This window comes from Xylocopa sonorina, chromosome 9 (genome assembly GCF_050948175.1).
Source record: "Xylocopa sonorina isolate GNS202 chromosome 9, iyXylSono1_principal, whole genome shotgun sequence".
NCBI classification, from domain to species: domain Eukaryota; kingdom Metazoa; phylum Arthropoda; class Insecta; order Hymenoptera; family Apidae; genus Xylocopa; species Xylocopa sonorina.
Window position 1 is genome coordinate 12,089,272 of NC_135201.1, and position 542,162 is coordinate 12,631,433.

At 42.6% G+C, this 542,162-nt stretch overlaps 78 protein-coding genes, 4 long non-coding RNA genes and 4 other non-coding genes across 188 annotated transcripts in view; 47 read left to right on the forward strand and 39 right to left on the reverse strand.

Moving 5' to 3' along the window:
* Nucleotides 1–949: 949 nt before the first annotated feature.
* Nucleotides 950–17,430, reverse strand: Aralar1 (calcium-binding mitochondrial carrier protein Aralar1). Of its 14 annotated transcripts, XM_076902162.1 has the most exons (19): nt 12,164–12,369; nt 11,932–12,100; nt 6,536–6,592; nt 6,272–6,414; nt 6,036–6,151; nt 5,818–5,957; nt 5,582–5,728; nt 5,363–5,504; nt 5,190–5,283; nt 4,703–4,738; nt 3,921–4,011; nt 3,718–3,793; nt 3,384–3,502; nt 3,138–3,308; nt 2,893–3,033; nt 2,611–2,805; nt 2,400–2,523; nt 1,644–1,734; nt 950–1,410 (listed from the first exon to the last, which is right to left on the reverse strand). In XM_076902162.1, exons 2-19 carry the CDS (start codon nt 11,962–11,964, stop codon nt 1,236–1,238), a joined length of 2,091 nt encoding a protein of 696 aa, XP_076758277.1. In that variant the 5' UTR covers nt 11,965–12,100; nt 12,164–12,369; the 3' UTR covers nt 950–1,235. The 14 variants fall into 14 exon arrangements, with proteins under 14 accessions (XP_076758277.1, XP_076758280.1, XP_076758275.1 ...); XM_076902165.1 differs by lacking the exons at nt 11,932–12,100; nt 12,164–12,369 and adding an exon at nt 17,119–17,430 and having other exon boundaries at nt 1,644–1,728; nt 2,421–2,523; XM_076902160.1 differs by lacking the exons at nt 11,932–12,100; nt 12,164–12,369 and adding an exon at nt 17,119–17,430.
* A 743-nt stretch (nt 17,431–18,173) lies between these two features.
* Nucleotides 18,174–31,570, forward strand: LOC143427667 (dnaJ homolog subfamily B member 6-B). 6 transcript variants are annotated; one of them, XM_076901983.1, is made up of 9 exons: nt 23,889–24,002; nt 24,088–24,202; nt 25,076–25,184; nt 25,618–25,727; nt 26,698–26,808; nt 27,624–27,797; nt 28,103–28,355; nt 28,903–28,992; nt 29,676–31,570. In XM_076901983.1, the coding sequence occupies exons 3-9, from the start codon at nt 25,120–25,122 to the stop codon at nt 29,842–29,844; spliced, it is 972 nt and encodes a 323-aa protein (XP_076758098.1). In that variant the 5' UTR covers nt 23,889–24,002; nt 24,088–24,202; nt 25,076–25,119; the 3' UTR covers nt 29,845–31,570. The 6 variants fall into 6 exon arrangements, with proteins under 6 accessions (XP_076758101.1, XP_076758100.1, XP_076758097.1 ...); XM_076901986.1 differs by lacking the exons at nt 23,889–24,002; nt 24,088–24,202 and adding an exon at nt 18,174–18,366 and having other exon boundaries at nt 28,903–28,987; nt 29,676–29,934; XM_076901982.1 differs by lacking the exons at nt 23,889–24,002; nt 24,088–24,202 and adding an exon at nt 18,176–18,366.
* A 140-nt stretch (nt 31,571–31,710) lies between these two features.
* Nucleotides 31,711–32,705, reverse strand: Acbp1 (Acyl-CoA binding protein 1). Its single transcript, XM_076901988.1, has 3 exons — nt 32,554–32,705; nt 32,346–32,460; nt 31,711–31,991 (listed from the first exon to the last, which is right to left on the reverse strand). Exons 1-3 carry the CDS (start codon nt 32,566–32,568, stop codon nt 31,852–31,854), a joined length of 270 nt encoding a protein of 89 aa, XP_076758103.1. The 5' UTR covers nt 32,569–32,705; the 3' UTR covers nt 31,711–31,851.
* A 639-nt stretch (nt 32,706–33,344) lies between these two features.
* On the forward strand, nt 33,345–36,512 carry Ranbp3 (ran-binding protein 3). Of its 2 annotated transcripts, none has more exons than XM_076901972.1 (4): nt 33,345–33,437; nt 33,678–33,770; nt 33,998–34,821; nt 34,920–36,512. In XM_076901972.1, the coding sequence occupies exons 1-4, from the start codon at nt 33,422–33,424 to the stop codon at nt 35,229–35,231; spliced, it is 1,245 nt and encodes a 414-aa protein (XP_076758087.1). In that variant the 5' UTR covers nt 33,345–33,421; the 3' UTR covers nt 35,232–36,512. The 2 variants fall into 2 exon arrangements, with proteins under 2 accessions (XP_076758087.1, XP_076758089.1); XM_076901974.1 differs by having other exon boundaries at nt 34,001–34,821.
* A 1,422-nt stretch (nt 36,513–37,934) lies between these two features.
* On the forward strand, nt 37,935–39,738 carry LOC143427371 (uncharacterized). Its single transcript, XM_076901438.1, has 5 exons — nt 37,935–38,098; nt 38,294–38,563; nt 38,872–38,903; nt 38,990–39,075; nt 39,602–39,738. The coding sequence occupies exons 1-5, from the start codon at nt 37,977–37,979 to the stop codon at nt 39,644–39,646; spliced, it is 555 nt and encodes a 184-aa protein (XP_076757553.1). The 5' UTR covers nt 37,935–37,976; the 3' UTR covers nt 39,647–39,738.
* Nucleotides 39,739–40,717: 979 nt separating this feature from the next.
* LOC143427370 (uncharacterized) lies at nt 40,718–51,206 on the forward strand. 2 transcript variants are annotated; one of them, XM_076901436.1, is made up of 7 exons: nt 40,718–41,033; nt 42,790–46,391; nt 47,434–47,535; nt 48,365–48,498; nt 49,456–49,950; nt 50,112–50,366; nt 50,460–51,206. In XM_076901436.1, the coding sequence occupies exons 1-7, from the start codon at nt 40,951–40,953 to the stop codon at nt 50,664–50,666; spliced, it is 4,878 nt and encodes a 1,625-aa protein (XP_076757551.1). In that variant the 5' UTR covers nt 40,718–40,950; the 3' UTR covers nt 50,667–51,206. The 2 variants fall into 2 exon arrangements, with proteins under 2 accessions (XP_076757551.1, XP_076757552.1); XM_076901437.1 differs by lacking the exon at nt 47,434–47,535 and having other exon boundaries at nt 40,719–41,033.
* Nucleotides 51,207–53,120: 1,914 nt separating this feature from the next.
* Nucleotides 53,121–56,146, forward strand: Grip (Glutamate receptor interacting protein). The gene is made up of 5 exons (XM_076901933.1): nt 53,121–54,182; nt 54,264–54,784; nt 54,895–55,214; nt 55,380–55,601; nt 55,711–56,146. Exons 1-5 carry the CDS (start codon nt 53,663–53,665, stop codon nt 56,024–56,026), a joined length of 1,899 nt encoding a protein of 632 aa, XP_076758048.1. The 5' UTR covers nt 53,121–53,662; the 3' UTR covers nt 56,027–56,146.
* LOC143427644 (solute carrier family 35 member E1 homolog) lies at nt 56,088–58,902 on the reverse strand. 2 transcript variants are annotated; one of them, XM_076901935.1, is made up of 4 exons: nt 58,615–58,901; nt 58,346–58,504; nt 57,725–57,933; nt 56,088–57,663 (listed from the first exon to the last, which is right to left on the reverse strand). In XM_076901935.1, exons 1-4 carry the CDS (start codon nt 58,667–58,669, stop codon nt 57,148–57,150), a joined length of 939 nt encoding a protein of 312 aa, XP_076758050.1. In that variant the 5' UTR covers nt 58,670–58,901; the 3' UTR covers nt 56,088–57,147. The 2 variants fall into 2 exon arrangements, with proteins under 2 accessions (XP_076758050.1, XP_076758049.1); XM_076901934.1 differs by having other exon boundaries at nt 58,346–58,902.
* Nucleotides 58,903–59,973: 1,071 nt separating this feature from the next.
* LOC143427117 (uncharacterized) lies at nt 59,974–62,622 on the forward strand. The gene is made up of 3 exons (XM_076901025.1): nt 59,974–61,974; nt 62,043–62,244; nt 62,326–62,622. The coding sequence occupies exons 1-3, from the start codon at nt 60,037–60,039 to the stop codon at nt 62,601–62,603; spliced, it is 2,418 nt and encodes an 805-aa protein (XP_076757140.1). The 5' UTR covers nt 59,974–60,036; the 3' UTR covers nt 62,604–62,622.
* Nucleotides 62,623–63,324: 702 nt separating this feature from the next.
* On the forward strand, nt 63,325–65,417 carry Ets97d (DNA-binding protein Ets97D). The gene is made up of 6 exons (XM_076900703.1): nt 63,325–63,481; nt 63,671–63,968; nt 64,050–64,200; nt 64,271–64,344; nt 64,420–64,654; nt 64,723–65,417. Exons 1-6 carry the CDS (start codon nt 63,444–63,446, stop codon nt 65,238–65,240), a joined length of 1,314 nt encoding a protein of 437 aa, XP_076756818.1. The 5' UTR covers nt 63,325–63,443; the 3' UTR covers nt 65,241–65,417.
* Nucleotides 65,418–67,857: 2,440 nt separating this feature from the next.
* Nucleotides 67,858–77,619, reverse strand: LOC143426907 (uncharacterized). Its single transcript, XR_013102209.1, has 2 exons — nt 76,743–77,619; nt 67,858–68,032 (listed from the first exon to the last, which is right to left on the reverse strand). It is a non-coding gene; the product is annotated as an uncharacterized LOC143426907 (long non-coding RNA).
* A 7,671-nt stretch (nt 77,620–85,290) lies between these two features.
* LOC143426928 (uncharacterized) lies at nt 85,291–86,231 on the forward strand. The gene is made up of 2 exons (XR_013102220.1): nt 85,291–85,395; nt 85,481–86,231. It is a non-coding gene; the product is annotated as an uncharacterized LOC143426928 (long non-coding RNA).
* Nucleotides 86,232–86,935: 704 nt separating this feature from the next.
* Nucleotides 86,936–100,446, reverse strand: LOC143427352 (uncharacterized). Of its 2 annotated transcripts, none has more exons than XM_076901408.1 (8): nt 100,271–100,446; nt 95,910–96,268; nt 95,183–95,260; nt 91,513–92,929; nt 89,305–89,400; nt 88,800–89,152; nt 88,375–88,700; nt 86,936–88,270 (listed from the first exon to the last, which is right to left on the reverse strand). In XM_076901408.1, exons 2-8 carry the CDS (start codon nt 96,188–96,190, stop codon nt 87,954–87,956), a joined length of 2,868 nt encoding a protein of 955 aa, XP_076757523.1. In that variant the 5' UTR covers nt 96,191–96,268; nt 100,271–100,446; the 3' UTR covers nt 86,936–87,953. The 2 variants fall into 2 exon arrangements, with proteins under 2 accessions (XP_076757523.1, XP_076757524.1); XM_076901409.1 differs by having other exon boundaries at nt 92,080–92,929; nt 100,271–100,444.
* Nucleotides 89,456–90,024, reverse strand: LOC143427353 (uncharacterized). The gene is made up of 2 exons (XR_013102299.1): nt 89,780–90,024; nt 89,456–89,627 (listed from the first exon to the last, which is right to left on the reverse strand). It is a non-coding gene; the product is annotated as an uncharacterized LOC143427353 (long non-coding RNA).
* On the forward strand, nt 97,700–98,651 carry LOC143427242 (uncharacterized). Its single transcript, XM_076901174.1, has 3 exons — nt 97,700–97,938; nt 98,418–98,581; nt 98,646–98,651. The coding sequence occupies exons 1-3, from the start codon at nt 97,752–97,754 to the stop codon at nt 98,649–98,651; spliced, it is 357 nt and encodes a 118-aa protein (XP_076757289.1). The 5' UTR covers nt 97,700–97,751.
* Nucleotides 100,447–100,758: 312 nt separating the features above from the next.
* On the reverse strand, nt 100,759–106,828 carry Rrp5 (Ribosomal RNA Processing 5). The gene is made up of 9 exons (XM_076901175.1): nt 106,710–106,828; nt 106,073–106,628; nt 104,654–106,008; nt 104,518–104,567; nt 103,976–104,043; nt 103,237–103,364; nt 101,275–102,076; nt 101,037–101,202; nt 100,759–100,970 (listed from the first exon to the last, which is right to left on the reverse strand). Exons 1-9 carry the CDS (start codon nt 106,770–106,772, stop codon nt 100,802–100,804), a joined length of 3,357 nt encoding a protein of 1,118 aa, XP_076757290.1. The 5' UTR covers nt 106,773–106,828; the 3' UTR covers nt 100,759–100,801.
* Nucleotides 102,733–103,844, forward strand: Pasi2 (Protein pasi2). Its single transcript, XM_076900239.1, has 4 exons — nt 102,733–102,927; nt 103,000–103,129; nt 103,203–103,534; nt 103,603–103,844. Exons 1-4 carry the CDS (start codon nt 102,760–102,762, stop codon nt 103,702–103,704), a joined length of 732 nt encoding a protein of 243 aa, XP_076756354.1. The 5' UTR covers nt 102,733–102,759; the 3' UTR covers nt 103,705–103,844.
* Nucleotides 106,829–107,219: 391 nt separating the features above from the next.
* On the reverse strand, nt 107,220–108,032 carry LOC143427244 (NADH dehydrogenase [ubiquinone] 1 alpha subcomplex assembly factor 3). The gene is made up of 3 exons (XM_076901176.1): nt 107,863–108,032; nt 107,678–107,807; nt 107,220–107,612 (listed from the first exon to the last, which is right to left on the reverse strand). Exons 1-3 carry the CDS (start codon nt 107,913–107,915, stop codon nt 107,220–107,222), a joined length of 576 nt encoding a protein of 191 aa, XP_076757291.1. The 5' UTR covers nt 107,916–108,032.
* A 285-nt stretch (nt 108,033–108,317) lies between these two features.
* On the forward strand, nt 108,318–111,537 carry LOC143427647 (uncharacterized). Its single transcript, XM_076901943.1, has 6 exons — nt 108,318–108,576; nt 108,914–109,644; nt 109,724–109,846; nt 109,921–110,085; nt 110,178–110,342; nt 110,954–111,537. Exons 1-6 carry the CDS (start codon nt 108,537–108,539, stop codon nt 111,230–111,232), a joined length of 1,503 nt encoding a protein of 500 aa, XP_076758058.1. The 5' UTR covers nt 108,318–108,536; the 3' UTR covers nt 111,233–111,537.
* Nucleotides 111,538–112,126: 589 nt separating this feature from the next.
* Nucleotides 112,127–115,443, reverse strand: LOC143427648 (interferon-related developmental regulator 2). The gene is made up of 6 exons (XM_076901944.1): nt 115,177–115,443; nt 113,351–113,829; nt 113,029–113,282; nt 112,706–112,949; nt 112,406–112,621; nt 112,127–112,322 (listed from the first exon to the last, which is right to left on the reverse strand). The coding sequence occupies exons 1-6, from the start codon at nt 115,208–115,210 to the stop codon at nt 112,236–112,238; spliced, it is 1,314 nt and encodes a 437-aa protein (XP_076758059.1). The 5' UTR covers nt 115,211–115,443; the 3' UTR covers nt 112,127–112,235.
* Nucleotides 115,444–116,238: 795 nt separating this feature from the next.
* LOC143427006 (27 kDa hemolymph protein-like) lies at nt 116,239–119,022 on the reverse strand. The gene is made up of 4 exons (XM_076900791.1): nt 118,905–119,022; nt 116,998–117,468; nt 116,744–116,912; nt 116,239–116,663 (listed from the first exon to the last, which is right to left on the reverse strand). The coding sequence occupies exons 1-4, from the start codon at nt 118,948–118,950 to the stop codon at nt 116,447–116,449; spliced, it is 903 nt and encodes a 300-aa protein (XP_076756906.1). The 5' UTR covers nt 118,951–119,022; the 3' UTR covers nt 116,239–116,446.
* Nucleotides 119,023–119,684: 662 nt separating this feature from the next.
* Nucleotides 119,685–119,756, forward strand: Trnad-guc (transfer RNA aspartic acid (anticodon GUC)). The gene has a single exon. It is a non-coding gene; the product is annotated as a tRNA-Asp (tRNA).
* Nucleotides 119,757–120,210: 454 nt separating this feature from the next.
* On the forward strand, nt 120,211–120,282 carry Trnad-guc (transfer RNA aspartic acid (anticodon GUC)). Its single transcript has one exon. It is a non-coding gene; the product is annotated as a tRNA-Asp (tRNA).
* Nucleotides 120,283–120,563: 281 nt separating this feature from the next.
* On the forward strand, nt 120,564–120,634 carry Trnag-gcc (transfer RNA glycine (anticodon GCC)). Its single transcript has one exon. It is a non-coding gene; the product is annotated as a tRNA-Gly (tRNA).
* Nucleotides 120,635–121,391: 757 nt separating this feature from the next.
* Nucleotides 121,392–123,217, reverse strand: LOC143427635 (calcyphosin-like protein). Its single transcript, XM_076901917.1, has 5 exons — nt 123,084–123,217; nt 122,413–122,569; nt 122,161–122,338; nt 121,875–122,084; nt 121,392–121,807 (listed from the first exon to the last, which is right to left on the reverse strand). The coding sequence occupies exons 2-5, from the start codon at nt 122,565–122,567 to the stop codon at nt 121,706–121,708; spliced, it is 645 nt and encodes a 214-aa protein (XP_076758032.1). The 5' UTR covers nt 122,568–122,569; nt 123,084–123,217; the 3' UTR covers nt 121,392–121,705.
* A 1,076-nt stretch (nt 123,218–124,293) lies between these two features.
* On the forward strand, nt 124,294–127,736 carry Gp93 (heat shock protein 90 Gp93). Its single transcript, XM_076901915.1, has 4 exons — nt 124,294–124,485; nt 124,594–124,683; nt 124,918–125,524; nt 125,602–127,736. The coding sequence occupies exons 1-4, from the start codon at nt 124,440–124,442 to the stop codon at nt 127,262–127,264; spliced, it is 2,406 nt and encodes an 801-aa protein (XP_076758030.1). The 5' UTR covers nt 124,294–124,439; the 3' UTR covers nt 127,265–127,736.
* A 457-nt stretch (nt 127,737–128,193) lies between these two features.
* Nucleotides 128,194–135,008, forward strand: LOC143427268 (constitutive coactivator of PPAR-gamma-like protein 1 homolog). The gene is made up of 11 exons (XM_076901217.1): nt 128,194–128,336; nt 129,062–129,454; nt 129,523–129,695; nt 129,767–131,027; nt 131,112–131,250; nt 131,330–131,573; nt 131,655–131,952; nt 132,323–132,567; nt 132,811–132,939; nt 133,015–133,118; nt 133,197–135,008. Exons 2-11 carry the CDS (start codon nt 129,250–129,252, stop codon nt 133,336–133,338), a joined length of 2,940 nt encoding a protein of 979 aa, XP_076757332.1. The 5' UTR covers nt 128,194–128,336; nt 129,062–129,249; the 3' UTR covers nt 133,339–135,008.
* A 24-nt stretch (nt 135,009–135,032) lies between these two features.
* LOC143427270 (uncharacterized) lies at nt 135,033–137,801 on the forward strand. Its single transcript, XR_013102288.1, has 2 exons — nt 135,033–135,543; nt 135,704–137,801. It is a non-coding gene; the product is annotated as an uncharacterized LOC143427270 (long non-coding RNA).
* A 2,635-nt stretch (nt 137,802–140,436) lies between these two features.
* On the reverse strand, nt 140,437–145,075 carry LOC143427267 (nardilysin). The gene is made up of 14 exons (XM_076901216.1): nt 144,705–145,075; nt 144,518–144,606; nt 144,266–144,435; nt 144,054–144,167; nt 143,780–143,975; nt 143,500–143,705; nt 143,253–143,423; nt 142,847–143,190; nt 142,269–142,769; nt 142,045–142,195; nt 141,828–141,961; nt 141,375–141,753; nt 140,770–141,283; nt 140,437–140,681 (listed from the first exon to the last, which is right to left on the reverse strand). Exons 1-14 carry the CDS (start codon nt 145,028–145,030, stop codon nt 140,527–140,529), a joined length of 3,450 nt encoding a protein of 1,149 aa, XP_076757331.1. The 5' UTR covers nt 145,031–145,075; the 3' UTR covers nt 140,437–140,526.
* Pfdn1 (prefoldin subunit 1) lies at nt 144,982–147,295 on the forward strand. 2 transcript variants are annotated; one of them, XM_076901219.1, is made up of 2 exons: nt 144,982–145,006; nt 146,889–147,295. In XM_076901219.1, exon 2 carries the CDS (start codon nt 146,893–146,895, stop codon nt 147,271–147,273), a length of 381 nt encoding a protein of 126 aa, XP_076757334.1. In that variant the 5' UTR covers nt 144,982–145,006; nt 146,889–146,892; the 3' UTR covers nt 147,274–147,295. The 2 variants fall into 2 exon arrangements, with proteins under 2 accessions (XP_076757334.1, XP_076757333.1); XM_076901218.1 differs by lacking the exon at nt 144,982–145,006 and adding an exon at nt 146,607–146,699.
* A 1,970-nt stretch (nt 147,296–149,265) lies between these two features.
* Mi-2 (chromodomain-helicase-DNA-binding protein Mi-2 homolog) lies at nt 149,266–159,791 on the reverse strand. 7 transcript variants are annotated; one of them, XM_076901926.1, is made up of 24 exons: nt 159,422–159,791; nt 157,037–157,128; nt 156,837–156,959; nt 156,472–156,765; nt 155,837–156,385; nt 155,587–155,749; nt 155,293–155,478; nt 155,023–155,212; nt 154,562–154,944; nt 154,316–154,485; nt 154,023–154,248; nt 153,491–153,954; nt 152,974–153,427; nt 152,551–152,868; nt 152,166–152,474; nt 151,824–152,092; nt 151,643–151,734; nt 151,381–151,585; nt 151,023–151,295; nt 150,627–150,908; nt 150,300–150,547; nt 149,931–150,216; nt 149,537–149,846; nt 149,266–149,461 (listed from the first exon to the last, which is right to left on the reverse strand). In XM_076901926.1, the coding sequence occupies exons 1-24, from the start codon at nt 159,456–159,458 to the stop codon at nt 149,457–149,459; spliced, it is 5,928 nt and encodes a 1,975-aa protein (XP_076758041.1). In that variant the 5' UTR covers nt 159,459–159,791; the 3' UTR covers nt 149,266–149,456. The 7 variants fall into 7 exon arrangements, with proteins under 7 accessions (XP_076758041.1, XP_076758042.1, XP_076758043.1 ...); XM_076901927.1 differs by lacking the exon at nt 149,266–149,461 and having other exon boundaries at nt 149,529–149,846; nt 155,596–155,749; XM_076901928.1 differs by lacking the exon at nt 149,266–149,461 and having other exon boundaries at nt 149,529–149,846; nt 154,571–154,944.
* A 1,411-nt stretch (nt 159,792–161,202) lies between these two features.
* Nucleotides 161,203–162,999, reverse strand: LOC143427445 (uncharacterized). Its single transcript, XM_076901597.1, has 2 exons — nt 162,890–162,999; nt 161,203–162,736 (listed from the first exon to the last, which is right to left on the reverse strand). The coding sequence occupies exons 1-2, from the start codon at nt 162,992–162,994 to the stop codon at nt 162,140–162,142; spliced, it is 702 nt and encodes a 233-aa protein (XP_076757712.1). The 5' UTR covers nt 162,995–162,999; the 3' UTR covers nt 161,203–162,139.
* Nucleotides 163,000–163,514: 515 nt separating this feature from the next.
* Nucleotides 163,515–169,286, reverse strand: LOC143427447 (uncharacterized). Of its 3 annotated transcripts, XM_076901603.1 has the most exons (5): nt 169,133–169,286; nt 168,772–169,064; nt 168,083–168,710; nt 167,382–167,510; nt 163,515–163,769 (listed from the first exon to the last, which is right to left on the reverse strand). In XM_076901603.1, the coding sequence occupies exons 1-4, from the start codon at nt 169,284–169,286 to the stop codon at nt 167,428–167,430; spliced, it is 1,158 nt and encodes a 385-aa protein (XP_076757718.1). In that variant the 3' UTR covers nt 163,515–163,769; nt 167,382–167,427. The 3 variants fall into 3 exon arrangements, with proteins under 3 accessions (XP_076757718.1, XP_076757719.1, XP_076757717.1); XM_076901604.1 differs by lacking the exon at nt 163,515–163,769 and having other exon boundaries at nt 167,287–167,510; nt 168,083–168,707; XM_076901602.1 differs by lacking the exon at nt 163,515–163,769 and having other exon boundaries at nt 167,287–167,510.
* LOC143427446 (ATP-binding cassette sub-family F member 3) lies at nt 163,620–167,042 on the forward strand. Of its 3 annotated transcripts, none has more exons than XM_076901599.1 (9): nt 163,620–163,749; nt 163,851–163,956; nt 164,176–164,362; nt 164,426–164,760; nt 164,844–165,342; nt 165,431–165,654; nt 165,725–165,927; nt 166,164–166,384; nt 166,459–167,042. In XM_076901599.1, exons 1-9 carry the CDS (start codon nt 163,677–163,679, stop codon nt 166,603–166,605), a joined length of 1,995 nt encoding a protein of 664 aa, XP_076757714.1. In that variant the 5' UTR covers nt 163,620–163,676; the 3' UTR covers nt 166,606–167,042. The 3 variants fall into 3 exon arrangements, with proteins under 3 accessions (XP_076757714.1, XP_076757713.1, XP_076757716.1); XM_076901598.1 differs by having other exon boundaries at nt 165,725–166,089; nt 166,459–167,041; XM_076901601.1 differs by lacking the exon at nt 163,620–163,749 and having other exon boundaries at nt 163,851–163,951; nt 165,725–166,089; nt 166,459–167,041.
* A 1,094-nt stretch (nt 169,287–170,380) lies between the features above and the next one.
* Nucleotides 170,381–174,842, reverse strand: LOC143426702 (uncharacterized). Of its 2 annotated transcripts, none has more exons than XM_076900297.1 (11): nt 174,673–174,842; nt 173,943–174,147; nt 173,569–173,877; nt 173,091–173,493; nt 172,830–173,014; nt 172,663–172,752; nt 172,283–172,591; nt 171,973–172,210; nt 171,395–171,872; nt 171,019–171,313; nt 170,381–170,902 (listed from the first exon to the last, which is right to left on the reverse strand). In XM_076900297.1, the coding sequence occupies exons 2-11, from the start codon at nt 173,976–173,978 to the stop codon at nt 170,669–170,671; spliced, it is 2,577 nt and encodes an 858-aa protein (XP_076756412.1). In that variant the 5' UTR covers nt 173,979–174,147; nt 174,673–174,842; the 3' UTR covers nt 170,381–170,668. The 2 variants fall into 2 exon arrangements, with proteins under 2 accessions (XP_076756412.1, XP_076756413.1); XM_076900298.1 differs by having other exon boundaries at nt 174,226–174,842.
* Nucleotides 174,843–176,350: 1,508 nt separating this feature from the next.
* Gpo1 (glycerophosphate oxidase 1) lies at nt 176,351–184,451 on the reverse strand. 4 transcript variants are annotated; one of them, XM_076901073.1, is made up of 13 exons: nt 184,328–184,404; nt 181,923–182,070; nt 180,677–180,833; nt 180,382–180,604; nt 180,130–180,293; nt 179,933–180,045; nt 179,663–179,856; nt 179,196–179,584; nt 178,879–179,129; nt 178,469–178,816; nt 178,286–178,384; nt 178,133–178,234; nt 176,351–177,598 (listed from the first exon to the last, which is right to left on the reverse strand). In XM_076901073.1, the coding sequence occupies exons 2-13, from the start codon at nt 182,007–182,009 to the stop codon at nt 177,464–177,466; spliced, it is 2,262 nt and encodes a 753-aa protein (XP_076757188.1). In that variant the 5' UTR covers nt 182,010–182,070; nt 184,328–184,404; the 3' UTR covers nt 176,351–177,463. The 4 variants fall into 4 exon arrangements, with proteins under 4 accessions (XP_076757188.1, XP_076757186.1, XP_076757187.1 ...); XM_076901071.1 differs by lacking the exon at nt 178,286–178,384 and having other exon boundaries at nt 181,923–182,052; nt 184,311–184,451; XM_076901072.1 differs by lacking the exon at nt 178,133–178,234 and having other exon boundaries at nt 184,328–184,405.
* Nucleotides 184,452–184,686: 235 nt separating this feature from the next.
* On the reverse strand, nt 184,687–190,139 carry Coro (protein coronin). 6 transcript variants are annotated; one of them, XM_076901075.1, is made up of 6 exons: nt 190,011–190,139; nt 188,205–188,413; nt 187,554–188,035; nt 185,885–186,263; nt 185,559–185,804; nt 184,687–185,490 (listed from the first exon to the last, which is right to left on the reverse strand). In XM_076901075.1, exons 2-6 carry the CDS (start codon nt 188,400–188,402, stop codon nt 185,311–185,313), a joined length of 1,485 nt encoding a protein of 494 aa, XP_076757190.1. In that variant the 5' UTR covers nt 188,403–188,413; nt 190,011–190,139; the 3' UTR covers nt 184,687–185,310. The 6 variants fall into 6 exon arrangements, with proteins under 6 accessions (XP_076757190.1, XP_076757193.1, XP_076757194.1 ...); XM_076901078.1 differs by having other exon boundaries at nt 188,205–188,410; nt 190,011–190,116; XM_076901079.1 differs by having other exon boundaries at nt 188,205–188,419; nt 189,921–190,053.
* A 440-nt stretch (nt 190,140–190,579) lies between these two features.
* On the forward strand, nt 190,580–194,648 carry LOC143427152 (uncharacterized). Its single transcript, XM_076901080.1, has 5 exons — nt 190,580–190,892; nt 191,394–191,774; nt 191,856–192,134; nt 192,210–192,703; nt 192,780–194,648. The coding sequence occupies exons 1-5, from the start codon at nt 190,725–190,727 to the stop codon at nt 192,928–192,930; spliced, it is 1,473 nt and encodes a 490-aa protein (XP_076757195.1). The 5' UTR covers nt 190,580–190,724; the 3' UTR covers nt 192,931–194,648.
* Nucleotides 193,896–197,107, reverse strand: Tpr2 (Tetratricopeptide repeat protein 2). The gene is made up of 10 exons (XM_076901081.1): nt 196,997–197,107; nt 196,607–196,695; nt 196,411–196,535; nt 196,147–196,335; nt 195,940–196,058; nt 195,551–195,869; nt 195,302–195,467; nt 195,083–195,229; nt 194,833–194,985; nt 193,896–194,760 (listed from the first exon to the last, which is right to left on the reverse strand). The coding sequence occupies exons 1-10, from the start codon at nt 197,023–197,025 to the stop codon at nt 194,669–194,671; spliced, it is 1,428 nt and encodes a 475-aa protein (XP_076757196.1). The 5' UTR covers nt 197,026–197,107; the 3' UTR covers nt 193,896–194,668.
* Nucleotides 197,108–197,447: 340 nt separating this feature from the next.
* On the forward strand, nt 197,448–201,428 carry Eif3c (eukaryotic translation initiation factor 3 subunit C). 2 transcript variants are annotated; one of them, XM_076901856.1, is made up of 12 exons: nt 197,448–197,578; nt 197,835–197,940; nt 198,030–198,162; nt 198,238–198,522; nt 198,600–198,697; nt 198,771–198,898; nt 198,970–199,383; nt 199,471–199,680; nt 199,764–199,917; nt 199,977–200,192; nt 200,275–201,091; nt 201,171–201,428. In XM_076901856.1, exons 2-12 carry the CDS (start codon nt 197,848–197,850, stop codon nt 201,302–201,304), a joined length of 2,682 nt encoding a protein of 893 aa, XP_076757971.1. In that variant the 5' UTR covers nt 197,448–197,578; nt 197,835–197,847; the 3' UTR covers nt 201,305–201,428. The 2 variants fall into 2 exon arrangements, with proteins under 2 accessions (XP_076757971.1, XP_076757972.1); XM_076901857.1 differs by having other exon boundaries at nt 198,973–199,383.
* On the reverse strand, nt 201,409–203,727 carry Vps33b (vacuolar protein sorting 33B). The gene is made up of 6 exons (XM_076901858.1): nt 203,513–203,727; nt 203,212–203,435; nt 202,616–203,122; nt 202,296–202,526; nt 201,898–202,223; nt 201,409–201,815 (listed from the first exon to the last, which is right to left on the reverse strand). The coding sequence occupies exons 1-6, from the start codon at nt 203,668–203,670 to the stop codon at nt 201,552–201,554; spliced, it is 1,710 nt and encodes a 569-aa protein (XP_076757973.1). The 5' UTR covers nt 203,671–203,727; the 3' UTR covers nt 201,409–201,551.
* A 225-nt stretch (nt 203,728–203,952) lies between these two features.
* LOC143427675 (uncharacterized) lies at nt 203,953–208,924 on the forward strand. Of its 2 annotated transcripts, XM_076901996.1 has the most exons (10): nt 203,953–204,229; nt 204,645–204,763; nt 204,845–205,090; nt 205,172–205,293; nt 205,370–206,737; nt 206,812–207,021; nt 207,125–207,234; nt 207,314–207,528; nt 207,604–207,860; nt 207,930–208,924. In XM_076901996.1, exons 1-10 carry the CDS (start codon nt 204,068–204,070, stop codon nt 208,013–208,015), a joined length of 2,895 nt encoding a protein of 964 aa, XP_076758111.1. In that variant the 5' UTR covers nt 203,953–204,067; the 3' UTR covers nt 208,016–208,924. The 2 variants fall into 2 exon arrangements, with proteins under 2 accessions (XP_076758111.1, XP_076758112.1); XM_076901997.1 differs by having other exon boundaries at nt 203,976–204,229; nt 207,604–208,924.
* LOC143427677 (sorting nexin-30) lies at nt 208,036–211,056 on the reverse strand. Of its 2 annotated transcripts, none has more exons than XM_076901999.1 (7): nt 210,915–211,056; nt 210,508–210,663; nt 210,328–210,438; nt 210,070–210,234; nt 209,807–210,002; nt 209,452–209,726; nt 208,036–209,371 (listed from the first exon to the last, which is right to left on the reverse strand). In XM_076901999.1, exons 1-7 carry the CDS (start codon nt 210,984–210,986, stop codon nt 209,012–209,014), a joined length of 1,335 nt encoding a protein of 444 aa, XP_076758114.1. In that variant the 5' UTR covers nt 210,987–211,056; the 3' UTR covers nt 208,036–209,011. The 2 variants fall into 2 exon arrangements, with proteins under 2 accessions (XP_076758114.1, XP_076758113.1); XM_076901998.1 differs by having other exon boundaries at nt 210,822–211,051.
* A 1,589-nt stretch (nt 211,057–212,645) lies between these two features.
* On the forward strand, nt 212,646–220,119 carry Rfx (regulatory transcription factor Rfx). Of its 7 annotated transcripts, none has more exons than XM_076900161.1 (17): nt 212,646–212,948; nt 215,084–215,394; nt 215,540–215,720; nt 216,012–216,056; nt 216,415–216,520; nt 216,587–216,686; nt 216,804–216,959; nt 217,167–217,298; nt 217,606–217,787; nt 217,865–218,335; nt 218,411–218,532; nt 218,609–218,706; nt 218,764–218,919; nt 218,993–219,195; nt 219,262–219,415; nt 219,493–219,544; nt 219,626–220,119. In XM_076900161.1, the coding sequence occupies exons 1-17, from the start codon at nt 212,939–212,941 to the stop codon at nt 219,679–219,681; spliced, it is 2,535 nt and encodes an 844-aa protein (XP_076756276.1). In that variant the 5' UTR covers nt 212,646–212,938; the 3' UTR covers nt 219,682–220,119. The 7 variants fall into 7 exon arrangements, with proteins under 7 accessions (XP_076756276.1, XP_076756274.1, XP_076756277.1 ...); XM_076900159.1 differs by having other exon boundaries at nt 212,647–212,948; nt 215,528–215,720; XM_076900160.1 differs by having other exon boundaries at nt 212,648–212,948; nt 215,528–215,720; nt 219,638–220,119.
* A 5,044-nt stretch (nt 220,120–225,163) lies between these two features.
* Nucleotides 225,164–227,897, forward strand: LOC143427681 (traB domain-containing protein). 2 transcript variants are annotated; one of them, XM_076902005.1, is made up of 7 exons: nt 225,164–225,344; nt 225,821–226,049; nt 226,510–226,718; nt 226,821–226,935; nt 227,012–227,148; nt 227,228–227,637; nt 227,726–227,897. In XM_076902005.1, exons 2-7 carry the CDS (start codon nt 225,899–225,901, stop codon nt 227,895–227,897), a joined length of 1,194 nt encoding a protein of 397 aa, XP_076758120.1. In that variant the 5' UTR covers nt 225,164–225,344; nt 225,821–225,898. The 2 variants fall into 2 exon arrangements, with proteins under 2 accessions (XP_076758120.1, XP_076758121.1); XM_076902006.1 differs by lacking the exons at nt 225,164–225,344; nt 225,821–226,049 and adding an exon at nt 226,274–226,397.
* A 179-nt stretch (nt 227,898–228,076) lies between these two features.
* LOC143427685 (putative histone-lysine N-methyltransferase set-23) lies at nt 228,077–228,884 on the forward strand. The gene has a single exon (XM_076902010.1). The coding sequence runs from the start codon at nt 228,077–228,079 to the stop codon at nt 228,830–228,832; it is 756 nt and encodes a 251-aa protein (XP_076758125.1). The 3' UTR covers nt 228,833–228,884.
* Nucleotides 228,885–230,025: 1,141 nt separating this feature from the next.
* Nucleotides 230,026–231,656, reverse strand: Cchl (Cytochrome c heme lyase). 3 transcript variants are annotated; one of them, XM_076902007.1, is made up of 4 exons: nt 231,400–231,656; nt 230,942–231,184; nt 230,507–230,862; nt 230,026–230,412 (listed from the first exon to the last, which is right to left on the reverse strand). In XM_076902007.1, exons 2-4 carry the CDS (start codon nt 231,164–231,166, stop codon nt 230,166–230,168), a joined length of 828 nt encoding a protein of 275 aa, XP_076758122.1. In that variant the 5' UTR covers nt 231,167–231,184; nt 231,400–231,656; the 3' UTR covers nt 230,026–230,165. The 3 variants fall into 3 exon arrangements, with proteins under 3 accessions (XP_076758122.1, XP_076758123.1, XP_076758124.1); XM_076902008.1 differs by lacking the exon at nt 231,400–231,656 and adding an exon at nt 231,289–231,312; XM_076902009.1 differs by lacking the exon at nt 231,400–231,656 and adding an exon at nt 231,266–231,285.
* An 895-nt stretch (nt 231,657–232,551) lies between these two features.
* Nucleotides 232,552–235,092, reverse strand: LOC143427680 (uncharacterized). Its single transcript, XM_076902004.1, has 4 exons — nt 235,056–235,092; nt 234,503–234,692; nt 232,927–234,405; nt 232,552–232,843 (listed from the first exon to the last, which is right to left on the reverse strand). The coding sequence occupies exons 1-4, from the start codon at nt 235,090–235,092 to the stop codon at nt 232,552–232,554; spliced, it is 1,998 nt and encodes a 665-aa protein (XP_076758119.1).
* A 12,080-nt stretch (nt 235,093–247,172) lies between these two features.
* 128up (GTP-binding protein 128up) lies at nt 247,173–248,945 on the forward strand. The gene is made up of 8 exons (XM_076900158.1): nt 247,173–247,317; nt 247,395–247,560; nt 247,642–247,772; nt 247,847–248,086; nt 248,158–248,326; nt 248,420–248,549; nt 248,610–248,732; nt 248,800–248,945. Exons 1-8 carry the CDS (start codon nt 247,276–247,278, stop codon nt 248,900–248,902), a joined length of 1,104 nt encoding a protein of 367 aa, XP_076756273.1. The 5' UTR covers nt 247,173–247,275; the 3' UTR covers nt 248,903–248,945.
* Nucleotides 248,946–249,173: 228 nt separating this feature from the next.
* On the reverse strand, nt 249,174–252,689 carry Dila (centrosomal protein dilatory). The gene is made up of 10 exons (XM_076901178.1): nt 252,394–252,689; nt 251,440–252,239; nt 251,251–251,353; nt 250,755–251,178; nt 250,463–250,680; nt 250,245–250,404; nt 249,909–250,165; nt 249,674–249,845; nt 249,427–249,590; nt 249,174–249,338 (listed from the first exon to the last, which is right to left on the reverse strand). The coding sequence occupies exons 1-10, from the start codon at nt 252,687–252,689 to the stop codon at nt 249,200–249,202; spliced, it is 2,733 nt and encodes a 910-aa protein (XP_076757293.1). The 3' UTR covers nt 249,174–249,199.
* Nucleotides 252,690–252,796: 107 nt separating this feature from the next.
* Nucleotides 252,797–258,285, forward strand: Drep2 (DNA fragmentation factor-related protein 2). Of its 6 annotated transcripts, none has more exons than XM_076902230.1 (5): nt 252,797–253,184; nt 255,148–255,244; nt 255,883–256,056; nt 256,497–256,874; nt 257,131–258,285. In XM_076902230.1, the coding sequence occupies exons 1-5, from the start codon at nt 253,173–253,175 to the stop codon at nt 258,084–258,086; spliced, it is 1,617 nt and encodes a 538-aa protein (XP_076758345.1). In that variant the 5' UTR covers nt 252,797–253,172; the 3' UTR covers nt 258,087–258,285. The 6 variants fall into 6 exon arrangements, with proteins under 6 accessions (XP_076758345.1, XP_076758346.1, XP_076758348.1 ...); XM_076902231.1 differs by having other exon boundaries at nt 257,134–258,285; XM_076902233.1 differs by having other exon boundaries at nt 256,497–256,855; nt 257,136–258,285.
* Nucleotides 258,286–267,378: 9,093 nt separating this feature from the next.
* Mmd (disintegrin and metalloproteinase domain-containing protein mind-meld) lies at nt 267,379–306,868 on the forward strand. Of its 14 annotated transcripts, none has more exons than XM_076902217.1 (26): nt 267,379–267,600; nt 268,107–268,291; nt 287,601–287,651; nt 290,108–290,256; nt 290,347–290,403; nt 290,481–290,560; nt 290,664–290,733; nt 290,808–290,954; nt 291,575–291,775; nt 292,186–292,260; nt 292,373–292,545; nt 292,630–292,799; nt 292,860–293,023; nt 293,315–293,482; nt 293,649–293,953; nt 294,029–294,142; nt 294,228–294,309; nt 294,522–294,617; nt 294,695–294,857; nt 297,273–297,411; nt 299,230–299,385; nt 300,709–300,780; nt 302,663–302,799; nt 303,051–303,516; nt 304,341–304,529; nt 305,966–306,867. In XM_076902217.1, exons 2-26 carry the CDS (start codon nt 268,207–268,209, stop codon nt 306,627–306,629), a joined length of 4,173 nt encoding a protein of 1,390 aa, XP_076758332.1. In that variant the 5' UTR covers nt 267,379–267,600; nt 268,107–268,206; the 3' UTR covers nt 306,630–306,867. The 14 variants fall into 14 exon arrangements, with proteins under 14 accessions (XP_076758332.1, XP_076758331.1, XP_076758330.1 ...); XM_076902216.1 differs by having other exon boundaries at nt 267,379–267,590; nt 268,010–268,291; XM_076902215.1 differs by having other exon boundaries at nt 267,379–267,590.
* Nucleotides 306,869–308,060: 1,192 nt separating this feature from the next.
* LOC143427734 (protein phosphatase PTC7 homolog) lies at nt 308,061–312,696 on the forward strand. Of its 2 annotated transcripts, XM_076902142.1 has the most exons (6): nt 308,061–308,617; nt 308,785–308,964; nt 309,072–309,270; nt 309,369–309,625; nt 310,066–310,119; nt 312,554–312,696. In XM_076902142.1, the coding sequence occupies exons 1-5, from the start codon at nt 308,392–308,394 to the stop codon at nt 310,113–310,115; spliced, it is 912 nt and encodes a 303-aa protein (XP_076758257.1). In that variant the 5' UTR covers nt 308,061–308,391; the 3' UTR covers nt 310,116–310,119; nt 312,554–312,696. The 2 variants fall into 2 exon arrangements, with proteins under 2 accessions (XP_076758257.1, XP_076758256.1); XM_076902141.1 differs by lacking the exon at nt 312,554–312,696 and having other exon boundaries at nt 308,062–308,617; nt 310,066–310,253.
* Der-2 (Derlin 2) lies at nt 310,615–313,962 on the reverse strand. The gene is made up of 6 exons (XM_076902144.1): nt 313,637–313,962; nt 313,472–313,537; nt 313,210–313,377; nt 312,985–313,107; nt 312,748–312,911; nt 310,615–312,674 (listed from the first exon to the last, which is right to left on the reverse strand). Exons 1-6 carry the CDS (start codon nt 313,727–313,729, stop codon nt 312,572–312,574), a joined length of 717 nt encoding a protein of 238 aa, XP_076758259.1. The 5' UTR covers nt 313,730–313,962; the 3' UTR covers nt 310,615–312,571.
* A 475-nt stretch (nt 313,963–314,437) lies between these two features.
* On the forward strand, nt 314,438–314,631 carry LOC143427780 (U2 spliceosomal RNA). The gene has a single exon (XR_013102360.1). It is a non-coding gene; the product is annotated as a U2 spliceosomal RNA (small nuclear RNA).
* A 955-nt stretch (nt 314,632–315,586) lies between these two features.
* On the forward strand, nt 315,587–318,118 carry Ccz1 (vacuolar fusion protein CCZ1). Its single transcript, XM_076900267.1, has 10 exons — nt 315,587–315,794; nt 315,878–315,968; nt 316,068–316,161; nt 316,269–316,484; nt 316,559–316,734; nt 316,811–316,954; nt 317,038–317,183; nt 317,273–317,534; nt 317,613–317,740; nt 317,823–318,118. The coding sequence occupies exons 1-10, from the start codon at nt 315,716–315,718 to the stop codon at nt 317,873–317,875; spliced, it is 1,389 nt and encodes a 462-aa protein (XP_076756382.1). The 5' UTR covers nt 315,587–315,715; the 3' UTR covers nt 317,876–318,118.
* Nucleotides 318,038–320,667, reverse strand: LOC143426674 (28S rRNA (cytosine(4447)-C(5))-methyltransferase). 2 transcript variants are annotated; one of them, XM_076900265.1, is made up of 8 exons: nt 320,510–320,667; nt 320,320–320,423; nt 320,114–320,253; nt 319,693–320,036; nt 319,456–319,623; nt 319,188–319,383; nt 318,721–319,089; nt 318,038–318,650 (listed from the first exon to the last, which is right to left on the reverse strand). In XM_076900265.1, exons 2-8 carry the CDS (start codon nt 320,417–320,419, stop codon nt 318,183–318,185), a joined length of 1,785 nt encoding a protein of 594 aa, XP_076756380.1. In that variant the 5' UTR covers nt 320,420–320,423; nt 320,510–320,667; the 3' UTR covers nt 318,038–318,182. The 2 variants fall into 2 exon arrangements, with proteins under 2 accessions (XP_076756380.1, XP_076756381.1); XM_076900266.1 differs by having other exon boundaries at nt 320,514–320,655.
* A 343-nt stretch (nt 320,668–321,010) lies between these two features.
* Tsr1 (Tsr1 ribosome assembly factor) lies at nt 321,011–324,390 on the forward strand. The gene is made up of 12 exons (XM_076900699.1): nt 321,011–321,194; nt 321,292–321,556; nt 321,633–321,879; nt 321,951–322,148; nt 322,241–322,465; nt 322,546–322,714; nt 322,785–322,985; nt 323,077–323,300; nt 323,381–323,644; nt 323,724–323,834; nt 323,905–324,112; nt 324,183–324,390. Exons 1-12 carry the CDS (start codon nt 321,080–321,082, stop codon nt 324,338–324,340), a joined length of 2,385 nt encoding a protein of 794 aa, XP_076756814.1. The 5' UTR covers nt 321,011–321,079; the 3' UTR covers nt 324,341–324,390.
* Nucleotides 324,391–324,547: 157 nt separating this feature from the next.
* On the forward strand, nt 324,548–326,032 carry LOC143426772 (cyclin N-terminal domain-containing protein 1). 3 transcript variants are annotated; one of them, XM_076900403.1, is made up of 5 exons: nt 324,548–324,800; nt 324,920–325,018; nt 325,132–325,397; nt 325,465–325,680; nt 325,755–326,032. In XM_076900403.1, the coding sequence occupies exons 1-5, from the start codon at nt 324,725–324,727 to the stop codon at nt 326,016–326,018; spliced, it is 921 nt and encodes a 306-aa protein (XP_076756518.1). In that variant the 5' UTR covers nt 324,548–324,724; the 3' UTR covers nt 326,019–326,032. The 3 variants fall into 3 exon arrangements, with proteins under 3 accessions (XP_076756518.1, XP_076756520.1, XP_076756519.1); XM_076900405.1 differs by having other exon boundaries at nt 325,782–326,032; XM_076900404.1 differs by having other exon boundaries at nt 325,147–325,397.
* Nucleotides 326,033–326,734: 702 nt separating this feature from the next.
* On the reverse strand, nt 326,735–328,656 carry LOC143426753 (lipase 3). The gene is made up of 8 exons (XM_076900378.1): nt 328,529–328,656; nt 328,241–328,439; nt 328,031–328,145; nt 327,599–327,845; nt 327,353–327,511; nt 327,197–327,281; nt 326,973–327,115; nt 326,735–326,887 (listed from the first exon to the last, which is right to left on the reverse strand). Exons 1-8 carry the CDS (start codon nt 328,646–328,648, stop codon nt 326,735–326,737), a joined length of 1,221 nt encoding a protein of 406 aa, XP_076756493.1. The 5' UTR covers nt 328,649–328,656.
* Nucleotides 328,657–329,136: 480 nt separating this feature from the next.
* Nucleotides 329,137–331,839, forward strand: LOC143427127 (pancreatic triacylglycerol lipase). 2 transcript variants are annotated; one of them, XM_076901037.1, is made up of 8 exons: nt 329,137–329,758; nt 329,829–329,912; nt 329,985–330,250; nt 330,337–330,811; nt 330,893–331,144; nt 331,218–331,332; nt 331,445–331,648; nt 331,723–331,839. In XM_076901037.1, the coding sequence occupies exons 1-8, from the start codon at nt 329,680–329,682 to the stop codon at nt 331,787–331,789; spliced, it is 1,542 nt and encodes a 513-aa protein (XP_076757152.1). In that variant the 5' UTR covers nt 329,137–329,679; the 3' UTR covers nt 331,790–331,839. The 2 variants fall into 2 exon arrangements, with proteins under 2 accessions (XP_076757152.1, XP_076757153.1); XM_076901038.1 differs by lacking the exon at nt 329,829–329,912.
* A 177-nt stretch (nt 331,840–332,016) lies between these two features.
* Scox (Synthesis of cytochrome c oxidase) lies at nt 332,017–333,639 on the forward strand. 2 transcript variants are annotated; one of them, XM_076900380.1, is made up of 4 exons: nt 332,017–332,140; nt 332,224–332,665; nt 332,723–332,928; nt 333,012–333,639. In XM_076900380.1, the coding sequence occupies exons 1-4, from the start codon at nt 332,081–332,083 to the stop codon at nt 333,192–333,194; spliced, it is 891 nt and encodes a 296-aa protein (XP_076756495.1). In that variant the 5' UTR covers nt 332,017–332,080; the 3' UTR covers nt 333,195–333,639. The 2 variants fall into 2 exon arrangements, with proteins under 2 accessions (XP_076756495.1, XP_076756496.1); XM_076900381.1 differs by having other exon boundaries at nt 332,236–332,665.
* On the forward strand, nt 333,498–334,390 carry LOC143426755 (transcription initiation factor TFIID subunit 10). Its single transcript, XM_076900382.1, has 4 exons — nt 333,498–333,649; nt 333,743–333,868; nt 333,943–334,007; nt 334,100–334,390. The coding sequence occupies exons 2-4, from the start codon at nt 333,752–333,754 to the stop codon at nt 334,299–334,301; spliced, it is 384 nt and encodes a 127-aa protein (XP_076756497.1). The 5' UTR covers nt 333,498–333,649; nt 333,743–333,751; the 3' UTR covers nt 334,302–334,390.
* Nucleotides 334,391–334,745: 355 nt separating this feature from the next.
* Nucleotides 334,746–342,148, forward strand: LOC143426577 (GIGYF family protein Gyf). 2 transcript variants are annotated; one of them, XM_076900133.1, is made up of 16 exons: nt 334,746–334,921; nt 335,737–335,781; nt 335,857–336,088; nt 336,574–336,744; nt 336,964–337,165; nt 337,254–337,467; nt 337,549–338,530; nt 338,612–338,956; nt 339,069–339,380; nt 339,463–339,555; nt 339,641–340,068; nt 340,165–340,366; nt 340,440–340,646; nt 340,843–341,248; nt 341,331–341,560; nt 341,647–342,148. In XM_076900133.1, exons 2-16 carry the CDS (start codon nt 335,750–335,752, stop codon nt 341,770–341,772), a joined length of 4,182 nt encoding a protein of 1,393 aa, XP_076756248.1. In that variant the 5' UTR covers nt 334,746–334,921; nt 335,737–335,749; the 3' UTR covers nt 341,773–342,148. The 2 variants fall into 2 exon arrangements, with proteins under 2 accessions (XP_076756248.1, XP_076756250.1); XM_076900135.1 differs by having other exon boundaries at nt 340,440–340,640.
* Nucleotides 342,149–343,803: 1,655 nt separating this feature from the next.
* On the reverse strand, nt 343,804–346,094 carry Pig-a (phosphatidylinositol glycan anchor biosynthesis class A). The gene is made up of 7 exons (XM_076901735.1): nt 345,881–346,094; nt 345,631–345,787; nt 345,369–345,548; nt 345,049–345,283; nt 344,651–344,948; nt 344,202–344,562; nt 343,804–344,134 (listed from the first exon to the last, which is right to left on the reverse strand). Exons 1-7 carry the CDS (start codon nt 345,904–345,906, stop codon nt 344,006–344,008), a joined length of 1,386 nt encoding a protein of 461 aa, XP_076757850.1. The 5' UTR covers nt 345,907–346,094; the 3' UTR covers nt 343,804–344,005.
* Nucleotides 346,095–346,805: 711 nt separating this feature from the next.
* Nucleotides 346,806–353,933, forward strand: Neurl4 (neuralized E3 ubiquitin protein ligase 4). Its single transcript, XM_076901734.1, has 17 exons — nt 346,806–347,065; nt 347,424–347,639; nt 347,708–348,157; nt 348,237–348,437; nt 348,519–348,738; nt 348,828–348,924; nt 349,013–349,189; nt 349,300–349,608; nt 349,694–349,887; nt 349,962–350,251; nt 350,329–350,728; nt 350,813–351,134; nt 351,220–351,413; nt 351,495–351,700; nt 351,781–353,189; nt 353,252–353,404; nt 353,481–353,933. The coding sequence occupies exons 1-17, from the start codon at nt 346,883–346,885 to the stop codon at nt 353,674–353,676; spliced, it is 5,217 nt and encodes a 1,738-aa protein (XP_076757849.1). The 5' UTR covers nt 346,806–346,882; the 3' UTR covers nt 353,677–353,933.
* A 189-nt stretch (nt 353,934–354,122) lies between these two features.
* Gbeta76c (guanine nucleotide-binding protein subunit beta-2) lies at nt 354,123–356,673 on the reverse strand. Its single transcript, XM_076901736.1, has 6 exons — nt 356,515–356,673; nt 356,257–356,402; nt 355,856–356,155; nt 355,567–355,768; nt 355,259–355,475; nt 354,123–355,163 (listed from the first exon to the last, which is right to left on the reverse strand). The coding sequence occupies exons 1-6, from the start codon at nt 356,581–356,583 to the stop codon at nt 355,057–355,059; spliced, it is 1,041 nt and encodes a 346-aa protein (XP_076757851.1). The 5' UTR covers nt 356,584–356,673; the 3' UTR covers nt 354,123–355,056.
* Nucleotides 356,674–357,994: 1,321 nt separating this feature from the next.
* Nucleotides 357,995–366,595, forward strand: Plod (procollagen lysyl hydroxylase). 2 transcript variants are annotated; one of them, XM_076900137.1, is made up of 9 exons: nt 357,995–358,281; nt 360,038–360,272; nt 360,349–360,689; nt 360,798–361,251; nt 361,339–361,566; nt 364,569–364,890; nt 364,977–365,081; nt 365,279–365,425; nt 366,014–366,595. In XM_076900137.1, exons 1-9 carry the CDS (start codon nt 358,188–358,190, stop codon nt 366,296–366,298), a joined length of 2,211 nt encoding a protein of 736 aa, XP_076756252.1. In that variant the 5' UTR covers nt 357,995–358,187; the 3' UTR covers nt 366,299–366,595. The 2 variants fall into 2 exon arrangements, with proteins under 2 accessions (XP_076756252.1, XP_076756253.1); XM_076900138.1 differs by lacking the exons at nt 365,279–365,425; nt 366,014–366,595 and adding an exon at nt 365,476–365,762.
* On the reverse strand, nt 361,684–363,964 carry LOC143426580 (receptor-type tyrosine-protein phosphatase delta). The gene is made up of 5 exons (XM_076900139.1): nt 363,706–363,964; nt 363,487–363,644; nt 362,223–362,421; nt 361,983–362,132; nt 361,684–361,894 (listed from the first exon to the last, which is right to left on the reverse strand). Exons 1-5 carry the CDS (start codon nt 363,889–363,891, stop codon nt 361,736–361,738), a joined length of 852 nt encoding a protein of 283 aa, XP_076756254.1. The 5' UTR covers nt 363,892–363,964; the 3' UTR covers nt 361,684–361,735.
* An 823-nt stretch (nt 366,596–367,418) lies between the features above and the next one.
* On the reverse strand, nt 367,419–369,586 carry Vsp37a (Vacuolar protein sorting 37A). The gene is made up of 5 exons (XM_076901003.1): nt 369,334–369,586; nt 368,821–369,010; nt 368,633–368,747; nt 368,048–368,572; nt 367,419–367,968 (listed from the first exon to the last, which is right to left on the reverse strand). The coding sequence occupies exons 1-5, from the start codon at nt 369,420–369,422 to the stop codon at nt 367,622–367,624; spliced, it is 1,266 nt and encodes a 421-aa protein (XP_076757118.1). The 5' UTR covers nt 369,423–369,586; the 3' UTR covers nt 367,419–367,621.
* A 4,017-nt stretch (nt 369,587–373,603) lies between these two features.
* Nucleotides 373,604–388,002, reverse strand: Jumu (Forkhead box protein N4 jumeau). Of its 3 annotated transcripts, none has more exons than XM_076900623.1 (4): nt 387,060–388,002; nt 376,142–376,445; nt 375,292–376,029; nt 373,604–374,745 (listed from the first exon to the last, which is right to left on the reverse strand). In XM_076900623.1, exons 2-4 carry the CDS (start codon nt 376,435–376,437, stop codon nt 374,076–374,078), a joined length of 1,704 nt encoding a protein of 567 aa, XP_076756738.1. In that variant the 5' UTR covers nt 376,438–376,445; nt 387,060–388,002; the 3' UTR covers nt 373,604–374,075. The 3 variants fall into 3 exon arrangements, with proteins under 3 accessions (XP_076756738.1, XP_076756740.1, XP_076756741.1); XM_076900625.1 differs by lacking the exon at nt 387,060–388,002 and adding an exon at nt 384,046–384,352; XM_076900626.1 differs by lacking the exon at nt 387,060–388,002 and adding an exon at nt 383,688–383,931.
* Nucleotides 388,003–388,526: 524 nt separating this feature from the next.
* LOC143426821 (aminoacylase-1) lies at nt 388,527–391,400 on the reverse strand. Its single transcript, XM_076900490.1, has 5 exons — nt 391,235–391,400; nt 390,076–390,245; nt 389,484–389,987; nt 388,891–389,181; nt 388,527–388,816 (listed from the first exon to the last, which is right to left on the reverse strand). The coding sequence occupies exons 1-5, from the start codon at nt 391,329–391,331 to the stop codon at nt 388,673–388,675; spliced, it is 1,206 nt and encodes a 401-aa protein (XP_076756605.1). The 5' UTR covers nt 391,332–391,400; the 3' UTR covers nt 388,527–388,672.
* Nucleotides 391,360–412,976, reverse strand: Upset (SET domain-containing protein upSET). 9 transcript variants are annotated; one of them, XM_076900481.1, is made up of 13 exons: nt 412,661–412,964; nt 402,132–404,652; nt 401,950–402,037; nt 401,668–401,818; nt 401,438–401,579; nt 401,331–401,378; nt 400,578–401,226; nt 398,518–400,476; nt 396,883–398,430; nt 396,552–396,795; nt 396,324–396,461; nt 395,786–396,256; nt 391,360–391,492 (listed from the first exon to the last, which is right to left on the reverse strand). In XM_076900481.1, the coding sequence occupies exons 2-12, from the start codon at nt 404,330–404,332 to the stop codon at nt 395,799–395,801; spliced, it is 7,626 nt and encodes a 2,541-aa protein (XP_076756596.1). In that variant the 5' UTR covers nt 404,333–404,652; nt 412,661–412,964; the 3' UTR covers nt 391,360–391,492; nt 395,786–395,798. The 9 variants fall into 9 exon arrangements, with proteins under 9 accessions (XP_076756596.1, XP_076756602.1, XP_076756598.1 ...); XM_076900487.1 differs by lacking the exon at nt 391,360–391,492 and having other exon boundaries at nt 395,748–396,256; nt 402,132–403,294; nt 403,379–404,652; nt 412,661–412,963; XM_076900483.1 differs by lacking the exon at nt 391,360–391,492 and adding an exon at nt 404,784–404,894 and having other exon boundaries at nt 395,748–396,256; nt 412,661–412,963.
* Nucleotides 412,977–413,255: 279 nt separating this feature from the next.
* On the forward strand, nt 413,256–414,405 carry LOC143426845 (protein anon-73B1). 5 transcript variants are annotated; one of them, XM_076900523.1, is made up of 3 exons: nt 413,256–413,526; nt 414,022–414,201; nt 414,262–414,405. In XM_076900523.1, the coding sequence occupies exons 2-3, from the start codon at nt 414,031–414,033 to the stop codon at nt 414,358–414,360; spliced, it is 270 nt and encodes an 89-aa protein (XP_076756638.1). In that variant the 5' UTR covers nt 413,256–413,526; nt 414,022–414,030; the 3' UTR covers nt 414,361–414,405. The 5 variants fall into 5 exon arrangements, with proteins under 5 accessions (XP_076756638.1, XP_076756639.1, XP_076756641.1 ...); XM_076900524.1 differs by having other exon boundaries at nt 414,029–414,201; XM_076900526.1 differs by having other exon boundaries at nt 413,259–413,408.
* A 522-nt stretch (nt 414,406–414,927) lies between these two features.
* Nucleotides 414,928–418,788, forward strand: Omd (integrator complex subunit 5 omd). Its single transcript, XM_076900492.1, has 11 exons — nt 414,928–415,259; nt 415,329–415,458; nt 415,518–415,927; nt 416,038–416,173; nt 416,231–416,900; nt 416,986–417,233; nt 417,298–417,503; nt 417,586–417,732; nt 417,806–417,946; nt 418,030–418,290; nt 418,361–418,788. Exons 1-11 carry the CDS (start codon nt 415,041–415,043, stop codon nt 418,580–418,582), a joined length of 2,790 nt encoding a protein of 929 aa, XP_076756607.1. The 5' UTR covers nt 414,928–415,040; the 3' UTR covers nt 418,583–418,788.
* A 373-nt stretch (nt 418,789–419,161) lies between these two features.
* On the reverse strand, nt 419,162–422,502 carry Sec61alpha (SEC61 translocon subunit alpha). Its single transcript, XM_076900489.1, has 8 exons — nt 422,319–422,502; nt 422,054–422,121; nt 421,802–421,867; nt 421,498–421,708; nt 421,159–421,416; nt 420,908–421,074; nt 420,451–420,840; nt 419,162–420,370 (listed from the first exon to the last, which is right to left on the reverse strand). The coding sequence occupies exons 1-8, from the start codon at nt 422,323–422,325 to the stop codon at nt 420,110–420,112; spliced, it is 1,428 nt and encodes a 475-aa protein (XP_076756604.1). The 5' UTR covers nt 422,326–422,502; the 3' UTR covers nt 419,162–420,109.
* A 1,014-nt stretch (nt 422,503–423,516) lies between these two features.
* On the forward strand, nt 423,517–427,480 carry LOC143427246 (uncharacterized). Its single transcript, XM_076901179.1, has 11 exons — nt 423,517–423,640; nt 423,798–423,982; nt 424,099–424,308; nt 424,392–424,604; nt 424,692–424,804; nt 424,883–425,107; nt 426,031–426,250; nt 426,322–426,531; nt 426,617–426,832; nt 426,912–427,024; nt 427,134–427,480. Exons 1-11 carry the CDS (start codon nt 423,576–423,578, stop codon nt 427,380–427,382), a joined length of 2,019 nt encoding a protein of 672 aa, XP_076757294.1. The 5' UTR covers nt 423,517–423,575; the 3' UTR covers nt 427,383–427,480.
* A 367-nt stretch (nt 427,481–427,847) lies between these two features.
* On the reverse strand, nt 427,848–439,182 carry LOC143426817 (calcineurin-binding protein cabin-1). Of its 2 annotated transcripts, none has more exons than XM_076900478.1 (14): nt 439,014–439,182; nt 437,036–438,579; nt 436,793–436,957; nt 436,530–436,718; nt 436,310–436,453; nt 436,044–436,224; nt 434,579–435,963; nt 434,114–434,489; nt 432,584–434,017; nt 430,774–430,937; nt 430,410–430,677; nt 430,170–430,319; nt 428,367–430,078; nt 427,848–428,181 (listed from the first exon to the last, which is right to left on the reverse strand). In XM_076900478.1, the coding sequence occupies exons 1-13, from the start codon at nt 439,095–439,097 to the stop codon at nt 428,390–428,392; spliced, it is 7,773 nt and encodes a 2,590-aa protein (XP_076756593.1). In that variant the 5' UTR covers nt 439,098–439,182; the 3' UTR covers nt 427,848–428,181; nt 428,367–428,389. The 2 variants fall into 2 exon arrangements, with proteins under 2 accessions (XP_076756593.1, XP_076756592.1); XM_076900477.1 differs by having other exon boundaries at nt 428,367–430,074; nt 430,166–430,319.
* LOC143426822 (inosine-uridine preferring nucleoside hydrolase) lies at nt 431,123–432,508 on the forward strand. The gene is made up of 5 exons (XM_076900491.1): nt 431,123–431,220; nt 431,366–431,561; nt 431,621–431,792; nt 431,870–432,114; nt 432,197–432,508. The coding sequence occupies exons 1-5, from the start codon at nt 431,150–431,152 to the stop codon at nt 432,506–432,508; spliced, it is 996 nt and encodes a 331-aa protein (XP_076756606.1). The 5' UTR covers nt 431,123–431,149.
* Nucleotides 439,183–439,378: 196 nt separating the features above from the next.
* LOC143426599 (uncharacterized) lies at nt 439,379–441,402 on the forward strand. 2 transcript variants are annotated; one of them, XM_076900171.1, is made up of 5 exons: nt 439,379–439,540; nt 439,661–439,831; nt 440,613–440,762; nt 440,874–440,962; nt 441,069–441,402. In XM_076900171.1, exons 2-5 carry the CDS (start codon nt 439,816–439,818, stop codon nt 441,180–441,182), a joined length of 369 nt encoding a protein of 122 aa, XP_076756286.1. In that variant the 5' UTR covers nt 439,379–439,540; nt 439,661–439,815; the 3' UTR covers nt 441,183–441,402. The 2 variants fall into 2 exon arrangements, with proteins under 2 accessions (XP_076756286.1, XP_076756287.1); XM_076900172.1 differs by having other exon boundaries at nt 439,382–439,540; nt 440,613–440,747.
* Nucleotides 441,403–441,431: 29 nt separating this feature from the next.
* Nup160 (nuclear pore complex protein Nup160) lies at nt 441,432–446,665 on the reverse strand. Its single transcript, XM_076900170.1, has 9 exons — nt 446,470–446,665; nt 445,900–446,213; nt 445,686–445,815; nt 445,071–445,597; nt 443,532–444,991; nt 442,740–443,422; nt 441,947–442,650; nt 441,638–441,868; nt 441,432–441,565 (listed from the first exon to the last, which is right to left on the reverse strand). The coding sequence occupies exons 1-9, from the start codon at nt 446,552–446,554 to the stop codon at nt 441,464–441,466; spliced, it is 4,236 nt and encodes a 1,411-aa protein (XP_076756285.1). The 5' UTR covers nt 446,555–446,665; the 3' UTR covers nt 441,432–441,463.
* A 1,067-nt stretch (nt 446,666–447,732) lies between these two features.
* On the forward strand, nt 447,733–449,303 carry Pont (RuvB-like helicase pontin). The gene is made up of 3 exons (XM_076900745.1): nt 447,733–447,906; nt 447,974–448,649; nt 448,733–449,303. The coding sequence occupies exons 1-3, from the start codon at nt 447,766–447,768 to the stop codon at nt 449,284–449,286; spliced, it is 1,371 nt and encodes a 456-aa protein (XP_076756860.1). The 5' UTR covers nt 447,733–447,765; the 3' UTR covers nt 449,287–449,303.
* A 359-nt stretch (nt 449,304–449,662) lies between these two features.
* LOC143427069 (glycine dehydrogenase (decarboxylating), mitochondrial) lies at nt 449,663–453,989 on the forward strand. The gene is made up of 10 exons (XM_076900921.1): nt 449,663–449,977; nt 450,046–450,124; nt 450,637–450,772; nt 450,847–451,237; nt 451,307–451,827; nt 451,888–452,167; nt 452,265–452,914; nt 452,970–453,433; nt 453,510–453,655; nt 453,718–453,989. Exons 1-10 carry the CDS (start codon nt 449,777–449,779, stop codon nt 453,823–453,825), a joined length of 2,976 nt encoding a protein of 991 aa, XP_076757036.1. The 5' UTR covers nt 449,663–449,776; the 3' UTR covers nt 453,826–453,989.
* LOC143427071 (uncharacterized) lies at nt 453,989–456,795 on the reverse strand. 3 transcript variants are annotated; one of them, XM_076900928.1, is made up of 5 exons: nt 456,526–456,795; nt 455,281–455,813; nt 455,147–455,222; nt 454,872–455,057; nt 453,989–454,514 (listed from the first exon to the last, which is right to left on the reverse strand). In XM_076900928.1, exons 1-5 carry the CDS (start codon nt 456,644–456,646, stop codon nt 454,102–454,104), a joined length of 1,329 nt encoding a protein of 442 aa, XP_076757043.1. In that variant the 5' UTR covers nt 456,647–456,795; the 3' UTR covers nt 453,989–454,101. The 3 variants fall into 3 exon arrangements, with proteins under 3 accessions (XP_076757043.1, XP_076757044.1, XP_076757042.1); XM_076900929.1 differs by having other exon boundaries at nt 453,989–454,445; nt 455,281–455,819; XM_076900927.1 differs by having other exon boundaries at nt 455,281–455,819.
* Nucleotides 456,796–456,976: 181 nt separating this feature from the next.
* LOC143426638 (U3 small nucleolar ribonucleoprotein IMP4) lies at nt 456,977–458,085 on the reverse strand. Its single transcript, XM_076900220.1, has one exon. The coding sequence runs from the start codon at nt 457,976–457,978 to the stop codon at nt 457,043–457,045; it is 936 nt and encodes a 311-aa protein (XP_076756335.1). The 5' UTR covers nt 457,979–458,085; the 3' UTR covers nt 456,977–457,042.
* Nucleotides 458,086–516,592: 58,507 nt separating this feature from the next.
* LOC143427070 (uncharacterized) overlaps nt 516,593–542,162 on the forward strand; it is a 35,424-nt gene continuing 9,854 nt past the window's right edge. For 4 of the 5 annotated variants that reach the window (XM_076900922.1, XM_076900926.1, XM_076900923.1 and 1 more), the window contains exons 1-3: nt 516,593–516,809; nt 522,527–523,810; nt 527,101–527,243. In XM_076900922.1, the coding sequence (XP_076757037.1) occupies nt 516,626–516,809; nt 522,527–523,810; nt 527,101–527,243 (1,611 nt within the window). In that variant the 5' untranslated portion in view covers nt 516,593–516,625. Of the gene's footprint in view, nt 516,810–522,526; nt 523,811–527,100; nt 527,247–542,162 lie in introns of all 5 variants that reach the window. The other variant, XM_076900925.1, reaches the window with a different exon arrangement.

Below are 542,162 nucleotides of genomic sequence, written 5' to 3' on the forward strand. Positions count from 1 at the left end.
CTGCGACAAGCTTTGAAAGCGATTAGAAGAGTCGAGAGAGACGGTGATGCGGTTTTGTGTAACTTATACGCGTGTTCTCAGAATAAATGAAAATCCTCCAGTGGAGTTTCTACTTCCGCTCCGATCGAGTGGACCACCTAAAAAGATAGTGCGTGAACTCTTCGATATATGGAATCATGTACGAACAGGCAGACGTTTTCGATTCACATATAAAAAGTAGAAAAAGTAACACGGCAGCCAGAGAGGCGTAAAGCAAGGCATGAAGACGCAAACCGATTCTCTCTCGCTGAACAAGACTGGATTAATAAATATTTTTTTAAACAGACGCGACGATTTCACCCTTCGCACAGTTTTCGTTAGTTTTGCTCGTCTCGAGTGCCGAAATCACACGTAAGCGAAGCGCTATTTGAAAAAGTGATACATTATCCCTAGATATATAGCTTGAGGAGTCCCTTGTTCGCTGTTTTAGATCGCGTGCAAAGGGTGAAACGTGAATAAAGTGGGGTTTATCGATAAAAGAACGTGTACAAAGGGATAAACTTCGTATGCTTCCTTTCGCATCGCCAGCGCATTCGAGCTCCACACCTGCGCAACGTAAGCGTAAAGAGGCTGCTCTCGTTTCACTAATGTCTTTAGGCTAAACCATCCGTGTTTTTAACTCGTCTAAACCCTGTGTATGATTTTTTCCACGGTCCCGTTCTATCTCCTCCGAACAGGCGATCACCGAAGGAGTTGTGCGCGTTAACGCTACTCTTTCAACTCTCTCTCATTCCTCGACTCCGGATACACGTAAATCGAACCGATCCAAGGAACGCCCCGATAATTATCGCAACACCGTATTTGTAATGCCATTTGTATACTTTTCATAGATATCGTACGCGTATCAATTTGGAATTTTGGGCTCCTCCGCGCGTTTGATTTCCGTGCATCACATTCTCTATTCCCTTCATTATTTTCTCTAACTTCTATCTCTCCTATAAAGTTTCATCAGCTTGATCTTTATTCATAATTAACATCCTGAGACACTCTATCGTTGAAACCAAGTATTCTAGGATCCTAGAGTCCTACACCCCGTGCCAGGTGGATCGACGACGGATTCTCGTTTCACTCGGTTCGTAGTTCTGTGGAGCTCGTTCTTCTCGGACAGTCTGAGCATTCAGCGACTTGATACGCATTTCTGTAATGATGAGGGGTCGCTACAAGCTTACTGGTCTAGCTGAAGCTGACTGGCAACGTTACTTTCCGGTGCTACCCGCTTGGAACCTGGGTAGGCAGAGCCCAAACTTTGTCTCAATCCCGGTGAGAATAGGAAGAGCGATCTGGTAGCCTCCGATGTGGTCTGGATTCGTCGATCGGATCTCCTCTACCATTCCCGTCGTGGGTACCTTTTGCTCCGACCCGGTAGGTCGACTGAAAGTAACGTTTTACCCGTTAGCGACACAAAGAAATACGCGAAAACCTCTTATTTTGTGGATAATAGAATTTGCACAAATTTTAACGCTCTTCGTGGAGAAATTTCAGCTACCAATATGCTGAAATTAAGAAAGTCTTTCGAAAGATTCCTTTTAACGAAATGATTATCTTATCAGAAGTAAATAAAAACTAATAGATGCCAGCTAAGCAATCAAAATAATAATACTTACGATCCTCCGAAGTCGACTACGAAGAGCCTCTGCAGCAGCTCATAGGTAAAGAGGGTGACCCCGAACTGTGGTGATGATCTGAAGACTCGTGCTGTAAAACGACAGGACAGAATTCGGTAAAATCGCTCGCCGATTAATTCATTTTCGCACACCGATTTTTACTCTTTGTCTGAATAAAGATTTTAATTCCAAATGTGAACATGAATGTTATGACCTTCTATGAACGGACACATCTTCAGACTGAACATTGAAAAAACTCGAAAAACCTGTTCCTAGGGCTAGAATCGACAACATATGTGATTAGTATTATAAATCAACGAATAATATGCGATGACAAGAAGAAACTCAAGTTACGTGAGGATAAACCGTGCGATGAAATGCTTTTCGACGACCAATCTGCGTATTTAAAAATAATGAAACCTAGTAAAAAGACAGAAAGTTACGCGAATAAAACGAAAACTGGCAAAACAAGGACACAAAAAAAGTAGTTGCGGGCAAGGAAATCGAAAAAAGTCACGATAACTGGCAGGCAGAGAGAAAAGAAAGTACTCACTTAGAAGTAAGTCGCCAGGTCATATTGGGGAGAAAGAATAGTCGATAGATGCGGCAGGGCCAGGGCCCGCGCGCGCATGCAATCGACCAAATCAAATATATATTACTAACTTTCTCAATGTACAACTTAAAATAAATGTAACGCCCCGTAATATAACTACGAAATTCATCTACATTTCTCTTGAATCTAAATATAATCTATACTATCTCTATACAATCCAATACCTGTGGCACCCTTCCAGAACGCCCTTGCGCCTTCTTCCTTGTAAATTTTTTTCGCACAGTCTAGTAATCCATTGTACGTTGTCTGGCCTTGTCTAGCTACGACCTGTAACGATTGATTAATTTTTTTTCTTATCGAAGAAAGGAATATTCTAGAGAAAGAAGCATTAGAAACTGGAATCGTCTTACTCACTTGTAATCTGGTTTTGATCACGTCCGCAGGAGTGACCAGCGCTGCTGCGGGAACGCCAGCGATCGCACCAGATACCAGAAGTGACAGAGGTGTGTTGTAGCCACCTTCGTCCGCTAATCGTGCCTTTATGTGAGCGTACATTGGGAAGTAAATTGCACTGAACGGAACATCCCTCAAGAAGCACGCTCTTGCACCCTAGAAACGAACAAACAGATTTAACTCGCGCGTTGCATCAAACGCTATTTAAAAATGTTTACTCCTCTTGAACATAGACACGCCCACCTTGTACAAGCCAAAAATGCCCAACTCTTTGACGACAGTCCAAGCTTTCACTTTCGATTTCCCTGCTAGTTCTCCAGCTACCTGAAGACGGATTTTAACGATCTCCAGGGGATTCGTGAATATCACTTGAGAGCCACCCGCCTGAGGAACAAACAAATTATTGTTTAGACGACATTAAAGTTATCGTGGGCCGTGCTCGCTCAGCGTAAAAGCGGAAGGTCGAACGATCTTCACGGATCACTTACACAAGCGCCGGATATAATTTCCCCATAAAGTGGCAAATTGCCATTTTTATCCATGAACTTATCTCTGACGAAGTCGTTGACCGTCAACTTGATGGCCTTCTCCGGCGCCACGCCCATCAGCTGAGGTATCAGGCCACGGTAAAGGCCGAAGAAACCCTCGTGCCGGATCACCTGTCAAACGCAGGACACCAACTTCATAATTAACAATGCAGGCAGTGTGTCGTGGCGAGACTTTTCGATTCCAACCTTTTTTAGACAGTCAACGCTGTTCCTATACATCAGCTCGCCGACCAGGGAGCCAGTCCTCTGGTTCTGCATCCTGGTCTTCACCAAGTCGATGGGATAGACGGCTGTGGCACCGACCGCTAAAGAAAATATTCTCCATCTAGTCGTTTTTTCCTTTTACCTTCGACAGTACTAACTTCTTTCACTCCACTCCGAATGGAGTTAGCGTTCAAGTTTATCAAAAGCAATATTCTAACGAAGAAGATCTAGCTAGCAAGTCTGAACTCGTAGAAATCTTCGCTGGCTGTAAAGTGGGCGGGGGGAGTTATCGATTTTAAGCGTCGATGAAACCTACCTCCTCCTATGGATCCCAAAACGAACCGGTAACCACTCTCTAGTATCTGCACGAGTACTCCCCGTTCTTCAGGGCTCTGAAACAAGAAGACTCACTATCGAGCATCGAAATTGGCAAGGTTTACAGTTAAACGTAGATCGTTTCCAATGGTAATTCCGGTCCCATTTCGATCGGCATGGATAATCGTCCGCCGCCACACTTACCGACACCGCTTTGATCTCGGCTAGGCGTTTTGTGATCTGCTTGAAATACTGCTCGGGGGTAATAGCCACGAGATCATTGTACACAATTTCCCTGAAACCCGAGAAAATTCATGCTCAATAGGTGGATCCGTAGCCGTGGCGAAGATAAAGCATTTTTCAAAAAGGACACGAGAAAAAGGAAGAGAAATTCCATTATAGAGAAAGAAAAAAAAAAAAAATCAAAAATGATCGTTCGTAGGATGGTTGCTATAGCAAGATCGCCGATGGCACTGCTTCGAGCGATACTAAAAATATATATCCTGCCAATACAAAAAAATTCCATGAACATGTCCTTAAGGCTGTCATAGCTTACGATGAAATATCGTTAGTGCCCACTGTGTAACAACGTTTGCAAATACCATCGTCCTAAGATAGATGCTGAAGAGAGTAGGTGAAGACAATGTGTATATTATTGATTTCTTTGCATATATGTACGTATATACAAATACATTGGCAAAAGGAACGGGAAGTATCACTCCAAAAGACGGAAAGCTTTAGCTCTCTCACGCTCTCGCCTTTCCTTCCTCCCTATCCCTGATAGAACTTGGAGGAAAGAGCCATTCGATTAAAAGAAAAGCATCACGCGCAGCGAATACACGGTACACATTTTCCAAAGTGATTTTTCTATAGATCCTTCCTTTCCGTTTTCTAGAGGAGTTCCCGTCGCTTTCACGCGAGGCCAGCGTTTATTGCATTAGAACAAATTTATAGCTCGTGATTATTCTTGTAATACAAAAACGCACCCAAGTCGCAACTCTGCCTCGTCATCTTCCGTAGATCTGATCCAGGCAGCGTAAACACGTAAACAAATATATTCAATCATGAGAATGTCAATTGGTGTTTGCAAAAGGTCGGAAAAATATTATGCAGGAAGCTTCGATTTTTGTCTGTCTTGTTCTCGACCAGAATGAGGTTTGTTTTTTTTTTTGTTGATCTTTTTATGAACTATTAATACGGCAAGAGTAATAATCCCCAGCTTTTTCTTTGTCAAGTGGGACTCAATTATACTTTATGGACGATGACGATGTTCTAACGACTACTTGCTGGTGCAACGATAGCATGTCATTTATGTACAACGATTCTCATGTTAAATACTCATATTGTTTCTCGTTGACCAGGTCAGCGATGGAGGCTCATAATCGCGCCTGTTTGGCTCGTACCACCTAAGCGTTTTCTAATCGATCAATGCTACGGAAAATATAGCTCGCTCTCAGAATCGGAAATGCTTACCCAGTCTGATGCAGCAGGTCACACAGCTGGAACAGGATGTCCACTTCCAATGGCGTGATCTGCGACATCATTTGTGCGGAATGAAGAAATCTCTCTGAAACAATAAGACTCGATTCAGCAATACGGCACGTTTTATTCCTCACCTGTTCTAAGAGATACGAATTTAAGGATACCTTTGGTAACTTCCTCGTATTTATGGCCATTGGTCGCGTTAAGGTAAATACGTTTGATGAGCTCCATATTGTTCAAGAGAGAATTGAATGCCATAAAATATGGAAAGCTGACTTTCCGTCCGCCTTGCCCGGTGCTTGCAGCCTGCAATTGTCATGAATCAGTTTACCGTTTCTTACTTCGTTATCGAAGGAAGTGCAGCGTTGGATTCGAGTACTCACAGCGACCAAATTGTCCTTCACGTCCTTGGTCAATAAATGACTCTTGATGCTGAGCATGATATCCTGAAAGTCTAACGCCGAAATAAAACCCTGGCCATCCTTGTCGAATTTCTTGAACGCCTCCGTCGCGTACTCTTCGTGGAAATCCTGACAATGGATAATCAATCCTTAGTGTGATCGATAATTTAGAAATTACATTAGAAATAATGCCATCTTTGCTGGGGAAAAAAACTCACGTGCAGAAACTGACTGAACTCCGCGTAACTGATCAATCTCTTTTTATCTTTCCCGAAATAAAGTTTAATGAAACTGCTGTCCATGTTGAAAGGCATCCTCCGATGGAGTTCCGTTTTCCGCATCACCTCAACGAACTCATCTGCGAAGCGAATTCAAACTTAGATACTCTACGAGGTTAACTCGAAGCGAAGTATTTAGCAGAAAGATTGTTACGCACCAAATGCAACCATTCCATTTCCATTAGTGTCGAACAACTGGAAGGCTGTCTTGTACAGAGCATCTGGCACACAGAGCAGCCCTTCGAACGCTTGGAACTCGGGAAACGATATGAGCCTGCGGAAAGTATCACACTTTTCAAGTCAAAAACTCCATTGTTATATGTTTAACGCTTAAATATCTGCATTATCAAGCAGCGTATGGTGTCTCGATTTTTTGTAAACATTAAACGCATACCCATCTTTACTGGTATCGACGATACCGGCCAGCAAATTGACGGAGTCAGGATTGTAATCCGGATTGGTATAAAGCCCAAGGTAAATTCGAACGAAGTCAGACGGGGTCATGAACCTCTCGCCATTCTTCTCTTGTGAGGCGTACTGCAAATTTTCCCAGTGAGAACTTAGCTCGCTTTTAAATTTCCGATTGCAAGCGCTCTGTTATATCGTCGCTTCTCTACGAAGCCTAACAAACAAACCAAGAGGAACTGGAATTCTTTACCTGGTTAAATATTTCATGGAGGCGTTCAGTGTTCGCACGCTTCAAATATCCGGAACCCTAGAAATCAAACGTAAGATTAACGAACATTTGAAAAGAAATACTTGTGTACATTTATATACATATGTATATATATTTTTTTAGATAAAAATATCGTGTTAAGTTAAAAATAATAGAGTTGGAGTGTCCACGCGAATAACGTCGGTTATCGACTTCGTTAACTATTCGATGATAGCAGAAATAATACCAATGCAAGTTGAATCATCGCAATAGAAATTATTCACCCGCAACAATAGATGCATAGGCGAACTTGCGAGGCTGATCATCAATCGTTGAGCTATACATTAAAATAGTAACAGGCAATACGATTGCACTGTTGTAAGACTGCAGGCGAGACAATTTTTTAAACATCTATGAACCACGGGTTATCAGTAATATTTGATTTATGGTCACTGACATAAAAAGTGCTGCACATATGCCTGCTCGCATTGCGTAAGCCGAAAATAATTCTGAAAATCCATTCTGTGCTCTACGAAATGCCGCAACGATATGCGATAACAAGAGAAGGAACGAACGGTGATACTAATGCACGCCAAACAAGATATACATCTGATTAATAATATGACGAACGCTAAATTAATACGAGCTTGACATTATAATAGTCGTCGAGTCGCATAGTTCAAAGTTCAAAGGCAAGTGGTGAACTTAATAACGCCATTCTAAAAAGGGATCACGATCCCAGCAGCCCCGATTATTTAATAATTCCGCCATAGGCATCGTCACGTGGAAAACGTAAAGGAGAAACGAAATTAAGGGACGGAATTGAGTTTGCGTTTCCATAACCGGTCGAATGACCTTCGAACTGAAATTACTTATGCGGTACCAGCGTATCCAATTATTATACACTTATTGTTACTAACTGAAACACTTGAGAGCTTTCTTTCAGTGTTAAAATCACGTCTGGACCATTTCCATTGGCGTTAACTCGAACGAACCAAGTAAATACTTGACGAGTTGCAGAAGAGCATACGCGAAGACGATCGAATCTTCCCGGCGTTAATGTATGCAGAGAGAAGTCGTGTCACGTGCTGCTCGCGTGAATATACATCACTGCCGCTTCTGCTATATTCTCTTTTTCACGGCCACGCGTGGCGCTCGACAAAACTTGACGTAGAAGATAATGCATTAGTGATATAAGCCCACTCTGCCAGCGTGCCAGGGTTCTAGCAGCGCAACAAACTTGGCCAAGGCGCGTCGAAACAATTCCCAAATAAAAACAGCCATTCTCTCTGCACCATTTTCCAATCTCGAAATCACCAACAACAATCTGGTACATCGTTTCAATGCGATAACCAATGCAATGCCACAGGAGAGATCTCGACTTGTACACTCTAATCTGCAGAGCGACAGAGAAGAGAAAAGGTGACCCTGGAGACCGTGGCGCTTTTTCCGAAGCTCCCACGCGAGCATACTATCGGTAAACCCTTTGAGCGTATCTCACATACCATCGCAGCGTCCCTTGATTCCTCTTTCTCTAATTTCCTAAGCTAAAATGGAGTTCTGAGAAGCGCTAACGTTTCGAGACACGGTGCGTTCCTTGTTCAAAGGCAGCGACGTAGCAGGTTCGTCGGAATCACCATGGCTCCCGTTGAAGATGGCGCGAAGAAATTGACCGTCAGGTGATCCTCGAGCAACGGTACGTACGTGACGCACGTGTGTATCGCGATGGATGCGAACGTCGAGGCGCGTGGGTTACGCGCGAATGTTACAACAAGACTGATTGTGAGTCACAATCCCCGCTCTATACGAAAAGAGAACGTTGCCACGGCTCCCTCCACCCGCAGCTATCTAAAAGGCTGTCGCCTTTTTCTTATTTGCTTTCAAGTGATAGCTCGCGATCTCTCTCCGCGTTGAAACTTTCCGGTGCCTTGCAACCTTGCAACGCTCTCAAGGCCCGTAGAACCTGGAAATTCACGCAGACAATACAGAATAATGCGGAGACTTAACTAAACGTGGAACGAAGGATATTTTTAATCAACTGATTCCCTACTTGTTCGTATCGAGGATGATCAAGAACGGATCGAAGCTATCACTCGGCGGTCTTAATTCACAGAGGAGCTCCTTGGTTTCCTTTTTCTGCCTCAGCACATGTCCCCAATCTCATTCCAGCTCTCTTTTTTGTTCACTCCAATTTCACACGTCCATATCTCATCTACTCGGTTCCATTTTTTCTTCGTATCCCTCGCTACACGGTCCCCGCGATCTTCCTTGCAAGAATTCTCGCCTTTTTTCTTTCGTTGCTTTCTTTGCTGCGAATTCCTCGCGGTCGCTCTCCCAGTGGAAAGTAGCGTGACGGCACTGGTTGTTTCCGATCATTGTCAAGAGCAGGTATTTTTGTAGTTCACGAAGCACGTGCCTTGGCCAACCGGTCGACCGGATGGCTTCCCGTATACACCGCGCCCGTCTTGCAACGCCGCCTTATTACGTAATCCGATAGTTCGTTCTCGACGCGAATCCACGTATCGCTTTTGTCGACGTACGCTAATTAAAGCGAATGCTTCAGCTATGCTATGTTTTAATATCCCGATTATGCATTCCGCATATCCCAAACTTATTGAACAAGACATTACGTTGATTGACTTGAACATAAACTTGGCAATTAGAACTAATTATCATATTTTATAGAGTCTTTTACTAGTTCCATGCAAAATGCGTAACGTCACGTTAATCGTGGGTTGCATCTGTGACTCGGCAATTCTAACATAATGCATATTATGATGCAGAACGAAAATAAGTCGACAGTCGATGCAATCACTAACTACTAATACTGCTATTTCATTAGATTGGCAGCGATCAGAAATTGGATACATTGTAATTGTTCCATACCAATGAATGAATCAGTAATGTCTCGCCAATTTGTCACGTGTACTAATTCATGTTCAATACGCGATCTTTCTTTCACAAATCTTTGCAAAACATGGATGAAAAAGTCTGAAACACTACATATGCGGATCTAATTGTTTTCTTTGAGATAGCGATCGAAGAGTACTGGAATACCGAATAGTTAGAAAAAGAGAGTTATACTAGTTCCGCTACTGGCTACTCTAATTGTTCGCCCTCCGATGTTAACCTTCGTGCTTGTTAAGATAACTTAATTAAAAAGCGAATCAAAGACTGTCATCCTCCGCAAAAGAGCCATGTGGTCAATAGATAATAGCGTAGTGACGCTCACAGGATTTCCTGCTCCGTTCTAAAAACAATTTCTATACCCTATACGTCGAGATCCATTGGTTTCGCTGAACGTCTATTCGTTTAAAAGAAAATATAGGTTTCTCACCGTAGATAGAACTGACATTCTATCGGTGCGAAGGAGCCTGATAGACCGTTAACGGAGATCGTTTTACAAGTGCTGACTCGCGGCTCAAAATGGCGCGATTTATCGCGAGCATGTCCCTCGCGGCTTGCGATCAAACTGAAGTTACACAAACATTTACAAGAAACATGCATATTATTGAATTGATAATAGAATAAGAAACCGCTTATCTTCCTAAACTCGATAATATTAAAACTAAACACAAATCTGGCCCGATACGTTTCAGTAAACTTCGTGTAAGATGAGACAAAGACAAATAAAATTCCTTTAGATACGATACTATGGAATACAGTAGATATTTTCGAAATTCTGAGTCACAGAACAATCGAATTCCTCAGCCCACAACACATAGCCAAGAAGGGTCTAATTTATGACGCTCTAAAGTCTGTTACTTTCCATACCCATCGAGTTCCACTGTGACTAAAGTCAAACGACCACCCTATTTGCTTAAAATTTCTAGTTCCCTCGCAGCATTATAACGTGGAAACGTTTTCTATGAATAATACCAAGGTCACATAGACCTTATCTTACTTTTACATAAACCGTGTTGTAAAATACAATAGACACTATTCATACGTCTAAACTTGATGATACCAAAACAAAATACTAATCGTAACTATCGGTAAATAAAACCATTACAGCTGTTTAATTACCTGTAGTTTTGATAATACTAATATTATCACATAACCAAAAGATACCATTCCACTACCATAGAGAACAGAACTCCAGAAATAAAGTACCTGGAGTATAAAACATTTTCTCCTCAAAGATTGAAAATAATCCTCTGAATAGAGGCACGTTTGATCACAGCCACTTCAGACAGCTCGCGGTACTAATTCCTCTTCAAAGGCCATTCACGTTTCCTGATTAATCGGTCAGATCTCCTCAAACGTAGCAGAGAGAAGGGCTTGGAAAAAGAGAAAAAGAGCAACAGGTGTGCCAGTAGGCAGCAAGGGCGGCAGAAAAGTGGCGAGCGATAATCTGACACAGGTTGCGAGTCAGAGGTCCCGTGCTGGCCCGTAGGCAAGTACTTGGAAGGCATCTAATGCGGTTACTGTGATTCCTGACCGCTATCGGCGACAGTCGATGGATTGAATCCGGGATAATCCTGACAACAACAAGATCACATATTTACGTAATGAATCGGCCGGCACAATACACGTACACACCGTCGTCATTGGTCGATAATGATGACCGATGATTATCCGACTGACTATCGTGTAATCGATCTCTGTTTCCTTTTAAGAACGCTCGAGGCTTCAACGAGCCGCCACGTAACTTTGGAAACCAGAGTTCTAGAGTGGTCGTGGTGACTTGGCTAATTAATTTTAAGAAATAACACTCAAACGCCTTTCAAGGGAACTTAAACACTTGCAGCTCATTGCAATTACACTCGAAGTGATTCTAGGAATTTTATAAGTCTATTTACCTTGAGAGTTAGACTTCCAGACTTGAATCTCATTGCATTTTAAATGAATCCTATTTCTTTAAGGATCGGGAAAATATTTCAACATCCTAGACTGTTCGGAAGGAGAATTCCTGGGAACTACGATCGATAAAAACGCCATTACCAGTCTCGTGATACCAGGTATCGTATATCAAGGCGGAATATGATGGTACTTTCCTGGCGCAGAAACCAATTAGCTTCAATCAGACAGTTATTAAGGAAGTAATACCAACAAATTGCACAAATTATCGAGCGTCAAAAACAATCGTAACAGCGGGAGAAGAGCGGAACCACGGCTAGCGTTCATCAATCAACCGCATTCCAGTGAAATTACTTCACCATCCTTCCAGAGCCTCACAAACTATTCTTCGAACAATGTCACCGTGTCCACATCTTCACAGAGCCCTCTCTGTACCATTCCAGACGCCCACACTAAACAATAAATCACGATTTACAATCACACCCACGTAGAATCATTCCTTCGAGGGTCAGAAATTGAAGATTCAACGTGGAAACGTAATGCAAACTCGACGACGACAATTGATAATAGGAAAACGATGTAAAATATTGTTGGCTGACCTCTTCGTAATTCCCGTTGTTCTTCTGAGGCATTCTCCCTTCCTCATCCGCAATTCTAGTCCAACGAGCGAGTATCCAACACCTGACAAACTCACTGGATCACCAAATTCATCCAATATACACGCACGCAAAGAGAATAAGTACACCTTCAGGCACACTTGCGGTACACCTATGTTCACGGATCACATGACGATTAAAGGTGGGATCGGACGTTTCCAGATGGAGAAGTTACCTCGAGGACGATCCAGCCGTAACTGCCGTCGAGTCGACGCCAGGCTCGCGACGCAACTGGTGCAGGTTCACATCAGAAACTGGGAGGTGGACACGAGGTCTCCGACCCGCTTACGAGGAAACTGTTACAGGAAGGCCCCAGATATATCGCGTAACCTCGCACGATCCCCCTGAAGACCTCCAGCTGATCTCAAACAAAGAATTACTTAACTTGGACATTTCGCTCTACTGTAAACCTTTTAGCAAGATTCTGTTCAATTTCTATCTTCGTTTCAAGTACTACATATCGGTAGAAATTTCGTAATCGTATTGTTTTCCCTCCTAACATACAGAAGGATCCATTGGGAGACTCTGATGTCGCTCGAAGCGTACCAGAAAGGATCTTCGGGGTTAAACCGCGACAAAATCGAATTCCTGGCGTGATCGACCCGATTCTACGACGGAGTACATGCTACATAGAACGCAACAAGGGCCAGGGAATGTAAAATCATGCGGTTAACCGGATGAACTAGGATTCTGGACTGATCGAGACCCATTCTGAGGAACGGCAAGTATTAAAGATCGGTAGAGTCTTGTCCAACATAGATAAAAGTCGATTGTTGCTCTGAAACAGATTTGGAAAAATTGAGAGAGCAAATAATCGCAGAATTTAATACCAAACCTTGACCTCAACATTCGAAATTATCAACGTATGATAAAACAGATCCATTGTAGTTAAATTTCAACCTTGTAAGTAAAGTTCAATTTTGCGAGGAAAAAATAAAAACAAACAAACAGAAATTATCCAGAAGATAGGATTAAACTTCGTTAGTGAATCGAATAGATTCGCGATGGAATAATGTCGCGGCTGGGATAATAATACCCATACCCAGGCCTCGCGTATGCGAAAGGAATTGGGTCAATGCGAAGGGAACAGTGTTGAACCCAGGTTGAATCTCGCAGCCGTGACGAATTGTCGCATTCGACAAGAAAAAAAAAAGAGGAGAAACGAGATAATAATTTTGCGCTGCTTCGAGGTCAACGATGAGGCTTTTTTAAACGAAATACCAATATGCAATTCATCGGCAGCAAACGATGCTTGCTCAGCTGTATTTTACTGCTGATAATTCTACTTTAAGCCTCGATTCCTTTTTCAAACCTCTTGCCTTGTCTCGATGCTGTACTAAATTGATTTTTTTCTCCTTTCTACGTGTTGGTAGAACAAAAACGAACGCTAAATACTTGTCCAGCGGTCCGCTCTACATTGTTATATCAACGTAACAGAATCTGGTAGATGCGGAGGGTGAATTTAGGGCAGAAATCGAAGATGAAGTGGCGTCTGTAGGCACGTATCCAACGTGAACGTAATAGCGTATGAACGATTGTATCTCCTGCTGGAAAATATGCGAATAATTATTTAGATTTTGTACGTCGTTCATCTAAATTGCGATTAAAAAATATATTTTTCTCTCCACTTCCCTTTCAGAATATTTTCTCTTCCCCAACTGCAAGCGAGCAGCGATCAAATGGACGGTTCTTAGGCCGATTCAGTATTTTTCGAGCATTAAATATACGCAACGTTTCGCCTCACTCATCCGAGAATAATTATGACCGCGGATTTGCGCAGAAAACGTTCGTCTATACATTTGCAAGCTTTTAAAGGAAGATCTTTTTTCCTTTTTCATTTCAGCCGACTTGGAAGGAGGGGAAAAAAAAATGAAGTTGGTCGATTTGGTTCGGCGTGTCGTGGCTTTTACGCAACGCCGCTCGCGCAAAATTATGCATAGCTCGAAATTAGCACGGCCTGAAAATCTCGAGTTGTTGTATTTTTGGTCCCGCGGATCGCTCTAGTAAAATCCACGGGACTTCACCAGCCTCCAAAAAAGCTATCGACCATCCTGGTAAAAATCTAGCATTCGCGTAAGCCTCAATAATATAAAAGAAGACCGTTGGCGCGACACGGAGCTACACGCTATCAGGAACAAAAATTCAATAAATAATATCTTATCTACAGCGATACTACTAGCCAAGCTTCTAAGTTACAATACCATTTAAAACGTACTCTATCTTTTCATTAAATATACTGTTATTCTTATCAGGATACTAAGGTCTGTTATATAATTCCTGGATAACGATCGTAAATGACGTGTCGATTGCTATTCCTGCAAAGCAGTCTGATAGTCATCGATAACGAAGTTGAGCTAAATGCTAGTTTTTACGATAATCGAGCAGTTGCGCAACTGTTTAATTGTTTGTTACCACCGTTAGCAGTGCGCGATTATACGTATGTATACATGTATTGTAAAACCAGGATTACTTAATTGAAAGAGATAACTAAATTTGTTGCAAAAAATGTTTCTGTTTTTGCAGGAAAATAGAGTAGTTCGATTACTCAGACGACTTGCGTCGCAAACGGAAAAACATGTGTCTGTCGTAATCGGATGTATCTTATTGTCGAGAGGAATATCACGGTTTGCGCAGGAAAAGTACGCCAATGCAGTGCATTCGTCACGGCAGATCTTCCTGAAATCGATAATCGATCTGCCAGGAAGAGACCACTACCACGTGCCCCTACAAAAACGAACGATCGAGGTTAATTATCTCGATTCATTTACCGCAAAATAATCGTAATAAACGATACAACAACGTTATCGATATGTTTATAGGACCACTATCGACGTCCGAAATTATCAATGCATCGATAAGCTGGTCTCGTGTTTTCGAGAGCGATATAAATTCCAAACAAAATTACCAAACTGATGTTTCGTCGATAACTCGCTGGTGGAGCAGTTTTAGAAAGGAAAAATCGACGATGAAGGTCGACGTTCAAATCGCTTGCGAAATAATGCGTCTTTAGCCTTCACTGGCCGACTTTTTAGAGATTCAAGCTTAAAACTCCCGCGTTGCCTGCGTGAAGTAAATCTCTGTTGCATTTTGCAATCCCTTTTTTCAACATTAACGATCTGAAATAACAAATTTTCCTAAGAGCATAATAAAATGATGCAACGTGTTACTTCTATGTAGCTGAATCACCAAATTCATTCGCAGGTTTCGTCATATTTGTGTTCAATTTTCCTTGATAAAGACGGTCGATAAACAGGAACGTTACAAAATCGGTAACGGTCGGTAAAAAAGCTTGACTGAGGCCCCGATAAACGTGCCAGTCGGCAGGCGCTGTGATTTCAAACTAATAAATAACGGTCAGCGGTAACCTAAGATAGAAAAAACGGAAGAAACTGGCCAACGCGATAAACGCATTCGAAAATATTGTACCACGATAGAGCAACTCTGTTCTTGTTTCTTTCAATATTGTAATCATTATTATTGACGTATGCTCACCAGATTAGAAACTGTTTATCAGTACTGTAACGCGTTAACGTCCAAAATATTTGTCGTGGAACAACCATCTTCCTTTGATCCCTCGTAATCACCAATTAACCTCCCACCCTACATACATATTTATAACTTATATTTAGGGAATATTAACTCATGGATGTAAAAAATAATTCGTTAAAGCAATAAACCAACACCGGTTGTTCCTAACGTACTTTGATGCATCAATAAGACTCGTTGGAACAATCGAAGCGGAACAAAACGATAATGAATTGTTTCTGAAGAAATACCTTATAAATTCTCCCATTCGCGGGACAAGTGATTCGTATCAACTCCTGATTGCATCGAACGAATAAATACGTTCAATTCCCCGGAAGGTTCAACTGTAGGAAATATTTGCAAAAGTTATTACTCCACGTTTAGCAATCGAGAATTACCACTGAATCGATACGAAGAGATATGTTAATACGATGATTCAATTGATCGAAACATTCGATAGATCGATATATCAAAACTAATTGTACGATTCATATACGAATAAGAAAGATTTGAAAACTTGCCTGAATTGGATTATTTTTTTTATCGAAAAGAATACGTTTCGCCTGGCGAAACTTCGTTGCTGATGAGAAATGGAATTTGGAATTACGACATGGAAAGATTAGTGGACTTCATCACGGTCAAGGTGATCGCAAGCCGTATATCGTTCGATTTTAATCGAACGTCTGCATTCCCCCACACGCCTGCACTTCCTGCGTCTTCGAAAATAGGACAACACATTTTCAACGATTCCCCGAGCAACTCGTGCAACTCATTTGCCAAAATTCTCACACGTCGAGGGTACCATACCGGCTGACCTTTTTCCTTAACCTTTTTACCCCTAGCTTGCTCCACTGTTACAACGATACGATTATCTACCGCAGTGCGGTACAAGGACACTCGAGACTTCTTTCTGGAACAATTTCGGAACCAGCCTAGTAAGTATCATAGTTGTCCTTGTTTAACAGAAGCGATCCATGCCACATACCTACAACGAAACGATCAGATGAACTTGCAATTCGAAAATCTTTCATTTCTACGTTCTCCGCTCATCGTTAGAAGCGCCTCTCCCCGTTCTCGATAGAAAGGATGTTAATAATCATCCGTCCGTGGTCGCATCACGTGCTGCTTTCAGGGGCGTGGTGCAGGATAGTATGTTTTATGGATCGTAAAGGAAAAAAAAGATGTAAACGCGAGTAGAAAAGGGGGATATCGGGGGCTGAAGATATCGAGATCGAGAGTGAGGGTTGCAGCTGAAGTCCCGGTGACCTCAAAAGCGAGACGGCCTCGCGGCTGGAGACTCCAAGATCGATATCCGCACCGCCATTCGTGGACACGTCCAACTCGCTGCAGATGTCACTTGGCCCAGTACCGCTTCCGTCCTTAACGGCAGGACTGAATGAAAGGCGTGTACGAATCGGTCGTTCGAGGCATAAAAAAATGAAAGAGAATAAATATTCACGGAGAACGAAAAGTATCCCGATCCCGATCGCAAGAACGGTCTACCTCGAGGCGACGATTGTGATCACAATAGAAACGTCATCGAGACGGCGTACACGGTACGGCGTGCCGCATAACCGGATGAAAAGATCGGCAAAACTTACCCACCTCTTGGCAGGATGCTCGTACGAGAAGCGAGTCCATCAACATTCCCAGCAGGAAGCTTTTACCTCGATCGTCCCTGCACACGAGTTCGCAGCGAGATATTGCGAATGAAAAACGAAGCTCCCGGTAAGGACGGGCCGCCTCTCAGTCCACTTTCGAAATTTTGGTCAACTGGCTCTGAACGGCACACAATCACACACACAGCCACACACCGGGTCAATCACAACCACCTGAACCCCGCAAACGGGCCTCTTCACCGGCGATCTATCGAAAGAGTCGCGACACGCTCTACGAAACGCTCACTCGCTCTTTGAAAACAATTCACGAAACGGAAGCTGCCATACTACTGCGCGTCGACCGGCCAGGTAGCCCCATCTCGCAGCCGACGACGCCACTAGCCGTACCTGCTGGCGCCATTTTTCAAACCTCGCAACTACGTTATCGATCGAATATGTGTATTTTATCTACGTTGTTAAAAAGTAAACTTACGTTTTGTCTATTCCCCAGCGATAACCAGCGTTCCATCCTTGCCTCTAAGCGTCCTTCGAGTCGAATGCAAATTTCATTTCAATGACGACTGAAATTTTGTTAGTTACAATTTTAAATACCGCTTGCGAGATAGTAGCTAGAAAATAGATACATTTTTAACGTTCAAAATTCATTTTATCGAGGACTTTCGTTACTACGCATCGCTGGATGGAAGAATAATCGAACGTTTCAAACGCACCTTGTACGATACGAGCGGTAGCCTTGAATTTTTCATTTTTCAAAGCATTCCCATGATTTTAGTTGTTACTTCGTTGTTACGATTCGTTTAATGATGGAAATTGCATCGAGCATCGATACGAGGAAACAGTTGAACGTAATTACGGACAGAGATTATTCCAGGTGAAAATTCGGGGGCCCATTCGTCGTGGTGGTCGTCACCTGTAACGTAACGAAAGAAAATCATCCGTCACCGTGAAAATTTAATTATCAGATCGATAAACGAACCCGTAGCGCTGGACGACCGTTAAAAAACGGGCACGTAACAACTCTAGAAAAATCGAAACAGTCGGCCATATTGGATATCGAGCTTTGTTTGCGCCAACTTCAGACGGTACTCGCATTTCTCTACTTTTTCGCGAGATTGTCGCTTCTCGTCAACTGTGCGTCTGATCTCCAGCCCGAGAGGAAAACAATAACTCGTTTCCCCGTGGAATATTCATTACCGAGCGTGACCAGCGAGATAGAAAGAGGAGCCACTTCTTGGTGAGTCGTCGTTCCCGTGCATTTCCCCGATTAATTCACGGGTTACCATCTCCCGAAACTACGTCGTCGAGGAGGAATCGTTCTAACAACGTGAGACACGTTTCGTTCGAAAATTTCGAGAAGAACACGCAACATTTTATTATCACCCGTGCGCCGTTTCGCAATTTCGCTCTTTCGTGATCAATATCTCTTTCACGCGATATGACAATTCATTTTTCGATACTATCGATAACGATCGTGTCAGGAACGTTACGAGCCCTTGTCACCCTGGTGAAAAGTAACGTATTATTTTCACCGTTGATAGTCGTTCGTATCGTGGCACGCTATTGCCACATAAAAGATAAGCGCGGATCAACCACGTTGAATCATTGTCGAAGGAAATTCGCGAGAACGCGCGGATCTCGCGTCTGTGAAAACATCTAGTCGCATCCCTAGCAACGAGCGTAACGAGACCATTCCCACCCTTTTCTCCACCCCTCGACGGAAATCCTGGAATTAAATATTCTGCGTGCCCAGGCATGCCTTTTTGTAAATCTACATATACGTAAGTTTCACTAATTTGTCGTGTCAGTTTTATTGAATTGTTCCAGACAATTTACTTGATTCCCACAATATTGTACGCACTGTCAGTTTGCTATTAATCCAATTGGAGTGCGCCTATAAGAACTGTTAGTATCAATTCATCGCTTGCGCAACATATGCCATCGAACAATGGAAATAAGTTGAAGAGTTGTCGTTACGGCGACAACGGTTTTCTGTTTGATTTTACAGAGGCTGTAGGCAAGATAATTTTCTGCAAAGTTCGATTTGATTAATTGCAGCTCGTGTTCTGAGAACATTTGTGCAGTGGAATGAATTGTTGATGATGTCATATTTTATGGAAATGTTTGATTATTAATATACATGCGTGTTAAGATGACGTTGCATTTGCTTGTGCTATTTTAAACATAGGCCAGACACCTCGGTTTTTATATCGCATCTTTCTATACTTTGAACAATCAATCATAATTATTACGATCGTACTCTAATCCAATGTTCGTTAGAAATTAGGTCCACGGTTTCTTGGTGATTCTAGTAGCAAATTTGTGAAAACTCGTTCGCGATGTCTCCTGAAACATCCTCGAGCAATTGGAAGTGATTTTCACTGGATTCCTCTTCAATCAAGCTCCTTATCAGGTCCAATCATTTCTTTTATCCTCTCTAATTCTTCGTATAATATTTATCATTGTGCATTGAAAAATTTCAATCAGTCAAATTACTCGGAAAGAAGATCATCTCATTACCAACTTATCCACTTTCAGGTCTCCTTTAAGCTCCTTCGCAACAATGTATTGTAAAGTATCGCTTGGAAAGGCAACTGTTTTAATTATCTATATATATGTATCTACATACATTGGAGGCTGGTGTATCAATAATTAATCGCAGTCGGCGCTATCAATGGATATGATGATTTCGCCACAACGAATAGCGTTCCCTTGTTACCGCAACTATATTTTCAATCGCCTAAACAGCGTAATAGTCGATGTCTCTGTATCCTATTAGACTCTCAACTAATATAACGAGAAGAGCACAGTCGTTCATTCGGCAAGAATCTTCGTATCGAACGTTACGGAATATTAGAAGCGGTTATCAGCGCGGTTATGGTTCTCAATGTTTGTTTAACCTTTCGAACAACTTTCGACACTCGATGTTTTAAAACCTGAAAATTGTTTTCAAACGAGGGAGAATGCGGTTGCGTCGAAAATTGCTTGAAGACAGCAATAAGGTTAATTCCGAAGAATTATTTGGAATTTAGTTGGAACGTGATCGAAGACGCGACTGAAGACACAGCGAAGGTGCACAACTAAAATTAAACGGCGCCCGCTGTAGCTGTCCTAGACCCTTTCATTGGCCTTTTAACCGACATTTTCTAGCCCCGACCTAGCGCAACATGTGTTGCGTACGCGCATTGTCTTTCCAAAGACGTGCGCCAGGCTAGAGGAGGAAGAACCCGATTGATTTTCTTTTTCCGGACAAGAATCTACGAAATGGTACCTTTAATGGACCCGGTTACGCAATATCACGCAACGGTGCACCACTATCGAAGCTGCCAGTAGTGTCTCGGTATATTTATACAGTATCCGAGGATAAATCGATGAGCTAGAAATAACCGGTGCATGGTATGTATATTCATCTGAATGTGGAATGTCAATTTCCAAAAAGAATCAGGAAGAAATGGAATTCTTCTTCGAACCTTCTTCGAGGAATCCTTTCTCGAGCCTCGACTGACGCACTGATTATTTTAAAATGTACATAGTTGATGGGGAAAGTGGTTGAAAATAAGTGTGATACATATTGTTAGCGAAAACGTTTTCAGTCATCCGGGGGCCGCGGAATTGTTTACTCGACGCCTCGAAGGAGACAAAGGAAATGGACTGAATGGTATTTTAAACGAACAAGGATGGCCGAGATCGTCCTTCTGCCGGTGGCCAGCAGAGAGAACAGCCTCTCGAGCGTCCTTTTCCCTCGATACGTTGCTCGCACTGCCCGAATATGTAAAACTGACGTCACACCTCCTCGGGAGAGAAGGACCGTACAAAAGGACGCCCACTGTCTCACCTCTTCTCTGCTACTTCCCTCGACTTGTATCGTGCTCTCTGCAGAAATTAGTGCAACGCTGCCCCTTCATTCTCTAATCAAGCTTCTTTAATGTTTACCAGTTATCTTTCATTCAACGTTTCGAACGTTGTTGACTCAAGAGGTTCTTCGAATGAACGATTCTTAAGTTAATTTCCATTAAAACGCCGCTCAGTTGCGATCTATGACTAATCTGTCGAGTAGTTTATTGGCACCCACGCTGTGCTTCGTTTTACTTGGAAATTTAATCGATTGTGAGGAAACTTTATATTACTTGCACTCTACTAAAAATTTCACCGCGTGTTCTCCAATTGTCTCTTCGGGATTGTTCGTGATTAACTTCAGGAAGTATTCTTTGGCTTTTCAGAAGCGAATAATGCCCATGGGGGAGGTCTTTGTAACAGGAAGAGCGCTCTGGCCAAACGGAAGTGTCACGCTCGCGATACGTGTGTACTTGCGCATAATTGCCACATACGTTAACTGCATAGATGCATTTTGAGGCAAATTATTGCGCGTCGATCTGCGTGTCGCGGGTCGACCGATAACTCCTTCGTTGGACAGGAAATGGCAAACTGTTGCATCAGTGTAACTTCCTATATATATTAGAAATATCAAATTTAATGTCTCTAAAGAGTTTCCAAAAGATTACAGAAGCTGAATATATTTTAAACACGAGACTGTACAAGTCCTAAAGATATTCTTTGCATGTGAAAGTTCGATGAGAAGGTGTGAAAATTGTCCAAGACGAGAAGAGTGATTTACACGCAACGTCAGAGCAATAAGAACGTCTTGTATTCGATCTTCCCATTCTTGGAGTAGTGCCCGGATCGTTCCTCAGCTCCGGCGATTACGTTTGGACGAATGTGAAACCAAAACTGGTGCATGCTGATTATCAAACGACATTAAATCATCGATGACAAGAAGAAAATTGCCAAAAGGAGTTTACCACATCACTATGCCACCTTTTTTAATTATCAACAGGGATAGTACGGCTAATGGATCAGTTGAATGTTCATCAGACTTATTTTTGATCGAATGGGAGCTCCGCTATCAAGAGGAAAGATCGTATTCGTGGGTTTTTCATGCGCCCACCGATGGATAAGACCAATGGCCTTCCTTGATCGCGTTACAAACACAATAGGCATCCGAAACATTCGGAATTGCATGTTACGTAAGCTGCCCGAGTCCAGTTCTCGTTCACCAGAGTGCCAATGAATTTTAAATATCGAGGACCCGTTTCCAGCCACGTTTCTTGTGCCGCTAAATCGCCTGGGCCCTCCAAGCTGTTCTACTTTATCAACCATGCAACCAACTCTGGATAGCATTTCGATATAGGGTCATCCGACGGAAACCGCAAAATTCCACCAGTTACTAGCGACCTTGGAACTGTTACGTCTGCTGAGAAAGTTTTAAGTTACTCGTTTAAATTATCTAATCGAGGAAAGAGCAACTTAAAGTTGCCATGACTATTTCCAACTTATTATTCTCATCGCTAGAAATACTTCGGTATTACAGCGCCTCGGAAGAATTTTAATAAGAAAAACATTGTCTCCGACTGCACAAAATAAGATCGCACAAAAAGGGAACACATGCAAAAAGTAGCGCATATATCAGTGAACGAGTGTGTCTTTATGTCTCCGATAGAGAATGGAATTGCAGCATGAAAACAATGTATGAAGTAGAAGGGCGTCACTCCGCGGCTCGACTTTGGAAAGACGCCCACGACGACCCACGTTGCGATGACTGTTCGCGTGGTTTTTACCTGCGACGCTTGTTCAACGTGTAGGCAGGCCAAAATCATCTCCGAAACCGGTGTGACTCATGAATTTCGCGATCTTCTACGCGAACGAGCTGACTTATTATAAGCAACGGGACGTTTCCTAATTCGTGAACTGGGCGAGAGCCGTTCCACGCCGATTTAACGAATATCGATAATTAAAATATCTTTTACGACTTGATGGTGTATCTGTCGAAGCTTCTTATCTAATTTTTAGGTATGAAAAATAGTGGGAGTTCTATCTGGACGGGAAGGTAGGAAGTAAGTCGAGCAGGAAGACCACGCAACAGTGTCCTCGACCTGATCGCGGAGGCGGCATTCACGATCGCGTATGGTCATATAATGCGGTCCACCTGGCGCGCAAAGAGAATACTTGCTCACCTACTAACACACTCCAATTTCGATTTCACATGGATATTTCTATTGAAAAAATCACCGATTCTGCCAATAGGATATTGATTGAAAATGTATCGTCTCAAAAATGGCACATCCAAGTCCAGTCCAACGAGTTTCTAACACCTGATACACCGTTTCCGAAGAATCTGTGCACACAGGGATGAAAAACAGCACACTGATCCACAAGAACTAACTTGCAAGAGAATACAGTCTTGAAACTAGAAATCCTTCTGGAAAACGTAAAGTTACAAACATCTTCCAAAGCTAGCCTTGGGTTCACCGTAGCCCTTGGGTATTACCTTGAAAAAAACGATTCACAAAACGGTCCATTTTCATCACTGGATGACCCACTAAATTACTTTTTGGACGTTGAGACCAATAGATTGTTTTAGTGTACGTGATTCAGTGCATTCTATAGCCCTTGTTGGCCGATCGAAGCAATGGAACGAGCATCCAAGCAGACTGCTTTTTCTTCCCCACCAGTTGTTACAGAGAGGGACGAAGCGCGGATGAGCGAAGTGGGATAACGTAATGACCTCCACCTCCGTGTTTCCAACTATTTTCGATACACGTCTCGGCTAACTTTAGCGTTTTCGTTAGTCCAGTCTTTGACTTTGAGTCCTCGGTTGATTTTCTACCAGCCGCTCTCTGCCGTGTTTCACTCTTACCTGTGCGTATGTGCGTGTGTGTTACGCGCGTGTCTGTTCACCCTTGCACACGGATTTCTAATTCCCCCGTTTTGAGAAATTAAAAGCTGACGGTCGTTCGCGATGATCCGTTCGCGTGGACAGAGTCTGGACACTCGTCAATAGTTGGTGAAAAATATGTGTCGTGATGGAATAAACATGTGCGTAAATTGCAGTCGAGGATGAGGCTCGCGCGTCTAGCCAAGTCCCTTTCTTAAGCTTTAACTATTATGCCTTCTGTAACAGTGGAAACAGGCAAGTTAGACCGCTTGGATGGACGATTCTGTTTTGCATGACGCAAAGGGAGCCATTTATATAATGCTGGCCGACTATTTCGAAGACAGCACACAAAATTAACCAGGTAGACTATATATGCGTGCGTTCACTGGAATATTACATAGTACGTAGGAACTATTTTCGATACTTCGCGCTTATTTTTTACCAACGTCCAAAAGGACACGAATCGCATCCAAAAACCGCATCTCGATAATCATAACTGTATGATGCCAGGCAGAGAGAAGATCAAATTCGAATATCGTTTCGTGCAGATTTTATTACCCTCGTGGATCTATCACTTTAAGTTTAATCCGTCCATAAGTTATAACTGGAGCACACTTTCCGCAGTGCAAAGGATACACGGTGTTGATTGAACGCTTTTCAAACGTCTCCGCAACAGGGCAACAGGTGGTTGGAAGTTAACTTTGAACAAAGTTCCGCAGGAAACCACCTTCAGTCTCGAGCCTGTGAGGACTGTTTTTGCCTCTAAAATGCCAATTATAACGCATTTACCGCCTAACGGCTAGCTGCTGCTCGAGGACACTTTTCCATTCTCGTTTCCTCATCAAGTGTTACTAATTATGTCTCGTGTAGGTTTTTAACACTACAAAACGAGTTCGAAGGAGGACACGAGTCTTTCCTCAAGAAATCCACCGTCCTAGAAAGCCTATAGAAAGTCTTCAGATACTAGCCACTAGGTTGTTTGACTTTTGCCAATGCCGAAGACCTAAAAACCCTCTTGCAGATGCTTAAAGTTTGCTTCTATTAGCCAGTTCTCTTTTCAAGTATGTTCTATTTTTTGGCGCATCTCTATTGTATTGAGAGTAACTAGACTGACCAGAACGAAACCAGGATGGCTGTATTTTTCCCCGTCTACTCGGGCATGTCTCGTTGCGCGCTTGCCAATTGGCCTGCTAATTACTATTAAGTATAACTGATTATCTGTACTGTTCGATAGGTGGTTGCCTAAGCCCTGACACCCGAGCGCGAGCACTGTGAACGATGGTCGACTACTACAAGGTATTAGAAGTGCAACGGACCGCGACCAGCGGAGACATAAAAAAAGCGTAAGTAGATGGATGACTTGGACCAGGTGCATCTCGGAATTCTCAACGCAGAGGTTTTACCAAGCCATTCCGCATTCCCATGTTCTACTCGCGCGATCAGTATTTCATATTCAAGTCCAATAAACGTCAGAAGAAATAATTGCGATTGTAAGAAAGAAGATCAGCCACGCGTTAGCCAAAGGAGGATTTTGTTTTTGTTTATACGCATCGAAAATAAGTACAATTACTCGTTTTTCACCGAGCGTCATATTATTTTAACGAACGACAAAAGGTGTTGTGCCTGGAAAGATTGAATGAATGGCTTTTTTATTTCAACTGCGTTGAGGTAGCTGGCGCTGGTCCAAAAGTCGAACGTGTTTTCGGTCGGAGAGTCAAGAGTCTCCTGAGGTCTCGCTACAAAGAATTGTCGATTAAACAAAGCGTTGCCTTGCAGATACAGAAAATTGGCACTGAAATGGCACCCGGACAAGAACCCCGAAAACCTGGAGGAGGCGAACAAGAGATTCAAAGAAATATCCGAGGCGTACGAAGTGCTGATCGATGGTAAGCCACCGGCAACTTTCTCATCATCCTACGAGTCCTTCGAATCGGAGACAGACGGAGTTTCAATAATTCTATGTTGAACAATTGAGACGATCCTATCATCTACCAGTGATGCGCAATCATCTCTCGCCTCTGTTTCCAAGAACGAAGATCTATCGAAACGAAATCAGATTGTCATTCTAGAAATGAATTCGCACGTTCACGGAAGAATTGATCGCATTCGCCGATCGAAACTCGACGACAGGGACAACTGCGGCGAGTCGCAGATTACTCATCACTGTTCTAAATCGCGATAGTTAAGATTACAAGTCTAATTACATCTTCGTCTCTCTGCGGCTTCGATTAATGGACGAGCTGGCTAGCTTAACGTAACGAGAACAGAGCGTCGCGATGTCAACGGGAGACGAACGACGGCAGCTATTGCTTGTCAGCAAAGCCGAATTTCGCATGAGCCTTCTCTCTCGAGCGATCTCCAACTAGTACGACTTATTCTGGGAGCCACCAGCGTTCAATCTAGAACGAATCGATCCTCTATGAATGGCTGTTTCATAACCAGCACTGATACTAGCAAGCAGAAGGGGCTGCGAGAGTTATCCGGCAATGATACAAGTTTATAACTAGCGAAAAAACTTTGCGTATATACGGCGTAATTGAGAACGAGCCACTCGCAGCTCCAGAACTCTCGGATTCTTGAGCTTCCACAAAGGTTCAATGGCGCGTTTGTTTTTCTTTGTTTAAGTTTATCGGCCTTAGTTTCTCTTATCCGATGAAATAATCGATTAAAATGCTGGAACTCGAGAATCATGATCTGGTTCGATATGAAAGTGTCGAACTCTTCAGCCGAAGCATCGCTGCGACAACCGATGAATCGTGTCGCGTGTCGAGAATCTTGGTGTGAAGTAAAAAAGAGAAATTCAATCGAGAAATGTTTGTTTCCGGATGATCTCTCGTGACCGTGCTCGATGTCCAGATGCGAAGAGACGAACCTACGACCAACGATTGTATCAGAAGGCATCATCGAGGCCCGGCCGTGGATTCACCTACCGGAGTTACTTTGACTCTCCTTTCCAGCGATATTTCGGTACCACTTAAGAGAAAAAAGACTTTGAGAGTGGCCAAACGTTTTTTCTCCTTTGTTACTATTTCATTATCATTATTATTATTCTTTTCTTTTTTCTTTAATTCACTCTTTTAATTTGGTTTTGTTTTCGATTTTTTTTCTTTTCTTTTTTTTTTATACAAAAACCCACATGTGGTTAAAAGTGGTTATTGCACCGAGATATAGCAAACATTTCCATTGGTGAAATATTCGTTAAGCAACAGATACCTAATCCCTCGTTCACCCTGTTGAAACTTGTAGGATTCAAGAATCTTTGATTAGTTTCTCTGCGAGTCCGTGTGCTGAAAACTCGAAAGATACTTTTTTCTCTTTGTATGAGTCGCCGTAAACGCAGATAATATTGCCTGTAATTTTCTTGCCGCATCTCTAACCATTTTGCCATTGCTCGACTGACCGAACCGGAGAGAACGACCAACTTGCCGCGTGATAACTTCATGCAAATTGACGGATCTTCGAAGGACGGTGCTGGAAAAGCATGGAATAACAAAACTTTAACTTTTTATAGTTAAACGTAAAGTCTGATACTTCGAAGATTAGCTCAAGATTTCTCCCTTCGTCTAGGATTCCCGTGGTCGTTCTCTCCTTTACTGATTTTGCTGTTGCGGTGGACGATCTCCGATTGATGTTAGAAACCATCCAGCGTACAGTCTACTAACCCGGCGAGCCTTGCAGTACTTGCTTCTTGGAATTTGGAGCGAATTAAACCAAGCGACACCCAATCAGATTTTCGCTTTGTCACTGTTAATAAACGTGTCGGGTATCGTGTTCTTTTTCAGAAAAGAAAAGGCGAGTTTACGACCAATATGGAAAGGAAGGGTTACAGATGCCTGGCGGTAAAAGACGGCACGAGGACGATTTCGATCCACGCTTCAACACCTTCGTATTCAGAGATCCTGAGGAAGTATTTAGGGAATTCTTTGGTGGTACTGGTTTCGAGGATCTGTTCTCTGGTAAGCACACTTGTATCCTGCTAGTCTGTGACCGGTGAAACTGTCTAATACCAATCAATGGGTGTGGTGTACTCTGAAACATGTTCCGTGTAATGTAATTCCATGGCGTGATGAAAAAGAACAGATTAGAACGTTAATTCCACCTCTCCATTTCTCCATGGAATATTAAAAGAAAGGAATGAGTGCAACCACCCTGTCCAATGAATGATAAGAGAATGTATTCGAGTGATTAATCAAATAATAGCCGTTTGAAGATATCCTCCAGTGGAACTCACATAATTAACGGTGTGCTAATTGTCCCAAAGACCTTACCGGTGCTGGTATACGCCGAGGATCGGGCAGGCACAGTCATCCGAGCAGTAACAGCATAAGCACGTCCTTCCTTGGCCCGTTGGGTTTCGGTTTCTCACCCTTCAGTAACTTGTTCGAAGGTGGGTCAGGGAACTTCACCTCGTTCAATACGTTCACTACCATCGGCGGAAACCCCGGCGGCGGTGCTGTGAAACGGACAAGTACTTCGACTCGGTTTATCAACGGCAAAAAAATCACCACCAAAAAGTAAGGATCAATCTGCGTCATACAAGCGAATTCTCGAGGAACTTTAGCGTATAGAAAATTCTCGCTGTCTGTAACACTGCCAAAGATCGCTTTTATGTAACGGAAGTCTTTGCTCTTTCACCTTTCCGTAACAAAAAAACTTTATAGTTTGACGTGTTGTTTCCTGTAACGGAAATAACTCGTACGCTCTTGATCAAAATTCATTCGTCACAGATTGTGAGAATTAATTATATAATAAGAATAATTACAGGATTGCGCAAGACATTTCCATAAGAGTTCGATAAAATTGAGAATATGAATGCAAAAGACTGTGCGTAAAAACCGATTTAAAGGATAAAACACAGTATCGTATATTCGTTTCACTCTCGCTATTGAATCAATTCTGAGCGTGTATAAGTATTTCCATTTACGCTGCAATACTTTTGTTGAGAAAAGTATGAAGTTGTCTTCACGCTGTTGTTTGCATCCAACGTCTCAATTGTACCGTCTAAAAAATGGTATAAAGCAGAGAAATAGTAAAGTTCTGCATCTGCGGGGTTTGTTACAGGGTATTCGAAAATGGAAAGGAAACGATAATGTCATACGAGAACGACGTGCTGAAATCCAAGACGGTGAATGGCGTGCCACAATCAGTAACGTACAGTTAAATCAGATCTCTACCAAGAACGCTCGCTCGATCTCCGCTCGGCAATTGAGAAATTCCTGTCGTCGTGTCACGTTTGCGAGTAATATTTCTGCGCTCTACCGAGATGTTGTGTTCCTGCTACCTATCTACCTGACCGAAAAAATGAACACGGAAAATGAAAAAGAACATAATCGATTTTTCTCAACGATTCGTCACCGCGGCTATAATAACGACGTAAAATGTTCTTGTATTTATTTCATTTAGATCGTCTCTCCATCGACTGGCTTCTTCGCTTCTCGTTGGAATGTTCTGTCAAACGTTTAAAACGATGTAGTAGTGCCGCTGGTCGACGCACTTCTCCACGCATTGTACTGTACAAGAGAACTACAAAATATATGTATATACATATACATATTATAGATACATTTGTCGTTAAAAAAAAGAAACTAAAAAGCAACACAGAGCAACAAGATTTTAAGAAACAACCGATTACTCGGCGAAATTCGATGACAGTGATTGGATCTCTCTAAGCTCGAGCGATCGAGCCCGTTTAAAACAAACAAAACGAAATATCATGCTTAATTTAAACGAAAAAAAAAAAAACAGAAAAAAGACTAACACGTTAAGAAAAATCACGCAGCCGCGGCGAAATGCTACTTGAGCTTTTGTTCCCGTCACCTTCTCTGTTTTACCAGGTTTAACGAGTCATCGACGAGTCGCCAGCTGACCGACAGTGCCAGCGATATCTCGATGACTGGCCAGAACTCGAGAACAGTCCATGGTGACCATCAGAAGGCTAGCAGAATAAAGACGCACCATCCTCCGCCTCTCACTAAGAAGCACGATAAGAGTAAGAGAAAATAGAGGCAACACTCTTGCAGCCCTCTCTCATTCGTTTCTTCTTTTTGTTTTATCCGTTTTTTTTCCTTTGGTCTCTCTTCATTTCGTTCAAAATAGACATACATACATACATTATACAGTACATTACATACATACGTACGTGTTACAATCATTTATGGGAATGGTATTGTAAATTATCTTTCCTTCGTAATGTCACTTTTATGTTATCGTTTCCAATAATCAGGATTAAGGAGAAGGAAGAGAGGGAGAGAGAGAGAGAGAGAGAGAGAGAGAGGGAGAGAAAGGGAGAGAAGAAAAGAGAGAAAGAAAGAAAGAACTTTTGATGGTCTAATTTCAACTGACCAAACGCATATGTTCGTTCAGTTTAATTAATAAAAAGAAAAATTGCTGCGAAGTAGTTAATTGTAAGATCTCGCATCAAAAGTGGTATTATTTGTGGACTTATCTTCGCGATTGAAACAGAAAGAGAATATAAGAGAAAAGAGAGCCTTCTTTCTGCGAAGAAACAGTAAAGAGGTTGTTATTACAGAACATTCTGTTGCGTTTTATAGATAGCGCGTCGTTTCCGTTCAAAATCTGGCGTGTTACGTTTAATACGGTAAGTTTCGCTTATCTTAGACTCCTTAGAATGATTAATTCATTACGTTGTAAGTTATATAATTGCTAGATTTTTACTCGTAAGTCGCGAAAATTTTGAATACACACACGTACACGTACACATACACTTACATTTTCACTGATTTTTAACGAATTTAAACACATCGATACATTTCATTTGTTTTGCGGACTGGACACATGTGGACGTGAGTTGCGTCGTGCATATGCTCGTTTAAAATATCACGTTCGATGTAGGGCCCATAACCAGTGCTCCTAAAAGATATAAAATTGTATTACGACAATTTTTGCTACAACGGATTTTTCCCTCTCTATTCTTTTGATTTCGAACCGTAGGTGAATCATTCACGATGGAAGAAATGTGTTCCCATTTTCTAGCTAATTAACGATAAAAGAAAAACAATGAATTAAAGATCTACATATACATATACAGGGCTAAGATTCTCTGTTGCGGAAATGTTTCCCTATAAGCAACCTAAATGTCGTAATCCTATTTGTTTCTCTTAGTTAGTTTCTTGCGTATGTGTATATAATGATAAGTAATGAAATGTTAAAAAACTTAACGTGGAGAAGAAAACAAAAATACATTATTAATATACACTAATATATTTCATTATTCTTTGTCGATATCCAACACCATATCTGGTCTTTGATGTTCTATCTTTTTATCTTTGTAACAATAGTTACCTCTCAAAGTGGGATATACATACTATATATATATATAAGCATATGTATTCAAAACGTTGCACTGTAACAAAGTAACTAGCATTTTATTTCATCTTCTTTTTCCTTGGCTTTTCTCAATCTATAGTATTTATACAACAGAAGTTAGCTATTCAATTGTAATTTATACAAAAATTAGGCAAACATTTGTAAAAGTTGTCCAAACTGAAGAAAATATTCATTTGTTTTTAAATATTTTCACCACTTGTTATGTGCTTCGATGTGGTATTAAAAATCGTGTATATGTATCCGAAAATATCAAGTACATCAAACCATTTGCGTGTCGGTGAGTGAATATATAGTACACGAGTTGGCTTTTCGTGTAAAGTCAATGACCATCGACGTTGTAAATAGCGAATTAGTGATAGCGAAATAAATTCAGCTACCACGAAACGATTGATTCATCAATTCGACATGTCAATTCCTCTTCTAACAATTATCATTTTCTCAATGGTTCATTCATATATATATATATATATTACGAGCACCAATATTTAACTCATCTGTTCAGGTAAAAAAAAGAACATAAAATTTATTATCAATAAATTTCAAACATTTTTGCAACTACTGCACCCTGGTATAAAAGTTAAAAAATACATTATACTTTAATAACAGCATAGAAAAATTAAAGATTGGTAAAATTTGTTATATGCAAACTTTCAGCATTGCGAGTTACTTCTTTCCAATGACGGATATCAATTCTTCCACCTTCTGAATGTACTGTTCTTTTGCAGCGTCTTGACTCATACCCTTCTTGCCGTTCCAAGCATCCCATTTCGCTTTGCCTTTTAAATCTAGCATGCCCGGTCTCGCTAAAAGAATTGTGGATAATTTAAAAAAAAGAGAAAAATAGAATAGTCAAGCTTGTAGAGTTATCATTTAAAAACAATAATCTTTAGATTACACAGCGGTGATGTATTCATAATTTATTCAATTCACCAATCAGATTTCTCCGTGTTTATTAAGATTGCAAAGACTAAAAGCTACAGGATATAGAAACAAAGTAAGTGGAATCGAGAAACCAATTACATCATACAATATACTTGCGGTACAAATTCAAAGACTGAACTCAAAGAGGTTTAAACTTCAACACTCTGTTTACTGAAACAACTCTTAACCAAAACAAAGTAGAGATATTTCAGAGTACCGTGAAATATTTTACGTACACGTGTTGCAATCGCCAACTGTAGCCTGTTTGTACAGTGAATACAAAATGAGCAAGTCAGCATCAGAGGCTGGAGCACTCAACTGTTTCACTTCTTCTGCGGCTTTTTTAAAATTCTGAAATGAGAAACACAAGAATAGAACGATAAAACTTTCGAAGCAAATATAGTCTGTGAAAAGTACGTGATTGAGTTGCAAAAAAATAATTACTTCGTCCAAAGACATGGCGGCTTATCAGTGCTTGTCCGAGCCAAAGATGAAAGAGCACAAGTTCAACGTCTAGTCCACAAGACTGATGTTAATTTCTAAAACGCTGGCTTGAAATACTATCGATTCCCTCCTCTTGCCCGATGTGGTATGTCCACGTCTACCAATGGCTTACAAGAAACGAAGAGACCTTCGAATTAAAATATCATCACCACGTGGTATCATAATGTTGAAGATTCGGAAGAATGTTCGTAAACATCTCACGATTTAATCGTTCGTATGACGTTCGTTACTCTGTCGAGCTTCGTGTTGCCTTACAATTTTTCTAAGAATTATAATTTCCGTGTATGTACACTGAAATGTCTGCAGAAAAGAAGCATCGATTTAATCTGGCGGTAATCACCTTTATCAAATTCCCACTGTGATGGGAAACCATGCGGTGGGGAACCATGACTCCAACGTTGACTGTTGGCGATTGATAACGCTGTAAACCGGGAAAAATGGCGTCGTTAATAAGGAACAGAGAAAATTGAAAACTGGACCGAGATATTATGAGAAACATCTACTTAAATAACTCGATTGATCTTAAAAAGTCCTGCGTAACGTAACGAGGCGATATCCATGCTACTCGGTTTAGCGATGCTGATGGAAAGGTCAAACAAGATGAATAAAACAAACCATTACAATTATTTATTAAACATTGTGGAAAAAGAGATCTTTAAAGGAGAGAATAAAAAAAAGTAAATGTAATCACGTACGATGTTATGTAGATTGTATGTATAATGTGTTTTAAGTAAATGTCTTTTTTTATTTGAAAGTAACATAGCTAGATGGCGACACGTGACCCATTCCACGTAATTCCTTCCAAAAAATGGCGGATTGCAAGGGTGCGTTTTGTGATTTGTTTCTTCAACAGTAAACCGTTGCCAAATAGAACCCGATCGTATCAATTGTATTATTCGAAGTCTTGTAGAAATTCGCCGTTCTTCTATTGCCAGATTTTCTCGCGGATCGCGCGTACCTTCGATCCCTTTATTACCAGTGATATTTACTCGCGTGAGCGTTTCAACAGACTGACCAAATAACTTTGACAATCATTATAATTGTTTGTTTTGTATCTTGTACAGAGAACAAGGAGGAAACGGATAGGCCGTCGTATGTATTAAAGGTAGATCCGCCACAGGAATCGCCGGGGGATTCGCCTGAAAATTCTGCCAGTGGTAAATACACTGTTTCCTTTTGCTCCAACTTGGAAAAACCCTTTACACAGTTTCGATGCGATGCTTATTTACACTCGTTGCCTTTCTCTATCACGTTTCTTATCACGTTGATACGTAACGTAAATAATTATCTCGATAAAACCGAACAATTTGTTACCAAGCGCATAGGTTATGAATCGCGTGTAACGATTTTTGGATGGCGTTTCATGCAGTTGAACTTGTTTCAGAAGAAATGGAAAATCCGTCTACGGACAATTCTCAGGAATCCGCGTCGAGTTCTAGCAAGCCCGTGTTAGGTTCGTTTTCAAAATTTGCCACTTCGTTTGGTGGCAGCGATCTCTCCAAGTCGCTGGCTAAAAAGAGGAGGACCTCCATATTATGGCCCTCGCAGTTGGGAACCGTGACGAACAGCCAGCCGGCTACCAAGTCTTACTTGCAACCGGCTAAGTTTCAGAATCCGTTCGCGAAGGTTACCGATACCTTTTTAGAAGAGAAGAATGAGACTAAGGAGGAGAGTAATAAGACAGAGACAAAGGAAGACAAGAGCGAAGAAAAGGAAGATAAGAGTGAGAAGAAAGAGGACAAAAGTGAAGTAGAAAAACCTAAAAGTGAAGTGAAGGAAAGTAAAAGTGAAGAGAAGCCAGCTGAAGAGGTGAAGCCCACCTTCCTCATGCTAGGTACAAGCACAAAGGATAATGTAAATAATACAGTGACGCCTTGTACCTCAGAACCGAACTTTGTCTTTGGTCAGAACCTACAGGAACGTGTTATGATCGCGAACGATGCAGAAAGTTCTGAGAGAGCGGAGGGTGAAGAGAAAAAGGAGGAGAATATGAACGAGAATGGTTCCACTGAGCTTCTTTTCTCTAGCGCTTCCGCGGTGTGTCGCACTACCTCGAAACCGGGCTTAACGCTAACGGAAGCGGCCCAAGAGTTAGAGGAAGCGAATCGTGCTAATAAAAGAAAGTATAGTCAGGTGACACCTCTAACTGGCGAGGAGGGGGAAACAAATGTTCTCCAGATTAATTGTAAATTCTTCGCGTTCGACAAGGTTTGTATATGTAGATACAAGAATTTTGATCTGTTACGAGGATATAAAATTTTGTAGGATAATCGTTAGTCTAACGATAAGCATTCTATTTTGTTAAGGCTAGTGGCGGTTGGCAAGAAAGGGGCAGAGGTACATTAAGACTAAACGATCGTGACGAGGAGTCTCGTTTAGTAGGGCGCACAGCGGGCACGCAGAAACTAATTCTAAACACAAAAGTATGGCCAGGAATGACGGCGGAACGAGCAGCACCTAAATCGTTAAGACTAACGGCGATGGACGTTCAAGGAAGCATTAGGATCTTCATCGTTCAAGCCGCGCCCAAGGAGGTGGAGCAGTTGCACAACCTGTTGCAAACGCGGTTGAAACGCGCACAAGAACGCCAGCCGAAGAAACTAGCTACCGACCACTGACAATCGATCAGTCTACCCTACGAGATGTTCGCTAACTACCATCCGAATTTACGCGGCGCGGAGGTTGCCAACACGTGAGAAAAAGATTCGGGAAACTACGTTGAAGTTACCAGGCCCTATCTCTATCTCTTTAGAGTAACATACACGTACGCAATAAAATTATGACTATGATTTCGCGCTTTTTTCCCCTGTAAAAATTCTCTTAGACCTCGACGATACGTTCCATACGGCGTACCGATGTTTGCAGGCAGACAAGAAAAAGATAGAACAAAAAGAGAATTGAAAAATCGCGAAGTCGAATTCTTTCTGGTTTATATATATATATATATTTTGTAATCATTCCCGAATTGATAATTCTTCTTTTACATGGACTTCAAGCAGCGTTTTTTAAAAGGATACCGAGGAATGTATCACTCTAGCTAGGAACTTTTGATAATAGTATAATACGAACACATTCACACACGCGCAGACATGATAATCATGGAAATTGTTGTCAGAAAACGTCAGAGAGGGACAGCGTTTTTTAATTTTTAGTGATCACTCTTAATTTTTAAGAATCACTTCGATTTTTTTATTGTACCGATGTGCGTATCGAATTAGAACTCTATTCCTTATCAGCTACATATAAATATATATATATATAAATATATAAATAATGTACTTTTTAAGAACGTTACTGTTAGATTACTTTATTTAACACGTAGTTCTGTCGTGGTCGATAGTAACAGCTTTATACATGCGATCTATCAGACGGAGGAGACATTGCGAACCTGTTTGGAACAGGTTACACGAGACTCTATCGCGAGCACAAAATGTGAACAATGTTCCACGGTCGAATCTGTAACTATTTGTATTTTAATTTAGTTGTATATAGCGCCCAAGATGACCGGTTCGTTTACTCGTAATGTCTACGTATGTCTATCTATCACGTGAAAAGCCTATGCGTCCGACGCGACTTTTCTCTCTTCCTCTTTCTCTTTCTCTCTCTTACCCTTCTCCTAATGTTTGCTTAACGATATTTATGAACACGATGTTACTTCGTTTGTTCTATAAGAAAGAAAATCCTCCCTTTAGCGCGACAGGGACAGTAATAAGCGAGCAAACATATTACTTAAAAAAAAAAAAAAAAACCCCGCTATTCACGATACAATTGTCACCCGTAACAATTATCGTTTCTTTGTAATTGAATATACATAGTACGAAAATTCGGAAACGAATTCACTCTGTACACGTTGCGTTAATTATATGAAAAAAAAATACAAACGTTTGCATAAAAAGGTATCAACCGTTTGTTTCATTCAATTCTGCTCGAAAGCATCTGCATTTTGTTACCAAACTACTCCAACTCTTTCCTAAGATACCACTGTCCAAAACTTTGGAGCTTGTTACGATTCCACTTGAATGAAAGTTCCTTTTAAACGTGCCAATGTTTCTGATAGAACAACCATATAACTATGTATGTACCAAAGAACATTTTTCTCCGCATAGCGAAAAGAACTTCAAACATTTAATCCACAGTGCACGTCTAAACGATTTGTAACTCGAATCAATGAAAGAATAGTATTATACCAAATGAGAATTATCGTTCACAAGTGAAATTTGTCCTTCCAGGCTGGAAAATGTGTCTGGTTGCGCGTTCTAATATTTTCCGCGCGCGGCGCTACGCGGCTCGATGGCGGGCGGCATTCAACAGGCTGATATTTATAGATTCGAGAGTTTCGTGTAAAGCTACACAACGTTTTAGGCGTCAAAATCCAGTTCCTGTGTTCGTCAATATCGGCCTCGATGATCCCATGGGTTTCGATTCGATCGGCGCGCCCGAACCCCGTCGACTTTAAGTAAGTGATCACTAGTCCCGCGAGCCTCGATGGTACTTCCTCGAGTGGCAGCATCCGTGTTGGTGTGCGGTCAATCGAATCGCGCAGCTGACGTTTTGAACATCCCTGGCACTACTTTTAACCGCGACACGTCCCCCTTAAAACAATGTGCCATATTCGGACCTCTGACTAATATGAACGAACGGAAACTTGAAAAGAAGAGACACTCCTAGCTTTTTCATCGCCGAGACGGTACACTTTCTTCCTCGAGTATTAGTCACGGTTCCACTTCTCTCGAAAGCGTGTGGCCTTCGTTCAGGGGGTAAGACGGTGGGAGAAGTTGCGAAGAATTCGGAAGTCCGTCGTTTTCCTTTCTCGAAAAGGTTCTACGACAACTGGCAAGAATTGTTCTTCTACTATCTCCTCGTGGATACTGCTGGCTGCTTCTTTCTCGTTTATCCGATTCATTAAGATCGTGGTTTTATCAATGACCAAGTTTTCCAGATCGAGACGCATAATTGCTGTTATTTTCACTAACGATGTGACGTGCGAGCCGCTGAGATGATCTGTCGCGGTAGCAGTGATCGACAGATCTCGAACTGACCGGAACTTGCTCGATGCCACGGCGTGTACGCTGCTCGCAGGAATGAAGATGTTGCTGGCCGACGGGCAAGAATTCTTCTGGCATTACGCGGTGCGGTGCTACGGAATTCAAGCGTCACAAGGTGGAAAACTAAAAAGATAGCATCGACGATCGGACGCACGAAGGCATCCCGTACACCGATTCACGGGTATTCGACGTGTCACAGTACCGCACGCTATATCTTCATTAGCAGTTTGAAAAGAAATTGAATAGAAGCTGCTATTAATGATAAAAGAAGGGTAGATTGACTGAAAAGAGAACGAGAGTAAATAAGCAGGCTGGAAGATGATGTTCACCGGTGGTTCGCACGCAAAGAGACGTAATGCTGGCGGTGGTTCCAGCCGGAAGTCCTCTGCGGACCGCAGGAGCCCGCAGACTCGCGCTGGCGCGGAAGGATATATTTACAGGTGAGCCACTCGGTAGGTAAACCTCGTTAAATGCCCCGAGATTCGTCTGACTTCTTTATCCCTTATGACTTCTTCTTTCGTCTTCTTTTACCTCAAACGATGCGCGCGTGAAATGTACAATCTGCGATGAGATACATCAATTTAGTTTAGCTTGACAATGAGAAGTGAAAATGATAAAAGACGATACGATTTCAGAACAAGGATTCCAGTGCTGAATCCAACGGATCTACCACCGACGACATCCACGGGGAAAGCGTACGTGTACAAAACAAGGGTTCCTCGAAGGGACATCGCAGCTGCGTCCATATCCCCACCACGTGAAAAGAATAACATCGGTGGGGGAGCAATTACGCGAAGAAGGGGCGCGGTGAAACACAACAAGGTCCACGTAATTCGGGGCCACAGGCTGGTTGCGAAGTTCTTCAGACAACCGACGTTCTGTGCCTTTTGCAAGGACTTCCTCTGGTAAAATTCCTGAAAAGATATCACTAAAATGTCGATAGCTAACAATTTTTCTAGGAAATTGTTAACGGATTCTGAACAGGTAAAATATATACGTATGTAGATTTATGTACAGTCGTAAAAGCGCGCGTTCAATCAGGGCATTCGCGGTCTGACAGTGTTAGTAATAACCGAGGCCTCTCGATTTATCATAAAAGACGGCTGGTTCCGCGATATACGCGTACGCCTAAAAATAATCGTTATACCGTTCGACACATTATTCAAGTATCAGCCTGTTCTCCAATTAATCTGAAGTATGCTCTCTGTCGCAGGGGCTTCGGGAAGCAAGGGTACCAGTGCCAAGGTAAATACTGAGTCGCAGATAGCCAGTTTTTCCGTCTGCAATCGGCCACGTTGCACCTCTATTAATATTCCAATCCTGCGTTTTAGCCTGCCAAACAGCGGTGCACAAGAAGTGCCATGATAAATTGTTAACCAAGTGCCCGGAGAGCGGCAGAGAATCCGAGAACACGATAGTAAGTGCGTTTGAGTTCGATTCACCGATTCTTCGACGCTTCCACAGTTCCTCTCCTGGAAAAGAAGCCACCATTGAACAAGTGGAAAATTCGCTTCGAGATTTATGCAGAGAGATTGATTGCACCCAGTGGTCCGTTTTCTCCAACGAGGCCCAGTCATGTTTCTCAGTGGAAGTTTAATGTAGATCTCGATGGAAACCGCGTTTGTTTATTTGTTCAACGATCCATTGCTCATTTAGGAATTTTACGGTAGAAAACAGGACTGTTTCTGACGTTTCCTCGTGTACGCTGAAATTTATATCTATTTCCACACGATTCCGACAATTCGCGTGTAAATATTTGCCCATGATGCAATCGGAGATTCTACCAAATTCTAAGTGTTTTGAAACATCCAGCTTTTTTCGCTAATTTCGAAATCAATATCCAAACGATCTGTGCCATTAAAACCCGGAATCAACGATTATAATTTTTTTTTTAGTGGGGTCGTTCGATCTTTACATTAGATACTTGGTACTTATTTTTATAGTTCTTTCTGGTGGCTGACTCTGTGCCCGTCTACACTATTTGTTGAAAGTAACGCAACTCTCAGTCCCACGCAGTATCGTTCTAATTCTGTTAATACTTGTTCAATGGCAGTACTTGAGGGAGCGTTTCAAGGTAGATGTACCTCACAGGTTTCGACCTCACACATTCATGTCGCCGACTTTTTGCGACCATTGCGGTTCCCTGTTGTACGGTTTCTTTCGACAAGGTTTGAGATGCGATGGTAAGTAAACCTCAATTCCAACAGCAATTCCGCACCTTACTTTGATGCACCTTGAACGTCCAGCAATACTCGTGTCTGTCATTTTTATAATTAATTTTAAAGTTAAAATTGCTCGTTCCATCGAATTAAAATAGTATCTCATTGGCCATTCGTTGGCTATTTCCAACATTCCCCGAATAAAGCAACAATAGGCACCGGCGAGATGCACTTGGCGCGGGACTCGGTTTTCCAACACGATACAACGCGAAACCGTGGCCCCTGTGACACACAAATTCGCGTTTTACAAGATTGTGGAGACAACGACACGAAATCGCCGTCTGGTATTTCAGTGTTACATGTGTCCCGAGCTTGAACGATGCATGATCACACGATCTCCGGTATTTTTCACTTTCTTTTTCTCTGCAATAAAGCTTTCTGAGTCTGTAACAGCATGCCACTGCGAGGAGTGACTTTAACCAAATTACACGTTTTGCAGAAGAATTCGCCAACAATTGGTTCCATGTATTGTACATAACTACTAAAACCATTGTAATTAGCTTGAATCGTTTCACTTGTATTTAAATACTTGCCCATTTCCTAAAACAAAAAAAATTCTGTTTAAGTGTTCAGTAGGCTTGCCATTATTCTATTTTTCATGTATACCTTAAATGCGAAGGTTCGATATTCATTACGGATATGAAATTGGACTCGATAATTAGCTCGTATCTCTTACGATCGACAGACGGAATCCAAACCTGGCTCTGAGTCACGTAAACGCAACAATCCAGCAAATATTCGCGGAGATGCGACGGCGAGGACGCTACACGGGTTATTAGAGTCCAGCTAGTATAGTTAAACGCTAGGTAGCCTTATATACTAGACTTCTATTATTACACTGGGTCGCTGGCTTAGACTCAGTCGGTGTTGGCACCCTGAACCGTGAGAACGGTCCGTCTAACACCTGAGAACGCGTTCGCCGGCGACCAGTGCCGCGCTCAGTCGTCTTCGGGAGCGTCGATCGACCCGTGTCCAGTGATTCGCGGCTCCCACTTCTCTGCATCTCTTCTCGTACTCGAACCACATGAACGTCCCTGTACACACGTGAACCCGTCGGAAACTATTCGCCCACGATGCCCTACTACGGTGAAGGCCTGCCCTACTACTATGGGGGGGCCTTCGCCAATCATAGTTCGTTGATGACTGGTGCTCCACGGTAAGCTATTTCGTTTTTTTTCGACCGCTTTCCTCTTCTCACAATTCTCCACGGTGAACAGATCCGTTTCCTCTCCACTCTCTCGCTTCTTTCCAAAATGCATCAGTTGATTCTTGGTGATTTTTTTTCCCGCGGCATAAGTATTCTTTCTGTTTTGTCGTAGAGCAGTTTTTTTTTACCAATCTTGTCGATCTTTGGATCCAATATACGCTCTCTCGCTCTTCTTTCTCTCAGATCACACGGCCTTTCGGTGGACACTTTGTTTACATTTATTCTTTGCCACATTCTTTTTGAAAATGTGCTCTCTTTTTTATTTTTCGCAAGTTTTTCGTCTCTCTTCTCTCTGTTACTCTGAATAAACAGATAAATAAACGAATAAAACACGATCGTTGGTCGTATCGAAGCTATTTCTTTCTTGCTACTACATCTTTCTGGGTGCTCTGTTTAAAATAGTCTACTATTACTGCTGTTACTTCTAACACTTTTTCCAAAATACTAGCCATTTTATTGCGCACTCTGGCAGGCATACGGTTCGAGTTCGACTCCTCCTCTCCCCCTGTTACCTTATTCACTCGACTGGTTTAAACAGAAATAGCGTTCCAAGAAGTACCGTCCCTTTCTTCACTTTCTTCGCACGCTTTTCCCTCGCGGATCATTATTCTTGCCCGCAAAGTGACATTCACAGCCACGTAGACTTCTCTGGTGGACGCCTTACGCGAACGCGACGCTTCGACGTAAAACAAAGAAACGTACAAGACCGAAATAGCAACGTACTCGTCGCGTTTCCCTTTGATTCCCTCAAAATCGCACGCAATCTTCAACAAGCTGCCGCGACCGTCGTGAGATTGTCGGGCTCACAGTGCTCTGCAATTAGAATAGCTTCGTTAGAACGTTATTCCGAATTTTGGCAACGCTCGAATATGATACACGATCAGTCAAACCTCCGACACATTAGCGAAATCCAAGTTGTATCGATTAATCGATCGGTCTTGCTCGAGTAAACCCAAATGTACGTCGGAATCATCGAGAATATCGGCTTTTAAAAATAGCCTGACGTCTGGACGCGTATTTTCCACGTGATAAAGCCCCAACGTGCACCGTTAAACTGTAAAAAGATTCACTGATGAAACACAGGATTACGTGACTCTCGATACATTGAAGACATACGGAAACGTTTAACGTAAACTACAGTAACGTTCAATCAATTGTTAAGGATAAAAAGCATGACTACCGAGAACGTGTAATTGTGACATTAAAGTCGCACGTGTATCGAACTGCCACTTATTTGTCATCGTACGAGTCGGTTCAATCGATTCGCAAATTGAAATCTGTCAGTTGTCCGTGCCCACGGTCAAGCCAAACTCGATGTAACAAATATTCGCTATTCGATTCCCTTCCGTTGAGCGTAACGCGTCGACAGAACAAACGTGTGACATTGAGGCGATGCAATGGGGGCATTTATCAGGCCGAGCTCGATGCAGTCATGCGTCACAGAATTCGTCGACTTCTTTGGCCGTTGTGCAATGAACCAAACAATGAGTCATTACTTTCCGTTCGGTCTCCCCTACAACAGAAACGACTCCCTCATTATTTAGGAAGCAAAGTTTCGTACTCGTTCTTGTCTTTTCTCAACAAAAATGTCCATCTGATCCAAACCCATGTTCCACGGATTCCATAATGTTCGCGCGTATCGAGAGTATCACCAGAGAAGTCCCCAAGTTATTCGTCAACCCAAAAAGCTGAATTATTCGCGCAGACCGTTCCACGCGACGCTGTCCCGGTTCTCGCCGCACCTGTCGACCATCTCCGAGTCCCCACTGTCCACCTTGCGTCGTTACTCTCCCGCGTCGTCAATGCCCACTCGGACCAGACGCGTGATCGACACCGCGGACATCGACGTCTCGACGCCCAGGATCCAATCCACCCATGGACACGATGGCAACCATCAAAGGAACCGTCTACGTCGCGACAGGCCGACCATCAAGATCAGGAGCCAGGCGTTGAAGGATAATCCCGCGCTACGCGAGCACAACGAGAGACACGAGAAGTCTGTGGGCGAGCTACTGGTGGAGAAGTTTCTGATCAAGGACAAGAAGCTGGAGGAGGAAGAGAAGCCTCTGCAGTTGTTCCATCAGGCGAATTTAGACACGGATGAGGACGATTCGGATCTGGAACAGATGAAGAATAAAATTACCAGGCGATTCACCAGGAGGAGGTCCTCCGCGGATATTCAATTGGACCCCGAGCAGATAGAGAGGGAAGTGACTTACGCTAAGGTCCAGGCGAAGGTGTTGGACACTCTGGTCGCTGAGGAGCAGGCAGAGATTGAGAACGCGGCTCGCAGGGGAACGTTGATTAAAAAGGGGGCGGTTGGAGGGTCGAGAACCGTTCCCAGCTTCTTCAGAAGCGTCGACGGGGAACCTGTGTCCCAGGGCGAGGAGGAAGCCGCCGCTGCGCAAAAGATGAGGAAGACCATGAAGAAGCTGAAGAAGAAGAAGAAAACTTCTGAGAAGCCATCGCCACCGGAAGGCAGTGAAAGCTCGAGGGAACGTAGATCTAGTACTTCCAGCGATGTGTCTGGGGATGTACAGACCAGTGAAAACGATGACGAGGAAATACGAAATCGCTCGAGGCCGCAGATGTTCAAGATCGAGGCCAGTAACAGCGTCGGAGACTTCTCCACCGTCCTGGTAAACAGCAAAGTCGTAGAACAGTTCAGGGAGAGCGTGAGAATCCCTGTTCCTAGAAAAGTGATAGCAGCGAAAGACGAGGAGGACAACGTTAACGAAGAATCGGAAACAGAAATCGTGTTACCTGTGAAGAGGCCATACGTAAAGGATACTTCGAGGCACAGCGTGTATTTCACAGTGAGGACACCTACAGAGGTCTTGAAGAACGATCCCTTGAAGAAACTAGAAACCATTGCAAACGGATTAACACCAGAAACTACATTGGAATCTCCTAAAGAGAAAAAAACTGACCGTTTCTTTCCTGGGGAAGCTAAAAAAGACTCTAAGGCTACGAACCTAAAGACCGTGAAGGATAAGGTCGGTCCAAAACCGAAGAAGGAAGAATCGCCGAAGATTGCTGAGATTCTCACGCAGAAGAAACCAGAACCGATAGAGAAGAGGGTCGTCGAGCCTCCAAGGTCCTCTAAAGGGGTGTTCTCCGAGCCGAAGATTGTCACGGCAGAGTCAACGACGAGAAGGGTTGAGGAGAATAATGTGACGCTGAGTGTTGACCCGCTGGCGAGCGAGAGCAGCGCCAGCGGCGCGCTTCCATCGGCCGCGGATAGGCTGCCAAAAGCGTCTAAAATTAATACGGATGAAAATAATGCCGTAGAAGCGCCAAAGCGTTCGTTACGAGAGCCGGAGTACCTGGCAAAGCCAACGAAACTTGAACGTGACGAGGACGTTGTTTCTTCGTTGTCGGGAAAGAAGGTGAACAAAGCCGCGACCTTGAAGAACGCACCCGCGGCCAACGTTCTTGGTGGTACAGGCGGCGCGTGCCATCCTTCAGAGTCCCTGAAAAAAGATCATTCGTTAACAAAGACTTCCTCCTCCTCCAATGACGCAACTGTTAAACCCGTGACCAAAACGATCTTATCGGATAGTCCTAAAATTGACACGGGGAAGACAGAGGGTTCGAAAAGCGTTACCGAGGGTGTTGAGAAGTCGATGATGAGGGATGTCAAGGATGATAAGATGAAGGAATCGAACGGAGAAAAAACTATGAAGAAGGGTGACGAGGAAGGTTCCAAGTTTCCGTTCAAGGTGGCCACGAAGAAGATTGAGAGTGACAAAGTGGAGAACAAGGCGTTGTTGAAAAGCGGTTTGCAGTCTGCAACGAAGATCGAGGCGCAGGCGGACAAAGAGTCGAAAGTTCCGTGGAGAAATAAACTTTCCAAGGTCAATAGCCCCACTGAGAACAACGTTGCTTTGAATAGAGATATCAGTGTCGATCCTAAACCTGTCTTGGCGAAAGAGTCGACGAATTTGAAGGGTTCGAAGCAAGCTATACCGAAGAATGAGAATTTGCTAACGAAAACGACTGCAGAGAAACCAGCGCTCAATGGTGACAGTGGGAGTTTGTCCAAAAGTACGTCTACAGAGTCCATAGACTTTTGGAGCGAGATTAAAGGTCCTGAGAGTCCTAAGGTGACGAAGGTAGTCGACAAAGGATTCAATTTCGCTAGTTCGAAGAGCTCGAAGCCGGGTCAGGCGGTCGAGGACCTCGGCGTCGAGCAGCTGGACAAGAAAAATGAAACTGATCCTAAAATAAGCGTCGTCTCTCCACCGACCGAGCTCAGTAATATCTCCGTAATCGAGGAGGAGCGAAAGACCGTGGAGGAGTCGCCGAAATCTAAGACTGAAGAGAGAATATCCAGTTCTGAAGCATCTCCAATCGTTACGGAAAAGTCTGAGCCTCGCAAAGACGAGTCAGCCCCTAAAAAGGGAATAAAGAAGAGGAAAAATCTGTCTATAGTCATCGGTCAGGCTTGTAAGGATCTATACTCAACTGTGAAAAAGGCTCCGTTGAAGAGAGAAGACTCCACTGCATCCACCATTTCTTCTGAATCAGTACCTAACACTCCAGACACCGCTGTGCCAGCGTCTGAAGCCTCGACACCGGTCTCGAGCATTTCCGTGCCTATAATAAACGTCGTGGATGCGGCCACGCCAACCAGATCGGATTCCCAGATTCTGGACGACGAAGACGAGCCTAAAACACCTACCAACGAGTGGCCAGACGATACTGGATTACCAAGAATCTCCAAGTGGAGCAACCACAGTGATCTTTCCAACGTCGACGGGGCCGACAAGGATGCAACTCCGGTGCCATCCAAAGATGTCAGTGTGACGTGTAGCCCGGAAGGCAGTCCAGAGTCCTCTAAAAAGAAAAAAATCGTCAGGAAAAAGAAAGCTTCGACGACGAAAAAGAGCTCTACTAAAAAAGATGGTAACAAGAGTAGCAAAGAATCGAAGAAGAGTTCTTCCAAGAATCATCAAGAGAATTTGAAGAAGCCCCCGGAGACGAAGACTCCCGCGAAAACTAGCCCCAAAAACACACCAGCCCAACGTCCACTCGATCTCATCAGAATGTTCTATACCACTCCATCAGCGTTGCTAACCGCTACGCCCAGAGATCTGTCCAAGGTGCGTCGTGCCAAGATCAAGAGGAAAAAGCACCATTCCAGAACGCCATCCGTGAGCAGCGACAGCACCGGAAGTACCACCAGTACGGCTACCACAGAGAGCAGCGGATCCACGTGCACGGAACTCGACGACGAGGAACAGAAGAGGATAAATTCGACCAGGAGCAACGATTCTGGATTCGACGGCTCGCCCAGGATATCCAGTACTTATCCGATACTATTTTTCGATCGTTTGTTCTGTTGGTGTACGTGGGTTGCGCAATTCCAGCTTTTTGTTTCATTTACCAAATGTTTGTCCATGACCCAGGGCTGTTGTTGTCTAGTTGAAATATCAGGAAATTTGGAGCCATTCTCAGGGGAATTCACCGCCTCCGTCGAATGCGGACGAACGTGTCTGCATTCAGAGGCATATATAACATCAGCTTTTCAAAATGTTTAACACATACTGTGGATAACGCGAGATTTACTGCTTGGAAGTGCCTAACAGTTTTCATAGTCTTGACTCCTGTTAATTTTACTAACTAATACGCGCCTCTCGGTTTGTTGCTTACGAGCTATTTTCTGCATGGAATTCTAGATAGATACACAAAGTGTTGCCGTCAGTCACGCTGTCAAAGTATCAGTAAACTCGATCGGCTGTTACGTCATCGTTCCACATCTAGACGCGTCCTCTGATCCAACAGCGTCATGCGTTCCCGTTGCAAATGTGACGCCAGTTCCTCGACGTTACATAAGGTCGTTGTCACAGTGTCAACGACACTGTTCGCCAGTTTGTTTACAGGAAGTACTATAATATTATTGAAAATATCCGAATCCACAATCGTCCCCCTTATTCCTAACACTTCGATAAACACCGATCCGACTACTAATTGTTAATAACGAACGGATAGAATTATTTTTCATTGGGAATGGCTAATTGTCCGTTTGTATCTTGACTAAAAGAACAATCTGCGTATATAGTTATAGACGGGATGGTCCTATTTATAAGACGACGTTGCGTGGTTTCATAACAATATTCTAGCCATCATAATGCAGTCGCGATTAGTTGAGGCTACGAACAAGAGTTTCGAGATAAATTTAGATAGGCGATGATGGACCGATTCGATGTCAGTAGAAAAGTAACAGTGCGGGAACGCTGCTCTCGGATCGAGTATTTCCCTTCTTTTTTCTGCGACTAAGAAGGTGCATCAAAAGTAATTCATGCAAAATAGTACGGAATAAGATCTCTAGAACGTTTGAAAACAGATTGCGACATGGCCTGCCACAAAAAGTGCGAGAAACTCACTGGAAATCTCTGCGGATTGAACCAAAAGCTCGTGGCGGAAGCCTTGCAGGCACTCAAGAGGGGTGAGTTACCTATTCCAATTACCAGAGACCGAAAAACCAAAGAGAAAGATTAAATCTCATTCGATCCTAAATGTTTCGCATCAAATTTTTTTTTCTTTCCCTTCCACCCTACCCAAAAAAAAAAAAAAAATCTCATTTGTTTCGAGTGATGTTGAACGTTGGCTACGCAGCCAGACTTGGCTAGCCCGGGGAGTCCGTTCATCTATGACTCCGTCGTGATTCCACGTGGCTATCATAAATCCGTTCGCTTTGGCCAGTAAATAATGTGATTGATGACACCACGATCCTGCTGAAATGAAATTATATCACAGTTAATTCGGTCCCGCGTACTTATGCGTGTTACAATCCTCGTAGCTACCCCCTAATCGATCACTCGTGTCGCGTTCCTCGAGTCCTGCCCGCGTCGTAGGACGGTCAGCTCTATTTTCGAGATACGTCAGTCGGCCAACATCCAGTGTGTTCACGTGCCAGAGATATATCAGCAATTAGTGCGTTTATTAATCGAGATTTGACGAACACCCGAGAGCAACCTGGCGCATCTTGGCTCGAGGAAACCCCGGAAGAGGGTCAGACATGATCGTGCTCCTCCTACGGAAATAGATAATTTTGTGTTAATAATTACTTACTTCTTCCTTATTCGTGTGTAAGTATCCCTTGCGCTCCAGAAGAGAACTTTTAAGACCTAACACCTCGAAGATCAACCATTGCAAGTATTATATTTCAAGATGATTTTTTTTTATGGTTACTAAAATAAGTCTACTAACCGTTGACAATCTTCTGATCTCGCGGTAACTCGGATTGTATTGAGCAATTGCATTTCATTTCGCAGCACCCTCGCAATCGTCAGATACTCAGAGGAACTCGGACTCTTCGGACCACTTTCCCAGCGGAAGGATCACCCCGCCAGCAACCAATCTACCCAGGTTCAAAAAATACGCTGTGACGGACTTCAACTTCTTGAAAGTGAGTCCATCGTATAAGATTGTTGATCACTGTGAACGATTAGTTAACAATCTCTAGCCACGATGTTTACAACAAAGTACGCGACTGGCGAGCTTCTGCCAAGGTTCTTCGTTCGAAATCTCGCAGACGGAACATTTGAATTATTCGCTTCGTTATGCAGGAGTCTTGTCTTCGTCGAATTATCTCATCCTTCTGTCAGAATGTTCCATCAGTTGTGAAAAGTCTCCATGTAAATCTGAAACAACACAAACTTCTTAGAGAAGATTACCCAATAACTTAATAGGAATATAGAAAATCAAGAAAATGTAATTAATTAAACTAGAAAATAAATTTCCGATATTTATGAGCTGCCTTGGCTGGTCATTAGGAAAGCCAACACGAATCACGTGAGCCAAGGATGATTCACAGGACATACTCGTGAAACGGTTCAGACAAAACGGTGCGAACATTCGAGTCTCGATTTCACTATTAATCCAACGTGGTCCAATAACGATCAGAATGCTGGAACAATTTAACCGATTTATCGAGGGGGACAACGTTTGTCAATGAGTAAACTTGTTATGGGAGGGAAAGTTTAAAACAGACTCGATTTTGCGGAGGATCCACACGTAAATAGATATTCCCGAATTAGCAGCACGTAACGCATTATTTTTAACGAGCCAGAGGCACTCTCACGCGCGACACTCTCGCTTTAGACGCGTGAACTTTCCAACGTGTGCTGCTTTCACCCTTTCAGACCTGGATTTCGACTTGGTAACAAAACCTTGCCTCACTTTTGGTAACCACTGTTGTTTAATCACAGCGCTTAACTCATCTATAAAATAATCCTAGATCGATTTCTCGCTAGAGTCCTAAAAGTAAAATATCGACCCTTAAAACATGATTCTTCTTTAATAGGAAATTCTTGCTGTATTAATATTTGAAGCAGAAATCTTAATAGAGAATGTCTTTCCTCAGGTCCTAGGTAAAGGCAGTTTCGGCAAGGTTCTGCTAGCTGAACTCCGTGGTACCGAATGCGTGTACGCTGTAAAGTGTCTAAAGAAGGATGTGGTCCTCGAGGACGACGATGTGGAGTGTACTCTGATCGAGAGGAAGGTCCTGACTTTAGCAACGAGACACCCATATCTCTGTCACCTGTTCTGCACGTTCCAGACGGACTCTCACTTGTTCTTCGTGATGGAGTATCTGAACGGTGGCGATCTGATGTTCCACATACAGAAATCGGGCCGCTTCCCTGAACCCAGGGCTCGATTCTACGCGGCTGAGATCTGGTCTGGGTTAAACTTTTTGCACAAGAAGGGAATCGTGTACAGGGACCTGAAATTAGACAATGTACTGCTCGATTTCGAGGGGCATATCAGGATAGCTGACTTTGGCATGTGCAAGCTGCAGATCTTCCTCGACAGAACTGCCGACACCTTCTGCGGCACACCGGATTACATGGCACCCGAGGTAAAAAGAGAGCTACAAGTATCGCGCGATATTAACTTGGAAAAAAAAGCTTTACAGCCCGCCAAGAAACCGCAGCAGGGTTAATTATAATTAATGCATGCTCGACGAGGCCAAGATTTAGTCTCTTTTGGTTAACCGGCTTGGCCGTTTCCGCATTGCAGATCATAAAGGGACTGAAATACAATCAAGCGGTGGACTGGTGGTCGTACGGCGTGCTTCTGTACGAGATGCTCACGGGACAGTCGCCATTCTCCGGCTGCGACGAGGACGAGCTATTTTGGAGTATATGCAACGAAAGACCGTTCATACCTCGTTACCTGAGCCAAGATTCTAGCGACATATTGATCGCCCTTCTGGAAAAGGATTCGGGAAAGAGGCTGCCTGGCCACGAGATCGCGATGCACTCCTTCTTCCAAGTAATTAATTCCAATATAAATCTACAGATGGCCCATTAGGGATCATAATTTCGTCTCTGACGTCTGAAATAACCAACATATTCATTTTTCCAGTTATTACCATGGGACAGATTGGAAAGGAGACAGCTCGAACCACCCTTTAAGCCAGCCCTGGACCACACGTTGGATACGAAATATTTCGACACAGCGTTCACCGCTGAGAGGCCACGACTGACTCCTGTACCTGAGCAAATACTCACATCCATGGACCAGGGCGTCTTCCGTGGGTTCTCGTACACAAACCCAAACGCAACGGACTGAACAAGCCAGCTGACACGTGCCACAACTTCACAGCTTCGCGCGTTGACGGTGCTCAACGTGATGTCCTTGTCTCATGGTATCGACGGTCCTGAGGATCATCCAAGCGCTGATCCAAAAGGAAGATGGAGATGGTCATACTCTCGTTTCTTGGAAGAAGAAAAGAACCAAATGCTATGTTGTAATCTAGCAGAGAAGACAATTGACGGATAAGACTCGACGAAGTCGTCGGGGAAGATGACGCTGGCCGGAGAGAAAGCTCTACAAGCGGTTCTACCAAGAGTCAATGTTCCTGAAGTGTTTCCGACAATAGATAGGTTTTTATAACGTAGAGTCTGCGTTACGTCAACGGATCAACCTAGATTAGCCTTTTTCTGCGGGACGTAGACGGGATTGCAGTGTTTAGAGAGCCAAGCTTAGCCGAAAGGTCGTGATTCGTCCACTTGTGACTCTTCGCCTTCCTCTTTAGTGTTCTTTCTAGGAAAAAAATATGGTGAAATGAATGTTTGAAATAAAAAATGGGCAACCTGTCTCGAACTCCAATTATCGTAGCGATTATCATAATGAAAAGGGAAAAAACCTGATCAGATAACCGGAAGGCGCTCAGAGAGCTGTAATTGCAGCGCGTTCCCGCGTTTATTCTAAACGTCTAGCGTTACACCGCGGTCAGGTTATTAATACACCGAGTGGCTCATTATTTTGGCCATGATAGATACTGTCTCGAGCGTCTTCCACCCACAGCAACCGTTCCTGCCGCTCTTCCTGCCTTCTCCATGCTCATTTTTTCAACCAAAGGACCATGTTTCCTCTCCCCTCCCTACTGTTTAATTCTTTTGCACCATTTCCTTTACTTCATTTTCTTCCGGTCGTTTTACACCTTTCATGTTTCGTCCTCTGTCGTCCATTTTTTCCTCGACTCCTCTTTTTTTCTATTTCTATCCTATCCATCGTCCGCACAGCTCCCTCTCCCTTCTCCATCCGTTTTCCCGCGCTCCTCCACGCGTCTCGAGTCGCACACTTGGCACCGCGCAGACTATACGCTAACTTTAGCACGCCGTAGAATTGGCAGAGCATCACGATTCGGAAAACGTAGCCGGGACACGTCGAAGATCGCTCCAGGACACGCTCCACGCAGCTTTCTGGAATATTAGCAGTCATTTTCAAGTCCTAGAGAGTGTGCGCTTACACAATTCACTTCTAATCTTAATTAGACTCTGACAGTTTCAGATCGATAAATCAGTGGCTAGAAAATTCAGAGATAGATAGAGATTAAGATGAAAAGAAGCAAAGGAAAAGCTAATGGATCCATTATCCAATTAATTGATCTAATTGAACCACTACTGTTCTCTGTACTCCAAACCTTTCCTATTTTAAATTTCCGTGGCAAATGAATTTTCATTAGAGACCCATAAAAGTATCCAGTCGTGATCAAATTAGTGATGCCTCGGTTTGTTGAATCAATTTAAATTTGACCAAGTTTCAAGCGAAGCGAAAGGACGATGAAAGGTGAACGCATGGGTTCCGCGAAATGGCGATCGAATCAGCTGGGAGGGAAGAAGACGAATCGAGAGGCTAAGCAGCCCGAGAAATTAAAGCGAGGAGAGATTTAGAGAGGAGTGAGACGCTGTAGGAAGAAGCCGCAAAAACCTACCGGTTAAGAGTATCGGTCAATGGACCCTGAATCCGCAGTTTCTTGCTCACCTCCTATTTAACCGGCTATTATAAACAGATTGTTTCGAAACTGAACGCAACCACAATTTTCTCAAGCTCCCACAGCTGTTTGTAGCTTTGTTTATTTAACGAATATTGTTCTAACGATCAACTGTAGCGAAAATACCTCTAGCAATTTGATAAGTATCGCGTACCTTAGAAATAATTGACAAAATATTTTGTATAAAATTAATATAAACGAAAACTGTGCTCCTCTGTCTAATTTTTATGCCCACGCAAATCCTGCAGATCCAAAAAATCATTCCACACTCCAAGCGAAACGTATAACACTGACATATCCTGCCATAAGTTCGAAGTTTGAAGCGTGTTGCAATCTCGTGAAGTAATTGAACTTTTCATCGGCGCAATGATGGAAACTCTGATTTGATCGTTGAATAAATCGCATGGAGGACGGTCTGGGTAGAAGTACTCTCGTTCGACGTTGTGGATTATATCGGCAACTAAAAATAAAAGGGGATCTCTGGTATAAAGTCGAGGCGGGGCACCGGCTTCAAACGGCGCGCGGTGTGAAATCGAGGAAGAAAGGACGGGTTTACGACGGGTTCGAGGGAACACGGACGCTCGAAATCGAAGCTTTTAACGAGAAGTGCAGACTTATTTGACGGTGCGGCGACTGCGGGGCGCCCGCAGGGCCGCACGCACGCATCACCCTCTCTGTCTTTTTCTCTCTCTCGCTCCTATAAATAGACCCGACGCTACCCGCGATTGCGGCCCTACATCGTGCGGCTATTTTCGACAAGCATCGCACACTCGTCACAGTTCTCTGTACGCCAGGCTCTACGACGAGTTTCCATCGACAACACGGCTCTTCGGATCCGCGAACAAAGACACCAACGTGTGGCCTGTTTACGCGGCGAGCAACAAGAATTCGCCGATAGCAGTTACTCCTTGGCGACCTGCTGCTCCTCCGGGTGCTCCTATTTGTCGTTCACACGTTCAATCGCCCTGAAATGGTTTTTATTCGTCATTAATCACGGTTTACCAGTTTAAGTGTAATAGTTTCAATGTAATACCTAGTGAGAAGTAAACGGTCTTCGCGAGAAGACCGTAAGAAAATATCTACCAGCCATTTAATGCCAAAACGCCAATTGGCATCTATGGATTACTCTAAATGAACAGTTAAGTGGGTTCATCTGGTCTGGATTACGACAATAGAGAGCCTCCTACTGGATGCCCAACGAGAACACGTAGAGCGCGATGGTAATGGTCACGTGGAACGGAAAGAGCATTAGTGCTTCGTAGATTACGTCGAGGGCAGGCTGTCGAGAATGTTCAGTTCGTTGAGACTGACCACCATGCGTTCCCATAAGAACCGTACTAGGCCAGGAAGCGTGGCCACCTCTGCCAGCTCGGATTCAGCTAGAACCGACGAGATCTCGCCTCAATCTTACCATCCACACAGTTTCTTGTTCCTGGATGACCAAGACAATCCCGTATCGACGCCTTCCAGCGTCTCGTCCAAAGTTGCTCAGGTCAGAGTTGAACGTGAAGGCGGAAGTCTAGGAGTTACCCTCAGAGGAGGAGTATCCAGGGCCTTGGTGGTCACTGGGGTGAAATCTGACGGGCCAGCTGCAAAAGAAGGAAGAGTCAGACCTGGGGACAGGTTATTGGCTGTAGATGATACCGAATTGCGAGGTTTGACATTGGCGGAAGCGCAGAGAGCGCTCAGGAGGAGCTCCGACGCTCCTGTGGCTTCTCTGACCATCGAGTACGATGTTGCCAATATGGAGGAGGCTAGGGCCGCCACTTCCGGTCCTCTATTAGTACAATTGGAACGAGGGCTCTCTGGTAATTTCGTTTTCTGACATAAGTTTAGATGTTCGCTTAAAAAAAAAAAAAAAAACAGATTATTAACGCTCATAATTGCAGGGGAACTAGGCCTGACAGTCAGAGAAACGTCAAACGGTGTCTACATCGAAAGTTTAAGACCAGCAAGCACCGCGGACCGATGTGGCGCCCTACAACCAGGCGACAAACTTCTAGCGGTGGACGAAACTCCCGTTCAGGATGCCGTCACGGCTGCCAAATTACTTAGGAACAACTTTGACTCCCGCATAGCCAGGCTGCAGATTTTACCAAGGCCGCCCAGTGCTTCGCATAGAACCGTGAAGAGGAGGGCGCAGCCACAAGCGCAGCAGAATTCCAATCAGACTTTACAAACGAAGGAGAGTTTAACTGTGGTCCTCAGACCTGATCATAAAGGGTATGGCCTGGCTTTGAAGCCTGCAGAGGATCGTATGAACTATGTTGTCAGTTTATTGGAGGCTGGAGGTCCGGCTGAGCGCAGCGGAGTTCTCCTGCCTGGGGATAAAGTGCTCGCGATTAATCGTATAATGCTCAGAGACCTTCAAGCGACTGAGGTGACTGGCATCTTGGAAACTTCTCAAATGGTAGGTATAATAATCGAGTATAATTGCTCTGTCGAGAAGTTACACAGTACTTCACTGTTTGAACCATCACCGCAATTCAGATGTTAAACAGTAGGTTTATCTTTTGATAGATTGAATTAGTGACGGAGTACAAGGTTGGCGGACCGGTAGTACCCAGTTCAGGAGTGTTCACAGTGCGGGTTGCAAGACCCGTAGGCGGTCAACCGGATGTAGGTCTTACGGTGAACGAGGATCTAATTATCACCGAGGTCCGCAAGGGATCTTTGGCTTATAGAACCGGCAGCCTAGCTCCAGGAGACAGGTTATTGGCTATAGATGGACAAAAACTAGATCCTGGCGACCTCAGGCAAGCTGCGCAACTGTTACATCGACCAGGCAGCTCGGTTATCGCTCTGACCGTGAGGAAACCGGATCCCACTACAGAAACCCGGTAACTGTGTGCGCTAGTAATGCTAATGAATCTCTTTTTAGTCTCTTTCGTAATTCCTAGTTTCTTTTAAAATTCTAAACCTAAATAACATATATATATATGAGAGACAAATAAAAGGATTGCTCGCTAAAAAGTATAGAAAATGAAGGAATACTGGATTTATAGAGAATATTGCAAGGATACCAGCATAGGAAGCGACACGGTGCAACAGTATCAGACAGGAATCTTACGACCAGCTAGGGAGAGCCTACCCAGTGTGGATAGTGCGGTGGATTCTTGGGGAGAGCTGGGCGAGAATAGCGGAACAGGTCCGGAGATTCTAAGACTCTGGGATACAGCTTCCGTAGACAGCGGTCAACTGGATTTATCTATGCCTCCTTATCCTGGGTAAAAGAAACAATCATAGAACTTACTAATCCTGCTGGTGTTCCCACATAAAATTATACTCAATTTAGGAACAACGTTCTGAGAATAATTATCTTTTTTTCGTTCCCAGACCACAAGAATGTAACCCGGACAGACCTCAACAGATAGTTCACGTTTCTCTGCACAAGGACCCAGTCTACGAAGACTTTGGATTCTCGGTATCCGATGGCCTGTACGAGCGTGGTGTCTATATAAATCGTCTTCGACCTGGTGGACCATGTGACGGAGTGTTAAAACCGTATGACAGAATTCTTCGGGTGAACGAGGCCAGCACGGAAGACTGCGATTGTTGTTTGGCTGTTCCATTGATCGCTGCGGCTGGACCACGTCTGGATCTCACAGTGGCTCGATCGCTGTCTCCTCCTAATATCGTAAAAGCTCTTTAGGAGGAAAGAAAGTCGAAGTGACGGAGCAGTGTGCAATATGGAAAGTGGCGAACATATCTGGTTATATTTTTGTACACACCTGTATTTTATTTATAAAAATAAATGTATAGATTGCTTTTAGCTAGAACAACCTCTCCTGCATACAGAGCCCATGCACACCAACACTCGACCACACGTCTGTAAGAATGTCAATACGTGACATGCGTTTAACCCTCTAAGAATTATTTCCAGAATTATTTCTACGAAGTGATACAATCGCTAAAATTAATATAGTAAGGCACTCGGAAGGTCTACGCGATTCTAATCTAATGACTGTGATTGAGGGATTTAAATTAAGCTCTAGCACCCAAGAAGTGTCGATACAGGTTTCTATAACTTCCAAGTCCTCACTGTATTCGTTCCGCCAACTGTACATAAGAAATTCATAAATTAATACTTACAGTCCATAAAAAAAAATGTCTCGGTGGTATCAGTCCTATGTAAATAGATGTCTTTTGAGAGTATTAATCGCAAAAGCTTTCTGTAGAGGGTTAAACTGTTCGCAACAACCTAAGGAGCTGATGAAATCGAATCGTGACACCTGAGCTAATAACTGGAGGAAGGTATTTAATTTAAAACCTAATCAATACTACGTAAACGCTCGATATCGATCGAGCACGGCCGATGCCGGATTTTTATCTACTCGCCATTGTCTTTGCGACATACACGGGAATGTAATCGATCTTGAACGCTAATTGACCCAGCAATCAGCTACCGAACGCCAACGATTTCGCGAATTGTACAGTCCCACCTTGCCAGCAGGTCTATTCTCCCATAAGAAGCAAGATAACGTTAATATAAAATTGTTCTACAATAATCTCGAAGCTAAAACAAACGGAAAACGCAACCAAATTCGAATAGTAACCGAATTCACATCTTTGTGCACAATAATGTTAATAAAATATATGTCGGGGTATATAAATACTTTTTGTCTTCATATGAGTTTTGATCTATATACATTGCCCTAATTACTGCATTGTTTCCTGGACAAACAAACGCGTTACCATAATTGAAACGCCATTGTACAGAAGAAAAAAACTCATACAAATTTGTCAAATGGAAAACGAGTCTATTGATGCAGACTAGACTGCGAACAGTGGTTGCTTCTTTCCAGTCCAACCATTTACCATGAAGGAACCACCACTGCTGCCGTTAACGTTTTTGTCATAATACGTAGGAAGCGCCGTGTGACTCTCCTTTTCCAATCTCTGATCGTACTTGGCCTTGTTGTAACATAGTACACCAAAAATTGCTAACGTCATACCAAATATATTCAACCCTGTCACCGGATTACCAAGCACAAACAAAGTCACGGCGATCACGAATATACGTTTGCTCGCACTAGCCACTGCGTAAGTTAAGGGGGTGACGATGGACAATATCGAAAAGGCAATTATGTTCTGTAGCCAGTTCAACACACCATCCAGGAATAGCAGAGCCATTATGTAGTAACTTATACTGACGGAATTGCCGGTAATCGGATCATATATCAACCTCCTTAGATCGTACAGTAACCATATAGGAGAAAAGAGTATCAGTGCCAATCGGCCCAAAATGAGTAGAAGCCTTAAGTGATGTATTCCAGTATCGTGTAGCACCTGAAAATGAACCCATCATTGATATCGTCGCGATTTTACAGAAAAATGTTTGAAGCCTTACCTTTTTAGAATAAATATTCTGCAAGGAGAATGCCATGGTAGATGCTAAGGCACTCAACAAACCCACCATGTTGAAACTTAGTTCTGTAAGTGTGGCTACAGCCACGCCAACAACAATTGGGACTAGGCTAAGGTATACCTTCCAGGTCTGCTTCTCCTTCAGTATGATTCTCGAGAGGAACACCGTGAAGAACGGCATTGTAGCCTTCACTGAGACAGAGCCAAACTTCAGTTAATATACAAGATATATAAAACTAAAAGTAAATAATGTACTTATACTAGCGCTTCTTAGAATTTGTATGCACTTAATCTACGTACGATAACGAAAAGCAATTCATGTTCATGTTAGTATACTAAACAAAAGACTCGATTTGAATTTCTAATCCTCTGCGCTAGCAGACTATTATCAACTCAAATCTACAGCTGAAATGAATATTGCAATAGATAACAGTCCCAATTAAATAACTTTATCGCCGTTATCGTACTACGAGCACCGAAAGATACGAATCGTCGTAAGAACATAGTTATTCCTCGTTCAGGCGCGAAGGTCGTCGTGTTTTATTTTTAAAGGTGTACACGTATCGTCCGCGGTACACGTGACTGCCAAAATAATATCTCGTACCAGTATGAGCGTACGACACGGGTACTTTCCAAATGCTGACGTGGCCAAACACATTAGCCAGAAATTTGCCTAGGGCGAGTGGCACTATAAGTCGCATGTAGTATCCCCATGGTATGTTGCGCGTGTATTTTCTCACACCCCACAGATTGAAGAACGGGCCTGAATAAATAGTGATCGAAGTTAACTGTACCATGGTCACGGTTAACGGGTACGGAAACTCCGAGAGCAGCATCTTGCCCACTACATTATTGCTACTCGAGATCCCGTACCACAGTAAACAGAGAAACAATACGGTGACCACTTCGCGGCTGTTACGGCGATCATCCATGATTGCACGGAACTGGCCTCCTGTCAACACAATTTTCCGCGTCCTCACTCCATACGTATACGCAGTCAGCTAGCACGACGCTTTCAGACTGTGATTGGTATTTGTGGCCGCTGCCTCAGATGGAATTCACGCACAGCTGGCATTTCTCTCTCCCTCTTCTAATACGCTATCTCCCTCCTTTTCCCCCGAGCACCGTAGAAAACACGTGGCGCACGCTTCAAACACGTTCCAGCGATGTTTACGTAATTCGATAGTTACTCAATCCCACGAGGCATTTAGCCATCTGTAAATAAAACAGAATTTAGCGCAAAGTCATGAATCTAACTGCGCATGGTACAATGTATCGATTAAGTTTATGTAATTTAATGTCAATTAGATAATGCTCGATCAAAGTGTTTGGAAAATGTAATAGTGGACATAGTAATTTTTTACAGTGTGGTTTCGAATTCGAATGAGGTCAGGTTTGCTGGGAATTTCTGTCTCTTGCTTAGGGAATACTTAGAACTCACAATAAGTTACAATGACGCACGGTAAGAGAGATATGATAACGTATTTCGATGAATATCTTCTTCAAACGTATTACATAATGATAACAAATATTCATTGTAGACTTTCTACTTCATAGCATGCGCAATTACATATATAATACATATAACGAGTAGTACCAACTACTGATGGACAAAATTCCTACTTCCTATTAAACGTTTACACATACCGTCGCAAATACAATTTACCAACAGGAATAATTAATTTATCAACAAGTACACATAAAATCTAATAAAAATGTATGTTTCACTGTAATATTAATATATACCGCAGTCCATTCGTTACTTTGGACTTCTACCAAGTTCTTCTGTCTACTTAATTATCCTATATTTAAGCCTTTTACTTTTTCAGCTTTAAAATCATCTACTTTTGTTTAAAAACTCGATCATTCTCGCAACGATGCATTTTATTTGGTTCTGATTGAATCGTAACAGTTGCGAAAAGTAGAACAAAAAACCGCATGTTTTCCCCGATATCAACGATAAAATGAAGTTTGTGAAGCGCAAAGTAGGTGGCAGTGAATCTCAACGGAGGGATGTCCCGATTTATACAGAACAGATGATCCCAATTGTGTACTATTGTAAACTACGTTGCAAACGATCCATTGAATGAGGGGAAGTTTTTGTGGGAAGGACAAAAATTTCCATCGCACAAACGAGTACGATATTCGACCGATCCAAGTGACATTATATCACCATGCACAGGTTATACGTAGCATGTTTCAAGGCGTGATTCTATAGTTCCAGCGACCTTTAATTATTAATTGTTAACAGCGAATTTCACGATTCCCCGAAGCTCTGATAAGTGTTACAATTAAATGGATCATCTGTCTTCGCCACCGTCAAAGAAGACTCGCAAAATGAAAGATATTAATATTCCTATTATAGAATGCAAGCGCGAATTCACGTTGCCTCACAAATTTCCGAGCATGATCAACTGCAAGAAATACAATGTTACGTCGGTCAGTTTAGTCAAGAATCAAGAAATGGTTACTGCCGCCAATTCTAAATTGTCGGGTAATCTGATTAGTTGGAAGAATAAAATGCAAGTACCGATGCATAGTATAAAAAAGTTGAGGATAAAGACACAAGATGGTAAAGATTTGGGAGAAGTTAAAGTACAATTTCTGACTCGAAAGAATACGATAAATACTCAAAAAAGTGTACATACCAGACAAACTTTAGACTCCACAAATAATATTAATGAACTGTTCAAGTCATTATCGCTGCCCGGTGCACAAAGATCTCAAGCACAGCCCGTAGGCTCACAAATAGTTATTAAATCTATTTCTCCTAATAAATTGCCCGCAACTGTCCAAAAGTTACCTGAAGTACAAGATAAAAATAAGGATATTGTTAAAAACAATTATGTTTTAACTAAAATAAATAAAGCAAATCAAAATAATGGACTATTGTTACTGAAAAAGTTACGAGATATTTCTAATGTCTCTGCAACTGCAACACCGCGGAAGAAAGATAATTTAACATTACCAAGTGAAGAAAAAAAAAATTCAAATAGTGAGAAAAAGGATGTATCAAATAAAAATAGCTGTATACCAACAGAAGTAGAAACTCAGAAGAAAACAAATTTGTTATCTATTAAGAGTTTAGATACCCAATTAGCAAAGTTAAAATTTCCTATAGTTAGATGCGAGAAATTGTCAATCTCCAAGAATGAAGTTATCGTTAATAGAGCTAGTACGTCTCCTGCAAAGAAAAATACAAAAAAACGTTCTAATTCTGATTTGACTAGTTATCCACTGAAAGAGACTGATGAATCAAATAAAAATGTACATAATATGAAATCTAAAGAGAGTAAAAGATATTGTGTTGATATTTCAGAGAAGGATACAGGAAACTCTAAGAAAGAGAAATTTGATAATAAAACTGGTAACAACGATGCAGTTATAGCTATATCTGAGCAAGAGAAAAATTGTACTTCAATACCTGTAAATAATAGAAATATAGATAATAAGAACCAAAATGAATGTACAGAGGCAAATAATAAGGTAGACTCTTGTGAAACGGATATTAACATCACATTAGCTAATAAAATTGTAGATAGCGATAAGGAAAAGAAATTATCGGAATGTTTAGATGTAATTAAACAAGCATTAATTAGTGTGCAAGATGAAGAACTTCGAGCTAAAGCTTTACACGCTCTTGCAGAATGCGGAATAGGTAAAGGAAAACAAGTACCGATTATTCCTCCCGAAAAATTAAGAACAGTTCATGACTCTCAAATTCAAACCGAAGTATTTGGTCTTCTAGAAGCAACATGTTTTATATTAGTGAAAGAAGACACACCTGCTCTGAGTAGAATAAAACAAACGGAGCGTTCAACTATCAAACCCCCTCCTATCATGCGAGAAATTCAAACGCAAACAGAAACACAGGATCAACCTAAACCTATAAATTATTGTATTGATAATATAGATCTGTACCAAATGAAAACACCAGTACCTGTTGAAGATAGCGAATTGATATTCGACTTCGATAATTACTTGAATGACTACTTTAATCACAATGCAGATGTTAACAGAGTGAAACAGATATTTTCAATGCCTCATGATTTATATAAGAAGGGTGCTATACAATTAGAAAGAGATTACGAAGGAATGAAAGAATGGGATGATAACGGTATGTTGAACATACATAAAGCAGTATTGAATGATCGAGTTCAAGAAGTGCAGAGGCTATTACTGGTATTAAAAGCTTCGAAGATCGACATTGACGTATTAACCGAGGATGGAATGGTAAATTTATACTTGTATATTTAGCAAACTTCGAAAAGGAATGGGATAAATAACAAATACCTTTTCAGACATGTTTGGAGCTAGCAGTCAAGTATGATGCATCCGAAAACATAGTAAAGTTGTTACTAGAAGCTGGAGCGAAGCCCATTTTATCAGAGCTCCTTCACGAATCGGCGGTTATTTTAGCTAGTAAGCAGTCGTCTTCGCTTTTACCACGTCTACTGAGTTACGTGACAGAACCCAAGTTGCTGAACCAAGTCGATTCAACAGGTAAATATTCGCGTAAACGATACGAAAGAATTCAAATAAAAATCTATTCGTATATTGATTTAATGTATGCTTCTTCTCAAGGATTCGCTCCTTTGCATTACTGTGCATCCAACGGTTATTTAGAGGGAGTTAACGCTCTGATACAAGCCGGTGCGGAAGTAAATCTGAAGGACAATCGTTCCGGAAGGACTCCATTCTTTCATGCACTGGAACATAGTCACGCATTAATCGCCCAGAAGTTGTTGGATAGCGGTGCTATCGCCGACCTACCAAATTTCTCCGGACAATCCGTTCTGAGCTTAGTCGACGACACGAAAAGTCTTTCGTTAAAGGCTGCGCTGAAACATATAATTATTTAGCCTTATCGATACCTTAAGTTCTTTAACAAATACCTTAGATTCCTTAACAAATTATTTTCGCTCCAACACATCACAGTAGTTTATCTCTTAGTAATTATTATAGCAATTGTTCATACGAAAAGAAGAAGACTGTTCGTTGGCATTCTAAAACCAGAAGGAATGTGTGTTGAAGGTACATCACTTGTATTTTATCAAATAATTACTACGAAAGTTTAGTAGAAATTAGTAATTACCCAAATTGTATATTTCCGTTAGCTTTTTCAACTTATTAAGTTCTGTTTCGACATACTTTGAGAATTGTAAAATTTCAGTTGACGAACTTATTAGATGATAAAAGCCTAGTCTCACTGCCGATTACTGTAAATATTTATTTATTAAATCTGTTGAATTGTACTTAAGTTATATTGAATATATTAGAGAGTACAGCTACATATGTATGTATATACGCATAATATAAGCTAGATTGCATATATTAATTTCAAATTCTACTAGCGAATTTTATTTTCAATTCTCAAATTACATTTTATATTTCAAGAATTAAATTTAAATGATCCTTCGACGCTTACCTTTTCGTATTCGATTTAAAGTGACCGTTACGTTCAAAATCATGAAGGTTGGTTCACAATCGACTATCGTGTTCTTTTACCTTCCAGTGCCATCTGTGGGAGAAATTTTTTAAAAATTCGAGCCGTAGTACATTCTGTAATTCTTCGTAGTTTATGGCTGTACACCTGTTACAAAATGTCCGCTAATTTATAAAGGGTGCGTTCATTATTTTGTAAAGGTTAACATTCGTTCGTATCGTCTTTAACGGATCCTGACAGTTCCATTTCGATTCTAATGGATCTGGGAAGCAGACGAAAAAGTTCCGACAAGAGGTCAGTCTCCGTTTAATTTCCGTCAGAATCTGGAAAACATATTGCATCTCTCTGTTGCAACAAAACACCAACACCTTCTCCGATATATTTTTCTAATATCGAAATAGAATAGCATTTCTTCGCGAGTCTCAAAGCTTGCAACGTAATCTACAATGTCGATCGTGAAAAGTAATTTGTTTGTTTTATTAGTTTCGACACAGACGACGACTCTGATTATGCCATGATAAAACGGATTAAAATGGAACCTGAAGCTATATTATCTCAGGAAGATGATATAATGGCTCAGTTGCAACAGGAAAGTTCAGATTTAGAAGTGGAGCCGAGCTTCACGTTGGAAGGTTCTGCAAACGGAGAGGACTCCAATGAGGGTGTCTTGATGCAACACATGGACATCAGGGAGCCTCTTTCTACTCTAAGAAATTTGCTAGAACAAAGGCTTGGTGTGGAATTAACGGATTATTCCTTTTGGCTGCAAGACTCGCAAATGGTAACCCTTGAATAATAATAATAATATAGTAACTTTTAGCTTAGATAATGCTCGTTTTTCTTGTTCGTACCGTTTCTTCAGCTAGAGAGCCATAAAAACTTAGTCGACCAGTGTGTACAAGGGGAAGGGCTGGTTCAAGTAAATGTTCAAATAAAAGCAACACAGAGGAGGATAAATATAGTGGATGTTTTGAAACCTGCAGAGGATTATATAGAATTAGCAGAAAATAATGGTACCATGTTAATAATTATGCGAACAATGTTTAGTAATTCCTCTAAAATACAATCATTTTTACTACTTAGCATCCACTCCGACTAATGAGGACAAACGAAATGTCATAAGATGGATGGTTGATCCACAATACAAGAAAGAACAGGTAGAATTTTTCCAAAATTAAATCGATTGTAATTGTTATATGTACCATGATTGTACATCTGAGTATATTATACAGGAACGGTTAAAAATTCCAGCCGATCCAAAAGAGTGGACACAGACACACGTGAAACATTGGCTTCAGTGGGCAGTCAGACAATTCAACTTAGCCTCTGTGAGATTAGCTGATTGGAACATCACTGGTCAACAGTTATGCAATCTCACCCTGGAAGAATTCCAGTCCAAAGTGCCATTGGACCCAGGAGAAGTATTCTGGACACATTTAGAATTGCTTCGAAAGTGCAAATTTGTCGGTACGTATATATTTCGAGAAGTCTGTGTCGAATCATCAACGAATGTTTAATTAACTATGACTTCGTAGCTGTTGTACAAAAGGACCCTTCAGCATCGCCCACAGAGAACAACATGGATAAATCTATCAAAGTTCGTAACCAGAAAACTGTGAAACCGCGGCCAGTGGTGAACCAGCAAGCACGAGTTGTTAGCGTGCCTTTAGAAAACATTGACTCCACGCCAATCACCATAGCAACTTCAAGTCGTTCGGTGAATAGCGGTCAGATACAATTGTGGCAATTCCTGCTGGAACTGTTAACGGATCGCGAGCACAGAGGTGCCATTCAGTGGGTTGGAACCGAGGGGGAGTTCAAGCTAAATCAACCTGAAGCTGTGGCACAACTTTGGGGCGCGCGTAAAAACAAACCGTCGATGAATTATGAGAAATTGAGCCGCGCATTGCGCTATTATTACGACGGAGATATGATTTCCAAGGTTCACGGGAAACGTTTCGTGTATAAATTCGTGTGCGATCTGAAGCAAGTTTTGGGCTACTCGGCGGCGGAGTTAAGCAGGCTAGTGGAAGAAGGCAGAAGATATTTCTGATCGAATATACTATTTTTTTACAGTTACAACGATTTTTATCACCACACTTCTGGCATATTTCGCATCGACCATTGTATATATTCAGTGAAGAATAAAAGAGCAATAGAACATAGATTATTATCCAGACAATCGAACTGTACATCGAAATACAAAGATTAATACAAGGATTAGTGTTTATTTTTTGTTTTACGTTAATTACACTTTCACTCCGACTTCGATAGAATTGTTAGTTTCTAAATACACGATACTTAACGTTCGGAAAAATCGAAATGCATCTACAGAAAATATTTTTGAACGTTTTAACGTGAATATATAACCATTACTTTTCCAGACAATTTCTTCTTTCCGTTACAAAATACGTCTCGTATTATATTCAATTACAATATCGTAACATTATATATTCACAATGGTACTCCGTTAATTTTCCAAGATGCACCGTGCAGCAATGGGTAATAGACCTTTTGAATGTCGAGTCTTTTTAACATTCCCGCTTATAGAGCGTCGACGTTTCCGGCCGTTTTCTATCTCTGATGACTAGGACTGACTTTTGATCGGCAAAAGACAGCACTCATCGCCAATACCAGAGAATCTAGCCTGTGAGATATCGGTCGCGACGTCACAAGTTAGGGTCTCAGGGGACCGGCGACGCGGCAGGCTTTACAATCAGCCCGCCCGCCATTGCCCTTTTTCTCATTTCATTTGTTCCTCCTCATTATTTCTTTCACTCGCCAATTTTACACACACGCATATACGTCCATTCTTTCACCCCATAAGAGGAGCCACCACCTTATGGTTTTCTATCTAATCACCTCGTCATCTTAGATTATGTTAAAAACTATTCAAAGATACGTAGTAACTTATGCCGGATAGTGTCCACAGAGTATTGCATCGCTCATGGTGGTAGATCATCTTCTTTTCTTCTTTAACATGATTATCTTTACACTGCACACACGCGATTACATGCGCACGGTACGATTAATGTTTTCTTGAAGATGTTGGTGAATGATGAAACGTTGCGGCGTCGACGACCGGGAAAGTTAGCAAGTTGTACAGTGGACTTCGTATCTCGCGAATTTCCATTCCCTACTATACAACCTACTACCTCACCCAGGCGTCGTCGCTGATGTGATTTCCTTCGTGATCCTCCTCTCCGTGAACACTCATGCGTAATTTATTAAGAAGAAAATATAATTATGTCAAATGTTAATAACTTATAAACTCTTTTGCGAGCTACTATATCGATTCATAGGATACAACATCGGTTTTTAGTGAAGAAGGAAAAATGTTTAAGATTTGCCGTTCAATGTTTATGATTCAATCAGATGAAAAGAGCAGGTCGTTGGAAGTGATGGTACGATTCATATCCTAATCGCGGCGGACACTGCTCTTTTCTCATTTCGTTGTCTAGTATTTCATTCGTGATGCTGTTTCTCGTGCTCTTGTTCACTCTCTCCCTCTCCCTCTCTCTCTCTCTCTCTCTCTCTCTCTCTCTCGTTCGATCGAGAAAATTACTTGGCATGAAGTCTATCGCGTTGATAACCGGAAGTGTCGCGAGCTTTCCGGAGGGCAGAGGAGTATATGAAGGAGGAGGAGAAGGTTCCGTTGAAAAGCTTAAATGCTGGCCTGACTACATGTACCGGTAGATAGGAGCTTGCGGTATACATATAAAAAAGCCCACAAGTTCGGATCTACGGGTTAGTATCATCAAGTATAGCTGATAACGGCTATCACTGGATCGTTCCACGCTGCGTTGCCGGCTGTTCTATTTTCTACTCCATTTTGCTCCGCCAGACAAGTATTCCCCGACTGTGTGTGCCTGAAAATGAACAACATCACATTTAAAATAGTACTATTTCTAATCTTTCAATGTATAATATATAATTTATTGTCAAACGGAACAGAAGGGACTAATAAGCAGAACACATTAACAAAGTTACGGGACTCGTTTAAAGTCAATGAGTTAACAGCTAAAATCGCTGTCGCCTTAATGGATTTAACGACCATGATTCTAAATAGCCGGAGGCCAGCGAGTACCAGTAATTGTCAAACTGGTTCAACATTACTATATTCAAGATTCGACGTGTGTATTCAGAAATTTGTAAACTCGAAGAGCCTCTCAAGAGTTTCTCACGCGTAGATCCCTGGTTTGCCACGCCGTTGCCTCAGGGGGTAGAGAGATCAGGAGGGCATAGAAAAAGAGGGCCGGAGTTATCCTACAAGAAACAAGACGCAGAAGAGGACGAAGAAAACGGAGAGAAAGGAAGAAGAGCAAGAAGAGTACGGGAGAGTAGGTAGAGAGTCCGGGCGTTGTAAAAATCTCCTGCCTGCTTCGCTCGTAGACAGTTGAATGGCCTCTGCAACTCTCCTCACGCGGCCCTAAGGGATGTTAGGCATCGTTTCCAACTGATCGATTACGTTTTACGACTTGGATCCTGAAATACGCACAATAAATTAACGAAATTTATCACATCAAATCGTTCCACTTTTATCTGACAATTATGAAGCAGTGGGACGTTTGATTACAAATCCTGAGATCCAATATTAATTAACCCGCATAGGATAGAAATATGAAAAACTTTGATATTACCTTGCTAATATTGAAGATGCAAGTTTTTTTTCGACAGTTAGCGAGGCGAGGAGGTTGAGAATTACGTGTTGTGTACAGGTCTTAAGGCTTGGAAGACGGCGAAGGGTCTGTATGCAGGAGTAGTCGGGCAAGAATCCTGCACGCTACACGAAAAGTTGCACTCTTCCCTTGATTCCTGAGCAATCGTCTCTTCCCTGGTCTTCTCCTACCACAAAAAAAAAAAGAAACAGAAGAACTTTTGGTGACTATGTAATGATCGATTATGGTGTTCGTCGAAAACGACAAGTGATTAACGAAAACGTTATACTTCTATCTCCTTCAGAATACGAAAACAGCTACCGCCAATTGTTAAAATCTATGTACATGTATATTAATGTGCATACTATATAAAATTCAAAAATTTGCTATCGTATCACTGTCAGTGAATACAAGTGCAACAACCGTACATTGTAGTAGGGAAGATAAGAGGATCAGAGGCCTCTTCTTGTTCGGTTTTTCTTCCTCAAGAGACAGAGAACAGAAAATTCTTAGGGCAGAAGACGAGGATGGGAGACGCCGTGGTTAAAAGAAAGGAAGTCAAGCGAAGTAAAGAGAGAGAGGGAGAGAGAGGGAGAGAGAGATGAGGAAGGGAGAAAGAGAGAGAAACAGGAGCGGTGTAGAATGGGTCCCGGTGGCGGTGTCGCGGGGGCAGAGACGTAATCACAGGGGCGTTGAATTAGGGAAGCATCGAAGGGAGTAGTGGGGGGGAGGGGAAGAGTCGACGGTGGAGGACCGGGGTCACCGCCATATTATATTTAGCGAGACACAGCCGTGTGAATGAACTGCATATCTCAGGGACGAACACGCTGACGATATTTTTGCTATATCGTCACCTTATTACTCGCAATTACATTAATATCTCAGCTTTCTCGATATCGAGAGAAACATGCTTGAAAGCTTTTCAAAAGTTTTAGGCAATAGACTTGAAATACTTGCAGTAACTACAAAAAGTATTGGCCCACAGCCATGTTTTCCAATGAGACGTTTTAGAGATACAGTCCATTTCCACGGTACCAAACTTCTCTAGCCACGCAAAAGTGAAGAGTAGGTAGAGAAATCTTCTCGTTATTCTAATGCGAATGAAAGAAAACTCAAGAAATAAGCCTTACGTTCGCCCTGTTTCTCTCCTACTATTCTGCAGATTTCTCTGTTACAATGGCCAATTCAGGGGAATTCAGGACCAATTAGTGGGCGGCAGTGCAGTAGGTATTTTTTCATAAAACTCTTCTGCAAGTGGCAGACGCTATTTCGAGAAAGTAATTGAAGTACCGCTGCGCTTCTTCCGGGTGTACACATGTACATATCACAGGGTAGCAGATATATCAGATGATCTGCAGTTTGTAAAATAGAACAGCTTTACAGGATGTCTTTAAAATGAACAAATAGTGACCTCTGAAAGAAAAGGATACTTCTGTGAGAAAGAAAATACTTATGGATATCGTTAAGAAGAATAAACAATAGAAAAGATATGGTACCTTGTGCATTTTAACCCAAGACGATAAACTTAAATAGACAATTACCACTTCTACCAAAGAAATATTGCACGAGTTAATTGTGTGTTTCACATGTAGGCCTTAAATTTAGCACGCGACCCTTTATCTTTGCAGATATTCGTTGCAACGTAACTCGCAGAATAGAATACTAGCTGGTGAGCAATGAACATTTACGGTAACGTGTCTCGCGTCTATGTGGTCCCTTTATCGAACGGTCACTTGTTAGAAACTGTGAATTCAAAACGGAAAGATACGTCTCTATGAAAAATGAAAATGTATTAGTAGACACTAGATAATTTCTGTTTCATCCTGCAAGTGAATTCGATAACGTGTATCATTTGTTGAAGCAGGATATGGTAATTGGTATATGGACAAAGGAAATCGAACGCTGGCCGTAAATTACCGGCACGGAGTTAATTAGAGAGGTCGACACACGGATTCTTTTCCATTGTTGCCGGCAACGGATCGCCATAGTTACAGGAACGTGGCCGCGGTGGAGATAGATTTCTCCGCGAACCGCAAGAAATCGGCGAAAAGAAAGAAGTAGGAGAACGGGGGGGTTGGGAGGTGGAAAAGAAAAGAAGAAGAAACGTCCCCATAGCAACACGACGCGATCAGGACTTGCTTGCACGTACAGCCAGCCTGTATATCCATTATACATACTTACACACATTTCTAAACAATTGTGCATAATCGTACACCTAATCAGGAAGTTACAAAATAGAATGGCTCATATATAATCTTTTAAAAATTGTGTACCATTCGAGAAGAGGACAATTGCACTTAATCTCAGAAGATCAAAATGGTTGAACCAGACTATATGACCAGCTGTTATTTCGTTCGTTCAAGAGAACAACTATATACTTGGTCGTAGAACTTTTTGAGGCAATACCATGCAGAATACAAGACAAATGCAAGAACAGTATGCAAGGCATGCCTTCCATCAAAGAAGAATTATTAGCAGTGTGAAGCCGGCGTATAAGCTCGCCAACTGGAAAACGATATTCAATTTATACCGTGGAAGTGTGAATCACATTTCCTGGTCGATACAAGTGGAATATCTCCTACGCGTGTTTTCTATATTTGAACTGATGAAATAATGTAATTTGACAACTCTACGAAACACGCACAGTATATAATAGAAAACACACCCTAAAACGTTACTCCAATGATGTAAGAGCTTGTCTGGTAACGACACATCTATTTATATGATTCTTTATTGCCTGTGGAGCCACCGACAAACAAACGCAAGCACTCCCCGAAAGCACAGAAGAAACAAAGGAAACGAGTGTAGAGACATCGGCCAGGCGCATTTGAATATCCTGCGAGCTTGCATCGACAGAAAAGTGGTCAATCCTGTCCTGCGGGAACGAGAGCCGCGAACCGAGGAAAAAGGACCTGGCCTGAGGGTGTATTCGCCTTTGGTTGCAGCTCGTCGAGCATCCAGAGCCGATCTGAGCCAACTATAAAGTTAGAGTTACAGCTTTTCAGTCTGTGCTCGAGTTTTGAATTCGAGGAGGAGACGAAGAATACACCAGAGTATCGCGACATCCTAAAACGCTATAACGTTCTGCGAAGTTTCTAGGATTGACGATTCGTGGATCGTTACTGGTAATGAAAATCACCTCAAGACGTAAAAGGATTAGTACCCCTGTATACTCAATTATGTACGTAGTCGTACGTTTTACCATCGTATTTGCATTCTGGTACGGCTTCCAGAGCGTCCCTCAGTAGCGTAACGGAAGCGAACCAGGAAGTGGAAGATCGGAACTTCCCCAGAACTTCGACCACGCTTCGATTTGACGATGCGGCGTAGGCAAATTGTTCGAAAACTCCCGCAACGAAGACAGAACCGAATGTTCATAGTCGAGCATTCGGGAGAGACAGAGCCGTGGAGAGAGGGAGAAGGACTGAATGAACCCAAAAGGGGGAGGGGTGAGGCCTCGTTGGGTAGAGAGAGGGGAATGGGAAGGTTTTGGGAGGGGGTAAGAAAGGGATAGAAAAAAGGGACACCATGGCTCGATTTAGTACTCCCATACGCCTATCTCCGCCCACCACATAGAGCAAACCGACCAATGACCGGCATGCGTTCTACTAGAGACCGGCTAGATCGAACGCACGCTGTGTGCACTTTCTCCCTCTCCTCTCTGGGCTTGCGAATTACGGACCTCGATGGGTGTTCTGTATAGAATAGGTAGCTGTGGCCTCCTGGGTAGACATCGGCAGTCGGATCGGCTCGATACGCAATACTCTATTTTTTTAAACATTTTTGTTAAAATCGCCGCCTTAAGAGAAGACAAAAGGGTTTACATGTACTATCGTCAAAATTATAATTGCAATATTCTGATCATAAATTATGTGTACCTAGTTTTCAAGAACCGTCTGCCTTCTCTCTTAATTATTTGGATTTGCCTTTCTCTTCTTTAATATTCTCCAATTTCCTTTTAAAACAACACCAAACAAACCTACAACAGGATTATTAATTACACAATGAAATTTTAGAATCGACGAATGTTCTTTAGAGAATATTTTATGTGAAGTTTTCAATGAAACAATATTTTTCACCTAATCGACTCGATTTGATAAAGGCAAAATAGATTGGCGCAAAGTCAGCCTATCGCTGGAATTAAATGGTCACGAGGCAACGTCGGTCGCCGTACCGCAACATCCGAATTCGCGTGTGCTCTTACGTAACATTCAATTGGAATGCCAGATAAGATTACACTTTATCGACAGAAGAAACGTCGCGATCAGCATGAAAAAAAGAAAACGCGAGGACGAATCAACAAAAATAGAACGACCACGTGCCTGACTCAACTGCGTTTTCTCCCCCTTTTTTTTTCTGCGTCGATGTGCGTCAATGGAAATAGTAAGTCCGGTCTTTTCAGCTGATAATTCTACTATCTATCAGCAAAAACTGCAATCATTATTCCAAACGGAAAGGACGTCTTCCTGTTTTTATTCTTTTCCAATAAAACTTTTCGCTCTAGATTCTCATAATCAGGGATTCGAAGCTTTCACGGCTTAGTATTGTACGATTATCGCACTGTTTAAGGTTTCGAATGAATATCGTGTTGTGGAAAAATTATCTCAATGGCACTTGTTCCGAAATTTTTAAACTTTCAATCAATGACAGACTGCGTGTAATAATCATCTAGAATGCAGAGAAGCAGAACAGAGCAGAGAAGCTCTGCATAGAAGAAGGTGAATGATTTACTGAAACATGAATCGATGATTAATTTCAATTACCTGTACTCGACCCGTGAACTAATTATCAGATGGCCTTGACCGACGTGTTTCGCGAGTTAGTGGTAAATTAACACTGTCTTGGTATCTCGGAATATCCGGCGATCCGCAGGTGTAATACGACACAGCGATATTATTGTCGCTCATTGTCAATGTCAGGTGCAGTCATGGATACAGAGCAGAACATCTGCACGGCAATCACTATCACTTTCGGGGACCTTCCCCGAATGTTCAAGCAAATATTAGTTAGATACAGCGTATAAGCTCTTCTTGATTGAATATTAATTCGCCATTCGGAAGAAACTCTTTGGTTCGATTCAGAGTTAAATAACTCTCTGTCAGATAAGCAGAGAACTGGTAGAAGTATCTGAAAGTCGCAACAAACCGTGAGCGTAATTTCGTGATAATGGAAAAGTCAGATACGAGTCACGTGAGAATACAATGATCAAGGATGATGCATCATGAATCACGAAACTAGAATTTACAAGTACGACATCTGAATCATACAATGTCCCTATTCATCTTGATTCTGCTGTCCGTTTCGAATTCCATTTCTATCATTTTTGCTGTGCAATTGTAGTCTCAGCGGCAACTCATTATCGAGCTTGTTAGCCAGTCGAGATAAACCAGAGGAACGCAGCTGGAACCAATAGGCAGTTTAAAAAGTGAGGTGGCCGTAAGTCCGTTTCTTTTTAACATAATTAGCATACGCGTGCGGCGGCCGTGCTTCAAGAGTTAATATCAATTCCACTGACCTAGCCAATAGCCGGCTAGATGAAGCTAACCATGCGTGTGCCCGTGACGCGAGCGAATTGGTGGCATTGCACGTTGCACCGGTTGTAACGAGGCGGTGCATGCTGCGTGTCGCGCACGGGGCACACGCAAGCAAGGCACAAGGCTTGCGCCAGACAGTCTGTTGCACCACTTAGGTATTGATCTTGGCCGGAACTAGTTTCCGTTTCCGTCTTCCCTTCCCGGCGTTTTCACGAGCTTGTTTTGATTTGATCCACAAAAATCTGCTAGCTGAACTACCTATATATATACACACACACATTCTGTATACAACGTTACATAGAAGACTTAAGAATTTCATAAGAGATATATAAGCAAAAGCAAGTCGAGTAAAGGCATTGGGAATCATTGACTCATTTGTGCTACGATTACTTTTCGGCTTATCTCATCGAAGACGATCATCGCTAAAATATTCAATTAAGGTTTACGGTCGTTTCTGTACTTGAATTCAATAGTTTCCACTTCCGATTCGAGTTTTCCGTTCGCCACTCGTTTTCTGTGCTCGAACTATCGAGCTGCAACGCGCGGGGACCGCAAGAGTAGGTAGCTACATTGATCTCGTTCGCGGATGTCTTTTCGGTTTCTCGAGTCCTCTTCCACCCAGCATTTTCCATTTCGAACTTTCAGTCTTCGATCCTTGCGCTTTGCCTTACCGACCGAAAATACCTAAAAAACATCCAACTTTGAAGCTTTATTCGTTTCACGGTTCAATTTCGAGCGAATCTTCTCTTCTACTCGGTTGGTCTAAGTGGCCTGGGCTTTGAACGGGCTCTGCGAGATGGTAACTGCTTTTCGCGAAAGTACCGACCGCCTAAAACAAATGTCTTCGAGACGTGAAAAGACGTCTGTGTGTTATCTAAGATTTTAAGGGAGCCTCACGAGAAACCGCGAAGTCAAAAAGCATCGCGTGTCCAAAGAGATCGAATGTTGGTTCTCAGAAGAAGCTAACCCATATCGTGTACCGGCACGTCTGTGTTCGTGCGTTACGCACGAACTGTCACGAGATTAGGGAAACCGTTAGAGGAGAAAAAAAGACAGAAGAACCAGCCTGAGACCCCTGGAGCACTTTCTGTCCGGTCTCTAATTTTCGATCAAACCGCGCGAAACTAATCGTCGCCGATAAGTTATCGAGGTGCTAAAACGGCAACGCGCGTTCGAGTTCCAAGAGCATAACGATAAATCTCCAATTCCCGCGCATTTATCAGTCTTCCAGCTTGCTGTTTCACTCTTTTTTTCCTCCTTCCTCGTTCCACTGCGTCCTGAGCACGTTGTTCCGATCGATCTCGACTTTACCACGTGATAGATGAAAAGAGAAAGAGAAAAAAAAAGGAACGACTGAGAGGCGGGTACTAAGGTCATTCGTAGAAGCGTCGCTTGCAACACTGTTGTGGAAAAAATGTGCCCATTTAGAAATCATTAACCGTGTGTACGATTTACATCTGATCTGGAAAGATGGCGCTTACCTTTGATCTAAGTAATTCGTTCGGCGAATCTAAATGTACTTCCACATTTTCACGCGAAAACGATCAAGCAATCTGCAGAATTTACTCGTACGTAAATTTAGCTTTACCTATTAGTCGCAAATAGACGTTTCCGCTGGCACAATCAAACGTTTTGTTGCAACGCGCCATTTCAATATGGCGGCACTCTTAAAAAGAATTCGAAGAGATAGCAGGCACGAGCGTCAGAATTTGTAGCACGACTTGTTGCCGTCTATCTTCGTGCAAACGGAATTTAAGATAAGCAACGAATAATCAGGCGTCCAAAGGAGGAGGATCGAAAAATGAATCCTAAATACGACCCAGTCGGGGATGATATCTGCGGCTCGAACAACGATGCAACAATTTCTTTGTTACCTCCAATGTCACGATTTGCAACATAATCGTCTCCGTCGAAGAATGTCCGCTGTGTCTAGAAACAAAGCAATGCCAATGCCCTTTGATATGAAGAAGACGATACAATGGAATATCACACGAGTACCTCGCCGACTATTTCTAGCAGTTCTCTTTATCGTTCGAAGGAGAAATTGAATTACGACCTGTCAACGTTTTCTTGATGCCCCTCGCGACGAATGACTTTGTTGTTTCCGGTCAGAGTACGTATCATTCTGCTTTTATTGTTCTAAAAATATTCAAATAATTTTCCATTAAAATATCAGCACGCTAGTCGAACGTTAAGAGTCATTTTAAAACTGACATTGAAAAAATAAGAAATAAATTTCTTCTAATTCGATTGGAATATCAAATAGTCGTTATTTTGACTCTATTTGTGACGAGTATATTTCCTGTCTGGCGATATCAACGGTCTCCGATCCGAGGGAACGAGTATAATTTTTTCGTCGATAATTATACGCAGAACTCGTTCGGCTAATTGCACTCCTTAGTTGAAATTCCTGTACCCGGACGGAAGGTGTAATTTTGCACAATAATAAAGAATAGTTGATAGAGATGTGCATGTATTTCTCTTGGAAACATCTTCGCCGCTTCGGAACTGTCAAAACGTGCGCATGCGCCGAAGGGGAAGTGAAATAACAGGGAATGTCATTGACCCCGGCTGTATGTATCCAACGAGAGGTTAAGGTTAATTTTATCGCTCAATGGCGAAAAATACTTTTTCCATCGATATGGAATTCTATGCAGACGTTACAAACCGAAGAACGAACATCCCTTTGTGATATCCCTACGTTATAATGTTCCATAATTTGAGACCGGCTTTGGGAGCTCGCAGACTGATGCAAATGCTCAACAGAACAGGGCCTTCGGTTATATCTTTTCCCTCTGAGTAACGCAACGCACAAGGTTTTACTAGAAACCAATCGTACCAGATGATGATTAACAAATTTTTAAACAATTCCAACATATTTTCTTGGATAATAGGAGAATTCATTTCAGAGTGAATGGAGTATGGAAAGTTATAAATTCGTCAGATTTGTAGTTCCGAAACAGTGGTAGAAAGGTGCATGGAAGTATCGATCTTTCCTCTTTGCGAAAAGGCTCGAACTTTCTCGTGAAAAAGGTAACAGAATTCCTATAATCAACAGAACTACACACGTATACGTACATCCATTGTAAGATCAGAAAATGCAAGACGAAACACTCATATTCCTTAAGCCTACCTATTAGAAGGAAACGGAACGAAACGAAGAAGAGGAAGCTAGGTATGTAGTCGAGTATCCACATGCACTCGATACCACGTGCAGATTCGAAATAAGTGCTAATAGAACTCGTACTGATAAGATGCTGCGAAAATTGAAAAACTATATCATATAAAACAATAAAAAAGCTAGTGCTAAACTATATCCAAGTTATATTTAAGATCGCATTACATTGTTTACCGTTTACTTACGTCCGAAATCCTTGATCCAAGTTCAGCTTCTTCAACGATTATCTCCATCGAGTGCACCAGATATCCCAGAACTATCCACGAGTTCCCTGGAACCTTCAGCACGTCGGCCATACACTGTGTGGTTACACTGCACGCACACATCCGTTGCACAGCACAATTAACTCGAGATTCAGGAAGAGAAGAAGAGAGAGAAAACACATGCCACTTTGCTGGACACCCGCGTCACACGTCGGAAGATCCCATGTTTCACGGCTCACAATCACGGTTCGCGCGATCCATCTCAAAGATCAGGCCCAAGAAAGACCCCAAAGCTCGCCATCTAGCGCCCTCTGAAACGGTTTCAGCAAAATCAGGTATCCCCTGGCTAACGATTCTTGAAAAATTACGTAGAAATTAAGAGGTTGGTAGCCCGCAATCAGGCTTCCAATACCGAAAGTGTCTCCGAACTACGTAACCATATTGAATAACCGCGCGGAAGAAGACAATAAAATTCACTGGTCAGACGTAGTGTTCTTTTTAAATATATTACTCGAACAGCGATTCGAGATAACACGTAAAGGTATTGTGCACGAGTACACAGTGTCGAGAAATAGGAAAACGACATAAAACGTAGTCTGTGGTAGCACGTATACATGTAACTCGTACTTCGGACATACGGCTGCGCAAGAAGCGAGCTTCGTCGGTGACAGCGACAGACTGCGTGCCGTTGGGACGCCAGCTGAACCAGCGAACGAACCGAGACAGTGGACGGTGGAACGCAGACGGGAGGAACGGAGGAACGAGCGAAACGGCGGACTATCAAGCGTGCACCTTTGCTCCCCACGACAACGATCAACCGCGCGCGCGGCCCCCGGTTGCACTTCGTGTTCCGCACACGCATCGGCCTCGCATCATCTTTTTCATTGGGGGCTCTTGAACGGCGAGGTGGGGAGGAAGTAGTAGCTTACCCGGTGCACCGGGGATATTTCATTGGGCCCTGTGTGATGCAACATGCTCTCTATACCGTGGATGGGAATCGTGGTGTTCGAGGAAAAACCGCCCCTAAATCCTGCAACAGGAATTATTTCAGAGAGGTGTCATAAACTTGATCGTTTCTGGTAATTAAATGGTGAAAAATTGTTTCATTATTTTATATTCATAATCAATGATAAACGTTGCGAGGGGGAAAGAGAAGAGAGTCTCATCCTACTTCCGAGGACGAGGTCGAGGCACCTCGTGCGGAAAAACCGAACGACGGGGTCAGACGGCCGGGTTCAGTGACACGGAGAGAATTTGCTTTTCCGCGGGGGTGGAAAGTAGAGGAAGAGAGATGGAGACTGAACGGGGGAGGGGGCTGTTGGGATGGCCAGAGGGAGGGGTAGAAAAGGAGGGAGGACTCGACAGGGTAAACGTACTTACACGCTAGCACGAATTCGGCGCGAAGGAGACCAGGATCGAAGCCGAATGTTCGTGTAGTTGCAGAGAACCTCGAGGCTGTCCCGAAGGCGCACATGGCTGCCTCTCCTCTCTTTCTCTCTCTCCCTCTCTTTCTCTGTCTGGCTTTTACCCTCTCATCCCCTTACAGTTAGTGGTCTGTCGCGTTCCGTCTCTGTTTCTCGCAATTCTGGGCTTAGGCCGTGCGAAATTCAGTACCAGTGGCGTAACCAGTGGGGGACCATCTACCCCACTCCATGCATTGCCATAGTCTCACCGTTACCCCTCCCATCGTGCAGCCGACCAGTGTTGCCACTTACCAATGGCGTTGCCAGCTTGTTGTAACCGAATGGGAGCCAGCCCCCTTACCCCTGCCTAAGGTCGACTTAGAAAATCAACCAGCGTACAGTGAAAATCCCGCCCGCGAGTCTAATTTTCACGCATGACTATCTGTCTCCCTCTCTATCCATTTAATGAGCGATAAGTGTGTTAGCCTTGAGAGTTATTCCGAAATCCAGTACCGAGTAAATGTACTGAGAATTAGGAATCTAGTCAAATCACCGGTCTATCTATACCGGTATATCCAAGACCCTATAGAATGAACAAAGTAAAAATTAGATTGCATTCTTAAACTTGGATTCAAAGATTATCATGAAGAATATTTTAGTGCACGTTTATGTACCATCATAGATCGTATCCTGTAATATATACATTTCGCGATGGTCTGATGTAACAGCAAAATGTCTCTGGATAATTTTATTTTTCTGTTGCGCTGGACGGACCAGTCTCTCTTCTCACGGAGAGCTGCCACTGAACGTGTGTGGAGCTCGCCGCCTGTCCACAGTACAGACGCAAGTGTACCTATGTATGCACATACATAGTGTGTTCACACGAGAGCTTGAAAAGTGCAACGGACGATATCTCGTGCTGCTGGTTGCAATATGTGTAGTGGGGGTGGTAGTGGAGGCCGACATGGCGGCCAGTTTTCTGGAACGTACACCAGCCTGCCTTTCTACCAATTTTCATTCTTCGACCATTGTCTGCTTTTTCAATCTTTATCTCTTTCCTTTCTTCGTTCCATTAGCCTTTCATCTGCCTTCCTTGCCCTTTTATAAAGGAAATGGAATCGACTGAGATTGAAAAGAACCGTACATTGGATCGTCAAACATACTTTTATCAAAAGTCTAACATCATCGATACCAACAATTGCATATAAAAATATTGAACTTGGTCAGATACCTTGATCGTGTACGATTTTTATTACGTACAATAGCTTGGATACTCGGTGAGATTCTCTGGTCAAAGATTACATTGGAAGAAAAATTAATTACACGTGAAGATCATAGATGAAGGATCACAAAGAGGATCCAAGAGCCTTGTATCCCCATGTATGTTAAATATTTGTCGTCACAGGCTTCATTACTCTCGAAAGGTTGATCAAGGGGCCGCGGAGAGGCAGCAGAAGTCAATAAGCAGAAGAGCTAAGTGTCGAAGAAGGCGTGCAGGCCTCGAACTTTAATTCGTATGAGTGAATATCGCTCAATCGAGCCAAGAAGATTTCGTCGATCACGCTTCGCTGCTGCTTTCCACCAGTGTGTCCCATCCCATTCTGTGCTTTACCTTGGCCTAGCCTATTCCATACATCCATGGTGATCAAACTCAGCCGCAGAGTGTATCATCCCCAAAATCCAATTCAAACTCAATCAATCGAATCTGCAGAAACTTGCAATTTTCCAGACTGCACCAGCCAACATGGCTGCTACCCGCTTTTGGTATAATTTTAATTGCTGAAGTGGGCCATCTATGCAACAGCTGCGAACCACACAGGATATCGTGTGCATGTAGTCACTCGTTAATTGTTAGAGAACTCAAGTTTTCCACTAACACATAGGGAAGCTTAAGTCAGTATATACATATATAATTTGCAAAATTATAATATTCATTCTTCCTCTCTCCCCACCCTTTTTTATCCGCTTCGACACTGTCACGGATATAGTACATATAATCGAGGATAAAAGAGCAAAGCGAGTCAGCGAATGGAGTAGACAAAGACCGAGAAGCTAGAGTGTGGCCAGTGAAGGAGAAGGGGACAGGAGAGCGAGTGCAGTTCTCGCGATCCAGCGTGCGTTGCACTCCGCACGAAAAAACATCGTCCGGGCGGGCCGAGGAAGGAGGAGGTGGGTCTTCGTGCATCTCCGGCCCGCGTCGGAGCTTATATTGATCACGAGAGAGTGCACGATATTCGAGAATACATTATACACGGACTCTAGCCTAGCTGGACTGCCTATAGTCACGCGGAGTATAGGCGGCCAGGCCGCTGCACTCGACTCCCTCTTCCCCCACCCTTCCCCTATCCCTCTCTGCGACTTGATCCCCTCTCTGCTTTATTATCTACCTGTCCCTGTCGAATGCAACCCCCACCCCCACCGTTCTTCTTATTCTTCTTCTTCTTCTCCTTCTTCCTTTTGCTCCCACTGAACCGCCAGTTTGGCGATGAGTACTCGTTTGCCTCCGAATCTCGAATTTTGTGAACAATTTCATGGTAGGAATGAATCTGACTGATGGTTGGATCTGGAATTATTAAGGTTACATTTCTTAAGGATTGTTGGTTTTGGATCTGTAAAATGATAATGAATAGTATCAATAGCGTTTACACTGTTTGAGTCGACCTAAAATGCCTCAAATCCATCGCTACCATATGTCTCGTCGTCTTTCTTCCCCTCTGATTCTACCTTTCAAACACATCCGTCCATCCGCGTACACACAGACCTAAAGTGCTCGCTCTCTTTACGTCTCATCTTTTATCCCTTTCTTCCTTCCAGTTCCTCTCCGTATTCCTACACCTCTTCGTCGCATACCCCCCGTATATCTCTCCTATGTTTTCTGCCGTTCTTTTCTCTCCGCCGCTCCCGCTAGAGGACGATCGCCCGTGCATTTCCTCTGGAATTTATGTGTCCGACAAAGGTACAAACGGATCATCGTATCTGTAACTCCTCTACTTTGCTGCGCAATCGTTAACAAAAGAATATTCTTCGCCTAGGGTTCTTCGAGACAGGAAGTTATCATGGTATTATCACCAGACTGGACTCGGCATAGTTTTCAAAGCGTATCCGTGGGATAGACTCTCCTGCAGCGCAAGCATTAATCCAGAAGGTTCTTCGTAGCATCCCCCGGGAGTCTCCCCGCTTGTCGAGGAGACGTAGACGACACTGTTGGAGGGGGGATTCGGATGGAATGGAGGGAAAAAGAGGCAGGGGACGGCTGGCTGGGTATGCATGGTAGGGGCAAGAGAGGACCTTGGCCTTTTCGCGGGGCAAAAATAAAACCTGTTGACACCGAAGCCCCGCGAACGCAAAGGAACCTCTCTCTCGCTCTCCCCCTCCCCCCTCTCTCTATCTCTCTCTCTCACACACACACTCTTCCTTCCTCAGCCAGTTTCCAATATCTTTCTTAAATATCCTTCTATCCAGTAGATTTTACGTGAGCTGCACAATTTTCAAATTCGCACGTCCATGTTAGTTAAGTTACAATCCAGTTTGGTCTAAAACTCCAACGTGTTTCATAAATGGAACATGATAATAAGTATAGAGGTTGGCTGGAAGATTGGATAGAGCGTGGAAGGAGACGCATTTTGTATTCCCGCGCTCGTTGAGCGTCATCGTTATTGCCGATGCGTGAAATGAACGCCCCCGCAAGTTGCTGCGTCCTCAGAGCTGGATTTCATCGCGTGTCGTCGCTCCGTCTCGCAAGGACATCCCCAATATTCGATTTTGATCTTCCAATCGATTCGCTTCGATTTTCTTTCTTCTGGCTTTCCTTTGCACCCTAATCCCACAATATTTCAACGTCCACTATGGATGTTCTATCTGAATCCTGTTGTTTAGATGTGTCATTTATTGTCAGTAATTTTTATTTTATTCAATTCTAATTTAATTTACCGTTTGTTTACAGCCGCAATCGCTTTATAGTATCGTGACGTCTTCTGAGAGAACTCAATTTATTCTGTGGTCGAATGTGCGAATTTCCCTTTCATGGCTAACCACTCGGCACTTCGCCGCTGTTCAGGCTACGCGCACGTAGCTGAAGCATGCACCTTGATGCGACTAGACTAGCCAGAGACGACATGTACCGTCCTCCGGTATCCTCAATCTAGCTACAGACAAACACCACCAATCTCTGTGTACTCGGCGAGGGAAAAACAATACAAAATCCACCGACCAAGCTACTGCTGCTGATCCTTCTTCTTCGTGAGAAAGTATTAAACAGCGGAACAACGCAGGCAATTCTTACTACAGCTCTAGTTATTTGGCCAGGGTCTATAAATTAGGTAAAAAATAATCATAAATAATCGAGAAGAATTGCCAATGGTAAATGAAGATGCATCGAAGCGTAAACGCATTCTGTAAGAATGCACCTGTCTATCAAAGAGTATGCGGGTAAACGAGCTTGCGCATAAAAATGCGATTCTTCTGCAAAGTTGAATGATTCCCGTGACAAGAGAAAAGGTCACGCGAACCTACGCAACCACGATACAGGTGTGTGCACCACGCATGAATACTCGTGCACAGCTTCACGAGTCTTCGTCGATGTAGAATAACTCGATGCTCCTCGGCTAGACAAGCGAGAGACGGAAAAATGGCCGTGTTCCATCGTACTTCCTCCTCGTGATAATGCGCTTTTCCTTCACGCAACACTTTATCTATAAAATTTAAATAGCACTTGATCATATTCAAAAATTGAGAAGAATAATATAATGTTTGTAAAACTGTTAGCCAATTTATAGATAACAAGAACGAGTCTGCTTAATGATAGATAGAAAAGTTAATCGATGAAAGGCACAGTGCAACGTGTGTCCATTGTCGAGGGGAAGCGTATAGAAAGGGGGTCGGGCTAAAAAGCCATATCGGAAAAATTCTTATTTAAGCTCTGGCCAATAGAGGACCAGGTGGGTCCTCATGAAAAACTTCCCAAGGGAAAGAGCCACGCCTGTCAACCTCGAGAGACCTTAGAAAAGTAAACCAATGGAGGGGGACCCAAATGCATCTGCATCCGGGAATTAAGACGGCACCGCACTAAACAACGAAACTGAAATCTGAGGGTGGTCTGGCTAACCATTAGCTGACTGGGTCATTTTTTCAGTAAAACTCGCATCAAACTCTTTAGAACTTACATCGTAATAAAAGAAGAGACACCTGGAATTTGTTGTAAGTAAAAATATAAAATTGCAATTTGAAGATCAAAGTAAGAAAAGGGTAGTAAAACAGAGAACTGCAAGAGAAGAAAGGCACGGTAAAGGAGAAGAAAAGAGAAAGAGAGAGACAGAACCTTGGCCCACAGGCCTACTGCAGTGCAGCAGCTTGCTTGTAGCGTACCTCCGTCTCTCTGCCATTCATGTGGGAAACACCCTAGCATCCGTTCGTCGTGGGGCTGGGCCAACAACCGCCGGAAAAATTTCTCTTTCGATGCACCACAACGGCCCCGCCCCAAGTACGCCAAGGGTGTGGGGAAGAAAAGTTTGGGAGAGACCATGCAGCCCGTTCACTGCAATGTCCATCGTTCTCCTCGAGGTGAACATCGAAAAAATCATCTCCTCGGCCGATTTCAGACTCGATTATACTGCGTATATGGTATCTGATCCATAAAATATGAACGTTGCAATGAAATTTTGGCGGGCTTGAAAAAATGGACGACGGATGGCCAATGTTAGAATCGTTAGTTACTACATCGTAAGAGATCCTAGAAATAATAGTCGCTCTAGAAAAAATATTGCAATCTTTCGGGTGGTTCAGAATTTTTGGACATATTTAAACATATTAACAGTTGTCACCTTTTTAAGTCTGTTACCAGAATACACGATGCATGATTCATGGCGTCGTAAATAGTCTCATATGCGTTTATTGACTCTGGAATTGGCCACATGACTCTGACCTTCTGCAATTTGTGATCTTATTAGTCTAACCTAGACACCACACGTTCTCCTCTTGTTTCTTTAACCTTACAGGACCGACGAGCCTGATAACATTATGCATTATCGAGACCATCCAACTTGTTCGAAGCAGCTTCCGGTGTTTAACTTCGGTGTTTAAAATCGCAAGTAACAATAACAAGATTAAAATATTTGTTTTCCGGTTGCGGTGGCGATATGTTAATCGGCAGTTTAAAATATACGGTTTACCTGGTTATTATTAGCATCACGAAGTAAAAGAACGTGCAACTTAAAAATCTGCGGAAGCTATCATTTGAAAAAAAGAAAGGTACTGAAAACGTGACGGCGCCATCTGTAATTGATGGTGAAAAATCGATCCGACGAGAATCGATTCTCTAACTATGTTGATCAATCACGAAATTCAAAGTTTCTTCTAATCGATGTATACTGCGCTATCGATAACCGAACGACCGCAATTCTCGGATACTGCGGCCATCAAAGGCTCGATTCGGATAACGAACGGCGGAATTAACGATTACGTGAAAAAGTAATTTGAAAATGCACGTCGCACTCTACCGTTCGACTGTCCACGCAAGTAAGCGGAACGATGTCTGTATTCTCCGTAAGTTAAGTAACCCACAATAATCGTTGATCTCTAAAATGGTTTAGCCGAATTTGCATACTGAACTTGAACCCGTATCATCTCGTTGCTCGTCGAGAACGCGCGTGCCAGAATCGAGTGGCAGCAGGAAAAAACAGCGGAAGTGCGAATTCTGATCTTTACCTCGATGTAGTCCGCTCGGAACAGGAACGTCGCCGCATCCCGTGGACCCGTGTGCTCACTTCGCTATATAATCGTAGAAATCCAATGACGTATAGAAAACAACGGAAGGAAAGAATGTGGCGATGTAAGTATATATCCTATATATCTATCGGACACCGTCCGTTCGTACGTCAGGTCGCCGCTCCCTGAGAGATCACTGCCCTCACGCACACCCGATGCCTTCTCTCGTTCCTACGGTCGTCGTTTGTCCCTCTGCCCCGACGATGGGGGCCAGGAACGTACCGTGGACACGATATGCCCCTTGCGAAACAACATGCACACGAACTGTCTCGATTTTCTAACAGTTTCAGGTTCATTTCTAAATAACTACAAACACAGTCTTCGACGGGGGGAGAAACGTGACGAATTGCCGAATACTTAAGGATTTGGAGACTATGTGCATGCAGAAATATCAAACTAAATACTCGAGTTAGTATCTTCAAATATTATATATCTTTATACAGCAGCACTTTCACATTCAGATATAGACGGTAAGTATCTCCTGCAAAATCACAGCTCCTCTACTCGTGAACACATCATTCCCATCACTACCAGTCGTGGACTTCCCTCCCTTAGGTCCAAATTTCGAGACTATCGAGCTGCCTCGGCGATCAGACGAGGACGAGCAATAACCACCAGGCATAACGAACACTCGCGAATGTGCGAAAATCCTTACTGATCGAAGATTTCCATCTACGGAATCGTTTTCGCGATGGACCATGCTCTAGAGAAGTGCACTGGACGACTCACGTACCGTCGAATTCACATACTCCAGCCGTGTCTCGTTCGCGAATTCGCGGCGCACAGACTGCTGGCAACCGATTGCAAAAACCCCTTCTTTTCGCGACGGAAAGAACGAGGGATCGAGAAACCCTACCCCCCAGGGCACGCGTGTGTGTGTACGCGAGTCTGCACGTCTAGCGCACACCACGGCATACAGACATGTACGTGTACAGAAAGGGGAAGTTGTCGTGCACGAGCCGGCGACGAGACGACGATTTCTATTATTTCACCGGCACGCGTGGCAACTTGTTCAACGAGTGCAACGTCGCCATCTGTATTGCAAATATCGCAGCACGATAATCGCGAATTGACCGACAAGCAAGGGATCACACGCCCCTGACGAATAAAACATCACGCTTGCGCGATTGTTCATTGTAAATATACCAACCGATATTCTAGTTCCATTGGAAATGATTCGAATGAAAGTAGTAATTACTTTATAAACTGATGTTAGAAGTTCAATATAATATAATAGAAAATTGTATGCTGTTCAAGTATCGCATCTAATTGTGATGCAAATTGATTGTAATTTTGAGATGTTGGATTCTCCCGCACATTTTTTCTAATGTCCAGGGAATGGAGTTTTGCGCCTGCGCAAATATTGGTTGGAAATTCACAAACTCTTAGTACTTTAATTCCAATAGAGTAGGATTAAATCAGAAATTTCAATGGCTTTATAAGATAATATGGAAGATCCTTAACATAATCTAACTATAAGAAAATGTTATGTTATTCACACATGTCCGTTCGTAATACAAATTTATATTGGTTTCAGAATGTCAACGTCTCGCATATATCTTTCGAAGTGACCAATAAGGATTTAATAGAGGCTTTGATTGAATCATAGGAAATGATCGTCTGTTCTAATAACGTATTTTATGTATCACAACTGAAACCGAATCAGGCGAAATTGGTGAGAAATTTTACATGTAATTTATTAATGCCAATAGGTCTATTAAGTTCATTTTTCGAAGAATTTACTTTATTAAACGTTAATACTCGAAAGCCAATTCGTAACTGCCAAAACAATAGTTTTCGTTGGGTTATGCCACACAATTCTTCTTCTTAGATTGAATAAGCACAAAAAAGAATGCAACTTTTTAATTTTTAGGACCATTAGTCGAAGATCTTTCTTTTCTGACTATCCAAATGTGTGATATCTATTCTGTCTGTCGAGGAAATAAAGATAGAGAGAGAACGAGAGCGGAGATCATAAACACGAGATAAGAAAAATGTTTCATAAGTTGATTTTTCCCTTAATCTTTGTTACTTTTTATTGGTATGTAATACGTATAATAATATATATTTATATATATTATATTCGTCGATATCGAATATATTAATATTTTATCAGTTTTTCTCTTTCCATAAATTAAATAAATAACTTTTGACTTGTGACATTATTAAACAAAATATTTTACAAAAGTAAATAGCTGCAGATTGCCAGGTGTTCTGTGAGGAGTGAGGAGATGTATTTCTTTTTACTATATCGTCTATTCAAAAGTAACTAGACATCCGAAGCGCTTTTTCCTTTATTCCGTATACGTGGATCTTTGGCGAAGTCATGATTTTCTCTTCGGTTTTCGTTCAAACATCAATTACATGTTTTGTACATTATATATTGAAGATTGTAAACCAGTCTGGCAAATCTAGTTTTCAAAACACGTGGTTATTCATTCCATGAAAAAAAAAACGAAAAAAAAATACATTAAACTGTATATAGAAGACAAGGAGGATAAAAGTACAAGAAAGAAGTAGTGGGGAAGATTTAAAAGAGAACGCGGGGCGTGTCCAGGTCCTTAACGCAAGATATTCTTTTCAAAATCAGCTTCTAAAAATATTCAATCATACTAAGTATCTTGAAGAGGTCTATTTACAGTGACTCTCTGTGCTTGAAAAAATCCACCAACGGTGTCGGATATCTAAAGAAGCCTAAGTAAAGAGATGACTGGACCACGATGGAGTGTCTCTGGCCACGAAGAAAAACAAAATCCTGGCCGGAGGAGACATGATTATCGCCAATAGTCACACAATACACACTTATGATCCGCTCTTTTTATGCTTGACAAAAACAACCCCAACATCTATCATTGTTCAGTGTTTAGTTGCTTTTCAATACCACACGATAGAGTATAGCTGCGTATCGTTAACTTTTTCTTTTCTCTTTGTCTGTTTCTCTTTTTATACTATGTATGCTTGACTGAGGTATCGAGAGGCAAGATGGTCGTTTTTTTCTTTTCTTTTATACTCTAGGCATGGCGTAAGGTTACAAGTGAGAACTGTGAGGCTGCTGCTCGTAGAACAGTACGTAGGCTTCGGTGGAACTGACCGAACGGGCTGGAACCACGGACACTCGGCTATCATTATACTCGTGCCATTCTCCCGAGTAGGGATGCTTACAATATGCCGTATAATGACCAGAATGCGTTGTGCCCGAGTGATTCGCAACACCGTACAAATTGTACGTACAGCCCGGAACTCTGGGCGCAGCAAAGGCACTGAGATCCAAACCTGTTAATGGGAAATCTACCATCACGTTTAGCTTGCTGCGGAAACGTTCCATTGGTGAGAACCGCTTTAAATCTGTGATTTGTTAATTGTTCGGTTAAGAAAATTACAATACTGAACGCTTATGGCAATAGTGAACGCTTGATGGCTTAACTTCCAGTCAGATGAAAAAAGGATACGGATAACAAGAATCTTGGGGAACTTTTGTATGCTGAAACTCTTGGTGCATTTTCTCCTCATTTGACATTTAGAACAGGTCGGCTTTTCGTCACCGTCAAGAACCTCTTCTCGCGTGAAGTGCTCCAGACACTGGCTCAGTTTCACCATGCCACTTCTAGCTGGTATTGGCAAGCTCAGATCCCAGAAGGGGTCCAACGTGACCGATACGTGATCACAGGACGTGCAATGCAAGGACGAGCGTAACTGACCCACGAATACATCCACTATCATACTATCTTCACTGCGTAGGTAACGTTTCCAGCTCTCGACTGCCTTTTGACTGTCTCTGTTCACAGAAAATTATAGACACTTGTGTATACAAAACAAGTTTCAGTTATCGCCATTCTTAACAATAACCAAGTAAAAAAATAAAAGTTCTCCGTACGTATACATCTCGGGAATATCCGTGTGTATCGGCTGCGGCTTCACTGTCACCCTGTTGACATCCTCGTGTAGTCCTTCCAGGAGATATCGAAGAAACTCTTGAGCATCCTGTTGGCTATAGCCCATGAAACGGGGTGCGAATCTCTGTATCTGACTCTTGAGCGCTGTGGTGTTCACCACGTGATCACCGCCCACCTCCCACAGTTCGTGAATCACCTGACTGAACGCTTTGATGAGAGCTCCTTTCATACTGCTCGTGCTGGTGTTTATGTCCGCCAAGTACTGTTCGTTTAGTAGGTATTCCAATAATGGTCTCGTGTTGCTCAGACATTGGATCACACTGTTCATAAAACACTAAAACAGAAAGCATGCCAATGTACAAAAAACTGGTTTCCTTTTAACAGCCGTTAGGAGAACTACTTTCTACAGCTGTGGAAGTTCATTGGGAAACTTGGGAAGCACCTGTACTACATCCTTGTATGTATATTCAGAATCACTATACTCACCGTATTCCCGATATTTCGCAATCCGTTCAGTCCACATCGTTCATCGCGATGCACCTGTACCCGATTACGTGCAGACTTGTTTGTTGGACTTCCTTCCTACAAATATAAATCAATGTTATTCCTTCCACTACAGTTGAATCATTTTTTTCTCTAGGGTTCTACGTGACTACCAAGAAAGAAAACCGTCAACTACCGTCACGTTCTCTGTTCTAAGCGCGACTAGTTACAGTTCATTAATGGTGGCGGTGACTAGCTTACGACATAAAGAACATGTCACATGAATACGTACACGAACACGCACACACCACGAAGTCGATATAACCCTCGAGAGGGAGGATACGTATTATATATATATATATATATATATAGAAAATCGAAGTTAGTTGGGGACAAAATCATACATAAAAACAAAATCGCACTTATTAGTAATGTGTGCATCATCGATACTGAAAAGAAATTTTCACACAGTACGTACATTTCTCGGTGTGTTCGACCTCAGCGTATGGATCGTTCCGAACAGAAAGTATGCCCAACATAATATATTCAGAAAAGGGAACACAGCGTAAATATCTAAGGTGTCGAACAGGCGTAAAAGAGAAGTGGTACACAATGACGTAGACGTCATCGCTTGCTCTCATCCACGAGACCACGATATATTCCTCCTTTCTTTCTTTTTTTTTTTCTTTAGATCTCCTTTACCCAATAGTTTACACTCAGGACACTCACCTTCGTACGGCTAGCTGGAGGCTGTAGTGCAGCGTGCGCAGTCACTAGCGAATCGTCGAACTGTATCAAATAAACACCGGAAGAGACACGTTTTTGCGAAGTCAAAGGTGCCGCAACGCCAAGAAGGAATGCGTACACGAACAACAGAGTGATCACTGCCCACAAGCACCACAACCCCCAGCCTATCACTTGGGTGTAAGCCAGTTTACACAATGTAACTTTCGAGAACAGTCAGTGCCACCGCATTAACAGAAGATTCACAATCGACATCCGGCAATCTTTCAGCCACGTCGAGAGTCAAATATAACCAATGAATGAATTTGGTCATGTCACTTGAAGAATACATGGATATAAGAGAAACGAATAACTGCACCAGGTTCGTGCAATCGCAGTCTATGAGGGTCGAAAGAAAGTTTCTGCGGTCAAACGCGAATCCCCTTGTGCATATTCGAAGATATTCCACTCGGATGCTCTTCCCCCACTCCCTGTGGCAGAGACGGTGTGCTAAACCAGTACGGTATTCGTAGCCATCGACGACAGAGGAGGATCAATCCAAGTCTCGCGTCAGCAAGATTGCGACGCGAATCTTCTAAGATCTCCGTTGATGAAATCAATGTAGCTTCTAGCACTGGATGAACCATCGGAGTACACACTGAGAATCTTTACAGATATGTACGTACTTCGACAAGCAAAAAGCCCTCGTTGCCACAAGATACCGTTATGTTATAAGAGATCCGTTTGCTGCTGCTTATGCCTCCCTCTCTCTCTCTCTCTTTCAGTCCCCTATCTCCGTCTACCTTGCCCAGAGAGCTCTGGTCTATTAATAAAAGACAGCTCTCGCCACTAACTGCCTCGCACAGACTGGCGTATGTTCGAAGAAAAACATGGACTCGTTTCGTAACACGCGGTAAGACGAATAGTGGAAGGGCATAAGCTAACGTTTCGACGCATCACCGTCCCCCCTATCTCATCTACCGCCACCATATTTCCTGTACTCTATACAGACAGCCAAGGTTTACGTTATGAGACACTGAACCTTCCTCTAATCGAGAAAAATGGCGGGCCACGAGTAATCCGCTGGTTAGCGCAGGCCATGAACTCGCGAATTATAACCCGCGTAAAAGACGGCGCGTGCGTTATTTGGCCGTGTTTCGAGCTACTGTAAGTGGCTGCATCACCGAACAACGATAGACACATTACAGTTTATTAATAATACAACGATGGAAAATGATACAGAACAAAATATACTGCATCGAAAGTTTTCGAACTGCAACTAAACGTACATACGCAAAGAAAAGAACTACGGTGAGGAACTAATGAAAATTCGAATGAAGAAACTTGGTACATCCACCGATGCAATATTCCTTCTTGAAACGCACAAGCCTATTCTGTGTCGAGTAAACAATTTTTCATGAAACAAGATCGAGACGAATGTACCTCCTATCGTACTAATTAACGAAAATTGCTTTTAGGGACACTCACGAACTGATCGGTGACCGCACGGTAGAGATTCTGATGCGCCGTGGACGATGCCGTGGGCAACGAAGAGGTCAGATTACTGGCAGTGTTCACGCTTGCCCCCGAGAAGTGACCATCCGGTCTTCTGGATGTGGAAGGCGCGGATGGGTCGTCCACAAATGTACCAGACGGTCTTCCCGCCACACCGTTTTGCAAAATGGGCGGCGTGCTGCCGCCCACAAACCCAGTCTGATCGATATCGTACGAGGTAGATGCGACACGTTGCTTCTCACCGTCCTCAAGTTTCTCCGGGTCCCCGGTACGCCCACCACGTAGAAACGCGATCGCGTCGTCGATCGATATAAGGGGATCGTTCTCGATCTCGATGACGTCTTCGTCTTCGTCCTCTACCACCTCTTTACCATGGACGACGACGTTCTTCTCCTGAGCGTTGTTGTTAATCAGCAGCTTGCCGTTATTCGGATTAGTGGCTAGGTTAGTGAGCAAGTCGAGGTTAATACCGATCAAACCAGCATCGCCAGCACCGCCACCGGGTACAGGCGACAAAAGGTTACGCTTAGCTGGTGAAACCTCGTCAGTCCGATGGGCAAGAATGCCACGTTGCTGTTGCTGCTGCCGATGACGCCGACTGTTCGGCTTGTCTTCGTCGTCCACGTCGTTCTCGTCCTCGTCCTCGTCGTCATTGTCGTCTGGGTCGTGGTCGCGGTCGTTGTTGTTTATCCCGTATTGAGGAGGTCCGCAGGGGCTATCCTCGACACTGCTGCCATTATTCCCATTACTGCTATTGTTATTGTGCCGATCGTCGGTGTTGTTATCGTTTTCGTCATCGTCCTCGTCCTCGTCTAGATCGCGGATCGTGCCGCGTTCGTCGATCGTTACCTCGCCAGGCGACGCGGCACTGTCCGCGCGTGCATGACCGCTGCTGAGCACCGTGCTGCTGGACAGTGGCCTTCTCTTCGACCTAGACCAAAGCGCACCACCGACGGCGCAAGAAGACGACGAGGAAGACGAGGAGAGCGACGAATCGGGACGATGGTAATCCCTGCTAGATGTACGTTCGTATGCTACGTCCCGATCGTCTCCACCGAACAGCTCGGTCAACGAGGAACCGGTCGAGTGATGCTTCCACTGATGGTGATGGTGATAATGATGACCACCACCGGTGCCGCTGGTGCTGCTGCTCGTTTGACGGATATTCGGTATGTAACCGGACGGCGAGTACCTGCTCAGATCCGCACTCGTATCTAGCCTTGACAAGCTCGTCGACGATTCTTGGATCCCTCTGTCCCTGGACGAGATGCTCGACGAGGACGACGACGTGGACAAGCCGAACCTGGTCCCGCTGGTACCGTTAACGGTCACATTCGCAGCCGTGCCACCGCTACCGCCCGTGTTGCTGTACGTCGACGACGAGACTGACCTGCAAACGTTCGACCAATGTGAATATTGCGAGCATCCTTTTTCATATGGTTGGGCCTCTGGCCAAGGGCTGCCCGTCTCTTTCTACGGATTACGCAATTCTCGGCTAGCATACGCGAGACACTCTCGTAAACACATGCGCACGAGTCATATATACACACGTATACTTCGGTAAGTAAGTAAGTAAGCAATCTGTCTATGTATGTTAATAGAAATTAGTAGGAGGAGGGGATCATACGGAGGTATCTCGTTAGGTCTGTCGACTTTGAAAAATCGATCGTTTATTTAGCCTTCTAATTGCTCGGTGTATCTATAAAATTCTACACCGATATTCCTTTAGTGGATACAATAGTTTCCGTTGCAGGCTGGAGAAATGGAAAACGAAGGAAATATATCCGGAAATCTATATCTCGTCCGATTCTCCCGACGAATAGAGTAAAAGAAGTCGATACACGAACGGTCAGGTCGATGTCGCTGTCCTACATGCTGGCCAGATCCTCTTCGAGGTTTGCGGGTTACTAAATCAGACGCGCGACACAGTTCGTGGATTTGGAAACGGCGCCGGGAACCACGCACTAGATATTTAAAATATATGCGCGCGCGCGCATGTCCGATCGAGTACATTAGATATCCCGTTGCAGTACGAGGAGACGAGATTCCAGAGAGAAAGTAACCGTTCATCTGTCTTTATCTCGCCACGCGTACCACGGAGGACAATTCGCAGCGAGGTCAAGGCCTTCCCGTCACGCTTCTACCGCGTCAATCGCGATCGATCAACCTGTACAATGTGTATTTATACCCACGTGGCTCTTTACCGTGGATAGGCCTATTCCCTGTAAAAATTAGACTTCGCTTTAGCTTCTTAACTCTCCACAATGACCAGTCTTACAACTTCAAACCACTGTATCTGATAACCATTCTGTAATTTCTAATAAGCTTCTTCTTTTATTTCTTATTTAGATAACGATTTTGCAAAATAACTTTTCATCGCTATAGAGCGGCCTGGTTTTAGCAATGTTTGATAAGGAGGGAAAAATCTGGTTATTAAGAGATAAACCAGTGACTACGAACTGTGTAGCCACTCCAAGATCGATTATCCACTCAAAACTATTGTGAGACCACAATTCAGTACCGTCTCCTTTCCTTGAAACGTGTCCGAGCATCGGGTAAGATAAAAATTCAATTCCTTTGTGTCCAAACAACGTATTATATTCCATCAATAGCGACAGACAGGACTTCCCATGTAACCAGTTTTCAGGTTGCCACTCCAGATTCCCTGCGGTCCATTTACCATCGACCTCAACCTTTGCTGTCGCCTAGTAGTCGTTCTGCTGCCTCAGAAACGGGGACTTACGCGTCGCGCCCTTCTAATTGGATCATTGTGACGCGGACAAAAGTAATTGGCGCATTGTAAAGGGTGTCGGTTCGTTCGGGGTTACCTGTTGCCCACCGATGTATTTATAACGCCCGCGTTCCCGTGGCCATTTTCACCACGACCACGGCGTACAGGTACGCGACTGCCGCTAGGAAAGTGATTCATCGATCGACGAAAAGGAAGAGATGATCGATGACAAAGGGAATTCCTTCGCGTGGTCTCTGATCCACCGCACGCACCTTCGAGCACCGACAACAATCGGTACCACCTTAAACGCTTTGTTGGCCACGTTGATATAATTAGCGGCCTGAACATCCATCGCTGCACCAAGGTGCTATTCTTGGCCGTTTCAGGAATTCCATTTTGAAAGGGGGGGGACACGTTAGTTGTTCATCGAGCAACGAAGGTAACATTTGCATGATTAAACAACAGGGTCATGCAAAAGCAACGCCAACAGAGAACCCTGCTGCGCCGTCTTTCTTCCTCCAGTTTCGAGACAAGCATAATAGAACAAGTTTCTATTGCTGTAGATAATTTTGCATTTTATTCTACGTGCTAATACCTCCCATGAATTTGAAAAGCTTGGATCGTAGCAAGCCTTTAACATATCAATTATCCTTCTTCTGCGATATTATAATCGTTACGTCAACAAAACTCGAGGAACTGCTATTTTTGCATCACTCTATGTTTTGCTGTTTCATGTAGAAACGAAGCAGCAATGGATCTCTAAGAAAAATATTAACCGAGCAAAATGTTAAACTAGGTGGACAGTTATCAATCGGATGGTGACCGAGAGTGAAAGAAAACGGGGATGTGGTGCGTTAAATCTCTGAACTTGCAATGCCCGCCTTGTAACCCTGCGCACAGGGAATTGCTCACCTTGAGGGTGAGCAGCGAGACCGGCTGTACTCCGACACGTAGCTTCTGCGGATGCTCGTGCCCGCCGACGAGTAGAAACTGTAGAGCCGATCGAGTATCAACCATTTAGTTAATCTCTTTTTCTTTTTCTTACAATGCCAAGAAGCCTGGGATCGGCAGCAATGTGCTAACCAGAACTTTAGTTTCTTTTGATACCAACATTAATTTATAACACTGCAAAAGTACATCGCAAAAGCTTACTATAAGCAGCTGTTTACTCAAAGCCATTCTCGTTAGAGAAAAGAGCTACTGAACTGTTTAAGAAGCACAGTAATTAGCGAAAGGTCGAAGGGAGCATCCAGGAGTATGCTTTTGGTGTTATAGTTAAGGATGCGTTGGAAGGACCAACTATTCATCTACCAAATACATGGTCAATACTTGTTGCATCAAGTGTAAATAGTATCTTCATTCGTCGCTATATTCATTCGACTTCTACAGGGTATTCAATCATTGTCAGTAGAATAGCTTTCATAATTTTGGTCTTAACAATCGCTAAACAGCTGGTATAACGTTCGCAGATAATACCAAACGTCCGTAAGCATCTGAAACAGGGCGTCGTTCGAAGTGAAACCAGCAAAGACCGAGTAAACTGCACACGAGTGCCGATCCCTGGTATCAATTAGCAGAGTTGCGGACGTATGAGGTGTGAGAGAGGAAAAATGGGGACCTGAGAAGAAAACAGACTCACCTCCCTGATGGACAATAGGATCGCTTGTACTCGGACGTATAGTTCGAACGATAGCCCGAACTGCCCGACGACGACGAGTAGAAGTTTGTCGGTCGATCGAGTGTCGACGAGGAAGTAGTAGACCGGTAGGTGTTCAGCTTGGAGGTGGAGGCGCCGATAGAGGAGCTGCTGGTGCCTGCGCTACCGCTGGAACATCGTCTGCTAGGAGAGTGCGGTGCCATTGAACTGGTGCTGTACGATACTGCTACGGCGCCCGCCTGGCCACCACGGTGATATGACATTGTACCCCGCGTCTTACCAGTCTCACAATCCCTCTCTCTCTTTATGACTTTCTTCTTTCTTTAGAAGACGACCCTTGCCTGAATTCCAACACAATTCAGAAGAGATATCGGTTAAACTTCGTATTGAAGGACTCAACATTTGTAATCTACTTTACGATTACCTAGTGATCTCAACACATTGAATTTGTGGAAGTATATAAGAAACTGTTGATAAGTAACCGACTTGAATATAATCCGTAATCCCATTCGAATAATCCGAATCGATTACGGGGCAAGTATAAAAGCTTACGTACATACATCGTATCCGAATAATCTATCCTAGAAACGATTAAATTTTGTAAGCAGATTTCGACACCGAACGGTGAGAGTAACGTGACCGTTTCGTAAAATGTCATCCGTTCGAGAACGCTAGCTGAGAAGACTTTTGGAAATGTTGAGCAACGACATCCCGAGGGAACAGATATAACGAATCCAATGCTACAACTTTCGAAGTACCAATAACGATTTTATCTAGAAAGAATAGCCAACTTTAATTCCATTTCTAAGTTCAAAACGTTGGTATCCAATCTTAATTAATGCTAAACATAAACACGAAGAGTAAAATATTCCAGAAGAACAAGCGATACAAGCTTCTCATTTCCACTTTTAGCGTCAACCTTGTGACTCGAGCGAGCCACTTCACCTTGTCCTTGTTTTCACCACGGAAGAATCTATCCGGTGTCTACGAGAAAATAACAGAAAAGGACAAATTTTTGTATGGACGTTGGACAGTACATTAAGTCGCATTGCGTTATGCGATCAATTGCAGATCGATTCGTTCTGCCTTCGGTACCAAAAGAATTTCAAGGAAAAAAGGAACCTTACCGTCGATACTCCAGCTGTCAAATTCCGCGAAGACAAATGGGGGGAATACAAAACGAAGAAATGCCAAAGGTTACTGGGTCGAGCTAAAAAGAGCAGGCTAACCTTGAGCCAATAAAAAACTGTAGCTACAAACGCCGTTGCGCTGCTTAATACTTAAGCCACGCGTGCTATCGTTTTAAGCTATACGCTGATCGAGTTGATTTGATAAGAAATTGATACGGATTGCGAAACACAATATCTAAGTAAGATAGAGCGATTCGGGAGACTAACACAACTCTAACTTACACAGTTTTTGCAACGCGCAGTGATTAATTTTATATTTCTCGCCTGATCGCTTATGGCCTGATAACAAACGAAACATGACATTGAAACACAAATGTTTAGCACAAGACTGACGCAAAATATTTAATAATTTCCCACTGCTCATTCGAGAAGCTGGTAAGAATCCATTAGCATCAATTTTAAATTTAATCAGCGGAAATGTTTCCCTTTTAGATCTGAAACGAGCAGAGCAAACAATTAGGATGGACAAAGCTTAATGAAATAAAAAGATCTATCTTGTTGCAACGCTCTAGAGTTACATACAGGGAACTGCATTACCATCGCAAGCTAAGTAAACCCCATTCTATGCTAATTTTCAGTTTTCTATCGTAATAATCAATGAAATTAATTATAATTTTGTTGTTGGAATTAACGGATGGACAAACATTGTGCGAGCAACATGCGAGAAGCAAATTCACGTTTTTGCCAAATAACTGGCGTCAAGAAAGCATTCACATTTTTTCCCCCAGCTTTGGCAAGCATCCCAGTTTTCACCGGAATACATCAGGCGCACAAAACCGATACGAGAATCGTCTTGAATTTCCTCGAAAATCATGTAACAGGTAGAGCTGCTCGCCTTATGTTAAATCGTCTAGTAAAAAATTATAATTACATTTTATTCTATTACTCGTAAAATAAATAGTTAACGAATTTAATAGGCATATTTCCATCTGCATTCGTGTATCAAGAGACATAAAATGCAATGGAAAGTATCATCGTATTTGCAGAAAACTGTCCAGTAATAGAATTACGATAAAGATATAATGGACCCTCTCTTATCATCATGTTGCAAAGTCAATAACACGCTTACATAATAGAATAGAGGTGCACAATTGAAAATTATGTAACTGATCCTATGATATGAATTCTTCTAGGGGAGCTTGTGAATCATGTGATTTCACTAATCATGTTCAGCCTGCCTGAACATCCCTCGATACTTACGCATCCTTAAGAACTGTCCTTCTACCTCTTAATATTCGTGAACATTTTCCAATTGCCCTACAACAATCTCGCACGATGAAACTGAAATTCTAAAACACAGGCGACAATGCAGGACATACGTTACTGATCAATGGATTAAGTCGATTACATCATAGGAATCGATACACGTGGATTCTTGGTAGAGCAGATTATACGTTTACGCAATTAACGATGAAACGTCTTTTAGCATTTCAAATCACCGTCTACGGTATACAACATGCATTGGTAAGTAACGTGCAGCAACAGCATTGTACTCTCAATATCTTTTGCTTCCTCTCCTTTGTTTAAGGTATGAAAAGTGTACGGAATCCGGATAAAAAACGAGGCATGGCTTAGATAAAAGAAACGAGGTCCCTACGAGTTACTAAGAATCGTATATCAGCGCAATTCCCTGAAGATCCATGACAAGCGATAAACAGAAGACCGATCAGTAGGGTGCATGCGCACGTGGCGATACTTCTGGTTCGCGTACAACTGTACTTTTAAACGCGGTTAATAAGATCGATTGCATTCGCTTACGGCTCGAGTCATTCGTACGCCGACTAGCCCTGAGTGTAATGTATTGCATTACATAAGATTACGATACAAGCATGTACGACATTTTAAAACGGTAGGATTTCTTTACGAGGAAAATGTTCCGCGATGACAAAAAACAAAAGGAGAGAAAAACCGTGGGAAACAAGAAAAGATGAACGACTTCGCAACATCGTCTATTTACCGTTTCAAGACGGGCACGTGATATGGAAATCGCCATGTTGCCTTTGCACCGAAAACTTTTCGATCCATTCGCCTATCTGCTATCACGTATTACGTGTGATCATTAATATTAATTTAACTTTAAATAGGATAGTGATGGATCGTACGATACGTAGAAAATTATTAACAGTTGTGGACCGATCTGGATCGACTTAAAAATATTAAAAATCGTTTTCACACGTTCATTTAGAAATTTGATTAAAACGATTAATCGATCCCCTTGGCTTTGTCACTGCGTACCATCCATGCCTATCTATCCGTCTTCCATAAAACTTTCTCAAGACGCATACCAATAATTAATTCTCTGTCATAGAATAGATACTTTCTCGTGATCGCGTCACGCAGTTCGGAACGATACTACTAGAAAGGAACCGCTTCACGATACTTGGAATATTTTTATCTAAGTTGCTTCGATTTGTAACCCAATCTCGCGTATACACGAGGCCAAAGAATGAAACAAGGAGATGGAAAATGTGGCGCAGGAGGGAGTAAATGGAGGTTGGGTGTATAAGAGGGGGTGATCGAGTAAGAGAGAGCGAAAAACGAAGAGGAAAAAGAAAGAAAAAGACGCATTGATTTGGACACGGCCTTTGGCATTTCTCACGTTCCAAAGTTAAAACTCACGACCTGTATATATAATTGCAATTCACACATACCGTTGAGTCATTCATTAAAAATGAATAAAGGGAAAATACTCACGACCCGACGCTTCTACGCTAGTACGAAGTTTTCACTTGATTAATTTGTCCAAGGTAATATGTGTATACACGGTTTCACCAAAATTTTTTAACGTTCTGAACACCTTCAGGTTTCCACGATCACGTCGTCGTTATGCACGCGAGGAATTTTAGGCTGTTTCTTTGGTCAATTTCATGAGGATAGAGCGAGAAAAAGGGGCGATGCGTCGCGATGGTCGAAAACATGGGCCATCCCTTGAAACTGTCGGCTGACGTCACCGCAACGAATACTCGACGGTCTTTCAACGTGCCTGAGCTGAGGAGATAGTCGCATAAAGCTACTAGAGGCTCTAGACACGATCGATTTACCGCACGGTTTACATCGATCACCCTACAACGTTCGTTACTAGAAAAATCTCTGACACAACTCTCCGTCTGAGCATAGTTTCGCTGCCTCGGGCTTTAGGCTCAAGCTATTTACCTTTATTTCCAAACTTCCCTCTCGTGGCTTTATCAGACACTTGTGACACCACGAGATTATCACCACTAATTCGTTAACGCAACGTGCGTGCAAACAATATGGCGATTACAAAGCTACCGATTTCCGCGTTGACAGTCATCGCTTCCGCGACTACCGCATTCTGCGCTAGCGCACAAGGAAATGCCATCTCGATTCTCTAGGGTGGAACGTTGATACCAGTGCTACCATTCGTGGCCAAGTAAACCACCAGTTCCGCAAGAATTAAATGTCGCTGGTAGCCAATCAAAATAGTTTCTGTTAATATTGTACGTTGTTTTAACTAAGTTTCAATGTGCGTTTGCAATAAGTAAATTTCTGTTCTTCCATGTGTAGAAGTAAAATTGTACTCGAATCGAAGAAGTAGATACGGATGAGTATAAAAAAGATTAGCATTAAGATCAAAGTCTTGTATGATCAATGCTTCGCTAAGCCACGAATATATATCCGTGTATGTGTAAATGTTTTATTTAAAATTTATATTATCGGAAGTGGTCAAATATTTTTATTACACTGTTTTTCTACATATTCTACAGCCATCTGTTGAACACGGGCTACGTCCTCCTGAGTACCATACTGTTCCTCGAAACTAATGAACTTTTTGAACAGAGTCTTCATTTTCCTTGGTGGTAATGTCTGAACAATCGCTCTCTCTAATACTTTTCTGTAAGTGCAACATTCTCTTTACATTGTAGAATAACAAGGGAAGCTAAAAGTGAACATGATTTACCTTGCTATGTCAATATCATTAGATTTAATTAAAGCGTCCACGTAACAAGACCATATATCAACTCTCTTAGGATAAGAACTCAAGATATGCTCGAACAGTGTCTGTGCTCTCTCCTTATCACCCAATCTATTTTCCATAAGCGCGAATCTTGCCATTAAGTTTACATCTACATAAAATTAATATATTATTATTGTATTTTTATCTTATTTTAGAAACTTCAAGCCCAGCATATACATACGTTCGGATGCTGGTAAAGACTGCAATGCTCTCTGCATAATGTGCCTCGATTTGTCCTTTAACCCTATCTTTAACAATGCTTCTCCACAGTCTATCCATATCTGAGGATTCTGTTTGAACTTTCCAATCATTGTGTTAATTGTTTTCTCTAATTCAAATTGTCTGCCAGCCTCTGTGTGTACAGTCAGCATGTGCCTATATACTTTTAGAGAATCATTGGACCTAACTGCTTCCTGAAAAACATCATTCAACGATTCTTGGGTTCCGAATTTCGATTCCAAATTTAACCAAGCGTTCCAAACATTTAGACGTTCATTCTCTTCTCTGAAATTAATCGTCTTGACAGCTCTTCTCGCAACCGCTCTTGCCTTATCGATTTCTGCTGTTTGCAAATGATACGCCATATACTGCAACCAAATTATGGAACTGTTTGGACTACCTAGAACCAATCTATCGAATTGATCTACAGAATTTGGTAACTGGTTACTAGCTAATGCTTCTTCTCTCTGCCGAATCTCACGTTCCTTTATCCTTTCTTGTTCTCTACGTTCAGCGGCACTTAATTTCTTTCTTTTCTGCTTTATTTCTCGCTCTACTTCCTCCTCACTGTCGCTAGACGATTCTTTATTTTCAACAAGACTCGATTCTGGTTTCTCATTCCAGAAAAATCCACATTCGGGTATCCTTGGCTTTTTCTCCTCGTCCTTGTAATTAATAACATTGTTACGTGCGTTCTTTGGGCCATCACGTTGTACCAAATTCCTTTTGCGACGAGATCGAGCGACTGACTTCATTTCTTCCGCCTGCAATACGTAAATATCGATACAAATATTGTAACCAGTAATAATATATTAGGTTATGCGATTTCTCATGCCTCGCTACTGTTTTGTAACCAAGGTACACAGTAGCGAAACTCTCCTGACTCGATGTGGCCAAAAATGTAGTGTACATGCGCGAACGTAGCAAGCGATACAAAAGGCAAGGTGGCGCTGACCAACTGTACACTGTGACCGCGTTTCCACTACGAGGTGTACACGACCACAAGAGAAGATCGTAATGCGTAGCTTTCTACATTTTACAGTGATCGTTTTCGATTCGTTCAACACAGTGAAAACAGGGAAAAGACAATACACGATAGAAACGTGACGAACGTTTTACAGAACGAGTGACTTATGGAATTAATCTGGGTCTCTTGGTGCCTAGTGATTTTTCATGCCGCGTCCCTATACGCGCATCTAATTCCCTGATTTAAAACGTCGGGCGTTGGCTCGTGATCGACGTCGATCATCAAAACAACGACTGCGATCTTTGTTTACATTTATGAAACTTATCGCTCGACGAGAAAGAAGTTCGCGCACGTTGTTAACACTGTAGCGCATAAACAGCTGTGGTTTGACAGAAAGTACGTGAGATAATATTTACCTAGGTAAAGAGAAACGAAGCAGGATCTATTCGAGCAGAAAATACGCAGAAGAAATTAGTTAACATGGGTACTTCGGTTTACTCAAACGTTACGACGCGTAGCAGCGTGAATTTAAAGTCTTCGCGTTCGATGCGAAGCGTTAAAATACCTTGGTATCAGAAACCAATTTTGACACACGCCTACCTGTTGGATATTCAACGAGGCGCTATGTTTACAGCAGTCTTTTCATTGGTGAGTAGCAGGTCGAACAGTGGTGCATCGGATCTATAACTTCGGAGACCAATAACTTGTTTCATCTCGCAGTGCTTAGCCATTTTTGCAATTTCTACCTCAATATTCGATCTTTACTGCCTGTCTCAAGCTGCGCCAGGATCGGTTCACTATGGTTATTATATGATATCGTATGAATTCGTTTATGTGGGCAATCGACATGGTGAGACAGCTGTTTAGTTTAGAATGTATAAGAACTAGCACCATAACAGTTTGATGAGCTTATTTCGTTTCAGTTCGCAACGCTCTGGTTGTATTCGCTCTGTTCACCATGCTCTGGGCTATAGCGGTGTTAGCGACTTCTCTGATGCTGATAAGTGCCTTGCGTAAAGAATACGAAAAGAAGATGGTCCCATGGCTGTACAGTTTCGCTGCTTTCACTGTTTTCAGATTGTTCGCTTTCATATTTTCCAGCACGGTGAATGACATGATATTCGGTTACAACATCGCTATGTGTATCCTGTGGATGGTATTCATTTGCTTCTCCGTTTATGGCTGGTTAATTGTCTATTCCTTGTACGTAGAGTTGTGTGATCTGACGAGGCTGGAAGATTTGGCGCATTTGAGGGTAAATGTACTTTCTTTATACGTGGAGGGTAAGAACAAAAAGTACCAATTATTCTTGGTTATTCGTAGATCGGTACCATGCAGTCCTTGAACGCATCCACCACTCATTCTATCGCTGGTTCCCGTCCCACGACGCCACACAGCGCGGTATCGACGATGCCTGCGAATTAGACGCGTAAACGATCGGAGCTCGGAATCCTGGTGCAGGATCGTCGCTACGAATCGAAATTACCATTCCGTCCAAAGTTGAGATGAATTCGTTGTGTAACTTAGATTTTTAATATTAATAAAATCATTTTTTTACCATTGGCTGTCGTCGCCTGTTTTCCATCGAAATGAAACACAAGTACAATGAAGATAAGCAATAGCAGTCGACGAAATCGTAGCTACGTTACAATGCATCTTCAACGAGTTGGAAAACAGCGTAAGCGATATGTATGACTTTTCCCAGAACGTTTAACAGGAATATACCAATCGCAATAATTATTTGCAAAAGTATTCCAAGGGCAGCTGTGGAAATATACATAGCGATTGCAAGACACATTTCGATCGTCTGAAGACAGAAAGGAGAAACGTAAGGTGACAAAAAAACTAAGCAAAAAAAAAGAAGAAAAATAATGAAGGTACAAATATTTCATAATTACTGACTTCTATCAAATTTTGTTAGGAAAAATTATTGAAAGATCGATGGCGCCATCTCTGAGAAAAGTGCTCAAACTGTTCGTAACTGAGTTTCAACTGCACGTAAAGAGATGGCGCCACCAGTATTTCAATAGTTTACTTCGCTGTCGATAACGATGTGCGACCAGTTTGAGCGATCTTCGAATAGATGGCGCCACCGGTCTCAATAATTTACTTCGCTGTCGATAACGATGTGCGATCAGTTTGAGCGATCTTCGGATAGATGGCGCCACTGTGGCGTAAATAAAATTTTTGTTTATATTTTTTATGTTTAATATTAATGTATAAAAATGGTTTGTTCACACTTTCATTGATTTCCTTTTCTTTGGTTTGTGTTGAGGTGGACCGAGTGGCTGAAATACGAAACAAGAAAGACAAAATATGTATTTGTATTAAAAATGATATCCTTGTTCTGCTCATTAATGAAACCTTTACTTACCTTGTTCTCTTGTTTAATCTTCTTGGGTTTCTCTATGTTTTGCTGCTTAACTTGTATTGAATCAGAACTCTCAGTCTCGAGAATTTCTTCAGGCTTTTGCTTCTTTCGTTTTCTCTTACTTCGTTTCTCCTTATTCTCAGTTGCAACTGTGCCATGGGAAGTTTGATACGAGGTCAGATGACTATCCTGCGTTAATATTCCGTTGTCTTCTGTCCGTGGCATATTATTCTTGACACGCTGTGTTGTTCGAGCGACCACGCTAAGAAATATTTTTCCTGATTCTAAATTTACCGATTCGACCTTTGCCAAAATCGTTTGTCCAATGGAATAATTCCAATTCTCATTCGATGCCTCCTTGTCCAGAGCTGTATGCGGAATCCAGCCTATGGCGTTCCCGAAAAATTTAACTAACAATCCATTTTTATGTATTTGGATGATGGTCCCATGATGTTTTGACTTGGGCTTTGCATCTTTTATGTCAGCTAGAACAGGCAAATTGCTAGTTATCAATGATTTCTTCAAAGTAAAGTATATTTTATTTCGGCCAGTGTGAACGGACAGTACTCTCGCTTCCACCTCTTTGTCGACTTTGAATTTTTTCAAAGCACTCAAACCTTCATCGGATACATGCTCTGGTGCAATTTGCCCGTTAAATTTACCAGTTTGCACGTTCACGAAACCAGTTTCTTCATTTATACTAGTGATCTTCACGTTCATCACATCGCCTGGTTTGAAATCGGTTAGTGAAAAGTATTTCTGTTCTAGCAGCGAATGTTCCATAGTACAAACATAAGTTCGGTCCAGCCAGCTGTAGGACAGTACTCTACATCTGTGTGTAGTACCAGGTACAAACTTTTCAACTATTTTATTTATGTCAGTATTTAATCTTTTCAGAGGAACAAATCCTCGTACGTCATTCTTGTTTAACTGCAATACTACTCCATTAGATTCTTTAAACAAGACCACAGCGTTTTCTACAACCTGGCCAGGCTCGATAGTATTGCCTTTAGGTTTATCCAATGTGGAACTGAAGTATGCAAATTTAACAAGTGGTAAAACGTACAACAACGTGCCAGTAATTTCCAGTCCTTTTACATATTTTGACAAAGGTTCATCCAGATATAATTGATTAATATATCCTACATAGTCTTGTCCAAATGATATGTACAGGCCATTAGAGAGAACTTTCCTTACACTGAGGTTAAATTTTGTGCCTGGTGTCAAGCTATCCAATGAGTTGATTTCTATCTTGTTCACCCCCTTAACAAGTTTCTGTTTTAAAGATAATGTGACCGTCGATGCACTCTCGCTTGCTTTAACTTCTTTAATATGGCAGAAAAGCTGTTTACCTGGAACTAAATAAAAAGTTTGCATTACGACTGTTAGTTTTACCATATATGTATATGAAAATTTACTTACACAAGCGTTTGTCGTTATCACATTCCTCAGTAGGAATAAATGCTCTCACGTTTGCTACACCTACATCTACCATATAACCATGATCTTCGATACTACTAATGGAGCACACTATTTTCGAGCCAGTATTTACGTAAGTAACATCCAAATTTTGGTTTATCAACCTAGGTTCAAGAGAAATTGCAATTTGCCACTTTTCCTGTGGTTGTACAGCTTTTATATAACATACAACGTAATCCCCACAGGAGTACAACTCTGGTAAAGGTTTAAAATCATTTGTCTGGTTCTCCAACTCAATTAAACTTTGCAATAGATTTGTATAAGATCCACTAATATCCGTTATTTGAGCACGGCCAATTGTACCGCCTGGTAAAGATATCATCAAGTCATACTCTGTCACTTGAAAAATGCATCCTAACACTACTAATCCTTCCGATATCGTCGAATAGGACAATCTTTCCACAGTTGTAGAAACAAGACTTGTTTCCTCCTCAGTTTCTTTCCTTCCTTTCTGTTTTTCACGATGCTTTTTGCTGACTTTGTCATGCTTATTGAGTAACTATTACAAGAAGCACAATTGTTAATTAGAAGGTAGCCATAAAATATTAAAGTACAATAAACAATTTTATGATAAACTTACTGAATTTGTGGGCTTGTTCTTTAGATTGATCTTCCCACCTCTTGGAAAGCTTTTCAAAGTCATCTAGGAAAAAGAAATGATTGTGAAAACACCTTTCCATAAATCGTATTACAGCTGAACACATGAACCGTACTACACTTACTATTAAGTTCGTGAGGTTATTTTCACAGCACAACAATAACGTAACTCTCCTGATTTTACGTTACCAAAAATGAATCGCGCATACGCGGCATAAGAAAGTTGTCTTATGACGCCATCTGAACTTCTGTCTCACTTGCTCTTTATTCCTTCCTCTCTCTTTTGGTCCACACTATACATACAATACAATATGAATTTTGAAATTGTTTACTATGTCTGTAATTCAATATAGAATTTTATTAATATATACAAATTTCATTTTACACTTATCAACGATAACATTGTTATTAGCATACATTATGAATGAGACTATAATTTGTTAATATAGTCTTATCCATTTGATTTCTATTGCCAATTGTAAATGTTATTTGATTATTCAGATGTTATTTGTTTTGTTTCCGCCTCTGGAGTCTTATTTTTCCAGAAATCATTCTCCTCTTCTAGTGGAGGTATTAAGCCTGCTGCAACGTATCGTCCCTCGGATGCTAAAAAATTATATATACCACAAGCCTGATGCACTGGAAGTATCTCGACTTTGATATTATGCTCTATCAAATGTTTTCTCATCTCTAAAGTCTTTTTGTATTCGTAATTAGTCTCCAAGCCTAAAACGACTAGATCCAATGTTGGGTGTAGGGCAATGAACAAGGATAACGTTTTTTCATTTATATCCTTCGCAGAACTAACGTTCCAAGATAAAAGTGCATTGGAACAAATTGCCAGAGGACCAAGTACAACAGAGTCATTAGATAATTTGAATCCAATCTGTAAGAATAAACTGTTCGCTGACATATAATTCGATTAACTAATTTTGTAACATTCTTTCGTACCGGTAAACATTTGCTTATTAAAATTTGCCCCTGATAGCTCACGTCGCTCGCTAAATTAATGATATTCACTGTAGTTTTACCAGACCCCTCGTACCCCTTCTTAATCGCCGAATTGCTAAATTGTCTGCAACTAAAACATAATTAAGTAAAAAGACCGCTATAATTAAACAAGTGCAACAACCTACCTAGCATTTTGTAACAATTGTCGTAAAGCAAATAATCTTTTAGTCAAAATCATTGTGAGAATACATCCATCTAGCCCTTTAAATGTAAATATCAATAATTGTTCTTTAGACCATTTCCACGTTTCCAACCCCTTATTGAACACCAAAGTAAACGCAACTGACCAATGAGAATTGATATCACTAGATGGCGTTACTTCTTATTGGGACGGATATAAAAATACATAACCTATACAGAACTGTGCACCATTATTATAAACATCTTATTTCAGTTAGAACATTAGGCTAATTTATGTATTTAATTCTTGTATCGTTAAGCGAGCCATAATTAATTCGTCGAGTTCTAACCTTTCTGCAGAGGGGACCAAAGTTTCTAGTTAATTCCTATATATTTTGAAATGGCTGATGCCAGCTTTAGATTCTCGATAATCAATGGCCATTAAATCGATATCATTTGATTGGTCGATTCAAATAGCATCGAAAATTGTACCGGTACGAAAATCTACCGTTTCGAATAGCGAAGAAAATCTAACAATATATCAACCGACTGCATCATGGAGACGTTCGATGTCCCCTTCCAATTTTAGTGTATTTTTAGAAATATTGTATGGAAAATATTTTGTTCGAAAATTGATTGTTTATCTTGGTACGATAGTGGTAACGAACCCGCAACAAAAATGAGCAAAGGCTGTTGGAAATTCGACGAAGAGGACAGAGGTGAGAATGAAATCAGAGGTGACAGGTTATTATGCGTCAAAAGACATAATAAAAAATAAAGAAAAAAAAAATGAATAACTACGATCTGTCGTAGAATTATCGTCTCTAATTGCGATTAACCACTAAGAGCACTAACTATATAACCACGTGTTGCATATGATTTATATATCTTCGAGAAGATTTCCCGGGATGAACGAATCGATTTTACAGAATAGTAGACGTGTTCCGTCTTAATAACCCTTGTTGTAATCTGCTCGGATCTATTTTAACTAAAGAACGTATATTTACTAAATTAATGTAAGCAAAGAAGAAAATTGGACATTTGTTGATTTCATAGCACTATACATAGACATTGACGAAGATGACACGGAAGAGGATAGAGCAAATAGAGAATACAGCTGCTGGGATCGAACGCCTGATATACTTCTAGAGGAAATTTTTTCTTATTTAACTATTCGTGAAAGATACTACGCATCTCTAGTATGTAGATCGTGGTATCGAGCCTTTAAGTTACCAAGAGTTTGGTCCAGCTTTACGTTGGAAGATAACACGCTTACTAGGGGCAAGTTCAATTACCACAGCGGCTGGCAATACGTCTTAGATCATATGAGAACATCGACGTGTTTGAACAAAGTTGGAAGGAATTTCAGATCTCTAATTTTTGAGCCAATGTTGAACTTTTATAATCTTTACGAATTCATGAATATGATATCTTGGTACACGGAGAGACAGGGGTCGGATAATACGTCCGTTGCGGGAGTTGGTACCCATATTCGACATCTTAAATTTACGTTTCCCTGTAACATGGCAAACAGAGACGATCCTGATAGTATTAGACTGTTTGGTACCGGCGGAAAATTATTAGAAGCATTGAAAAGGCTGATGCGTAATTTACGTAATTTAAGATACTTAGAGTTAATAGACCTCATGTTGGACAGTAAGGAAGCTTTACATTTGATGGATGATATCTGTGCGAATTGCACGCAGACATTATCAAAATTGACGTTAATCAATACCACTAGGTATTATTGTCCCCTTCTACATGTAGGAGTATTTATTAATTTAAATGTAAGTTGAGCCCAGTAAGAAATTTATTAAATTCTATCTGGTCAGATCCTTTTACTTGAAATATTCATTTTATACAAAGGTGTTAGTCATTAGTCCTCAGAATCTTCATGAAGATATTATAGATTTACTTGGTTATACTAAATTACAACATCTTCACATTGTCCAAAATCGTTATAGTCCAAAGGACACCACAGTGAGATTGGTAATATTGTTTTAGCATGGAATGCGTTATATTAAATACGATCTTAATGTAATTAATTTTTATTCTATATTTAGCCGCCAGGAAAATCTTGGATAAAAATGAGAAAAAATAATCCTCATATTAAGGTACATTTCGAGGTGGAAAGTTATAAACCCACAGATATACTTTTACCTAATGATTTGTTAGAACATGGTAATATTCCGTGTCACAGTATTGTCTTAGATACACCAAATACGCAGGTCAGTATGCTTATATCATAAACAAAAAAAAAAAATATTAACGAAAATTACTTAATAATTCAGGGTTTGATTATATAGATGAAACATTGCAGATTTCATCCTCGACGGTTCTTAATCATGGAATGTTTTTCGAATCGACGATAAGGGTATATGCATTCAAAGGTCTGACCAGATACTTTGCGTCAAAAAAGTTCTCGCAAAGATTGGATGAAGCGCTAGTGCAATTTTGCAAAATGTGTCCGAATCTTCATACACTGGTATCATTTTGTACTTGAACGAATTTCCGATGTAGCATCGTGGCTTTCTTAAAATCACTGTGTCTCTAACAAAATTCGCTGAACATGTGTGGATGGCATGCAGTCAAATTCTTATACAATTGGCTTGATTGCTGTTCGTGTAAGATTTCATTTAAGTTGTCCCGTAATACTTGTCTATATAATACAAACTCTAAAAAGAAATAGTTTCGAAATGTCAAAAATCTTCTCTCGCCGCTTCTACAGATCTATTTATGTACATGTGTTGTGTGGCAATGTATCATTGATTTGTCAATAGTACACAAGGCGACAGATTTAAATTCAGACCAATTATTGTATCAATGACTTGGAAGCCAATCGGTGGGAGGCGAATGTTTTGCCATGACACATTTGATAACTTGCCTAGGCTTTCGGTTATTAAACGAACGTTATCTCGATGATATATCATTACATTAATCCACGCACAGATTGGTTTCCTTGGGGTCCTGAGTATTTATTTTTCATACAGCTAATACATCTGTAAATGACGTGTAACTAACTCGTAAAGAAAGTCTAAGAGTAGTTTGGGCTAATAACTCTACAAACTTTTACATTCGGTGAATATTTGTCTACAGATGATTCGTGATAAAATATCGACGGCCACCATTTTAGAAATCGTGTCTACAGCAAAGAGCTTGCGTTGTTTGTACGTACGGAGATATTCGATTCTAAAGAAATGCGATGGGGACTGGTTGAAACTAATGAATTGGTCACCAGAACATTATCAGTGGATCAAAAAAAATAGTTGTAGTTACGAGAATACAGAGAAAGAGGTATCTAGAATATTGAATTACAGGTGGCGCATGCTAAATGAAAGGGAATTTAGAGAACAGATGGTGAAGTTACATGTATAGTTTATATAAAAAGGAAAAAGAGAAATATTCTTGTAAAAAAATCTTTTATATCAGAAGCATCGTAATTTAAATGATGATTACATATCTTTATAAAATCCATATACGTGTGGAAAAAGTATGGTGTGCATAGTTTGTATTATTTCGAATTAGTGTAATGTGTTTACACTTGTTAATCTAGCTGTGATGATGTAAATGTTAAAGAGATTACTACTGATTAAAAATTAATTCATTAGGTCGGATTGTTGCGTACAAAGATTTGTACAGTCATTAAAAATATTCTGTTAATAAAAGAACAGTAGTTGCAAGTATCTCTATTTTATTTTACCATACAATGTATAATAAAGAATTTCTATGCTATGTCATAATTTATGTAATTATGTACAATGCCGGTATATATTTATAACCCGTTGACGTGACGAGCTATCCTATTTAAACAGTTATATTTAAGGGTGACCAAACGTAACGTGCGATTTTGCGTACACTCTAAATTAGATATTACTTAACAAAGTTACATCAATAGCACTATCATTAAAATTTATAACAAATATTCTTTATTGTGGAACACTGTATTCACAATGATAAATTTTAAAAATATCATCAATCGATGTTAAGTTTTAGCGGAGTTGACAGAGAAAAAACGAGTAGAATAATTAAACACTTATCGTATATACATGTTTTAATATTGTATATACACAAAATGTAAATAGCATTAAACAAATTTTGTTAACAACAATTGCTTTTAATTATGATTGAGAGTGGATTAAAGTGAATTTCCGGCCTATTAAATTGAGACAGAACCTAAAATATATATAGCACTTTTTCCTCTTCGTTTCTATTTACAATTTAAAACATACCACTGCGGATAATAGTACACGCAATAGATTTTTCTTTCCCATATATAGAACGGTTATAATAAATAAAAATTTAAGTGTTTGGAGTTTTTGTTATTTTTTAAAACATGTTGTTATCTTTCTCTAGCGTATAAAAGCAGAAAGTTGAAGAATCACGGTGCCAAGGCTGCTGATCGTTTGTCTCGATTTTTATTACGTTGAATAGTACGTGCCTTAAAGGCAGCTGCATTCATTAATGTCTATAGAGTGTAATAAGATTAATAATAATTAGTCATCTCATAATTAATCGTATCTTGTGCTGTGTCAGTGATAAGAAATTTACCCGTTCCAATTTAGTCGTTTTCTGGCTCAACGGTATGGGCAAAACTTTGTTACCGAGGTGGAAGATTTCACGCAGCAACTGATTCTCCGCAAGATGAATATTTATACCCGGTCCAAGTAATCTACAGCATGCATTGTATTGAGAACGAGCACACCATCCTTCTAAATACAGAATTTCCTGACCAAATTTTACGTGAACTTCTGGTATAACATCCTCCTGATGACAATCATAAGACGTCAATAATAAAACACCTGTGTAAATATCCTGCGTGTTTCGATGAATTATTATTACAAAACTTACCTCTATGTAACGAAGTATATCTCTGAAATTGGCTCTCTGTTGCTTACGGTCTTTCTTTGCCCTATATTTGTTCGAATCCGTAGCTAGCTCTTTCAACACATCGATTAAATCTAACGACCAATCTTGCTCGTAATCACAGCAGAAGTCGCGTCCCAGTTCAAATATTACAGCCAAAGCCTCTCCAGCTGACAACCTCACGTCCAAATGCGGCGACTCTAATAACTCGCGTAATTTATTCAGTGATCTACAACAAAATAAAATCATTTTATAATTGTTTTTTATTGCTTGGCGCAATTCTTCGAGTTTTATTAAATGATACCTACGGCATATAAGTATTGGTTCTATCGCTGGTAATCAAATTATATATATCAGCTGGGGACATGACCGTTAACAGAAGAGTCCACGATGAAATTGCCGCAGCGTGCATTGCTGCAATTTCTGGGGAAATAGTCGCTATAGCACCATTGCCTTTTAGATAGGAACCAGAAAAGATACCGGATAATAATTGGACAATTTCAATGGTGTCAGCCGCATCATTACCCGATAGGAATTGATTCATGCTGAGAGCCCAGCAACACTACAAATAAACAACCCACAATTGTTATTTATGTGTAAATTGAACTGTTATCTTATTCTTGATATTACCTCTGAACGTGCTTGAGTAGAAGCTGTGGTGTCCGAGGCGATAAAAGTCAAGATACTTTTTAAATTCCTGCAGGCTACTTCTGCACTCTCATATATTCCCAATTGAACACAAAGCAAAGTACTTAATCTGGCTGCTGATGATTGTTCTTCACTGCGCCCTTTCTTCAAACCTCTTTCTATCGAGTCTGTGATAGTCATCTTTCTATCTTCCACAAAATCTGGGACATACTTCAAAGCAAATATTTTCCCTATTCCATTAAAGCAAATCGTTCTGCCTTTCGCGCTTTTCTGTGTTAGACCATCGACTGCCTCCTTCAATTTTTCCTCAAATGCCTCTTGCTGCGCAAATTCATCTACCTCATTATCGTTCACCTCATCTAACATGCTGCGGTTATCAGACTGACTACTGGATACGCTGCATGCATCATTATTGACTGAATCTTCGTCGGATGTTAACTCCGCTCTTTTCCCACCGTGACCTACATAAAAAAGACCTCTTTTAGCATTACGGTACACTGAATAATAAATTAACTAATATTCATATCGAAATTGAAAGTTAAATGATCGGTAATACAGTTAAAAGCTGTTGAAAATGAATACCGTATTGCGCAACATCAAGTCTGAACAGCTGTTATTCTTGAAACGTGTTACAACCTTAACATGTGCAATGGAATTGCGCAAGATCTTTTCAAATCCATGCAGAATTACTTCTAATACCAGTAAAAGATACAAAATAGTTTTTTGCAACATTTACTTAGTTCATAAAATCAGAATTATTGTAACATGTGACATAATACGAATGAATATGCGTTTCCTTTCAGAGGCATTAATAATTGCATAAAAATGCGTGTAGCGTATAATTTATCCCATGCGCGCGCGCGCGCGCGCGACACACAGGTACATCGCTAGTAACAAATTCTATAAAATTATATTCTCTTATTGTTCTCTTTGTTTCGAATTTAATTTGTTTTCATTAACGAATTTTTTGTTGAAATTATCGGACGCAACGAATAAGATAAGAGCTAACGCGACGCTCGCAGTTGCGAATGGATTGATTAAGTATCGGGAATATTGTATGTTTAACATACAACGATAAGTGGATAATAAACGACATCGATGCCGTTCAAATTACGCGTGACGATCTAAATTTGGCATGGAAATGATTCAGAGAAAGCATGGTTCTTTTCTTAAAAACCACGATTCATCCACCCTAACCCTGTCAAGGCTTTCGCTACATCCGGAAGAGCATCGAGCCATCTTCTGCACACGATCGTAACGTCCGTGATTTTAGCGCAGCAAATTTCATCGACGAAACTACGTATTTTCGTAATTCGACTCGAGCTGGCGATTCATCTCGATCGTTCGAGCATCCAATTTTCTTGCATATCTCGCATCCACCCCAGACCCATGTGCGAAAAGCATGAAAGTCACATGGGGATAAGTACTGGTGTTATATATTACGTTATTTCACCTTGAAAAATATCGCCAGGAATTTCGTGCATCTAAATAGATTTTCAGGCCACACGATCGATCAGCGATTCTGTCGCATGATATTGTTCAAAAAAAAAGAAAAAAAAAAGAAAGAAAGAGAAATGGAAATAATTGACAAACCAGACCATGACGTAGAATGAAATAAACGAGATTTAAACGCGGGATGAGTCATTGAAAGGGAATGCTAATAATTGAATAAAGAAGGTGTTCAGTGGCTGCTCGATCCAGGTCTTTCCATCGATATTAATCTGGAATATTTGTTTCGAGCGATCATCCGTTAAGGAAATAAACTAAAGATAGACGCGAAACGGAAGAGAATAGAACAGTTCTCCTACCGGATTTTCCTCTTCTGCCCCCTTTGCCTGGCATCGTTCTTCAGCTTTCCTTATTGCACAATTGATACTAAGAGAAATACTTGATCAAGAGGGTAAATGTCTTGCACTATTAATTTTCTTTCGTATACTGAACGCACTGCATGAATTTTTAATTAGAATCTGATAAAAACTCATTAACATGTTGCGAACTATTCAAAACATACACGTCGAGACAGCCTGCGACGGGCTTTCTCAAGTGCACTGTCTCTCACGAATCGCGAACCTACTCGAACATGGACGAAAATCCCCGAAACGTTCACTGCGCATGCGCGACATTTTTCTTTTCGTATATCGCGAGTCGACCAATAGGCGAGCTGTTCTACGAGAATAACTGAAATTTGAACGCGCACTGGTAAACTCCTGCGAAGCGTCTGTTTATAGAGAATCATCGGAAGAAACATGTGTTGCTTTTCGCGATATTCTTGCAGAAAATGTTCAGTAGCATCTATTTATTAATGTATCACGCAAATAGAGCATTATAATGGTGTTAACATCAATTCGAATTACGTTTATCGTCAAGGTATGAACAATTTTAATATATAAACGAAGTGTATAAACTTGTACTGTTACATCATACGTACCTTAATCGTCGTATAACGAGAGTAAAAGGATGACAAATCAGTTTTCATAATTGTTCATATATTATTTTATATTTTTGAATATAAAAAGTAATTTATGGTAATGTAAAGTTTTATTGTGGATGTAATGTAGGGTTATGTACAACGAACAAATAAATGTCGCAGGAAACGTACGATACAGTTGTAATGTTGTAAGATTGTAAGTGATGTCTGTAAATGTGTACATCTTACGATTGCATGTAATTCGTAGTACTTATGTTACAAGTTTGTACGGATTTCCTCGATTATGTAATACAAAATTAAACATATCCCAAGAGTAGCAAAAGTGAAGAATGGTCTAGGATCTACTTTAATCGTGATTTGTAATTAGCTTGAGTTCACATATTTATATAGACGTATTTACAAATATGTCAGTCCGTAGTGAAGCACCTGGGTCGTCGTAATGTACAATTATGTTCGAATTAACGGAGTAGAAAAAATTTTAGACCCAAGACATCTTCTTGTTATACGCTTGAATATGTACTTTCAAAAATGTCACATTCTTTAATGTGATTCGTTTGATCGTGAGCTAGTCTTAAATAGTGAAATTCATAGTTGTAAAAAACAATCTATTGTTCAAAATCTCGTTTCTTTGCGTATAAATTTCACTGACATTAGTTCCATACGAATCTTGATAATGAAATTACTATGCTGATCATAACCAGGTAACTGACTGTAGAAGTAGAAGCAGAATTTTCAGCGGTCGTAAAATTTTTACACGGTGTTACTTGCCGGATGAAAGTGAAAATAGAATCCACGATGTTTGCTGGTGTGGGATCTGAACATTTTTCCAATTCCTTTATGACACAGGTTTGGAGCTTCATAATATCTCTGCAAAAATGTCACAGAATTAATTTAACATTTATATATCTTTTTTCATTAATTTTTAATACAGATATGTTGTTTCTTACGCGCATTCTGAAGCTCCAAGAACAAGGGATGGTAAGTTGTTTAATCCTGGTAGAGTTGCATTGTTAGGATCAATTTGTGGTATGTAATGTCCGATGGTACGGTTGGCACAGTTTTGCATTTCCTGTTGCTTAGACTCCAAACACTCTGGTCCTTGAGCAGCTATAAAAACTACAAACAATACGAATCTCTTTTAGCAATGTTTGGAAATAATGCTAGCATTTTATTGCAAATAATCTAACAAAAAAATGCTTACGCGCAATGCGATCTCCTTCTTTGAAACATACAAAGTTTAAGAGAGAGTCTGTAATATTTCGAATTATTTTCCCATTTTCCTTCTCTTCTGATTCTAAACAAGGATCTATAGCCGCTGTGAAGTTACTAACACATTTTTTGAGGGTAGGCGTTTTGCGGCAGTAGTTTTTGAACAATAAATCCAAATCTCCAGTGAGTTTGTATTTTCCCATTTCCTTCTCTAACTGTGTTAAGTTAACAAACGATTTAAGGCACTGGTCTAGTTTCGTTGCAGCATCGACTACATTGTCAAATGCTTTCTCTCCCCCATTTTTCTCACATTTTTGTTTGAAAACATTTTGAACTTCTCCTACTACGTTTATCACAGACGAATTAATCTGATTTATGTCTGTACCTTCTGGTAGATTTAGATGGTGCACTATTTCCTCTGCATTTGGAAAATTTTCTTGAGATTTGATTTGTGGCAGAAATGCTGAAACAAAAATAAACAATCTGTCATTGGTACATCAATTTATAGGTATTAACTTTTTAAATTAACAATCATTTATATCTATCGATTATATTTTTAAACTTTCTATAAAACGTTAAAGTTAAAATTATTTATTTTTGCATATATTCAGGGTCTTGTTTTGCAGCGTTTCCTGTTCGAACAGGAAAAAACGCGTCATCCTGTGTGGACTTTGTCGCGATTTGCTTTGGAATCGTCACCAATTATCTTATTATTTTATCTGCATAGTTGCGGACAAAAAGTCATTTCATCAATTTTTTTCTATAGGTTATGACAGGCATAGAATCGTCAATGATAAAAAACTTCGACCAACGGGGAAGATACGTTTAAACATATACGATATTTTTTGTGACGAATCCACAACAAGGCATGTTTTATTATCTTATTAAGTTTGTCATCTGTTTTTACATGTTCTACTGTTTGGTCAATTTGAGCAATCGTTTACTCGTTAGCAAAATGTGCTAACATTCGCTAAACGAGTTTCGTTCAAGAGAAATTCCTCATGTTTCAATCTGATAAATTTCAGTTACGGGTAGGTTGAATTATATGCTTATATGGTTATTATTTTTCTATTTTCTTTGTCCTCCGACACACCATATGGTGTTCAATATCTACGATCCCGACCACTAGATGCAGAACATCAGTACAAAGTACGGAAGCTGAATCAACGTGCAATCTATGCATTCGTCACACGTGTATCATAACGATAAGAATCTGACCGGCACAAAGAAAGGATGCGGTTATATTACGATAATAATTATATTGCGACGATCATTGTACTATGTATTTGCAAATAATTTATAGGGAAATAACCATTAAAGACCCATAAACGGCGTGAATCTAATTAAAATCGTATATTTTATATACGATGGCTGACATTAAGTCCAATAATGTATCGTTATCGATTATCTGAAACACAATCGAAGATCGTTATCGTTCCGTGATCACAAAATTGAACATAATATTCAAGATTTACTAATTTTCTAATCGATATGGAACAACAGCAAGCATATCGAATGATATTCGCATAAATAATTGCGATCATAATTGGTAACGTTAAATAATACAGGTTCTGTATATGCGAACGCAGCGAACCGACATTTATGACATCTAACCCTGGCCTTACTAACAGACCAGCAGTTTTTAATATGAATTCAATAAAAATCCACCGTTCGTAAGCATGAGTTTGCACATGCAACTTTCCTACGTATATCGAGTCCTTCTACGTGTCTTTTTCTCTTGGTTGACACTCGAGCTTCGCTTCACGTTACATTTTGCGCTACAAACAATCACCATGAACTTTGTCAACGGAGAAATACAGCGAAAAAAAAAAGGAAATAATCGTCTACTTCCGTGAAGCTTCGAAACGAGCCATCAGAAGATATCTTATATCAACTTACCGCAAACAAACACCACGGCAGTAAATGTAACCGAGTACTTGGTCATCTCTGTTCCCTCGATGATGCACAGTTTTCGCAAGGACTTGTCAAGTCGTTTAACGATGTCTTTAATGTTCTCCCTCGGTAGATTCTTGGCAAGAAAAATGTATGTACCTATACGACGAAATCACGAGACAGAAAATACTTTTAGCCCCGTGCTGCTGGTGTGTCACTGCATGGGCATTCTGTGAATTCAATATGCACTCTGTTTATTATGAGAAGTGTACACTAATGTGTCACCGTTGCACGGCAGACCAGTAGAAGGATGAGGCACAGAAGGCAAACGAGACACCAGCAATATAGAAAATTGCGGACAGAGTTGGGCCGTAGCGATATGGGCAAGAGATACTCCGCTACTGAGCCAGTAAGCGCGTGCGCTCCGCTTATATGTACCTAAGTACGTTGTTATTTTAATTCTGATCCGGTTTCACGTATGTTACGATACAATGTTCTGTTCAGTACAACAAGTAATGAATATGCTAGCTATGCCGTGGAATTATTATTTTGCCAACGGTGCGGACAAAAAAAATTCATCAATGAAATTAGAAATATATATAGATTTTTATGTTCTCTAGTAACAGTTTGATGTTTTACGCTGAAACTTGCAGAGTTTTGATTGGTTTGTGGTAATACAAAATTTGGATAATTCGTATAGAATATTTCATATGTAAACACAAAAAAATGGATGTATATTTATTAGGTTATTTATGAAGAAAATTTAAAAAAAATAACTTGTAAAATTCCTCGGTAGTATAGTGGTTAGTATCCCCGCCTGTCACGCGGGAGACCGGGGTTCGATTCCCCGCCGGGGAGGTTATTATTTTTGCATTCTTATTTTATGACCAGTACTACCGTATGGTAATAAAACTGTACAATGTACCCATAACTCAAAGGCAATCGCTATAAATCTCTCGATAGTATAGTGGTTAGTATCCGTTACACAATACTTGTAACATGTATTATACATAAAACCATAATGATATTTATGTACACAGAGTTCAGCAGCAGTGGTTACAAAATCCTCGATGATGTAGTGGTTGGTGTACCATTAAAAAGTATTCATAACATCGCGTTAACAAAGTAAAGAAATACTGGTGGTTTCAAAACAATCTCATATCCGATACGATTACGCTATACTACAACAAATTGGCTTATCTTAAGCAAACATAAATGAGAGACCATATAGGGAACCCAGATATGTAACGCATACCTTGCATAAACTGCATAACACTTATGTGAACATAACTTGGCAAAAGTCGTCGAAAAATCCTCGATAGTATAGCGGTTAGTATCCCCGCCTGTCACGCGGGAGACCGGGGTTCGACTCCCCGTCGGGGAGTATATATTTTTTTCTTTTCATACATTTTACATTTGCATTGTTATATTTTATCGAAGCCAAACGAAATCAATGTACTCACACGTGAAAATTAGACGTTAAGTTTATATGCGAGAACGTCATTTTGGAAAGAACTTTATGTCGAGTCTAAGTAGTTTACTATTTTTGGAAAGTACTTTATGTCGAGTTTAAGTAGTTTACTATTTTTGGCTATTTCTTATACATTAAATATAAACCGCATTAAGAACATTTGTACAAATATTTTAGAATGGTCTTCAACAGCAGCATCGGTGGTTCAGTGGTAGAATGCTCGCCTGCCACGCGGGCGGCCCGGGTTCGATTCCCGGCCGATGCAAGACACTTTTTTATTGTATTAAATAGTATGTTCTTTCCGTATTTTTTTTTCAAATCGTAAGTTTCATTCACAAACAGTATCACACGTATCATAAAAGTGATGCAGCCGATGATTTATTTGAGTAGTTTCATGGTAAAGTAGTTTGATAAGCTACCATTATCATGAATTGGTAATTAATCGAAAAATATTAAGTATCGAATTAGTATCGATTTTTATCGATATGTTTAAAAGAAAATAGCTTGCTGAAGGAAAATTCAGACACAGAATGCTAAGTGGAGATTGAAATTATACGAAGCCGAAGAAGGTATAATACGTAGCAACGAAACGTTTTTCTAGGGATTCTTTTCTAAGAATAAACTTAAATAACTCTGTGATAGTTTAAAATATATTGAATCCTAAGGTTTAACTTTAGGTGCAAGGTATGTATATATATATACTACTAGTCTCCATTATATGTTTAATTGAAATAGTCTATTTAGTATACATCTTCGAATAATGATACATAAATTCCTTTCACTCTATTGGACCCTATAACCAACCTTCCGTTTTTAAAAACTATCCGTACAGTTTAATGAAGGACAAGGAAAAAAGTAAGAACATTTTTACAATAAACTAATCTGAAATATATATATATATATGTGTACTTACAGGATATTCAACATATGGATACTTCCTATTATCAGAATCAATTAAATACACGTGCAAAATTGAAAAAGATTTCGTATCAGATTGAGAAATATTCTACTATGATCGATACAGAGTAAGCAAAGTATATATTTTCACGGAAACATATTATCTTTTTGATATTTTTGTTGAGCAGCTTAGTTGCTGCTTCATTGCATTGTATGGAAATTAACCTTCAGGTGAGGTTAGTGGATATGAATTATTACATAAGTCTGATTGTAAGTTTCCGTAAATTGCCTGGAGTTCATATGTATGAATTTTTTATCAGTCTATACTAGCCGTGTGAATACTTCAAAGGTTGATATTAATCGTCGAAGTCATAAGTGATGAAAAGCTGATCAAAATGGAACTGGTGAAACATCTATTGTTGTAAATCTGTGTAAAAGTTCAAAGTTTATAAGCATTTCGCATCATAAGATCGAAGTAAGCGTCATGATCGATGCTGGCACTGATCGCGCTGTAATAGTTCATGAATTCTTCTTCTGTGACCTGCAATGAGAACCACTGAGGCTATAGCGCTGCTCAAAACAGTTTTCTTAAGAAAAGAGATACTCACAATGCCATTTTTAGTGTTATTCTGTTCAAAATTTGCGAGAAATTTATTCAGAATACTTTCTTCACTTTCCTCGCCGCTGATATAACGAGGATGATTCTTAACGTTATAAACACCTTTCAGATCTTCGACCGTGATCACACCATCGCCTGTCTTGTCTAATTTCTTGAAGGCTTGACTCACTACATTTCTGCGACTTTGAGACATTGGAGGCTGAAAAAGAATGATGTTCTTCTTTGACCTGGTTATCGATTCGAACTAGCCGCATACCTGTACAAATTACACGCACTCTTATACCAACGATGAATTCATCGACACTGATATTTCCGTCGTTGTCTGTATCGAAGGCGTTAAAGATTTCCTGGATCTCCTCATCCGGAACGTCCAAGTCACTCTCATGAAGGCCAGTAGTAAATTCCTCCAGATTTAACTTTTTATTTCCATCTTCGTCCATGCGACGGAATGCTCTATAAAAAGTAGAATACGATGAAAATCATTGATAACTTTCGAAAATAGCCCCAAAAACATTTACAGAACTTACCTACCCAGGCCAAGGATGCCATTTGCACCCCTGGCTAGGCAGAGCAAACGAAGTTTCTCTATGCTGTCCGTGGTGCTGTGCAGGGCCCGTTGGGCCTTATTGATCATTTCAATCTCTTGTCTGGTCGTCGCGCTTTGAGGTCTGTTCAGGAACATCCCTGAAAGAGAAATCTATATCATGACTCATGGCTATGACTCACGTGTCCAAGAGAGAGGGAAAACAAATCTGCATCCAACTCTTTAACTCCTCAGTTACTTTAACGTAAAACGAATCTACTGAGACTGACCATTTTAGGGAATTTATCACCAATCTTAACTACTTCAGTCCAATTATATACATTCAAATATTAATTTTTGTCTTTATAATTTTAGTTGGATGGAAACAGAGAAAGATGGTATGTTCGTGGATTTTTGGCGCTTTGAAAATTAAGATTTAAAATTTGTTACAAATGTTTTGCTATTTTAATATCGTATCGATAATGCAGGAAATGATATTGCAATAGCAAAACGATACTTTGTACAAATATCGTTTTATGGAAAACGAAGTTATATGGGAAATATCAATCAAGTTAAGTGCGACAGGTTTTCAGAAATGCAGTCAGAAAAGCTATGCCAGTTACATTCATTTAAAAACAAGATACTAGTAAGTGGTAATTTTATATTTTAGCTTACCGTGATATCCAAATAGTGATGTTGGAACTACATGTACCGGTTCTCTGAAAAATGTTGATCACCTGACGGTTATGACGAATGAATTAGAAATTCGAGGCTCCTCAGAAGAGAACCACAAAACGAGTAGTGACAAGGGATCCTCTCGACGGAAGTCCGCATATTCTATAGGAAGACACACATTGGATTACACGTGTAACAGACAAGTCATATTCACGTATTAAAACGAGGTGTGTTCAATGTGTGTAATCGGTAGAATGGTTTGTAGGAAACGTATCCATAACGACCGATATGTCACAACATGTGTATCGGAAAAAATTCACGCTTGATCAGTCACTGATAATTTCCTGCCGATAATAATACAGCTGCTCCCAATAGAGCGTACAGCCTCTATAGGTTTATATCTATCTATATTCAGTATTGACCAGTAACCTTACAATGATATTATAACGTTGCGTAATTACGTTGGTATAAAAGTTGTATTCAGTTTTTATTCAGGTAGATTTTCCTTATCGAATGACATACATATATGTGAAATTATCTCGCCTCACACATAGTAGTAGTGTAACAATATTACTTTGGCCTTCAGAGATATATGTACAGAGAGATGTACATGTCAATCATAGATCGATATACATACACATTTGGATCTAAAAATAATTATATCAATTTCATGAAATTACACACTGATATGCTAATATTACGTATATAATATAAATCACACATATCATGTGCAATTTGTAATCTAATCCATTCTATATATATACTATAATATTGCTGATAAAGGAGTACAAAGTGATTGGAAGATTTGAATTGATTTTATTGATGTTTTATTATCGACAAGATTTTATCATGTGATAGATGGTAAATTATCGACTGGTGAAATTCAGACTTACCCCCTGTCGATAACTATCAGCGACAATTTTTTTTAGATATTTCCTTCTAAATACAACAGCACGTATTTTTGTGTTATTTATCTCAGCGTATTTTTTACAGTAAAATAAATAGTTAGCAGCGTACAAGAAATAATCGTTTAGTAAGCGTTTTATCGAAAGAAAGGAGGTAATTCTAACGGAATATTCTGGAATAACAAGTGCCATATGTTGCTTTCATCCACCAATGACGAAAAGACATTTGGACCGAGCTGCAACCGGCTCGCACGCCATTGGTCGACGTGCATTGCGTGGGTTCATCTCATTGGTGGATAGCTGTGGACTACTCTTAGTATATCAAAGTGTCGCGGGTTAGATTGTGTGACAGTCGGCGTAAAACAGTGGAGCGAGGTGTTTGAACTGAATTAAGAAATATTTTCGCTCTTTTCTTCCCTCGATCACTATTCGCGAGTCATCCACGACAGCGATGAAAAAAACGTTAATATTACTGTTCGCCCTGCTCTTTTTCGCAGGTAAGTTTAACAAGAAGCTCGTAGCCGCGAACGAAAAAAATATTGGAGGTGCACGCGTTAATCGTAGTTAAACATGAACGTATTTAAAAGTACATCCTTGTTATTCAGGATTCGTTAGTGCGGAGGGAAACGAAGCAGAGGAAAATGTTGGAACCGTGGAGAATGATCTGGGTGCTAGCCGCGAAGGATCTCGAACAGGTGAGAAATCCTCTAAATCGTACCCTCTGTTATACACTGCGATGGTCGATTTTGATTAAGAATTTATAGTAATGGGCGATATGAAACTGGCGATATGCATAACAATAATTACTCTACATAATTCACTATTCTGTCGTTTACCGTACAGACTTAAAAATAATTCTTAAACGAGATTAATTGTAATAAATGTGGCGATTTATATGAATTAAATTAACAAACATATGTATTCTACAGACAATGAGGTGGTTCAAAGGGAGGAGGAGGCAATAAAACTAGATGGATTGAACGTTGCTCAGATAAAGGAACTGAAAGAAAAAGCTGAGAAATTTACTTTCCAAACTGAGGTCAATCGTATTATGAAACTTATTATAAACTCCTTATATCGCAACAAAGATATATTCTTGAGGGAATTGATATCCAATGCGTCTGATGCTTTGGATAAAATTAGACTGCTTTCTCTTACCGATAAGAATGTCTTGGATACTAATCCAGAGCTAGCAATTAGAATAAAAACTGACAAAGAGAACAAGATATTGAGTATAACCGATTCTGGTATTGGCATGACCAAGAATGAATTAATAAATAATCTTGGTACGATTGCAAAATCTGGAACTGCAGAATTCTTGGGCAAAATGCAAGAAACTTCAAATACTCAGGATCTGAACGATATGATCGGTCAATTCGGAGTTGGTTTCTATTCAGCTTTCCTGGTCTCTCATATGGTAGTAGTCACCTCTAAGCATAACGATGATAAGCAGTATATCTGGCAATCCGACAGCAGCAGCTACAGTATTGTAGAAGATCCACGAGGAGATACATTGAAGAGAGGAACAACTGTTAGGTAAATAAGATACATTCTTCCTTTTTTTTTCACAAAATTCATACAAATTGAATACAATTGATTTTTTTTTATTAAAGCCTACACCTGAAGGATGAAGCATTGGACTTTTTAGAGGAAGATACTATCAGGAATCTCGTAAAGAAATACTCCCAATTCATTAACTTCCCCATCTATCTCTGGAGTAGCAAAGTCGTCCAAGTAGACGAAGAAATGGAAGAAGAAGATAAACAATCAAAGGCTGAGGAGAGCAAAAAGGAAGAGTCTGTCGAAGATAAAGTAGACGAGGAGGACGATGCGAAGGTGGAAGATGCGGAGGAAGAGAAAAAAACAAAAAAGGTTGACAAGACCGTCTGGGACTGGGAATTACTGAACGATTCCAAGCCCATATGGACTTTGAAACCATCTGAAGTCGAGGAAAAAGACTATAACGATTTTTATAAAGCTTTAACGAAAGATACCCAGGACCCCCTAGCAAAGATTCATTTCGTAGCAGAGGGTGAAGTTACTTTCAAATCGTTACTTTTCATTCCGAAGATTCAACCGAGCGATAGCTTCAATCGTTACGGCACTAAAGCGGACAACATTAAATTGTATGTTAGGAGAGTCTTCATAACAGATAAATTTACAGACATGATGCCGAACTATTTGTCTTTCATTCGTGGTATCGTTGACAGCGATGATTTACCGCTGAACGTTTCACGTGAGAATTTGCAACAGCACAAGCTCATCAAAGTTATCAAAAAGAAGCTAATCAGGAAGGTTCTAGATATGATCAAGAAAATTCCCAAGGAGGAGTATGAAAAATTCTGGAAAGAGTACAGCACTAACATCAAATTGGGCGTGATCGAAGATGCTCAGAATAGAGCTAGGTTGTCCAAGCTTTTATTGTTCCATTCGTCCACACAGAAAAGCCTGACGCTATTGTCAGATTATGTGTCCCGGATGAAGCCGAATCAACAGTACATTTATTACATCGCTGGCTCCTCTGAGGACGAAGTGAAGAAGTCTCCATTTGTCGAAAGGCTGGATAAAAAGGGTTACGAAGTTCTGTATCTTACCGAAGCAGTTGACGAATATGCGATTTCTGCTCTGCCTGAATTCGATGGAAAGAAATTCCAAAACGTAGCCAAAGAAGGCTTCTCGCTCGACGAAGGAGAAAAAGCAAAAGAAAGAATGGAACACTTGAAGACCACGTTCGAGCCTTTGATTAAGTGGCTGAACGATGTCTTAAAGGATCATATCAGCAAAGCTCAAGTGTCCGAACGTCTCACAGACTCCCCGTGTGCTCTAGTTGCCAGTATGTTCGGCTGGACAGGGAATATGGAGAGACTGGCCATATCAAATGCTCACCAGAAAACTGACGATCCTCAGAAAACTTATTATTTGAATCAGAAGAAGACTCTAGAGATTAATCCAAGACACCCGCTAATAAGGGAACTTTTGCGCAGAGTAGAAGTGGACACCACTGATGAAACAGCGAAAGACATGGCCCTAATGATGTTCAGAACGGCCACTCTTCGATCAGGGTATATGCTCAGAGAAACTGCCAATTTTGCAGACAGCGTAGAGCAGCTAATGAGAAAGACATTAGGTATTTCTCTCGACGAAGTTCCTGAGGAGGAAGAGGTGCAAGAGGAAGAATCCGGATCCTCGGAGGAGACGGAAACCGAGTCGGAGAAAGTCATAAACATGGATGCGGATGACGATGAAAAAGATGAGGAGAAACACGATGAATTATAATCAAGATTCGTATCGCATAAGACTATAATTTTCTAATTATATAACTATACAATGTATAGTGGTACGATGATTCATTGAATGATGCAACCGTGATTGTTGCGATCAATGATATGGGGTCTGTTGTACAGAGAACAAAACTAATCGTTTGTGTCCTTTGGTGGTTCTTTGCAGCACTTCACTGTTCTTTTTGTCTTTTCTAATCATATTATCGCAACGACACATCAAGGGATATAATAAAAGCTATTTCGTTCATTAAGTTCATCATATTTTAAAGCCACTAATTCCATTCTCGATAAAAAAAAAAAAGCAAGAGTTCTCATAATTTATTTCATTTGATCTTCCATCTTTTTATATATTAGTAAAGTGAACAGAATTATTGACTGAACATAATAGTAAGTACATATTGTATGTTTGTGATGCGAATGAATGTATTTGTATAAAGAATATTAAAAAGATTATTGAAATAATGTTATCGCTGCGTTTCTTTAAAGAAAACTATCGATGACTTATTTTCCGCTTTAAGCGCATAACACACTTACGCAATAATTTCGTGTATGAAAAATAATTACAATCTCTTCATAGTTATTAGCAATAAGATTTTAACGATAGTTTCCTTCATTTATCCTCTAATTAACAAGAGAGATATATCGAATAATTTATATACGATTCGTATTAATTCCGAATTCTCCTATGTACATTATTTAATGGGGAAAATTGTGCGATATTAAAAGTCACTTGGCTGTAGATGAAAAATGTTATTTTTTAAGTCTACGAATACTGTATAATTAATGATATGTTAGCGTCAATTGTAAATCATTTGAGGGCCCAATTTTAGTCTCGGTTCGTATTTTCAAAACAATGTTAAAGTTATTCACTTCCGGTAGAATATATAGAGTTGATTACAATGGACGAGCCAATGGGGGGTGGACATTCCCATGGAACTGGGACAAACAACGTAGACATCCGAGCGCAGCCGAGTGCTCATTTCCGTTTTCGAATCCGACGTCACCTACTCTCAAAGCCCGTGTGTTTTGTGTTTCTTTGGGGCCACAATGATTATCGCTAATTTAACGTAAGTATTATCGTCATTTCAGATCCACGGTTAACTTAAATTGTACTGATCAAAATTCGCGTGGTGTCGTTTGTATGAGTAATTGTGTCGCGAAACCGCGCGAATTCCTTGCGTAAGTTTTTATAGGAATGGACGGGAGGCAACTCGCCATGCCGGTCTTATAAACCCCCTCTTTATCTAATAGACATTCAGTTAACCGAGAAACGATGGAGAAAATTGCTGCTGGCCATATTTCCTGTTTACTTTGTACAAGACAATAGTCTTGGAAAAATCGATCGATTCGTTCGGGAAGAACGAAGAAAATGGATCGAGATTATTGGTCACATATAAACAAAATAAATGGCGTCGGCATACATCTATCCCAAATATGACAAATTTTTGGTTCTCGAGTGTTCGTTGATCAACAACCGTGATCCAAATAATTTCACTTCTCGAATCGCAATTATTCCGATACCCGCCTTCCAAGATACTTGGTGATATTACCAGGCGATGTTATCGTTAAGCATTCTTTCACCTGTTTCTCGACTTCACGTTTCTTTCTCTTTTATTTTGTTATTTTTACGATGAAAATTCTTCATCGTGCATTATCTGTCAATACGATAATTATTCGATTCGCATATTACAATTGTTGTAGAACGATTTATATTTAGCATTAAGAATATTCTGAAAAGAGACTAAGAGGAATTCCTGATGGATTCAAGTAATAGGCAATATTTGGTTTCCAGGTTGAAATTATTGCAACTGAAATTAGATTTCTTCGTACTGTAAAAACACCAGAAATTGAAAGCTGACAAAACTATTCATCTCGTCCTGCAAAAAAGGAAAAGAACAAAGGAAGATCACAATATTACTTGATAAAAAAGCAAGTTTAAACTTATAACTACACATCGCTAACTAAGAAATCTTGAGCAACATGGGCATTCAAGATTTACAAGTCTTTTTGGATAGCAATTATATACGAGGTGGATCTGTACCTGTGGATCTATTAAAAATAGCACGTACCATCACTCAAAGACAACATAATCGAGTTGGAAAAGCACAATTGCATTCTGGAAAATTAAGATTAGTTCTCGATGGAGAATGCTGCTTAGACAGATTATACGGAGGATATTTCTCAGGTAGATACTTGCTCGTTCCTCTATTATTCCATCAAACAAAGTGTATACAGAGAGAATTTCTTACATAGATTGGGCTTGTGGAGGACAATGGAACAGAATGCTTCAGTTCTTAGCTGTTCTCATACAAGGGACAGAAATATCAGGTTTAGAATTAGCTGTATTCTTTAATGGATGTTTCGAATCTCCTAGACGTGCTGAATGGGTTCTAAACCAATTACAAGTGCGAATTAAAGTAAATAATGTAAGTAATGATTTTTGTTGAAAACGTTACAAAAACTTCATAATGTTTTAATTGTGCTTTCTACTTTTTAGGTATTAAAACATATTTCAACCAAGGGCACTCCACCACCGAAAATTTGGTGGACTCCACCCGTGTGTTTAAGAACTAGTCTACGCATGGCCTTGAGACACCTGAACGTTACAGTACTCTGCAGTATGGACGACCATCATCAAGAAGTGATCGCTTATTGTCGAGAAAATAATTTCAATGGTTTGATCGCGGACGATGCTGAGTACGCTGCGTTTGATCCGCCGCGATACTTCTCATCTGAACAATTAAAACTTACGTACAAGGGCACTCTCGATACCAAGGAGTATATACTTCCGGAACTTTTAAAAGCGTTGAACATCCCTTCTGACAGACTATGCTTACTGGCCGCGTTATTAGGGAACTATATTTTAACCGAGCACGACCTGGCCGATCTTTATAAGAAGCTGAACGTCAATACTAATATGAACAAAGTGAATGTAGAGCATACGATTAAAACGATTGCCAATTTTGTACGAGATCTACCGTCCGTCGAGTTGGACGTAGTGTCTCAAAAAGTATTCGGATCTTTGTCCGATCCAAGATGCTCGAAACTTAGGCAATCGGTTCAGTATTACATTAATGGGACTAAAGAAGGATTTTTGCATTATAAACCAGTGAAACCAAATAGAGTACATAAATTGGATTCGAAGCAAAATGTACAACAGCAGTCGAATTTATCTGAAACACCGTCGACTTCGGAGGCTGACTCGAATTTAGAAACGTCCAGATTTGCATCTGAGACTGTGGAAAGCGAACGCGAGAGTCTAAATGCATACAAGCAGGCTATCGCGAACGCAAAATCCGCGCCACAAATTGTGATAGATCCACCGGGTATTCAAGGACATGGTGATGCCGACAATATTAGGGCGGAAGAAGAACAAACGAACGGACACGCCATAAACGGCACGCACAATCTTCTGATTAGTTCGTCAAGTTCGAGTAGCAGTTCTTCCGCCACGTCTCCATCCCATGCGACTGCTGATTCGGCAAGGCAAGCAGAGAAAACTACGACTATTCCAAGTACAGTACCAGAAGTGATGCGCACCGCGTCTGAACGGCACCAGAAAGGCTTGATGTCCCCTCATATTTATCAAATCCTCATTGCCGGGGAGATCAAGCTACCTGTCCTCCTTGAGGACGAGAATCATCGCGAATTCCCATCGATCCACCTTATTTATAGACCCGTAAGACAAATGGTATATGCGATACTGTTCAATCTTCATCACAGAATGTATTTAGCTGCTAAAAGCAAAGAGAAGGGAGGTAAGTTATATGATAATAATCTTTGAAGGTATTGTGAAAGTAAATAACAGCCTTTATTATATTTATTTCGTTTGCTATTAATAGATAGTGAAAAAATCGAAGTACCAGATGTTGTGATAAAAGAATGGGTATGGTCCAAGTCGAACCCATACTTGACTCCAGAATTAGTAAAGGCTGAACAAATTGGTTGGGGTGTTCCTACGATACAACGTTTATGGTTTGGGTACGTTAGTATTTTATAACATAATTATTGTTAAATAATGGGTAGGAAAAATAACTTATGCGAGTTATCTCACTTGTAGCACAGGCATCGACGACAAACGACGTCGACTGCGAGGGTTTTTGACCTGTATGAAGTCAGATACACCTCTGATGTTGAATACTTCTTACGTACCGCAACATCTTTTAGTAATGGCATGCGTACTAAGGTACATCATGTCGTTTTCGGATAAAATAAAAGTTCTACGGCGTTGGGAATTAGATGCTTTTATTGCACAAGCTTTTTCACCCGAGCTTATGAATGCTCAGTATTTGCAAGATCTTCAGGTAACTTGAACAATAAATTACCATTACCTTAGTAACTATCCAAATTTTAAATTGTTTTATTCACTCAACTATATTATACAGCTTCCTTTAGTAACATCTCGTGGAGTTCAACTAGCTACCTTATTTATGGCCGGCGTGGAGACCGCTCTTTTAGCTAACGACGCGTGTGGTGCACCAATCCCGTGGTTAATGTGTTGCCCGTGGTTGTACTTCGATGGAAAGTTGTTCCATCACACGTTAGCTCGTGCTAGAATTGCAAAAAACTTATTGGAACTCTGCGGTGGTCATATAGATCGTATCGTGAAAGTCGAAAGAATGAAGAAGGCTATTCTAGAGGGTACCAACGTTATTTTTGCGCGAACGCCGCCAGTTGGTCCAGGTACATTTCTCAACATGCCAAATTACAGAATTCAACATGGCTTGTTGGTAAAATAATTATTCTACAAATTATTAAGTCCTTAATTCGAATCTTTGGTCAGTTGGTTCGGTGTTTCCCTTCCAATAATATCAGCATATCGTATACACATGTAGTGGTGTGCTTTGTAGAATGGAAGGAGAGAAATACAACTATATTGCTTCGTGGAACTAATTTGTCATGACTTGTTCTGCGAATCTCGAAGTTGTTACACAAATTCGATTACTCTGTTCTTTAAATATCTGAGATTTTGATTAAGATAGTCTACGTGAAAATTTAATATAAACACTTACTACCATTGAATTCTTCTGGATTAATTGCTATCTTGTGACAGGTATACGCGTATCAGTACCACAAAATCTGTTACCTACCGGATGTACGATTAATGATGGCATAATGCGTGGAAGAGGTAGCGGAACTATGCCTCAACGTGGACTTATGCGACGCCCTATACCGTCTCGTGGTGGACAGCTAGAAATTGCCGGTGTTGTTGTTGGACAGTGGGGTGCAAATTATGGACAACCTGGTCGCTTACCTCAGCCTCTACAGGGACACCCTCGCGGACGACTTCCGCCACAGGTAGGTGGTATTCTGCTTAAATAGTTTACACAACTACTAATAGTTATTCTTTCAGGTGAACGACTGAGTAGATTAATAATGAATTAATTAACTAAGTTCTAACTATGCCCAATTTTGTACATTTAGGATACAGATTTAGAACGTTATCCTTGCTCTCACTCATCCGACCATATAAAGTGTTAAGGAAAATCTTTAATAAATGTAAAAATTATCCAATGTAACCTTTTAAGGTGTACATTCTAGGTAACGTCGATCGGTGGCCTCAAGTATGGTCTTCCTCGTGGTTTTCCCCCTTTGGGCCGGCCCACGTTTCAAACTCGAGGAAACAACCGTACACCAATAGCAGGCCGGGGAAAAAAAACACAGATGAAGGTAAAAAGAGTCCGGTTTTATGTTAATCGACAATTTCAAAAAATTATTATATACCTATTATATAATGTCAATTAGGCAACCGGCAAGAAGAAGACTACCGTTAAAAAGAACAAAGAATGTGAGAACAAAAAAGACAGCAGGGGACGAGGTAACAACGTCGATGGAATAACAGATTATAAGTGAGTGTAATGTAGTATAATGTATCCTGAAAATGAATCCACGTTTCATGAATATTCCTTTTCGTTTGTATCCATTAGTGACACGATTCCAAATGTGAATACAACAAAAGACGCACTGCCAGTACCAGGCCAATTTGAGGATGCCGTAGAGAACGGCAAAGGCATAGAAAAAGGGCAGGGAGACGCGTCGTTGGTCGCGCCAGTCGCTGCTGAAAACTAGGTATTTATATATCATGTTTTTATCGTCTTTTAGACACTCCCGGATGTGACTCAAGACTGCAATCAAAAGGATCTTAGGAAAAACGAGTGTGTGTAATGCGAGTAATAATGCGCCAATGGCATTTGAGAGTTCCGATCGTAGTTGTTGAACTCGGCAGAATATCGCTTTCGACCATTCAGAAGATTGTTTTTTATAAGCAAAAAGAAAGAACGAAAGATGAGAAAGGAAAGGGGTTACAGTTTTCATGCAAGTTTGGTACTCTAACGAAAAATATCTAGATCAAATTGCCTTGAATTCTTGTACAACGGATACAAGATGAAGAAGACTTCAAATGTTACGCGCAGAATCACTCAACAATGTCTAAAGCTCTAATGGGGCCAAAACTAATTAAACTAATATAGGAGACAAGGCGTCGTTAACGCGATGTCATGATATTGTAAAACCACAAGGATGTAGACTCATTTCCGACGTACACGATACGATGTCCTCACTGCCAAACGTACCATTCAGTGTGTAAGATATTAGAGCGAATACGAACATGATTTAAAAAGAAGAAAATAAAGAAAAAACAATGTTTTGTGTTTGTGCTAAACACGAGCGTGTTTTTAGACTACTATTACTACTCCGCTCGGATCACCGTAAGGATGAACTCGACTGATTAGTGTATGCGTGCGCTAATTTTACTAAGAACGAGAACAAGTCGTCAGCTGCTAATAAGTATTTAATTCTTAAGAAGTGTGATTATTTTTTTTACAATGAAAATATATATTTTCCGGTATTATATGAAATGCTCGCATTGATAGTCTCAGTACTCTGATCTCTCGGATAATCGTACGACACGCAACGGATATTATATATACCTTATATAAGACACAGACAGACAGACGTTTCAACCGGACAATTGTATTACGGGATATAGTTCTACTGTGTTTTTGTAGATATTGTAGCACAGGATACTGAGACATTCATTAGCAAATGGAGACTGATGCTTTTCATATAGGTAAAATATATATTTATATATGATTTAGATTAGAGGTTCCCAATAGCATATTATATGTAAGTTGTGTGGGTGCAGATATACGACTATGAATGCGATGTTGAGTGTGCAGTATCGTTTGAATGAGTGGGAGAGTTGCATAAGAATGAGAGTATACTGTTTTTATGAAAGAGAAGGTGAATGTATGAGAGAAAGTAAATAACTTGTACGCGGGACTATAAGTGAGCATGAATAACATAGAGTAACATAAGAAATGTATATAAACGTGGGATGTTATCGCGTGTCGGTCCACGTACACGCGTGTGACATGTAACAATATGAACAAGATCGAAGATTAGACACGTGTACGCGGTCCGATCGATATATTTATTTGCTGTTGCTATTGGAGAGAGAGAGAGAGAGGGATGAGTGACTTCGGGAAAATTACAAATTTCCATGTACGGTGAAAGATTCGATATATGTCCATGGACCTGTAAAGACTTGTCACGAGAGTAATCGGCTTGAACTTTAGAAAAAAAGATGAAGAGCGAAGTTCTCTGTAAGAGTTACTCTCGCGGCAGTCTTTTCCAATATCGTTCGAAAGATATGTTGCACTACGCTGTCTCAATTTTATGTGATTAGAATTAATTTACGTTTTTAATTGTACCAGTGACAGTTTACCTGCACTCTGAAGAAAAAAAGGAAACATCAATTTTTTTCGTGACTCGATTGAAAAAATTCTTATTTTTTTTTTTATTCTTGGCGTGAAAATCTTTTAGATGAATGCCTTCTGCAGCATATTTTCCAAACGATATTCGTGCCGTTCGTTTTATTGTGTGTGTGTACATATGGAATAGTTGCTTTAAAAGTGACTACGCGAGGGAGACACTGATGTACATAAAACGGATGAGTCCGGTGATTTCGCAGGCTTGTCGTAAGCGCGAACCCGGCTCGATAATGAAAGATGATTGCGTTAAAGAAAAAAAAAGTGAGAGGAGAGAAAAAATGCTATTTATGCGTAGAATAGTCGAAAGGACGTTCTACCAAAGATCACTGACGTTCGAACGATAGAAGGTGGTTCTTTTATTAGTAAAAAGGTATAAAATAATATACATATAACAAAGAGAAACAAGACAGCACGACAGAACACGATTATTTATGGGAAAGGATGGAAAATAGAGTGTAGGAAAGATAATGATGCAAAGGGGATATGTGTCTAAAATGCAATGGTAATTTAAATTGAGTAAAAGAGTGAGCGCACGCGCGAGAGAGAGAGAGAAAGAAAGAGAGAGAGAGAGAGAGAGAGAGAGAACGTGATTGATTGAAAGAGAAAACCATTTATTGAGATAATATAATGAGAGATAAGATAAAAATGTTATATTTTTGTAGATTTGTTATTGCGTAAAAAATGCATTAAGACAATGAGAAACTTTATATAATTTGAGCGACGGTTGAACTGAGCCTGAGAGTTAATGCGAGTGACGAAGATTGTAGAGGAAAAGGGTATTGTAGAGAAGGCATAAGAAAGGGTTTGAAAAACTAATGGAAAAATGGAAAAAGTGCTTTAGAAGAGACGATGGTATGTTGAACATATTTGACATCCGTGATTTAATAGGAAAATTTCATTAATTCTTCTGTGTGTCTCCGGAGCTCTCAGTTGTTCTGAGTTGCTTGTGAATAAAACAAAGAAGGCTAAAAGAAAATGAAACAGAAACCGGAAAAAATAGGGACGGTTTAAAGAAAATGAAGCCGATTGTCGGCTTCTACGTAAACTGTGCCAGCGTATGCATATAATAAACAGTTTTCCCAATGCGATTCGAAAATATGGAGAAGATTACAAAAAAAAGTAGAATGAAAGGAAACGAAAACCCGTGAACGGAACTGTATAAATAAATTTTAAAAGTAGAAACGAAAATTACTATCATTCGATATATCTCAATTGATAACACACACTCATACACGCGTTGTTTTCCGAGTACAGTATATGTAACGTGTAAAGTATCTACCGACGTATGTAAAAAAAGAGCAAAAAAAGATGATGAAAATGAAAATCTTTCTTGAACAATTAAAAAATTAAAAGCACGCCAATCGTTCGCGAATGGCTCTTAACTGTCTTAATAAAAAGAAACAAAAAGAGTATAAATACTAATAAAATAACGTTAAAACTAGAAGCGGAAAGACTTTTCAGATCCGACGGATGAACATTTGAGAGTAAAATGCCACTTTACGCTTTCGTGTAAAGGTAGATTTTCTTTCTCAGAAATCGATCATCCTGATATGCGCAAACCCGGAGAATACATAATATAAAATGAAACAAAATAGAAAAAAGACATATGTATACCTATGTATTAACATGATGGTACACAGACACGATCAGTTGCTGTTGCGCTGATACGAGGTAAACGCAATAAAAATGTAAGAAATGAAGTAATTTAAATGTACTACTAAATATTGAAAGCGAAACCAAGTAACACCACGATATGAATATAAAACACGAAAAAGAGGGAAAATAAAGGAAGTAAATATATGCGAAATCCATGTTATACTGAAAACAATACAACAGAGTAGAAGCAAATAATATAAAATATAATACATGTAACGCAAAAGAACAGGAGAATGAAAACTTCCTTGAAAACAATGAATAAAAATGATCGACGAAAGAATAACAGGTGCACGCTTGACACGTGCCTCTGTTTTTTCGTGAAAGAAATGAAAAAAAAAAATAAATAAACGGTAACGCACGCAAAATATAGGGGCCCACGAAACAAGTTCAAAGATAAAGGACGTATCCGCGCAAAAGATTAATGAAAAACGAAAAAAAAAGAAGAAATGAGCCCACGAACATAAAACGAATAATCTCATCTTACGTATTTTAGAAACTAAAGGAAAAACGTGAAAATCCCAATTATTAAACTTGATCTTCGAACATTGTATGTCGTTGTGGTAAACAGGAAATTAATTGTACTGTGAAGTAAGGCACATCTTTAAACTCTTGCTATGTAACAATGACAACTGGATCATGATGCTGAAATATTAACGGTGATAAGCGCTTAATATGCGAAGGAATGATTGAACGAGAATGTACATTAAACGGATTACGTATATTTCTTTTCGCAATTTATAGAAACATATTTTTTGTAAATCAACACGTCAATTTCCAATGGACTGGTCTTGCTTTTATGTTCTTTTCTATTATTTAATCCATGTCTGTCGCTATATTTTTATTAGATTAAACTAAGTATTCTATACACAGCAAGTAGCCAAGTATTGAAAATGGATACAATTGATCAAGTTTTTCACCATAAAACAAAAAGTAATGGGAAAACTTCGCTGCTTTGCTATTTTTTATTTTATATTACCGCGTTCTTTTTTTTTTCTTCTATTATCACTACTATTAATTAACTTTTCGTTCTCTGTTTGCTTTGTAATCACATTACAGTAGAGCCTTAGGGTCGTTTTGCAAAAATTAAATATACATATATACATATATATATAGAGAGAGAGAGAAAAAAAAAACAATATATGTAAAAATGGAGTTGATCATTTAATTTCAATGATTTGTCTTAAATGATTGCCACAAAAAAATGAATGAACGATGAGTTTATGTTGCTATTTCATTGCATCTTGCTGGTAGAAGCACGCAACCGATGGGCATTAAAAAAGAAAAGAAGAAAAGAGTAAAAAAAAAAAAACGTTCCATACGTTTTATCCTGATTTCTCGTTTTATGAAGTATGGTATACTTACAGCATCATATTAAATAGTAGATAACGTCAGGATTTTTCTAGCCCCCGATGGACGGTAAAAAAAAGAAAAAAGTAAAAGGCGAACAATGAAAGTGATATTGAGTTGCTGTGGCGCTCAGTACGTAAATTTTAAGTTTCTCTTTTTACCATAGTTGTTGCTTGCATTACTCTATTAACAAAATATATGTAAAAAAAAAACGTACGGTAGCAAAGACAGTAAATAAAAAAAATATTAATAAAGAGAAAAAGCCAAAAAAAGATAAAAAAGTAACAAATTAATACACTTATCGATGTAGCTGCAAATGTATGTGGGCCCCGACCTTATATATTCTTATTAAATATTGTATAACGTATATTCTGCTATTATTTTTCATAGTTAAAGGAAGCAACAAGAAGAAATGAAAAAATAAATATCATGATGATTAATGAAATACCAGAATACGTACACAGAGGGTAACTGTTGTATGTCACAATTTATTGAACATTGTACTTTTATTTCCTTTCTGTTTTACTCTCATTTTGTTTTTGTAAACTTGCAAGAAAACAAGGTGATCGATGATTGAGTGTGTAGCGTATAGAACAGGAACGGAACGGCGAGAAACTTTGCGTTTGAGTGAGGGAAGTGTATTGAAGATAAAGGAACAAAATGAAATTGTATCATGCGCTATGATTTCGTCAATGATCGCATTACTTTTATCTTGATTGGGTCGGTGGGTGGTTTGTTATATTTCTTCAAACATCATAAAACGTTTATTGTCAAATGTATCATGTCTGTAATCCATTTTCGTACTGCTATCTGTTGAGGTAACAGCGTTTAACTTATTACAGTATAATAATTTAACGTTACACACTATCTGTCCTTAGCCAGTGAAATGTATTCCTGCGTATGCGTTTGCTGTAGAACTTGAGGCAAGCATAATGATAAAACATCCTCGTAACCCAATCAGACAGTATGCTGTGTTAGTTGACAATTTTCAGATGTATTCCAGGCATTGTAAGAACAACCACCAAACCGATCCATTTAGTCATTGCATTTTTCTATAATACACAGTCACATTGATGTATTCTTGTTGGATTATTCTACCTTGTAACTTACTATTGTAACATATACCCCATTCGTGTCTAGTGTCAAAAACAGAGCTGATTCTATGCTTTTGCTAACTGAAAACCGACAGAAATACGCTTTTAAGGGAAAATTTGATACAGAAGCAATCGACGAAAGCGGAGAGCGGAAATTTCATTGAGAAAACAAACTGAAAATTTTCATGCTACTGACTAATTTGGAAACAGGCGTGTCAGATGTTTAAAAAAGTAAAAAAACAAGTGGAAAACGGAAGAATCAGTGCTGGCTATAACACGAGGCAACCAAAAAATTGTTATGAATCTAAAAAAAAAAAGTCACATTTATAGTACTTTTAAAGCGGATACATATTTGGAAAAAGTAGGAGGTAATCATTGTATAAATGTAGTGGCAACTCTATAATACTACAAAACGAAAAAAAAACAGTATATTCAATAATTATTCGAAATATTAAATGCAAAATGCACTTTAAATGGATGTTGTAACAATTCTAGAGTATTCAAATTGCATTGACATTTTGCTGTAAATCTGTTGTTTGGAGTGTAACTGCTCTGCCGGTCGAACGAAAGGATATATCTCTTCCATATAGATCAAATAAAAAAGAAGAAAATCTGAGAAATCTCATAAAAGAATAAGGTTTACGTATTCGGAAATAAAAAAAGAATAATCATCTTTTACTTTATCCTAACGAGCAGAGAAGTTCTCCAATGGCAGATATTTTAAGTTTGTTTCTTTTAAAGAAAAAAAACTTAATAAAAATATATATATATACGCGTATATATATATTTTTACCTCCGTTTTTTTTTTCATAAATGCAATTACACGACACACATGCAAAGTTGAGAAAATGGTTGATGGTTTATAAAGATTCTCCGTTCAATTTGAAGTGGAGGAAAAAAGTGAAAAGCTGTTTGCAGATCACACTGCACGGTTCGAGATAAAGGAAACAAACTTTCAATGAAGTTTTGTAAAAAAAAAGAAAGTGCTGTTCGTGTGAGAAGTTCTCAGAGATGGTTGGCTAACATTTTTGGAAGTTTAATGATTTATTGAAACGTGTTGTCATGTCTTGAATACAATTAAAAGAACTATAAAAAAAAGAAGCAAAACGTAATTCCTATGTCCACTATCTGATGTACATTTTCTTGATTGCGTGCTATCTTGAACTTTTATGTTGCATTCTTAATTACTACTATTATTTTATAAAAACAAAATGAGCTGGACTAAGAATTATTAAAATTATAACTCAATCCTTTTGCGTCACCAAACTTATTTACTACGAATTATGAACAACACGTACGATATTAATTGCATCTTTATTTCATTATGTTGTTTGCTAGACAGGTCTGTTTAATTATGCAGCTATCAACTTTGTTAGATGAATCTAGTATCATAAAATAGTATGGGTTATAGGGTAGCTGTACAGTCGGCTTTTGTACTCTTGAACATCAGTGATGTGCACCGAAGATTTATCAGTCTCTTCTGGAGTAGAAACGTAAGTCAATGAATATTTCACGTTCTTGTTTCTCTCTGTTTCCGAATTAGCTAGAAGAAAACAATAAAATACAATGTAGTGATCAAATATTTCTATTAAATAATCCACAGTTTAATGGAAAACTAATAGAATACTTACAGTTTGTTCCACTTGTACATGATTCAAATTCTTCGTTATTCTCTTTGTCAGTTGGCTTAGCAGTTCCAATTACGTGTACGCTTAATTTCCTCAGGTTACTCCCGTTAAGCGTATGAGACTTCATCCATTCTCTCAGCTCATCGATGGTAATATTCTCTATCATGCTCAATTCGTTTTCTATTCTATCGAACATATAATCCCCGCTAGTAATCTCCATCCAATTTCTATCGACCTCTTCCTTCAAGTGAATATCGGCGCATTGCTTCAATTTTATCAGCGTTTCCTGTGCAGTGTCCAAATCCTTCTCAGAAGTCTGTTTCAAGGTGTTGTTGAACATTTCTAAGAAAGCTTCTATCCTGTTATCTATGTGTTCTGTGCTGTATTTGTCCGCCTGGGTGTACACCGTGATAGAATAGCCAAGAATACCGAAGGTATCTCTTAACAAGCAGAAAACATCGTAACCAAGTTGCTCCTGACTTCTAAGTTGGTTGAAAAGAGGCTCCTCCATAATCGTCTGAACAGTGAATTAATAGAAACACTTATTACAGATTGTAAGATAAATTCGAGATCATTCTAATCAATTTATGTTGAGTAATTGCACTTACAATTAACAGCTCGATAATGACTAACAATTTTACAGACGATATACCCGATTGATAGTAGTTCAAGACAACAGAGTTCACATCCGTGCTGTTGAAGTTTCTCACTTTACAATAATACGAACCGATTGGTATCTGTGTCACTCTAATCTCTGGCATAGTGTTAGGTAACAATGGTCCGCATTTCAATGTTTTCACGTACTCCTGCACGTTTTTAATCGCGTCTTCCTTCGTCATGTTACCTTGCACCAGAGATTTAATATAAATATGATCAGTGAAATGATTGACGAAGTTCAGAAACTCGTTAAACTCTACATTATTTATAGCGGCGTGCTTGTCCACGGCCATCCAATGAACCAGCGTTAGAATTGACAATCTTACGTCTCTGAAATGATTGAAAACATACTGCAGAAGTATCACAAATTTACTGTCCATACCTTTCTAAAAGTTATTACTTACCGAACTAATTTTTTAGGTTTCACAAAGCTATTATAATACTCCTTAATTTGTTCCTCCTTCATTACTTCGAACAATTCTTTAGTTATTAATGTCGGACTATCTGCTATGCATTTCGCGATGCTCATTAGCAGAAGCTAGAAATATATATATATAAAAAATAAGAAATGGTACGATACGAAATGTATGATAGAGAGAAACTAATTAGAGATGTCATTACCGGTAACTTCTGATTGAATCCGTTCACTTTAAGTACAATACCCTTCTCATTGGAATCAATGCCATGATTCAAATCGGCAACTATGGCTGGATACAGTGCTTCCACCAGCAATTGTTTCAATATAGCTACATACAAATCCGTCATGGTTGCGCTGAAATTTTTTTTTCGTCATTTCTCTGTCCAAACGTTTCTCTTGGTCGTTCATTCGAAATCTCGAGACTTACCTCTTCAACGAACAAACTGCTGCAGGCGATATAATACAAAAATGCATATAACATTCAGGCAAGCGAAATATCGGGTCAGGTCGATACCAAATTTCCGTGATTTCGTCGGAATAAATCTTCGTGGGATACTTGGCGACATCAGATGGTATCGTGATTAAATTGAAGTCGTCTGTGAGGAACACATTCGGTAGTGGTAAATGGAATTCTGGCAAAGGTTCGATAGTCTTCCAACTCTCTATCCATTCCTGAGGAATCTCCATATCGGTGTATCTGATCTTGAACCAGGGCTCCACTTTATCGAACTCTTCTTCGTTGAATTTCTTATCGAAGATTATGATGTTCACATCGTCGGGCGTTAAATAATTTAAGCAGGTTTGAATGGCTTCTGGATTGTACTCGAAATATAAATCACTTCCTATAATATAGTCGCGTGGTGGGAAATAGTGCATGTTCTCGCACAAATCTTCCACGTATTCCGCTGGCGGAGACTCTTCTGCGAATCTAAAAGAAAACCCTTTTTCCCATTACTCGCTTCAGACTGCTGTACCATTAATTCATCGTTGATCGTTTTTATTCACCTGAAATTAATTTCTTTAATCTGATAGATCTCATCGTAAATTCTCTTCTGCGGGCCTTCTTTCCGTATTAGATTGATATAGGAGAATACAGCGTTCAACACTTCTGGCAGATGCTTGTGCCCTTGTTCGGTTAACGTTAACGATAAACTGAACAACGCGTACATCGAACTATGCTCGAACCCGCTTTCCCCATTTCCACTGAAAATCGCGAGGCACCACATCTTTTTCCTTAAGTAACTAATCAAAGAACCCTTCCCCTCGTATCCTATAATCCAAGCGAGGTACTGGTGTGGCTTACTCCTGTACAAATCGTGTAAAGGTGGCATGGCCCATGTTAATTCTATCTGTGAACGAAATGGAATTAATCTCCAAGATTGTTACAGTTCTTAGAATCCAGAATACATACTTGGCAGACATCTTTTATGGGTTTGATCTTGTACATTCTTCTGAAGCTTGGCGTATTAAATGAATCGGCACCCTTGAACAGACTAAAATCGTCGGGTGGTAGGCCATTATTCGATACATTTGTGAAACACTGTGTTACATAGTCTTCTAGCTCGTCTAATGGAAGTCTAGCCTGCGAAATATATTGATAAGTTAGTATTATTCGAAAAATGAAGTAAAATTTTGAGTCTAGATAGAATAGGGCTAACTTGTATGGCAAGTTTCATTCTATGAGCGCTGTAGTGACGTTCTCTGAACTTGTGCAACTCCTCGTACAGTTTGTCATCCGTTACGTTATCGCGTAACGTGATTAAGTTACCCCAGCTAAACTTCGTCGCCGGATGATTCGGCCGTGCGAAGCTACAAAACAGTTGCTCCTTTCTACTGAAATCAGAGGGCAATGCCATCTGGAATTCTGTAAAAAGTTATTTAATGTTTCAATTGATTACGTTAAATGAATTTCATTTAACCATCCACCCGTATACGTACCACTTTCCACAGCCTCGCGCTCCCTTGTTATAGCATCCTTTTTCATTAAAGGTTTAATAAAAAATTGAGCAAAACGATCAAGTGCTGACAAAAGATGTTTCTCTTGCACTTCGAAATAGAATGTTGTTAATTCGCATTCGGTAGACGCGTTGTCCGACCCGCTTCTCCTTTTAATAAAACTGTCGAAGTCGTTCTCCTACAATTACGTCGCGCAAATTAAAGAAAAGTAAAGATGCAGGACTTTTAAATAGACCCTCGTCTCGAAAATAAATACTTCTGAATATTTCTCGGATCCCATGAAAACCATGTGCTCCAAAAAATGCGCCAATCCTGGAATTTCCGGCGGATCGCTAAAGCTTCCTACACCCACCGATAATCCACATGCTGCCTGCGTAAGAAACATGCGTACCAGCACACTGAGAATATTAACAACATATAGATTTTACATTGATTAAACGTCGAACAGAACATCTCAATGAAAGATACCAGTTTCTCTTCTCGTTTTAACTGCTTCGAACACGCGGAAGACTCTTCGCCGCCTCTATCGAAGTCCGATCGATTATCATCAGAGTCACTCTCCTCCCCGCTTTCTTCGTCCTCCTCGCTCTCCGTTTCTTCCTCCTCCTCTTCATCGTTCTGACTACTTATCGCGTCCGCTGACAAGCAACCAACATTTATATTTACACAAACAATTACAAAAGACATTCGTACATGCCCAATAATATAGAATCAGACTACCTTTATTATCATTCTCGTTATCTCTAAATGGAAGAGCATTCGTATCCGCTATCAATAGAGCAGTCAGTCCATTCTCCAATTTGATTACCCTAAACCCAACAGAAAATGAATTCGCATGAGATTTAGAGCAAATGTTTAAGAAAGCAATGCGGTGCATATGCAATTCTTTCGTTAACAATATTCTAACCTGTACTCTTTCTTGTCGTTGGCTGATTTAACGGGGGTTTCTAAATAAGTAACGTTTGGTCGTGGCTGCTTTGGGACGCAGACACACTCCTGCTGCGTTTGATTCTCCACTTGTATCTTATCAACCACCATAGTGTCAGTGTTGAGGTTAGGTTCGCTGGAACAGTTTCTATCCTTAACCGAATTATCCGAGCCTTGATTTGGTTTCAGCTTTTTCTCAGGCGGGCTCTGCAGCGACCTTTTTGGCATTATTGTTACGTGAAATGCTCTCTTAATCCCACATTCTAAAACTTTCCCGAGGAGGTATGCTCGTAGGTGTGTTACCATGCGTGACAGGGCAGTCTAATCTTCCAGCGAGTGTGCACGCGGCTAATTTCACCGTTACGATTTGCAGAGTCGCGTAAATTGATTAATACATTTATCTCATTACTCTATATTTCATCTATAATAAAGCCAAACATCCTAAGTAATTAATTTCAAATGTTTTTCATTAATAAAAACTGTTCTCCAATTGTTTCGATTACCTCGTAAATCTAAATCATAATTTCGTTTCCTCTTCTAAAATAATTTCTTAAGTAATTGTTCTCATTACTTGTAATTAAATGTTTAAGTATATGTCTGAAAGTATGAAAAATTCATTGTGATTTTATTTAAAAAATATTGCTTTTATTATTATTTTTCTTGGACCCGTGGCGCCATCTCTGTGAAAGTCGCTCAAACTGGTCGCACATTACCGACCACAAAGTAGGTTATCGATCGACTGGTGGCGCCATCTCTGTGAAAAGTGCTCAAACTGGTCGCTCAGCGTTATCGACAGTGAAGTGAACTACTTACCGACTAGTGGCGCCATCTCTGTGGCGAGCGCGGAAACTATTCGACGAGTAGTTTCAGCATTCACCACAGAGATGGCGCCACGGGTTCTGAAGTAGAGTCAGTATCATCTCTCTCACTCTTTCCTATAACTTTCTTATATATCTTTCTCTCTCTTACCTCCAAAGAGGGAAATATATTTTATCTTACTCTTTCAATTCAATGAAAATTAAGCAATTTATTTATTTAATTAGCAGTACTGTAAAATTCTGTAATTAAGATGAGAGAGAGAAACAGAGAGAAAGAAAGAGAAGGGAGACGATGTCAAGAAGGCAATAGATATGTAATATATATCAATTTCTTATCATTATTCGTTATTTTTATGGGAATTGTTATATTTTTTATGTTAATATAGCTTATAGTATTTAATTGTATCGATAGATTGAAGAAATATTATATTATAATGATTTGTATTATATAAAAGTTAAGTTTTATTGTAATTTATTGTATATTTCCAATCTTAGAGGTAAGAGAGAGAAAGATATATAAGATGGCTATAAGATAGAGTGAGAGAGATGATAGTGACTCTACTTTAGAACCCGTGGCGCCATCTCTGTGGTGAGCGCTGAAACTACTCGTCGAATAGTTTCCACGTTCGCCACAGAGATGGCGCCACTAGTCGGTAAGTAGTTCACTACACTGTCGATAACGCTGAGCAACCAGTTTGAGCACTTTTCACAGAGATGGCGCCACCAGTCGGTCGATAGTCTACTTTGTGGTCGGTAATGTGCGACCAGTTTGAGCGACTTTCACAGAGATGGCGCCACCGGTTCCAAAATAAAATGTAAACATTAAAAATGTATAAATCGTAAAATAAACTACAAAATACAAATATAGCGGTTAATTTTTTATTATCTTCCGTATACATACCCTAATAATTAATTTTTAAATATAACAACAATTAGAAAGCTTAATAAATATTCATGCGCGTATGCTTGTGTCTACATAAAACTATAATAATTACAATCAAACAATATCAAGAATTCTTGTTATTTATTACATCTCGAAAAGCTGATAAATTAAAATTGGAAGTATATAATTAGAAACGATTCTCTATACATAGTATTGGGCAGTGACAGAGAAATTCTGAAGCTTTTCTGTGAACCCACTAGGGGGAATCGTCAAGGTATACCTTCACGTTCTTTTACATATTTTTCGTCATGTTAAAAGAACGATAAATCAATTACGCACAGTGAAATTACCTCCGTTTTGTTGTGTACTACGATCGATTGTACGCTAAAAGCAATCACAAAAAGCGCAGTGCCGGCATTCGAAGATTCTAACCTATATCGCGCGTACAAGTAAACCGTTGCAGAGAAATGGCGAGGAAACCGGACGAGGAATTAACTAAAGCGTTCTGGCAGTTGGAAGCGAAAATGATCGCGACGAAGCAAACGATGAAACTGGCGGATCTGCAAATAGAGAAATTGAAACGCTCGAAACAATTTGCTGAGCTAACCGTGAAAGAGATAACCTCTTACCCGAAGGACACCAAGGCGTACGAGCCCATCGGCAGGATGTTCCTCTTGGACGATATGGAGAGTATTAAAGGGAACCTCGACAAACGAATTAAAAATGCGGACGAGAAGGTGAAGACGTTAGAGAACAATAAGACGTACTTGCAACAGAACCTGAAAGAGTTTGAGAACAACATTAGGGAGATGATCCAACAGAAACAAAATAAGGATGCGGCCAGTTAGAAAGAGGCGATGGTTGTTACTCTTTCTGGATACTTATCTCGTTAATTGGTACTCATTATGATATACAAGCTCATATCGTAACACATCACTTCGTCGGATCATGCCAGCGAGTCACTGGATTTATACGTTGCTACCTTCTTTAATTTAATGTATCATTTCTGAATAAAATTATTGCAATTCCAAGCGTACGATTGTTGTTCGAGTGTTAAGTAACTGGCGTCGGGTACCATTTGTGGTTTCTAATTATTAATTTATTCCAGCAGAATTATTAATACATCCAACAGACGATTTTTCCGTGATTCGACTTATTCTTCTTTAATTTCTTTATTACTCACTCGCATACTCTCGCTCCTCTTCCTTTCACGCTGCACACTTTCGCTTAGAATTCCTTAACTACATATTAAAATTACCCTTAAAAACTTATTCTGTGCCAACGCAATAATTTGGCAGATCGGTTAACTTGAAAATTAAAAATGCTCTAACGTGTCTTCTGAAATCCGGAGTAGAAAAGATCGAACTAGAAATATATTTACTCAATGCTTGTTAGCGTTCCTGTGTTATAATTACATTTACTTACGATCATCCGTGTTTTCTTTTCTTCTTCTTCTTTTTTTTTTCTTTTCGTTTGAAACTAGTATAATGCATGGGACGTAAAGCCAGCATCAAATGATAAACGTAGCTTCTAAGAAGTAACTGTTATAATAGGGAGTCACACGCACTATTATATATAATCAAAAAGGTTCTATGGTAATAATAGTTCGACTGTTTAAAAACTGTTACGATTACATATAGTAGTACACATGAGTCGATATTATAACAACTTGTAACGAATACCTTTCTAGAAACTATTTTCTTGTCGTGCTTCTCGGTTTTACTTATGCGAGAGTACTGTATTATTCCTGTGTTCTGGTACATGGTGCAGTAGAATGAGACTTGTCAAATATATACAAAGTATATTTATCAAACAGTTACGATATTATCAATTCGAACCTAAGTCCTATTTTTGCTTTCCTGTTTCTTTCTATCCTCTTTTTTTTTTTTCTTTTGCCAGTAAAACGACCCATCGCTGCGGGTCTAAATTACGTATCGGTATCGTCATATTACTGTGTGCATTATTAGTAAGATTTAAGTATCAAACAGACTTTTGTGCCTCTGCTCTCTTCGACGTATGGTACGTACTTACATAGTATGATATTCGTATCTTAAAAAAGTCAAACTGAAGGTTTAACGATTGAAATGTGCATGAATGGGGAGAGTGTTGCCTATTCATGTGAGAACCCATGCATTACAATAGCGTGTAATAATGTACGAAAATGAATTCTCCCGAATAGAATACGTGAATATCAGTCTTAACTAAAATGATTGCCATTTTTTTTTCGTCGTATGGATTGTAAATCTTATTCGTACCTCCACGTACGACGATTCATCGGTATATTCAGCATGCAATCCGAACTGAAATCCCTGAATGCACATATTGAGAAAGGACACGCTCCTCGACTAATTAAGTCTTTCGGGCATCCATTGAGAAACTTGTCGTAGAACAAAAGTTTTTGCGAATAAATTATGCCGAACGATAACAATCGCTCGAATCGATCAGTGTAGCCTTACGTTTAAACTGCGTAGATCCACGTAAATCTATATTCGTCTCTTTAAATAAGAGCTTTGTGTGTGTGTGTGTGTGTGTACTTTTTTCTTCTTTTTTTCCTTTTGCTTGCTTTAAGTAAAATGTACTTATCGATAACTAGACGATACACACACCGGTCGATGAAGAAATATAAATCATACTCTTAAATTAGCTTAAGAAAATAATTTATGCCGCTTTCTACAAAGACCGTATATGTATAAATACAAAAACATGAGAACCTTGAATGCTAAACGCCGAATGTACATGTAATAAATACAGGAATAATGTAATTTAGATGTAAAATATTACGCGTACGTGTAATGTGTGCGCGCGTGTGTGTCTGTGTGTATGTATGTATGTATGTATGTATGTATGTGTGTGTGTGTTCGTTTTCGTTACTTCAAACTTTAGCATCTCTCTTCTAATGAATTTCAGCTAAAAATCGCAATTTACGAAAAATAATCACGGCGCGCACGATCTCGTTTAAAAGGTAGTATTAACCTGCGCCATTATATGTACGAGTTCTCGTCTGAGCCATTGTTTTTAAACCATTTACTGTTCAAGCTGGAATATAAGTTATTCTCGTGTCAATCTTTATTATCCGATCAAGTTCTAATTCGTTCGTAAACTATTACGAACCTGTGAATCCCTGCGGCGGCTGGCCGGGTACTGAGTATTGTGGTCTAAAGTTGCCGAAATTGGCCGCACCCGCGAACGTAGCCGGCAATTGTCCGCCAGAGAAGCCTGCAGGAAATTGCTGCGCGAGTAACGCTGCTTGACCCGACTGAGAACTGCTCCCACCTGGCGCAGTGGCCGCCAATCGACTCAGTATCGACCTCTCGGACATCTGAAGTCTTTGAGCAACAGGTGGAATACGAGCTAATGTGGCTGGTAAACGGCTCACGTCGGATTTCATGTCTGACAACAGTTCCTCCAATTGATTTAGTACCTGTGAATTAACAATAAACGCATAGAAAATAAAGTAATTGATAAATATACGAGAATAATAAATATACGAGAAAGGTATCGTTACTTTATGCAATACAGCATTCGCTGGTTTATTCCCAGCAAGACTTTCTTTACTAAGATGTTGGTGCGATTCTGCAAGGCACTCGACTTCAGCAAATCTTGCATTCAGACTCATCGCAGGGTGATTAGGATCCTGCGTTAAGTTCAGGTACGCTGCTCTTCTCAACTGCTCCTCTATCACTAACGCTTGTTCCAATAGCTTGAATCGTCGAGCTAGGAATTTATTCTTTATTTCTAAGAAGTTACCCTTGCCTACGTCCATCTTGAATGGTTCATTTATTATCGCGAACCTGTATAAAATAATATTTAAGTGACACACATACATTTTTCTACTAACCATACTTTTCCTCTTCGTCGTTCGAGCTTTTGTTACCTGATATCGTTCTGAATATCTTGCCAGCGACCATAGCCATGTGTAACGATGCCAGCTAGCAACCAATAATCGTGTCTTCGATGCCATATTTCATACTCACGACCAGGTACAGCTGCTTTTTCTTCGTTCAACCATAATGTGTGTAACTCCGTAAAACCACCATCGGCGATGTTAAACATAAATTTGCGTTTGGGCTTTATCACTTCCGAATCACAGTCCTTTACATCTTTATCTTTGCCATCCTTTTCCTATAATACAAAATTGTATGTTAATTGTATCGAATAAGATACCACTCGCTTACTGTCAAACCATATTGAGAAGAAATACCTCTCGTTTTTCAGTTTCGTCTTCGTCATCTTTAACGATAACAACATCTTCCTCGGGTTCTTGTTTTGGCTTATTCTCGTTACTTTCCACTTTCTCGTCACGTTTCATTAATGACTTTTCATCTTTTATTTCTCCTTTATCCTTATCCTTATCCGCTGTTTCCGCATCCATATCCTTTTCTTCCTTCTTTATATCTTCCTTGTCTTTATCCTTCTCCGTATTACTCTCCTCTTCCTCTTTGGAATCTTTTAATTCTTCTTTCGCATCCTTTCCGTCGGCACTCTGGAGAAATAAAAAAAAAAACTCATTTTTCTTACTGTCAAAACATCTAAAAGTTTGTGTTAAGTGCGAGGCAAGGCGAATGTCGAAGAAGATTATATGACCAAAAACACTGACCTCTTTATCCTTCTGGTCGTCCTTGGATTCTTTCATTTCAGATGCGTCCGAGTTCGTTTTATTGGAATCAGTGGTTGTGGATCCAGGGACAGTTGTCGGCGTTGGAGTCGCAGCTGGACTTGGGCTAGGTGCATTGGAAGTGGCAGGGGTGGCACTGGTACTACTGGTTCCAGTTGCACCATCCCCACTGCCGTCTACTTTAACAGGTTCTACCGGCTTTCGAATCATTTCTGGCATCGAGTAGTATCCATTTATGTGCTCAAATTCTTGTACCTATAATTGAACATCAAGAATTGAGATTTGACGTTACAAATACTATGTTTCGCTGTAAAAGAAATGAATTAACGAACAAGTTTACCTTTTTCCTTATCAGAGACATAACACCTATTCTTGTTAGAACGTGCTGCCTGCTGAGACCTTCTCTTGGAACACCGTCCGCGAACGTTTCGGCGTTGTCCGCACCAGGTTCGCAGAGGTGACGCATGAAGAGGGAAACGTACGCTTTGAAGTTCTTCTCCGACTTACCCCTTAGATCACGCACTAGCCTAAAATGCGAAAATATACTTTAACAGTACTTTAAATTTACTGATTGCTAAACACATTTCGAGAGAGGAACTAACCACTGAGAATTGAACGCGTCCTGCGGTGGCATACCGTAACGCATGATCGCATTCAGGAATGCTTTTCTCTGTCTAGCATTGAAGCCTAACACCTTGATACAGAAATAACGTTAGATAGCATCTCTTTCAGTTTTTCAATCAGTTTCGAAGTATAAACAAGATTACGCAAACACACGCATACTTCAATGTTTCCATTGACTCTGGCAAGTAACGGAGGTAGAGGACGATCCTTTTCGTCTCTCCTTTCCAATCTACGCCTACTTCTACGGGACAACAGATCGCCATCTCCTTTCTCATCGAAGTCGTCGTCTTCTTTGTCATCGTCACTGGGAGCACTGAAGTCGCTGTTGTAATCGGATAAATTTTCCTGCCAAGGTTGGTCGTCCCTTGTACTTTGATCTCCGGTCACACCACCGTCGTTATAGTTCACCTGCTTACGTATTCGTTTACCTAGTATGGGAAATAATTACAAGCCGTTAATTATTTATACAAAACATGAAAAGAAATATAATTTATAACGTACCTTTCCCAAGCGTTCTAGCGATATCTTCTTGCTGCTGTTCGTAATGATGCCTCAATAATTTAATCCAGTAAGCCGGATCTGTGTTCTCAGCTTCTTGTTTGATTATTTCTGTATCTGCCTCTTCTTCCGTTTCCCCTTCTTTCGTTACATACGACGCAACTTTGAAAGAACTTAAATATTCGTTGGCCCAATTTTCTTTCTGCTCGATACCTTCCTTGCTTCTGTCTAACAATTCAGCCACAGCTTTGTCATCGTAGTGAATAGCTTCGTCCTCTTTACCTTCTTCTTCTTTGAACAGTTCCTCGGTACCTTGTATATATAAAGGATCAGTTAGATACTCGTTCACAACTTAATCCTTAATCTATTTTAGTAATAAGAACCGTACCAAATCGTAAAATATCATCGAGTTCTTGCTTGCTGAAGTTGGCACCTTTACCACCCATGCCAGGTCTCACAACTAAATGCGTCAACATCATTTTACGTTTTGCCACTTGCGTGACACGTTCCTCTACAGAGTTACGTGTCACGAATCTATAGATCATGACTTTATTGGCTTGTCCGATTCTGTGAGCTCTACTGAACGCTTGAATATCATTATGCGGGTTCCAATCCGAGTCGTAGATGATCACAGTATCCGCAGTGGCCAAGTTTATACCCAAACCACCGGCACGAGTCGATAATAGAAACACGAATTGCTGTGCACCTTTTTAAAAAAGGTGAAAAGATTATATTATATACAATATTGTTGTTGCATGTGTTAGACAATGTTCAGATAGGTACAGATTAGATAAAAAAATTGTCTACGTACCAGGTGCATTAAATCTATCAATGGCTTCCTGTCGCTGTGCGCCAGTAATATTACCATCTATTCGTTCGTATTTGTAACCTTCACCTTCTAGGTAATCTTCAAGAATATCCAACATTTTTGTCATTTGAGAGAAGATCAGCACTCTATGTCCGTCGTCTCTTAGTTTTTTCAACATTTTGCTCAGCAACACCAGTTTTCCCGCTGCTTTGATCAACGCGGACGTTTCGTAGCTTCCATTTGGCGCAGTTGGTGCTTCTTGAGATGCGGCTGGGAATAAATAAGGATGGTTGCAGCACTTTTTAAGGTCCATCATAATGTTCAACAATGACACTTGTTGACCCCCGCCTTTAGGATTTAATGCCTCGAAGTTTCTCGTCAATATATATTTATAATATTTCTTCTGCATGGGTGATAGTTCAACGCGAACGATGAACTCTGATTTGCTTGGCATATTCTACAAATAAACATGACACTTGATTATCGATATGTTCAATCTAGTAAAATATTTGATACGTACTTTTAATACGTCAGCCTTCAATCTCCTCAACATGTGCGGTCCAAGCAGCTCGTGCAACTTCTTTACCTGCTCCTCTTTCGAGATGTCGGCAAATTCATTTTGGAACGCTGCTAAATCATTAAATTTATCGCGACAGAGGAAATTCAGTAGATGAAACAATTCCTCCAGGTTGTTTTGCAAGGGAGTACCAGTTAACAATAATTTATAGGCGATATTATAAGATGCCAATAGTCTGAAGAACTTCGACTGGTTGGATTTTAGCCTATGCGCCTCGTCTACTACGAGCACAGCCCAGTCTATCGATCCTAGGCAGGCAGAATCGATCGAAATTAATTCATAACTCGTAAGTAGCACGTTGAATTTAATTTGATTCGATCGGATCTTTGACGCTCGACCTCCACGAACAGCACCCTCTTCGAAAGATAATTCATTTTCACGAATTACAATACGACTATCCTTATCACCTGAAATCGGTATAAATTACCAATTAGTAACACGATAATGAATATCAATTTTACGTGCGTATACCTACCAACATAAGTAACGCAATAGAAATCAGGTGCCCAAGTTTCGAATTCACGTTCCCAATTAATAATGGTCGATAAAGGGACAGATACGAGGAATGGTCCCTTACAGTGGCCTTCTTTGTACAATGAATAGAGGAAAGTGATAGTCTGTATGGTTTTTCCCAGACCCATCTCGTCTGCTAAAATAGTATCTATTCCTTGGCCCCACGAATATCTTAACCAATTTAAGCCCTGTGAAGTAATGAAATTACGAAATGTTTTTTTTAAATAAGCAATACAATGAAAATAAGACACACACTTCTAACTGATAAGGATGCAACTGCATTCCAGTCTGATCTAAGTAATCCGGTTGTCGCTCATATTTTTTCTTGAGATCTGTTGTTGGTTTGTCAGGCGGAGGAGTGTACCTTTTAGGCGTTCTCTCTTCGTCGTCGATCAGTTCACGAGTCTTTGATTTCTTGCTTTTACCTGAATACAATATAAGCAGTTAGTTCGCTGATTCGTAGAGGATTGATCGAAAAGAGAAAACAACAAATTAACCGACTCTTCTCACCCTTCTTGCCCTTTCGTGAAGAGCTACCATCACAGCAATTCGCGGCTCTCAGATCCAAGTAATACTCGATGGCCTGCTTCAATCCGGGAATATCTTCGTGTTCATCTTCCCAAGTTGCCTGATCGTATCCTAATTCCCTCCATTTAACGAGATACGTCGCTCTGCCGTCTCTCGACAGTCTATGATTAATTACTCGGTGCACTACAAGCCATTCTGGACGTACTCCATAACGATAGAATCGTTCTTCTAAGTTATATTCGTCCCTATTGGTAGCACCATCCTGCTCTTTCAAACGTTTCACACGGGAATCACTTTCGTCCAATGGCTCCTCCAATTTCGGAGGTTCGTCCATGTCGTATTTCCGCGAGTAATTTCTGTAAATCATAAGAGGATTCGCAAAATGATAGAAAGAAGGTTGAATGTATTGTTGGCACGTTCAATGAGTGGCATACCTGAACATAAGAGGATGAAAAACGTCAAGTTGTAATTCTGTGATCCAGTCGCAATGCCAGTAGGACATGTCTGCCCATTTCACGAAAAATTCACGAATCCTGCGCTGTTTAGGAGCAGCTTTACTTGTCGAAGGTTCCTCTGAAGGTGCTTCTGGACATTCCTTCCACCTCCATGTCAAAATCTTTGCAACTATTTAAAAAAAGGAGGAGGAAAAGAAAGCGTAAGTTACACGTACGTGCTAAAAGTTCGTTTTTCCACGTCTACGATACCTTTTCCACGTATTGGTGGACAAGAACATCTAGGACACTTCCAGTCACCGTCAGGAATTTCTGAGAGCGGCGGATTTAAACAGTGTGTGTGATACGCGCTGGTACAGCTATCACAGCATAGCAATTCACCACCATCTTTACATATTCTACAGAACTCCATGTGTTCATCGTCATCTTCAGCGGCGCCTGCGGGCAGAATGAACAATCTCATAGATCACGGTTCGTTTTTCTTGATCGGATTCACATCAGCATGTGGGGGTGGGATGAAAGGTTCGGGAGCCACAAGGAAGGTACCTGCAATACCTTCTCCTTCACAGTGAGGGCAACTCCATTTTCCTTCTGGTGTTTCTTCTAATTCCGGTTCTAGACAAACTAAGTGATAAGCTCTGGGACACGTGTCGCAAAGAATAATTTCACCACCTTGTTGGCACACTTCGCAATAATCCTGATGATCAGTCTATACAAAAAAAGTGTAACCATTGTAATTCTCTATTGGAAAGGAGATATAGCGAATATTAATCAAGAACAGGCTAATTATATATACCTGAAGACCTTCCTCTCCATCTGGAAATTTCGACGTAGTTTTCGTCTTTTTCTTCTTTTTAGTCTTATTTCCGATTTTAGTTTTTGCCTTCCTGCGAACCGGTGGTTCTGCCGGTGGCTCGACTCCACCTTCCTCTGCATTTCCCTTATTTGTTCCGTCTGCGCCAGAAGGCTCCTCTGCATCTGCCAACATCTGCTCAAACTCCATATCTGAATCTCTGTCGGTACCAGCACCGCTGCCCTCCGCCTCTTCATCCGAGCTTCCTCGTTTACGTTTCCCAAGCTTAATCTTAAGCGTCGGTACTTTCGAAGCTTTTTTTCCCTTCTTCGCCCGGGATCCTCGAGATTTTCGTTTTCTATCACTGTCCTCATCGTCGTCTTCTTCGTCTTCACCTTCTTGCACCGCATTACTGCGATTCGCCCTCGCGTTTCTGCTATCCTCATCCACATTCGCGGACGGCACATCCGCGTCTGGTTGCGTATGAGGATTTAATTCGGAAAAATCACGCCATTTAGCGGCCACTAACATCATGAGCTTAGACATTGGAACCTAAAAACGTTGCGGGGCGAAAACTAAATAAAATTATTGGAAAACTAATTGCTTTAAACCTTTAATGTATATAGAAATGAATTTACTTTTGGATTCTCCTTCGCCAAAAGCGGTCTGACGTGTTGTTGAAATAATTTATAGGTAGTTAAGTTTTGAAAATCTGCATCTGTGTATTCAATTTGTACATCAGTCAACCCAAAGGTATTACAGACTTCCTCGATTGTAGGCATTCCCGTTGTTGGTTCCTGACTGGGAGGAGCAGGTGCATTGTGACCAGAGGATTTTCTGGAGGAAGATTTTCTACTTTTCCTATTTCCAGCATAGTCACTGTCATCTCCAGCAACGTCACCAGTCTCACCACCTCCTCCAAAGTCACTTTCCTGTGCAATTATATCCACTATAGTAGTGTATCAGTTACATACATTTTAAGAAATGAAAGAAAGACAATTACATCTCCAGAGTCAGATTTTTTCTTTTTCTTCTTTTTCTTTCCCTTTTTGTCTTCACTACGGGCTTTCCGTTTCTTCCCCTTTTTCTTTTTTCTCTCTTCTGGCTCATAATCATCGTCCTCCTCCTGTGTAAAAATAATACACTTTCTTTAGCAACCTTCAATTCAATAGAACAAATTTAATTCTTACAAAAAATACCAACTAGTCTTTGAGACTCCTCGGCATCAGATGAACCATCTACTTGTTGATTAATGTTTGAAACTTGACCTCCAGTTTCATCTAAGTCATCTTCCCCTAAAAATGTATCATATCAAAGAAATATTATTTTATGAAACATTCTGATTCTAAAGGTGACATATTGACGCAAAGCTTTCAATAAATGCAAAAAATTACATTTCAATGTAAAAATAATTATTTCCAATAGTCTAGCTTGTTTTTACTATTTTCGTAATACAACAATTTCTCATATACATATTATATGACTGATGCATTAAACCACTTCACTGGCTGCTTCCAACTTACATAAAATCAATATCTCTATTCATTATTATGTAGGTTTGGAATAGCCAATACACACATATATTACAGGCGAAATTAATATTTTGCATAAATCAATAATGCGCGATTTATTTGAGAATATTTTCCATTAAAAATATACATGTCCCCTACTTATTAATCTGATATTAATACATTCTATTTGGTTTACAAATAAGCGTAAAGATTTTACGTGAAACCATAAAAAAGAATTGTTTAAATTATCTTCCATCGTAGTGCCGCGACGACACGGTGTGGACATTTTTTCCATACATTTTTTCGAGAAATTTCGATAACTTTTAATCGAAAAGCCTGAACAATAAACATCCTCGATATTTTATCAACGAAGAAGTCTATGAAAGTATGTGATCTTTAAGGAATCGAGCTACAATTTTGATATAAATTTTGATATTAAAGAATGACAAAGAGAGAGAGATAGTAGAGAGAGAGAGTAACACAATCCTGTGACGCATGTTATTGGACAGAGCGCTCGATTCGCGAAACGGTAGCGGACTGATAATTACCAAATCGATAGTTATGTTTTATAACAAACCAATTTTTTTATTCTCCGAGCATGATCAGAATGATAAAACGAACGCGAGTACAAGGCCTCTGTGTGAGAGGAAAATGTGCGCATGTCTATGTGTCATTTGAAAACAAGACGTCGAAATCAAATATTGGAAATATATAAATTATTTCAGACTAATCCATGTCCGCTGAATGCTTTGTGCGAGAGTATACGTCCGCCATTTTCTTCAAAAGAGCTCACCACATTGGACGTCTATATTTTAGATTCATAATATTACCGCGGATTTTAAATTTCGTCGACTCTTCGACCGTATAAAAAAGACTGGGAATAAAACCGCGATTGCTGTGCAATCCTGAAATCTTCAGCAAGTCCCAGAACACAACATCCTCCAGAAACTCGAACCGGCCGCTAATACATATATGTATATACATTTGTAATGGTGTACGTGCATACGATGAACAGCCACACGCGAGCACGCACAAGCACGCACGCACACACACAAGCATACCAGATGGTCAGAAAACCGAAGCGAGCATTGCGAAATTACTTAAAGATTCCGTTAGAAATTAGAAGTATCATTTTGCGTTGTTACACTCCTAGGAGGGTTCCGGTTTTCCAACGAGTATCTCTGAATTACTCGAAACGTACAAGATGAATGAAATCTTCCTATTTGGCGGTTAGAGCGGATTTAGCTTTTTGCTAGAGGCAATCTTTTGCGAAAAACCAACATGTGCCTCTCGATGTAGCGTATCGAGACCGACGGAAGGATGAAAGTTACATGCGACAGGCACATGGGGTTAATTGTGTAGCGCGACATTCACCGAACACTCGTTAAGCTTTAATTATGTAAGAAACAAATTGGGAATAGCGAAAACACACTTCGATGCTGGACGAGTTCAAAAGGAAAATTCTGATCAAGCGGTTAGTTAGCCGAGATCGACGCGTCAAATCATAACGTGTTACGATCCGAGGCATAATATCTGCAAAGAAAAGAAAAGAAAAGAAAAGAAAAACTTTGCTCGAATTGTGACAGCAGCTCGACATCGAATGGTCTGCAACTCCGAATACACCGGAAATAAAGAAAGCTCCAAGAGCCATGTGATTTCTCACAAACCATTGAATGTAAACAATAACCTATACACAAACGATAATTTCGCTAGATTTAAGCGATGCTTAAACGCACTATAAACGCCGATTATCCGTTAACTAGTTAAACGAGATATCACCGTGGAATTATTGAACAATTCAAAAGGTTAGTTTGTACTGTTTTAACCGAGAAAAGGCAAATCGTGGTATCGGCTCGGCAGTCGAGGAATTTCCTCTCGACGATCAACCTGAGGTGAAATTGATGGAAAACAAAGGAGAAATCGCGATAGAACGAGCGACAACGAGGCAGCGTGTGGAAAACTACAGAAGGACCAATTGACATGGCAGCCATTCGTACGAAAAGCGCGCGTCCTGCGTGTTCGAGGATATAACTTTCCGGTAGTATTCGTGACCAACTGTGTCCCTCGTCGCACTTACCCGCGTAGCTTTCGTCCACCTCCTCATCGGACGCCATCCTCTAGCACCGCAGCAGTATTGCGCTCGAGGAACACTCGAGATAGATTTAATCACTCACAGAATAAGATGCTAGCCGTGGAAAAAGCGTACGGATATGCGACATTAAACTCGGCTCGTGGCTCCGACGCTCTCCGCGTTTCAGTTTCGGCGTGCCGTCACTTCGTCTTGTACGTGCACCGATGTGCACCTACTGCTCTACGTTTCTTCTCTCACGCGATTCGTCGGTTCTCTTCGTTCCTTCCTCCACCACGCGCCGATTTTCTCTCCCCTCGTTTTCCCCTCTTCGCTCTGAGAGAGTTCGTTTCTGCACCTCTTTCACCGCCCCTCGTCCCGCGTCCTAGCCGTTTCAGTACGCTGTAGTTCAATGTATACGAATGGTCTGTCGGGTCTCCCGTGTTGCATTTATTTCTTTTCCTTCACCCCCTCCCTTCCTCGCCCCGATGGTTCGTTCACTATTCCTCCCTTAACCGTCGTTGGTCCGCTGAACATGCTTTTTAGTTTTTCAAAAAAAAAAAAAAAAGAAAAAGATACCTTTTTCAATGATCACGTTTTCCGTGTACGAGCCTGATAGACCGTTATGTCGATCTTGTTTCTCTATTCGTTATCTCAGCTTTTTTTCCCTTCTATTTTTTTCGTTTCCTTTCTCTCCCTTCTTTTCAATCGTTACATCGGAACACTTTTATCTCCATGCTTTTGCATTTGATCATTTCCGGAATGAACTTAACAAAATTTGCATTACGCGTTGTTCGAAGTAATTTCTATATTTTACGAATAATCCTCCCTCTTCTTGGTTCTTTACTGAAAAAAAATGCGCTATGAATTTTTCATCGTCAATTTTCGCGTATAAACGAACCCTATAGTTTAGTTCGATGCAAATTATTAGAGTTGTAACCTGTAATAGTATGCGTGTACAGATTTGCGGTATGATTAATGGCCAGGCACTTTTACACGCGTGCACACACGTATATAGATATCTAGACTCGTGTGTATCGACTTTTTCAATGAAAAAAGATAAGCGAAAGCATTTGATGTACATTACATTTTTTTTCGCAGCGTGTGATGCTTATTTATAATTTAACAACTAATTCGCCATAGCCCTCGTACTATCGATTTTGCATTATTCATTGACATTGACGCGATAAATGACGCGGAACCACCTGTATATCGCAAGGATACTCAAATTAGAGAATTGATTATCATTTGCCTCCGCAATACAGACATAAATTATATTCGTTGTTCGTGCACACGAATCAGCACGTGCATGCATGATTTTTTATCCGATTTTACGTGTTCTTCCATTTCCATGGAGATAAACATGACCGCTTGTATTATAACTGAAAAGTAAATAAATTTTATTTAATTTCTTTTATCTTGGACATGTGTATATATCCAATTTACATCATTTAATAATTAAAATAGTACAAGTAGAATTTTTTATTACTACTAGAGAGAGAGAGAAAGGGAGAGAGAGAGAGTGAAAGACAAAGAGAAGGAAAGAGAGAGGGAAAGAGGGTATGGTTTGAATAGAATAATGTAAAATTAATGGGATTCTCAGAAGGACGAGTTTGACTAAAAATTCTACAAGGAAGGTTTATACCTATTGTACATCGTAGTACCGGAAATCCCTAAATTACACTTGTATAGGACAATCGTTCTAGCCGCAGGTATAATTCCGCTTCATAGCAACGGGAATTCGACAGTACATAGTACGGGAGTTTGCTGTACAATAACACCTTCCTATATTCATTTATATGCATCTCTTTATTCATAATTTCTAGAAATACGAATTATTATGTGTACCAATAAAGAACACGTTATATGTTCTATACAGATACGTGTCGTGTAACATGAGTGAAAATTTTATTTATGTTTCGTACCGTAACAATCTATTTACAGATAATGAGATATATGTATACATATCATGAAGGCCTTTGTATACAAAAGGAAAACGTAGGAAAAAAAGAAAGCATTTTTAATACTCTAACATACAACAGGTCCACTTCTCTTTCTAAGAGTCCAATATGCCTGCAATATTAATTTCAAGAGTCAAACATGCTTTATGCGTGTATATCACTTATAAAATTACAATTTAAAAAAGGTACTTTAATTCGTCTTCAGGAATGGATAGAAGCAATGCAATACTGCATGGAATGAATTAGGACCTTCGAATTTGAATATGATTAGTAATCATCGATCGATGCCACGAAGTTATACACACTTGAGATATTTAAATTCAAGCGCCTGAAATTATTGAAACTGCCTTGTTTTTAATAAAATAGCATTTGTATTTCATCATAAAATTTCGTTATCAAATCTCTGATAAATCAAAATGATGAAATTTTTTTATTTCGTGCAGTTCAATTAATCGTGAATGAACGAAAGTTTGTACTACATCCATCTTCTTTTAGATATTAATGAAATTTAACATCTTGTCGAAAATATCTCGATCTAGCACACATATTGTACATCTTTATGTGTAATTAGACATATATCTGCCTGTAATGGATAAAGAAATAGATAATCATCAGAACTGTTTGTCCTCGGAGTATACAATTGTTTAAAAAACACCTCTGATGAGTATCCTCGATGTAGTTGTTCATACAAATCGAAATAGATTTGCAAAGATAAAAAATTATATGAGACACTATAACGTATTGTAAGATGAAATGTTTAGTTTGCTCAACCATAGTCAACACTCAGAGCACTGAGCCCTTTTTTCTTAATAGCTTCTGCCACAGCTCTTTCTAAAAAGTTCTCTTGCTGATCGTTCTCATCTATTTTATCCAGATCCCAATCAAGTCTGTTATATTCCTCTGCGCTATTGGAGTTGTTTAGTCTCAACGAGTCCGCGGATGTGGTAGCTACAGAATTTTCAAAACTTCCAATGCTTTGTACACAATCAGAAGGGAAGAAACAGTGCATAGCTGTGTTGTCGCCGTTGGTCCAGTATCCCGGTGCTTTGTCGCTGTAAAAAGCATTGGACTGAGATACAAGCCCTGTCGATTGAACCAGACCGTGATTAAGAATTGCCATTGTAACTGCAGTATCCTCCATGTCGTTTCCCCTAAACAATTGGAATCTGGATTCCTCCAAAGAGTAACAAGACGATGTTCCCATAATATAATTTTCCAGTAATATGTTAATCGTGTTGTCTACGTATCCCTTAGCTACTTGACAAGCTTGCCATCTCTTCAACTTCTCTCTTGCGACCCTCTCCGCATCGTCGTATTCGACGTTCTCAGTTTCTTGTATCGTCTCCTCCTTCCCACTATTTCCCTACGAATCGAACGCTCAAATGGAGCATACAAATTTTGAGAAATTAACGAAAATTATGATAATATCGACTTATTTTAAAGTGAAGCAGAGAATGTAATTGGTACGCGTTATCAGTACTTAAATAATTTGTCAGGCCTATCACTACGTAATTACCGTGTCCCAAATGGTCTCAGTTTTAACAAGTCGCGTACACTGCCGTTTCGGTGGAGCTGGTCTTTCGTGATCGTCGGTGTCTGATTCCTCGATATCGGTAGCCATTTTTTCTATCCTCCGCGAACCTTTGTTTCCTATTCAAACAATTTAAAGAACGTGAAACGCATTCGTCGCCGATGCTATTAAACGATCATCAGAAAATGGTTCGATAGGACATTGTAAAGATTTGCACCACTTCCATCAGTTCGCACCGACAGCTTTTTTACGTGGAAGCGATGGATCTCCGTCGTGCATTCGATCGGCATTAAATCATCTCTCCGTTCGCGATTACGTGCGCTGTTCGAGGCACGAGTAATTGGCAACATAAAAATTGAATGGTAATCAAAATCAAACGAGCAAAAGAACTCGGTTAGAACGGGCACCGCACACAATCAAATGGCAAGAAACATTTTGACAGCTTCAAAATGGCTACTTTACCATTAGACCTTTACGCGAAGTATAAAAATGCTGTTGTAGAGATAATTTTCTTAACGATTAACACGTGGTAACGATTTAGAAAATATCGCGAGCAAAATCGTGTGGTAACGGGCCGCGTCTAATGCTTATTTGAATTTAAATTAGTCTACCTGGACAATGTCTTGATTGCGGCACTACATTCTAAAATGGCGTAAACATGTGTTCGCAGTGTTCAATGGAATTTTGACGTCTCGTTCTGTCAAGCGCACGGTTTTCTAAATCGCCCCCAAGTAAATTTCATTTGACATTCTCGTTGAACGCATCGATTGGCATGGCAGTCTGCGGGGAATATATTCGCAGTCAATTTCCCACGATAGACGACGATTTGTACCAATATGTGGAAGGTATATGTCCAGAGAATAACCTATAAGTTACGAAACGTTCGCACTTTAACATTTGAAATTCTATGAACATTTCGATAATCCAAATACTTGTACTGTCGAAGGTATCTTAGATAGCTCCAAGGACGACTTTGAGGACGGTGACGAGGTTTACGAAGCAATAGGAGGGGTGCTCCACGAAGTCGCAGAAAAACCAGAGAATGAGGTTAGGTCTGTAAACGTGTTCTCACACTTGCCATTTTTTTATAATACCATCGATTTTGTTATTCGATACTGTTCAATGCATTCTCATAGCCGACATTAGAGCTCGGTGTATCGATTCCATGATTTGTGTATTCGATTCGTGACTTAACTTAATCGTATCTTATAATCTAACTGTTGCACAATTTTTGTCATGATATTTTAATCGAGCATTCTTCTCAATTCCAGGCAAATATGCGTGAAGTTATTGGAAATGTTAAAAGGAAACTCAAACGACGAGAACGTTGAGAGGAGAAAAAATGGTGTGAATAAAGTATTGAATGCCCCGATTCACTTAGGAACTATGGCTGCTACCTTGGAAGCTCAAGTAGAACAAATAAAGAGCATATGGGTTACAACTAGAGACGATGCCATGGTAAGAATTGAATTTATTAACGTTCAGATTATATTTACATTAAAAAAAATACTCCTCGAATAGAAAGTGGATGCTAAGAAACTAGAGAAGGCAGAGGCAAAATTGCAACAGAAACAAGAGAAGAGAAGTAACAACGAATTGAGCGGACGAATTAACGCTATAAGTCAAGGTATAGAATCTGCCAGTGCAAGTCAGATGACAAGTAAAAAGGACAGTAGAATGGAGACCAAGGGTGGTGTAAATAAAACTCAAGATATTAGGATAGAAAACTTTGATGTAGCATACGGAGATAGAATACTATTACAAGGAGCTGATTTAACGCTTGCGTTCGGTAGACGCTATGGCCTTATCGGTAGAAATGGACTTGGTAAAACTACCTTATTGCGAATGATATCTAGGTACTAAAATATTCTGTAATAATTTCCACAACGATTTTATCTGTTACTTAATCTCTTGTATCACTTAACTTTTACTGCTTTAGTAAACAGTTAAGAATACCATCCCATGTAAGAGTTTTACACGTAGAGCAAGAAGTCGCCGGTGATGATACGTCTGCCCTCGAATCTGTATTGGAATGTGATCAAGAAAGAAGCATGTTGCTTAGCAAGGAAGCAGAATTGCAAGCAGCTATTGAGAAAGATGGCAGTAAAACGGGGGATGCGTTGGACGAAGAATTAGCTAGAGTATACGAAGCGATGCAATTAGCCGAGGTGGATAAAGCGCCCGCAAGAGCTAGTGCAATTTTATCGGGACTTGGATTCTCCGTCGAAAGACAATCGTGGCCAACCAAAGCCTTCTCTGGTGGTTGGAGAATGAGACTAGCGCTTGCAAGAGCATTATTCTCTAGACCTGATCTTCTACTGCTCGATGAACCCACGAACATGCTTGATATAAAGGCCATACTATGGTTGGAGAAATATTTACAATCATGGCCAACAACCTTACTTGTCGTTTCTCACGATAGAAATTTCCTGGATACGGTGCTGATCCTTACACGTTTTCTCTTTTACAATTATCATCTATGTGTAGTAACACCGTAAAACAGTTTTATAATGTGTTTGATAACAGGTTCCCACCGATATATTATATTTGCGTGGACAGAAAATTGAAGCATATCGTGGCAATTATGAACAGTTCGCAAAAACTAAAGGGGAACGTGAAAGGAATCAACAAAGGGAATACGAAGCTCAACAGGCTAAGAGAGCTCATGTGCAGGAATTCATTGATCGATTTCGATACAATGCAAATCGCGCTTCTAGTGTACAGAGTAAAATCAAGATGTTAGAGAAACTGTAAGTTCAACATCTAATTGATTTACTTGGTTAACAAACTAAGCTTTAAAACTACTATTACTGTTAATAGGCCAGAACTTAAACCAATGGAAAAGGAAGGCGAAGTAACTCTTCGCTTCCCAGATGTTGAACCACTAAGTCCTCCTATACTACAACTCAATGAAGTTTCCTTTAGTTATACTGGGGGAACCAATAATTCGTACATATTCACAGGCGTGAATCTGACTGCTAGCTTACAATCTCGCATTTGTATCGTGGGAGAAAATGGCGCCGGTAAAACTACTCTCTTGAAAATTATAACAGGTGCATTGAGCCCAACGCGAGGCACAGTGCACCTCCATAGAAACTTGAAATTTGGATATTTCAGTCAGCACCATGTAGATCAACTAGACATGCGTGTATGCCCAGTTGAATTGTTGCAAAACCAGTTTCCAGGTGCGAATTCATTTTCAAGCTCGTACATAAGTCAAAATATTTCTACAAGTCGGTTTTCTGTTTAATCATTTTAGGAAAACCAATTGAGGAGTACAGAAGAATGCTCGGAAGTTTTGGAATCAGCGGTAACTTGGCACTACAAACTATTAGTTCCTTATCTGGTGGACAAAAGTCGAGAGTAGCATTTGCGTTAATGTGTGCTGCCATGCCAAACTTTTTGGTACTCGATGAACCTACGAATCATTTGGACATCGAGTCCATCGAAGCTTTAGGGAAAGCATTAAATACCTGTCAGGTAAATTGTGCCTTCTAATTATTTATACTCCATTTTACTTCATTTTCTACTTGCTCTCTTTAACAATTCTTCAGGCAGGTGTTATATTAGTTTCACACGACGAAAGATTAATTCGCATGGTGTGCACTGAACTTTGGGTGTGCGCAGAAGGTTCTGTTCGATGCATCGAGGGTGGTTTTGACGAATATCGTAGGATCATTGAAAAGGAGCTCGAAGTATAAAAATTATTTTAATTTAATTCTACATTATGAACTTTTGCATTGTCCTGAATTAAATTACCGACATGAAAATTTCGATTTATTTAAATAAATGAAAAAGAAGAGAGAGAAAGAGAATGAACGCTTCTCCTTAAATCGGGACAGTGATTATTTTAAATTTATTTATCGACCCTTTGTCACGAAAATTATATTGTCTATTTTAAATAAAATCGCGTGCATCTCGAATCACACATATATAAATATATATATTTCATTATTGACACATGGAAATTGCAAAATAGACTGAGTCTCTGATTTATAACAAGGTAGAATTAGGAAAGTTTCACATCGTTCAAAAAAACTGCCAGCTACAATACAATATAGCTAAAAAAATTCTGATATTTAATATTGTATATTAGTTAATAATAAAAAGTCGTTGTTATAAATAAAATGACACAATATTCTCTGTTCTTTTTTCATAAAACCATTCAGAATGTTAAACACTGATCGATCTACATCATTAGTTATGTATATGCAATTGAAATTTGTAGTGTATTCTAATTTAATACAGTCTTACACTATAATTTGTAACAGAAACAGAATATCGGCATACGAAAAAAATGGAGATTTCCTTTTCAGTAAAAAATAAAATGATCATAATTTATAATATTATGAATCATTTTGATACTTTTATTTCGTTTCTCCTTTCGTTAATCTAAAGTTGCCATATATTGTCATAGTGACAATCATTTGAAAATCATTAAAATTACTCGCATAATATAATAAATAAGACAAATTACTTGAAAACGTTTAATGTGCCAAAGAAGTTGTATTGCATTGCCACAGTTAACCCCCGGATGATGTATTTAACGGTACCATTGTATTGGATAAAGAAGACATAGGTGGTGCAGGAGCTTGTTGCTTTGCCGCTGGAATTTTCAAACATTTTCATTACTTTCCTCCTGATGAGCGTTAACTTTGCTCGACAATCAGGCAATTACAGTTAGTGCTTTAACATGCAGTTAGATCTTGATGTGCATCACTCAACACAAGCAATATTAGCGTCAATGCAAATGAACCATTTAATTACTCCAGATAATTAGAGCATGCAGCTAGTATGCCTTAGTTGCTATCTAGAGTTTATTAATCGCTTCTAATTCCTCAATGTGTATTGCGATGTGAAAGAAGTGTTTAGAATAGCAAAGTTAGTACATAGTTTATTTCTGCCATGTAGATTTACAAGCGGAGGAAAAATATTTTACTTCCATGCACGGAGACAAAGCCAGTCGATCGATCAATGAGATAGGAATCATGGCATGCTGACTCATAGTCAATATTAAATCACGCGGAAAGTAATGAATGTATTTTTAGAAATGCAAATGTGCAACAAACATTTCTTTGAGGCGAACTAAAGAGACTTATGAAAACAATTCTGCGGTATATCGTCTAATAGTATTATTCAGGAAAGTGTACGACTGACTTCTAAACTTATCGTTCTCACCGTTTCTGCTGCTGTAGACTTTCGTGAACCCTTTGAACGGCTCCGGCGGCGGGAAATTCGCGATAGAATGAAACATATCCGCAAATCGTACCTCTAAATCTAGAGTACTCATCGTTTGCCCGTTACGCATGGAAGAACTTCTCGTGGGAGGTGTTGGCGGCGGTGGTGGCGGCGGAGCCAGTCTCTGATGAATAGGAGCCGGACGATGTGGAAGAGGTGGAGGTGGTGGTGGTATACAGGGAGCACTGACGGTAACTCTAGAAGGTGGCGGCGGTGGTACTCTGGTTGTCGTACTGGTCACGCTGTTCGCCCTAGAAGTGGGTGGAGACGGAGGTTTCGCGACCGGAGGTCTAAGAATTCGATTGGTAGGCCTTGGTTGTGTTTCGTTTAAACAATCCTGAGACTGGTGAAGCGACGGTGGAGTCGGAGCAAGTACAGGTGGTGATCTAGGCAATCGCATACTTTGTGCCCTTGATACACTACCTCCGGTAGTCAAGTTCAATTTCTTAGGAGGTGGTGATGGTTTGTGCAGCGCAGGTGAGGGAGTTGATGGTGGTTTGGGTGCGAGAGTAGGTTTTCCAAATCCCTTGGGTGTTTCTGCATTAGAACTGGCGGGGTCGTTGGACTTCTACAACGTTATACAAAACCACAGAGTCTATAAAATAATGTAATTACTTAAATATGTTTACCTGAGCAAATATTTGTGGTTTCTGAGTAGCAGGTGGTGGAACTGGAGGCGGACCTCTTTTTATGCTAGGAATAGTCGATTGATCAAAGTTTGTATTATTTACATTGTTAGTGTTCTTTTCACCCAAAGAAGTTCTGAGTCTTGTAGGCTTCAGTTTTGGCATACCACTAGAAAATAATCCACCTAATCCTATCGGTCCTCCATTATTCGAATTAATGCCACTGCTTACTGCATTAAAATTATTTTCCCTGGTATTCGAGGAAGAAGAGTTTCCAGATTCACCTCTTACTTTACCTAAAAGAATAATAACGCTTGTTACAATCGGAATATCATTTCGCAGGTATAGATATTTTAAAACATACCACTAACTGCAGGTGCACTTTTATCTACAGTCACTGTTTTCTTCAAGGTCTTTCCAGCTCTAATTGACTGAAGAAGTAAACTTCTATCTTGTTCCGCTACACCAGAACTGGATGCATTGAATACCGGAGGTGGAGGTGGAGGTGGTCCGGGCATGTTGATTTAATTTTTATAGAAGTGCAGACCGTGGACCCTGATAAAGTTGAATAATAAAAACGAAACGATCAATTTACATGAATTCCCGTCGATTCCACTATCGACGTTGAATCGTGGGTGGTAGAACGTACAATGGCTGAAGTACATTTTAAAAGATAAGATTACACCTCCTACAGAGAAAACACTACAATTAGGTTAGCACGAAAATAATTTCCATATTCTCTCCGGCATTCTATCGTTGTATTAGTTATATTATTGTAGTCTAAAAGCGTGCGACGAGTGTCTCTCGAGATAAATTATGAACTGTTTACCTAAGTTTGACAGAAAAATTATGTGAAAGCGGGACGATCTTTGAAACTACCGCACTTCGTGTCCGTATCTGATTCACTATGAACGAACGGAACCCACACCATTCCAAATTCTTCCAATATCAAACGGTTCGGTTGACACTAGAATCTTTTACGAGTAGAAGTCAAGATCGACCGATCACGCATGCGGATGATCGAATTAATGCACATCCTGATCAGAGTCGACCATTTGTTTGTTGCAGCGAACATGTATACGTCTCATACACCACACCTGGGAGCCTTAAAGTCATACTGTTTAAACGTGAACAGTATCTTTCCCCTGTAGCCGTGTTACCATTGGCGACGATGAACACAATTTACATTCCCACTTTCCATTAGAGAAACACACGTCTGTACTTTAAAAGCTAATCACCAACTGTAAAAATAAAAATGTACAATCATTTGTTTCTAAATTTATTAACAAAACGATTATAAATATCACAAACACACAGAATAATTACTCTTGGAAAAAAAATATATACACTAATATAGTTTGAAAAAAGCACAAGATATACAAAATATGTTAATACAATAAACATTGTTCCAAGAAAAATTTCGACAACATAATAAAAGCTATGAAATGCCCTACCTTTTATCTTTTTATTTTGTATATACTATTTTATCCGAGTAATATATCTGCCCTGCCCACGGTTGTTAAATAATTAATTGAATGCAACGTCAAACAGTGCGTTCAAACGCTACGAAAACTTAGTTATAACAAGGTAAAAAATTGAGAACATCTCTAAATCGTAATATTAAAAACTGTTTATAAGTGTAAAATTCTTTTGTGCAAAAGATCTTTTTTTACAATTAATGTACAATTATTATACATATGTACAGAATTCATTCATCAATACAAAAATATATCATACGCTCTATCGAATTATGATAATCCCTGTAAGAAGTTCCCTCCCCTCGTTTCGTTTAATCGCAGAAAATTGCAATAATCTTTGAGAATTGCCATAAACAATGTAACGCTACTTAGATTTTTATAAACCATTTATCGACGTCGTTAACGTAACAACAATTAACGTTTTAATCAACAGCTGTTTTTACTTCTAAACCTTCTAGTGTTTGAGGCGAGCACAGTTCTATTAATTTCTTTTGTTCGTTTGTTATATGATTTGCTGGTTGCGGTTTTATTTCGTCCATTTGCTCGGAAATAACAATATCGGTTTGCTCTGTCTCTTTACGCAAAGCGATAATAATTTTTTCTTCTGCCGAAGATTGACTATCGGAAGAACCCTCCTGCGTCGAAGTAGCTGCTTCCTATGATAGAAGGAACATTGATAAAAGTGAATCGAAACGATGAAACGCTTTGTTTCCCTACGTCCATCTGTTCGTTTACTTAGAAATAAATTAGGCACGTTATAACATTTCCTTACCGTACTTCGAATCTTTGTATGTGTCTTTATATGCTTGGTTAGATGATCGGATCGCATAAACTTTTTCGTACACTCAGGACACTGAAATCTCTTTTCACCAGTATGAGTCCTACGATGCCTCTGAAGCTCATCTGACCTAGTAAATTTCTTACCACAAAATATCCAACTACAAACAAATGGTCGTTCGCCGGTGTGCCACCTCAAATGAGCACGAAGATGGCTTGTCTTTCCGTACACTTTATTGCAACCCGCTATGTGGCAAACGTGTTGCCGTTTCCTGGTCATGTCTCGGTTCCTATTCAGTCAGATGTACATATTTTCAATTTATAAAAGCATTGCAAATCTACATAAATAAATATGGCTTTGAAAATTCTACCTATCACCATCGCCACAATTAGGACAAGTACAAGCAACTCTCCTGCGATGTTGCTTGATAGAGTCCGTCTCAATGTTTGCAGACGTCGCAGTGGTTACTTGATGTTGATGCGATGTAGGGGTAGGTGTCATTAACATGTTATTCGACTGAAGCGTTTGCAAAATTTGCCATTTCGGCGGGTCGTTCGAGTCTAACTGCATGGTTGGAGCAGCGACAATTGGCGCAGCTGCCGTCGCAGGTAGAGTTTGAACGGTAGCCGGTTGAAGGGCGCTCGCAGATATAACTTGGACATTACCCAAACCTGGAATATTTTGTACAGGTATTGACTGCAGGAAACCGTTCGTCGCGTTCATTCCGCCAGCCGGTTGCAACTGCATTATACTCCCACTACCAACGCCTCTCATCATGTTACTTTGTTGGGCAGTTAAATTTGCAAACGCAGATGCGGGAATTAGAGTTAGCTGTTGTCCTTGCGTCCCTACAAAAATATGTCTTAGAATGTTTTAATATTTTTTTTCTTTTTTTTGTAAACGTATATACAACTAAAAATAAATTATTATCATCATAAATATGTATACCTGCAATTGTTATAGGTTGAACGGCAGGTTGGGTAGATTGAGCAGCAGGTATATGTATAACTTGACCACTAGCCAACTGTCTGGCATCGATGCTGGTTACTTTTATATCACCTTCGACTGTCTCAGGTGGTCTCGTTAAACCCGACAACGTTTGTACATCAATCTTCTGTCCATCCTTCGTGGTAATTACGTTATTGCCTGCTTGCATTGGTCTCCCAAGTGCACCTATTCCAAGTACCTACAGTAAAAAAGCTTTTGATATACATATAAAAAACAATTAACTTTTATAAAACATCCCATAGGTTTCTACCTGAACGTTACTTGGAGTCGTTACTGTAGTACTCCAAGTCGCTACGGTAGATGACGGTGCGGACGACTGTTGCTGCGCTTGTTGTTGCTGTTGTTGTTGTATGACTTGCTGTACAACTTGCTGCACTTGCTGTTGTTGCTGCTGCTGCTGCTGTTGCTGTGCCTGAGCTTGTGCCGCTTGTTGTTGCTGTTGTTGTTGTTGTTGCTGCTGTACGGACTGTACTACCTGGGGTTGAGCCTGTTGTTGAACAACTTGTTGTTGCGCTTGTTGCTGCGCAACCTGCTGGGCTACTTGCGTTACCTGTTGGCTCTGATATGCAATTACTTAAATAAAATTATACATTCTCACGGCGCATAAAAAATTATTTATTATATATTCACCTGCAAACTTTGAAGTTGCGGTAAATTAGCAATTTGGACCTGCTGAATTTGTCCGTTAGGTGTAATAATTTGAGCTACTTGAGGAATTTGCTGAAAGTGATTTTTGTTTTAAATTATACGTTGTAATGTTTGCAATACTGAAATTTGTATTTTTGTAATCAACATACTTGCGTGATTTGTGGTATCATTTGCGTTGCAGGCACATTGAAGACACTGGACAAGGCTTGAACGGGAAAGTGCACAGTTTGGTATACCGTCTGTCCGTTACTAGCAGTGACTGGTACTTGTACGGGCACAGTCTGTTGAACGTGTTGCATAGGGAACTGAAGTGGTCTAACTTGTACACTTTGTCCTGAATGCAAAAAAATATATTACATTATCATCATTCTATTTCTAAAAAATGTATTAAACAATCGTGAAATACATACCCGTTGGTAATTGTACAGTCTGTCCAGTAATATTTTGTATAATAGAAGTGGGAAAGACATTGGGTGCTCTTATCAAACTAACTGGTTGCGGTGTAATAATAGTTTGACCATTAGCTAGTTGAACTTGCTGGCTAGCAAGCTGAACTTGCTGCCCATTAGCAGTAGCAAACTGCATCGTAGGTTGGCTTTGATGATGTCCGGCAGCAGACATTGCCGAGGATGGAATAAAAAGTGCTTCCTGACCATCGATATTAACAGTCTGCATTTGCGGTATAACACTGTAACTGAGCTGCTGTTGCGGCTGTTGCTGTTGTTGAGATTGTTGTTGCGTCTGCTGCTGTTGTGCCTGTTGCTGTTGTTGCTGAAGAGCAGCCTGAGTTTGAGTGCTGATTAACTGAGCACCCTAAAGCAATCGTTACATCTTAAAAGAAGAATCAATTGAACCATTTATAATACATCTAAAGGTTGCTTCTCTCACCTGTAAAAATTGCTGCGGCAGAGACTGCACGGAAATGGTTTGCGCTCTCTGCTGGTCATGTTGCGGCTGTTGAGTCTGTAAAGGCACAAAATTTTGCAATTGCTGCATAGTGATCACCTGCGGCTGCTGTTGTTGTTGCGCTTGCTGTTGAGCATCCTGTTGCTGTTGCAACTGTTGCAGAACATTCGCGCTTAAAAAACGAATCTGAGGTTGCGTAGTTTGTTGTTCAAATTGTTGCTGTTGCTGTTCAGCTTCGTCTTGTTGCTGCTGTTGCTGGGTTTGCAACGACTCGTGATCTTCGATCTCCTCCTGCAAACGAAATTTATTGCCCCTTTGATTTCTGAAGAAACCACGAAATGTCTCCACTTTCTTACCTGAGTGATATTTCTTCCATCCACGCTTCGTTTCATGATGAATAAATCCGTCGTGTATTCTTCCGAACGCAAACAACGGCTGATGTCAGTGCAACTAAATTTATGTCGACTACCTTTATGCTAGGAATCCATCCTTCGCTATACCAAACCGGGTTGACTGTTTAGACCGTAGTAAGCGGAAACGCTCGATCGACGAGCGTTTAATCTGGAAAATCCATTGGTCGTGTTAAACCGGCTCCATAGCGTGGCTTAAGGTATTTAAAACATGAGAATCTCCACCGACTTAGCTACAATCGTAACGACCCTGCCACTCGAACACGGCATCTGGCTTTGTTTTTCTTTTTCCTTTATTTCGAAGCTGAACTACACGCACCTCACGGTCCCGTATTTCACGATCCAACGATAAAGCCGAGCGAATAGAATGCGCTCGCTGGCTAAACTATCAAGCGACAAATGAGCAAGAGTCGCGCATAAACGACTTAAAACGCGATATCGACACGTGCGAAGACCACTCTCCGGAGACAAAGAAGGCCAGAGAGCACTCCTCGAGAACCCAATCGAGGACCGCCTCTCTACGCCCCTGTTCCTGCCGCCCCACCCGCCGTAGCTCGAAATATCGCACTGCCGTGGCAAGGACGCGCATATCCACCGACACAGAAGCGCACCGTGTCGTCACACCCGCCCACTCGGTCGCTCGACGGGCTGTTCGCTCACTCACACGCTCACGTACCTGCGATAACGGGGAAGGCAGCCTCACGATGCAGCCTCCACCCACTTTGCACATGGGACTCCACCTAACTCGCGAACAGCACGTGGCTCCTCCGCGGAAACGCCAAGTCCGCTCTGCGCTCCCGCCACCCCCTGTTTCCACTGAAATCACTCTGATCAGACTTCTGTGCCTGTGTTTTACGCCTCCCCGTCTATTTGTTCAGCACCGTGGTTGCTCCCGAGGCAGCCATCATGGGGACACGACGGATAATTAGAAACTTCGATTGATTATTCGACTATCGACCACGTTACTACAGATTACCAGCAAGTTTTTTCTGAGAGCCAACAGAAAAGTAAATGCGGAAACATCGTTCAATGGGTAAATGCTCGGTAGGCGCGCACACACACACAGCTACACACACCGACGTTGCACAGACGAGACTGGCGACGTAGTACGCGTGCGCACGCTACGCAGCGGGCGATCGTGCTCGACGATCTATGCTCTCCTTCTTTAGTCGATACCTTCGCCTGGTTATTTCGGAGCCTTTCTTTTTTTTTACAGTACGACGATCATGCGAGACGTAGCTCGGTTAGAGATCGGTTCCCTCGACACTGGTTCGGTTCGTTCTCTTGATAACACCAGGGGATCGACGCTACGTTCGAAGTTGCCGCCAAAATGCAGATATGGGCTGAGCCAATATTTCATCCTCGCTCCGCGAGGCCTCGATGCGAAATCCGTGGTGCTCTTCGCTTGCTGAAAATTCTTGTCCAGGGGACGATTTTACGCTGGTTTCGTATCACCCGGGGTGAGATCCAATTCCAGCGTGATTTCAACACGTGTACGTAGACTTGCAACGTGTTAGTCGGCCGTCCCTCGCGAAAACAGGGCTACGAATACCGCTATGAGAGGACTACTTTCGCCGTGGGGCGGTACACGAGGTGGCAACGTCGCCGTCCGCTGAGTGATCGGACGAGGGCCCTGATTGGTCGTTCCTTGTCCGCGATAGCTGGCAGTGAGCAGAGGCTCGTTAGACAGGGGCGTACGCAGGAACAGTCGGACGCCCACCCCGTCGAAGAGGGATAAACGATGTACACCTCCTACTTTCTCTAGCCTTCCTTCCCCTCTTTTTACCAGTACCCTACCGGATCAGGGCCACGCTCCAGCAGGGTCGCAAACACCGATGCTTGTCGTTACAGGCATGCTTCTTTGTCTTCCTTATCTCGCTTTCTCTCTCTGGTGCCGTGGATACGCTAAATGATTGCCCAGATGACGATGCTGATCCAGAGAAGGGAGGAGCTGATAGTACTCCCCCGCTTTGCCACCGCCCTTCTTTTCATAATCAGAAATATGCTTCACGAATCTCTCTCTCCCTCTCTTGCGCTCCCCTTTTCTTTCCTTAGAAAGTTGAACGTGTGTACGTATGGAGTAACTGACTAGCTGATCGTGTTACACACGTTCGATCCAATGGCAGCGGCTATTTTTCAGATCCAACAACTGCGAAATTGTTAATACTTTTTGAATACGTTATCCGTTGTTTCAAGGGGTTCATAGTCGTTTATTGATTTTTAAGGAAAGGTGAATATCTCGCGTGTAGCAACAGATTTTTCAGGAAACATTTGATGCCTGGGAATATTGATCAAGTTTAGTTAGAGAAAGCACAGGAACATGAATACATGGGATAATATAAAAATAATTGACCTTTATGCACAGCGGTAATAGTCCAATATGGATTTTATTAAGTCAGTGGTAATGAGTCATTACTAATGACTAGCGATAAGTGAAATAAATTAATCTCTAACATCGATCGTATGACGTAACTGCGTGACGTTAGCGGCAATAAATTAAATAAGTATTTAGTTACATTTAATTCATTAGGTAATCCATATAGACTGACTTCGGATATACATTAAGTATTAATGTAATTTATAAATAAATTTACCCATTGAAGGACCTAACGTAAAATCGAGCCTAAGATCCGAAAACGTGCGTGACTATATCACAATAACGAAATATGTACTTAAGACAGAGAACTATGTTCACAGTACTCGACGGACTTCGTTACAATAAACGAATATTATATATATATATATCTTCTTTTTAATTAAATTAAAAATTAGAAACGTTCAATTTTTGTAACATTGATCTCTGGTAATTATGAAAATGTTGATTCAATGATTATGCAATTTAAAACGCTCACGATAGATAAATACTCGCAAGACTTTGTGAAAGTGTACAGTTTTTTGAAAATTGTACACACTCATTGTACAACAATATTCGAACTAACTCAGCCATTAGATGCGCTTCTTTTTTATAGTCGCACCGTTTCATTTTGTAACTTATACATATATATATATATACTAGAGAACACACCCATTCTATTGCGTAATGTTAACCGAAACGCTGTACAGAAAAATATTTACATATTAAAAATGAAATTCGTAACATGATCGCGTGTTTTTTCTTTGCATGTGGTTGAACCATAAAACAGTTAAAATTCGACGCGGTTATAATTCATTTACATTTGCGGAGTCAAAATTTGTTGTCTTTTCCTCTTCTTGTTACTCGTTGAGCTTGAAAGCCGGATGCAACGAAAGGGGAAATTCATTGCAAAATGTACGAAAAAATGATGTATGCCTACATAATGTAATAACTCTAAAACATTTTGCACTAACGTGGGCTACGATAACATTTTCGAGTAAATAACGAACCTCTGTAATAAAGAATATCAGAGAGAGGAGATTTGAAAGTTGTATGATCCGCGTTTAGAAGCGTACGAAGAAATTATACAATGCCGTAAGAGCCGTAGAGCCTCTTACAAACCACCGCCTGATCTCTCCACGCTAATCTGTTTCTTCAATACTTCTTTTTCGTGCTGCGCTTCCTCCATCTCCGCCATTCTTGCGAAACGCGAATACGCCACGTGTCCGGATTTGATGGCCGACATCATCTGTGTAAAATAATAAGAAATTAATATTTGCAAATTAAAAATAACAAGATGTTTCACCAGTATTGAAGAATAACCACAATTTTACAAGTCTGGCACAAGAGCAGCATGATACTAGAGTATTTTACAATAAAAAATAAAGCAGTAAAGTTTTAATATTCACAGCAGTATCGTGTAAATAATCAAGACATTAGGACAAGATACAGGTTGCCTACCGATATGTAATTACGTTCCGTGTAAACTGTTCGTGCGAGAAAGAAAAGAGACATTAAGAATAACTTGTTACAACGAACTACGAGAGAACGAATGTTAAAAAGTGTTACAGGATACACGTCTATCTCTAACCAACAGGTCTCTGAATCTTTTCTTCTGATATTAGGCAATGAATCGACACCGAGAAACGTCAAGAAACAGCGAAACTTTGAAAGTGTTACACATAAATAGTATATATACATAAAGAAAGTGGTGCAACAAAAGAAAACTTCAAGGCGGCAGCAAGACTATACGGAAACTCCGTGCGTGCAAGCTTTCACAGACCTGAAGATATTCGTCCAACTCGACCTGACCATTCATATTAGTGTCGATTTCGCGCAGTATTTCATGAAGCTCTTCACCAGGTACTTCCTTGTCACCAAACAGCTGCGAACGGTAAGAAAACGATACCTATTAAATACGTGCTTTACGATTTACCTGCAGATAATCTTGTAACTCCATTTGTCCATTGTAATTAAGATCAATTTCATTCAGTAGAGTATGTATCTCATCCTCTTTGAGTTTTATGCCAAGTACCTGTATATTCGGTAATTAAATGTGTATAAAAAAGAAAAAAAAAATAAACAGGAAGTAAATATAATAAAATATCTCCTGGCGAACCTTAAGTCCTCTTCTGATATCGTTAATTGAAACGTAGCCTTTGTTGTCCTTGTCGATGATTCCAAAACGCTTGATGTACAGCTGAATTTCTTCTTTGGTAAGATTAATAGGAATCTTGTCGCGAGAGGCACGATTAACCATTTGTCCCATTTCGTTAGCGAGGAATTCACTCGCTTCTTTGTGTTGCTTCTTCTTCTCCTCGTCCGACCAATGTAATTCTTCCGCCATGATATCGATAATAATTGGAAGTGCTTCCTGTGACGCTTGAACGTTCAAGAAAGCTAATCTCAATCGTCTTGCGATCATGTCGATCGCTGTTCTCGCGTATTCACGGCATCCGTATCGAATCTATAATACATAAATAAATGTAACATATATATATAATAAATAAAAGTGATCTATATCTCTACCTCGGCATCAATATACGGGAATTCAGGATGAATCTTCTTTCCTATAATTGGCCACCTTTTACCAGTGAGAGAAGCCATCTTCGACACAGCGAAAGCGCGATCTCCGTAACTCTTGGCAAGGTGTTGTGCAACTTCGCATTCCAATCCAAAATCTTGTACTAATCTGATGTACATAGTTGGGGTCCAACCGTGAGCTCCCTCGAGTAGGAAACCATGTGTCTGGCAAGGCCTCTCAGGCTTAAGATCGCAAGCTTGACAAACGCAACATAAAAATTAATAGTATAATTAAAAAAAAAAAAAAAAACTTTTGTAGCTACCTTTGATAGCAGCGTCAATAGTTTCTTCAGCCATTGCCCTATAAGTTGTCCACTTTCCTCCAGCTATTGTAACAAGTTTCGTGGGGCTAACGTGTACAATATGATTTCTAGCGAGAGACTGCGTGTTCGGTTTATTCGGATCGGAAACGAGAGGCCTAATTCCGCTCCATGCGGACAATACATCTCCTCGACGAACTTCAACGTCCGGGTTAAGGTAGTTCTTCACTTCGCGTAAGATGAACATGATTTCATCTTCAGTCGGTCGGGGATTATGCGTTACTTCGCAGGGTAAGTCAGTTGTTCCTGCGATCGTTTGCTTCTGCCAGGGTAAGAAGAAAATCACTCGGCCGTCACTTGTTGCTGGATCCAGTAAACCCATCTGATCAGGGCTAAATGAAATTTACGCAATACATACCGAGTTTCTCATATATTTTTCTAAAGTTAAGTTTTAAGGCTCGTTTATTCACCTATAATAACCTGGAAGGACGATGTGGACACCAGAAGAGGGACAGCATATTTCTTTAACATCCTGATCATCCATCTTCCTGATGTGGTCTGTGAACGGGCCCGTTGCGTTTATTATCGCCTTCGCTTTCACGTCCCATTGTTCACCTGTGAGTTCGTCTTTCACGCGAGCGCCAGTAAGAACTCGATTGCCATCCTTTGTAAAGTAAAAGTGTCGTCTTGATAAATGATCTATTTTTCGTTATAGCCAGATGGTATTAATGATCCAGTACCTTATCGAGACCCTTTATGAGATTGACAACTTTCACGTGATTTACCACCGTTGCACCATGTCGTGAGGCTGTTAAAGCAACTGCCAAATTCATCCTGGCATCGTCCTGTTGACCTATTATACCAAAGAGATATGAAATTATGAGGAATAACACCTTTTATGAAAAGAATTACAAAGAACAAATAGTAAAGCTAATACCATCATAATAAACAATGGCACCCGTGAGCTTGTCTCCCTTTAGCATAGGAAATAATTCTAACGCGTTCGATTTACTGAGGAAATAGGACGATTTCACTGTCTTACTTCCGGCTACAAGATCATACATCTTTATACCGAACCAGTAATAGGGGATCTGCCACCACCTATGGAATAATAAATTGGTACAAGATATAAACAATAATTATGATACCTGATTTCATCTTGAACAAGTAAGAGCAGGCATTAACATACGTGTAAACAGGCAGCATAATAGGCAGAGGATGTGCTAAATGTGGCGCACTGTGTAACATTGACGCTCGTTCTTGTAATGCTTCTTTAACCATTCTATACTGTTCTACATCCAGGTGTAGTATAGCTTTTTGTAAGTAACGTACCCCTCCATGGATCAGTTTTGTACTTCTGGAAGATGTACCAGATGCAAAATCATCAGCTTCGATTAAGGCTGTTTTCAGACCTGAAGATTTAAAATATCACATGGTTAATATAAACATCATTTGGCATAATACGAATGATAATAAAGAATTACCTCGTGTGCAGGCATCCAAAGCGCATCCGGATCCTGTTGCACCACCACCGATAATAAGAACATCGTACACCCCATGACTCTTCAGTGTTTTCACTTGATCTTCTCTGGATGGCAACGGTCTTTTTGTTGGTTTTGATTTTGGCACATCTGCGTGCACCTGTAATAAATACGACAGCATAAATCCCAGAGAAAGATGCTCAAAGATGTCTCATCTTCATATCATAACAATTTCTTCTTTCAATTGTTAAATGTATGTCAGGCATAAGTAGTCTCTAATTGAGTTCATTATAAGCGTGAGACTTTGTAGAAGAGAAGGATCGTGACGGTCGATAAAACAGTCGACAACGAAGCGGATAAAACAGAATGGAAGAGCAATCCTCGCGCATTTATTGCCGCAGATTGAATGGCATTCATGTCCCCATTATGATACGATACAATTGTCACAATAGGCGAGCTCACGTCTCCCGTCAGCCGTCAATACCTTAATCATCAATACAACTCAATTTCATCGAGCAGTAGTAATTTTAAATTAGTCAGTTTCGTGCCAGAAATTTTTCTTCAATGAAATGAAAGCTTTAAAAATTTGTTTGCATTCACGAAATTTTCTTTGATCGAGACGAAGCGGTTCTATATATTTAAAAAGATTATTGAGAGCTTCGAGAAACAAACATGTATCGAAATAGTCGAGCATACCTGGTAGCTCGTCCTGGCTTGGCACAGACCTTCCTACCAGTGAAATTTTGGTAACCACGTGGTTGCTGGCTGATCACGAAACTCTATACAACCTTGACTCCCGGTATATATTACAATCATCGCTAGCTTTTCGTAGCGTTCAAACCAGCTAGAGACGAAAAAATGTGCCACTGATAGGACAGAATCTGTACAGCGATAACGATGTTGACGTTCTTCGAAATTTGCGCTCATCTACACTCCTTTCGGATATCATATCTATTTTAAGTAAAGAATTCGCGCTACGAATAACGGTACAAGCTTCAAAAACAGAGTAAAAAAGTTCTATCCGATATAAAAAAAAAAAAAAAAGATCCAACTACACGATATCGTGCTACCTTTGTCTTGCGGTTTTTAACATTTCTAATTTCACGGCTGACTTTTAATGAGAAAGTTTTGCGATCGAGAGCGCAGTATTATTTTTGCGAAGAGGAAAAAAGATAGGAGGTGAGGGAGAGGTGAACTGAAATAGAAAAAAATTCATTTAAAAAGCTCCATGAAGATTAAATATACTTACGGTGTTATCAGACATTAACAGATAAGAGGTAAGGGCACTGGCACCGATAGCACTTGCACCACCCACTAATAGTTTTAGCGATGCCATCTTATGTCACTTATGATAAGGGCAACAATCTTTCACAGAAGATCTGGAAATTAATGAGAACGTGTTCGTATTATTATATTACCACGTCATCGCGTCAACTGAAAATTATATAAGATGAGAATGTAATGGAAAAATTAGAGAAAGATACAAGGAGGAATGGTGAAATATCTAAATAAATGATAAGCGGTGGTAATATCGAGATCAACTAGGTTTTTCAAGATTCAGATATACAAGGAAAACAATATCGATGCGTCTTTGACAATAGATGCGATCTATTGATTGATTAATTGGGGGCCCTTGATCTATTTAGTGAATCACCGTTCATGTTATTTGGCAATGTATCAACAGGTGCAACGTGCGCGGCTCTGACAAGGAAATGGTTATCGAGAAGCGATGCATTGCACAAGAATGCTACGCTTGTAATGTCTACACAAAAGTCGAGATAATAATTCGCCAATTGAATAAAAAATGTTATCGTTATTACGTAGAAGGGATTAATATATCGTACAAAGATTATTCGTACCGATATCCAGCGTAAAAGTATACCGATAGTTCGATGGCTTCTTTGCGAGGAAGTTTTAAAAATGATCTACTGGCAGGTATCCCAGAATACTTTTGTTCTGATCGCACGTGACGTACCATTTCTGTACTACTTCTGCATCGTGTCATGTGGCATACCGATGTATCATACGAGAAATCGCGAGTACAATGATGTAATATCGTCTAGTGATTAAATGACTGCGGGTGTAAAGCGAATTATTTAATCAAGATGTAATTGCACGAGCTGCTAAAACTTCCTGCTTATGCGCGAGGAAGTCCACGCTGATAAATCGCTGTACACATTTACCATTTTATATAGCGTTATCAGCTGTAGAACATACCTGATTGATAATGACTACGCGAAACTATAACGTCACACGAGATATGTACAACTTGTGAATATAATGAAACCTACATTTTTTTTTATTTATAGTCTAGCTGTAATTTTAATGTTACGAATCGCTGTAAAATATTACAATATTGCACTGAATGCATTGTTTTTTTAACAAGTGATCATGGTCTCACCGTAACAGATACATATGATCTTTTAAATAGAAATAAAAAAGATAAATAAAAGTTTTGATACCTTTCTTGTTAAATGAAAGGCAATTATGATTGATAATACGACTACAACCAAGATGGCTACAGTCTATATTATGCATAATTATTTTTTATACGTTTCGGTCGTTCACATGGAAAAAAAGAATTACTATACGTGTAACTATTTTTAAGTAGATCAATACTTGCTAATTAAAGTAGGAGATAAACGTGAATTAAATATCGATATGTTGCAATGAGCACGTGCTGCTGACGCATTATCTTTCACCAAGCGATATTCATTCGAATGTAATAAAATTGAAAATGATCGAAAGATAAAAGAACGCATGCATTCTTTTATGCTCAACTTGCGAAGTTTTTTGCCACAGTACCAACATTGAGTTACAAAAAATTACTCAGACTGTATTATTCTCTGCAAGACCTTGATATATCTTTAAAACACGTGGAATTATATAAGAGTTAGTTGGTGTTAATCAGCGAGTTCTAATGTTCTCTGTTTCCTTCTCAATTTCATTTCACAAGAATGGATGCATTGTAAAATAACATGGACGAGATTTTTTTGCAAAAATGCGAAAAAATAATTAACCAGTTTGAACGGGCGAAAATAAAGTAAATCTAAGAAGGTGTCGCTTTATCCGAAACGGACGGTGTCATAAACCTTTCCGGGATTCTTTCGATGCGAATTAGAAATATAGCGAAGCCCCTATACACTGCAGTAATGCAAAAGACAAGAATGATGTCGTAAAGCTGCGTTTTAAAATAGCACTCGCGCAAGTTTCGTGCCAAATACCTACGAATGTCGTTTGTACAATATGTAAGTGTTCTCATTATACAATATGAATACATGCGCGTTGTGATATTAGCAATGAAAAAAAGATGAAAATGTTTCGGGACCACCGCTCAAACGTTGAACGAATGAAACGTTGTAAACAATCGTCGTTCTTTAATGGACCGACTACCATCAACGTGCCATCCTTGTCCACCAGAAAACAATGATCGTTGAAGTTAGGTTATACAATATTTCTGTGAGAAGAATGAAAAAACAAAAATCATTACAAGTAGTTAAAAGCTCTGTTACAGAAACAAATAACTTTCATAATTATTCGATGACATAATTCGTAGACAGAATAGTACATGTTAAGTTAACAGTCGACAATCGTGAATGAATGCGCGTACGTGAATGACAGGCAACATTCCACTTACTGTGAATGAATTGGCAGCTAACAAATTATTGAAAACACTAGCGCACAGGGGTGGTGAGCGCGATACGTAAAACTAAAAATTAACGATGCACATATTCAACACGGACGCCGGTAGACATTTCACTGGACTCGCATGAGCGAATGAACCGCACTCGGTGATCAAACGACATTTAATAAAGATGTAAACTGAACGCACCGGCGCCATCTCTCGGAGATTTCTCGAACTATCGAATGGCGCGTTTAACAAATGCTGGATAATTCTATTCGATCTTCCATCCTCTTGTAAAAGAGAACGTAAATCCTGAAAAATAACACAAAGCGACGTATTAACGTTAACCAAACAATAAAAAAAAAAATGAAAGGAACTTGGTTCAATCCAGTTGTATTATTTTATATTCACATTTTTTTTTTGTACAAAACAAATGATATCCTTTTACAATGTCAAAAAATGGATTTGTCAAAAATACTTGGTACCTCGTTATTTGTTACTGACAAATTGTTCGTAAAATAGTAATTCTTCCTTTGTTCGGTTATCTTACGTAGCGTAACATACATACGAATTATGCATTGTTCGTACTAGGAATAAAATAATCTTCCGTTATTTTACAATGAAGTATCTGTACAAATTAGACACTCGTTTCCTCCTGAAGAATTATAAGATTGAATATACATAGAAGTCTTGTGTATTAGACATAAAATAACTCTCGAAGTCTTAATACTAGTAACAGGTGGTGTCGTACGACGACTACTGTCTAATAAAATAAAAGATGTAAACATAGTACAAATGCAAGGGATGTATGATGAATGGATGTACAATAAATAGCAAAAAATCATTGCAAAAAAAAGAAAAAAAGATCAAGACACACACGAAGCTAAAACCTACTATTTACACAAATTGTTATATCAAAATATAAGTGATCATTTTTATTACACAATTAGTTATCTTTTTCTTCTTTTTTTTTTTGTATCATTCTTGTGAGCTAGAAATATAAATGACAAAGTTACACCTCGTCGGATGCAAGCACCTCTCTGTCAGTGGGTGAAGACGATTTCTCCTTTCTTTCATCTTCTTTCATTTGAAGAGCAACCGCAGACTCGAGCACCCGTATCCTACCCTCGTGTTTTACGATAACCGCTTTCAATTTTCTTATCTCCTCTGTGAATTCTTTTAGCAGCTCCTCCTGCAAAAAAATGAAACAACCAAGTTCCTTAAAATGCTCATTAAGAATGTATTCTATGAACGACGTACAGTAATGCCTGCCGAGGCTTGCGTAGCATTCTGTGCAGAATTCGAGGAGGCGACTTTCGCGCCTTTGCTCAAAATGTTGGACTTCTTGTGCACTTTTAACTCGTTTTTGGCTACTGAAGGTTGATAGCCATCCCGCAAAGATATCAGTATCGGGTCCGCGTCACTGCCGCTTACCCATTCTTCAGCGGAAATCGCTGCGGTATCGCCTGGAGTATCAGGATATAAATCTTCTTGAAATAATTCAGACTAGAAAACGAACAGATATTACTGCGACGGAAGAAACTAATTCTATTTAATGAGTATTAAAGATTGCATTCGAATTGTACCTTTCTTGGTACAGTCATAGAGATAACCTGACAAAAGCCTGAGTTGTTGAGCCGGTAAAATCTAGTTATTTCACAGCTATTAACATCACAGCCTCGTTTTGGCATCATTCCTATACCTCGTTGAGGATCAGGAGTTTGAAATGTATTGATATAATGAACAAAGGGAGGTTCGGGAGTAATTTCGAAATATCGAATTACAGAATCACCCTTCCCGCATAAGTACACTAAATTCGTGTCGGGATCATACAAAGGGAACATAACTCCGTTGCTTGTATCCAGTTCTACCATGACTATGGGTTCACCTAACATATCTGGAGCACGAAGAGAATACTGTCTCTCGGACATTTTACTGAAACCTGTGGTAAAGATCAAGCCTCCCCTGAAAACATAGCAAAACATATCTTTGTGGATACAAAGTTTTAGTAAAATACCATTTAAGAACAAATAATATATACATACAAATATAAGCTCCTATAAAAATATCTGATTTATATTATTATACCATTACACGGTGTAATCGTTTTCTCTTATTAATTTTCTGAATTTTCCTATTCAAGTTAATCATCAAAACTGAATAACATCCACCTTGTTACAACATTCGAAAACTGTGCCTCTGCACAAATATTTAAGTTCACATTAAATGCACACATATGAAGTAACATACATTAAATAAAATCATGAAAAAAAACTGTGTTGTTTGTATGTCAAATATAGATTATACTTTAAATAAAAATCAGTACACCAGCCGGTCACTGAATTTTGTAAGTTCGATCCTGTATAATATACAGAGTATCCTATAGGATTGAACAGACAACATTTAAGGGATGATTCCTGAGGTCATTCCAACCAATATTTTCCTTTGCCAAACTTTCCGATTCGGCTTCGTTTTAGAATTATTAACGAAAAACAGTAGCCAATCTGAGAGAATACATAATATATATGTACACACATATGATATCTGAATCGATCTGTCCACCCTTTTTTCGAAACAGATATTAATATTTAAGACTGTATCAACGATCTTTTAGATATTAGTTTAGTTATATCACCATATCTTGAACTTGTACACATAATACTGATTTACTGAAACGTATGAAATGTTATATCTTAAACTAGTAACTTGATATACGATACTTACTGAAACTTTTATGCGGATACTACACAGTGGACATCTTGATATTTGCATTTATTAAGCCAACATCCTCTTGACGAGTTGAATTTTCAATCTTCTAGTTTTCCATTTAAAAATACCAAATCTCGCACTACACAAATTGGAAAGACCATGTGATAATAAAAAATAAAGATATTTTTAACTGTGCAAATAGAAGTATCAATCACATGTCATTAAGAGATACTACAGACTGCTATGAAACAGTCCAAGCAGTTCAGACAAATGTCATATTTATCCTAGGAATACTTATTGTGTAAAAAGGCGGATGTATATTGTTTGATGATTATTTACTGTGAAAGATATGTTTATAGTGTCTTGCATAATGGTGGTATATATTATTCCTAAAAATACACCTACATACTTTGGAAATATTTATTTTTAATTTTTCAGCTTTTATGTGCACGATAGTAGAGATATTTGTGAATAACTGCATGTAGACTCAAAACTGAAAGAGCTTATGCATTTACGATGAATATGTCTAACAAAAAATGTACATACCTGAGAAAAATTGCACGTGTAGCCTTACTACCTTCATGTGCAATCGCTTCTTCTAATATCTCTCCAGTCCTCGGATCCAGAAGCCGAATTTTCTTATCTTTACAGGTAGTGACTAATCGTGATCCGTCCCAGTTCCAGCATGCCGAATAGATCATATCTGGATGACAGTCTATTCGTACTATAGCTTCTCCTGTGCCAACATTCCAGATCAGGACAAGATTGTCCGATCCTGCTGTGAGCAATATATTTAGCGCTGATGGATGCCATAATACTAGACCTACTCTGCGTTGATGCAGTTGAAGATCTACCACAGATTCTGTCAATGTCCTGGAAATACCGCTATCGGGTATTTGCCATACTTTAACTACACAGTCTTCGGAACCGGATGCTATGACATTATCATTGTGCGGGCACCATGCAATGTCTAACACAGGACCTTTATGTCCGCCGACTAAAGGATAATCCGCTGGTATTCGACCTACCTATAATAATGTAAATAATAATTAAAGTTACTTCAGAAGCAACCATTTAAGTAAATTGCTAGCTTCCACGCTACTTTAAAAGTTACAGTAAACAATATAATTCCCAGAAAATAATTGAATTTCATTTATTTAAGCACGAGAATCGTCAGCGATATAGCGTGAAACTTACTTTGTTGTGCGGCAAGACTATGAACGCACCACCTCCTGCGGACTCTACGATAATGGCGAGGAATTTCGGGTTGACGGCGCAGAAGGTTGAATCCCACGACGATTTCGATACCCTTATATTGTCGTAACATTGTTCACGTTTCAAAGCCGTTCCGTACACGTGGCGGAACTTGCTGCTGCGCACCACACGGAAAGACATATCTGCACCTACTAGGAGTGGTGAGAGAGAAACAGAAAAAAAAAAAAAATTAAAGAAAACGACGATTAACCTAAAACTTAAAGGATGGTGCTCTGTGCCCTGTGCCGGTTATTATGATTATTTTAATAAATTATCGTTACGTGTCCACTGGCAGCGTGGGCGTCGCATGGACCATCCCCGTTTTATAAATAGATTCCCTACCCTCGATGTGTTGAAATGAGCGCGACTGAAATAAGAATATTTTCGAATCCTGACTTTTACGTCTATAATATAATCGTCCTGCGGCCTCTGCGTGCACCCGACTGCAGAGGGCTGGCAATTACCACGAATATTTGTGAAATATTCGGTAGACCATAGTCAGCTAAACAAAAAATAGATCCGATCCAAGACCCGAAATAAACCGGCCGCCGCTTTTATGCGACGATGATTCACACCAATCGTCATAGCGTTCCTGAATTTACATTACTATACTCCTTAGACGTCCGGTGCCGTCTAAGGCATGGATTGCAGCCCGTATACCGCTCTTCCGATATTTTCGGATAAATTGTCTACGACTGAATCCGCGCCGCCGCGGTTTTTTGACGTTATGCCAATCGTGACCCAGTCCAGGGTAGCCCATCGAGATTTTTAACACCACTGGAGAACCCATTTAGGTCAATCGTATTCGTTCGTGTCTCGATTAAATATCTTTCCACGGGAAATTAACATATTAGAAATCGAATTTCCGTTCAACTGTTTCAAATTAACTGGAGCAAGATCGTTTTACGGTACCGAAGAAACCAGCTGAATATTCACCTTTTATCTATTTAAAAAAGGATACCTTTAACATTCCCCCTTGAACGTCGTTCCTTTATTTCACCCCGGCGAGCACGTTCGACGAACAACGGAGAACAGATTCTTATCGACGTGCAAACCTCGCGGAGAAATTAATTATATTCCACGTAAGAATCGCGCCGATAGAAAGCTAAGTAACGGAATAATTTCCACGTCCCGATTAGTCGTTCTGCTATCGTCAACAGATTGACGCCGACTGCTATCGTCTCGCGCTAACTGTATCTAATCTACCACGTGTTTGTATATCGTACACGCATACAGAGATGTTCGCGCACGGGTACGGTTTACGATTAACTGTTGCACTGCTGTATTCGATTGATAAGAACGCGAATGTGGCATCGAGAAACGTCGAATATTACGTTTGAAAAACGTGGCGCACTGTAGAATTTCAACGTTCCCGCCGGCTAGTAATAACGTCGCATCGTAATTCACCGGACGACCACCTAGTAGCGCTATTGACACAAACGGCTGGATCATTTGAGAGCACCTTATTTGGAAGTGCGCACCCTGCTCCTGCAAATACCTACCCCCGAACCTACTTCTGTCGCATTATGACTTATAAATGGGTATACCTCGTGAAACTTTTCTTACGATTACTCTCCCGTCTCGCCTTCTTTTCTCTGCTCGGGCACTTTCTTAGAAATACCTTCTACAAACGTATCGAACGGTATACATACGCAGGAGGTAAAGAAAAATCGCGCGACCGTCGCGTGGACGTAATCAACTTGTCGTGCGAATATTTTTCACGAGTACGTGTGCAGAAAGAGTTCTCACCGACAAATTTTTTCCCGATGACAGGCGATGCACGCTTTTGGAAAAGAACTCTCCCCACCCCCCAAATCTCACGCGCTAATGAGGATGATGGATGCGCGCGCTTCTAAGCTCAACATGGCGTCATCGAGCGCGAAACATTGAAAACTCCAACTCCCGCGCACACCTATTATTTATCGCCTCCTGATCCCACGTAACCTGAATAAAATTCTACAAACGAACTCCCACCTACCATTTGATCCTCTACTTAATAAAGATCCTCGAAAACAGATATATTTCATCTAACGCAACGTAGTCGTAGTTTGAAATTAATTGAATCGTACAGTGGCACAGGCTTGCCTTAAAATGTATAATTAAAGTATAGAGCTGTGAGTTATTCGTCAATTTCACTTTGATTACAATAGAGTCTGTATCGAAGGACAAACTTAAAATGGTATATGTATGGTTTTTACCTTTTTTCTTTTTTTTCATTCATTAAGCTGATTTGCGAACACAGTCGATTCAACGTACGTTCGTAGAACACGTTTAAAAGTAAGATCATTAGGGGGCACATGCATTGCGAACGTATTGCGAGCATACCACTTGCCTTCGTATCATTCGTGACGATATTCCTAAAGTTGCATATGGTTCCATACATGTTTTGTTGTCGTGAGCGATGATATGTCTAAATAAGAAAGTGAATTTGCTGGTATCTTAACATTCAGCCGATATATAGAAATGGGTAATCAAGTGACGCGTACAGGGCATGCATCTAACAAGAAGAACGATGCCATCGCGAGTGCCGGCGACACGACAAACGCTAACAGCCTCCCAAAAAGTTCCTCGGGAACCGATTTGGAAAGTAATTCGCACATGCAATTCTTTCCGATCGAGAGTTTAGCGAAGGTTCGAAATCATCTTTTAACTGTTATCTTCTTAGATTCGTTCCACTTTGGTCCTCACGAATCGAATAAGAGAGATTCGTTCGATATATCGCAAAGGAATGATTGATCGTCTTTTGAAAATATTCATTATTGTAACTCCCCGTTAGCGTAACGTGCTGCAGTCGTAAAAACATAATTATCTATACATTACCCCGAATGTTTTACGGATCATTTTCCAATTTTGCTTTATGATTTGTCTTTCCATTAACAGTCACTGTAATTTCGTAACCTGTAATTATTGATGCAATACGATTTTTATAGATAATGTTATTGCGTTGTAGAAATTAATACAGATTGTTGTTAGTTTCGTTCAAATATCTCGAGAAAGATGAGATTATACGCTATACTTTTCCCAAATTGATGATATAAGATATAGTTCTTTTTATAACTCTGAGATACATCCAACATCTACCGAAATTAATTTTAATTCATGTACATCAGCGAATCTATGTTCATTTTACAGACTCTGACTCATTTGACTCAGGAGGAAGAACGTACAAATGGTATTACTAGATCTATATTTCAACGGTACCTATTTCCTAATTATCCGGAATTAGGTGATAAATTATTTGATTACCTTTATCATTCTGCGAATGTTAATACCTCGTACTTGAGTGCCAACTCCTTTAAGCAACAAGCTGAGAAGTTCCTTTCTGTAATGAATGATCAGACTGTATTAGAAAATTATGTAAAGTTATATTCTAACATACAAGGTGATGGAAGTGTAAGTCCTGAAGGATTAAAGGCTTTAATGAATTGTTCTTACAAAATTGCTATGGACAGCAGTGGGACTCCTTCTTGTATCTACGCAGATCATATAATCAATGCTGCTGTTGTATCATGCGTCAGTAAATTTAAAATTTATTAGAATTAAATTTCTCCAAATTTCATCCTACCTCTGTATATTATCAGATATATGTTACAGTTTCATGGGAAATATAATCTATCCGTGAGTTATGTAAGCAACTGGATCTGGCAGCATTGTCCGCGTATAATATATGGTCCACATCGCTACGTGATACACGTGCTGACAACTGCTTACCGAAACGGTAAAGCTCTGTTGTCAAAAGAACAGCCGCAGCCGTGTTTAGAAATACCGACACCGATATTGGAACAACCAGAATCTATAGATTTCCCTCAAGTTTTGCTTCCTGTAAGCTATGTCTGGTTATTGTCAAGTACATTACCTCAGTGTTATCTTCAGGTATTCTTTCATTTACTTATCTTATTACATACTTTGTTGAACTGAAAAAAATAGTAAAAAATATTATTCATTTAGACAGATGATTCACCAAAGGACGTTACTCATGCTCTGCTAGCTAAAAGAATGGGCAACGTGTGCCCTAGACATTGGACGTTATTGTACAATAGCTCAGAACACGGGACAGGAGCTAATCGGTTCCTCCATCACGTGCTAGGATACAGAGGTCCGACCCTTTTGTTCATAAGGGCTGTTAGCCCGGATAAAGATTCCGTATGCCCTACGTACTGCATTTCCTCAGCGGTAGAATGGCGCGAGAGTCACCTGTACTGGGGCGACGAGGACTCGATGGGTATCGAACTGTTCCCTTCGTACAGAGTTATCGAAAGAGGACCGAAAGTATTATATCTGAATACTAGTATCAGGGGTTATCCGCATGGATTACGATTCGGAAGTAATCCTCGCTCAGCATACATTAGTATAGATGAATCATTCCACTCGGTCAGTATCTCTGGCGCTCCTTATCCAATTGCCACTTTGGAAGTATGGGGCTGTGGAAACACGCAATTGAGGTAGCATAACTTTTCTTTCGAGTTAGACGAGTCGGACAGATTTCAGGGAAGAAATTAATCTGAAAAATTTTTTAAGGGAACGTCAATTGGAAATAAAAAAGTGGCAAGTAAAGGAAGCAGAGAAGCAGAGGATTGTTAAGTTAAGCGCGAGCGACTGGATAGATCACCCTGATCGTTATTTACTTGAATTGGCAGGTCGAGCATCCTATAACGAATCAAATAAATAGCCTTATAGAATACTGTATTATAGCACAAAATTAATCCAGAATTATAATATAGTAGGTTATTTGTATATATGTATATATTATCAAGCATATTGTTGCTCGGATATGTACTTATGCTGTAAGTGTAAGATCACAAACACTATATTTGGTTTATCTTTTATTTGAATCGCGTACCTGTCTAGTGCACAGATTTTTATTCTACGGTTACGAATATAATACGGCCGGACGGTGAAAATTATTTTCATATTTTGCTGTAAACTGAATATCGATATTAAAGTAGCATAGTATTTAAATCGTATAATTGCGTAACAAGGAATGTTTTTTAATTTATTACTTTTGTCTTATGAGAGTATTACTTAAAACAGAAGTACTTACATCAAAGGTTTAATGCAATCTACTTTTAAATTGTACTTTTGTGCTCAATAATATTAACATATTAGCCTAAAAAATACGAAACTCTAAAAATATTGAAGATGAAAGTGTGCTATCTTATACACTGACAATTCAAAGTTTATAGTATAAAAAGATGAATTTTCAATGCTATACATTTTTAATTGCCAATGTAATATTAAATATATGTGTGTACTAGTTGAATGTAGAATGCTGTTGTGCATATTTTTGAGATTTTTAAAAATGTATTTCAGCTCTTAGGCGCCTGAAGTTCGCGCTGTTTATATAGATTTCCGGAATTTTGCATCTTTTCTATTTTTAAGCTGTTATATTATGGGGTGCCTTATGCATATACTTGCAAAATTGGTAAAACGCATTAAACTATATAAATATTGGATAACATTTGTGGATAACAAAATAAAAGTGGTCGAAATACCTCCAGAACTATTTGTATCTAAATAAGAAAAAAATACTATATATATATACACACACATATATATAGTTAGTGTTCAATAATTTATTTTGAACTATTGCTTTCTTTCTTAGAACAAAATTTGTATCTAAATAAACTATAGAAATATCGAGAGGAGGATATTTTATTTTAACGAACATGTTGATATATGAACAAAGTAGCCTCCTAATTGAGGAATAAATAAGACATTTAACACATCGTTTTCTTATTTCTGATGTCAAAGTAATTCTCACATGCTTATATTAATTTGTCATATTTTGTTCAGTTATTTCCATAACTTTCCGTTTCAGTAACTATGATTAAAGATCATGTACGCTTCTTTAAGAATTCATCGCTCTATATAATGATACTTAATGTAATATATATCTCTACGTAAATTCCGTGAACTAGGTAAGATCAGTTATTGTTTTAAAGGTAATTTGAACATCATATAGTACGTTCTTAATTTAAGACGGTTTCAGAAAGTTAATTGGGAATTCTATTACTCAGCCCAATATAAAAGCTTTTTTCTAACGTCACTGAATAATGGAAGGTAAAGGAAGATAACTCCAACTTTTATAAGTACCTACATTGATAAAAGAACTTCGTCAGAGATCCATGGATGATCATCGATGCGATCATCAATATTCATTCACGCTTAACTCAATAAATTCTACACACACACATATAAGGGTATCATATATATGACATATTTACAGTTATTTTAAATAAATATATAAAACTATGTCTAAGTAGGTTTTATATATTATTTATGCTACCTGATGACACGGGATGTGCTATGAATGGAAGATACATGAATCCAATATATTCATCTCTAGAGCAAAACGATTTTTTAGAATATTAGAAAATGGTAAAAGAACACATATGCTTGGAATGCTGTTAACCAAAGTGGAAACTAAAGTTGCCCATATGGGATTGGTACCCATCGCGTTGGTTAAAGACCGTTTGGAATACTGTATTTGGATCCATATCTACGAAAAAGAATGAGTAATTACAATTATATACTATACTAATGCTTGACAATTAATATAACTAACAGTGACCTTGGAATCCACTGTCATTGTCATCGATATCATGACCGCAATCGTAACGCAGTCGCTTTTTAGGATCAGAAAGAATTTCATAAGCTTCCCCGACCTCTTTAAATTTCTCTTCTTGTTTTTTCTTTTCCCCTTCTGTTGCGTTAGGATGTCGATCTATGCGCAACAATGCAAACATAAATTAACTTATTTGATTTAATTCATTTTAAAATTAAACATCTTTTACATTTCCTATTCATTTTTTCAAACTCACCAGGATGATGTACCATCGCTCGTTTTCTATATGCCTTTTTAATATCATCAGTTGATGCGTTCTTATCGATTCCCAAAATTTTATAATAATCTTTTCTCTTTGATTTCTTCAATGCTAATTTAGCTTCCATCAATAGTCGTTTATTATCTATTAAATAATATTCAATTTGTTAATACACAAATATAGATTATCTTTTTCTATAAAAATTAAGTTACTCGCCACGACTTTTATCCATGTTGCACGCTTTTTCGAGATCATTAACAGCTTCTTCATATTCTTTAAGCTCCATATAAGAAGCTGCTCTTCTCAATAGAGCTTTCAAATAATTCCCGTCTAGTTTCAACGCTTCCGTACACTCTGCTATCGACTCTTTTAATTTGCCTAACTGTAGAGTAACAAACAAAAATTATGATTCTTCTCATAGAAAGTCTTCTCATAGAATTTTATTAGGGAATGTAGATATGATACCTTTACTGCAGCCATAGCTTTATTAAAGTGAAGTTTTGCATTTGTCACTGTATTCTGAGGATCTATAGCCAAAGCTTCTGTGTACAATATGTATGCTTTTTGATACAGTTCCATTTTATAAGCGGCATTACCTTCCTCCTTTTTCTTTCTTAAACTTTTAACTCGTTTATATATTTTCAATGCTTTAGCATGATCTGGAGCTAATCTAAGTACTTGTTGGAAGTGCGCGAATGTTTTCTCAATGTTATCTTGAAAGTACAGACACATACCACGAACGTATATAGCATCTGCATTTTGTTTATCAAGATGTAAAATATCACTGAAATAGTAACAAATGAAAAAAATAGTCCGAGTTGTTTTAAACTTAGAAAATGTAATCAGCATCATACTTTGCTATTTCCTGTGCTTCTTGATATCTTCCCAAGAATACCAAACATTCTGCCTTGGTTAATTTAAATTTTGTACAACTTTTACTGACATCAAGGCAGCGATCCATGCAATAGACAACCTGAAAGTATTAACTAACTAAGCTATAAAATCAATTAAATTGCCATCTACGTGTTCGTTTCAGTTTATTTAAAAATCGAATCTCAAACCTTACGGTAATTCTTGAAAGCATATGCAACATCTCCTTCCTTAAGAAATTTCTTTACATACTCTAAGTCTTTCTTCAATGGAGTAATTGCTTTATTCTCTGGATCGAGCTCTACCAATTTGGATAAAGTGGTTTCAACTTGAGTAATGTCTCCCAAGATCAAGCTACATTTTACAAGCCTTACATACGCCTAAAATATAAATGAATCAAGTTAAGATAATTTTTATTTTCTGCAGGTGAATTTTTGCGTTTGCATACTACATACTTTGTACAATTTTGGATCTAATTCGATACATTTTTTTGCATCCTCCAATGCGCAAGAATACCTGCTGAGCATTATATAACATGCTGCTCTATTTGCATAGTACAATGGATTGGTTGGATATTGTTCTGTAAAAAACAATCATCTCATTGATTCGCCAGCAGCATGGAGCATTCTTAATTGTACAAATATACTTTACCAATAAGTTTGCTGTACTTAGACAATGCTTCCTTATACTTTCCTCCAGCATACAGTTCTTTGGCAGTCTCATTTTGAGATTTTGGCAATCTGGAATAGCTACGTATTTAATTCTCGCATTAAACGATGCGTTATCCTCTAACGATGACCCTTTACCACGATCAGTTATGTAACTCCATGGAAAAGCGTAAAAGTTACAGAGTTTATGTGAAACCAATAACTTTGCTGTTTTCCATTAGCTTTAGAAAGCATGAAAGACAGCAAATTTTTACTCTCAACTCATGGAAATAAGTTCGAACAGTTCGAGAAACGTTTCCTTATATTAGGATCGATGTTCAATTAATCTAACGAAGCAAAATATTCGTTTATCGTTAGATATACCAGTACTTACTCTTTGGACTGTTCAGGGTTAGCAGACATAGTCCAGTGTTTTGAATTTAATTTGCGTATAGCGCGAGATAGGAAAATGAATGCAATACCTAAGAAGATATTGTATGTTACTTGTATGTACATATAGCGATTAGTTGATATTCTTACGGGATTCGAAAACTCTAACGAAACATATACGTATTAATTAGATCCGCTTATTCCCTTTGCGATACAATCCTCTTCCCTTTAATATTGCCAACAGAAGGGACGACTACATAGTAATAATAATGATCATGGGAAGCTATAAGTACGTACGTTCGCAAACTCACTCAGAACGGTTTATATCGCAGCATAATTCGCAAAAATTAATCCTTTCATTCGAATGAAATGAATATTTAAATAGAAATAATTTGAAACGTAACAGAATTTTGCATATTTTAATAATAACTTCTGTAAACAGATTTATTTTGCGAGGTAGTCGTGAATTATATTTCACGCTCTTTTTCGAACACCTTACGCTCCATGCGTTTCGTTTTATGGTATATATCAGCCTTTAATGTCTTTGTCATTATAACCTATTGGAGTACTATCGCTTGAAGGAAAAGTGAGACTAACTTGTGTAACACGTAAGTATAGAAAGTAAATTAAATTTATAAATTTATTTTTTACTGATGACACAGTGCGCACGATATTTGTTGATACTAATCAGAGTAATCGTGCCATGTGCCTAGAAACTTTTTACACTGGCATGTATAATCTGTAACACAATGAGTATAATATTGTTATTGTATTTTAGTTTTAAAATGCGTAAACAAGTACGAAGGTTCGTGTTCAATTGTTTGTTTGTTCTTGCGTTGCAGTACTTTTTGAATCATGAGTCGCTTCTTTGCAACTGGAACAGACACCGAGTCTGACAGTGCGCCCGAGGAGGAGCAGGTACCGAGAGCACCAACCGCAGCCTTTACTGTAAGTCTAGAAAGTACAATGTTTCTTTCTTTTCTGTTTTATGTTCGAAGAACAAAGTTATACCGATATAATGTAAAATGATATTGTAGTTCAGCGATGAAGAGGAGGAAACTAAGAGGGTTGTACGGTCAACGAAGGAGAAAAGATATGAAGAGATTGCTAATCTCATCAAGCTTATACGAAATTATAAGAAGATCAAAGACATGAGTAGCATGTTGTCTAGTAAGTAATTAAAATCTTTGACAATATCGAATGAGATGATTCTTGATTTGCTAAGTTTATTTAATTTGCCTTTAGGTTTCGAGGATTTGATGCGTGCTTATCAGAAGGCATTGCCTGTAATTGCGAAGGAGGAAGGTGGTCAGACGCCGCGTTTTTATGTCAGATGTTTGGTAGAAATGGAAGACTTCATCAATGAAGTATGGGAGGATCGCGAGGGACGGAAGAATATGTCGAAAAATAATTCGAAATCTTTGACGTCGTTACGTCAAAAGCTTCGTAAATATAATAAAGACTTTGAGGAAGATATAGCGAAGTTTAGAGAAAATCCAGACCAAGATGACGACGAAGAGGAAGAAAAACGTGGGTGCAGTTTAACTTCGTTATATATATATTTATGTTCTTATGGATAAATGTTTATCAATGTTCAAACTTTTTAGCTGAAGAGCCTGTAGAATCCGAGGAAGAAGAAGACGGTACTGTTGCTTTCAAAAAAGCTGGATCGGAAACGAGTGAGCCAGACACGTCCAAGTTCAAGGTTTGTGATATATGCAATAAAATTTTGAACGATTATTTAAATAACAGTGATTTGAATGCATGTATCTTTGTAGAAAAGTGTGGCTGATGGTGAGGACGGTAGCGAAAGTGAATCTGATTGGGGTAGTTCGTCGGACAGCGAAAGCACTAGCAGTGAGGATGAAGGACAATATCAAAATATACGTGAACGATTTATCAAAAAGTATGTTGCATTATAATTGTATGAAGGTAACGGGAAATTGCGTTGTATACTAACAGAAATGGGATTCTAAGCAGGGCGACTGATAAGGAAGAGGACGAGGATAAGGCAAAACGGAAAGAGCAGCGTAAAGAACGCAAAGAAAAGGAGAGGAAGAAGAAGAAGGATGAGGATGATGGAGAAGGTGAATGGGAAACCGTAAAAGGTGGTGTGGCCATTCCATCTGAGAAGCCGAAAATGTTTGCAAAAGATGCCGAAATTAACGTGGCTGCTGTCTTGAAGAAACTTTCCGAGATTATCGCGGCCCGCCGTAAAAAACGTACCGATCGAAGGGAACAAATCGAACTCCTGCATGAACTGCAATCCATAGCCGATGCTCATAATCTTGGACCGGCAGTAGCTGTGAAGATTAAATTTTCCATCGTATCTTCCATTTTCGATTACAATCCGAAAGTATCAGATGCAATGAAACCCGAATATTGGTCAAAGTTAGTACACATTTCAAATTAGAGAAGTCAATTCACAGAAGTCTATCCTAATTTATAAATTAATGAGTACGAATCACTTTTATGTAGGATACTGGAACGTATCACAGAAATGCTTGACATGTTGTTGAGCACAAAGGATATGGTAATAGCTGAAGTGGTGTCTGAAGATGCGGAAGAGTACGAGACACCTCCATACAAAATACATGGATGCGTATTAACGTTAGTTGAACGTTTGGATGAAGAATTTATCAAACTGCTAAAGGAATGTGATCCGCACAGTAACGAATACGTAGAAAGGTATGTATAAGCTTAAATAAATTTAGAAATTACAAGCACAGACAAAAATATTATTTGCGGTTTCCTTTTTCTTTCTTTTTAAGATTGAAAGATGAGAAGCAAGTATCAACTATAATAGATAAAGTTCAGGAGTATTTGGAGAGGCAAGGAACTGTATCTGAGCTTTGCCGTGTGTATTTACGTAAAATTGAACATCTGTACTATAAATTCGATCCCAATGTTCTCAAACAAAAAGAGGTAAGTACGCAGTTATTACTGTTTCAATGAACGAAAATTAGAATGATCTATCTTCTCAGGGAGAACTTGGTCCAGATGTTATAACATCTGTACAAGTTATGGAAAAGCTTTGCAAATATGTTTACGCCCACGATGGAACGGATAGACTTAGAACCCGTGCGATTCTTTCTCACATCTATCATCATGCTCTTCACGACAACTGGTTCCAAGCACGCGACCTTATTTTAATGTCCCATTTACAAGAAACTATTCAGCATTCCGATCCAGCTACACAAGTATGTATCTTTCTCTGCAGAGGAACCATGTACACCTATACTTTTATGAATTTCTAGTAATTGTTAACTGTACCAATTGCAGATTTTGTACAATAGAACTATTGCTCATCTGGGCTTGTGCGCATTCCGTCATGCAAATATTAAAGACGCGCACAATTGTTTAGTCGATTTAATGGTAACTGGCAAAGTTAAGGAACTCTTAGCGCAAGGTCTTCTGCCTCAGAGACAGCACGAGCGTAGCAAAGAACAGGAAAAGATCGAGAAACAAAGGCAAATGCCATTCCATATGCATATCAACTTGGAGCTTCTCGAATGCGTTTATCTGGTTTCCGCTATGCTGATCGAAATTCCGTACATGGCTGCGCATGAATTCGACGCGAGGAGAAGAATGATTTCCAAAACTTTTTACCAGCAATTAAGATCCAGCGAGCGTCAATCATTGGTTGGACCACCAGAGTCAATGAGAGAGCACGTTGTCGCGGCGGCGAAAGCAATGCGCAATGGAAATTGGTTGGCCTGCAATAACTTTATTATTAACGAAAAAATGAACGCTAAAGTTTGGGATCTCTTTTACCAAGCAGACAAAGTTCGCGATATGCTTACGAGACTAATCAAAGAGGAAGCGTTGAGAACGTATCTGTTCACTTATTCGCACGTCTACGATTCGATCTCTATGCCAAAACTAGCGGAAATGTTCCAGCTGAAACGACCTGTTGTTCATTCCATCATAAGTAAGATGATAATAAACGAGGAACTCATGGCATCTTTGGATGACCCGACAGAGACTGTTGTAATGCATCGCAGCGAACCAAGCCGTCTACAATCGCTAGCATTGCAGCTTACCGATAAAGTGAATAACTTTGTGGACTCTAATGAACGTATCTTCGAAATGAAGCAAGGTAAGCTATTAGCAATTTTAAGGGATCTTCATAGCTTATTCTAGTATGTCTACATTTGTCTATATCTGTTACGCGACAGGAAACTTCTTCTCAAGAGGGAATCAAGGAAACTTCCGCGATAGGCAAAACTACAATCGACAAGGACAAGATTGGGGCCGTCAGAGACGTGATCGCGATAGAGATCGTAATCGAGAAGAAAGTCGAAATTATTAAATCAAGATTCATTGAACGTTATTTACGTGGGTGTTCAACAGTGGATTATCATTTTACCGTGTACACACTCGTCTAAGTAATGTTAACAATAACAGTATATAAAATAATTGTATGTTTCAATGTATATTCGTACTTTTCCACATCCGCTACTATTTACATATAAAATCATTCGATTTATTATACAAAAATAAGCGCGTAATAGTTTATTATAGTTCTTTCTTTATCAATTATCATCTTCCGGATATGTTTATATATCTTGTATCCTTTCGAATATTTTATTACCTGTTATTATACTATCCGATGCTAGAACAAGTCTAATTCCAGTCGACTTTTCTATAAATCTGCAAGCAGTTATTTCAGCATAAGTAATTCCACCAACAATGCATATTACTACCATTTTTGGTAGCAAAGAGCCACGTTGACCACTCATAATGCAATTCGATAGATTCGCCAATTCTTCGAGACTCTTGGCATCTCTGTCCTGATTTACAACAGCGTTCAATACTTGTGCCTATATTGGGATGCGAACTCTGTCAGTATTGTCGGCTAAAGAGAGATAGCTAATACCTGATTCAGTTGTGAGTACTACTAACGATTAGTGGTATGTAAGCATTATTGAAAACGTAACCGGGACCCGAGCGGCCTTTTTGATCGGTTTGTTTAAAATAACTAGGTAGTAACTTCAATTTTTGTGCGCTGTTGTTCCATTCGCTGGTCCAATTCGGCAGTCTATGTAAAATATTCTCTGTTCTGCACTTTAACAAACCTATAACTTGCAATTTATAAAACAACGGGATATGCTTGTAACCATGAGCGTGAAGATGAAGCTTTTGTATAGATTGCAGCTCGTTTTGCGTAATTCCGTCGCTTGCGATTGACAATAAACATAACAAACGTAAAGTTCTCAGCGGATGATCGTCTGTAAAATGAATATCGTCTCGAGGATACTCATACCTACATACGATTTAATAAAAAAGAAAAATTGTACTACCTATATATCTCTCGATATGACTCAAGCACTCTTTCCTTTCTTTGCACTCGATTATCCATTTCTCGAGTTTTTGCAACGTTTGAAAATCGGAACTCAACGTGTCTGCGATTAGCTGGCAAGCGGATATATGAAATGCAAGCTGTCGCGTCAGATCTCTCGTCTTTTGCAGTCTCGTTGCCACGTATCTTTCCATTTCGGACAATTTCATTGTTTGTATCGCGTTTTGTTCCGCTAATGTACAATATTAAAAACATCATTAATTACCGTAATGATCGACTTGGCAGAAGATAGTTATACAAAAACGCAAACATAGTAGAGACATTTTAGAGACTTGGCCTTTCCATGTAAAATTGGAAAAACTTCGCTGCACGGCGTGTCTCTTACTTCCCCGTAAATCTGATCCTTATCCGGATCTAGTTTGGTCTGAGACTTGCCCAACGTGCCTATACCAACATTTATTTCAACCACCTCGTGCAATAATGCAGCGTAAGTGACAGGAGTTAAAAGCGGTGCGACCAAGTCGCAATGCCTGTCCATTATAATTAAACCTCCTATCTCATTCTCAATGTTCGAAGAACCTAAACATTGTCTCATAGACTCCATGATTTTCACTATTCGCTGGCTATGCTTTCCAAGGGTAACCGTCAACTTGGGCGTACCAAGTATAAGTTGCAACGACCATATACCACGCGCCAATGCTGGTAGCAGTGTAGTATCTTTATGGTAATAAAGATCGGTAAACATACAACTTTCCAAAGATAAGATGTTTCTATCTAATCTTATGAATTCCCAGCTCAGTGTTTGTAATGTGACTAGTCCAGATAGGCCTAAGTAAACATACGTATTCTCTCTTAATCTAGATGTACATGAATAATTTAAATGACCACCGTTATGTTATGTAATTAACAATAATCACCCTCCTCTTCGATTATCGAGTTAAGGACAGCTGGTACAAATGGAGTAACGAGTATATGATGACACGGCTGTATATGCGACTTGACAGTTGGAGGAATCTCTGATTGTATCTGATCTAACACCCTCTTGCAAGCAATTAAATCGCTTGAAACTAGAAATATATGCTGGGCGTTCGTAAGCTTCAAGCCTTGCTCCATTTTGTAGATTTTCTCGATGCCATATCGTCTAGACAAAAGGTTAGCGTATTTGAAAATGTAGACGACAACTGACATCAGTGAAATGATTAATCTTAAAGTAATTACTTGAGCACAGAAACTCCTACGAAACTATCGAGGATTTTCATCAGTTTCTGTTCTATCACTAGATCTTTAGTCCCGGGGATCGCGTCCAATATCTCAACGAGCTTTCGCTGACTTATTTGCTGCAATACGTTTAATCTATCGTCCAATGTAATATCCATAGCTTTTTATATACGTATAACAGAATACAATAATACAATAATATAATCTTTCCAGGTTTCCGTGGTCTACGTGAACATCGCAGCTTTTTTATCGTCACGCGACATGGAGCTGCTAGAAAGCGACCAATTTTACGTGGAACCACGACGTATTCTTCATCTAACGGAATTCATTCGATAAGCAAATCTTTAAATCTTTCCTGCTCAGATTTCTAGCCGGATTAATTTGTTAAATGACCGTTACGTTGAAGCCAGGAATGTGTGCGTGTCTGTACACGCATGTAACAATCAACTCGACTAGTGCACCCATGTGGCAAGCCCTCGTAAACTGGAACAAATCGTGTTTTCCGATCCTCTCGATACTCTCACTCGTACACTCACGGAGCAGGGTTATTTAAAAATGGCGGACGCTTCGTCTTCCGACACTACCTCAGATTGTTGCAATGAATGGTTCTCTGATATTACCTCCGAAAAATCGGAGTACGTTATAGTGGGTCAGAAGCCGTGCCTGTCCCATCGTCGCAGCAAAAGGCATTTCTTACAGAAGTTATTTTTAAGGGAGGTAAGCCTGGTTAACCTTCAACTTGCGCGAACATTTACGAGACTCACGCGAACGGGTTCCCCGTTGAGTGTCAAAATTCTCTGATTATTTGAGATGAACAATCATTGGACGATTGTCTCCCATGATTTTGATCGTTCCTCGGTGTCGTAACGTTCGTTGTTGAACGACACATCCTATTCGACTACCGACGGTGGCGAGAAAAAAATCTGCCTTTGTTCTTGCCCGTCGAGTTCCTTTTTATTTCTCGTCGTGTCGTTCGTCGACCCTGATCTCGTCGAATTAACCATCGCGTAATGTTTCACGAATGACGATTAAAGTTTGAGAAAAGGTGGAGGAGAGAGTGAAATCTCGAGGCTTGCAAGCCCAAAGAAAGGAGTAAGAGCATCGTTTAAAAAAGTTGTATCAATTTTTACAGATCAGAGGTTGTTTATCGGCGCACAATTATGCCTCGGAGGAAAGACTGTTTGCCACTGTACCTTCGTGGAGACACTTGCCACTGTTACACGTAATCCCAAAATCAGCACTGGAAGCAGGGTATGTTTGGATAGTATATTTTCGTTCATCTTACTAATGATAATAATAAGAATAATAAGTAATGTTATTACCATTCTGAAGACACATTGTAATGGGATTGACGCAATGTGGTCAGTTTTTACTTACGTACACGTACACCATGGATGAAAGTGGCACTACCTCTTTGTACAAATATTTGTTGCATTGGTGGGCTTTTACCCCAAACCACGTCGCACGTAAAGTTGCAGAGGTCACACTATTTGGTAATTATACTATCTACAGAGAGCTGAGTATCGTTATATCTCAATGGCCCCTGGAAAGAAATAAATTAGTGATACACGGTCTTTGGTGAGTTTCCATTCGATTACTCTACTCTGCAACTTCTTTAAGCTTATTATATACAGGCTATTAACTTGTACAAATATTTAGTACAAATTGGCTACACCTTCAACCAACAGACAGAGCATACTTAACGATAACTACAGTACCATCTTTAGAGAATTGTAAAGACTGTTTAAAGGTAGCTGCATCTTACGAAGAAGAAGGTGAAGGTAATCTAACTTTATACGTTGATAAAGCGCGTCGCGACAGACGAAAGGAAAAAATATGGACCGTATATTTTTACAGAGTTGGCAGTCAATTGGGATGGTTGCGTACGGTGTAACTGTCTGCAACACGGGCTCACTGTTCATACTACCTATGAAGTAATTTCTCCATATCCTAAGTTTCGTGCTACTGTCTGTTTGAATTACTGGAATCACGTAGTAGTTAACACAGGGAACTTTTTACATGTGCTCAGGGTGGATTTGGACATTCCGAGATCGAAAAACCATAAGTCTAGTGATAAGCAAGACTCTGTCATTCCTGACACGGTACCGTTAGATATGAGCGATGTCGAGGAATTAGATTATACCAAGACGGTTACGGAACGGTACGGGAGTTCCGACGCGGTCGATCAATCGCCTCGATGCGAGGCGGGTATAGAACACGATTTTTTAGAAGAACCAATTAAATTAGATGATAAGTTAGGCCGTGATTCGTTAAATACCTCAAGCAGCAATCAAAGCGACTGTGTCTGTGATATAAATAAGTCTACCGACGCCGTAAGTGTTAAATCGTGTGGGTGTTCGGACGGTGGCGAGTGTAAATGCCGAACAGGTAGTCCGATCTCGCGAACTGAACAGCAGGCGATCTCTGTCAGGGACAAGATCCTCCAGGATTTCTGCGAAGACATGTCCCAAGAGCTGAACATCGGCAGTGATTCGATTACTCTTGTAAAGCATCCTTCGTGCTCACCTCGGTCTACGCCGCAAAGACTTCCTTCTGATCTCAAGATGATGACCTGGTCTTCGCCAATTCTCACGCCACCCTCGGACATCCTGAGAACCCGGAATTCAGAGTCTAGTCATAAAAGCACGCGCAGTCAACGACCCAACTCCCCTCAACCCGGTGCTTCGAAGGACAGTATCGTCGCCTCTGTAAATTCTCCGCTTCATTCTTCGGTCTCTGTGAGTCCATCCTCTTCGTGCTCATCGCGGCTAATGTCGCCTCCCGTGACGCGGTCCTTTCGTCATCTGAGCCCGCGTAAGAGATCCAACTTACACTCTCCTCCTCCTGTCATAAATACAACACAGTCAAGGACGACCAGAGCCACGCACAAGCTTATCCTGGAGGCTGAAAAGGCATACGAATTTACGGATGAGGCGCAGGAGACCTGTGAGAAGCTCAGCTCGTTCCGGAAACGACGTCTTGCCGATAAGAAATACGAATTCTGCGACGAAACAGAGGACGCCGAGAATATAGTTCCTTTCAAGCATATACGAGATCAATTCAAACATCGTGGATGTTCGATCCACCAGATACCATCCTCTCCAACTATGTCACCTGCACTGCCCAACGGTAAGAAGCATTGGGTGGATTCTGATCAGAGCGAGACTGATGATTTCAACGTTAATCAGGATACTAGTGCGTCGAACGATTTAACGATGGATTCAGGTAAATTGAATTACCTACACGAAAGAAAAGCTCCGCGCTACAATGAGATTCTTAACGTTATTTTAATTTATCAGCCGAAAAGAATGTGCTACGTCCATTGAATCAAAATCAGCTACCCAACGGAAGTATAAATAGGGACCGTTCCAGTAGGCATTCTGTGAATGCCTCGCCATTAGTTCCGAAAATAAATTTACAGTACCCTAGTATAAAATGCACAGCTCACTTCAAGAGAACTTACATAGAACTCGACGATGAAATGATATCTGTTATCACGGATGTTGAAGGTATATTGTAATGTCGTTTACTCTTTAATGGTTAAAAATTACAAGGAAAAAAAAAAGAGAAAAAAAAGACGAACGGGCATAAAAGTATATATAAATTTCACAGACGAGGAAACAGGAGGGTACGTGAGCTATCAATGCGTGCTTCCGATGCATGTCCACGGATCTGGATATGTCCAAATGCAAATGATTAGCAACAGTAAAGCTGAAAAATTGGTATCGCGTTCTAAAACTAGAATGCTTTAATACAACAAAATATCACAGAACGAATTTTAAACAATTATTGCGTTTTTAGATCGTGCCATGTGTTTCGATAAACCAGCTAAGTTTCGATATCGAAACGTTCTCTCATCACATCGCCGACTGGATCTGCATGAGATTCAAAAAGAAATACTGGCACTGCAGTGATTATGACATAGAAATAATCGACGTGTGCGCGTTAAGTGGTGATATTATTTGCCTATTGATCATGAAGATTCAAGCTAGTGAAATTAGTAGTCAGACTCAATGGTTAGTACTAAGTTTATGTTCGAGAATGATCATCGTGTTCTAATTTGAATACATATTTTGGTGGTATGAAATTAGCTCTCAAGAAAGGAAACAGTACGAAGTAGGATGTAAATTCACGTGGAATATCGATACAAGCCAATACAGAATAACCGACATACTGCCATTAGAAGAAGTGAAATCAGAATTATGGAAGCCGAACTGTATGAATGTCCCAAATTTTCGGAGCCCGTTGTGGAACCCGACCAGGCGCCTAGCGCCAAAATTAAGGGAAAAAATACAACAACCGTACGCCCATACGGTACGATTTTTACATAACGAAATGACTTTGGCAGGTGAGTGTCTTAAACGCAAGTTAAATGTTATTTTAGCCAACAAAATAGTATACGTCGTGTTTGTTTTAGGCGAATCCATAACTCGACTGTATGATTTGGATAATTTGGTGGAATTTTATATAACACCGATGCCGAACTACTCTTCGATCGAATAAGACGACTATCGGGACGACGATAAGTTGCAAACAATAATTTATTTATTGTTACAAATTTAAGAGCTTCATCTCTTTCATCGATAAGATAGGGTGTACAACGTAACGAATGTATTGGAAATGTACACTGATACATAAACTTACGGAAACTTACTTACTCTACTTCGGAAACTGATTAGTTCCAAGCGTGAATAATTACGGATGTAACACGTTGTATAAATTCTTACTGTCCTTTTTTTATAGGACAAATCTACCTAAATAATTTAATTGTTAAGTGCCATCCTGCAGTGGATTATTCGAAACTTAACAACGTAGATTAAAGGTACTGAATAACGATACAACGAACGTTACAAGCGTCTGTTTGGACTTTGTAAATTATATTCTAGCGCTATATACATTGACTATTTATATATTATAGATAACTTTGGTAATATATTACCAGATATAGGTAACTAAGAATTGATTGTCAATGAATGTATTATATGTGATTCAAAGTAAGACGAAGAACAAATAGCGATAAATAATTATTTAGTAATTGGTCCCAAAATTAACTGACGATACGAAAGGAAAAGCTATTTATCTCAAGGTATTTCTTAGTTGATTCTCTATGCCGAAATTTGCCCTAGCTAGATTCATAGGATTAAATACATTCATTTTATCGTACTGTATTATAAAGCCATTTTACCACAAACTTTTTTATATCTGAAAAAACGGAAATACATATATAAACGTGCAACATATGCGACTAATGAATACATTGTAATTTATGTAAGTACCGATAGAATTTTCGATGGAAAAACATTTAAGATTTGAGAGAGAAAGTTATTTAATTTGCTGAGACAGCAACGACGAAGCTGATAAGGTCAGTTTCTTAAATGCAATAAAATATTTGTCATTACTGGCAGCTGGTGATTTTACAGTATTTTTTTTTTTGTTTATCTTTTTAAATGCATAAGATAATTACTGTGTGTATGTCTGGGAAACGATAGATTGCACAATTCAAACCGGAATCTTGATAGGCGGTCCTACATTAACCTCAGATCCTACACCATCCAGCTTCAAACCAGTGAGAATTTCTTCCCACGCATTCATACACTGCTGGTAATGCCGAATTTGTTTATCAGCCATCGATATTAACATATTCTTCAAATCCATTTGCTTCTCTACGTTCCATCTCTGTAAATCACTCCGCAAATTCTCGTTCGCACATTCCACGCGATCTTGTAATAATTCTGTTTGCTTTGCTAATCGCGGAATGGCCTGTGCGAGTCTCTCCAATTTCTCGTCACGAGACTCCGCCTTCCAGAGTGATCCACCCCAATTTTGCGTAGAAGTACTACCGCTTGTGAAACCTATTAGCTGTTCAAATAGTTAGCATTACAGATTGCTACGATTCATTGATTCCGTTGGCCAGTTTTGCAATTAAATTCAATACACACCTGATCCTTTTCCAGCCGTTTCTTTGCTAAATCCTCGACGGTCATTTCATATTCGATCTGCATCGAATCACGTCGTGACAAAGCACTCTTAACTGCATCTATGTACGAAATATACTCCCGTTCTTCATTTGGAACATTTTCCAATAATTTTTGATGCGCCATTGCATTGCACTCTATCGCTTTGGCAATCGCTAATAAGAAAGGAGCCAGTTCTGGCTCGGAAGTTGCCCATAAGGTAAAGATTGGATGTAATTGGTGCAACTCCAGCAAGTAGTCTAATGAAACATATATATAAATATATATATACGTAATAAAAAGGAACTAACGCAACGAGAGATCCAATCGTTTGTTGTACCTTGCCTCTCTTTATGTATACGATGATTTATCTTATCTACTGTCGCTAATTTTTCACTAAGAGCTGTACAATAATCTCGAATCTGTTCGAATTCGAAATGACGCTGTTTCATAGTATATGTACTTGCAATATTTTGCAGAGAGTCAGTCATTTTAACGAGAACATTACCACGATTTTTACGATATATAAGAAACTCCTAAGGAAGGTAAAAATATAATATGCCGTTAGGACATTAGACACAAGGAATGCGACAATATGCTCACTGCGGGTTTAGTTGTCAAAAAGATGTGCAAATTTTTGTCGCAGCTAAGAATCGGATGATTTACAACTCTATTAAGGAACACGTGTAACAGTTTCATGCGTGCTATAATAAATTCCTTGGAGTAACGATCTAGCTGAGCCAATAACGTATGTTTTCCTGGCATGGGCTGAAATGGTAACATTAACAATTGTTTGTACAAGTTACAAGACTATTCTAAGAGTAAACTGTTTTCCTGAAATGTGTCAATGAAACGACTCACTGGTATGATGTGCGTCGGGTAAGAATCTACTAATTTCTGTCGTAACCAAATAAAATCATTATATCGTCTTCTAACAATATACTCTCCTTCCTCGAATTCTGGTCTTGTCGACTGAAATGACACAGAGATATCATCGTTGCTCATACGTTTCCAAGTATAATTACCCAAAGCAAAAACTACCTTTGTTGTTATTCGAAAAGTAATGTAAGTTTCAAGCGTTTCCAGATGCTTTTGCGGATTGTCTACTTTCACTTGTAGATCTCTGGAATCCGCCTGAAAATCTGATATCTCCTGCTCCGGTAAAGTGGAGAAACTGTCAATGGATGGAGACGCTATCTGGAAATGGAAGAATTCTATTCAGTTGGAACGCGCAGCTTGCGTGAACGGTTAATACTGTTAATCGGTGCAAAGAACAATTCTCTATGAAGCTGCCTGCTATTTCAGCATCGTAATCGTATAGTGGCTGTCAAAAGAGTTACAGGTTATATCCTCACCACAGAACCCTCGACAGAGGTGCTACAATTCGAAAGAAAATCGACGTCGCGGTTTTCGTGCTTAATAACACCGCCGACTGCCATTGTGCTTACTTCTAGAATCGCAGAATCCTCTGCATTTTTCTCGCTCAAATTCTCTACCTCAAGCTCAGAAGAAGTCATCATCTTTAAACTGTCAAGCAACACAGCTTTAACGACACTGCGTCAGAATGCGCACCGTTCGTGGAAAACACGAATACGATACGCACATTGATCATGCTTCGAGAGCTAGGTAACATTTTTTGAATACTAACTATTCCCCTAAAAAAAATTAATTAATTAGTACTACAAATTGCAGGTATTACGATTAACTCGTTTTTTTTTTTATCGTTAATCTAGTTTAAGAGAAATCGTGCATTGTTCTATCGAAATGAACGGCTACAGTTTGATGCTCGATTGTTACGAAACTGTCAGAATCGGGAATATTTACGACAATTCTGTGTAAAGAGCAGATACATAATTTGTGCTCGTGGAAACCGTATCTCTGGGATACGGTCGATACATTTTTTCCCGCGACAAAAAGTTCGAAACTTCCGCGTGGACCTCGCGAGAGCATGGAGTGGCCGGAAGAGGAGGATTACGATTCCATTTTTTCCAAGAGATATTCCATAATGATGGCGGAGGAATCCTCGTTACCAATTATTTATTACAGATCGCAAAACTTGATGTCGAGTAAGAGTTTAATTTTCATTTAATTAATTGCTGCCGCGATGTTTTCCCGTTCGAAAATGTTCCGATCGTTTACGTGTTTCACACGTTTGGTTGTTGAAATAGAAAAAGAAAAATCTTCTCCACGCTTCCATTCGTCTCTGATAACGGTAATTACGTCGATGGATGATCAATATTCTCGTTCTCGATTTCTCGTTCCTTGATAATTTCGAACAGCGCGCCGCGTAAAAGCGCGCTGTATTTGTTTAACTCGCTGATCCCAGCGAATCGAAGATATTTTATGGTGGATTAAAGATACTCTGGTATACAGCACGTGTAATCAGCTAAAAGATCGGCGGCTAATCTAAATGATTATTCATCAGAACGAAATAGATGTCATAGTGCAATTGACCGATGTCATACGTAGCCTGCGCATTAATATGCGATTGCGCACGCACGCGGACTATGCGTGAGCTGTATGTACAAATTTCAGTTAGAAATAACAGTTTCTGTTCGTAAATAAGAGATTTTCTGGAAAAAAAAAAACTTGAAATTATATGTTATTTAAGCAACCATTCTGAACTTTAGTGATTCAATCGAATGGATGGGTCGACTATTAATGTAAAAAGAAGAGCACGCGCGGCACAGTACGTAGGCGCGTATCAATTATTCTGTAGGCTTGGTGCAAATTCGATTCATAACAATTTTTATTTCATTTGTTTCTCAGTATTATTATACCTTCCAAAGCAAGTACTCTTTGGTGCCATTTCAACTACGATTACACCAGAAGCGCTCGACTTTCTGTTACGTTCACCTACATATCAATCCTGCAAAAGTTTAACATTTAACTCTGCCCGCTATCTACATAACTAGAGTTAACGATTGCGTTAATCTCCGTACAAAAAAGCAAAGGAAAATGAAAAATCAGAATCATCAAAAACATCGATCATCGAATATTGTTTCTGTTACTTAAGAAGCGTATTGATCTATTACGTGTACCATCGATCTTGCGTGTCGTATTTCGAAAAGGTAGCATAGCTGATCGAATAGTATTAATGAAAATTAGTAAAAATAAATAGCTGTACGGGCGATAGCTTGCGGTGCTCGTTTTGTATGGTCGTTATCGCGCCCTGGCAGACGGAGATTAGATACGGTACTGGTTGTGACGCGGGCAGTGATGCCGTAGTCAAGGAGACCGCAGCAGCAGACAACCAACACTCCGACCAGCCGTCGACAACAAAATATACAGGTTCGTCGGAGTGTGCTGCTCCGCTTTTCCTACTTATACGGTACCTTGGCTATCCGCGTGGTTTCCTGGGTGACAAGTACCGCGGTTCCTTCAACGGGGAAAAGCCCGGTTGAAATACGTGGGGGGACACGTTCGGCCGCGCAAGTGCGCCCGGGCGTCGTGTTGAAAGTACACGCCATTCATGAAGACAGGTGAGTAAAAAGGAGACGTAAGAACCGCGCTTTCTTACTATTCTAATTACGATCATTCGTGCGCGTGTTTCCGTAATTATTAGGGAGACGATTGTGGGGATAACGTGTAACGTGATCGAACGTCGGATGCCCCGATCGCTTATCACCCAATGCCGTATTAATTTTATCGTTCGCAATATGTATTTGTTCAGTGACAGTTGACACAGTCGACTATTGATAGTTCCTAGTTAAATTATTCAAATAACTGCAAATGTCGTGTCCAGGAATTTTTTCATTCCCCGTATCTGAATTGTCTAATGCCAGAATATTGTACCATGGTTATACGTACAGTGATACTGAAGCTTATTTTAGGTGGACATTCGTTTCAAGATCATGCTACAATGTTAAGTCTACGTTCTGAGCGACTTTTTGAATATCTGCTAACAGAAAGAGCTCCTCGAATTGATATTTTGACTTGGTAATGCATTTTAAGAATCTTGTCAATTTTGAAATGTTAACATTTTTTTTAAGTAAAGCCTATCGCACACGTTCGCTATACTAAAAATTAATTATCGTTTTCCACAGAGAACCGTTAGAGATTTCTTGCTTTGTGTATTTCCCCTTTTTCATTATGCTTTGGTGATTTTATTGTGCACCCCACCTGAAGGGTATCTAATATTTGGAAGCCTTTGTAGCATTTAATTAAAATAGGCTTATCAATTTCATCAATGTATTTCTTGAGGCATGAAGGAGAAACAGCTGGAGAGCACTCATTCTTGTTAGCCATTGAATTATTTCATTTTCACCTTTTCATCAATTTTCTACTACCGATGCTCTCTCTGCAATAAATTTCAAGTTTTATATATTTTTCCAAATATTTTTCATTCAATATATTTTTATGGTTTTTTGTAGAATGTCTCTATATTTTGTTTTGAGTGAGCAAGAGAATTCACTCATGCATAACAGAGGCCAGGTGCATACACGGTGTGCTTCCAAATGTTATTACCACTTTTCAAAGCAATATAATGTGTCCGATGTTCAATAATATATACCTATATGTTTAAAATATGGGAAAATGTATCTTCTAAAATTTAGTATCATTATTCTTAAATAAAAAAAAATTAAATAACATTATTTAGGAATTATTTATACGTGTACGGATAAAAATTATAAATGTTTTTTATTAGATACGCGGTAAAAATTCTCTCAGCATTTTTTTTATATCGTCGTATCTCTTTCACGGATATGTCGGGCTAATTATAAAATTTATTGTTACCAGTTGGAAGGGAGCTTTAATACTCTCTAATTGCACCTATGATCCGACCTTCTCTACCAATACTTTCAACCCTCTTGACAAGAGTTCTATGTCCAGTCACGCGTATACTGCATTTTAACCACGACCCCTTCCCGTTCGTTTTCTTCCCTTTGAAACATTCTGTTTGGTACCTGCCACCCTAACAGGTACAGAGTGTACCAACACATCTTTTCCTGTGCACGCATCGAAACGACAATGACGTGTTTCATTCGTATTGAAAGTTCTTCGGGACTTCCCTTTGATCTAGAGATTATTAAATGCTGCACACCTGCGAGAACTTACGTAGCCGATTCTTTTTATATGTAGGTTAGGGTGCCTGCTAATCTATCTCTATATACGTATAATAACTGATTCGCGGGCATCCTCGCTCGATCTTCTTCCGTCCCTTCTACCTATCGAAACAGTCGTTACTATGATATATCTACAATGTTAAATTTACTGTAATAAAAAAAAAAAACAAATCAACTTCATTCTCTGTACTTGTATTATTCTACTTACACGATTGCATTTGTTGTAGTTTCAACAAATAATCAATACATTTTTATACAATATATATGTACATAAGTTTTGCACTTATTTACAAAAATTATTCTCATTTTTCCTTTTGCGCTTGGACACTTGTTAAAAAGTTGCCCTAAGGAGATTTTGATGTCAGAGCATAAATTTGATAGGAATTTTATTTCCTTCCCTTTGCTTATCAACCAATTATACATCTTAATGGGTGTACTTTGTAAGATATCGAATCGTACAAAGGGAATTTATAGTACACTCCTTCCTCTATGAAAGCTGTTGGAAAACGTTATTGATATTTCTTATGTTTGTGTGGGTGTATCATGTACAGATTCTTCTCTCCACAAACGGGGAGGCAGCAGTGGTGGTGATACGGTGGGAGTAGAGAGAGGTGAAGGAGTGATTGCCATGACTACGACAGGAGCCCAGTATGCCCTCGCAGCATCCACCAGAGCTAATAACAGTGGGGGTAGCTCTACTACAGTGGGGGTGGAACCTAAGCCAAGCGTTGTTGTCGTGACTACTTCCAGCTCCAGTGGCAGTGGCAATGCAGCACAGAGTCAGTCCACAAGAGGCCAACAACTTATTACTGTTGTTACCAGTCCTGATCCTTCTAGTCCAAACAATCTACAGCCTATACAGGTTTGTTGCGTTACATTCCATTGATAAAATTGTTTTTCAATATTTAATACTGATTCTAACTACATTTTATACTCCATTATACAGAAATTTACCGTTGATCATGAGAACACGCATACTATAAATAATAATTTAGTTATTGGTTCAGGATCCACTTGAAACAGCTGCAGATTCTTCCAACGGCTCGACAGGTACTCCAGCGCATGTTACAGCACAAGTAGTAGTAAACACTACCCATTCCGGTCAGCATACTCTTGTTGACTCCGACGCGGCATCCACGTCAACCGGTACCATCGTCAGTGGATCTCCACATTTTATCACAGTAACAGGTGCGTCTAAAAGCAGAGTTTATTTTTATGTATACTTTTGTTTTATTTACCTCTATTAGTTGTAAAGTTGCCGATTATGATCTTGCGAAACATTCGACTAAAGTCAGAGAGATTAGTTTTAACTAAAAATGAGATCGCGATTAGTTGTGAAGAATCTCCTTATAAGTTGTTTATGTTAGTGGTGAGTATCAGGATCAGTGTGAAAAAAATTATAGTGTTTGAGTAGAGATTTGGCCCTTTCCATGCTGCTGAAAAACTTGCACCTCTGTTCTTCTACTCTGACCACACTAGGCACCAGTGACTCACCATCCTACGCGTCCCTCACAACGGCAGTAGGTGAGGGCAGAATATAATCAGCATGCGTTATTCTTTTCTTGCTACTTATGTACATATCTGTAAAGAAGCTACATATTATTTGATGGTACACATTAATTCATTTTGCATGTACTAGTATATTCTTCATTTGTACGAATGATAAGGAGAAGATACAGATAATACATAAATGTATCGATACTAGATTTTGTTTCAAGAGTGTAAATTCTAGTATTTGGTAGATACATTTAATTTTTTCTAGCGGTTGGCAAAGTATAAGTTCTTAGTTGTTAAACTATGTACGCATACCACAAAGCTTTATTCATGTAAGAGCTGAATTATGTAAATATGGATAGATTAAAGTTTGTGGTATTTGTTTCAGTGTCGGGCGAGCCAGAGGCGGTGGGGTCCGAGTCGGTTTCTCATCCTACTTATGTTCAATACGTTGAGGGAGATGGTTCCACCTACATACCAACAAATGGTCAGATGTAGGTATATTAATATCATATTTCAATTATTCTAGTGAATTATTTTTATAAATTTACATTTCACAGGACATATCCTGTGTATGCTGTTGGAGAAGCAGGAGCGATGTACACTCCTGCTTCCAATCAGTATTACACACCAGCATCTACACCAGTAACATATGCCCAGGTAATTTATACAAAAAATGTTATCCCTCCAATTAATGGGCATACATTGGTAAAAAAAAAAAAAAAATGTAAAGCATATCTTGTAGCATTGTCATCAGTAATATTCTGTTACGTTCAGGTCACTGGTCAGGGTTCAAATTCTACAACCGGACAATTGTTATCCCAGGGCAATGGCACGTATCTTATACAACAGAGTGTTGTGGATGGAGATCCAACAACACACGCATTAATATCAGCGGCTGCAGCACGTGCTAGTCCACAAACAGAAAATGCGGTAAGACAATGTTGCATGTTTCCAATTTTCGTTGCTTTTTACTTCTTTTGGACTATTCTGTTTAAACTTTTAGAAGTATACTGATTCTGTAGGTATAATTTATATATAACAAGAACATGTATCAAGCAATTTTGGAGAAACGAAACAAAGTATTTTTTGAAATTTGGGGTTTAATATAAGGTATTGGTATGTTGGGTTGTTTGATAGGAAACTGTGGTTAGCGGGGGTGGAGGGGCATACTTGATCAGCGGTAACTCAGGAGGTGCTGCTGTCACCGTGGAAGACGCTGCAGCTGCAGCTGCAAACATGACGCATGCCACTAGAGTTTCTCAAGCAACAGTAAGCTGATTATAATCCTCATTTCCAGGCTTAGCTGTACACTAATTTATTGCGGCATGTTCGATTGCTTTCTTTAGGGATGCTACTTTGTACAAGTCTAAAATTTCCTTTGAATTGGCAATAATGCAGAAACTATTTTCTTTAACATTAAACATTATTAATACTTATGAATGTATGTGTAGTTTAGTTAGTAATTGATTAATACTAATTGGTCTTAGCATTTTGTATTTTGACTTCATATTGTACACAGATTGTCTTAAAAGTGTTAGTAATACTTTTATATAGTGCATAATTTTTGCATAATTAGGTTCACTGGTTACTCGAAAATTATGAAACAGCAGATGGTGTTTCCCTTCCAAGATCTACACTTTACAATCACTATTTACGTCATTGTTCCGAAAACAAGTTAGACCCTGTGAATGCCGCGAGTTTTGGAAAACTGATACGGTCCGTTTTTCTGGGCCTAAGAACTAGACGATTGGGCACGAGGTAAAGAATTGTACTATTATCATTTATCCATTTACTTTACAACATTTTCTTTTGATTGTTATCACTATTCACATTAGAGGGAATTCAAAGTATCATTACTACGGGATTCGCGTGAAGCCTAGTTCTCCGTTAGTTATGTTAAACGAAGACGGAACACCTCGTCAGCAACAAAACGCAAATTCGCAAACGAAACGATTCAAGTTTGTGAATCAAAAGCAGGATACTACATACGAGAATAATACGCATTCGAACACGAATATTTCATCGAATAATTCACCGCCACAGTATCATCAGTACTTAGGCGAGGCGAGTGCTGCTATTCCAGAATTTCCAGAAATAATAGTTGGACACGGTTCATCCCTTCCGGAAGATTGCACGTTGGAAGACATCGACACGTTCCGTAGTATATACAGAGAACATTGCGAAGCCTTTCTAGATGCTGTTCTCAATTTTGAGTTCGCTACTGTAGAAAGCCTTTGGAGAGAATTTTGGCGTAGTCAGGACAATAATAACGGCGATGAATGCGAGGAAGAAAAATATTTATCAAAGTAAGATTTTTACAACGGATGTAGCTTGCGAGAAAATATTGTGTAATCAAATTTTACTCTGCGATTTGTTTATAGGACGAAATTATATCAGATGTGTAAATGTTCAGAGGTACAAGATTTCATAAGGAAAGTTGACTATACGTTTTACCAAAATTTGGTAGAAGTATTAATGCCTAACGTATTACGACCTATACCAAGTGAGTTGTACCGATCTCTGCTTTCTATATTAACGATGTCATTAAGACGCTAATGTAATTAATGTATAATTAATAGGTTCATTAACGCAGTCTATCCGAAATTTCGCGAAAGGTTTAGAATCGTGGTTAACGTCAGCAATGGCTGACTGTCCTAAGGAAATGACCCAGATAAAGGTAATGTCGAAGAGACACTGCGACGAAGTACTTTTTCCTAACAATACTTCATTCTAGTTGACTGCAGTATCTGCGTTTGCTCAGACACTAAGACGTTACACATCGTTGAATCACCTTGCTCAAGCTGCACGTGCAGTGCTTCAAAATTCTAGTCAAATAAATCAAATGCTAGCCGATTTGAATCGCGTTGATTTTCATAATGTCCAAGAACAGGTATCTGTGGTAATTAAGACAACCTAACAGTCCCTTTAGCCACGAGAAATGTACGTAAATATTCTTTATACAGGCTTCGTGGGTATGCCAATGCGATTACGCAATGGTACAACGCCTAGAAGCAGACTTTAAAATAACATTGCAACAACAAAATTCATTAGAAGACTGGGCAATTTGGCTGAAGAATGTCGTGACACAAGTTCTAAAGCCATTTGAGGAGAAGCCAACGTTTGCGAAAGCTGCTCGACAATTTTTGCTCAAGTGGTCATTTTACAGGTAATTATACATAAAATTGTTTGAAATTAATATTATTATTCGTAAGCTTGGTTATTCTTTCAACAGTTCCATGGTCATTCGAGACCTTACCTTAAGAAGCGCGGCAAGTTTCGGTTCTTTTCATCTGATTCGATTGTTATATGATGAGTATATGTTTTACTTGATCGAACATCAAGTAGCGATTGCCACAGGAACAACTCCGATAGCAGTAATGGGAGATGTAAGTGCTCTTATGAAACAAGATGCCTTACTTGTAATTATCGTTAGACTAATAGTTGGTTTAATTGTTCGTTTTAGAAAAGTCAAAATTGCTCTTTAGTTAGCGCGTTCGGAGCCACTCCGAATGGAGGTAAGTTACTTTCTTTTCTACAATATTTTCTTTTTATAAACGAAACACTATTTTCACTTATAAGTGAAATTTGTAATTCAGAATTTGTTTCAGACACATCAAATGCAAGCCAACCAAAGCGCATGAAATTAAGCTAACTGCGTGCCTACACCTTCTAGTTTTTGGAAATAAGCCAGTAGCACCTGAGAATAAAACGTTAGCACAAGAGCATGCAGGCCTACTAACACACTAGTCCCATAAATTATAATTTTATATAAAATGAGATCTTATTGTATCGTGACTTAAACAAAGAAGATTTTTGCATAACGAACGCCCAGGATGTATACAATCTAAGTAAGTTCGTGTGATATAATACGTAGGAATATGTAATGTAATCTCTTGTTTCATACGGAGGTATGATTCAATTGGTAAGGTATCGCTGGCACGATGTTTAGTACGTTAATATGTATCGTCTAGTCGAAACATCTTTCAAATATACATATATGGGACCATGAGTTTGTCATGCCCTTATAGTATTCAATATTGAAGGCTTACTCGACTATAGGTGTCATTTCTTATGCAACCTCTGCGCGTATTCAGAACGCGTGTCAAAAATTGGATTTTTATTAAAAAAGAAAGCAGATATTTCACGGATTTACTAACACTTATGAACTGAAATTTCTATTAGATATTATTTTAACGTACATGTTATATGTCTCTTAATATACTTCATTTTTTAAATAATTTTGTTTTAGCATATTATATAAACCACACGAAAATAATACAGTCGAGTGAGCTTAAAATAAGAAACATGAGTTTGTGCAAAAGAATACATTCTATGGGAAGATAACATTTTTTGACTGGGAAAAAGGAATTAATCTTGTATTCATATCGACGGATTCTATTTTGCACAAATACTCGAATAATATTTTACGAAATCCGCCCTGCCGACGGTATTGTCAAAAGAAAGAAAGAAATAACTATTCCTACTGCAGAAGATGCAAATTAGATTATTATAATAATATAATCGACACGAGTTTTAGATATTTCGGACATTCATATTTTTTAATGCAATTTATTAATTATACATCGAGCTGCATAAAAAGAAGTTTTGTTGTGTGCCGTCTGTTACACTCTCTATATATATTCTTTCAGTATTTTTAAACGAATAGTACAAAACAGCGATGAAAAGAAATGACGAACGTAACGGTATAATGTAATCGTTTTAATTTACTGATAGAATATACACTGTGGTTCTTACATTAAATGTATATATTCGTACGGTGTGACAGAGAATATTGCATAGTTGTTGAAATTTAATGAAAGAAAAGAAAAAAAAAACATGAAATTGCAAATTTTTATGGTAGAAGCTGTGAGTGTCTTCAAACGTGCTTTGCGCACATTTATTAAATAATTTTAATATATTTAACTACGAAAGAAGTTTGTATTGATATATGATTTTATATTTGTAGACACTCGTGTAACTTGTCTCTGTAGTAAAGAAAGTAACTAAATTTTAAGTGTGAATTGTGAATTTCACGTTATATTCTTTTGTTTCTGTTAGATGCGCATTTTATAAAAGGGTATCAAAATACGCCAACTGTTAACAGAGTTAAAGACAAACATAATATTTTTCTTAACTACCACGTTTAAATACTACTATTTTCATCAAGTATTTAGTAATTTATTATCATGCATAAATTTATTTCTATATCGTTCGTAGCTAGTTTTATTACGTAAAGGGAATTGACTAAATTTCCAAATCGATAATATTGATAGTACATTATAGATTGTATATCAACAATACGATATAAAAAAAATCATATTCTAACTTAATATGTTCGCGTGTAAACATTTTAGTGTATGTTGGGAAGGAGTATAATTTGTTGCATACGTTTCGTTTCCATCAGGATTAGATATTTTTAAGTTTAACAAATATTCGATATACCTTTGCGTTGTATTATATTTTTGTTCCATGTACTTAGCTACATGAATGCATACAAACACGTATTATCATATCCTTAAAAACAAGTACAAAGTGAATCAATGAAATTGACACGTATTGCTCGAAATATCTTTCCAACAATTCGCTTATCAATAGATTTCATTTGTAAAACTTACACTCACGTAAAACTCTTGCAACACAATTAAAGTTTGCAGATATGCAGTATATGTGCATGTATGTGTGCATGTGTGCGTATATGTATAAGTTAATGCTTGCAGTTATGCGAAACGTATAATTTGTGGGATGCATATATCAAAAGATTACTGTTCAAAATTGTTAAGAGTTGCGTGCGAGTTCGTTCAGGTACAGGATCGATATTGAAAATGTATTTTTTACTGCAAAACACCGCTGTACAGATCGTTTGTCTAAGCTTTGTAAATGCACACTACGTATTTTACAAGAAATCGAGGATTTAATATGTAAGAATATACGAATTGCAAGGTATATAAATTCCGAGTCAGAACGTATCTCGAGACGTAAGCGTAATTCGTATCCATTGTAGGATGCCACTACATCTTATATTCAATATTGAATTAAAAGATATAGAAACTCCTATGAACAAACTAAATGTTTGGCAAAACTTGGTGCCTTTTATTTCATACAAGAAAGAAAAGAACATTTTTTACTGTACCTTGATTATTGAAGAATCAAGGCTGGACGACCAAAATGAATGAAACAAAATAGTTAACGCTCTTCCTTTAGGGCTTCTTTTATAGCATTTTACTTTAAAGAGAGAGAGAGAGAGAGAGAGAGAGAGAGAGAGAGAGAGGGAGAGAGCGCGCGCGCGAGAGAGAGAGAGAGAGAGAATTAGAAAGTCTTTTCCAAAGTGGACAATGACTAGAGAAAAAAATGAAACGAATGTCTGGAAGAACACGTGTGAAGATTTTTAAAGATATTGTACCGAATAACAGAAAAACGAAGCTTCTTTTAAATTTACTCCAGTGGTCCTCTTATGCATAAAAAGGTTTTTCGCCCGACGAAAATACATCTTGCTAAAGATCATATTAAAGGGTACTAAATGGTTTTATTTAATTGCGATATTCGCAGATAGTTTTAACCAGAATAAGATTATAAATAAATAAATAAATAAACGAACAAATAAATAAATAAATAAACACTACATTTATTTATTTATTTATTTATTTATAAATATATTGTATAAAAGTATTGCATACTAGTCAAACTTCATAAACTTAAGTCAGAAACAGGGATTGAATATCACAGTAAAAATGACCATTAACTGCGCATTGTATTATTTGTGCAAAGGGATGGATAGAATATTTCCATAATTATAATGAGCTTATACATGTAAAAACTACTGATATGTGTACTTAGCATAAGAATGGCTTTTTTAGAAATTTCTGTTTCTTTTCTTGACAATGAGAATTCATGCAGCGATTGCAGGTATAATTAATTATAGAAATGTGTACTATTCAAGTTCACTTTTGAAATGAAGCATTCAAAAATCAAAAAACGAATAAAGATGTACTATTGCGAAATCACTTTGAATTGAACGCTTTGTACACGGTTCTATATTAATCGATACATGCCCATACTCTATACTCTTTAGGTAGGATCGCTGCTTGTAACTTTCACATAACTATCACAAGGTGCAAACAATTGTGGTCTTGTTGTTGATGATAAAAGATCAAACTTACCATGGTTTCCTATGTTGCGAAAGAAGACGGCCTTAAATCATTCCAATTGTAAGACAGAAAGAAGATTTACTATGTTGTTAAAAGAGAGAGTGAGAGAGAGCGAGAGAGACGGGGGGCTGGCGGGTGGACACTGAAAACAAATGAAATAAAGAAAAAAATTAAAGGGTACTCGTGAGAGGGAGAAAGTGAAGTATCGTTTTCGCGCTTATAACTTAAAGAAAATATTTTGATACCTCCAGATTTGCACAAGTCGAGTGTCATTCATTACTGCTTAAATAACATTATTTTTACTGAATACAGCTCAAAACGATAACAACTTATATAAATTATGTGAGGTGCAAGAAGCTGTAAGAATTGTGTGAATGTGCCGATCAGAAGAAAAAGAATAATAAATATATGTTTAAAACTTGCAAGATTGACTATGTTACATAATCCGTAATTCATTAATATTGAAAGGAATAAAAATCCCATGCTTGTTGCTCTTTTACCTTAATTTACAACTACGTATGTATGTTTCACTTTTATTTATGTTAAAATATTCATGATTGTTGCTTTTATTTTTTTGTTGATTTTTAGCAAAGAAAGTACAAAGCTGCAATAAATCTTAGTGGTACATTTTTAAACGTCGCAACATTCTGGACACGCTCGTTTGCCAGTAGTAAAAGAAATATCAGACTTTAAAAGCAAATGTCGAATAACGTGTACATTTATATTTCCGTATACGGCAGAAAATACGTGGAAACAAATCAGTGGCGAGTTAACATGATATTTCTTGGAATTTCCCTCGGTCGAGCATGTTTAATAACAAAGTTTGTTTACCAGCGTTTTTAGAGTTTCGCGCGGTTTGCGTGTAGACCCCGTAGCACGACCCCCGCTCAGTCGCCATTTGGCGCGTGAACTGTACGGTACGCGGTGATGCAGTGCGCGAAATTTCATAATTTTTTCTAGAAAAAGTTTAGATCTGACTCGAATTTTGCTCGTTTCGTGTATACTACACTTCAAATAGTATACACAGATATAAATTAGAGTGTACTTTGTGCTACGAAATGCAATAATTTCGATAAAAATGCTGTATGGTAAGACTCCCCTTTATGACGTATATATATTTACTCATATTATATATTGCACAGATGGAGTTAATTTGTTGAAATTTACGCTTTTCTATATGTCATATTATATTTTTTGTATTAACAATAAAGTGCTTAATAACTTATGTATGAAAAAAGTGTAGCGTACGTGGAGAATCATTGTTCTACGATAGCTCTGTTTAAATTTGTCCGTTACCTTTGACGCTGCCATCTAGCGGCTATATTTTTTCTTCAATCGCTGTAATTTGAACGTTGATGGTTTATTGTTACACGTAAATTGGAAACTAATTGATATATTTTTTTTGTCGCAGGTGGATACGTGCCCACGACGAACTCTGGATTCTGCATCCTGTTTCTTCATTTCTTCCAAAATGTCGAGTCGGTAAGTCAAAAAAAAAAAAACCTTTCAACACTTATTTTTTTATTTTTCACAATGCAAAATTGCTTGTTCTTTTCAAATTGCATACGCTATAAAATCGTGATTATCTCGTACGTAATTAAGTTTAAAGAGAATTAAAGTTTGTAGGGATTTAATTTAGAAAAACGAAAGAATAAAATGTACCTACGAAAACATTTTAAATCCAACGAAACTAAATTTTTCCTACGTTTTCTTGCTACAGATATCGGATAGAAATATTTGATATTTCATGTGTCCAAATAAAATTGTGAGAAAAGGCATAAAGTAATATACATTATATCTAATACGAATATAATTATTACCTAAAAATCCTTTAGTTTATTAAAAAATGTTAATAATAAAAGTTATATATGGAACTATAATCGGATATTTACATGTATGATATTCACATGCATATATATTGTGCATTAATCCAGATACATCCAGTAAATTATTGTATGCAAGTGTGTGGTGGTATATACATAGGCATTACCATCTAGTGTGTAATCTTAATTGTAATTCGAAAGTACGCAGTAACAGCAAAGAGAAAATTAGGCGAACTTCAATTCTTGTCGTACAACGTTCTTTAGAGCAATATTTTAATTAGAGACTGACAGATAAATATCTTTTAGGAAGATTGTGTTATATAGTAACATTGCCACATCATCGACAGGTAGTGAAAGGTTGCTATAACTCTTGTTGTTAATAGGCTCCTTTTGTTATATTTATTTGCAAATATAAAATACTTAAATTATCGTCCATCGCTTAGCACTTCTTGATATCTTGCAAGTAATTTTGTGCTAATTTGTGGATAGAATGATGTAATTATTAGGGCCATATTGTTACTTTTTGAGGTTACGGTAAAGTTATATCATATAGCTGTAAATGATGAGTGTTTTTGACAAATCTCTTGCGATTTTCTTGGATTTTTGGTATTTTGAAAATTGTTCTCGTATTTAGCATGAAATATTTCCTGTTTCGTATTTTAAATTCATTTTTTCAAATAATTGAGCTAATTACGCGATAGAAAAATTTTATCGGTTTCCACTTTCTAAATGAAGAGAATAAAATTGTTCTTAATCTTAAGTAGTCGTTAAAATCAACGCAAAGTACGATTCAATCCAATCCATACTTTTAAAACTTTCTCAGATATTGTCAGTGACAAGTCTTAACAAAAAGAAAACTGCAAAAGTTTACTGAAGTTTTTGTATTGCTGATACAAAAGATATGAGTGATGCTAAAAGTCTACAAGTCCAGAGCCCAACCGAAACATTTATTGCCAATGAGTTGCAAATAGATGTACAGTTAAATGATAAATCAAAAAATGAGTACAATACTACGGCAATTTCAGTGGATAATAAAGAAAAACGAAATAAAGGTGAAAACAAGATAGTTGGACAAAGAATTCTCAAGTGATGATAGTACCTTTGAGAATTAATTTTATTTTGCTTCCAATTGTTGGAAATTCACCAAGAAAGTCCAATGTTTAACATTAAGTAACTGTAGTACTAGTTGATCAAAAGGATACTTTGAAACAGCTGATGTTTTAAGGTTTCTGTAGACAAAGGCCTACAAGGTCTTGTTTCTTATCTCTTTCTCTTTAATACAATAATAAAATCAATGTAGAGCTATTGACTGAGTTATAACAGTTTTACACACTATTATATCAGTGTTTTCAATATGCCAGTGCAATACAAAAATAAAAGAAAGTTATCAAAGCGTCAAGGTATCATCATCACTTGGAGAATAATTTATATAAGATTAGTTCTTCACAAAGATATTCTTTATCATTAGATTCTTCATTGTTATGGTATATATCTCTATATATTTTACTTTAGAGGTTGTCGGTCATCAATTGAGATTTAATACCAATAATCATATAGATGATAAAAATGATACCAATGTACCAATTCAACCAGAATACGATGCAAGTATAGACGAAAGGTTACCAGAGACTGTGAAATTAATTACTACACCGGAAGGAGGGAAATTATATTTAGTAGGCACGGCACATTTCAGTGTTGATAGTCAAAACGATGTTTCGACGGTAACTAGATAGTACTTTATTGTGTTACAAGTCCAAGAAAGTAGTCTAAAACTTTATAGTATCAAGATTATTAAAAGCTTATTATTTTTTTTATAATTAAAGATTATTCGGGCTGTGCAACCGGATATAGTGGTAGTAGAATTATGTAAAGCCAGGATCAACATTATAAATATTAACGAAGATGCTCTATATCACTATTCTTCAAAATTAAGTCTTCGTAAGTTGTTTTTTCCAGTCTCTTGATCACTTACTTTAACACGTTTATTCTGTAGCCTATTTATTTGGTTTTGTAGGAAATTTAACTGAAATATTGTGGGATTATGGAACTTCTAATGGATTATTGCATATTGTATTGTACAAAGTCATAGCCAGTGTTATTAAAGAATTGGGAATGCCACCAGGTGGTGAATTTCGTACAGCATTCGAAGAGGTAAACCAAATAAGGCTAGATCTACTTTAATTAAACAAGGTTATGAAATAATTATAAATTCCATATGGTGATTCTTCAGGTAAAAAAAATACCGAATTGTATTATTCAATTGGCTGATCGTTCGATTAATATAACGTTCCAACGTGCATTAAGAGAATTGTCTTGGTGGGAGACTATCAAGCTTGCGTGGATATTTATATGGACAGATACGCATATCGATAAGGAAGGGGTTGAAGAATATAAAAAGAAATCTGTGATAGAAGAGTTGATTACAAAACTTAGAGAAGAATACCCAGCAATAGAGAGAACATTTGTCAAAGAGAGGGATATATATCTTACCTATCATCTACAAATGGCCGTTATGGCTCAACTCAATTCAAAGGGATCAAGACCACCAAGAGTTGTAGGAGTTGTTGGTATAGGACATACCAAAGGAATTCTTGAGAACTGGGGGAAAGTAAAAGAATCCGATATATGGCCTATCATGCGGTATATATATATATATATTTAACATAAGTGTCTATAGATAAATTTTTATGGATACTAAATTTATTACTCATTTTTTTCCTTTTTGTAGAGTACCTCCCCAAGCATTATCGAGCAAAATATTGAAATTTACGATTAAAGTCTCATTATTGGGGGCTGTACTTTATGTGGGATATAAAGTTATACCCATGCCTTCTAGTAGTACGTTACAATCTATGAAATCGTCGATTCAGGGATTGTTAAAGGTCAGTGTTAAAAAGTAGAGTAGCTTGGAAATATTACTTTTGGATTCTCTTTACTGATACATACAAGGCATACCTAATATCGAGAAGAACAATACGAAAGCAAAACAATATTGTTTTCTTTATTTTATGCTGCCTATCCTTAAAGAGTGTTTCGAACTTTCTTTGGTTTTTTCGTTAATACGAGATTGTGGTAAGCAATGGAGGCGATCGCCTGTACAGATGATTATGAACACACTGTATCTGATGTCATGTACGTGGTAAACAATATACCAGGTCCTGGAGTAGATTTAGATGAATTCGAATCAGAATATTCTGTAGGTTGTTCATGTACAATTCAGTGTTTCAATTGTTCGTGTACACGTGGTTCACCGAATTACGTCGATGGTCGGATAGTAGACGAGAAATTATCAGGGCCAATAATTGAATGCAACTCTCACTGTACCTGTAGGGAAAATTGCGGCAATAGGGTGATTCAGAACGGTCCCGTGGACAGTTTAATTGTGTTAAAGGTTAATGGGAAAGGATTCGGTTTGTTCACCAATAAATGCATTAAGAAATGTCAGTTTATATGCGAGTACGCTGGTGAAGTAATAGGTATCGAAGAAGCAAAGCGTAGGGTAGAGGCGAACAAAAATAGTATGAATTATGTTCTCGTTGTTTCTGAATATATCGAGGATCGAGTAATGGTGACATGCATAGATCCTAAGCATTTTGGTAATATCGGACGGTACTCCAATCATAGCTGCGAACCAAACGCTAATCTTGTACCTATCAGAGTCGAAGGTCCGGTACCTCGATTGTGTTTGTTCGCATCCAGAGACATAGAGGTTGGCGAGGAGATTACTTTCAATTATGCTGGCGGAGTTACTAGTTCCGTCCATAATCTCAGTGATACACGCTGCCTTTGTGGCTCTAACAATTGTTCTGGTTATCTGCCTCATAACTCTATATAAAATTATTAACCCTTTTAACGGGTTAATCATAAAAATCAATTTGTATAATTCGGTATAGATATCCTGAGACGATTATAAAAATTTATAAATGTAATGGACACAGATTTTCGATAGCGTCTCGCATTCGTTTATTCTTTCTAACTATACATTGCTTTGATTGTTTATCGATGATGAAGTAAGTGTAAATTATATCCAAGCAAGTTTGCATATTGCCTGTGGACTTGTGTTAACTATAGAACGTAGGATATTAGTGTGCCAATTGTACAGAACAATTACAATATCTTTTTTCTTGATTCACACGAAATTGATACCGATTCAATTAATGATAGGTATATTTTCTAACATAATCCGTTTGTGTGTTTGTTTAATGATTAATATTATGAAAGGTAACAATTGCTAAGAATATATTGTAAATTGCCATTGCAAGAAGCATTTATAAAAAACATGATTTTATAGACACAAGGAATGTTAAATAAAAGCAAAATAAAATTGAATGTTTCAGATAAAAGCATATTAAGTACTCTGTAATTAATACAGACGCAAACACGCGTGTGCGCGCAGTTTTCAAACCATACGATATCACTTTCGGAATGGATATTAATCTCTTTTTTCGGATATTAATTTAATATTCAACGTTATACATGTATCAAATAGTTTTATAACAGTTGATATATGTTAACAATGTATTACATAAGGATATTTACATACATATACAAAACATTATATACATACGTATGCAGTTAAATAACAGTTAAATAACAGTTTAACACGGGGATTTTTAAGTAGTGATTGAAAGGTACGAAAGTTTTTGAACCATAGAGTGTACCATGTATGTATATGTATTAATCTTTCAGTGAAATAAAGTATTCGTTCATTTTAAGTGATAGTAATGTAATTTTACTCCATGTACAAAGCATTTGAACATATTTCCCTCAAATCACATATTGTTAGGTACAAATAGTGTTCAATGCTGACAATAAAATCTTGTTTGGTACATAGAAAAATGAATTCCAAATTTTTAAGAATTTCTTTAATTTATTAGAACATACATTCGTTATGTTCGAAAGAAAGTAATTGATTTTCGAAATTTGTCTCCTGTCTTCTCCTATAAAATTGAACTTTTGTAATCGCAAAAGTATAAAAGAATACTGGGACATCTGATTATTTTTTTCGCATCTTAAATATTAGTGAACTTCTTTGGTATTTTCGCATGTGTAACTGCATATCCTGTATTTTAAAAACTGTACATTGTGTGAATTTAACAAGTAACTCACAAAACGAGCATTAATTAATTGACAAGCTATTAATTCTTTATTCTATATAATCGTTTCTATTATTTTGCCTCATTTTTTGTGGCACATTCTGATTCCGGCGAATTGTTGCAATATTTCCATCGCAACCATGCTACTCTCATTCGATCCCAAATGTTCTCCAGTGAATCCATAGCAGGTCTAACATCGAGTAACGCGAATGTGAACCTTTCATCGACCATTCCACCGTCATAGTAATCGATAACGTATCGTACATCCTTTCCACATCTATCTATAATCCAATCGTGACGATCAAATGGTAGCTCGTATCTAAAAAAGGGAAAAAGACGAGTTTCATATTTAATAATTTCGTAGTTAGTAACAATAATCATCGATTATTTTGCATTCGAAATCATCAACACACCCCATCCAATATCGAATACGTGCACGTGGCGAATACTGTTTGGCTTTACCCCCAAAGCTACGTAGTTTGGGAGAGCTGCACTCTCTCGCGTGAAGTGCCTCCCATTTAAGCACTTCCTGCCAGGCTTGCTCGTTATTTGCATTGTGGATTTTTATTATATTATCCATGTCGTTTGGCGTTAAATCGTCGTTCTTCCAACGCCAGCCTTTTCTCAGCATCGCGTTCCAGAACATTTGCTGGGAGGGGTACACCCAGAATTTTTCATCACCCGTTGCTTTCGGTATAGATGAAACTTGTCTCTCTGTGGGTAGTAGGAAAGGTTGATCTGGCGCTGGTTGTTGATTAGCAGGTGGCATCTGGATAATAGTGCAGAGTTGACGATTAATTTTGAAGCATAAAAAAATATTTGCTTGACTAGTTTACGATCGTATTAACCATGTTAAGAGGATTAATGTCCTGTGGAGCCATATCGTTGATTGGACATTCGCTAGAATATGTGGCAGGTGATTTTTCCGGAACCGATTTATGCATAGGGCACTCGGGTGGAGGTTCTCCTTCAGATTTGTGCATGCCATGATGCTGAGTTGTCGGAGTTTGTTGCTGATGCACTGGCATTATTACATCGGTCGCTGATACAGCAGAAGTCATTAAATTACCCATTCTGTTTCAATGGGACCTCTGTAACAAGCGTTTCAAATTAAAATACTTGTCTTTTCATTCAAGAAAACGGTGATATCCACCATCGATGTGCTAACCTACAAACAAATTATATAATAACCTACATTTTCTATCGTTTCAATGTCATTGTCGAATATTGCTACTACCGAATGCTAAAAATAAACCCCTTCAAATATAATGTCTCGATAAAACGGGCGAGTTATTGAAACACTTACATGGAGCTATGTACATACGAAGTCTCGTTGCTTAAGTGGATCTAACTTTTTGACAATGCGTCTGTCAATTTGAAGGAACGTTTCGATACGAATGTACAATTTAATGAGAATTACTATTTTAAGTATTAAATGAAAATTGAAAATGATTGTTAATGGTTCTCGAAGAATTGGAACATCTCCATCCCGAATTCTTCAAGCCCCTTGAGATTAAGCGTGCGATTCCAACAGCATTTGTATCAGACCTTCCACCACTATCCTTTCTAGTAATTTTCTATCAAGGTTGTACCAATTTTCACTTATCCCAATAGATAGAATTATATACGCACGACAGACGAATTTGAAGAATGTTTTTACCGGAAATTTTGTCGTGCGTGTAATACATGATGTAATAATCAATGATTTATACTTTCCACTGGGTTCTAGAAAGATTCGTGTTTCTCTATTGGTAAAGCCATACATTTGAATTGAAAACTCTTTAGAATCGGGCAAACGGGAGGCGGAATATATTTTTTTAGTGCTTTCTTTTATTAAAATACTTATATATATAAAGTATATATATATACACTCAGTCCGCAGGTTTTAACATGCGAATAGTGACGTTATTGTAGATTTGAATATTTTTCATTATATATATATGTATGTATGTATGTACAAAAGATAACTACTTTCAGCAAGAGAATCGCGTCACCAAGATCAAATATTTCTTTCGCGATAACAATTTGATGAACAGGCAATTACGTGATTACCATTTCGTCACTTGTACATCTTCTATATAATTCCAAATGTAAGCAGATCGTCTACTCGCATAAAATTCTTTATCCTAGAATACTGTAAAAGAAAATCAGAGTGGAGAACAAGTCTGACTAAAAATATTCATAATTGATAGATTTTTGAAAGGATCACTATATATATATATATATATATAAATACACGTGTATACGTATGCAATTAAAAACGATTTACTCTTCGCAACAAAACCGGTTTTCAATGCGCTTTCCTTTTACCATGATCGAAAGCCGATTTTGACAATGCACTGGCCACTATATGCGTTATTCAGAAATCTCGATACTTCTTTTATTTTTTCCATCGCTTCTCCCGCATTCTTCGAAATCGTATCTGTTCACGTGGTATCGAATGCGTGCGAAAAAGAAATCAATTCCTCGCGATCTTGGTCGACTCCTTGTTTCTGGTTACTTGTTCCAAGTCGAGGGCGTCGTACTCTAATCCGGCAGTGTTATCGTAGTAGGCGTAATCGTAGTCGTTCTTCTTCCCAGTTTTTGGTCTTGGCGTAGTGGTGCTGCTAGCTAGTCTCGTCGTCGATGAGAAGGGCCTGGCGGAACCGCTGACGTAGGTACTTCCTCTGGAAGTGGTTGGCGACTGCGGTGGTCTCTGAGTATTCGAGTTGAAACTGTTAGGATTGTACGTGGTGGCTGTCGAGATTCTCCTACGCAAGAATATACCCCATTAAACCCTGATCGATCTTCGATTCTGTTTTAGAACTACAAGCTAAGCGTTAAAATTCGATACCTTGGCACTGGAGTGGTCGATCTTGGGGTCTCAGCTAAATGGTTGATACTGGCGGGACTGAATCCAATTCCAACCGAGGATCTGGCCAGATCGTAGTTTCCGGTGCTGGTCTCCGTGTAGTACTTCCCGTTCGATCCGTCGTAGTTGTTGTACTGCGTGGCCTTCTTCGGCGCCTTGGTACTGTCGTAGTACTGGGACGAACTTTTAACGGATTGACTGGACTTCTCGAAGAATTGCCCGACCTCGCTGCTCCTCACAGCGCTTTGGGCTTGGCTGTTGTCGGTGGCGATGTACTTTTTAGTAGGTGGACTGTAGGTGGTCGGCGCGTAGCTGCTGCTCGCGAAACTGGGGAAGTACTTTGTGGTCGCCTGAGAGATATCTTGCCTGGTAGTACCAGTTCTGTACTGTCCGTTATTGTTGTTGGTGTTGTCGTAATTGTTGTCGTAAACGGTTGGCGCGCCGGTGGTCGACTGATACGACGTGGGCGCGTTATTAGTGCCACGTTGGATGTTATTGTAATTCCTCTGGTAATTCGTGTAGTCGTTCCCTTGGTAATTGGTGCTTGGTTGCAACGTCGTCGACTGTACGAACTGTCCGCCGTTATTATAATTCTGATTGTAATTCTTTTGGTAGCTAGTCGGCTTCAACGTGGTACTCTGACTGAAACCACCTGGATTCTGTTGGTTGTAATTGGTATTAGCGTTGTTGTAAACGTTGTTATAAATGGTAGTCTTGGCAGTCGTGCTGGGGGATTGGAAGTTGTTGTAATTACTCTGGTAGCTGGTACTGGGCCTGTAAGTCGACGATGGTGTAGGCGATGGAGTGTTATACTTTTGCGTGTTCTGATTCCTGTTGTAATTCTCTTGGGGCCTTACACTGGTCGCGGCTACAAAGCCATTTGCTTTCTGATTATAATTGTTACCACTGTAGAAGCCGGTGTAAGTATTCTGATTGCTAGGAGGAGGAGGAGGAGGTGGAGGAGCGGCAGCAGCAGCAGAAGCAACAGCCACAGGGGCAAATGTACTCGAAGGTACGTAATTATTATTGCCATTGTCGTACTGCTGTTTCCTGCTGACCTTTCTGACCCCAGTCTTCTTCTTGCTGTCATGAGCAACCTCGTCTTTATACGATTTCTCGCTCTCGTAATTATCCTCTTTTCCGTTTCTGTTGTTATAGTAATTGCCACTGTTGCTGCCTCTCAGATCACGGTTACCATTGAAGCTACCAGACGCGACTCTGTTCAGGGTGTTCGCCGAGGAACGAACGGGGTCGCTCGTCTCGGATCGTTGAAGATGGTCCTGAGGCTCGGCATCGCTACGTATGCTGTCGTAGTGAAGCGATTCCAGGCCAGAACCGATTCTGTACAAGTCGAAGTTGTCGCTGGCGTAGTACAGAGTGGCTGCCTCGCAGTCTACGTCGTACCAATCCGCGCACGTCTGACTTTCCTGGTCGAATGCTGTGTCGTTGGGGCACAGGAACCTTCAGAAAAAAAAAAAAATGTTAGACACTCTTGTAATACGTCGTATTGAATTTGCAGGAAGCGCCCAGTTCCTCTCGTCCTTCCACCACGACCTACTTGTAATCCTGGATGGTACCGGATACAGACACGCAGACGTGGAACACCTGGCAATCGGTCTCCGGGTCGGCGTAATAGCTTCCTACGATTTTATTGCGACAATTGAACGATGTTTCCGGCATGTATTGTTGCGAGTACCTGGGTGGTGGTCGCTGGAGCCCGAAGACGCAGACTCCAAATGTAACAGACACTGGAAGAGAATGATCGAGGATGATCGAGGAGAAAAAAGAAGAAGGGGCAAAAAAAATAACAAATACATCAAACTTTCGCTTTCTATATGTATCTGATCGATTCCATCTCCGTGGAGAAAGAAAAGTTGTCGGTCACGGTCTACGAGGATGCGTTCTTTTTTTTTTTTTTTCACGCGTAAAAGAGCGCGCATATTCTCGCAGAATCGTGACGACACGCGCTTCTTTTACCTATACTCGTTAGGGGATAGAGCGATAGAGAAATCTGTTGGACGCTCTCCAGCGAAATCGAGCAAAATTATACGCCAGTTGTGTCGGATCCTGCGATTAATTCGCGCGGTCGATGAGACGCGAGATAAACGTACCCCATAGTAGCGAGAGAAGCCTCCCCATGGAATTCATCCTGTCCGCGACGAGATTGATAGATCGTTGGTAGCACTACAGTGGTCGATTCACCAAGAAAGCTGACACTCCCGCGTTACCTTCGCGAAGGGACTCTTCGATCGCGACTGCGGCGTCTAGAAGAACGCCTCGACCGAGAAGAGGATGCCCAGCGGGAAACGCTCTCTAGGAGGATGCCTCTGGGGCTCCGTGGACGAGGTAGGGGCCCCCTTTCAGAAGAAGGCACACGTGTCCGACAGGGGCAGAGAACGTAACGCTCCGTTACGTCACTCTTTCCTCGGATCGCCAAAGCCAGATTCTACCAGCCAGTGACGAGCTGCACGAACGAACCATCGGCCATAGAGAAGTACCAGACGATTATTATTATACTTTCGACTTCTTCCACGTCTCTGTCTTTACATTCCCCGTATGCTTTCAGACTCGACCGTTTTAGAGCTCGGTCAAGTTATTATTCGGTTGTACGACCCGACAAATGGACGCAGCGATTAGTCTCCCTCGGATGACAAATCGTCGATAGATTACGACAGGCGACAGCCAGTAAAAGCCGCTTTCTATTAAATCATTCGTATCGTATCGAGCGGACAAAATCGTTTCTGGATGAGATCGAAGCTCGGAGGTAAGCGTCCAAAGTTCATACAACGATACGATCGATCCAGCGGCTCGAATAAAGTCTCTGACGACACGAGAATCGTGGGGTTCACCGCGACTGGACTAGCAACCTTTGCAAGCTCGAGATCGAGACGCGACCCCTCGAAAAGGCTCGTCCAGAGAGCACGGAGTCGCATTCCAACGATCAGCCGATTTCTCGCGACGTTCCCATCGAGATCTTCCTCGTGTTGGCGACCGTTAAACGGAAAGGAAACAACGCAGAGGGGCTGAAGATCGAGGTCGTACCTCGACAATCGGAATTTCGCAATCCCATTCGCATTCTGTTTAACCCGCGTGAAAGAGTGGCCGGTTTCCGGTACCGTATCGTGGACGAGAGTCAGACGGGAGTTGCGCAACGCTGGTAAGGAAAAAATAGTTTTGGTAGAGAGGATCCCTCGCAGACGGCGGCCATTCCGCGTCTCAATGACCATCTGCATCTCTATTACGCGTGACGAGCTCGCGACGAGGAATCTTCTCAGCCTTGGAGGGCGAAAGTCGCCTTCGGCCTCTTCGTAGATGGGACGATATTTGCAGTTACAGGCGAAGGAACGCGAGTCGAGTGGGGGATCCTTTTTCCATTGCTCGTTCGATAATTGTTAATAGAGATCCGACTAAATGTTTTAATTACTTCTCGCTGGTAACTTGAAACTTTCGTACGCGTATCTAATCAGCTTTTCCATATCGCGAACGCCCACGCGAGTAGCAGGTATAAACCGAATAAACGATCGTCGTGGCGTACCGCGGCAAATACCAAAGCGACGGAGAAAGCGGGGTCAGAGGTGTTGGATCGTTTTTCCGAGGCGGAGCCTTCTCGCCTGGTGATCGATTATTAAACTTCGTTTAATAAATTCTGTTTGCGTGGTTGGTTAGCGATTATTTAAGGCTCGTGCCACGACTCGTTAGCTATGTTATCTTAAAGAGGTTTGCTCTTCGATTTCCGGGCCTCTTGCTGGGAATAATATTACGCAGATTTGCATAGCGATTTAGACAAAGAGAGAATGTTCCTCGTTACCCAAGCGGATACAGAAAGGTGCTAAGCGTATGCGCGGGAACACACTCGACTTCCGTCAGCCGCGTGCACCTCTTCGTTCAGCCACCATCTCGCTATCTTTTTAACACTTTCGCAGCCGCTCGCGCGAAATTGTATCTCCTTTTAAGCTGTCGACTGTCCTAATTCTATCCATCCGTCCGTACCACGCAGGATGTACTCGTAAGAACGTCCGTGGAACGATCGACGGATAAGCAGGACGAGATGTGCGGCCTTGGCACGGACGAGCACCCCTTTTCCCTATTTCCCTTGATACGCGTTCCTTTTCTGGCTAGAATCGAGGTGTAGATACCAGTAACTACGAGTACGTACGAGTACCTAGTGAAAGTTGGCTGGAAGATCTCGAACGTCCTCCAACACTCGCGTTACGATGAGCCTTCCTCACGGATCGACTATTCGACCGTTCCGAAACGGCGAAAGCAATAGGAAAACTGGAGCAGCTCGTCTGTCGAGAGACCCCGAGGATTCTCGCGTCGTTTACCTGCGATGCTTCAACTTTGAATCTTGCGACACACTCGCGAAGATACTACGCGCTCGTGTCGACATTTTATCTTGTAGCTAGGATGTTCTCTCTTTGAGTATTCACCTCGCGTGCGCCGGCTGCTATCTCGCAGCTGCATCACCGCGTCGATTACATTGTCGCAATTACGTTTCCCCCTCGAAAAGAAAAGAGAAGAAAATCATCGTTTTGTACCTTCTTGTCCTCGCTGTCGGCAGTAAAAGCCACGAACGATCGCGCTAACTTTGTCCAGACCGCGCTCACGTATATTTGCACGTCTTAAGTAACAAACGAGCGAGCGAAGTTGATTCACCTAACGAGAAAATTTGAACTTTTTAGGAAGATGTCTCGAGCGAACCTGGTCGCCTACGATTGTACTGTCTATAGTCGCGTAACGATTGCATACGCGATTGCCGATGGCGGAGTAGTGGATCCGTGTGCACGAGGATTCTCCTCTAGTGTCTTCGCCACGTGAGAAAGTGAAAGCAAAAGACGAGCGCGCTAGCGGTGGCATCCTCTTCGAGGTGAACACGACTCGTCTGTCTCTGGCGATCATCCTGAAAATCGTTGCTCCCCCTTGGCCCCCTCAGCTGTAAGCGGATCGTTAACCAACTCGGAGGATCCCAGAGCAACCAGTCCAGCCCAGATCCTGCCCAGCAAACAACCGTCAACCGTCGTTACCATTGTTACGCCACCACAGCGATAGCTTGATTTACTTTCCGAGTCGATATCATGCGATCGAATTCCTCTAATCCATCGACTGGATAGAGGGACGAGGATATTCATTGATACAGAACGAGAGCGCGATTTATAATAGGAGAAGCACGATCAACGCGGCGCGCGAGCTCTTAATTACCTCGGTCGCTCGTTATTGTTGTGACAGAGAGTGTGCAACTTCGTGCGAAAAGAGGAATTATCCGCTCGACGCCGTACTCTTGCGCAATCCACTCGTTCGGTTCGTTTTCTCGGTGGCAAATCGAAAATCTCGTACGCTCCTCATCGAAATCATCCGAGGACTCGGCACCGATCGTTCTAAACGGGCCAGACGTTTCTATCGCTATCGTAACGCGCTCCTATCCGAAGAGAAATCTTTCCCATGATTACGGGGGATTCGATGATTCGCGAGGTTCGCGCATTTCTTCCAATAGCAAACGATGGGAAGTGCTCCACTTTTTATCGGGAACGTTGCTCGCACAATGACCCCCTCCTCTGTTCGATTCCCAATATTGTTTCCAGCTCGCTCGACAAGCCGAGAACAATCGATACTTCTCAACGATCGTGTCTCGATACCGTCCAGAAATCGAGACCGCCAGACGTTCCTTAATTCGCGGATGGGTCAGCTTCCGATTCGAGGACTCGCGTCGCGATGCTACGCCGCGTAAATCAGCGTAACTTTCACCGACGAGAATAACACCGAGCGTTGTCTCGTGCGTGCGCGAATCACCCGTGGAAATGTTGCATAAACCAGGGCCGAACGCCGCTTCTTGGAACGTGGAAGTTATACAAGCGGCCGGTTCCGAGAGAGACTTTCCAGACGACCGAGGCTGGATTCCTCTCCGCTGCTCGAGGTGAGATCTTGGCTGATGAACTTCGCGGGCGAGTGCTTGACTTTGGGACGAAAAAATGCCTGCCACGGGAAAGGACTTCCGCTTCGACGCCCCTTTCGGATGCAATTACCGAACCCGTTCACTCCTTACAGAGCCCTCCTCTCTTTGTCGGTAGATTTACGAGAGGCGCGTACGTGCTTTTAAAAAAATATCGATCTCCATAAAGATCGCATACGAATCTTGTTTATCGTCTCGATTTGGAGAAAACGAAATTCTTTTACAGTCGTAAATCAACGAACGATGTAATCGCGAGATACGAGTGAATTTTTATCGAGATCGTTATTCGAAAGAGCAGGGTAATCGGAGTCTTCGACCAAATAATCCGATTGTTACGTAAATCTGTATTTGAATCGAGCATTCGGGGCAAAGAAGCGCGATGGTTGACGAGGAAGAGGGGCTCGCGTATGCGCAATTCTCGTGAGAGACAACTACCAGCCGAGAGGAGCGAGAGGTTCGCTAATTAGTCCCGGCTGTTCCAACAATACACCCAAGAAGATTGAATTCATGCCTCGGGTGTCTTTAGGAACCTCTCGCGTCCATGCAAATCGTTGTACAAATTCGTTCGCAGACCTCGCCGAGGAAAAGAAGTTTCTCGCGTTTAACGGCGTATTAAAACCCCTCCCCGCCCCCGTCGAGTGTAGCAGAACGTAAACAGAGGAGCGAAATTGATGAAAGCGCGCGGGATGTTGCGTGATCCGAGTCGAGTTTCATTAGAAAGAGCGGATCAAAAGTTAATTGGGGGAAGCGTAGGAAGCGTGCATTCATTACTGGAGAAATGGTGCAACTTTGCTACATCTTAATTACGCGTCTCGCGTCTCTCATGAAGTTACCTCTCCGTTCCCTGGCCAGGTATTTCGCCCGGCTACGTTCGAATTTTCCCCCCCAGTTTCAACTTTTCCGTACAGTTTGTCGATTCGTGTCGCAACCGCGGAATCGCGAAATCGCAGGATCGGTTTCGCGGTACGAATGTGTCGTTGCCGGGTCGAATCTAGCACAAGGATGCGTTGTCCGCTCGGCTGGGGATCCTGTCGTCTCGTTTTCCCTCCTTTTCCGCCGATACACTTCTCTCCGCGAAAAGAACGAAAAACACCACTCGACTTTCTCTGCCGCGTTATCGAAGTTAGACATCTTTGAACACCGTTCGACTGAAACGTGTTGCCACCGATGTATTGTCATTCTGCTCGCTTTCGCAGCACCATTTTTTCCTCCTCTTCCTCTCTTACACCCTCGATGAATAGATCAGGCCGCTTTCGCGGTTCCTGTTGTCCCTGAACAGTGCCAAGTCGTATATAACACCTAGACAATCCCACCTCTGATCTCTCTTTTCTCTGCTTTTAGGTTTCGTCGCTGGAATTAACTTCGATCGCATTCTAACGTCTGGAGAACACCGGATAACTGAAAAATCCCTTTACACGTATAAAAGCAACATCCTCGACGAGTTATCGGGATCTGATCGACGATCTACGTCCCGTGTAACGTTACGAAATCGGCAATCAGTGTCACGCACAGTCCAGACACGCTTCTATCTGGTGAACTTTCGTATCGTGGAACCTTGAGGGAAGACGAAGCCTGGAGAGCAGTCGAACCGATCGAAAGGATGTTCCCTCGACAGGTCGGGGCCATATCCCGGTATGATCTGTTACAGGAAATAACTAATTTTCTTTCTCTCTTTTTATTCTACCGCTGGCTGGGTACGCGCGCCGTCAGCTCTTGTAATTGTTGGTAAAACGAGCTGTTGCTCGGCTAACACGAGCGATCGCGTAACACACGCGTTATTGTCAGCCGGATTATTCTTCGCCGTGGCATCTTCCTGCCCATGGGGACTAGGAAACGAAGACCAGGTTGCGCAATGGGAAGCGCTGGGGTAGATAGAATCTCGAGGAAAAGCGCGAGGACGATTATTTAGCCGGTTCTGATCGTTCGTTTAGGCTCTCTCTGTTCCGTTTTTGCACAATCCTTCCGGTGAATCTAATGGGAAGAAGCCAGGGTTACTTACTTCGTTCCCCATCGCTGTTCTAGCATTGGCTTTTTGGCTGATTCTTTTACGTACAATAAAACTAGGTGAGTGAAATACTGTTTGAGTAAAAAGTACATTATAAAAAGGATTTAATGGTAAACCGCATGCTTGCTGTAACCTTTCAGGCCTCCAAGTGTCTTCGACTAAAAGAGCCTGTAACCTATAAATCACACACAAAGTTCATCCACGTTCTCGCTAGACTCCCGATAAACCTTCATATTGTTTCTACGCAGACTGTCATCTTTTTGGACTTTCTTTTCTACCAACGTTGGCACGCGTGCCTGTGCGAAGACATCTCCACAAAATCTCTACGATGACTCTCGTTCGAGGGGGAATAAGATAATTTTAACGAACACGTTTGTACCGTGATGATATATGGGATATTGCAACGATCAGCAGGTATGCTTTCTAAACGCAATAGGTGACAATTACACAAGATAAGCAATAGGGTGAATATTCTTCGTGGAGATACTTCGTACTTGCCGAACGAGAGAGATTAGAAATCCTGAAACCACTCATTCACGTTGGTCTACCGCAATCAACGTAATCCTTGAATGCATAACCTTTCGATGAAGTCAGTGAGCATCCTCGGTATTAAATGCCAGAGGAGTAACATCACGACACGAACATTGATACACCACGGTGTTAGGCGTACCCTAATATAGAGGCACTTGCGAGAGAAAGAATCCTTTTCTGTCAAGGATATCACGTTTTTATTAAACTCGTAGATTTTTCCTTCTACGTGTTCGATTTCAGACGATCAGAAGTTCAAATATAATATTCTAGGCGTGCATCGATGTTCTTTAAAGAATACGATCCCGATCGATGATGCAGATTATATGATTACGGATTGGAAAAGTTTAGAAATAAAAAGAACGCATCTCGAATTAAGACAACGATATACAATCGTCTGATGACTTCATTCATTCCTCTATGCGAATATATTAAAAAAAAGATATGGGATCGATGGTACAAGGATTTCCATCGTGGAGCCATCTCTTGCAAGAAAGCTAAACCTGAAAGGTCATAACATAATTATAAGTTCTGGAGAGGTGATTGAAAGTAATAAGTAATTGCAGGTAAAAAGTAATTTTCAGGTATGCTTTATTTCTTCTCAAGTATATACATTTTATACAACTTATTTAGTAATTGTATCTTAGGATTTCGACTTAACTCCTACAAATGATATAATTCTATCACGTAGTCCTTAGCTTGATACCGTTTTCGAGAGACCGGTCTCTCGAAAACGTTACCAAGGGCCCGGGTCCACCAACGGGGAGGTGACTACGCAGGGACCCATCCCTAAGTACCCTAATCCCATCCACCCTCCATTACATATATGTGTTCTCGGTACAGAAGGTACCGAGGACTGACTCTACTTTAATCATTTAAACACGAAATCCATAATACATTTTCCAAAATCTCACATAGATTTTCAGAAATTGCAGTATGGACTTTGAAAGTGGGATAACAAGAAATGCCATTATCCTACCAGAAGTGAAATTTTTTAAGTGAATCTACTGACACTTTAGCAAAATTAAAGTGTTCTACGATACGATATTTAACACGATGACGTTTAGTAAAAATGGAAACAAAATTAAGTTAAGTTAAAGTTAAGAAAAGAAACTAATTTCAACTAAGAATTGAGATAAAATTCGCGACGCGATCAAAACGAACAAGTATCGATAAACCTGCGTTACATTCTCGCGAGAGGATTCTAACCCGATGGTTCGATACTAGTCACTAGGTGAACCATACCCGACGCGAATCGCGAGCAAATAATATTTATGCCACGTCTTACAACGAAACAGCTGATACCACGCTCTCCCCAATGGTGAATGCGGCTACCATCAAGAATTCAGCGAGACTTAGCAGTAGGACGCATTGCCCACCGACGAGAACGAACTTCGTAGACCGCCCCAAGTCGTCTTACAGCAGGTCCGAAGACCCCAGCGACACGGGGTAGGAGCTACTCGGAACGAACCGCGGTGAGCGCGTCCAATGTACTAAGCCTATACCCAAGTCGAGTACCCAACGGGCGTACCAATCGACAAGGGCTGCGAAATCTCAATGGGCTCCGAAAACCACATCAGTTTGATTGAGTATCGACTATTTCGCTGCGTGGAAATGGAAGTCTAAATCTCGAGCGAATAAAAAAGAAAAGAAAAGAAAAATACGTGAAGCGATTTCACGTAACAGAAACTTAGAATACTCAAGGGAGAATGTAACGCGTGTTTATCGGTACTGACTACACGCGATTATAGAAATGGCTATTTCTCACTTCGGATAAGAAAATGGATTTCTTTACAATTTTATTACAATTGACTTACAATTAAATTACTTAAATCTAAGTGCTTATAACTAAGAACGCACGCATCCCACGGCGATCCAACGGCGATTCATCTGTGATCCAGCGTCGAACGTAGAAATTGAAATGAAGAAGTAACGGAATGGATATCAACCATCAAATGACGAGAAAAACATAACATTCACGTGAAATAGTTGGAAAGAATCTTGGAAAAGATGGAACTCCAACGCTGTATTCACCGGAAATACCGTTTTCTCATTTCCAAATGAAAAAAAGAATAGTGAAACTGCTTTACAGAACAACCCTTCGTCGAGAACAAACACCACAGAGAGAAAAATAATGAAAATGATACCCAATGAACTGATTAACGACGACCATAATTATACTCGATTGAGATAAATTAGGGAAAACAGGATAGAAGGGATTTAGGTTACACAGTTATAATATTATATTATGTGAATGTACAAATATGTTCGTTAAAACTAACTTATACTATTTGCAATCCAACTTAAAGTTTCAAAGTCCTGAAAAGGACTTGAAAGATTTAAGTTGTACTGCAAAAGACTCGATACTAAAAGTACCAGTGATTAAATTATTCTAATCTACTGCAAAATTAATGAAATAATAGTTGGATAATAAAATAAATCAATGGAATAGTGAAAGTAAATCTATGAACTCTTTACACAAGACAAAAGTTATAAATCGTAATCTTTTAACTGATTCTGGTACTTTTAGTATCGAGTTTACAATTATACTTATGTCTACGTGCGTAGTCCTTAGCATGATATCGTTTTCGAGAGACCGGTCTCTCGGAAACGATATCAAGTGCCCAGGTCCACCCCGTGGAGGTGACTACGCAGGGACCCAATAATGGAACTTCAATTCCAGTATAGTTTAACGCAGAATTAATTTAATAAAATTGAACAAACCACTTGAAGGTAACGATTTAGAGCAAGATATACTTGAAATTAATGATAGCAAGTTCCAAATAATTAAAATTTATTGCTAATTGATTGGTATAATAGCCCCCACGTCATTCATCTTTTATTCAATTGCAATTACACCCACTACAAACTAGTTAAATCTTAAAATTGTTCACTCACCAATCATCACTTGTATCACCCCAAGCGCCTCCACCAGATGCTCCTCCACCTCCTGTTCATCCATCAGAAGCGACTCCATCATGTGCGTCTCCACCCTTGGGTTGTCCATCAGAAGCGCCTCCACCCTTGGCTTGTCCTTCAGAAGCGCCTCCACCCTTGGCTTGTCCATCAGAAGCGCCTCCACCCCTGTTCCGTCCATCAGAAGCGCCTCAACCCCTGTTCCGCCCATCAGAAGCGCCTCCACCCTTGACTTGTCCTTCAGAAGCGCCTCCACCCTTGGCTTGTTCTCCAGAAGCGCCTCCACCCTTGGCTTGTCCCTCAGAAGCACCTCCACCAGTAACTCCTTCACGTTTAGTCACAGAACACCCCCCTCCAACCATAGACCCTTCTGCTTTGACGTTTAGGCACGCAAAGAGCTTGTGCTGGCGACTGCACGACCTTTTATACCCTCTCCCAACCTGTGTCTCCCCACCCTTCAACCATTTACGCAATCACATTATTATACTATAATTGTTCAGAATCGATCAATTTTGATATATTACTTTGAAATTTATGCTCGTTGCGATTTATTGCAGTAGTATATATATAATATATACAACTGCTTATGTATTTTACATATATTGAAGTTACATATATACTATTTTAAATAATATTCCAATTAAGATCCATTTTTAAACTCTTAATCTCATCCAGCTTTTGTTACATCTATGTATTCTCTGTGTGTTCTCATAAGGTATCGTTGAGATATTTTGAATGGTCCTTCACCATCAGTCGAGGTCCTCCACCACGAAGAAGATTAACAATCGCAGAATGGTCCTCCACCATCTGGTAGATCAGCAAGTGCGACATGATCCTCCACCATCGGTCAAATTCTGCATTTATGGAGCAAATACATGCGCTTAGCTATATACCTTAGAGTACGTAAGATTGCACGTAATTTTCCTGAAAATTAAATATATATATACGCTCTTATTACATAATTATTCGTCGAGAACGATCGAATTAATAGTAATTATGGAGTTTTCTTAGGCGAAAATTTACTGTTTGACTTCATTATAGTTAAAATTAAATACATATCGAATATTTTTAATTTACTTAACATTGAGACAAGTATATATATATTAAAATATGTCTTGATACATAACAATATTTCATTTTTATATGCATTTTACTATTATATTTTCCAGTTGGAGTCTTATCTCTGGGGTCTAATTTTTTGTATATTTCAATGGTTTCATTGCAATTCATAGTATACTTCAATAGTTTTGATGTAATTTCTTGTATGTTTCAGTAGTTTCATTATAATTTATTATATATTTCGTAATTTCATTGTAATTTCTTGTATATTTACCACTTTAGAGGTAAGAGAGAGAAAGATATATACGAAAACTATAAGAAAGAGTGAGACAGACGATACCGACTCTATTCTAGAACCCGTGGCGCCATCTCTGTGAAAAGTGCTCAAACTGGTCGCTCAGCATTATCGACAGCGAAGTGAACTACTTGCGACAGTGGCGCCATCTCTGTGGAGAAGGCTGAAACTACTTCGCGATTTAGTTCCGAACTTTTTACAGAGATGGCGCCACGGGTTCTAGTAGGGTCGGTATCATCTGTCTCACTCTTTCTTATAGTTTTTTTTCTATATCTTTCTCTTTCTTACCTATACAGTGGAAAATGCATAATAAATTACGCTAAAATTATAAAAATATACAATAAATTTTAATAAAACCATTGTAATATACAAGAAATTACATTAAAGCTATTGATGTATACTATCAATTACAATAAAATTAATGAAATATACAATAAATTACAATGAAACTATTGAAGTACACAATTTACAATGTAACTGAAGATTTATATAATACAAATAGTTATAATATAATATATCTTCTATCTATCGATACAGTTAAATAGTCTAAGATATATTTACATAAAATATATAACAATTCCTCTAGAAATAATGAATACTAATAAAAAATTAATATATATTACACATCTGTTGCCGTTCTGACTTTGTTCCCCTTCTTTTCCCTTCTCTCTGCTTCTCTCTTTCTCATTTTAATTACGTTAATTAATTTAAATTTAGAAACTTATAATACTGCGAATTAAATAAAGCAATTCCATAATTTCCATTGAATAAAGATAGTGAGATAAATTATATGTCCCGCTTTAGAGGTGAGAGAGAGAAAGATATATAAGAAAGAGTGAGACAGATAATACGAACCCTGATAGAACCCCTGGCGCCATCTCTGTAAAAAGTGCGGAACTAAAACGCGAAGTAGTTTCAGCCTTTTCCACAGAGATGGCGCCACTGTCGCTAGTAGTTCGCTTCGCTGTCGATAATGCTGAGCGACCAGTTTGAGCACTTTTCACAGAGATGGCGCCACGGGTTCTAGAATAGAGTCGACATCATCTGTCTCACTCTATCTTACAGCTTTCTTATATATCTTTCTCTCTCTTACCTATACAGCGGGAAATATACGATAAATTAGAATAAAACTATTAAAATATACATCCTGACAACACAACTTTAACATTATTTATTTATATTATTTATAAATAATAAAGCTTTACGTATCAGATCAATTTGCAGAGTTTCTGCGTTTCTAACCAAGTTGAAAGCGGTATCGCGTGGTTGGTTGCGCGCAGGTTGATATTTCAGTGGCTCACCCTGTATATACCAGCACTTTATTTTTGTATCGACGCTGCTCGATCCTCGAATCGTAAATTTCCGCCACGAGTACAGCGTTGAATTTGCAGAGTTTAAACAAATGTTGGCATGTGCGCGTAGTTGTTAAACCCGTCGACACGTGTTAGGCTTGTCCGGTGCAGTGGGATAGTCGAGCGATCTTGTAATGGAAGAACGGGAAAGAGCTTGACGGAAGTTTGTCTGAAATTTCGTTAAAACACGTTAACAAGAATTAAGTAAGGTTTTCGAGGACTTCTCAAAATGAGCACAATACTGGAGAAGATCGCTTCCATCGAGGCCGAGGTTTCTAACCTTCAATTAGTCTACCAAAAAATTCCTTTGCACCTTGCTTTTCTCTGTACACATTGTTTTCTTCGCAGATGGCCCGTACCCAAAAGAATAAAGCCACGTCCGGTCATTTGGGTTTGTTAAAAGCAAAGTTGGCTAAATTGAGGCGAGAGCTAATAACTCCAAAAGGTGGCGGTGGTGGTGGAGAGCAAGGTTTCGAAGTAGCTAAAACCGGTGATGCTAGGATAGGGTTCGTTGGTCCGTACGAGAGAGCAGCCAATGAAACGTCTGAGTTACAACTTGGGTTTAATCCGTTTTAATTCCGTTCCACATTCACAGGTTTCCCTTCGGTGGGTAAATCTACGCTATTGAGTACTCTTGCCGGTGTTTATTCAGAAGTCGCAGCATACGAATTTACTACTCTAACCACTGTTCCTGGTTGTATAAAATACAAAGGCGCAAAGATACAGGTGTCACAGTTACGTTTTTATTCATAGAAACAAAAAGAAAGAATGGTGGAGACACGTTCGATGCTACTTTTCAGCTGCTCGATCTCCCTGGGATCATCGAAGGTGCGAAAGATGGCAAGGGACGTGGTAGACAAGTAATAGCAGTTGCGAGAACCTGCAGTTTGATATTCATCGTTCTGGATGTATTGAAACCACTCGGGCACAAAAGATTAATAGAACACGAGCTTGAGGGGTTTGGTTTGCGATTAAATAAACAGCCGCCTAATATTACGTTCCGTAAGAAGGATAAAGGCGGGATTAATTTCCAAACTACGGTAATTATACGTACTATTTCGATACTGATTTGAAGAGCGCGTTAATTTAAGATCGTTGGATTGTTTGGCAGTGCGCGCAATCGGAACTCGATTTAGAAACGGTGAAAAGTATTCTGTCGGAATATAGAATTCACAATGCCGACATTACTTTGCGATACGACGCGACGTCCGACGATTTGATCGATGTCATCGAAGGGAATCGTGTCTACGTACCGTGTATTTATCTGCTGAACAAAATAGGTAAACGAAATTATCATTTTGACCATCAGCTTGCACTGATTTGAAATCGAACGATTTGAAACGTCGATCGTAAGTTGTTCCATTTGAGTCTAGATCAAATTAGCATCGAAGAACTGGATATCATTTATAAAATACCGCACTGCGTACCTATCTCTGCCCATCATAAGTGGAACTTTGACGATCTGCTCGAGAAGATGTGGGAATACCTGCAGCTGGTCAGAATGTAAGCGATGCAAAAACGATTCGATTCGTGCGATGATCTGATATCGATATTCCCGTTTAGATATACCAAGCCAAAGGGTCAACTTCCGGATTACAATTCTCCGGTAGTGTTGAACAGGGAGAGACGAACGGTCGAAGATTTTTGCAACAAACTACACCGATCTATCGCGAAGGAGTTCAAGTAGTACGTATTCCCTCTGCTCTTGAATATCCCTTCCAATTCGATTCAATTAAACTCAATTCATTTTTAGCGCCCTCGTATGGGGATCGTCCGTCAAGCATCAACCGCAGAAAGTAGGGAAAGATCACGTGCTATGCGACGAGGATGTCGTGCAGATTGTGAAAAAAGTCTAACATGTCACATAGGAAATGAAATTGAATAAATTTTTATAGCCATCCAAGTTTTTGCAACTAGAGAAATATCGTTCGCGTTTCCATTCTTTCGTTTGCTATTCGCCCAAGATAATAATCTCCTCTCTAGCATCTTGATTTAGAGAGAAATCATTGAATGTTAAATTTAAGTAGAGCGACGCGTTAAGCATGGCGACACAAATTAGTTTTTTATCAAACAAACGTGTAAATTATTAATGACTATTATTAATATAACAACGATACGAACCGTTCGATGGGAATTCATTTATTAACTTTTGTTTATAAACTTTTTAGAATATATTCTTTCCGTTGTTGGTCCAGCAATTTCTCCAAGTGTTTCATTTTCGATTTCGCGTCGTTCAATTCTTTGGTCAAATTTTTGATCGTTAGAACCTTCTGCGTCATTACTAATTTTATTCTGCGAACCCGCGCGAAACGATCGTATGTATCAGAGATGTTTTGTAAACGCATACGTAAGCAGTTTCCGTTTCTCATTAATTACGCACCTGCTGTGTATTCGAGCCATCGATTCCTCTCTGTCTCTATCCATTCGAGTTATCTCTTGGTAAAGCGAGGCAATCTTTTCTTCCAAGTCCCTCTTCTCTCCTTCGATTTCTTGTCTGGCCAACTTTCTCGCATCATCCTTTTCCACACTCAGCCGTGCAATTACCTACGAATATTGTTCATCGTTCCAAATGGTAACAAATTTGTTCGCCTACCAATTTTTAAACGGCCCCGCAAAAACCAAAGTACCTGATTGGCATTACTCAACTCGGACGTCAATTGCTGCAATTTGGCTTCCGTTTGATCCAGTTCAATTTTAGTTTTTTCCAACGCATCCGTTGCCTCTATTAACTTACCTTTATGAACCTGTTCATTGTCTGTCGCCGTTCGCAAATCTAATTCGAACTTCTCCTTGAGCGTCCTGAAAAGCAGAGCAACTGCGACTCGAATATCATATCGTAGATACCACTCGTGCGATCTTTACCTAAACTTGCGATCAAAATTTTGTTCAAGCGTAAACTTTGCGTTTCGAGAATCTTTCTCTAAACGTTCGATAACAAGCTCGATCTGACGATCCCTCTCTCTGTAACACTCTTCTCTTATTTTGTTCTCAGTTTGTTCCATTCTCAACCTTTGTTGCCTGTTGTAGTCGGCCAACCAAGCTTCCCATTCCACTTTCAACGACTCGCGAATCATAATTTTCTCGTTCGAATGTTGCTGCTTGAGAGTCTCGATTTCTTGCTAAAACTTTCAGCGTTCGTCATCGTTTCATCACCGTAACGCCAGATTTAGCAGGTTCCTCGACGTCTCAATCAATTACCTGATACCTCGAATGCACCCTCTGCAAGCTGTCCTCTCGCTCGGCATCTCGTTTCGCTTGTTCCTCTTCGAACTTTTCCCTAGCTAAGCGCAGCTCGTCCGAGAGCTTCGTTCGTTGCGTTTCAAACATATTTTCCTGCTGTTCCAGTTTCTCCTGGTACCTGGGCATAAACAAGCATAAACGTCGATCCGCTGGACATCGATTCTGCGTGCACACACCTGGCTCGTAAGATGTTCGTCTCGTTGCTCAGCATCCTCTCGTGACTGGCCGTCAACTCGAGACGCAGTTGCTCCAGTTGTTCATTCGAACGACGTACGATCCTCAATTCCGTGTCCTGCAGTTCCTTCGCGTGCACATTTCTCAACCTTTGAATCTCCTCCGCGTGCCGTTCCATTATGTTACGCAGTTCCGGCTCCAACCCTTTCACCGTCATTTCCTTCAAATTTCGTGGCCAGTTAGTCGATAACAACGATCGATTGGATCAGTGAAACGAATCACCCATCCAGTTACCTTGATCTTCGTCGTCCTGGCCTCTATCCATCGTTCCCGTTTGATCTTCTCCGCCGCGGCGAATCGTTCCTTCGCCTTCTGCAATTCGACCGCGTGTCTGTCAGCCGCGGCTTTCGAATCTCGTTCCATTTTCATCTCGATCTCCTTCACCCTCTGCGCCAACGAGTTGCATTTCTCTGTTAGCACAGTTTTCTCCGAGATCAGTTCCTCGATGAACTTTTGATGCCTCCTAACGATCCCCTTGTACTTCTCTTCCTGCTCGTGGAACTTGCGACCGTTCCTCTTCTTTTCACCTTCGAGTTTCTCGCGAGCCGCATTTCTCTCCGATTTCAGCTCTTCCTTTAGAACAGATATCGCTGCATCCTTCTCTTCGAGCTGCAACAACGCTGTGGCCAAGTCTTCCTTGAACGTTGGTCGAGCTACGCTGTCAGGGTGCGGATACTTTACTACTGTTTCTTTCGTATTCTACATGTATACACTCTCGTTTTATTCTCACCTATCGTAGCTAACTGAAGGTAAGGAAAGTTGCGGCGAATTACCGAATATCTCTTCGAGTATCGTTCCCTCTACTTCCGGCACGTTCGCCTCACCAGGTGAACCTAGATCGTGCAACAGATAATTTATACGAAACTGTTAAGAGACCAGCACTCCTGATCGACTTATCATTATTATCATCATCGGATACCGTCTTCGAGGTTCGTCAAAAAGGACATTATATCGTCGTACGTGGTGGTGAAATGTTCGCCAGGTCTCATCCCTTCCGATCTGTCCTTTTCCGGTTCCAATTGGAACAAGAGATCCCTCTCGCTCGAGTCGTTGTCGAAATCCAGGTTCGATGGAAGTTTATCGGTGATGTCTCTCTCCAGCTCGGTGATCATGTCGCAAAGTTGCTCGAACGAGCACACGTTTCGATTCCCATCCGGTATCTCGCGTGTCTCGCGGATCTCTTCATCTCGAGCGGCTGGTAACGATCCGTTCGCAGACGGTGGCTTCCCAACGATCCTTCGATGGGCGATGTTGATCATAATCGACGCGAACGCGGTAGCGTCCGAGGAAAGGGCAGTTTCCGTGTTATTTGCGGGCGTGGCAACGGGACGGTCGTCAAGGAAAGCGGGAACGGTGAGAAAGTATCGACGGAGCCAGGGGGATACGGCGGTAACGCAGAGCTGGGACGTTATCGTTGAGCGGATCGGTAGAGGGTTGGCAGCAGGGTGGACGCAAGGCAGCACCGTCTCTGGGAGGGATCGGGGTAGACGGGAACACTGGGTAGCCACTTTGGGCTCGATCGTGGGGTATACGCGAAGGCAGCGGTAGTCGGTCGGAAGAGAGAGGCGCGCGTGGGGCGAGGTTGTTGCGGGTGAACTCGTGGGGAGAAGGAGAGGCCGTGGGTGAGGGCGAGGGCGAGGGCGAGGGTGTCTGTACGTACACCGAGAGAGAATCGATCTAAAACTAGGAGTCGCCGCAGTAACCGCTGGGAGGAAGCCACTGTTACAATTTGCCCCCATATGCGCTAGTGAAATCTTAGATCGGGTAATTGTACGGCGAGAGAGCCAGCTAGAATGAGGTGTTCCCGCGAGGTGGTCGCTCGCGTACGGCCCGCGCGTTGATACGAGGCTCGCGCGATACGCCACGCCGATACCGGGCCTGATACAGTGCGGAAATCCACCACGAACGGCCGGCTAAACCCCGGACAAGAGTAACCGAGAGAACACGCCAGGATCCCCGGCTAGAGAAAGAGAGAAAAACCGCGAACATCGCGCCAGAGATAGATAGATAGATAGATAGATGGATGGATGGATGGATAGATAGACAGACAGACGGATGGATAGATAGATAGATGGATAGATTGACCGAGAGAACCGGAGGAACAGAGAACGCGGAACTGACGGACAGAGAGAGATAGAAATATATATATATATATATATCTACACCCATACTCACCCACGTATATACACGTATACGAACAAGGAAAGAGAGAGATAGATGGCTAGATGGATGGATGGATGGATAGATAGATAGAGAGAGAGAGGGTGGTGAGAGGGGGAGAGGAAGAAAGATAGAGAGAGAGAGAGAGAGAAAGAGGAAACGGTGTCGCAACGCAAGGTGTTTCGGTGTAGTTACGGTGCACGAGAGGGAGAAACGTTCGCGAAAAGATCGCGAGAGGACCACCGGGTCAAAGGAAAAGTGGATACGAAGAAAAGAGAAACGGTCGAGAGTAGAGGGAGTGAGAAGGAAAGAGAGAGAGAAAGAAAGAAAGAAAGGGTGAGAGAGATAGAGAGAGAGAGGAAGCAAGACTGGGCGGACAGCAGTGCCCGAGAGCATCCTGCCGCTACGATAATGCGACGTGCAGCTTCTTTGCTCGTTCGTTCTGAATAAGTGCTTGCTGGGACGGTCCCTTACCTGCAGGGATATGACGTAATGGCAAGAGAGGTACGCATTTCCATAGCATTTCTCATATACCGATCAGCTAGTCGGATAGTAGGACCGCGAGTGCCTGGCTCTCTATATCCACGTTGGCCCCTTGTCTCTCTGTGTGCTCCATCCGTCCGTTATACCGACATCTCGTCTTTAAACGCAACCCCGTCTCTCCTACTCCTCCGCGTCTTCGCGTCGTTCGTCGCGTAGGTCACGGTACGCGGGTTGCCCGCGCGAGTGCACCATCCATCCATGTCGGAATGCTGTGCGTGGGCCAGTTGCGAATCCGCGTCGCGTACGCACGGAAATGCCGCATACCCTACCCGTTGGTGCATTCGTCCCGTCCACGGTCTCACGGTGCTCGCGTACACCCTCTCGCACTACTCCTTCCATCCTCTCTCCACGACCCAGCTGTCCTTTTAGGTTATGCGATTAGTCCCGGTTCGCGAAACCCCTTGGGGATCGGCGTCGCCTCGATCCCGGCGTCTCTGATAATCGCCGCGTTCGCGGCATTGTTTACCAAGGCTGTGCTCCATAGACGGAGGTTCCTTTGAACGCGATCGAATAATCGGAACGTGAAACAGACAGGATTCGCGAACGGTGTTGCCTTTTTACGCTCCCTCCGTTTCCCACCCCTCTCTACATTTATTTCCCTCGATCTTTCACCCCTCAACTTCCATTCTCTACTTTCGATCTGTATCCTCGTTCCCATCGTCAACGTCGTTACCCGCAATTCCCTATTATCATCGTTAACGTTGCTATTTAGTTTCTGTTGAGTTTCTTTTCGATTTTTTTGTTCGGTTACCCGAGAATGATTGAATCAGGTCAGTGTTTTCGACCATAAGTTGCGCCTGCGTCTGCGCCCTGTGCACTTTGCGCCTCCCTGTTGAAAACTAGGGACAACCCAAACATAATATTCCTCTCTGGCTCGCATTATTCTAATATCGTTTGCGAGTCCCCGTTGCCCGATCCAGAGACCCCTTAACCCCGATAATCGAGTAATCCTCGGTTTCTCCTGCGCCCAGCCCCGAGCCCCGTCCACCAACACCGCCGTCGGGACACGCAGCCACATTCCTATGCTGTTTTACCAAATGAAGCTAGATTTCTCGTTGTTATCGAGACGATCGGCGAGGTAGTCGTGAAACGCTTTCCACCGATTTGCACGCCACCCAGGACTTGGGATACTGTTTTTGGTCCTGTACGTCCTATTTCTCTCTGTCGTTCGAGCTAAAACCCGAATACCTCCGAAATTCCCGTCTCCTCCTGTCCCGACCTTTTTATTTCTACGAACTCGTTCTCCTCTGCTTGTTCTGAATCAATTCACGTTCGTAGTTTCTCATCGAAAAGTGGAAGCCGAAGGGGTAGACAGAGAAAGAGAGAGAGAGAGAGAGAGAGAGAGAGAGAGAAGGAAAGCCGTTGCGCGAGCCGTTGCAAGGATATATAGATATTCGATAATACTTTCTCAACCGAGGCACGCGATAGGCTTTGTTTATAGTCTGTTCTACTTAGTTATCGCGTATAAAACACGTAGGGTAAATTACTTTCCCGTTGACCCGGCGCAGACACTCCACTTAACATCTAGGCGATAAGCATTTTCCACAGGGGCTCGAGAGTTTTACGGTTCCTTTATACGCAATTACGTCTCATTTAAAGCTATCCTCTCTCTCTCTCTCTTTCTCTCTCTCTCTCGCGCGCTCTCATTGATGGAGAATTTTTCCGATAGATAAGGGTGGAAGCGGTAGCCTAGACGCGTTTGCTTTATTTCGGCGTACCTTCGACCCCGACGCGAGGATAATTGATTCCCGTTTCGTTTCGAAATCCTGTCTCATCCAAAGATTTTCATCCGAGACCACCGCCCCCTTCCTCCACCTCAGACCGGCTCGTAATCGCACTTCTAATAATGAAACTGGTAGGTTTTGTTTAGGAATATGTACACGGTGAGTGAAGACGAAAATTGCCACGGTTAATTTCTGTGCAGGAGTTACGGAGCAAGAGACCTTTTAAGATATGGGACAGCTGGCGTAACGTAAGAAAGGGACTGTGTGTTAGCAATTTCGAGGAACTGATACACCAGGGTAAGAAGCGTGCCCTCTGAAACCGCTAGTGAAAGTAACGACTCTGGTACTCGCTCTGGAAAGTATATAATATATACGTACATACATGTATCACGACGATTCTACCTTTGCTCCGAACCGGAGTCGTCTTTGCCTCGATGCTCGATTTCTCGCGGATAAACGCTGCTCCGATACACGACATTTATATACATAACGTGCTTTCTTTCTTTTCACGACACACAAGATATTGGATTACTGATCGCAAGGTATCGCTTTTTTTTATGCAGAACATTTACTCGAATCGAATCAAATCAAATCGAATCGAAACGTCGTCAGCGGTCGTCGGACAGAGAAAGAGAAAGAGAGAGAGGGAGAGAGAGATGGAGGGAGAGAGAGAGAGAGAAAGAACAAAAAGAAAAAAGAAAAAAGAAATGTTACCCATAGAATGACAAGATCACGAAGCGTTTCGAGACGTGGAAGAAGGAGCGATAGGCGATTAGTAACGCGGAAGATCTATCCATCACTCTTTCTTGCCAGTTTATTTTCCCGTTCCTTCTTTCACGGCTCGAATCGCGACGCTTCGAACGTAACTAATCATCCGTCCTGAATCAACTAATCGTTGTTCTCTTCTTTTTTCCCTGCCCGCCCGTTTCCCGTAGGCAAGGAGAAATTGGGCGTGCCGCAGAACGAGAATGTCTCTGTAGTGCTGGAGTCGGACGGGACGCAGGTCGAGGACGGTGAATACTTCAAAACCCTAGCGAATAACACGATCTTGCTGTTGCTGCGGCATGGTGAACGTTGGTGTCCAACTGGGGTCGACATCATACGCGCCGGTATCTATCTCCGATCATTAGCCATAATTATTGTCGCGCGTCGTGGAAAACTGTGTAAATAGGCCGCGAAACGCGCCAGATTCCTCGGAAGAAACTTAACGCGTGGTCAGCTGAAAGGTATCGAAGCGTGTTCGCCGCAGCCGCTTTTATCTACACGTATTCCGTTCTCCCGTTGCGAGGTAAACAAGCGGCGAAAAGCGTACGCGACACTCTTTTCCAAGGATAGCCACGTTCTACGGCTAAATATCCACGTAGAGTCTCGAGAGTTATTTTTATAGAGAACAAGAGGTGAGATATTTGTACCTTGGACTGGTTACGAGGCGACGGCTCGCTTCGTCGAGCGTTTAACGCGGGAAGAAGCGCGTTAAAAATTTCCTCCTGCATGGTGAAACGAGATAGAGGGACAGAGATAGTTGACGGTATGTGGTTTCTGATTGCAGCGATTTCGGCGATACCGAAAATAGTTTGCGAAACGATCCACGCCCTGGAGCTGCACGATGAGACGCCGTCGTGGAAAATCATGGACAATAAAGGACGGGTCACGGTTGTGCTGCACTGGGACCAGCGTTCGTCGACGTCGTCCCAAGCGCAACAACAGCAGAAGGGTCAAGACGTGCAGGCCTCCAAGTATTCGCCGACTAAGAAAACCGATCTGAGCGGCAGCCAGCGTCCCCCTTTGGTAATCCAGACCAGCCTGGACAACATCAATTACGGAGGGAAACTAGGACACTTGGCGGCGGAGGTCGGTCCGAGCCGCTACACCAGCCCCCATATCACTGTGATAAATCATGACGACATGGTACGAGATCGTGACTATACTTTTATCTCGAGTCCCTTTCCATTCACTGTAGAACCGATTCACGCGAGGTTTCCGGGTAACGAGTCGATTTCGATGGCGCAGGAGACACCGAGCGCCAATGTCACGTTCCATGGAGATCCAGGACGACGCCCGGAAGCCTCGAACGCGTCGAGTCGAGTCGGGTAGGCGTCACCTCGCGTCTACCGAGCTCGATACGCACAGTAGTAGCTTCGAATCTTCGATCTAGACAAACGATTAAAAATCGTCGTGGTAACGACAGCAGCAGCAGCAGCAGCAGCAGCAGCAGCAACAACAACAGCAGCAGCAGCAGCAGCAACCGCAGCCGTCGCAGCTGCAGCCTCAACCGCACGGAATCCCAGGACGTTTGGTGAAGCAGGGTACCAACTCGTTCGACAGTACCACCATTCATATCCACACGCCTGAATGCTCGAATCACATCCATCAACCGGTGGCGAGGAACGGGAGCCCCGTTAACGGAACGGACGGCGGCCCAAGCGGGGAGTGCGACTTTCACTGTTGCGCCCTGCACGAGGAGGGCCGCAGGATCGCTGTTCACAAATCGGTAGCCACCTCGCCGATCCAGGACGCTCAACACCAGCAGTACCAGGCGCAGCATCATCATCCGCACCAGCAGCAGCAACCGTCGCAGCAGCAACAGACGCAGACGCAAACGTCCTCGCCTCAGCCGCCGTCGTCCTTGTCCGATGGGACGAGACGAGCAGGGTTGAGCAAGGGCCACGTCCGTTTCTGCGACACGGCCGACGAGGAGTCGAGCTCTCGACTCGCCGGCAACTCAGCCGGTGGCTTTCATCTACCCCATCATCAGAACCATCATCAGGAGCACGACAGCTCCGAGTCCGAGACCGAGAACACGATCATGGAGGACGAGATCGTGACCTCGGAGAAGTTTTTATTGCTCATCGATCAGCTCACCGTAGACCAGAAGCATTTAAGCATCAAGGATATAGGCATTATCCTCGAACGGCTGAGCTCAAAGATCCTCGACGTTGAGCGGCTCGATCGCGAGAGCGAGAGCGAGGAGTGTTACAACTGGACGATCAAGGCGATCATTAGGGGAGACGTGCTGCGGGAACTGGGGGTTATTTATAACGGGAATTACTACGCGATCTCCGAGCATCCCGGTTATAAGGAGGAGTCCGAGGAGAATAACGAGGATAACGAGGAGGAGGAGGAGGAAGATAGACTTTAATATGATGCTGTTTTACTAGATAGATAGATAGTTGGATAGATAGATAGATAGATAGGTAGGTAGATAGATAGATAGGTAGGTAGATAAATAGATAGATAGATAGATAGATAGATTATACACCTATTAATGGTTATTATTAATATAGTATGTACTGGTGAGTCGCGGGTGGATGGGGGCGAGAAGGGTTAGAGACTTGAAACGATTGAAGCGATGGAAAGATTGGAGTAGAGAGAGAGAGAGAGAGTGAGAGAGAGAGAGGGGAAATGTAGGAACGCGTTGATTTTTGATCAGAGAATAGAGAAAGGCCGGGGGAGAAGATAGGATAGACGAGCGACAAAACGTGATTTTTTTTCCAAATGTTTTCATAATGAAACGAAGGAATGCGTCGTAATAAAAAAAAATCATACGATACCTTATAAACTTAGTTCTAAAGACGGTTGTTGAAATATGTACTTATTAAATAGTATGTATACTTGTAGGAAACATTTTTGGGATTACGGAAGTTGATTCCGTAACCGTCCACAACACTGCCCTATCTAAAAAAAAAACAAAAGAAGAAAAAAAGCAAAAAAATTGAACGCGAATGGGAACGTGAGTGAGAAATGGAAGATGTTTCTACTCGCGGCGGTTCGTCGCGCTGTTTCGCTCGCGATCACGTCGTTTTCCGTTTCTCGATCGACGGATCGAACTCGTGACGACGAACCGAAGAAAATTCGCCAGCTCTTAATCGAAAGTCGGAGAGAAAGAGAGAGAGAGAGAGAGGGCAGAGGCTATGAGAAGCGAATTGCGAATCAAATCGCCGAAACCTCTTAAAAGAAGGAGATAAAAAAGTGAGAAGAAGAATATACAAGTATTATAGAATGTAGATGGAGGCGAAAATTAGAGAGGCGATCGAAGGGAAAGAAGATGCGGAAGACGGAGGAGAGGATAGAGGAGCTCGATTTATTGGCCGTTCGTCACGCAGACGTAAATTCTCCAAAAAAAAAAAAAAATTCACACGGAGGCAAATCGCGCTTTGCGTACTCAAGGATCCTTTGAAGTCGGAGTCGGGCATTCGAGTTTAGCAAAGGATTCTCGTTTTCGTTCCACTGTCACAGTGCGCCTATATACGTATATCGTTTCTATCGAAAGTACTCGCGAGTACAGTCAATAGGTAGCCTCGAGTTTCGTTCGAAAGGTGATAATTCGATAGGAAAATTTTGTTCCTTGTCGGTCTGTAAGAAACGAATTAAATCAACTGCCCGGCTCTCGCTGCTACGACACACGTATACATGTGTACCTAGTATACACGCGACACGTTATTTCGAATGATACATCGCACACACACATACACACATTCACACACACACACATGCACACCGATACTACACACAGAGGCCAACACAGAGTATAGAGAATACATACGGGGAACCTCATTCAGGATTTACGTTAGCGAAATACGCTACGATAAGTGATACCAATACATAAGAGAATTAATTGCGCCGCATACGGGATATATACGGCGTATACTCCGTGAAACTTTGCAATTTTAATATATTTCTATTGTATAAGTATATTTGACACTGCGAAACAAGTACACGACGAAAACTATTCGATAACGATATGGTAGCGATAACGAGTCGTGCAAAGAAAACCACACTTTATACATAACGGTATATATAAATATACACTATATATACCTATATATATATATAAATATAGATATAAATATAAATATATACATAAAGAATTACTCCGTAGAGAGGACTCGGTGCTCGAGATAAGACACAACGGGGGGGAAAAAAACAAATGGCACCGTTACGTTCTGCAGAGAGAAGAAGGAAAAATGAAACCACGGGTTAAGTTCGTTTGGTTTTTCGGTTGAAAGTCGCTTCAGTTGGGACACGATCTTCGCGCGTACCTCGTTCTGCCCTCGAATTTTCTCGCGCGTTACGTTTCTTCGTATCAAGTAGAGAGGGCTCGATGCGAGGGGAACTCGATCGAGAACGAGGAGGAGGGAAAACGCGAACGGATGAAAAAGTATACCGAGAAACAGGGAGAGAACTGGAGGATCGCCTCTGCGAATCTATTAGATACACGAATGCGTCTACGAGCGAGTGCGAATGAGTTGGAGAAAGAAAGAGAGCGAGTGTGTGTGCGCGTGTGTGAGAGAGAAAGAGAGAGAGAGAGAGAGAGAGAGAACGAGGTAAAACGGAGCGCGTCTTTTGTTGCGCGAAATGTCACTTCTCTTCTCGTGCCGACGGATGTTCTTTTTTTTTATTCGACCGATTTTAATGGAGCGGAGTGTGTTACCTGTGCTTTTACGAATTTAACGCTAGACGACTTCCGCATCTCCCGAGGAACGTTTCACACTTTTGAGAACTTGTTTGCAACTTTTTTCGTATCGTGTAGTGCCACTTTAAACATTAATAAAATAAATTAACTATTCAACGTGAATAAACGAACGGATAAATAAATAAATAAATAAATAAATGAATAAACAAACAAATAAATAAGAGTAAAGCAAAAATAACAAATAATAATTAATAATAAATAACAATAATAATAATAATAATAATACTAATAATAATGATACTAATACTAATACTAATATTAATAATAATACTAATAATAATAATAATACTAATAATAATAAAATAAAAAGAATTGTTACAAGTTGTAACCGTTGTTTTTGGTATATGCAGATACTATGTCGATCCGCTAAAAGCATTACGACCTCTATCATTAATTTTTACGTAGCCTTACTCCTTAATCCTTTGCGCGCTACGAGGCACACGCGTCTTCTTTATCGATTCGATTAAGCGATTGTTGTTTCCAGTTTTATTTCAAGCGTTTTCGCTTCGGGAAAGAAGATCGCGCAGAGGATCGATCGTGAAACGAACAGACAGAGAGAGCACTGAGACACAGAAATATAAGTAACCTCGCATTACGATTACCTCTGTGTATCTGCATGGTCGCATTTACGGCCAGAAAACTAGCCAGAGAAAGAGAGAAAGCGAGAGAGAGAGAGAGAGAGAGTGTGTGAGAGAGAGAGGGAGAGAGAGAGAGAGAGAAAGTCAGAGTGAAAGAAAGTGCGAATAAAAGAGCGAAAGAAAGTGTGTATCGAACCGATCTAGCTACACTTTGATAAACTCGGCCGTTTATTGCCGCGTAGCGTGTTTAGATCCTATCGATTGTTACATCGGGTGATTAAGGTAAGGTTTGCACGAGGTAAGGGAGCGGATAAAGGGCGAAACGAGAGAAATAATTACGCAAAAGGAAACGGTGAATACGTGTAAGAAAAAAGAAAAAAGAAAAAAAAAAGAAGAAGAAGAAGAAACAGATTGAGAACGAGTCTTCCCTCGCGCGAGACGAGTCGTCGCGTGTGCATGTATTCGCGCTAATTAGCCGCGAGTTCACGCGCGTCGGCACGCGTGAACGTAAATTATATGAGAGAGAGATAGAGAGAGAGTGAAAGAGAAAGAGAGAGAGAGAGAGAATGAAAATGAGAGAGAGAAAGAGAGAGAGTGTGTGCACGTGTGTGTGTGTGAAAGAGAGAGAGAGAGAGAATTAGAGAGAAATGTAAGGAAGAATATATAATCACAATTTGCAATCCTACTATGCACTGTCAAAACGAAACATAAAATGAAGTAGTGCGAATTAAGATTTTTTAAGCATTACGAACGATGTACTGACTTTTTTAATGACGTTTTATCACGTTACGATGAATGAATATAAACAAATATATATATATATATAAATATAAATACGAATATAAATAAATGAATAAATAAATGAATAAGTAAATGAATAAATAAATATACACATACAAATACACACGTACACATGCATACATATTAGCGTAAAATTGTCAGCGAGCGAGTGTCCGATGAATGATGCGTCAATAAGCAAGAATGTAAATAATAAAGAATCATATAATGCAATATATCGTTCACCAAAAGAACCTATTATACATAATGTACTTAATATCGAACGAGTCATTACACAACTATTACGAACGATTGGAAGTCGATCTCCGGCAATAATTGTGTTTCACTTTTCGTGGTATCGTTGTAGGCTTGATTCCTTTGCAACTAACAACCGCGACACTTCCCTATCGCTTTTATTTCGTAACCGTTTCGAACCAACACCGTTTCGTTTCGTTCTCCATCTTGCTTTTTCGCTTTTCTCCCCCCTCATTTCCTTTAGGGCATTTATCCCTTACGTCTATCGAATAAACAATACACAGAAACTGTATCCAACTATACGTAACTAAATAAACAAGTGATGTAGAAAAAAGAGAGCGCCAAGCTGATACTTTTAATGCTCTCCGTTCTTGCTTTCAGAGAGAGCGTTCCAGAGGCTGTTTTCTTCTAATCGTATGATTTACGCCACGCTTTTTAGCGTCGAACAACCTGTTACGTCGCCGCTTTATCGTTTGAGCTGCGGTTCTCTGCTAACACCCACTTCTTACCTACGATTTCATTTACAGATCGAAGCGCGCGCGTATCTCCTGTCCCTCCTTCACGAACACGCCAACATTTATTCACGTTTTTTCACGTTTTTTTACGATTCTTTTCTCTGCTGCCATCGTCCATACATTACATCTACTGTACACGTCATAAATTCGTCCAGATAAATATTATGTAACGACAACAACAGCATCGACCGATATAGACGGAGAAATTTGTTCATTAAATTAAAAGCGACGAGTCTGAAAGAAGGCGAAGCTTTGGAACCGTCGCTGGAAGATTGATACTCGGTTTGCGTCGTCCGTTCTTATCTTTTCCGGCTTTTAATCCGGCTGGATGAAAAAGGAACGATGCCAGCCGATCCTCGAGAGCTCGCGACGCGACGTTACGATTTAAAATAATTAGTGAAAAGCTCGCGCGAGTTGCGTCCGTCTTCCCTGCGACTTCCGCCGCGTGCGAGCGGACGCGAGCAACGCGCGAGGAAAGATCCAGAGGAGGCAAAGTAAATACGAAAAGCAAAAGGTATAATCTCGCAACAGGCGACGAGGTTATTGATCCACGGTGTACCGCGGGTACGTGGTCCCACTTTCTTCGAGCCACGGCATTTCGTTCATCTCTGAATCGCCAGACCGACTTTGAGCTTCACCCCGTGTAATTCGACTCACCTTTAGGAGTAAAAACTCGTCGATGCTCTCGCGAGATCCAAGCTACGCGTACAATTGATCAGAAGCGAAAGAGAGAGAGAGAGAGAGACAGGGAGAAGAGAATTCTCGAGGCACCGCAATTTTTCCCCGTATAAATAGCTGTCCTCTGACACGAACTCGTCCTACTCGGATGTTCCCAGAATGTGACGCGGTCTACTTTCCTCGAATCGCGCTAAATGCATTTTAATTACAGAATAACTTGCCAGAGTACGAATTTAGAATAATTTCGTCTGGCATCGGATGCCACATCGAGTCGCAACATCCGTCCTCGGATTAGTAACCACCTTGGTCGATACGTACGCGTTGCATCGAGCTCTAATTAACAACGTTCGAAACTTGAGCAAGCCACGGTTGATTACACCGTCTTCTTACACCAGCTGGCGCGAGCTGCTGCCATGTTCCGGCGCGTTACCAGTCGGAAATTATTACTCGAGCGTAAAATAGCATTTACGCGTTAACCAACTGGTTGCCAGTTATTAGCGTGCCACGGTGATTACGACGCGAGAAAGTCGAAATGAAAGTCAAAAGGTTCGGTTTGATTCGCAACGCCCTTTGATATCTAGTTCCTTCTCTTTGACTGCTGGAAACCTCTGTAGCAAGGTCGACCTCGATCGAAATCAACCTTTTTCCTCGATTTTAAACCTGTCACACAAATTTTCACCTCGTCGATGAATCGAACAGGGCGTCGCGTAGTTCGAACGCCAGTAGTCGAGGACTGTAACTGGTCAGACGCGAATCATTCTACTCGAGTTTTCACTTCACCCCTAAAAAGATTGGTATACCTTTAAGTAAGCGACGACGCGATTAGATTCTGTTATTCATGTCTCGCAAATAAACTATAAATTTTGCTTCCAACAAACTTCGAATCTGGAGCGGACGCGCTTGTTGGTCATGGGTGCTGGTCCCGTACCGCTTGGTTAGCTTTAATTACATCCCACGGACAAACACGAACGACAAATGCGAGTCGTTGCACTTGCGTGAAGGGTAGGTGTAGGAGCGTAGATAAGGGCAGAGAGGAATGAGAAAAGGGAGTCGAAAATTTCGAGAATGCTAACCGTGAAACGTGGTTTAGGTGGCTGTGTTCGTATGGAGAGGAGTCGAGGTAGGAGAAACGCAGACGGCGAGGTCCAGAAGGAGTCTTAATAATTTACGAGGGAAATTCCCGGCGATCTGATAATCCGCCGTCAGTCATTTTCAGAAAACTTAGCCTCGAAGGTGTCCCTTCTATCTACACTCTTGAGAAAGCGGTAGCGGCCGCCTCTGCTTAGAAGCCACGCGGTTATCTTACTGAATCGCGCACGTAGACCAGTTCCGAGTAAATTGATTGCAGCCTAAGATTTTACCCAGCGAGACGAGCCCATTATCGTCGACGAGAAAGTGGCTGGATAAGGCTGAACGGGTTCTAGCCTCTCCGCTTCCGGAGTGACCAGAAACCGTCTAAATATTTGTCAGGTATCACCGTATTACCGAGCAGACTCGACTCGAGTCGAATTTGAATGAAAGCGGAGACTCGAAAGGATCCTGTTGGCTAATAACGCGGCACTCTTCTTCTTGAAAGCATCGATACACGGATCGTTATCTCGGTCGTCGGCTCCCTCTGTTTGTTCGGTTGAAGAGAAATAAAGTAAATCGCGGAAAGTTCGCGTCGGTGCAGCGCGAGAGGAGAAATAAAGGAAATGGCGCGGAACAGATGACGAAGTACCGTGAAGAATTCGTAGGAAAGTTTCGCGTTCGCTTGGCAAGAGAACCGGGGAACGGAAGAAGAGAAGAAGGAGGATCGCGTTACGGTAGGTAAAAAATGACGCGGCTTCCGAGCGACTCTGGTAGCACGGAGGAAATAACGAACGAGCACGATTTATTCACTGGCACGTGCCGTTTTCTCGCGCGAAAATTGCTTCGATCCCCGTCCCACGTGGGACACTTACCAAGGGGTATGTACATATACGGGTACGCGCACCCCTCTAATATCGGGCAAACATTGCTCGTACATCGCCACTCGATAACGACGGCTACTACCCTCAACTCCGATAACGCGTTGATATCGATGATTCGACAACGATCCCTAGCCCTGTCTATCTGGATCCTGTCGATGTTAACAACAGAATGAACAACGCAGGTGCCGACGTTCGAAACATACTCGACGAGATCGGGCAATTTACGTTGCCCCGCCTAGAGCCACCCGATAAAACTGAAATCAGTCGAGCAGTAATTCTGATTAAGATGAGCATCGATCGTCGCGGGATCGCAGTTTCATCCGAACCTTGAACGATCGGGGGAAGAAATTTTTAAGCATCCGCACTGCGTCAGAAGATCGTTGACCGCGAAGATGCAACTAGGCTACACGCGGTTTCGCGAGCACTCGCACCACCTCGCATCGGCACTCTATTCCATAATTTAATGTATAATAACAGACAGGGGAGCGCGAGGCCGCGGAACTTGCCGGCGTTTCTTCTTTGATTTACACTTCATTAGTCAACGCGGTAGAACGCGTTGCCAGAACGCGTTTCCCTTTCGAAACACGTGTTGCTGCAAAATTCATTTCCTACCGTGAAACAGTCGACTCGATACCGGAACCGAATCTTTCCGACATAAAACGCCGCCGTGGCACGCGATCGCTTCAGAAATTGAATTAAACCCTTTAATGTAAACGGTGCTCTTGCCCTGTGCCTTCCTCGATCGCGTGCATCCGTGATGAGAATCGTTCATTGACGTTTTTCCATGATCTATTCGATCGAATTCCACGGAGAGTTCGAGGATTGGATTCAGAGGCTGGTCGTAGCAACTTTTCGATCGAATACATGTTTCACCCCTCGATCATTGGTAATTAGTATGCGTCGAGCGGCGTCCCACGGATCGCGGACGTTTTTAATTTCCTTCTCGATTCCGATTCAACTTAACGTAGCGACAATTTGTCGAGAGGACGGTTGCTCGGTTTCTCACCCGCGTCGTCGACCATTTTTCATCGAACCTCTATCTTTTTGCAGCCGGCGCTCCGATGTGGGGTAACGCGGGGAAAGAAAGGATATGGCTGTAGCCTGACAAATGTATTCGTCGAAGGATCGGCCACTTGTGAAATACCCGTTAATAAGCTTACCCGACCGAAAATCGTCGTTGGAGCACGGCGCATCGATAGGCGAGCCCCGTACACACCTGTCTGACTAGTTGCGACAAGGTACTTCCATCGGTTGTACGTGTTTCAGAAAACAGAGACACGTCCCGGAAGCTGTGGATCGTCAAGTATGCGGACCACATTCGAGACCCCTCGAAAGAGTCATCCATACTCTTTACAGAGATTTCGATTGCCAAGATTACCGTATCCTTCGACAGAAGACAAAGTTGGAGTGGTCCACTATCCCAATCCAACACGGAAACTACGCGAACCTCTGGTGCAACCCTTCGCGTACGCTTAGACGATTAACAAAATAAACGCGAACGAAGCAACGGTTTACATATCCATCGAGCCCCTGCCGTGGTAAAGAGGTTCGCCCGTTCAGTTGTAATCGATACGCCGAAGAAGGTAGAATCTATGATATTCGAAGAAGGAGGAGGTTCGAGCGGGTATCGGATGCTGTGCGATAGGTTGTTCGAGGGGGCGATCGCGTGACGCGAGAAGATAGCGGGGCAACGTCCGGGCGACGCGGCGGCACGTGGACGGGGGTGTGGGATGCAGCAGCAGCAGCAGCAGCAGCAGCATCATCATCCAGAGCCGGGCAGTGTCCTATCTTTCGGGTGGCGGTGGTTCGTGATCGTGGCGGTGGAAAATGGTGGCTAGAAGGTAGAGAGTAGTTGGCATCTCTGTATCGATGCCTGATCCGTGGCGAAGAAGGAGCCGCCACCGTGGTCGGGAGCACCGCCACCGCCACCGCCACCGCCACCGCCACCGGCACCGGCACCGGCACCGGCACCCGACTCCACCGCGTTATTGATTTGACAGGAATGACGGGAAATGGCGCAGGAATCGATAAGAGGTGGTCCCAAGCTGGTGGTGGCTCTGCGCGGGTGTACGGCGCGGGTGAACGAAGCGGGTGTAGAATCCAGGGGTGGGAGACGGGACGAGAGCTCGCGGTAGGGGTTAGGTTAGGATGGAAAGCTGCTCGGGGTGGGGTAGGGAGGCAGCAAGAGAATATTTTCATACTCCAGACTCCCGGCGTAGGTAGAAGATGGCAGCCGAGGCGTGATTCGAGACCGGGACCTTCACTCTCTCTGGGCGCGCGCGAGTAGGGGGTATCCTTCGACGTACGGAGAGATCGCAGATCGCGGAAGTAGTGCGCTAGCGTGGTGCATTATCGCGTGTCGTCCAGTGTACCAGGAGATTCGCGATGTTCTAGGAGGACCCGTCGTTCTATACCGTTGGTGCCGGTTTGTCCTCCTATCGCCGCGAGCCTTCTCTGTTCTATTCTATTCTACTCTACTCTACTCTACTCTACTCTACTCTACTCTCTCCTCTCCGTTCCTCTCTCCTCCATCTACGAATTCTTCTCTCTTTCGTTTTGCATCTCATCTCTATCTCATTCTCTCTCTTGCTCTTTCTCTTTTTCTCTCTCTCTCTCTCATCTCTGTCTCTCTAGCTTTCTACTCGGTTCCGTTCCTTTTTTTTTCTCGTCAAATCATCCCCTCTCTCTTTCTCTCTCTCTCTTCGCTCCTGATTACCATCTACGTCAGCTTCCCTGTTTCTTCCGCGAATCCTTCGCTTAGCCCTTTCGCTCCTACGCTTGGTCTCTCCAGTTCGTTTCTCTTTTTTTGGTTGCGCCTCTACACAACTACTCAGTGCCCTCGGTTCTCGCCTTTTGCTCGCTTCTACGCTCCTACCCGAACCGCGTAACCCAGTCAGTCAGTCGTGTACTCATGATCCGACCGGCGACCAGGTAGTATCGCTGATTATGCGCGACATGAGCACCACCGCCATCGTAGTGTTTTACGAGCGTCATGTAAAATGGAATTAAACAATGTTGTTAAGACGTAAACATGTTTTGGCTACACTGTGGACTCTTTGTTCTCGTGATTGCCGTACCTGGATTTATTAGCAGCGCCGACAGCACGTCCAAGCGAGGTAACGCCTGCCTGCCTGCCTGCCTGCCTGCCTGCCTGCTTGCCTGCCTGCCTACCTATTTGCTCTTGTCTATCTATCTACCTGCTCGCTCGTTCGCTCGCACACTCGCTTGCTTACTTGCTTGTTTGCTTCCCTGCCTGCCTGCCTGCCTGTCTACCTACCTATTCGTCTGTTTGTCAACCAATTTCCCCCCTCGAATATCGTTCTCCTGCCTTTCTGTTTGCCGTCTGGCCACGAGTCTCATTGTTTTCCTGGTGTGTCGCGAAATCGAACGACGCGTCTACTCGCGACGACACCACGGAGGAAAGGATTTCCTCCACGGTCGACGCGAGAGGCAAGCCAGGCATTGGCATGCTCGATCAGCGATTTCTCGATGTCCCGGGAATCCGGTATCTCTCATCTCCGGGCCACTACTCTTCCTTCCTTGATTTATGCTTGCTGGCACGCGATCCTGTAATTTCGTGCATCATCGTTACGTGCCCGTTTCAGCCGCCCCTCGCGTTCGCTCCGTTTCGCCTATGGTCTTTTCGCAGCCCGTACACGTAAATTCTCCACCGGACGCGGCCGTTAATCGTTCGCGAGCCCCCCTGGCATGGCGTGTTCCGGTTACACACGGATTGCCTGTTGCAGATCGCCCGAGAATTGTTATCCGCCCTCGAATCACGGACCCTTTTCTCTCTTTTCTTCCTCTGTCGGCCGATACGCGGGGATAAAAGTGGTACAGCGTGTGTGCGTTCGGTATGCGAACGCGTATTTCCCTCCAACGCGTGCTGCATGCGTTCAATCGAACGTCCTTTTCTTCTCCATACCTCTTTTTCTATCGTCAATTTCTCGTTCTCTCCTAACTTCCTCCCCTTCGCTCTTTCTCTCTCTATCTCTCTCTCTATCTCTCTATCTCTCGCTCTCTCTCTCTCTATATCTCTATCTTGAAATTCGTCGAGAGCAATATTCGCTCGAGATAAGAGAAAAAGAAGGGAAAAAAGGAGAAAGATGAGGTGAAAGATGAAAGGAGGGGCTGGCGGAGAGGTAGTGGAAAGAGCGAAATCGGTTGTTCGTGGCAACGACCGGGGGGGGGGGGGGGGGGGGGGGGGGGGACGACGATTTCATGATAAAATAGACCGTATCCCGAATAGACAGGGCGTAATACGTAACCGTTGCCGTACATATTTCCGCCGCGTTGAATCCAGAAACTGCATTATTCATAATAGCGTTGACGTTACGTTATCCTACACTACGCACTTTGCATGTCGCGATCCGCTGCTGTGCGTAAAACCGCACGCCGAATGTTGGATGTTTCGCACAGGACGTTATTGTCCCGTTATCGTCTATCGATTTCCCTCGACGATGCTTAGTCGCGAAGCGTTCGCGCGAGATCAAAGAGAAGCGTGGACACGCGAGAGGTGCACGCGCTTCTTTCCTCGTCCTTATGATAAACGAGTAACGCGTCTCGAATCGAGATCGTTTCCACGAGACGACGTTCGGTTACTTTTGTTTCTTCGCCGTAGGGTCCTCGCGGATGCGATTAATTTTCGTTCAAAGGGGCGACGTTCCGTCGCGTTATTACGTACAATTAAGTTTGCATCAACTATAGCTGGCCAAGCGTCCCATAAACATGTCACGATACGATGATCCGTATGTTTGCGTATGCGGACTGAATCAAGATTCGATCGACGTGATTAATTGCCTATCTATGCATCGCGTTACCGTCGAAACGTCACGAGAAGGAACGCTCAGGCGGGCGGTAGAGCCAGCTGAGAACGAGTGGATTCGAGGAACGAGTCTGGATTCCAAGCTTATTTCAATTAACGAGAGTAACTTTTTAAACCGTCCTCTCTCTCGTACAAATCAAATTCGACGCGGATCGAACGAGCGGTAACGGTTTCTCGAAACAGCCCGCTAGCAGCGACGATGAAATTTCCAATTAATTTCTCGTCGACGGTGTTGGTCGCTCGAAACGATCGAACGATCGAGGATAGGATTATCTAGAATTCAGGTTTTCGCGCGCGCACACCCCATCCGATGACGTTTCAGCATCGAGCGCCGGTTAAAAGATTCCTGCCACTCCCGTTTCCCGAACCCGCCATATTCGTCATAGGTTTACGCCAGCGAGCAATGACGTCATCGAAGAACGAGATGGGTCACGAGTGCACTGACACGCGTACCTATGCTTACGCGCAACGGAGAGACCCGATTTTTCACGTATCAACGGAAAAGCGATTCGTTCCTTTCTCTCTCTCTCTCCCTCTCTCTCTCTTTCTCTCTCTCTTTCTGGCTTTCTCTCGCTTCACGCACCACGGCACAGAACTCGCGTCGTCTACTCTCTAATTAAATTGAAATTACGCGAGATTTCGCCGCGGAAGAAAAACGCCGAGAGAAATTATCGATATTAAATTTAGCAGCGACGATCAAACGAGCGACGGAAAAAGTAACGAGCTCGAGACCCACTTTTCGAATTTCAATTAACTCTCTCTCTCTCTCTCTCTCTTTCTCTCTTTCTCTCACTCTCTGGCGATATTAATAGACGTTAGAGGCACATTGATTTGTGACGGAACCGAATGGTAAGTTTAACCGTTTATCGCGATTCACCGGGTGCAACGTTGTTGCTCGAACGCGATCCACTTCCCTCCTTTGTGCATCCCCCTCACGCCGAATCGCGAACGATTCGGATGATACGTGCTCGTGTTTTTTGTCGTGCGCGATACTCGTTTCCGCGTATCGCAACTTTTGTTCGATTTAAAGTTCCACGGAGAACCGGATCCAATATCAATTTGCTCTCGACGGGTTCGTCGAGGACGGGGATCGAGCCACGGGAAGTTACCGTGGAACAGCTATTCTGCCTAGACGATTTAGTCGAGGGTGCTTCTCGGTGGAACTCAAGTCGAAACCAGAATATGAAGCCGCGCGCGCTGGGGAGAAACGATAAAACTGTGTCGCCAGCTATGGTATTTTTTCTCCCTTCTTTTCTCGTCTCCTCGCTCTTGAAATTAAGGGACTCGATCGGATGATGGGGTCGGGGATAAGCGCGACTCGCTCTCTATAATTTGTCCACGGAGAAAACTCGATAAAGTGGCTAGGAAAGCAGAGATCGTTTCCATAAGGGGCGGACGTAGGGGAGCAACGGAAGAGAGAAGAAGAATAATGTAATTTGAAGTAGTGAATCCTCGAACCCTTGCCGCGACGTCCTTGGCAACCATCGAGAAGGTTCGCCCCCCGTTGGAACCCAACCGAGCGGCAGTTGTGCATCGCGCCACGTTTACCTGATACACGCGTACGTGTGATTCACGCGGCGGGGTATAACGTCGGACAAAGCACGCCTTTAAGCATTCTGATCATTTAGAAATTGGCAGAGAGTTCGGATCAGAGGATTGGTACGGCTGCACAGGTAGACAGAGACCCGTTAGGTTCGCGCAGAATCAATCAATTCGTGCAGGGCAATTAATCAAGTCGGCTACCGGCGAAACGATGGCTCGTAGAAGAGTTTTCAGCGTTCTTGTCTCGAGCAAGATCCGCGAGATTGAAATGGCAGAGCGCCAGTTCTAATTTATTGGCCTTGTAGGTACTTTTAATACATGAACTTTTGGCCGATTTTTGGCCCGGTAAAGGGGACGTAGGGTCTCCTCCTCTCTTCTGTCGTGAACATACCGGATGCTTCGCGAGTTCTTCTTTTTTTCCACCTTTGTGCCCGCCCTGTCTCTCTTCCCTTTCCCGGTTCGATCGCAACGCGACTACGAGATTTACGATTCCACGTTGATTGGTTCCGCAAGCGTGCGCAACCGTGGCGAAACCGTAGCGAAACCAAAACTCCTCGTCCAGTTGTCAGCCAGCGAGCAACTTTTATTAATAATCCCCGCCTGTTTCTCGCCGACACCAGCGACCTTTACTTTAATCGGGAGGACGCGATCGGTCGTTTAATCAAAGGCCATCAGCTTCCGGCGTCGATGGAAAAACACACACGCGCGTTAATCGATCGCCGCGATCGTGGAAACGAACGTTGCGTCGCGTAGACGAGCGAAGAGTGCAATTTCCCGTCCATTCGTCGCCGAATATTACCAACTCCCACGAGGTCGCAGGGTTCGCCAAGTTATGCGCGTTAACCTCGTCGAGTTGTCGCGTGGCGACAGGTTGCGCGCACTCGTTGCCCGCGATTTGCGTGATCTCGTAACGGAGGGCAAGAAGAGGTAAAGAGAAAGTTTACAGATTTACACGTCGAAGCGCGTACGAGATGAACTCGCGCGTACGTCGCGTGGCTAATTTTCACGGGGGTTGTAACGCGCCGTTTGGGGTAAGGTTGGCTGACTAATTAACGTCGCGTTGCTATCGACGATTTTCTGCAGCCGAAATAACCAACAGGCACGCTCGCCCCAGGCGAAGAGAAACGGCGGCCGGGTAATTGGTCCGGGGGCAAGCTAGCCTACCCGTGACTACCGATCCCACGTTTCGGAAGGTATAACTTCGCTGTGAGAACGGCTCGTCGAAAGAAACGAGCCTGCACGATATCGGTTAATGGAGCGATGCCTTCGGGGAAGCTAGATATTATCGTCACTTCGACCCCGTTAGATTTACTTCCACGCGTCGCGTCGCCCCCTTTCGAGCAGAATAAGCACATTTACCCTCGTCGAGCTGCCTGGATTTCAGAGTTCACCCCCTCCTCGCCTATTCTCTCTGTTTCTCCAGCACGGATCTACCCTCCGATCGTGCAAATAACGTTACTCCGCGACCCGTATCCCTCGCCCGCAACGCGAATCGATTCCTGGCTACCGATCTTCCCGCCTTTCATCCTCTCGATCGTTCTCGATGGGACTTGGAGCTCTGCGAAGCTATTGCTGATGTATCAGCTGATCGTGTTTGTACTCTACGTACCTTAGCGTCGACGTTCAACCAATCGATCTCGAACATTTTAAATCGCAGCAATAATTTTAGAAGTAATTTCGAGGTAGTCGATTCGATGATCGATCCTCTGAAACCGTTCGTTGACTACAACCGAGGTTCACGATGGCTACGAATATTTAAAACGGTTATTATTGCGTGGGTACGCCGATATACGCGCGCGTATCCAGCTCGACAACGACGTCGGATCGATCGATGAATTGAAGAATCCAATTTGCCGGACACGGAGAAACGCGCGTAATTAACGTGCCCGCATCCGATTTTCCTCGTTACCATTCACGAGCGTCGTTCTTTCTCATCCGGTCCCGCGTTTCTGTCGCCGTTCCGCTCAATTTTCCAGCCGCGATCGGATAAGATTCTTTTTTCATCCATCGAACGCGGTCACCAGGAATTATTCGGCAATCCAGCCGGGCAATTATGCATCGTACGCGTCGCTCTGTGTAATTTCCCCGGTTCGCACGGGAAACGTTCGACCAAGAACACGCCACGGTTCTCGTAATCGATCGGAATCGAACGACAGAGGTGAAAACGGGTCAATCGTCAGGGCAAATATAATTGAATAACCAAGATAGAATCTAACGCAACGAAGGCGGTCGCTGTTCGATTAGTTGAGATCAAATTTCAAGACACGAGCAGCAGAAACAGACCGAATTCAATGAACGTTTTCAATTTAACGAGAGACTTTTGTCTTCCTCGAGTGCCCTCCGACTCGGTGTTTCGGTCCCCGTCATCCTTGCGAGAGTTCCATTATGGGCATTAATTAAGTCGCGTTAGAAAAGTGCCGTTGCCACCTTTTGAAAACGTTGAAAGGGCCAGTGGTCGGTTCGAGCGGGACCCTGGTGAAACGGTGGCTCGATCTTATCGAACCGATAATAGCCGGACTAATCTCGAACGTTTAATTTCCCTAGCGAACGAAAAGTTTCCCAATAACCAACCGACAACATGTAGCGATCGATGGCGTCGCGATTCATTTAAATAATTACCTGTACTCGCAGATGGAAGGCGAGATGGAAAGGCGAGAGGAGGGGGAGTGGTAGGAGTCTTTTCTCGAGTAGCCGCGCCAAACTTGATCGGCGTAAAAAATAATTACTTGAAAAGTTCGAAAGGGTACAAGAAGAGGAGGTCCCGGGCGCACATGCTCGAGCATTTAATGAGCTTCAAGATTTCTCAAAGAGGCCACGGGTAAAGTTCCGAGCCGATCTGCCCTACTAAATTAATGAGTTTGCATCGGCTAACAAGATAACACTCGTTTGCAATTGAACGTCGTATCGAAGATGTGCGTTGTTAACGATATCAAGCATGGCGGTTCGCGAGCACGTACGAGGAAATGAACAGTTGGCACGAGCCAAAAGAGGTAGCTATCTCTCACTGAGTGACTCGTACGAGAGGAACGAGCCGATCTTCCGTTTAATCTTAATTCCATATCGAACCTTAACCTCCACGATGTCTCAGAGCGACTCAAATACGATCGATATCTTCCAGAAACCGATTTATCGCCTCGAATGATTCTGTCAGCCGCGACGAATCGTGAACGCGTGTAAAGTTGAAAAAAAAGAGAGGCAAGGAAATCGGAAATTTCGTCAGGTGCGGGTAAAAATGCGGTGGTGCGAGGGTTAGTCTGGCACCGAGGATGAAATTAAATTTCGCACGGTAAGAAGACGACGACGGTGCGCAGGGTGAAAGTCACGAGGTAAGGAGAGGGTCTCCAATTTTCACCGGAAATATCTAGGACGCCTAGCGAGTAGAAACGCGGCTTTAAGCTTCTTCTTCGGCTATATTGGCGGGTAACGTATGGTCGTAAACGAGATAGAAGCGCTGTTCCACGATGAATCGAGTCGCTTTGAAAGTTCGTTCGCGGTGCCAGCGACGGGGGACGAAGGATTTTCGCAATTTCCACTCGCTGATCCGCAGGCTAGAAATTGATGTTTATTCGCTTAAATATCGAGTTACCGTTGAAATTATTCTTCGAATGCGCGAGACAGAGGGACAAAAATGAGAAGAATGGCGAAAGGGGATGGAAGAGGAGACCGGCGGCCGGCTAAGGCGGCTTAAACCTGATGGACGGATCAGAGGATTAAGGGATTAAATTAAGTTCTCCCGGGTGGAAAGTTTGCAAGATAAAAGAGGAGAAAAAATGGAGAGAATCGAGTTCGATGTGTAGACGCGATCTGTCCGACTACTATCTCTGTATCACCTGGACGGAAGCGGTGTCTGACGATTATTAGAAACCAATTAGAAATAATTTTCCTCCCGAGCGCGTCCCCGCTGGTCTTGCTGACACACGGAAACGAGGCGCTATGTACGAAGAAGGAAGTTTCGCCTTCCCAACTATACATACGTATTATATATATATATATACCATAGACACGTATCGATAATGGTTGCTCGAGGAATGGAAGATTCGTGTCGCGTCGAAACCTTTTCCCGAGACACTTTCCTGCCCGCGTAAACACTACGAAACGCGCAGTTCCATCCTGTCGTCTATTAAAATTAAACTAGAGGAATCTCACTGCAAAGGCGAGAGGAGCAGAATCCTGCACGCGCGCTGCGAGGAATAATAGGGCGAAGGGAGCTCGAATAATGTTTTCGCAGTACTCGAATCACTTTTGACCGAATGCCAACCGAGTTAAGCGATGGGATGGAAGCCAATAAATACACGAGGCTGTACACGGCTGTGTTTCATCTACACCGCGAGAAGAATTTCAAGAAGAACGGGGAAAAAGTCCTCCTTTGCTCTCTTTTCAGAAAATACCCGTTAAATAGGACTGGCAGAGATTCCGACTCGAAAGAGAGAGAGAGAGAGAGAGTCCAGCCTGAAACGAGGAATAGGCTCTCTGGGGCTAATAATACTATCGATCGTTACCGCGAACAATCTTTTCCTGTAAATGCAAACAAAGTTTAGTCATCGTAAGCGGACGCGAACTTTCCAAGAGTACTAACGACCTTTATCGGTAAATCGCATTACGAGCCATCGGTTCATTTAACGAACGTTTCTCGCAAACGAACGGCTCGATACGAGGCTATCGGAGCCGCGATTGTACGCTTTAACGAAAGTTTTTTTCGGAGCGCAGCTAAGATTGGGCTTTCTTCGACCCCCAAAGTGTCCAGCTCGAGTCTCGAGAGCGGAGGAACAATCTTTTTCGTCGAACCGCGATTGGTGGACGTCGACAGGATTTCAAAGACGAGGAAGACTGGAAACATAGGAGGACACAACCGAGGGCAACGAACGAAAAGCGTGGTATTTGTTTTAGAATTCCTACGCTTTACCGATGTTCGAAGTGGCAAAGCGTTTGAAATCTGAAACGAATGCGCATAAACCTTCGTCCATGGATGGCACGCTGGCCGAGAGAAAGAAAGAAGACATTCCGCGTTTCACGCGCGTATGGACGCGCAGGGTGTTCGGACAGGGTGACACAGGGTCAAAGGGGATCGAGGGTTTCAGCATCGTGGCGCGCACCGTCCACCCCGTTACGATTACGATGAACTGTTAACAACGACGTCGTTCAGAGCCCGTTAATTCCCCGATGATGAATCTTGCAAGGTTTCCAGAGGGTTATTTCTCTTGGAGCGGGCATTAAAGCTGAAACGCGAGGCTGCACGTTTGGCGCACCGGTTCCGATCTAATCACACGCCGCGACGGGGGTTGCGAGGGCGCGGTTAAGGCAGTCCTGCGAGAAACAGCTGCTCTCAGCTACGATATAACGTGAAATATACAACGCAATTACCGCGAACGCCAGCGCCAGCGCCAACGCCAACGCCAAACAGCTATGTAAATTTTTTACGAATCTTTTTCCTTGCTACTTCTTCTCGAGCTAGCGCGGCGGCGGCTGAAGCTTTGTTAGGGTATTCCAACGGGGTAAATCCCCGGTCGTTTGCCGTTCCATTACCGTTTCGCAGACATCGCAGCCCTACTTGCACAGCCATCGAGTTGAATGAATCCTACGTATGTACGCACCTATCTGTGCACGCGATGCATGTACATCGTTGACATGGCTGGCTGACTGCATAGTAGATCATCTACAGCGCAGCCCGCCATGGCCCCCTATTCAGTATACTTGCTTACAGACCGTTGACAGTCGTAAGTGATCTTGTTAACTAATCTCCTCGAGATACCTCGGATACTTTTCTATCGCCCCGTGAAATCTCTTCCACGATCCGACCCTCTCTCGACGGACGTTCTCGTCTGGTTGTTCTCGATCTCGAAGTCGTCCTCAGAGTCTCCGTTCACAGGTCCTTTCCGATCTTAGTCGCTAATTAAAAGCGAGCCAGAAGAATCCTCCAGTCTCGTGTATCTCGATACAAAAGTTTAGTTTAAGCGGCTCACGGATTGCGTAGTCGAGACTGCAGCTCACGGTTGATATCCCAGAAATGTAGAAAATAAATAGCGACGCGAGCAAACACGAGGAAGCGGTTCAAAGCGGAACTGTCCCCTTCGTCGCGCCTCCCCTCGTCGCTTTTGATTGTATATTTATTCGATTCCGCGCCCTTCCACCGGCTCTTCCGTCGAGACAGCCCAGCGCTGCTAGGATTTTCGAATCAAGACGAGAAGTTTACCCTATTTTCGCGTCCCACGATTTTTATACCTCGAGTCTCGATGGAAGAAAAGGATGCGGCGTAAAGTTCAACGGTACGACCATCAATTCTCTCCAGAGCTGGACCGCTCGTTACAAATACAATATAAAACGTTGAATCTTTCGATGCTCGTGAAAACGTCGGCTCGATACTTTAAACGTAACTGCCCCTGGCTCGAAACCCCTTATCTTTATTACCCGCGATACCAGGCAGCCGCTAGCCGATTTCTTCACGGCTGAAACTCCCTGAATATTGATCTTTTTCTCTTCTCTTTTTCCTTTCGGCTGTTTTTTTCCTTTTCTTCGCGACTACAGCAAGCTATCGACGAGAGGAGAAGACAGAGAACGCGTGAACCTTTTCTTACGAGCGATGTTCTCGCTTTTGTAAATAAAAAATGGGGGGACGTTATTTATTCGCACTGTCGCGGAAGCAGCGACTTAGAAAGCTCCAATCGTAGATTCGCGACTGTTAGAAAACGATAGAAAGAGAAAATGAACGCGCGAATCGAGAATGGATGCAAATAAAGGAAGACAGAATTCCTATCGAACGTGTTATAAAACACGTCGCAACATTAGCCAATCACGTAAATATAGTGCACTCGTGACGCGTTGCGTTCAAAATCAGTTTCTCGTACGACGGAACCCAGCGATCTTCCGGCTCTTGCGGCGCTTCCGGTTCACCCGAAAAACGATCCACCTCGACGCGCGCGACACGATCGACAGCTTGTCAACAGCGTGCTCGACGTAAGAAAGTAGCCAAGTCCCGGTGTGTGTCGTGGTCGTGTCACCCCGTATCTGGCAACAAAGTTTCCCTCGAATATCCTGTCCGCCAACCCCGATGGGAGCGCGTATGGCACGCGTATTAATTTCGCCGCGTGTCACACACGGGAAGAGGAAGACGTGTAAGGGCGCGCGAGACGATACACAAGCTGGCGCTTGTCGCGAGCATGGAGTTACTCTCGTCTTTGACGGAATAAGGGAGAGGGCAAGTTTGACGAACGCGAATACACCGTCAGCGGCTGGTATCTAGGATAGGTAGCAGCAGCGAGTGGGCAGGAGTACTCTTTCATTTGGTCGGACGGCTACAGGCTGATATGTTCACGCAGCTGCTCTCATCAACCGTATCGGTCCGAGGTTGAACAAAACGCGGACAGTTCTTTGGAAAACTCCCGAGAGCCAAGCCAATAGCGTACCGTAATTTCGTCGCGGAAAAAGGCCACGCAACGGCAGCGCGCGGGGAACAAAAGATGCATTGATCCGCCAGGATCCGTTCTCAATTAGGAGGACGCTAGCGAGGAGCGTGGTTAAGGATGTGACACATTGCATACATCCATGCTATTTCGTATCTTTCCTTCTCTAATTCTACACGCCAACTATTCCTTCCTTTTCTTCATTCTTTCCCCTTTTCCTATCTTCCTTCCTTCGCCTCTCTGCCTCCCGTTAAAGAAAGATGAAATATCGACTACGGCCGGATCCAATAATTACAAACGGTGGCCTGTGCGCGCGCGCAATTCTACGCGAGGCTTGATTAAAATGAATCCCGGCACCGGTGCGTGTAACCTTGGTAGTTGCGCCAACAACGAACGCCTCGTCCCGTTTCGAGGGAAAAAATTAATACCGTGCTCGAGCCACGTCGAATTCGCTGCGAAATGAAATTACTCGACGATAAATCAACTCGAACCTCGAGAGCCGTTTAAGCGCGCGCTCTACTATTTGTCAGTTTAAAGTCGAGTGTCATTTTCTCGGAGACTCCGCGCGCCTCTTTACCCGATTATTTCCGCGAGCGTGTACGTAGCTGGCGTCCGCGGCTCTGAGCGGTTTTTGCGAGGAATCGCTCTTTCGATAGCGTGCTCCCATAGAAATCGGCGCCCAACACGTTGATCACTCGTTCTCGTCTAAGTAGAAGCCTTCGTACACGCGAGAGTGAAACGTGGGCGGATAAAAACCGAGCGTTAATCGAAGGATTATAAATTAGAAGAGCAGCAACGCTACTCGCTGTTTCGAGTAAAGGGAGACATTCCTAGCGTATACAGACCGAGCAGTTTAAAGGATTTCCGTGGCGAACCAAGGTCCGCAGGGTGGCTACCAACGAATCTTTCTTCGAAACTCTCCTCGTCCTGACTTTTTCTACCCGTCATCCTCTGTTCCATTAGAAAACGTTTCTATTGCTCAGTGGTACGAACAGTTTGCACGAAACAGCTCTCCGTGGCGGCGATTTATCACGGACGTAACGCAGCTCCATTAAGAAAAGATGGAAACGGTTGAAGTTGGTTTGGGATCACGTACGCGCGCAGGAAGCAGCCTACAGTAAAGTGGCACGGTTTCCGTCACTCGCAACGACTGATCGATCCCCGTACGGATACCCTGGCCCGTTCGATTAATAATTTCGTACGACGTGCGCGAGTACTTCGATTACACACGACGAGTTTCATTGCTGATCACGGAACAATGTCAGCTGGACGTAAATCTGTGACTATTAATTACACGACCGTGGACATTGACGTTTCCATGCTAACTGAATCGAGATTCAACTTTTACCTTTTACGCTCCATCGATGGACCGATTTACGGGAGCAACACTCCATTTCGAGTCGATTGGTTCCTTCCAACCTGATACGATCGAACCCTTCTCACCCCGATGAAACTCGTATCATCGTGTATGATCACGCGAAGCGAAATATTACCATGTATCGTTCTCAAAGACAGAGAAAAAAGCTTCGATCTGTTTACCAGCGAAACGGGAAAAACTTGAGGTCGCGTCAGCGTGCAGACCGATCGGTCCAATTCGCAGGTACACAGCCGCTCTAACCGGGGCTTTAATTGCTTTTCAAGTTAAACACACAAATCTATCGACGCTGGTGCACGCTGCACGGGAAAACAAAGTTGAAACGAGATTTTTCGTAATCTACGAGAGGCGATCGGTAATACGATGGATCTTTTTTGACATCGCGTGATTTCGTCGACTAAACGGATCGATGGGCTAGTCGAAGGGAGAACGATCGTTGGTGGAAACGGTTCACGCGGGATTAAAGTCCCGCGTGGCGTACGCGGCAATGGGTAAACGCGCGGATTGATCCGGTAGGCTGGTGAAACCGCGTCGAGCTTCGTCGCACTCGGAAACGCGGGAATTAAAAACGGATTTTCGAACACGCAAGACGAGCGAGTTCGAGCGAAAGAATGATGTATCTCGTTGCGCAACTCGTCTTTCGCAACCGGGGCGGATTTACGTAAGGTAAAGTCGAGGAACTGGTCCAACTTTAATGACCAACCAACCAGCGGAATCGATCGGTTCGGATGCGTTTCCACGAGGCCGTGAGCGTCGCGTAACTTTACGCGGAACCTGGATCGATCTACGAACGATGATAGCGGACGTTTTCAAGAGTCGATCGATCGAGCGAGCGATTTAGGCGTGCCGTGGAAAAGCGACCTTTTAGAAAACTATCAAAGTTCAATAAAACGCCAGAATAGGTACGAGTGTTCGAGGCTGGAACAAAATATACGCCACTCGACGATCACGGGGCTTGAACGTCCGCCTTTCCTTTACCCCTTCGGGGCTTTCTTTTCCCGAGCTAAACGAGCAAAAATCGATCCGCCAAGGAGAACGACGATTACTCGCCGCGTTGTTTTCCCTTCTTTCGAACTCTTTTCTCGTATCGTTTTGAACAACCGCCAGAAGAGGAAGTGATTCGAGAGCGAGCGATCTCGAGCGAGGCTAGAAAAAAATTTCGCGATTTCGAACGGTGGGACTCTAGATTTCACCGCGAGAGCAGGTGAACTAAAATATCGAATCGATCGATCGAGCAACGATGATCCGAGGCTCGAAGCAGGGAAACAGGTACTCGATTGTTCCTCGAGTCGTAAAGTTTTCAAAGACAGACAAATCCAAGGATCCGGGCGGCGAGTAAATTCAAGAGTAGCATCCAGAAGCGAGTAGGTAGCCCCGAGTGGCGATAAAAATGGTGGGTCGAGTATCGACTCGGACTCGGGCAGCGACTGCAATGAGAGCGAACTGCAGAGAGAGAGAGAGAGAGAGAGAGAGAAAGAGGAAAGGTATGGTCTCGTAGATATAGTCCTAATGCGAGTCGACGTCCTTTTCCTCTTGGTCGAGTTGTTCCTTCAGGTGAAACCACTAAGCTCGTTTACAGTTAAGGGAAGAAGAGACGAAGAGGACGCGGAAGGAAGATCGAGGATCAGAAAATGGACGCGAAGGCGAGAGCAGAGAATGGATACACCAAGGAAACGATCTAACTCTGGGATAACGTGCGACCATACCCTCTCTCTCTCTCTCTCTCTCTCTCTCTCTCTCTCGATTTCTGAGCACGCAAACCGACACACGAGGAGCGTATACGTAATCGTAGGTGGTACAGGTAGAGACGGCGTGATCGCAGACGGCGCAGACCGTAAATTTGTGCGCGTCCGTCGGTGTTGGGCGGATAGGCCGCGTATTCGGGGTGGTGGAGGGAAAAGCAATCAATCTTTGAGAGGCAGATGAGTGCAGGAACCTAAAATATAGGGCAACACAAATTTAGTCTGGCTGCCGGTCCACGTCCACGTGTCGACGTGAATGCGCAACCGCCCGGGTTTGTAATCGATATTGCCGACAAGGCACCACGCCCTGCATCTGCGAGATGTGCGGGATATGCAATGGTACCGAACGCTCCGGGATCCGCGTCCCTCTCACCCTCTTCCGCCACCGACGCCACCTACTCCTCCTCTTCCTCCTTCCACGCCTCACCCTCTCTCTCTCTCATCCACGTTTCAACCCCTCTTCAACTTCCTTCTCTACCCTCTTGTGTCTATACCCGCTTCTCTCTCCCTCATCCCCGTTTTCTTTCGACCCTCCCAACCCTCCCAGCCTCTTTGTCTCTCTTGTTCGCTCCTCGGCCTAGTTATTCGCCTCTCCTTCTCCTCCTCCTTCTTCTTCTTCTTCTTCTTCTTCTTCTTCTTCACCTCCGTCCATCTACTTATCTGTTTATCCATCTCTGCCGCGAGGCGACTCCGATTATCCGTACGGTTCTGCGCGAAACGAGACGCCTCTCTCGTCTGGGGAGTTTCCAGCCGTGCGTTGGCAGCACTGCGGGAGGCCGTGCGATACGCGCGGGACCCGCACACCCGGACGCACGGGGGATAGATCGATATAACGAATCGGTATCCGGTCCCGCCGGTCGAAACGTGGGCAGTGACGAACGCGAAATCGAACCCCTCGCCGCTGAATGATCGCGCGATATTCTGTCCCCCGCTCGGACGGCGTGCACCGTCCGGAATCGGATGAAAATTTAATAAGGGTCAACGAGAACGCGCAAAATATCGGCACGTCCCATTTACACCGCGCTCCCACCGTGTAATCGGGAGCTGTTAGGGCCGGGAGGCGACGCCCCTCGGAAAGTTGACGGAAAATTGCAGCCACTTTAAAAATACAGGCAGGCGACGCGTTCACAATTTCCCGCGCGATCGAATTACACGTTCGAGCTATTTTCGGCTAATGGAAATAAATTAGAGATTCCCGACCGCTTTTACCGCTTTTTTTTTTAATGGACTCGATAACGACGTTGCATCCGCAACCGGGAACTTTGTTCAACCTTTTTGAAATTCTCTCTCTGCGTAAAGGTAGCAATTTGGTAGCAGTTCGTTGGACGCGATTGGTTACGCGAGACTGTTGTCGAAATTGGACAGTGTACGGACTCAGCATGGTTACTTTAACGTGGTCAACTAGTCAGCACGGATTGTCAAAAGGATTGGATCGATCTCTGCTTGTTCTCGCGCTTCTCAATCGTCTACAGTAGTTCACGATCGATAAATAAGTCTGGGACCGAAATAATATCGGAGTTCTGGCTAAAATGGAATTTAGATAAATTCCGGACATGTACGTACACGTGTACGTCGACTGTCGGTGGACAGAAGAAAGGAGGGAGCGTGGGGCCGTGGCGCGGTTGTAAGGGGTCGTTAATTCCAAAAAGGCGGTCGCGAACGAAACGCGGGACCGTTTGCATAAGCGGCTTATGGCTCGTAATGATGCAAAAAGCGTTAGAGGTTCGCAAGAAAAGCTTCCTTCCGTTCGAGGTGCGCGTGCCAAGGTTGAAGAGAAAAAAAAGACGAAAAAGAAAAGAACGAAAAGCAAAATGGCAAGGAAAGGGAAGGAAGGAAGGGGGTGAAAAAAAAGAAGAAATCGTTCGTTTAGACGGAGCCCCGGTTAGGTGCGTCGACTCGATTACCGACACCCGGTCGCGTATTTTCCACGGGATCGTTGAAACGCGCAGGAGCAGCCCCGTTTAACGTTTCAATTTTCTAGGTCTGGCCGAGGGCGGGCGGGCTTTGTCGTTTTTGCGACGTGTACACGGTGTTCCGTGGACAGGGGTAAAACAGAGTCGTCGGTTAAGCCGTTTTAAGCCACGACAGGCACGGGCTAGTTAGGAAAACAAGGTGGTATAAATATGTACGTAGACCAGCAAGCGCGGGTCTGTGGTGCGCGCGGGGCACGCGATTCCGATGTTTCGCTCGATAGCATCGAGAATTTAATATACTCGGGAGCGGAGTCGATGCGCGCGGGTACGGGGAACGCGGCAACAAACGTTGAAATGTGCACTAGCCGACATCGATCCCCGCTATCATCGTGTTCGTTAAAATCAAAAACTAACAACACCCGCGCGGACCATCCTGTTCCCGTGTTTGTTTGCGCGGCCGATACGTACCGATAGAAATCCGATCGTCGCACCGTGAAAGGGACGCCCCAGCGTCGTTTCTTTGCACGGGGAGGCAGACGTCGCTTTGTCTCCTCCGTCGAAAACCGCTTTTCGTCCTCGAGAGTCCCGCGACCTCGATAATTTTCGCACGCGGACGCAATTAGCGAATCGAATCGAGTTCGATAATTCCTACTTCTACGTAAACATTCCTCCGGGACCGTATCAAAGGCATCGACTAATTACGAGATATTCGAATGCTTGGTACGGTGAGAGCCGTTACTACGGCTTTGATCTACCGCTGCTTCCATTTATTCCGAAAACTTTTCCATCCATCGGGTATCGAGGCGATCGAGCGACGATTCGACCAGCTGGTATTCGTAGGAGGAGTCGACGAGAAAGTAACGTCACGCGTTTGTCGAGCAACGAATTTAATTACCCGCGAAACAGGACCAGCGGAGACCGTGGCGAATTTTATGTCGACGGTGTGTGCCAAGCACGAAACGACACGAAAGACTTGCTTCGCTTCCCATGTTCGTTTATTAACTCGAGGCAATTAGAACGAGACGCGTTACTCGTCGATCGAATCAACCAAAACGATTACTGAATATGATTACCGCGATGCGGTAATTCGTGTCAGTGTTCAAACAGAGAGAGAGGTGGCTTGGCTGGCTTTCGAGCAATTTCGTTTGAAACGCGTACGAGCATTATCGCCCCCCGGCCACTTGTCCCGCGAACTTTCGGCTTGCCCCTTTCGCCCGTATTTTAATTAGATCCAGAGCGGCGTTGTTAGAATTTCCACCGAGCGAAAACGGTTCCACGATGCGCTGGGAAACGGCTGGATCTCCGCGTCGCGACGCCTGGGCGTGAAATCGTTAAAAGGCCCCGGGCGAAAAGAAACGAGCAGGGTTCATCGGCTGCGACGCCCGCTTTTTTCCACGGCGAGGCCAATTTTTCGTCGACTTAATCGCCCGCCCGATGGTAGGCACCGTTTTCAGGAAACGTTCGTCACCGTTGCGGTATATCATTCTGCACCACTGCGGAAACGGTGCGTCTAGACTGTTGCGTTCGCGATCATCGTAAACAACAAGCGATTCCTCGTGAAACCTTTCGTTCGAGTTCCACGCGAGGGAACCGGAACCGTCGCGATCCGTAAATCCTCTCTCTCACCCGTTCCCCCATTAACCCCGTACCAATGGCTTGGTATACCTACCAGATTAGAGGAGTTTCTGAACCATTTAATTTCACCGTGGCAACATTACGCCACGGCCCTGTTACTCGAGGAAGTAATGCCCTTTAACCGTGTTTCACCGAACAACCGGCAAGTTCGCCGGTGTCGTTAAGAAAAGCTCGACCCCCCGGTCAATGGAACAGATTTAGATGGAACAATCGTAAACGGTGCGCGCACTGCAGCTGCCGCTCGAACCGTTCAGTCAGTGAAACGACCGCGACGATAGTCAGACATCGAAGCTGGGTATTATGGTGCACCCTGTCGTCCCACGTACGTTCACGTTCTCAGCTGTGCACCGTTGTCGACCAAATCATTACGGAATCCAGTTTTCGCTTACAATTAGTTGGACGGTATCCCATTGTCGCCGTTGTCCGATACGATGAAAAGTTCATCCCTCAAGCTGAACGGTAATCATCGGGGTGTTTTCATGGAGATTGGCAATTTTTGCGATGTTCTCGGCGACGTTCGTTCTCGTACACGCGAGCAGCCGCTGGGTTAGCAGAGGGTAACGTACGATAACTCGGCGATTAGTTATTAAAGAGGGATGAAGAGCAGAAGAGGGAACAGAAGTAATTTCGAGCGCGTCGATTACCCCTGGCGGAATGTCGCTTGCTCCGCGTCTACCTGCAAGTCGCCCGTGGGCTGCTCGCCCCTATAGAAATACCGTCATTGACTATCATCTATTCGAGGCCCTCCACGCCTCGGGGTTATTTTTCGTATACTACCGGGAACTAGGCCACTGGAAACCGAGTCTTTTTATCTGCACCCCGTTCATTTTATGAATTTTATGAAACCCCAGGATTGGTATGGGAGATGAAAAAGTTTCGCGGGCTTTAATGAAACTTTGGAGAAAAGTTTCGACCCCCTACCCCACCCCTCCTAACCGAACCACCGCGCTCTCTGTTCTCGGCTCGTATATTTTTCTACCGAGTATAGACACGTGTACCCGCCGTGGTCTTCTCACGACACCTTCTACTCTCCCTTCCACGCGATCCCTTCCCATCCACGCGGCAATTTTCTGCTGTGCCAGTGACTCTGTCATCGAGTTGGCTTTCCGGCTCGTTTGTCGCATATACATAGCAACCTGCCGAATGTGCTAAATGCGCGAGGGGTTAGCGAATGGTTGTACCGAGAAAATCGTCCAAGCGTGACGGTCACTGATTGCTAGGTGCGCAGCAAAACGTGACGGATTATCAGAAGGGGGGGAGGAAATCGAACCTGGGAGACGGTACTCAGGGATGGAATGCCGTTCACGATGCCGTGTCGTTCGACATCGGCTGGAAATCCTGTCGGGATTTAGGTCGAATCTATTTCTCTTGGAGAAACGTATCACTATGCCCACTGACCGCTTTCGAAATGAACGAGAATGGTTTTTAGCCAAGTGTCTTAGGAAATCGTTCGTACTCACCGGAAACGGGGAAACTGGAGTACGTACATCGTTGTCCTTCGTTGGTAACCCCTTTCGTGGATTGTCGCAGCTGGATGGGCTATTCCTGTAAAACGAACGTACACAGTTATTTTTTTGGACAATTGTACACGGTTTTGTAGAAAAGCTGGTCAAGTATTAAAATTCGTTGCGGATAGGTTCGATCGTTTTTCGATAACACGAGTCCCCCACGGCGGTCAAGGAGTCTTTTCGGAGCGACGCTCCGTATCGCGTCGCGTAGCCTCGAAACTCCTGGAAAACTTTCCATCCGCGTGCGAAATTCCCAGGTAACCCATCAAAAATTCCTTTGGGGAGTACAACTTGGGCGTAGAGCTCGCCGAAGAACGAGTGCATCCCGTAGGAATTTTCCTAGCGAACTTGGGAATTTTCAACGAGCGTGCCCCGGCCCTCGTTCTCACAGTTGCACCCTCAAAATAATCGCGTACGCATGCACGTGATCAATTCGCCGCGACAGTTCCACGGTATGGCTAACTACGTTTTTATGTTTTTCGTTCCAGAAGCCGACTACACTTTAGATGATTCCTTTTGGAACGAAGAAACTCCTGTTGGTAAGTGTGTCTGAACCAACGTTACCAAAATTAGAGGGAGCCCACGGCAGTCTCTAACAATTTCTCACGGAAATTCTAGCGCGTCGTCAACCCTCTTTTGCCTAAATTTAATTACTTGGATCGATGTTACACAGCCAAAGAAATCTTTAACGCATTCTCTAGTCGCGAGAGGAATAGCCAGATTCGTGTAAAAAAAGAACTATCGACTCGTCGATCGGGGTGATGTCTACGCGAAGGAACAAGCAACGGGAGGCGACCGCAATGCAGCACTTCCCTCGAAACTCGATCTGCGGTTACATCCAGTTCTCCGGACTCGGAGAATGGTTTATTGTTAAGTCAACAGCGATGATTGGCTGGAAACACGAAACTTAAATTGGGTTAAATTTTAGACGAGAGGACAATCCATCCGAGCGTCTCCGATCGCGGTACCGTAAAATCTGTTAGATCGTGCAGCGCTCGAGTGAGAACCAGAGGAATCCGTACGGTAGCAGAGGGTGTGCGTGCCGCGTCCACGTTCGCGAGAATCCTTCCTACTTCCAGCCAGACGATTTTCTTTCCTCGTTCAACGAGACCGCGCGCGTATCTTTTCATTTAACGAGGAACAATTCCATTCGTGCCGTTTGCCAGGAAAAAAGTGTTGGCAAATCTGAATTGCAAAGCAGGACCCGGTCAGTCCGCGAAACCGGCTAGAACGTCCTATACGTTGCCCAGAGAGATTAATATTCATACTGGTATTTAATTACACGCGTACGCGCCGCCTATGCGCGCGGGCAGATGTTACGGGTCGAAAAGTAAATCAGATGTGAATTTTCTCACCGACACACTCGACATGTAATAGCCTGTTAGGTCGTTCGAATTAATCGCGATTCGAAGCAGTCGCGACGCGGCGTTTCCGCGGAGTGACAAGTCCATGGCCAACTTAAATCCTGGTCTCGTAATCCGAACCGAACGAACGCTGCTTGGGCAAAATTCAATTTACGAATTCCAGCCCTGGCCTCGTCGCGACTGCAGCTCGTTTCGTCGACGAGAGAAAAACCTTCGCGGGAGTCCTGGCAACCGTTGCAACGGGAGAGAAGGAAAAAAAAGAAAGTAGACGACCAGCAGCAGCGTGTCTTGGCTACGAAACATCTTAACCGAGGAGAAAATCTATTCGAGCTGCGTTGCTTGTTTGCGTGGTTCTCGACGACACGCGACAACGAGCCCCTGCGAAAACGCGACGGTAGCGAAGATCGAAAATGTTTCTCGTAAGCAACGTGAAGAACGAGAGAAAAAAATTCAGTAAACATTGCCCACGCCTTGAACCCCCTCTGACGATGGTGCTTTACAATGGAAACCCTTGCTCGATTCGAGGACAAGATTTTACATTCGTTTCCACTGTACAAAATTATCGAGCATCGAGTGTCTCGTATTCGAAATTCATTTTATAAGTTCTCTCGAATCTTATTAGGTGAGGCGCGCGCGCGCGCACCCAGGCTTTCCCTAGTTGGCATTTGCGGGGGAACATTAGGCGAGTTTACGGGTCAGCCAGCCAGCCAAGATTAGCATAATTGCTATCGCCAGCTTCGTGGTGGTTAAACGACATCCATTGCACGCGGACGTGAACGTCTCGGCTAAATGCAACGTGTCCCGTCAACAGGTGTTACAGATCGGCGAGCATTAAAGTTTCCACGGTTCTTTTTTCTCTCCTTTTTTCCACTTTTTTCTTTTTCCGTTTTTTTTTTTTTTTTTTTTTTTTTAATTCTCGAGACAGACGCGGCGAAAATAGCAAGGCGGCATCGAAATTCCGGTGAAGTGGCGAAAGTAGCAATCTCGCGTCAGAGTGGGACAGAACGGGAGGAGAGCATAATTTAGGAAAGAATAATAATTTCACCGTTCTTGGGAAAGAAAACTACCGGTGGAAGAGTGTACGATGCTCGATTCGAGTGGCTGGGTAATTAGTTCCTCGGTCGCTAATCGCGAGGACCGCGTAACAATTCATTACACGTGACTCGAAACACGGCCGGTGACGTCTCTCGGTGGATTCGAAGGGGGTAAAAGGGGCGTTCGCGGATGGAGGGTGGAGAAGCGTGGCAAGTAATTAATCCATACACTTCATTTTGAATGGGTCGGGTTAAATCGGGCAAAGCCCGGACACTCGATAAGAGGGTAAACTAGACACTACATGCTTGAAGGAGGCCCTCCACTGATTATCTCGACTCATTCGTAGCTGCTCGCAACGCAAGCAACAGCTTATAGCGCGATGAAAATGGCTCCCGCTCCCAACCCCTTCGACCGATTCTCCGCTGTCAATTATAGCTCACTCGCGGCACCTCCTTCTCACTTTTCATCCCCTTTAATAAATTAGTAACTTGTTGATACGAACCCGCGTTTGTCCGCGCCCGATAAAACGGAACGACCGTGGAGAACGAAGACGCGATCAGAGGGAAGGTTCGACTGAGCAGAGACATTGATTTCAGGTGAAGTCGAACGACTACTACGAGAGTATCGACAAAACCAAGAGCTAGTACAAAATATCGGGGCCCATTACTATCAGATCATCTATCCAGTACAGTTACGGCATCACGAGAAAATGGGGATATCCACGAGAGAAGTCAACGTATCGAAGGTAGAAAAAAAAAAAGATCGTAGACCAGTTCCCCGCGTGGTGCGAGCACGTGGCACGATCGAGGTCTAACTCTCTTCTGTCGTGTTTCAGTTCCCTCAAAGGGGATACGGAGAGGGTGGATATCAAAATGCCAGAGGCAGAATAAGAGTAAGTGCTCGGCGGAAGGCTGGGTGGTTTCAATTAGTGGCGATTAACGAGACGAGTTTCTTACTTATCGTTTTCAGACCGGGAGACATTTTCATCGGACGTCCCTTTTGATCAAGGCCTTTAATCATAAATTTCGTCTAGATTTAGAATTAAATACGTAAGTGTATCACCGTTAACGATCAGATCCACGGAGGCTTCGCTGGCCTCGCCAGGCTGGGAATCATCGCTCCCGTTTCTAAATGCAGGACCCTCTGTTTCAGGCAACTTTTAGCTCCGAATCTCGTGCAAAAAGACTTTTTATTCAACGGCGCGGAACAAAGTTCTAAACAGGTAATTACCAGCGGCACGCGCGACGGACGAGCTCGAACCAGCGAATGTCTCGCGATCGAATTTAATGTTCGCAGGAGATAGAACACTGTTACTACCACGGCACCGTGAGGGATTATCCAGGAGCCAGCGCTGCTTTTCACACGTGTAACGGTGTCAGCGGTGTTATTCACTTAGGCAACGAGACATTCGTCATTCATCCATTTTACGGCGGCGATTTGTCGGTCAGTTTATATTATTCAAAAACTATTCTGTTCGGGTCGGAGGGTGAGGGAGGAGGGAGAACGCGGGCGCGATCCTTCCAGGATCTACGACTCGGGACGCGAATGTTTCACCGGATCCTGCGAATCCGAGCAGTGTGGCTGTTTCGTCGGGGCTAGCAAACAGCTGGTCGAGCCACTCGATCCAGTTTCGTTAGTACGCCGGACGAAACGAGAGGATCGAGTTAAGCCTCTGTCAAGCCGGCACGACTCGTAAACGAGTAAATCGACTCTGGGGTACGGTTTTGCGTTCAATTCTCCCAGCTCCCTGTCCTCGTTCTCGTTGTTCAGCGCAGCTGTCGGGTTAACATTTACACCGTTTTGCTTATACGCGTACTATGGTCGCGTACAAAGAGATGCTGATCTTACAGCGTAACGTGGCACAGCGGGGACCGTGGGCGGGTTCGATGATCCGTGGAAACGGGTGACTAACAATTAAGAGGGAAATTGGGGGAAAAATGTTAGTAGGTCATAATCCTCGCGCGGATACGAGAACAAAAAGCCGTAATCGAATAGAGAGAAGAACGGGCGTTAAAAGGCGAGCTGCTCGGAGAATGTTAACTATATGCAGACCTCTCTTTTAGCAGAAACATCCTCACGTTATATTTGAAGCCCGAACAAAGGCTAACAAAGGCTGCGCTAACTCGGGAAATCTTGAGTGGCGTGCAAACCGCCGGCAGAAGCATGTTCTGGGGCTATCGGAGACCACTTCCGATCGATACAAGAGAGACGTCCGTGAAGCAACCAAATACATCGAAACTGCCATCATTATCGATAAGGCTATGGTATAACAATTTTATCATATCTATTTCTCTCTTCCTCCCTTTCACTCCTACCTCGATGAGAAAGCTACCGCTCATCTCTCTCTCTCTCTCTCTCTCTCTCTCTCTCTCTCTCTCTTTCTTTCTTTCTTTCTCTATCTGTCCGTCTGTCTGTCTGTCTGTCTCTTTCTCTCTCTTTCTTTCTCCCTCTAAAAGCGTGTGGGAGTTGCCACAAGGGAGAGTGGCAATCGTGGTCATAATCGTTGGAACAAAGCGCGACAAGTTTCGAATCGGGAAAGTCGACCGGCTCTAAATTGTTCTCGGGTCTCGCTAAGTTGAACGATATAACAATTGCTGACGATTAGATTGGAGGGCAGCACGCTCTTTTACAACCGGGAGACATCGGAAAAAATACCCTTTTTGCCTGTATATAGTTCGAGAAGAGGAACGGTAGCACCAGAGCGGAGGTTGTTCACGATGCCATCCAAGTCGCTAATATCGCGGATATGGTGAGTGAAATTTAAATTACGCGATCAGCTGACGCGATCGCAGTTCTGAGCCGATTAATTTCTTTCTCTCTCTCTCTCTCTCTCTCTCCCCCTTCTCTGTCTATTTTTACAGTACTTCCGCACGTTAAACACTAGAGTCTCCGTCATATACATCGAAACCTGGCAGGGCATGAACCAGGCGGACATAGGCACGGGCATGGATATCGGTCTCGCTTTGCTCAACTTAAACGATTACATGATGCGAAGAATGTTCCATGTTCCTCACGATACCATTCAATTACTCACGTGAGTACCAGTTTCAGACGAGTTTCTCTCGATCGTCGAGTGAATCGAGAATCGTGATCGAAACGTTCGACGTTTGTTCGCCAGGGGTGAAATGTTCTCGGGTGGAGAATCGGGAGTGGCCGTGCCTTCGACCGTCTGCACACAGAAATCCGTAGGGATCAGCGTCGATCTGAACACCTACGAGCCGCATCTTTTGGCCGGCACTATGGCTCACATGATCGGGCACAATATCGGGATGAGCCACGACGATGGAAGTTAGTCTCGAACTGCAGAGAACCAATAGTGGCAAAATGAAAATCTGACTCGTTTTCCAGGGAACGAGTGCGTCTGTCGCGAGTGGCACGGATGCATCATGGCTCAATCGATCGTCGGGTTGGAGAACGTGCAACCGTACACGTTCTCCGAGTGCAGTAAAACGGATTACATCGAGCTGTTGAGAAACGGCGAGGGCCTCTGTCTTTTGAACAAACCAAACGAGGTAAGAGGAGAGAGCCGTGGCGAGTTCGCGACGAAACGAACCAACAACCGTTCGACAATGCCCGTCTTACGTGGTGTACGCTTGGTATACTAACTGACATACTTATGTCGCGGAACGCGTTCAAATAATGTTCGAACAAAGTGTTCTCCATCGGTGGCGAGCAGTCTCGCGAAAGTTCCTTATCTCGGTTCGTTGCGTCTGCGAGCTAATTTCGCACGATACCATTTCTAAGCCATAAACGTGCACGTTACAACCTTTTCTCCCCCTATTCTGGCGACTGGACGATCACAGTTGGAAATGAGGAGGTCTTGCGGAAACAGGCTAATCGACGACGGCGAAGAATGCGATTGCGGCGGGATGGAGGAGTGTCAAGAGCGCGATCCTTGCTGCGATCCCATCACCTGTAAACTGAAATCGGAAGCGCAATGCGCAACCGGACCTTGCTGCAGCAAATGCAAGGTAATGTACACATTTCGTCCCGCTCGAGCAAAAGATGTACGTGCCCGATAGCGGGAAGTAGAATAAACGCGTCGATAAATAGAGGCAGAGTCGAGGGGTAGTAAATAGATAGCCGGATTAGATCTCTCTTTGAACGATTTAATCTCGAGGGATTTCGAAAATGCAGCTGCTCGCCCGTGGCGTGGTGTGCCGTGAATCGACCAACGAGTGCGACCTGCCGGAAGTCTGCTCCGGGGAGAGCGGTCAATGCCCGACGGACGTTTTCAAGAAGAACGGGAACCCTTGCTCGAACCACGACGGATACTGTTACAACGGCGTTTGTCCAGCGTTGGACCTTCAGTGCGAACAAATCTGGGGATACGGTGGAATCGCCGCGGATAAACAGTGTTTCGAACAGTTCAACACGAAGGGCTCGCTGACCGGACACTGCGGCACTGATACTTCCGGCCACTACGTTAAGTGCGAGCTAGAGTAAGTCTTTTTACATCCAGGTTCACACTTCAATCGAACCGTGGCTCTCTTTAATATGACTGTTACGCGTCTTAGGAACGTTCGTTGCGGATCGCTTCAGTGTCAACAGGGTAGCAAACAGCCAGTGGTAGTCGGAATGGATTATTCGAGAACCATCATCTCGATAAAGGGAGAGGAATACGAGTGCAAGTAAATAAAATTGAATTCACTAGATTCCTTTTCGAAGAACCGATCGCCACGTGTATAATAACGTTTCGATTGATCCTCGTTAAAGGTCCACGGCTGGCAAAGTGGAAGGATCCGAGGTGCCTGGCATGGGATTAATACGCGATGGGACATCCTGTGGGGACAATTTGGTGAGTTTTTTAATACGTCGATAGCAGCTTTATACGTTGTCGTAAACCGGATTATGCAAAACCGTACACCACCTCTTTATAGAAGGATTACGCGCGAATGAAGGAAGTTGTTTGCTTTTAATATACGTACGCGTTGACTTTAGCAAAACGACGGAAGAAAGCTCGCAAGCTGTCTCGTGTCACCCACGATTCGATTAAATCGGATGTTTCAGATTTGCGTGAACCAGACCTGCATGAGCCTTTTCCCGTTGATAGACAAAGAGAAGTGTCCTAGCAATCATAAGAACAACGAGTGTTCGGGAAATGGCGTAAGTGGTAGACACGTATTTTCTATTTATTTCGCGTGGATGGATCACAGTGGATGACGTACGTTTATATTCGACAGGTGTGCACAAACGTGAACAAGTGCTATTGCAATCCAGGATGGAGCGGGCCGGATTGCTCCATAGAGCAGGATATACCAACATTCCCGCCAACAACAGCCAGCACCGAATCAGCCGGTAAAAATAGTACAGATCCTAAATTGGTGAAGAAAGAGACCCCCTACGGTAAGTGGCGATTCGTTAAAATTGGTTTTCGAATAGATTTCGAATCAGAGATCAGCGATACGCTATGGAAATAGAGAAATTCGGGGCATTCGCAGAAAGATTCGAGTAAATAACGTACCGTACCCTGGTAATCTCAAAGGGCAGACACTTTTTTTCCGATCGTCTACCAGACGTCTTTTCTCTTCACGATAAGACGAAGACTCGTCCGTTTGTCCCCCGGCGGAGTGCGCCGGGTTTAGCCGCCTGATCATTTGGGGTCATACCATCAGCTGTGCACATAAAATTCGATGCGTCATCCGTATATACGTACACCAGTCTACGTATATACGCGTATACGTATACATATACATATAGATAAATATATATGTGTATATGTACATATATCGAGCCGATAAAAGCTTACCCGATTACACTTTTCCACTTTCCACTCGAGAGAAAAAGAACGATTGCGTTACGGAAACCGTGCTAGGGGTGAACGTTTCGCAACCAAGGCTTTAACCAAGTTCTCGTGACGATGCTTATCAGAGGCTAGACCGTGCTTCCTTTCATGGGTGCGCAACGAGCCTTCATCGAGAACTTTGTCTCGCCCCGGGACTCGTTTCTCGGTGAAATGGATTACGAGTGCGGCAGGTTGAATCGATCGGTAGTAACGACTCGTAACGATTGTAATCCAGTTCACCATATACAGTTTCTTATTCTCTTGTATCGATTAAATTCGCTTGGACGTAGACAGTATCGGACCGCACTGGTCGGTCCATCGTACGACGATAGCACGAGTGATCTGCTAATCACTTTAGACCAGCCTCGTCGCGTTTCAGGGACGATCTTGGAAGAAATTGTTCCGTTTTGTAGGAAAACCACCACTGGCTTATCTGGCAGCCTACTTGTTCCTTTTAACAGATAAGAATCGTACCGTTTCGTCCTTGAAAGAATGATGATAGGCGAGGATCGTACGAGATCCAAAGCGCGATCCTACCCGTTTTCTGGCACGCGTGGAGGTTACAAACTGTAATGGTCGTTTCAGAAACAACTAACAACACTCTTAGCACCGGAATGATGGTATTAATCCTGGTGGGTGTGGTCAAAGGAGTCTTCATTTGTTTTGCACTAATGGCCGTTTGCTACAGGTATAGTAGCAATAAAAAAAAGAAAGCAAAAGAAATAAAAAGTTCTTGAGTGGGTTCGATCTACGCCTGTCGTTGTCAAGTAATTCGTGGCTAGCTGGATGACGAGGCATCGCACGCGGCCATCGATTGCTCTGATAATATTGATTCATCTTAGCCTACTTATTCGATGTTGACTATTTACACGTGATTATGCGTACGTCTCGTACATGATACATATACATACACTATACTCGCATACATATGATACATATATAATACTTGGACGGTCTGTCTCTGAATGCGCTCGTGCTCGCATAGTGCGTTTCGAGTAACCAGAACGATCGTAACTGTGCTGCACGAGCGAGGGATCTACGTACACGTATCCACTTGGTATCGCAGACCAAGGGACCAACGGGAAAGGATCGTGCAACGGTATCAATTGGTACGCGAATCTTTCTTACAAAACGATTCCAGAGATTAAGGAGGCAGAGATAAATACGCGTTATTAATCCTATGTTAATGATTCGTCCGTTGGTGTGCGATGTCCACCACACGATCCACTACAACGCCAATGTGCCAGCTGCTTGTATGCCCTATAAAAGCATGATGAATAAGGCTGATTAGCGAAGAAACGAACATCGTTCCCCCGGATCGTCTATGATCGAGGAAATCGTTAACCGTTGGAGCCAAAACGAACTATAAAAGATGATACGATTCAGTAATAAATGAACGAACGAATGAATAAGTAAATAGAGAAATAAATAAAATAAAATAAGAAAAAGAAGTGAAAGTAAAGTAGAGAAAAGAAAAATGGAAAACCAGTCTACTAATCGAACGATTTGATCGCGATAAATCCGTGATATCGTGTCTTCGTCGATGCCAATCGAGAAAACGGTATCGGCAAACGGTCTTTCGACTCGTACGTAAGACGCGAACGATTTTACGGGGAATGTATCGATTAAAAAAAGGAAGCTAACGTCGCGATTTCGATTTCGAGCGGCGAGTCGAAAGAATCCGACGGATATCGCGTCGATGCGATCGATGGTGTGTACTGTACGATAAACTACGTCTATGTATATGTGCTGATTCTGGCTTCTCTGTTTCTTGTCTGTTTCTGTCTGTCACTGCCATCTCTGTCTGTCTGCATGCTGTGGGACGCTCGGATACCAAAATATACCGCGGTCTGCGTGAACAATGGTATACGATCTTGATATCGTGATCGGATATCGATGATCTTTGACACGTGACGACCAACGACCGAATGCAAATCTAACGATGTTACTGACTAACACACGTCTGATCGTCACAGAGAACTACCACGGCTCTAACACTGTATTTTTAGTTGGTGTGCTCATGTCGGTGGTAGGGGGTGTTTTCATAGTATTTGCTCTGATGGCTCTCTGCTACAGGTCAGTCGTAGTACATAAAAACTACTCCCTCTGTCTCAGGTTAGTGTGCAGAAACATACACGTAGACATTTTTTCGTATGCGTATATATATATATATATAAAAACATATATATCTACCTATCTATATATATATATGTATGTATGTCTTTTTCATTTCCTTACGATTCACGCATCGTACATATATATTTACATGTATATCTTTTAGAGACCGTACTATATATATGTATGTATGTATCTATGTATGTATCTGTGTACGAATGTACGTATATATGTATGTATGTATGTATGTATGAACGTATGTACGTATGTATGAATGTATGAACGTATGTATGGATGTATGTACACATGTATGTACGTATGTACGAATGTATCTACGTATGTATTTTGTATGCATGTATGTATGTATGTACATGTATATGTATATATATATTACTGTCTTTCTCTTTTTCGCTTAATGTTCTTTCTGCATTACTTTTCTTTCATTTTCCTTCACCTCCTCTGTCGCTCTCCGTCCAACGCCACTCTTTCCTTCTATCTGGTCCGTCGTTCTCTCCTTCTTCCTAGTCCCTTTCTGCGTTTTCACGTTCTTTTCTCGGTGTATCCTTGTTATCGTGCCGATAAAGCGCTCTGCATAATCCGTGTCACAATAAATGGCAGTATTCGTTTGGCAACGAACATTACTCGATAATCTCGCTTGTACGACCGCACAAAAATTGCGATATTCGTCGCAACGAACAGAAGAGTCGCGACGAAAGATGAGCTTGCGCTGGTTCTCGAGATGAACTCGCGCGCTGGTACGAAACGAGATCGCGATCGATCGCGTGCCGTGTATAACTGATCGTTGCTACGATTGCCGGCAAATTTTGTTACCGGACCATCTAGGTTGATTTAAATCGCTTCCGCAAAAATTGGCCATTAACCGATATCGTTAACGAACGATCGAGACATTTTTAGAGAGAGAGAGAGAGAGAGAAAGAGAGAGAGTAAATTAGTCTGTACGTGTATTGGTATCGGTTAAAGGTTACCGTGTAACAGCAGGATGATCGCGGTTGTCTCATTGTTCCGTCGATCGAGTCTTAAAAGAGTATCTTTCACCTCCATGGAACGCACGCGTCTTTTGTTACTAAGCTTCCACTCGATTCTCAAGATATTTTCACTGTCTACGTTATCGTTTGATTTTGGGCATTTGGTTAAATGTTGGATGGATATACTGGCAGTGGAAGGAGATCCCGCACGAGTGGTTGGCTGTAAACGCCAGCCGCGGGTGTACCATTCGACTGGTTATCTAATTTCGTTCTAATGCATGGGAATCACGGCTCCCTGTAAAGACCCGTAGACGCGCCAGCTTTGCTAGCTTCAACCACATTTTTGTTACGATCATGCGAAATACGACGACGATCATGCGATCACGACGAGACGCGAAAAATTCTGCGCTGAACGTATACTTTGAACCTGTTCCTTTAGTGCCAGACGCACGTTTCGTTCGCTTCACTCGACTCGACTTCGAAAGAGAATCGGTAAACGAGTTTGATTAAAGTATACGTTTAAGCCTGACGCGCGAGGTGCATAATTACGATGGTATCTCGTCGAGGAAAAGTTTCGAAGGGAAACGTACGGGGGCAATTCCCTTTCGTTCAGTCGAGATACTCGCAAAATGTCACCGAACACGCAACACGAACAACCAACGATCTCAGCTCACGACAATACGAACGAACGAACGAACGAACGAAGGAACGAAGCGATTCGTTCGACACAGTCAACCTCTCGTAGCTTGCATGCGCTTCCTGGTCGTTCTTTATTAATCGTAACCCCGATCTCGCGGCCCTCGCATCCTCGTAATCGGCGAATTTCTCGCAGAAGGAAGAGTACCATCCAGAAGTACAACCAACCGTACGTGAAGAAACCGCACCAAAGGAGTTACAGCAGCGTACCCGGAAACCACCACCCGGGACACGCGGTTCTGGATAACGTCAACAACAAAATCCTCACTTTCACCAGTATGCCCAACTGCAGGTACGACGATCATTTCGATGCTTTACTCTAGCTAACACTTAACGAGCAAACACTCCCACGGTCGAGTTCGAATTTAGATCCGTCCAGATCTTGTTCCACGTACCTAGATCTTCGACGCGGTTCAAGCTTTCGACGCGAATACTCGCTAATTACAAAACAACGAGACCATGTAGTACAGCAGCTCTCCATCACTCTTGCCGAACGTAGAGCGCATAGAGTGCACGAAAGCTGCAAACCTGTTTCTCGGCTGTCTTTAGAATAGAACGTTTCCACGTGTCGTCCACGTGGAAGGCTCGAGATCGATTCGCGTGATCATCGACGCGTCGAAGGGTAAACGAAGGAAGAGAAAACGAGAAACAAGTTTCCGACGATCCTGAGCTGATACGAATGAAAGTTTGGGGATCATGAGAGTATACGTGTTGGAATACGCTTTTAAGAGGCAATTTAGGGAAGACCCCTGCAACTAGTGTTAAAAAGGATCCATCAACGATCGCCAAAGACACATCTCGCTTCTACTTATACCTACTTACATTGGTTTTCCATTTAATGTTTGCGTCACACGAATTCATGTCACACGGCATTCATTCGACATCTAGGTAACAAAATCATCCGACGGGATTCGCGTTGAACGAGTTCTCGAGAGGCAACGTCTTATACCACGCGTTCGATTCATTCGGATAGATATTCTCGGTGGTGTCGTAACTTTCGCGACGAGCCATCTTTCTCTGTCGTTCGATGCGAAACTCGGGGCTAATCTCGCTTCGAATACCAGTCCCTTCGACTCAGCTCGAATGAGATCGCGAAAGGTGAAAATCAGGCGCAACGTTTTCGCTTCACGAGGTATACGCGACAGGTTACGAACAACTTCCTTACGCGATCGATCTCTTCTAACTCATTTGTCCGTTACGATCTCGTACCTACCGCGTATTTGCCGCGTTCTACAGCGAGACTCGAAGAAAATCAAAAAGAGAAGAACGACGGAGAAAACGAAGACGCCTCGTCGTCGATCAGAAACCCGAGAACACCGTCATCGACGTCTGCTGCGCGTTTTCCAGACACCTTTTTTAACCCTTTGTGGTCGGTACGCTCTCCGCTTCGCAACTTTTTCTGAATTTCCCATAACAATCTTCTCCTGATCCTCCGCCTCTTCCACCGCTTCCACTACTTCCGGTCATCTTGATCGCTGGCTCTCGTAGAAGGATAGAAAAGGGAGAAATACGTTCGTCGAGTTCCTTCTCCTGGGTAACTCGTCGCGAATCCGACCGCAAGGGGTTAAATTCGTGGTGAAATACCCGCGGCATGCCTATATTAGTATATTTCTAGCCGCGGCGATACCCAGCGCGTGATGTTTCGACCCCCGAATAACATCGCCACCGCAGACGGGCCAAGAGTCAAGTAAGTCTCATGTGTCTCGCCGTTATGTCACCATATAGTTGATCGATGATCTCAAGACTCGAACACGCTCCCACCACGATCGCGGCAACGTGGCAGGCCAGTCCCAACGATAGACGTACAATCAGAATCGATCCTCGAGACTTGTTAACGTAGAAAACGAAACGGATATGTCGGGAACTCGATGAGCCTCGCTACGCTGTCCTGTCACGTTTTTTGTCTTTTTTTTTTTTTACTTTAACGAGACGAACAGAAACGCTCCGATTTTGGAGTTAGCGGCGAAGGTCGTTTACACCATCACCACGCGGAGAGATATGCATCCCTTCTGCGCGTGAAACTGCATTTCACTCGTTTAAGGGTGAATACCTTTCGCGTGCGACACTGCCACACGTACAGATGCGTTCGTATATTATGTATATGTACGTGGATATACATATAGATCCGTAACACACACCGAGGGTCGACGTTCGTGAACGTGACATTGTTTAACAGCATCGATCGCAGGAATGTAACGCGGTAGCGTTGCCAATTTTTACCATCTGAGAGACACAAACGTCGATCGTACGAGACATGTATTTTTTGTTCCCCTATTTCTTTTGGACCTTCGATTGGAACTAGGAAATGTTCACGGTCAAGACCATGTTCGTTCACCCATCCGTTATACGATCGTATCCGTTACATTTCATTTTCCGTGGACGTCTCGTTGCCTTCTTCAATATCTCGTTGCTCCCACTTTATTTCACACGGGCAGCCTTAATCCATGCGTACGCGTATCCACGCGATTGAAACACAATCGATCGGTCGGTATCATCATACTTTTTATCATATCCTTTAAACACACAGGCTGCGGTCGATTCAAGTAGAGTGTACAGTGAACAGTGCATGCATAGAATTCGACACGCCACGTTATTTTCAACACTCCAACGCACTGCATGACTATCCCCTGTCGAACCAGCCGCACAATAATCTACCTGTACGTCAAACTCCATCGGATGAAACGTGCATCCCTTGCAATTTGACGTACCTGCACCAAGCATGCTTCGTGTCTTACTTTCAGCTCACGCATTCGTAGATATACACTCCGATTGCAGCTGTATAATCGATTCGGAAAATGAAATAAGGAGGAGAGAAAGAGTGAAATGAGAGAAAGAGCGAGCGAGAGAAAGAGAGAGAGAGAGAGAGAAAGAGAGAAATACCGTCACACGTTACGCGAGCAAAGCATCGAAGATCGATGTAACAATCTCATCGTTCACTTGCTATCGTTCACTTGCTACGTTATACAATAGTTGCACTCGACGATTGTGCATGCTTGAATTCGATAAACTAATTATAACAATATACGACACCCTGTGCATCAGACTTATGTAAATCTCGGACGTCGGATGAATTAATTTGCGAGGGAAGACCACGCGTGTATACAGAGATGTATCGTCAAAATTCTTCGCGTTTAACCAGAGCCAAAGGAAAAGAGGCGACGTCGCGTTCGTATTCGTGTCACGTTTTAATTGGTAGCTTGATTAAAAGTGAGGCACGAACATGAACGTGACTGTAACTACGAGACTGCACCGGTTTAAAGAGAGCCTTTCGCACGAGTGCGACGACGATACTCGCGCGGCCGAAAACGAGTCACCGCGAGACAGAAATGAAACGTGCGACGAAAAACGATCGCGTTTTCAGACACGACGTTCAAAGGTGCGACTCACTATCGTTGAGACAAGTAAAATATTTGGAGAAAGAGACACGAATAAGCGAAAAGAAATAGACGAATAGAGTATACTAGCAGAAGAAACATCTATGAACGTCTCGTCGACGATTAGCTCGAATCCGTATGTCGATAGTTGGCGAACAACTCGAAAAAATGTCCTTTTCGAATCGATATTTTCAGGGAGCACAAATCGCAGCTGAAGACGCACGGCATTAGCGAGGAGGACGGAGGTACGGGTGCAGAGGAGGTTGTCTCTTTCATTGATCTGCAACCAGACAATATGACAAAGAAGGGAATTTTAAAGAAACACGGTTACGGTATTGTAATGGCTGATAACATGATCGATTAAAAAACGAGTGGGCAGATGACTCACGAACCCATGAAGGGAAGATGCAACAAGCTTCGACGAATGAGAGATACGTGATTTATTTACGTGAATCGTCGATCGGGATGTAGAGAATCGTGCAGTTTTTTGCATCGACCCTCCATGCACGATGCGATGATACTCGACGACGACGGCGACCAGCGAAAACCGTCAAGCATTAATCAGTGGGACGATTCCAACCAGGTATAGGAGAGGGGACCGTGGCCAACGTGGAACGGACCCTGGATCAGCTGAACGGATACCACGAGAATATTATCGAGGCCCTGAGACACGCAGCGGCTCATCGAGAAGCATCGGATACACCATCGGCCAGCGGGAACCCGATGGACGACGAGGCTCTGACGGAACCGCTGACGGAACCGTTAACGGAACCATTGACGATACGAGGCTACCCAACGGACTCGTATCGCAAGGACATCGCCGGACAGAAGCATATCGACAGCCAAGCGGAGGAGGAATACGACGAGGAGTACATGCCGCCTTGCGGAATAATTCGCATACGAAACTTGGAGGACCTGATCAAGCAGCTGGAGCGTCACTCGGCACGGAACATAAGTCCGTGCGGCTCAGAGGATATCCGGATGTCGGAGAGCGAGGCCGATCGTCCCTACAGAATAGATTCCTCCGTCTGTAGCGAGTCCTCCCAAGGGTAAGAGCCGATGCGAAATACAAGCTTCGCCATGCTTTCCTTCTTTCTCGACGTTCTCGTCTCGTCGCTTCCACTCTACATACATATACATACATATATATATATATATACCAATTATGTATTTGACAAAGCTTCGATCGCCGACCTAACTTTCTCTTTACTCGATGCCCCTGCGCGATACATGCAGACTTACCATCTACCACATTTACCTATCTATCTACATACATACATACATACATAAGTGCGTACCTTATCATCCTGTACACCAGTGTCGAAAACGATCGACTCTCCACGCACATCCGCCACCGTTCTTCCTGAGTAAGCGACACAAAAAAGCCATGACATCCCACCGGAGAGCCAGAGGCATCATCGTACACGCTGGCACGACTCTCTCACTCTGTCATATCTGTCGTTACTATTCTTCTCAGTCCGTCATTGCTTTACTCTTTCCTACTATTGCGAGTTCGTATTTTCTATATCTTTCTCGCTTCGTAACATTGCGCATATTACAATTATCCAAAGATCCGTGACACGTGTCTGGATACGATAGCGTTAGCGTAGTTAGCACCTACCTATGCGTGTGTACTTATATGTCGCAAACGATAATTGGTAGAACAATGTTGGTTAAATCGACTTGCATTAGCTCTGACGAGCTAGAACTCGATGAAATTCACATGCGGAGTCTGTTTATACCGTCTCTCACCCCCAACCCGGTCCCTCGATAAAAAGTACATTATTTTGGATAATTCGAGGGAACGTGAACCCGCGATGGTAAAATTCTCGACTGAACATTTCTAAGGAAAATGATTCGATGTCCTACGTAGAAGCAGAAGATGTACCCGCGGCCGTGACGATACCTACGGTAGATATTGTCAACCATCGTCTCGAAGTCCTTACGGCACCCATCAGCCCGCTCAACTCTCCCATCAAATGCACAAGGAGGAGGGTATCTATGCAACTGCCGATCCTGACAGAGGCTCAAATACTAGGGGTGAAACTCCCGATAGTGGAAGGTATCGCAGATTCTTTCAATACGAAACACGGGCTTGGTAGATGTAAAGAAGGAACCGAACCGTAGCGAACCGTTTCTTACCGTTTTCTTTTTTTTTCCTTTTTTTATTAATATTATATATTAATTACGAGTAAGATCTTACTCGGTGAAGATCTTCTAGAATCGCAGATATCCTAATCTCCCCCCGACCGAGAGTCGCATTCCCATTGGCCGCGTTCCCCGATTAGTGTTGGGAATCGAGGTACGCGCAGGAACGTTTCGCGACCAGAAAAGCGTCGTTTCGTTAATAATTAGTCGAGATCACGATCCCGACGTCGATTAATTCCCACCACTAGAGCGAACGCGCATTCAGATAAGGATATTGGTGCATGCCCGAGTTAGAGAAGTACCGCGTTGGAGAATATCGCGCGGCAGTAATGTTCACGGATCGATTCGATGGGTTTTCAAATCGATGCAATCGTGTTACATAGATGTATACATGCTTAGCTGCGTTGGTCCCAAACCGTTCGAGGTACGTGCAAAAACGGAATATAAATAGACTCGGCATACTACAACTGGGTCTTTTGCAAGTCCATCTTTAGCCGGGTCCCTGATCGAGCACGATCGATCGAAAGGGTCGTCGGTGCAGAGAATAAACGAGAGTATCGCACCGAGATTCCACGAGACACAAACGAATAAGAGGGAAGAACAGACGATCCGACAAAATTCAACACACCAACTTTCGCATGCTACTCCACTGTTCTAGCTGCTTGTGCAATGCGCTGTGAATGTGCCGCAAACTACATACGTTCGAGACGAACTGTATGCGATTTCTCTTCTTAACGCGCGAATGGCCAGAAGCGTTGCAACCGCATCTTTAGCGTCGCGCCACAAACCGTGGCAAAAGCGATACTGGAAACTAGCGAGTCACGCGATAAACGAGTTTGAACGTATACTCGAGCGCGATCAATCCGCGCGATTTACGACTATGACGCTAGAACGATTCTGCACTTATCCTTATCTGAAAATTCCCTTCCTTCTTAATTCATCGCTTTCGTCGTGCGTGAGAATAAACAAGAGGCAAAGGCGGAAAATTACAGGGCTTCGCACGTGCGCGCAGGCTAGAAAGCTTTCTGTGTACATACGTGACGCGTGGATACGATTCCGTTGTCGATTTCGCGAGATCGACGGACAGACGCGTGCATTAGACCACGCTCGGCTTGATATAGTAACGTAGATACCGGTAGAAACAAAAAAAAAAAAAAAAAAAGAACCGCGAATAGCAAAGATGGAAGAGTAAGGTAAGTTTTGATAGGGAAGAAGGGATTTAGAGTCGTTGTCGAGGGTCGTAAGTTCCGCGTGTCCGCGGCCTAGACGCGCGTAACCGCGGCGTGCGTATGCAGCATTAGTGGTCGTGGAATAGATCCAATGGGCTCGTGTAATCTTGTTATTTTCTAGTGATGCATTTATTCAAGCTCAACAACAACTAGCCCGATGGACTAGTGAGGACGGCGTGCAACACCGGCCACCGCAGCAGCCGCCGCCGCCGCCGCCGCCACCGCTGCCACCTGCAATGACTGGTGGCACGGTGCCGTTGCTGCAATCGCGTCATTCTCAACGAGAACATCGTCAACAACCGCAGCAACCGCATCATCGCTACCATCACGCGCAGCAATCGCAACAACAGCAGCAGCAGCAGCAGCAGCAGCCGCAGCCGCCGTCGTCGCAGCAGCAACATCCACGTCAACAACAACAACAACAACAACAGCAGCAGCAGCAGCAGCAACAGCAGCAGCAACAGCAACAACAACACCAACTGCCGGTGGAACAACTGCCAATACAGCAGCGCGGCTATTATCCATCCCCACCCCACACTGATAACGGTCTCGACAATGACGAGACTGAAAATGCTCAATCCCACCAACAACAAAAGGTCCCTGACGTTCGTGGAATCGATGTTAATCACTTGCCTAATATTAACAAATGCCCACTAGACGATAACTTTAGTCTAGATTGTAACATAAATAATGGTTCCCCTAAAGAATTAAATACCAACAACACTAGTGATAACGAAAATACTGCCCTACTGCCCCCTTCGCATTTTCCTGAGTACAAGCATTGATAATTATTAATCGATGACAGATAGTGTCCATAAAACATAGTGGTGTGATTTAATCTTGAACTCGCATTTTATACTGAATAGTGTAAATAACGATAAACTATTGATCGACCGAATTGTTGTTGATAAACATCAACAATAACAAAAAAAAACAACGGCAAACAGGTATTAAATTATATAAATTAAAATAATCTATATGAAATGTTTATTAATAAACATTAGTAAAGCGATTTACTCAAAAGAAACGCGTCGCTGTTATTCCTATATACATATGTACGTATGTATGTTCCCCAGAAAATTTCGAACAGTTTATTTCAACTATTTCTCAATATGTTTTCTACCTTTTAAGAGCAACTAATAATTAAAACCTTTCTATCTTTCACCTCTTCGACAAAACTGGCCGTTGAACTTTATAAAAACCTACTTATCACTTTCGTTGTAAACTTATAAAAAAATGTCGATTTTCATTCCTTTCTTCAACGACGAGTTAAATTGTTGATTTACTCGAAAACGTGATTTATATGAAATAAGTGAGAAATAATTAACGTGTACTCACCAATTGTTACCAGCACGATGCTTACATGCGTTCTCTATTCAAACGGTGGCGAATCTCTGCATTGACATGCAACTGCAACAAACATATTTCTTGAAATATCACGTTTGAGCTCGCTTATTTCATTACTTAAAACGAAAGCTTGAAATTCTCGATACCATTCGATAATGACAAATAACGTCTGATGACTTGCGCCACTAACTTCAGGTTTTTCTTTCCGGTTCGATTTGTCTGCCGCGATCATTGATCAGGATCGACACTGCGAGAACAACAGTGCTCCTCTCTCCTACGCGCGCATGCGTACTACAGCCAAACACCACGCCGCAGGAACTGCGATTCGTACAGTTCCGTAGGAAGATTTTTGCCTCTTTTTCATTAACTGAGGGATGGCTAATGACATTAAACTTAAGAATTACATGTTGTACAAGTATCAAGAAAGAATTGAAGAAAAAAAGATTGGTTATATTACACAATGGATGGTGCAGTTTCACGATTGCTATACACAAGCCGCCACTATTACCGATTAACTTAAAAATTAATTATCCTAATTTCTCTAACACGCTAATTTTTGTTCGTTAACAGAAATAAAGATAATAATGCATTTTTAGGGGCAACAATTTGAAATGATGCCAACATTAGAGTTGAAACGAAACTGCAGGACCGTTGTCATATAAATATATGCATAAATATATATTTTACTTTATTATTAAGAAAAGCAAAGCGTGTGGGTGACTCACCTTCCTCTGTTAAATCCGAAAGAAAGCCTTTTAATTAACACTTCGTCCCGTGTTTGGTGACAAAAGCGTGCCCTCCGGCAATGTGGATTCACCCCGCCAAGCATCGACTTGAAGTGAGACGCAGAGGGCATAGTTACATGTGAACTGGTTGCGATGTAAACGGTGTTCAGGTTGGTTAGTTTAGTAGACACTAGTGTGGATACTTTCTCGGGTTACATCGTAGCAGGAGATAATTTCAGTCGAAATCGTGGTCACCGATCCTTGTTCCCTCGAGCGTGAAGATCAGAATTCGAGAATAGCGTGGTCGATGCTAATACAGAGAGAAAAAGGACAGTAATCTTTAAACACGATCGACGTTTAATGCGCTATCGACGAAAACATGCCTCCGATACACTTGTGAATTGACTGCACGATTCATGCAGATTCGTTTAATTATTAAAGATGTGCGTCACGAAAGTTTGAGCCTCACCGTACGATGCAGTCCATTTATTGGACCGGGAGGCTGCTGTCTCGGGCGATATGGAATGGCATATCAAATTATACAACATGCGCCGATCCGAACGTGAATAAACGTCGCGAGGCATCTTTCATTTCTGCTGTTTGTGGCTTTCCGAAAGATTTCGCACGGGGACGTATACGTAAAGGACAATTTGGCGATGACGCCTGGTTTAGTGCCAAATTCAAGACTGTCGAAGTAATAGGTAAATCAATCGAAATGCTGATACTATAGAGAAACGTATCATGGAACTTATTGACTATACTATATTCACACATGATTGATCGTTTAAGAGGCTTGTAGACTTATAGACGTAGATTAATACATTCGACTGTGTCGTCCGTTGGTTTGACCGTTTTTTGGATTGTTCAGGCGTAGCGGATGGCGTAGGCGGATGGAGGCATTACGGTATCGATCCAGGAGAATTTTCGAGTTTTCTAATGAGAACTTGCGAAAGACTGGTCTCTATGGGCAGGTTCACGCCTTCAGAACCAGCTGGTTTGCTAGCACGTAGTTACTATGAATTACTAGAAAGTAAACAACCCATATTAGGTATAAAGCAAATTATGACCTGTTGTTCTTACTTTCTGACGAGTGTATAAGATTCAAAGGAGAAAGAGAAACATTGTTCCATTGTTAACGTAGGATAATTGTTCCAGGTAGCAGTACAGCGTGTGTTATAGTTCTCAATAAAGAGACAAGCAGCATTTATGCAGCTAATATCGGCGATAGTGGTTTTGTAGTTGTAAGAAAAGGAGAAGTAGTTCATCGTTCGTCTGAACAACAACACTACTTTAATACTCCATTTCAGTTGTCTCTTCCACCTCCAGGGCATTCTGGTCTGGTTCTCAGCGACAGGTACTACACTTTGTAAAATTACACAGTAGATGTACATGATACGTTTAATATAACCCATTGCCTGTTGACATACCATTGTATTCGTGTTCTAACTGTAGTCCAGAATCTGCAGATACTTCGAGTTTTGGAGTTGAAGATGGTGATGTCATTCTTCTAGCAACAGATGGAGTATTTGATAATGTGCCTGACCAATTACTTATTACTGAAATGCGAAAAATTCAGGGGGAAAGGGATCCTACCAAGATACAAGGAGTAGCCAATTCTATAGCTTGGATGGCTCGCAGTTTAGCTTTCGATGGCGCATTTATGTCTCCATTCGCGGAAAGTGCTAGAGAGAATGGAATTGACACTATAGGTACATATACAATTTTAATGCTTGAAATGATATTAATCGAAAAATCGTAGAATTCCCTACAAATGCAACTATCTTTATCATTTTATTAAAAAATATATTCAATTTATTTATAAAGCATATACACTCAATTACAATTTCGTATATCTTATGTACGAGAGAGCCAGCCTCTCTTATATTTTGGTAATCATTTTTTTAGTAAACTAGTATTCTTTCTATACTTTTAACTGCCTTTCATTTCTTATATCTAGAATATAAAGAACTTGTACAAATATCCTAAATATTCTATTTTCATTTTCACGCAAATAAATATCGAATTTTGAAAATAAAAAGGAAAAAAGAGAATGAAATTCACAAACTATAGAATAACTAAGCTTTGTCTTAATCAAGATTAATTCAAGTATCAACGTGTATATCGGCAATATGCATTTTATATTTTTTAGGTGGTAAACCAGATGACATTACAGTGCTTTTAGCAACGGTGGCAATATGATAAAGTATGTACAATAGTATCTTGATCATTGTATTATAGTCCATGTCATTGCATATATGTACCTAGTTATACATCATTATATATCCCATAATGATAATCATTTATTATTTAAATATGAATAAATGGTTTTGTAAATCATTTAATCTCTTTTTTTATATATATTATATATATGTATAACCACAGTAAAAGAATATTTTTAAAAGAAATAATGATTAAACAAACGAATATAAATTTCTTTGAATTAACTTCATTAAATAACAATTACAGCAATACATATCGTATGACACAATAACATAATAGCGAAATATTGTAATATATTATAAATAAAAGTTACTTATCTTGTTGTATTGAGCACCTCAATATAAAGTATAATAAATTTTACAGACAATAATGCAAGAAACAAATGCATTCAGTTTTAATCGCGTGTTAAAATAAACGCGTCCAATCGCCTATGAAAAAAAAGATACGATACACATATACGTAGACGAAAATAATATGATAATGTCAAATAAAAGTGAACCATTTTATTTAATTATAATGGTCATATAAATAACATTTTTACCTAGTATTTACAAAATGATTATACTATCTGATTAAATCTTCAAGGCTCTCGCAGCTTGAATTCTTGCAGTTAAAATTGTTGAAGTCTTCGGTACGTCAAATGCGTTCTTTTGGAACATATCGGAATGATCAGCAAAGGCTCGATACATTAGCTCGAACGGTTCTTTAGATAGACTACAATTGTAATTATTATCTAGAATAAGCCTTATCCTGTACATGATAACCAATCCGATTGCCGCATCGTTAAAATAGGACATTTGACTTCCAAAAGAATGCAAATTGGTTGCGAAAGTCTTTCGCAGTTTTAAATACTACCTACGCAAGTAAGTTATACATAATCGTTCACGGGAATTCTTTGTAATGCTTTGGCTTCTTGCCGACGTTCAGTTTGTCGTAAGTAAATTTGTATTCTCCTATCATACATTAGAATGCGATCATTTGATACGTAACACGAATACATCACAGTATAACATGTAAGAACACGCCTTAAATCAAGCAAACAGTGGTGGGTAAAAACTCTATTATACGATACTGACGATACATAACGTTTTTCATGTTATATTACCAGCATGAAACCAAAAGAAAAGAGAACAATTAGATTCGCTTATAGACTATGCTATTCTAAATATTACTTTAATAGTTTTTGATTCTCATTCATACTCGCACATCAAAAACGAAGAGGAATGCTATTTTATCCTTCCTTAAACATTCTCTGGTCTTGTTAAAGTTGCAACACGTATATTGTAACATGTAATACTATCTTTATCAAAATGCCCGTAAAAAAGAATTACTGTGATGTATTCCATTATTTACAGTAATATGCATCCTCATACATTGTATATAAAACGTATTATTATATAATTAAAAAAGACCAGGGAATTATTTATAGTAGGAGAATAAATAAAAATATTTACACTGTTCGATTATCGATATAAGATTTTTACAATAGAATCTTTTGGAGTCAGGGGTTTCAATTTCATGTTTCTGTAAACAGTAAAAATACTATCTTATACGTGTCCTATTACACAAGTTTTCTTCTTTTTTTTTAACTGAATATCACATACAGAAAGAACGCAAATAATTGATGTTGTAGGGAATGGAAATTCATACTTGCACAATGTGATCATAACAAAAACCAGCTTTTTGAACAGAAACACAAAGTTAAGCGAAAAACTAAAAAATTATTTTTATGTACATTTCTTTAAATCTTACTTCCTTTTATAGACACTCTGCAAATTATATTGATTACGATCTATGTTAACAAATGAAAAGGTATGTTCAAAAATATTCAATTTTTCGATAAAGTTATTACCTCTCTTATATGAAAATCTTTTATATTTATCTCGGAAAATCGTGAACACTATAAATATATCACAATAGCCGATCATCAGAAAAACACTGTTTTCGTCTATAGCTATTAACGTGTATCATTTAGATAATACATTATCGATACATACGTACAGAATGATCCAATACTCGATAGAGAATCGTTTAAAGGCTAATAATTCTTGAGGTGATTTCAAGCAATCACTCAGTCGGGATCTGTGGACTCGTTGATCGAACGGAAAAAGTTTCGGAAATGCTGCTTAAAGTCACCTCCGGACTCATCCCTCGTACACAATCTGCCCAGTATTGGAACATATATTTATTACATATTATTTGTGATACCGAAATTTTTCTGTGAAAAATTGTAACCCCTGTAAAAAATTGGAAGTCTTATTTTCGTTATAAGTTTCTGTTACATTTCGTACAATATCAAGGCTGTAAGTGTGTAGTATTGTTGTTAGTAACTGAGAAAATCAAGGAACAATGTTGTACATGTTAGCGATAGAAAATTTACTTGATATGCCAATTGATAAGCGATGATTTGGAAGCAGGACCTTGAACTTGGAGAATCATTGCACATTGGCTTCTTGACCCCAATTAAATCCACCGGGACGATCTTCAGGCGGTGGTGTATAGTCTGGATCCTCTAGATGTGCGTCGAACAAAGTCTTACTGCAAACAAACGATAGATGCGTTACAACTTTACTTGCAACATTTCAAGGCTTGCTACTAAAGAGTAACTTACAGTATTCGTGGAGTTTTAAGAACGCGGAAACCTCCCCTTAAACGCGGAAATACATCTTCTGCAAAGTAATACATGTGTCCCACAGCCATTCCAACTAGATCAACCCAAATTGTATTACCAAGAAGTACAGAAAACCCAAGAAGCACCCAAGGCAAATACGGTGCCTATCGATAAAACAAATTTTGAAATGATCCACAGTTTATACAATACACAAGGCAGAAGTAATTGGAAACTTACTTGAAAATTTAAAAGCCCAAAAAAGTTTAATCTAACGAACGGATTTCTCCGGGACCAAACATATACTAACATTATCGTAAATGCATGGCCCAGAAACAACAAATTAACGAAAAATGCAAATGTCTGTAGTAAGTTCAGGACATATACATGTTAACAAAACTTGTGATCGCGTGCAAAGTAGTTTGAAATTTGAAGAGAAGTAATATTGAACCGTTAAAAGGATACAATCATACATATGCCACCGAAAATAAACATCATCACAAAATCAGCTGTTCTTCTGCGAAATGATCCTTCTTCCAACATTCGACAATACCGATAGGTAAAGATCATGTTGAAAAGAAAGTTGAAACCCATGTTTCCAAAGAATAAAAACGTAGTAATTAATCTCCATAGCTGGAAAAAGAGAAACAATTAAGATACCATCGATTATAAATCATACAACGTCGATTGTTCAACAGTTAAGAGTATAGATAGAAATTCTACTCACCTGATATTGTTCGATAATCAGTGTAGGATTAAAGTACAATCGAAACGGTGATACCAAATCTAGTTGCTAGAATGAGAAAATGCGAGCAATGAGAATACTAATGAAGTTTCAAAAGTACGGTCCTACACGTGCAGAACGATACTATGAGAAAAATATATTACAAACCACAGCAAGAGTTGTGATAACACAAGCTGTTGTATAAGCTCGTGTCACCACAGGTATTTGCATATACTCCTGCCGAAAAGTTTGATAGGCCATTAGTGTATTGTTACGATCTTCGTTACACTTAAGGACCGACACTTTTTCTAGACTCTTCGCCTTTACAATTTATTATCACATGTTGCTCTTTACTGTGCGTTATCTAAATTTAATCATTGCCCACATCACGACTAATTTGTTATGTTCAGCTTCGTACACGTAATACGTGAAACTTGCTCCAAACGAATGGTATAGTCTCGATCTGGCAACGTTATCGATAACGAATGGTTTCGTGGCCTTTTCGTATTCGCGAGAATTTACTAAATCCCCTTTACTAAATTCCCTTTAATTTCTTAATAAACTAATCGTTTAAATATTCCCAATCCATATTAAAACCAGCAGAACTTTAACAAATATATTATTAAAAGTAAATACATATTTTTCTACCTATCTCTAGTTCTTAAGATTTCGTTTTACTATAGTTTGTTACATCTATAGACGTAACTATAGGTTTGATTAGGTTGAACATTTTTTTCTCATTGGAATCAGCTGATATGGATTTTTTTATATTTAAATTTCGATATCAAGACACTGTAGCAAAAAGAATGATAACGAGTAATAATTGCTATAGGAGAAATAGAATGCAAAATAGAAAATACGATTCGTAATTTCATTTTTCACCGCTATGGGTCGCACGAAAGTTTAGTTTACCCCAAGTACATCGCCATTCCGTGTTATATAAAGGAGGGTTCTATGCGGAGTGAAGTTATCGCTTCTCGGCTATTTTAGCTAAGATCAAAGTGTAGTATCTGTTCTTATCAGCTTAATATCTGGTACACTCTCTACACGAGAGTCAGTATATTAAACTGTTTTTTGGACCTAGACTGATTCTTGGAGCTTGCTCCAGATCGGTCACGAGTCAGCTTGGCATTGCAGTGTCGCTGAGACGTGGCTCAATTTGATATTCTAAAACTTAATTAATAATTCTTATATTATTTTAGTTCAAACAATATTTATTTGTATTATATTTACTAAAAAATTTTACGATAATTTTTTTTCAATGCTGGACTTATTCTTAACTCCATGTTTCTTTATATAATCCACACAACCTAACCCCAACAGTTTTCTTGTATTAAATATTTGAATTCAGATTAGAAAGCAAATATTTGCAAAATCTGTTAATAGTTTTACTGTAATTTATTTAATATTTCCCCCTTTCGAGGTAAGAGAGAGAAAGATATATACGAAAGCTATAAGAAAGAGTGAGACAGATGATACCAACTCTATTCCAGAACCCGTGGCGCCATCTCTGTGGCGAATGCTGAAACTACTCGACGAATAGTTTCAGCATTCACCACAGAGATGGCGCCACTGGTCGGTAAGTAGTTCACTTCGCTGTCGATAACGCTGAGCGACCAGTTTGAGCACTTTTCACAGAGATGGCGCCACGGGTTCTAGAATCGAGTCGGTATCATCTGTCTCACTCTTTCTTATAGCTTTCGTGTATATCTTTCTCTCTCTTACCTCTAAAGCGGGAAATATTCAACAAATTATAATAAAACTACTGAAATATACAATAAATTACAATAAAACTACTAAAATATACATGAAATACAATATTTATACTGCAAGAGATGAATAGTTTTATTTGTTCTAGTAGGAAGGAAACAAAGCTTCTCGAAATCCTAGCATATATTTATAGAAAGAAACTTAGCCTACTGTAGAATTCCAGTTTTTGCGGGAATAAATAACACTCTAATGTAAGAAAATGTATGATCTTGTTAAAAAGCATCTTATATGTATCATAGACATAAAGATAAAATGTGCTGCCATCTAAATATCTCTCAAGTTTTCTAAATAATTTATTCACTTGATGTATAATGTATGGATGCGAATGTTAGGTTATATCTGTTTATTTACTGCCTAGTATGCCTCAGCCAGATGAGTGCGAGTAAGTGTTTCAGTGAATAAACGATAATTATTAATGTTCTTGCGCTTTACGTAAAGTCAATTGGGGAGTATCTCTCGTTTAAATCTTTCTTCGGAATGTCATCGAAAACAGAGGTTACATTAGAACATTTTTATATATTCAATGGCTGTTATGCAAAAAAGGAAGGAGAGGCAAGTAAATGAATAGTTGAGACAATTGAAAAATCTTTTATACATACATATACAAATAAATGATATGTTTTGTGTACATTCAGGAAGAGAAGAAGATTCTATATTATTACCCCGAAAGAGATTTGGATGTTCAGATAAAAAATATAGGACTCAGCGAGGCAATTATTAAATTTGCACAGTACGTGTGTAGAATATGTAATTTCATTCTAACGGTTTAGACATTTCTCCATCGACACGTTCGTTGATTAGAATCGATTGTTTTGTTAAAAATTTTTAGGTCATTCAATCCTGGACAACCATGCGATTACTGTCATACACATAAGACTCGACAAATTTATTATCAACCAGAACCAAATTTTTGGATGGTAATGGTACGGTTCGTTGGCAATAAGAAAGGGAATATGTGTAAAATGTATCTTATGTTGTACAAAGATTTGTATACTTTAGAATATTCTTAAATGATATATTTATTCGATAGATTGTAGGTGTACCGTATATATGGAAGGAGAAAGATGGAAATAAATATACAGAGTATCAATACGAGGAGGTTTCTAGCAGTGTTTGCCAAGCTATATTAAAACAGGCATATGTTATGTTTAGATTGTTTATGGGATCGTTTGATACTATTATCAATGAACCAGAATGTGGATCCATAACATTATTAAAACACAAACTCGAACATTTCTATTCAAGGGTAAGAATGTACATGTAAAATGTTAAATCACGCTACTTTCATTGGTTGTTTTAATATTATAATATTTTTTACAGTATCTACTGTCTTTAAAGTTAAATAACAGTGATATTTTGGACGTTTTCCAAGGCTTGCAGTTCTTACCTCTTGATAAAGTGACATTTTTAAGAGTTCAGTGTTTTATGAATCTTATAGAAGCTATGTTTTCTCAAGTGAAATACACTGCATTCCTTTATAATGATCAAGTTGTGTGGTTAGTAGCGTATAAATTGTTGTATTACAATACAAATGGATATATAATAATTAAGATATTACTCGCAATTGTTTAGGAGTGGTTTAGAACCTGAGGACATGCAAGTAGTTTATAACTACTTGGTAAGTACACTGTTACCAGCCCATTTGGAAAAAGAATTACATGGAGGTTCAATGCCAAGGAATTCACCTTCCCCATTTACTACTACTCATTACGGAAAGTTCGTACACCTGTAATAATTTACTTTTCTATGCATATCCATTTCTCTGCACAGTATAATGTGTTATAATGAACATTTTTCAGATTTGTTACTGGCCCATCTAGCATTAATGAACCAAGTTTAATTGGAAAATCACCCAAAGTATTTATAAATTATTCTACAAAGCCAGTTTCATTATATTTAGTTGTTTACAGAGCATTAAGTGCTACGATATGCCTATTTGTTGACAGTATGTACTTTTTCTTATGAAATTAGCCATTCTATTGTTTCATCTTGAAACTTCAAACAGTATAAGATCCGAGGTGTTTTACTTTACAGGCAAAACAAGTTTGTTAATAGATTTCTTTAAAAGTCTCGACAGTTTTCTTGGTCCGCAATTAACTACGCTCGTTAGTTCAGTCGCAGAGCAATGCGCTAAACACGTAATAGTTTCGTCAGAATCTTGCAAGTACCTGTATTTTAATAAACTTAATTTGGCATATAAAAGTACAATACATCCCGATAATAGGCAATGCTCTAACGTACTTACAACACCTGAAGTATTAAAAGTTATCACTGATATATATAATGACACAAATAAGTTAGTATGACATAACATTTTAATGTGAGTACAACATGCGATATGTGCAACTAGCATTAAATTTTTGTATGATTTTAGATTAAAAGAATCTGGAGAAGTTATTATAAAGACCATGAGCGATTATTGGGTTGTTGGAAAATTATCAAACTTGAGGGAATTCTTTGTAGTTATTCAACAGAAAAGTGCAAGCATAATCGAAATAGAAGGTATTGGTGTTATTCTGTACTCTTTTTCAATATGGTGTATCAATTTCTGATATCAAGGTACACAATATAATTTTTATTACAGACGATGTGAAAAAGCTTTGTGAAAAAGAACTGAAGAGTATATTTTTTCATTAGAGCAAAAGTTTAACCAGTAAAATTACCAGCTACGAATGTTCGACTATTTTGTACGATACTTAAATAGTTGTTTACTCTTTCAACCGATATACGAGGAATATACATATAATCTAAAAGGTAGCATTGTAACTCTATAAAAAGTTTAAGTAATTTATACATAAAGTTTAATATACAATATAACATCTGTATATACATGGACATTATATACTTTTTATATAGTTAAACTGCTTCAGCGGCATTTTTCAAACATTGAGTATAATTATTATACAAAATATTAATTTATTACATTAATTTTGTTACATTAACTTTAATCGAAGGACTCCTCTTCCTCCTCATTTTTATTTTTGTGAATAATATTTGAGAATTTCTTTAATTTTGCTACAAAAAATCCGTCCATATTATGCACGTGTGGATAAAAACGTTTCGTTAATTTTAACGAAGGATGAAATCTATACTGTCTGTAACTCGTAAAACCTTCAGCACCGAATTCCAAGCCGGTCGGTATTAGCTTGACGTCACGTTTTTTGAGAGCATAATCGATAACCCATTCGTTTTCTTCGGGAAGAATTGAACACGTTGAGTAAACAATAATTCCGCCGGATTCTGAACGTGCATTGGCAGAATCTATAGCGGCTAAAAGTAATTCTCTTTGTAATGTACAACAACGCTGTATATCTATCTCGTCTTTATTTGTTTTAACACTTGGATCTTTTGAAACAACCCCAGTACCAGTGCACGGCGCGTCCAATAATACTCTATCGAAACCTTTAATTACCTGAAAAATATACCACTCGATTAGTACGTTAAGGATGCTGTATTTATGTATGCGTAAAAGCACTACTTACAGATGGTAATTTTCGCCCATCGTAAGTACAAACTACAGAATTCACGATACCAAGGCGATGAAAATTGCCAACAACGGCTTTTATCCTTTCTTCGTTTACATCGTTAGAAAAAAGTACTCCTGTATTTTTCATTAATGCCGCTATATGTGATGACTTTCCACCTGGTGCAGCGCACATATCAAGAATCCTTTCGTTTTCTTTAGGTTCTAAGGCCATAACGGGTAAAAAGCTAGACGCACCCTGTAAAATGTAATGCCCTGCTAGATATTCCGGAGTTGCACCCATGGGAACTTGCGAAGAATACACCACTAATCCAACTTTTGTCCATTTGCCGATAGGATCTAAATTAACGCCTCTGTTGATTAATGCCTGCAATATTAATATCGCAACGAGTTAATATGATAATTGAAAAAGTATTTAAACATTAATAAAATATTTATTTCAATTTCCATCAAGTAAATAATTACCTCTGCCAAGTCACGACGACGTGTCTTCAGTGTGTTCGTTCGTATCGTCATAGGTCTCTGAACTTCACTCGCTTCTAGAAATTCTAACAATTCATCCAACGAAAATATTTGCATCAGTTTTTCCATTAGAAAGGTGTTATAACTGTAGTATGTGCATAAATCGTTTTTGAGTAGGGCCATGTATTCTGACCGCGATCTTCAAAAAAAGAACAAATAAGAGCATTTTGAAATTTTCCCGAGAAATATTTCGATCTTACGAAGCATATACCTATTGACATCACGTAATTTTTTGAAATCGGATAATATCATGACAACATCTTTTATACGTTGTTCTACATCTTTCAAATTAGTAACATTTGCAAGTTCTTCTTCTGTAGGGAAAGTAAAGACACACTGTTGAAGTGTCATGTCATGCATCTCCTCCTCTGCTAATTTTCTAAGAGAAAGGAAATAAAATTAAATTAAAAATATTCAATTGTATTGTAACAATAAGGGTGATATTTACTGCTCTTTTTCTTGTTTTTTCTTCAATTTTATATTAGCTTTCTCCACAGGTAGGAGGTCACCCTCATTATCATCCGTATCAGCATCAGTATCGCTGTCACTTTCTTCTCCATCCTGATCCATTTCCTCATCGTCTACTTCTCCATTTTGATTGTATTCATCGCTATCATATTCTTTACCATTTTCTGTAATATCATTTTCATCTTCTGTGTCACTACCGAGTAATTTTGTTTTCTTATTCTTTTTCTGCCTGGTATTGGTATTGGTTAAATCATTATTTTCACATAGTTCTTCTTTAAGATGTTTCATTTTTTTCTTCGTTTGTTTTGTAACAATTTTAACATTCTAATATAACAGAAAAACATATATTTTAATAATTTTGTTACACGTAAAGTCTTAATTATTAACAAATAAGCGCTTACATCCTCATTTATGATATCCTTTACATCCTTGTCATGTTTCTTCTGTACATTGTTCAACTTTTTACTCAGATTTTGTTTCTTTAACAATCTCTTTTTTGCACGTTGCCTTTGCCTATGACTTAATTGTTTTTCTTCTTTCACTGAAATTAGCAGCGTGAATTCCTAGCTCTTTTTCTTATAAAAAATAACTTTACAACTCATTGTACCTAATATTCCTTTTGGAAATTTTGGATCTCCTTGCTTTTTTGCTTTCCTTCCAGGGCCAGTCGGAGTAGTCGTTTTATCAAATTTAGCTTTCCGTCCCATTGTACTAAAAATATTTTTATCGAGTGATTGGTATTAAAAAAAAGAAGGAAACAGAATACAATTCCAATTGTTATATTCAAAAATACATACCTACCAGTTTGTACTCGTTATATATTCTAAAACATTAAATGTATGTAGATCATTAACTGTTGCATCTCCTTGTTATGACATACTATGTATACACACAATTATATCTCGCACTTAAATAAGAAAATTGTACAATCGAGAAACAGAAAATGTTCAAATTATTTCGAAAAAGACACGTGAGTTATAACCTGTACTCTCTATTTGTTATTTAGTTACATGCGACTGCAAAGCGTGTGTTTAAATTGCCAACTTAAAGAATTATAAATGCATCAAGTATGCAGGAAGAACAGCTTCTATTACGTTGCATCTGTATATAAATGAATCAAACAAATAAAAAGATCAATCAGAAATATCAATTTATCGAATAAAATCATTATTTTCTCTTTAATTCGCTGGTGCAATAAAGCACAGCTGCACGTATAGCTGTAGGAAAATTTCACTATAAATTTCACTGATCTCAAATGTTCCTATGATCTCTGAAGAAAGTGTTTAAAAGCACTCGTGTTTTCTAAAGGTGTATTTAGGTTATTATGGCATATTATTTATTTGACAAGACACAGATTATCAAATAAAATGGGATTAATAGGAAAACAAGAGGTACACCGACCTGGTGTATTTAAGCAAACTAATAAACCACATAAAACTGGTAGACATCGCAGCAAAGGTTCAATAAGTAGTGAGGTTAAAGGTAAAATAATTTATAAATAAGTGTATCATTTAATTTTATAAATATTTTGTCGATTTATATGTACGAATAATATATATAATTTATTGAATACAATTAGGAAAAGTTGGAGTAAAAGTTTTGTCAAAGCGCTGTACTAAAAATATTGGGAAAGATGCTCGGAGGAATCAGTCTTCCCAAATTAGAAAAAGGAAAAGGGAAGAAGTGTTGCAGCAGAAAAGGAATTTAGGTGATTCTACGCCTATTCTTGTATGCATTGTTCCATTGCAAAACGATTTAAATGTAGAGAACCTTTTGTCCATCATAACAAAATCGGACGAGACTGCAATCGTAAACAATAGTCCATGTGGTGCGACGCATTTGAGGTATAACGCAACAATGATAATTATTATTTAGAAGATATAGAACTTAAGACTGATTTATTGTTTTTTTTTGCAACAGTATACCTAGATTTAAGCAGCGCTTTTCCATTGTTATATCACCAGTTGGTAATTTATTTGCCACACTGGATTTAGCGAAAGTAGCCACAACTGTCCTTTTTGTTGCCTCCGCTGTAAATCAGCTAGACAACAGCCCTAAATACGAGGTTATCGATGACTGGGGAAAGGAAATTATTTCACCTTGCATTGCTCAAGGCTTGACCACTTCTGTAGTAACTCTAACAAATCTTGATAGTATTCCGATAAAGGTATTATATTAGAATTTAGTTTGCTATCTTTGCAAACTATAATTTCAATTGTTTTATGAATTTTTTTAAAGAAACGTCAAGACTTTAAAAATCATGTACAATCCGAAGTATCAAAGTGGCTCCCGGATCAGAAAATCTTTCAATTGGATAGTCCGACCGATGCCTTTAATGTTCTACGACGCATTGGTTCTCAGAAACAAAAAAATGTATCCTATAGGGATAGAAGAGCGCATTTATTAGCGGAAGAAGTGCAATTTAAATGTAACGAAGTATGTGTTGGATGCAATGTTGAATAATTATTTGATCCAATAAATTGTATCAATAAGCGGTAGAATCTTACGATATGCTTGATTTTCTCTAGAACTCTGCAGAGCTTGGAACTCTTATGGTTTCGGGACACCTAAGAAGCGTATCATTATCGGTCAATAGTTTAATACACATACCAGGGTTGGGAGATTTTCAAATGTCTCAGATAGATGCAGCCGAAGATCCATATCCAGTAGTAAAGAAATTAAGGAAACCTAGTGACGCGATGGACGATAAACCATCGACTTGGGTTGTTGAACGTGCCGATCCAGAGAAACAAGTAATCCTACAACATGAGTAGAAAACTATAATCACTGAATTTTGCGAAAAATCCAGTCGTAAGTACTTTGTTTCTTTTAGGAATCTCTCGAAAGTGAAAATGTACCGGATCCTATGGATGCTGAACAAACTTGGCCTACAGAGGAAGAATTAGCTGATGCAGCAGCTGCTCAAAAAAAGAAAATTGTGAAAAAAGTTCCAAAGGGAACTTCCGAATATCAAGCAGCATGGATTCCTGATGAGGACGGAGGTATTTTTTCTTTGAATTCATTAATGAGATTTAGAAATAACAATTTTTTACATATAAGACAATTTTGTAGAAGAGTTGAGTGACTACTCGGATAATGAATCAGAAGACGGCATGTCTATCGATGAAGCAAAGTCTCAAGCAGATAGCGATGTGGAGGCAGATGAAGACGAAGAAGAATGCGAGACAGTTACTATATCTGAAGCCCCCGACGATCGATACGATCAGAATATCGATATGACGGAGGAAACAGAAGCATTGGAAAAATTGAAACGTATATATTTATTAATTCAAACAATATATATATATTGTTTATTAGTATTCTCACGACGAATCAATGTATCATTACTATGTTAAAAATTTAGAAGCAAAATTGGATGCGCAATTTCCCGATGAAGTGGATACACCTCAAAATATGCTGGCTAAACAGAGATTTCAGAAGTATCGTGGTCTTGAATCCTTTCGAACTAGCCCGTGGGATCCAAAAGAAAATCTCCCTGTCGATTACGCTCGAATATTTCAATTTCAGAATTTTGACCGGACTCGAAAACGCATATTTAAGGAACCTCAGAAAACAGAATGTGCTATGGTATGTATACGAACGCTATATAAATTGAGGAATGATCTGTCACTTAGCTAAATTATAAAAACGTATACTGTTTGTTTCAGCCTGGTTGGTACATCACAATCCACGTAGCAAATGTTAGACGAGATCTTTTTACTGCATTCTGTGCATTAGATAATCGTCCGTTGATCGTATTCGGTTTATATCCGTATGAACATAAAATGTCTCTATTAAATTTGGTATTAAAACATACCAATGCTACTCCACAACCAGTAAAGTCCAAGGACAAACTAATATTCCAATGTGGATTCAGAAGATTCACCGCATGCCCAATATTTAGTCAGCATACAAACGGGAATAAACATAAGGTCATTGCCAATTAAACATCATCTAAGACTTTTATACATTTTGTTGTATCGCTTTATTAAAAGTAGGCATATTTTCCAGTACGAGCGATACTTTCAACCAGAGAGTACTGTTGTAGCAAGCATGTACGCACCGATTACTTTCCCACCGTGTCCAGTTCTGTGTTACGTTAGAAAATTGAACAAATCATTGGTAAGGAGGTGATGGTTGCAGAATATAGTTTGTATCTATCTCTATGTTATTAAAACGTATACTTCTATAGGAACTAATTGCAACCGGAAGTGTACTATCTGCGAATCCAGACCGAATAGTCGTAAAACGGGTCACTCTCAGCGGTCATCCGTACAAAGTAAATAAACGATCAGCTGTTATAAGATTCATGTTCTTCCACCGAGAAGACATAAACTGGTTTAAGCCAGTTGAACTGCGAACAAAATATGGTCGTAGAGGTCATATAAAAGAGCCGCTAGGTAAGTACATAGTTCTTAATAGTTTCCATTTAATTGATTTCAAGAAATGGTTTATTATTTCTATCACTAGGTACACACGGTCATATGAAATGTGTGTTTAATGGCCAACTAAAATCGCAGGACACTATACTAATGAATTTATATAAACGAGTATTTCCAAAATGGACATACGAACCTTTGTTAATAACAGAGTTGCAACATCAAGATCAAACAATGAACGTAGAATAAAATCTATCAATCAAAGTAACCAAGTGTGTATGTGTATATATATATATAAATTTTATTTTATATATATATGTATATGTACCAAATAAAATTTTTACGTATACATATTATGTAAGCCCTAAATCATTTAATTTGTATGTGTTATAATCTTTGTTAAGGAGAAAAGAAAAAAATATGAATAGCAAATTTTAATTTTCTAGTTTATAGAAGTTTATCTTCGATATATCGCAAAATATTGCACGTGATAAATTTGAATTTTAACTCGATAGTATGCTTTCGATATATCGCAAAAACGTCAGGTGAGTTTCGAGTAGTATCTCGTGCATTTAAAAGGTGACATTGTGTGCGACCAGATCTCGTAATTAATAATTATAAATAATATTTTTGATGATAATTGTATTTAAAGAAAAGAATTCAAACGAAAATATCAGAAAGCAAATGGATTTCGATACTGCCTATATTGGTAATTAATATAAGTTTCTACTAGATAAGAATATTGACAAGCAAATGGAGACTGTCAACATAGAAAACAATGAATCTAGTTACAGTTTTCATATTAACGCAAATGTTTACTTAATGTAGAACCTTTACTCGATGACTGGTTAGAGAGACTTCGGTCAGTTATCACAACAGAAGAGAATCTTATCAAAGCTAAACATGAATTCTACATGCCATTTGTAGGTAATTGTTGCATATGGAATACTATATATCACTTCATCAAAACTACTTTTGTTTTCTTGATTTAACAAGATTGTAAGAAGATTCATATTCATTATTAAATATAATAATTTTAGCCATACCACTTCCAGTCATTAACACGATATTTAAAATAACAGAACATCTCGATTTGGGACCGGATACTAGATACGTTGCCATCCATTTATATGATAAGTTCATGTGTAATTATTTCTGGGAAGTATATAAAAATACTGACCAGGCAGAAAATTCCTGGACTGAAGTTTGTAGAAAGATATCGAGTCAGTCAAAACTATATCTCATGTCCTGTTTGCAGTTAGCAAGTAAAATGGATTCACATTCTAGAAATTTAAAAATATCGCAAGTACATATACAATACTTCATTTTGAAATCACCAGTATTGGTATTTTAATTCCCTTGTTACAATACAGGTATTAAATATTTTACAATGGATAGATAAAGAATCTGAATATACACATAGTACAATATTTTTATCCGAATATAAAGTATTCAAAACTGTTGGATTTAGAATGCCATTTTGTACTCCGCTTAATTGCATAGAGGTTCTCCTAACTGCGACAGGGCTCATGGACACTCCAAATATCCAAGAGCTTGCTATAAGTTTATTGGATTTAGTTTATTTGCAGGTCTGTATCGTTTAATGGTTATCTTGTCAATAGTAATAATATATACAGTAAGTAAAGTAGACGTATGCTTACAGAGAGAAAAGTTGTGCTCTCATTTGCAGTGCTTAATCCAAGAAAATGTTGTAAAAACTCAAGAAGAATGGAGGAACTTTATGACACTCGAGTCAAATGTATTGTATCTTGGAGCTTCTATTGTTCTTTGTGGGACATTTTTTTTATGCATAGATGGTGAAATGTCAAATGTTATTGCATTAAAATTATCACAACTAATAGATGTAGAAATGAGTGATATTTGGAATATGGCTAACATACTTCTTGTAATGGCAATTCAAGAATAATTACTTAAAAAAAAAAAGAACATATAATAGTCAACTTTCTATTGCACGTGCATACATCATTGTTATGTCATACATCGATTTTCGTAAATAACTCCGCTATGCTGCAATTAAATCCCGTTGACACTAAAAACTTGTTACGAAAATCAGTCCATCTGTGACATTCTGTTTAATTTGATATTTCATATCATTTAACTTGACATTTCAATATCATGGTAGTTTGGTTATACTTTTTTTTTCAAAGCTTCACGTATACGCATGTGTTTCAGTTGCTTAAACACTGGTCTGATATAAAAATTTCATTGGTTTCATCGAATAATAAACTAGACAACTTAGCTTGAAGTAGCGTCCGCGATTCTCCTTTAGAGCACAAAAAGTTCTTATTTAATTGTCTGATAAGTTTCCAATTAGAAAATTAGGATATTAATATGATATTTTTTAGAAACGGTGGGGCTATTGAGAATCGCTTCACACTCATCGCGATGAGCCTGTACATTATCAACAATCATATTATTATACATATATTGCAGTACTGCTATTATTTGCTCAATGGTTTAATTAAATCAGAAATGGTTATTCATTTTCTAATTCAATGCCATAATGAAAAAGAAACCTGATTATAAAGCGAAATAAAAGAAGACCATATATTTTATGATTTATATGTACAAAATATGGATTATCCACTCCATTTACATGGATATATAAACAATAACTTCTTTTTACTTTCTATAACGTTCCATGAGACTCAGAATTTTATTGTACACCCAAACATCCGCGTGTTTGCCCCACACAAAATCAAGATGTGTGAAATACTCGGACGGTACCAAAAAATGTTGAGCATTGGGTAATGCACAATACAGGTCATACGAATCCTACAGAAAAAAATGAAAATATTATATACATAAAGATAAATAAAATTTAGAATATATTAAAACTTCATTGAAGGATCATACGAACTTTATCGTCAACTAACGCATCGTTCGTACTGTAATAGATGTATACTGGTAGCTTAATGTTGGCGAGATCGTAATCAGGAGGATGAATCTTTCCATATTTTTTCAAGTTTTTCACGAGACCATAATCGTATTTCCGGAACTTGCCTTTTCCCCAGAAAAAAGAAGAAGCGTGATTTGGAAAACGTGAAAGTATAGACTTCCCGAATTACGATATCGAACACTGACCTGTACTTATGGATTGTCCGTAGTGTACAACTTGCCTGGTAGATGTACCAGCAGGGTCATATTGCCCAATAACAGGTAATAAAGTCTGTAAATTAAAAATGAAATTCAATCGAAGACCACTGTATTGAAATAGTTGTACCGAGTGCTAATAATTACCGAATTAAAATCTTTATCACCCATTCCAGCGACTAGAAATACAATATTTTTGCACATTGGCTGCAGAAGTGACTCATCGTGGCACAATTCTTTTGCCAACATTTGTATAAGCTTATTCGATGGCTTGAATTCGTACATACCAATCAAGTCAGCTAGAAACTACGTGAAAATCAACGTTAAAGAAGTTTTATTAACTATCTCCTGGGATAGCATAAAAGATAGCAAATAATAGCTTGTGAATCATACCCCGATATCGTTGGCGTGAGGAGCTAACATACGGAAGAAAGGATTCCGTGATCTGGACATGAAAACTGCCGGAGCCAAAGTAAATGAAGCAACAATTTTCTTTTGATATTCTGGTCGTTCACTGGCCATTACAAAGAATGCGGTACCACCCTGACTATGCGATACAAGGAAGATCTTTTTCTGGTTGGTTTTACCTAGGATGTAGTCGATCATCGCTGGAATATCGTACACTCCCATTTCATGCCAGCTACGTATTACAGGAAAATAAATTTCTATAATGCATTTCATCTAACGGAAACAAGGTAGCATTAACTGTCGTTAATCTATTCATCCTTAATCTCATCGGTATGTATTAATATATAATTATCAAAATGTTTCGTAGCGTAACTTTTCCTATGAATAAATATTGTTTTTATAATTCTTCAATTATACCTGAACAGCCAATATTCATGATCGGATACAGTGAAGTCCAAATGCCTTCGTGAATATCTATTACCGCGTTCATTGCCCAACCATACATCATATCCCCAATTTGATAATTGAAAAGCTGAAATGTCCAGAAACGTTAGCGAAGTAGGTAGTTTTCTTCTTCATTTTTTTCTTCTTCGAAAATATGAAGCGCGAGTATTAAATTGACAGTACCTAAACTCTTTCCAGGGTCTGTTAAAACCCATGTAGCCGAACAATCTAAAAGCCCGTGGAGAAGCAGTACAGCCGGTTTTTTATCGGACGGGGGGTTCTGCTTTGACCCTGGAATTCTATGCAGTTGCAAAACGTACCGGTCCTCTGTGACAACTTCATGAGTTTCGCCTATGTATCCTGCTTGTTCTATTAGTTCTTGCTGTACCATGTACATTCGTGTTAATAGAAATATTCGTTGCGCATAGAAATTAAATTACGATAATTTAATTTTGAACAAAATCTACTCACAGGATTTGGTACTTCGAAGTAAACTGAGGCATCAGGATGCTGTACTGCTCCTAAAATCACTGGTGACAAGCAGCACAAAATAACGGATATTCTGAGCATTGTTGCGGATGGAATAATCATTGAACGGTTCGAATTATTTCGTAGCTATATATATATATAAGAAGTCGTTAAGGAATGTACACGAATAAACAATAGTGGATTAAGTGTTAATCAATTATCAGTAAACCAACTATCAATCAAAGTCGCTGATTGGATCACTACAAAGATAAATTATTTAACGATACTACGTGGTGGCGGAGGGAGGAGGATGGGGAGATTTTATGCTTATCACTGTGATGAATTCATGCTTATCATTGTAAATATTTAGATTTTTATTTTTTTCATATATCAAAGGAACAGGTGCAAAGCAGTAAACAATTAAAAAGAACAATTGAATCGATTATTAATCTACATATTTTTAAAATAATATATAATAATTTTCTAGATAACATTCATATGCTTCTTAGCGACAAGTTTTCCTCCTGAGAAAAATATTGTTGAAATCTTGTCGGTGAAAGCAGAACGCTTCGCAATAAGCATTTACACATGCGAAACGTTGAAGGGGGGTCGCAATCATTGTAACCCGAGGAAAGTATTGCGATCCACGCTTGGCATACGTTTATGGCATTGATGCCTACTATTTAGTTACAATGGTATATTATCATCTTTAATTGACGATCCTTCATCCTTGAATGAATCAGTTACTAGTCGAGCAACGACTGACTGGCTGAATTTTACTTTCACTCCGTTGCTTTACTTTAACAAATAATTCGTACCGCGGTATGTCTAACGAGTCACACAGGTGTATAGAACCAGCGTGAGTGGTAAATTTGGAACCGTGTGTTCGCTAAAGGAACGCGGATTGCACAAAAAGAGAATTCGTTCGTTATGGTGTCTTGCCATATCAGCGAACTGGAAAAGGAAAATTGCCTGAGTTGCTTATTTTTCTTCGAATCATTTTCAGGTTGCAGGTACGAGAGTTACGGATTGCCGAGGATATCCGAACAAAGAGAAGAGGAAGTGTGAAGGAAGAAAAGGGGATAAGCAAAGAGAAGAAAAAAGTAGTAGCCTTCACCAGACGCGTTGAATACACGACGAAGGTTGAATGAAAAATGCGGCTCTTCTTGGTAAAACGTTTGATCTTTTTAGCGTTCCTCATTGGTCATTCTGTTATCGAAACTAAGCGTGCCGGTGAGTAAACTTTAACACAACTAAATATATAGAATGAATCGTTTTTATAAACTAGTTTGTGTGTTTTTAGTGAAGCTTTTTACCGCAAGGAACCGAACAATGTTTCGCAAAATAAGAGCTGGTCGGGAAAGTTTCAAGCCCAAAGTATGCTTTGGTATGGACAGAACAGAAAACACTTTTTAATTCTCAGTACATAAAATGTATAAATTAAAGGGGTAAATTACAGATTTAGTTGGCTGTTTCGCGGATCCACCGCCTCACATATTACTGAGAAGACCACCAGAACATCCCAATGTGATTCAAACGAGATTTTTCTTGTATACCCGTCCATGGCGAGAGTCTCCTGATAGCCTTCAGTACGGTGATGATTTTAAATCTATTCTTCAGTCGCGGTTTGACTCGACGAAATCTCTGAAGGTTATCGTACATGGATATAAAGGAAGCGGCAGCGATGTTGGCGCGGTTTCGTTAGCGCAGGCTTTCTTGGATTTGGTATTTAAGATGAAAGAAATGCTTGTTCTAGTATCGATAAATATTGGGTACGCTTTTATTTACGTGTATTGTAAAATGTCCATTAGGAAGAGGTGAATGTCCTAATGCTCGATTGGACAAGAGGAGCAGCAACGACCTATTCCGCAGCAGTGGCGAACACCGAACTTGTAGGCCGTCAGTTAGGTCTTGTCCTCCTAGACGCTATTGATTTGGGTACTCTTCCTGAAAATATTCACATAATTGGCTTCAGTCTCGGAGCTCACGTGGCTGGCTGTGCTTCAGAGGTCCTCAAGAGAAAAAATGTTCTCTTAGGACGTATAACTGGTCTAGATCCTGCGTCACCATTTTTTAGGAATAATTTGTTCAGGGAAAAGTCCAGAAAGTTAGATGCTACCGATGCTCGTTTAGTAGACGTGATTCATACCGATGGATCCGAGGACTTTGCAGACGGATTTGGACTTTTGAAGCCACTTGGCCACATAGATTTTTTCCCAAACGGTGGTAGAGAGCAGCCTGGTTGCACCGATGTGAAAAATTCTGTCGTTGTCAGCCACGCGAACGGTACGATGCTTTTTAATGATCGATAAATGGGAATCAAAATTACTTAGCGTACTAGCGGCTGTAAAAATAATGACGTTTTAGAGAATATGTTAACTAGAGAGATCGCTTGTAGTCATTTGAGAGCTTGGTCTTATTTTCTGGAAAGTGTACGCATGGCAAATGAATCGTGTAAATTCATCGCCTGGCCTTGTCCTCGAGGAAGAATCTCATATGCAAGTGGATTATGCTTTCCTAACGAATCCACGCTGTGGTTACAAGAAATGGGCTACCGAGCTAACCGTGGCCCATTAGGAATTTATTATTTGCCCACGCGAGAAGAAGAACCATTTTGTGGTAAAAATTAACTTGCATCGGATAACTCAAAGTTCATTTCTTTTTCATTTATTTTCTTCTTTTTTGTTATCAGGACAACCTTTGAGAGCGTCAGTGATAATTTCAGGGGAGGCATTAAAAACATCTGGCCTATTATTTTTAAAGATTACAGAAAATAATTCGACGATAAATTTTAAGCTTCGATGCACGTAAGATATGTCTTATGATAAATAGTAAAATTTATCACCGTTATTGATGCATTCGGAAATTCCATATTATATGTTTGTACGAAAGTATTTCACAAAATATTACTCGTTTAAGAATATCGAATCGCGGAAATAAGCAGTCAACGTTTTACAATATCGCTGCAATGAAATATCAATTGCTGTCGAATGAACAGTCAACGATAAAGGCACGTATTTGGTATGAAAGAAATAAAAATGAAGAAAAAGATGTTATTAAAATTACCAACTCGGATACACTGTTAGTAGACAAAATTATTGTTGAGGATAGAAAAGGCAATAAGTATGTAACCGTGTAGTTATCTAAAGCATTATTGTACTATTATTGTGGTGATTTTACATAATTTACATTTCTAGGTGGGAGTACTACGATCGAAATACTGCTGTGGGTTTAGAACAAAAATTAATAGTACTGCATCGTTAGCAGTGTCTCTTTTTTCAAGGAAATTCTTACTTATTATACGAAACAAATTAAATTAATACGTGACACTTTTCACTGTTATTTTTATATGTAAAGTAATTAAAAATAGATATTTGAATAATGAATTATACAAAAAGTAGTTTCCATAAAAATTCACCGTCTGTATCTGACTGATGAATTTTTTTGAAATGGCGCGCGCAGAAAATGAAGTATAGCAGAATAGAATGAACGACATAACCTATACGTATTCACGGTTTTTGAATAAATCAAGAAAAGTTTATAGTAACGCGAACAATGTCTGGTTTAATTAGTTGTTTCCTTTTAAACAAATGTTCTAATCGCGCATTTACAATCGTAAGTGTTGTTTGAATTAAATACATGCAAATCCAGTTCTGTCGAAAGTATTTTATATAACTTTACTTTAATAATATTTGTAGAATTGTTTACAGATTTGCCGTTTCCAACACTTGCGAAATTTTAAGCAGTATTATCCACAGGTCAGATGTATTAACACTCATACCTCTTTATATAGCTCTAACAAATTACATTCATTATCGAGTAATAAAAAAGATCCAAATTTGAAAAAAAGTCCTATCACGTGGAGAAGTGTATTAATTACAAGTACACTAGGTATGGTTCTGTTAATGTACATGTATTATCTGCAAGAGTCAAAAGATAAACAAATAGAACGTGAAAGAAGACGCGAACTAGGAAAGGCAGCAATTGGTGGAAAATTTGAACTAGTCGATCCTCAGGGAAAAACAGTGAAATCTGAAGATTTTTTAGGACAATGGGTTTTAATATATTTTGGATTTACGCACTGTCCTGACGTATGCCCAGATGAACTCGAAAAGATGACAGAGATTGTCAATACATTAGGTACGGTATAAATACGATGACCCTAAACAAGTATATTACATTACATAAATATTTCAGAGAAGAAACATAATACAAAGGTTCAGCCTATTTTCATTTCTGTGGATCCCGATAGAGATACACCGGAAATAGTGGGTAAATACGTGAAAGAATTCTCTGATAAAATCCTTGGACTTACCGGAAATAAAGAACAAGTCGCTAAAGTATGCAAAGCTTATAGAGTATATTATAGCAATGGACCAAAGGATCAGGATGCTGATTACATTGTCAGTAATTATTTTCTTCTTTATATATAAGTGAAATTTCACCTAGAGTAATATTTACACTTTTTATTTCGATTACATTCTAGGTCGATCATACAATAATTATATATCTGATAGATCCAGATGGCTTATTCGTGGACTACTATGGTTTGACTCATTCTGCTGAGCAGGTTGTACATAGTATTTGTATAAATAAGATGAAATATGAGAACCTGAAGAGCGATTCTTGGGTTTCATCGATACCACTTAAAAATCCATTATCAGCGTAATTTATTTATATTATAAGCATTTATATTAATAATTTTCAAATATTCCTCATGGATGTATTAAATATTAGTATGTCAAAGAATTTATGTTAAATGAAATTTTAGTATTTTCTTAACACATACGTACACGCATACACAGAAATTCTATTGATCGTATGGAGTAGAATAAACAATTATATTATTTATTTGAACGAATTACGGGCAATCGATCTATCGATATATTCCCTAGACAGTCATTCCGTATAGTTACATCCGGTTAATGGAAATTGGTACGTCTATATAGGTATACAACTTCTGTAGTTTCCTTTATGACATGTTGATGTTTAAAAGTTTCTCTCTGCGTTGTTATCAGTGCGTGAAAATATCAGAAGTGAATTAAATTTATTATTTCTATTTGGAAGAGTTCTAAATATTCATTAAGAGGAACTCGATACTTTTATTGTCAGAGGTTAGAACTTGTGCACTGTAGATTGTTCGAATATAAAGGTCTTTGGGCTTTTTAACTCAATTTTGTCTGCTTAACGTTTTTATATTTTATACAAACAAAAAAGTAAATCGAAATGGCTGAGGACTTTGGAAGAGATACGCCACCCATATACACAACAACCGAAGAAACAAAGACTGCTGGTCAACCCCTTTCAGATTTTTTGTTGCAACTCGAGGATTATACACCCACGGTAGTTATATGTGTAAAACATTTTAATTATCGTCATTTGTTCATTACTAGTATATTAAACAGTTCATTTTATAGGTACCAGATGCTATCAGTGAACATTATTTACACACGGCTGGTTTTAATACAACTGATCCTAGAATGTAAGCGGTCAAGAAGAAATTAATTTCATTAAAATATGTATCTTTGATTTTTTCTTCTACAAACTTTATAATTACATGTACATCAATTTTAGCGTGAGATTAGTTTCATTAGCGGCGCAAAAGTTTATATCTGAAATAGCAAACGATGCTCTACAACATTGCAAGACGCGTGGAGCCAATCAAAATTCGAAAACAAAAGGAAAAGACCGGCGTTATACTCTTACCATGGAAGATCTGACACCAGCGGTTGCAGAATATGGCATTGTAGTTAAAAAACCACACTATTTTGTTTGATCTAAAAGTTTTGTGTATTTAATGTACTTTATTTATATAGAAAGTGAGCTTTTAATGTACAATATAACATTGTATAGCTTTTACGAGAATTAAGCAATGTAGTATTACGAAATACCTAAAATCATAAAATTAATTTAATAGAAAATTCATATACAATAGATTTAATACGATGAAAAATTTTAAATACAGTACGTTCTATCCTCAAAGTTAATTTAGACATGTTTTTATCGATAATAATCGCAACGTTATACATAAGTAGCATTTAAAATTGAAATTTTATAAATGTATAATATATAATTATCGTCGATAAAATGATGTTTATCAGAAATAAAAAGTAATGTGACTTTTGAACGCCCGAAGAATCTAGGTGAAACGTTCCTTTCGCTCTTAACGTATCAATCGAGGAGTGGTCTAATTGAAAACATTTCTCCTGCGCTGCGTGAAAAATTTGAAAAATTCTGTTCAGCTGATTGTATAACTAGAAATACAATATATTTCGCTAGTAACTTTTCAACGCTTCGGGTATATCGGCGAACTCCGCATGCGCTTTACTCCAAAAAAACCATCAGCCATATTGGTGTGTTGTATCGCTGTCCTCAGTAATTTCGAAGATTAGTGAGGTATTTTTCTCGTTTATCGACCGATTTATTTAATACCCGTTGCTCTGCGAATAATCGGGAATGCTAATGTGATATTCAGTTGAACTAGATTGCCGTTTGTGGACTTTTATGACATTCGTCAGCGGAAAAAGTTTGGTTAATGTTGCCACCTGGGCTCATGGAAATCGGTCTGTTTAAGAACATGTCGTAAATAAATGCGTGCTATTTTGCACCGAACCGAAATCTTCATAGAATATTGATACCTCCTTAATCATTATTATCTCCGCGTGAAATCATTGCTGCCGTCAATTTTATTCCAGAATGGATCAGAACCATTTGTAAATACTTTACCATCGTCTGTCGTACTTCTTACCTTTGCTCACTTTTGCTATCTTCCTTCTCTCTTTCCCTTTTCTCTTCTTTTTTCTTATTTTTAATCTATATGTTTCTCGGTAATAATAATACACTTCTCGATCGTCGTGATTATTACATTTAAATGCACATGGGTTGCTTGATTTTCGTCGAGCAACAGGTAAATATTACCGATACGATTTTCGACGACTGTGCTCCGATTTTCAACATCTGTGATTATTGTCATACAACTGTACTTACCAGCAGCAGCTGATATTTTCGAAACATCTTCAATCACATATATGCTTTGTACATCAGTATGATCTCTCTTTTACAAGAAAATACAAAACAATAATTCTTTGTTAGAAATTCTTTGTTTCCAGTATATATTTCTTAAAGTAACCTTTGTGTTACTAACATGATGTTTTGATAACCTTTTCAAATCCTTCTGAATACATTTCTATTCTAAAATTTTGTATTTTCAGCAAATAAGCTATCATGACGGATTCTATGAAATTTGGTCCAGAATGGTTTGTAATCTATTAACAGTACGCTCGTGTTAATTCATTATATTCAGTATTTAATTTGTTATAATGCCTGTACAGGTTGCGCAATCTGTCTGGAGACAGTTGCAATAGTAGTGGTAGTGGTGGAGGTGCTACAAGTTTAACTACTCCACGTTATCAATTAGCCGAACATAGATATGGGAGAGAAGAGATGTTGATTTTATTCGATCGTAACTGTAAGCCTCCTGAACCATTGACAAATTTCTCATCACTATACGTTGAGAAAACTCAACTTCCTTTGGCTCTCATACAAATGACAGAAGATGAAACGGTAAATAAATAACCAAATTATACTATTTACATTCAGATTTGATATTTAGTTTCTTAATATATTTGATTGTAGTTAATAACAATATAAAATAAGGAATTTCTATATAAAATTTGTTATTATTTGTTAATTACAATACTGCTATCTTTTAAGTGGTAATTATAATTGTTTAATGATTACATATGTTCTAATATATCCTATATTGAGAATTGCCTTTCATGTGTGTGTGTGTGTGTAAGAAGAGATCTAGAAGAGAATCTAAAAATATAACACACTGGAGCCCTTGTGCCAGTTCTTCATAGCTCTGTTCTATCTACTGCTGTGTACTTTACATAATCATTACTATTTTATTATCATTTTATACTTTGCTGTATCTTCTTTCTCTAATGTACCCATTCAAAATTAAGAGTTTGTGTATTACAATCTCATGTTCTATTAATGGGATGTAGTGTACACACGTACATAATGTACCGATATAAATTTTTTAGCGAATGTGGAATGGAGGAATAACAAACGTTAGTCGAGGAAGAGGTGGAAGCATGGATCGTGGGGGGCGTGTAAGGAACGGAAGAGGTAGCTTGTATTCCTCTCATTATTCCCGTGGCGTTGGTTTCGATGATTCAGGAGATGGATCACGAATCGACGGTCAATCATTTCAAGTATGTAATCTGTTTCATTCCATGGGAATGAAATACGTTGATAGAAACGTTAAATGTAAGAAAACAAAATTATTTTTTAGCTACCTTACGAGTATTTAATACGGGTACGCATATATATCGTTAGATAATATGGTACTCGAAAGGTTAAAAAATTTTTTGTATTAAATAAGAATGTGAATATTTTGTTAATTTATCTACGTATCTATATTTCTTATCCAGGGAAGGAACCGGCCGTTTGATAGATCTCAAAGTGAACGTGGCTGGTCAGAAAGAAATGGAGCGTCGGATCCGGGAGAATGGAATGGTTCCACTAGTCCTAGAAAAGAATTAAGTCGCGGGGCTAGTGGTAGTTCTCTCATGGAAAATAATTGGCGACGCCATCGTGGGGGTACAGAAGACGATGATGGATGGCGCAAATGGGGTAAGTATACATGTACCATTCCCATTGCAAGTCTATCATCGTGTAATAAAGTATATGCTTTACACGTAATAATCAATTTCTATTTTAGGTAGAAATAGTTGGCGCGAAGGTGGGAGCGTGGATAGAGATAGATTAGAACGAAATGAAGGGGATGGAGAAGAAGGACGGACTAGCGGTGGTAGATGGGAACATCGTGGAAGTCATAGAGTTACACACGATTCAACTCATCATCCTCCTCCTCGTACAGCACGTACTTGGGAATCAAATCATCATGATAACAATCATGATAATCTTCCTGAATGGTTAATAATTTTTTAATATTTTTATCACTAATTTGATCTAATCTCTTCGAAGCTCTTCAGTGATATTGAAATTCGTACTAGGGCTACTGAGAATCCAAGCGAGAGTGGAGGAAGCTTCGATGCTTCGGGTGCGTTCCATGGTGGAATGTATTCAGATGATGACGAAGATGGGGTAATTAGTGCAGGCGGTACTCAAGAAACAAGGACTCGTCGTGTTTCCGAAGGAAGTGCAGTTAATACAACAAAATCTGATAATAAATCCTTATCTTACAGTTCGGCTCAAGGACAAATAGCGAGTCGCAATGTTAATAGTGGAACTACTAGTGCAATCAATAAAGAACGACCAAAGTCTTTGCATTCGCTTGATCCTAAAGATGAATCTATTGAGAAGGAAAGGAGAAGCAATTCTCCAGGAAAGCCACCCGTAACAGTCACGGGTAATACCCCTACTAAAACTTCGACGTCGGCGTCCTCCGAAACTTCGCAGAAAAGGAACACAGTAGCAACAACAGGTACGGAGCAAACCGAGTCTGAGAAAATACCACCGATTGATTCAGAAACTAATAAATCTCCTAGTAAAGAAAAAAAAAGAGAAGATACTGAAATTGAAGTAAAGGTAGATTCGATCCCTGTCAGTGTGAAAAGACAAGTCACGTTACAATCGGAGCCTCAGAAGGTCGTGCATAATACGGAAACAAATAAATCGTCGGAAGATGATTTGGATAGAATGAAGGAAGAAGCAGACGCGTTAGTGGCTAAATTAATGGCAGACGAAGAAAATCACAAGGAGAAAACCGCTGGTGTACCGCCTCTTATTGGTAACCAACCTTCCACAGTGCCATCTACGAATGGGCAGGAAAAATGGTTTTACCGTGATCCACAGGGTGAAGTTCAGGGTCCATTCTTAGCAAGTGAAATGGCGGAATGGTGCAAATCTGGTTACTTCACCGCTGGATTAATGGTAAGAAGAACTTGTGATGAACGATATGCCACTTTAGGCGATTTAATGAAGATATATGGTAGAATACCATTTATGCCTGGGCCTCAGGTACCTCCCTTAAAGGTACGTGTATATTTCTTTAACGTACCAAAATCATATACAGGAAAAATATATGGAGACAACAGTTCTGTTTGCTTCTTTCAGTTAACGGACCAGGTTATACCGACTGTTCCCAACGCAGTACCAGCTGGTATGACTGCGCTACCCAAGACTGGCATAGAAGATCCGCTTCTTTTACTTCAGTATCAACACATGCGATTGTTACGAAATCAGCAATTACTCTTAATGCGCACGTCAGCTATAGCGAAACTTTCTCAATCCGAGCATTGGGCAACGTTAAGCCCTATGGAGCAAAATCAATTGATTTTCCAATATGTTCTTCAGGATTCGGAAATTCCAGAGGTACCAATCTCTACTAGTCCATTTGTACCTCACCTTCCAACCCAGGCTTCAAATCCGGTTATGCAGCTTTTTACTCAAATGCAGCAGGTAGTTATTACATATGCGATCAGTGTATTTCATGAAGTAGCGGTTTGCAGAAATGATCACGACATTACATATAAGTAACCACGATCCATATGTTCTTAATGATTCTTCGCAGACCAAAACGCAACCGGAAACTCATTTGACGTCGAATCCACACTCGAGTACGACGGCGCATCCACCAACGGTAGATCCTATACAGCAGCTTATACAGCAGATGGGTGGTATGCAAAATATACCAGGAATTCAGCAATCAAATATAAATTCTACGCCGCCCGCGACGCAGGAAGACAATCCCATAAAATCTTTGTTACGTCAACTTAATGTTAATATGAACGGACATCCCCAGACATCTCATATCGATACTGTTTGGCCACAGCCTCCGCCGCAAATAAATCCGCAATTCAATGCCCAGAATTGGTTAGCCCAGGTACGCGTGGAAATAATTGTTCCTTTTAATTAATTACTTTCTAGAAAGACCTGATGGATACAACTGAGATTATACCGTTTAGGTTGGACCGATACCAGCAGTACCTCCTGGTCAACTGCCCACAGCATTATGGAATCTACACTCAAAAGAAATAAAGACTGAGCAGCAGATACTGGTAATTTGTTCTTTCAGGATACAGATAACTTTATCGTGTAAAAACGGAATAGAAACATTTCGAATGATATATTATGATATTATAGGAAGAACAAAATCTTAGATTACAAGAGGATAGGAAGAAAGAGGAACTTCGGAAGCAAGAGGAACTGCAACGACAAGCTGAAGAAGAAAACGCGAAGAGAAAAAAGGAAGAACAGGCTAAACAAGCGGAAGAAGCAAAACGGAAAGATGAAGAAAGAAAGAAAAAAGAAGAGGAAAAGAAGCGGAAAGAGGAGGAGAAGCGTAAACAAGAAGAAGAGCGGAAGAGAAGAGAAGAGAAAAAGCGAAAGGAAGAGGAGAAGAAACGGGAGGAGAAACGAAAGCAAGAAGAAGAGAATTTAAGGAAAAAACAGGAGGAGGAAAAAAGGAAGAAAGAGGAACTTAAAAAACAGGAGGAAAAACAGAAGAGGGAAGAAGAGAAAAGGAAAAAATTAGAAGAGGAACAAAGGAAGCAAGAGGAAGAGAGAATGCGGTATATTTCTCAACTAAAGTTATGCCTGTGTTAAATGTGAATTATCATTAGAAACAGTTAATAAACTTTGCGTTTACTTATTATTCTGTATCGTAGAAAAGAAGCAGAAGCACGCAAGCAAGCTGAAGCCGAGGAACAAGCACGGCGGGCGGAACAGAGACGACGAGAGGCTGATGCACTGCGTAGATTACAAGAACGAAGTAAAGCACCATGGGCACAGGCACCTCGTGCACCAGCACCGTCTACTCCTGCTGCTTCGCTTGCTGAGATTCAGAGACTCGAACGAGAGAAAAAAGCGGTACGCTTTCGAATTGTTGGCGCAGCATAAATATTCCTACGAATGCTATATAACGTTATAAATGTCTGACCAGGAAGAGCAACGGTTTCAACAAATGGTGCAGCAACAATTGGCACAGCAGAAAGCTATGGATGCAGCTCAAGAAGCATCGGCAATTGACTCGTCCAAACGGTTGCAATTTAAATGGGCGGAAAAGACAACAGCCTCTACTAAATCTGTGCCGGTAAAAAGTCTCGCACAGATCCAACAGGAAGAGCAAGAACGGATCGCCAAGGTAAAGGTATTTATTACTTTTTTAATATAACATTCAATTTGATACTTGATCCTTGTATGCATTCCCAAGTATTTATGATGACTCTTCGAAAAGTTCTTGTGTTCTTACGTTTCTTGTACGACGGTGTAAGAGCAAAACGAAAGGACTGCAACATTTTAAAACAATGATTATGTATTCTTGACTGTTATTGCCAACTATTTAGCAACAAGAGAGGGAGCGCCAAGAAAAAACAGGGCAGAAAGAATCAACGGGTGTGCTACAGAATGCTGGAATATGGGGTACGGCATCTCAGTGTTTGAACTGGGCTAATTCGAGTGGCTCTAGTAATAGCCAAGCTTGGTCGAATAGTAGTGGTACGAGTGGTTTTTGGGATGATCCCATGCCCATAAAATCCTCTACAATCGCGAAACAACCTGTCAAACAAACAACCACGGCGAAGGCCTCTACTGCCAATCAGCAACAACAGCAAAGTAACAAGGCTAATAAAAGCAGGAATAAAAGGGAGGAGGAACTCGTAAAGAAGTTATTCGAACAGAACACTGCCAAGACAGATGATTTCACGCAATGGTGCAACAAAGCCCTGAGCGGTTTACAAGTGTCTGTAGACAGTAAGTTAGAGACCCCTTTCACACATGTATTTTTGTTTCGTTTATAGATATGGTTTGATGAGCAAATTTTACGTGCACACAGTCCCCACGTTTATTGGATTCTTGCGAGACATTGAGTCTGCGTACGAAGTAAAAGAATACGTCCGAGATTATCTTGGCGATAATAAACAGAGCTCAGAATTCGCAAAGCAATTTTTAGAAAAACGTAGTAAATGGCGATCAGCCCAACGACCTCAAGTACAAGCGGACGATTTGTGTAAGCCAGCGCCTGCTGTTAATCCTAATGCACCCCCGGAATTTCAGGAAGTAAAGGTATCTTGAGTAAGACGATAAATGTTGATAATGTTGGATGATGTATTTTTTTTACAAACGCCTAAGTGGTTAATGTGGTATTTTAGGGAAAGTCAAAGAAGCCAAAGAAGGGAAAAATGTACAAAGTTGATAATAGAATTCTTGGCTTTAGCGTAACCGCAGCCCCTGATCGTATCAACGTAGGTGATCGCGATTATGGGGAAGGTGTTTGAATTAATTCTGATCATTCTAATAATTGTATTATGGAAATTGTGCAACGCTTGGCCCAACAAAATGGTTCGTTATTTATTTATTGTAGATGCCAAATAAGTTCTAAGGAACCCGTTGCGAGTACCTCATTAAAAGTATACTAGATTTTTCTATGATTATGCGTGCTAGGATTCTTGTCCCTCGTATTCTTTACTCGAACGTTAATGGGAGCCTTAGACACCGGCACAGCGTGGCATTGTTTCCCTTTCGAACGGAACTGAAAGACACTCCGAGAGAATACCCAATTGTACATACTATTCAAAGAAAAGATACTTCATAAAGCAAGGCGAACTCATCTCTTATTTACGCGATATAAATAAAAGTATAAATATATAAATATAAATATAAATAAATAAATATATGTATATACATATAAAATATAAAACATTTTATATGTATATATATATGTGTATAAAATATAAAACATTTTGTAATATTTCATTATCATCATCGTAAATGAAGAAATTATGCCGATCGATAACTTGTACACGCGGAAACATCGCAGTTGAAAGCAATATGTGCTCACGAAAGTGTTCAACAAGCAAAAGTAAATTGTTAAAATTATACGCTTGTGGTCAAGAAGAACACATCGATCAAGCATAGTGTGTTAAATGGAGTGCATTTGTGTTTGCTTGCATCGAATGCTTCAAGCATGATATATAAATCCTATGGATTTCTTGCTTAATTGCAACATCACGATAACGATACGGTTTTGCCTTGGATTATATTTCGCTATTACGTTTTAAGGGAACGATTACCTTATGTTTGATACATTCAATACCTTTTTTTTTTTTTTTTTTTTTTTTTGACCGATTTACGACTGTTTTTGAGAATAAGCTAATGATATTTTGACTGATGAACGATTGAATGCAAGTAACAATTCAAATAATTAATTGCATATTAATAGAACGAACTGCTGCTTTTATGTGTGGAGTTTCGTTCAGCAAAGAAAAAACTACCATAAACGAATATACTTATCAAAGGAAACTGTGTGTTTGAAGACAGTAACATTGCGACGAAAAAATGCTCTTGTACTTTCTTAACACTTTGAATACAATGACATATAAATATTTAACGAGAAATATTACTTGCATGTTGTACAACTTATAAGTGAAATAAGCTATATCTTCCATTCTCCTGTTTTGCACCAGAAAAAAAAAATATGAAAGTAATGCTCGCGTGTAATGTTAGGAACGTGTACTGTCTACTTTAAACGAAAATTTTCATAGCACATAAGTGAAATTCCAGATTGATTACTGCGTGTGCCTACGTGTGGATCTCACTCTCGTCGGCATAGCCTTCTTATGTATCGAGGTCAATCTAATGATAAATATCTAACATACAGTTTTATGTAAGATTTAATTAATGCAATATTTAAAATCAGTATCTTTTGTAAAGTTTTAATTATAAAATGTACATGTGTCATGAAGTGTCCCACCTCTAAAGAAGGAGTTATAGGAGAAAAGTTTTAGCACCTGTTTGAAAACTATTCAATTCTTTTTGTTGGTTTTTTCCTAAATGAACTAATATTTAAACAAAAGTGACACGAATACTCTGTTTATAAGTGCGGGAAACGTTATGACAGATCTGACCGCTCTTAATATTATAATGGTTGTTAATTAAGGTTCGTTGACCTTCTCTTAGTACGGAAACAAGTATTTTTAGGAGAAGATCATAGACCCTTGCCATGAAAGATTTATGTATAAATAGATAAATGTACAGTAATACAAGGATAATTAAATAGACAAAAACAAATTATTGATATTGTATTAATATTATTATTATTATTGTATCTAACGTACAACATAATAAAATAAATATTATTATATTTTCAATTTGACCCTCTTATTTTATCTAATATTATTAAAATCGCGCAACGTAATCTGTGCATTAATTTAATATATTTTACGTACGTGAATAAGTATTGTAAATCAGTACGATATCGCTATCAAAAGTAATATTGAAATAATTTTCTATTAGTCTGATCTTTTCGAACAATTAACATTTGTACTTTAGACACTGTACTTCTCTTCTTACAAATGTACCTTTGTATAACATGAAAGTATATTATCAAAAAGATAATGTTAAGAAATGTACAGGCAAACGTTCATTTGTGCGGGATGGTATATTAAAAGTAATTGTATCAACGGCTACCATACTGGCTGGAATGTATTGGTATATAAAGTGTGTATATCGTTAGTATACATTAGAGCAAAATGTTTGAATCTCACAACAAGTTTCGGGAATTAAATGCTCGTCTTCTTTCCCATCTCCCTGAGGATTTATGGCATTAATCTCCGTGTAATCTTTCGCGATATCGATATACTAGAAATACTTTATTTTTAATAATCCACACATATGAAAACACGTCTAACAACAGTAACAAACATACCTTTCTCGGTACAACAACTTCCAATATTTTTAGAATAATGTAGCACAAGGATACAACGAGCAAGTATGCTAATACCCCGCTTTGCACGTAACTCGCTAATTGTTGACCCAAGTTCTTTCTACTTTCTCTGTTTACTAAATTATATACTACTTCAGTCCGTTTGGTGATGTTGAACCAGTTATAAAATATGCTTATCTTTTTATGCGTCTCAAATGGACATCTAGTATTGCCTTCCTTGTAATCTGTTATAGCAGACTCAAGTCCTTTAATAAGAGCAGGTACTGTAGGTTCTACCAAATAAATTAAATCAGGCGGCAATACTTCAGGTATACCACCAACTTTTGTTGAGACAACTTGCAGTCTATAATAAATGGAAATATTACGCCGATGCAAAGCAATAATGACAATTTCCTTAATCATGTGACAACTGTAATTACAGAATACTTTACCCGCACGACGCAGCTTCAACAATTGCCATACAGTAAGCCTCTGTCAAGCTTGTATTCAAGAATATGTGTCCTTTGTTCAAGACATGTTTAATTTGAGAATGTTCCAAGCTGCCGAGTAACGTGATTCTATGCTGTAACAAGTTTCTTTCGCGAACTTCTTCTATGAGCCACCTCTTAGGACCATCTCCAGCGATCAGAAATTGCACCTCTTCGTACCGACTACAAATATCGGGTATGATGCGAGCCAATAAATCGACACCTTTTCGATATACTAATCGCGACACTATGACTATTGTAACTATAATTAATAACAACATTAACAGCATCGTTAGATATCTCCCTTTCCAAATACCACATAATACCACTGTATGCAAGTATGAGTACAGAAAATAACTTACTAAAATTATTATCCCGTTTACTAACATCAGGCATAAATAATGTAGTATCAACCGCATTTGGAATAACAGAAACCTTCTCTTTTAAGACTTTTGCCCTCAATACTGTATTTTCTTTTCCAGTATGCGATACGCATATACAATGATTACAATCAGCTAATGATATCTCTAAGAATTTATTTGTTAAAATTGCAGATGCATCCGCAAAGCCGAAAAGTGAATGATCTGTAAAAATAGTCTAAAAAAAAGCAAGATTGAACACATGAAAAATAATAAAACGTACAGGTAATTCATGTTCTATCCTTATGTAACGATCAACTTACTTTTAACCCCATTAGACGGCCAATAAGCATTCCTTCGTGGGCAAGAGCAGAGAACGCAGAGTGGCCATGCACTATTTGAATTTCTTCTCTTAGAAAGATATATCTAATGAGGGGGATGGAGCAAATCATTGTTGGAAGAACACATTGATTATAGAATACCTTCACCGGTATGTAATATACCTTGAGCAAAAAATATATTCTTCTAAGCATAGAAAATTTATGAGCATTCTTCATTAATATATATGTTATGTATTCTTCATACTTTTAGGCCGTTTGTCATGTAACGTACTCCGATTCTATCATCGTAAGAGTGAGTGAGCACGACGACTTTGTGTCCGCGTCCCATCAAGCATTGTGACAAGTTGAAGATATGTTCCTCCACGCCGCCCATGTTGGGATAAAAAAAATCTGACACCATACTGTAAAATGTAATACACACACATGTATATATATATATATATATATATTTCTTTTTCATATTAAGCGGATCAGTTAATGGATTAATTACAAACCATATTTTATGTTTTACAGTGTTCATTATCACACCCACATTGAAGCATGACTCGGCCAATAAAATTGCACGTATTATTTATCTAATATACAAGGAGAAGATTCGAAATATTTAAACATTTCCCGTATATCGATGCACGTGTAAACAGATATTTTTCGATAATCTTATCATACTGATTATTTTACAAGTAGCGTTTATATCAGCAAATGCTGAGCATAAATTTGATCGTTAAATACCCATTTTAATATCTAGATCGAATAAAATACTTTCTAGACTAACAGAATGATCTAAGCGAGGTTATAAAATTAGTAAAAGTAATTAAAAATATTCTGTAGTGTACGAACAAATGATTAATCATTTTCTTCGAATTAAACAGATCACAGAAACCTTGTGTATTTGGAATTAATTTTGGCATTAATAAATTTGTTGTGACATTTTCAAAAATTGTAAAATGCTGATCGCAGCGGACTCATTATTTGCAGTAGAGTGAAAATTTAAATCGAATCGGATCGAGTCGAAGCGATTCGTACACGCGATACGATATTCTACTAAATCAATGGATTTCGAGATTTCCTACCTCGAAAATCGATATTTACTTTACGAGCGAATTGAATTCTTTCTTGGCACTCTTTCCGAGTGCATATTTCAAACTGTAGAATAATTCAAGAGCAATTGAAAAATACAATGTTCGCCTGTTGTTATTGTTCTCGAAGAATGTAAGTTTTCGGTATCTATTTGGATATTATCGAGCGAACTTCTAAACTGACCGCGTCCTCGATCATATTCATCGATACGTAAACAATCTTTTCTTATTTTGTAAATACTTATTTTAATCAGATTATTATTGTTATTATTTTTATTGTTGTTGTAGAAAGATGAAATAGAAATTGTAAATTAAAAGGAGTGTAACGCGAGAAAGCGAAATAGAGTGCGTAAACGAGGCATTGGTTGGAGAGAGAAGGAGGTATAGTCGAAAGGAGAAGGCAATGCATGGTTTCGCTATATGTCGATGGTCGGTGCACAACAAATGGTCGACATGTTTCATCAACGATGCGGTCATCGCGTAACTTTGACAAACAACAATTGCACGGCCATACGAGAATTTTCAGAATACAATTACGGACTGGTTCTCAGCGCGGAGCGACTGAAGGATGATGAACTTTTCGAAGTCCGCATCGACAAAAAGGTATTGTGGAACGTCGCAAACTTCGAACCTGTCCACTTTTTTTCATTCATCGTTAGTCCTTGCATCTGTCAAAATCTTGTTTACAAACTTGATACCACGAAGTTCTCGATATATCCATTCGTTTATTTAGGATTCTGGCAGTATCAAAATACCCTGCGCTTATTTATCGTTATCGAATCGAATTGCGGATATTTAATCGTTTATTTAACGATTTTAACATTTCCTAACAACGCGCTGTACATTTTTTTGTCGTGCGATTAAATTTCAATTCATGTTCGTTTGTGTATTGTACCTAAAAATTTAATAAACAATACCTTGTATGTAATAAAAAAGTATATCAGCGAATAATATTATACAGATAATATCGTGGAGTGGTAGTATAGAAGTTGGGGTAACGGAATGTGATCCAGAAATAATAGATTTACCAGCTCGTGCCACTAATCTATCTCAAGGAACATGGATTATGACCAATTCTGGTATAATCCACAATGGAGTAAGAACGGTAGAGATGTACGGAATGGATCTGAATACATTAGAGGAAGGAAGTACATTGGGAGTAATGAGAACGTCCAACGTAAGTCTTATAATTTGCTTGGACAAATGTTGTTCGCCTCGTTGTAATATGTTCTCTTTTAATTACAGCACGAGCTGGTGTTTTACATCAACGGTATCTCCCAAGGTATAGCTGTATCTAATATACCGGAACGTATTTTTGCAATTGTAGACATGTACGGTGATTGCGTACAAGTGACTATAACTCATCCACAAGTTGCCTCCGCTTTATGTAACGAACCAAAAGATGTAACTGAAATTAATAACGATTACGTTCTCGGAGAGGCATCTAATTCCTCTACAACTAATCTAGTCGCCAATTTGAATGTTAATTTAAATGTTAATGTTAATGTTAATTTACCCAAAAATCCAACCCCTGCTGCTATTAGAGAAGATAGACTGAGGTTTCATGAGAGAGTTGGCACGCTGGTAAAGTTGTCCAATAATGCAAGAACTGCAGAGAGGCGAAGACCCTTAGATGAATTCAATAACGGAGTAGTAATGACTCATAGGCCATTGAGAGACAATGAATTGTTCGAGGTGGATGTTTATTGAAAACTATATAGATATAGAATAAACCTTTTTTTAACAACGATATTAACAAATGATATTGTTCCAGGTACGAATCGATAGGCTTGTGCACAAATGGTCAGGTAGCATAGAAGTTGGAGTCACTATGCACAGTCCAACGGCATTAGAATTTCCAGCAACAATGACCAATATGCGATCGGGAACAACTATGATGTCCGGGTGTGGAATTTTGGTGAACGGAAAGGGAACGTGTCGTGAATACGGGGAATTTAATTTAGACGAATTAAGGGTAACTGAAGTCGGAATGAAACGATTCTAAACAATACTTGTTATCGCGTTTGATTTATTAAAAATAGATTATTTTATTCAGGAAGGTGACAGAGTCGGCATGATAAGACGAAGCAATGGGAATTTGCATTACCTAATAAACGGATTAGACCAAGGTATCGCTGCTAGAGTACCTGCAGGTGTATGGGGTGTCATAGATTTGTATGGTATGACGGTCAAAGTGACAATCGTCGATCGCGATGAAAGAGAAGAACAAAATTTAGTTACTAGAAGAAACACATTGCACTTACAGGGCTTAAATGGTAAGAAAGAATACTGATACTCTTAATACTTTTCATACTTTTTATCGCAGTACTGCATTACACCACGATAAACTTTCTATTTTATTTAGAAACGGACGAAGAACCACCAGACAGACTCATGTTTCATTCTTGCTGCGGTACGCACGTCGAAGTGATTAATAATGGTCGTACCGCACATAGGCCTAAGTAAATTAATCATTTATTGTTATCAAGATGTAGACTGTATTTTATTGAAATTTCTAGCGAATTCAATTCATGTATAACTATATTCCAGCATAATGGACGACTTCAACAACGGTGTTGTGTTGACCTCAAGGCCGTTGAAACCGAATGAATTATTCGAAGTTCGGTTGGACAAAATCGTAACGAAATGGGCGGGATCAATTGAGATAGGGGTCACCACACATTCTCCGACCGAGCTGGAGTTCCCTTTCACTATGACAAATGTTAGGTGTGTAAAATGATATTACCAATTTCTATTAATACACATATGCATTTGTTTAAATTTATGTTAAGTTTATCGCCCGTGTTATTGCTCGAAGGTGGTCATGTCCCTTGCAGATCCGGCACATGGATGATGACAGAAAATGGAGTACTGCACAATGGTACAACCATAGTAGATCAGTATGGTCAGAATCTTGATCGACTACAAGTAGGCGATCGTGTAGGTGTAATGAGGAAAGAGAACGCAACGTTGCACTTTTTTGTGAACGGTGCTGATCAAGGAGCTGCGGCAATGAACGTGCCTGAGAGAGTTTACGGTGTTATAGATCTTTACGGGCAAGCGGCACAGGCAACTATAGTTGACAATACAGACTTCTATAGTCCCACTACGAACAATTCAAGCGTTAGCAATACAACCTTATATAGGTTCGTAATTAATATTGTTAAGCATTCTCGTACAAGTATAATTTCAGATGCTTCTTATTGATCATTTTTCCCGCGCTTTGAATAGTGACTTGAGATTTCACCACATACATAGTAAGAATGCGAAAATAATAAACAACGGATTAACTGCGCTGAGGCCCAGAGCTTTAGGGGAATTCAACGAAGCCATCGTAATCGCAAATCGAGCACTGCGCGATGGCGAAATGTTTGAAGTGACAATTGACAAAATGGTCGATAGATGGACGGGAGCAATCGAAGCGGGTATATGTTTAAAATATGGAAATCATTTTATATCTTTTCCTCGCCGTATCTATCAGTAAGTGAATGTATTTTAGGTGTAACTCTTATAAGACCCGATGAATTAGAATTTCCGTCTACGATGACGGATATCGATCATGATACTTGGATGCTGTCTGGATCTAACGTTATGCGAGACGGTGATACCCTGAGAAATAATTATGCTTGCGATCTGGACAAGCTAGTGGAGGGCAATCGAATTGGTATGATGCGATGTTCCGATGGCAGCTTGCATTATTATTTAGATGGAGTAGATCAAGGACCAGCTTGTACAGGTGTACCGCCGCACGTTTATCCTGTCATCGAGTTGTACGGACAATGTGTACAGGTATGTTGCTCGCATAAAGTTTACTTACTTTTGAACGCGAAAAAAGAAGATATTAAAAATGTGTACCGTTGCATCAGGTCACAATTGTGCAGCCAGAACGCAGAGATCCAACGATACAACAGTCTTTGTCATCGGAAAACAGTACTAGTCAACAACCTACGTCGGTGATTCAGCTTCAAGCTCAAACGGAGATAATGCACAAATTTCACGAATCTGTTGGTTTAAATGTTCAAATGGATAGCGAGAGAACGGTAGCGACTAGATGTACACACTACAGTAACGCAATATTATTAAGCGAGACACCGTTAGAAAATAATGAACTCTTCGAAATTGTCATTCGAGAAGTTGCTCGGCAATGGAGCGGTTGTTTAAGAATAGGAGTTATTAAAAATGAAACGGGGAATTGGTTAACGTCTATGAATCTAGTACCTAGTATGGGATCCTTGGTACTTTCGACGGATGCTTGGTACTTAACAGGTAAATCAACATTAATACGTATACTAAATTAAAATACTAGATGCAATTAAGATATTAAAGTCGTCTGTTTACCCGAATACTTAGGTAACGAGGTAAGGCATAACGGATATGTTCTGTCTATGAATTATTGTCCAAGTTTGGAATGGCTACGCGTTGGTGATAAAATTGGAGTGAAACGTACGCACGAGGGCAATTTAAAGTTTTATATAAATGGCGAGGATATGGGTATAGCGGCGTCAAACGTACCGGAAATGGTATATGCCGTAGTCGATCTCTTTGGTAGCACGGTCACTGTAAATGTAACAAGCAGTAAGCAGCAGAACAATGCTGTATCCCCGAACGCTAGCTTGAGACTGCAAGATTCTTTGGAATTATTTTTAGATCCCATGCCGCCTGTTTTACGAAAGTATGCGTCAGATCAATTATGCGTTTAATGTATCTGTATGCTTTGAAAACTTGAAAATTTTTAACATTGTTATCTCGTGTGACAGCGATGCTGGAATGGATACATCCGTGGACGTGTCCGAGGGAAAATTACTAAACGACGCAACATTGACACCGTCGCAGTCTACAGGTTTCTTATCAGGGGAAAATGATTGGAGTTACGAGTTTCACGAAAATCATGGTAGAAATATACAACTTGAAAGTAAAACGACTGCCCGAAGAGTAGCAAGTTATAATCAAGGTACCTTTCTGTTTTTTTTCTTATTCTTATTTTTCTTATATACATTCTTTTCTTGAAATCGTATTATATTATGCTTTTAAGGAGTTGTAATGTCTAGTCGACCTTTAATAAAAGGCAAGCCATTTTTAGTAAGAATAGAGAAATTGAACGAACGATGGGTTTCTAATATTTTGTGTGGCGTAACTTGCATCTCGCCGGAAAAAGCAAATTTTCCTTTGACCGCCCTTGGCTTCAAAAAGCATTCTTGGATTATTTGCAGTGACTGGATATCGCATAACGGTATCAGGGTGAATATTCGTTTGGAGATTGAAATAAAACAGAGCATACTATGCCAATCGGTCGCTTTACATTTATTCGCTTCTTCTAGGTAAAAACAAAGTATGGAGCTGCTTTGGAGGATCTTCGTTCTAACTCCATAGTAGGTTTATTTATCGATGACGAAAACAGATTACATTTAATTATTAACGGTATAGATCAAGGCGCAGCTGTAATAGATTTACCTCCTTACGTTTACGCCGTATTTGATCTGTATGGGCAGTGCGAACAAATTTCCATTGTTGGCAATAATATGGAGCCGTTCTCCTCTACTACTACTGCTACAGCTGCTACCACTATTACCACCACTGTCGACAACACTGTAGCATCTGCGGAATCTATGAGAACAAAGCTAGAAGACGCGGAGAACTCGAAAGAGAAAGCAGACTTGGAGTGTCATGAAAAAGAAAATGTGATCGCGGCGACGTGTTCGGATTTATCCTCTTCTACCTCACCGAGCGTACCGAGTCAGTGTAGTTCGAATGCTAAAGATGATGATATCGTAGAATACGAACCGTGTAACAACGATAATCTGCATTTAGCAAATAATATTGAAAACAAAGCAATGCCTAGTATGTCGGACAGAAATAATGTGGATTCGAATTCAGACATTGGTCTGAACGACACAACGCGAAATATTAAAAGTAAAACTTACGACAATTCAAACCAGCTGAATAACAGCGCGATATTGAATAGCCAGTCGGAAAACTTGAGTATTAGAAACGAGTGTACAAATGTAGAAATAAATAACGCAACTAATATTAATATTAAAAATGGCACCGCGAACAGCACCAGTAACATAACTAATTTAAATACAAACGCTAATAATGCGATAAACGAAAGCATAGCGTCCAATAGCCAAGGGAATAATTTAAACTCCTCGCATCAGAATAACGCATCCGTTAATACGTTAAGCTCGTCCCAGATGAACTCTTCATTCTCGTCTCAGCATACACCAAATAACGCAATCTCTGATATTTCGAACACCGTTTCTTCTACTTTCAACGAATTGCGTTCAAATATATCGTGGAACAACACAGTGTCTATCGATAATTCTGTCGACGAAAATACAATGTTAGGGCAAAATACTATCTCTGTTCAAAATGTACCTTCATTGCAGCTGCTGCAAGCTCCGTCGTTGCCGTCCACTCCTCTCGGGACAAACGTTATATCCTCGAAAAAATGTGAATACTTGAAGGCGTGTATGAGGTTGAAGAAATCTCTCGTTTTACCGGACGAATTCTTTTCGTTAGAAGATGTATTATGTTACTGTAATAACTGTTTTAAAGTGGAGAGAGACAGTACGATTTGCAAAAAGGGCGAACCACCGGCAGAATTCGCTTTACCAGTTGGGTGGACCAGGTTTCCGTTAAAACAAAGTATTAACGCCAATCAAATTCCACACAATACAACCGACAAGTGGCACGTTGCTTTCTATGGTATACGTTTGGACGCGATTAGGTAAATGAAACGCAATCAAATTGTATTTTATGCACAACTCTAATTTCACTCGTTGTTTTCAGGCTAATTCTGGATACAGGAGAACTCATGACGAAAGAGCAATTGGACGTAAGTAATTTAACGATGAATATAAAGACCGAAGATCAAAATCCTCAGGTGGCGTTCTCTCCTAGTATAAAGTACGCAGCATCCGAGGAATTTACAAGGAAATATCCGTAAGTGTACATTTTACAGTTTTATATGTAGCAATGATTGATTATGTGGCAGCTTTCAATCGCTCGTGTTTCATAGATACATCGATACCCAGTCGAATAAAAAGTTGAATGCCTCCACGGCGTTTCAACTGCTAGTAAGGCCTGGCTCGTACACAATCAATTCTTGCGGCAAAGATACCGATGATCCACAATTCGAATCGATTAAATGGGCTACCAAAGAAGCCGGAGCCACTGTCATTGTGGCTCTTTTAATTCATCTCGATGGATTTTAATTTATATAGTACGGGAGTAAGAGAGCTTTCCATGGTGCGACTTGTTACGAGAGGTCCATTTTCGTTTCAAGTTAACGAATGTACATAAATATTATATAACGTAATATATACATATATATATATAATTATCGTAAGATATTTGTTAAGATACATTTTTTATCTTATTGAATTATTCCGTCGAATCTCCGTCGTGTATATTTACGTTGAATTCTCAGTTAAGTATTTCAGTATAAGTAATAGCATTCGTTTTGTAAAGATCTGTTGAGGCTTTTGTTATCTTGTTCACTTAATTCGGTAAACAATATTAACAGAAAGGAAAAAAAAATGATTCACGGTAGGTGTAATTTATCGATTGTAGATGAAACAAGTTTGTAATAATCAGTTTCATTAAACTATATAGTAGTATATAATAATGGAATGCATAGTACACGTTACGTATTATGTTAACACATTTAATGTAGCCACTGGCCTAGGTTTACCAAGATTTATGCGAAGCAGATTTGTACCGAAGGTTCGTCGCTACATTAAGGAAGCACCTTAATCCTGAAGCATTATGCCTAACAAATACCAAATCGTTAAGTATTAGCAACACAAATTAAAATTCTCTCTTTCTCTCTCTCTCTCTCTCTCTCTCTCTCTCTCTTTCTCTCTCTCTCTCTTTCTCTCTCTCTCTCTCTCTCTCTCTTTCTCTCTCTCTCTTGCTCTTTTTTCAAGCACATCTTTGCAACATCGATAAAGAGACATGTTTCCTGTATAATGTAGAAATAAAGTAACATCATTGTAAATCACACTACAAGGCTACCGTACAGAATTTAAGAATCAAATTCCCATGAAAATTGAATATATTTGGGAAATGTAATAAGTATATTTTCAAGTACGCTGTTTAGAATTGCAGTTTTTCTTTGTGAATATCGTGTGTGTGTGTGTGTGAGAGAGTGAGTGAGTGCGTAGCGCGCGCGGGTGTGTATGTGTGTGCACTATTTATAAATGCATACAATACAAATGGAAAGAAATAATCACTGTGTTTATATTTTGCAGCGCAGTTCATTCGTTTTACCATTATCCATTTCATTTTGTATTTTACAATCTTTCTCCTAATACCTTTTACTTATACTTTTCAGCTTACAAAGAAAGACCAACTAAATTCCATTTTTCAATGTACGATACCAGTCATTTACCTATAACATATCATTTAAATAATCGTTTAATTTATTATGTATAACTCGTAGTAGTTTTCTCGTAGACGTTCCGTAGTCCTATTCTCGTGTATCAAAACCTACGACGGGGATTGTGAAATACGAGTGAGGAATATTTCAATGAAAGGTAGATAAAGCTTTCCCCTTTTACTTCTCTAATTTGTTTTTTTTTTCTTTTAAAGTTCTACACCCAAATTCGAACGTTTTGATCCCAGGAGCAAGTAGCGACAGCCATACCGTTTCCAGAAACGCTGAGCGATGTTACCCGATTTTCGTGGCCCGATAAAACACCTACGAATAGAACAGGTGAAATCGATGCTATAATTTACGAGAATTATCACAGATGGTTAATTAGAATTTGGAAATGTACGATCTAAGATATTTACCATTGTGTTGATTCTTCAAGGTGTCCCATATATGGATAGAATTATCATCGCTCCCACAAAATATGAATCTTCCGCTGAGAGACAAACCGCACGATGTATAGCCGGGATTTGAATTTGGTGGCTTAAACGTAGCTAATTGCTGATCCGATCTAAGGTCCCACAGCCTCGCCGTTTTATCCTCTGAGGCTGTTACGAAACCTTGCCCCGAGGGATGATACTGATTCAAATATAATAGAATATAATTTTCAACATTATAAGGTGAGCGTAGGAACACGGATTAATAGTCACGATTAAGACCAACAACTCACGCAGACGGAGTTTACGTCCGATTCGTGTCCGAAGAAAGTTTGCTTCGCATTCTCCTCCCTTAGATCCCACAGTTTACACGTTCTGTCCACTGATCCGGTAATATACGTATTTCCGTCTGGGGATAAACTGATACTAACCACGTCTCCAGCATGAGCGCAAAAGTCTGTCTCCTTCTTGTTTGTTTCCAAATTCCATATACAGCTAAAAAAGTATTCGAACGACTATCAAATAGATCTGTATGAGAAATGATTAATTCTTATTATTTTTGGTTTTTAGATACGCGGATACATTTTCATATCGCCAGAGCCAGTGATGATTTTCTTGTCCTCCAAGAATCTGCAGGATGAAAGGAAACCTTCGTATCCCAGTAGCTCACGAACAATTTTCGCCGATCCTGTGGCATCACGATTATTCACGTCGTAAACTGTACACATATTGTCCATACCGCCGCAGGCAACGAAATTCCCAGACGGAGCGAATGCTACGGACATTACCCATGCTGAACGCAACGGAATCACCTGAACCTTATTACCGGTCCACGAGTCCCAAATAATTAATTTCCCGTCGAGCGAGCCAGTGACGCAATGCCTAGAAAGAAGTATCCATTTTGATTTCGCTCAGGATTGAGAACCCGATATCGTTACGGTTGATTTCACGGGGAAATCGAAGAACCGATGATCAATACCGACCTACTGTCACCACTGTAATGCACCGAGTTCACTTTATTTATGTGTCCCTTTAGCAATTTCTTTGTACTTAATTTTACTTTAGGAGCGTCCGCTACACTGGCGCATGCTTCCTCCAGAGTTGTATCCTGCTGTTTCTTTTGATCCTCCTTACGTACAACCGAAGTAAGTTTTTAGTTGATACCAGAGAACGAGTTTCATTGCTATTATTATTCCTCTATCAATCTATCGATAAATAACGTAAAATTTACTTAATACAACCTTGCATTTGTTGATCAGATCTTCCAGCTCCTTCTTCAAAGCTACCATTTCCGCGTCGTCCTTCCCCATTTTTTCTGCCGATTGGCTTTGTTTGGAAACTACCGCGGAGACGAGACTGAAACACTGACGGTGCTGGCCGTACGGATGTTGCGAATAAATTTTTATTAGAATGCGAAAGAAGCCACAGCATCGTCTGCACTGCTGCCCCAGTAATCGTATTAAATTAACGTTCAATCCTATTTGTTCGGCATTAGTTTGGCCCTCCGCTCTAATTCGATTACCTACATTCACCTGTAACGATTATTATTGCACCATGTGCGTAATTCTTTTTTTTTTCTTTTTCCCCATTAACATTACTTATTCGTGACATTACAATTGTTTGTAACTTCTCATAAAAAAGCTATACTTAAGTTACAGGAAGTGGAAAGAAGAGGAAAGAAGTGCGCGGTTACGGTATGTTACGAACCGTACGAAAAAAACGTGATCCGTCGCGCTTTCGAATTCCATTTCACCTATAAATGATTCGATCGTCCACTGAGATCGATTTAGTACTATCGGCTTGTCGATCAGGATTAACTGTCCGTATAAATATCCTTCTGAATCCCTTAACTGACGTAACAAGGTGAAATTAAGCATTTTTCATAGCACATTTTTTATCTTCTAACGAATAACTAAAAACTAAAAAAGTGTGATGTGAATGTAATAGTAGGTCCATTTCATTATCGTTTAATAGCTATAATGTGTAACAAACAAAAGCTTGTCGGCTTCTTAACGTTAAGTTACATCGCTGTGAACGTATTGACGGAAAAAGTTGATTCCAACTCGCTTCGAGGCGACAACGAAAGCGCATCGTGTGAACGGAACCCATCAAATATATTCAAAGAGTTTATTGCTAAACACGACGATACAGATATAAAATCATGTCAATACAGTGGCAATACAAAGGGTGAGTTACATCATATCAGATACAATATAATTAGAAGAGTAATCTATTATATTTATTCCATTATCCTAAAAAGAAACGATCTATGTGGGTCTAGTAAAATTATTTATCGTAGATTCAAAAATGACTCGCAAAGGATTGCCAACTTCGTTCGAAGCTTAACTTTTACTTTATCAAGTTGGCAGATGCGTCGAGAAACGGGCATCTTCGGGGTGGTACACACGCACATTAACATTCACACGGTCCAATAACCATGCGATCTATGCAAGCCTAGTGTCTAACGTTTCATTATTTTTTATGTATAAAGCATAGTTATCTCTCATGTCTTACGTTTCAATCGATCTAAAGGTATAATAAGCCATGTTCCTTATTCTGAATCTGAATGCAAACGAGATACTAGTAGCACGATGCACGTAATGATATATCATCCTCTGTTTCTCTGTTAAAATTCTAATGTTATTCGAGGAAGGAACGTCGCACGGATTGAACGATTGAAATATATATCTAGCGTAGTTTCTAATAATCGAGGGATGCCCATGGAAATTCTGTCGGACGAGAAAACTTGCGACTCGATGCAGAACCGCCGAACATAGTTGCCGAAGATAGTAGCTTTCGTTCAAAAAGCGTGGGAGTGACGACGAACTTGCTTTCCGTTCTTCGAAGCTAGCCTTAGTCGGAACGGTGCGTTTGATACGTTCACCAGCACGTTCGCGGTCGTTTTCAGTTCAAAATGCGTGCGAAGAACGTGGGATGCTGTCTTTTTTGGTGCTTATTCCTAACGTACCACGTGGTCAGCGAAACTCCGCCACCAACAGACACAGACGGTAATAATTACAGTGTGGTTTTTCTAACTGTTTCAACAACGAAAGGGGTAGCTATTCGCTTTATTCCCCTGTTATTCTATTCTCTTCTCTTCTCGAACTGTTTAGCTTCTGTCCAGAGGAGATTCATTGTTGATCTGTTACTCTTAATTATCATGCATCTCGACTCGAAAGAGAATAGAGACGAGAAACTGAAAGTCTTCTTTAAATTATAAACGCGATGAGCTTTGTTGTGTGTTATTCTAATTTATCAGATTCATAAGCAGTCTGTGTAATCGAATGATTACGTCATTTGTATCTTCTCGTAATCTTACCGGCTCTCTCTTAAGTTTACTCGAATATTGTCAGGATGAATTTACGCAAATTGCGTAAATTTACGATGCTACAGTAAAGCTGATGGTAAAGACCAGATCTTTCGGTTACCAAACATTTCGTTCGCTTTCCATCGTGATTTATAAAATGGACAGAGTCCGTATGCACGATCTACCGGACCAAGGATAATTGACCTCTTTTATTTCATACATCTGCGAGATTACGATATTCTTGTACGTGACATAATTCCAGGGAAAAAAACGTAATCGTCAGATCATTCTGTTTGTTCCCTAAGTACACATTCTGTTGCGATGTTACGAATATCGATACGTGATAGAGAAAAGTTAAAAGGATCTATTAGTTTAACTAATACATTAATTAATTAATTACCAAATTATCTATTCTAAGTGACATAAGACAATTTATGATTATCGTAAATATAAAATGTATACATAGTCTGTGTCTGATTATTTGTAAACGTTACATACTATAGTTACAGGGGCAATTGGAACAATAAAGTTAGATCGCATTGTCTGAAAGCGTACGCATGATGCGAAATCATCGCAGCTCGATGGCTGTTTCAACGGCGTATCGTATATTATACATTTCTGTGCGTCCAGTCGATTACGAGGAGAATAAATTCTGCAACTACTACGATCCACCAAGTATAAAACAAATGTCGATCAACGATTCGCTCTGAATGTTAATATTACTCGTCACCTTCAGTTTGATGGACCGCTAGATCGTGTGGAGCATCACGTTATCTTTCCATTTCCGGTTACACAAGCATACGTGACGCTTTGCAGATACCTTCTTCCTTGGAATACTTTTAACATTTTTAACACTTTCTTTCACAGAGAGTGAATATTATACGCCTACGCGTTACCAACGAACGATGTAGATGGTAGACCTTGCGTCTTCAGGCGTGTAAACGTCTTTTTTCTCGATTCAATGAAAGTCGTTGTATTGCGAGAACAATGCTCTTCGATTTCCCCACTAAGCTGTAAATAAGGGTGTCAGGTTTCGCAACAGTGTAGATTTTTTAGGGTGAAAGTGGCATTGATATTACACGAATTCGCCAATACTTCAGTTCGAGAGATGACGTGGCCGTTGAGATGAATGGCAAGCTCATTTGTACGACATTTGAATCGTGATGTCACGTTGAAAAAGTAAGCGACGCTTGCAAGAAGCGTGTTCGTCTCGCGGTTGCCTGCTTGTTCAGACTGTACGGTCCCACGTTTATGTCGTTGATGTTATTTCACCAGAAATAGACATAGCAATTAACTTGGACCCATGCCTATATATATATATATATATATATGTACCAGAGTTATCAGATGGGTAGACCGTATCTGAAATAAATTTGTCGGTCGTTTAAAGAATTTCCAGGATTACGCCTAGAGATGACACGTAGATTATAATAATGTTTGTGCTGTTTTAATTTCAGACGTGCTCGTATTCACCGTCGCCACAAATGAAACCGACGGCTACAAACGATTTCTCAGATCTGTCGATGTCAATGGATTCCGCGATAACTTGAGGGTTCTTGGTTTAGGGAAGCCCTGGCTGGGTGGCGATAATGTAAAAACCAGCGTCGGAGGAGGATACAAAATAAATCTCTTGATAAAGGCTCTGGAGAATTACAAAAACGAAGATGAGAGGATTGTGATATTTACAGACAGGTTTTATTGCGAGTTTAATACCCGATTTTAGGTCTGATTTTTAGCTTGCATATTAATATTTGTTTATATGTTTCAGTTACGACGTGTTATACCTGAGCGGGTTGGCTGGAATCGTTAACAAGTTCAAGAGTATGAACGCCAGAATTTTATTCTCCGCGGAGGGATCTTGTTGGCCTGACAAATCGCTAGCTTCCAAGTATCCCCCAGCAACGCGTGGAAAACGTTTTCTAAATTCCGGAGGTTTTATGGGATACGCCTCGGACATATACGCGGTTCTAACGTATGCTCCCATAAAGGACAAAGACGACGATCAACTATTTTGTACCATTGCGTACCTTAACGAACAATTAAGAGAGCGTCATAAGATGAAATTAGATCACAAGTCGGAAATATTCCAGAATCTCTATGGTGCAGTAGGTAAGAGAAAGAGAGAGAGAGAGAGAGAGAGAGAGAGAGAGAGAGAGAGAGAGAGAGAGAGAGAGAACAGAAGTAAAATAAAACTAATAAATAATCTTTTGTTTACAGCCGATGTGGAATTGAAATTCGAGGGTGGAAAGGCTTCTCTTTTGAACACAGTGTATAATACGGAGCCGCTGGTACTCCATGGGAATGGTTATAGCAAATTATCATTGAATTCCCTAGGTAATTATTTGGCTAATGCGTGGAGTCCTGAAGAGGGATGTATAATGTGCTGGGAGGGAACCATCGAATTAGAGGAAACAACGCCAGAAGCATATCCGATTGTATTGATTGCAATATTCATCGAAAGGCCCACTCCTTTCTTGAACGAGTTCTTTACTACGATACATCATCAGACTTATCCAAAGTCGCGGTTGCATTTATTCGTTCATAACAACGTGGAGTATCACCAAGATGCAGTGGACAGCTTTTTGAAGAAAGTCAGCAGGGAGTACAACAGTTCGAAGCAAGTTTCCGTGAGCGATGCTATGAGCGAGGTTGACGCAAGAAACTTGGCTTTGTACGTGTCGAAAGTAACAAATGCGATTGAATGATATGCTGGATTAGATTTCCTTGTTACTTAAAAATATAAAAATCTGCTCCTCAGGGACTACTGCCTGTCGAAGGACTGTTCCGGATATTTCTCGGTTGACTCGATCTCCCATCTGGACAATAAATACACGTTGAAGCTTCTCGTGGAACAGCAACGAGGAATCGTCGCACCGTTATTAGTCAGACCGTACAAAATGTGGAGCAATTTCTGGGGAGCTATAATGGACGATGGATTCTATGCTCGAAGTTTCGATTACATGGAAATAGTGAAAAATGAACGCAGGTAAAAGATATCATTTTTCAACAGTTCTTTCGTTGAATGCGGTAAATATTTATTGCCCGGACAATATGCGCGTACATAAATAATATGCACTTATTCGTTTGTGATCGTAGCGTGTTACACTCTGCCTACGATTTTTATCGTTAAACTACTTAAAGGGGGACGTAATTACTTAATCGAAAGCAATGGAGAAGTCAGTCTTGAAGGATCTTCGATCAATACTGTACATGTTGTCGGCTGTGCATTCGTAAACGCCAGCGTCCATTTGAGTCGCAGGATCTATTTCCAGTTTCGATTTCACCTTATCCGGTCCAACTTGCCACTCGTGCACCTTTGGACGACAAAGTTAGGGAAAATTAATAGATCGCATTATCTCTTAACACACGGTTTCACGCGATTCCGATAATAATCGTACTGACGTGCAGATAAAGATGAGTATAGATCTCTGCGCCATCCTTGAACCATGTTATGTGCGGCCGTGGATTGCCACGCGCGACGCAAAGGAAAGCGATCTTGTGCCCTAGAACGTACTCGAAGTCGAAGTGCGATGCCAACAATATTTTTGCTCCCTAATATCGAGTAAGCATTTTTTAGATAATAACTAGAGAAACGGAAATCAAGGTTCTTTCAATCAGCTCCATCCTTAACTCTCTACGTACATCGTGATTGTTGTAATACTGATCGCTCTCTGGGTCACGATACTTCCCTGTGATAGGCAATCCTATTTGTACCCGTGATCTAGATTTACTCCTACCTCGTCCTCTTCGTCCAAGTATTTGTTCATTGTTCAACAACAACAACACCAGTACCAGAAATAGCATCACCGTGGAGCGTCCCATGATTTCCCCCGAAAACCGGCTAACAAAGTATCTGATATCGATGTGATCTCTGAGTGAACGTTTGGAAAGAGTAAGGAAACGGAAAAGTTTCTGTTAATGTATCGCGGATTCAGCACCTCGAGTACTGATGCTACGTACGACGATCGCGCGGAACTCCGATGTAACTGACAGCCACCTACTCATTACTCCCCTAGTGTTCTCTCCTATCTATTACAGATGTATAGGCAAATACTGGTGAACTGCGTGTATTACACCTACGTGTGTGTACTGCTGGTATATTCCTTCGACACCTATCCGCATCTCGGTCATCATCGAATTCTAAATGCCCCAACCGTGATTGTTCGTTCTACATAATACTCTGGCAGAGAAATTAGTTGGAAGTTAGGTATCGTTCGTACAGCAATAGAGGTAAACGGTTACGATAAATGTTGCTCATTCGTTTAATTTAGTTTCAGGAGCAAAGTGACGCATCTTTCTGCTGGAATTTTTCGATGCCTCGCAATTTTCAATATCTTTTATAGTTTGCGCTATATAACAGACGTACCACCCTTGATTCCCTATGGGAATCAATTGTGATTTAATGAGCGATGGTTGGGGGAACTCTAAATTTCCAAGTGTGCCTTTATATGCGTTGAAATTCTTAATAACTCTCCAGCACAATTTTTTGCGCGAAATAAAGCCACCGGAAAATGTCGTATACTCTCTTTTATTAGTCTAGTATTATTAAAAATATAAAAATTTATTTAACTTCGCCTAATCAAGGGAGGCCCAAGCTTCTGATCTTTCTGTTCAAAATTATTTAAATCGCTACTTATAATTATCAGGTTTTGTACTATATCAAACGTTGTAAAAATCTGGATAAAAAAGTGTCTATTTCAATAGGTAATCATGACATAATCCGTCCTGAATCCACGACGATCGACTGCGTACTGATTATCCGCTTGGCATTCGTAGTATCCTGCATCCTTTTGCGTGGCAGGATCAATTTCCATTTTTGACTTCAACGTGTCGTTACCAACGGGCCATTCGTGTACCTGGAAACAGATGGACCAGTTCACCGAATGCAATTTCTTCTCTCGACGACGAGAGTACCTGGAAGAACTTGTGATGATACAGTTCGATCCCATCCTTGAGCCAGGTGATCTCAGGCCTGGGAAATCCAGTGGCCATGCAAAAGAAAGTGATCTTTCGCCCCAACATGTAATCCAGTTCAAAGTGCGATGCTTTCACTATCCTCGCTCCCTGCAAGCACGATTCCTTTTAATATCTTCTTATCGACCAGTTTCAGATCATTTCGACTCACGTCTTTGTTCTCATAGTAATTAGCGCTGGCAGGATTTCTGTGAGGAATTAGAATAGGCATCCGAGACTTGTAAAGTCTCCCGCCAGTGCGCCTGCCACTAATTCTACCACCTCCGCCTTTTGCCGCGTCTGTGCTTATCAGCAAAGCGGTAAAAAAGAACAGGCAGAAAAGTTGACATCTCTTCATTTGTTCTACGATGAAAAAGTCAGCCTCTCTCTAAAAAACGGTGCTCGTACACTTTACGGGCAGAGCTGACGCACGCACGCACACGCACAAGAATGCGTGTAATCGGTATAAAATATTTCACTCTTTTTAAGTAACCGTAATTATTTCAATACAACGCAACACATGTTGTACACACATACACACACACACACACTCTGTATATACAAGTCTCTATGAACTTTATAGTTTTAAAGTTACATATGATAAGAGGCGATTAGAATCGAAGCTTAGCAGAAAAAAAACAGACGACAATTATTAGGCGAGGCAATAGTCAAGGTGTGCTTACCGACTACTCGGAGACGCTACTTCTGACAAGTGGCCAAGTCGAATCTTTGGGGTTCGCTTGTCCCTACTGCCTAAAATATGAATGAATTGCCATCCTCAATGGGCATGTCGTCACTGGTGACAGAGTTATGAATCTCAATTGGATAATTATACATAACCCATTGCCACGGTGTGCCCATCGACCAATCGCGACATCAGAGTGACAAAATATTGCCTCCTGGGACTAACAAACAAGTATACCGGCCCCTCTAATCGTTTCGCGTGTCTCTGTTTCTTCTCTGGCCTTGGGCTCCTACGAATCGGATACCCAGGGAACCTTGCCATAGCTAATAGTGTATATTGTACTGTTCCAGAGGGTTGTGGAACGTGCCGTTCATCAGCAGCTGTTACTTAATCAATGCCACGTTGATAAGCAACGAAAAGACTCGCCCGTCTTATTCGGAAGGCGATCTGGATACGGACATGGCTTTCGCTTACGCCAACAGGGAAAGATCCATTTTCATGTATCTTAGTAACAGGCTTGATTTCGGACATCTCGTTAATCCGGATAGTTACGACGTTACCGTTACCCATCCGGACTTGTATCAAATTCTTGATAACAAATTGGACTGGGAGAAAAAGTACATACACGAGAACTACTCTGAAAATTTCAATCCCAATCGAACGCCAGTGCAGGTAAGATTATTCGTACGAATGGTGTTCAGTTAAAATTGTTCGCGCATACGCATTTTATACTTGATCCCGGTGAATTCTTGTTGCAGCCTTGCCCGGATGTCTACTGGTTCCCCATAGTGAACGAAAGGTTTACGAAAGAGTTGATAGACGTTATGGAAATGTATGGAAGGTGGTCGGATGGATCGAATAATGTATGGCAACTTATCATTTTTATTTTTTTTTTACAATACCACAACGCTCTTTACAATAATTTTTACACAATATTTAGTTGTAACAAAGTTGTATGCTCGTTCGATCGTTCCTCAATTGTTCGTAGAAGAATCAAAGGACCCTCGTGTTTGCTTTCTTTCACGACGGAAAGATAGAAATAAATTAATTTTCCCAACAGGATCCGAGATTGACGGGTGGTTATGAAAATGTACCAACTCGTGATATTCATATGAATCAAGTAAAGTTCGAGCCGCAATGGTTGTACTTTTTAAAGGAATATGTTAGACCTCTTCAAGAACTCGTATTCACTGGATATTATCACGATGTAAGACATATTTATATTACTATATTGAACGTATCGATCATTTTTTCTAGGATCCGCGTATCGAAGGTGGATACGAAGCTGTACCGACACGAGATATTCATATGAAACAAGTCGGCCTCCATGAGTCTTGGTTAAACTTTCTTTACGAATATGTCAGCCCCTTACTAGACCTTGTTTTTATAGGCTACAATACAAGCGTAAGAGTTATAAGAAACAATCATCTGGAGACATGGGATTAGGATTTTATTGTTTGCACCAGATTTTTGTACACTTTATTCCACAAGCCGTTCCACCGTTGCACCGATCATTAATTATAAGACACTATTTAGCAAATTTCTCGCACTCACGTATCGATGACTTTACCAATTTTCCACATTACCGTTATCCTTAAATAAGTAATGTAATTATTCTGCTAATCGGACAGTTGTATATAGCCAAGCTATTCGCGTGCCATATACCATTTATGATCATTAGGAAATCATAGTCTTAAAAGGGACAAAGTAAATAAGAAAAATTGTACAAATACTTTGAATCGCTTTGAACGGCATATTTTTATGAAGAAATTAATAGAACCTATTCTATTTGCAGCCACCTCGTGCGCTCATGAACTTTGTCGTGAGATATCGTCCGGATGAGCAACCATCGTTGAAGCCGCACCACGATAGTTCAACTTACACCATCAATATAGCTTTAAATAGAGCAAGAGTGGATTACGAAGGTGGTGGTTGTCGATTCATTCGGTATAACTGTTCCGTGACGGACACTAAACCGGGCTGGATGTTAATGCATCCTGGAAGACTAACTCATTATCACGAAGGGCTTCGAGTGACAAATGGTACTCGATATGTTATGATTTCATTCGTCGATCCTTGATCGACATATCAAATGTTAGGACTGTTTTTAACGACGATCGAAACAAAGAAAGCGTATTATCGTCGCATTAGTATAATGCAGTGTATAAAAACCATTGAATGTGTTCTCGTATACGTAATTTTATCAAACAGTAATGTTTCTTCAAAGATTTAACTGCCAATGAGAACGAGGTATGCATTTCAAGAGAACGGGTCTCCCCTGTCTATGTTATTTTTTTAATATAACAGGAATACAATTGCGGAACAGTTGGTAATCGTAAGTGTTTCTATGGAAATAAAATATTAAGTTGCACTTGTATTTATTATCTTCATAACAGTATGAAATAATCACTTATTTCATGGTAAATCAGGTCGAACCCTTTTCTTATCGTTAAAACTCGCATTGCTTTTGTTTTGTTTTTTTTTTCTGTTTCTTATTAACTTATTTTTACACAACTTACGATTCCTACATAATTTTCACATTTTAATCTGCATCATTTATACAAGCAAAGCAGTGTTTTTATTTTCTTTTTCTTCTCGATAAAACTTGAGTCGTGTTCTTTCTCTTTCTCTCTCTCTCTCTCTCTCTCTCGCGCGCGCGCTCTCTCTCTCTCTATCTTAAATAATAATACAACGAATATTTTAGTGGAGTTACACATGTCACACTGTTTAAAAAAAAGCATCTTCTCCTTTCAGGCTCGATGTATCTATACAATTGTCAATATATTACAATATTAGGAACATCTGTAGGATAAGTAATAGATTAATATCACTGAATAGCAAACTTTGAAAAATCGATTTAATCATATTCCCGCACATTTATTTACATAGTAAAAAGAAAATGCCCCATCAGAATGATCGAAGCAATTGAAATATATCGCAGCGTAACAGCATACCTAAAAATTCAGTTAAAATACACTTTCTGCGTGGAAAGATAAGTACATTTAAAATGAATTCAAATGTATTACATACTTCCTCTTCGATTCGGACCAGCACCTCTGGTTTACGATTATTTCACGCACGTACACATACTTGATAATTTCTTTTTTGCAAACAGTATCATATTTAATTTACGACTATCATTTCACATTTCGGAATGCCACGCGATCTAATTTCGTCGCAGTCCAAGTTTTTAACAAGCGATCAGACACAACTCCGTAACAAGGTGGTAACGTGGTAATACGTTATAAAAAATGTTCTCTTCATTGCCAACGAGTATTTTTGCCATATATTGATATTTGATAAACATGAATGCTATTCAAGTTTATAGTATCGTTCAATTTAACTAGGCATTATTTACAGTTCGTTCGATAGATAGAAAATGATTAAAATGATACTTTTTATATTAATAACCGGCTCGTTTCAATTCGTTCAACTGGTGTGCTAGTTTCTCCTCTTTAGTTCTTCTCGCTTGACCCAACTTCCTACACTCGATGTACGTGCTCAGGAAACGTTCGACATCGATTTTCCTATTCAAGAACTGTTCCGCGATCCTTTCGCTCTCGTCGTGGCTTTTGTCCGCCGCCTTCCTCAGGCATTCTTTTATGTGATCCGGAGTAAACACCTCGGACAATTTGTGGTATCGTTGTATTAGTTGATCGTATCTGGCCTTTAGCGCAGCGACGGTCTGCACTTTATTTGTTACATCAGACTGTAACTCTCTAAGCTCGGGTTCTTTGGCTACGTTAGCCTCTAAAATAAATATATCAAGATAAATTCAACAATGACTAGATACTAGCATAGTAAAACGCGTTATCGAAAGCTCCTTTACCGGCAGTTTTTTGGACCCAATCTATTGCGTCGTCGATAGCTATATTAATGTCTTTTAACTCGGAATGTTTATCCAGAAATTCATCTAATCTATCGTCATCCTCGTTCAGCCGTTTCAATTCCTCGTTAGTCAGGCTATTTAATTCTGGAAACACTACGCTTTGCCGCAGCTTCGTTTGCAATTGATTCGGCAACGATTGCTGGTGATAATTCGCGTTTACATAATGCGAATTCAAGTATGCTCCATGTTGATTTGAATTGTACCTTGCTGGATCTGTATTGCAAAGCGATCCACTTCTCGAACTCGTTATGTACGTCGAATGCTGTGACGGAGAACCGAATTTCGTATGACTGTCCGTCACGTAAGCGGCACCGGGATTCGTGTGATTGTAATTATAAATACAAGTATTCGCGCTGCCGGATGAATACTGCGGGAATTGCGTGCTGTAGTAAGAATTGTACGACGTCGCCGGAATTTCCGAATACTGTTGCAGCGAATAAGATGGTGAATTCCTTCCTTGTAAATCTGCAATTCGTTTCCTATATAATTTTCTGCTTCTACGTATTTTAAAAACATTCTATATACCTCTATGAGACGATACGGATCCAGGGGAGATATCTTCTAACAATTGCGGAGGATTTTTACTAAATTCTCTAATAATAGCTTGAACAACACGGCCTAGATCACTGTGTACTGTAAACTGAAACGAAAAATCGAATAATCCTTCCTATTCTAACGAGCAACTAAACGAACATAGAAGGTTAAAGATTTACATTGAGTAGCCCTGGCGCGCTTGTGATTTCGCTGTGTTCGTTGCACCAAGGATGGTTTACAGGCGGGGAGACCCTGAGCACTGGCTTTTCCAATGGAAACTCTGGTGACAAAGAGACCATAATAGCCATTCTCCTCTCCCCTGCATTAAATTGTACCTGGTATTCCACATCCTCCCTCAACTCTACTACACTGCAATGCGAATCGGGTATAACAATTAATCACCTGTGAGATACAATGTGAGAATGCAAAACTTCACTTTCACGGGCGAATATAAGGAAAACAACATACAACCAAGTTATCCACGATGAGTCAGATCACTTATACCTGACAGTTACAGCACGGTATTGTAAAAGAAATCTCATCGAGGGTTGCATTTTATTTTCCTTGTAACACAAAACGCATTAATTGAAATATTTTACGTTTCTAATGTAAAATAGTTATTTTATTATACGCGGAACAATTAGATAAACGAGAGAGAGTTAGAGAAGAGAGGTTACAATCAAAAGTCTTACTTGTCGTTAAAAATCTTCAAGGTGTCGATCTGCCGTTTTCTCTTGACTGCGACATTCTCATTTTCGCCACGGAATATTCGCGATATCATTTAAAAGGTTTAAATCTAGATAAAACATTCGCTTTATCCTTCGATCTTCCTGTCAATGTAACCATCCAACAGCAGAACAGCTGTTTCGGTTCTTGTCGCACTTCACGTCAGAGGGAAATCGAGATCTGTTGTTCAGTGTTTATACCAGTCTGCTATATAAAATGCATTTTTCTCGATTATATGTCGTTTTCACCTAACTAACTCCGTGCACATACCTATTTCTATGTACGCGTATACCGTATATAAAACTACGTTAATTAGAAGGTAATCGACGTGGATAAAATAGGAAACCTGGTCACTTGTAAAATTTTCCCTTTAAGCCGACACTAAAATATCAATCGTGAAAAAAAAAGTTCGAGTACTTTTCTCCCTTGAGATTTTTAATCGTGATTTTAGGTGTCATTCTCAATCGAACAATCGCACGCAGGCTGTTCGAGAACTCGTTGGAGCAACCGTTACAGGATCGTTTTTGAGGTCATTTCGAGCAACTTTTTCCTATGCGAAAATTTCTGTTTCGTTCTCTTTAACGAGTTTGATAATTAATACCAGGAGCCAATCAGCGAAGTACAGTACCGAAGAGAGCGGTGGCGCCATCTTTGCGGAGAGCGCGCAAACTGATCGCGCATTGGTTCACGGCTCGCCACCAAGATGGCGCCACTGCTCGTCGATAAGGAAGCACGGATGTGCTTCTCTGTCGATAACCGCGCGCGAATTTATCGATTTAAAAATGATTGCTTAAATGAATCGCGCTCTGGAGCATGAGAAATGTTTCTATTCGTGTTTCGTATATCCCAAATGGGAACGGACGAGTACATTTCTCAACGTTTTATTATTGAAACTTCTCATTGCACATATACATTATCGTTACAAATTACTCTGCTGCATCTACACGAATATTACATTCATTTATGATTAGTCGAAATAGAAATATTACAAACAGGTACAAAAACTACGCTACTTTCTTATCATGTTTCCTTAATTTAATTGTTCGATTACGAATACAATCACCCGCAGGCATTTAACCCTTTATTTTATAAATAACGTTTAAAATTGAATGTATAATGGTGTAACTTCGAAATTTTTCACCTGGTCACGCGTAGAAAAATAAAAAGAGATCTTTTCAATCCTTAAGAACGACTATCCAACTTTTCGTGCCGCTTTAAATATTTCTAATACGTATAAAGGGTTAAAAATAATGTTTCATCGAATGGAATGCAGATCCTGCACGCTTGATCGTTCAATTAATAAATTTGACCGATATCGATTTATCATAATGGGAACTATTTGTGGCTTATGTACAGTGTTTTGTCTCGTTTCTTAATCGTTAAATTGGCTTGCTGCTCTCCCAGTTGTGCTTGGAATAATTTCATTTCGTTCGATGAATACCTTATTAATAGTAGATGGAAAATATTTCACGTTATCGCACAGCTGGTAGAGGCATAATACTTTCATTTGAGCCAGATCTAATTTATTACGTATACTTAACATCGATTATTTCAGAGAGATCTTTCAAACAGCGGCAAAGATTTTCCAATCTTCGACCACTAGCTGGCAGTGATATTATTGATTTAACTTTCCCACTGATTGTGCGTAAGGCGGTACAATGAAAATTTCGAAAAGATTCAGTCGTCGCTATTAAGAACTTTAATTGCGACGAAAGTGTTCATTCGCTTGCGATCACGTTACAATGTAATTTTATTCGTATCGTACAGATTTTACAAATTTTCATCAAATCTTACCAATAGCTGATCAATATTTTAAATTTCCCATTCAAATTTAATCATAAATGTTTTCGCCGATAAGAGAATTGATTTCTAGATTAGCAGAAAGCTATCTAATACTTTCGTTACATAAGAAATGTAGTCGTATACAATTGTACAGCTTACAAATCAATGAGAATACCTGTCTAGTAATACTAAGTTTTTCAAAGTATTTAAAAAGAAAAAGAAATTATGGCATTCTTCAAGGTGTACAGGAGCCAAGTGTGATATCAAAATGTCCGATTTTATTTTCATTTTGTTCTCTTAAAGGGCAACATTAGTCATCTCTCCTCCGTCGAGATCAGATAGTGTATTAAATTAGTAAAAATACTTAAATTAGACGGTCATTTAAAATAACGAAATAATTCTACACTTGCTTGAATTAAAATATCAAATCGATTAAGAACAGACATACAGTGGCATACATAAAATCGTTTAATGTTGTTGGTTTCATTAAAACTTTATTTTAAATTCATATCTATTTATGATATCTGTCGTTGTTCTTTTTCTTTACACTGTAAATGTTCATATTTTCTTCCAAATGTTGTACCGCGATTGAAATTTCACATAGATTACTTACTAAAAATGAACAGAAAGAGATATTTACAGTGACTGTACAGAAGTATGTTCGTTAAACATAATTTTTACAGGCAGTCAGTAAAAGAAAACACGTACAAGTTAAATAGAAACTTGGAAAACTTGAACACGATTGGTCCCGCGTCTCGATTTTTACCTATTCCTTCCTCTTTTCTTATCCTTTTCTTATCGGAAAAAAAAGATAGATAGCCTTTGTACACCTTAAAGCAATATCCTACGCAACCCTCCCGCGAGACAAAGCTACTGTACTCGTGTAAAACTAGTTTGTAAAAAGACGATCATTCGTCATTATTTACAGGTTTCAATCGAATCAACTTCGAACGTTCAATCTAAGGTGTGAGAATGGGAACGTTTGAAGAAATTTTCCACCTTTAGAACATCGTACCTCTTTTCCAATGGAAAATTTACCGATACATGAAAACAATTGTTTGCATCCGCGAAACACACCCGAGACAAGGATACACGAGTTACAAAGTAGAGGTATCCTGTTAGAAATTAGTCATCAGTTTCACTTAATTGTACACCGATATGTCCAACGATAAGTTAAAAGTCACTTTTGATGCTAGACTAATCGATCTAGCGTGTATTTACAACTGTACAATACTTCGATAAATCTTATTGCCGACGTTTTCCTTTTTTTAACGATAAAATATTATTTTTTAAACAGGTATACTTTATTCTCAACTCGTTCCAATTTTCTCCGGTGTGTTTTTCTTTTATTGTAACACAATTTCAGTTTTTGGCGGCTCGCATGCAAACTTTGCAAATAATATTCAGAGAACGTATTATTCTTAACTTGTACGAGCAATAAAGAAAAAAACGAGCAGAATTAAGTAGAGCTTCTTTCTTTTACTCTCAATGTGCCAATGACTAAAAAATATACATGTAGTCACTGCTTAAAAAAAAAAATAATAATAATTACACGTTCGACGTGAAAGTTACCTAGTTCCACTGGCCAAAAGTTCAATATATCGGGGAACATTTGAACGGGGTACGCTTGAATTTAAAATGAAATACAACTAAAGAAGCAATGAACAGGATGAAAGATGTAAAAAAAAAAGCACGAGATTTTGTCAGGAACTTAAAATACTAAATCAGGTATACGATTTCCAACTGTTTCTACATATATGCTACAAAATTTTACAAATCCAAATCCTCCTATAGCTGTCTTGTCTTTGTACTCTACCTGGTTATGCGAATCTAAGTAACTTCATATCTGTCAGGTATACAATCGCGTAAAAATTTACAGTTATTACTTAGTCCAGCAATGTGTAAAAAAGTATAATACATCAGTCTGGCCGTGTTTTGACCAAAAATACTTATCGATCTACACCGATACCTAAAGCTTTACGCTCATTTTTCATTTTTCTCATTTTTTTTTTTCATTTCCCCTCTCCCTTTCTCCGGAGCAGTCATGGATACGCGAATGAGCTCTATGTATATAGAAAAGAAACGTTCGAAAGAAAACTTGGTTACATATCTGCCGTATCTATTTTGTGTGTTAATTAAAAATGAAACATTAGATTCGGGACTGCTTTTTCTGACTGTAATGAATGTAATAATTGTCGGTTAATATTTGATACGAAAATATTCCTTCCTTTTAAAACAGAAAACGCAATTAATTGAAAGTAATTTGCAAGATGTTAGGATTAAAAATAGTGAAACTAAAAGACACTTCAGTTTGGAAAATAAAATAAGAAATATTTTTAAATCAATAAAATAAACTGAATTCATTTGTACACTTTTGGACAATTGTTTGCTCTCAAAGAACTTAAATGCCAGCAAGCCATGGAATTATCTAGAAGTCGAAAGTGTTGCGAGTAATCATTTGCGATCGTGATGACTGCAGTCTGATCGCAATAATGAAGTATTCGTAGAAAAATAGAAAAAAGCGTGACTTACAAAATAAATTCTTTACATCACAGGACTTCTCGATAATTCCTTAAACGGACATTCTGATACGCTGCAAATGTTCTTTGTATCCTGTGGTTTAACCCTGCTATTCTATAGACGTCTATTCCCAGTTACTTATTACGATGCGTTCTAGTGCATGCGTAAATGAGTAAGTAAATGAAAATGGAGGCCTCACGATAAGTAAAAGTGGAATAGAATAACAGGGTTATTGGGGTCGAGCAACACCAAAGCACCAAAGGAAAAAAGAGCAAACTAGGGAGAAGGGGTTCTGTTCGTATCAAATATTTTCTACGACCTTCGAGTATCGTACTCACCCCGATTTATCAGTACTTATTATAGATACGTATAAAATTAAGAATTTATTTAAACGATAAATCTAAAATTAATCGATCTTAAGAAAGGAGCCACTTCCCGTAGCGGCTCGTAGAAAGAGGGGCGTTTTTCTTCGCGAGGTGGTTACGGGTTGATAGACGTAATTCCCTTGTATCGCACCCGTTAATGTCTTTTGTCTTTTCGTACTAGGGCTGAACTCGTAGTCGAACGATTCTTGCTTGGAGATGTTCAATTGCATGTGCAACGATTCCTTATTGTCCTCGATATCGATCTCGTGGTACAGATGCTCGTGTAAATCGATGTCACAATCTTGGCTACTCTCGTCGTAACTGTCCGTCACAGAATTAGTAGCTACGTGATCGTGAATGGATTCCTCGTACGTTGTACCCTCTTCGATAGCCTCGTCGCTTGAACTTTCTGTTTCTTCGGATACGTCGCCGCTGCCCGCGTATTTCATTTCGCCTCTCTCGAGTAGTTCCAAGTGGTCTGGGTATATCATTGCCTTCTTAATAGCCAGGGGATCCTTTCTGGACCACTTCTGCACCTCTTCGTCCATCTTTGCCACTTTTGCCGGATTAATTGCCCACAGGCAACCTTTCCTCTGATTTCCATTTCCTGCAGGCTTCTCTATCTTCTCGAAACACTTATTTAACGACAAGTTGTGCCTGACCGAGTTTTTCCAGCCGTTTGGTGCAGTTTTGAAGTATGGGAAGTGTTCGCTATAATGAAACAGATAGAGAGAGAGGAAGTGGTAAGTTTAGAGAGTTTAAACATACATAAAAATATATTATAAATCATTTTGGTATAGTATCGAAAATAATGTAACAGTTCTAAAGTATTATTTTTAACAACCGTACGGCAACGTGTTACCACGAGGGAGCGTAGAGGCTAGTTAAACAAAGAACGAGCCCCCTCATTTTCTATGGGGACTGTACTCTGGCATGCACCTGGTGCTCCAAGGGCCCCATACAAAATGGCAGCTTCCCCCTTGTATAACCTGAGAATAAAGGAAGGGAGGACAATACTTTCTCCCCTAGTAGGCTAAAAGTACCGGAGTGCTTCGACCAGCCCTTATCCTTCCGACCAAATGGTTGAAAATAAGCGGCTGGGCAACACGTCGTTTGTCAAATAGGGAATCCGCTCTATTGTATTATATTACGTATCAGAAAAATGTTAATCACATTTCAACCCTGTTACAACTGCCTTCGTCCTTTATTTTTTTTTTACAAATGTATCCAAAAAAAAGGAGGTAACTTTCAACTTACCACATAAAATTATAGATCTCCGAGACCGGCAGAGAGCCCGTCTGGCTGTTTTTTAACGCCATAGCGATCAAGCAGGAATAGGAGTAAGCCGGTTTGGGGTAGGATTTGTCGTCGTAGTCAGACAAATCGAAATCCTTCTCTTTTTTCACCGCAGTTACACTGTTAGCCCCTGGGCTGAGGTGTACGTTGTTGTTATAGATCTGTTTCCGCACATGTTGCGGCGTCTGATTAGGACTCTGCAACACCTTGAAGTTCTGCACTCTGATGCTGGGTATACCGTTTATTTTCGGTGTGGTTGCCTGCGCCTTGATGAACTGAGGTGAGGTCGTCTTAACAGTCGATATCGATATGGTTTTCGACTTGGACGGCGACATCGATTTCGCGGTCTCCTGTTCATCCTCGGAGTCCTCTTCCGTTTCTGTGATATCGTTCTCGTACTGTTCGGTCTCGGTATCGTTCTCCATCTCATTTTCGTGCTCGTGCTCGTTGTCGTTTTCATTTTCATTCTCGTTCTCCGTGTAACTGTTGCCCTCGTTCTCTATGTAACTGTTGCCCTCGTTCTCCATCTCTTCCTCGACGTCGATCTTCTCCTCCTTTATATCCTTCTTCGTTGAAAACGAGAAATGCCTTCTGCCGTTGCTCGGTGTAGGACTTCGGATGGCGATGTGAGGCATCACCGAATTAGGGTTCACCATAATGGAGGCTGCGTCGCATCCGCTCAAATCGAGATTGAAATTACTGAAATCAAAGGAAACGAGTAAACCTTTAAGAAACTTATTTTATTCACCGCCAGATAAAACACGTTATCCATTATATATGCATTTTGACATGTACAATATGAATAAAAGACCTGTTCGAGCTGTTGCTGTTTCCATTGAGTAAACTGGTCGAGCCGAACCATCCGCTTAGATCGTTCTGACACCCAATGGGATCGTCGTCCATCTCTAAGGCGGACATGTCGGCAAAATTGAAGCCCAGTTCCGTGTGCCCACCGATAACACCCTCGATCTCGCATTTGATGTCGACATCGAGCATCTCCTGCAGCGACAGACTGTCCGTGCCGAGGTAGTAATCCATCGTGAGCCAAGGGTCCCTTGACGGTCCCTGAACCAGCCCAGTACCGTGTCTACTCTCCGTATCCAACATTCACCTGACTGAAATTATACGGAAAAGGAAAAATCACCAATGGTAATCTATATGGTAATTAATGACAAAAAAAAGGGACAAAAAAGAGAATCCACAAATTACATCATTACATCAAGCAATTACTTTTATTAATACCGAAATTAGTTTTACGTGTAAACTAGGACCTGTTCATTGATCAATATTTTTCTTCGTAGAGAACGCGAGCCAAGACGAATTTCGATGATATTATCAGATCTAAGGATCATCCTCGCGATCTTTGGTTGCAGCAAGGCCAATAGATTCTCGAGCGTGTCGATGCGCGTGACCTCGTGTGCGCGCGCGTGTGTGTGCTACAATGTACACAACGTGTACGAACGAGCAACGAGGCTCTTGAACCCACAACCGGCTTGTGGGTGTGACTGACTCATAGTACTATAGTCGATTTACTATAGAACGCGTGGACTCGTAGTATCTGCCCCCTTCCCCCAATGCCCCCCTCACCCCGTAGCCCCACTCTTGCTCGTTTAACTATTCCGCCACAGCAACCCCTCCTTGTCTCTTTCGTTCCGCGCTGTCGGTTTCTACTCTTGTCCTCTCTCTCTCTCTGTCTTCGTTGAATCGACTCATCATTTCATCTTCGTCCGGTTCCAGACTCGAAGGGAACCCGGTCTTAGTTCTGTGTATTGTTTCATCCTTCTTCGTTCGGTAGTCCTTTTCTTTTCCAGTTTTCATCCTGCATCGCGTGTTTTTACTGAACCCTGACTTTTTTTCTTCTACATATGTTTCTTGGCCTGATTACTCTTCCGACGTTTCATCTTTCTATCTTTTCCGTTCCATTTTTACGTCCACCGTGTTTTACAACGTTTCCACCCGTACTTGATATTTCTAGATCGCGAATGACCCGGCTCTGCTATCCTTCTATGCGTAGAACCGACAACCTACTAAAACTACGGTATTCCCGGCGAGGCTGTTTAACGAAATTGTTATCGTGTTGCGTGTCAGCTCTCAAGAGGGACTTAAAATTCCTTAGCCCGGGTTTACCTACCAAATTGATACCACGAGACGGCCATATGGGAATAGCCTCGTATGTTCAATTTGAGCTGGTGCTCTAAAAATGATCGACCGCGATATAGAGGGGAAAAGAGAACGACGAACAGAGAACTGACCCTGCTCGACGTAACTCCCATCGTGGAGTGGCCTTTACACGCACGGGACTGATTCAAGTCTACGTGACTGAACGATATTTTTAGACATGCAAGTGTAATGGAACTTCACTCGACGCACTTACGTGCTTGGACCGGGGCCTGACTTTTCTAACGCCTACACGTTTCTTCCTATTAATAATTGCCGCGCGTTCGCACGATCGCATGGAGGCGAAACAATGCTTCTCGGAAAAAGTACTGCACGACACAAGTCTCAAGTTCCTCCGAAGCGAAGTTTCTCTAAACGCTTTCCTCTGCCTGGCCAGAAATTAGCTATGGCACGTTTACGTAGAGCATTCCATGGAATCTGCGGTCAGACGCAATCGTGTGTGCACTAGTTGGGGAGGCATCCACGGTAAATATACGACGAGCTGTGTCTGGTAACAAAATTTTCGCGTGTCTCGCGACTCTGAACCGTAGACTAGCTAGCCGATGCGAAAATGGAGCTTGGGAAATGGGAAAAGAAGACGTGCAACGTCAGGAATGGGTCGTCGACCCATCGTCGAGAGCAACAAACGAACGAGGATTCAATCGAATTCTTAAAATTTCAAGTTTCGGAAATAAACGCGAGGTCGCGTTTATTTCCCTTGATTAGAGGCGCGGCTCTTGCTCCACGAATGTTAACGAGAGTGCTTCTGCCTCCCTCCTACCCAACCTTTTTCAAGGCACCAAGCAGGGATTAACCACTTCTGAATGGAAATTCTTGGAAAGAGGAGGAAAAAAAGAGGCGATGCGGTGGGGAGTGGCAGGAAGGAAAAACGGACCAGACACACGTTTGATGTAACCTACCAGACGTGGAGAACGCTGCAACGACGAATGCGTGAAACATTTTAGGACGGAATGAAACAAATAAAGCCAAAAATCGAGATGGTGTCGATTCGAGACGTAAATTGAGTCGAGTTGCTGATGATATTAAGTGTATCAAGAATGCCAGATTGCTCGCCAATGTCTTTAGTGATAAATCGACCGAGAGATGCGACGAAGAAACAACCTTGAAGAAGAACGCCCGCTTGCCCATCGTAATATTATCGTCGGGTATCAAATGGTGGCAGATAATGGTCGTTCTCATAGAAAACTACCGGTTGTCAAAGAATACCGATGAAAATTCGAGGAATCGAAATTGGAACGAGGTCGATCAACGTCCCCTGGCTATTCAATTTGGAAAATAACTGCCTATTAACCAGCTAAACGAGTGACCATAACGGCCGTGATCGTGTTTCCCGATTACACTTGAACTTCTCTAAAGAATCGAAGTATTTTGGTAGACGCGATCGAGGAATCGTAAAGCTGGCAGACAACATTTGCATGAAGCCCTTTTACGAAGCGCGCCGTCTACTCGATGCGCTGTCATTTGTGGAAAAGAGGATCGTCGAAAATTGTATCTCGTTCATGCAACAGGATAATCTTTCTCCGCCGTGCCTCCTCGAGTTCCAGTTCCGAGAAGGGTCCTCCAGCGATAGACGATCCTAAGACCCCGGAGCTATTCAACCTGAAATCCTTCGCAGGTCATAAAGGGCCCCTCTATTCGTAGCTCTGCCACTATTTAATTCTAGTCGAGCGATCTTCCAAACTTTTTCTAAACGAGCACGTATCATGAGACTGAAAACTTTTTAAAAAATGATTATTACTCAACCTACAGTGAAGATAATAAGAATTAGCAGTGGTTAAGAAGAGGAATGACGATCAACTAGTCTGAAATTACAACTGAAATTACTAGGCTAACGTGAAAGAGTAATTTACGCTACATGCGACGATGTGGGAGAACACGTATACTTGGTACGTCGAGAACGCGGACAACAGTCCCACCAGCAGGGCGTAAATGTGCAACGTTGGCGGTTAAAGGGTTAAAAAGAGCGGCAGCGACGTTGAAACGGCGTTACAACGCTATAAAACTGAACTCGAGCACGATAACTCGTTCGTGTTACAACAATCGACGAGATTTCCCTTTCACTGGGCTTTCGTGGCTGTGTGCGTGTACACACGGCGCAGCTATACGCTTGGAACACCTGACGAAACGTCTGTGGCGGGACGATGCAACTGATAAACAGAAGGGACAAGGGAGCACCAGCAGGAAGGCCCAACGCGGAAGGGGCAAGGTGCTTCCCTACTTCTTTCCTCTGGAAAAACTTGTCAATTATGATAAACTGTTAGGCAAACAGGAAAGACGGTGGACGGATTGTTTGAATTCGACCAGACGTAAAACAAGTTTAGAGTCAACTTCTTTCGGTGCTGAAACCTGTATACCGATAAAAAGAAGTTGGAAGTTAGTGTCTAGCCTCACAGGTAGAAGACTAGAAAGGGGGAGAGGGAAAGAGAGAGAGATAGAGAGAGGGGGAGAGTGATGTAAAGACAGGGACAACATTTTCCAAAAAGATTCCCGTAAAAAGAGCATTCGAGTGTTATAGATTAGTACCTATGGTGGATACCAAGAAAAGCTAGAGGAAAGGTAATCAACTGTAATAACAGGAATCACCCCGTATAATTTTTCACCAACACCGAAGTGGAAAATGAAGTGGAATTTATGACATTCGAGCATGTTGCGGTAACCAAAATAATAGAGACGGATAACACAGAGTAGAGTGAGAAATATGATTTTTATAAATATTGAAAGGAGGCAAAGTCGGCCAATCGACGGTGTAAGCTTCTTGCGTGCGCGTAAAACGGCGGGATTCTTTGTGATCGCTGCTCGAGAACCGGTTTGAATCGCGCAGAAGAGGGCTTATGAAGTGAGTCGAATGTGAATCGTGTGCGTCTAATAAATGGACTTTTGTCAACCGGTTCCATAACAACGAACTACGAGCTTTCCGTCTACAGGGACATGGTACCACTGACACATATTACATACAATATGATTTGATTCCAAGACTACAAATTCTGTATAGATTTGTGGGACGAGAAGTTCTAATAAATCTCGAGCAAAGAAAAAGAGCGTCGCTCTATTTTCTGTTGAGAAGAAGAAGAGAAACAAAATGGGAAGAGACACAACAGTTACAGGCGTTCACGTTCTGCGTGAGGGTGACGCGTGAATAGCGTGATGCGTTAATTTATGATGCAGACGGTTTTACGATGCAGTAGCTCGCGTATGTAACCGATGTGCAATTTACAGTGCACGATTCGTTGTTGCGATTCAACGTTCCGTATTCGTTCATACGTTGGTAAACTGGTGGAGAGAATCGATGTTCGATCGTGCGCGGTAACGTTGTCTATAAATTAGCAATACCGAATCAAGTTCGGTACGTTTTTACCCTTGCCCAACGATAGCCAGCTGCCAGGAGCGCAGTCAATTTCATTACGTGTCGTCGAACTCTGCAGCTGGATTTTCTTGCAGGCTCTGACGCGCGCGCCCCTCCAGTTGAGAGCTTTCTCCCCTTATCGTTAGCGAAAATTCAAGCTTCGCGACGTATCTCCTCGACGCATCCTAGATCTTAATCGCTTTAAATTCCTTCGTCCTCCGTAATGATCCTGGCAACGAACAGTGGAATTAGGAGTGACATCGGCACGATTATAGGGGGAAGAAGGTATAGCTAATTAAGAGAATGTATTCTACTTATGCAGCGGTGAAATTTGTCAATCCCATGAAAGAAAGTGACTCCCTTTATGTAGCATTGGAAATCTTTGGAGCAGATCAATGGGGACTCGAGAACCTAGGGAAACGAGGATCGTTAAGTAGTTGAGAGAATACATGCAGGTATACAGATTGGTCAAAAGGGATTGGAAAAGACCGTGAAGCGTTTCTGCGGTGTTCACAGGGGTACAGGTGTAAAGTTGGCTGGCTATCCGTTTGTTCTCGAAGCTACCATTACGTGCAGGTAAGAAGAGAGTCGAAGCGTGTCGGCCGGCGGAAGTCTTTCTTTCCTGCAGCGAGTAGCTACGAATTTTTAGCACCGGCTCGATTACTCTTGCTTTCTCATGCTTCGATATTCCCTGTCCGTCCCTGCGTCATCGTCCTGTCCTTTATTAACTTTTTCCTTTGTTGAGGTGACCCGTTTACCTGGCCGTAACCTTCTGATCGATGCCAGTGAACTTGATGCCACGGCAGCTTAAAAGAAAAACGTGATCTCTAGAGGATTTTCTTCGACACAGTTTTAACGGGGAAGAGAGCAAAGAGGAGTAGTACGATACCGATAGCGTTCCACGAGGAACAACTGAACCTTTCAGCGTATACGAGGACCGTGAAAAACATGCGTACGTCGAGGAACGTACAGTTTACGGTCGTGAAAACACACAAGACATCTCACGGCAGATCTTTTCCCATGGCCACGGTGCTCACCGACTATTCCTTCAACGGGCCACGCTTCCGCTGATAATGTTCGCGATCTGGACTCTTTTCGAGCCTCGACAATGTTACACTTCTTTTTCCCTTCTCTCTTTCTCGTTTCTTCGCTGTTGTATGCAAATGATCGTGGCAACTTCTCTCCTCCTCTGCACGCCTTTGCAACGATGACCTGAATGGAATTATTACCCGAATCAATTGTGAAATACTGGTAAATTAATAAACACGATTCAGAGGTACAGTTATTATTATTCAGAGCTTTTGTAACGACCGTGACGCAACGTTTGCATGCGAGATCTGATTGCACGGCGCACCAGAACAGAATGTGAAATAGCTAGCGGATTAATAGTATTCTTTAGCCGATAAACGAATGTCGACGATAGGACGGCGAAAGGAATCACCGACAAATCTATTCCTTTTATCTCCACAAGCATATAAATATTTCTCCTCTGACTTTGAACATCTTTACGATCTCTGTGTGCTAATAATAGCGATTATTGTCTTATCCTAGTGGTGTTTTGCGCATTAACACTTTGAATGTTTAAAAAAGAAAATCTTAATCAAGGAATATCCGACTGATATGCAGGTAGCTACTTTCTAACGGTATCAAAATTCATCCTTCTCTTATTACGATAGTAAAACGCTTGAGAAAGTGATGCTCTTCTTCTCGAGCTAACTATACTCGCTATATTCGCTATATTACGTAACAGATAAAAAGTTAAAAGAAGGCCACGTGAACGAGAACCATCAGCTAAATGTCCGGACAGGTATAAACTCTTTGCTGTTCCTACAATGCTTCCCTTTGCCATAGCTATAATATTCCTTTTCTTGTCACGATTTTTGGTGCGGCCAGAGTGAAAGGATATTGTACATACCTCTGGGACACCCTAACGAGTCGCTCACAAAGCGTCCCAAAAGCCAGGTATCGAAATTCTCTGACGTTCAAAATTACCGGTGGAATTTTTTTGTTTCCCCTAGCAATAGGATTTCTCTACTGCGCGACTATCGAGGGACAACGTGACGAGAATATTTATCTACGATGTAGGCATTAACAATGTTTAGCGACTTTAAATCCTGAAAGGATTAAAACCTCGCGGAACTCGCAAAATTAAATTAGCATTCGAGAGCTTATCGAGATCGTCAAGTGCCCACAGTTCATTTCTGGGTACGCGAGCTATCTTTTTCTTCTTCTTTTTCAGAAAAAGGTATTGTTAGAACAGTGAAAGAGGGAAATGTGAAAAGAGAACGTTGGACGATTCATAATAAAAAGCGTCCGAAAAATGTACGAGCGGATTTGAAGTGGCACGCGGGTAACGAGGAGCGCCGGTTTCCGGTGACATCATTTTCATGGCTCTTAAATAAACACCGAGGAAGAGACACGTGTAAACGTATGCCCGATATCGAGTAGAGTAACATGAAAGTGTTCTTACAATGCATATAGAGCTGACTGTACCGACTTAACCGCATGCTTCCTGATACAATTTTCGCGCTATAAAATTGAAAGGCACGAGAGCAATGCCTGGCTCTTTTATCCTTCGTGTTTCATATGCCAAATAACGAGGTCGTTCGGGTCGCTAAAAGCTAAAAAATAACCCACGAAACCCCGTTACGAGACAAATCGACAAACTGTTTCATTTTTTGTCATTGATACTTCCCCTCTAACGAAGCGGTCAAATTATTCCCGCGTTTTTTGCATCGACGGTACCATCTAATGCTATTACAGCTATACAATTTATCTTCCATTGCAACGAGCAATAATACGAACGCTGAGTCAGCATACAATTGCAAAGATTTACCTCCTCCATCGGTGTACAGCGCTCCCCACTTTCTAACAGTAATCTAACCATCATCCTCATCCTCTGATTTAGTTCGTAGAAACTACTCAAACCATGGAAGGAATTTGGAAAGAGATTTTGAGAGACACCCTGTTCGTTTTTCTTGTTTGTCTGCTGGAACGTTAAATAACGTTGAGATTAGCGAAGTAAATCCGACAAATTTGGTTGGCATTAAAATGGTGGTGGGGCGTACCCACGAATGTATGGAGAGAGAGAGAGAGAGAGCGAGAGAGAGAGAGAGAGAGAGAGAGAGAGAGAGAGAGAGAGAGAGAGGTGGAAGGGGGGAACCGACAGACTCTGGATCTTGCAATGGACCAACCGTAGAGATACGTATAGCGGCGCTGTCCTCTCCTACCCGCGCTTTTCGCAGAGTATCGATCTGATATCCCTGCCGCCGGTCGAGCAGTGTTTGCGAGAGGCTACGAACGTATCTGCACCCCGTGTCGGCGTGTATACGCATGCACGCAAACAAATGCACGACAAAGTGCGACGTTAGTGGTGGTGGAGCTTGGTTCTTGCCTGCCGCAAGACCATTTGAAAATTCATCCGAGACAGCTTTCCTTCCTGATACACGAGCGTTTCTAAGCCATGTCAATTGTCCAATTGCTCTTAATTACCGATTACTTCCAACTATGACAAACATAATTTTAACGTTTACACTTTCTATCTCGTAACTTCGTAGAACGTGATAACGAAGGAAACTAATAATGACCTTTTTTTTGAACTGAAAAGAGATGCTCCTGCGTGGGCTGGAAATTTAATTTTGTAACAAACATTTCACGCGACATTGCGTATCGGTTCGTAAAGACAGATCGAATGAACGTAGGAATGTCACGTACACGTGGGCTTGTGCCAGTGGCAAATTGGCGCGAAAAAATATCTGAAGATCCAAGCACACAAGTACAAAGTATATGTATACAAAAGTATGTTATTCTATCGAACTGTCCTGCATTTGTTGTTGCATTTTGCTTTCACCGGAGGAATTAGTTACCTGGACAATTTCGCTACACATCCAGCAAGATACAAGTTGTTGCGCTTTCCAACACATGAGCCCAAGATCGGTCCTAGATCTTGATTAAATCCAACGACGATAAAATGCGCGCACACACACACGCGCGTACATACACGATGAGAGAGAGGGGGGAGAGACAGAGAGAGAGAGAGAGAGAGGCAACTCTGAAAGTTTAAAAGAAAAAGTATATCTTTTTCTATGGTATGAATAAATATTTGAATACGAAAGTGCTTAGCAATTTAAATAAATGTACGACCTGAAAGCCATCGCGTTATCGTACATTTTAAAAAAATTATGTTGCAGAAGTGTATATGTTGTATACGTAGGAGTGCCGCCGGCCATAAGCATCGCATGAAAGCGTAATTCACCAACTCCTTTTTTTTTTTACGACTATCTTTCCACATCTTTCAAAGTGACTTTCTAACGCGTCCGAGAGACACTCTCCCGGCTTCGTTACTGAACAATCGTGTGAATTAAACGTTCGTCTTGTAAAGGAACCTAAAATGAACAGAAAAAATAATGAGATATTACAAATGGCAATTCGAAATCACGAGATGACCGTTTATTTTCCAATTGCAAGATATTTGAAAAAAATTCGAAAGTAGTACGAATTATGGTTCGTGTTAAAAGGCCACGTTTCTGTGGCATAAAAAAAAAAAGCTATTAAACGAAGAAAAAAGATCGAACGACACGAACGAACGAACGAACGAACGAACGAGCAGCTCTCGGCGACAAATATAATCATTCGTGAACACGAAACATGGCGAGGTAAATTTCGGTCGAGCCTGTAGAATATTTCCTGCGGTGGGCATATGGCGAGGGGTAGGGTTCCCAGAAGGTTCCCACGGTCAATAGCTTTCGTGGTGGTGAGGCTCGAAAGAGCTCGAGGGACTCTTCCTATTACTCGTTATTCGCAACGTTTTCGAAAAATCTTCTATTCCGAGGACAGCACGATTCACCGTTACGCGCGTATACAAAAATATTGCAATGGCTCAATTACGGTTGTACGACAATGCCCTGTTCCTTCCTACTACCTGAAAATCGCTACACTTTTCGATTTTCTATAGATTCTTATACCTGTCGAAAACCGTCCCATTTAACTACCGCCTAATTGTTATCGATTACCCGCCGCCAACGCGAGGGACACTTTAGACTACCTTCGTTAATTATGTTAAACGTAGACAGCTTTTCACGTTCGTGGTAAATAATTTTAGAATTCTGTTCTAATTATCAACGTATTCCTTCATAAGGAACCAACGGCGGTCCGTAAACAAGAAGCCGCTTGATTTGCTTATTGATTTTTAATTATGTTTCGTGGCTGTTCTTTTTAATAACACACACACGCAACAAATTACCACGTAATTGTATCACTCAAGAATGACATTACGCAACAGACAAACATGAATTAAATCAGTAAACGGTAATAACATAATCTGTGGTAATTTATGATCGGAAACTGGTAACAGTTAATTTGGCCTCTACTTGAAATTAATACGTAAATCCTATATTACGCGACTAAAGAATAAACTACAGACGTATTCATTTTTCAAACGCTGAGACGAATAATTTCATGAAAAATTGATGGTAAAGCTAGTTTCCTGTACAACAATTCGTCTGTCAGTCATAATTACGATTCGTATGAAAACGAGGACTCGTCGTACGAACGTAAACATAATAGAGTGCATTAGACGACAAAACAATAGCTTTCATCACCGGAAATATATATTATTATCAGTAAGGTTTCCCGGTAATGCACTCTCTTCCCGCCGAAAGTTCTGCCGCTGAGGTCCATTCTAGCATCGGCGATGAATCACTTATTCAGTTCGAGTTGACGCACGAGTTGGCCGAGCGATTGTTTATTTTTACAGAGCGTGTTGCACGGTTAATAAATAATTGCCATGGTGATATGCTCACGGCCGCCTGCGGCCACGAATCGACGGAGCGCGGCAAACGTATGAATCTCGCGGCCGATTGTGAACTTATCGTGTCGAAAACGGTATAAAAATACCGGCGGTGTACAAAAGCAAAGAAAAAACCGCTACACCACCGATTTGCTCTGACAGATTAATTGAACGCGATCGGTCGACGTAGGTAAACAGAAACGTAAACGTAGAAATGTGCTGTAACAGACGATTAATTCTATGGAACAGGAAAGGTAGAAAAAAAATGCGTGTGTTCAAAGCGTCATGACTGCCCCCTTGTACCTTGACACTCGAAAGCTTCGATGGCTCGGCGGGCCGGCAAAGCACAGAAAATATTTTTCCATGATTTTTAGGCAAAACTCGCGTGAACCGCGCATAATAAACCGTACAAAGACCTACCGTGTGTTTGACAATCCTTAAAGCACGTCGTCCTCGCGGGCAAGCACCACTTTCACACATATATTTACAAGAGAATTATGCGATTTTTGGCAGCGACCATGTATAAACGGACACCGACACAAGGCCCCCTTTACGGAACTGAAGTAACGTTGACGGCAAGCTCGTGAACAAAGACCACGCACGATTTCAAATCCCGTCCTGGCGATTGGCTAGTCACGGTCACGTGATTTTCCTGCCCTCTCCTCATTGGCTGTTCGGTCTGGGTTGCGAGGACATTTTAAACTATATACTTATGCACATGGCTGACAGAGGGATATGCACGAGGGGATTTTCTTCAATCTTATTTTACACAATTATTATTTCTACCTAACGCAATCAATTTTCATGACCGATCGGTCGTTAAATTCTAAACCATACCTACAAACACTCCAGTATACGCACTATGAATGACAACAGTAGTATGTCTTCTCCCTTACCTTCCCCACTTCAAAATGGCCGAACCCAAACAATGCATGGAAAATCAGTTATTCTCGTCAAATCTCAATATACTTTGATATCGTATCCGATTAGAAACAACTTTTTTATTTTCTACCTTCGCTTAAAAATAAAATATTTTACAACCTGTGCTGTCGGCATGAAAATTCTTCATGGTGGGAGATTGAAAACATTGGACGAGTCCATCGTTCTGCTAGAGGGAGGGGAGGACGGTAGTCTCGTTAAGAATGAACCACCGCAATAATGGCGGGAATACGCACACGTACACACGTTTATTGACTTTAGCAGGAGAAAAAAATATGTGACTCTATGAAATCGTCCTTATGGACTGTTTGCAACTAAATACGAATGAAACACAATGGTAGGGTGATGTTTGCGGATTTTCGCACGGAATGTTCATTTTTAATACCGCCAAGATCAATAAAGAATGTATGAGATTCGCGTGGATAGTTTTTCCTCTGGTTTGCACGATATGCACAACTTTCTACACATTTGCAAATAATTTTATATTATTTAGCATTGCACTTGACCTGTTACAACTGTGATATATTTATTTTTTTACTTGGAAAAATAACATTAATACTTTAGTTGTACGTTGAGTATTATGTTTTCAAAATCTCGTGTCACTAAATTCATTGTAAAAATTGATATGTGTATTTCTTTTAGTACCTGACTCTGTTCAGCTGTTTTTCTTGGTGAGATTTCTTTTCCATTACTTCTTGAAAATATGCTTTGTATGCAATTTACTCCTTTTTCTTTGAATCCTTATTATTCGTTAGAATAATTCGTACTGTATGAATTCTCCCTGTGCCATTTGATTACACGGATGCACATTGGATCCTTGTGTAATGTTATTATGTACAATTGTTATGTGATTGTACTTATAGTAACTTTAGCACGTACATATATACAATTGAATTCTTATTGATTCTTAATAATTAATATATAAACTTTGAAGCTTACAACTTTGATATTATCATATATTATGGCACTATATTTTGTTTATTCTTAGTCTGTTATATTAAAATATTCTAGTACTTTCTAAAATTTCTTTTCCTTTAATTCATCCACTCTTCATAACTTTGGTTTCTTAGTAAACATACTTTCAATCTTTCTGTTTAAACGTTTGCCACTGATGGTATTATTTTTGTGTATATTTCGATACCTCTTAAGAATATGTCTTTGTTCAAAAATTCATCGTGATCGTGAAGAAGTATTTTTGTTTTGTTCATAGGTGAAAAACCGATAGCAGGAATTCCTACCTGTAACGTTGAGTATCTTTCTTAATAATTATCCAACGTTTAATACAAATAGAAAATTAATAAAAGATATTTACCCCTCTTACATATCGACTGTCCGTTCCGCCTGGAAAGATTGCCTTTTGCAAGCTTAGTCCAAGATCGTTGCACGTCTTTTCGAAAGCAATCCAAAAGGGATTAGACTCGTCTAGCTTTGTGTTCTCGATTTTGGGATTTTTCTGCTCAAATGAGTACGTAACATCGGAACCAGCTTCTTGGCACCATCTTTTCATCATAGCTTCGAACTCGTTGTGATCGACAGACGGATCAAGTCGAATATCGAATATTGCCGTCAATGAAACAGGTACTACGTTCGTTTGTACACCACCCTGAAATCAATTATTTTTTTCCACGTTTAGTAGAATGCAAAATAAAACATTTTGTCATTTTTATAAAGAAATTAGTGAAAATTATGTCGGGCATATTTTTCACGTGACCAAGATACTCACCGTGTAGTATTACTTTCCTTATGAACAGACATGTAATTTTGTCAAGAAAACAAAAAAAAACAGATAACTTTCTTCAAGTTCTTACGATAAAACTATTAATAAATTAAGTTATAACGTAATGATAATAATAGTACAACAACAGTAGAATAAGAAAAATGGACAGTACTGCATAAAAGATATACCTTTAATTGTGTTAAGTTGATAGTTGTAACATCACCAAGCAATATCTTTGGATCTTTTAATTTTTCCTTCTCTTTAGCTCTGAAGTCCATGAAACGATCAATTATGAACCTGATCTTTTCACCAGCTGTGTTATCCAGCAAAAGAGATCCATGTCCAGGTGTGCCTGAGCACTCTACCTCCACCTGCCAAATCGATCTCTCACCATAGAACATGCGAAAATGTTCATCAGGCGAGGCCATACCTTCATCCAGCGCAAAACCAATGTTTAACGCTTGAAATTCCTTAGTGTGTACAAAATCTTCCATGCCCAGGTGTCCTCCTATTTCCTCGTCTGGTACAAAGGACATGTGAATTGTTCTTTTACAACGTTGTCCAGCTAACTTCATACGGCGAATTGCTTCCAAATATTGAATTCCAACGCATTTCATATCCTGACTGCCACGAGCGTAAATGTTTCCTTGTTCGTCCATATGAGCACCGAAGGGTGGGTAAGTCCACTTATCCTAAAAATTGTTATGTATCATATATGTGTATCTATACTTTAGATGATTATTTCTATTAATATTAAATTGTTGCTAAGATAGTACTTACTTCAAAGACTGGTACAACATCCATATGACTGTTTAATAAAATAGCTGATTTTGATGGATCTGTACCTATCCATGTGAGAACCACAATTGGTTTATTTGGATGAACGTGATATACCTTAACAGGCAAGTCAAGAGACTTGGCCTGGTTCTGAAGGAAAGTAACACAGTCATCTGTAAAATAAAAATTATAATTATTAACGATTTAAAATGCATTTGTCTATTCATATATCATTGTTTCTTTATCTGGTTTCAGCACGCTAGGATCAAATTGTTTCTTCCCAGAACTTGGTTCCATTATTTACACACACCGATGTACTATAAAACACCCAAAGCAAACTAATTTTATAAGCCTTGAGACATCTACCGTCTTATCTGACATGTAATAAAATATGTTATCTAATCTTTCTCAGAGATAACGTCTCTCTAAATTTTTAATTATGAACTTTAAGAAATTGCGAGTCATTGATAGCTACGACGAAATTTCTTTAATATCTTTTACAATGAACAATTTGCGAGCTATTTATCAACGCGATGATCTTCACTATATCGCTAAAACCAATTTTATCGAGGGACTACTAAAGAAATATATAAAATAATGCGAGAAATACGAGGAATCATCAATTACTTGCGATTTAGGTCACTCACGAGTCTCTCGGAATAACGAAAGTATCGTAGCCGTTAAACAGATGTAAATCTTTTTGGAAACCGAACCGGCGTTACGAAGTCGAGTTCGCGTACAAAAGAATTCGAGGCACAGAATGAAAAAAAATACAGAAATAGAAATAACATTCCACGCAGGGTGGGGCATGCAATGGCTGGATAGCGTCTCCGACGCTTCAAACTTGTGTCGGATGTGGCCAACCGAGAGATTCCCTGTCCCCATGCGGAAGCGCTTTCGTGAGCCTGACGAATTAATCTTCAACATTAACGTGCAAGGCTAACACTGTACCGGCACCGCGGTGCACGAGGAACGCTGATTAATTCGCTTAACGAGGAAATGACCGACACTATTCTAATAGCCGATATATGCGTACGATTTTTACACAGGACAGCGCGCTCCAAAGTACACGCGTAAAACTCGTAGAAATATTGTACGAGACCGTCGCGATTGTTGCGAGCGAGATAGAAATATCAAACGATTAGCATGTCGAACTGTTTACCGTAGTTGATGTCCGGCTGGACCGATGGTATTCGTAGGTACTCGCGAAAATTCTCTACAGCTGTTGCGTCCAGCTGAGCTTGAGTCGACGAAGACATTGCACTGCCTGCTGATCACCGCGTTCGACGTCGCTGGGTCGACTGTCATAGCAGACGCCCGCCGCTTGCCCCAGCCAATTGCCAGTGATTATCGCAGATGACGTAGGCAAGAGTCGATCAATTGAAACGCGCGAACAAGGACGGCGGGATCGCGAGCGTCTCTTTGACAGAATAGATAAAACGATTAGAATAAGAGAGAAAGAGAGAGTGAGAGAGGACGCTTTGTTTATTTTACACGTAACGATTTTTGTTTTTTAGTGAGAGGATTTCGTCGCCGATAAATTAATACTTTCCATACGTACTAACGACCAGTGTAAAAATAAATGTTATCAAGTCGTAAGGGGGATAAATGTAAACAAATGAAAAAACGAAAGAAACAAGAGAAACAAAGGCCGTATGGTTTAAAATCCATCTGGGTACACGGATATAAGAAGCGAGGGTACATATGTAGAGTAAGAGGGCGTTCAGGCTTATTAATTCGTAAAATGTATTCCGATTTATTAAATTTCATGTATGCCTAAATATGAGCTCTTTACACGTTACGCTATAATATTATATTCATATAGAGTTTAATATCGAAGAACTTGTTACATTCATTAATTGATAGTACGAATTAAATTATCATACAATGTAGAATATAATGCAACGTGGCTAATAACTAGGCACATACATGTAACAGTGAATTGCAAATAAAAAAATCATGTGTCTCGATACTATTATAAAGACGAACTTTTCTCTTTTATATATATATATAATTATATACCAACATATAATTATATATACTTATATATATGTATATATGTACATACAATAATAATAATATAATAATAACCGCTATTGATCTGTCTTATTTACAACATTGAAACTATTGTACTAACGAGTTGTTTTCTTTTACTAGGTTTCCTGCCTTCTCACCTCTCTAACATATTTTACTTATATCTTTACACGTAACAACAGAACGCCTTTATCGCTTTATCAGAATGTCCGTTATTCAGATACGTTAGGGCAACCAGAGAGAATTGCATAACAAATAGGATACATTATAAAGCTGAACACGCGTATACGCGTGTGTGTGTGTACGTGTAGATGTACCTGTGTGTGTGATTGTGTTTATGTGTAATTGCGAAAAGCAATCCTATTACTCTTCTTCTGTTTTTTTCATTTTTTTCTTTCTTACTTTCCCTTACCGTTATCGTTCTGTATATATTGTTAACTTTTTGCTCTCAATTAGATGCTTCGTTTCCCTTTTGAAAGAAAGATGCAAGATCTCGAAGAGGACGTCCATACTTAAATTTATCTTACAAAAATATGTACACGTTTCACAGTATCGGCAACCGGGTGGTGAACGTAACACGCTGTACACACCCTCGATCTGACGTATGCACGACCCGGTTAGCCCCAAGTAACTTACACTAGTATACACGTTTATTACAAAATATCGGCTAAAGTATAAAGGAATACCAAATGCCAAAAATATCGCTCGTTTTACAGTACTTTGCATCGTGTAGTTCTCTCCCAAGTTTCAAATATTTTTCCTACATTTCGTTCTTCCCGTTTTCCTCGTAGAAGCTGCGGCCAAATGAATGTAAATCAAAACTGGATGTGATCGACGAGTTTCGCCGGTTCTGTTTCCACCAATGAGATCCATAAAATGCATTCAGGAGTTTTGTCGTAAAATTCGTTCCTCTGCGTCTTACTTTCTAGTTGCGGATATTTTCTATGTCCTTTGATAATAACGCTGAAATATTTTCTTGCGGAGTGAGTACACATGCAAGTGGTTTTCTACGCGCATTAAAACCTTTGAATAATCATTTCATCTTCTACTATTAAACTTTGCCGATTGGCTATTCTTTGTTCGAGGTCTGGAACTAAAATATCATAAAATTTTACAATCCGTTGGTTTGCGTGGACTCCTCGAGAAATTATGCATTTTAAATTTACTTTCCCTTTTGTCCAAGATAGTATTATACATACACGCGTATCAGGGTCTTAAATTGATGCTAGAAAATATTTTCGTCTCATTATCTCTGTGGAAGATTATTAAAATACTTTTTTTCATTGGAATTGCGTTGAATGTTTGATTCGACAATTGCTTGTACAATGTTTTTTTTTTTTTAGAATTGCTGTTGGAAATGGAAGATCAACGTGAAATAAGAAATATTTATGGCCTTCAGATTCAGCAAAAGTTAAACTCTTCAGTGGGTTTCCCTTTGATAAAAAAAGAACTAATTCGTTGTGTGTATTATTCTCTCTTCGAATAGAATGTGTTACATACGAGTTTAAAATCTACGAAATATACAAGAGCCGAATAATTATTATAAATCATATTATTACAACGAGGAACTCCCAATAAGAAACATCGTGATTAATTAACATATATATATATATATATATATATGTACACACGACAAATACGCGAGAATTTCGATATGAAATCTTTGTACAACATACTAGTCTTAAATTACACCACTGTGTACACTGGGCGAATTGTCCTTAATCAAAATTTACCATTTACATTCGTCGACTAAAAGAATCCCCGTTATCACCGGATTTAAAAGAAAGGAAAAGAAAAAAAAAAAGAAAAAAAAAGGAAGAAAAGAAAACAACGAAAAATTTACAACATAAATAAATAAATGTTTAGAAAATAAACATCTGGACAGCTTTTTGGTACGCGTGACAAAACGATTAGAAAACTTTACGTACCCCGAGAACGAAAAAAAAAAAAAATGCAAGCAACTTATGCATTCGATAATGTTTTCCCATTGTGTTTCTTTACAAAAAATAGCCTACAATTTTCCTGCCATACTAATTTCATTTTCTTCTTTTTCTTATTGCGGTTTACTTTTTCTCTCACTCTCTCACTCTCTTCCTTTCTTTCTCTCTTTCGATGCATTCTTTCCTCTAAATCGCCTCTTTTTAAAGAGCTTTGTACTTCAGAATGAATGTTCAGTTTCAGGACTTCCACAGATCGTTAAATAAAAAAAAATCATTGTCGCGGAGACGCCTCTCAGTATGAACTAAAGATATGTTGTACCGTCGATCGTGTTCAGGAGAGGAAGAAAAAAAAAAATAATAACAACAGAAAAAAAATCACATAACGAAGAGAAATTGGAAAATTTGAGGGCGAAAGAACAATTCTTAAAAGGAAAGAGATGCGTCGTACTCGTACCAGGAGGTGCGGAGTGATAAAATCGATATATGAGAATGTTCAGTCTAGGGCCTCGAATTTTCTTCGCAACTGTACAATTTTATCCTAAACAGGCCAGTGTTCTTCTCATAGAATCGATGATAATCATCACCATCGCGATGGAATTGGAAAAGCAAAAATTTTAATCTTCCACAAGGAACTTGCCACTGTGCGGTGATCTTGTTCTACTCAAAATGGCTCAAACGAATATTTCTTTAAATGGCGTTATTTATTGGCTTATTTCTTTTAACATTCCGCTCATTCTAATTAACCATTTTCCTTTCCCCGTTCTTCTTGATAATAAAAATAAAATAAAAATTGCAACTCATAGCACAGTGTCTTAGTTTCTTTTGTATCTCTCCGTTGACTCTTAACTAAGATTAAATGTACACTTCGATATCATTATATTATGCATATATGCAAATGATATTTACAGAAAACTCGGATAATGCTGGTATGCACGTTTTGTGTTGTGTGTTTCTGTGTACGTGTGTATACATATACAATATATATGTATATAGTTGTCAGAGATTCCAAACCAATGCATATCACGGTTATCGGTTCGGACTAATTCCAACATTGTTGCAGTTTCACCAAAATTCGACTAATGCTATGTATAAACGCTTTTTAGGGCACCATTTTATCGATATAAAAAGTGTAACGTCGCACGCTACACTTTTGGCCGTAATGCTTAGATGCCAATAGTTTCCCTTAAACACGGTCAGTACATATATATATATGTATAATGCACGGAAACACTACGTTCTGTATTCATTTCATTTCTTCCTTTCTTTCCTTTTGTTTCTGTTCAAAATACTTAATTATCACTTTAGGCCATGCGAATTCTCCATCGAGTGCGTCTCCGAAACGATCAGAAGTTTGAATAATTCTTATGTTTCTTTTTTCGCAGTCAACGGGGTACGCATAACGTCCTTAATACAAGCGAGAACAGTATAGCACCTGGGATCACGAATCTCTTCTCACTTTACTATCACTTCGCGCGAGAACGAGTCATCATTTTACATCATTATAATATCTAAATACCCTTTTCTTTTTTCTTGCTAGAACACGAACGACGCGTAAGACAGAAGAGATCGCGAGTCTGTTTCCTGTTCCACTCAAAATATATCTCGTTTCGCCCCCTTCCCACTTTCAGGCCAGGGAGGATAACTTAACACATTAATCTAATGGAATTGAACGACCGACCGCACGTGTCTGATCGAAATCTAATAAAATTTCCCCAGCTAAAACTTTTCGACTGCGCTACCTTTTTCTGTGGGTTAAGACCTCGGCGCCGGGTGATTGTAAAACTGCTTCTGCGATTGGCCAGACGCAGGATACATTTGACTGCCGGATGGCGGTGTCACGGACGAGTATTTGGAGATCGATACTGCTGTGGTAGACGGTGGAATAAACTGGGGGGGATACGGATTCGAGCCCGGTGGTGCCTGAGACGCTTGCGGCATTAAGAATTGTTGCGCCTGTTTGTTCGCGGAGACCTGAGGCGCAGCGTTCACGTAGATCGGCTGCGAACTGTTCTGCGCGACCGTGAAGTTCGGATATTGAACTGGGCAGGGTTTCGCTTGAAACTGAGGATAGTGAATGGACGCGGATCCTGGAGGAGGTATGTACGGCTGAGGCGGCAATTGTGGTAACGGATAACCCGGTGGAGTGTTTGACACTGTGGTGTGTGGCGGAGATGCCTTCCGTGCTTTTAATATTGCCTCTGCCGTTAGACCTGCAACGATTTTTAATTCTACACGTGTACCGATTTCGAATATAAAATAACGCAACGAGATGTTTACCATGTTTACGAGCTCTTTCTTCCTCGTCGTCACTGAGAAACAATCCAAATTCTCGTTTCAATCTTTCCGTAAGGTTTTCCCGTTGACGTTCAACTAACGTTGGCGCTGCGGACCAACCAATTGTCCCTTCTTCGCCACCTGTGAATATCCAACATTTTATATCACGAAACAGCCAACTTAACTTGGCAAACCGGGATATCTTTTTCATTTCATTCCTTTGATAATCACCTTTCTTTTCCTCACCATCCACGTTCGTAAAGAGCGGTAACGCGGTTAGACTCGGTATATCGAGGGACAGTGGGATTTTCGAGCCTTCCTCGTCGGAGCTAAGCGACGAAGTTCCACTGCTCGCGCTGTCCGACCTACCCCTAGCTCCTCCTTTATCCGTTGTCGATGTATCGCTCGACGGTTCAGGTTCCGGCGGTGTTCCAGACGATTGCTGTTTGCGTTTACGGTATTCTGATATGGACAACTGAAACAGCAAATTACTTTTGAATAAACAAGAAACACATGAATGAATAATCCTGAGACAGACGTTCCATTCTATAGTTATTCTAACCTTCCGTTTAACAGGTGGTATCGCCTCGGGTTTAAATGCAGGGGCTGGCATACTGTTTGGAACGACGGTTCTCGGGTCCTTCAGTCGCTTGATCTCTTTAGGCGGGGCGGCATTCTCTTCCTCTTCTTTCATTGGAACTTCCTCGTTCTGAACATTCTGGAGCGTGGATTTCACTATTGCCTCTTGTACCTCTTCACTTTGTTCCATAGGTTCAGATTTTTGACCGATATATACTGTATTACTTTCTTCTACGCAGGTTTCCTCCTTTACACTGTCAGGCGGTAGATCATCCAATTTAGCTTCAAGCAATTCCCTTAACGCCGTCGAGAGCATCGACTTTTGTTCACCGCTCTTGGATCCATCGGCGGTGTCCATATCGATGGTGGACTCGATTATAGCTGCTTCAAAATTCAACTGGCTTCTGGTAACTGTTGTTGCGTCTGCCTTTTTACGAATGCGTTCGCTCAACGGTGGAATGGAATGAAAAATCTTTGGCGGCTCCGTGATGGACTCCGTGTCCATGTTCGAGGATGCGGATTCAAATATGGACTCTTCGGATGAAGTGACGAACGCGGACGGCTGTTCGATTTTTTGAGATTCCTGGCTCTGTTCGGTTTCTCTGCCGCTACATTTGATTGCAATCTCCGTCGATTCAGGCTTACTTTCAAACTCTTTGAACAACTTACCCTCGTGATTTAGATTGAACGATTTGAAGGACGGTTCGTACTTGACGTCGTCCATCTCTTTGTCCTCGGATTCTGAATCCTCCTTGGAACTCTCCATCAACCCCTCGATACCATCCATGCTCTTATCCTTTTCCGAACTGGAGTCTACTTTCTCCTTGTAATCGTTCCCATCGTCCCCAGTGATTTTTTTCATCTGAGCTTCGACATCGAACTCGTCGATCGACATATTATCGTCTGATTTTGCTTCACACTTTACGTCGTCGGACATTTTTTCGTCATCGCACTTGTCATCTTCAACTTTAACCATCTTACTTATACTACCACCGAATTCGAGTCTCATCTCGGCCACCCGTTGCTTCAAGATCGCGTCCGATTCCATGACAGGAATCGCATTGAAATCTTCCATTTCCGTGTCACCCTCGTTCTGATCAACTATCTCCACTGTTCCCTTTTCCATGTCCAAGTCTTCGTCTTCCTTTTTTGCAACGTAATCTTCCCTCTTACCGGTCTCCTTTTGATAATCAACTATTTCGTTTTTAACAGATTGTAACTCATCCTTAACGAAAGGTTTTGATTCCAAATGTATATAAGTGTCGCATTCCATTTCGTCGTTCTCCTCTTTCTTCACACTCTCTTCCTTCACCAACGAACCATCCATTTGTGCCACCATTGCATGTTCCTCAGACTTGATGGCTTTAACGTGAAAATCCGCAGGGATATCTATCGACAGCTTCTGCCTCACGGCCTCGTCCGTGTTCGCTTGTTCGAGTGAATCGACCTCTTGTTTCACGGTCTCTGTTGGCATATGACGCTCGTCGTGTTGTTCGATCAATGGCGATTGTAGCTGCTCGATGAAATCGTCCTATAAAAATAAGATTCAATTCAATTAAAAGATGCAAACAAGTACGTATCACATACGTAATTAGCGTGGAATTAAGTAACAATTTACCTCAGCATGACACAGAGATCTGTTATTCTGAGCAGACTCAGGAACCAGCATGGTAGGCGTTGTGGGTGGAGTGTAATTGTCCGACGACAAACTTTCTCTGGCTATTCTTCTCTTCTTCGGCGGAGCTACCATTTCGCTGGGCGGCGGACTTTCCGGTCGACTATTTGGCGAATCGCATTCCTCGGAGATAGCTTGACGTAGCCATCTCTTCTTGGCAGATCCTGTGCTGACAGGGCACGCTGTGTTTCCGCTGGTCGCTTGTTTGCGTTGAGGTGGCGAATCGTATATGCCAGAGACGGAATTGGCTGCTTGGACAAGAGTCGCTAGACTTTTCGCCGCGCAACTCTGAGATAAAAGCTCGGCGGACGTGGAATCGGTTGGTAAAGAGAATTCAGACGGTCTACAGAGCGGATTGATCGAACTGGACGCTAGTGTTGGGGGCATCGCTGGTAACGGTGACACCTGAGATATGTTGCTTTGCGGCGGGTCAGGCGACTCTTTCAGCCATTCGTTCATCAGAACTTTCTTAGTTTTTGGAAATTTAAAGCCAGGTGTCAGCGGGCTAACCGCTGCCGCAACCAACAGACAGGCCGAGGATAGAGGGGTCGATGGAGTGGAACTTTGAGAACTGCTGCTCGCGCCGCTGTCACAGACTGGACTTTTAACTGGTGTTGGTTGCTGTAGCGGTGGGGAGCTAGGCCCAGGTGCGTTAGAATTTGCCAGCGCGAGTAACAGACCAGCAGCCGTTGGAATTCCTTGATGTCCAGATGTAGCTACAGTTTCATTTGTGTTTTTCAAAGGTGTGTGCAGAGCGGACGAATAAGGAGCATCTCTATTCTGCGTATGATTCTGGCTCAACAGAGGCGGCGATTGCATCGAAGTGCTCTCTTCTCCGGACGATTCGTCCGAGTCCGCGGAATTCAGCCTGGTCCTTCGACTACTGCCTTGCGACTGAGAGCTACTGGTAGTCCTTGCTCTACCTTTTCTTCTCTTTCGTCTCAGGGGTCTGTCGGTATTTTGTTGTTTCTGTTTCGATTGCATCGCGACCGTGTGAGCGTCCTCGTTATCGCTATGGGTACTACCGGATTCCTTCCTCTGCGCATTCCGCGCTTGAACCTCTTGTTTCCTTTGCTCCGCTTTCTCGAGCCTCTCGAAAGCCTTCATGATGGCTTCCATTTTCCTTTCTTCCCTGGTCATTTTCTTTTTGTCCTTCTTTGTCTCCGGTGCTATCGATTGACTTAAATTCGGAGATGTCTGCGGTGGTTGAACCAACGTAGGCGGTTCCTCCTTGGGTATTTGACGCACTATATTTGCTACAGTGGTCGTGACTGTTCTCCTTGGTGGCGCAGATACCGTGGACACTGTCGTAGGCGGTGGCGTAGGTTGCGCAACAATAGCGGTACTACTAGTGATCACAGTGGAGGAATCGCTATCCTCGCAAATTGTATTCCGTCTACCCCTTCGTCTTCGTTCGCGGCCGTCAGCGTTTTCGGCCAATGCTCCGTTACTACCTCTTCTGTTCAACTGATTTAGGGACACTATTTGACATTCCCTTGGATTATTACACGCACAAACGATTGGCATCACGGGACCATTCGGATTTGGCGACAACAGGAGATCGTGTTGCTCGTGCCTGATTGTAATCTCAGCATTCTTCTCGATCGCGACAGTGGTCACAATGTACAAGTGTAACGTTCCTTTTTCTATACAATGTTTCACTTCCGCGTTAGGCTTACAACTACGTCGCACAAATCTAGCATCGTTCCCGTATGTTCTGGTATCCACACACACTTCCGTCCCATCGCGTGGCAACCGATAAAAGAATACAAAAGGTCCTGGCCTCTGGGTATGCTGCCTTCCTTGAGGATATGACGGCCGATGTTGCGTACTTAGCATATACTTTCCTCGTAATTCTACGACGGGCGTGTTTGGTTGAAGATACATCGTTGCCACCAGAAACTAGAGAACAAAGTAAGAATTACATTATTTTAAAACGATACACGCGTTTTAATCGCACAAGCATCTTTCATTCGGAAATAAAAAAAAGTAATCGTACTTACTCTAACGTTGTTACTATGTACGTTGAGCCTACACTTCCCGGTAGCAATAACGTTCATATTGCTCTGTCTCAAATCGCTATGCGTACCGTTCACTTTGATGGATGATATTCGGGCTCTCAATTCCGGGCTATAGTGATTTGTCACAGCTTCTTCGTAACGTTCGATCCACTGCCTGAGCGGCGCAACGTTCGAGCTCCACATATCTTGACTCTCCTCTTCTTTATCTTCCAGGCTCATCCTTCGTTTCGGTTTCCGTTTACCTGGGCCCCGTTTAGTGACCTCTTTCTTACGAACCGCGCTGGATTGCCTCGGATGAGAATCTCGCCTCTGTCGTTTCGCGACGTTATTATTATTATTGTTGTTATTGTTGTTTAGTCGTCTTACTTGAGGCGGTTCAGATTTTCGTCTCGGTACTTGTTGCTGTAACGTTCGCTTCTTTGGGATCGTGTTTACGCCGACATCGGTATCCGCCGAACTCGTGGAAGAAGTGTCGGACGATGTGTCTGAATTTAGCAATTCCTCGCGCTTACGCATTTGCAAAGCGCGCGCACGTTGTCTGTCTACGCGGCGCGGTCGGCAAATTTCACAGAGATATTCATCGGGAATGTTGGAACGATCTATGCCCATACAATCAACATGTTGCCAAACCCTATAAACAGCCGGAAATTAACAGGTTGACGCGTTAACGCGATATTAAAAGCTGAAGCTTCGATCGAGCTTTAATTCCTGGCCAAATATGTCGTATATACTTACAAACAACGGTCACAGCAGATCATATATCCATCGTCGTGTACAAACTCACTGCAAATAGTATATTTTTTAATCAAATATATCTTATTTAATTAAAAAAGTGCACTTACCATACACATCTAGTAACGCTATCCTCGTCGTCTCCTTCTCCCTCGGGAGCAGTTTCAGTTTCCTCACCTTCCTCGGGGTCTCTGCCTGTCTCACTGCTAATGGCGCTGGTTGCGTCGTCATCGACATTAGTACCGCTAATAACTGGGATCAGAAATCAATGCTGCGTTAAAGATACGCGATTTTCCTACTTCTATGCTGATTGCACGATGGATCGATCCGCAGAGTGTACCTTTTCCGTAAATATAAGGATGCTGGGAGGTTGCGGTCGAACTCCCGGCACCATTCATGGGCTGTTTCGGGTGAGACGGTGGTGACGGAGGTGACGGTGTTCGCGGCGGTGGTGCCCCGTAATTGTGATCCTGTAGGACGTACTGAAGACACTATAATCAAGAATTAAGTGTTCTAGGAACAACTATACATGACTACAAAAATTCAGCAGTGCACACTGCAAGAATTGACTTTGAAGACTCGCTATTAAACTTTGCATTATGTCTAGTACAGCGTGTGTTACCTCGTAAGGAGGGGGTATTCTTATAATCGGAGACGTAGAGCGTTGCTGATGTTCGTCTTCTTTAGAATCGCGCGGATCAAGCTCGGCCCTAGAAATATTACGTTCAATTATTTCAATTATGCGTCGACGATAGTTCGAGATTTTCAAGGGCTTTAAACAGAATCAGAAAATCAGATACTAACTTGTTCTCAAGATCCTTGCGAGGTTCCGTGCTAGTTACTGGCAGTAACGTTTTCACTTGTCCGCATTGTTGCCTGGCTTGTTGAGGAAATTGTGGTGTTGGGATAAGCTGCTTTTGTTGTATCGTTTGCTGTTGTATTTTAATCGGTTGATTCTTATGCATCAACATGTTCGAGGCAACTGTCTGCTGAGGGAGCAACGTTTTGATGCTTGCCTTTTGCGCGACAGCGGTTGTCGGCCCTTGACTTTTCACCGCAGTTACGTTTGTATTTAAGGAGGTTTTAATGCCAGCTACTTTCTGCGTATGATTCCTTTGAGCTGGTTTTTGAGGCGGTATCGTTTTAATACACCCCGGCTGCTTCTGCATATTCTGCGGCCCTGCGACATTCTGTTGCTGTTGTATTATTTTTACCGGCTGCGAGCTCACATTTCTGTGCAACGACTGTTGCACCGCGGTCTGCGAATTCGACGTTTTCACCGTATTCACCATCTTCTGCGGTATACTCTTCAAGTTGGCCTGTTGCACATTTTGCATTTGGTTCTTTGGTACGCCAACTCTCATGACCATCTGTTGCTGCTGCTGCTGTTGTTGTTGCTGCTGCTGCGGTATCTTTGAGTTCACTACCTGGGTTCGTTGGCTGTTGGGCATCGTCGCGATTGTCGCGACTTTCTGGTGGACATTGGTAATACTGTGACTCCTCTGCGTTTGCGTCTGCTGCTGTTGCTGCTTCTGCACCGCCTGTTGTTGCGTCTGTTGCTGCGTTTGCGACGTTTGCTGCAGCATCTGTTGCTGCTGCGAAATCACTTGCTGTTTATTTACAGTCATCGTGTTGGCGTTCTGCCCGGTTTTGGGGATGTTCGGAACGCTGTTGCTTTTGCAAACGTTCGCGATCGCTTGCACCCTATTGGAATTTACCGCGGCGATAGTTTGGGACCTTTGCAGGGCCGCTGTGGACTGTGATCGTTGATGCTGCGACGGCTGTATCTGCTGTACATGCTTCGAGACCTGTGACGATTGCTGCTGTTGACATTGCACTTGTCCGACTAGCTGCACCTTCTGTATACCAGCTACAGAATTGCTAGATTTCTGAACATTGTTGACAGCCGTGGTCGTTGTTTGTTGCCTGGGCACGGTCATCGTCTTCTGCGGTTGAATCTGTAATTTCTGTAATCCCTGCTGTTGATTACCGGTTAACGGTTGTAATTGTGCTTTGTGATTCGGATGGTTAGTTAACACCTGGCTCGGTACCTTTTGGTTGTTGTAAACCTGCGCAACCTTCTGCGTGTTCGCGGCGTTCGCTTGTGCTTTTTGGAGCGTCGAGTTCCCTTGTTGGGCTCTCTGTACGTTGGCATTGTTCGTGACTTGATTAACAGAGAACTGAGTGCCTGTTTGAGCCGCGTTCCCGGTGGACACCTGACTCTTCTGTACGGTCTGTATCCTAGGCACAGAATTCCTTTGAACGGTTACCCCCTGACTGACATTCGTCACAGCCTTCACCTTCTGCAAGTTAACCGTCTGGCCCTGACCGATGAGATTCTGCGCCTTCACGTGTATCCTTTGAATATTGGGTAACGAAGCGGCGTTGCTGATTGCTCTGACCGCGCCGCTGTTCACCATCAGCTGGGAGGTGACCGGCTGAACCTTCAGCGGCACGCTCGCCTGTTGTTGCTTCCCCTCGCTGGTGACTACCTGCTGATTCCTAGCCTGGTGTTTGCTCTGCGTGGACGCGGCGTGGTGCAAAGGATAGACGTGCGCCTGGTGCACTCCCGTACCCGGGGACGGTAAGGGCTGCGCGTTTGCCGGAACATGGGTAACGTTGGTGGAAGCATTCTGCGTTAAGGGTGCGGGTTGTTGGTTCTGGTGGCCGGCGGACGATGGTAATTTCTGCGAGATTACGCGGGTCGTCAACACCTGGGTGGTGTTCGTCTGGGAGCCGGGGATTCTCTGCAACTCCCTGACGGCTTTCGCCACCGGATAGGTAACGCTGACCGATTTCACCGTGGAGAACGAAATCACATGACCGGCTGGGATCTCCGCGGTGCTCTCCAAGCACTGAAGGATCTGGGGGTTGGCGGTGTCGTCGCATCCCGTGGTCACCACGCTCGGCGACGTCTCTTGGTTCAACGACGAAGACGACTGGCTGCCGTTGCTCTTTCTCTCGTGCGATGTTTCAACCGTGCCCAGCTGAAAAACGAAGCTCATGGTGGTTTCACCGCTCTGCGGAGAGCGAAAGCTGTCGACGCATTTCGTCGTGGTGGCATCGTTCTCGTTAGCATCGGTATGCTGCTCGGCTGGGGACACCGGGGGAGGTGGGCCAGGCCCTGGGGATAATTGCTCCCCACCCCCACCTGTTCCACCCCCCGATAACTTGATCACCGACGGGGTCGACGTTTTGGAGGCCTTTCGATCACGCCAACTGGAAACTCGAGCGAGTTAGGATCGAATGGCTATCCCCGCCCGGCAGTACCACGGGGTATCACGATCGTCGATTCCGCTATTTGAGGATCCTGAACCATAGGCTGCTGCAACATACAAGCGAGAGGAGTTCTTGCTTAATCTCGTTCGGCGATCGTTCGACGATCGTGCGGTCAGGGAAATATACTGAGAGGGGTGCCCGCGGAAATCTTACGTCGGTGTATGGAGTACCTACCACCAAACTAGCCATCATCCTGCAGGCAGAAGGTATTAATTATTCAGCGTCCGTGACGGTGGCGGTGCAATATTCAAGGGTATCGATCCGGAAAAATGTTCCCTCCCGCTCTTTCTCTATACAGCAACCCACTGATTATCTAACACTCGTATCGTCATCGTCATCCCTCTGACGTGCAGAAATGTCATTTTTAAACCGGTTCGTGGTACGAACAGGATCATGGACCAAGATGCTTGTCGATAGTATAGAGAAACGAATGCGCGCGGTATTTTAACTATTTAATTATGGCGCACAGCGTGAAAAAACCGGTATAGCGATGCAAAAAATTGCGAGCATCCAGAATGGTGGAAAAAAAAGGTAAAAAAAAAAAAAAAAGAAAAAATAACGAGGGAGACGATCATTATTGCACGCGTATAACGATGTCTTTCGCCAACGAACCGGTTCGGGGTCACGCGATTACATCGATTTAGATTACAGCGAGATTAACCCGCGAATCGATCGTAAGTGCTTGACGTGCTTAATTGCGACCGTGTTTTATCACCGATAAGAGTAGTTGCTCGACAAAGTCCGCCAAGTAAACTACTTACTTTTATCAGGGATCGCGTGTTACGAGAGGCGAGAGGGGAAATGCACGGGTCGCTACGATTCGATTTCGGAAGTGTCGAGAAAATTCCTCGGTGAATCGTTACGTGCCATATAGCAAGCGTTTGCCAGCTCGTGTTAAGTCCGCGCGTATGGGCTGGACTCGCGCCAAGTGTGTCTGCGTGTTCCAACTTCTCGCGTGTGCGTCCTGCGTTCTTAATAAATTGCTATTATCAATTTCCTCGAGCGAGCCCGAGCCGCGTCGATGTAAACAGGCGAAACGGATAGAAAAATACGCGGCACTGCTCTCCCGCGTCCGTTATCGTCGAGCTTAATTCACTCGGTGCAACTATCGATAACGGGGACTGTTTGCAATGTAACTGATAAAACGTATACAAGCGAGTAACATGATAATAACGAATTACATTTTGACTTGGAATTTCTAGAATAATAGACGAATGCGCGACGAAACGGATAATCGAGCGGTCATCGATGAAAATGCATACATTAGCCGCGTCGAAGTGACGCGGAATGAAAAATTCCACGACGAGCGAAACTGGAGTCACGATCACGTGGCGAATGCGTGAATAGGAAGAAGCAGTTTGTTCGATGCGACGGTACCTTTTTTTTTTCTTTTCTACTGCGCTCATTGTCAGCGGCACGTGCCGGTACTACTGAAAACCGACGATCGTATGCTCGTTTTCCAGTTTCTCCTTGGTTTCGTCCTCGCATCCTCGAGAGAGAGATTGCGCTAATTGGACGGCGAGAGGGAAAAGAATGCAAGATTTTCTGCGAGCAACTATCGATTAGAAAAATCCAACGGGGGATGGGGTATTTTTTCCAGAAACGTTTCAACTCTAAACGCTAATAGAAAGTACTTTCTTCGATCGTGCCGACTATCCATTAAACGTGCAGCCAGCTCGACAGTACGTTTCCAGTAATTTCTGTCTACCTTGGCCGCGCGCCGTGTCTAACAGATAGGTACGCGGCACGAGATCGAAATTTGATCCGCGATTCATCAATTTCTCGCGGCTGATTCGAGAAAAGCTATCGTGCGTTACACAACTGCATCCACGTGACGTGACTGGTTGCAGTGTAACGACGTTATCGACACTGTCAAAACGCCAATGGCAGGGGATTCAGCTGTGATCGCGCGGGCACGCAGGCGTCCGTTAACCGAGGTTATGCACTCCCGTAGCATGCTGCGAGTTCGGTTTAACTTTAACCCGAACCCAGTGAAAATCCCATCGTATCATCGCTCTTCGAAAGCTCTTTTCACTCGTGCTTTTTCGAACGTATCCGCGTCTGGCGCGCCTTGGCATCTCTCTCGACTGAGCTACGAATCTCACGAGAGCATTGAGAACCGCCATCGATGTAGTATTATTTCAGATGGCACGAAATCGGGGAAACTATATTTCCGTGGCTAAATATAAAGCCCGCCTCAGCAGTTACGCGTGCCCGTGTTAACCAGATAACGAACATTCCTTGACGAGCTTTGATAAAGTCCAATTTACGTGAACAGCCTGGACGGTGGAAATAAAAATTCCGCGTCTCGTTCCATTCCTAAAACAATTCAACAAACGTATATACACATGCGTGGATATAATATTTTCCCCCCGAGTGTAAAGAACAGCTGTCGGCTGTCGCGTTCTGACCATAGTTTCTCCTTGGTCTTTTCAACCAGTCTCGAAGTTAACGAGCTTCCGCGCGCGCGAACACTCGCCTCGAAGTAGAAGACGCGCGAGCGTGCAGCGTTGCACAGGCTGGTTTGTCGCGTTGGCAGCAATGGGATTTGTGGCGACCTACTTGGCGTACCTCGACCCCTTGCATTGATTCGATACGAACCAAAATTATTCCTCAACGATTATCGCTCGATGCTGACCTCTCCTCTTCCACCTCCACGCTTCTTTTCCATCCCTGACCATTCCAATCGAACGGATATCGGCCATTCTACTACTCTACCTTGTTTGGCATCGACTATTTTATCGACGTTTTATCCGCATTCTTTTCTCGGCATATTGCACCGACATTTAACTTCCATTCGAGAGCGAGATATTATTTTTTTCATTAAAGATTGGCCTAAATAATCGTGTCTCGATGGAAGGGTAGAAAAAATTCGCTCGAAAAGGCCGCAACGCGATATTTACAAGATTATCAATCGAGCATTGTCAGCCGACATGGGTCGACAGGCGTCTCCGACAAGTCGTTCGACGCTTCCGCTGACCCCATCGCTGCAGGGCTATTCGACGTTGCAGAAAAAACGGTGTTGCTGTTCTCGCTGGTAAGTTGCGCGCAGCTGAAACGCGCATTCTACTATATCGTCTAACCAGATGTAAGCAATCTCGCGTGTGAAATTAGCAATGGCAACCGTTCCATTTCCTGCGTGACCTTACTTAATCCCGAAAGGAACGCGGTCCCACCGTCTAACCACCGTAACTACCATCCCGTTGAATATCCCGTGAAGAGAGGCTCTGGCGTGTTCGTATTGATCTTTTTGTTGTTTCGCCAGGCTTAGGTGTAAGTGCGAACGCAACGACCACGACCCGTCGTTAGAGAGACGCGAAATCGAGGAAACGCGATTTCCAGCAAACAGCGACACTAACCGTGCACCTATCCACGGCTAGTTCTACGCCGTTGGATAAACGTTCGACTTCTGTACTCTCCTTCCCTTTCGAATCCATCTTTCGCTCTATTCTTTTTCTCTGTCCCTTCCTGGCGAGGGAGAGCACGAGCATGTAACATACAGTAAGCCGTATACAAAGGCCTGATTGCCGGACACTCGGTGAAATATGCCAGTTCCCCGCCAATAACCGGTATCTGGCCGTCCTCTCTTCGCATTTGCGCTGTCTTCGCCGCGCTCACGACAGATCGGACCGGGGAGGATGAAGAGGAGGGCAGCAACGCATACACGCCATGCCACTTCGCTCCGCACCGCACCGCACCGCACCGCACCGCACCGTACTGCATCGCGCCGCACCGTAACGTAACGAGAAACGTTGATGGAAGTGAATCGAGATACATGGGAAACGATACCGCAGATGTCACCGTGCGAACATTTTTCTTACAGCGGTGCCGAGAAGGACAGCTATTAGCGATTAAAAAAAAAAAAAAAGGAAGAAAAGATGGCCGTTTCACAAAGGATCAGCGCTCCTTTCCATCAGAGTTTCGTGTCTGTTCGCTCGATCATGCATGTAAATGAATGGAAGCGTCACGAGGCCTGCGAGTGTGCGAGTGCGCGCCGCTGTTTTGCAATGCCTTTTCGTACTTTCGCGGCGGTCGATATGCACCGCCGCGGGAATCGTGATCGTTCGGCGTACTTCAGAAGGATGACTTTGCTTGCGTTTTCCGCGAAACCCTTTCCAATTTTTCGAGAGAAATAAGTTTAGCCTAAATGGAAGCACGCGATAAGGATGCGTGTGCATGCGACACGAGCAACGCGTATCTAAAAAGTTCTATCGCGGACAACAATCTCATTCCACCGTGCTGCGAATCTACAGATTAAACTACTCTAGAATACGAGCGCATAAGAGATTTCGTAAACGTAACGCGGTTCTATGCATTACGTAGAACTGCTGAAAGAACAGGGGGACAAGAGACCAAGATCCAGCATTGTACACCTTCGCTATTACACCAAGGTTACCAGCAAGAACCGCGCATCTCGTTTCGTCTCTTTCCTTCGCACGACGACGAGTCTGTTCCAAACCGGACTAAATTTTATTGCAACATTTCGTCGCATCTCCAATCCGGACGCGCTCGTAAATTCCGTACCTCGTCTCTTTTTTTTTTTAAATCCTACTTGCTGTTGTAGGGCACCGGAATTCTTTCCCCACGCGGAAATGTTTCGATAAAACGAATTAAAAGCGTTTCTCCAACCGTGGTCAAGATATAATAAAACTGGTTGCACGAGCGGAACAACTTTATCGCTGCGATTTAACGGGCGGAAGTTTATGCAATCATAATCATATGCAGTAAGCTTCTGTCCTAAGCGTTGTGTAAACGTGACGCGATGAAAAACTAGCGTGGAAAATTCAGTTCGGTTCTGCGGGATATGGGTTTACGGCTGACCAACCAACCACGCGTGTATTTCTACATCACGTCAGCAATGTGTTAGCCGACGATATACTCTCCTCCGTTTATACGTGAATACGTTCTGTACCCATAGTAACCGCAAGTACCATTAATACACTCTGATATCATCCCGAAGAAATGCATCGGTTCTTTGCAGCGTAAATCTTGCGAAATCACCGTCGCTCCCGCTGATTTCCTCGGTTCTACATCGAAATTAACCAAGTACACGCGATCCTATTAAAAATCGCTCGGTCTTGGTATCTTGGATAACGAGATATCTTTTAGGAAAATGTGAGGTCCTTTGATTTAGAAGAATACAGTCCGATCGATTTAATTTAACCCAAACTATTCCCCTGGCGACGACACGAATTCGTTCACGCAAATACGCGTATACGATATACCATCACTTTGCAAGTAAACTGCAGTATAGTCGTGTGAATACGCACTGACATCGCCCTATTGGACCTTTTTCCGATGACGTCAGTAGGTTCGACCAATGGTAATGCCCACAGAGAAAAGGCAGAACCAGCAAATCCGAACAAATCCATTTGAACACTTTGATCTTCTGTCTCGTTGGTTTATAAAAAAAAAAAAAAAAAGGAACAAACAATTGTTGAACTAATACACGGTGTGACCTAGTTTCATGCTGGTACCGCGACCTGATATGAAAAAAATCACTGAATTCTCGAGCACCGAAAAAAGTGACGGAGTAAAGAAAAGTTGATTACTTGGAAGAGTGAATTCTAATTTGAGTATCAGAATGTGTAGTAATTGAAAGGAAGAATTGATTCCTTTCGGATGTTTTTCTTTTGACTCTCTTCTAAATCAAGTATATGTGTAGGCATGTGTCGCGCGTGCCCGTCACTGCGCGCAAACTTCCCTTGCGGTCGATACGATTTCACCTCGTACCCAGCAAATGCTACCACCAGAGGCGTACCCCACCAAACTAAATTTCGACCCCGAGCGTTTAAACTTCTACCTTCTTCCTATTCCCATTCGATTCATTTTACCTTAAATCTGCTTGATAAACTCCTAAAACAAAACAGAAAGTAAACAGGAAAATAATTTCGAATACGGCTGGAAATAAAACGATAAATATAAATAGTTAAAGCGAATTGTGTACCGCGATCGACTGATAGAGATCACAGGCCAAGAAATTTGTGGCAACGCCTCTGGTTATCGGCAAACCACCCACGAACACCATATCTATACACTCGTACCCCACTACAAGTACCCCAGATTTGACTTTACACGCACTCCAAGCGATTTCACGTACAAGTGGCTTGATCTGACAAACAGAAACCATTCAGACACCTTGAAAGATTTATAGACGCCCCAGAGATCAAATTTCTTTCTCTTTCTCTTCATAACGATGACTTATCGATTTCAACGTTACCGTAAGCATACAATTTGCGTGACGAACAAATTTTTTTTAACTACATCCGAAAAATGTGTACATTTTACTGCAAAACCGTTTAATTTGAACGAGTACCAAGAATGAGTCATTGGTGCTCGATGAATTTCGGATCCTTGGGATGCAAGATAAGACACGCAGAAAAGAATTTAACGTGACAAGAAAGACAGAGGCAGGCAGTTTCATGGAAGAGGGGGGTCGCGAGAGAAAATAGGAGATACAAGAGCAGGATTGGAAGGGATCACGAAAGGATCAAGAAAAAGGAGAAAGAGAGGGGTCGATGAAAGTAAATGGGAGATGGAGGGGGAGCGAATACGTGTGTGTATATACATAATATGTATATATATGCAACGCGTACGCACGCACACACGTCTACACGTGAAACAGAGGAACAGAAGAAGAGAAGAGGGAGAGAGCGGCAACAGTATGGCCGCCTAAGAGACCAGCGCCGCCTGGCAGATTTTTCTATTCCCGCCGTGAAGTAGTTTTCAACGTACAAACTTTCTATGCTAGGTTAAAGCGCATCAAGCGCATTATCTTTGTTCAAATTATATATAGGATCTTATGAGTTTCTAAAATTAAGTAACTACTTGGTAATCTCACATGATGTCATATACAATATATCAAATGAGTACCTGCAGAGTTCTCTTCATAATGACAATATTTTAGAATGAAATTTAATGTTCCTTCGGTTCCAATAATAACAGGTTTAAAATAGGATACCGAATCATTGTCAATTCGTACATTGTTCGGATGAAATATGCATTGCTAAAATTATATCGATGTACATTGGGTACAAAGCGAACAAATAAATTAATTTTCTACTTGGTACTGCTTCGCTGAGAATGTACAATAAACATGTCACAGAAATAATCATTCTCCAAACATCTAGCGTCTGTTTATCTGCTTGCTTTGTCTAGCTTTATATTTACATAATAGATTGTAAAGGGTCTTGTTACTTATTATAGAAAACATAAGATGATATATTAAATCATTATAACCACATCTTACACTTTAGATACTGTCTTCTTCATTCAATGGCAAGCATGGTTACTTTTAAGAAACGTGAAATGCTAATGCTACGTATCTGAATAAAATCGAAAGTAAATTACTTAACAGACAGTTGTAGAGAAGAAAAAAAAGGCTGAATAGCAATACTTTGGTGCAAAACACATAAGACATCTAATAATAATTGTTGACAGAGTGATTTGAAATGAAAATGGGTCGAAACATTGGAAAACGGAAGTAAACGTTTAAATATTACACAAAAGTTAACAATCACGTAAATTTTGTAACTAAACGTATGTAGCGTATGTATGATGTGGTTGACCTGTACTCACTCACCATTTTACTAACCATTGTTGCCACCATTCGAAAATGAAAATTGCAACTAAAATATATTATTTAAACGTTCATCTTGTTGTAAAAGAGCAACAACGAAATGTAATCACACAGGGGATCGACGTAAGCTGTCGAAATCGATGTCTCGAAACATTGAAGTTTTTTTTGCCTTTTTTTCTTTTTTTTTTTGGTTAAGTGAAATACAGCACTCGGTCCGAAAATGCAATCAATGCGAATGGAATGTGTAAAAACTTTAGAACGACGAATCTGTTACAAGTTTTTAAACAGGATTTGCAAAAAAAAACACGAAACACAAGATAATTTGAACGTCACAAGCGATTCATAATACGAACAGAATGGAACATTACACCAGTCTTTCGTATGACAGTCTTAACGAATTTTTCTCACTTGTCACTGTAATTGCAATTTCCCAACCGTTCGGAACGATCGAAATCCATAAAAATACATTGCTTACCTTAATATGACAGGAATACAGAAGCTCACTTTAAACTTGGATGTAAACACAAGCATTTTTTAATGGAATTGACACCAGGGCAGCTTAAATAATCAACGAAAAAACACTCTTTACATCGCGGACAACGTTATTTCACCATTCGAGATTTTATTACGTTATTAAATACCACAATAAATACGAGAATTCACGATCTCTTCGGAAAACATCCATCGAAAACTAAAGATGGCAGCCATTCTTCTGTACAAAACAAAGGTTCACATCCACGGACTCGCAAGCAATGAAGCCTCGAACCCAGATAACTTCCGGCGCTGCTGTCAGCCCGCCATTTTCGATCAATCAAAATTATACGGTCTTGTTTCGGAGAAATCCATAGTGCGATACCATTTAGAGCTTAAGTTACGTTATACTATTTTCGTAGAATAGTCGCACAAACTTTTTCTTCCAAAAACTACACGTGTATTTGCCTTTTTATTAATTCTACTCAAATCTACGACCTTAATGTTGAACATCGCTGGTAGCTGGCGCCTAAATCGAATCGTTAGTTCAAAATGCCATCTGGTTTGAAATATATGAGTAAACGTTCTGCTGCCAACTTCAAGGGAAGTGAAATAAGTATTTTATGTTTATCTCTTTTTTTGCTTGATTAAAAAAGGAAATATACAAAAATTACAAGATCTACCGTGAATCAATGATAGCCGAGCATATTCCTCGATAGATCGGCTACCGTTCAATTGTCTCGCCCGACGACGTACGTTTTTATATCAATGTCAGATCGGTACATATCGTGATCGAAGTCGACTGACATTTAAATAATTATTAACGCGAACGTCATTGGGAAAGTTGGCAGTATTTGTCAAGTTTGTACGGTATGAAAATTCTACGATCTCTGTTGCTTAGGTTATTGATTTCTATATGCGATATATATAACATATGTTTTGAAAAAACAAAAAAACTTTAGAACGTAATTCCTAGTGGCTCTTGAATGAGAGATATTTAATGAATTTATTTTAGGAATCTGCTGCCTATGATGTCTTATAAGTACGCGTAGATGTTAGTTCGAAAATAGTTGAAACAGAAGAACGGAAAAAATGCGACAGTTAAATTGTTTTTACTTTCTAATCATGAATATTAGAAAGATAAATAGATTGAATTTGTTTAACTTTACTTAAGCGAATTTTCACTTATTTATCAACTTCTTTTTATTATATTACATTATTGTTATTTAATTTAGAAGATTTCCAAATATCGGACAAAAATATCTTGTATAAAGTAGTTTTTATCATTGTGATAATAAAAAAACCAATGTTTCCTACAGATTAATAGATAATGTTTTAGATGTAAGCAAAATTATTTGTTTGTAGCGTTTAGAAATGGCAGAAGCTGATCCACAGCTAAAGCGACTATTACTCCCAGCCGAAGAGACTCTGTTTGAACAATTATTAAGATTTGGACTCTACATTGGCGCTATATTCCAAGTTGTATGTTTATTGGCGATAGTAGTTTATCAAGCCGGGCCCTCCGATGGTGTAGCTGCTTTAAAAGTATAAATAATTTAATCTTAAGTTACTTACAGACATTGCCTTATTGTAAATTCACTGCAGGATGATCCAAGCGATGTAGAATGCTCTGAGAATAGTCCTCAGGTTACGCCAAGAAGACCCCACAGACCACGAAAGCAGGAAAAAAAGAAGAGACGGTGAATCGATTGTTTAACTGCGCAAAGAATATATTAATCAGCAGTGATACTCGTCGTGTAATCGTGTAATTTATTTATTTAAAAATATGTTTTAAACATTATGTATACGTATATCGAATGATTTGAATAAAATTTTATTCTATAACCAGATGAAAACATACGTTCGTGGTTACAATTCATCTTTTCATCTCTACAGAAACTTCAAATTTAATAACTTACTCATAATTCATTTCTTTCTTGTTTTCATATCAAAAATGTACGTTGTAAAGAATCACAACTGACACCTACGATTCCATATCTTTTATCGAAGGATTTCTTGTTCTCTCGAAAATTTAAATTTCGATAAAAAATCGATTGTTCGATATGGCATTGAAACGCACACGATCCATGTGCAAGCAATATATGAAGCAGATATTTAAAGAAAGTGAAAATATCGTACAACGTGTTTAATATTTATTGCATTTTCATTTATTTACGTCCATGTTTTTTCATCTCATACTATCCTCTATGAACAGTAATATTAACATAGTAATGAGATCATAGTAATAGGAATGAAAACCATCGAGTTCCACTTTCGTACAATGCATTTAATGGCTGCGTTTAGTTCAAAGAATTTGAAAGGGGATGCAAACACATGTACTTCCTAAATAATAATTTCCAATCAATTAAGAAAGAAAAATTAAGATGCATTCGATGGGTACATTATCGCCACAAGATATTTTAGCAGAGGTTAGAAAATTCATTTCCGGAGCGATTCGACCAACTCATAGCACGAGTACGCTCGACGTGACACGAACAGCATTATCTTTACTACGAAATGTACCTGCTGCAAGAGATGCGGTACTTGAATACTTTTGCAACGTGTTTTTCGTTGCAGTTACCAAATATGTTCGTCAAATCGAAGTAAGTTTAATTACAGGTGATATGTATAATCTTTTTGAAGTAAACTTTGTCAGTGAACTTTCTTTTTAGACGAACCAAAATTTAACGATATGCGAGGAGTCTATAATAGCTGAAATTCACACTGTATTAAGCAGTTTCATTAACGGAAACCCGGAAGCATGGGCACCAATTATTTCAGCGTGGTCATTGGAGTTGTTAGGCATGTAGTATCAAAGTGTCTCGGGTCAGACTGTTGTAATAGTGTCGTTTTTATTATAGGCAAGCTGTCCTCTGATTATGCGAAACGTGGAAATTTACCTGGTAATGCAGGAATTAACGATTTCCTTCAACAATGGATGTCTTGCCGTGCCACTCGCACTTTGATCGATATCACAGCGCAATGTCTCCAATGTCTAATGCATTCAGACACAGAGTCTTGCATTAAAGCACTTTTAGATACTAGCGTGGTACACAGTCCATATTTCGATTGGGTAGTGGCACATGTTGGAAGCTGCTTTCCAAACACAGTCATTACCAGAGTGTTATCCTGTGGCCTGAAAGATTTTTGTGCAGTTGAACATGAGCTTAATGTTAAAAATCCTAAATTGAATTCGGTTGTTGGAATTTTAGGACATTTAGCTGGTAGTCACTTTCAAGATATTAGAGCAGCATTGTTAGACTTATTCAAAGTAAAATCTCTATTAAATATTGTAATATTAATTCAGGACTTTTATTAGATATATTTTAATAGTAATAATAATAATAATCATAATAATAATAATATTAATATTACTTATAGTGGAGTTTAGAGGAAGATGTAAATATCGATGAGGATATAAAAAACCAAAAATTGGCTACCGTCCCGTTTCTTCTAAATCTTGCATCACTTTCACAAACCCTTCTAAAAGCAATAACTAGCGATGTATTACAAACTTGTAAGTATTTGTATTTAACATCGCCGGAGCGGGTGATAATTTATCGGTTTGTTTCAGTAAAGCCAGATATAATCCCGCAATTAGCTTTGTTTGCGTCAGAGTGGTGCAAGTACTTTGATAATCAACCAGAAGCTCTGATCGACTTGACTGTTCACCTAGTATTAGGCTGTGAACAAGGAGCATCTCAGATAATAAATATTTTACTAGATACCAGTTTAAACACAAGCAATGTTGGATATCATAGTGTTAACGCTGCTCAAAGCGTAAAAAATGTATGCTCCGAAATTCTAGAGCGGATGTTACAGGAAATTGACTTACTCTTGAGGGCGCAGGGACCGCAATCCGCAAATATTGCTTTATTAAATTCTATCAAGCAAGAATTACCAGTGATGCTACCGTTACTTTTAAATCAAAATCCATTGCGAGTTCAAACAACTGTCAGATTGCTATGTTTCCTTGGAAGTCAAAGCCCCAATATATTAATATCTGCAGCATCATACATGTTGGTTAAAGCTGTAACTACTTTCCATCTTGCTGCATTAATACGGCTTATTTCTAATAACATCGTACTATTCTTCTCGAATAAGTCTGAAACGGAAAATGTATTAGCTAGCTATGGCTACTTTACGCAAGTCGTAGAACAAGCGCTCAGAGAAATAAATTACAAGAATGTTGTAGAGATACGAGAAGCAGGACAGCTGTTTCAAAATCTTACAGTATTGTTAAAGTAAGTACATCAGACACTTACGTATATACAAATAGCTGTACCATTTACGTTTCTTCCGTTCTTGCATAACTTTTTCTTGCTACAGATGGGAGAAATCTAACAAAGTAACGCTGTTCCGATCGAAAATGATAACGCAGGCCATAAAATCCAATTTACATCAAATTTCTGCTCTGTTAACGAAAACAACCGACTTTGATTTAGCCAACGATATCGCTAAAATGTTAGATTTATTTAGTACGCCCGAAAAAGATAATTTCACACCAAACGTAGAACTTACTTTGAAATTAACAAGAGCCGTTATTCAGTACTTCTTTTTATGTATAGCAGCAGGTGGTAAGTATTCGATTTTTCCGTTAAAAGTGTCTAGGCAAAGGTTCAATAAACTCTTTGCTCTTAGATATCACCAAAAAACAGCAGGGTGTGAAAATCACCTGTCACTTATTAAAAGAATTAACTTCTTACTCGCCGTGCGCTCGAGTTTTGGCTCTAAGAGAAATTTTGGGACATAGTATCAACAACGATCCTGCTAAATATTTCGGAGCGAAAGAAAAATTTGAACCGAAATTTGAGGAAGCGTTACTCTTACATCAAAATCATAAACAGGCAAATATATATTGATAATAATAATAAAGAATTACGTGTAATGGTTATCTCTAAAGATTACGAAAATCTTATTCTAACGTAGGTGACGAGTACTATGTTGGCTCAAAAACACTCTTCGGTATTCCATGCTGGAGTGATTGGACACGGTCCTCGAAGACCGCCGCCAGAAAATACAATTGACAAAGAAATTATTACCCTGAATAAAATATTACTTATAGACGTAATAAAGGTAACATTTTCGAAAGCATAACTATTAAATACAATTGTTAAATTACAATTTATTCAACATTTAAATTTGATAGGCTTGTTGTAGTAATCGAGAATCGGAACGGTATCCTGTGAACCTCGACGCACTAACGATGGTCAGTTTATTGTTAGTCGAGCTAGTTTCACCCGACGTCATGTATAATGGATTACCGTGGCCTGACGAAGAATTTACAAAAGTATGATTAACAATCAATCAAATATTATAATTGCAATCTTAACAATTGGTATGTGGTAATACAATGTGTTCAATTATTGTCAGGTCACGATAGAAAGAGATTTACAAATACGTCGAACGTTTAAGGATGTGCCATTATTATGGACATTGTTAGAATTAACAGCCTGGTACAGACCGGCTTTGGCTTATTGTTCGGTTCTGTTAAGAGGTATCGCTGCCACGGTCATGGCTAACTGGAATACAGAAGAAGGTGTTTTACTTGTGAGTGTAATGGCACTTGGCCAATTATTACCATCGCCATTGGCAAGTATAAGGGACATTTTGCCGGTTTTAGAGACACATCAGGTGCGTGTTTACCATATAACAATATTACTCGGCAACATTCAAATTTATAATAAAATATGTATTATTGTAGATAAATATTATAATGAAAGAGTGTGTATGGGCTTATATGCGTGAAAATATTCCGTCACCGGCTCTTTTCACGCGTAGCGAAGGAGCTAATATTGCTTGGCGAGATACAGACACTTCCACTCCTAATTTACGATTTACAGAAACACTTCGTTTGGTTCTGTTATCCAACATTCACACTCTGGGCCCACTTTATGCTATTCTGTTTTACAACGAAAACAAATAATTTATTTCGCGTGTTCCTATCATTCCTGTTTATAAACTGTTTATAAACGGTAAAAGATACTGTGTCACGCCTAAACTGATGTTTTTCATATGAAGATTAATACGACTTTTAAACTTTCACTTTTATAACAAACATTTTTAGATTATTTTATTAAATCACATCTGTAAAACAACATATTAATTAATATACTTTGTATTTATTTTAAATGACATCGTCGTGGTTTAATATGTTTAAACGTTGGGCTTTTTTCACTTACTACCCTGGAAGTGCGTAACAATAAATACATTTTCGGTCACATTTTAGTAACAATTATACGTACAAAATAAAAGAGGTACCCATTCGTATTATATAAAATAAGAATTAAGTTTACTAATAACTGAGTACAACTAAATAATATACAGTACAATACGATGTACAAATACAATGTACATAACTTATAAATATTTTCCTTCATTTTTGTCTATCTACGTTAACATTTATTCAAACGCAATTCGCTACTCTCGAATGCTAATGAAAAAAAAAGTAAAAAAAAGAATGAAACGAATACAGGTAAGAGCAACAAGGAAAACAAGGCAAAAATAATAAAGATTTAATTTTTTATAAAAGCATATTTTCCTAAATACACGTAAGAAACAAATATTAATTTAGTTTTTCATCATTCTTAATACAGGAATGGTGATATTTATGATGAGCGAACATTGTACGAATTAGTCGGTTGTACGAATACCCTAGGTGGGTGTCTCGTCCTGACGGAATGATTATACATTATGCAATGTGTTCGATTTATATAAACGTAACGATCTTAATCGCACGCTCTGAGTCTTTTACACTTGACTCCGTATCATGCGGAGCATAAAACACTAGTAAAAAATGCTGAAAATATTTAATTGCTTTCTTTCTATGTACATTGCTCGTTGTATGAAAGATATTACACATATTGCGTGTAAATTCAAAACATTCAAACCGCAATGAGTGCCAGTATTTACATTCGAGCATTTTTGTATGTTATGTACGAGTGCGAACCTCTACGCATTGTCAATATGTTGCATCGCTTTTCATGCCTTCTGTCTGTATGATACCGATTGACATAGTGTAAAATTTACTATTAATTTTCCATATATCAAAGGCAGCATTATTTTTCACGATGCGTAAATCAAAGCTATTAATTTCAAGATTAGTAGATGGTAGTCGCGAAAATGTTACACGGTCGATATGAAATGACACCTAATTAAATGTATCTTCTTTTGGATATGCTACGATTATCCGCAAAAGAGGTGAAAAAAAAAACAAATTTCAAAGGAAAAAACTATCACATAACACATATACACGTTTATGAAGTATGTGATATTTTTAACGACAAACAAGGAATAAAAATGTGCGGTTCGATTCATATTGAAGACATTCCATTATTACTCTACTGAGTAATCAACAGTATTTGACGTCGCGAATGTACTTATTTTACAATAAATTATTATTCAGTTCTTTAGAATTAAAAAAGTTCACTTTTGAAGTCTATGTAAATTAAGTTTAGAAAAGTAATGTCATGCCACCCATTTCACTTTGTTCCTTAACGAAGGTCTCGAAGTACTGGTATATAATTGTGACGGCGAGTAAAATACCAGTACCTGAACCAATAGCACCAAGGAAATCAGCTAGTACGGACAGAGCACCGATACACAATCCACCAAACGCCGCTGCAGTTGGAATGTATCTATTCAATTCGTGAATCATAGAATTGTCTCTGTGCCCTCTCATTACCATCTGTTGTTCTTTAAGCTGTTTTGCAACCTGGAGAAAAGTGTTAATTTTTATGTAAAAAAAAGAAGAAAAAAAAATAAATGAAGTAAAATAACATTTAGGTAACTTACAGCTTTGGCTGAGCTACCAGAAATCTCGATCCATGCTTTTGAGAAGAAAGCGCAAGATCCAAGCATAAAAAGTATATAAAGGATGGCATGAATAGGATCTTGAAGAATATGCCCCACTGATTCTGGTGGTGACAAATAATAACACAACCCTCCAACTGGATAAGATCGTGCTGGACCACCACCACCTATATCGGACCATACTCCTAATAAATTCACGATAATGTTCCCTTGAAATTTAACGGCCAGCATTTGCGAAATAACGTATAAGTTAGACACTAATGCGGACTGAAAGATAATAGGAATATTGCTCGTGTAGAATAATTTAATGGGATAACTACTGTATTGTCCTCTGTATCTGGCAGATTTGATTGGCAAATCAACGCGGAAACCCTGTAATGAATAATAATATATAATGTCAATTATAAACTAGTATATCTAAGTAATACCATTTTAATACCTGGAAATATATCACAATAGCAAACACTAATATTGTAGCAAGTAAGTTCATAAGATTAGGAAGATTCTGTCTATAGAATGCCTCGCGAAGAGCTCGGACTTTGTCTTGTCTTGTAGCCAATAAGTGAAACAGTGCAATTACTGCACCTTCGAATTCCGTACCGCGTCCTTAAAAAGTTTCATAATAAAAAGCATTATTTTATAGTTACAATGTTGAGAAACATCAAGAAAAAAATAAAAATTCAATTATACCGGTGTTAACAGTAGCTGGAGAAAATGCTTTCCACACAATTGTCTCACAAATATTTGTAGCAATGAAAAGAGATATACCACTTCCTAATCCATAACCTTTCTGTAGTAATTCGTCCAATAACAACACAATCAATCCAGCAACAAATAACTGAATAATGATCAACAGACAAACACCAGCCCCAATTTCTGTTGGATCACCATACATGCCAGTCATTACGTATACAATGGCTTGACCGACAGTAATGACCATTCCGAATACTATAAGAAAGAAAGAATAAATTGTATACTACAAACTTATTAAATAGAAATATCGTTAAAGTGCACATTCGATTCTCTTACATTTCTGGGCACCGTTAAGAAGCGCTCTGTCCTTAGGAGTATCGCCGACTTCAATTATTTTTGTACCGCTTAACAATTGCATGATCATACCAGATGTAACGATGGGAGAAATTCCTAGTTCCATAAGAGTTCCTCTATTTGACGCGAGTATAACTCGAATCCAATAGAAGGGATCCGCGCTGTCCGAAGACATAATACCGAATAGAGGAATCTATAAAAATCAAACGAAACGACGCGTTTCGTTAGTCGAGAGAATTTGATGAAATACTTTTAAGCGGTTATTGTCAACCACACCAAGACTTACCTGACAGCATACTAAGAAGATAAACAAGGTAATTGCAGTCCATAATACCTTCTCTCGAAATTGAATCTGTAAAAATGTTTGAATAATCGTAACAATTGAGTAGAGTTGGATGTGGCTACTAAGCAGATGGGTAAGAATAAAGATATTTATAAGAAATCGCAGAAAGAAGTAATTACGTATGAAAAGTGGGGAAATGTATCACGTGAAATAGTAAATATAGAAGAGGGACAGAAATAGATTGGCAGAACTTACTTTCCGTTCCGGTTTCTCTATTTCCGGGAGTATACTGCAAAACGGCTTTATCACCTCCAAAAATTTAACTGGAACACGCAAATAGGGGAATTAATTTCTCCGTAAACGAGATATCCAAGCGGAGAATGGTATATCAAAGGCGAGATGAAACGAACAATATGTTGTAGGCGAAATGGTATCGAGAGGTTACGGTCACGGTTAATCACGGCCGCTACGATCGTGAATAAAAGATTCCGGAATTTCTGACTGAAAGTATCGTACTTACATCCCATTTTGAATCCGAGTTGTGATAATTCTAAGGAACCACGGTGATGTGACGCTTCTCACTAACGCGGGAATCAACAATGCGGCGAGGACGCACTCGACTTAAGCAAGAATCCTGGTAAACCTGGCCGCGTATGCTCGACTGGCAAATCGTAGCGAATCGTGGCTGCCTTCGACGACACGTATCAATATGCTATTGTCACGTGACCTGATGATGTTGGCCGGTACGAGGGAGTAGTAATCGAGAACGTCGTTAGATGGCGCTGATAGCGGGAAAAACGCGCACGTGCGCGCTGACGGATGAGCATTTTCGAATTTTGTCGTTTTCAAATTTCAATATCTGAAACTCGACACAGGCGTGAAAATATCAACGCAAATCAATCAAATGCAAAAGTTATGCGGTAACGATCTTCGAGAAGTTTCGAGCGATATTTCACGACACTTCTGTCGAAGACTTCAAACTGTTATCGCTAAGCAATTTACGATAGTTGAAGTTTTCCCATTTAGAATTACATAACATTTAATGCTATGGGCAGCATTCTATTTTGCTCTAAATAAATACACGAATACTTATTTAACGTCTATGTGACCGATGGTTTACAAATACTACGGTATAAACAGCGAATTCTAGATTAGCAGACGGTTTCAATATATTTTCAAACAATAATACATAGACGGTTTAATTGCTATAATTTATCAAATTTATACTCAAATATATAAGTTATTATAATTCATAATAATAGAATGCATTTTAATATTTGTCTGCAATTTATGATACCTTTAAAGAAATATTATTTACAACTTATAATGTATATATATACATAATTATTAAATATTCCTTTAAATCGATACGATTGTTAAATGATACAAATTTACAGTCTCTTTTTCCCTTTCTCTCCTTCGTGTTTAAAATATCATTTTATGCGATAACAGCGAGAGATATACATATATATATATTCGCATATTTAAATTTATTGTTGTACAAAACGTATACAAAATATCGATAAATATATCAGACCTATTTCGTTTAGAATTGCTTTTTAATATAATATATGTGTTCTAAGTAAACGATTGTATAATTAGCGACCGTCAACAGTATCAGTGAATAAGGAAATAGTATATATAAAGAGCAAAGGAAGGTAACAAGCGAAAGTCACTGGTCACTGTACACTCAAATAGATTTTGCGCAAGTTTTCATCGACTGCCGGTTACTTTTATTCGCGCCTTATAATTATTAGCATTTTTTTCTGGATAAAAAATGCAAAATATTATGTATAAAGTTTTATTTTTTGGAATGTGCTTTGTTTTCCTCGTTTATGGCGGGTAAGAGTGAAAGGATTATATTGGAATGTAAAAAAAATATCATAGATTTTTTGTCTGTTGATATTGCATAATCTAACTAATTAAATCTCCTATCATTTATATGATAATTATTATCTTGGAACATTTAAAGTATTCCCACTTTTCTGACTATTCATAGGAAAAACCAAGAAAAGCATGAAGGTGATAATGAACTGATGATTGATGCAGTAGTAGGGCGATTTGATCATAGCGAAGGTCCGCATTGGGATCATCATACAAATAAACTTTATTTTGTTGATATCGAAGCGCAGAAAATATGTAAGTTTGATCCTGAGACACAAGAACTGACCAGCACTTACATAGGTAAATTATATATGTAAATGTACACGTTATAACAGCGTATAGATTTAGTGTAAGAGAAATTATTTTAATTCTTTTCATTATAATTAAATTTTATACCTATGAATCGATGTGTATAGAGAATGGTCCTGTTGGAGTCGCTGTACCTGTTGAAGGAGAGCCTAATAAATTTGTAGCTGGCGCTGGTAAAGATTTCATTCTAGTCGACTGGAATACTAATAATAACGTTACAAGATCTACTACTCAAACATTAGCTGTTGTCGATACTGATCGCAATGGCACTAGGTGGAACGATGGAAAAGTAGATTCTTCGGGAAGATTCTGGGGTGGTAAGTTGAACATGATCGATCTACTGGAAAGTATTGAGAACTATTTGATCACCCTACATATTTAATATTTCTACACAATATAGGAACAATAGGACCAGAAGTAAATGATGTTGTTGTACCTAATCAAGCGTCTTTGTATCGTATCGATTCTGATCTTAAACCAAAAAGAATATTATCTCCTGTTACCAATAGCAATGGATTAGCTTGGAATCTCCAAGATAATATTTTCTATTACATTGACACTCCTACACGTAAAGTGGCAGCATTTGATTATGATCCAGTCAATGGAACTATATGTATGAATCTTTTTTAAACATACCACATATAGAATATTGAATTTATATTGAATAGAAGTAATATGTAATAGATATAAATCATTTCAGCTAACAAGAGAATTGCATTTGATCTTGAGATAAATAATGTTCCTGGAATACCGGATGGTATGACTATAGATAAAGATGGAAATCTTTGGATAGCTCTGTACGGTGGAGGTGGTGTAAGTATCATTCTATAACTCTTTTCATACATGGTTAATAATAATTACAAAATATTAATATGTATACTAAATAAATAGGTTGTCAATGCTGACCCTCGCACTGGTGATGTGATACGTCTTATAGAACTTCCTGTTAATAAAGTAACTAGTTGTACATTTGGTGGATTCTTGCTTGATACTTTATACGTAACAACATCTAGCCGTGATCTGAATAAAGAAGAACTAGTTCAACAACCGTACGCTGGATATGTCTTTGCTGTCAGAGGATTAGGAGTATGTGGCTTTCCCGCAAATTCATTTAAAGCTTAAATAACAACTTCTAATGTTAAATGTTTAACTACTTACTATCTATATCCACCGTAGTCTTAGATTATTATTGAGAAAATAAAAACAATAAATGTAATTGAATAAAATACTCTGTAAGGTAATTAGTTGTATTAAACCACTAGTAATAATTACTAATTATAAACCTGGAATAGAAAATATAGTTGCAATATTGGTAGTGCAACAAAAACGGTTGGTCGTATAGAATTACAGATTATTTTTGTATCTTTTTTAATACGACATTATGATATTTTTATAAACATTTTTAGTCGTTCGCTCATTTTCTGTGTGTGTGCGTGTGTGTAAAATACTTGCATTTCTCCCTCTTGTATTGCTTACTCAAACGTTATTTTTCGTACAGTATAATCGTTTTTAGATTTTATTCTGCCTGTGATAACCTTACCAGGCTATGTCGTAACAGATCATTAATTACGTAGATATGTATAAGTACTAATAAGTACAGCTACCTAACATAAATATACAAGTACTTTTATCTACGTTGATTATGATATATGTACGTATAAAAGGAAAATTTTTTCATGACATCTACTTATTCTCGAAAGATCATTCTTCTTGATAGGTTGTTCGATATTAATCGGAAATAACTTTACATCTTGATACGTTACATAACAGATTGATAGTGTAAGTATCATTTAATTCAAAAAATGAATTATGTTTAAACATATATATATATATATATATATATATATATATATATATATATATATATATATATATATATGTATGTATGTAATCAAAAAAGGTATCTGTACATTGTACATTTTTTATTTTTATCATTTAATTTCCTCATTTACGCTTCAATGAGAAAATACAAATATTTATTTTCCACGTGAATAAAATGACTGTAATTTGACTTATCTCTGCTTTGCTTGTCTCTGCGTGTACAATTGCAGGTAATTGATGATTTTATATATGATATATTATATGTAGTCGTTAGCAAAATGTCAGAACCGATAGTTGAACCATTGTTTGGACCATGCGGCCTTGGCGAAGGACCTCATTGGGATCACATTTCTCAAACGCTCTATTTTGTTGATATATTTGCTCAGAAGATATTCAGGTTGAACCCTGAAACGGGAATCATTACATCCGTCTTCGTAGGTAAGTGACTAACAATCTCATTTGATTATTTACAGTACACCCCATAAATATATTATTTGTATGATTATTAGACAATGGACCCGTTGGATTCGTCATTCCCCTTGAAGGCAGTGCCAACAAGCTTGTTGCAGGATCTGGCATAGACTTTGTGCTGGTTTCTTGGGATGGGGACAAAGATCTTGCAAAATGTAAACCTAAAATATTGGCTACTCTCGATAGCGACAGAGCAGAGATCAGGTGGAACGATGCAAAAGCAGATTTTTCTGGAAGATTGTGGGGTGGTTGGTTAAAAATATGAACTATATTATATGAAAATATATTACTCACAATATAAGTTCCTGCAATCTAATTTTTTTCTTCCTACAGGAACAATGGGCTTTGAGAAGAAGGATGGATCTTTCCCACCTAATGTAGGATCTTTTTATTGCATTGATAATCATCTTGGGATAAAAAAACAAGTTTCGCCTGTAACTATAAGCAATGGATTAGCTTGGAATTCCGACAATGATACACTTTATTACATTGATTCACCTACCTATCAGGTCGTAGCATATAATTACGATCCTCAGACAGGAGCCATATGTAAGAATTTCACTTTGTATACGTGCAATGTTTGTAGTGTCGATAATCGTATCTGTGCTTCTAACTGTTTCTTTTGCAGCTAATAAGAGAGTAGTGTTTGATTTAAAAAAAAATAATATACCTGGACTACCAGACGGCATGACTATAGATACAAATGGAAATCTTTGGGTAGCTGTGTATGGTGGAGCTGGTGTAAGAGAATTATTATAATTTCTGTGGCGATGCATAAATATCATGAAATACATTCTAAACGAAATAATTGCAATTCAGTTTCTGAAACAAGAAAACGTTTAATATTTAGGTTCTTCAAATAAATCCAAAAACGGGCGAATTGTTGCGCTTTGTGAAGATTAACACCGCCCAGAACATAACTAGCGTTGCTTTTGGTGGTCCTAATCTCGATGTTTTATACGTAACATCAGCGAGCATCGGTTTAAATGAGAACCAATTAAGAGAACAACCACATGCTGGCTATCTATTCACTATAAAAGGTTTAGGCGTTCGTGGTTTCCCTGCAAATTCATTTAAACTATCGGATAAGTTAACGTAGGTATAATATACTGGTATATAAATATTCAATATATGTACAAATATATAAAACATATTTTCTTAACATTAAATTACTAGAAGAATGATGAATAACAAGAATTTGTAGATTACATATATAAAAGTTGCATTTGTATAATAATACTTACAAAGAAATAAACTTTACAAGTTTAAAGAAAGATTATTTTCTTATTCTTATTTGATAGAAATAACCAATATTACACTATACTGTACGTATGTATGTATGTATATGTATGTAATCTTTTTTAATGAAAGATATTTTTATAAATAATTAATTAGAAAATGTACAGGGATATCGCTAATATCTAATTACACGCGTCTGTTTGTTTTATACATACAAACAAAAATGTATCTGTTGCTGAATGTACATATATGTAGAAAAATAATGTATTATTTTATTAATATGCAAAAACATTCCCCTGGAATTATTGTGAAACAATATTTGTCATTATGTTGCTATCTCGATCGTAACCAGAACCTCGCAGAATTGTGATATACAAGCATTGCCATCCTGAGAAGTATCTAACTTGCGAGAAGTTAAATTTTCACTACTTTTTCCATAGAATACAGTTTTTTTTCTTTCTTTTTTCTTTTATGTACTATAAATACTTTATGGTACGAACCTCATCTTCAATTATTTTCATATAATCTAGAGAATATGTCTATCATTATCTATTTTTATGTGTGATAATTAAATCGTTTGTATAGAATGATTCCATTAGGCACAGAAGTGAGAAGGCTAGCGATCTATTTCAGTCATTCTTGATGGAAATGAAACTACGCTGCAATGACGTTAGAAAATATTACTCGCATACCATGTGTCGTACCGTATCGTTTATAGATCACGACTACAAATTGTGGATGACAATAGTGTTCAATATGAATGATACATCAATGAAAATAATTCGGGCACGCGATGCGAAAGTAACGAAGAAGAAAGAAAAAAAAAAAAAGATAAAACACCAACCAAGTGTTATCGTGGTGGACATTTTAATCGTCTAATGTTATAATCTCAACACTGTCGTTGGTAGATTTTTCTATTTTTTTGCTAGAAACGTTACTTGATTTCCCCCTTTGTAAATCGTATATAGATTTGCACTCCGCGTTGGATGGCCTCAAGGATTCTGACCCCTTTTGCGTAATCACACTCACACCTGAGGACAAGTTTTTCGCATAATCCATAGCCGATTTCATTTGCTGAGGTTTTTGCTGAGGTATGATCTCTAAATGCGAATGCTGCTTCAGTTGGGAGAAGATAGCCTCCACCGAGTTTCCTTGAGAATACGAATTTGGCAAAGAACTAGTAATATCCATCGAGATTGGTTTCGTTTTGGTACTACAAGACTTTTTGTAATTAGAGTATTTTGTATTCGGAGCTCTCAAGTTGCCCTGAGGATTTACCGGACTCACGGAAATCCCACTAAGTTCTGGCGGTATATACGGTGGTTGTGGCATCGACGAGTTTCCAGGTATCGAATTCAATATGTTCGAGTAGGTACCCGCTAACGAGGGCATCATTTTAGTTGGTTTCGTTTTTCTACCGGGATTGTGCACGTTTGGCTGCGTGTATGGTCTTTGTGAATTTTTCTTCGATAACAATTTATGTTGCAACGACGTTCCCGAATGAGAAGCAGGCACGCTCATAGGCACCGTTTGTTTCATGCCTATCGGTGGACTAATCGCTGTGTGAGCAACTTGAGGAACCACGGATGGGTTCGTCGTAACGTTGCTTTTTAAAGCTGGATGCGATAGGGAGGGATTGTGCGCCGGTTGAGGCTCGGTCAGCGATTTAGAGACCCGAATTTGGGGCGCGCTTATTTGCTTCGGTGGGCTAGTTTTTACGTGCGTGGGGACAATGGATGGCTTCAGCAGAGAGACTTGCGTGGTCGGTGGTTGTAAGAGAGGCTTCGACGGCTGCGACATTTGCAGAGCCTTTGGCAGTTGAACCGATAGAGAGTCATTCTGCGGACTTGGTTTCGACGGCTTACTTTTTGGGGGTACTGGTACCGGAGTTATCGATATACTAGGTCTGTCTTTAGTCATCGACGCAGTGGTGGTATTCGTGGTCTTTGCCGTGGCTGCTTGCTGATACATGGGCGTAGGGCGTGCAGTCGTCGCGGTAGTGTTACTTAAACTCAACAGCTGTTGCACCGTCAGGTTGTTCAAGTTACCCAAGTTGCTCATACTGGAAGCAACGTTCATATTAGAGCTGGAAGTACTCATTGTGGGCACGCTGCTGATATTAGGTACGGTGGCCATTGTATTACTTAATCCACCGGTTAGACTCGACAGCGAAGATAGATTGTTTTGGTACTGCCGGAAGATGTCTTGATAATTTCCCATTTGGTTCAAGTAATTCATAGCCGACAAGGGATCCATCATGCTACTACTTAAACCGCTGGTTAACAAAGCGGACAATATATTCGGATCGACCATCGGATGCATGAAATAGGGATTCATTAATGAACGATTCCCCGACGGGCCCATGTAATTGGCGAAATTAGCTTTCGCGTTGAACTGATTCATCGTGTTACTCTGCTGCATCGCTTGTAGATATTTATTTACATTGGGTGGCCGTCCCCTCGGTCGGCCAGTAGACGATAGATTTTTATACGGTTTTCGGCTTTGAGATGACGACTGCGGTGACGTAGAACTAACTTGAGGTTGAGATGTAACTACCTGTACGTCGCATCGAAGATTAAATTTTAATTGATAGGTCAAACGCGAGGAGTTAAAAAAGAAGAAGAAGCGGGTGTATAATAGAACTCACAGGAATCGGAGATGTAGTTCGAGGTTGTGCTTGATTATTCTCTGTAGAAGGTTTGTCGAAGGTGGAGAAGAGCTTACTCAACGCTTTGCGATTGTAATTATAATCGGTACAATATTTCGTGGCAATCTCCAAAACATTCCCCTCTAAATTCTGTTAAAGAAGAATCGAAACGATTAAGTGAAATAATTGTACGACTCACAATCAGAAAGCTCGCTATTGCGGTTGGAAATACAAACTTACTTTATTGCCCGTATACGTTTTATACGTGTCTACCAGCAAGGAAGCGAGCGTTTGTATAGTTTGTTCTTTACCTTGAAAGCTTTTTAAGGCTTTCTGGTAAACCCAATACGTGTCGAGAAGTACTTGATTTCTGGCGTCCGCGTTCTTGTTTGACGCAGGATCAGAAGTGTTCGCTCCCATTGATTGCACTTTAGTTCTGAGAGATTGTAAGCAGAGAGTCAATGCTTGACGGGACAATTGTTCTCTTTCTGAGTCGCGCAAATATTTTCTGAGGAGGCAATGTAAAAGTTTAGAAAAAATGGATTAAATATTCATATGAAAATTACTACATAGAGAATAGCATGTCTTTATATTTAAAATATACTTGTCTGATTCTGGAATCTTTCCAAGTTGCACGCTCAATTGCATTAACAACCGGCCATCGTTTGTCTCTTTAAGCACTTGCATTAATAACGTCACGCATCGAGACATGTGAAATGCGAAACTTCCTGCTCTATCCACTTCTCTATTGGGTATATGCCAAACACCCTAAAAAGAGATAAGCGCTTACTTTATCTTCGATATATTCAGATAAGGAAATTGAATGCCACGGATAGTAACGAAACTAAATCATAAAAGTAGCAGCTGTGTGACTGCAAGTTAAATAGTACGTATGTAAACCCATTGTGTGTAAATTTATCGTCATAATTCACATCACTGTTTTTACGCAGATTATATTTTTATTTTCTTGGGAAGAAACCATGAAGATGGATATACTTCTTTGCAAACTCTCTGCTGCGATTCTTGTTTGTTTGATGCTATACAGTATCAGGTAAAATAAACTAAAATACATTTAACAACTTATAGCCAGTATCTGTTAGTTACATCTTGAGCTTTTGTATAAACTTTCTATTAATTCTTCTGTGTAGCATCTAAACATATTGCGACGAAAGAATTTGTTATTCAAATTTTGCCAGGTCTGCCACTGGTTTGGAAAAAGTTATAATAGATACAGATGCTGGAGCAGATGACGCGATAGCTATACTTTTAACTCTCAAATCTGAAGAAACGGGATTCAAAGTGATAGCAATTACTTGTTCCTATGGAAACACGTACCTAGAAAATGTGGTTACTAACGTTCTTAAAATTTTAACAGTCGCCAACAGGAGTGATGTACGTAAGTGTTTTACTTAGGCATTTACTCGAAATAAAGTGTCGCGTATATTCTACAGATACCCGTGTATAGAGGTGCTCAAAAAGCGTTAATAAAAGAATACAAAGTTAGCCATTACTTTGGAGTGGATGGCCTTGGAGACTTTAATTTTACCCAGGAAATCACTGCCAAAGTGGACAAAAGCAAACATGCAGCTGTAGCTCTGGTAGACTTAGTGAAACAATATCCAGGTGACCGATTGCTCGAATTAATTAACATGGAACAAGTCGAGATGTTGTCTTAAAGTGACGTCTATTCAAATTTCTAGACGAAATAACTTTATTGAGCATCGGTCCATCAACAAATGTTGCTACAGCGATCGCATTGGAGCCTTCATTTTTGAAGCGCTTAAAAAATCACATAATATTAGGCGCCAGTGTCTCCGGTGTCGGTAATGTTTTACCTAACGTCGAATACAACTTTTATCAAGATCCAGAAGCCAATTATATCGTAATGAATAAAACCGCGATAAGCGTTTTATTTCCATGGGAGACAGTCAAATCTATATCTTTGGTAATTATTTAAAACACTAAAAAGTATAACAATATATTATGAGAAGGAGATGTAAGTGAAAATGTTACCAATGTTCGAGCAGAATTGGCGGAAATATGTGTTGGGGAAAGTAAACTCTACCATCGTGAATTTCTTAAACAAAGCGGAACGAGTATATTTATCGAAGACTGATGTATGGGACCCTGCAGACGCGATGGCTGCTGCAATTATGTTATGGCCAAAGCTCATAACGAAATCAATAGTCACAAACGTAAGTCCTGTGATCGATGGTCTTGCAAGGGGTTCGGTAACAGTGGATTACACTAATTTAACCGACAGACCAAAAAACGCAAGAATCATACAATCGTTCGACGTGAACGCTTTTCAACAACTGGTATTAGAGAAATTCTCCTAGGCTTTAATAAAGCAATTAAAAAGCTGTATTAAAAAATATGAAATTAATTGTACGAATATAATATAAAATACTTACGCTGAAAAAATTGTTAGTTTTCCTATCAGCAAATAGCCCTTGAAAGCTTTCGCCCGGATAAAATTGACAATTGTAACTGTCCAATAGAAGGTTCCTGCATTTTGTAACATCCTTAGCTGTTTTGTTATTGAAGAAGAAATGCGACAGTCTATAGAACGACTTGTAGTGTTCTGAAAATCTTAAAATGCATTGTTCTAGACCAGCTAAACAATATGTTATCAGAACAGTAACTTCTTCCTCGGTCATATTATCTTCTTTTGTCGGAAACTCTGAATCTTCTTTTTTTTTCTCGGTTTCACTCTCGGCTGTGTCGCTCTCGGTGTCGCTTGAACTGTCGCTGTCAGAGCTATCATCGCTACTGCTCGACTCGTCGCTACTACTTGAACTAGAGTTATTCGTTTCCGTCGTTGTCGTGGTTGTTTGCGTGGTTGTAGTACTTTCTTGGGAACCCCTTCTACTCAAAGTCACTTCCTCTTTCGTAGTACTTGCGAGCTTCTTTTTATCGCTGACAACCTTATCCTTCGCCTCTTTATTATTTATTTGCAAATCTTCGTTCTGTAACCACTTCCCTTCGAACTTTCTCGTATCTTCGTCTTCGGGCGAAGATTGCCGCGTTTCCTGACTAATCTCCATAGCTTGCTTCATGAGGGCGTCCATTAAGTCCTGAACGTTTCCCGACTTTCCTTCGCTTTCAAATCCGGTACCAATCTTCATCGTGTCCGATGTACCTTTTTTACTATCTTCCGATTTTGTTTGCGGCTTCGTTTTTTCGACAACCCTTCTCGCGTTCTTCTTCTGCGATTTCGACTCGTTGCTTTCATCGCTCGATAACACCATAATATCGTCGTTCTTCTCCTTTTGCGAAACCATATCGCAAACTCTCGTTATCACATCATCTATTAAAGCCACAACGTCTTGCATCAGTTGTAAATGAGACACGTTGCCTAATTTTATCTTTTTCACGTTATCTTGCGGTAATTCACCGGGTGATCTCTTACGTGTTTCAGTTTTTCCTTGTTCCGTACGCTGACTCGTTCCAAATCCTTTATTCGTTCTGTCTATTATTTCAATCTCTTCGATGCTATTCGAACGCTGACCAACGGTAATAACTTTTCTCTCTCCTTCGACGGTAAGATCCCCTTCGTTCGCCGAACCTTTATTGTTAGTCAGATAAAGACCTTCCTCCTTACTTTTCTCACTCATCTTCGAAGTGTACTTCATTAACGGGCCTTTAGCACATTTCTCGAGATGAAACTGTAATAACTGTCCCAAAGACTTCTTCAGTGGTTTCCCTTCGTGTTGTTCGAGATACTTCAGTATACTCGCGTGGATTCTATAGTGTACTTCCAACGCTTCGACCGACAGATGCTGCGGAGACTTGTGGCTTATCCTGCGTGGATATTGTGCATTATTGTGATACAATAACTCACTAGCCTGCAATAAATGGTATAAAGCGAATTAAAATCAACGCCACCCTACCAAATTTAAATGTATAAAGAAAAGTCGCGTACGTATTTGCCTGGGAGTTACCTTCGCATAATGTTCTAAATACGTAGGAGGATCTTGATTTTTCTTTTCAGCCACTTTGCCAAGCATGTATTGATAAAGCCACCTTTCATCATGCTGTATCGGTCCGTCTTTAGCACCGATAAATAAATGTGCACAAGCCTGAAAACAGTGATGGGCAATTTCCAACATCTCCTCTTTTCTAGTCTCCAAGACCTCGAACCGTTCCATACTCAACGTGTCGGTCTCCTGTTTCAATAACCGCGAGCAAAATGAATGAACAACGTATGCGAAACTTCCGTATTCCGTCCAAATGATGTGATTGCACGAATCTAACTCGACAGCGTGTCGATAGCTTGACTGAGCCAATTTCGCTTTCGCCAAAAGTTTATCTTCATTTCTAAACAGAAAATAGAGGAACGATATTATCGACACTTGTCTCGTGTCACACGATAATAAAAAATAACTTGAGCTGTAAACTATGCTTACATTGGTTTATTCTTACTTAACCACGTCTCTATTATAGTGGCCGACGACATAGCCAAACCAGTCCAGGAGCTCAATCTTGTTGGGTGAAAACATAAATCCAACATGTAATATCGGATCGCAGCGTACCATTTGGTATTCTTAAAGTAAAAATCTGCCAGCAAGTAGTAAATGTTGGACATACAATGCGGCAAAAGTTTTTGAATGGTTGGCATCGTCTCTCGCTCGCCCATTATATAAGCCATCATTTCGTCGATCACCTGATGCGGATCGCTTTCTGGAGGTATCAACTTTATTATACGTTTAAACAAATCCTCCGTATCTGCGCTAATCGTCAAAGATCTCGGTGAATTAAAATCTGGAATCTGTTTCGGTTTATAAAAATCGAACAATAATTGCGCCCCTTCCCAAGTCACGTCCATCGCATGCACTCCATGATCTTCTATATATTTCGGCCGTGCCTTGTTTACTTTATTGTAATGACCATACAAACAATAAAATATTTGTTCCAAATATGTAGAAACTTTACCCTTAATGCTGGAAAACTGAGGTGTGTCCAGTTTTGGAATAACTAGATTTAAGGTGAAAAATAATAATTTCGCCTCGTTATAGCAACACCACGAGTGCCTTCCCATAAAGTCGTGGCCAATAAATAAAATCATAATGGATGCTGGAACTCCTTCGTCTTCGTCGTCCGATTCCGAGCAATTGGAACTATGCTTATTCTTGTACGACGATTCAGCCTTCGCTCTCTCTTTGTCTTCTTTGTATTGCAAAATATAATGCAATAAGATCCATGGCAAGACGGTCTCAAGTGGCAGCTCCACGGTGGTATCCGATACGTCCAATTGGTTGCAAACAATGTGAACCAAATTTTGTACCAATCTCGTGAGGCGTGCTTCGGGTAAATATTTTACAACGAAGGTGCTCACTTCGATCGTACAAGCTTCTAACTTTTCAAGCGACATTAAAATAGAACTCGTCCATTTCTTCTGTTCAGCTTCGTCCGAAGCGTTTAAATAATTTTGCCACGCTTCGTTCAGACAAGCCTCCGCCCACACGTAACATTCCTCGTATTGTTGAAGTTGCCACAAGCTATCTAATAACATGGATAACTGTTGCACCCTATCGACGATATTATCAGTCACAGATAAAAGTTTGTTTCCTTGCTTCGCGAATTTAAATGTATCTTGCAGTATGTAGGCTAGCTCGGCATACTTCTTTTCCTCGTACAAATTTTGTACCTCTCCTAATTTCTGTCCTCTCTGAATAGACTTAAGTTTCTTCTCCACTATTTTAATACTGATTTCCGAATTACATTTACAATTAGGCAGTTTTAAATAAATATTTTGATTATGTTTCTCCAATTCTTTCATGCGGCTTAACAGCTGAAAATATTTAATAGGAACTTCTGGTTAGGTAAATTAGAAATGATCTTTTTATATGGGTATTGCTTGTAGCTGCTCACCAATTCTAAAGTTTCAATGACAACATCTGTATCTCCTTGGCATAAAAAGATGTTAGCTTTAAGCCATAATACTCTTAGTAATATGAAAATATTCTCTTCATTTAAAATATCCCCTCTGACGCTCGTAAATATTATGTGACCTAATTCCTCGGATGGCATCCCCGTACCAAGCTTATCTAATCTGAAATAGATTATTTAGATTCTAAAATAATTACTTCTCTACTTGAGTGATCTAATAAGAGGCCAAAGTATAAAACAAAGTATACGTTGAAGAGGGTAAGATGTCCGGTTTGTTGCTTAACCACCTATCAGTATGAAGTTCACCGAATAACAAAGTCATTTCGGCATCTAATTTTAAAATATCATTATTTACATTTTCTTCAAATGGCGATAGATGCGGAATGTGTTCCCTGTAAATAATGAAAAGCCATTAGAACATTATATATATATCTTGCAGTACGTTCAATGGATATTTATATATTCTACCTCATGAATGAATACGCTTGCAAATATATTTCCAGCATTCCTTTCAACCATTCTTGATTCCATTTAGTGCATAAAAATTCTGTATATTTTGCTATAATTATCATTAAATTACTTTTACCACTGTGCTCATTAATGAACATATTTACATCAGCTATTTCAGATTCTGTACCGAAATAACTTTCTGGTTGACTGTAGAAGGGAAAGAGTTAATTATTGCAACAGTTTATGTCAGATGTTCATGAAAAGACGTTCAAAGTAATTACCCTGTATCTGGACTTGGTGACTTTGAACTTTCAAAACTTTTAACTGTTTCCATGGTATTACTGTTATTCTCTTGATTAGCAAATAGCTGATATAAATCCATTGTATCCATAGAATCGTCAATATTTTTGGAAGGATCGTCTTTGGTTAATTTTACTGTGTCTGGCCTGAAATATTCAATGATACAACACTGATATTATATCGGAGAAACAAGTTACATGAAATTACAAAAATGTTACGCGTACAATAATGTACTGGGAAATATCCTTCTGAGAGTCCCTTCTAATTGGACGTCATCTCTTTCAGCCTCTCTTCTATTCGAACTTCTTACTCTTGCTGAACGCCTCATGCTGTTACAGCTCCAGGCCCACTGCTGCAAGAAGCATAGAGCGCTTCTTCTTCGCTTTTTCACCTTTTGCACTTCCTCTTTCCCCTCAATTTTTTCATTTAATTTTTCTTCCATATTACACAGTGCCTTATCTTCTTTTTTTAGACTCTTCTCATCATTGGACTTGTTACTATCTTTATCGCTGATATTATCATTTTGCGCTTCATTGCCAGATTCATCTATTATTTTGTTCAACTGTAATTTCTCTCCATTTTCGTCCACTTCAAAATTATTTTGCTCGTCTAAATCATTCTTTACCTGGATCTGATCTTCAAACTGTGCAGCGTCTGTATCCGAGATTCTCAGAGGATCTTGATCTTCTATTATTTGTACGTCGGTGGAGCATGATTTTTTATCATCTTCCATTTCGATGTCCATCATAGATTCAGTAACACCGCACACTGGATTCTCGTCAGATATATCGAACGGGGAATTCGCTTCGTCTATATCCATTTTCATCGACTTTTCGATATCATTTTCTTTCTTTGGTGCAACATTATTTTGTGGCACATCTTGATCGAGATTACCATCACTATTTCCCGAGATGTTCATTTCGGTACTTGCTCTAGATGTTTCCTCGGGTGTCTGAACCGTTAAATTAATTCTACTGACGAAACTTAAATCATTTTCTGTAATGTATCGGTGCATATCCAGTAGGGATTCTCCCAAATCTAACCAGGTAAAACTTTTTATAGGTTTCCTCAATGTTAAGTCTGGCAACGGTTTGGGACAAAATTCTACTCTACATGTTTCTGCCCATTTTGTCGCGATACCCTGCGCTTCTGCTATCAACTTGTCTCCTATAACGTGATCATATTCAGTACACAATGGTGGATCTAATTGCCAGTCGCTGTTATATAATTTATAGCATTCTTCAAGGCATGGAATGTCTTTAAATATCTTATCACGGAAAGCTAAACCTTTCACGTAATATGGGTCACGTTCTAACGCCATAGAAATGTATAAAAGACAATTCATGTAGTCGGGCACTGCGTATAAAGCAGTTATCATGTTGTCTAAACACGGCCAGTGGTTCGCGTTGCATTTTAAACCTTGCTTAAATGACGAACATGCCAATTCCAAGTTACAAATTTTCATAGCTAATGTACCCAATCTGTACCACAATGTTACGTCCGTATCATCTAAATTAGCTGCTTCCCAGTAATTTTCTATGGCATCATCATAATTTTCCAATGCTGTTTGAATACCTCCGATATTTTTGAAACAAGAATACTTTAGCGATAACATCGGCCTAGATCTACCATCAGGTATCTCAGGTTTCTCAACCTCATCCAATAGTTCAGTTTCTAAAAGATCTTTAAAAATATTCAACGCGTCTTCTTGCTTGTTCTCTTTCAACAATACTAAGGCTTTGTTATATTCCGTTAGAGCTATTTGTTCCTGCAACCAAACACAGAAGAAACGCATTAGTCTTTTCACCCCTCAATCTAGCATATGTCATAAAATAGCGAATAACAAATTCTCTAGCCAGTTTCTATCGAGTAGTGAAATTGAAAGAGAGAAAACAATTTAAAGGAATTGCGTACGGGTGATATCTAATCAAATAGCGCGTTTATCGATTGTAAAATGATTGGTGTAACAAACTGTTTCGAAATAAAAAATAATTGCTCGTACTAAACCATTCGAACGAGACACAAATTATTTCGAACAGTTCTTGTAACTCGCTGTCACATGGCTTTTTTGTATTATTTAACGTAAAATGTGTACAATATACTTTAGAGTGGAAATCGTTTAGCTGGATTTTCGTAGAATTGGACAAGTGTTGAAAGGTTAAGTTGTCTAAGAAGCGAAGAATTAACAGTGTTGACACGTACTTGAGCTTCCTTCGTGATCGTCGGCACATCCTCTTCTTCGCTTTCTTCGCTAGATTCCTCGTTCAACGCCGATATCTTGATCATTTTCAAGATTTCTTTTAAATAGCCAGACTTATGTATAAAACATCAACAAATCAACCGGTTTTTTTTAGCGCCGCCATGCTACTAAGCGTACAACGTGCTGATTTGTATGTACATATTTGTACAGGGTGTCCGAAAGGTACGTATTCGCCTTTTCCATATTTTTCACAATTTTCAACCATCCTCTACGAGAAGGTAATTTGCGCATTCGTGTATGCCATACGCGTACAGTACGCGGTTCATTCGAATCGGATTGACACATTGAAATTATTGTTTAAACACCCTGTATATCGCGTTATCTATAAACTTGACGATAGTTCTACAGACACGTTTCGTGCATATTGCAATGTCTATTCTCGTATTGTATTAACAATTTAGTAATCGTTTCGCTTGATTTATTTAGGATTTTTAAGTCTAATGGCTGGCGTTTATAAAAATTTTGCTACGTAAGTGGTGTACCGATCGCACGACGCGATTTAGTGATCGCTCTTCCTTCTACTTTACCTTAATTACCTTATTTTGTATTATTAACAGAATTGAGATTTACTTTTCTTCATTCGTTTCAGGTTGAAGCCGTAAATGCAGTAAGTACAATTTTCTTGCGAGAAACAAGCATAAAGATTAGATTAAAAGGAATGAATTTCGGTGATATTTAAAAAAGACATACCATCAAGAGATATAATCAAAGCATTGACTGAACTATTGAACTTAGCATGCAACAATGTTCATGATACGGGGTAAGTGTTATCGAAGCATATTATTGTACGGTATTCGTTTGTGAGTTAATAAATTAGTAGTAAATATATATATATATATATGTAATAAATAAACGTAACTAAACACGAATTAAACGTAAAATCTAGCGAATACATGCGATATTAATAATAGAAATATAGATATGCTTAACAAGAAATTGAATATAAAAAAATTCTATACGTAGAAATACCAGCTTGTAGAAATTTCATTGAACTATGATCACAATACATTCATGTGAATACATTTTTCTGTATAAATTGTATAAAAATTTTTTATTCTATAGTGGACAGATGATAGTTACTATAAATTCTTAACATTTTAGCTGCTAAATTAGTAATAGTGTACGCACACATACGCGCACACGCTCACGCACGCACGCACACACACACACACACATATATATATAGATGTATGTATGCATGATAAAATAATATAAAAAACATAGTAACAAATGAAAATAGAAGTAAGTATTCTTAGAGAAGTATGAATTTTTCTAAAGCTTGTACTGTACATATAGTAATTCTTTTTCTCGGATATGTTCTATTAAAATTTAGGATATATAATAATTATTACCGTTGGCACTTGTAAACTGTAATATAGTCAATGGTCTTTCTTTGCCGTCCGTATATCTCGAGATACAGCTATTGAGTAATAATTGTACAAAACCAAATCCGCTCTCCTCGTTGTATTTACATTAATGTTTTGAGCACGCGAGAATGGGGATTATAAAACTGCTACGATAAGTACTTATGTACATTGTAGGAGACCGATTCGCAGGTGGAGTGCAATCTGTAGACACACAAAGCCTCTTTGATTCTGTGATTGTAACAAACAGAAGTGTTATAAGAAGAATTCGCGTACCCACCTACGAAGTATACAGAGCTTATTGGCGTAATGGTGAGATATCTCTCGGTAGGATGAAAGTTAATAAATTCCTTGTGTTATATTTGTACACAGTCTTATAAATTTCGCTCCCGTATCGAGCGCTTTCGTTACCATAAGTTGTTAAACAATTGTCCTTAGATCCCGAAATACAGAGACATTTTTGGGCAGCATCTTTTCTTCTACCTATCGGAACAATTTTCGTTCTCGCTCTGGTAGTCCTCTTAATGGTAACATTTTCTTTACACGTCCACACGAGTTCGTAACAATCGGATAATTAATCGTTCTAAACGACATTCGGAACTAGTAGTTAATTGAAGTTTACAATTATTTCAGGTTCTGTTTAAAAGATGCCCACAGATGGTCGCTGCGATTGTTGCATCGATCCTTGGCGTTATTATTATATTTACAGCATTGGTATCGGTTAATCACGCTCCGATTTACATTTGATACATTTATATATGTGACTTGCGAATCGGAAAATGCAAACAATGCAAAACTTGATCTTTTCTAGTCTGTTTGAATCATCACAGACAAAGACTGATGTAGAAATTGTTGCATCGTCGGTAGAAACTACACACACACGCGCGCGCACACATACATATTGAATATTTTTATATAATATATGTATACGTATGTACTCTCTTGCAATAGAAAATGGAAAACATTACTTTAACAATCATGTGACTTCCACATCATGTTTTTTTATTATATAAGGGTTTTACTTACTACTAACGATTCTTGTTATTTAATTTCATTTCAATCATATCCTTTGACACCCTTGTCATTTTTTGTACGTAATCGTTTAATGCTTTCTGCAATCTCTTGTAACCCTGGAATTGATATTAACGATTCCATTAATGTTTTTCTAAAAAGTATATTTACGGAATTGAAAAGTTCCATACCTCGGTAAATATAGGATCCTCGCTAACTTCTTTCAATTCGGATAACAATATCTCTAATGTATTATGTGGTAACCACACTGCCGGTGTTACAGCTGTTAAGTGCGTTATAAGACCAAAGTTTTCTTTACCATCGCCCAGGACGGCATTGATATATTCAACCGCTAGATCGCCGGCCTCCAATATTCTGCCGGTGTTCAACATAAGCCGGAGAAGTTCCGCCGCGTTTCGTTTCTACGGTATGTACAAGGAAGTAAAGCTCACTCTTAATTATAAGATTAATACAATTATTTTTTTGTCAGCATTCCTTACCTTATACGACATTAGTAACCACTGAGGTACGAACGCTCCTTCTTGGAGTAACTTTCGGGCGACTGCCTTATGCAATTCACTGGACCCGTCTTTTTCGTGTTTCAGCGTCAAGTATTCCAACAATCTCCAAGCGGTGTTCGTAATATTTGTATTTGACAGGCCAATGTCGAATATATCGTTCTGAATAAGCCAGTCCCATGCATTCGGATCTTCCATCCGGCTCAATCGTGTACATTGCGAGGTCAGACTTTCAAGAACAGAGCACTTGCTCACTTTAAACTCATCGCATAAATGCAAAGCCGTTGTATACAATCCAATTGTTGGTAGAATAATAATCAGCTCCGACGGTCCAGCATGCGAGACAATGTGCAGCTCCGAATTCATTTTCGATACTTTCAATCTTGCATCCACTATATAGTATTCTTTCTTTATGTCGCTCAACTCAAGGACCTCCACTTGTTTCTTTATTTTATAACGTGAAACGTCATCGTCGCTAATACTTCGCCTGGTTTGTGAATCTTCGTAGTCCATCTCCTCCAAATAGCTCTGATCGATCACAGGCCTAACGATCCATCTGTAGACTTCGGAGACAAGGTGTAGTGCATTGATGCAAGCCAACAAACACTGTGCTTGCTTCGACACAATTAAAACGGATTGAGATTCTTGACTCAAACGCATGGCTTGCTCGTACATCACGGACGCGGCTGTGAAAGAGAACAAACAATTTTTACACGCCTGATATTCGATCGATCTATCTTGCTATCTTCTACCGGATGCATCAAACTAGTACTACCTTTCCGCATATTTCCTTTGTTTATGTGAAAGCTGTACAAGAAATTGTAGTAATTATTTTCCATGAGGTCCACACTCCTGGCTCTACCCTCCACTATCCTTTCCAAATCCTCGTACATATCGACATACGGAAACGAAATTAAATCTATCAATTTCTTTCGCTCGAACAAAGTCACTACCAATTGTCTCAAACAGTCTACTCTACGCGCAGCGTCTGGATTCGAATTCAAACAATTGTAAGCTTTTATGTGATGTCCCAGGTTCAAGTGTTGCATAAATATTATCGAATGAAGCGTTGGCAAGTTCGGATCGTCTTTATCGGCCATCAGAATGGCTGTTTCAGCCAATTCTATGATACAATCGGATGCATTGTGCTCTTCGAATAATTTGATAACTTTTAAGTAATACTGAATTAATGAACTGTTTTCGGACAGTACGCTGGATTCAAGTAGAGCATCGGCTAGAAACTCATCCGTCAAAATTCCACTGGAGGCTCGGAGAAAGTGATCGCAGGCTTTCTGGGCTTCTCCCATTTCGAGCAACGCGACCGCTAATATAAATTTCCTCGATGCACTGTTCCACTCGCACCACATATTCAAGAGCCTCACGTATTCTTGAACCAATAAAAATTGACAGCTAGAGAGCAACCATTCAGGGAAAATGAAATTTCCCGATCGTGGCCATCTAATTGAATTTCGTTAAGGAAGCAGAGAAACATTTGCAGAAGAATATATATATACATAGACACACACACACACACACACACGAATTGACAATTTTTATGAAAGGATACATGAGTTGCGCGATAAGCATAACATGCGTTAACATGCCGTAATGCCAAGGGATCAAAGTATTCGCATCCAAATTTGTATGAGCCATCAAATGATGAGCGTGTTTCGCACCGCAGTTCTCTATGAATAACTCTAGCAATGATAAAGATCGACACTGTCTGAATCCTGTGCTTGTTCTCGAATCAATCAGCTTTAATAATGCTAAGCGTTGAACGCTAGTATCTAATAGCGACTGCACAGGCAATGGTAAAGCTGTAGATTCGCATATCCACGTCAGAACGTGATAAGCCTGCGTTAATACCACTGTCCTGGGTGCTAACGATGATTTTATGGAATGTAGCGATCGTGAATCGAACAGTTCGGGCCGTAACAGTATCATTTGTTGCAGAATTAACAGATTCCTGCAGATCGTGAACCTCAATTGGGATATCTGTGCTACGCTTTTCGATATCGCGGATACACCCAAGTGACTACCGAAAAAGTGATTTATATTGAGTAAGAGCCTCGAAGCATCGTGATCTTCGTCGTTAAGCTGTAACTTGTTCGGCTGGCCAAGATCGTATGTCAATGCTTCCAGAAGCATCGCCATAGCACTGGATATATCTCTGATATTCGATAATCTGTGACAGCTAGGATGATTTGTAATGAAATCGCTAATCGGTTCTTCCGATTCCAACATCAACTTTGATAGTAGATCGTCGATAATAATATCCGGACTTTTCAAGTGGTATAGTTCTCTTTTTATCGCAGTTTTCGTTTCCTCGGACAATTGCTCTTCCAGTAACACCAATGCCGACATCAGTGTGATAAGATCTTGACAGATATCTTCGTCTTGCGATAACACTGGCGTCGTTTTGAATAGCAACGTATACGATTTTTCATTACAAAACATTAGGTATTCCAATGCTTCCATTGGTCTCAAGAGGGAGAAAGACGATTTTTTAAGTAAAACTACTCCATAAACGTTGGTCAGCAATAACAATCCCACTGGTCTTGTACTGTTCGCATGATACTGAATAACGCAGGAATAGAATTTCGACCAGCAACGATTAGCGATTTCCAAATAATCTTCGTCCATAAGCTCGTAGTCCATGATCTCTGCCTGTATCTCCGATTCTACCGCGATGCACACACGTTCTTTCAGTTCAGCGGGAGAAAGGATTTTGTCTTCCATGTAATTGGATCTTCGGTATATGTTCAACGCTTTTGTTATATCTGCAAATGAAAACTGTCCGGGATGAAAAATATAATTGATGTACGCTTGTCTTGGATCAGTATCAGCATCGTTAAGAATATAATCTCTATCTGGTGTTTGCTCGAGGGCTGCTGCTTCCCATTCAGAATTAACGCGTGTACCGCTCAATGCTAATTGAGTGTGCGTCACTTCAACTGTATCCATGTCGGTGGTTCTCCAGACTGCCCACAATCGAGTAGTTGTAAACGAAAAGTCGACTAAATGTTGCTGAAAAGATACATGGAAATGTTACTTCCAACTATGAGGAGTATAATAGGAAATTGAAACAAACACGAATAGTACGTACATCTTGTGCAAATCTGGTGCACAATCGAACAAATTTAAACATGCCATTATCTTGAATCGGCTTTAGAATGCTAAATTCACATCTGGTGCTAAATTTTAGAAAGGTACCCAAGTATAATTCATTATTAGGACCTAACGTTTTCCTTAGTATATGACCCTGTGCCCCCTGTGATGCGATACGATTATCAATCGCTGCGTCGGTAACGGCCACGCATTGCGCTTTATTGCAAGACCACATACGGATATTACCCTCGCGACACAATGCGAACAGATATGTATCGATCCCATAACTATGTATAGTTAATGACATAGCCACGTGAGCTTCCGAAGTACGTCCTCTGAAAGCAGTTGCTATGCCACTAAGAAATCTTGGTACCATCGAATCTTCTTTTAGTTCACTGGTATGTACAAGACCAGTTTTAGTGTCTAGCCTTACGAGAAGTATAGTTCCAGAATTATAAGCAAATGCAAACAGCGCTTCTTGCGGTGGAATAAACCACGATGCAGCTGCATGAGGAACCGGAGAATCTGTAAAAAAAGTCAATGTAATTTCAAATTAATCAATGTATCCAATGGGCAAAATTTCTTTCTTCAATTTCATCAGAAAATTGCTAACTTGTAGTTCCTGCATTTGTAATGACATGAAACATATGGGGGTCTTCATTTGCTTTTTTCACATTTTGTGCAGACGCTTCGCTAAAAATTGATTGTACACCTAAATCTTTGTATGTACTTAGCGAATGTTCCTGGAAGATAGTGATTCATCAAAATTTAATATCTGCAGCCTTGGTAAACTTTTTACAAATCGTTCTTAACAAATATATACTCACATTTTTATGAATTCTTTCAGGATGAGGAAACGATAGCTTATGAACGCTAGAAACGGTTGCTATTAATATAATAACAGAATTAACCGTTTCGTGTATAGAAATGCCATCCAAAATAGGTGTATCTGTAAACTTGTATCTTACTCTACAGTTAGCCAAATTAATGTCTAGACTATGTTCAACCAACTCGAGTACATCGTGGGATATACGCCAATAAATGAATCTATTGCGTGTAAAGTATTTTGAGCAATCGCTGTACGAATAGCCACCCGCTCTCTTTGGGACTTTTATATCCTGTAAGGTACTTTGACTTCCACCTGTTCAATGAATCAAGAAAGATTAATTATAACATACAATCAGTTTTCATTAAGGAAAGAGTCGTGAAGTAGGAAAAGTAGGGTTAGAAATTATTGTACACAAAGTCTGAAATGCTACTTTCGAAGCAATATCGAATGATGTTTCCGTAAAAGATAAATAATCACGCCTACGGCAAGTAAAACAGAAATGATCGTGAATAAGTTTTAAAACGATAGCCTCGTTCGTCCGGTAAAAGTAGAGGTTATGATCACCTACCCGTGTTCAATGTAATTTCGTTCCACTTATCCGGTACAGTTTGATCAGGCACAACTTCTCGGTATCCCAAAGGAAATTCTTCCATTTTTTTTTACTTTATTTCTGGACGAATACTGTGTCAATTATACTTTTAAATTACATCACAATGCGGCTCGAAATTTTAGCGGGCATCGAACGTTGGTGTCACGCTTCACGTTTCGCGCTATACCGTACACGATAGTGGCGCCATCTCTGTGAAAAGTGCTCAAACTGCTCGCTCAGCGTTATCGACAGCGAAGTGAACTACTTACCGACTAGTGGCGCCATCTCTGTGGCGAGCGTGGAAACTACTTACCGACTAGTGGCGCCATCTCTGTAGCGAGCGCGGAAACTATTCGACGAGTAGTTTCAGCACTCGCCACAGAGATGGCGCCACCAGTCGGTAAGTAGTTCACTTCGCTGTCGATAACGCTGAGCGAACAGTTTGAGCACTTTTCACAGAGATGGCGCCACGGGTTCTAGAATACAGTCGGTATCATCTGTCTCACTCTTTCCTATAACTTTCATATATCTCTTTCTCTCTCTTACCTCTAAAGCGGGAAATATACAAGAAATTGTAATAAAACTAGTGAGGTATATAAGAAAATACAATGAAATTACTAAAATATACAATATATTATAATAAAATTACTGAAATATACGAGAACTTATAATAAAACTATTGAAACATAAAAGAAATGAGAATAAAAAAAGCAAAAGGGGGGTCATCGTCACACCTAGGGCCGGGAGGATTAATTCAAACACCGTTCAAATTAATGGAAACTTTTAAATTATATGAAGCCTTGCTCAAATATTTTCCCAGGTGTATCGGACCCGGTAATATCATTCTCAAAATCTGCTTATATAGGAATCGACTAGCAATGCGAGTACTTTTGAGAAACCGATACGTATGTAAGGCATCTATCGTTGGGAACCTGAATTAAAAGCCTCGTGAAAGTGTTTCACAAGTCAACGAATTAGTACATCGTTTTTATCTACCGTCTAGGTTTATTCTGTACAGTTTACGAAGTATTATTCTACAAATTTTTATTCAATTCAGTCAGTTTTTCATTTATTCTCTTCTAATTCAACAGAAAACCGACACAAGCTCGTCGTAGGTTAGCTTTTTGAAACTGCGTTTCCATGACGACTGAACATGGTGGGGGTAGAAGTTGTATCAATCAAACAAATGCTCCCATGCTGCTAGGTACGTACGCAGAGAGACAACGTGTTTTTGGCGTTGATAGTAAAACTGAAGATTAAAGAAGCGTAGAAACTATGAAGATCGAAGAGGTAAAGAGTACTGCAAAGACTCAGAGAATTTCAGCTCATACGCATATTAGAGGCCTGGGCCTTGACGAAAATGGAGTGGCGATACAGAGCGCAGCAGGTCTTGTTGGGCAGGAACTGGCACGTGAGGTTAGAATCACTCCTGCGTTAATAAGTAGAACTATTATGCAAATGATAATTGCTCGACGTGTTTCAGGCTGCCGGGATAGTGGTTGATATGATCAAATCGAAAAAAATGGCTGGCAGAGCTGTACTATTAGCTGGACCACCGGGTACTGGAAAAACTGCAATCGCCCTGGCCATTGCTCAGGAACTGGGCAACAAAGTTCCGTTCTGTCCTATGGTAGGCTCGGAAGTGTACAGTTCCGAGATTAAAAAGACAGAGGTTTTAATGGAAAACTTCAGAAGAGCCATCGGCCTTAGAATCAAAGAGACCAAGGAGGTATACGAAGGGGAAGTTACAGAGTTAACTCCGGTCGAGACAGAGAATCCGATGGGTGGATACGGGAAAACAGTGTCGCACGTAATCATTGGATTAAAAACTGCCAAAGGTACCAAGCAACTGAAATTGGACCCATCTATATACGAGTCGTTGCAAAAGGAGAAGGTAGAGACGGGAGATGTAATCTATATCGAGGCAAACAGCGGTGCTGTAAAAAGACAAGGTAGAAGCGATAACTTTGCTACCGAATTTGACTTGGAAGCGGAAGAATATGTACCATTACCAAAGGGTGATGTTCACAAGAAGAAGGAGGTCATTCAAGATGTAACGTTACATGATCTAGATATTGCCAACGCGAAACCGCAAGGTGGACAAGACGTTATGTCTATGATGGGCCAGTTATTGAAACCTAAAAAGACAGAAATTACAGGTGAACTTATTTGAAATTATTAAACAGATAATACAAATTACCTAATTTAAAAAATGAAAGTAAATCAAAATTGTTTGTTGCAGATAAACTGCGTAAAGAAATTAATAAAGTAGTAAATAAGTTCATCGACCAAGGGATCGCGGAATTAGTACCCGGTGTTTTACTTATAGATGAGGTACACATGTTAGATATAGAGACGTTTACGTATCTTCATCGTGCGCTGGAAAGCGCGATTGCTCCGATTGTTATTTTTGCAACGAATCGAGGACGTTGCATAATTAGAGGAACGGAGGACATAATATCTCCACATGGAATACCGCTTGATCTCTTAGACAGGTTGCTGATTATTCGTACGCTTCCGTATTCTAGATCGGAAATAGAACAAATAGTCAAGTTAAGAGCCTCGACGGAAGGATTACAAATCGAAGACGATGCTTTGTCAGCTCTCGGTGAATTAGGTACGAAAACTACGCTCAGATATGTAGTTCAGCTATTAACTCCCGCGGCGTTAACGGCAAAAGTAAATGAAAGGTCAGTCATTAAAAAGGAAGACATCGAAGAAGTTGGATCGCTGTTTTTGGATGCAAAATCATCTGCTAAAATTCTTACTCAGAATCAAGATAAATATATGAAATAAACACAGTTGTTGATTACTTGACTTGCTGTTTTTTTTTCTTCTTTCTTTCTTTCTTGACTATGTTTTTCGATATAGTAAATATAAATTATCTATAGAATAGTGTAATTTTGCACAACTAGCATGGCTAATCTCTTTTGTAAATAAAGTTCGATCGATACAGAATGCAAACATCAACCTTTTTCTCTTCTTTTTCTTTCGACTGTTATTCCTGTTCGAATACGGAATTGCAAAAATAAGTTTGTACATACACGTGCAAATAATGTATTTCCCCAATATTGTTTAAGATATGTTACAACTCGGGGTTACAAAAGATCAAGCTGTAATCAGTAATTATGACATCACAAGACGATAGGTCTTGTAGTATAAAACTTCTGTTTACTTTAATAAACTCTTTAGTTTTCTGGAATTTAACAAGTAACTGGCGGTGGTCAAGTTTAATATCGAAAACGTAATTGAGTATCGTTAAACACTTTACATTTTACGATTTAGAATGTTACACATTTTGAGACTGGCAAAGTGTAAGAGATTGTTGAATAAACATAGCGTGCTTCCGCATGTACGTGAATTAACGCTGAAAAATTTTGACAGGGAAAAGTTGAAACTTTTCCCTCAAAATGAAGAGTTTCAAGTGAGGCATATTGGACCTCGAGAACACGAACAACTAGAAATGCTGAAAACTATTGGATTCAAGGTAAAACATTCGCTTTAAACAGTAAGAGTAATTTGTTAAGGTAGTCATTTGTTTAATTAACTTAATAGAGTTTGGATGAATTGACAAAAGCAGCTGTTCCTGAAAAAATTCTGTACCAGAAAGATCTGAACATTGAGCAACCAACTAGTAAGTAGAACTATCGTTTCGAATATCATAATAAAGTGTTAAAGTAAAGAAGAAAACAATCACGATATGCAGAAACGTGCATCTGGCCACAAGACTAAATGCGAAGCACGTGCAAACATGATAACCCTGTGATTCTGAAATGCGAACGTGTATGAGTAAAAATATTCTCTTAAAGATCATTAGAAAAGAATTGTTAGTTTATGCATGAAATATGTTTTAAGGAATTGTGTATCTAACGATTGAATCGTTAAGATAGATCATTTTTGCTATTAATACGTCCGCGTTAATTCTATTAAAGAATAAAAACACGATGATCTCCCTTACTGCGAGAATACCATATCACGGGCCATAGGTCAAACTCGTGCAGTCAGATTAGCATTCACGTGATTTTCTAAGTAGACCGAAAGCTCTGTGTACGATATATGTACAACCACAACACTTTCCTTCTTTCAATACATATCCTCTTGTTACTAAGATTTTAAGATGCATAAAATAGTAATTATATTTTTAAGCTGAGTATGAATTGTTGAAGAGAATTTCACAAATTTCGGAAAAGAACGAGATATGGCGTTCGTACATTGGTATGGGGTACAATAATTGTTGCATTCCTCATACCATTATGAGGAACATGTTTGAAAATCCCGGATGGTACGTAACTTTCTGTTACAAGACCGTTCTAACGCAACATTGAAATAATTGAGAAATAACAACGATTATTATAGGACGACACAATATACTCCTTATCAGCCAGAAATTTCGCAAGGTAGACTCGAAGGTCTGTTGAATTATCAAACAATGATATGCGATTTGACTGGATTAGAAGTGGCGAATGCATCTCTTCTGGACGAAGGCACTGCAGCAGCGGAGGCTCTGGCTCTCGCTCACAGGCACAACAAGCGAAAAAGACTGTTCGTTTCTGATAAAGTTCATCCTCAAACGATCAGCGTGATTGCGACTCGTGCTACTTCTTTGGGTCTAGATCTTGAGATCGGAAATATTTTCGAGGTCGATACCAGCGCAAAAGATATCGCTGCGATTCTTTTGCAATATCCTGACACAACTGGGTCTATCTACGCGTTTGAAGATGTCGCGAAGAAGGCACACGCGGATGATGTACGTATTGCGAGTTTTAGATTCTTGAACGTATTAATGAAAAAGTTAACGTGATGCGTTGAATCGTAGACACTTGTTTGCGCTGCTGCCGATTTGCTAGCATTAGCCATCCTTAAGCCCCCGAGTGAATTCGAGGTTGATATATGCGTTGGTACCAGTCAACGTTTCGGTGTACCGCTTGGATATGGAGGTCCTCATGCCGGATTTTTTGCGTGCCGTCAAAAGTTGGTGCGTTTGATGCCTGGTCGAATGATTGGCGTCACAAAAGACTTAAACGGTCAAGATGCGTATCGTTTAGCTCTTCAAACACGTGAGCAGCACATCAGAAGGGACAAAGCTACCAGCAATATCTGTACCGCGCAAGCACTGTTGGCAAACATGTCTGCGATGTACGCTGTCTATCATGGACCGGAAGGAATAAGAAATATCGCGAACAGAGTCCACTTTTTGACATTGATTCTCGCTAAAGGCCTGGAAAAAGCGGGGAACAAAGTGAACAACGAGCATTTCTTTGATACTATAAAAGTATCGCCTAAATTGTCTCTAAAAGCTATAAAGGAAAACGCGAGTGCGTTTAAAATAAACTTTAGGTAATTGATGAAGATGAACTTCGGAGAAAGTAAGCTTTGGATAATTAATTACTTCTTTAGGTATTACGAGGACGGTGTCGGAATATCTCTGGATGAAACTACTACGGAGGAAGACGTAAACGATATATATGAAATATTCTCCGCGTGTACCACGGTTGAGGAAGTGTCTAAAGAAGAGACCTATTTGGAAAGAAGCCTCCACACGTCGCATTTCGCCCGCAAAACATCGTATTTGGAACATCCTGTATTCAATAGCCATCAGTCTGAAACGAGAATAGTTCGATATATGAAATCGTTAGAAAATAAGGATGTGTCTCTCGTGCATAGTATGATACCATTGGTAATAAAAAAATTCATCACCTCGCTTATGCGACGAGATTATCGACAAGTTATCGATAATACATTTAATCATCCTACGTTTGTAATTGTTTTAACAGGGATCCTGTACAATGAAATTAAATTCCACCACGGAAATGATGCCCTGCAGCCTGCGAGGGTTCACGGACATCCACCCTTTCGTCCCTATTGAACAAACTAAAGGATATCAACAGCTATTTGCCGAAATGGAGCAAGATCTTTGCGCTATAACGGGCTACGATAGCATTAGTTTTCAACCGAACAGTGGAGCTCAGGGTGAATACGCTGGTTTAAGAGCTATACAGTGCTATCACGAGTCGAACGGAAACAAGCATCGACAAGTCTGTTTGATACCCACTTCCGCTCACGGCACTAATCCTGCTTCCGCTCAGATGGCCGGTATGCAAGTGAAGCCTATCCTTGTGCAAAAAGATGGTTCCGTTAATCTTGCACACCTTACGGAAATGATCGACAAATACAGAGAAACGTTGTCTTGTTTGATGATAACGTATCCATCGACGAACGGCGTGTTTGAAGAGACAATCGGTGATATTTGCGCTATGGTTCACGAAGTTGGAGGTCAAGTGTATCTGGATGGTGCGAATATGAATGCTCAAGTTGGACTGTGTCGCCCAGGTGATTACGGCAGCGACGTCTCGCATCTGAATTTACATAAAACATTCTGTATACCTCACGGCGGCGGAGGGCCTGGAATGGGACCTATCGGAGTGTAAGTAAAGTTGATTAAGTATTTCAAAGTTGATACAATGAAAGTGTTATTCTAGAAAACGGCATCTAATACCTTTCCTCCCGTCTCATCCTGTGATCAATTGCTCGGGCAATGGTAATAATAACGTAAAGGTATCCGGCGCAGTATCGGCTGCTCCCTTCGGGTCGTCGGCTATTTTACCAATTTCATGGGCATACATTAAGATGATGGGCCCGAAAGGGTTAAGGAAAGCTACGCAAGTTGCTATTCTAAATGCTAACTACATGAGTAAACGATTGGAGACGTACTATAAAACGTTGTATAAAGGAAAAACAGGATTAGTGGCGCATGAATTCATTTTGGATGTACGGGATTTCAAGAAGACTGCGAACGTTGAGGCTGCAGATATTGCAAAAAGATTAATGGATTATGGATTTCATGCTCCGACGATGAGCTGGCCTGTGCCAGGCACACTAATGATCGAACCAACGGAATCCGAGGATAAAAAAGAATTGGACCGATTTTGCAACGCTCTGATTTGTGAGACTGGTTATATTAAAGAAAGTTTTTAATCTATTTCAAAGGAATTGACGAATAACGAGAGATTTCTTTTCAGCTATAAGGCAAGAAATTAACGACATTGAAAGCGGTAAATTGGACATGGTTAAAAATCCACTAAAACTGGCGCCACATACTCAAGAACAAGTAGTATCAAGTACGTGGGATCGACCGTACTCGCGAGAATTAGCAGCATTCCCAGCTGTAAGTATTTACGAAGTATCAAGATCAATCGACAGACTAAATCGTATTTATCTGCATTTCAGCCGTTCGTAAAGGGAAGCAACAAGATCTGGCCGAGTGTTGGAAGAATAGATGATACGTACGGAGATAAAAATCTATTCTGTACATGTCCCCCCATCTTATCGGATTGATAAGTGCGAAAAAAATTATTTATCGTGTACAGTTAGTTGTATAGAAGAACTATTTAAATATTTATTGTAACTTTTTGTACAAACATATTATTTATATATAAAACTTTATACCTTTAGAAGAAGATAAAATATAACAAAGATTCGTTTGTAGAACTTTGTTCTGTTTTAATTCTCTTTCAAAACGTTTAATAATTTAACGACTATGTTTGTCTACTCGATTCATGTATGTACATTTTTCAAAGTGTTAAGATTATTCTCTTGGTATTTATACATATATTACAAACCAGGCATAAGGTATGCAATGTTGTCGAGCATCTGCGAAAGTGTTTCGTGTTTAGCTCCGTTAGTTTCTGGAATCTGTTGCGTCAGACAGATCAACGGGCCCAGCGCGCAAAGTAGAGAATCCAGTAAAACGGACAGACTACCCGATACCGCAATTTGCCCATCGTGTTCCTTTAACCGCTCACCGATGATTGTTAAACTCTCACCGAGAAGCTTCAGATGCGCAGCTACGTCAATGGGTTGAGTCCCGATAACTTTGTACATCCCCGTTCCTATCATTGGTTCGTTAACCAAATCTTTCCCGGTTCGATTGGACGGCGGCGACACCGGAACATTTCCTACAACGGAGGGCAGACCTAGTTGAATAGTTTTTTTGGACGTAGCAGGCTTTTGCTCTTTTCCATTACCTGTAATGTAAAAAAAAAGAAAAAAAAATGCGGAGCATAAAACGATAAAATATCATCGTATTATTTAGCTTTCCTACCCCTAAACGAGATGCATGCATATGAAAAGAAATGAGAATAGGAGGGCATATCTCTTTCTCTTTTTCTCTCTCTCTTTCTCCCTTTCTACCATGTAATTTTTTATATATATATATATGTATGTATATATATATATATATATAAATAATATACGTATTATCTGCAAAATTTTTGACTAATACGCGTGCACGAGAAGCAAATAAAGATGAACGAACTACCACAAATAAATTTTAGAGACATACTCATAAAAAATGATGTATACATGAGAACCAACAAACCCACCAATTTTATTAATGAATTTTTTTCGCGAAGCAGGCGGCGGCATTTTCCAAACAGGCTCATCTTTACTCGCTGGTAAAGAATGAGGTTTTGCTGCCAAGCGTTTTGCGCGTCTGCGCCAGTTATATTTTTCCAGATTTGGTACTGTAGCCCATAGTTCTCCTAACCGTTTAGAAATTGCTGCAAAATCTACAAAAAGCAACGTTTCACGAATAACATTACACATCGGTTTTCTAATCTGATTGTAATACGGTGAAACAAAGTGAAGCTTTATATACCCATGTAAGGACGTTGCTCTAGCAATTCCTGCCTAATTTCTTTAGCCCACAACATGTACGCGGTAAATCTTGTTTTCTGAAAACATCATCGAACTGTGAAATAATCCCCTTTAGTAACTTTCATGTGTACATACCCCTTTGTCTTTACGTTGAGCCTTCATTTTACCTATTATTTTGCCATCTTTAATAATTAGCTTTTTCTTACACTTCTCAAGCATGTACAGACTATTCGCTTGCGAAGGCGTTTCTTGGCCAGGTGGTTCAAGTTTTCTAAACCCTGCTTCTCTATCGTCTATCATAAGAGGATCTATATCGTCGTCGCTTCCAGAATCCATACTATATCTTTCATCCTCGTTCAACCCAGAGGGATCATCTGATTCCGATCCTGAAGATTGCCCCTCGTTATCCGATAACGTTTCCTGTTTAATTCTTTGTTGTCCAGAGTTTGAACTAGAATTTTTCCTCTGCCTTCCACCGCTCCCATGTTGGATCGATTGATTCGACGATATATGTTGAGACTCGTATCTTTCCAACAATTGTTGATTTTGTAATTGCTGCGCTTTCTGACGTTTGTATTTGTTATCCGTAAAATCATCTGGCGATTCAAAGTCAACGAGTTTGGAAGATTTCTTTCTCACACGGCCACTGCGGGAGATACCCGTGACCTCTAGATCTGAAAGATAAAGCGGACTGCACCTTGCCAAGAAAGAGATAGGGACCAAAATACTTTGGAACGTCTAACTACCACTCTCAAAACTTTCGACAAGGGATTCAAGATCATTACGTCTACGCAAACATATCTCACACCAAAAGTGTGCACAGGTGCGTTATCCAAACGTAGTTTACTGTGTCTGTTAGTTAGCTCAAAGTCTTCCTGATATGTTTCCGAGACTCTCTTTACTTTTTATCATACGTTTATTATCGATTATTAAATCTCGTGGACGCGTATTATGTGTCACAAGAGTTTTACTATATATGCGTACAAAGAAGTTCCCCTGTATGCCTGATCTACTTAACACACGACATTAGAGAATGGACGTGACGAGTATTACGAGTGTTCGTTTCTGGTTTATCCGAACGATAATGTAATTTCAATTGTACCATCGATTTTATCTAGAGAAGCCTGACTACAGTTTAGGAAATTTGTTGAATTTCGAAAAGCCTAACCACGAATGGATCGTACACATCATTAGTTTGACGATTCTCCGCTACGAACAAAAGCGCTGGTAACCAAAACGTAAATTGGAGTAAATATTGCAAGTAAATTGATAAATTTACTACAAACGCGCGCAAATCATGCGTAATACTGCAAGCGATACGAGCAAACAAGCAACTGATCTACCAAATTTCTCTCCCTCTGATATGAAAACTGATCTCACCGTCACTTTTCTGACGTTTCGGAGTCACGAACATATCCATAGCGTCACTCTGTTGCTCCGCGAGCTTCTTGCGCCGCGGCGTCTTCTCGGATTTCGCGGGCTTACGAACATTAGCGTGCATCACGCGTTAACAATTTTCTGCTCCGCCGAGGCAAACGCATTTGTAACGCTTTGCCCACTTTTCCCGATTCAAATTCTCCTTCGGGGACCAAACTTCCTTTATTTCCAAGACCTTTTTAAAAACAACTGCCACAAAGAAAACCAGAATGCACCGCGCAACACGAATGACGCATTTCGGATGCAACGCGCGAGATTTTCAAACGCTTCTTTTGCTTTACAAACTATGAGTTACGCGTACTTCTTTTTTTTCTTCAATCGTACAAGTAATTCAAGGTCTAATCAGACGTTTACCACATTTATCAAGGTTAAATAGAAGAACGACACGTTTCCGTATAAAAATGTGTTATTCGCAGAGTTACAAAGTTTATAGATAATAATCGAAAAACATGAAAAGGATTTAAATATCGTCCTCTTGTTGCCACCCATCCTCTTCGGATAGAAATCTTCTTTTATGACTGGTGTTCATGTAAGGTCTCAAAGCCCATTCTATGTCCGCCGCCGATTCCGCATCCAAGGTGCCCAGTTTAATTTCATACAATTTTAATTGAAACCGAGGTCCGACCTCTGTTAATTCAACATCCTTTCCATGAAGCTTTTTATACGTATGATGCCGGAACGATATGTAATCATCGTGGTTGGCAAAAGTGATTACCCTTTTGCTATCTTCCTTCGGAACCGGGAACAAATACTTTAAAATGTTTGTAACACGTTCGCCTAGCTTTGTTTTAAAATTATGAAAGATCAGATGAGGATATTGTTCGGACATTGTTCCAATATCGGGTATATCATGCCTCATAATGACATCCGACATTGTAAAGTACGCAGTGGGTCCATAAGGTAGATGGCAGATGATCAGAGAATCAGGCACACCCCTGTGCTCGTGCACGATTATGAAATCTGTAACATCGTTCGCTCTACAAGCATTTATTAGTTGTTTCATTTCGTAATTTCCACGATTCATCCTTTGGGAATTAGGAAATATCAATCGCAATTCTTTGACAAACATTTTTAATCGAGAGCTAGGATCGCGAGAAGTAGTGATCACAATCTTTGGATCCTCCACTCCTGCCCATCGATACTCGTCATCTTCGTGAGACCCAACGATCCCTCCCTCTTCTGTTCCAATAGCGACAGCCATTTCTGGTCCGGCATCTTCCCAAGCCAATTGTTTTTGTATCTCCAGCGCATTCTTCCTAAGATTTGGATGAATTGGTATATTCTCCTCCAGACTGCGTTTCAGTTTCTCTTTCTTTTCTTGAATGTTCTTTAATTTGTCTTGAACTGATTTTCTGTAGAGATATTCTCTACGAAGTCTAGCTTGCCTTCGCAACATTTTGATTTCCTAACTAACTTTGGTCAATTAATACAAATTATAGTATTCTTGTCAAGGAACAGAAATCTGTAGGTTATATCGAGCACACTCACGTGTTCACACGAAACGTCAATGTCAACAATTTTCTTTCGTAGGGACTGGAACGATATACTCGATAATAAAATTTTCTAATTTCATGCTATTCTGATATACATATTTGCTACTAATAAATGGATAAAAATAATTATTAAATAATTTTCATTATAAATTAGTTTTCTCGTAGATATATTGCGTTCTGGAACGTGATTGGTTCATCTGCCGGTAACTAGCCAATCGTAACGTTCGTACGACACCGCCGTGACTTTGACGCGATCGGAAGCATCGGAATGATTAGTTTATCAGCTTTCGTATACAGAGGAATATCGTTCTCGCGAAAAATTGTGCGAAGAAAGTCTCGGAATAAACGTTCAGTTCTCGTAATTAGTCGCGAACATCGAATTAGTCGTTTGGAATAATTAATGGTGATATATTCTGTAAGCGATGCGCGGAAAGGCTTACACGGAAGATTGTGTTTCGGTGAATTACCGTGGCATTCCTCGAAGACAAAGGACAAGTCAAGACAGGCCAAGACAGATCAGGACAGGACAAGATGCGAATCGATGGTTGTTAACAACGATGGAACAATCAACGAATTCGGTGAGTCTATATTTAATGTATCTCTAATTTAATGTAATATTGCATGTGTCATTGCTCGATGCATGTCGTAGAAACAAAAGGTTTTTTATAATCGTATCATCGATTAACATTCTCCCTGCTATTTTGTAACTTTTAGTCAACGTATAATGGTTTACGATATGTAGCGCAATTGCCCGCGTGATATTTGAATTCGAGTTGGTTAAGTAATTAGAGTCATCTATCGATAACTTTGAACACCTTCGTCTCTGTTGCAGGATCTACTTTATCTCGTCGGCTTTCAATTTATCGGACCAACGTCGATAATAAATGTACATACATGATCAAGGTATGGTTAATAGTTTATTACGTGTACCTAGAGTTACATATATCGGCACTAGATGTCCCACTGCTTCCTCCCCAATTCTTGTTTACTTGGAAACGTTTAAAAATCCTTAAAGGCAGCGAATAAATAGAACATTTACATTCGCAGCTTATTCGTTCCGTTGTATTTGTTAGAACGAAACAAGGTGTGCGTATAGAGGAATCGGTTGTCGAAGAGTTTTCGAAGAAACGAACCTCGTCCCTTGACGATTTATGAACGTCCGTCGAGTGGGAGCGGTTTTTTCCCCATCATATCGTGGTTAATTGCAACCATCTTGCGATTTCTCTTCGTGCTTTGATTCCGTCTGCCGCTGCTTCTCTTCGCGGAATATAACTTTTCAGGCTGCGCTTAATTACCGTCAAACTGTGAACGATAATCACAAAGACATTCTTTGTTAGCCACGCATCGCGCGTTACCGCGTCGCACTTGCACGTACACGTACAGGAAGAAGGTATTGCGCAAGAATTTTGAGCTTTCAGCAACGAGAGACAGAGAGGGAGAGAGAGAGCGAAAGGAAATGGTATGTAAAATGGACGGAAAGGATTGTAGTCGAGGAGTAGAAGGGAAAAAGAGAAAAGGAATGAGAGGAAAAGACGAAAAAAGTAGAACTAGCCTCGGGGTAGGGCTCGTGCCGTGCACGGCGCGGCGCGGCGCCTCGTAATTCATTTAGACGGTAGCTCGACGAGACAGGCTCAATTACAGCCGCGGCAAAAAACCGCACAGGAACGAGCAGCTTCTTCGTACGACGTGCGTGGTCCGTAAGCTTTGCTCGTTCTCTGCCCTCTTAAAGGAGGAAAAGATGGGGCCACAGGCTCGTGTCCTGCGTCACTCAACCGGTCACCGCGGACATCGTTAAAGGCTCTTTGTCATCCGTTTTGCTCCGGCTGTTGGCATTAAAACGGCCGGAATTCCTGCCGCGAGTCCTTTCAATTTTCTTCTCCCGTTCGAACCTGGCGTGTATCTACCGGACGATGTCAATTTTCGGTAAATCGAAGTAGATTCGCCAGAGTTTTTCTTTTCTCGCGAGACGAGAAAGAAAACACGGCTACCGTTGTCGGTCGTTCGAGGTTGAAGCTCAAAGACAACGAGCCTCGGTTGTGTCGATGGCAATATTTTAACCAAGTTAGCAAATTCTCGGTAGCGAGTCGCCGTCGCGATTCCAGGAGCGCGAACGAGAGAGTAGTCCTTTAAGGGCAGAGGGCGAAGGCGCCACTCGACCACTGATTTCCGCTTAGCGATATCGTTCTACAAAGCAGCCTTCATTCGTATCCCCTTGCCTTCTCTCGGCTGTCCCTCGGAGAGGAGAAACTTGCGGAAAAATCAACGAGAAAGTTCGTTTCAGCGATCCGAAACGGTCCGTCGAACTGCGAACAGATTTTCGACTCGAGACAACGTAGAGCGAAAGAGGAAGAGGATCGCGAGCTATTATTGATTAATTAAAGGCGCGTCTTCCGGTGTGTTCCGTCGTAGGAGGGACGGATTTATTAGACGTTCGTTTGAAATATCATTCCCTGTCATACCTAATCCACTCACTTTCCGTGGAATTTATTCTCCGCGCATTAACGAGACGTATACCCCGGTTTCTTAATTAGTCGGGCAATTAATGCGAATCAGAAACTGTGAAGATAATTTAGCGGGCGCGGGATTCGCGGCCGCGGCACGCCACGCCACGCTACGTCAAACATTCGTAGATCGCAGCTGGAAAACGGTTGCACGGACAGAGAAATTTCGCGAACAGATTCATTTAGCGGATTTAGGCTCGGTCCGCTTCGACTATCGTTAAGGAGATCGGATCGCATGCAAAACCCGAGACGCCGTTAAAGATCGCCCCGTTCGCCCGTTAAACTTTCGTAGATTCTAATCGACCGCGCGTAATTAGAGCGGGAGCAATTGTCGGTAATTAATCGGAGGCAAATTAATTAGCTTAGATCGAATAGAAACTGGAAAAGGAAAATCACAAGGTCCTCCGTTTCTGGAGTCGCCGAGACGACGGTCGGAGGCTCTTTCGCGGAATGAAAATGTAAATCGGAGGCGTTTGCGTCGAGCCGGTCAAGCAACGAGCTGCCGTGCACTCGTGAATTCCACGGGATTTCATCGGCAGATCGGCTCGGATAATAACGCGATCGAGAGCGTGGTAAAGCGCGCAGCGGAATCGAAGGGGTGCCAGGGATCTCGTCCCGCGCTAGGAGGAGGGCGTTAAGGGCGAACCTATCCGATCCTTCGAATCCCCGACCCTTCTCTTCTCTTTCTATTCTCGCGGCGAGAGGCTAAATTGCTGCATCGATCCTTGGTCACGGAGAATTCCGTGTTCCTTTCCTCGCGATCGATTAAACCAATCCGGACGGAGTCGAACGCGCTTTACGATACCATCGAGAACGAGGAGAAGAAGCTGCTCCGATGGAGGAGAATCGGGATGATTTTCAAAAGTTTTTCAGAGGGAAACGATACGGAGGGGTAGTTTCTTGCCTCTCTCGTCAAACTCGTCTCCTCCGACGGATAAGCTATCGTCGCAGGGCCCTCGGGATAAGGGATGGGGGTACAGTTTACGAGGGATTACGCGGTTTATGAGTCTCAGCGCCACTTTCGCGCTTCCAACCCTCGGTTTTCTCAATTCTCGCGCAGTTCGGACAATTTTACTCGCCCCTCGTATACCTCTCTTCGATCAACGAGGCAATCTCTGTTGTTTCCTATTTACAACAGTTTCCGTTTCTCAACGGCCGCCGTCGAGTCGATCGTAAATTCGCCCCCGTTTAGCTGTTGGAAACCTTGGAAATTCGATCGCGTAAAGCGGAGATAGTTAACGCGCGCAGGTAAAGGGCGACTTTCGCGTCGTCTCGCAACGAGAACACTCCCCCGATCGGAATTAATTGAACCGATTCTCGAGTTTCGAACGAGGAGCAAGGAGCCTCGTCCCCGCGAGCACGCGAAACTTTTCCTATCGCTCAAACTCTCAGCGAGAGATATAAAAATTTAATTCCTCCCGGAGAATGACGTGCCGCCGTCACCTACACTTACACCGTCACCGCCGCCTCCGCCTCCGCCACCGCCGTCGACGCCGCCGCCGCCGCCCCGGGGTTCGACTTTCTTTCAGTTCGACGCTCTTTCCTCTTTTCTTCGTTGTCGAGAGATAGGGATGGCCTCGAGACGCCTCCAGTATCAATTCGGATCAAGTTTTCCTGCTACTACCGCTACTACTACCGTTTCACCGTTCCTCTCCGTCTCGGTCCATCTGTTTCCCCCTCTATTCCCATCGAGGAAAAAACTTTCTCCATTCTTTCGGTCGTTAGCGGAATCGTTCCCGGCTCGAGAACTCTTTTGTAGATGGTATCGTAAATATCAAGGCGAGAGGAACGTTATCGAATTAATTCCCGGATCGTAGCCGGTACTCTCCGCTCCTTAACCGCCGTCGCACCTCTCTCCCTTTTATTTCGTCAAGTTTGCCAGGTGAAAATTTGTTGGGACGGTGTCGCGATAGCGACCGTAGCGGAGGGACGGCACGCTCCGAGGCAGGTTTCCCAGAATAACGTTAATAATAATAATAATAACAGCCGAAAGGGTAGATAATTTCGGCCGGGCGTAACGCTGACACTAGCAAATTAAATTGCCCGGAAGAAACGTAGTCGATAGCGGGAATGAATCGTCCGGAAGCTCGCTGTCGAACCGATCCCGATAACTTTCGATCCTCCTCCTCTTTCTCCTGCACTCGTCCCTCTTAACATCGCAGCGAATCGATATGGTACAACGCGCGAACAGGGGAGGGAGAGAGAGAGGATCATCCGCGCTTTTCCATCGAGGAGGAGCTGTCCTCCTCGAACGAATCGATGATCGGTCGATCGGTCCCTAATTTGCAGGACGATTTGGCGCTTGACGAGCATCGATTTTCCTCCGGCTTTTCCTCGGCGCAGGCCCGCTTTTCCGCGCCGACCGAAAGATACCACGAACGCACGCGTTGCCCTCCGGTAGGGAGCTAGCTAGGTAGGTAGGTAGGGTTTTCTAAGGAACAGAGGCAATCTCTGTCTGCGTTAGATAACGCCGACAACGCCGCCCATAGAACGCGGGGGTAGCTTTTCATCTTACTAAATCATACCCCTTCCTCGCGCACCACCGTCTGCTGGCCGTCCTGTTGCTGGAGGATCGAAAACGACGAAACGCCGCGTTCGATCGGGCCATCGTGTAAACTTTTCCCCGTAACCGTGCGCGAAAATTATTGCCAAAGGATGGAATCGAGACGCGGGGTGTCGTGATATACGTAAATCGAACGGTCAAGGGAACCTGGCCGTATGGCGTAACGCGTAGAGCAGGGTAGATAGACTCGCGTAAAGCACCGACGCCGAAGTCATTTTCCTAGAGCTCCGGAGCAAGTTACTGCAGCAACACCGGCGGCAAGTCCTCGGCGGAGGGTAATAAAGCCATCTTGCCAACGGGGGTGGTTTCGCCTCTTCCATCCTCGCAACCCGCCCCTGAGGAGGTGGCTGGATAGCGATCTATACTGCCGGGCACCCCTCTCGTCGTTGCCAGGCAACCGTGTCCCTCTCTCTGTCTCTTTCAACCCCTTCCCGGCCGAGAGTACCGAGGGTTCTTCCACCCTCCGTAGACAGAGTACCAGCGACTAGCACTCGATTTTCCCTCGGCTTACATTTTTTCCGCAAAACTTTTGCCTTCGCCTTTATTCCCTCCTCTCCACTGAAAGGAAAAAAAAAATAGGCGAGTCGCGGGGAGCAATCGAAGGAGGGTGGTCGATGCTTCTTAGCTCGATCGGCTTCTGTAAGAGGCGGACGATACGTATACGTGTACGTTTAGAGAGAAGGGAACTCGGACGCGAAAAGGTCGAACGGTCCCGAGAAGAACAGGGGAAAACGTTCCCCGGGGGTTGGGGGAGGGGGTAGACGGGGAGCAGAGATTGCGCTCTTATCTCGTCAGATACCGACCGCCTTCAGCTTCCGTTTCCTCCTCTTCTCCTCCTACGCGGCTGCCTTTTCCTAGGGGGAGGATTGACAAGCACCACCGAGGGTTGGATGCAACGTCCGATTCGATCTGCCGCAATAAAATTAGAACCGGCCCCTGTGCGCGTCGATCCACCCCTCCCTCCAATCTTCTCTCCTCTCTTTTCTCTTTTTCCTTTTTCTGTTTCTTTTTTTTTATTTAATTCTTTTCTTCCGCGTCTACAACCTAACCCAAGCGACGGCTCATCAATCGATTCAGTTCGCCTCCGTGCCGGACGCGTTCGACGGTTGTTCACTTCCGGCAAATCGAACAACGTTCGCGACGGTAAACGTCCGCGTGGTTCGTTTATACGGTTTCCTCGTCCCTCCGTTCGCTCCTTCTCCATTTTCCAGTCCTCTCCCCTTCGAAGAAGGAAGGGGAGGCGAGCTGATAACGAGTTGATGTATGACCCAGTGACGTCACCGTCCAGACACCCCCCTCGCTTCCCCGTCCCAACCGAGTAGATTACAAAAATCGATAGCGCGGCCAGAGAGGAGAAAAATGCGCGAATCCCCCGATCACTCGGCGTCCTCGGGACCGAATGATCCAGTAGTCGCTTCGGTCTCGTCAATCGACCACCGCGCTTTTCAATAATACCGCGAGGAACGATACGCTGCTTTCGTCTATCTCCGACCCGTTTCTCAGCCTCGTTTTGTCGTTGCGACAACAGAGCGAAGGGTGGTAAGGGATGGAAAGCTGGTAGAAGGGTTGCCGTAGGAGGAGGAGGAGGAGGAGGAGGTGGTGCGGTTAGAAGTTTAATAACTGCTCGAAAGCGATGCCGTGCGGTGGTTGGCGCGGCGTTTTCTCACGGAGAATTCCGCCAAGGCGCGCACCAACTCTCCGCACAACACCGGAGATGGAACCCCAGACGTAATTTCCGGTTTCGCCGCGGCACTGGCGCGTTAGCCGTACCAAAAGACGATCGCTCAGCGAACGAGATAGCCCGAGATAACTCACTCCCTCGCGGTTCTCCTTCTACGTTCCTCTCTTCCTGTCACTCTCTCCCTCTTTCTCTCTCTCTCTCTCTCTTTCTCTCTTACACACATACACACACACACACACACACACACACACGCACACGCGCACACAGAGACAAACACAGACGCGCGTACACCTTGCTCCTGTCTTCATCGACTCCGTCGAGAGAGTCTGCTCCGGTTGAAGGTTGAGTCGCACCTGGCATCGACGCGATTCCTCTCTCGGAGAGATCTCGCGTGGACCGCGCGGATGCGTTCTCCCGATTTGGGAACGGAATATGGGAATTTAGCGAATTAACCATCATCATCCCCTTTCGAAACGGTTCGACGTAGGTGAGATTTCGCGAGCGCGACGCCGCGCCGATCGGTTCGCCATGATCTCTCGCGGTGATTTGCACACAAACGTTACCGCGATGCTTTAATTTCGCTTTCAATTCAATCCTAATTCAATTACGTAACGTTTTCGAGGCGAGAGGAAGCCTCGTCGCGTCGCGATTCATGAGAAATCGTTCGACGGAGCTTTCCACCCGTGGAAACGGTGCTCGTTGTTTTCGCCGGTAAATCAACGAGCGGCAACCAAGGAACCGCTGCCAACCTCTCATCATGAATAATAAACGAATACACATGCGTATACCCGCGTCGCCTCGTGATGTACACTGTCAGCCAGCCAGCGGTGAGCGGTTCCAACCGTAGTACTTCTGGAACCCTTTTTTGGCACTTTGTTCACCTTTCCACGGGGAATAAAGCTTATGGGGGATATTATTACGCGTATTCCATCGTGGCTTGGTCGTCGAGCACGAGTTCGATTTTAATGCCAGCTCCTCGTCATCTCTCTCCCTTTCCCTCTCTTTCTGGATCTCTCGCGAAAGATGATATCTAGTCGACCGTTGAAATCCAAAGACGAGAGGTCTCTTTGGAACGGGCAAAGATTACCATAATCTCGTGTACCATCGGCGCAGTGACTCCCTTCTATCTGGTTTGCAGCGTTTTATCAAACAGGATACGCTAGCCCCGACGTCTCTCGACTTCCGTTAGCGAGCGCGGTCGCGAGCCATTTCCATAAGGATTTCCGCTCGTCCTACGCGCGGAATTTTTGCACGCCAATCTCTCTCTCTCTCTCTCTCTCTCCCTCACACACACACACACACAGAGACACACCTCGCGTGGCGAGGTTCTTTTCTTTCTTTTCTTTCTCTTTTTTTTCTGCCCCTCCGATTCCCTCCGACGCCAGGCCACTTGAAATCTCTCCGTTTACGTTTGAACGCGGGGTCACGCGCGATACCATCGCTCGATTCGAGCACGAAGGCCAGAACCTAGCTAGCTGTCCGTGCTTGTTAAGAGGGAAACAATAGCACGGTTTTGTACTCAAAGAGTCGAGACGTTCCCTGAAAGTCCGCCGGTCGGACTGAATTTTCCACCGGTTTTCCAAACTTCGACGCGTTAACCGTAACGTTTCTCGTCTATCGCAGCTCGGCGACGACGCTGGGCGCTGTACGCCTACGTGGATGGAAAATTCGCCGAGGTATGGAAATTTCCGCGCGGAATGGGTTAAGGAACGGTGAAACAGGTCGCCGGAGGAATTTTTATTGGAATTTTACGGGGAAATTTAGTACGGAGAGGGGGGGTAGGGGCCTCGGTCGAAGCTCTTGCATGAAATTTCCATTTTCTCTGGTCGATTCGACGGTGCGCGACAAAAGGGCGCGAGATAGAACGCGGCCGTAAAAACAGACGGGGCTTTTGCCTTCGCTCGTACGTGCGCGAGCGGTGCGCGCGTAAACCGTGCTTAAACTTTTAAAGGGCAGTTAAATTTCGAGCGAGTTCAGCCGAGGCATTATAATGGCGCGTGCCAGTCGGGGGTTGGCTACCGAGGGGGTTGCCAGCGTGGATGATGGATGTAGAAATTTCGTAGGTAACCCCTTCGGCGAAACGGTTCGCGCGCGCCGCTTTAAAGTGGGCGTAGTGGGAAATTCGTTTTTTCCTTTGTCGGGAAACTCTTGCCCACCGTCGCGTAGCGATAGAGTCGATGAATCGTTCGATCGTTCTTTCGGTCTGCCAGCGCGGCGAGCGCGGGTAAACTCGGTTCAGCCTGGCGGACAAACTTGGTCATCGACAGGGTATTCTCATGGGTATCGGGTACGGCGTTACAGTTGTCACTGTCACCGTCGATTGGAGCATTGAAACGGTAAAGAGGGGCCGCGGGACAAGCGTGCCGCGCCTCCTGTCATTTCGATACAGCCCGTCTTGCATCGGGCAGCGTTTTTTTTTTTTTTTTTTCTTTCCTTTCCCCTCGTTTCCTTCCTTTCGGTTCGCGATGAATGCCACCTCCAAAGACAAAGAGCGAACACCGTTCACTTTACCAGGCTCGCTCTTCACACGGACGAGCGTTTCTGCGCCGTTTCTGCGAGAAAGATCGATCGTTAACGAGTTTTAAATTCGATCGAAAGGGTTGTCGGCAATTTATCCACCCTCCCTCGAACCCCGTCGCTGGACCGTATTGTTCGCGTCAGCGAATCGTTGCACCACCTACTCGAAACGGTTCACACGCGCCGCTCGAGCGAGCCAACCGTTGCCCCGGCAAAATTTAAAACGAAAACGGAAAGGGTCGCGGCTCCGGTTACTTATTTATTAGGCCATTAGCTCGTTATCGTTATTGTGTACGCGGCTGGTTCGAGATGCTCGCGATTTATCGCCGCGATCTCATTCCCAGCGGTGTGCGTTTCTTCCGCCGCGATATTACGTTCCGATTTCAACGAACGCAAACATTAACCGCGCGCGCACTTTCTAAACTCGTCTGCTCTCGGCTGCGATGACAACGAGCATCGCTCGAGACCGGGAGCATCCCGACGTTATTCATTATCTACTTAATGGAGCGAGAGGAGACGCGGTTCCCATGACGTCGGACCACTCGAAGAGGAACCACTCGGACTCGTCGACGGAGGGGTGGAACGAACCGAACGCGAAGCGAAACGGTCGACGATAAAGGGAGGATTTCAAAACGACGCTAATTCTCGTGCCGCGTGGGTGGCGTTTGTTTTATCAGCTCGTGTGTGTAACGTCGTCGCTGTTTCGCGTCTCGTTCCCATGGCGAGCGCATCGAGACAAGTCCCGATGACAAACGCTGAAATTATTCCGTGCCAATCATACCGGACGATTATAACGTTAAGAAAATGGCAGGCGATTTGTCGAACATCGACGAGAATTCCTGGCAATTTTCAGGCCGAAATTTACCACCGCCTCATGAATATTTCAATCGGCTCGCCTCGAGTATCCGCAACGTACGCGCAACTTTCTACGATTTTCGAACTGGCGATCTCGGAAGTGACGTCCGATGGCGGACGACGGTGTTAACGCGCGCGCGGGGCTGACGTAATTCATGCCCTCTTAGCGTGTCGTGCGTCGTAAATTCCGGCGGGCAAATTCACCGGAATATGCTCCTTCGGAAGAAAGCACGGCCGTGTTCATTACGGTTAATGGCCGCATACATTATGCGCTTACAACCTGGAATTAACGATACGACGGGGCCCGGTGGCCCGATCGTGGAATCGCTTCGAATCGCCTCGACTCTCCGACCGAGCCTACTACACGCTCTCGTCGCCCCGCGATCCGGTCGCTAAGGATAGCCAACGAATTTCGTTGTCCGGTAAATTAGAATTCGACCGGTCATCGGGCCCGGCAGCACCAGCAGCAGGTGATACGCAACGTCCGCTGAATATCCGATAAACCTGGGCCCAGGACGAGCGAGCGAGCGTTCCTTCGTTCCTTCGTTCGTTCGTTCGTTCGTGTGTCGTAACGCTTGGACACGGTTCGATGTGACGGCGAAGGAAAGAAGCTCGAGCGCGTTGCGTGCCGTGCTGTTTTCTTCGTGTTCGATCGCGGCTCGAGATACCGCCGCTATATCGTGTCTTACGGTTTGGCAATACACCCGGGTAATACACCGGCACGTAACGCGCGCGCCGTTCTGCTAACCTATCGATACGCCGTGCACCCGTCCCGAATTTCCTCGCGTCTCCCAATCTTCTTCTAGCCATCTGTTTCCGGTTCCAAACCGGAGAAGAACGAGAAACGTTTGTACGCGGGACGAGCACTTGTGAAACGCGGGCGTTAAAAGGGCGGGTTTAAGCCCGTGGATGCTGGTTATTTAATCTCTAATCCGGACACTCAAGGGTGACACCGTCATCGATAGGCCGGATTTGCCTGCTCACCCTACGAAATCATTTTCGTGGCTCGCTCGGGGCGCCGTGGGGCTGCGCGCCACCCTTCCTCGTTGGTTCCCCTTTCGCTCGCCTTGGTGAAATACTCCGACATTGTCCGAATCGTCCGAACGCCGATTTTTCAACGATCCTCTCGCCGTTCCGCCTGGCCGCTGGTCACGATACGACTAGAGAAGATATTTTAAAAGTCCGATCGAGAAAGCGCGACTGGCCTACGGGCGAAAGTCGTGCATAGCCAAATAACAGCTTGCACCGGTCAGCTCTTGCGGCGTGTTATTAAATCCTGAGTTGCAACTCGCGAATGACACGGAGCCGAGATTTACGAGGATACTCCCTCTGTGATTAGTTCTCTCCTCCTGCCCAGGATTTACACTCTTTCTCTCTCTCTTTCTCTCTCCCTCGATAGTAGCAGAATGGATACACTATACGTACGGGGTAGTTGCGAGGGCACGAATTTCGATTCTTTCGCCTCCCTTTGCGCGTTTTTCATTTTTCGCGATGGAACGGAATACGGTTTATTAACCGTTTCCCAGCTGGGATTTCTAATGAAAGAGAAACCGTGAAACCGTGAATATTCTCTCTTGGGAAAACGGTCGATGCGGTTTAATTCTACGCGATCGGAACGAGAGTTTCAGTTCTGCTGGTACGTGTTCGAGATATAGGATCGGATGACAAAAGGTGAACGCGTACGAATCGGTCGGCGGCTGCGGCGGCGGCAGGGATGTGGCAGGGATTTAGAAACGGATCGGAATTTGATTAACTCGCGTTGCGAGCGGCTGGTTACGAAACGAACGGTGGGTAATCCGCGTACGAAGGCGCGAGATAAAAATATAACCGGGGAATCGTTTACAATGGCCTCGAACGCGTATTTTCTCAGCGGGTTGCGCAAGAATTTTTCATCGAGGCGCAGTTTCATCGTTCCTTTAATTAGACTGACGTAACGCGCGACGTCTGGCCGAGCGGCACGTGAGAAAGCGAAAGTCATTTTTTCGAACCTCGTTCGCCCCTCGTATCGGCGCCCACCTCCCCCACCCTCCCGAACGCGAGTCGCATTTTCCATTTTTCATCGGCCTCACCGATCCAGTCCCCCTTTCCAACGGTCCCGAACGATCGACGCTTAAAACGCGCTCGTTAACGCGTCCTCTCCGTATCCTTAACGCGCGCGGCCAATTAATTTTTGCCCGAAATAATGAACCGACGGTTTATAATTAGCTGAGAAAATGGAATGTTTACTCCTCGAAATCGTTGCTGATCATCAAGAGTCACCGACCCGGGACTCGGTCAAATTAGCCTGGAACGAATAATCGGGGGATTATTTAAAGAGAAGTCAGGAACGAGCGAAACGAATAGAAGGAGAAAGATAGCCGGTCGATTCTCACAGAGATCAGTCGCTTACAGGATAATACGTATAATCGGATGTCTGGTGGCTAGCGTAACGAAAGACGACGAGAACATATTGTCCCGTGTTAGGGATCGTCCGGGGGTCGGGCCTCTATTTTCTCCGGGACCCCCCATGGGAACATTTCACACCGGTAACCACCGCAAACCCTCCACCTACCACCCTACCCAGTTTTGGTTACGCAAAGTCGATTTAGTTAGGGATGGTTTGCCGGCTGATTTATAACGAGCCAGACCGGAGAGTATCGCGAGCTTGCACGGTCCAGGCTTCCACCACCCTTTATCGTTCCTTGGCATCGTTCTTCCCTCGCCAACAGGTCAAGCTGCCGCATCGATAAACGCCGTGTATTTATCTTTCGTATTTTGCCGCTGCGCTACCTCCCCTCCTTTCTCTCCTATATATATATATATATGTAGGATTAACTAACTAGAATTAAGTCTTCCCATCGAGCAATTTTCGGTCGAATCCTCGAAACGTCTCCTCGCGACGAAAGTGAAGCGAGGCCTTCGTTCCCTGCTCGTTCCGACTCGCGAGCCGAGGCACGTCCTCCGGCCGAGATGAAGATACTAGAAGTGGGCGGACTTCCCCGTACATAAATCGTAGCTCTAGCGAGAGAAGAGGGCCGAGGTGCTAGGTGAACGCACCGCGCGGTCCGCAGCGTGTAGAACCGCATTGTTAAACTTTGCACCTACGACGTGCCTGCCTCGGGCGCCTCTTGCACCCTTTTGCTCGCTGTTTATCGGCTTCCCTGCTCTCGCTTCGCTTCTTTTTTTTTCTCTCTCAACGGCCCAGCGTCCTATTTTTCGCCTCGCCTCTCCGTCGAGGTACACTGGCGTCTCGATGGACGTTTCGAAACTCTCGACGGTAATTTTCTGTAGCGAGACGCGTAGAAAAACGAAGAGCAGCGTGGGGGATTAAAATGAAGATCACGCGTCTCGATGACGAGAGACGGAGGAGGATCGAACAAGAGGCGGTTTAAAGTTACCGGGGTAAAGCACGAGAGTAGCGCAGGGAGATCGATTTACGGTAGATTTGATCCTAACGCCCTGCCCTAAATGATCCCACAGAGATCGGCACGTGGCTGTCGCACCCTCTGACATCGGTCCGCATAAAAGTCGGGGGTATTCAACTGCCCCCCTCCCCTCGTCCCGTCGAACCCCGTCTCGCCTGGTCTCTTCCTTTCGACAAGCAAACTCGGATTCATAGGGAGTAAACGGATGCTAAGTCACCGACGTCAACAGGGAATCAAGCGTTTCGAGTATTTGCTTAGGGAGCACCGTTTGTTTCCTTAGGACACGCCGATCGTTTGTCCACACGGTTGTCTCGCCACTCGAGAGACCGTTTGCAAACGTATCTCCGCGAACCTTTCGAAATTTCTTCCAAGATTATCCTCCACCCCCGCGTATTCTTCTCTCGATTCCCATGAACCTGCGTGTCGGTGACGTAACCCGCCTCGCGGATCGAAAAGAAAGGACCGGTTCCCATATCAAGCATGCAAAGCTTGATGTATCGACGCTTTATGACGACACGGGGTCCTGCGAACACAGACCGCCCACCCCTGAAAGAGCAACCCCGTGCGCAACGTCATCTCCTAGCGGGATAAAGTCACCCTAATGGTTGGATTAGTTTCCGATAGCGGTGCTCGAGTAGGCCTAGCCGATGCCAGCGTTAAACGGTACCCTCGCCGACGAGACGAGGCTCCCCCTTGGCGTTATTAATTATTCATCCGCGTTTCGTGCGCGCTGTCACATTGCTCCTCGTCGACGAGACGAAGCGACGCGGAGAATTCGGGGACGCTCGTCCGCGGTTGGTCGTACGGTGACCGGTACAAATATTCCCGATGGACGCGGCCAATAACTTTTGCCCCTGGCCCACGACAGGCTTCTGTTATTCAATGTCCTAGCGCGAGTTGGTCCCCTCGTACGGTCCTCGGACTAATAGCTCGAAAGGTTGACCGTTTCGAGTCGATATCTCGATATCGTTATCCGTCTTGTCCCCGAAACAGAAACGGAGAGAGAGAGAGACAGAGAGAGGGTGAGGCCAAGGAGCTCGCCCTAGTCCCAGGGCCGAGATCGAGGTTGGGAACGGTATCTGGGTGAACATCTTCCTGGTCGTCGAAGAAAGCTGGCCCGAACGGCTCCGAAATGGAATCATCGATCGATAAGCGATCGGCTCGCGAGGCGAACCTTTCAATCATGCGACACCTATCGAACCAGAAGGCTTCCAGTGTTCGAAACGAGGCCCTCCGCTCCGTAGAGCTGCGCTCCGCAGCGGCGATCGGTATCAGTGATTCATGGCCAATGGCCGCGTATTTATTTGGATCACCGTTTCACCGGTTCCTCCGCGAAACGGCGGTAACGCCGCCGCTCGAAAACCCCGGTAGTAACCCTCGATTTTATGATCGATTTATTGGCCCTCGCGGATCCGCAGCTGCCGGCGTCCACGGGGCTAGTTTGGCCCTCGCGATTGAAATTTACCCTTTTACCGTCCCCGGGCGCATTGTTGCGTCCGCGAGGTGCGAAACACCGCGAAGGGGGCTAATTACACGCCCCGCGTGCGTTCGTTCGCCGCGAAATTCGCTGGCTGTCTTCAGGGGGTAACGGTGGTAACGGATTAATCGTACGCATCGCTGGATTCCAAATGCCTTCCGTGGCTAGGATTTTTCTCAATTAAGGGGACCGGCGAGTGTCTGTCGGCGAGGTAAACGCGAGCTCGCGTGTAATTCCTCGGGACGGATCTTCGCCGGTGATCAGCCGGGGGCCGGTTAAAATGGCCGATGTAAAAGCCACGCGATAGAGAGAAAGAGAGAGAGAGAGAGAGAGAGAAAGGGAAAAAAAGAAGAAAAAGAAAAAGAAAAAAATGCAGCGGGACGAAAATGGTGGCCGGGGAATATTGTCACCGGTCACGAGAACTCGTCCCGCGTGCGTGCGCGGGGGCGTTCACGATCTTCTCGGAAAGGAGAGCCAATGAGAACGGCGAACACCGTTGCGTGACACGGGATGGTCTTTTTCACACTCGAAGGAGCGCGCTCCACCCGCGGTCCCCGGCGCGGCGTCTGGCCACGACCGATCCCGTGCAACAAACACCTTCGTGGACACGAGGAACACACCTTCGTTTGAAAACCATCGCGAAATCGTGACCAATTAATGCCCCTATCGGGTCCCGTCCGCTGCCGCTGCCGAATCGACGAATCGTTGAAACCTTGCCCCGTTACCGTCGTGTCGGTGACGTCGGCTCGTCGGTTAATGAATTTCGGCAATTAGAGGCGCGGATCTAGATCCAGCGGCCGATTCATCGTGTGTCGAATATCGCTACGGCCTATCTTTGCTGGCCATAAATCTGAGACGATATTGCGCGGTTCGCGCAGATTCGAGCCGTCGCGTCGCGGGCTCGACAACACCGTTAGTGAGATTATGCCGCGGCGTGTGTCACAACGCTTGAGGAATTTATGCTTAGGCCGATATCTCTCCGGTGCTCGCATTTTGCATACCCTCCGCCCTACATGCGCCGCTAAGATCGCGCCGCCTGATTATCCGTGAAATTTATAACGCCCCCAAAGACGAATAATCTTCCATCCGTCTTCGTGGTTGGCGCCGTTTCCCTTCCGAAACAAACAAACGAAAAAACGAAAAACGGAAAACAGGAAAAAAAAAAAACGAAAACGCGTGGAAAAAACGGGAAAGGAAATGCGAATCGAAATCGTCGCGTCGAGATAGTCGGTGTATCTGCGATACGAGCGTACGGTGGGTTACGTAGGTGGGCACACGTTGGGATCGGGTTCGGTGCGTGGTGCGTTGTGTGGTCTTGGAGGGGTATCGAAAATAATATCGCAAGCTCGACGGTAACGATAGCAGTAAAAGAGTGCTCGAGAGCAGTGAGTGCGTATTGTAGGGCACGCGCTCCTACTACAGATGCCGTGCGTGCACTTCGCCTCGAGTGCGCCGCATATGTTTCGAATCAGTTGCGAAACCTATCCGGCCGATTGTTTAGAGGCGTGCACGCACTCCGCGCGGTGCCGTGCCGGCAGCTATTGGCCGCGAAACTTCCTCTTTCGCAGCGCTTTGGCTCGTCGACCCTTGCGAAATTCGATTCACAACTCGTCGAGCATGTCGCAGATTACGGCAGTAACTGACCGTGGAACGTTCCCCTCTCTCTCCTTCGTTCTCTTGCCATTTTCGTTCTTTTCTATTTTCGCGTTTCGCGCCGCGTCCGTTTCTTTGTACCTCGCGAAACGACTCGCATACGTTCGTTCGTAGCAAGAAAACTCTTGGACAGGCGTCGCGCGGCGTCCAAGAAACGTACACACGGATGGTCGTTGACGGTGGTGTAGGTGGATGTAGTCGGAGGTTCGAGCATCCAAGATAATTACGAACCGAATCCCGGAGCAGTTTCAAGAGCCGTTTCCACGGGGAGGCGCGCGCGGAACAATGGAGTCGTCCATAGTTATATTATTGGATGGTCGGTCGGGGAGTTTGCGAGCTAAAATTGAAAGCATTGTCGCGGCCGACGCGGTGTGGTCTGGCCACCCTTCGTCCTCCGGCTCGCGATCTTCCGCAACGAACGGTGGCCTCTATAAGTTGAAACAATAAAGCTTAACTACCACCACGACGGCACTCGAGTCATCCCTGAAGTGTTCTTTGTGAGGGCACGCGCCCCTGTCACACCGAGCACCGGCGAGGCTGCGGTAGGTTTAGGGGTTGGTTGGCTGCCGTTGCTCTGCACCTTCACGAGAGGAGACAGCCGACGCGCGCGTTTCCATCTGGCCATTGTGTCCCGGCAAGGGCTGACAGTATGCTCACGTTACTCGTGTGTTACGGGAGGTCGAGACCCCCGCGCAGAGGGGTTTCCACCACTTTTGCACTTTTGCGCGGATTCCTCCGTGAAACGAAACCTTCCTCCGTCCCTGTCCTGACTCGTACCGTAAAAATCGCAGCCAAGTCGCGTTCCTGTTTTACGCGGTTAGCTACTATTTTCGCCTTCGTTTAATGCTATGCGCGAGTTTCTCGGTTCGGTTGGCTCGCTTAATTATCGCGGCAAAAGTTTCCGCTTAAGCGAATCGTTGCCACGGTTCGCAGGCGTTCCGTTGAAATTAACGAAAATTATTGCTATCGGCGTCGACGCTGACACACGAGGAAACTCACGGTGATACGAACGGAGAACGATGGAATAGTCTTTGCCGGTTAATTAATTCGCTTCCTGCCTTGGCTCGAACCGGCGGAATCTTCGTTTCACTTTCTCGCGCGTTTCGCAATACTTCTTCGTAGAACATTTTGTTCCACGGAACATTGACTTTTGCCCGGCTCGCTCCTCCAACCCGAACGAATTTACAAGTAGAAACACAGGCGAGAAAACCGCCCGAGTAGACTTTCATTCCGACCGTTTGCCGTTGTTGCAACGATTCGAAAATATTCAACGCCGCGCGAGCAACGACTCGTCCATCTTAAATCCGCGCTCGAGAGGACCGCGACGATCTCGACGAGCTTCTTTCGCGTTTACGTCGACGAGGGAGCCGGTGACTCCGAGAACGAGAAGAGGTCAGCCTGCGGAGGAGGCGGAGGCGAGGAAGCGGGTGGAAACCTCCCTCGAGTAATCTCGTTAATTTGCGTGCTGGTGCGAGTTAACGCGGAGAACCGTCGGCGGAGGATGATAGGAAGAAGGACAAGGATATCCTTACCGGGATCCCCGTCGGATTCCTAGTCGAGAGAGGGTTGGAAAAGGCAGCCAGGGTGCGGCTATACAGAGGAACGATAACGGAGGGCCTTGGTTGTCTGATGGCAAGATGGCGTCCCACGATAGTGACGTCACAGGTGGTGGGTCGAGATGGCGAGAGGGGATGCGGCCAGGGGATGTGGAAGGCGGAAAGAGGGTGAACGAGAGGGTAGAACAGGATGCGAGGAAGACGCCGCGAGGTGCGCGGGGGAGATTTAACCGTAGCGATGGGTCTCAGGCCCTTCGCGTTTCGAATTTTCTCGAGAAATTCGAAAACTCGCTCTCGCGTACTCGCGAATTCGTTCAGCGTGGCCCGTAGACGCGGAAGGGAATCGCAGTCTCGTCGGAGGGTAGAATTTCGTGGGAGACAATTCCTGGCGCAGGTGTAAAGAGCGGATAACGTTCGCGTTCGGAAAGGATTTCACGCGTTTCGAGGCTATCGCTACCGGGAGGAAGAGAGAGAGAGAGAGAGAGACAGCAGGGAGGAACGCGTATAAACTGCGGCGCGAGAGGAAACGAGGCTGGGGAAGGGTAGTGGAGAGTCTAGGGGTAGGGGAAGGGGGAGATTACGGGGGTGGAACGGAGAGAGAAAGAGGATCGGAGGAGGATGGAGAGAGAGAGGGAGAGAGAAGCGTAATATTGATCGCATCTCCGTGGCTACAGACAGCATCTACCCTCTGTTGACGGGGTTGTTACTTGGAGGATTTAACTTTGATTCGTCGTTGGCCGTCGCCGCGAAGATGATAGGCGTGACTCGACGGTTCGATATGGCGTTCTGGAAGGATTTCCCTCTCGTTTCGAAAGTCGACCGGCGGGTCAGGTTCGATCGGGCGACGGATAAATTGGTTGTCCATATTTAGATTGGCGGGAGGAAGTTTTGGTCGATCGCGTTAATTCACGTACGCGAGGCGTCCGTTGGAAAGGTGTCTCGCGGCGGCGAAATTAACCGGCTTATCCGATCGAAACGCGCGGCGGCAGCTGTTTTCTCGGGCGCACATCCGTTTAATTCGGAGTTCGATATCGGGCCGGGGAGAGGGCTCTCTTAACTCACCCGGGCCGGAGAAGTGTCGCGGCGAGTCGTTCGCGAAGGGGAGAGAAGTAATCGTGGCTGGGTATCTGGTAAGCGAGCAAGCTGCGCGACACCGGGGAACGCTCGTATTTGCATACGCGCGTTTCGCGCACGTCGATGCATGACGGTCCGATATTCCGGCGATGGATCGACGCCGATCGACTCGATAGAAAAGGAGGTTTGGGACGCGGGAACCGGGTCCCCGCCCCGGATAGGATCGAAATTCACCGACGCTCGGGGATTGGCACTTGTTGCGGTCGACGTCTTTATTGCGATCGGGACATCTGTTTCTGCTACCGAACCGTTCTTCCCGTTCGGTTTATCTCCGCGAATCGTTGCTCGTACCGACGCGGCCCGTTCGGAAAGTATTTCGACTCTCTCGGGCCAGATTTATTCATCTCGAGGCCCCGTCTCGTTGGTGTTCGGTTCGAGGCGTGTCGGGTGTTCACGGAATCCGAACGAGCCAGAACGGTCCCCGTGGTTGTTGGGCACGTGAGCTGCTGCTGCTGCCGCTGCCGCCGCCGCCGCCTCGCGATATTTAAGAGTTACGCGGATAACGAAGCGCGCGAGGCCCGCTAATGAAAGGGCCTGTAGCAATAGGACCGCTAATTAACAGCTTCTCGGGGAGTTAATTTGAATACAACCTGGCCAGGCAGCTTACACATCGAACGCTCGCTCGCGTGGATCCGCGTCTGCGTATGCGTGAATACCTCTGATACGTGTAGCCCGATTCTCGATGCTCCTCTCTCCGAGGCCCGGGACTCGGAGAGCTACCAACCGTAGGAGCGACTAATTTAAATACACATGTCGATGCGTGCGAAGATTGCACCTATGCCGCATCCCTGCCGAGCAGCTACGATGCCAGCCGGATACACATAATGCTATGCGAGCATCCTCCTCGCGTATGTACTCGGCCGTGTAATACACCGGTATACTATACTCCCTGGAAATATACCGGCCCCTCTACGTTTCGCGCAGCATCCGCGCCGAAAGACTCGCATAAATAAGTAACCGATCGTTACTAACTTCCTAGCGTTACCGACGAGCCTAATAACGGGCTTCAACGACCGTGTACCACGGTTTCGTGCCGACTAGTTCAGGTGGCAATGAATCCGCTGAATAGCTAATGAGACCGAGAATCGACAGGGCCGGCTGAAAATGGACGAAAAAAAAGATCGAACAAGAAAAAGGGAAGGAACTCGTTACCAGCCAGGCCGGTTTCGTCAACACATCCTTCCCTCTTTCCTCGATCTTTCTTCTCGCGTTTTCGCCAGCTTCGAATTTCCGATCCTAGCGAAATTACCACGTCCCTGAACTCGCCTCTATTCGAACGATCATCGGACGATCATAATAAATGCTCTTCCGTTTAATTCGGCTCGTTTAAAATCAACCGATCCGATCCGATCCGATCCGATCCTATCCGATCGATGCGAAATCTATATCCTTCGCGAACGGAGATAACAGAGAGAGAGAGAGAGCACGGTTCTGAGAGGCATTCGCAAAAGCCGCGTCTGTCAGTCACACGTCAGTCGGCAACAATATCTATTGTACCGAAGTGAATCGTAATACCTTGCGGGATATGGACGTGTATATCTGATACGATAACCCGATATCGAGATGACATCGACTACCATGGAAGCCACGCCGGCCAATGACGAGTGATAATCGCGGGACTTCTCAATGCTATCCGTCAGTCCCTCTGGCAGGATTACCGCGCGTCAGACGAGTAATTAGTCGTTTCGCGTGCGCGATTAGATTCCCGGGCCGAGCATCTTTGCGAATCGAATGGAAGCGCAAACTCGGGTCCCGCGTCGCGCAATCTCCACGATCTCGACGCGATACCTATCGATCGCGATCTCCGCGCGCGCGTGTGTTTGCCCGGCGAAACATTTTTAGCCCCGGAGCTGGTGCATCGGTTTTTATCGACTGGCCGGTCGAGAAAACGCGCTCGAGAAATCTGATCGGCTGTAAACATCTCGCGAAGCAGCTCGACGCTTGCACGCGTTCTCGAAAATCGGAGCTCACGGGTTCTCCAAACCGGTGGGGAATTATTTAGGCTCGCGGCCCTCGAGTACTCAGCCGTGCTAACCCGCGCAGCCCTTCCCCACGATTTTCCACCCCAGCGGTCGGTAGCTTTTTCTTCTGGTCTTTTTTCGCGATGCAATTAATTAACGGATAGTATCGCGAGCCGGAGCTCACGTACACGTGGGCGCGCGATAAAAGTAATGCCCCGGAAAAATGTTTCTCTTTTGCCGCGCGGCCGGCGGTGAGGAACGAAAACGGGCAGCGGCCGTAAGCCGTTGGAAAGATCGCGAAACGGGGAACGCGTACGTTCGAGAGTACAGAGTACAGAGAGGAAGAGAGTGAGAGAGAGAGAGAGAGAGGAGAGAGGGTGAGGGAGGGAGGAGGCAGAGTGGTTACGCCAACGGCATAATATCTGCGCCTCGAGAAACGGCCGGTGCATGCAACCACCGAACAACCGGAGGGCTGGTGGCGGACGAAAGGGGGAGGGTGATGCCCGAGACAGGGGTTGGTCGAGGCGAACGGGGCAAGCGGAAAGGTGTATACGCTATAAAATATAAAGTATAACGTATATAAGACCATAAAGTCCGATAAGGGACCGGGATAGATATACGGCCGGGCTGCGACGCACGCGAAAAAGGGTTCGCGAAATTAGAATTTTTACGGTGGTCTGCAGGGAGAATAATAAAAGGAGAGATGAGCCTGTGTAACCTTTGTCGCGATACCGTTCCATCGTTTACCGCGTCCTCTCTCTCTCTCTCTCTCTCTCTCCCTCTCTCTTCCCAAAGAGCCAGAGAGCCGGAGAACTCGAATGAGTTAATGGGATTTTTTGTTGGGTGTGGCTTGGAAATTCGTCGATTCGTCGCGCGCACGGTCGGTACGATCGAGGCGGGTGTCGTGCGTTTGTCTTCCGCGATGTATGTAAGTCTAAAGGTAGATAAAGAAATTAGAATTTTTATGGTGCCCGTCACGCCAGGGAAAGGAGTAATAAAATGGAGCGGAGGGCCGGCCGCTCGTTAATCTTGAAATATCTAACGGATGTACTTGCAACATAGTTAAACGCGGACTAAATACAACTGTCAGTATCAAGAGGGGCGTCTTAATTAACCGAAGGAAAACTCATCTCCTTTCAGATTCGCCCGTGGAAGAGAGTCGTCCGGAGGGAGAAAGAAAATGTCGGGGACGCTGGCTGGCTGGCTCCACCCAGATTCCGGCAGTCGACGGAAACGGTTAGTGCACTCACCGCCGATTCCACGATACCCCACGCGGAGTATTAAAATTTCCTTCCGAGCAAGTATCGCGGCGGTAAGGCGAAACGATCGGCGTATAAAAGCGTTTTCGTCCAGCCGGGTAAGCTAGAAAACCCGGGGGTTGATGGGAGTGACGTTGAAACCGCGATGTTTTACCCTCCTGCTAGGGGATGAACAGATCTTATCCGGTAACTGCGAGCTACCGCGTGCCTCTTGACCCCTCCTCCGCGGTCCCCGATACCCACCACCAACGAAATCCGCGATATCGATGCGTATCTCGGCGTAGATCGAATCTCCCTGCCGCGTGCGCATTGTGTTGTCCAGCATCGTTTACTTTGCCGCGCGGCGGATACCTGTGCCTGCCGGAATCCTCGTGCCTTCGAGTTAAATCGTCTCGTTCGATTTGTCCGTCTCGTCGGACGAAAATCGTTCGGAAAATAGAGGAGGCGTCGGCCCCCGTGTCGCTGGCTCGTCTCGAACCAATTCCGTGGAACCGAGATGACATCTCGTGGTCTCCGAATAACAAATGAAAGAGAACGTTTCAATTAGGTAGTTCTCGTCTCTCTCAGCGTGGCGTCGTTCGGATACCCGGGGACCACCCCCAACGTGGCCCGGGAGAAGCTCGAGAGAGGACCCGTAGGACGATCGGTTCCTGCCCGGTTCGACTCCGTATTATGCGCTGGCATAACCCAACCCGCAGTGGAAGAAAGAGGCGCGCTCATGACGAATGGGGACATTATGCGCGGCTAGCGTTAGGTGTCTGCTCCTAGTTAGAACTAACTTAGACCCCTACCGGCCCATTCACCGAGGCGTCCCGTGATTCTGGCCCCGGCGAACGCGAGACGTACAGCTTGTTCGCGTGTAACCATTTCCCATCGTTTCACTCGCGCGACCTACGTAACTCGCTCGATTTCCCGTTCAACCGTCCCCCCTCCCCCCGGTTCCTTCGCCCCGTCCTTCTCCGAGGATCGAACGTCGTTTCGAGGAGGTGCGCGTTCGAACACAGGTAGCCGGCTCGATGCTCCTTTTGCGCGACTATTTTTCACTCGTCCAGTTTTTAATGGCCCCGGATTAATATCGCCTGGTAACAAGACACTTTTCCAAAGAGGGCCCCGGGACCCGCGTGTGGGTGCGGCGCGCGCGCGCGCGCGAACGCCAGCTCGCCCCCTGAATACCGGGCCGCCACGCGAGACATAAAAGATTACGAATGCGATGCATCCGTTCGCCGGCAATAAGTCTGATTGTGTTCGGGTACCCGGACAAATCGTCCGGCATTATGCCACGGCCTCGGTCTATCAATTATACCAAGCTGCCTCCCGGTTTTCGTGTTCGAGTCGCATCAACCGCTAACCAGAACCGTATACACACGCCTACGGTCTATTTCATTGATCATCCTCTCTCGCTGCTCTTCCAGGTATTGCATGACCGGTCCTTACTCTCTCTCGAGAGAGAGAGTCGCTCGCCAGGATTCGATTCCCTTCGACCGCGTCCTGTTTCTGCGTAATTTCACGCGCGACTCTCGACCGAACTCCGTCGATACTTCCCCGGTTGCTGGATCAAGGAACTCGTCGTATAAAAGTAGACGCGTCGCGGTGTCGTAAATGTTTTTCTCCCTCTCTTTCTTTTTTTTCTTTCCGTCCTCTCCCAGTCACTCGTATCCATTTCTTTTTCTCTTTTTCTTAAAAACCTTCCAGACGCAATTTATCAACATTTTAAAGTACTCTGGCAAACATAATGGAGTCGGAGTATAATGCACTCCCTCAAACCTTTTCCCAGGCTCCTCTATAGATCCCCCCGCTCTCCCCGAGAATAAGAATAAGACGTTGACACATGGTGGGGCCCGTGCAAACACAATGTCCGCGATATAACGTACGACGATGTAACCGTACTTTTATTTATTTTTCTTTTTTTTTCCCCTCGAAAAGATCCGCCACGGATCACGCTGGCCCCGCGGCTCGGGGTGTTTCAGACCCGTTTCGAGATCGCTCGAGAGGTTTCTATCGAGGGCCCTCGCGTGATTCTTCCGGCCCCGTGACTACTCGCGTGTGCATCATCCGCGAAGCGTGACTCTCGGATTGGATGAAATATCGTTCCACGAGACGGCGGAGAGACCAGCGAAATTCCGTTCGAGTAACGCGACACGCGATACAGATTCTGGCCCGTAAGACGATTTCATTCGGCGTTCCGCGCCGTTTCCGTTTACCCGTTGTCCTCTGGTTCTCCGGGGCACCGGCCGAGGGGGCGTAGAGGGTCGAGCCCGGGGTGGATCGTAGCGAAAGTAGTGCTGCACTGCGATAAGGAACGCAATCCGATGCGCGTGCCAGATAAGTGGCTGATGCCTTTAGTACGGGGAACGAGGATGTTTCTCGTCCGTGGGTTAAAACGGTCTCGAGGGGTCGGAGTCGTAACACCCTCGGTTTCGTCGTTCGTCCCAGCAAATCCAACGGGGGCGGCGTGGATCGAATTATGCCTGGAAAGGGGACGGAGAAGTCGTTCGCGAACCAAATGGCTGGATTAACCGAGTCCGGGTCATTAATTGGTCAGCTTTGACTTTCGGCTACCCTTGTCGGATCGTGTGAAACTGTTATTGGATCAACTTGGTTCCCTGCTACCGCGTCTCGAACGTTCTTACGAACGTTCCTCGCTCCACGTCGTCGTAAACTGCTGAGAATTTTCGGGGGATAAAGACCTCACCTCTTCGTCCCGCGGTTGAACGGAGGATCTTTTACGGGTGCGTCTCCCGGTTAGCCGAGGAGTCAAGTGCATCGTTTTCACGAGGTAACGAGTAAAGTGTCCGCCGTGAGTCTGCGCATTCACCGGTCCCCGGCGAATAATGCCGTGGTTCGCTACCCCCGTCGAGCGGTGCGTTCCTCGCGACAATGGCGCAATCCATAGTTTAGGGGAACAATGAGTGCGAAACGCGAAAGAATTACACGTTTATATCTGCCAGGTCGCCGGGCCCCCGCTGTCACGGGAACGAAGGACTCTATCCGTTTCTTCCCTCGGCTCTTCGTGTCCGTTCCTCTGAATGGCCGGTTCTGGCTCGCGTCCTCAAGAACCCATGGGTGGGCCAACCTGCCCATGGGAACCCGCGGAGAGCTCCGCGTGGACGAACCAAACACCCCCGTGGCTCCTCTCTGCGCACCTTACCGATCTTCCCTCGTGCTTTTTCGATCCCTCTTTTTCGCGACCGAACGGTCACCCCGAGCGCTACCATTTGATTGATTTCACGGCTTCCTCGAAATCCACCGGCTCTCGGGAATCCACGCTGATGCCAGCTTTTTAACCCCGCACACCCTCTTCTACCCTCTCTCGATAGATCCGCCGTTTCTCCGCGTCGGTCGAGTGTTTCGAATCGGAAATTTAAGGTCAAAGTTTTCCTTTCTTTTTCCTTTCGACGCTCCGCGCGTTTCGTGAAAACAGACAGGCGCCGGTAGGACTGGTTTTTCCAATTAAGAACCCCGCATCTGATAAGAGGCGTACGCGCGGAAATTTAACAAGTTTCGACGCGCGCCGCGATCTCGGTTCCGCGAAAACACAAAGTTCACCGGGCAAGTTGGAGCGCAACACGCGGCTGTTCATCGTTGCAGTTAAGAGACAGGGACGGGGCCCCGAAGAAGTTGAGACATGCAACCGTTTCGCGGGCGGAAAGTTGGAATTGGAAATGTTTAAGAAATATGGTTGCCAGCCGGCGGGGGTGTAACGTGTGTTTATCGGCCCTCCGTTATCGCACGCGTAACACACCGTTTTATCTTAATTTTCTTCGCCCGTTGAAGGCGTACTCTGGGAACGTTACGGACGCGCCCCCCCCCCCCCCCACACCCTCCCCCCCGTTCAACGACCGGTGATCCTGTTTTCGTTGGGTGGAAATCTTGGTATCCGCGCGCGATTCCGTATGCAAACGAGGATTGCGCGCGTCCGGGTAATTGGGATCGCGTGTTTCGTAAATTATATAACACGTCGTCGAATCATTACTAAACGATAATGAGTCTCTTCATCGGCGAGGCGGTACGGTGCAACGTGTAATTTACCTAATGCAGTTACGATACCGTGCAATCTGCGGCTGATCGATGCGCGCCGCCGACACACTCTCCGCCGCTTCTTTCCCATCCGAAATTTATCTGAATCCTTCATCTGCGTCCCGTTCGCTTCCGGTCGAACGGTTCTCCGTTCGAATTCAATTAGAACGGGACGAGACGAGACACGGAACAAAGTCGCGTGGCGAATCGTAGGAATCGCGGAGGCACGTTTCCATGGGCCATTTCGTAGCTAATGGCGAACGCCGACCGGCAAGTTCGCACGGCTGTGCTCGATCCTCCCGTTAGCAACCCCGTCTCGCATCTATCATCGTCGATCGGCATCCCGGTAAATTGAAATAGTCCGCGATGCTCGTGCAAGTGCCATCGAACAATGGATCCTCGGCTGGTCCGTCGACGCAGCGAGTGTCGCGAATCGCAGGGAGTGTATCATAATGTGGTACCTTGGATAATTGGATCGGTGGGCGTCGAACGAGAGAGCCGAGCCCGAGACGGATAAATAGGCATTATATTGGCCGTGCCGAATCTGTGTACAAAACAGGCGTAACCCGATGGTGTCACGGTCTCCGTTCAGGACTTTTCACCCCTCCTGGTCCCTCTGGCTCGACGGCCGTGAAGGTACCCCGGCGAACCCTCGAGACACGCGTTTCACGAGGGGGGTGCGCGGTATCCACGACCATGACCACCAGAGGGTGGAGCTGTTTTGACTATCCCCGAAGCAACCGTGGCATCCTTCGCCAAGGATCCTGCACAGATTGTCCGGCTTCCAAGGGGGATGAAAAATTAAAGACGGCCGCCCGTGGAACGGGCCGTGAAATTGTCTTGGAGGTTTCGGGGCGAGCCTCGTGTAGAAGAGGAGAAGAAGAAGAGGAAGAAGAAGAATGGGCCTCTTGATGCGTCTTTGTCGGGGAAATTTATTTGCTTCGCGCCGGACGATCGCCGTTCCCTGAGCTTTCCCACTTTCGTAACCGATATAGAGATCGAAAAGGAATCGTCGTCCGAATACGTAACGACAGCGAGAGAGAAAGACGAATCGAACGAACGATCGTCGTCGTCGTCGTCGTCTTTGGTTATCGCCGAGCCAGGCTACAGGGATTGGAGGCTCGCTCGAGGTCGAAACAAAAAGCGGTGCTCGATAATAGCGATCGATCTGGGCCCTCGGACTGGCATTCCGCCCTGCGCGAGAGAGCCACTCTCATTCTACTCGGGAAGCATTTTCACGGACAACGTGTCAGGAATCACTTAAGCCCTCGGCTGGCTAACAATGACACGCTCTCGGCTCTCTTCTTCCTCCGAGAGCTTTTCTACCCGGTGTCGCGTGGTGTGTGCGTGCCCGATTCGGACGCGCACACCTGTAGGCCCGCAATACGGGGACTAATCGAATCTCGCGTTCTCCACGAGTCCGCATTCACGTACAGCGTGCGAGAAAAATACGGGCCTCGGCCACTGGCGCTCCGAAACCGTACGAAGACGAGGATTGACCATTTTTTTTCTCCACCTCGATCCGACGACGACGCTCCCCGGTCCGTTTCCAGTTAAGGATCGCGCCTCGATGGTATCGACGGGGCTCGATATCGGAGACGAGGTAAAAACCGCGAGCAGAGAGGAAACTTTTAGCCGAGACTGTAGCCATCAGAATGTGTAACGTATGACCGCGAACTGGTCGGTGTGCGTGTACATCGATTAGTATCGATACTCGGCCGAGGAGAGTCCTCGGTCCATCGTCCGAGAGACTGACTTCATTGTCCGGCTGACGAACATTGTGCTCCCGCTCGGCCTTTCTCTCTTTCTCGTTTTCCTCCTTTTTCTTTCCCAACCCTCCTCCTCTTTCTCCTCCAGGCTGTTGTTCGCTCGTCTGTGTTTCTGTCATTCCATCCATTCGGACGTCTCCCCCGATGATGCGTCTCTCTCTCCGGTGTATAGCGGAGGAGGAAACCCGGGAACACCGGCGCACGGTGACACGTGGAATTTCGGGACCGGCTAATCTCGTGACTAAGTGGCTGGTCCGAGTTTCATCCGATACAAAATCGATAGCGCGTGCTTGAAATATCCTCCCGGAGCCGACCTCGAGCTACGATGACTTGTTCGAACCGGAGGACGGACTCGTTCCTGTTCCACGGTTACGCCGATTCGGGGATGTTTCGCTGGTAGGAGTGTACCTTTTCTCTTTTTTAATCAGTTCCCGAGGACGGTCGTTTGGCGAGGCTCGATTCTTCGGTTGGGTTGACAGTGGTCGGGAATGCCTGTCGTGTTTCACCGCGACACGGAGAAAAGGCAAAAAGGATGGCGGCGGTGTCTGGAAATCCTCGGGGAAGAATGATGCGTCAAAATATGTCGGGGAAACGTCAAAACGCGGCTCGAAGCGAAGGAAGGCTGAAATTTCTCGGAACCAAGGGTAGAAGGTGGTTTCTTTTTCTTTTTTCCTTTCGTCCTTTCCTCCTCTTTAAAGCCAGTCTGTCTTCTGCTCACGGGCAAGAGATTGAAATAAAATTATAGTCGAGGAGGATCGAAGGATCACGGGAGGAAAATTCCCATGGGAAGGCGATCGTCTGGCATTTTCCCAGGGAAAACGAACGTGTCACTCCGGCCGCGAGGAGCCACCGTCGACGCCGACGGCGGAGAGACAGCCGGGCTCACGGATACGTTCGATTTCGTCTTCCGTCTTCTGCCGGCCGGGCAAAAAGGAAGAAGGCATCGTCCGAAGGAATTCGTTCGCCTCCTCGGGGGCATCGTTTTCTAACCGAAACCGTTGCGGAACACCCTGTAGAGGAGGACGAAACGAGCGATCCACATTCTACAGGGTGGATCCGTATGCAAATAAGGGCTCTCTTTCCCTCGGTCGTCGGGGCTCCACCCCCGTCCTCGGGCGTCCATTGTGCTACGGGCACGTATGAACGCATACACACCGGGAAACTCGAGTACTGGAACGTGTTACACATACGAGCGCGCGGCCGCTCCGAGTAAGTATATTAATAATAATATACGCGGTGGCTCCGGGATCCGATATAATTATAGTCCGTGGCTGGCTCCGCGATACCATCGACGAAGATTACGCTGGCTACTCAGCGCGAGGGACAAAACCGTTCCGGGGCAGCAGGGCTTACTGTCGGGGTTTGGCGAGAGGAGAGAGCACCGACCGGCGAGAGCATTAGCGTCCGAAATATTATTTTAGAAAATCAGCCGGATGTTTTCCCCCGATCGGTTGCCTCGCGCGGTCGGGGGATTCGCGCGGCGCACCAGCCGCGGGTCATATCGTCGAAATACGCGATGCTACTTGCCGTCCCGATACAATATTTACGAGGCGATGCATCATGGCCAACAATGGCTCGTAACACCCTCGAAGAAGAGAAAGCGCTCCGGCGTGTACACGTCCCTGAAAAGGAGGGTAAAAGTGGCCACGGTGCCCGTGTGCATGTGTGCCACGCACACGCCACCGCCAATACCCGGGGGCTCTATCGTATCGGACGCCGACAGATAACTCTTATCTCTGCGAAGCAGTATTCTTACGAGGGAGCACGGGAAAAGAGGGGAAAGGGGAACGTCGACCCCGGGCTTGTATCTACGCTTCTTTCGCGAGCCTTTTCTCCCGAGAGCGCGCGTAACCGAGAATCGATGGAGAGTTCAAGTTTCGCCGAATCTACGATCTGCCGGGGGAAAATTCCCGGATATCGAGCAGCTTTTCTCTTTCGGAAAAAGAAGAAGAAGAAAAAAAAAAGTTGGCCGCGCCACGAGACATCGCGGATGGCCGGTGTTTGCGTTCCACCCGCGGCGAGCGGGGGTGGCGATTCTGAAAATTCGGCGAACGAACGCTGGTGTCGCGTATAAATAACCGTTGGCGCGAGGGGAGAACCGATCGTCGGGGAGCGAACCGGGAGGGAGGATGACACCCCTGCGCGAGGGATCGCACGCGTGCTCTCCGCAACCCCCGGGGTGAGAGTAAATCGACTAAACATATACCTTCCGCTTCGTTTAACCGGGGAATATGTTTTAGATTTAGTTGGACCTTAGGCGCTCGCTGCTCGATAAGTCGGCCAATTAGGTTCGCCGTTCTGGGAGAAGAGATTCCCAATTTCGATTACCCTTCCTCCCGTCGAGCGAAAGTGTTAAATAGATACTTTAGATCGGCTCCGATAGTTTTACCGGTGTTGTTGATACGCTTTCCGTTTTTTCTTTTCTTCTTCTTTTCTTTTTTCACCTTTTTTTACCTTTTCAAATTAATTAGATCGGGTAACACCGTTTCCAGGCGTATTTTCTACGCGCTCGGGAGACCGCTCAGAGGGAAAGTAAAAAAGGGGGCGATTGAGTAAGCGGACGGAATTCCGAAGGGCCGGCGAATGTGGACGCCCAGCACTTTATTCGATAAACGCCCATCCACGGAATCTGAATACATTAACCGTGTGACCTTTTTGCTCTGGCTTTCGAACGAGAACGGGCCTGCGAGCACCACCGGGAATGATGATGACGCGGCACATTCACCCTATCCTCCCCTGTTATTAGAGCACCACGTTGTTTCAACTTGCTGATCGACCAATTACGTCATACTTCTCGTTTCCTGTACTCGCGCAGCCACCACCTTCTTGGTACATCTCCTCACCGCGCGCGGTCTCTTTTTCTCTCTTACCCTCATCTCTCTCTCTCTCTCTCTCTCTCTCTCTCTCTCTCTCTCTCTCTCTGAATCGATAGTCGAAGGAGCCTGAACCATTATCGTTCATCCAAGACTATCGAGATTAAACTGGCAGGATTAGACGGCCTGTAGCAGGTTGCTCGGTGGTCGGTTAATAGTCCTCGGTAAACTATCGAGGCGCAATACGGGGGTGGCCTCTGTCCCCATTAAGAAACCCCTTAACGAGGGTTACGTGGCCAGAACGTAACGCGGCTACCCCCTGTGGCGATCCTGTCGCCTGCCATTGCTCGTGTAATTCGCGTTGCGCATCTGCTTTCGGCTTAACCTGATCGGAAACCACGCCGCAACTTGTTCCGCGACTTTGGGGATGGCCTGACTCGGCATATGTTCCCCGCGAAATCGACCGGGGTCTCCGTCGTTTCCATTGCGTTTCTCCTCTGTGGGTGAACATCGAACGCGAGATCTTTCGAACACAAATCCGAAGAAGACGATTTAATTAAAGCGGAAGAAGGGATCGCGAACAAAGAGCAGAGTCCACTAGAAATAACGGGGCCAGGGTGGAGGGGGTGCGTTGACATAAATTCGAGGGGTGCCAGAGCACGCCTTTCCTCGATACGGAGAGGGTCCGGCTGCTGGAACCTTCTCTCTCTCTCTCTTTCGCTCTTCCTCCCTCTCTCCATTTCGAGCGAATGAATGGAATTAGTGAGGAGGCTAGCTGAATAATATCGCTTCTATCTGTGGGGGCTAGACCGGGAGCTGAAACGTATCAGCTCGACGTATCTGCATAGACGACGAGGACGAGGACGACGGGCTGTGCTCATGCCCCGTCATAGGAAACCAGCTTTTCTCTCTGCCTTAATCCAACCTCTTCCTTCCTCTCGCTCGTCTTCTCTTTCTTCGTTCTCTGTTTCGCCACTCATTTTTCTCTCTTTCTTTTTTTTTGGTTTCATTCCCTCCCCCCGGACCGTACATATTTCCAACTACCAGCAGACTTTTAGCTTTTTTCCATCCTTTTTAGATCGGATATTTCACCGTTTCTGTTTCGCGTTGAATATCCTTCCATTCGTTCCCAGCGAGTTTTCCTCGTTTTTTTTCCCCCTCCCTCCCTTCCTCGAGCACCGCCGGCGCTCCGTCTCGTTAGCGGAGGATTCGCCGTCGCGACGATCAAAGCCCTCTCTTCCTGTTCGACACAGAGAAACCGCGGAGAGACACGCTTCGATGTGTTTGCGCAAACACGCGCGAGCCTAGTTCCTCTCCTGCGCGAGGTGAAAAGACCGTCGCCTATCCTCGTTTCACGGTCGTCCCCTCTTCCTTTTCTCCTAATTAGACGGCCGCCGTGTGCCTGAGAAATTATTCCGTCTTCCGTTGCTGACCTCCCTTTTTCCTCGTGGATGTAACCGGTTGTGTCTCGTCACCCGGCCAATTATAATTAATTCTGATTAATACGCGCGTCTCGTCGGAGTCGAGAGCTAAAGTTCTCCGTCCGCCCCAAAGGCGTCCATCGTCGATTCTCGATTTAACGGATTCGTCTGCGAACGAACACGACTCGACGAAGCTTCCTCGGCGAAAAGTTCCGGGAAGAAGCTCCGGGCGTCGTCGATATTCTCGGAATCGGTTGATCCCCCTTCAAGGATGAACGCGTCTTCGACGCGACCAGGTGGCTGGCCGTGATCATATTTAAATCCATCCCGCGGCCGGCTACCGTTTGGGATATTAAAAATGCTAATATGCCGAGAAAGAAATTCCCGGCGCTGGCCAGTGTTCGTGGACAAGAGAGCAATCAGAGGACATCCTGTTATCCCCCGGGGAACACCCATATTTAACGTAGGAAGACCCGGATCGGATCCATCGACAACCGCACGAATTTCGTTCCTCTGATTTGGCTACCGTGCCCAGGCCACACCCTTTCCACCTTTTCTTCCTCGTCCTCCTTCGAGATCCTCCTTTCCCATCGACTCTGTTGGTTCGCGCGAGGACCTACGCGCTCGGCTGGCCGACGGTCGTGCCAGAAAATGGTCAGGGTACGTATGTATAGAACGTATTAAACGCGCGCACTCTCGTGGATGAGGCCGTAAAATAAATTACCAGAGTGACTTGCGTTCGTAGGAAAATCAGCCGGGCCAGGTGTCGAGATTGACGTTCCTGGCCCGTGGAACCCCCCCAGGACGTTGCGAGGCCTCCTACAGTTAACGATCGCGCTACCAGTCCCTCTGGACGCGGACCTAATATATTGGTTACATCCTGTCGTTTTCCTGCCCACTACACTTTCCAAACTCCCCGCTTGGTTCAGCCACACGATACTACTCGGATCGACGCGAGAATTTTCCACCTTCGAGCGTCTCGCGATCGTCGAGGCTGTGCGATCCTCGACGTTGGTACACCGACAGCCGCAAACAAATTCTCGAGGGGATGGCCGATGGGCGCGTCGACCAATAAAGCACCTCACCTCCCGTCGATCCTTTTCGCAATACGAAGACGTGCACGGAGCGTTTTCGTCGTCGCAGCCCTCGGACAATGCTCGACCGACAATGCTCGGCAAATTACGGTGGTTCTAGTCAAAATATATCCCCACCTCTCTATCTCTCTCTCTCTCTCTCTCTCCCTCTCCGTTGGATTCGTTTCCCTCCACGGGTGCAATCGCGATCAGGCATCTAGCGTGCATCGTGTGACCGCAAACCGCAGCTGTATTTTCGGTTATCGACGATCTCCGATCTGCGGATTTTCGGTTTTTATGGCCGACACGACGCGACGAGGAGGGGGTGAGAGAGGACCCGGCGGGGTGCGACCGCTTTCACTCCGCTTTTTACCGCTCGATACCGTGGACGACGCGTTTTCTTGGTTATTTGCTTCGGGACTGTGACTCTTGGACTCGCGCGCGAGCCCAGAGAATCTCGGAGAGGAGCGCGGACAAGTTGCTCGGTCGCTCTTCCAGTTTATTATTCGAGCGTTTTCGCCGATCGTCGACGAGAACGGGGGAAGGAGAGCCGCGTCGGGCAGCTGTCGCTCATTCCGCGCCATTGTCGCGCGATGTTTTGAGTGTTCCCGAACACTGGAGAACACCCGGTATTGTCCTGCTCTCGGAGATCCGACGATTACGCGGCTCCGATACGATCTCATCTACATCCCTCCTCGGGTTCTTGTCCTCCCCCCAGTCCCCATTTCTCTCTCTCTCTCTCTCTCACTCTCTTTCTCTCTCTCTCTTCTCGGACGCGTAAACGCGCGGTTTGCGCCCGTGTACACCGAACCACGCGTCCATATTCACGTGCTAGGGCCACGGGAGAGAAGCTTCCGAGCTCGAATATCATTCAACGCGAATTTAGATGACGAGATTGCTCTCCTGCCCACGTACGACCCGGGACATCTTTATTTGGGATGGAAAATTTTTTTAGGACGCCGAGACTCGAACGTCTCGTCGACGAACGGGTAAATCGGAAAGGTCGCCTCGCAAGGGTCGATTCAATTTTGTTGGAGAACGATTCGTCTCTCGTCGCCGTGGGAAAAAAAAAGCAGCACCGATCGAGGCATCGAAAAGAGCGAAATGATACACAGCTTTTATTTCTTCTGGGCCGTGGCGCGATCGCTGAAACAGCGGGGGTGGGTATCGCGAGCCGATACCAATCCGATAAGTTATCGGCATTATGCAGCGGCTTATAAAAACTCAACTGTCGTCGAACGGGCGCGCGGAATTAATCTCGATCGCGGCTTTTTTTCCCCTCACTTCTCTCTCTCTCTCTTTTTTTCTGTTTTTTTTTTTGTTTCGCGGCCACCCGAGCTAATACTGATTTATGGGTCGCGTTAATTCGAGATCATCTGCCGATTGTAAATATACGAAGTGTAAAAAATGTATTTTTGAAAAGCCCGCCAGATAACACGGAAACGGATTTATCTGATTTACAGTCGGGTAGACGCGGTACCGCGGGTGAACTTGTTGTGAAATTTTTTTACAGTCTCCGATCCACCGTTGATTTATCGAGCGTTCCTTACGGAGCTCGTTCCGCCTCCTACGAATTTACGCGTCCATGAAAATTCGATGAAAACGCGGTAGCAACGCGGTGACCACCGGAATCGACGGCGTTTGGGGCCCGCGAACTTCGCCACGGGCCCCTCGTACAGAAATTCCGTGCGATTCGCTGCGAAAAACGAGGAGACGGACGTCGCGGGCTTTTTGCGACCGCCTCCTTCCGATCGGAAACGGTCCCCGTTATCCGTTAACCAACGAACGACCACCGCGCGAGGTCCGACCGCGTTTCTCGCGCGAAACCACCCACGACACCAGGCCAGGACGTTCCGTGTACCAGACGGAGCTGGAAAGAAAACGATGAAACGGGAGGGCGTGTTCCGAGAACATGCGCAAACGAAGCTGAATGCACGCCGGTCCGTCGACGCGTGCATAACGAGACGATCCTAAGAAGTCCTCCTGCTCGTGGGGGGGTAGAGGGAGGAAAAAGACGGCCCTCTCCGCTTAACGCGCAATTGGCGTCGACCGAGCCGGAAAGAATCGCTGACAGGACGTCGATGAAGTGCCGCGTCTCGCTACGTCGTAATTAATTGCCAGAATCGAGATTCCCGGGGCCGATTCGCGGAGCCTGGGCCCCCATCTTCCTTTTTCTCCCGGCTCGCGTTCCTGGAATTCTGCGAGCCGCAGCGTCCCTCGCGCGGTCCTCCTTTCTCTCGAACGGGACTCGCGGGGGATTCTCCGTGATTTAACAAAAATCACCACGGACAATTTATCCGCGCCGCGTTGACGGCCATTTCCGATTCACTTCTCCGCGTTATCGTCCGCGACACACGGACCGTGAAATTCTCCCCATCGGCGGCGACTCCATCGCCGCCACTTTAAAATGCATCCCGCGCGATTACGCACCGTTCTCGTGCTCGTTTAGAAAATCGAATAAATCCCTCGATTCCCCTTTTTCTCTTTTTTTTTCTTTTTTTTTTTTACCTCGTATCCTCTCGTTCGATTTTGCGACGAGTCGAAGAAATTTTGCTCGTCCATCGCCATCGTGGAATCGACGGGCAAACAACGTGTCTTGACCGCGATGCTCGTAAATTTCACGGACTATCGGTAGCCGCTTTAATTTCAGGTTATCACCGCCCGTCCACGGCTACCGAGCGATATAACTCACGGCACCGGATAAGGAAACTTGGGATCCGCCGCGACAGAGACGATCGCGATTATTACGAAATCAATTCGAGCCAGGGGCGAGGCGGGGAAAAGTGGGAAATCATCGGGGAAGCTCGTCCCCGTTGAACGATTATTACCAACCGGGTCGTTAGCGTAATTTGCTCGGGCTTTTGAACGGGAGAAGAGGCTATAGAGGTAGGTAGCCAGGGTGACAAGTGGAAAATGTTGGCGGGGCGTCGAAAATCCGCTCCACTTTCAGGTAACGGGCCCGGATTTGACCACGATTAAAGGGACTAATCATCCTCGTTGGCTGTGCGTAACCTCTCCGAAAATCTGCCAGTTACCGATCGTTTCCACGGATGAAAACAATGGAGAGATTAACGTAAACGGACACCGATTCCTCTTGGAGAATCTCGCAGGGCTTTTAAGAGCCTTTTCGCATTGTGCTCGGTTTCCCAGCGTCCGATTCGAAATTACTTGGCAATTTGTGCGAGTCGTCGTCTTCGAGAGCGTTTCGAGAGCGTGCTCGATTGTTTAAAATCCGAGGGACCCCCATACCGACGGGAGCGTGTCGGGCAACGAACGGCATTTGAACGGTATTCACCGGGCATTACCGCGTGTATAGGGGTTGGTTTTGGCCAAGGAGAAGAGAAGAGCTACGTGACGCAGACGTCACATTAGATTTGGAGAGCAAACGTGCGTGCTCGCAAACGTATCTCGCGATAATCTCGCCCTCTGTCTCTCCTTTCAACCCTCTCGCCACCCTTTGCTTTTCGGCGGCAACGGCAGCTCGGATACCCCGGCGCAGATAATCTCGATCTACGCCAAACACCGCGACCGACCGGCTAAACCCTCTTCCTCCGCCCGGATAATATAGATAGCATTCAACGAATCATCTCTCTACCCTCTCCTCCTCGGCCTTTAACCCGCCGTGTCCCTTTGATTTCCTCCCCGTTTCGAGACCTGTTCGTCCTTTGCGCGGGACCATCCTCTCTCTCTCTCTCTTCCTCTCTCACAGCGGAAGCTCTCGTTGGTCTCTTGGCGCGATTTACGTATATCTGTGGGTAGCAAATTTCGGGTGGAACCGTCTCGAAGAGCTGAATCGGTGCGGGTAAACGAAGAAGGGTTTCGGTTGGAACGCGTTGCGACGCGTAGACGAAGAGGAGAGCCGCACTGTGCGAACGGAGAGAGAGAGAAAGAGAGGAAGGATGGAAGAGTGGAAGGAAGGTGGGAAGGGGGATAAAAAAAGGAGGAAGAAAACGTTGCATCGAGGGGTGCATCTACGGTACAAATCTGCTGGTTCACGGACGGTGCACCGGCCACCTCTATATAATTATTCTCGAAGCAGGATACACATATCTTTATAAGGAAGGGCTCGCGTGCACGGTTCGGTATCTAGCACGGTATCTTTATAGCTTATTGCAATGCTTTGGGCAATTTCGTGATCGACGGGAGGGGTGGAAGCGCGCAGCGATAACAGGATGCAACTCGAGACTCCGCGGAGGTTTTCTTTTCGCGGGTATCTAGCCGGGTACCACCGTTCCCTTCTGCTGCTGCGTACAGAAACACAGAGAGAGAGAGAGAGAGAGAGAGAGAGAGGGAGAGAAGCTCGTCGCGTAAAAATTATCCGTTGCCCTGTGAGAATCATTCGAGATCCAGCCAGTTCTAATCTGAAGCGGAATCGAAACGAGAAGAGATCGATTGGTTAACGAGCGCAACTCGGTTCCACCGCTTGGTTGGTAAAGAAAAAAAAAAAAAAACTCGCGAGAGCCTAGAGAGGGAGTCGATGATATTCAAATGATCCGACGGGCATCGTACAACATCGTAATATCGGATATCGCGTGCCCGCAGATGCCGATCACCGAGCCGTGATATCTTTGGTGGTGCAGGTGCATATACTGGCCGATTCGGGGACACCTGAGCGTCGCGACTGGTTCCCTTTCGCTTATCGACGGGATAGACTCGGGTTTAATCGAGGCGACACGCGCGCTGGTTTACGCTTAACGGGACGCGCAACCCTCGGACGGAGCGTAAGAACGAGGAAAACACGGGGGCCGTGGGGAAAGCTGGAATCCGACGGAGTGCCGCGTTATCCCGTGACAGGATCGCGAAATCCTGCGCCAGGAGCTTTCCGACGACCGACCCATTGTCTCAGCCATTGTCGGGAATGGAAGCGTGGGCGGCTCCACTTTTCCCCCGGTTAAAACTGAACGATCCAGGCCGACAGGCCACGCGGGGATGTCTACCCCCGCTGCGAGGGATCGGCCTTAATCCGTCGCAGCGAAAAGAGTTATTGCGCCGTTGGAACGAGCGGCGCGTAATGCGAGCGCATTGTTGCCAACCTGCTCCGACAATGCCCGCTCGTGTTAACCTCTGTAAACATCGATGCCTTCTTCGCCGTTCTTCCTACCCCTCCGATGGAGATGCGTCGCGACGATAGCGCCTCGAAACCTGTCGAACGCGTGTACCGTTTTCCACGCGCAGAGAGCGCGGAGACGGGAAACTGGGGGCTTTCATCTCGCGCGACATTCGAGTAGGCGAAAGAGATTTCGTTGAAAGGAGACCCACCGAGGGAAGGTGTCCGTGGCTCTTTCGCCCCAAAAAGGTTCCCGCGTAGATCCTGCGATCCTCGCGACAGGATAACGCTGCCGCTATGTAGAGCAGCTCTTCTCCTCTAAGCCGGATCCTCTTTCTCTCCGCCCTACTTCCTTTCCGAACGCTTTTGTCCGAGGAGCCAGGCAAATTCGCGTAAATTCTTCACGAGCGTCGGTGAAAATGGACGATTCGATCGAGCAAAGCGCGGGGCGGTGGTGGGACGGGGAGAAGGGTGATCGAATTCAGCGAGGTCCGCGCGAAAGAGGGAGCGTAGTCGAGCGTGCAGCCCGCAATCGGCGAACGCTTAATGGAGACATCGGTTATCCGTGTCTATTCTCTTTGTACTTCCAATTACCCCTACCCGAGGCTCGAGTCACGTTTCTGTCCCCACATACGGGATGCACGTTTCCCTCCGGTTCGCCGTGCGGGCGGGAGACGGCCAGAGATAGACCCGACTATCGGCCGTGTACCCCTTCCGTGGTGTTGTTACGCGAGCCGACGAAAAAGAGAGAAACGAACGAACGAACGAACGAACACCGGTGCCCGGGACCGATGCTCGGAGGGAGGTGAAACGACGAACGGGGAATTAGAGGGAAATTTAGTGGTGGATAGAAATGAAAAGTCGGAGAATCGAGCGCGCGGGGGTGTAGGGGAGGGGAAAGGGAAAGGGAACGGAGAGAGGCTCGCGGGAAGGCGTACAAGTAAAAGGGGTTGGTTTAATTTTGCGGTTTAATTATTTTCTAAATTAAAGCCGGTGCAGCGACGCGTGCAGGTGCAATCCACGGATGCACCGGTGTGTCTGGTAGCGCGCGGAGCCAGAGAGGGCGGGTTTTTATATTCCTTGAAGCGCAGAGATACGGCTGGAAGCCTGTCCAGGAGGCCGCGAAGGGGTGAGTCCGGCGGTCTCGTTGGGGGACGCTTTGAATGTGAAATACGCGGCCAGCCGAGGGGGTGGGTCGAGCCGGTGTGTCGGGGGGGTTGATCGTGTGCGCGTTCGTTCACCGTTGCTCGGTTGCGATGGTGGCTGCCAGGGGGGAAAAGGAAAGGAGAGCGGCGAGTAAAAATGTAAAAAACGCGAGACTCGCCTCTCTGGCGCGTCTCGTACGCGCGCGCGTCCTTTGCACCGCGCCGACTTTTTTTCTCTCGTACAGAGAGAGAGGCATTCGCGAACGCGGAGATTAGGGTACGGTTTACGCTTCTCGAGGTTTTCTCCTCCTCCTCCTCGGTTCGATTTGCCGCGCGCGACGTCAAGACGCAGCCACGAGATTATTTAATTGAAAACGAAGGACGGAGCGAGAAGTACGGGGCGCGCGGAATAAAATAATGGAATCGTTATCTGCGGTTAAAATATTTCACACAGGAGAATGACTGTCGGTCGGTCGGGCAATAGGATATATTGCCAGTATTTGCACGCATATCCCGCAGGCTCCTCGTAAAAATGTCTTTCTGGCCGCGTCCTCCTGCCGAAGTATACGAGTTCGATATATCTGGCCCGCAGATAACGCCGATATCTCTGATATACATATATCGTTGCCTCTATATGGCTGCCGTCCTGGCCCGGGATCCTCTCCAGGACTGCTCCTCCTCCTCCTCTTCCTCCTCTTCCTCCTCCTCCTCCTCCTCCTCCTCCACCTCTCGCACTCGTATATTTCCGTGAACGACGGAAGAATTAAAAACAGTAAAAACCCGCGAGAGAAATTCCCATAAAGCGTTCCGGAAGCCAAACGATATCTTCGACGAAACCCGTTCGACGCGCGAACGGGCAGCTTATTTATTCGTTCGCGTAAATGAAATCGCCTGCCGTCGACGTATTCGAATTTCTTGTAACCGCGCGTTTATCTCGCCGCGCCGGCGAAATATGCCTCGTTACTCTTACTCGGAGCAGATAACTCCGCGAGACGACGATGACGAGGACCCGCGAGCCTTTGTCCGGGAAATTTCTCATCCCGTTCTTTCTCTACCGGGTATTTTCTCCGGGTTAATTCCGGGGTTTCCGCGACGGACACCCTGTTTCTCTGGCAATAAACTCCGCGCGGCTACGTGGAAAAATTCTTGGATTTTCCAGAGGGCGGAGACACCGCGGAACGACGCTCAAGAAAGAGGGAGAGAGAGAGAGAGAGAGAGAGAGAGAGGCCGCTCGTTACTTTTCCATCAGCCAGATAAGTGAGAGGGAGGTCGGCGAAGGTGTATTTTTTTCACCCCTTTCTTGCAATAAATCTGGTCGCGGGGAATTAGTTTCGAGATAAAGTATAATATCGGGCCCTCGCCGGGTGACGTCAGAGGCTGCTCCCCAGTATTTATGGCCGCGATAGTGTCAGTCCTGTGCGCTCGAGCACCAGTACCACCGGCACCTACCCCTCCCGGAAAACCGCCACCCAGAGCACACCACCCGACGGGGTAAATTATTGGAAAATAGTCGGCCGGTCTCAGATCCTTCTTCTGCTGTTTTGTATTCCGCGGTACCTTTGCCTGCCCCCCTCCCTCGTCTGATTTATGCCTTCTCCGCTTCTCCGTTCGAATTTTGTTTCGCGCGCGTCCACCCTAGTTATCTCCCTCTCTCCCTCTCTCTCTCTCTCTCCTATCTTTTTCTTCCTCTCCTCTTCCCCGCCGGACCCTTCGTCCGTTCCCTCTTCTTCGTTTTGGCTGTCCCGCCGGAGCTTTCGCTGTCACGCGGTAGCTTCTTAAAATTTCGCTAAAGAGCATCGTATAGATCGTTCTCCGGCGATACCGCGCAAGTAATTGGCTGCGCGTCTTCACGCATCGGGGACCAGTGTGTTTCGCTCGTCGAGCGTATCGCAGGAAGTGTCGAGCGACAAGATTCTTAACTGATCCCCGCGATAATAAATCCGTCCCGTCGGGTAAAAAGCTCGTAGCCGATTACGAGACGCTTGCGCGCGCGTACGAAGCGTTCGCTTGTTCGACTCGAAGCGGAAATCGTACGACGGTCCGCTCTGTGGTCGGACGGGACACTGGAGGACCGAGCCGCGACTGTTTACCAGCCCCAGGCCAGCCGTTAAGGGTAGATTTCGGCCCCGCGACGGGACCACCCGCGGAGGTCAATTGGCCGGATCAAACTAACGTGCGACGCATCTGTCGTGATCGCCGGTGTTGACGTAGAAATTATTTTATCGACGTCCCTCTGGGGTGTCGTCGCGGTTCCTCGCGGCCATCTGCTCGAGGCGACGGGAATTTTTGCCAGTTCGCCACGGAACGGAGCGAGGGAGGAAGACGAGTCGGCGACGCGTGGAAACGCGGGGTCGCGGTTACATCGCGATGACGTATAGAGACGGGCAGAGCGGTATCTGGCCGGCGGAACGCTGCGAAGCGATGCCCGAAATTAATTTCAGCTTGACGTACGACGCCTCATAATATTGTCTCATAACTCTCCGTCGCAATCGGGCTTATCGGTCGCGCAGTGGCGTTTCAATTAGCCGCAGGCCTGACCGAAAGTCTTATCCCTCGACGCGTCGCATAATGCGCGCATAAATACTCGGTTCAATTAATTCGCTAACGACCGTACCGAGACCGAGGCTACCGTTTCGAAACGCGCCGCGTTTCTGTTCGCCCCGCGGCGGCGTTCACTTTTATACTAATCTATTTTCGATCCACCAGCTCCGCGGCAGCATTCTTCGACGCGGAGGGTTGTGTCGCGAACGGAACCAGGATTCGGAGAGGGTGGCGGATGGGGGCGGAGAAGCATCCCGAATTCGAGCACGGAGATAAGGAAAATCATACGCGTCTAGGAATGCGACGGCGGTAGCAACGTGCATAGGAAAGCCATTAGTGGCGGCGTTAATCCAACGTACGGGCCGTGCCGCATTAAGCCGCATTTCCAGCGTCCGTGTGTCGCTCGTTAGGCTGATTTGTCGCTTTATTAGATCTTAGTTTGCGCCCGCGTACCCGGGGATCGTCGACATTACCCGCGTAACACACACCGTGAGAGCGACGGAGAACGGCCGGGCAGATTTGCAATTTGCGTAAATTAGACGATTGCACACCGACCCCCTCCTCTCCCTCTTTCTCTCTCTCTCTCTCTCACACACACACACACACACTCTCAGTCTGTTCCGCTCGACGGTTCACGAGCACTCTATCGGAGACGGGAGCGATCTCTGTTTCGCTTAAAGTCAACGCGGGGCTCTCCTCTAATGGCACGTGTAATTGGCCGATAATTCGCGCCAGGTGTTTTGACTTGGCGTTAATCGAGCCCCGCGGCGTTAATTAACGAGACGCGGAAGGCGGACGCGGAGCGAAGAGATTTTTCACCGCGTTTCTATTTGGTTTTCCGTAGCCGGCGAGGGACGAGCACCGCCCGAGACGACGAGCCGTTCTCTTCAGCCTGGAGAAAAGTGGAGTGGAACACGCCGCGCTTCCGGGCGTCATCGTCCTTCGTGACACGACAATGAAGAAAAGATGCGAGTAGCGCCGGTGCGCAACCGGCTCCGTTGATGAAAAGGTTCTCTACTCGACACCGCCGTCGCAAAACTCAAGTTACCTTTTTCACCCCTGAGGCCGTCGAGTGCCGGCTCGAGGAGGGCCACGATCTGCCCTATCGACATCTATAGCTGCCGCGTCGAGGGCGCTAAAGCGTTTAATGCAGCCCGTACGGCTCGGACAAGTGCATTCGTACTTGCCCGATACCTCGAGTGCCGCCAATGAAAGCCGAGAGAGACCACGCGCCGCACTCCACGTCCTACCAAAGCGATTCCTTCTTCTTCTTCTTCTTCTCCTCCGACTCGCTTTGTCTCCGCGTAGTTGGGCAAGGTTGCCTGATTCACGAAAACCCGGAAGAGAACTCACGAGGGGATAACAGAGACGCTCGTGCTCGATAACGAGGTAGGCGTGCCTCGTTTTCCGTACACAGGACGGCTGTACGAAGGATCGAGGACCGTGGAAATCGCGTCCCTACGGAGGACCAGGATTTACCTTCGAACCCTCCTCCTTCGTCGTACTCGCGGGAATATACCCGCTTCTCGGTGCGTTTGCTTTTCCTCGATTTACACGTGTTCGCTCTTTGTTTTTCCGTTTTCTCTGGCGTCCACGTGCGTCTCGTCGAATCTTTTCTGCCCGTCGATTCATCACCGAAAAAATACCAGTCCCTCTCTCTCTCTCTCTCTCTCTCTGGGTGTTTCGAGGCCCGAAGCCGGCAATTACGAAGGCTGGATGGAACGAGGCCCGGATGGATCGAGCTGTCGGGAACGTGGAAAATATCGAGGCGTAATAACAGAAATTAGACGAAACGGGCTTCCGGTGTTTGACTGTTCCGATTGTTAGCGCCGGGCTACCGTATAACCATAGATCACCGAATCATCGGGAACAGAGGGAAGGAAGGACGGAAGGAAGGAAGGAAAGAAAGAAAGAAAGGGAGGAAGGCGTGCGAGCCGAGTATAAAATGGAAAAGGAGGACGGGGTCCGGTGAAAGGAGGGCCTCTCGGCAGGACCTGTTATTAGAGAGGAATTCGGCGTTCGTCACGTGTCAGACGCTAATCGCCCCGCGATTGACCGCAATTAGAGTAATTAAACCGCCTTACGAGCCGCGCCGCGTCTCATTCTCTTTCTCTTTATCTTTATATCTCTCTCTCTTTCTCGTTTCGTAATTACAGGGTAGCCGGGATCGCTGTCGCGAGCGAATTCGCATGCGAAGGAGTTTCGAAACGGCGCTAATAATTTTTAACCAGCCTCGTAAAACGCCTTTAAACGGCCGACTTCTCCTGCGCTCTCCTCTGTTCGTCGACAATGAGTCGCGGTGACAAAAAGGAGGAGGGACAACGAAAAAGGGAGAGGAGAAAAAAAAAAAACAGTCGGAGAGGGCTACCTTCGGAGCGAACGAGAGAGCAGACAAGTTCGAGGACGGCCATAAAATTCCAAGGTATCGCCCGCACTACCCTAATCCCCGGGAAGAATACGAAACAGCTCGAGTCACAAGGACACCCCGCATCGAAGGGTGGATCGTTATTTACGACCGCTGAAATCGATACCCTGCCAGATCAATTATGACAATATAGCTCCTCGGACGCGTCCGAGGTACAGTTCGTACCTCGCCGTACCTCGACTGTTTTCCACGCGGAAGTGCGGATTACGTTTCTCTCGCGTCGAGTCGGATCGGAAAGAGGAGAAACGAATATAACGAGGAGCGAGTTCGGTTGGTGCGCGAGAGGCGGTGGAAAAGCTCGTTAACGAGAAAGATGGACGAATAAATCGCCGTTCCCAGCGTCGGACGCGAGGGTGGACGAGATGGCAGGGGGGGGGGGGGGGGCTCTCTCACGTGAGCACGAGACGCTTTTTACATTTTACGGGGTTTGCACCGTCCATAAATCAGCTACGACCGACCATAAAACCGTGGTATTCGCGCCGAAGGTATACAGAAGTGAGCGTAGCTCGTCTCGTTCCTACGGGACTCTCTCGGAACGTAGGTAGAGAGAGGGGAGGGTGAAGCGCAGGCAGGGTGCCGGAGACAAGGACAATGGGTCCTGGACACGTAAGACATTGCGACATTTCGGGGCGACGTCCGAGAAGACGCGTACCTGCGAGCTAAGCTGGATGAGACACGGTTCCGCCGACTAATCGGCTTCCCCACACCCCCTGGCGAAAATTCACCGATGGAGGATTCTTGAAAATTATTTTTCGGGAAACCGAATCGATCGAACGACGGGAGGAGGAGCGCGTGTTATGCGCGGTCACGTAGACGATTGTGCGCCGACACAAAAAGCCGTCGAGCGTGAATGTATAAAGACATCGTAAACGACACGGGGGCAGAGGAAGCGGGTGAAAAGAAGTGTTGCGGTGCAAGACGAAGCCGTGGAGGTTTCCTAACCGGGGTTAGGAAAGGGGACGCGGGTGGAAAGGGAAAGGGAGACACAGTATTTAGAGGTTACAAGGCCTGGCGCCTGGTTTACAATCTACCCAGGCATCCCCTTTCACCCTAAAACCATTCTCGAGACTCTCTGCCCCCTCTTCGTGGGGTATTTGCATGAAAATATGAAACGTCCTCGCCTCGAAACTTTTTCCTCCGATAAATTCGTCCGACCCGAAAAAAATTCAATGTCTCCGAATCAGGCCGACCGGCCATTTTTATTCATTTATCGCCTCTGTTACCACCCTCTCCGCGAGAGTCAGCCGAGTTCGAGCGTCGAGATACCATCGAGAGAGAGCGAGAGAGAGAGAGATAGGTCCGGGAAAACCCTTTCGAATTGGCGAGATTACACGTGTTTCCGGCTCGTGTCGGCGGTAAAAGGGCCGAGGCTGTGCACGAGAGCTGGGCCACGCCTGGTAGATAAGAACGAACGGACAACAGGCGCATCGATAAACTTCAATTTCGAACAAACGAGGAAAGAGCCCCCCGAACCCTGGATGTATCTTCGACACGCCCCGACACCGTGTAAAACCACGCAGCGGTTATCTCGTTGGGACCAGCAGCAGATAAGTGCCCGGTCAGTTCGATCTCCTTCGGATACGAACCTCGGCCCCGTCCATCCGCTCGACGCTCCCAGCTTATCCGTATTCATTTTCTAGCCGTTTCGTACGTGTAATTCTCGATCTTGTCTCTCGTCGAACGAAAGCTTTTTCCTCAACTTATAACGGATACCCTCTCCTCCGCACGATGGACGTATCGGCACGAGACGGAAGCCAAACTCAGCCCGGATTCCGGTTAAATCGGCCGTCGAAAATTTCTGCAGGATGATTTATGCCAGCGCGTGGCCGCCTCGGAACCCTTGCCGTTCCTTGCGAGCGACTACGAAAATGACAACGGAACGCTGTCACGCCCTTGGACGACCTCGGTCTGCCGACGTCGCCGCAACGTAATTGCCAGACCTCCCATCTTCGTCCGTGGGTCGGCTTAACTTATCTGGATCGTTAATTACTCGCAGCTAGACTAGGTTAACTCCCTCTCTCTCTCTCTCTCTCTCTAGCTACAGCTATAGTTATATATATAGGAAAAGTTTTCAGAAGCTCGAGGAACCTGGACTCGGCGTCCAGGTGCGCGACAACGGAACCAGAGGCCAGGTACTCGCACCGAGTTGGTTCGTCAGCGATCGGACGCGAAAGCGCAGAAGCATCGTTGGTAGTAAAAAGAGTAGCAATGGAGAATGCGCCGTCCTCTTATCATCGTGGCATCGACAACCGTGAAAGATCTCTTTTCCAAGGTGGACGCTGCTGCGCCCTCCTCCCCTCCCTCCCCCCTCGCGTTCCTTTTTACCTTCCTCCGTCCACCTTCGCCTTTCCTTCGTGGTACGCCTACCCGCGCCACCGCGACCGGACCTATCTCTCCTCCAAATAGGTCTTGTAGTACTTAGGGTTCATCAAGATAACTCCGGCCTGGCTTTGTGTTTCTTCCAAGAGAACGTTCGGTGGCGGAACGCGGGCCCGAGGGGGCGAGAGAGAGAAAGAGGAAGCTCCTCGCCGGGGAACGGTGAACATATTGTACGTGGCGGTGCGCGTGCTTTATGTTTTGCCCTTTTCGAGATCCCACCGAGAGCAGCTTTAAGGAGTTTCTCCGCGTTCCTCGCTCTCCGCGCGTTTCCCCGTTTCTGCTCCTCTTTTTACGTCCTCCTCGTCGTCCTCCTCGTCCTCGTCGTCGTCGTCGTAGCCAGCTTCTTGCGAAACAACGCTCTCTCTTGGCTGGCTCGCGATCGAATTCGAGATTTTCCAGAGATTCGCTTTCGACCAAAGAGCTCGGAAAGTAAAGTAGGGTAAGCACAGGGTGAGAGATGCTATCTGCTCGATGAACGTCACGCAAATCCTTGCTCCCGCGGAACGAAAGAGTGCAGGCACACGTTCCAAAGTGTTCCTATTCTCGTGGCCATTGTCGTCGTCGTCGTCGTCGTCGTCGTCGTCAACGTCGTTGGACAAAAGAGAGGCACGTACAGTTACCATTTATACGCAAACAGATGAACGATCGATCGTCGAAGATCGGTCCGATGGAACCGTCGCGACGGGGAAATTTCTTTGAACCTTTGTTTAGGCGAGTCGCCGGTACACCGTGTCTATACCTACTCGGTTCCGGTCGAAGGCTTCGACAAGGAGCTGGTTTTATTTAAGAAACGCGAGCGGAGAGAACATTTCAAGAGGCAGGTGAAGTATCGCGAGTAGAAAGCATCCTCGCGGTCGGTGCATTAGCGTAATCACAGAGACCAGCCGGGTCGTCCTTTTTTTCTTCTCTTTTCTCTCTTTTTTTTTTTTTTTTTTCTCATCCCGTGCCCGTCCATGGACCACTCGTTTTCCGGGTACCTACCATCCGGTCTTCCATGCAACACGTTCCCGACACGCGTCTATACATTACCATCGGCGCCCACCTACTCCAGTCCTACTCGTTTCGAGTCCGCTGTACATCGCCCCGTCGAAAAATCCCTACAGCGTCCTCCCAAACTTTCTCATCCCCCTCGAACCCTCGCGAATCGATCGCTCGCGAATCGTGGCCACGCGGAGCCTCGCGATTCCGTCGACCGGTGGAAAGTCGAGCAGTTTCCAGCGACAGCTCGAGAGTTCGTTTTCGCGAACGAATCTGACGGGTGTCGAGGTGGCCACTTTGGAAACGCTCTGTACGCAGAGGCGGGAGAGCTGTGACTCTGCAGGAATTGGATTTTTTGCGGGCTGAAAGCCGACATGATATTTCGCTGCCCTCGCTCCGCGTTCCTCCCCCCTTATCTTCTCGATTATCGTGGCGATCATCGCCGGGCCAGAAGCCGCCTATCGTTTTCAGCTCGACAAATCGGACGGCGCGTCCGATCGATGGGACGCACGGAACGGTGGCGCGAATTCTAATCGCGCGAAACGACGCGGCTCGTTTCGTTGCAGGACGCGTTACCGAAACGGTGAACCAAAGAAATCCACTCGCGTCCCGAAACGTGTAAAGCAGCCTGGCGAACAAGAGGCTCGTTCTTTCTCATTAAACTAGCCGAGGTTCGAACGAGAAGCTTGTTCCATTTGTTACGAGCTACACGCTCTCGGCCCGTGAAACAAAAGGGTCAACCGTAGGCGACTAGGAGTCCACCAGCCAAGAGGCGCACTAAATCAACCCGCCGCGCGGAAAAACTCCTCTCGAATCCCCCGCGAAAAACAAAAGGTTCCACCGGTTCCTCCTTTTTTTTTCCCCTCTTTTCTTTTCTCTCCCCTTTTTTTTTCTTCGCATCCCGGTTACCTGACCAGAGAGGTTGTCGCCCGGTCGGGATATCGATGTCCTTCTTAACGAGCAACGTCGGATCTCGCGGTCAGGACCCGTGGAAGGTGTTTGTGCGTTACGAGTCCAGGTTACGCAACGCGGAGAAGTCGAGTGGCCCTCGCGTTCGAAAAGCAAACGTCGTAAATTAACCGAGCCGAAGGGCAAGGGGATGACGGCCTGCTCGAAGGAAAGCTTCGCTCGTTGTTTTTTTCGGCCCTTTCTCTCCCTACCGAGGGTGGAAACGCCTGGCTCTTCTCGAACCCTCTCCCCGCGATCGCTAGCCGTAGGCTTACCCCGTAAACGATACCCGTTTCGCTTTGCTCTTGCGGTTCGCGATAATGCCGGGGACAAATCGATCGTTTCCTCGAGAAAAACCCGTTGCCACGAGAGTCGAAAAGTTTTTGGAAACGATTCGAGCCGATCGATGGAGAGAGAGGGTCCGTTCGAAAAAGCGTATGGATAGCTGAGAGTACACGGGAGAGAAAAAAGTGGTATCGAACGGTGGAAATGGACGAGCGGAAGAAAAAGGAAGCAGAGAAAGAGAGAGAGGAAGAGCGAACATTCTCCGGGGTATTCTTTCAGATAGCGAGACTTCTTTTTCTTCGCTGGCTCTCTCGCGAAAGTCAAATTCTCGCTGATAATAACTTTTCCAGGCCGCCTATCTCGCGGCCAGACTTATCGAGGAATTTGTTTACGAACGAGCCGCTGCCACCGTTCGAAATCGTTGAACAAGTTCGCGGAGCCGGGTCCCGAAAGTCGGGGAAGAGAGTTATTAGCGGACATTAAGCAGGCTACCGCTTACAAAACGTTTCGTAATTTCGCTAATGACGCTTAATGGGAATAGTCAATGAGTCATCGGCTGGCAATTAGGCGAAGCCTCATTACGCTTCGAATTCTACGACTCTTGGAAGCGGCGCTTTTCGTCGATCGACCACCGAGAAACTGGCCGCGGTGGTCTCGTCGTGAACGGATAAGCAACGTTCTCGTTTAGGGGGGGCTTTTTATTGCGGATCGGTTTCGAGGAAAAACAGGAAGGAACCGAGAACGCTTCGTTAATGATTTTATTGTTCCTCTCCAGGGTTGGCGAAGATTTTTCAGGACAGCTCGCCGCGCGGATTCGAGAATCGTCGAGCGTATCGCGCGGGACGGCGATTAGAGGGTGAGAGAACAACGGGGGCAGTGAATAGAGCAATCGTTAGAGGTCTGATTCAATCGTTGGAACGGCCAGGCGAAAACGAACTCTCGCGGTCGACAAATAATTCGATCGCACTTTATTCCCGGCCTGGTTGCCCGAGCAAATGAGTTTCGGAACACATTTAACGGTAATGAGGTCCGACCCCGGCGGGAGACTGGGATTATTTCGCGCGCCGCTTATTCCGAAGGCTGGTTTCGGTAAATCTGGATAAACGCGAGGTGTGTGCGGGGTGTCCTGGTTAAAATACGCGCTCGGTGAAAGTGCAAGTATCCGCGATAACGCGCCAACCCGATGAACCTAAGGTCACGCGCGCGTACAGAGACAGAAAATTATCGGCGAATTGGCTTATCCTCGTCGCGTAACTAACCGATAAACAGAGTAGCCGGAACCCTACGAATATCGCGATTCTCTTCCGCGTCTGTCGCGCCGTCGATCTTTTATTCGACGTCGTTCGAGAGGCGGAAAAAAAGACAAAGTCGGACGACATCGGTCGTAGATCACGCGAGGTCGTACGTGAGTCTTCCGGGAGGCGAGATATCGACCTCGATTTATTATCCCGAATGGAAGCACGCGGGACGAATAATCGAGTAGCTCCTCTCTCTCTCTCTCTCTCTCCCTCCCCTTTCTGCTACCGCGTATAGAAAATCGAAAATGGGCAAAGCGGCGAGGAGAATTAGGAGAGACAGGATTAGGATTAAACCGGAGGCAATTAAGGCAGAGGCGGTAAACGAAGGGTAATTTTGGTTGGAGACCCGGTGGCTTCCATCCGTTCCATTCGAAACGATTCGACCCTTTGATCCCGAGACGAACGTCGGTGGGATGTTTTCCATCGATTTCCCGGCTCGCGTAACGGGAGAGAATCGAGATGCACGCTCCGTATGTCGGGGGAGGAGATCTCGGAAGGACTCTCTCGAGGAGATAGAACCGAAAAGTGAGAGAGCGGAAGAGAGAGAGGGAGAGAGAGAGAGAGAGAAGGCGAAGAGAGGGGAAACAAGAGCGGTAAAAATGAATCGATAGGCGGAGTTTTTCATGACGCGGCGCTGGAAGGTAGGTAGGGTGGGGGTCCGCGATAGGCGGAGTCTGGCTGATTTAGGGCCGCCATTTTGTGACAATGGACGAGAGGGGGGGTATGCCTATCTGATTGGCTGATCTACGGACTTCTCTCGTCCCGAACAAGCTTCTACAGATTGTTCGGTTGTACTCTCCGTCGGTACTCCAGCCACCCGGCGACCCGGCAACGCCGCCAACCCGTTCGCGTCCCTTTCTCCCACCAGCTAGGCAGAGACACGCACACCGCCGCTCGTAAACCCCACCACCACCACCACCACCACCGCACCGCTACGAAACCGAGGACACGCGCGTCCTTCCCGCCACGGGATCCTTTTCGTTCGAAGGACCCATGCGCGTTCTCTTTCGCCTTTTTACCACCCAAGAGATTCCTCCTATTTTCTTTTTTTTTTCTTTTTTTCTTTCTACCACCGATTCCTTCGAATCCGCCGTTTAGGCAGCCAGGCTCTCTCCTCTCCGGATAAAGATAATCAACGGTAAATACCAACCGCGCGAGTGAACGATTGGCTCGTTAACGCCGTTCGACGACGTTATCGTCGGGCTCCCGCGAGGTTCGATCGCGATAGAGCGGATCACAAAAGTCGCTCTCCCTATCGGATGCCACGACCTAGGCCAACCCGTAACGCGCCGCATCTCCGCTCGCTTTTCGGTCTTTGGATTTCGTGGGGTGGGCCCTCCGCTCGTGTATCTTAATCGTCGTATCTCATCTAGATAGGCCGCGGGCATCAAGATCGGCTGACGGAAACGCGGCCACGCTTGTACGCGAGCCGCCTCAACGCCGCTCCCAACAGGTTCCGAGCTCTGCTTTTTTTTTCGTTTTTTTTTTTTTTTTCTCTCGACTCCCGGTTTCGCGCGCGTCCCATCCGGAAACGAACGATCGTCGCCGCGAATTCAATGTTCCTCGAGGAGAGAATCTAACGCGGTTCTCGCCAGCCGATCGGCGGAGTTACCACGACGACTCGACGCTGCCAAATCGTTCCATCTGCCTCGAACGCGTCAATAACCCTTTCCATTCGGGGACTGGAAATATTCGCGCGACAAATTCGACCAAGATTGCCGCGAAGCGCCAACTGTTTTTTCGACGATTCGAGCGTTCTCCTCCTCGTGACGGACGAGTGGCGCAAAGGCGTCCCCCGGCCCGTGAAATCGAGCTTATCGAGCGGACGACGAATATTATCTAGATCCCGGCCGGCAGCCAGGGAGGTGTTGAATAATTCCGTCGGATCAGCGCGCCGATCTGATCGTTCCCTCTTACGATTCCGTGCGCGCGAGCACGTGCCTTCTCCGCCGCGCAGGTGTGCCCCGTACGCGCGAGCAATCGAAGAGAGATAGATGCCTTTCGCGGTCGCTCGACCGAAATTTAGATCGGATCGAGGAAAACGGGAGGCGCCACTGGCGCGTGCCCCGCGCCAAGATCGCCGATCGGTCGGACGATAGAGAGAGCGGCGCGTGAAAACGCCCGCGAAACGCACCCGCCCGATCCGACGCCAAATATCTCCCCCTCCCCCCGGTTTATTATCACCACCCCGCGTCTCTCGTATCGTTCGATCGATCGACAGCTCGAGCCACGTCCTGAAACCTCGATCGCTATGCGAAAAACGTCGCGAGAGATCGTCGAGGAGGAGAGAAGAAAAAAAACGGCGGCTCGAGCGGAAGAGAAAAATCGCGGGCGTTCGGAAAAGAGAGGGAGCCCGATCGCGCGGCGGTCGGAAGAAAGGAGAAGGCGAGTGTTGACAGGAGAAGCAAAACACGAACGGCGGCTGGGTACGCGTTTCTGGTTCCACTCGGCGGTGGGGGATCCGAGTAAACGCCCGCCAGTAGGCTGTCCCGTGACGGTGGGCGCGGCTTCCCGCAGCCGAACGGTTCCGAACCGAGACGAGCGCTACCGAACGGCGGTGAACGCGAGGGGAACGTCGAGGCCGGTGTTTTCGTTCGCCTTAGTTCCGCGCCGGGTGCCACGATAGTCGCATCGACTCGAGTTTGTGTGCGCGCGCGCGCGTGCTTCCAAAAATCTTCTCTCTCTTTCTCTCTGTCTGTCTCTCTCTCTCTCTCTCTGTACACCTCCGAGTGAACCACCCCACCCGCCCGCGGATCGAGCAGCCGAGCGAGAGAAAAACGGACGGCAGAAGCGAAAGCAGGAGGAACGAGGCAGAGAGGAGAGTGTCGTCGCGTATCGAAGAAGCGGCTCCGTCGCAGGTTTCGCTCCTCGAGATCCGACGCCCCAGTTGCGTCCCCGTGGGACGACGATTTTCCGTGGACGATTCGTTTCCTCGTCGCGCACCGGCCGACGCGCCGCGGTGAGAGAGAGAGGAGAGAGGGGTGTGGGCTCTGCCCAAGCTCTCGACGGACGGGGAACCCATCCGAACGCCACGATGTGCCGTGTGTGTGTACAGTGCAGTGTCTTCTTGGTGCTTAACTTAGTGATAACGAGATTTTGAAACGCGCCCACGAGCAAAACAGCGAAGACCGCCGCGCGGCGATCTACCGCGCCGCACGGGATTGATAACGTCGAAAACTTTCAGGTAAGCCTGCCATTCATATCGTCCTTCTTTCCCTTCGAACCGCGAATCGAGCGAGTCGAGCGGGTTTAACTTTGCGAGTTGGAGCGCTCCGATCGAGGCGGGTCGTTGACTCGGCGTAGGTCTGTTCGACGGTCGCGAAACGGTTTGTTGTTTGTTCGCGCGAGTGGTGTGGAAAGATGGCGCCGACGGTCGTCGATGCCTTTTCACGCTCCGCTGTTTATCCTCGGCTTCCCTTCGCCAAGCTCGCGGCGGTGGCTGCTCCGAAAACGACCGAGTCCGTTGCCGTTCGTCGGATCAGGTAGAGGGACCGCTGGGGTGGTAATACTTTCCACGAGACGGACCAGCGAATAATAACTCGTTACGGTCGATCGCGTAACGCCTCGATTTCCACGAAACCGGAGGAGAACGAGAGAGAGAGAGTCGATCGGATTCCGTCGGCGCAGGTAGATCGGTTAGGTAAACCGGAAGGATCCCGACGCGAGAACGCGTCCGTGAGTCAGGGGTTTCCGCGCGCGAGCCGCCACCAGGATTCTCCTTTGTTCTGTCCGGAGTCGTTTGCCTGTTGGGGATGAAATCCGTCGACGCGGAACGATTTCTCGATTCGAAGCGTCCCGAGTCGACGAGAATCGAGCGCTCGTATCGTTCTTCGTATTTTGGCGTCCGTTTCGACGAAACGCCTGACCGATACCGATGGATTTATCGATGACGTCACCGGGAATGATTCATTCCGGTGACGGTAGGTAATCTCGTTTTTGGGGGGTAGAGCCGCGTCTCGGTTTAACGATCGTCGCACTAACTCCGTAACTTGTCAGGAGGAACGCGCGCATCGCAGAGTCGCGCGATTATCGTGAGCTTATTTCTCGAAACGATCGAGGAATTCGAAGGTCGGGTGAAAGATACGTCGCGTTCGATTCGTTGGACGAGCGGTGAATAAAAAATGAAAAAAGAAAGAGAGAGATCTCGCGAAATCTGACGGTGGAGAGCGGTCAGTCGGTGGTTTTCGAAGGGAAAAAGCCGCGGGGTGGCTCTCCGGCGCAAAAGGGAGGGAATATCGGCCGGCAGTTTGCGCGGCCTATAATTGGTAATTTGCAAGTATAATAGACGCCCGCCCGGTTTCTGTTTTCATTTATTAACCGCGAAATGCCTCCGCTTATTAGCGCAACGATGCATTCGAAGCAACTCGTTCGTTTCTTCGCGATAAACATTCTTCGCGCCGAGCGAAACGCTCCGCCGGCTCGACTCTCCTCTCTCTCGAGCCCGGGCATCGATCGATTTTTACGCGCGCGAGGTCGATTTTTATTTCTAATTAACTCGCCGTTCCTCGCGTCCCTTTTCTTTTTTTCTTCTCCTTTTTTCGCTTTACGGAAGAGTGAATTTAATCGAGAACCATGACAGTTCGTGAATGAACACTCGGACGGAAAACTCGCGGACGCGTGCGTTAATTGCACTTTTTTTTCTCTCTTTTCCTTTCTCTCTCTCTCTCTCTCTTCGCATCCTCTCGCGGTCGAACGTAGAAAACGCGCGCGCCTATCATTACCCACGGATATTAATGGCATCGATGATCGTTGCGCGAAAGATAACATCGGCCATTGTTTCTATTATGAATAATCGAATCGTCGGTCGGCCAGATCGCGAATAAGCATCTCTGGAGCGCGGAAATTCTTGGTAACCTCGCGTTCGCCCGTCGACGCGCGGCAGTTTTTCATTGGAAATCGTCGAAACCGGATTTTCCCGTGCCGTTGATCGGCGAATCGTTTCAGACCGCGAATCACGAGATCAAAGAACAGTTGTTCGTTGAACCTCCGGGATCCTCTGGCGAAGAAAACTCCCGGAGATAGCCGACTCTCGACGGAGGCTCGATCGAGCTCGATCCGTCGGCTAGAAATCGCGTGCGAACCCCCTCGCGATCGACGCGCGTGCCACTCGCTCGCTCGCTCGCTCGCCCTTCGAGCGTACCAGCCATCTGTTCTCCGCGGACTTTCCATCCCCGATCGATCGTCACGCTTCTCGATTCGTTTTCTCTGGCGACCGTCGTAGATCGAGCGATACGCGGTATCTCTCTGCGAACGCGTCGCGTGGACTCGTCGAGAGACGCGTACTTTGACCCCTTCGATGGGAAACGGAATTGGCGCTGATTTCGGTTCGCGCGTGCATCGCGACGCCGTTTTCGGACCGGGCGAGATTAACGAATCTCGATAAGATTAGCCGTCGCGATACGTGATCGGTCGGCTCGTTACGATGGACGCGTTCTTTTCTTTTTTTTCTGTTTTTCTGCTTCCCCTTCCTTCCTTCCCTCTTGTTTTCTCTCTTTTTTCCGCTCCGATGATGTAACGCCGTCTCACCTGTCGCGATAAATCGCGAAACGTCGCCGCGAAACGGGCGGCGAGGACGCGGAAAAGTCCACGCCGTGAAAACCAGGCGAGGTTTCACCCTGAACTTTCCGGGGAGAAATCTTATCGCCGAGATAAGTCTCGTACTACCTGTCGCGACTCGTTTGGACACCGTTCTCGCGCGAAATCGCCGTCAGACTTTGAACCACGCGCCGCTAATAACCTTTGACAGTGTGCCTCGTGTCTCGATAACGGGCTCGCATCGATCGGAGTCGAAGAAAAATTCAACCGTATCCGTCGTAGACGGTCTTTTCCTCGCGGTGGAATATTTCCTCTCGATCCTCTAATCGTCGCGAGGCTACCCGGAGACGACCGATAGTTTTCGTTTATCAGAGTTTCGGAGCGAGCTTATCTCGATGACCGACTCGTTCAGGCCCACCTCACGAATCGGCGGAGTGATCGCTCGAAAATATCGCCGCTGGTAATCTCTACGATTCGCGTCATCTATTTTTTCCTTTTTTTTTTCGCGAGGCTATTTTCGGATCCGCCGGTTGGAAGTTCGACGAGAGACGCACGCGCGATCGAGCAATCGATGATCGATTTGGAGAGACACGTGGATATTCCGTACGCGTCGTTACCTTAGACCGAGCCGAGTCGGCAATTTAACGTAATTGCACGCGTGGAGGGGGATCGAACGAGTTAAATATTCATGTGTCCGCGGTTCTGTTTATTTGTTTGCGTAATGCCCCGGCGATAATGGCTCGAACGAGCGACTCGCGAGTCGGCTTTCCTTCCTTCCTTCCTTTCTTTCTGCCACCCTGACGGGGAACAATCGTAGCTACGAGTCGCGTTTCGAATAATTACAATTTACGTGGCTAATTGCGATAGAAAGCGTAGTATGGAAAGAGAGAGAGGTTGGACGTGTGAAAAATTAATCGTTCGCTCGCGGCCGATTCCCGGTTAATCTTATCGGCAGGCTTTTTGTGTCTATCTTATCGGATCTTGTTCTCGAGTATTTTATTTGCCCTGGACATATAATTTCCGAACTTACGGGTGGTATACGTGTGTATTTTTTTCGGAACTTTTCCTAACGGAGGGCTAACAAGAGAGAGAGAGAGAGAGAGAGAGAGAGAGAGGGGGGATTGTATTTTGTAAAAGGCAGAGAGAAGGAAAAAACGAACGTTGGAAATAGGGTGGAGAGAAGGAAGGAAAGGAAAAAAAAATAGAAAGAAAGAAATGGCGGTCGAGAGGGGTTCGGTTGCGTCATCGCGACGATGACCTTGATGATCGGGTGCCTCGACGGAGCCGATTGATAAATGATTCGGGGGGCACTCGCGATCGTCGAGTGGGCTGGGCATCGGTGTCGCCTGGCCGAAGCGCGCAGATCGGGAGCTAATTAACCGAGATCTCTCGGGCTGATCGGTTATCGTGATCGCGGACGGGTGAGTCTTGGCCGCGAATTTCTTCGTTTGTTCGCGCGTTTATCGTTCGAGCATCGGGGGCCGGAAGGAAGAACCGTCGAAATTGCGAAACGATCGATGGAGAACGCGATGGGGATCCGATTACCATCGGCTCTGTTCGCGCGCGGCCTCCTCTCGGATCACGCAGTGCCTCTTTTCCCTCGCCTCGCGTAGCCGCGTTCCTCGTCCCTTTCGCACGAAATTCGTCGGTAGACGAGCGCAGGCGCCTCGTCCGGACACTCGACTCGACTCGACTCGACACGACTCGGATCGTCCGCACACGTTGCTGGTGAGGAGAGAAAAAAGAAAAAAAAGAAAAAGAAAAGGGAAAAAGTGATGTTCGGTTCCCGTGTCTCCGTTCATCCGCGTCTAATCGTGTAACGAGATAAACCGACTATTCGCAACCGGATTCCGCGGTTTTCGACGGACGCCGGCTCCTCGTCTCGAGTTCCCGCCGGTGTTCCCTTACTCGTCTCTCTCGATGATATCGATGTTACGTAATCGCCGCGTACGACACGTTTTTTTCTTCCGGCTCTCTCTCTCTCTCTCTCTCTCTCTTCTTATTCCTCTCCACCGCAAGTTCTCCGTCCCTTTAATCGAACGAAACGCATTTGTTTTCTCGTTACAGACAGATTCTCCTTCGGATAGCGAGCGAAGCGGCCAGGATTACCTATGATCTCGACTCGCGTCCTCGGCAGGACCACGCTTACGGCAGAGAGGCGTTTTTGGCAACGTTCCTAATCCCTCTCCATCGTTACTCCCCTCTCGCGTTGATCCCGGTGCTCGTACCCGGCTGAGGAGAGCTACCCCTTCCGAAGGATCCGGATCGACGAGGAACCCCTTGTGGAACGCGAGTGGACGAGGATTCTCGAGAAGATGGACATGAGCAGCGAGTCGAGCGCGGCCAGGTGGTACGAGCCGCCTAGGTCCACCTTGGAACCGCCTTCGGGGGGTGCAGGAGTCGCCGGAGTCGTTGGAAATCCTACCGATTACAGGAATTACTACCCCCACGCTGGTCCAACCGCGCATCACCCCGCGACGGCCGCGCACTATGCTCACAGTAAGTAGTTTTCTTTACCTTTTTCTCATACACCAGCTTTTCTTCTCGATAGTTGTATTTTTTTTTTTTTTTTTTTTTTTCTTCCTCCTCGATGTATCATTTATCGAACGCGTGGACGGTAGGGCGTGGTTGAAGTTCGTGCTTTTTCCCTTGGCGAGGAAAATCGTGAACACGGGGTGCTCGACAAATTGGGAGATAAGATATCGGTCACATTTACTCGGGTAAACACTCTCGCGGCTGTATCTTATCTGTTTCTTTGTCGCCTCTCGGTATTTTCGTTACGAATTTCACGGCGATCGGCCGTGATAAACTACGTACGAGCGTATCATTCGGTTCGAGCTTCGGGAATGGCGAACGGTGGCAAGTTTTTTCCACGCGACGACGACCACGGACGGTCTGTCCAACCCCCGAACGATCGTAAAAAACCACGCGAGCTTTCAACTCGTGGAATAGGTGCACGCGTGTCTGCTGCTCTTTCTTTCTTTCTTTCTTTCTTTATTTATTTTCGCGTGTCTCTCGTGACTCGGTTCAACGATCGACTAATGGCGTCTTGGTCTAGCTCGTTAATTACCGCGCGGATATTTAATTACGTCGTCGTGTCCTGGCTGCCCCGCGGGGCAATAAAAAATTGTACGGAAACTTTTGCGAAACATTAGCGGCCTCCTCGAAGATTCCCGCTGGTGGAATATTTCAGTGAAAAATACCACCGTCGCCTCGACGGTGGTGGTGGTGGTGGTGGTGGTGGTAGCCGCCGATCGGAGTCGGCGGAAGTTGTCGGAACGACGGCCTCGAATCAGAGGCGAGAGAGCTCCGATTGAAAACTACGCGTGCAACACGCCGCTTCTTAACCTCGAGGCCGAGATGGACGGCTGCGCGCAACAATCGAGCCACTACGATTATCCACTTTCGAGCACGCGAGCGCGTGTGCCGAAACGCTCTCTCTCACACTCTCTGTTTAGTCGTCAACGCTCGTCGACACCTATGGCAAATGACTTTTCGTTTCGATGAACGTGGTTGCTCCGTTTTCGTAACACGGGGATGGTTGTCGGGTTGTCCGTCGCTCTAGCGAGGCATGAAAAAAGCGAAGAAGCAACGGGGAGAAGAAAAAGAGGGCGGGAGACGAGACTGGGCTGGATTCAGAAGGAAAAGAGGGCCCAAAAAGTGCACGAGGAGGGACGAAACTCGATACAGCCGGTTGGATCTTGAGGCCCTGGAACGCGATATCCCTGATTCTCGCCGACGTGCATGGATCATACTCGGCCCTCTGTTAACTCGCGCTGCGCTAAAAAACCACCGTGCCCTAATCGGAATCAAATCTCTATCTGTCGCTGCTGGACCCCACGACTTCTCTCTCTCTCTCTCTCTCTCTCTCTCTCTCCGGTTTTCTTTCTTTCTTTCTTTCTCGATCGCTCGACTGCTCCGTCGGCCGCGCCGCGCCGCGGTGCTTGACCCCCTGACATCGTTGGTCCTCCGAGGAATTTCTTCTCGGCTCTGTGAGAACCGACCGAGTTTCGAGCGCGATCGTTCGTTTATCACCTTCGATTCGACTCGATTCGGAGCGGAGAGTTCCCACGGCACGAGTCGTTTCTTCGAAGAAGGATGTTTCCGTCTGGCCAGTGATCGACCGTCACAAAAGTGTGGCACGCGGATCGAGCGACGGTTAGGGTGGCTGGTAAAAAAAAAAAAATAAAAAAAAGGAAAAAAATAAACAAGAGAGGCGGACGCGAGAGTGCGCTCGCGCGCGCGCGCGCACTCCCCGGGATGCATAATATACACACAGTGGTTGCGGCAGACAGGAAGGAAGCGCAGCCAACCGCGAAGCCCACGGGCTCTCTCTCAGAGAGGTGCATACGTAATTGCAGGCCACGCGGGAGGTGCTGCTTTTGTAGGTTACCCTCTCTCTCTCTCTCTCTCTCTCTCTCTCTCTCTCTCTCTCCCCCTTTATGCCGCGTTCTCCTCGCGTACGCGTTTATTATCTCGCTCGCTTTATCTCTGGCTCGCGTTGCATCGCGGTTTTTCCGTCTCTCGCACCCCTCTACGCGCTACCGTCGGTTAATTACTCCATTTACCCGTTTCGAGCGTCGCACGATATACCCGGGCCCGTGTAAAAATCGCTCCGAGGTCCGCGACGGCCAAGAAGAGGATATCCGCGGCGCACAGGTCGTGCAAAACGCGCGACCGCCGCCATCTTGCGCAAATGCACACGCCAACCGAAGGCGGAGCCTCTCCCCGGGGCTCTCCTCTCTCTATCTCTCGGTTTCGTTCCTCTTGCCATCCTTCCAAGAGAACCACAGAGAGAGAGAGAGAGAGAGAGAGAGAGAGAGAGTACGAGGAGAGTCTCGCGGCGCGGCAGATGGAACTCGCGATGCAGCTTCGCCGCGATCAATCTTCCTCCTCGTTGTTCCACCTCTCTCTCTCTCTCTCTCTCTCTATGGTGTGTTGCGACGAGGGTTTCTCTCGACTCGACTCGACTCGACGCGACTCGACTCGACTCGAGTTGGTAGCCCCCTTTCGGTGTTGTCACGATTCGACGGCGCCCTCGGTGATTTTTTACCGAGAGGTCAACCAGTTTCCTGGACCCGCGACCCGCTACGTTTCGTCCCGCGGTTCCACGGGATTTCCGAGTTCTACGCGGTCAACCGCAGAGAGAAGAAGAATCGGTGGACGTCGTTAGCCCGTGGCGAATACCAACGCTCGCGTACTCGCTCGCTCGCGCCAATTGCAATTGGCCGCAGCGCTTCGAGAGTGCTCGCGGCGGGTGGAAAAAAATAATCGATAAAGGTGGGGCGAAGAGCGTAGGGAAGCGGGGGGGTTGAAATTGCATATTATTACAGGAAAGCTGCTAGTGGCGGGCCGCGAGATGAGACGTTATTTTCTCCTGGAATTTCGTGTACGCCTCGAATCATCTTAGCGAGAGGGAACGCGTTCTCTTTCCACCTTTTATTTCCCATCCGTAATTCGAGGATTTACGACGTGCCGTGGTAAAGTGTACTCCCGTGAAAATCACTATCCTCTCTCGTCCTTTACGCGCGTTTAACGACAGCCGGATAGGCTCGCGTATTCGCAGCGTTCGGTAGCGTTCGATGAACCCTCAAACTCGAACCCCCTGCGTTCGACTTTGGTTCGCGTTCGAGGAATCGCGAGCGTGCGCGCGCGCGCTGGAGACCCGCGGGATTCCCGGTTAAGGGTGATGGATGGCTTAATCTCCGAACGACACGACGATTGTCCGATGACTTACTCACGGTGGGGGGCCGGGAGGAGGCGACCTAACGAGGGAATAATTAGCCGGGGCTCTAGAAACGCGGCTGGAAACGTTGAAGCGACGCGGCTCGTTCCACGGAATACCAACGAGAGACCCGCGCATAATTCACGCGATTTCCTTTCTCGACGCGATTTTCTCCGAGCGTGGCGCACCGTGAATGAAATGGCCGCGTTATCCGCGGCGATCTCGCCTGAATGAAAAACAGCCGTCCGCGAAATGGCCGCGGGAACCCTCGCAGATATCAATTTCTAAACCATTCACCAGATTTAATTAGTCGCGCGGGGGCTAGCAGGGCGGCGGCCGATTTTCTTTCTAATTTGCCTTTTTTTTTTTTTACCTCTTTTTTTCCACTTTTTTTTTAATTCGCGCCATCTCTCTCTGTCTCTCTTTCCTTCCTTCCTTCTCTCTTTCTTTGTACACACGCGCGCGCGCGCGCGCACACACACACACACACACGCGTCGATAAGGAAAGGCTCGTCGTCCTTTGAAAGCGGTCCGTCGCTTTGAATCCTTTCGAGCCTTTGAACTCGTTCTCGACGCCTGTGCACAAAAGCGACCGGAGCAGCGTCACCGACGACGCTCCGGGCTCGCTGCTAATTATTTCGAGTGCTCGCTTTGATGTCGAATGCTAACCCAAACGCGCGGATATGTATACGCGCGACCTTTCATTCGCGTTACGGATAAATCGCGCGGAAAATTTCACGCCTCTGGAAAAAGAAAGAAAGAGAGAAAGAAAGAAAGAAAGAAAGAAAGAAAGAAAGAAAGAAAGAAAGAAGAGAGAGGGGCAGAGCGCTCCTCTGTTTGTTCCTCCTCGGCTCGACAGTGGAACAGTGTTTGTTTTTTAAATAGATAACACTAGACGCTGAAAGCTTTCTAATCTCGATTCGGATTGGTATGCGGTTTGTGCGCAATGTTGCACCTCGACGATGTGTCGCAACTGGCATGTGCCTATAGGAAAGAGACAGCGAGGAGGCGATGAGGTGGTGGCGCGTGGAAAAATTCGATTAAACGCGCCCGATCCCGAGCAAATTCGTTCGTTGGCTGCCTGTTCGTCGGGGATCGATCCCGATCAGCTCGCTAGATATACGCACCCGACGAGTCAATTATCATATTAACAACCGGAATCCGGTATTCCGACCGGTGTGCGTCGCGCTCGTTCGATCGAATATTTTCACCGCGCGTGGGCGTAGTCGTCGACCGAGGAGTCGCGAGCCGATCGAGTAAGCGATTAACGGCTCCGATCTGGATCGCGGCTCGTCCATCCGCCGTCGTTCGCTTCGATTCGATTCGATTCGACTCGTTTCCTCCGGTGGAAAGGTAGCCAATTTTTGTTTCGATCGACGCGATGGAAAGCAGAAAAACGACGGCAGACCGGGTGGAAAAGCGGCGCCATATCGGAGCCGACCTGTTTCGAAACGAGCGCCTTGGGAATCGACGCCTAAGGAGTCTCGAGCCAGCCTTTAACGAGACCTCGGTTCACCGCTTTTTGTCCATCTTTCCGTCGACGTCGCGACGTTTGCCAATCTCTTCCCCGTGCCGTAATTCACGCGTCGCTCGCGAACGGAACGCCACGGAAACCCGGCGGGAAACCGACCGACAGATTTTACTCTCCGCCTTTCTTCTCGGTTGTTGTTTACTTTCCATCGGTTCAACGCGGCAGATCCAATTACAGGCGGGGCATCGCTGCATTCGATTAATTGCACGACGCTGCAGCTGCTCTCGTCCCGTTCTCCCCCCTTTCTCTCGCGATATTACGTTTCACGCTCCTAAATTTAGACAACTTTCTGCAACGCGGTTCATCTTGAACTCGTCGCCGCGATCGCGTCAACTCCTCGCGGAGAAATGACAGAGAGAGAGAGAGAGAGAGAGAGAGGAAGTAGTCGTTGGAAGCCATAAGTTTCGCGAGGAATACGGAGCGTGACGGTGACTCGAAGCTCGAATTAATGCTCGTAATTCAGACGGAGGTGGAGTTTGGCAAAACGTTCGCTGGTTATCAGCGTATGCCGCCGAGGTGGCGGAGCAACGCCGCGCCGCGGCAAGAACCATTCGATATATCGATCGTAACGCTCGAGCAACTTGCTCCCGATGCGACCACGGACTGCGCTCGGGGGTCACGAAACGATGCGCCGTTTCGCGGAATCCTCGCGAAACCGGCGTTAATTACACAGCCAAGGGTGGTAGCAGCAGTAGCGGTAATAGGTAGTCCGAGACGCCATCGTCTATAAGGCAAGATCCAAGCTTGTCGCGATCGCGCGTAATTAAGAGCTCCCGGACAATTAGGCGTCGATCATTCCGCGCACGCACGAATCAGGTTCCTCCTCCTCCTCCTCTTCCCGTTGTTGTCGTCGTTTGCCAATGCTACCCACTTAGAACATAGCCTCCGTTCACCTTTTTCGTAGAAAGGCGAATATCGAATAACGCTCTAACCGTGTACGTTTTCCGTGCGTTCTTCCAGCAAGGATGTCGAGCAGCGGCGTGACGAGCGGCCCGGTCAGCCAGGTCTGTCGGCCGCCCTTTCACAGTTCGGTGCTCCACCCGTGGCTGCCCGGCAGCGGGGCGGACACGTCCAAGACACCCTGGGGATTCCCGACGACGACAGGCTCGACCGGCGGCGCGGTCAGCGACGACAAACCGCAGAGTCCCCTGGGATCGTCCCTGCCGCCGAGCACCGGCAGCCTCTCGAGTCACGCCGGTGCTGGCGCGGGCCACCACCTATTCTCCTTCCCGCCCACGCCGCCCAAGGACGCAACCCCCGACAGCATCACCGCGAGCACCACGTCCGGTAGCAACAACGCCAACAACAACAACAACAACAACAATACCAGCAGCGCGAACAACAACAACAACAACAACGCGAACCAGACCAGTAACCCGTTGTCGGGACTGGGCGGAGGAGGCGCGAGCAGCGAGTACCAAGCGGCGGTGGCTCACGCGGCGGTGATGGGCGCGTTCATGCACCATCAGGACGCGTTGGGCGCCGGTGCCGCGAGCTCCTGCGACGTCAAACCGAGCGTGATGCTCGGCCACCATCACGGCGCACCGTCGCCGCCCCATCAACAGCACAACGGGACGACGAACCCGGGGAACGCCGGGAACGGGACGAACGGTGGTGGCGGCGCGTCCGGTCAGGTGAAACAACGAGAAGGTAATAACCAGTCGGGCAGCCAACAACAGGCGAGTACCGCGCAACAGCAACAACAACAACAACAACAGCAGCAGCAGCAGCAACAACAACAGCAGCAGCAACAGCAGCAACAGCAACAAGAGGCTGCGTATCAGGGAAACAATGTGGGGACCGGTGGTGGCGGTGGTGCGAGTTCACCGTCGTGTAGGGATAGTTACGCGGCCGCCGCCGCCGCAGCCGCAGCCGCGGCCGCGGCCGCAGCTGCCTCGAACACCCACCACGCCACTTCCGGGTCCCAGTACGACCCGGCGAGCAGCGCGTATAACATGTACCAGCACCTGCAGTATCCTAGTACCACCCACCACCACCATCACCATCATCACGGCGCCTCCTCGTCGTCTTCTTCGTCTTCGTCCCACAATCCGCACAACGGGACCGCGGTTTCCGGTATATTCGGGCATCACGCCGGCGGTGCCGGCAACGCGACCGGCGTGGCCGGCGTGAACGTCGACTCGAAGCTGTTGGTGGGCCACGCGCACGCCAACACGCCGAGTTCGCCGTCCGCGCAGCAGCAGCAGCAGCAAAAGCCCAGGAACAAGTCGAGGACGTCCGCCGGTAAGCGGGGCACGCCTACCAAACCGTTCCCTTTACGTTATCTTTTCTTTCGTTTCTTTTTCTTTTTCTTTGTCCTTTTTTTTCTATTTTCTTTTCTTTTCGGTTCCTCCTATCCGCACCGTTTCCTCGAGAGATATCGAGCGGATGCGATTTCGCGCGCGAGGTCTTCCGCGAGATGCCGTTCTCTCTCGAGATGGATCGAAAGAGGAGTCACCGGAGACCGCTCGCGCGCGAATTCGAACGCGTCGTTCCCCTCCCTCTTTTGGTTGTTCGCTTTTGGGTTTCCACCTTGGTCTCGCTTGGGCGCGCGGGCCCCGGTGCGCGAACTTGCGTCGCAGCAACCGGGATTCGTGCGTCTCCTCGCTTTCGGTTCCAGAGTATCCCTACGTTTGCTTTCACTTTTCGTCACACCGGTTACTTTTTTCCGTTGGTCCCTTATCGACTCGAGGTTCGCTCCTGCGGCGTTACTCGGGCCGATCGATAATTCCTCGAACACGCTCGTTCGCGGAATACAGAGTGGCTCGAGGAACGCCATTATTTTTCCAACGGGATAGAACCGTCGACTCGGTAGTCTTTAGTTTATCGATTTTCGTTACCTTTCGTTTCCTTTCGTTTCGTTTCGTTTCAATCCCCCGACGAGCTTTTGGTGGCGGTCGTCTTTCGCTTACAGTTCGCCTCGAACGAGACGAGCAGCGACACGTGTATATACATATATATATATTTTTCTCAAACTTGGTTTCGTTCTCTTTTCGTTACAATTTTGTTTTTTTTTTCTTTTCTCGAATCGAGCTGAGTGTTGCCGGCGAGAGGGAGAACACACCGACCGCGTGTTTTTGTATTTTTACCTCACCGATGTGTTTTTTGAGTGGCACCCCGCGAGACGTCGAGCGTGAACAGCACCACACCTGATTTTCATTTTTTACGGTGAACGTCGATGCATCCGGCGAGGCGCCCCGTGAGCGGACGCGTACGGAGCGCTCTGGTCGTCCTGGGAAGAATTTTTCCGTTCGAGCGTCTAAATTAGACGGACTTTTTCGCATCGAAAATTAGACCAGAGACGCTCGAGCACGATCCACTTTCGACGGACTCGACCCGATGCATTCCTTTCTCCGTACCTTTCTCTGTGTATAGATCTATATATATATATACATATACATATATATTTTTCTAAACACACAGACGTAACACACATACGTGTAACACACGCGCGTGCGCGTACCAGCACACACGTACTTTTGTCTTTTCTTTCTCTCTCTCTCTCTCTCTTTCTCTCTGTCTGTCTCTCTCTCTTTGTCTCGATGTGGTGTGGCTACATGCTGACAGTTTTTACGTTTTGTCACTAGCAACAATCTCCCTCTCGAGAAGAGTCTTCGCGTCGACGACGAGTTTTTTGCCGTGCTCTCTCGCGCACGATGTTTTCTTTTTCGGACGCGGTGGAAAACGCGTACAAAAAAAAAAAAAAATGACGGGAAAGATGCGACAACCGATGGAACGAGACCGCTCGAGCCACTCGCGGAGGACGACACCGCGCGGAGGTGGTCGAGAAAGATGAAAAAAGAAATGGGGGAAAACGAGGAATCTGGGTCGTCGGTGGCGATCGAAGGGGGCGGCGGTGGAAAGGGTCGCGAAGGGGGCCGGGAATGGGAATGAAACGGTTGAAAAATGCCGGATACGTTGATTGCGGTAATAATAGCCGGTCTGCGTCGAGGACGGCGTGGTAAAAATCCTAATTCCGGGAACAATGGCCCGACTTTGCGGCGTGGAAGTCCGCTAATTAAATCGACTTACGACACACGCGCGTACACGGAGAGCCTCGAGGACGGTGAAGCCAGACGAATCCGTGGATCACGGCTCGGTTTAAAGGCTGCTGCCTGCGAGTGGAACGGAAAGCTTTTCCGCGAAACCCGCCGCCGCTAACGAGCGCCGCGTCGAACAACGTCGAAAGTAAAAATTCACCGTTTCTAATTCAGGAGAAGTCGAATTTTCATCTTCGTTGGAAACGTTCCTCTCGCTAATAGCCGCGAGGATTTCTCCCAGCCGCGGTCGCTCTTATTAATTGATCATTAACGCGCCTTCATTTTTTTTTCTCTCTCTCTCTCTTTTCTTTCGCGGGAGAAGTGAAAATTCCAATTAACGAGGAGGAGGCGTTCGCGTCGCTTCTCTCCTCGACGCGTTTCATGGCTCCTCGACTCGACGATACGCGGATTCGAGCTCGTCCGAAAAACGGTGGCGAACGCCGCCGGTCGCCACGTCCTGGATCATAATTCGTCCGTTTACGGGAGAAAAGTGGCACGCGGCTACCGAGACCTTCCATCGGTCTCGTTTCCCCCCGTGTGGACGCGAATTTTTCTGCTCAACGCAATCGTCGTCTCGACCGGACGATCTCGCGATCGAAATGGGGCTCGAGCGGTGATCTCGCGTCCACGCGTATTCTTTTTTTTCTTTCAATTCTTCGCGAGGAATCGTCGAACGTTTGGCCACGTCGGTCGCCGCGTTCTATCGCGGGGAAATCATGTGAAAACGAACGCCTGGGCGTTCTTGAGATCTTTTCCAGTTCACGGCGAACGGTCGGTCGAATCTCGAGGAGGATGCAGCTCGAAGGACGACTTCGAGAGACGTGGATTTCGCACGGCTCGAGACAAACTCCTGTCTCCCTCCATCGACGATACGCGTGATCCCGATCTACCTCCGATCTTCCCTCTGTTCGGAAAAGTCGAGGGCTCGTTTAATTCGCTATCTCGTAACGAGAAGAAAAAAAGAAAAAAAGAAAAAAAGAAAGAATACGAGGCCCTCGACTTTCGATCCGTCCTCGCCTCTCCCTGTGCTGTCTGGTGAAGGTTCGACGCTACTATGTAACTTCCTTGTCCGATTCGGTCTGAAATGCCGTCCCTCGCTCTATATTAAACAACGGCCACGGTTCTAAAGAGACTCTGCTTTTGCCTCTGGTAATCGCTTGATATGGTATGTCTGCAACTGCATGCGACTTCCATCACAGATCCTCGTGACTTGGTGTTCGCGTCGGTCGAGCTGGCTTCTCGAAATCGTACGAGTCCGCGAATTTTTAAAACGATCCTTCGTCCGTCCACAGATTCGAGAAGCCAAGCTCGGAACCGCGTAAGTAAGTTCCTCTCGAATCGCAGCCGATCGAACAGCCCATCCGTCCGATGTATCGCGGTTCGATCGAGAGGCGCGATTCGAGCGTAGCTTTTTAGACTTGTCCTATCGAGACGACTCGGATATTATTAACGGATCGTTACTTTTGCTCCCTTTCCCCGGTGCGACTCGTGCAGAGGGCCGCGAGTGCGTGAACTGCGGCGCGACTTCGACGCCTCTCTGGAGACGAGACGGCACCGGACACTACCTCTGCAACGCGTGCGGACTCTACTACAAGATGAACGGACAGAATCGACCTCTCATCAAGCCGAAACGACGCCTGGTAAGTACCTAAGCTGAACTATTCCTCTTCCACCACTTCTTCTCGCTGTTCTACGCGTCGTTGTCGGTACCAAAGCGTACAATTCCGCTGGAGAATGATCGAAGACGCGTTTTCGTGTAGCGAAAGCTCTCGCGCACCTGTCCGTGCCCTCGTGAAACCGTGTCCTTGATCGTTTCCTTGCCGCGCGTCGCTCGCCGCACATGCTTAATTAATACTCGCTCGCCACGAGCGCGCCCGAGTCCGCGCGCGGTTCCCGCGGATACGCAGATGCAGTCATCAGAATGCAAGATAAAACAAGGCCACGTTAATTTCCTGTAGGCGAGCGTTAACGCGCGACCGGCTGCGCGTCCCGTTAGCCGCGTGTGCCGATCGGAACCACCGCGAGCGAATGGGAATCGGGGGCTGAAGGGTGTAGGGACGGATTCGCGGACGGATCGATCACACGGTTTCGTGCGATCCGCTCGTAGAGGGCTGGCGCGAGCGAATTCCATCTATTTTCGTCGAGCAGACCGCCGGCACCTAAGCAGACGGACCGGCACCGCCGCGAAACTCGATATCGCCCTCCCCGGGTTCGCAAAATTTCGCGCAGGGAAAGTCGACGGCTCTCGCGATCCTCGGATCGGAGCGAAGAAGGTCCGCGGACTGCATTCCGCGGATGCAAAGGCGAGTAGCGACTCGCAGTGACGTTTCACTATCCCTCTCGCGCGCTTTCTCCCGTGCGCGATAGAGCAAGTCTGATGGATTCAAGCTTTTTCTCCTGCCACCACCTGCTCTCCGCCGAGCCGACTGGTCTCTCTCTCTCTCTCTCTCTCTAATTATTGCGCGGCCTCGCTCGCCACGGGATTTATATTGATCGTCGCGATCCGCGAGCCAAAGGCGGAAAGAAATCGACCCGAAACCCGGAAACGCGATCGCTCGCGTCGCGTTTGAAACCGGCTCGAATATTATGACGCACGGCCACCCATCGCACACGATCGGTTCGCGCGAGCCCTACGATTAGAAGATACGCGTATCGGTTTAAACCGGTAGGCGCCTCCTCGAAACGCCGGCGGAAAGGGACGACGCTCACGGTTCTCTTCTTATCTCGAGAAGCTTGTCGCTCGCACACGTTAATTACGATCGTGGGACGTCGGGGAGCCGGGGTGAGACCCCCGAAAAATAGGAGGAGCCAGAAGAAGGGCCATATGCTTTTCGCACAATATGTCGCGTTTTTACGGGGGCCATGGGAGCGAATCCAGTCGCAGATGTGACGAACCGAGAGAAAGAGAGTTCGCCGATACGATCAACGAAACAAAGGGCGACCACCACCAGGTATGCGTTTCCCTTTCTCTCTCTTTCTCTCTCTTTCTCTCTGGCTACACGCGCCACCCCCCGAAATAATAAAGTCGTGGCACACATATCGGGGAGGTAGGGGGCCCCACGTGAAAACGTATTGTGCCGACGTGTCTCTTCCACGGAAATTCCAGCCGAGCGTTATTATGAACGGGTATACACGGGTCTAAAACGTGCTCGAAAACCCCGATGGGCCAGATAGCAAGGGTTGAAACCCTCTCTCCGTCGCTCGCTCGCTCGCTCGCTCGACCGACCGACCGCCGCCACGTTTGATTCGTCGCGTAGATAGAGGGCCTCGAACAGCTGGGAACTTTTCGCTGCTGCTTTTATTTATTTTTTTTCTCTCTCTCTGACTCTCTCCTTCTTCTTCTTCTTTCCTCTTCCACCTCTTTTCGCCCGTTTCTTGTCCCCGGATGGGTGGTGTCTCCGTTTCATTTGGGGCGCAACAGGGGCGAGAGTCTCGTCGTCGCGTTACCTACATTCGAAAACGGGAAGAAGAGTCGCTTTTCCATCGAGCTCCTCCGTGTACACCGACGTATACGACGCGAGCTTCGAATCCGAGGGTAGAGAAGGCGAGGTAAGAGGGAGGAGACGCGGTTGAAGCAGGAGGAGCAGCGGGAGGAGGAGGAGGAGGAGGTGGTGGAAAGAGGAGGAGGAGGAGGAGGAGGGCCAGGGTTCTGCGTGGAATCGCTCGTTAACGGCTGTCCTACACGCTCTCCCTTTTCTTCCCTCTCGTCCTGGCGATGGTTATCGCGCGCCATGCCACGCCGTGCAACGCCGCGCGATGCTCGTCGAGTTACGGTCCTCGGAGCGTTCCTGGACATTCCAGTGGCAACAGAAGCGCCAGCGTCGCCCGCGGGACCCGTTAATCCAAACCCGGTGGAATTTTTTCGGCGAACCAGCCGCCGTCTCTCGCGTGCCCTCTGACATTTTTCTCGAGAAATCGCCCCCTAGATACGCCTCTGCGCGAGATCTCTTACCCTGCCCCGAGGAGAGGATAAAAGAAAATCGATGCCGTTCCTCTCGCTCTAGTTGGCGCGCGCGTTGCCGCTCGATTTTCCTCGCGAGAGGATTTCGCGAGATCGGCCACGGTGGTTTACGAGCAGCACACGCAGCCCGTATAGTGGTCGGGGGCAGAAACGGCGACTGAATTATGTACCAGATGCAAATGTCGTCGTATTGTCCGGTGCCGGCGGCGTGCTCCATCCATCTTTCAGCTTCCTTGAAAATTCCGCTCATGAGAGACGAGATTTGCATCCGTTCACACTTTGAAATACGTCCACGCTTAGAGCCTCCGCCGCTGCTCCCCTTTTTCTTCTTTTCCTTTTCGACGACGAAAAAGAACACGAATTACGATTCTAGCGTACCTACGCTCTCCGCGCGTGCAAGCGTGGAAACAGGTTCCGTTCGAATCCTCGCGGATAGCACCACCGCCTTATCGAGTATACGAATCGAGGATTAAAAGGGTGGCGGTGGAGGAGGAGGAGGAGGAGGAGGAGGGTTTAACGACACCCTCGAACCCGGTCAAATTTCAACCGGCTGATCCCTTATTGTCGCGGGGGATCGCGGTTTCGCGGCGGAACGAGCGATCCGCCAATCGAGGCCGGCCAATAACTTGGTCGCGGGTCTCGTTTCGCGGGACGACAAGCGGGACGATTTATTTCGCGAATTTATGCCCGGCCAGGATCGCCTGCCTACACCACTCCCGAGTGCTGCAGTCCACACCGGCAGTCGGAAGCAATTTACAAGTTAATAGGTTACGAGGATTCGTTATCGCGGCCCCGGCTACGCCTCTGGATTTATTCCGTTTCACCGTTTAATTGGCTCGCCCCTCTTTTTTTTCTCGTCGCGTCTCGTCGACGACCAATCGTGAGAGAACGCGACTAGACCAGATTCGGTTCGGTTCGAGTCTCGATATCGCCGAGAGTCGAATCGCGAACGACCGGACCGGGAACACCGTTAACCCGGACGATACTCTTTTTTTTTTCTTTCTTTTTCTTTCTTTACTCTCGTCCCGGGCCGGCTACTTAAGATTCGGCACGCCGCGATTGGACGACCAGTTTCGACTGTCCGACAAGTCGATCGATCATTCACCGACACAAAGAAACAATCGGCGCTGTACGAGCGAGCGACGGACTCGAAATTGATTTACCTCGAGCAATTCTTCGGGCTTGCCTCGATGATCGCTCTCCTTTTTACGGCCAACAGATTTGTTGGGAAAACGAACGAGGGAGGGAGAGAGAGAGAGAGAGAGAGAGAGAGAGAGAGAGAGAGAGAGAGAGAGAGAGGGAGAGAGAAAGGCACGAAATCGAAAATAACGCGCACGGGATATCGTAATATTTCACGCGCGAACCCGTAACCACCGGTGCTAGAAAGTAGGAAAGAATTTCGTTCGCGTGCACGCACCCACTCTCGCTTCCGTGCCGTGGCGAGCAACTGAGTAACCGAGCGAGCGAGTAATTAAAAAATCGAGGCGAACTTTTCGTTTTCGAGAATAGCATTTTCGATTAGTATTCTCGAGGGTTAAGCGCGGAAGGAAGGATTCCCTAGGGCAGCTGCTGCTGCGTCTCCGCTATCATTGGTCGCGATCTCGATGGATCCCACCCGAGTCCGGAAAACGACCCCTCCAGCGATCGAGGACCAATCCTATCCCGTCTTTCCCATGCGCCGAGGGTAGATCCCCCGGGTTTGGGGTGGGCTCGATTTTCGGGGCTCGTCGCGTCCCCGTCCTCATGAGAAAAACCTCTCCTCTCTCTCTCTCTGCGTCGAGTTCTTCTGCCGGATTCGAGATCGAAGCGTAGTATCGCGTATAAGGCGAGGGAAATGGTATAAATCAGAAAATTGATCTCGGAACAAAATCGTTGTCTGGAACACCAGCGGGGATCCGGACGGTGGAAGCTGGCGCGGAACGGCTACCAGAAAAAGGGTCTCGTCGATCTAAAAAGAATCGTCGTGGAAGTCTATAAATCTCGAGGTTGGCGGCGGTGGCTGCGATGGCGGAGGAGAGTCGCGGGTGTACGGGGGTGGGTGGTGTAGGCCGACTGGTTGGCTGGTTCTTCCGTCGGTGGGACCCGCGGGCACGAAAAACGCGGCTGCCGGTGGCGCGGTCGAATAAATCAAACTGGCGTGAAAATCAATTGTAAGACACTCGCCTCGCGTGTAGTCCTCCCTCCTCTCCCTCTCTCTCTCTCTCTCTCTCTCTCTCTCCCTCTCTTACTCTCTTTCCCTCGCACACACGTACACGTACACACGTTCCCGGTCCTCCCTTCGTGGCGTGCTCTCGTGGCTTTCGTGCGTTACCCGTGAACCGAGTCACCTTCCTTTGTGTCCCCCGCGTTCCTTCCCCTCCCCGCGTTCGTTCGCGTTCGTTCTTTGTTCCTGCTCGCTCGTGTGCCTCGTCGTCGTCGTCGTCGTCGTCGTTCCAAGTGGTGTGCGCGTACGGTTCGCGGGGGTGTCGAAAGAGAGCGCGCAAAGGGCGGGCGGAGGAGGGTGTAAAGTCAATACGGGCGGAAGGACGCGCAGACGCCCGGCGTCGACCAATGCGAGGGTCCCCGCGTTCGTTCGCCGCATGGCGTCCTCTCGACGGCGTGCCGGCGCTGGCGTCGCTCCATTTTGCCGTCGGAACGCGACGGTTTCGGTGGTATCTCGCCTCCGTGTTGGAACGGAGATTGGAATTGAGAGACGGCGAGAGAGGCGGCGGGTTGGCAATAGCGAGAGAGGAACGGGGACCCGACGGGGACCCGCCGGGGACCCGTTCGTCGATTCAAGGACCGGTCAGGTGCGTTCTCTCGAAAGTACACTCGAAACGAAATAATACCACGTTCACCGGGGAAAAGTGCAGCGACCTCTTCCGCGGACCGTAACTGCGCCGCGTTACCCGAGCTAATAATATAATGCCCACCGCGGAGTGGCTCTATCGAAACGAGCAACGATCGAGCAGCGATCGAGCAGCGATACCACGGAGAGAGAGAGAGCGAAAGAAAGCTGCGTCTTCTCGATAAAAGCGAGAAGATCGATGCCAGAAACTCGGCGAACGAGTAACGATGGCGTGTGCGCGGGGGTGAGCCGCGCACCCACCCCCGCGAGGGTGAGCGAGGAGTAATGGCCGCCACCGCCGCCGCCAACCGTTATTTATCGCTCGTAACCGCTCGTAACCGCTCGTAACCGCTGGTAACACGCGAACGCGTACCAATCTCTGGCGATACGATTAGTCGCGCGAGCGATGAGCCCGGCGAGCGCCGAGATTCGGAAGTCGAAAGTTATTTATCGCGAGCGCAACAGCCTATTCCCGGCGACAGTCGCGGGGCGCCTCGCGGCTAGTCGACCAAGACGGAACACGTGTACCGATAAGCGGTGCGCCGATATAAATTATGCCCGATAAAAACCGTTTACGGTAAATATTAATCAAACCGCGGGCTCATTAAGACGGGCAATCCGTTTCGTTTCACCGTTACGCGATATTATAAATTTCCGCCGATACGCACACCTTCCCTGGTACACACCCGGGAGGAGGAGAATTTTTCGGGCAAACGATCGTTGCTTTTTCCAAGATCCGTACCCGTTCGAGCGTGCCCGGCCAGGCCTTCTCGGTGGAATAATAAACGCGAGGCAAGTGGGTACGCCGCAACAAAGAGCCTTTCTACCGTGCTTAGACCGTGGCATTATTATTTATTTATAGCGTCATTATGTTGTCTCTATTGTTGTTGCGGCTCGAGAGCGTATGGTAAATGTTGACCGGGTCTCCTCTCTCTCTCTCTCTCTCACACACACACACACACACTCTTTCCCCTTTCCACACCTCTCGTTCGCGAGGTAGGTTCTCGTCGCGGCGCACACGATCGAGAATGCATAATTATCGAACGTTTTTGCCGACGGCGGGAATCAAGGACGATGCGCGCGTATTTTTTCTCCGTCCATCGGCGATTATGATAGACCAGGCATCGAACGCGCTACGAGACGGTTGGAAAAGTCTCCGCTCCCGATGGAACCCGGAGCCGGAAACTCGCCGCCACCCTCTCTCGAAGGGGTTCGCGTAATTAATCGGGTCGAACGAGTCGACCAGCCAAGACGGATCGTCACGAGCCGCCTCGGATGACAGCGGTTGAATAATTACCACGGACCGATCTCGTGATCGTTGACCGAGGCGGAGCTCCACACAGCGGAGAGCGAGAGCGAGAAAAATGACTCGTCGCGTTTCCCGACTTTTCCTCGAATCGAGTTCGTTCCACGAACGTTGCACGATCGAAACGCTAGCGAGGCTCGCGAGCGGCATTATCACCGGTTTCAGCAGCGGGTATCAAAGTGGCAAGGCTGGCCACCTTGCCCTAATAAGCTGGAACAGGATATTCAATCCTGTCCTGTTGTCGGCGTGCCGTGCCTTGCCTTGCCTTGCCTTGCCTTGCCTTGCCGCCGTTGTATATATTGTGTCCCGACGTGCGTACAGAGCCCGATTGCACAATCCGTGGCACGCTTATGCACGACAAACTCGCGATATATTTACCTGTAACACGGTTTCGCGTGTACGCGCGCCTCGTAACCGCTTGCCCGCGACGACCGAGTTGAGTTACTCCGGTTCGCGGGGGCCCCACGCGGATCATCGCCGTTCGACGCTTGAAATCCATTCGAGCCCGCGAATTTCAGAACACCGTTTCTCGATCACCGCACCTGGATAGAAGGCGCGAGCTCGCGAGCTCGTGTACGAACAAGGACGCGAACAAGAAGGGAGAGAGAAAGACAGAGGCGTTGTACGCGTCGGCGGAGTCGGAGTTTTGTCCAGTGACGTAATTAATGCACCGACTAGACTCGGACTTTCTCGCGTCGAGGACGGGTGTAATATCGGCCAATTGGCTGTAACCCTGATCAACGGTTTCGGTCGTCCAGCTTTTATCCTGGCCAATCTCTCTCTCTCTCTCTCTCTCTCGTTCGTTCGAGCCACTCGCGTTTTAATATACACAGCCGATAACGGCGACGCTCGGGAAGGTGAGGCGGAACGATTAACTACCGATCGAAAGTAACGCCGAGGAGTAGTAACGCTACTTACTACTACTAATGCTACCACTACCGCTACTATCACTGTCGCTGCTGTTACTGCTCGACGGTGCGGACAGACGAGATCATTTTTCCTTGCAAACGAGAAGAAGAAGAAGAAGAAGAAGACGAAGAAGAAGGAGAAGAAGGAGACGAAGAAAAAACGCGTCTAATTGGATCGGGCAATTTGTCACGATCGACGGCCGCACGGGAAATCATCGCGCAAAAGCCAGGCTACGATTTTCAATTACCGTTCGGTTGATCTTGTCTGTCGCGTCGATCGCGGCCGCCTTGTAATAGCCCGGTAAACGACGGCGCAATTTTCCGATAATGGGAATTGATTTTAATTCGAGCCGGTAACGATCCTCGTTAGAGCCCCCGGGGTACTCTCTCTCTCTCTCTCTCTCTCTCTCTCTCTCTCTCTCTCACTCTCTTTCTCCGCGTGTGTCTGCTAGAAAGTAGCGCTCGTGGTTCACGGCGATCGAGGATCGCGAGAGAGCCACGGCCGGAGGAGAGGTTGCCCCGGTCCCGGTTTTTCATCGGCCACCCGTTAAATCGGATACGCCCGTGTACGAAAGCCGTGTACACGGATCCGAGGCGTGGGTGTGTGTGCGTAAGAGGTCCAGCCTTGCCTCGGACGGAGGCTGGGTGTGGCCGTGACTAAAAGTTCACTAGAGCACACTTAACACACTTAACGCGCGCGGTTTCTCTCCGCCGCGACCGGATAGACGATCTCGTCTCCGGGTACGGGACCCGCGAAATTTCACGGCTTCGCGTTCCACCTCCGCTCCGCCACCCTTGCCAGCCGCGACGCCAACCGCGACCGGGGGACGATGACGGCATCGACGTTGGCGTTATCGATCGTTGGCGATCTTTCGCGGATACGCCGGCCGATTAATAGCCTGGCTGGCTGCTCGTTTTTCAAACGGACGACGTCTCGAGGAAAGCCTCGATTTCGTTCGTTCGCGGGACGAATATTTTCATTTCCCGTGCTCCGCGTTCGAGACGCGTAAATCGATCGACGCTGCTCGTTTGCTGGTCGAGTTCCTTAATCGCGGCTGTATTTTTTCGCTCCCGAATGCGTGCCGCGGGAAAAAAGGTAGCGAAAGAAATTAATCGCTCTCGAGTTCGAGTTTCGTTACAGATTCCTGTTGAACGGAGGAGGGAGGCGGGTGAATATCGAGCGCGATCAGGCGCGGCATTAACGATATCGTTAGCGTAAGAAACGACGTCGACCGCGGCGCGCGGTCGGTTCGATCGAGGATTTATTCGCCTCGGACGCGGCTCGTTAATTGGAAAATTACAGAAATCAGTTGAATCAATGAAATCGCGTAACGTGGCGTTTGAGAGGCCGTGAACGAGGTGGACGATGATGCCATTAAAGTGGCATCGAGGCAGGCAGCGCAGCGCGCGCTCGATACCAGTGGGACCACACACGCTCCTCCGCGCGTAACCGCGTCCACACGACTGCCCGACTGTATGGTAATCGCTCGCGCAGCCATCGCGCTATCATACACCGTATATTATCTAACTCGCGGATTACCGCCAGCGAGTCGTAATTATCCAGCGTCGCGTCGCGTCGCGTCGCGTCGCCGCTATTTTACGCGATCATTAGCCAACACGGCGTTCGGAATCACCGTTCGCCTTTTCTTTCTCCCCCTTTGCAATTCAACGAGCAGGCCTCGCGCGCGGACCCGGGGACAGTGATCCGTGGGCTATTTTCACTTGGTAATCGGTGGTACCCGCTGTCGCTTCAGAATTCCGTCGATCTCGATATTCTAATTCCTCCGCGCGGAGAGAGAGAGAGAGAGAGAGAGAGAGAAACGGCCTATCTATTCAAATTGCCACGGCGTGGCCCCCACTGAATTTCAAAAGACGCGCGGACTGCTTCGCCGCTTGTGGGCGGCTGGAAAAAGGTTAACGGTATTCGCGACGCGTTTCATCCGCCAGGAAAAAGGCGACTGAGGGTGGAAACAGAAAAAGAAGAGAGAGAGAGAGAGAGAGAATCGTAGCTACGAGTCAAAGAGTTTCGTTGGAATTCGATTGCGCAAGCTTCACCTGTTTCGCGAAGGAAAAGATCAAGGTGGAAGGGAAGGTGGCGTGTAGAGGAGAATACGTGGAAATCCGTGTCGAACGAAGTTCGCCGTTGAAAGATCGAGCCGGTGGAGATTTATGTCGCGTCGAGACCGTTTACTCGTAACGCCTTGAATCGTAGATGGCTTCTCTTGTCCGCTCGCTCGCGCGTTCGAGGTACGGTGCGCGTGGATCGCGGAAAACCGCGCGACGGAAAGAATCGCTGGCGAAACAGCGTCGGTCGGTCGCTCGCCCCAGGGTTGGCCAGGGGGTAGCCCCCGGCCGCTGGCCTCCGAGCAGTTGGCCAAAGTCATAAATCGACCGTTCGAGAGAGCTGAATCGCGGCCACGGGACGCGCACGCACGCGGAACGCGCGTGCTTTATTCATTGTACGCGCGTAGAAGGGGTGGCCCGCCATAATTCACCCTCCTCCTCTTCCTCTTCTTCTTCTTCTTCTTCTTCTTCTACTACTTCTTTCGCTGCTTGTGCTGCTGCCGTTGCTGCTGCTGCTGCTCGTGGGATCCTCTCTCGTTTCGCTCGGCCAAATTTCGCACGGAGTAAAACCGCAGGCGAGATTAATTTGAAAAAATTTAGCACGCGACCTCGATGACTGCGGGCCGCGTACGCGGCGTAGGTGGATGCCAGCAGGATGCATTTGAACGCATCCTGGTGAAACTGGCGGAGCATTGTGGCGGGCCGCTCGATCGTGCCGAGCGCCGCTTCCTGCTGGCTGGCGTAATAATTAACGAGCGTACCGCCGCGGCCCCAGCTTTATGTTTGTTTAGGCAGCTGAACGGGATTCGAGCAAAACTCGTCGCCGTCTCTCGGTAAAACTGTAACGAACCTCGCGGCGTCACCTCGTCGAGCAAACGAACGCGGAACGGAGGAGCTGACCTTAATTGAGGGGCGGTCGACGGTGCAACGCGCCACCACCGACGGAAGGCGCGGTAATTTAAACGTCCATCGAGATCCACGAGAGTCGTTTTCAACTATCGTCCCGTAAATCATCCTCCCGCGGGGTGCCCCCTCCTTCCTCTTCGCCTCGCCTCGCCTCGCCTCGCCTCGCCTCGCCTCGCCTCGACTCGCCTCGCGAGGTCTACTCCAGTTTTCTCGCTCGATCGCACGATCCACGACGTTACCCGTTCCACGGCCAAATAACAGGCCACGATTTACAGTGCAATTTACAGCCCGCGCGAAAACTGTGTACACCGCGCGGCCTCGTCGTGTAAATACGCCAGTTTATTTCGCCCGGTTGTTTCTGCCTCCGCGTACCACAGCCCTCGCTTTCTTTCCGCGGGAGGAAAGATCGAGGCAATTTGCCGCGACCGAACGACTCTTCCTCTCTTTTCTTCTTTTTCTTTTTCTTTTTCTCTTTCTCTTCCTCTTCCTCTTCTTCTTCTTCTTCTTTTCTCGTTTCCCCCTGAAATTTCTCTCCTCTCTCTCTCTCTCTCTCTTTCTCTCGAAAGAGGACGCTTCGAGAAAAGCGCGCGTCGAACCGTGGAGAGCTGCTCGCCGAGGCAGACGGGACGCAAAACGAACAGAAAACGGGAACACGAGCTTCCGAACCGATCGCAATTAGCGGTGGACGGACGGATGGACGGACGAACGGACGAGAATTCCATACGACGGCAACTAATTACCGGCGGCCGCTTTATTTCGTCGGGTGGACGCGTACCGTTACCGAGGAGACGACGCGGTTTCCCGATAAATCGGCAGGGCAAGAGAGCATACGGCGTAATCGTTGGTTCCGCGTTGCGATCCAATTAATAATCGAGCCACGGGGTGCGCCGCGTAAGCCGGAAACCGGCCCGATGGCTTCTGGGTATCTATTTAACGAGGCTGCGCTCTCCGCGCGAGTCGTTTTCTTCCGAAACTGTTAATAACCATCGCGGTAACGATCCGTTCGACTGCTCTAAGCGAGAGCGGATACGGGGTTAGGGGAAGGGGGGGGGGGGGGGGGGGAAGAAAAAGCGGACTCGCGGAATAAAGGGAAAAGGGAGGAATAAGGTCCCGAACGCACCGCCTTATATAAACGGGCGAGCCAGCACACGCTTTCGTTGCTCGTTTTGCTCGATTTCGATTGCCCCGGCCCAGAAGAAGAAGCTGCTGAACACGCTGGAACATTGCTCGCAATTTAAATAAATTCACCGTGTCCCCGTGGTTCTGCGCTCTCTCGTGGTTCTTACCTTTCTCCTCCTCCTGCTCCAGCTCCAGCTCCAGCTCCTTCTCGGACCCGTTCGTCCTCGTGGTCTTCCTATAACGCCGCGTCTCGCCTCGATGGGAACGAACCCGAAACGACCCGTTCCGCTGGCGAACGCGAACCGCTTTTGAACGATCGCGGTCTCTCCTTTGACCTCCGCGAGTCTCGAATTCCGGGGCGCAATTCCCCGCGAACCCGGTTGAACGATAAGGAACGCACGCACGCGCGTGCGCGCGCGCACGATCGAGCGACCGGTTCCGAGGCGTAGACGTCCAGCGTTCTCGATGACGAATTAAGGCTGGCCGGTGGTCGCGGTGATTAGAAAGGCGGAGGAAGAGAGAGAGAGAGAGAGAGAGAAAGAGAACTGGTCGTCGCGGTCTCGCGGTGAAAATCGTGTTTGCCACGTCGCGTCGCGTCGCCTCGCGTCGCCTCGCGTCGCGTCGCGCGGCGTTAACCGTCCAGCGGATGGAAGATGAGTGAAAGGTTGCCCGGTCGGACACCAAGGTCTGCTGTTCGCCGCGATGTCTCTCGGTCTCTCCGAGCCGGCTGCCGCGTAGAAAACAGGCTGCCGGTAATAACGATAAATCCACCCCGGCCGCAACGGACCGGTAATTAAGAAATTAATCGAATCCCCGGGGAGACGAGTAAATTTCGCGACGCGTCCGCTCCTTCGACCTCGCTCGCCGCTTTCCACCGTTCCTGGAAAACCGTGGTAGACGCGAACCGCCGCGTCCTTGACGGAGATTGCGCGGCACGCGCGCAAGGGTTTGTCAGCGTCGCCGTGGCGGAGGGACGAGGAAAAAATTAACGAAGAAGAGGAAAAAGGAGGAAAATAGAAAAAAGGAATCCGGCTGTGGAAAACCTGTCGACGATCGTCGGGGACTCATTAATATTAATCGAACGAATCTGACCGCGTTCACGTGGCTGGCAACGGCTGCGATTTTCACACGACCTCGTCGAGAGGATCGAGGAGCGTGGAAAGTGGCGAGGCGATTCGAGGGAACGTTTTGCACGGACCCTCGCATCGTTCGTATCCTTCTCTAGCCGTTGGCCTGGGACGAGGAGAGGAAAAGGCGACGACGACGACGACGACGACGACGACGACGACAACGACGAGAGAAGCGGAGAGAGAGAGAGAGAGAGAGAGACGCGCTCGCGCGCAGCTAGCTAGTGTTAGGAATGTGGTACCACCGCTTGTCACAGTCACAAGCGCAGGCTGCACGGTACCACCACCGCGCGGGTACATTATATTATGCGCGGCTGCGGTACTTGGCGTGTTCTCATCTATATCGAACGGTTTTGCCGAACGCTGCCCACCGCCGGTCTATAACCGCGTACCAACTATACACCTACCGCTATACCCACCATCACCTGTACGCGTATAGATACGCGTAGTCGGAGGCTGGTCCGGTTGCTCGCTCGCTTCTGCGCTCGTGCGCGCAACGACGTACGATAATTGGCCCCGGTATAACAGGTTTCGACTACCACCGGTCCCCGAGGCATTTCTTTTCTTCTTCCCCTCCTCTTTTTTTCGCCTCCCTTTTCTTTCGATCGCGGGAAATTTCGGTACCTCGCCGTCTCGCCGCGTCTACGCGGGAAAATTGGAAGGGGGCGAGTGCGCGCGCGAGCGCGCGCGATTAATGGGTTCCCGAGACAGTCTCGAGGTGTAGATCGCATAGCCGGCATAGTTTCCTGGCTGAAATCACGAGGCATAAATTATCGCGTATATCACCGCCGCGTTGCGGCGCGGCGAGGCGAGGCGAGGCGAGGCGAGGCGAGGCGATGGCAATCGGCGCACGTATGCACCTAGTACGTAGGATCGGAAACGCAATTAAAATAAAATCAGGGTCCCGGCCGGCGGTGCTGGCGAGAGAGCGAGAGAGAGAGAGAGAGAGAGAGAGAGAGAGAGAGAGAGAGGGATCGCTCGAGGGAACTGCGCCCGCGTCGAACCTCCGCGCGCCCCTCCCATTGTTTTCGAAAGAGAATTGCTGTAAATCGGAGGATTACCGGCAGACCGGCCGGAGATGGAGAGTTTTCCGGCCGGTTCGTACGAGTACGAGTAAACGATCGTTTTACGAGCGCGAGTCCCGATAACGATCTCCGTGTATCCTTGACTAAATCGTGACTAGAAGCGGAGGGAGCGCGCCGCCGCCGCCGATACAACCTCGATACAAACATTGTTCTCATCGGGATACAAATTGCTCGTATAACCGGTGCTGCCCCGGGGGGAATAAATGGAACACGGAGAGAACTAGTATATCCCTCGCGAGAGAGAGAGAGAGAGAGAGAGAGAGAGCGCTGGTTTTAGCCAGAGAGTATCCGTAACCCCCGCGGATAACGCGACCAAAACACCATCCGTACGATACGCGAACGATAATTAATCGTCGAACCGGAGTCGCAGCCGTTTTCGCGGAATCCTCCGCCTAGGATCGCTACGAAGATTTATCGAAGCGCGAGTTTACGAGGAGCGAAGGAGGCGATGGCGATACGGTGGCGTGGCGGTTGTATCGATCGAAAGTGACACGGGTGGCGGCGTGTAGCGGTGGTGGCTCCGATTCCGATGACCGGCTATTATGCAAGCGGTTCCGAGAAATCGAGGCTGGAAAGCGAACCGAACGAGAGGGACGACTACGACGAGGACGACCAGAGCGGCCGCGATGGGATACGCTCGCGCGCGGGATATTCGAGCACCGAACCAACGGTAATAATTACTCCCGCGCGCCGTCTGTCACGAGCGATCGATAACCCGTTGGCAATTAACTTTGAAAAATCGTCCCGAGTCACGTACGATCCGGTTTTCTACGGATCACGCCGCTCTATCTTCCTCCTCCTCCTCCTCCTGCTCCTCTTCCTCCTCTTCCTCCTCTTCCTCCTCTTCTTCTTCTTCCGCTTCGCGCTTTTTCACTCGCGAACCCTCCTCGCGGACGACGGTCCTTTCCTCTCGGAACGAGGACACCCCCGCGGAGGGGCGGCCTCGATACAATATTTTGGAATCGCGGTAATCGGGCGTAATTGTCGCTGGTGGTCGACGAGGTGGCGTAGAAGCACAGTGTCGGGAGGGATGGATGGATGGACGGACGGAGGGAGGGAACGTGGATGGAACCCGGGAACCGGTTGCTCTCTCGGGGGAAGAAGGCACGCAACCGTGGACACTGACGGATATGACATTTCTGAAGTTCGTGGCCATCTACGTTTCTCTTCTCTCGTTCGTTTTAGCCCGTTCGGTTGCCCCTGCCGCTGCTACACCGTCCTCCTCGTCCCTTCGACGCTCCTCCTTTTATTTC

Coding starts and splice junctions, on each gene's coding strand:
- Aralar1 (XM_076902160.1), bottom strand. CDS start 17,160: ATGTTGATGGACTCGCTTCTCGTACGAGCATCCTGCCAAGAG. Junction 5,958..6,035: donor AAATGGAATGGTTGCATTTG/GTGCGTAACAAT, acceptor TTCGCTTCGCAG/ATGAGTTCGTTGAGGTGATG. Junction 2,524..2,610: donor TGATCAAAACCAGATTACAA/GTGAGTAAGACG, acceptor CAATCGTTACAG/GTCGTAGCTAGACAAGGCCA.
- LOC143427667 (XM_076901982.1), top strand. CDS start 25,120: ATGGTCGACTACTACAAGGTATTAGAAGTGCAACGGACCGCGACCAGC. Junction 25,185..25,617: donor AGCGGAGACATAAAAAAAGC/GTAAGTAGATGG, acceptor GTTGCCTTGCAG/ATACAGAAAATTGGCACTGA. Junction 28,993..29,675: donor GGCGTGCCACAATCAGTAAC/GTACAGTTAAAT, acceptor CTGTTTTACCAG/GTTTAACGAGTCATCGACGA.
- Acbp1 (XM_076901988.1), bottom strand. Junction 31,992..32,345: donor AGTTGGCGATTGCAACACGT/GTACGTAAAATA, acceptor CAATTCTTTTAG/CGAGACCGGGCATGCTAGAT.
- Ranbp3 (XM_076901972.1), top strand. Junction 33,771..33,997: donor GCCTGAAAATTCTGCCAGTG/GTAAATACACTG, acceptor AACTTGTTTCAG/AAGAAATGGAAAATCCGTCT. Junction 34,822..34,919: donor AATTCTTCGCGTTCGACAAG/GTTTGTATATGT, acceptor TATTTTGTTAAG/GCTAGTGGCGGTTGGCAAGA.
- LOC143427371 (XM_076901438.1), top strand. CDS start 37,977: ATGATGTTCACCGGTGGTTCGCACGCAAAGAGACGTAATGCTGGCGGT. Junction 38,564..38,871: donor TTTTGCAAGGACTTCCTCTG/GTAAAATTCCTG, acceptor TCTCTGTCGCAG/GGGCTTCGGGAAGCAAGGGT. Junction 38,904..38,989: donor GCAAGGGTACCAGTGCCAAG/GTAAATACTGAG, acceptor CCTGCGTTTTAG/CCTGCCAAACAGCGGTGCAC.
- LOC143427370 (XM_076901436.1), top strand. CDS start 40,951: ATGCCCTACTACGGTGAAGGCCTGCCCTACTACTATGGGGGGGCCTTC. Junction 46,392..47,433: donor CGGCTCGCCCAGGATATCCA/GTACTTATCCGA, acceptor GTTTGAAAACAG/ATTGCGACATGGCCTGCCAC. Junction 47,536..48,364: donor CTTGCAGGCACTCAAGAGGG/GTGAGTTACCTA, acceptor TTCATTTCGCAG/CACCCTCGCAATCGTCAGAT.
- Grip (XM_076901933.1), top strand. CDS start 53,663: ATGTTCAGTTCGTTGAGACTGACCACCATGCGTTCCCATAAGAACCGT. Junction 54,183..54,263: donor ATTGGAACGAGGGCTCTCTG/GTAATTTCGTTT, acceptor TCATAATTGCAG/GGGAACTAGGCCTGACAGTC. Junction 55,215..55,379: donor GATCCCACTACAGAAACCCG/GTAACTGTGTGC, acceptor CTGGATTTATAG/AGAATATTGCAAGGATACCA.
- LOC143427644 (XM_076901934.1), bottom strand. CDS start 58,673: ATGGATGATCGCCGTAACAGCCGCGAAGTGGTCACCGTATTGTTTCTC. Junction 57,934..58,345: donor CGTGTCGTACGCTCATACTG/GTACGAGATATT, acceptor GCTCTGTCTCAG/TGAAGGCTACAATGCCGTTC. Junction 57,664..57,724: donor AGAATATTTATTCTAAAAAG/GTAAGGCTTCAA, acceptor GTTCATTTTCAG/GTGCTACACGATACTGGAAT.
- LOC143427117 (XM_076901025.1), top strand. CDS start 60,037: ATGGATCATCTGTCTTCGCCACCGTCAAAGAAGACTCGCAAAATGAAA. Junction 61,975..62,042: donor TATTAACCGAGGATGGAATG/GTAAATTTATAC, acceptor ATACCTTTTCAG/ACATGTTTGGAGCTAGCAGT. Junction 62,245..62,325: donor GAACCAAGTCGATTCAACAG/GTAAATATTCGC, acceptor CTTCTTCTCAAG/GATTCGCTCCTTTGCATTAC.
- Ets97d (XM_076900703.1), top strand. CDS start 63,444: ATGGATCTGGGAAGCAGACGAAAAAGTTCCGACAAGAG. Junction 64,201..64,270: donor AGAATTAGCAGAAAATAATG/GTACCATGTTAA, acceptor TTTACTACTTAG/CATCCACTCCGACTAATGAG. Junction 64,655..64,722: donor TCGAAAGTGCAAATTTGTCG/GTACGTATATAT, acceptor ATGACTTCGTAG/CTGTTGTACAAAAGGACCCT.
- LOC143427352 (XM_076901408.1), bottom strand. CDS start 96,190: ATGTCATATCACCGTGGTGGCCAGGCGGGCGCCGTAGCAGTATCGTAC. Junction 95,261..95,909: donor TCCTATTGTCCATCAGGGAG/GTGAGTCTGTTT, acceptor TCGGCTCTACAG/TTTCTACTCGTCGGCGGGCA. Junction 89,153..89,304: donor TGCGAAATATCGGGAATACG/GTGAGTATAGTG, acceptor TTTCTGTTTTAG/TGTTTTATGAACAGTGTGAT.
- LOC143427242 (XM_076901174.1), top strand. CDS start 97,752: ATGGACAAACATTGTGCGAGCAACATGCGAGAAGCAAATTCACGTTTT. Junction 97,939..98,417: donor CCTCGAAAATCATGTAACAG/GTAGAGCTGCTC, acceptor TCTAAAACACAG/GCGACAATGCAGGACATACG.
- Pasi2 (XM_076900239.1), top strand. CDS start 102,760: ATGGGTACTTCGGTTTACTCAAACGTTACGACGCGTAGCAGCGTGAAT. Junction 102,928..102,999: donor TTACAGCAGTCTTTTCATTG/GTGAGTAGCAGG, acceptor TTCATCTCGCAG/TGCTTAGCCATTTTTGCAAT. Junction 103,535..103,602: donor AAGATTTGGCGCATTTGAGG/GTAAATGTACTT, acceptor GGTTATTCGTAG/ATCGGTACCATGCAGTCCTT.
- Rrp5 (XM_076901175.1), bottom strand. CDS start 106,772: ATGACTTTGAAAAGCTTTCCAAGAGGTGGGAAGATCAATCTAAAGAAC. Junction 102,077..103,236: donor CCGCTATAGCCCAGAGCATG/GTGAACAGAGCG, acceptor TACGTATTGCAG/GCGGAAGAAATGAAGTCAGT. Junction 101,203..101,274: donor GTCTTTACCAGCATCCGAAC/GTATGTATATGC, acceptor AATTTTATGTAG/ATGTAAACTTAATGGCAAGA.
- LOC143427244 (XM_076901176.1), bottom strand. CDS start 107,915: ATGATTTTGACTAAAAGATTATTTGCTTTACGACAATTGTTACAAAAT. Junction 107,808..107,862: donor CAATTGTTACAAAATGCTAG/GTAGGTTGTTGC, acceptor ATTATGTTTTAG/TTGCAGACAATTTAGCAATT. Junction 107,613..107,677: donor TAATAAGCAAATGTTTACCG/GTACGAAAGAAT, acceptor TTATTCTTACAG/ATTGGATTCAAATTATCTAA.
- LOC143427647 (XM_076901943.1), top strand. CDS start 108,537: ATGAGCAAAGGCTGTTGGAAATTCGACGAAGAGGACAGAG. Junction 109,847..109,920: donor AGGACACCACAGTGAGATTG/GTAATATTGTTT, acceptor TTCTATATTTAG/CCGCCAGGAAAATCTTGGAT. Junction 110,343..110,953: donor GTCCGAATCTTCATACACTG/GTATCATTTTGT, acceptor ATTTGTCTACAG/ATGATTCGTGATAAAATATC.
- LOC143427648 (XM_076901944.1), bottom strand. CDS start 115,210: ATGCCAGGCAAAGGGGGCAGAAGAGGAAAATCCG. Junction 112,622..112,705: donor ATATACTTCGTTACATAGAG/GTAAGTTTTGTA, acceptor GATTGTCATCAG/GAGGATGTTATACCAGAAGT. Junction 112,323..112,405: donor AAACGACTAAATTGGAACGG/GTAAATTTCTTA, acceptor TACACTCTATAG/ACATTAATGAATGCAGCTGC.
- LOC143427006 (XM_076900791.1), bottom strand. CDS start 118,950: ATGACCAAGTACTCGGTTACATTTACTGCCGTGGTGTTTGTTTGCG. Junction 117,469..118,904: donor TGCCGTGGTGTTTGTTTGCG/GTAAGTTGATAT, acceptor TTTTTGTTTCAG/CATTTCTGCCACAAATCAAA. Junction 116,664..116,743: donor CTTGGAGCTTCAGAATGCGC/GTAAGAAACAAC, acceptor ACATTTTTGCAG/AGATATTATGAAGCTCCAAA.
- LOC143427635 (XM_076901917.1), bottom strand. CDS start 122,567: ATGTTCCTGAACAGACCTCAAAGCGCGACGACCAGACAAGAGATTGAA. Junction 122,339..122,412: donor GGCATCCTTGGCCTGGGTAG/GTAAGTTCTGTA, acceptor TACTTTTTATAG/AGCATTCCGTCGCATGGACG. Junction 122,085..122,160: donor AATTCATCGTTGGTATAAGA/GTGCGTGTAATT, acceptor ATTCTTTTTCAG/CCTCCAATGTCTCAAAGTCG.
- Gp93 (XM_076901915.1), top strand. CDS start 124,440: ATGAAAAAAACGTTAATATTACTGTTCGCCCTGCTCTTTTTCGCAG. Junction 124,684..124,917: donor CCGCGAAGGATCTCGAACAG/GTGAGAAATCCT, acceptor TGTATTCTACAG/ACAATGAGGTGGTTCAAAGG. Junction 125,525..125,601: donor AAGAGAGGAACAACTGTTAG/GTAAATAAGATA, acceptor TTTTTATTAAAG/CCTACACCTGAAGGATGAAG.
- LOC143427268 (XM_076901217.1), top strand. CDS start 129,250: ATGGGCATTCAAGATTTACAAGTCTTTTTGGATAGCAATTATATACGA. Junction 129,455..129,522: donor ATACGGAGGATATTTCTCAG/GTAGATACTTGC, acceptor TTTCTTACATAG/ATTGGGCTTGTGGAGGACAA. Junction 132,568..132,810: donor GCGGACGACTTCCGCCACAG/GTAGGTGGTATT, acceptor TGTACATTCTAG/GTAACGTCGATCGGTGGCCT.
- LOC143427267 (XM_076901216.1), bottom strand. CDS start 145,030: ATGGTAACACACCTACGAGCATACCTCCTCGGGAAAGTTTTAGAATGT. Junction 143,424..143,499: donor GAATGAAACTTGCCATACAA/GTTAGCCCTATT, acceptor TATATTTCGCAG/GCTAGACTTCCATTAGACGA. Junction 141,962..142,044: donor GATTCAATCAGAAGTTACCG/GTAATGACATCT, acceptor ATATATTTCTAG/CTTCTGCTAATGAGCATCGC.
- Pfdn1 (XM_076901219.1), top strand. CDS start 146,893: ATGGCGAGGAAACCGGACGAGGAATTAACTAAAGCGTTCTGGCAGTTG.
- Mi-2 (XM_076901925.1), bottom strand. CDS start 159,458: ATGGCGTCCGATGAGGAGGTGGACGAAAGCTACGCGG. Junction 155,213..155,292: donor TCCACCAATACGTGGAAAAG/GTATCGTAGACG, acceptor TTTTTTAAATAG/TTGCAAAGATTTTGACATGG. Junction 150,217..150,299: donor GATATTCAGAACGATATCAG/GTAACAAAAGCT, acceptor TATTTTATACAG/GTTCGCGATAATAAATGAAC.
- LOC143427445 (XM_076901597.1), bottom strand. CDS start 162,994: ATGGCTACCGATATCGAGGAATCAGACACCGACGATCACGAAAGACCA. Junction 162,737..162,889: donor CTGAGACCATTTGGGACACG/GTAATTACGTAG, acceptor TTCGATTCGTAG/GGAAATAGTGGGAAGGAGGA.
- LOC143427446 (XM_076901598.1), top strand. CDS start 163,677: ATGGCAGTCTGCGGGGAATATATTCGCAGTCAATTTCCCACGATAGAC. Junction 163,750..163,850: donor TTTGTACCAATATGTGGAAG/GTATATGTCCAG, acceptor GTACTGTCGAAG/GTATCTTAGATAGCTCCAAG. Junction 165,343..165,430: donor ATAGAAATTTCCTGGATACG/GTGCTGATCCTT, acceptor GTTTGATAACAG/GTTCCCACCGATATATTATA.
- LOC143427447 (XM_076901603.1), bottom strand. CDS start 169,286: ATGCCCGGACCACCTCCACCTCCACCTCCGGTATTCAATGCATCCAGT. Junction 168,711..168,771: donor AACCACAAATATTTGCTCAG/GTAAACATATTT, acceptor ATAACGTTGTAG/AAGTCCAACGACCCCGCCAG. Junction 167,511..168,082: donor AGTCTACAGCAGCAGAAACG/GTGAGAACGATA, acceptor TGAAAATTCCAG/CGGCAAAGCAACAAGCTCCT.
- LOC143426702 (XM_076900297.1), bottom strand. CDS start 173,978: ATGAAACGAAGCGTGGATGGAAGAAATATCACTCAG. Junction 171,873..171,972: donor TCAACCTATAACAATTGCAG/GTATACATATTT, acceptor ATATTTTTGTAG/GGACGCAAGGACAACAGCTA. Junction 171,314..171,394: donor AATTGTGGCGATGGTGATAG/GTAGAATTTTCA, acceptor CTGACTGAATAG/GAACCGAGACATGACCAGGA.
- Gpo1 (XM_076901073.1), bottom strand. CDS start 182,009: ATGGCATCGCTAAAACTATTAGTGGGTGGTGCAAGTGCTATCGGTGCC. Junction 180,294..180,381: donor ATTATGCTGCCTGTTTACAC/GTATGTTAATGC, acceptor ATTATTCCATAG/GTGGTGGCAGATCCCCTATT. Junction 179,857..179,932: donor TCATAAAGGGTCTCGATAAG/GTACTGGATCAT, acceptor TACTTTACAAAG/GATGGCAATCGAGTTCTTAC.
- Coro (XM_076901074.1), bottom strand. CDS start 188,570: ATGCGACGCCCACGCTGCCAGTGGACAC. Junction 188,414..188,542: donor CCCACGCTGCCAGTGGACAC/GTAACGATAATT, acceptor CACCACTCCTAG/TAGGTGCAGATATGTCTTTC. Junction 186,264..187,553: donor ACACGTGCAATTTTTCTCAG/GTATGTACATTT, acceptor CTATGTTTTCAG/GGGAGGCTTGATCTTTACCA.
- LOC143427152 (XM_076901080.1), top strand. CDS start 190,725: ATGGGTAATCAAGTGACGCGTACAGGGCATGCATCTAACAAGAAGAAC. Junction 191,775..191,855: donor ATGCTGCTGTTGTATCATGC/GTCAGTAAATTT, acceptor TATATGTTACAG/TTTCATGGGAAATATAATCT. Junction 192,135..192,209: donor TACCTCAGTGTTATCTTCAG/GTATTCTTTCAT, acceptor TTATTCATTTAG/ACAGATGATTCACCAAAGGA.
- Tpr2 (XM_076901081.1), bottom strand. CDS start 197,025: ATGTCTGCTAACCCTGAACAGTCCAAAGA. Junction 196,536..196,606: donor TAAGTACAGCAAACTTATTG/GTAAAGTATATT, acceptor TGTTTTTTACAG/AACAATATCCAACCAATCCA. Junction 194,986..195,082: donor AGCGATGGTACATCATCCTG/GTGAGTTTGAAA, acceptor TGTTGCGCATAG/ATCGACATCCTAACGCAACA.
- Eif3c (XM_076901856.1), top strand. CDS start 197,848: ATGAGTCGCTTCTTTGCAACTGGAACAGACACCGAGTCTGACAGTGCG. Junction 199,918..199,976: donor ATGTTCTCAAACAAAAAGAG/GTAAGTACGCAG, acceptor CTATCTTCTCAG/GGAGAACTTGGTCCAGATGT. Junction 200,193..200,274: donor ATTCCGATCCAGCTACACAA/GTATGTATCTTT, acceptor TACCAATTGCAG/ATTTTGTACAATAGAACTAT.
- Vps33b (XM_076901858.1), bottom strand. CDS start 203,670: ATGGATATTACATTGGACGATAGATTAAACGTATTGCAGCAAATAAGT. Junction 203,436..203,512: donor GTAGGAGTTTCTGTGCTCAA/GTAATTACTTTA, acceptor CCTTTTGTCTAG/ACGATATGGCATCGAGAAAA. Junction 202,527..202,615: donor AAAGGCCAAGTCTCTAAAAT/GTCTCTACTATG, acceptor ATTGTACATTAG/CGGAACAAAACGCGATACAA.
- LOC143427675 (XM_076901997.1), top strand. CDS start 204,068: ATGGCGGACGCTTCGTCTTCCGACACTACCTCAGATTGTTGCAATGAA. Junction 204,230..204,644: donor AGAAGTTATTTTTAAGGGAG/GTAAGCCTGGTT, acceptor CAATTTTTACAG/ATCAGAGGTTGTTTATCGGC. Junction 205,091..205,171: donor TTAGTGATACACGGTCTTTG/GTGAGTTTCCAT, acceptor ACAAATATTTAG/TACAAATTGGCTACACCTTC.
- LOC143427677 (XM_076901998.1), bottom strand. CDS start 210,986: ATGATGACTTCTTCTGAGCTTGAGGTAGAGAATTTGAGCGAGAAAAAT. Junction 210,235..210,327: donor ACCCGACGCACATCATACCA/GTGAGTCGTTTC, acceptor TTACCATTTCAG/CCCATGCCAGGAAAACATAC. Junction 210,003..210,069: donor TTTTGACAACTAAACCCGCA/GTGAGCATATTG, acceptor TACCTTCCTTAG/GAGTTTCTTATATATCGTAA.
- Rfx (XM_076900159.1), top strand. Junction 217,299..217,605: donor CTAGAGTTTCTCAAGCAACA/GTAAGCTGATTA, acceptor TTGCATAATTAG/GTTCACTGGTTACTCGAAAA. Junction 218,707..218,763: donor AGGAAATGACCCAGATAAAG/GTAATGTCGAAG, acceptor ACTTCATTCTAG/TTGACTGCAGTATCTGCGTT.
- LOC143427681 (XM_076902005.1), top strand. CDS start 225,899: ATGAGTGATGCTAAAAGTCTACAAGTCCAGAGCCCAACCGAAACATTT. Junction 226,050..226,509: donor TAAAGAAAAACGAAATAAAG/GTGAAAACAAGA, acceptor ATTTTACTTTAG/AGGTTGTCGGTCATCAATTG. Junction 227,638..227,725: donor GATATATGGCCTATCATGCG/GTATATATATAT, acceptor TCCTTTTTGTAG/AGTACCTCCCCAAGCATTAT.
- LOC143427685 (XM_076902010.1), top strand. CDS start 228,077: ATGGAGGCGATCGCCTGTACAGATGATTATGAACACACTGTATCTGAT.
- Cchl (XM_076902007.1), bottom strand. CDS start 231,166: ATGGGTAATTTAATGACTTCTGCTGTATCAGCGACCGATGTAATAATG. Junction 230,863..230,941: donor ACATTAATCCTCTTAACATG/GTTAATACGATC, acceptor ACTATTATCCAG/ATGCCACCTGCTAATCAACA. Junction 230,413..230,506: donor CGTATTCGATATTGGATGGG/GTGTGTTGATGA, acceptor TCCCTTTTTTAG/ATACGAGCTACCATTTGATC.
- LOC143427680 (XM_076902004.1), bottom strand. CDS start 235,092: ATGAATTCCATGGGGAGGCTTCTCTCGCTACTATGGG. Junction 234,693..235,055: donor GCTTCTCTCGCTACTATGGG/GTACGTTTATCT, acceptor ATTCTCTTCCAG/TGTCTGTTACATTTGGAGTC. Junction 232,844..232,926: donor TCGACCACTCCAGTGCCAAG/GTATCGAATTTT, acceptor ATTCTTGCGTAG/GAGAATCTCGACAGCCACCA.
- 128up (XM_076900158.1), top strand. CDS start 247,276: ATGAGCACAATACTGGAGAAGATCGCTTCCATCGAGGCCGAG. Junction 248,087..248,157: donor GGATTAATTTCCAAACTACG/GTAATTATACGT, acceptor ATTGTTTGGCAG/TGCGCGCAATCGGAACTCGA. Junction 248,327..248,419: donor TTATCTGCTGAACAAAATAG/GTAAACGAAATT, acceptor ATTTGAGTCTAG/ATCAAATTAGCATCGAAGAA.
- Dila (XM_076901178.1), bottom strand. CDS start 252,689: ATGGGTGTAGATATATATATATATATATATTTCTATCTCTCTCTGTCC. Junction 252,240..252,393: donor TCCGCACTGTATCAGGCCCG/GTATCGGCGTGG, acceptor AAATTGTAACAG/TGGCTTCCTCCCAGCGGTTA. Junction 249,339..249,426: donor ATGGCTCGAATACACAGCAG/GTGCGTAATTAA, acceptor GCGGGTTCGCAG/AATAAAATTAGTAATGACGC.
- Drep2 (XM_076902230.1), top strand. Junction 255,245..255,882: donor CGAGGAACTGATACACCAGG/GTAAGAAGCGTG, acceptor CGTTTCCCGTAG/GCAAGGAGAAATTGGGCGTG. Junction 256,875..257,130: donor GGTACGAGATCGTGACTATA/CTTTTATCTCGA, acceptor CGTCGTGGTAAC/GACAGCAGCAGCAGCAGCAG.
- Mmd (XM_076902217.1), top strand. CDS start 268,207: ATGTTTTGGCTACACTGTGGACTCTTTGTTCTCGTGATTGCCGTACCT. Junction 294,310..294,521: donor CATCCTGTGGGGACAATTTG/GTGAGTTTTTTA, acceptor CGGATGTTTCAG/ATTTGCGTGAACCAGACCTG. Junction 294,618..294,694: donor ACGAGTGTTCGGGAAATGGC/GTAAGTGGTAGA, acceptor TATATTCGACAG/GTGTGCACAAACGTGAACAA.
- LOC143427734 (XM_076902142.1), top strand. CDS start 308,392: ATGCAGTCCATTTATTGGACCGGGAGGCTGCTGTCTCGGGCGATATGG. Junction 308,618..308,784: donor CAAGACTGTCGAAGTAATAG/GTAAATCAATCG, acceptor TGGATTGTTCAG/GCGTAGCGGATGGCGTAGGC. Junction 308,965..309,071: donor AAGTAAACAACCCATATTAG/GTATAAAGCAAA, acceptor TAATTGTTCCAG/GTAGCAGTACAGCGTGTGTT.
- Der-2 (XM_076902144.1), bottom strand. CDS start 313,729: ATGGCCTATCAAACTTTTCGGCAGGAGTATATGCAAATACCTGTGGTG. Junction 313,378..313,471: donor TGATTATCGAACAATATCAG/GTGAGTAGAATT, acceptor CTCTTTTTCCAG/CTATGGAGATTAATTACTAC. Junction 312,675..312,747: donor CTTAAAACTCCACGAATACT/GTAAGTTACTCT, acceptor GTTTGTTTGCAG/TAAGACTTTGTTCGACGCAC.
- Ccz1 (XM_076900267.1), top strand. CDS start 315,716: ATGTCATCGAAAACAGAGGTTACATTAGAACATTTTTATATATTCAAT. Junction 316,162..316,268: donor CAAATTTTTGGATGGTAATG/GTACGGTTCGTT, acceptor TTTATTCGATAG/ATTGTAGGTGTACCGTATAT. Junction 317,535..317,612: donor ATATATAATGACACAAATAA/GTTAGTATGACA, acceptor GTATGATTTTAG/ATTAAAAGAATCTGGAGAAG.
- LOC143426674 (XM_076900265.1), bottom strand. CDS start 320,419: ATGGGACGGAAAGCTAAATTTGATAAAACGACTACTCCGACTGGCCCT. Junction 320,254..320,319: donor ATTTCCAAAAGGAATATTAG/GTACAATGAGTT, acceptor TGCTAATTTCAG/TGAAAGAAGAAAAACAATTA. Junction 319,624..319,692: donor AAAAAACAAGAAAAAGAGCA/GTAAATATCACC, acceptor CCTTTCTCTTAG/AAAATTAGCAGAGGAGGAGA.
- Tsr1 (XM_076900699.1), top strand. CDS start 321,080: ATGGGATTAATAGGAAAACAAGAGGTACACCGACCTGGTGTATTTAAG. Junction 321,880..321,950: donor TTGATAGTATTCCGATAAAG/GTATTATATTAG, acceptor ATTTTTTTAAAG/AAACGTCAAGACTTTAAAAA. Junction 324,113..324,182: donor TCATATAAAAGAGCCGCTAG/GTAAGTACATAG, acceptor TTCTATCACTAG/GTACACACGGTCATATGAAA.
- LOC143426772 (XM_076900403.1), top strand. CDS start 324,725: ATGATAATTGTATTTAAAGAAAAGAATTCAAACGAAAATATCAGAAAG. Junction 324,801..324,919: donor TTTCGATACTGCCTATATTG/GTAATTAATATA, acceptor TACTTAATGTAG/AACCTTTACTCGATGACTGG. Junction 325,019..325,131: donor ATTCTACATGCCATTTGTAG/GTAATTGTTGCA, acceptor TAATAATTTTAG/CCATACCACTTCCAGTCATT.
- LOC143426753 (XM_076900378.1), bottom strand. CDS start 328,648: ATGATTATTCCATCCGCAACAATGCTCAGAATATCCGTTATTTTGTGC. Junction 328,440..328,528: donor ACTTCGAAGTACCAAATCCT/GTGAGTAGATTT, acceptor TACATGGTACAG/CAAGAACTAATAGAACAAGC. Junction 326,888..326,972: donor ATGCGTTAGTTGACGATAAA/GTTCGTATGATC, acceptor TTTTTTCTGTAG/GATTCGTATGACCTGTATTG.
- LOC143427127 (XM_076901037.1), top strand. CDS start 329,680: ATGCGGCTCTTCTTGGTAAAACGTTTGATCTTTTTAGCGTTCCTCATT. Junction 329,759..329,828: donor TATCGAAACTAAGCGTGCCG/GTGAGTAAACTT, acceptor GTGTGTTTTTAG/TGAAGCTTTTTACCGCAAGG. Junction 331,145..331,217: donor AGAAGAAGAACCATTTTGTG/GTAAAAATTAAC, acceptor TTTTGTTATCAG/GACAACCTTTGAGAGCGTCA.
- Scox (XM_076900380.1), top strand. CDS start 332,081: ATGTCTGGTTTAATTAGTTGTTTCCTTTTAAACAAATGTTCTAATCGC. Junction 332,141..332,223: donor CTAATCGCGCATTTACAATC/GTAAGTGTTGTT, acceptor TAATATTTGTAG/AATTGTTTACAGATTTGCCG. Junction 332,666..332,722: donor AGAGATTGTCAATACATTAG/GTACGGTATAAA, acceptor TAAATATTTCAG/AGAAGAAACATAATACAAAG.
- LOC143426755 (XM_076900382.1), top strand. CDS start 333,752: ATGGCTGAGGACTTTGGAAGAGATACGCCACCCATATACACAACAACC. Junction 333,869..333,942: donor TCGAGGATTATACACCCACG/GTAGTTATATGT, acceptor TTCATTTTATAG/GTACCAGATGCTATCAGTGA. Junction 334,008..334,099: donor AATACAACTGATCCTAGAAT/GTAAGCGGTCAA, acceptor CATCAATTTTAG/CGTGAGATTAGTTTCATTAG.
- LOC143426577 (XM_076900133.1), top strand. CDS start 335,750: ATGACGGATTCTATGAAATTTGGTCCAGAATG. Junction 335,782..335,856: donor ATGAAATTTGGTCCAGAATG/GTTTGTAATCTA, acceptor ATGCCTGTACAG/GTTGCGCAATCTGTCTGGAG. Junction 339,556..339,640: donor AGACTGAGCAGCAGATACTG/GTAATTTGTTCT, acceptor ATGATATTATAG/GAAGAACAAAATCTTAGATT.
- Pig-a (XM_076901735.1), bottom strand. CDS start 345,906: ATGAACACTGTAAAACATAAAATATG. Junction 345,284..345,368: donor GCCGTCTAATGGGGTTAAAA/GTAAGTTGATCG, acceptor GCTTTTTTTTAG/ACTATTTTTACAGATCATTC. Junction 344,949..345,048: donor TAAACGGGATAATAATTTTA/GTAAGTTATTTT, acceptor TATTAATTATAG/TTACAATAGTCATAGTGTCG.
- Neurl4 (XM_076901734.1), top strand. CDS start 346,883: ATGTCGATGGTCGGTGCACAACAAATGGTCGACATGTTTCATCAACGA. Junction 348,438..348,518: donor TTAATTTAGACGAATTAAGG/GTAACTGAAGTC, acceptor TATTTTATTCAG/GAAGGTGACAGAGTCGGCAT. Junction 351,701..351,780: donor TATCGCATAACGGTATCAGG/GTGAATATTCGT, acceptor CGCTTCTTCTAG/GTAAAAACAAAGTATGGAGC.
- Gbeta76c (XM_076901736.1), bottom strand. CDS start 356,583: ATGGGGAAGGACGACGCGGAAATGGTAGCTTTGAAGAAGGAGCTGGAA. Junction 356,156..356,256: donor CATTACAGTGGTGACAGTAG/GTCGGTATTGAT, acceptor ACTTCTTTCTAG/GCATTGCGTCACTGGCTCGC. Junction 355,164..355,258: donor CTTGAAGAATCAACACAATG/GTAAATATCTTA, acceptor TTCTATTCGTAG/GTGTTTTATCGGGCCACGAA.
- Plod (XM_076900137.1), top strand. CDS start 358,188: ATGCGTGCGAAGAACGTGGGATGCTGTCTTTTTTGGTGCTTATTCCTA. Junction 360,690..360,797: donor GAATCTCTATGGTGCAGTAG/GTAAGAGAAAGA, acceptor TTTTGTTTACAG/CCGATGTGGAATTGAAATTC. Junction 361,567..364,568: donor ATAGTGAAAAATGAACGCAG/GTAAAAGATATC, acceptor GTACTGTTCCAG/AGGGTTGTGGAACGTGCCGT.
- LOC143426580 (XM_076900139.1), bottom strand. CDS start 363,891: ATGAAGAGATGTCAACTTTTCTGCCTGTTCTTTTTTACCGCTTTGCTG. Junction 363,645..363,705: donor ATTACTATGAGAACAAAGAC/GTGAGTCGAAAT, acceptor TCGTGCTTGCAG/GGAGCGAGGATAGTGAAAGC. Junction 362,133..362,222: donor AGTATTACAACAATCACGAT/GTACGTAGAGAG, acceptor ACTCGATATTAG/GGAGCAAAAATATTGTTGGC.
- Vsp37a (XM_076901003.1), bottom strand. CDS start 369,422: ATGATATCGCGAATATTCCGTGGCGAAAATGAGAATGTCGCAGTCAAG. Junction 368,573..368,632: donor ATCCGTATCGTCTCATAGAG/GTATATAGAATG, acceptor AACGAATTGCAG/ATTTACAAGGAAGGAATTCA. Junction 367,969..368,047: donor TTGGGTCCAAAAAACTGCCG/GTAAAGGAGCTT, acceptor TATTTATTTTAG/AGGCTAACGTAGCCAAAGAA.
- Jumu (XM_076900623.1), bottom strand. CDS start 376,437: ATGTTGGATACGGAGAGTAGACACGGTACTGGGCTGGTTCAGGGACCG. Junction 376,030..376,141: donor AACAGCAACAGCTCGAACAG/GTCTTTTATTCA, acceptor CTTTGATTTCAG/TAATTTCAATCTCGATTTGA. Junction 374,746..375,291: donor GAGATCTATAATTTTATGTG/GTAAGTTGAAAG, acceptor GTTTCATTATAG/CGAACACTTCCCATACTTCA.
- LOC143426821 (XM_076900490.1), bottom strand. CDS start 391,331: ATGTCTTCGTCGACTCAAGCTCAGCTGGACGCAACAGCTGTAGAGAAT. Junction 389,988..390,075: donor ATGTTGTACCAGTCTTTGAA/GTAAGTACTATC, acceptor AACAATTTTTAG/GATAAGTGGACTTACCCACC. Junction 388,817..388,890: donor ACAGTCGATATGTAAGAGGG/GTAAATATCTTT, acceptor TCAACGTTACAG/GTAGGAATTCCTGCTATCGG.
- Upset (XM_076900481.1), bottom strand. CDS start 404,332: ATGAGCTTCGTTTTTCAGCTGGGCACGGTTGAAACATCGCACGAGAGA. Junction 401,819..401,949: donor GAATACCCCCTCCTTACGAG/GTAACACACGCT, acceptor TCTTGATTATAG/TGTCTTCAGTACGTCCTACA. Junction 401,227..401,330: donor ATCTGCTGTGACCGTTGTTT/GTAAGTATATAC, acceptor GGCTGTTTATAG/GGTTTGGCAACATGTTGATT.
- LOC143426845 (XM_076900523.1), top strand. CDS start 414,031: ATGGCAGAAGCTGATCCACAGCTAAAGCGACTATTACTCCCAGCCGAA. Junction 414,202..414,261: donor ATGGTGTAGCTGCTTTAAAA/GTATAAATAATT, acceptor AATTCACTGCAG/GATGATCCAAGCGATGTAGA.
- Omd (XM_076900492.1), top strand. CDS start 415,041: ATGCATTCGATGGGTACATTATCGCCACAAGATATTTTAGCAGAGGTT. Junction 416,901..416,985: donor AATCTTACAGTATTGTTAAA/GTAAGTACATCA, acceptor TTCTTGCTACAG/ATGGGAGAAATCTAACAAAG. Junction 417,733..417,805: donor TACTTATAGACGTAATAAAG/GTAACATTTTCG, acceptor TAAATTTGATAG/GCTTGTTGTAGTAATCGAGA.
- Sec61alpha (XM_076900489.1), bottom strand. Junction 421,709..421,801: donor TCTTCTTAGTATGCTGTCAG/GTAAGTCTTGGT, acceptor TGATTTTTATAG/ATTCCTCTATTCGGTATTAT. Junction 420,841..420,907: donor CTATTGTGATATATTTCCAG/GTATTAAAATGG, acceptor TATTCATTACAG/GGTTTCCGCGTTGATTTGCC.
- LOC143427246 (XM_076901179.1), top strand. CDS start 423,576: ATGCAAAATATTATGTATAAAGTTTTATTTTTTGGAATGTGCTTTGTT. Junction 424,605..424,691: donor TCCAGTCAATGGAACTATAT/GTATGAATCTTT, acceptor AAATCATTTCAG/CTAACAAGAGAATTGCATTT. Junction 424,805..424,882: donor CTCTGTACGGTGGAGGTGGT/GTAAGTATCATT, acceptor CTAAATAAATAG/GTTGTCAATGCTGACCCTCG.
- LOC143426822 (XM_076900491.1), top strand. CDS start 431,150: ATGAAGATGGATATACTTCTTTGCAAACTCTCTGCTGCGATTCTTGTT. Junction 431,221..431,365: donor TTGATGCTATACAGTATCAG/GTAAAATAAACT, acceptor AAATTTTGCCAG/GTCTGCCACTGGTTTGGAAA. Junction 432,115..432,196: donor CAGTCAAATCTATATCTTTG/GTAATTATTTAA, acceptor ATGTTCGAGCAG/AATTGGCGGAAATATGTGTT.
- LOC143426817 (XM_076900478.1), bottom strand. CDS start 439,097: ATGATCAAGATATCGGCGTTGAACGAGGAATCTAGCGAAGAAAGCGAA. Junction 438,580..439,013: donor CGATCACGAAGGAAGCTCAA/GTACGTGTCAAC, acceptor GTTTGGTTGCAG/GAACAAATAGCTCTAACGGA. Junction 436,719..436,792: donor TCACCAAGTCCAGATACAGG/GTAATTACTTTG, acceptor TCCCTTCTACAG/TCAACCAGAAAGTTATTTCG.
- LOC143426599 (XM_076900171.1), top strand. Junction 440,763..440,873: donor TAATGGTGAGATATCTCTCG/GTAGGATGAAAG, acceptor AATTGTCCTTAG/ATCCCGAAATACAGAGACAT. Junction 440,963..441,068: donor CTCTGGTAGTCCTCTTAATG/GTAACATTTTCT, acceptor CAATTATTTCAG/GTTCTGTTTAAAAGATGCCC.
- Nup160 (XM_076900170.1), bottom strand. CDS start 446,554: ATGGAAGAATTTCCTTTGGGATACCGAGAAGTTGTGCCTGATCAAACT. Junction 446,214..446,469: donor CGAAATTACATTGAACACGG/GTAGGTGATCAT, acceptor TTCATTGAACAG/GTGGAAGTCAAAGTACCTTA. Junction 444,992..445,070: donor GCACCAGATTTGCACAAGAT/GTACGTACTATT, acceptor GTATCTTTTCAG/CAACATTTAGTCGACTTTTC.
- Pont (XM_076900745.1), top strand. CDS start 447,766: ATGAAGATCGAAGAGGTAAAGAGTACTGCAAAGACTCAGAGAATTTCA. Junction 447,907..447,973: donor GGCAGGAACTGGCACGTGAG/GTTAGAATCACT, acceptor GACGTGTTTCAG/GCTGCCGGGATAGTGGTTGA. Junction 448,650..448,732: donor TAAAAAGACAGAAATTACAG/GTGAACTTATTT, acceptor TGTTTGTTGCAG/ATAAACTGCGTAAAGAAATT.
- LOC143427069 (XM_076900921.1), top strand. CDS start 449,777: ATGTTACACATTTTGAGACTGGCAAAGTGTAAGAGATTGTTGAATAAA. Junction 451,238..451,306: donor AGAAGGCACACGCGGATGAT/GTACGTATTGCG, acceptor GTTGAATCGTAG/ACACTTGTTTGCGCTGCTGC. Junction 451,828..451,887: donor GCGTTTAAAATAAACTTTAG/GTAATTGATGAA, acceptor TTACTTCTTTAG/GTATTACGAGGACGGTGTCG.
- LOC143427071 (XM_076900927.1), bottom strand. CDS start 456,646: ATGCACGCTAATGTTCGTAAGCCCGCGAAATCCGAGAAGACGCCGCGG. Junction 455,820..456,525: donor GAAACGTCAGAAAAGTGACG/GTGAGATCAGTT, acceptor TTTATCTTTCAG/ATCTAGAGGTCACGGGTATC. Junction 454,515..454,871: donor AAAATTCATTAATAAAATTG/GTGGGTTTGTTG, acceptor TTTACATTACAG/GTAATGGAAAAGAGCAAAAG.
- LOC143426638 (XM_076900220.1), bottom strand. CDS start 457,978: ATGTTGCGAAGGCAAGCTAGACTTCGTAGAGAATATCTCTACAGAAAA.